General features: G+C 43.4%; 1 protein-coding gene and 1 long non-coding RNA gene across 2 annotated transcripts; both read left to right on the top strand.

Annotated features, from left to right (window-relative positions):
* The first annotated feature begins 315,035 nt into the window (after nucleotides 1–315,035).
* Nucleotides 315,036–571,363, top strand: MYO10 (myosin X). The gene is made up of 41 exons (XM_040431698.1): nucleotides 315,036–315,618; nucleotides 350,287–350,385; nucleotides 405,665–405,823; nucleotides 440,710–440,897; nucleotides 446,176–446,310; nucleotides 449,402–449,526; nucleotides 449,835–449,848; nucleotides 449,946–450,030; nucleotides 454,675–454,778; nucleotides 456,908–457,037; nucleotides 457,724–457,842; nucleotides 458,678–458,824; nucleotides 464,387–464,487; nucleotides 465,069–465,135; nucleotides 465,603–465,695; nucleotides 466,358–466,426; nucleotides 466,830–466,912; nucleotides 469,022–469,130; nucleotides 470,708–470,788; nucleotides 515,281–515,405; nucleotides 516,289–516,403; nucleotides 518,161–518,267; nucleotides 523,878–524,177; nucleotides 524,576–524,615; nucleotides 527,130–528,011; nucleotides 530,334–530,457; nucleotides 534,704–534,947; nucleotides 538,167–538,262; nucleotides 543,099–543,192; nucleotides 544,306–544,361; nucleotides 544,745–544,887; nucleotides 547,778–547,972; nucleotides 548,067–548,224; nucleotides 548,354–548,477; nucleotides 550,173–550,470; nucleotides 554,383–554,590; nucleotides 555,830–555,966; nucleotides 556,705–556,825; nucleotides 556,969–557,421; nucleotides 557,602–557,793; nucleotides 570,373–571,363. The coding sequence occupies exons 1-41, from the start codon at nucleotides 315,598–315,600 to the stop codon at nucleotides 570,481–570,483; spliced, it is 6,252 nt and encodes a 2,083-aa protein (XP_040287632.1). The 5' UTR covers nucleotides 315,036–315,597; the 3' UTR covers nucleotides 570,484–571,363.
* Nucleotides 489,828–511,382, top strand: LOC121000920. The gene is made up of 3 exons (XR_005778936.1): nucleotides 489,828–489,857; nucleotides 498,263–498,266; nucleotides 511,290–511,382. It is a non-coding gene; the product is annotated as an uncharacterized LOC121000920 (long non-coding RNA).
* Nucleotides 571,364–576,716: the final 5,353 nt, after the last annotated feature.

Below are 576,716 nucleotides of genomic sequence, written 5' to 3'. Positions count from 1 at the left end.
TGCCGCTGGGGAGAGGGGGTAACAAGCTCCTCTCCCATACATACTTCCAGCCACTGCGGAGGGCGACCGACTGTCTCCGCTCCCAATACAGTGTCCTGCTGCTGGGGAAAGGAGACTGGGCTCTCTATTCCCTGCTGGACACTCTGCCGCTGGGGGACAGGACCGACTGTCTCTGCCCCCTGTAACTCCGCCTGCCGCTGGGGAATGGAGACTGGGCTCCCAATTCCCAATAAATCACACGGCCGCTGGGGAATGGAGACTGGGCTCCCAATTCCCAATAAATCACACGGCCGCTGGAGAATGGAGACTGGGCTCCCAATTCCCTGTAAATCACCCAGCCAATAGGGAGAGGGGGTAACAAGCTCCTCTCCCATACATACTTCCAGCCTCTGGGGAGGGAGACCGACTGTTTCTGCTCCCAATACAGTGTCCTGTTGCTGGGGAAAGGAGACTGGGCTCTATGTTCCCTGTAGGACACTCTGCCGCTGGCGGACAGGCCTCACTGTCTCTGCCCCCTGTAACTCAGCCTGCCGCTGGGGAATGGAGACTGGGCTCCCAATTCCCTGCAGGACTGGTGGAGAGACCTCGGTCCCATCTCCACTGGCCACCTGGGGTTCTTCCCAGTAAACATCCACAATAACCTCCCAGCTGAAGGGCTCTGGACCTGAGTCTGACTTCTTGCTGTCCTGCTGAGCCTTCCCAATGGAGTGGAAGAGATCTCTGTAGTCCTGCTCCAGTTCCCACTCCAGGGTTGCTAGGTGAGCCAGATCTTTCTCTACCTCATGGGGGTCATCCCAATCCTGCCTAGCCTCCCTCTCGTAGAAAATGTCCTGAAGTCTGGACTGTGCAGGGCTCCCGAAGTCAGGCTCTGCAAAGGACTCCCATAACAAGCCAGGACCATCAAACTCCTCTCCCTCCGGCTTGTCATGCTCAACTGTCCAGGGTATATACTGTGCCATATACCACCAGAGCGCCTGGTAGGCATCCTCCAGCCATAGCTCCTGCCATACCCGGTGCTCTAGTTCCTTCACCCATTCCTCCAGGGGCTGCTCTCCCAGGAAGGGCATCCACAGGGCCACTTGCTTCTGCAATCGCTGCTCTTCACTGGGGAGACTCTCGCCTCGCTTGTATTGTACATTGTCCAGGGCCTGGTACCAGATGCCTTTCCTTAATGCATCCCGGCCATCCAGGTCTTCCTCATCGTATGCCACTGCTGGTTCCATCCTGCTGCTGTCAGGGTCACTGTACTGGGACATGCGTTGCCCTCAAATTGTAATTCCAGGGAATGGTGTCTCCTGTAGCTGTCCTTCTGGCTGTGGGAACGATCCCGCCGCTTGCCACCAATGTAACGGATATCCTAGCACCCCGGCCGGGTACCTCCGTTGATAAATGATCCCAGTGCCTCCCGAGGACTCCAAGCACTCCGCTCGACACCGATACCACCACAGGAACCAGGAAAAGGAACAGCTCTTACAAGAGCTAGGAGTAATAGCCAGGGGAGTATACAAGTATAGCAATCCCCACACACATGAGACGAGGCTCTATGTTGAGTGTAAAAACAGGAACACTTTATTGAGGGCTACCCGCCTGTATTTATGCAGGTCCCCATCTGGTGTACACGCCCCTAGGGGACCAGATGGAAGACTGTGACACAAGACAGATACGTAGCACTCAGGATACACAGACACAACACATCCCCACAATGCATCATGGTTTCCTCCTCTCTGCCCTGGAGACACCCGAGGAGCAATTCAATTATATCTCAGGACAAAGGGAAATCACCAATACACATGTGGGAACAACAGGACAGGAATCACCACCCAAACACACAATGTCACACCCTTACAGCAAACACAGACATTTAACATATTCCCAGATAGCTCAAGTCTAAGTGCATATCATTAGGTGAATAGCACTCAGAATACACAAATACAATAAAATTAGCTATCTGGGTACCATCACATAACATACAATACAATTACACAGACAGATGGTTCTGTCACACACCTTAAAACTCCACATGTCCCCATATGGCTTGGATCTGAGCGCTCAGATGCCACAAACACAGTCTAATCGCCATGGGGTTTAAGTTTTGCATGGGCTGATGAGAGGGGCCATAATCGTGGGGCAAGAGGCTGGCAACCAGGCCCCTCCAAAACTCAGTGGCGAGGTTATTTTCGCCACACTGGGTTTAAAAAAAATCACCCATTTTTGGCAAGACCCTACATCTGTGGCCTTTGCAGCATTAGTCAGTGTGCAATTTAAGCTAGAAATACAGCAATAATTTTCTGGGTTTTAATATATACTGCTGTCACATTCTCTTATTAAAAAAAAACACTTTTTGGGCAAAATACTAAATTTGCGGCCTTGTCTGTATCTGTCATTGTGAAATACAAGCTTGAAATACAGCAATAATATTCTGGGTTTAAAAAAACACCCATTTTGAGCAAAGTACTTAATATTGCAGCCTTTGCTGCATCTGTCATTGTGAGATACACGCGTTAGATACTGGTGTTCTATTCTGTTATTAAAAAAAACACCCATTTTGGGCAAAAAAAACGAAATTTGCGGCCTTGTCTGCATCTGTCAGTGTGAGATACAAGCTTGAAATACAGCAATAATATTCTGGGTTTAAAAAAACACCCATTTTGGGCAAAATACTAAATTTTACAGCCCTTTCTGCATTTGTCACTGTTAGATACATGCGATAGTAGATTAGGTTGCTGACAGTGCCTCCCAGATCTGCGATAGTAGATTAGGTTGCTGACAGTGCCTCCAGTTCCTTTACATTGTCACCCACCCATTCTTATGCTGAAAGATCAGAGTTGGCACCTGCAGCCGATGTCCATCAGTCTTTCACCTCACCCCCTTGCAAATCAGCCAAGCAGTCTGAGCCCCAAGTCATGCAGCAGTCTCTTCTGATTTATGATGACTCTGCTAGCAGGGTTTCCCAGGGCCATCCACCTAGCCCTTATGTTTCAAGATGAGTACATGGGAGGACCACACCAGCACATCTCGGATGATGACGAAACACAGGTGCCAACTGCTGTGGCTTTCTGCAGTGTGCAGACCGACAAGGAGGGCAGGGGGGAAGACTGGGCGGAAGATGATGTGGAGGACGATGAGGTCTTCGACCCCACATGGAATCAAGGTCATGCGAGTGACCTGTGTAGTTCGGAGGAAGAGGCGGTGGTGGCACAGAGCCACAATGTGCTGACGACAAGACACTAGTGGTTTGCACGCTGTGTAATCAGAGCCTGAAGCGAGGCATAAACGTTCTCAACCTGAGCACAACCTGCATGACCAGGCATCTAAGTGCAAAAGCATGAGCTGCAGTGGAGTAGACACCTCAAAAACCAAGAAAGGTCTCTGGCTCCTCCTGCTTCCTCTTCTGCTGCAGTCTTCATCCACCTCTGGAGTGACAGTGCCACCTGCCACCCCGCAAACAGAGGATCTGCCAGCAACGCCACCGCCTGGTTCACCAAGCATCTCCAAAATGTCCCACGGAAGTGTTCAGCTCTCCATCTCCCAAACACTGGAGCGGAAGAGGGAGCACCCACCCTACCCACCTGCTATCCCTGGCCCTGAATGCTAGCATTTCAAAATTACTGTCCTTTGAAATATAGTCATTCTGTCTGGTTGTGACGAAGAGTTTTAAAAGCCTTATGGAGGTGGCTGTCCCACAGTACATCGTGCCCAGCCGCCACTACTTTTGTAGGCGTACCATCCCTTCCATGCACAACCAAGTGGGGGACAAAATCAGGTGTGCACTGTGCAACGCCATCTGTGTCAAGGTCCACCTAACTACGGATACGTGGACCAGTAAGTACGGTCAAGGATGTTATATCTCCATACCAGCACACTGGGTAAATGCAGTGGCGGCTGGGCCTGAGGCGGATAGCAGTTTGGCGCATGTCCTTCCACCACTGAGGATTGCAGGCTGCTTCAGTTTGCCTCCTGTTGCTTCCTCCTCCTACTCCGCTTCCTCATCCTCTACCGGCTCCTCATCCGGTTAGCGTAACACCTTCACCACCAACTTCAGCACAGCCAGGGGTAAACGACAGCAGGCAGTATTAAAACATCTGTTTGGGGGACAAACCCCACACTGCGCAGGAGCTGTGGACAGGCCTTGAATAACAGACCGATGAGTGGTTGGTGCCAGTGAGCCTCAAGCCCGGCCTGGTGGTGTGCGATAATGGGCGAAATCTCGTAGCAGCTCTGGGACTAGCCGGTTTGACGCACATCCCTTGCCTGGCGCATGTGCTTAATTTGGTGGCGCATAGGTTTCTTAAAAATTACCCCGATATGTCAGAGCTGCTGCATAAAGTGCGGGCCATCTGTGCGCGCTTTCGGCGTTCTCACCCTGCTGCTGCTCGCCTGTCAGCGCTGCAGCGTAACTTCGGCCTTCCCGCTCACCGCCTCATATGCGACGTGCCCACAAGGTGGAACTCCACCTTGCACATGCTGGCCAGACTGTGCAAGCAGCAGTAGGTGATAGTGGAGTTTCAGCTGCAGCACGCACGGGTGAGTTGCTCTGCGGAACAGCACCAGTTCACCACCAATGACTGGGCCTCCATGCGAGACCTGTGTTCCTTGTTGCGCTGTTTCGAGTACTCCACCAACATGGACAGTGCCGATAACGCCGCTCTCAGCGTTACTTTCCTACTTCTCTGCCTCCTTGAAAAAACGCTGCTGGCGATGATGGAAGAGGATGTGGCACAGGAGGAGGAGGAGGAAAAGGGATCATTTCATAGGGTTGCCGGCCAGTCATTCACAAGTGGCTCCTTGGGTGGGTTCCTGCACCCACAAACGCCAGGTAAACAATTGTCCAGCCAGGGCACAGTTCTGGAGGATGACAAGGTGGAGGATGAGGAGGAGGAGATGGAGGAGGAGAAACCATGTTCACAGCAGGGTGGCACCCAAACCAGCTCATGGCTATCACTGGTGTGCGTGGCTGGGGAGATACAGAGGACAGCTTTTCATTGCCTCTGGGCAGCCTGGCACACATGAGCAATTACATGCTGCAGTGTCTCCGCAACGACCGCCGAGTTGCCCACCTTCTAACTTGTGCTGATTACTGGGTGGCCACGCTGTTTGATCCCCGTTACAAGGACAACGTACCATCCTTAATTCCGTCACTGGAGCGTGATCGTAAGATGCACCAATTTTTGGGTGTGATATACCCCTGCTATACCTAGTAGACAGGTAAAAACATTTCACTAATTTGTCTGTTACATTCTTGGGTGACATTTGACCATTTTTGCCGTGATTAAACCCCTGCTCTGCATAGGTGATAGTGACATAAATTTAAAAAAATCGTCTGTTACATTGTCAGTGGACATTTTACCAATTTTGCCGTATACAAACCCCTGCACTGCATAGGTGACAAGGAATTAAATTTAAAAAATTCTTCTTTAATTGATGCGCGCACCCTCCTTTGATTCAATGCTTAAACTTTAACAACTTGTCCCAAATTTGCGCTTCAATAATTTGTCCCACTTTTCCGCTCGATCATATTTAATTTAAAAAAATTAACCTCCCTTGGATGTGGTCTCTCTTTCTCACGCTCCCTCTCCGGCGTGGAACCCTGATTCGCCGATAACCGTGATCAACATGGTAGGCTCAGAAAAGAACATCGAAAGTTGATAGAGCAGATATCCAATTGGATCGTGAACATCACGGGGACGTGCGACATGGTGGGGCAGTATATGTGCACACGCCTACACGAACTGACTGATGGGTCTGCCCCCTGCAACTTCTGGGTCTCCAAATTGGGCACATGGCCTTTATGCCTTAAAGGTGCTGGCCAGCCCTGCAGCCAGTGTATTGTCTGAACGTGTGTTTAGCACGACTGGAGGGGGTTATCACAGGTTATATTTCCCAATGTTTTGGGGTGTACCCTAATTAACCACTTAAGGACCACAGGTTTATACCCCCCTAAAGACCAGGCCCTTTTTTACAAATCGGCACTCCACAACTTTAGCGGTTTATTGCTCGGTCATGCAACTTACCACCCAAATGAATTTTACCTCCTTTTCTTCTCACTAATAGAGCTTTCTTTTGGTGGTATTTCATTGCTGCTGAAATTTTTACTTTTTTTGTTATTAATCGAAATTTAACGATTTTTTTGCAAAAAAAATGACATTTTTCACTTTCAGTTGCAAAATTTTGCAAAAAAAACAACATCCATATATAAATTTTTCTCTAAATTTATTGTTGTACATGTCTTTGATAAAAAAAAAATGTTTGGGTAGAAAAAAAATGGTTTGGGTAAAAGTTATAGCGTTTACAAACTATGGTACAAAAATGTGAATTTCCGCTTTTTGAAGCAGCTCTGACTTTCTGAGCACCTGTCATGTTTCCTGAGGTTCTACAATGGCCAGACAGTACAAACACCCCACAAATGACCCCATTTCGGAAAGTAGACACCCTAAGGTATTCGCTGATGGGCATAGTGAGTTCATAGAACTTTTTATTTTTTGTCACAAGTTAGTGGAAAATGATGATTTTTTTTTTTTTTATTACAAAGTCTCATATTCCACTAACTTGTGACAAAAAATAAAAACTTCTATGAACTCACTATGCCCATCAGCGAATACCTTGGGGTGTCTTCTTTCCAAAATGGGGTCACTTGTGGGGTAGTTATACTGCCCTGGCATTCTAGGGGCCCAAATGTGTGGTAAGGAGTTTGAAATCAAAATGTGTAAAAAATGACCGGTGAAATCCGAAAGGTGCTCTTTGGAATGTGGGCCCCTTTGCCCACCTAGGCTGCAAAAAAGTGCCACACATGTGGTATCGCCGTACTCAGGAGAAGTTGGGGAATGTGTTTTGGGGTGTCATTTTACATATACCCATGCTGGGTGAGAGAAATATCTTGGTCAAATGCCAACTTTGTATAAAAAAATGGGAAAAGTTGTCTTTTGCCAAGATATTTCTCTCACCCAGCATGGGTATATGTAAAATGACACCCCAAAACACATTCCCCAACTTCTCCTGAGTTCGGAGATACCACATGTGTGACACTTTTTTGCAGCCTAGGTGGGCAAAGGGGCCCATATTCCAAAGAGCACCTTTCGGATTTCACCGGTCATTTTTTACACATTTAGATTTCAAACTTCTTACCACACATTTGGGCCCCTAGAATGCCAGGGCAGTATAACTACCCCACAAGTGACCCCATTTTGGAAAGAAGACACCCCCAGGTATTTCGTGATGGGCATAGTGAGTTCCTGGAAGTTTTTATTTTTTGTCACAAGTTAGTGGAATATGAGACTTTGTAAGGAAAAAAAAAAAAAAAATCATAATTTTCCGCTAACTTGTGACAAAAAATATAAAATTCTAGGAACTCGCCATGCCCCTCACGGAATACCTTGGGGTGTCTTCTTTCCAAAATGGGGTCACTTGTGGGGTAGTTATACTGCCCTGGCATTTTCCAGGGGCCCTAATGTGTGGTAAGTAGGTAAATGACCTGTAAAATCCTAAAGGTGCTCTTTGGAATGTGGGCCCCTTTGCCCACCTAGGCTGCAAAAAAGTTTCACACATGTGGTATCGCCGTATTCAGGAGAAGTTGGGCAATGTGTTTTGGGGTGTCTTTTTACATATACTCATGCTGGGTGAGAGAAATATCTCGGCAAAAGACAACTTTTCCCATTTTTTTATACAAAGTTGGCATTTGACCAAGATATTTATCTCACCCAGCATAGGTATATGTAAAATGACACCCCAAAACACATTGCCCAACTTCTCCTGAGTACGGCGATACCAGATGTGTGACAATTTTTTGCAGTCTAGATGCGCAAAGGGGCCCACATTCCTTTTATGAGGGCATTTTTAGACATTTGGATCCCAGACTTCTTCTCACGCTTTAGGGCCCCTAAAATGCCAGGGCAGTATAAATACCCCACATGTGACCCCATTTTGGAAAGAAGACACCCCAAGGTACTCAATGAGGGGCATGGCGAGTTCATAGAATTTTTTTTTTTTTGGCACAAGTTAGCGGAAATTATTATTTTTTTTTCTCACAAAGTCTCCCTTTCCGCTAACTTGGGACAAAAATTTCAATCTTTCATGGACTCAATATGCCCCTCACGGAATACCTGGGGGTGTCTTCTTTCCGAAATGGGGTCACATGTGGGGTATTTATACTGCCCTGGCATTCTAGGGGCCCTAAAGCGTGAGAAGAAGTCTGGAATATAAATGTCTAAAAATTTTTACGCATTTGGATTCCTTGAGGGGTATAGTGAGTTCATGTGAGATTTTATTTTTTGACACAAGTTAGTGGAATATGAGACTTTGTAAGAAAAAAATAATAATTTCCGCTAACTTGGGCCAAAAAAATGTCTGAATGGAGCCTTACAGAGGGGTGATCAATGACAGGGGGGTGATCAATGACATGGGGGGTGATCAATGACAGGGGGGTGATCAGGGAGTCTATATGGGGTGATCACCCCCCTGTCATTGATCACCCCCCTATAAGGCTCCATTCAGATGTCCGTATGTGTTTTGCGGATCCGATCCATGTATCCGTGGATCCGTAAAAATCATACGGACATCTGAATGCAGCCTGACAGGGGGGGTGATCAATGACAGGGGGGTGATCAGGGAGTCTATATGGGGTGATCACCCCCCCTGGAAGGCTCCAGGGAGACGCCTGTATGTGTTTTGCGGATCCGATCCATCTATCAGTGGATCCGTAAAAATCATGCGGACGTCTGAATGGAGCTTTACAGGGGGGTGATCAATGACAGGGGGGTAATCAATGACAGGGGGGGTAATCAATGACAGGGGGGTGATCAGGGAGTCTATATGGGGTGATCACCACAGTCATTGATCATGCCCCTGTAAGGCTCCATTCAGACGTCCGTATGCGTTTTGCGGATCCGTTCCATCTATCAGTGGATCCGTAAAAATCATGCGGACGTCTGAATGGAGCTTTACAGGGGGTTATCAATGACAGGGGGGTAATCAATGACAGGGGGGTAATCAATGACAGGGGGGTGATCAGGGAGTCTATATGGGGTGATCACCACAGTCATTGATCACGCCCCTGTAAGGCTCCATTCAGACGTCCGTATGCGTTTTGCGGATCCGATCCATCTATCAGTGGATCCGTAAAAATCATGCGGACGTCTGAATGGAGCTTTACAGGGGTGTGATCAATGACAGGGGGGTAATCAATGACAGGGGGGTGATCAGGGAGTCTATATGGGGTGATCACCACAGTCATTGATCACGCCCCTGTAAGGCTCCATTCAGACGTCCGTATGCGTTTTGCGGATCCGATCCATCTATCAGTGGATCCGTAAAAATCATGCAGACGTCTGAATAGAGCTTTACAGGGGGTTATCAATGACAGGGGGGTAATCAATGACTGTGGTGATCATGGAGTCTATATGGGGTGATCACCACAGTCATTGATCACGCCCCTGTAAGGCTCCATTCAGACGTCCGTATGCGTTTTGCGGATCCGATCCATCTATCAGTGGATCCGTAAAAATCATGTGGACGTCTGAATGGAGCTTTACAGGGGGGTGATCAAAGACAGGGGGGTAATCAATGACAGGGGGGTGATCAGGGAGTCTATATGGGGTTATCACCACAGTCATTGATCACGCCCCTGTAAGGCTCCATTCAGACGTCCGTATGCGTTTTGCGGATCCGATCCATCTATCAGTGGATCCGTAAAAATCATGCGGACATCTGAATGGAGCTTTACAGGGGGGTGATCAATGACAGGGGGGTAATCAATGACAGGGGGATGATCAGGGAGTCTATATGGGGTGATCAGGGGTGATCAGGGGCTAATAAGGGGTTAATAAGTGACGGGGGGGGTGTAGTGTAGTGTAGTGGTGCTTGGTGCTACTTTACTGAGCTACCTGTGTCCTCTGGTGATCCAAACAAAGGGGACCACCAGAGGACCAGGTAGCAGGTATATTAGACGCTGTTATCAAAACAGCGTCTAATATACCTGTTAGGGGTTAAAAAAATCACATCTCCAGCCTGCCAGCGAACGATCGCCGCTGGCAGGCTGGAGATCCACTCTCTTACCTTCCGTTCCTGTGAGCGCCCGCGCCTGTGTGCGCGCGTTCACAGGAAATCTCGGCTCACGCGAGATGACGCCAATCGGCGTTAGCGTAGCCTGAGGGAGCCGCCGCGATGACGCCTTTCGGCGTTACAGTTGCGGCAACTGGTTAAAAAAAAAATATTTAAATTAAAACCAAAAAGCAGTGTAGGCTACCTCCTCCTCCTCCACCGCCGCTTCCACCTACACCGCCATATCCACTGCCTCCTCAACCTCCCACTCCATATGGACCTCGTCCTCCTAGATCAAGATTATAATTTTTTATTTTTACGTATTTTATGTTATTTAAAGTCATTTCCCTATCCACATTTGTTTGCAGAGCACTTGCCATGCTCTTAACCACATTTTGCTGGAATTTGCAGCCCTCTAGCCCTTTCCATGACATTTTGTTAGCCATTTTAGTGCTCTAATTTCGGGTCCCCATTGACTTCAGTGGGGTTCGGGGTCAAGTTCGGGTCAAGATCGGGTCCCGAAGTCAAACTTTTTTGTGAAGTTCGGCTGAACCTGTCGAACCCGAACATCCAGGTGTCCGCTCAACTCTAGTTATAAACATTGTATCTAGTGGGAGATTATTAGATAGAAGGAAAAGGAAATGAGGGTGTGTACAGGGTCATGAATATTTGCTGATATATCTAGATGATTGGTTTGGATCAGGGGAAATTTTTTCTCCATTATAGAAATTGATGGTATATTGGACATGCTACATGTACCCAATGTTCGGAGATGTCTTAGCCATGTAATAATATTTTTTTTTCATTTAAGCAGTAGTTCTATTGAGTTTTGGGGAACCCTCAGTCGCACTTGTCAACTAGGACCATACTGAACAATATTCTGATTGGCACACTCCTGCATGAGCTCCTATTGGATTAAGCAATGTCAGATAAAGAGTCCATCCTGATATTCAACCTGCAGGATTTTCCTATCCCTATATCCACCTCTCTTATTGGAGGAAACAAGAGTACCAGTGCCATTACCCTAATACTATGAAAAGGTATGCTGCATGAAGGCTCCCCGATGATCCAATGAGTATAACTGTCGAAACGCATAGGAGTAGAGCAAAGTATTAGCGCTGAGGGTTTGCTAATCAGTGTAAGGACAGGTTTGAGTGCTGGTCTAGGGGCTTCCCTTATTAGGGTGGGTGCTCCGCTGAGTATCCGATTTAGGGCTTAGTAAGGCAACATAAACTAGCTAGTATTTAGGGCATTATAGACAAAATACCCTACTAGCCTACAATCCTTTATTAGCGATCCCAGATCATATCCACGGACACATTCCTGATACTTAACAGATATCCTTCAGTATGCAGCTCGTAATATTCTACTGCTTTTTTCTGAACACTAAGTTTCCATTTTGCTTGTGTCAAACAAGGTTAAAATAACATCCTCAGAGCTTGTGGCATCTGTGTGTTTTTTATTAAACTTTTTCTTTTTAATCTGTGTGATCCTGCACATCTAAATTTTAAGAATGAGTGCCTACTTTTGGATGACCACAAGAGGGAGCTATCATATTTCTTTAGAAACAATTAGATGCGGTATGTGTGGTGTTTGGCTAGTATTACTCTCCAGCTCTTGTGGAATTACATGTTGGGTAGAAGAGCATGGTGAGACTTTCCGTTCCTCGGCAGTTGGGTAGCTGCACATTTAATGCATGCAGCTTTGTTCCATGATATCTAATTTAGCTGCACAAATGGTGTGGGCCGCACAGAGATGCAGTGGTTATCACTGTTCTTTTTACAGCACTAGAGTGTCAGGTTAAAATAGCGCAAGTCCAGCAACGAAACCCTTCGTACAAAAAGATAGCTAAAGTTTATTGAGAATGACAAACTAAACTATATAGTTATCCAGGTAGGCCCACACTTGGCTGGGTAAGCTAACTAATGGGTGGGGAAGGTGTCCCTAAACTGCTACCCTAGTCTAAACCTCAGCCCAGGGACGTCCCCTAGTGGTGGGGACTCCCTGTCCTCGAGCCTAGCCTCGCCTCCTGTCTAACCCTGGAATGGTGACAGGTGGTGAAAGCTAGTATCAGAGTGGCCTACCAGTGGATGACTAACACATACACAAACAGATAGAAAAAAGGTGCCCACTGTATACAACCCTCGTGACGGAGCGCCAGGAGGTACAGGGTACACCAGGTATATTTAAAAAACACAAAAACGCTCTCTAGTCGTTTGATTAAGGATAATGATCTAGAGTGATAAAGAATGAGTGCGTTTTTGTGTTTTTTAAATATACCTGGTGTACCCCGTACCTCCTGGCGCTCCGTCACGAGGGTTGTATACAGTGGGCACCTTTTTTCTATCTGTTTGTGTATGTGTTAGTCATCCACTGGTAGGCCACTCTGATACTAGCTTTCACCACCTGTCACCATTCCAGGGTTAGACAGGAGGCGAGGCTAGGCTCGAGGACAGGGAGTCCCCACCACTAGGGGACGTCCCTGGGCTGAGGTTTAGACTAGGGTAGCAGTTTAGGGACACCTTCCCCACCCATTAGTTAGCTTACCCAGCCAAGTGTGGGCCTACCTGGATAACTATATAGTTTAGTTTGTCATTCTCAATAAACTTTAGCTATCTTTTTGTACGAAGGGTTTCGTTGCTGGACTTGCTCTATGATGTAATTATTACCCTCTAATATCTATTATTATAATCCCTGCTGGACTTGTTGTCAGGTTAAAATACACTCATTGACAAAAAAAATAACACACCAAGAAGTTGTTGTTGGAATCAAAATTATGTAAAAATGCAATGATGATATATGTAAGTAATTGCAATATTACAGTAAAGGGGATTTGTTTATTGGGGAAAATAATTAAACTGAGGTAGAGTTGAGCGAACCCGAACTGTAAAGTTCGGGTTCGTACCGAACTTTAGGGTTTTCGGCACCCGGACCCGAACCCGAACTTTTACGTAAAAGTTCGGGTTCGGTGTTCGGCGATTTTTATGGCGTTTTTTGAAAGGGCAATCAACAAGCGTCATACTACGTGCCCCAAAAGGTCATCACAGCCATGCCTACTATTGGCATGGCTGTGATTGGCCAACTGCAGCATGTGACCCAGCCTCTATTTAAGCTGGAATCACGTAGCGCCGCCCGTCACTCTGCTCGGATTAGTGTAGGGAGAGGCTGCAGCTGCTGTGAGGGCGAGATCAGGGAGAAATCTTATCATGAACTGTTTTTTGTACTCAGCGATCTACAGTAAAAGTGTTTTGTGGGTGCAGTGCACAATTTTTTTAAGCCTGCCCTGAGCCAACTACTGCTGAAAACAAACTTTTTTTTCTTCAGTTAGTCAATATCAATACATGATCGGCAGCCATTTTATGCAACGATAGTGCACCAGCACAGGCTATCTGCATGTCTGCAAGTCCAGAAATACTGCTTTTTGCTTACTGGGGTTAAAAAAATACAGCTGTTAAATATAATGCACATCTGGGATTACACGTGCATAAGTGACTGTCACATTTAGGACAGAAATACGGCTTTTTGGTTACTGGGGTGAAAAAAGCCTCTGATATACTGCACATCTGGGATTACACGTGCATAAGTGACTGTCACATTTAGGCCACAAATACGGCTTTTTGGTTACTGGGGTGAAAAAAGCCTCTAATATACAGTATTGCACATCTGGGATTACACATGCATAAGTGACTGTCACATTTAGGCCATAAATACGGCTTTGGCATACTGGGGTGAAAAAAGCCTCTGATATACTGCACATCTAAGATTAGACGTGCATGAGTGACTGTTACATTTAGGCCATAAATATGGCTTTGGCATACTGGAGTGAAAAAAGCCTCTGATATACTGCACATCTGGGATTACACGTGCATAAGTGACTGTCACATTTAGGTTACAAATACGGCTTTTTGGTTACTGGGGTAAAAAAAGCCTCTGATATACTGCACATATAGGATTAGACGTGCATATTAGACGTGCATAAGTGACTGTCACATTATAAATAAACATCCGACTGACTTGATCCCAAACTAAGGAGCATATGGGTGAGCCCTATAAAACCCCTTGAGCTCTCCCTGACTGCTATGCCCATGCAAAGGTCTTTATGGTAGACGATTGCATGTCCACGTACCTTATACTATGTGACACCTGAAAACCCTATAATAGTGAGGGGACACGACCACTGGCTCCCTGCACTTAATACGGACGGAGTCAGGGTCACCTACAATCAAGCCAGCAAGGAAACACAAATAAAGGAAACAGACTTATCTGAGGAATCAGGAGAAGCAGCATCCAGCAGTGAACAACTCATCCAGGAAGAAGTATAAACTGCAAAGTGAGGTAGTATGGGAGGAAATATAAAGGGAGACAATTAGTGTAAATAGGTGACAGCTGGGAGAAGAAAAGGAGATGACAAAGTGAAACCAAAACAAAGAAAGTCATGCAAGAGGTAGCAAAGAACGTCTAACAGACCTTCTCACAGAGCTGGCGGTGACAACGGCTTTTTGGTTACTGGGGTGAAAAAACACTCTAATATACTGCACATCTGGTATTAGACAAGCATAAGTGACTGTCACATTTAGGCCATAAATACGGCTTTGGCATACTGGGGTGAAAAAACCCTCTAATATACTGCACATCTGGGATTAGTCAAGCATAAGTGACTGTCACATTTAGGCCACAAATAAGGCTTATAGGATACTGTGGTGAAAAAACCCTCTGATATAGTGCACATCTGTGATTACACGTGCATAGGTGACTGTCACAATTTGGCCACAAATAAGGCTTTTAGGATACTGTGGTGAAAAATCCTTCTGATATACTGCACATCTGGGATTACACTTGCATAGGTGACTGTCACATTTAGGCCACAAATACGGCTATTAGGTTACTGTTAAAAGAAACCTATTTTTCATATACTGCACATCTGTGATTACACGTGCATAGGTGACTGTCTCTCAAAATCCTCTGTTCTATTGCTGGGTGACAAGAACCCCCTTTTGCTGTGAATGAACTCCTGCTGTGTCTGGGTGACATGGGCCTAAATCTCTCAAAATCCTCTGTTGTATTGCTGGGTGACATGAACCCCCTTTTGCCGTGAATGAACCCCTGCTCTGCATTGCTGACAGGGAACTAAATTTAGTGAAAACATCTGTTACTGATTGGAAGATGCGCGACTACAAGCGCACGCTGATGATAGCATTCCCACCTGACAGCGGAGGCACAGTGGAAGCACAAGGCGAAAGCAGAGGAGGAGGAAGAGGTCGCCAACGCAGCTGGGGCACCACCAGCACCTGAGAAGGCAGGGTTAGCATGGCCAAAATGTGGAAAAGCTTTGTCAGCCTTGGAGGTGCTGACCTGCCCTGCAGCCAGTATATAGTGTGAACGTGTGTTTAGCACGGCAGAGAGCATTATCACAGGCCGCAGCCAATGTGGACAAGCTTACGTTTATTAAAATGAACCAGGCATGGATCCCACAGGACTCGTCCGTACCTTGTGCAGAATAGACATTTATACCAGCCTCAACCATCCATTCTTGTACTCAAGTGCACTTATTCTTTGTTTTATTTTGTTATATGTCCCAATATTTTGGGTTATACCCCAATTTAAAAATAAAAAATAACACAAATCAGTGTTGGCTACCTATTCCTCCTTCACCGCCGATTCCACCTACACCGCCACGTCAACCTACACCACCACATCCACCCATCCACCGCCTCCTTAGCCTCCTACTCCTAGATCCAGATTGTTGTTTTTAATTTTTCTGTATTTTATGTTATTTTAAGTCATTTCCCTATCCACATTTGTTTGCAGAACAGTTGCCATGCTCTTAAGCACATTTTGATGCCTTTTGCAGCCCTCTAGCCCTTTCCAGGACTATTTTAGAGCCATTTTAGTGCCCGCTCAACTCTAAACGGAGGCTCTAGTAGCCTGCTGGGACATCCTCTAATCTGGATACACGATGAGATATGGATGGGCATGGAGGCATACAGGTTCTGTATGGTATACTGCAGCACATTTGCCCATATATATTGCAGCTAGACCTGTAGATCCTGCACACATGTAGATTGCTGAAGCTGGTGTCCTAGCTGGTCCCATAAATCCTTGATTGGTAATAAATCTGGTGACCGGGCAGATCCAGGAAGTGCTGCAATCTGGCAGAGACATTTCTATGAAACACTTGCTGTGTGTGGATGAGCATTATCCTGCTAAAAATGCTAGTTGGAAGCCCTCCCATGAGAGACAACACATGTGGCCTCAAGATGCCCTGCACATATCGCTGAGCTATTAGTGTTCCTCGTATCAATACTAGGGGTGACCGACGGTTGTACACGATGGCTCCCCACATCATCACACCAGCAGTTGGGGCAGTGTGTCACTACACTGCAAAGGCAGGATTGAAGTGCTCACCATGAGGCCTCCATGTTCAATCCTGACTGTCGTGAGATTCCAAACAGAACCTGGATTCTTAGCTAAAGATGATATGGTTACAGTCCATAGTGGTCCAGGATTCTCGTTCACAACACCACTGCAAATAAAGGTGGCGCTGTGAATGGCAGGACACGTAATGGGTGCCGTGACTCCAAAATTCCTTCAGCTAAGCACCGGGAAATGGTCACAGAGTCAAAGGCGTCACAAAATAAGTTCCCACCCCCCAGCCATCTGATTGTCAGCTGGCAAGGAAGAAAGCCCCAGGGGTCCAGGCTTCAAGGAGGCCCCAGGTCTAGAAGGTCACACCTTAATCAACCACTTTGGAGCCAAGCTAAATCCTGCAGGAAAACCCCCCAGCAGGAAGTATCAGCCCTTGCCAGGATCAGAGAGATAGCAAAAACATTAGGCGTGGCCAAAACAACTGTTTGGAACATTCTTAAAAAGAAGGAATTCACCGGTGAGCTCAGCAACACCAAAAGAACCGGAAGACCACGGAAAACAACTGTGGTGGATGACCAAAGAATTCTTTCCCTGGTGAAGAAAACACCCTTCACAACAGTTGGCCAGATCAAGAACACTCTCCAGGAGGTAGATGTATGTGTGTCAAATTCAACAATCAAGAGAAGACTTCATCAGAGTGAAATACAGGGGGTTCACTACAAGATGTAAACCATTGGTGAGCCTCAAAAACAGGAAGGCCAGATTAGAGTTTGCCAAGCGACATCTAAAAAAGTCTTTTTAGTTCTGGAACAACATCCTATGGACAGATGAGACCAAGATCAACTTGTACCAGAGTGATGGGAAGAGAAGAGTATGGAGAAGGAAAGGAACTGCTCATGATCCTAAGCATGCCACCTCATCAGTGAAGCATGGTGGTGGTAGTGTCATGGCGTGGGCATGTATGGCTGTCAAAGGAACTGGTTCTCTTGTATTTATTGATGATGTGACTGCTGGCAAAAGCAGCAGGATGAATTCTGAAGTGTTTCGGGCAATATTATCTGCTCATATTAAGCCAAATGCTTCAGAACTCATTGGACGGCGCTTCACAGTGCAGATGGACAATGACCCAAAGCATACTGCAAAAGCAACCAAAGAGTTTTTTAAGGGAAAGAAGTGGAATGTTATGCAATGGCCAAGTCAATCACCTGACCTGAATCCGATTGAGCATGCATTTCACTTGCTGAAGACAAAACTTAAGGGAAAATGCCCCAAGAACAAGCAGGAACTGAAGACAGTTGCAGTAGAGGCCTGGCAGAGCATCACCAGGGATGAAACTCAGCGTCTGGTGATGTCTATGCGTTCCAGACTTCAGTCTGTAATTGACTGCAAAGGATTTGCAACCAAGTATTAAAAAGTGAAAGTTTGATTTATGATTATTATTCTGTCCCATTACTTTTGGTCCCTTAACAAGTGGGAGGCACATATGGAAACTGTTGGAATTCCTACACCGTTCACCTGATTTGGATGTAAATACCCTCAAATTAAAACTGTCAGTCTGCAGTTAAAGCACATCTTGTTTGTTTTATTTCAAATATATTGTGGTGGTGTATAGAGCCAAAAATGTTAGAATTGTGTCGATGTCCCAATATTTATGGACCTGACTGTAACTACATGCCAAGTTTTGCAGCAATCCAACATTTTTATGTTGATTTGTTATTTTATATTGTTAATGAGTTTATGACCAAGTGCAACATCTGTTTGTATATTAATTCATGTATAGTAATTAGTGTTGAGCGAGCACCAAAGTGCTTGTTTTCTCGGGTGCTCTGGCCGAACACATCGGTATGCTTGTGTGTTCTACCGAGCACAATGGAAGTCAATGAGAGAACCCCAGGCACCCCCTGCTCGGAAGAGAAGAGGGTGTCTGGTTCATAAAAAAAGGTTAGAAATTGATGGAAACCCAATCAAAATGGTTTGAAAACAACATTAAGAGGATAGCTGGATGCGTCTTAGACTCCTATTATGTATGACATACAATAGACCACCACACAAAGGCTATATGCCAAAAGCCAGGAATGTGCAAGCCATCAATCTATCCATGAGACAGATAACAGCCAGCATACCTTACAATGGCAGCCTTGTGCACTATGAGATATTCCAAACCAGCTCTCATCTGACTGAGAACCAGTAAACCTCAAAGTTATTTTGCATCTGTTGGATGGCTTGGGTGGACCTGCACACCTAGATCAATATCATTAGGGCAAGAAAAAGTTTTCTGATTGTCCTAACATAATATTCAATAACCTTTCTAATACAGTTTTGTCATGTAAAAATGAATTTGCATAAACATGGACATATGGGAAAGACATGCAAATTAGCAGAATCTGCCTTGTTTTTCAGCTGTCATTCATAAGACTATGAAAACCAATAGATGCCACTATTGAGTTATAAACAGCGCCATCTATTGGTTTCACAGTCTTATGACAAGAGTAGACTAATGGTTTTGTCAGAAGACTATGAAACCAATAGATGGTGCTGTTCCTAACTCCAATAGCGCCATCTATTGGTTTCATAGTCTTCTGACAAGAATATTAGACTATGAGTCTTATGACAAGCTTATTAGTATAGCCTTTTGCATGGAAAATTCGCAATAAAAATTAAAATATTCGCTATCTACACTGTGTTATTACCCAGCTTTCCCAGTGTTAGATATCATCACTGAGTTATTACCCAGCTTTCCCCAGTGTCATATATCTTCACTGATTTATTACCCAGCTTTCCCAGTGTCAGATTTTATCACTGAGTTATTACCCAGTGTGAGGAATATGGATTAATATTTACTGTCAGCCATGTCCTCACACCCTTTTTGCTGACAGATAGCAGAGGTAGTGGACTCCACAGGAGGGCCCTGCTTCAAAGCCCCAGCCCTGATTGTCATTTGATTCACCTTTTGGCATGTTCATCAGTGTACATGCAAAATAAGTTCCCACCCCCCAGCCATCTGATTGTCAGCTGGCAAGGAAGAAAGCCCCAGGGGTCCAGGCTTCAAGGAGGCCCCAGGTCTAGAAGGTCACACCTTAATCAACCACTTTGGAGCCAAGCTAAATCCTGCAGGAAAACCCCCCAGCAGGAAGTATCAGCCCTTGCCAGGATCAAGGATACCTTCCAGATATGTTGGCACCTACATTTCATAAGCAATTATGAATCGCCTGGCCATCGCAGGTGCAAACCGGATACATATTTGTGTCCCGATGGCCACAATGTATGTGCCCATTGTCTTTGTTTGATGGGGCGATGTCAGGGAAGGGAGATATCCATATCTCCCCACAGAAACCAAATAACAGTGCCATGTTTGGACTCTAGTTGTAGCCGGAACCCAGGCGGATCAATTGTGCCCGGAACCATCTTCCTGCGACATTTTGGTCTGGGGCTATAAGCCCTAAGGGGTTTTATGGGTCATTTGCTCCCAGCAGCAGAGAAGGAGGGTGGACCTTACCCATAGGCGGGGAGCGGCGCGGCCAGCTACAGGTCATAAGCCCATACAAGCCAGAGGGTGGTGTCTTTCTCTGAAAGGTGGTCACATCGTGCAAATGTGTTTGGAGAGACCTGGAAACCGCAGACATCACCGTCCCCATGTGACTGCAGCTAAGGACGATTCCACCATTAAAGACCTTTCAACTACCCGGTAACTGACTTTTACTCTGCTTAACCCTGTTGTACCCATATAACCTGTATCTGTAACCTCAGACCATTGTATATATTCTCTGTGTATATTGTGTTATATCTAGTGTGCCCTTACGGCGATTAAATATATAATTTAATCTTGTGCTGTCTTGTATCTCGATCACGAATCCCCACGTCCGTGTTTTGGCCTAGTTATAAGCTACCGCGGGTTGGTTTCTCACCCTATATAATCGGGCTTATATCAAACGAGGAGCTGGTGGCAGATTTCCCAGGCTGAGACAGCACTGTTTTCACTGCGGCAGTGAAAAGGCTCTCTCAGCTTCTTGCCTCTCTGTGCCCGTGTGGACAGGAGGTGTGTGTGTAAACTGTACCAAGCTGATCTTACCTGCTCCGCTGGAGGGTGTAACGTCACACTGTGGTAACCCGTGACCATACCGCGTCTCATGAGCTCGACGTAGGTGACATCAAGCGGACACGTGGTGTGGTATTCGTCATACCCAGCTTTTCCAGTGTCAGATATCATCCTAGTGTAGATCGCAAATATTCTAATCGCAAATTTTTATTGCAAATTTTCCATGCAAAAGGCTACACTAATAAGCTTGTCATAAGACTCATAGTCTAATATTCTTGTCAGAAGACTATGAAACCAATAGATGGTGCTATTGAGTTATGAACAGCGGCATCTATTGGTTTCATAGTCTTCTGACAAAACTATTAGTCTACTCTTCATAAGACTGTGAAACCAATAGATGGCGCTGTTCATAACTCAATAGTGCCATCTATTGGTTTTCATAGTCCTATGACAGCTGAAAAACCAGGCAGATTCTGCTCTTTTGCATGTCTTTCCCATATGTCCATGTTTATGCAAATAAGTTTTTAAATGACAAAACTGTATAGAAAGGTTATTGAATATTATGTTAGGACAATCAGAAAACTTTTTCTTGCCCTAATGATATTGATCTAGGTGTGCAGGTCCACCCATCCAACAGATGCAAAATAACTTACTTACTGGTTCTCAGTCTGATAAGAGCTGGTTTGGAATATCTCATAGTGCACAAGGCTGCCATTGCAAGGTATGCTAGCTGTTATCTGTCTCATGGATAGATTGATGGATTGCAGATACTTGGCTTTTGGCATACAGCCTTTGTGTGGTTGTCTATTGTATGTTTATTGTATGTCGTACATAATAGGAGTCTAAGATGCATCCAGCTATCCTCTTAATGCTGTTTCCAAACCATTTTGATGGGGTTTCCATCAATTTCTAACCTTTTTTTGTGAACCAGACACCCTTTTTTCTTTAGAGCAGGGGGTGCCTGGTTGGATGCTCGGGTCTCCCATTGACTTTCATTGCATTAAATTGTACTCGAGCACCCGAAGTATTCGGCTGAGCACTCGGATCTGCCGAGCATAGCGATGCTCGAGCCGAACATTAGTTTGGCCGAGCATGCTCACTCAACACTAACAGTAATGTTGAGTGAATCGAAGCATCAGATGTGGAATTCGATCAGAAGTTTAGGAAAAATTAGATTCACAACTAATCCAAATTTCTTTGCGCTTCGTGTTAAAAAATTATTCTTTTTTTCCTAAAATGGTGGCCGCATGTATTACAAAGTGAAAGCCAGAAGCCCGGGAATGCAAGATCACCCATAGTACCGTGCAGCCAGCCAATCTGCAGATAGCACAGCCCATGTGATGTCACCCACAGCCCTATAAAAGCCTCATCCCGTGTGGTTTCTGCCATTTTACTGTGAGCTGAGCATAGGGAGAGACGTGGAAGCACTGTTGTGCTAGGGATAGTAGTGCTGACAATCTGTAGAAAAACAGATTACTTAATTGCCAGTGTGAAAAGGACAGTGCAGGGACTGTAATCTGAAGCTGAAGGGATCTATAGGAGACAGCGTAGTTTGAAATTAATACAAATAAGTCACAGGGGCCTGATGGGATACACCCAAAGCTATTAAAAGTGCTTAGCGGTGTAATAGAAAAACCATTAACAGATTTATTTAACCAATCACTGGTAACATGAGCGAATTATCGGTGACCCTTTCGGGCCCTGTTAACTGCCCTTAACCTGTAATACCTCCGCCTTTTTCCATTTTACGTGACCCTTACCAATAAAACACAGAGACTTGAGTCGGATTTGAATCGGCCACAGCAGCTGTTATTTATTAAACAAAATACAAATATATTAACAATAAATTAACCCAGACGAGGGAGGTCCTAGAAGCCCCAACATGTATAAATCCATACAAACCACCAACTGGACAATCCACCTTGCCTCCAGCCGTAAACACCCAGCTCAGAGCCACCAACTGATGGATGCCTCACTGATTAACCAAGTGCCCAATCCTGAGAGTTCAGCCCCACCATTGAGGCCCTCTCATTCTCAAGCACCAACCCATTCCACCAGCTCCGAGGACCTCCCCCACCATCAACGTGCAACTTGATCACCCAAAACCTCATGTTTGCGCGTTCCTCCACATCTCTAGGGCCCTCTCAATCCCACCCTGTAGTCCCAGTGACCACAGATCAATCCCAACCGCATTCAGGTGAACACCATCTGCCCTCCAAAACCCGCCAAGGCCCGACTCAAGATCCACATGTCTAACCGCCATAGCCCCACTCTTAGCCACAAACCGCCCAATCGCCCTGTTCACCTTAATGCGAGCCCTGTTCATCCCTTCATTGCCCCCAACATGGAGCACTAAAATGTCCGGAGATCTATCCAACCTGACAAACCGATGAACCTCCTTCAGCACATTTCCCCACAACATACCTCTAGATCCTAGCCACTTCACAACTGCAACATCTCTCCCAAACCCCAATTGACGTCCGTTTTCCCGAACATCCGCCCTCAACACCCCCAGAAAACAAACGAGTGTCCGATGATCCAAACTAGCACCGGACTGGAGCCTGCGATAAAACCACAAACAAAAGAAAAACACATTACTATCCAACTCACCATCACTCCCCTTACAAACTACCCAAACGCACATATGACCGGAACCTGATGGATTTCCAACGCCCAATTCTTTTAATAACGTTGTCACACAACCCCAACCTAGCCGCTTCAGTTGCTGCCCCAATCCTGAAGGAGTGATCCGTAAAATCTGCTGGGTCCACCCCAGCCCCTACCAGACATTTTTTAAATACCGCCACAAATTGAAACCTGGAAAGAAATGAGCCATCACTATGCATCAGCAGCGGGCCACAATCAAAACACACCCTTTCCCTATAAACCTGTAAACACCTCACCGGACACAATAAGCACTCTGGCACCGAAAACAGGGTAACATACCGCCTCTACCTTCCGCCCCTCTTAGACGCTCGCAGCCTGACCACCACCCTGTCCTGAAACAAATCCACATCCTCCCCATACAGACCCCCCCATGCAAGAGCATTGCAAAGTATAGTACAACTATCAGCTCCACTGGATCTTCAAGATCCAAGAGGGAACTGATAAAAAAAAAGTGAAAATAATAAAAGTAAAAATAAATAAATAAAAATGTAAAAAATAAATTGCCTTTTCCTATAAAAAAAAACAAAAAAAAAACCACACATATTAGGTGTCACCGTGTCCGTAACGACCATCTCTATAAATATATCACATCATCAACCCCGTCCAATAAACACCATAAAGAATTAAATATAAAAGCAGTGTAAAAAAATAAGCCATTTTTCTCACCTTACATCACAAAAAGTGCAACACCAAGCGATCAAAAAGGCGTATATACCCCAAAATAGTACCAATCAAACCGTTACCTCATCCCGGAAAAAATGAGCTCATATTGAAGACAATCGCCCAAAAAATAAAAAAGCTATGGCTCTCAGACTATAGAGACACTAAAACATCATTTTTTTGGTTTCAGAAATGCTATTATTGTGTAAAACTTAAATAAATAAGAAAAAGTATACATATTGGGTATTGCCACGTCCGTAACGATCTGCTCTATAAAACTGTCACATGACCTAACCCGTCAGATGAACGCTGTAAAAAGAATGTTCCAAAATAGACAATTTTTTAGCCACCTTGCCCCATAAAGTGTAATAATGAATGATCAAAAAATCATATGTACCCAAAAATGGTACCAATAAAAACCTCAACTCTTTCTGCAAAAAACGAGCCCCTGCACAAGACGATCGGTAGAAAAATAAAAAACATATGGCGTTCAGAAAACCAATCCAGCAAAATCTGCCTTCCAAAAACCATACGGTGTTCCTTTCCTTCTGCGCCCTGCCGTGCGCCCTTACATCAGTTTACGACCACATGTGGGGTGTTTCTGTAAACCACAGAATCAGAGTAATATATATTGAGTTTTGTTTGGCTGTTAACCCTTAATGTGTTAAAGAAAAAAAATTAATAAAATAGAAAATCTGCTAAAAAAGTGAAATTTAGAAATTTCATCTCCATTTTCCTTTAATTCTTGCGGAACACCTAAAGGGTTAACAACATTTGTAAAATTGGTTTTAAGTAACTTGAGGGGTGTAGTTTCTACAATGGGGTCATTTTTGGGGGGTTTCCACTATGTAAGCCCCCACAAGTGACTTCAGACCTGAACTAGTCCTTAAAAAGTGGGTTTTGGAAATTTTCTTAAAAATTTTAAGAATTGCTTCTAAACTTTTAAGCCTTGTAACGTCCTAAAAAAATAAAATAACATTTCCAAAATGATGCCAACATAAAGTAGACATATGGGTAATGTTATGTAATAAATATTTTATGAGGTATCACTTTCTGTTTTAGAAGCAGAGAAATTGAAATTTAGAAAATTGCAAATTTTTAAAAATTTGTGGTAAATTTGGGATTTTCTCATAAATAAAGGTGATATATATTGACTTAAATTTATGACTGTCATGAAGTACAATGTGTCACGAGAAAACATTCTCAGAATGGCTTGGATAAGTAAAAGTGTTCCAAAGCTATTACCACATAAAGTGACGCATGTCAGATTTGTAAATTTTGACCTGGACACTGGGGCATCAATGACCTTTGGTCATGAAAGGGTTAATATCTTTATCAGCGAAATTGCAGAAGGCCTCGATGGTAGGGTGTGTCTTTTTGCTGATGACACAAAGATTTGTAACAGGGTTGATGTTCCTGGAGGGATACACCAAATGGAAAAGGATTTAAGAAAACTAGAGGAATGGTCAAAAATCTGGCAACTAAAATTTAATGTTGATAAGTGCAAGATAAATGCACCTGGGGCGTAAAAACCCAAGAGCAGAATATAAAATCAGTGATACAGTCCTAACCTCAGTATCTGAGGAAAGGGATTTAGGGGTCATTATTTCAGAAGACTTAAAGGTAAGCAGACAATGTCATAGAGCAGCAGGAAATGCTAGCAGAATGCTTGGGTGTATAGGGAGAGGCATTACCGGTACAAAGAGGGAGGTGCTCATGCCGCTCTACAGAGCACTAGTGAGACCTCATTTGGAGTATTGTGTGCAGTACTGGAGACCATATCTCCAGAAGGATATTGATACTTTGGGGAGAGTTCAGAGAAGAGCTACTAAACTAGTACATGGATTGCAGGATAAAACTTACCAGGAAATGTTAAAGGACCTTAACATGTATAGCTTGGAAGAAAGACTAGACAGAGGGGATATGATAGAAACTTAATATCATAAATTCATAAAGGAAATCAACAAGGTAAAAGAGGAGAGAATATTTAAAAGAAGAAAAACTGCTACAAGAGGACATAGTTTTAAATTAGAGGGGCAAGGGTTTAAAAGTAATATCAGGAAGTATTACTTTACTGAGAGAGTAGTGGATGCATGGAATAGCCTTCCTGCAGAAGTGGTAGCTGCAAATACAGTGAAGGAGTTTAAGCATGCATGGGATAGGCATAAGGCCATCCTTCATATAAGATAGGGCCAGGGGCTATTCATGATTTGTACACATTCAAATTAAATCAAGTAGCGAATCCATTCTATATTTTTCATACATAATTCATTAATAAGCATAATAATGAAGTAAAAAATTTAAATCATGTTATCTTATAGTTAATCATGTTTTTTCCTTTATTGAATATGTCCATCTTCAAATAAGCATATATAGAGCAGGAATCATTGAATTAATATTGTGGATCAATAAAGTGAGTATATTACAAATGGTATTGGGGTTGAAAATGCATAGTCTAGAGCAGTGCAAGTATAGTGGAGTGATAGAAAATCACCTAAGTCTGCAAACATGCGCAGTAACGATCACCGTGTGAGAAACAGACTAAGGTTCCTGACATGCGCGGAATGAAAGCCGTAAGGTTAAGAAGTTTAAGTCCGGTGACATGCGCGGGACTAGGTAAGATAACGCGAGATTTGGGAAGTTAGTAGGTGATATGTGTAGATTCCTAAGGGTGGAGCGTCTGATACACCTGGCCCAATGGCTAAGCAGATGACAATTAAATGTAATGTAATGGATCACATAATTGATATAGAGATATGACGCAACCGTGGGAGTCTATAAAAGATGCATGCCACGCCCACAATGCGTAGACTGTCTGATCCCCTGAAGACGTCAGGTTAGCTGGCGAAACATTTTGGGGGACAGTCATTGAGGGTGTTTTTAGAGCAGGGGTGTAGCCTATTAATATCGAGTGTATTCAGTATAATGGAGTGTATTCAGAAATAAGTGTTCTCAGTCTAACACAAGTGCATTTGGCATTAAGTGTATTCAGCCTAAACGCAAGTGTATTTAGCATAAGAATAGGGGGGACTCTGGAGCCAGCGCGCAGCTTCCAGCCCCTTATTGAATTACAGCCCAGACAGTGAATTGAGTATAAAATGATCCATTAACAAAAAAATAAGCAACACAACTGATAGTTTTTAAATTTGTAGATTTAATGGTTAGTAATATTGATTCAGCTGTAATAAAAGTTACGTTTTATGGGAGTGAAAGGCATATGTAAAGATAAGGCAAAAACAGTCTTAGGACTATAGGCAAATTGAGAGCGGTCAGGGACACGGCCATGAGACTGCTGAGGGTGAAATAAGTGATGACCAGACAGTACTGGATAATGATGTAGCCGATCGCATGTGGAAGTTGGGTGAAAAGGGGGCTTCATCATCATCAGGGGGTGAAGATGGCAGCTTGCCCATGAGACATCGGCAGGGTGGCAGCATGCCGCTGAGCCAGCAGGGTGCAAGTGTGGCAGTGAGACAGCAGGGTGGCAGCAGTGTGAGATCTGGAGCCAAATGTGCCCAGGGTAGACCATCTGCTACTCAGGAGCCTACCTGTCAAGAAACAACTAGCAGTGCACAGATTCATAGAGGCAGCGGCAGGCAGTCATCACGGAGTGGTGGGGGTAAAATGCCATACTCGCCAGAGTAGGAGTTTTTTAGCAAGTCACTGGAGGAAGTTAGTGTGGCGGTATGCAGGATCTCTTGGCATATGGGTAATGTTATGTAATAAATATTTTATGAGGTATCACTTTCTGTTTTAGAAGCAGAGAAATTGAAATTTAGAAAATTGCAAATTTTAAAAATTTTTGGGTAAATTTGGGATTTTCTCATAAATAAAGGTGAAGCATGGCCAGGGTGCTAATGTTGACACCACGGCCCTGCTTCAACACATGGAGCGTTACCATAACGTGGCACAAATGTAGTGGTACAGCCTGACTCCGCTACCGCCGCATCTCCCAAAGGCCCGCCGCCCTTCTCCAGCAGTCTGGGCTCCACCACCTCAGCAGAAGACAACTCTCGTTCCTTCCCTTCGTCTACTGGTCCTGATGCTGCTCCTCCTCCTACTACTCGTCACACGTTTCACCAGCAATTGATCACTGAGGTGATTGAAAAGAAACAGCAGTATGCGTGCACTCATCCGATGGCACAGAAACTAAGTGTGCTTCTGGCCAAGTTGCTGGTACTACAGTCCCTCCCTTTCCATGTGGTTGACTCTACCCATTTTAGAGAACTGATGGCTTGTGCCAAGCCAAGGTGGAGCCGCCATTACTTCTCTAAAAAAGCTGTACCAGCCCTGCATACGTACATACAGCAGAAGGTGGGCCAGTTCTTGAGCCTGTAAATGTTTGGTACAGTTCATGGCAGCGCCAACATGTGGAGCTTTAAGTATGGTCAAGAAAAATATATGTCCTTTACGACCCACTGGGTAAATGTGGTTTCTGCCCAGCCATAACAGTAACTTGGCCAGGTGAACGCCTCCATGTTCTCATGCTGTGATTCTGGCAACAATGTCCTTGTCTACCTTCTCATCCTCCACCTTGTCCTCAGCCTCCACTGTAGGCCCAGTTCAGAGTGGTCCTCCAGCATAGCACATATGCAGAGCATGGTGGTGTCACGCTGTTCTGCACTTAGCCAACCTGTGCAAATGGAGTCACACTGGAGAGGAACTTTTTCGTGTCCTTCACCGTGTGAAAGAGGCTTACAGATGCTCAAGGTACAGGATCATTATTTTTTTTCTGTTCTTCTGACAGATCAGAAGAATGGAAAGTTAAAAGGTGATGTGAACACAGTCTTACTGCCACTGCTGCTGCTGCCACCATCCCCACTCTGTCATGGGGCCATTATTGTCACTGTTAGTGCCACTGCTGTTGCTGCCACCCTCCCCACCCTATCATGGGGCCAAACAGTGACAATAGTGGCGCCATGACAGAGTGGGGAGGGGAGGCAGCAGTAGTGTCATACAGCACAAGATGGTGGCAGATCACAGTAGTTGCAGAACCTTACAACAGCAGATTGATAGCAAGGCCCAATGACATGCATATCCTTTTAAAAAAAAAATCATGTAAATATCAGTAGCCCAAGAAGCTCCATTGTAGAAATGGCAGTAGAGGCAGCAGGTTGGTGACATCAGGTGGGTGGCAGAATCAGAATGGTGGCAGCAGCATGTTGCCAGAATTAATGGCCTATATTACACACTATTCCAGTGTGGCAGCACACTACAGTGTGTCATTAGTGGCAGAACGTTATATTCTGTTGCATCAGGCATCCGTGTCTGGAAATTCTGGTTCATCCACGATTGATTTATCTTTAGTCTCTCAACATTTTGGGTGGAAAGGCGAGTTCTCTTAGGGGTAACTATGCCCACCGCCACACTGAACACTACTGGCAGGGCAGGAAAGCATGCCCATGACAAACTCGGCCAGTTGCGGCCACACTTCAAGTTTACATGACAAGTAGTCCAGGGGATCTTGGATCATGGGAGACAGGGTGCAGTCCAAGTATGCCACCACCTACTGGTTGAGATTCTGCTTGTAAGGGTGGCACAACCAGAGCAGTATACGAGCACAGGAACCAGGCAGGCGGCAGATTTTACACAACTTTACTTCAGTAATTAAATATATAAGTCTGGGTTATACACTAACACAATATCAGTCTGAGCAGATCTTCACAAACCACTGACACCGGTCTCCCCTCAGTCTCCAACTGCCACCTCTCAATGATAAGAGTGCCAGCCACTGTCAGCCGCTCTCCTGGATCTGTGTTGTCTCTAACCCTTGCCTCAGTTGTCTCATCTCTCTCTAGATGCCGCTCTCCTTGATGACTATCCTCTGAGAGGTCTCTACAATCTTTACAGACTCTCCTCTCATCAATCTTCATCTTAGTTCCTCCCAGCCTTACATCCTGTCAGCACCAAGCACCGCCCCATCCTTTCTAGCACTTTCTACAAAGTCTGACTCAGGCTGCCTGAGCATGCTTAGTGCACTCAGTCACTTATAATAATATATTCATTCTACATAGATAATCGAACATAGTAAACAGTGGAACACAGGGTATACAAATAACAGGACAGGCTGCAGTATATACCACAGACATGTCTAACCCTCTTACATGCTGCATGTCCCACTGCTGCTGCTGCTGCGGGGTGGTTTCTTCATAAGGCAACTGAAGAAAACTGCTCATTAGAGACTCCAGATTTAAGTTGCTCCTTATGGGGCTGGAGCTGTTCCTGCCCCCCCCAACAGTCATGGCAGTGGAGTGTGAATGCAGAGGGTCCCCCTGGTCAGACCTTCCTGAGGAAGCTCGTAAGCAGCAACCAACCGACTACACAGCATGTCTCTATAGTAGTCCAGTATTGCGTCCCTCTCAGAAGGTCTAAAAAATGCACCCATTTTTGACCTGTAGCAAGGGTCTAACAATGTGGAGAATCCCTCTGCCACATCCTGACAATGAGGATGTCACTACACAAACATGACAGCATGCATCTGGCCATTTGTGCAAGGGACTCGGAGGGCCTCCCTGCCTCCATCTCCACTACATACTGCCATGGTCTGTCAGGGTCACCTGCGTCGTCTTTGTCATCACCCTCCAGCTCCTCATGCTCCTCCTGCTCCTCTCCTGTTCCTTGGGCAGATAACCCACCTAGTTGTGTATAAAATTCCTGGGCGTTTTAGTCCTCCTCCTCATCATCCTCATCCTTCTCCTCCTCTGCCAGGGCCCAGGTGGCTGTGGGATGTAGGTGCCATATCTTCTGTCCCCTCGCCAATCATAATTCTCAGCATCCCCTACAGGGGATGCGTGACATGTGCCATTTGCTCAGGCCGTTTGAGGCCTGAGCGTTGCCCTTACACCTAGAGGCTCTGCTCTCTCTGCAACTGCCACATCTTATGCACTCTGATTGACAGGGCCAGGTTTGCAGACATTTACACTGCCTGACCCTGTGAATCAAAGTGAAGAGGGCGCAGGAGTTGCAGAGAGAGCAGATTCTCTAGGTGCAACAGCAACGCCACATTGCTCCTAGAGGCTGATTTGCGTATATATATTAAACAAAAATTTTCTCAGCAGTGCGGGTACATATGAACAAGGAACCAACACAGATTCCTTCAGCTGCCAAGCACACATGGAACAGGTCAGCCAGTTTCATAGGTACAAATCTGCTGACAGATGCCCTTTAAGTGGAAAAATACTAGAATTTCACCACCATTATAGGAACTGAATTACTGTGATAACGGACATAAACACTTCCTCAAGAAACATCCAAAATTAGTATCAGTGGAAACTAAGAAAAGATGAATTCACATAACTGTATGTACTGCAGTCAAGGGCATAACTCGGAGCCACAGAACCCGATAAACAAACCTCCTCCAGTATTTTCCCTTCCTGCTGACAAGTTACTGAATTGCAGTTGCTCTGGCAGCAATATATTTTAATATGAATTCAGTTTAGCTTAAAATGCAAGCAACGTACTGACATCATTGCAGTATAGCAGTGTAGTGCCTACAGCATGTGTCCCTCTTTTGCAAGGACATCTGTCATTTAACAGTATAAGATGCTTCTTATGTTGTCACATGAAGTTGTTGGTAAATAATAAAAATTTGACTTGACAGTTGACACTTAAAATTAGAGACGAGTTTATGAGATACATGGAGCTTGGAGCATTTTTTTTTATTCCTTCTGAAAAAAGTTAAATTGCAATATGGGTGATAATCTATTATGTTCGGTAACCTCAGAGACATAACTTAAAGGGAACCTGTCACCAGTTTTATGGTGTCCTAACTAAGGGCAACATAAATAAGTGACTGATTCTCTTAGCAAAATGCTGGGTCACTTTCTTTAATTGACCCAGTCAATCTGCCAACATCTTGTATTGAAAAGCTCCAGCTGATAATGATGAGTCCTGAATATTTATGAGCTCCTGACTCTCCCCGCCCACCTGCTGCTGAATGACAGTTGTTTTTCCATATGAATCAGCAGCAGGTGGGCAGGGGAGTGGCTATAGCTCTGAATTAAATATACGCTGGACTCACTGACATCACGCTGGACTCAAATCAGCTCATTAGCATGCGGCATGTGGCATCTTTGTGTGTATATTATGAGGTAACCATCTGTCACACCAGTAAGTGAATACATCTAAGGTACTTTTTAGTAGTTAATGATTGTATATAATTAGTTAGATTATAATCAAATATCCACATGACAGGTTCCCTTTAAAGCTCCTGGACCTCAATGTAAAATCCATAATAGGATCCTCCTGACTTACTACTATATGCTATTTATAATACTGATGTAAGACACTCTCCTGTTCTGCGATCCATTCTGGCCCCCAGGGGTCCTCGTGGGGCTCGGCCTGCGGGGGACCCTGTTGGAGTAGCAGGACAGGTCACGCATGTGCCTGGGGAGTCTTCGGTTCCGACTCCTTTGCGGGCAGACACGTTAGTACATCCGCATGGTCGCCGGAGGGGAAGACCGCCAGGGTCTCAGAGGCAGATTGACCGGACTAATGGCGGCACGCAGCGACAGGTCCTGTCTCCGGTATCGCCTACCTGCGGTTTCCGTTCCGTATCCACGCTGGGCAGCTCGAGCGTCCGCGTGCACGCTCAAGAGGAGGTTCACAAAAGGATATGCGGCCAAACGTACGCACATCTTATTCGCTACACCGGCCGCTGACGGGGAAAATACCTGTACGTAAATTCTAGTAGATTTAGAGGACAGGCATGGGTTAACTGACTAAGGACCAGCCTAGGCCACACAAGTGTCAGGGATTAGGATCATTATATAAGGCTACTTTAACACTTGCTTTCGGGTTTCCGCTTGTGAGTTCCGTTTGAAGGCTCTCACAAGCGGCCCCGAATGGATCCGTACAGCCCCAATGCATTCTGAGTAGATAAGGATCCGCTCAGAATGCATCAGTTTGGCTCCGTTCCGCCTCCATTCCGCTCAGGAGGCGGACACTTGAAAGCAGCTTGCAGCGTTCGGGTGTCCGCCTTGCCGTGCGGAGCCAAACAGATCCGTTCAGACTTACAATGTAAGTCAATGGGGACGGATCCGTTTGACGTTGACACAATATGGTGCAATTTCAAACGGATCCGTCCCCATTGACTTTCAATGCAAAGTCAGGACAGATCAGTCTGACTAACAATTAGACTTAGATTTTTTTCTGAAATATAATGCAGACGGATCCGTTCTGAACGGATACCATCGTTTGTATTATAGGTGCGGATCCGTCTGTGCAGACACCAGACGGATCCGCCCCGAACGCAAGTGTGAAAGTAGCCTTACCTATGAGGAATAGACACATGGCACTTTGTGATTGGCTAGCAGGTACTTAAAAGGGGATCTCCCTGGCTGGTCAGTGCCCACTGTTGTTTTGACAACCTGGGTGTATGTTGCGGTTCATAATCTCCCAGACTTGCCTGTGGATGACTTCTGCCTTCCTTGATTTATCTCTTGAGACTGCCTCTGGATACCTCATCTTTGCTGAACAGTTTGTCTCATGTATGACTTTGGATTGGATCCTGGAAATCCTGACGTCTCATCTCTAGGTATCACCTTACACAGACTAAGGCCTCATGCACACAACCGTTGTGTGCATCCGTGGCCGTTGTTCCGTTTTCCGTGGTTTTCTGCGGACCCATTGACTTTCAATGGGTCCGTTGAAAACTCGGAAAATGCACCGTTGTTCATCCGCGGCCGTGATCCGTGTTTCCTGTCCGTCAAAAAAATATGACCTGTCCTATTTTTTTGACGGACAGCGGTTCACGGACCCATTCAAGTCAATGGGTCAGTGAAAAAACACGGATGCACACAAGATTGGCATCCGCGTCCGTGATCTGTGGCCGTAGGCTACTTTCACACAGACGGATCTCAGATCCGTCTGCATAAAAGCTTTTTCAGAGCTGAGTTTTCACTTTGTGAAAACTCAGATCCGACAGTATATTCTAACACAGAGGCGTTCCCATAGTAATGTGGACGCTTCAAGTTGGAATATACTAAGAACTGTGTACATGACTGCCCCCTGCTGCCTGGCAGCACCCGATCTCTTACAGGGGGCTGTGATCCGCACAATTAACCCCTCAGGTGCCGCACCTAAGGGGTTAATTGTGCGTATCATCTCCCCCTGTAAGAGATCCGGTGCTGCCAGGCAGGAGGGGGCACACCCCCCTCCCTCCCCAGTTTTAAATTCATTGGTGGCCAGTGTGCCCCCCCTCCCCTGTATTACATTCATTGGTGGCCAGTGCAGCTCCCCTGTATTACTGTACATTCATTGGTGGCCAGTGGGCCCCCCTCCCTGCCCTGTATTACTGTACATTCATTGGTGGCCAGTGGGCCCCCCTCCCTCCCCTGTATTACATTCATTGGTGGCCAGTGCGGCCCCCCCTCCCTCCCCTGTATTACTGTACATTCATTGGTGGCCAATGGGCCCCCCTCCCTCCCCTGTATTACTGTACATTCATTGGTGGCCAGTGCGGCCCCCCTCCCTCCCCTGTATTACTGTACATTCATTGGTGGCCAGTGGGCCCCCCTCCCTCCCCTGTATTACTGTACATTCATTGGTGGCCAGTGGGCCCCCTCTCCCTCCCCTGTATTACTGTACATTCATTGGTGGCCAGTGGGTCCCCACTCCCTCCCCTGTATTACTGTACATTCATTGGTGGCCAGTGCGGCCACCCCTCCCTCCCCCTCCTAATTAAAATCCACCCCCCTATCATTGGTGGCAGCGGAGAGTTCCGATTGGAGTCCCAGTTTAATCGCTGGGACTCCGATTCGTAACCATGGCAACCAGGACGCTACTGCAGTCCTGGTTGCCATGGTTACTTAGCAATTTTTAGAAGCATTATACTTGCCTGCGATGTCTGTGACCGGCCGGGCGCTCCTCCTACTGGTAAGTGACAGGTCTGTGCTATAAGCAATGCGCCGCACAGACCTTTCACTTACCAGTAGGAGGAGCGCCCGGCCGGTCACAGACAGCGAAGGTAAGTATAATGCTTCTGAAATTGCTAAGTAACCATGGCAACCAGGACTGCAGTAGCGTCCTGGTTGCCATGGTTACCGATCGGAGTCCCAGCGATTAAACTGGGACTCCGATCGGAACTCTCCGCTGCCACAAATGATGGGGGGGGGATTTTAATTAGGAGGGGGGCCCACTGGCCACCAATGAATGTACAGTAATACAGGGGAGGGAGGGGGGGCCGCACTGGCCACCAATGAATGTACAGTTAATTGTGCGGATCACAGCCCCCTGTAAGAGATCGGGTGCTGCCAGGCAGCAGGGGGCAGTCATGTACACAGTTCGTAGTATATTCTAACTTGAAGCGTCCCCATCACTATGGGATAGAATATACTGTGTTAGAATATACTGTCGGATATGAGTTTTCACGATCTAACTCAAATCCGATGGTATATTCTAACATAGAGGCGTTCCCATGGTGATGGGGATGCTTCAAGTTAAAATATACCATCGGATTGGAGAAAACGCCGATCCGATGGTATAATAGGGACTCCTGACTTTACATTGAAAGTCAATGGGGGACGGATCCGTTTGCAATTGCACCATATTGTGTCAATGTCAAACGGATCCGTCCCCATTGACTTGCATTGTAAGTCAGGACGGATCCGTTTGGCTCCGCACGGCCAGGCGGACACCAAAACGACTTTTTCTTCATGTCCGTGGATCCTTCAAAAATCAAGGAAGACCCACAGAAGAAAAAACGGAAACGGATCACGGACCTACGGACCACGTTTTTGCGGACCTTAAAAAAAAACTGTCGTGTGCATGAGGCCTAATACTGTGCATAAGAACTTTGGCCTGGTCACTGGATCTCCCCTTGGTGTTTCCCTGCACATGTTATTAACCACCTCCGGACCGCCTAACGCAGATTCGCGTTCCGGAGGTGGCAGCCCTGCGCAGAGTCACGCATATATGCGTCATCTCGCGCGAGCCGAGATTTCCTGTGAACGCACGCACACAGGCGCGCGCGCTCACAGGAACGGAAGGTAAGCGAGTGGATCTCCAGCCTGCCAGCGGCGATCGTTCGCTGGCAGGCTGGAGATGTGTTTTTTTTAACCCCTAACAGGTATATTAGACGCTGTTTTGATAACAGCGTCTAATATACCTGCTACCTGGTCCTCTGGTGGTCCCCTTTGTTTGGATCGACCACCAGAGGACACAGGTAGCTCAGTAATATGTTGCACCAAGCACCACTACACTACACCCCCCCCTGTCACTTATTAACCCCTTATTCACCCTTGATCACCCTTGATCACCCCTGATCACCCCATATAGACTCCCTGATCACCCCCCTGTCATTGATTACCCCCCTGTCATTGATCAACCCCCTGTAAAGCTCCATTCAGATGTCCGCATGATTTTTACGGATCCACTGATAGATGGATCGGATCCGCAAAACGCATACGGACGTCTGAATGGAGCCTTACAGAGGCGTGATCAATGACTGTGGTGATCACCCCATATAGACTCCCTGATCACCCCCCTGTCATTGATTACACCCCTGTCATTGATCACCCCCCTGTAAAGCTCCATTCAGATGTCCACATGATTTTTACGGATCCACTGATAGATGGATCGGATCCGCAAAACGCATACGGACGTCTGAATGGAGCCTTACAGGGGCGTGATCAATGACTGTGGTGATCACCCCATATAGACTCCCTGATCACCCCCCTGTCATTGATTACCCCCCTGTCATTGATCAACCCCCTGTAAAGCTCCATTCAGATGTCCGCATGATTTTTACGGATCCACTGATAGATGGATTGGATCCGCAAAACGCATACGGACGTCTGAATGGAGCCTTACAGGGGCGTGATCAATGACTGTGGTGATCACCCCATATAGACTCCCTGATCACCCCCCTGTCATTGATCACCCCCCCTGTCATTGATCACCCCCCTGTCAGGCTGCATTCAGATGTCCGTATGATTTTTACGGATCCACGGATACATGGATCGGATCCGCAAAACACATACGGACATCTGAATGGAGCCTTACAGGGGGGTGATCAATGACAGGGGGGTGATCACCCCATATAGACTCTCTGATCACCCCCCTGTCATTGATCACCCCTCTGTAAGGCTCCATTCAGACATTTTTTTGGCCCAAGTTAGCGGAATTATTATTTTTTTTTCTTACAAAGTCTCATATTCCACTAACTTGTGTCAAAAAATAAAATCTCACATGAACTCACCATACCCCTCACGGAATCCAAATGCGTAAAATTTTTTAGACATTTATATTCCAGACTTCTTCTCACGCTTTAGGGCCCCTAGAATGCCAGGGCAGTATAAATACCCCACATGTGACCCCATTTCGGAAAGAAGACACCCCAAGGTATTCCGTGAGGGGCATATTGAGTCCATGAAAGATTGAAATTTTTGTCCCAAGTTAGCGGAAAGGGAGACTTTGTGAGAAAAAAATAAAAAATATCAATTTCCGCTAACTTGTGCCAAAAAAAAAATTATTCTATGAACTCGCCATGCCCCTCATTGAATACCTTGGGGTGTCTTCTTTCCAAAATGGGGTCACATGTGGGGTATTTATACTGCCCTGGCATTCTAGGGCCCCAAAGCGTGAGAAGAAGTCTGGTATCCAAATGTCTAAAAATGCCCTCCTAAAAGGAATGTGGGCCCCTTTGCGCATCTAGGCTGCAAAAAAGTGTCACACATCTGGTATCGCCGTACTCAGGAGAAGTTGGGGAATGTGTTTTGGGGTGTCATTTTACATATACCCATGCTGGGTGAGAGAAATATCTTGGTCAAATGCCAACTTTGTATAAAAAAATGGGAAAAGTTGTCTTTTGCCAAGATATTTATCTCACCCAGCATGGGTATATGTAAAATGACACCCCAAAACACATTCCCCAACTTCTCCTGAATACGGCAATACCAGATGTGTGACACTTTTTTGCAGCCTAGGTGGGCAAAGGGGCCCACATTCCAAAGACCACCTTTAGGATTTCACAGGTCATTTACCTACTTACCACACATTAGGGCCCCTGGAAAATGCCAGGGCAGTATAACTACCCCACAAGTGACCCCATTTTGGAAAGAAGACACCCCAAGGTATTCCGTGAGGGGCATGGCGAGTTCCTAGAATTTTTTATTTTTTGTCACAAGTTAGTGGAAAATGATGATTTTTTATTTTTTTTTTCTTACAAAGTCTCATATTCCACTAACTTGTGACAAAAAAAAATAACTTCCATGAACTCACTATGCCCATCAGCGAATACCTTGGGGTGTCTTCTTTCCAAAATGGGGTCACTTGTGGGATAGTTATACTGCCCTGGCATTCTAGGGGCCCAAATGTGTGGTAAGGAGTTTGAAATCAAATTCTGTAAAAAATGACCAGTGAAATCCGAAAGGTGCTCTTTGGAATATGGGCCCCTTTGCCCACCTAGGCTGCAAAAAAGTGTCACACATCTGGTATCTCCGTATTCAGGAGAAGTTGGGGAATGTGTTTTGGGGTGTCATTTTACATATACCCATGCTGGGTGAGAGAAATATCTTGGCAAAAGACAACTTTTCCCATTTTTTTATACAAAGTTGTCTTTTGCCAAGATATTTCTCTCACCCAGCATGGGTATATGTAAAATGACACCCCAAAACACATTACCCAACTTCTCCTGAATACGGAGATACCACATGTGTGACACTTTTTTGCAGCCTAGGTGGGCAAAGGGGCCCACATTCCAAAGAGCACCTTTCGGATTTCACCAGCCATTTTTTACAGAATTTGATTTCAAACTCCTTACCACACATTTGGGCCCCTAGAATGCCAGGGCAGTATAACTACCCCACAAGTGACCCCATTTTGGAAAGAAGACATCCCAAGGTATTCGCTGATGGGCATAGTGAGTTCATGGAATTTTTTATTTTTTGTCACAAGTTAGTGGAATATGAGACTTTGTAAGGAAAAAAAAATAAAAATCATCATTTTCCGCTAACTTGTGACAAAAAATAAAAAGTTCTATGAACTCACTATGCCCATCAGCGAATACCTTAGGGTGTCTACTTTCCGAAATGGGGTCATTTGTGGGGTGTTTGTACTGTCTGGCCATTGTAGAACCTCAGGAAACATGACAGGTGCTCAGAAAGTCAGAGCTGCTTCAAAAAGCGGAAATTCACATTTTTGTACCATAGTTTGTAAACGCTATAACTTTTACCCAAACCATTTTTTTTTTTTTACCCAAACATTTTTTTTTTATCAAAGACATGTAGAACAATAAATTTAGAGCAAAATTTATACATGGATCTCGTTTTTTTTTGCAAAATTTTACAACTGAAAGTGAAAAATGTCATTTTTTTGCAAAAAAATCGTTAAATTTCGATTAATAACAAAAAAAGTAAAAATGTCAGCAGCAATGAAATACCACCAAATGAAAGCTCTATTAGTGAGAAGAAAAGGAGGTAAAATTCATTTGGGTGGTAAGTTGCATGACCGAGCAATAAACGGTGAAAGTAGTGTAGGTCAGAAGTGTAAAAAGTGGCCTGGTCTTTCAGGGTGTTTAAGCACTGGGGGCTGAGGTGGTTAATCGGGTTGGTTACCTGTATATGCTTACTGGTTTGGACTGTACTGCCGTTTATATAATAAATTCACTATTGTTTAACCTCTGTCTGGTTGCTTGGGGTTCTGCACCATTGCAACTGACAATTAATTATATAGGGACATAACAAGAGATACTGAGGGCAACGTCCTCCCACCTGGGGATTTAAGGAACACAATCCTGGCCTAATCCGACCATCCAAGAAATCGGGGTGCAAGGCTTGAACAGAATGAAGTAGAGAACAAGATGCAAAGATAAGCCGCACTCACCATTCGTGTTCACGCTTCTTTATTGTAGGGTATGTTACGGGGGCAGACTCACATGGAGTATCAATCCACAGCGACGGCCGTTTCGCGGTGCGACCGCTTCCTCCGGCTGTTCGATACACTCTGGGAATCAAGTGTGCGCTGGTTTATAGCATCATGTGGGGGAGGGTCAGCTGACCCATCACTCATTCACCCTTGACGCTCCACCACCTGCGCACACCTGAAACACAGGTGCATCGATACATCAGTGCAGGTTTCAGTTTAAAAACAATACTGACCTAATGAAACAATGGTTACACAAAGTGACACAAAGTCTGTGAATAGTATCTACACACATGGAAGGGTACATAAATATATATGAAAGGGATGCAAAAATTAATGCAATAATATATAAATACAAAAACGTATAAATATATATACACAGTGAGTAAAGATAATCCAAGGTATATTCATAAGAGAATCGTATTCACATAGCGTCCTATTCAATGAATGCTGCCAAATCATTGCGTTCGTTTAAGCCTAAACAACCTGTGGCATCAGTTTTAATAATATACCGAGCTTCCTTCTGGAGCAGGGTACGGTGTCTATCACCTCCCTGAATTAGTGGGGGGACATGTTCTAGGCCCGCAAATCGCAAGACACTTGCGTCTCCCCCATGTTGGCACCGTACATGCTCAATTAGGCGGGTACGTCCCTTGCCTGTTTTAATTGAGTTACGATGTTCTCGTACCCGCTCCATTAAGGACCTCTTGGTTTTCCCTATATAAAATGATCCACATACACAAATTAATACATAGACTACGTGCGTCGTTCTACAGTTGATGAATTGATGTACACAATGTTCCAGACCTCCAAAGAAAAAATGGCGGCCTCTAAACATGTATCCGCACAGGGAGCAGTCACCACAGCGATAGTTGCCAACCGGCTTACCGAGTGACAACCAATCGCGCGGTTTCTGCTCTCTGTAGCGGCCGCGCACCAAAATGTCCCTAAACGTGCGACACCGTTTGAAGGCTAATATGGGTTTCTGATCTGTGAATTCACCCAGATCATCCTCTGCCTTTAAGATCTCCCAATTATTTAATATTGTTTTCTTAATATAGTCTGCCATAGGACTGTACTTAAACACGAACACAAATCTGTCCTTTTTCTCTGCACCACTATCCATTCCACTTTCTCTTTTCCTGCGTTTCATTAGTGATCGCTGTGTGTGAGTTTTAGCCCTCTCTAGGGCTGTGTCTAACTGCTCAGATGGATATCCGCGCTGGATCAATCTGTTCCTCAGTTCATCCGCCTGTCTCAGGAATATTGTATCCTGACTATTAATACGTCTGAGTCTTAAAAACTGTCCATAAGGGACTGATTTAGTTACGCTACGTGGATGATAGCTCCCATGGTGCAGCAGGGTGTTTATGGCAGTGGGTTTGCGATACCCTTCGATATATAAGGCACCATCTTCTACAACAACACGAACGTCCAAGAACTCGATGGTTGTACCCCCAAAATTGAGGGTGAACATCATGTTCATGTCGTTTGTGTCGTTAAGATGTGCCACAAAATGCTCACACTGCTCCTGTGTTCCCGACCACACCATGAAGATATCATCCACGTAGCGTAAAAACAGACGTATGTGACTGAGGAAAGGGTTGGACGTTGAGAATATATATCTATCTTCGAATCTGCCCAGAAATATATTTGCAAAAGCCCTAATATATCCGAAAGAGAAGGAGAATTTGAGTAAGAGGCAACTCACCGCCATACAATGGCTGCGTACCTCAGACCTCATTGTCAAGCCGGCGGACAAGGGGGGTAATGTTGTTGTTATGTCACGTGATTTTTATGCCACTGAGGCGGAAAGACAGTTAAATGATCGTTCGACATATGAGAAATTACTCTCTGATCCCATTCCCGAGATTAGGTCCAAATTGGTGGACCTGTTGCAGAGGTACATTGAGGCAGGTGTCCTCCATGGATCTAGAAACATAGAATGTGTCAGCAGATAAGAACCATTTGGCCCATCCAGTCTGCCCAATATACTGAATACTATGGATAGCCCCCGGCCCTATCTTATATGAAGGATGGCCTTATGCCTATCCCATGCATGCTTAAACCCCTTCACTGTATTTGCAGCTACCACTTCTGCAGAAAGGCTATTCCATGCATCCACTACTCTCTCAGTAAAGTAATACTTCCTTATATTACTTTTAAACCTTTGGCCCTCTAATTTAAAGCTGTGTCCTCTTGTGGTAGTTTTTCTTCTTTTAAATATGCTCTCTTCCTTTACCGAGTTGATTCCCTTTATGTATTTAAAAGTTTCTATCATATCCCCTCTGTCTCTTCTTTCTTCCAAGCTATACATATTAAGGTCCTTTAACCTTTCCTGGTAAGTTTTATCCTGCAATCCATGTACTAGTTTAGTAGCTCTTCTCTGAACTCTCTCTAGAGTATCTATATCCTTCTGGAGATATGGCCTCCAGTACTGCGCACAATACTCCAAGTGAGGTCTCACCAGTGTTCTGTACAGCGGCATAAGCACTTCACTCTTTCTACTGCTTATACCTCTCCCTATACATCCAAGCATTCTGCTGGCATTTCGTGCTGCTCTATTACATTATCTTCCCACCTTTAAGTCTTCTGAAATAATTACTCCTAAATCCCTTTCCTCAGATACTGAGGTCAGGACTGTGTCAAATATTCTATATTCTGCCCTTGGGTTTTTACGCCCCAGGTGCATTATCTTGCACTTATCCACATTAAATTTCAGTTGCCAGAGTTCTGACCATTCTTCTAGTTTTCCTAAATCCTTTTCCATTTGGCGTTTCCCTCCAGGAACATCAACCCTGTTACCTATCTTTGTGTCATCAGCAAAAAGACAAACCTTACCAGCGAGGCCTTTTGCAATATCACTTATGAAGATATTAAACAAAATCGGTCCCAGTACAGATCCCTGTGGAACCCCACTGGTAACATGACCTTGTTTTGAATGTTCTCCATTGACTACCACCCTCTGTTGTCTGTCACTCAGCCACTGCCTAATCCACTCAACAATATGGGAGTCCATGCTCAATGACTGCAGTTTATTGATAAGTCTTCTATGTGGGACAGTGTCAAAAGCCTTACTAAAATCTAGATATGCGATGTCTACTGCACCTCCATCTACCATTGACAAATTGGTTCCTTCCTTCCCGAATAAACCCTCTTGGTATTTTCTCCCTAAGGTGCACAAGTCACTGACACATCCTCCTGGACGTCCTATTGTGGCGGAGGTTGGGTCAGTGACTGAACCCTTGTCGAGGTACCTGGATTGGTTACTGCGTCCTGTTCTATTTAGGTTTCCCACGTATCTCGGTGACACCAGCAACTTCCTCCTGGCCCTTGATGGCTTCCAGTGGCAGGAGGGTTGGAGTTTGGTGTGGTGACGTCACTGCGCTCATCACATGGTCCATCACATGGTGATGGATCATGTGATGGACCATGTGATGGGCGCAGTGACGTCACCACAGGTCCTTTTTTCCTCACAGATGAAGGCAGAAGAGAAGCCGGGCTGCGCGAACAAGTGGATTAACGTGAGTTAAATTATTTATTTATTTTAACCCCTCCAGCCCTATTGTACTAAGCATTCTGTATTAAGAATGCTATTTTCCCTTATAACCATGTTATAAGGGAAAATAATAATGATCGAGTCCCCATCCCGATCGTCTTCTAGCAACCGTGCATGAAAATCACACCGCATCCGCACTTGCTTGCGATTTTCACGCAGCCCCATTCACTTCTATGGGGCCTGCGTTGTGTGAAAAACGCACAAAATGGAGCATGCTGCTATTTTCACGCAATGCACAAGTGATACGTGAAAATGACTGCTCATGTGCACAGCCCCATACAAATGAATGGGTCCGGATTCAGTGCGGGTGCAATGCGTTCACCTCACGCATTACACCCGCGCTGAAATCTCGCCCGTGTGAAAGGGGCCTTAGTGTTCATATTGTTCTGAGGTAATAGGTGTATTCATATTATGTTATAAAGGGTAATAAATAGCACATTTTAAAATGTGTAAAAATACTACTACTTTTAAGACAGCTTGAAATGATCTAATAATTATGCAGGTTCATCCTGTTAAAATATATACAATCAGATTGAAACTTAGTTGATATTGTAATTGTATAATTCATTGTATCAGTTCACATATGATAGGAACTGTGGAAAGATTGTGTAGTGTGCAGGAAAGAAACCTGCACATGACACAAAGGTATCTGACAGATGTCAAGGTTCAGAAGAGACAGTTAAAGTGGTTGTGCCACTAATAGAAATGTATCCCACCCAACAGATATTGCTATTTTTACACTTTCTCTAAATACCACCATTTATCGAAACTACCTTAGTCTGAAGTTATTAGCCTACCACTGTACCCTGTGGCAAATCTGTTTTGATACTCTGTAGTTGAGTTGCTGTAGGTTATGTCCTGCTTTGGAGCCTTATGATATAGGACATAGGAAGCGCCATTGATAAAAACAAGGGGTGTGGTTAGTATCACATGTCCTGCTTATGTCAGGACATATCTCACTGCCCTAAGGCATGATGGGACAGCAGTCACATGACAACCCAGGAAGTAGGATTCAAGCATGGGGGATAAGAGAAAACTACAAATTAAGAAAATTTGAAAAACAGTCCAAGGAGGAATGGGAGCTAGAGTATTTGATGAAAATACACTTTGAAGTGAAAAGTAGTTTATGGCACAACCCCTTTAAGGAAGAGTCAGGAGTGCTGAAAAGGAGAGAATGCCAATTTCTGTCTTTCCTGTGTTAATGGTAATAGAGATTTAAAAAGGCAGCCATTGAAGCAAGAGACAACAAAAGTATAGGAGAATTGGGGGACATATTGTAATACTCCCCCTTTATTGATGAAATATAGAATTGCACTATTACAAGTGTCTTTTGATCTGATCTATGTGCTGTGGATCTTTATAATATGTGTATTACTGTTGGATTGTATTCATATTGTGAGCTTTGCAATACTTTGGAAATTTGGAACTGTTCTTAATAAAGAAATATCTTCATTCCTGCACTACTGTGCAATGTGACTTTAGATGTATAAGGATACACCTCACTCCAAAACTATTCACTTACAAGTGTTTTTAGCAAATCTGTAACTGAATGTTAAGGTTTCTTTTGCATTTGTGGTACAGCCTTACGGCAGGCTGCTCTGGCTTAGAATGCCAGGAATCAGCTGGACAAAAACAGCATTTTTTTCCCCCCGCCAAATGCTACCATATTTGCTGGGTAGCAGCCAGATCTCCACCAGACCCCATTGTAGTTAATGGGGCTGGCGGGCATTCTAGTAACATGCTGCAATGCTGGATCCGGAGAAGTCCGGCAGGCTGTTCTCTGCCGGAATGCTGTGCCACAAATGTAAAACTAGCCTGTAAAGTAAAGTCTGTATTCAGTCTTTAGTTCTGCTGATCGCTGAAGACATCCATGTGTAACATACAGAAGTCGCCTCTTGCCACTATCCCAGTCCTTGACTATGCACATGTGCCCTATCACTATCCACTTTCTTGCCTGTCCTGTTATGCACAGGTGTCTTCAGCACCCAGTAGAATGCTGAAGACAGACTGTCCTTAGAAACATTGTTAGAGCTTTGCTAAGAAGGCCCTTTACACCCAGTTTTCTAATACAAAGAAACATCTTTCCTTAACAAAGTATATTACAAAAATGCTTAACAGCCCTGTCAGTACACTATATTAAAAATAAACTGAAACAGCATTTACGCTTTAATGCAGGGTAGTAAATTATCATATAAAATACTGCTTAGCCATGGAAGCCATTAGGAAAGAGCTGCTGGTTTATAAAAAACCAGGCACAATAAAAAAAATACCACTATATGAATTATGCTGGGCTTGTTTATTCCAGTTCTTTAGTCATATTTGATCCTATGTGTCACACTAAAAAGCAACCATTCCAAAAATTATTTGTGGCACAGTCTTCAGATATATATCCTAACCTTTTCATTAAAGGCAATCTGTCAGCAGTTCAGCTAAAAACATCCACATAGGTAGGTTTAAAATGTTTAAATGTTTCCTGCTCGCCTCTTGTCAGCAGTTTTGCATGGTCAAAACTGCTGACAGTTTCCCTTGAAAAGGTTTTATGGAATTTGACAATTATAGCAGCTGCTGTGGGGCCTAAATTCTGAAGGGCCCCACTGAGGTGCAAAAGCATCTTCCTTTTTTAAGGTTAAAACAGTGGTGGCTTTAAAATCTAACTCTGCCACGTGGAATCTGCAGAGAATTTAATATATCACACTACTCTCTCTTCTATGTTTAATGCTAAAGTAAAAGCTATTCTGCTATATTTAGATTACTACAGTTTTTACTGACAACATGGTGGGAGGCCTGTTCCTGACTTTGCTGTGGGGCCCTATGAATTGTAGGCAAGCACCTGCATGCTTGCACAATTAACAAAGATTAAATTGATTTTGCATTTGTCTTCAGTTAATTTATGGGTTATATGAAGTGTATTGTAGGTGTGTTAATGAGAGCTTACCCCCGGTGTTGATCGCGAATATTCTAATCGCAAATTTTGATCGCAAATATTGGCACTTCGAGAATTCTTGACTATCTAGAATATAGTACTATATCTTCGTAATCGCGAATATTCTAAATTTTTTTTTTTCATCAGTACCCATGATCCCTCACTTCTTATTGCTTGTGGGCCAAAGAGAAGGCTGTAATATCTTTGACTTTAGGAGTAGCGTTGATCGTGAATTTTCGGATCGCAAATTTTTATCGTAAATTTTCCGATTGTCGATTTTCGCAATCAAGAAAATAGTGACTGGGCATAACAAATTCTCGAATTCACGAAATATCACGAATTTGAATATTGCCCCTGCCGCTCATCACTGGTGATTACATGGGGTTCTGGTTTGAGTTGTAGTACCTGATAGAAGTCCAGTAGCTGCCACTGCCAAACTTGTATTGTAAGGCTATCTCAGCTAAATGTAATGTTACCTTTCACTTTGCAATTAATTGCTTTATTCTGGATAACTTTTAATCCATAGTCAAATGAGCAGATAAGTGTATGAAGGGCATTCTGAAGGCACCCTTGCTCCTCCTGCTCCCTCTGCCATCCCCTGCCTCTCCTTAAGGCCTCTATCACACGACTGTATGGCTTTTTCTGTGTTTTGCGGTCCGTTTTTCACGGATCTTTTTATTTTTTTTATTTTTTTTTGTTTCTGTTCTGTTTTTCCGTATGGCATATACAGTAATTACATAGAAAAAATTGGGCTGGGCATAACATTTTCAATAGATGGTTCCGCAAAAATGGAATGGATACGGAAGACATACGGATGCATTTCCGTATGTCTTTCGTTTTTGGTTTTTTTTTGCGGACCCATTGACTTGAATGGAGCCATGGAACGTGATTTGCGGGCAATAGTAGGACATGTTCTATCCTTCAACGGAATGGAAATACGGAAACTGAATGCATACAGAGTACATTCCGTTTTTTTGTGGAACATTGAAATGAATGGTTTTGCATACGGAATGCAAAAAAGGCATGTAAACGGAGAAAAAAACGGTCGTGTGAAAGAGGCCTAACTGACAGGACCAGCTGAGACCACTAATCTGTCAGGGAGGGGCTGGCATAGGAAGTAGAAAGAACAAATGTGCCACTCCTGCTGGAATAAAATTGCTCCCTTTATTGTGACTATTTAAAAAGTCACAACAGATAGCTAGAGATGTCCCGAACTATTCGCCGGCGAACATCGCATGTTCGCGTTCGCCACGATTAATACAGGTTATATTAATCGCATTGCAAATTCAACTTAGAGCTGGGTTCCTAATGGTTGTATTGCTAGAATATAACGAAGATTGAGAATATAGTGCTATATTCGTCAATTCTAGCAATACAACCATTAGGAACTCAGATCTAAGTTGTAATCGCAATGCGATTAATACAGGTTATATTAATCGCATTGCGAATTCAACTTAGAGCTGGGTTCCTAATGGTTGTATTGCTAGAATATAACGAAGATTGAGAATATAGTGCTATATTCGCTATATTCGTCAATTCTAGCAATACAACCATTAGGAACTCAGATCTATGTTGTAATCGTATTGCGATTAATGCAGGTTATATTAATCGCATTGCGAATTCAACTTACCACACTCTGCGTCAACCTACGTAATTTTCCATGGGAGTTTTGCCATGGATCCCCCTCCGGCATGCCACAGTCCAGGTGTTAGTCCCCTTGAAACAACTTTTCCATCCCTATTGTGGCCAGAAAGAGTCCCTGTGGGTTTTAAAATTCGCCTGTCTATTGAAGTCTATGGCGGTTCGAACGTTCGCGAACAGTTGCGTAAATTCACGTTCGCCGTTCGCGAACGGAAAATTTTATGTCCGACATCTCTACTGATAGCATGTATCTAATTAACATAGCTAACCACTTCCTCTCTTCCCAAGATCCAGGAGTGGTGTAACAGCACAAAAGGTTGCAACATTTTTGTGCAAAAACAGATGGGGTCATTTATCAAACTAGTGTAAAGTAGAACTGGCTTAGTTGCCCATAGCAACCAATCCGATTATACCTTTCATTTTCCAAAGGAGCTGTCAAAAATGAAAGGTGGAATCTGATTGCTATGGGCAACTAAGCCAGTTCTGCTTTACACCAGTTTGATAAATGAGCCCAAGAGAAAAAATGCCATTTTTTTCAGCAATTTCTGGCAGAAAGGAGGTGATAAATTAGCCCTAATGTGGTCATAGTCAACACTTTCACTGAAAATGTTAGTGTGGCGCTATTCTTTAGTAACATAAAGCGGTTGTACAGGATAGGAAAGTTTACCTACCACAGCTTATGTCTGGTATTGCAACACAGCTCCACAGTGATTAGGGTTGAGGCCCAATACCACACATATTCTGTGGACAGGTGTGGTACTGTTTTTGGAAGTATAATGTCATGCTTTTCTAATCTTGTACAGCCATTTAATGGCTATTGAAACTCTGAATGAGGTAGCACTGAATTCAGTTGTGATCGACCGCACACAACCACCTCCTCATCAAAAACGGGGATAGTGTTCCAAGCTACCAGACCCCCACAGATTTATAAAATTGACAAAATGTCAAATTATACAAAATTTTTGTCACTGAAGATATTACTGCCATTAACCATCAATATTTGTAGACAATCTGGTAGTGTCAAACTATCATAATGCTGCAAGCATCTTAAAAGATATAAAGTTTAAAGAGGACTTGTCTCCAAAAAATGCAATGCAATCTGAAAGCACTATATTATAGAGCAGAGGAAGCTGAGTGGATTGATGTATAGATTTGAGGGAAAAGATTTAGTAAAACTTGTAATTTTTACACTTACATCTGTAGCCCTATGAAGTGCTATTGGTACAGGGAGGTTTTATCAGTGACTGACAGCTATGTCTTATGTACAATTATGGACACAATGGTATCAATCACCGATAACACCTCCCTCCTGTACCGATGCTGTTCACAGAAGGTAGAAAAAGCAGAGATGTAAATGTATAAATTACAGGTTTTACTGAATCGTTTCCCACAAATATATACATGAAACTGCTTAGCTTCTCCTGCTCTAAACCATGGTGCTTTCAGATTGCATTGCATTTTTTGGTGACAGGTTCTCTTTAAGAAGCAGTTGTTCTAAACGAGAATACATATGTCTGAAATCCTAAGGGTGGGTTCACATCAGCGTTCTGGATTTCGTTATGGCTTTCCGTTATGCAGAACTGAGAAGTCCTGCCGACAGGACTTTGTTTTCCATCTTGCATAATGGGACCCAGATGGATCCGTTATGATTCCCATAGACTTCTATTAAGAAGGATCAAAACTGAATGCCTCTAAAGGCTTCCGTTTTGACTTCCATCTTATGGATTCCATTACTTTCCGTTATAACCATGTTATAACGGAAAGCCATAACGAAATCCAGAACGCAGATGTGAACCCACCCTAACACTGACATATCTTTTCCTATCTTGTCAAAATCTAGAAATATTGATGCCCAAAATATAGATGCACAAAATCATAAGAACTTTAGAGCCAAGTATACATTTATTATATACATGGATAACATAAGACAAATTAAACACTGTGGGAGTCATTTATTAACACCGGCAATTTATACTCCAGTCTTAATACCCCTGCGCTTGAGACTTGGCTTAAACTATGCCAGCTCCCTTGTTGGCTTGGTTTAAAACCATTTCCACACCATAAAATATGCAAAAAGTGGCGTATGTTTAACAAACTATGCTTAAATCAATAGTACAAGTGAATATAAGAAACTTTGTAATATATCCTACTAGAAAAAAAGACACTTCACCTACCTCCTGTACTTATTCACTTTCACTGGCATAATCTATTTGAGAGACTCGTTGAGGGGGTCTGGGATGCTGCTCATAAAGTCTGTGGAGAAGGGCAGAGGTGAGCTGCTGGAGGCAGACAGAGGTACAGACACGCTGCTGCTGCTCTCATCCCAGTGCTGGATTCACAGCTACACTGCTCAATACTGCTGTATAACGTCCTCCACACTGAACCCACCAATGTAGGCAAACTGGCAATTAGAAATATGGCATGCAGGTTGAAAAACTGCTGAAATTGAAGGATACAAGTCACATTGTAAGTTGGTAGTTTGATCCTCTGCAGAAGCATCAGGCCTGAAATGGAGTTATGAGCCTGTTACTATATTATATAAGAATGCTTTGCATCTGTTATTTTATTGTTTCTCTTGGCTCTCTGGAGGTAGGTGTCATTTATTGTATTGGTTCTGGTGGCTTTCTTCATGAGCAATGAGTTGTGGCTTTGTCTGCATCTGTCAGTGTGAGATACACCTTTTAGATACTGTTGTTCTATTCTGCTAATAAAAAAAACACCCATTTAGGGAAAAAAAAACGTAATTTTGCAGCCTTTGCTGCATTTGTCATTGTGAGATACACACTTTAGATACTGTTGTTCTATTCTGCTATTAAAAAAACACACAATAAGGGCAAGATCCTAAATTTGAGAAATATGAGGAGAGCGTCAAATAAGGGACGTGGCCCCGGTCGTGGTGCTGCTGGTGGAGCTCCTGTTGCAGGGAGAGGAAGTGGTCGATCAATGGCAGCTACACGTACAAGTGAAACGCCTTCCTCAGGTGCGAGTAGGCGACAGAACCTTCAGCGGTATTTAGTCAGGCCTAATGCTGCTCTACGAATGGTGAGGCCTGAACAAGTACAGGCGATAGTAGATTGGGTTGCTGACAGTGCCTCCAGTTCCTTTACATTGTCTCCCACCCAGTCTCCGGCTGAAAGATCAGAGTTGGCACCTGCAGCCCATGTCCATTAGTGATGAGCGGGAGGTGCCATGTTTGATTTCGCGAATATTCAATTGAATATTCGTCTTATATTCGTCGCAATCTAATATTCGTCATTCGATTTATCGCAAATAATAATTATTCGCGTATTGTGAATTTTCTTTTAACTGTATAAGGCAACTTTCCTATGGCTAGGCTAATATGTGTATTTTATAAATATTCACTATATTGCTATATCTTCGTTTTTTAGAATATTCGTAATATTCTAAAAAACAAAGTTATAGCAATATAGAGAATATTCATAAAATACACATACACTGTAACTTAGCTAATATAGTGCTATAATCAATTTTTTTTTTTTTTGTCAAATTTCTTTTGCCTCTTCTGAACTTCAGTTTTGGAAAAAAATTGACACTATTAAAAAAAAAATACTATAGCACTATATTAGCTAAATTGCAGTCTATGTGTATTTTACGAATATTTGCTATATTGCTATAACTTAGTTTTTTAGAATATTCGTAATATTCTAAAAGACGAAGTTATAGCAATATATCGAATATATTCGTTATTTAGAATATTCGTCTTTTTTTTCTTTCAATGTGTAATGTTATTCCACTTTGGCATACTGCTCCCCGACAAGCGTCCCTGTCACCATGGGAATGCCTGTGGGTTAGAATATACCATCGAATCTGAATTTTCACGATCTCCGGGAAAACTCAGATCCGATAGTATTTTCTAACCCACAGGCGTTCCCATGGTGACGGGGACGCTTGTTGGGGAGGAGTATGCGAACAACTGTACAGATAGGAAAAAATTGTGCGAAAATTCTAAATAACGAATATATTCACTATATTGCTATATATTAGTTTTTTTGAATATTGTTTTTTGTTTTTTTCCCATATGAAAACATGATTCCTTCCTGCTTAAGTTGCTTGTGGGCCAATGACTCATTGACCCACTAGAAAGAAGCGGGGAGGAATCATGTTTTCAGATGTTAAAAAATAATAAATATTTGATATAACAAATATATAGCACTATATTCGTAATATTCGCAAATTTACGAAGTTGCGATATTCACGATTAAGATTCGCTATTCGAATATTCAAGCTCAACACTAGTGACCAGTAGACCATGTTTGATTCAAATTCCTCATGACAGCCCACAAATATCCGCCACCACCCATAACAATTCATGGTCCCTGTCTTAGGCATTCAACAGACATAAAAGGCCTTTTATGCCGCTGTATTTACCTAATTTTTGGGGCCTGTAATGGCCGACACTTACTTCTGTATCCGGTGAATGCCTAATGTACCTCCAGCCACAGAATACAAAGTTCTTTGCTGTCAAGGGAACGCCTGTTGGCTAATTTTTGGGGCCTGTACTGGCTGACACTTATTTATCCTGTGAATGCCTAATGTACCACCAGCCACAGAATACAAAGTTCTTTGCTGTCAGGTGAACGCCTGTTGGCTAAAACAACACAATATTACAACACAGAGCAATATTACAAAAAACTAAATACACGTTATAACTGTATAAATGATTTATATAACTTATTAGAAAAAAAATATCAATTTTTTATGGCAACTTTTCCAAACGCATGATCCTTTATGGCCTGGCGTTGCCTCTCCTCCATGGCCTTCATGTGCTCCTGAATGGCCCGCATATCGTTGCGCTGCTCCTCCTGGATTTTGGCCAATTTGGCCTTCAATGTCTTCAGTACCTGTTTGATAAAAAAAAAAATATAAACATTATTTGCAGTTCTTATTAAACCTTTAAACCTTTATTTTGTGGTGCATCTGACTTTTATGATCGCTTGCTATTACACCTATTTGTGATAAAAATTGAGTTTTACATTTTTGTTTTGAAAGGTGTCCACCTAAGGGATTAGTTGGTATGATATTTTTATACAGCTGGTTGTTACAGATGCGGCAAGACCTAATATTTTTCCTTATTTTTTTGTTATTTCTATTTTACACAATAAAAGTATTGTTGAACCAAAAACAATACATGCTTTACTGTCTCCATAGTTTGAGAGCCATATTATTGTTTTTATTTGGCAATTGTCTAATGTTGAGGTCTCATTTTTGGCAGAATGAAATGACCGATTGTTACTATTTTGGGGGGCATATGCCTTTTTTGATAGCTTGGTGTTGCACTTTTAGTGATGTTAGGTGACTAAATTAGTATTTTTTTTTTTTTTTGTGTTCACTGGAGGGGTTAGATCATAGGATATTTTTATAGAGACTGTCGATATGTACACGGCGGTACAAAATATGTCTGTCTATTTTTAAACTTTTTTTATGTTTTTTTTATTTAGTCTTTATACACATTGACTATTTGGGAGGAGAGTGGAGAAGGATAAGTAGGAGGCAGGACGTGGAGCGCCGGGAGTGTGGCTTTGTGGGTTCTGACGGCGTTGCTCCCACTGGGCTCGGTGATGGGAGGCCAGGTGCCTTCTTAAGGCGGTTGTCCCTAGGTAAGTGTTGGGCTTACCGCGACTTATGCGTTGACAGCACAGGCTGCAGATGGCAACACTATTGTCAGCAGTGGACACGTTAAAAAAAGCCCACACTGCAGCCATGTGCCAGCGTCCTGGGAGCGCCAGATGTGACCGTACATGACGGATGGCTCGTTCCAGATACATTGGCAGTCTGCTTTTTTAATCCTGTGCACTGCGAGTTCTGCCTGCTTCTCCTCCCTATCTGCTGCTCCGTCTCTCCCTCTGAACGCCCCTCCTCTTCCTCTCTTGTGGGCACCCACGTGATGTCCATTGACACATCATCATCATCACCTTCACCACCACTGACATTAGAGATCTCGGAGTAGGCAGCAATGGCAAGGACCTCCCTCCTTGAGCTTATCTGGGTACTGTCGTCAGACTGCTGGGTGGCGACCGTTGATACCTCCTCTTCCTGATCCGATGCCAAGAATGGCTGCGCATTGGTAAGGTCTGGGAATAGATGGGAAAATAATTCCTCTGACTTGAGAGGAGGGGATGTGGTGGTGGTGGTGCTTTCTTTGGGGGTGCACACAGCAGAGAGTGAAGACGGTGCAGAAAGAGAGGATGAGAAGGGTGCAGAAGCGGAAGGCTGAGTGAGCCACTCAACCAACTCTTGTGAGACCTTTGATGTAATCGCACGCACCTTCTGCAACTTCCCACTTAGGCTCCGGCCTGGTGCACCTGCCCGACCCCTACCACCCTTGCGGAATGGCCTGCCTCTTCCTCTGCCTGTCATTTTCAAAATGACCCTGTGACAAAAGTCCCTATAGAAGAGCAGTATTTGTGGTAGAAGGATTATCACACCCCTGCCTCAATCACTTTTTTTGGGGGGCAACTGGTATATCACGCCAGTAGAAATTATTTGTTCCAATGGCGTTTGTCACTGTGTAGCTGCGGTAATGCAGCAGAACCGCAAAAAAATGCTGCACTACCCAAATGCACCATATAGAAAGTATATTATTGGTATATCACACCCCTGCCTCAATCATTTATTTGGGGGGGGGGCAACTGGTATATCACACCAGTTGAAATTATTTGTTCCAATAACGTTTGTCCCTCTGTGTAGCTGCAGTATCGCAGCAGAAACACACACAACTGCTGCACAATACAATTGCACTATAATATACTTTCTATCACACCCTTTCTGTAAGTCACATCTATCGATTGCACACCTATGCCAGTCACTAAAGGACTTTTGTGGCCCTATTAGCTAGCGTTTGGTGTCCCTGCTCCACACAGCAACCTCTCCCTACACTGGCAAAAGACTGAATGTAAAATGGCGGCCAGATCGGATTTATTTATAAGGAAGTGGGTATGTCCATATGCTGAAACGTCTCAATTGGCTGTCCTGTACCACCTGATAGATGTGTCATGGGTCAAAGTTCTACACAATGTAAAAGAATATGGCGCCATATGCTCGCTCGTTCGGCGAACAGCGAGCGAGCAAAGTTCACCGCGAAACAACCGCCGGGAGAACCGCAAGGCCATCTATAACTAGGACCTTATTGAGTCACGCCCAGCTCGTCTAGCTGCTGTCTGTGCTGCACACGGAAGTTACTTTGGATATTAGTTGGTCGTCATAGTAATAATGTACTGTGTACATATACTAAAAATCACTTAACTCTTTCAACCCCGGGCCAGTTTTCACCTTCCTGCAAATCCGACATGTGTCACTATTTAGTGGTAATAATAACTTTAAAACGCTTTTACTCATCCAGGCCATTATGAGACTGTTTTTTTGTCACATATTGTACTTCATGACAGTGGTAAAATTTAGTCAAAAAATGTCATATCTATTTATAAAAAAAAATTTGCACATTTCCAAATTTTTATTTCTCTACTTTTATAACAGATAGTAATAACTCCAAAAATAGTTATTACTTTACATTTCCCATATGTCTACTTCATGTTTGGATCATTTTTGAATGCTATTTTATATTTTGGGGACATTAGAAGGCTTAGAAGTTTAGAAGCAAATCTTGGAATTTTTCAGAAAATTTCCAAAACCCACCTTTTAAGGACCAGTTCAGGTCTGAGATCACTTTGTGAGGCTTACATAATAGAAACCACCCAGAATTTGCCCCATTTTAGAAATTACACCCCTCAAGGTATTCAAAACAGATTTTTACAAACTTTGTTAACCCTTTAGGTGTACCACAAGAATTAATGAAAAATGGAGATGAAATTTCAGAATTTCACTTTTTTGGCAGGCTTTCCATTTTTATCAATTTTTTTCCAGTAACAAAGCAAGGGTTAACAGCTAAACAATACTCAATATTTATTGCCCTGATTCTGTCGTTTACAGAAACACCCCATATATGGTTGTAAACTGATGTATGGGCACACAGCAGGGTGCAGAAGGAAAGGAGCGCCATATGGATTTTGGAGGGCAGATTTCACTGGTATAATTTTAAGCTGCCGTGTCACATTTGAAGACCCCCGGATGCACCCCTAGAGTAGAAACTCCAAAAAAGTGACCCTATTTTGGAAACTATGGGATAAGGGGGCAGTTTTGTTGTTACTATTTTAGAGTACATATGATTTTTGGTTGCTCTATATTACACTTTTTGTGAGGCAAGGTAACAAAAAATAGCTGTTTTGGGACCGTTTATATTTTTTGTTATTTACATTGTTCATATCACAGGTTAGATCATGTGGAATTTTTTAGGGCAGGTTGTTATGGACGTGCCAATACCAAATATGACTACTTTCTTTTTATTGTATGTTTCATTTTTACATAATCACTTTTGAAAAAAATATTTTAGTTTTTTTTTTTTGGGCGACTGTTTTATGTAGGGGCTCATTTTTTTCGGTATGAGATGACTGTTTGATAGGTACTATTTTAGGTTGCATATGACTTTTTGATCACTTGGTATTACACTTTTTGTGATGTAAGGTGACAAAAAAAAGGCTTTTTTGACACTTTTTTTTTTTTACAGTGTTCACCTGAGAGGTTAGTTCATGTTCAGATTTTTATACAGCATGTTCTTACGGATGTGGCAATACCTAACATGTATACTTTTTTTTATTTACACTATTTACACAATAACAGATTTTTTTAAACAATAGTGTCTCCATATTCTGAGAGCTATATTTTTTTACTTTTTGGGAGATTGTCTTAGATAGGATCTAATTTTTTTGTAGGCTGAGACGATGGTTTGATTGGTATGATATTGGGGTGCGTATGACTTTTTGATCGCTTGCTATTACACTTTTTGTGATGTAACGTAACAAAAAAATGGCTTTTTGTCAGTTTTTATTTTAACTTTTTTTACCATGTTCACCTGAGGGGTTTGGTCATGTGATATATTTATAGAGCAGGTCGTTATGGACGTGGCAATACCTAATATGTCTACTTTTTTATTTAAGTTTTACACAATAATATTTTTGAAACAAAAAAAAAATCATGTTTTAGTCTCTCCATAGTCTGAGACATATTTTTTTTTATTTCTTGGGCGATTGTCTTAGCTAGGGTATCATTTTTGCGGGATGAGATGACGGTTTGATTGGTACTATTTTAGGGTGCATATGACTTTTTGATCGCTTTCTATTACACTTTTTGTAATGTAAGGTGACCAAAAAATGTTTTTTTTAGCACAATTTTTTTTTTATGGTGTTCATCTGATGGGTTAGGTCATGTGATATTTTTTAGAGCCGTTCGATACGGACGCGGCGATACCTAATATGTCTCCTTTACATATCTCTAAAATCATTTTTTAAACAAAATAAAAGCACACAGTCCTGTAGGAAAGGCATATTGCGGACATGCTAGCGGCGATCCAGCCGTGCATGTCCGCAGCTCTATAACCTAAAACGAGGTGACAGAGTCCCCTTAAGGACCAGGTCATTTTTTGCAAATCTGACCAGTGTCACTTTAAGTGGTGATAACTTTAAAACGCTTTGACTTATCCAGGCCATTCTGAGTTTTTTTCGTCACATATTGTACTTCATGACACTGGTAAAATGAAGTAAAAAAAATGTATTTTTATGTATAAAAAAATACCAAATTTACCAAAATTTAGGAAAAATTAGCAAATTTCCAAGTTTCAATTTCTCTACTTCTATAATACATAGTAATACCTCCAAAAATAGTTATTACTTTACATTCCCCTTATGTCTACTTCATGTTTGGATCATTTTGGGAATGACATTTTAGTTTTTGGGGACGTTACAAGGCTTAGAAGTTTAGAAGCAAATCTTGAAATTTTCAAAAGCCCAATTTTTAGGGTCCAGTTCAGGTCTGAAGTCACTTGTGAGGCTTGCATAATAGAAACCACACAAAAATGACCCCATTCTAGAAACTACACCTCTCAAGGTATTCAAAACTGATTTTACAAACGTCGTTACCCCTTTAGGTGTTCCACAAGAGTTAATGGCAAATGGAGATGAAATTTAAGAATTAAATTTTTTTTGCTAAATTTCCATTTTTATAAATTTTTTCCAGTAACAAAGCAAGGGTTAACAGCCAAACAAAATGCTGTATTTATTGCCCCGATTCTGTAGTTTGCAGAAACACCCCATATGTGGCCGTAAACTACTGTACGGGCACACGGCAGGGCGTAGAGGGAAAGGTGCGCCGTGTGGTTTTTGGAAGGCAGATTTTGCTGGACTGGTTTATTTACACCATGTCCCATTTGAAGCCCCCCTGATGCCCCCCTAGAGTAGAAACTCCATAAAAGTGACCCCATCTAAGAAACTACACCCCTCAAGGTATTCAAAACTGATTTTACAAACTTTGTTAACCCTTTAGGTGTTCCACAAGAGTTATTGGCAAATAGAGATGAAATTTGAGAATTTAAATTTTTGGGCAAATTTTCCATTTTAATCAATTTTTTCCAGTAACAAAGCAAGGGTTAACAGCCAAACAAAATGCTATATCTATTGCCCCGATTCTGTAGTTTGCAGAAACTACTGTACGGGCACACAGTAGAGTGTAGAGGGAAAGGTGCGCCGTGTGGTTTTTGGAAGGCAGATTTTGCTGGACTGGTTTATTTACACCATGTCCCATTTGAAGCCCCCTTGATGCACCCCCTAGAGTAGAAACTCCATAAAAGTGACACTATTTTGGAAACTACGGGATAAGGTGGCAGTTTTGTTGGGACTATTTTTAGGGTACATATGATTTTTGGTTGCTCTATATTACATTTTTGTGAGGCAAGGTTACCAAAAATAGAAATTCCGACATTTCATCTCAATTTGCCATAAACTGTTGAGGAACACCTTAAGGCTTAATAAAGTTTGTAAAATACTTGAATACCTTGAGGGGTGTCGTTTCTTAGATGGGGTCGCTTTTATGGAGTTTCTACTCTAGGGGTGCATCAGGGGGATTTCAAATAGGACATGGTGCAAAAAAAAAAAAGGCCATCAAAATCTGCCTTCCAGAAACCATACGGCGTTCCTTTCCTTCTGCGCCCTGCCGTTTGGTCATACAGCAGTTTACGACCACATATGGGATGTTTCTGTAAACTGCAGAATCTGCTGTTAACCCTTGCTTTGTTGCTGGAAAAAAAACTGATTAAAATGGAAAATTTGCCCAAAAATTGCTGTTTTGGCACCGTTTTTATTTAATTTTTTTGACCGTGTTCATTTGAGGGGTTAGGTCATGAGGAATTTTTATAGAGCAGATTCTTACGGACGCGGAGATACCTAATATGTCTACTTTTTTTAATTTATGTTTTACACTATATTATCTTTTTATAAACAAAAAAACATTTTAGTATCTCCATAGTCAGTTTTTTTTTTTTTTTGTTTTTAGCCGATTATCTTAGGTAGGGGTTCATTGTTTGCGGAATGAGAGGACTGTTTTATTGGCACTATTTTGGGCAGCATATGACTTTTTGATCGCTTGCTATTACAATTTTTGGGATGTAAGGTGACAAAAAATACGTTTTTTTTACCGTTTTTATTATTTTCTTTTTTACAGTGTTCATCTGAGGGGTTCGGTCATGGGGTATTTTTATAGAGAAGATTCTTACGGACGCGGCGATACCTAATATGTCTACTTTTTTTATTAATTTTAGTTTTACTAAATAATATTTTTGAGAAAAATATTTTTTTGTTTTAGTGTCTCAAGTCTAAGAACCATAGTTTTTTATCCGATTGTCAGTGGCTAAATTGGGGAAGGGGAAGATAAATTTAGTACTCCATGGAAGTGTGGTACTCCCTGAAGCAACCAATAATGCAGAGACCCGGATGATCGGGGCACGTGTCACACTTAGTAGTGGTATCCTTCCGTACACCACTCCAGTGACACACTCTGCACCTTTTTTGGGTCCGTCCCTTCTTTTCAGTATGGGGGACCACACCAGGAAAGTGTTGGCCAGGGACGATCCGGGTGCCTCCAGTTCCCGAGGTACTCCGGTTTGCTCTTTCCCGGTCAGAAAAGATCAGGTCCCTGAGGACTTCCTCATAGAACTGAAGGAATGTCCCTGTGTTGCCAGTGCTCTGGGACAGCACAAAAAAGTTGTACAAGGCAACCTGCACCAAGTATACCGCAACTTTTTTGTACCATGCCCGGGTTTTGCGCATGGCATTATATGGCTTGAGGACTTGATCAGAGAGATCAACTCCTCCCATATACCGATTGTAGTCGACGATACAATCGGGCTTGAGGACCGTTGCCGCGGTACCTCGCACAGGGGTGATGGCGTTACCGTGAATTGTTGACAGTACAAGGACATCCCTCTTTTCATTATATCTGACCAGCAACAGGTTTCCACTAGTAAGGGCACGGGTCTCACCCCTGGGGATAGGTACCTGGAGGGGGTGGTTAGGGAGGCTGCGTTGATTTTTCCGCACGGTCCCACAAGCGGATGTGAATCTGGCGGCGAGGGACTGGAACAAGGGGATACTAGTATAAAAGTTATCCACGACGTACAGGTGGTAACCCTTATCTAGCAGTGGGTGCATAAGGTCCCACACAAGTTTCCCGCTAACACCCAGAGTGGAGGGACGTTCTGGGGGTTGAATACGGGAATCTCGCCCCTCCTACACACTAAACTTGTAAGTGTACCCTGAGGTACTCTCACAAAGTTTGTACAGCTTCACACCATACCTCGCCTGCTTAGAGGGAACATACTGGCGGAAAATGAGTCTCCCCTTGAAAGCAATGAGAGACTCATCAACAGCGATCTCCCTTCCAGGTACATAGGCCTGCACAAATTTGGCCCCAAAGTGATCGATGACCGGCCTGATTTTGTACAGGCGGTCATAGGCAGGATCACCTTGAGGGGGACATGCTGCATTATCTGCATAATGCAGGCATTTCCGGATGGCCTCAAACCGGGAGGGTGTCATGGTCGTACTGTAAAGTGGGGTCTGGTAGAGGACGTCTCCACTCCAGTAATGGCTGACACTAAGTTTCTTGACTAGGCCCATGTGCAGCACGAGGCCCCAAAAGGTCCTCATTTCGGCTACACTGACTGGAGTCCAGCCACCGGGCTTAGCCAAAAAGGAGCCCGGGTGTTGAGCAACAAACTGTTGGACATACAGGTTTGTTTGCTCTACAATTAGATTTACAAAGTGGTCACTGAAAAAAGACTAAAGTACCGTATTTTCCGGCGTATAAGACGACTTTCTAACACTAAAAATTATTTTCAAAAGTCGGGGGTCGTCTTATACGCCGGGTATACTCAGATCCGATGGTATATTCTAACCCCCAAGCGTTCCCATGGTGACGGGGACGCTTGCCTGGGGGTTAGAATATACAGGGCCCCGCCGCTCACAGGAGTATACATTTATTAACTGTAATCTGTAACTTTAACTTTAAATGAGTGCTCATGTCTTTACTAGGGTACCTTACTCTCAGCTCCGCTAACAGGCAGTGCGGGCGGCACTCACTCACTGACGTCACGTGCCAGCTCCTCCCACTAGGTGGCGCAGGCGCATGACATCAGTGAGTGAGCGCCGCCCGCACTGCCTATTACCAGAGCTGAGAGTAAGGTACCCTAGTAAAGACAGGAGCGCTCATTTAAAGTTAAAGTTACAGATTACAGTTAATAAATGCATACTCCTCTGAGCGTCGGGGAGGGGGATCTGTGGATGGCACTGTTATGGGGAGGGAGATCTGTGGATGGCAGTGTTAAGGGGGGGATCTGTGGATGGCACTATTTGGAGGGGGGTCTGTGGATGGCACTGTTATGGGAGGGGGATCTGTGGATGGCACTGTCATGGGGGGGATCTGTGGACGACACTGTTATGGGGAGGGGGATCTGTGGATGGCACTGTCATGGGGGGATCTGTGGATGACACTGTTATGGGGAGGGGGATCTGTGGATGGCACTGTTATGGGGAGGGGGGATCTGTGGATGGCACTGTCATGGGGGATCTGTGGATGACTGTCACTACCAGAGCTCTGAGACGTTCTCACAGCTCTGTTTCTCCACCCCTGTGATGATGTCACTACCTGAGCTTGGAGGAGTTCTCACTGCTCTGTTTCTCCGCCCCTGGGATGAGGTCATTACTTTCTGTTTCCTTCCTCTCAGCTGTTTCTCCTATGTTTGATTTCTCTGCCTTTAAATCACCCCTCCTCCTTTTGTAGAGTGTGGATTATATTTCTCATTTGAGTTGTAGCTCTTGCTTGAGTATCTTCACTTGTATGCTATCATTTCACTGGACCTGTGTTCTGCTGCTGCAAGTACTCCGGATATTGCCACCTGTCTTTGGATCCGTCTTCTCTGCTGCTGCAGCCCCTTCAGCTAAGTGTGCAGACATTGTAGTGTATCTGTTTGTTTTCTGACCGGATCCGAGGCGACCACGGTTCCCTCCATATACTGAGCAGGGCACCGGTGGCCGTGCCCCTTCCACTATTGTAGGGGTTACAGTGGTCATCAGTCTTAGGTACGCGGGCATGCCTCGTTCCACCTTTAGGATCCGGGTATGTGCTTAGCAGCGTAGGGAAAGCTTTGAGGGTCTGACAGGGGTCACCCTTTATCCTCCCTAGTTTGGGTCCGGTCAGTGGCTCTATTTTCCGTGTATGCTCTAGTTGCTCACATACAGCCGTGACAATGACACTGTTATGGGGAGGGGGATCTGTGGATGGCACTGTTATGGGGAGGGAGATCTGTGGATGGCACTGTCATGGGGGGGATCTGTGGATGACACTGTTATGGGAGGGGGATCTGTGGATGGCACTGTCATGGGGGGGATCTGTGGATGACACTGTTATGGGAGGGGGATCTGTGGATGGCACTGTCATGGGGGGTGATCTGTGGATGACACTGTTATGGGTAGGGAGATCTGTGGATGGCACTGTTTAGGGGGGGATCTGTGGATGGCACTATTTGGAGGGGGATCTGTGGATGGCACTGTTATGGGGAGGGGGATCTGTGGATGACACTGTCATGGTGTGGATCTGTGCAGGGGCGTACATAGAAATCACTGGGCCCCATAGCAAAAATCTGAATTGGGCCCCCTAACCCCGCCCACTACCCATCCCTGGCCCATCCCACCTTCTGTTCTGGCTCCTCCCCTGCCACACCCCCATTTGCCAATAAAGAAATGTATACATACGTTCGTACGTATTCGTACTGACCCAGAGAATGAAGGGCACATGTCAGTTTTGCGGCAAAGGGAATGCTGTAGGAACAAAGCCCTGTGGTATCTGAGTCTATGGAACTCCTGTGGATATTCCATAAAAGTTTTATCTGCAGTCCTATGTAACATTACAAATAGCACAGTGATAACTCTCTGAGTACTGATAATGCAGTAGATGTCACCTGTAGTCCTATGTAACACCACAAATAACACAGTGATAGCTCTATGAATACAGATAACACAGTGATGGCTCTCTGATTACCGAAAGTGTAGTAGTGTTACCTGCAGTCCTATGTAAAACCACAGATAGCACTAGTGCTGATAATGTGGTAGTGTTACCTGCAGTCCTATGTAAAACCACAGATAACACTAGTGTAGACCATGTGGTAGTGTTACCTGTGTCCTTCGTGTGCATCCCTGTGCTTCTCCCACGGACTCAATGCTGGCGTCTCTGCCTCCTCTTCCATCTTCTTTATCTTGCCCGTACAGAACGTCCTGATGCAGCTGCGTCAAGACATAGGAACACTGTGGGCATGGTGATGGTGACACAAACACAAACACAGGGACAGACACACACATACATACAATAAATATGATCACATCACTGCTCCTGCCTGTCTGCTTTGGTAAAGCCGGGCAGAGTGGGCACAGGACAGTGGACACAGGGCGCGATATGTATGTGAGCACAGCTGAACGAATGCAGGGCAGGAGCCCGCATACACATCGCTCCTCCTGCCTGTGTCCACTGTGCTAAAGCCAGACGTAGGCTATCCCCCACATCTTAACCCCTTTGCTACCACCGCTATTTTGTCATCACTTCTCTTACCCCAAACGGTTGCAGTATGCCGCTGCCCAAACCCCTTTATTCCTTGCTGCTGATGCTGAGTGTGCACATAGCCACCTATTCCCCCCCCCCCCACCAAAGGTGACTGATGTATTTGGGGGTATATGATTAGCGGCTATGTGCACACTCAGTATCAGTAGCAAGGAGTTAGAGGGGTTATCCAACCCCTAATGCCCCCCAAATGACTGGTACACTGTCCTCTATGAGCCTCCCCACCCCGAGTCCTCTACAAGCCCCTCTAACCCCTAACGCCCCCCAAAATGCTCAGGACAGTGTGCTTTCCTCCTACTCCTCCCCCCACTGGGCATTTGGGGTGGGGGCATTAGGGGTTGGGGGGGCTCATAGAGGACTCGGGGGGGGGGGGGGAGGCTCATCGAGGACAGTGTGCTTTCCTCCTACTCCTCCCCCCCAGGCATTTTGGGGGACATTAGGGGTTGGGGGGCTCATAGAGGACCTGGGGGGGCTCATAGAGGACAGTGTGTTATCCTCCTATTCCCCCCCCCCCCCGGGCATGTTGGGGGGACTCATAAAGGACTCAGGGGGGGAGGCTCATAAAGGACAGAGTAGGAGGAAAGCAGACTGTCCTCTATGAGACCCCCCTCCCTGTCCGGTCAGGAGCGGACCGCGGTACTTTAATCTGGGCTGGGGGCTGCACTCACTAGTGCCACTGCACTTGCTGTCGGCAGGGCAGATGACCAGTCTTCAGCCAGGCGGGCGGCGAGGAAGGATAATACGCTCCCTGTCCCTGAGTAGCTGCTCTGTGTGTAGTTTGCGGCGCCCGCTCCTGCTGCCTGTGCCATCCCAGCAATACACTGGCCAATCAGCAGCTGCCTCTTTGCACTGTCTTGCGCTGATTGGCCAGTGTGAAATACAGAACGCCTGCAGCCCGGAGTCCCGATCCTTCAGGTCAATGATTGGCCAGTAGCTCCGACGAGGGGGGGGGGGTTGGAGGCAGTTCGGAAGAACACACAAGAGCCGCTGCGCCGCATATTAAATCATTAACCAAGTGTGCAGAGCAAACGGAGGGGGCGGGGCCTTCTGTGCGCTCCGGGCCCCCCTGTGCCGCGGGCCCCATAGCAACGGCGTGGTCTGCCTATATTGGCGGTACGCCACTGGATCTGTGGATGACACATATAGCATAAGATGCTATATAGTGTCATCCATAGATCCCCCCATAGCAGTGTCATCCACTGATCCCCCTCCCCATAGCAGTGTCATCCACTGATCCCCCTCCCCATAGCAGTGTCATCCACTGATCCCCCTGCCCATAGCAGTGTCATCCACTGATCGCCCTCCCCATTACAGTGCCATCCACAGATCCCAGTCAGTTCCCTGGACTGGAGAAGATCGTCTTGAAGACAGGGAGGGCTGGGCATGCAGGGGTAGTCTTATACGGCGAGTATAGCCCAAACCCTATATTTTAAATGGAAAAGTTGGGGGTCCTCTTATACGCCCAGTGGTCTTATACGCCGGCATATACGGTAGTCGTATTCAGTAAAGCCCACTGTGGAAATCTGGATTCCTGGTTGGCCTACAAAATCAGGAATCACGGGCTCAAAACACTCTGGGGTATACCAGACAAGTTCACCGGTAGGGGGCTCCGGTGGACTTAACTGGTGGGCCAGAAAACTAGTAAGAGCCCCAGAGCTTCTCGTACTAGTGTGGGCCACAGGGTCCCTAGCATGGCGGTCCCCTTGCTCCGTCTGACGGCGTCTCCACTGCCTTGGGGGCTCATCATCATCGCTAGATGATGAGGAGGACGCGGATGACAAAAGGAAAGTGGGGTCATCCTCGTCCTCACTTGAGCTCTCAGACTCGGAGGCAAGCTGGGCGTATGCCTCCTCGGCCGAGAACATCCAGCGGGCCATAGGGGAGTGTGTGTGTGATTAACTTTATTTGGTGTGAGTGTGTGTTGGGGCACGGGTGTTCGCAAACTTACCCTAAACCTAACAGACAAAAAAAAAAACGTAATAAATTTAGAACTCGCTGATCAACCGTCCAAAGTTGGTTAGCGGTGGGGTGTGCGATGTGCTAACAGTGGCCGGACGCTAAGAGTGCCGGCCACAGTCAGCGTACGCAGAAAAAAAAAAACTGCTTGCGCCCCAAAAAAAGTTGTGGTGGGGGGTCTAGGGTCACACAGCTGTGCTGTGGACCCCAGACACCCAATTTTAGGGTGATGCAACAAAAACTGGCGCTTTTTTTTCCCCCACTAACTTTCCCGGAATATACTTGCCTAACCTAACCTTTCCCTAAATACCTTGGTGGTGCTCGGGCACAGATGGGGGTACTGGGGCACAGATTGCGGTGCTGACTGATGATCCCTGCAGCTCTGAAGGATCCGACGTGCAGCGCTCCTCTCTCCTCGGCTCCCGGACTGAAAAGGAGGAGGAGAGGAGCGCTGCAGTAATTTGAACTGCCCGCCCACCCAGCCGACCAATGAGAGGCGATCCTGAGAGGTGATGTCACCATCACCTCTCAGGATCGCAGGATGGTGATTGGTGGTGTATTATCACACCACCGATCACCATCCTGTTTCGGGTTATCGGGTCACCAGAAACCCGAATAACCCCGAAACGCAGCAAACCGCAGGTCTGAATTGACCTGCGGTTTGCTGCGATCGCCGACACGTGGGAGGGGGGGGTCACAAGACCCCCCCTGGGCATTGACTTAACATGCCTGCTGCTCAATGATTTGAGCAGGCACCCAGTTCCGATCACCGCCCGCCATGTGTCCTTAAGTACCGGGACAACATGCCTTTTTTTTATATTGCTCCTCCTGCCTGGTAGGTGAATGAGGAAATGTATTCTTAAACATTGAAATATGGTTTTAATTAAATCCTCATAGCTTTATAAAACTTTGTAAGATTTTCAATTGAGATTACGTGTGATGACAAGGCTTTGAGGACCACTGTTAATCATTAGTATGGAATTTATTTACAACAAAAAAGCTATGTTTTTTTTCCCTCTTAAATGTGACATGTGACTATTGCAGCAATGTATTATCAGCTAAATTGTATCAGAAACATTAATATTTTGTAATAAAAAGGAAACTGCAATTTCAGCACGTTACTTAGGCTACAAGTGAAAATATATCCACATATGGCAAAGTGACAGATAAAAACATTCTGTAATTCCATTAAAGGCTTACTATTTGATACACTGAACCAAACATGTTGAAGGGTTCTAGGAGAACGCAATGGATTACTGAAAACCAATGCTCTAAGGCCTCTTTTACATGAGCGTGATGGATTTGCTCCGGATGTGTTCAGGGTGCGTTCAGTGAAACTTGCACCATTTGGCAAGCAAGTTCAGTTAGTTTTGTCTGTGTTTGCGTTCAGTTGTTCAGTTTTTTCATCGCGGGTGCAATGCGTTTTTCACGCGCGTGAAAAAAAAACTGAAGGTTTACAAACAACATCTCTAAGGGTACTTACTTTCACACTAGCGGCAGGACGGATCCGACAGGCTGTTCACCCTGTTGGATCCGTCCTGCCGCTATTTCGCCGGACCGCCACTCCGTCCCCATTGACTGCTACGGCGCAGCATGGCAGTTCGCGGTGAGAGGCCGCCGGACTAAAAAGTCGGACATGCAGTACTTTTAGTCCGGCTGCCTTTCGCCGTGCACTGCCGTGCTGCGCTGGAGCTCCGCCCCCGTCCCCATTATAGTCAATAGGGACGGAGTGGCGGCACGGCGAAATAGCGGCAGGACAGATCCGACAGGGTGAACAGCCTGTCGGATCCGTCCTGCCACTAGTGTGAAAATAGCCTTAGCAACCATCAGTGAACAACGCATCGCACCCGCACTTGCTTCCGGATGGAATGCGTTTTTCACGCAGCCCCATTCACTTCTATGGGGCCAGGGCTGTGTGAAAAACGCAGAATATAGAACATGCTGCGATTTTCACGCAACGCAGAACTGATGCGTGAAAAACAGCGCTCATGTACACAGACCCATTGAAATTAATGGGTCAGGATTCAGTGCGGGTGCTATGCATTCACGTCACGCATTGCACCCGCGCGGAAAACTCGCTCGTGTGAAAGGGGCCTAAATGTAGTATGTGTACTTCTTCAGTTACCAATGGCTTGCTATAGGGGTTGCAGCAATCAGTCTGTCAGCAGAGTTACTGTAGTAACGTGGGTCTGTGTAATTTCTTTTAGTTGATGGGTTCCAACTACTCAAAAAAAAAAAAAACTTTTTTTCTTACCCTCCTTCCTCCTGAGTCAGGTCCACTTCAGCTTCAGATGTAATACCGGATCTAGATTCTGTTCAGTATCAGGATATTGTATGCATGTGTGAGAGCTGATTGTTGGGTAGATGACATTTGGTTGGAAATAATGTCGCACATAGTTCTGGTGCAGCAAGAACGGTTCAATTTTGCTGTTATTACTAGAGATGAGCGAAGTTTATAAAAATTCGAGTCGGCTGCTTTGTGGAATTTTACAAAAAAATTTCTTTGTGACAAATTAAATTATACTTACCACCTCCCCTTGCTCATGGAGTGCCGGCCGCCGGCAACTTGCTTGAAGATCTTGCGCAAAATCTTGCGTGGCCCGAGATAATGTTGTAACGGACCGTTTCAGCAGACAAGGGGTTAAAATCCGTTTAGGCGATAAGCCCCTTTCTGAGAGACAGGCACAGCTACTGCAGGATACACCAAACTCCCGAACTGGATACAAAGTAGCACTCCAAACTGGAACCTCACGAATAGCTGCTAGCAGACGAACAGGAATCAGCTTACACTTCTGGCAATCGGTCTTCTAACAGCATACAGTGAATCCCCCCAATAACGAGACAAGGCTCCGTGTTGAGGGTCAAGCAGTGGTCTAAGGGGCTGGCACACCCAGCCTGGTTTTATTACAGTCTTTTCAAATACAGGACCGCCCACAGGGAGGTATAAAACAACCAATCACATATCAGTTACATCCCACATATTCCCTCCCCTTATCCTGAGAGGAAATGATAATTACACATACAGTTAAAACATACTTTCTACCTAACTTTCATAACTCTAAAACCATACATCACATTCACATAAAAATTACATATTCACAATCAATCCATTCAGGGGAACAACATATTACAAAATGGCATGAATCAGACCAGGGGTTGAAAAGTTAGTAAAAGTATCTTTTGGGCCCTGGTTGGCAGCATGGCAATCTGGCTCAAGCAGGTTTTACAGAGACAATACATCCCCACAATGCATCATGGTTTCCTCCTCTCTGCCCTGGAGACACCCGAGGCGTAATCCAATTATCTCTCAAGACAAAGAGAAATCACCAATACACACGTGGGGACAATGGAACAGACATCACTTACTCAAACATACAATGTCCCACCCTTTACAATACACATAGACATTTAACACATTCCCAGACAGCTCAAGTCTGAGTGCATATTATTAGGTGAATGGCACTCAGACAACATGAATACAATAAAATTAGCTAACTGGGTACCCTCACATAACATACAATACAATTACACAGACAGATGGTTCTGTCACACATCTCAAAACCCCACATGTCCCCATATGGCTTGGATCTGAGCGCTCAGATGCCACAAACACAGTCAAATCGCCATGGGGTTTAAGTTTTGCATGGGCTGATGAGAGGGCCCATAATCCTGGGGCAAGAGGCTGATAAACAGGCCTCTCCAAAACCCAGTGGCGAGGTTGGTTTCGCCACAAACGTCTTCACACCGGCTGGCGTGGTGACGTCATACGTCACCACGCACGGGATTTCAGATAAGATATTTAATGAAGAAGGTGAGCAAATGGTAAGTATGATTTTTTTTTATTTATTTTTTTACACTATTTGAGGTTAAATTGATTTGCTACCTTGAAGCACGAGGGAATTCAGCTTCACAGTGAATCTAATTTATTGTGAAATTTGGATCGAATTCCAATTCGCTCATCTCTAGTTATTACAGCAATAAAGCAGTCTGGCAGTCTTTTCAAATGAAAGGCACAATCGTCCAACATTACACACTTATAATAGAAAGGCTATGGTGAATCTTCTCTAAGTTTATAAATTATCTTTGTTACTGGGGTACCTTTTTGACACAGCTTCTCCTTGGGCCAAAGGCGTAACTCCCATAGCAGCAAACCATGCGACTGCTATGGGCCCCAAGGCAAGACGGGGCCCAGTCTTTGGGATTATCTCCTCTTCAACTGGAGGTGAAAACTTGCTCAGGACTCTACTCTTTAAAGAACAACTTTTAGCAAATGAGGCAGTGGAAAAATGGCCCAAGAGTCATTAAAAAGGGTTTAGGCAGAAATCCTTCTGTCCTGTGTGGGGGGGACTGATTTGATCCATGATATGGAGCCCTTACTTCTCTATGCACGCCACTGCCTTGGGCCTGTACTGTCCCCTGGCCCTGGATCCACATACAGCACACATAGAAAGTATAGACAGTTAGTGTGAGTCAGGAGGGCTTTATTATCTATTACATTATAAACAGTGGTGGATTACAATAGGGACGTTCGGGTCGGCACCATTGGGGGGCCCAACGCCGACCCGAACGCTCACATACTGCGGCGGGGCACGGGAGCGCATAGTTCCCTGCCCTGTCGCTAATCACTGCCATAGGCCTAGTAGGCCTAAGGCCTATGCGGTAGTGAAGTCCCGGCGCAGGCGGGCGTGATGTCATCGCGTGCCTGTTCCGGGACACAGCACTGTGACGTGTGCACAAAACGGCACGTAACTTTGCAGTATTGGTGTTAATTCACACACAATGGAAAGTTCATATAACACAAGTCACCTTGCTGGCAGTTCTGCCTCCAGTAGTCCACAGCAGGCTTTGGGGTCCTGTTTCCCTAGAATGCGTCTCTCAGCCCTCCAGCACAGCAAAAAGCCTCAGATCCCAAAAACAGAGACATCTCTGCTGAGCCCAGCTGCCTATTTAAGGACAGCCAGGTGGTGCGAAAACTCGGAATTGCACTTAAACTCCGGTCCGGTATTTGACCTCACCTGGCTGGAAACCAGACCAGCTGCACATGCTGGGAGGAAAATACCTGCCTTGCCAGACACAACCCCTCACTGTGTCACCGGGGGCATTGTGGGGGAAATTACTATGTGAAGGAAATTACTGTGTGGGGGCAAATTACTATGGGGTGATTACTATGTGGGGGCAGTGTGGGGGAAATTACTATATGGGGGCGTTGCTATTGGGGAAGTACTGTAGGGGAAATTCTATTATTTGTGGGGACACTATACAAGGATTATTGCCTGGAGCACAATATAGGGTGTTATTAATACTAGGGACACTCTAGGGGACATTTTAGCTGCTGTGGACACTATAAGGACATTCGGGGTAATTTATGAAACTGGTGTAAACTAGAACTGGCTTAGTTACCCATAGCAGCCAATCAAGTTCTATTATTCATTTTTGATAGCTGTTGGAAATCCAGTTCTACTTTGCAACTTGATAAATTACCCCAATTATATCTATTAGAGTCACTATTTTTTCAGCAATATAGTCCCTGGGACATTGGGGAGCACAACGGGCACAGTATTGGGAGTGGCAACAGGATGACACTGTGGGGACACCAGGATGGGGAGGTTGATAGAAAAATTTAGAAATTTAACGTTTCTGTATTACAAACTCTGTAGAGACTAGATGCAGCTGAAAGAATTTGCCATGGCGGTCTGGGTCAAATGGAGGAAAAGAGGAAAGAGAAGGTGAACATGACAGGAGATGTCACTAGATGTAAGAGGTATGTGGTGCTGTATTCTCCTCCATGTCTTTTGTATTATAATTATATGTATTTTAAATTTGGAGACCACATTTTTCAGTTTAGGACCCAATTTGAGGTAATTTGGGGTACTTTTTTTAGTCTGAAGATTAGAGATGAGCGAATTTTTCAAAACTTCGATTCGCCGGTATGACAAATTTTTCCGGAAAAATTTGGTTCGATTAGAATAAATTTGCGGCAAATTGCGATAAAAAAACAGCTATTTCCTGGCTGCACAGAGCCTTTATAGAGGTGTAGATCACTTATTTGGGCAGTCACGGTGCCAAAACTGACCAAATAACTCTAGTATGAACTCAGCCTTACAGGTCGATGTTAGCGCCAAGAAGAAGCTCACTCCTTTTACACCGTCATCAGTAGAGATGGCCTTGCGGTTCGCCAGGCGGTCGTTTTGCGGTGAACTTTGCACGATTCGCCGAACAAGCGAACATATGGCGATGTCTGCCGGCTCCATAGTCTTTTGCATTACGCTGAACTTTGACCCATGACACACACTTCAGGTGGGACAGGACAGCCAATTGAGACGTTTCTGCACATGGACACAGCCCAACCCTATAACAGAACCTGATCTGGCAGCCATTTTACATTCTGTGTTTTGCCAGTGTAATGAGAGGTTGCTTTGTGGAGCAGGGACAGACTGTTAGGGACACCAAACACTAGCTAATAGGGCCACAAAAGTCCTTTTAAAGGGACACTGACAGGCCCTATAAACATATTTAGTTATTCCTATGCAGTCATAGATCTATTAAAGTGTATTCCAATGATATAAGAGTACCCCCTGTCCGCATTGTAAACCATGTAAAAACAACTTTATATTCATGTCAATCAGATTTCTTTGTGCCCATGGGGCGTTTTTTCTCATACCTTTGTGCCCAGCCGCGCCTCAACTGTCGATTCCTACCGCCGCCCAGCTCATTATTATTCACTGCGCTGGGCGGCTCTTACATTCCCCGATCATGTCAGTTTCTGCGCATGCCCGATAGAGACTTATGGGCATCGGCCTCAATCAGACCATCTGCGCATGCGCCGGCACCCTCCCAGGCCTGTAATTGAATGCGCCTGCGTCCGATCTCTCCTCCAAGGGACTCGTATCCAGTGCTTCAGAGCGCTGATGTCATCAGAAATTCAGAAAGTTAATGTGCCTGCGCCGGCCAAGAAACTCTTCTCTCCGCTGACAGGATCGGGGAATGTAAGAGCCGCCCAGCACAGTGAATAATAATGAGCTGGGCGGCAGTAGGAATCAACAGTTAAGGCGCGGCTGGGCACAAAGGTATGAGAAATGCCCCATGGGCACAAAGAAATGTGATTGACAGATGAATATAAAGTTTTTACATGGTTTACAATGCAGACAGGGAGTACTCTTATATCATTGGAATACACTTTAATAGATCTATGACTGCATAGGAATAACTAAATATGTTTATAGGGCCTGTCAGTGTCCCTTTAAGGACTGGTATAGGTGTGCTATCTATAGGTGTGATATACTTATAACATACTCTCTAACATAAAAAGTATATTAGAGTGCATTTGTATTGTGCAGCCGTTGTGTGCGGTTCTGCTGCGATACCGAAGGTATATAGAGGGACAAGCGCTATTGGAACAACTATTTGCAACGGGTGTGATATAACTGTTGCTCCCCAAAAAACTGATTGAGGGGTGCAATATACCTGCTTTCACAAAATACTGATTGAGGGGTGCGATATACCTGCTCCTACAAAATACAGATTGAGGCTTGCGATATACCTGCTTCCACCAAATATTGATTAAAAGGTTCTATATACCTGCTTCCACAAAATACTGATTTAAGGGGATTGATATACCTGCTTCCACCAAATATTAATTGAGGCCTGCGATACACCTGCTTCCACAAAATACTGATTAAGGGGTTTGATATACCAGCTTCCACCAAATACTGATTGAGGCCTGCAATACACCTGCTTCCACAAAATACTGATTAAGGGGTTTGATATACCAGCTTCCACCAAATACTGATTGAGGCCTGCGATACACCTGCTTCCACAAAATACTGATTAAGGGGTTTGATAAACAGGATTCTACCAAATACTGAAGGAGGCCTGTGATATACCTGCTTCCACAAATACTGCTCTTCACTAGGGACTTTGGCACAGGGTCATTTTGAAAATGACGGGCAGAGGAAGAGTCAGGCCGTTCCGCAGAGGTGGTAGGGGTCGTGCAGGTGCACCAGGCCGGAACCTAAGTGGGAAGTTGGAGAAGGTGCGTGCGATTATGTCAAAGGACGCACCAGAGTTGGTTGAGTGGCTCACTCAGCCTTCCACTTCTGCACCCTCCTCACTCTCTGCTGTGTGCACCCCCAAAGACACCACCACCATAGCCCCTCCACTCGAGTCAGAGGAATTATTTTCCAAACCATTCCCAGACCTTACTGATGCACAGCCATTCTTGGCATAGGATGAGGAAGAGGAGGTAGCAACGGCCGCCACCCAGCGGTCTGACGACAATACCCAGATCAGCCCGCTGTTGCTGCATACTCCGAGATCTCTAATGTCAGTGGTGGTGAAGGTGACGATGATGACATGTCGATGGATGTCACGTGTACAGTGTTCATTTTAGGACATGGTCAGATATCATAGTCAAGTATCAAAATAATGCCAATGTGACACCTGACCCTGACACCTGACCCTGACACCTGACCCTGACACCTGACACCTGACCCTGACACCTGACCCTGACACCTGACCCTGACACCTGACCCTGACACCTGTCTCTGACAGCTGACCCTGACACCTGACTCTGACACCTGACTCTGACACCTGACTCTGACACCTGACCCTGATACCTGACCCTGACACCTGACACCTGACACCTGACTCTCACATCTGACTCTCATATCTGAGTTTGACTTATGCTCTTCATAGGTCAGGGTCAAAGTGAGAATGAGTTGAACAAAAATCCCAAGCTTATACAAGGAAAGCTGGTAGCTCAGTGGTAATGCTGTTGCCCCATGTCCAGGCTTTCTGATTTCAAAAACCCCTTTCAGCCTCAAAAAAGTTTATATTTTATTATGCCCTAGGTAAGAGGGAAATTTAAATGATGTGTGACGCTGATATCTCACGTCCTTCACTAGTCAGTGTCACAAGGGATCTTAGGTTTACTGTGTTTTTTGCTATACTACATCTCATAGATAAAAAAAAAAAAAAATCATAACCTTTGGTGTCTAAAGCAATAGCTCAGTGGTAAGACACTTGCTTGGCATGTAGTGTTCATGGGTTCAAAGCCCCTACCAGGCTTTTAATAAAATTAATATTTTATATTTTATTGAGCTCTAGATCAGAGACAAATTCAAATGGTGTGTGATGTAAGTAGTCCTTTTTTATTTTATTAAGAGTACATGGGCAGCACTATAGTAAAGGGGCCCTGTATACAGAGCTGTATCCTGGATTTTACATATCTACTGTATATACACTGCGTGCAGAATTATTAGGCAAATGAGTATTTTGACCACATCATCCTCTTTATGCATGTTGTCTTACTCCAAGCTGTATAGGCTCGAAAGCCTACTACCAATTAAGCATATTAGGTGATGTGCATCTCTGTAATGAGAAGGGGTGTGGTCTAATGACATCAACACCCTATATTAGGTGTGCATAATTATTAGGCAACTTCCTTTCCTTTGGCAAAATGGGTCAAAAGAAGGACTTGACAGGCTCAGAAAAGTCAAAAATAGTGAGATATCTTGCAGAGGGATGCAGCACTCTTAAAATTGCAAAGCTTCTGAAGCGCGATCATCGAACAATCAAGCGTTTCATTCAAAATAGTCAACAGGGTCGCAAGAAGCGTGTGGAAAAACCAATGCGCAAAATAACTGCCCATGAACTGAGAAAAGTCAAGCGTGCAGCTGCCAAGATGCCACTTGCCACCAGTTTGGCCATATTTCAGAGCTGCAACATCACTGGAGTGCCCAAAAGCACAAGGTGTGCAATACTCAGAGACATGGCCAAGGTAAGAAAGGCTGAAAGACGACCACCACTGAACAAGACACACAAGCTGAAACGTCAAGACTGGGCCAAGAAATATCTCAAGACTGATTTTTCTAAGGTTTTATGGACTGATGAAATGAGAGTGAGTCTTGATGGGCCAGATGGATGGGCCCGTGGCTGGATTGGTAAAGGGCAGAGAGCTCCAGTCCGACTCAGACGCCAGCAAGGTGGAGGTGGAGTACTGGTTTGGGCTGGTATCATCAAAGATGAGCTTGTGGGGCCTTTTCGGGTTGAGGATGGAGTCAAGCTCAACTCCCAGTCCTACTGCCAGTTTCTGGAAGACACCTTCTTCAAGCAGTGGTACAGGAAGAAGTCTGCATCCTTCAAGAAAAACATGATTTTCATGCAGGACAATGCTCCATCACACGCGTCCAAGTACTCCACAGCGTGGCTGGCAAGAAAGGGTATAAAAGAAGAAAATCTAATGACATGGCCTCCTTGTTCACCTGATCTGAACCCCATTGAGAACCTGTGGTCCATCATCAAATGTGAGATTTACAAGGAGGGAAAACAGTACACCTCTCTGAACAGTGTCTGGGAGGCTGTGGTTGCTGCTGCACGCAATGTTGATGGTGAACAGATCAAAACACTGACAGAATCCATGGATGGCAGGCTTTTGAGTGTCCTTGCAAAGAAAGGTGGCTATATTGGTCACTGATTTGTTTTTGTTTTGTTTTTGAATGTCAGAAATGTATATTTGTGAATGTTGAGATGTTATATTGGTTTCACTGGTAAAAATAAATAATTGAAATGGGTATATATTTGTTTTTTGTTAAGTTGCCTAATAATTATGCACAGTAATAGTCACCTGCACACACAGATATCCCCCTAAAATAGCTAAAACTAAAAACAAACTAAAAACTACTTCCAAAAATATTCAGCTTTGATATTAATGAGTTTTCTGGGTTCATTGAGAACATGGTTGTTGTTCAATAATAAAATTAATCCTCAAAAATACAACTTGCCTAATAATTCTGCACTCCCTGTATATGTGCATTATACACACAGTGTGCTATAGCTTCACCACACTGAGATTTGCTCAGAAAGCTGATATACATATTACTGGTTTATCCACAGACACAATATATGATCATACAGATGGCAGTACTATGTGATAGCTTCTAAGTATAGAAAAACCATGTGCTAATGTTATAGCTTGGAGGTTACATTAATGGCTTTGCATGTTGAAGTCCCCAGAAAGATATATGTTTTTTTCTTTAATAGCATATACTATAAAAAATAATATGTCATTAACCCATAGGATACCAGCGCTGTACATGTATGTCGCTGGAAACACGGTCACAAATCCCAGCGCCATACAGGTACAGCGCTCTGATCGGGCAACCACAGGAGCTACTCCCGCCCGATCAGCTGCAGGGGTCCGGCAGGCACTGATAGTTGGACCCCTGCTGTATGCACCGGCATCGGTGAAAACACTGATGCCGGCTCATTAACCCTTGCACTGCCGCGGTCAGCGCTGATGGCTGCATGTGCGGTATCCCCGTGGTGCTGTGACGTCAGCCTGCTGTCTAGCCCTGGGAGTCAATGGGGGGAGGGGTGTGGGTGCAGAGCACAGGGGGTGTTATAGAGCATTGCTCAGAATAGGGTTGCCACCCGTACGGGAATTACCCGGACAGTCCGGGTTTGCAATCCTGTGCCCGGGTACAAGCCTTTCTCAGACCCGGGCACAGGATCAGCTGTGAATGATGGCGGCGGTGGCTGGGCACAGGGAGATGAGCGCTTCCATTGTGGAAGCACTCATCTCCATAGTCATCTGTATTGCCGTCCTCAGGACAGCGATACAGACGGCTGTGCTGCGGCAGGGGAGGGAGAGAGCGTCTCCCTCCCCTGTTCCTCTGATAGGCTGCGGGCCTTGTGCCTGCAGCCTATCAGAGGCCGGTGCAGGCGGCGCAATGATGCCATCACACCTCCTGAGCCGTACAGCATGGTACACAGGCCGGGAAGAGGCCTGCATCGCATCGTTGGAGGTAAGTAAAAGTTTTTTTTTGTTTTTTTTAGAGAAGAGAGGCACCTGAAATTGGCACATATGGGGGAAGAGGTGGAAAGAGACACCCTATACTGGCACATATTGGGGAGGAGGAGAAATGAGGCACTTGAAACTGGCACATATGGGGGAAGGGGGGGAGAGGCACCTTATACTGGCACATATTTGGGGGGGTGGAGAAAAGAGGCTCTTGAAATTGGCACATATAGGGGAATGGGTGGAAAGAGGCACCTTATACTGGCACATATTGGGGGGGGAATGAGGCACTTGAAACTGCCACATATGGGGGGAAGGGGGGGAAAGAGGCACCTTATACTGGCACATATTGGGGGGGAGAAAAGAGTCACTTCTTACTGACACATGGGGGGGCATCTATGGGGGGCACTTCTTACTGGCACATTATTTGGGGGCTTCTACTGAGGCCACAAAGAAGGGGTATTTTATATGGGGGGCTCTGCATTGTACTAGTATTATCAGGGGGTTTATCTGTTTCTGCAGTATAGTATTGGGGAGCACAGCAGCACAGTATTGGGGGTAGTAGGATGATTTGTCCAGAGGATGATGGAAAAGTAGTAAACTAAGAATTTTTTTTGTTGTTGTCAAACTGCAGAGACGAAAAATGGCGACAAAATGGTAGTCTGGTCTGAAGGTCTGAAAGGAGAAGATGAGGAAAGAGAACATCTACATCAAAGGAGATGTCACTGGATGTAAGAGGTATGAGGCGCTGTATTTCTGTAGTGACGAGATCAGGGGCGTAGCAACAGCGACCAGGGGTGGAGGCGGGGCATGGGTGTGGCTGGAGGCGGGACATAGGTGGGGCCTGGAAGGGGGCCCTCCCTCCCTTCTGTTCGGGTTTGGCTTGAAGAAAAGGTGGCAACCCTAAACGCCATGCGCAAAACCCGGGCATGGTACAAAGAAGTTGCAGTCTACTTGGTGCAGGTTGCCTTGTACAACTCTTTTGTACTGTTCCAGAGCTCTGGCAACACAGGGACATTCCTGCAGTTCTATGAGGCAGTCCTCAAGGCCCTGATCTTTTCTGACCGGGAAAGAGCAGGCCAGAGTACCTCAGGAACTGGAGGCGCCAGGATCGTCCCTGGCCAACACTTTCCAGGTGTGGTTCCCCCATACTGGAAAGAAGGGACGGTCCCAAAAAAAAGTGCAGCGTGTGTAACAGGAGGGGGTAATGGAAGGACACCACCACTCAGTGTGACACGTCCCTGCCCCGATCATCCGGGCCTCTGTATTGACTGTTGCTTCAGGGAGTGCCACACTTCCATGGAGTACTAACTTTATAATCCCCTTCCCCCATTTTTATTTATTTCTCCACAGTCTTCACAGGAATAGCTGCAAAGTGGAGGAGAAGATTCAAAATCTCCTTTTACATGTTCTTGTAGCCCCTTTTATTTCATTTTTACAAGGGGTAATAGGAGAAAAAGCGCCCCAAAATTCGTAGCCCAATTTCTCCCGTGTAAGGACATACCCCATATGTGGACGTAAAGTGCTCTGCGGGCGAACTACATGGCTCAGAAAAGAAGGAGCGCCATTGGGATTTTGGTTGTCCAAAATCCCAATAGCGCTCTTTCTCTTCTGAGCCGTGTAGTTCACCCGCAGATCACTCTACATCCACATATGAGGTATTTCTCTTTCGGGAGAAATTGGGCTATAACTGTTGGGCGAATAAGTTCGTTTGCTCGACCATCAGATTCACAAATTGTTCACTGAAAAAAAACAAAAAAAGTCATATTCAGTGAAGCCCACTGTGCGAATCTGGATTCCTGGTTGTCCAACAAAGTCAGGAATCAAGGGCTCAAAATCCTCTGGGGTACTCCAGCCAAGTTCACCGGTAGAGGGCTCAGGTGAACTTGCCTGGTGAGCCGGAAAACTAGTACGAGCCCCAGGGCTGCTCATACTAGTGTGGACCACAGGGTTCCTGGCATGGGGGGCTCCTGGCTCCGCCTGGCGGCGTCTCCGCCGCTTTGGGGCTCATCATCATCACTAGATGATGAGGAGAACGAGGATGACAACAGGAAAGTGGGGTCATCCTCATCCTCACTGGGGCTCTCCGACTCCGAGAACTGGGTTGTATGCCTCCTCGGCCGAGAACATCCGGCGGGCCATCTTAGAACGCTAAAGAGGAGTGCGTGTGTGTTTAAAACTTTATTTAGTGTGTGTGTGTGGGGGAAGCGGTGTGTTTTTATGTATACCCTACCCTAATCCACCCTAACCTAACAGAATCCCCGAAAAATTGCTCACAGCCCAAAAACGGTACCAAGCTGATCAGCGGTGGGGTGGGCGATGCGCTAACAGTGGCCAGGCGCTCTTTTACAGCTAAGAGTGCTGGCCACAGTCAGCGCACCTACAAAAAGAAAAAAAATGCGCTTGCGCCCCAAAATATGAGGGGGGGGCAAGCTGCAGCACCCCTGGGGGGACGGGGGTCGCACAAGTTGCTGTGGACCCTAGACACCCTCAGATCCGGGTGCTGCACACAAAAAATAACGTTGTTTTTTTTCACTACCCCTGCCTAACCTAAAGCTCCCCCTAAATGTTTATATGCCAGATAGCACTTTATGGGGTCTCAGGGTCCACGGAAGGCGGCGGATCGTGTGGGATGCAGATGGACCGACACAGGGCTCCTCTCTCCTTACTCACACAGAAGTCTGTGGGTGGGGAGAGCGGAGCTCCAGGACGTTATCTCCAGGTCAGTCCCTCCAGCCAATCACAGGCGATCCTCACCCTCATCCTCCGTCACCGCCACCTCACAGGATCTACGGAGGGTGATTGGTGTTGTATATTACACCACTGATCACCCTCCTATTCCGGGTCACCGGAGACCTGAATAACCTGGAAATGCTGCAAACCGCAGGTCTGAATTGACCAGCGGTTAGCAGCGATCGCTGGTATGGGGAAGGATGGGGGGGTCACAGGACCCCCCCTCGGCATTGTCACAAGATGCCTTCTGAATGATTTCAGCAGGCACACCGTTCCTAACACTGCCCGCCGCACAGCGGTGATCGGAAATACACAGGTGTCCATAAGAGGCTCTGTCACCAGAATCAACCCTATTAGACCATACGTACTGCCTGGTAGGGCTCATTATGCTGATTATGTATGATAAATAGCTGCAGCGATATGCAGAGATTCATATGCAAATAAACAATTTGAGCCCTCAGAGGCGGGGCTGAATATTCTGAGCAATGCTCTATAACACCCCCTGTGCTCTGCACCCACACCCCTCCCCCCATTGAGCAGGCTGACATCACAGCACCACTGGGATATCGCACATGTAGCCATCAGCGCTGACCGCGGCAGTGCAAGGGTTAATGAGCCAGCGTCAGTGTTTTCACCGATGCCGGTGCATACAGCAGGGGTCCAACTATTAGTGCCTGCCAGGCCCCTGCAGCTGATCGGGCGGGAGTAGCTCCTGTGGCCGCCCGATCAGAGCGCTGTACCTGTATGGCGCTGGGATTTGTGACCGTGTTTCCAGCGACATACATGTACAGCGCTGGTATCCTATGGGTTAATGACATATTATTTATTATAGTATATGCTATTAAAGAAAAAAACATATATCTTTCTGGGGACTTCAACATGCAAAGCCATTAATGTAACCTCCAAGCTATAACATTACCACATGGTTTTTCTATACTTAGAAGCTATCACATAGTACTGCGATCTGTATGATCATATATTGTGTCTGTGGATAAACCAGTAATATGTATATCAGCTTTCTGAGCAGATCTCAGTGTGGTGAAGCTACACTGTGTGTATAATATACATATATATATATACAGTAGATATGTAAAATCCAGGATACAGCTCTGTATACAGGGCCCCCTTTACTATAGTGCTGCCCATGTACTCTTAATAAAATAAAAAAGGACTACTTACATCACACACCATTTGAATTTGTCTCTGATCATGAGCTTAATAAAATATAAAATATTAATTTTATTAAAAGCCTGGAAGGGGCTTTGAACCCATGAACACTACATGCCAAGCAAGTGTCTTACCACTGAGCTATAGCTCTAGACACCAAAGGTGGTGATTTTTTTGATCTATGAGATGTAGTATAGCAAAAAACACAGTAAACCTAAGATCCCTTGTGACACTGACTAGTGAAGGACGTGAGATATCAGCGTCACACATCATTTAAATTTGCCTCTTATCTAGGGCATAATAAAATATATACATTTTTTAGAGGCTGAAAGGGGTTTTGAACTCATAAAGCCTGGACAAGAGGCAACAGCATTACCACTGAGCTATCAGCTTGCCTTGGACGAGATTGTGATTTTTGTTCATCTATGTGATGTAGCATACAAAACCACAGTAAAACTAAAATGTTTTGTGACACTGACTAGTGAAGGACGTGAGATATCAGCGTCACACATCATTTCAATTTGCCTCTTACCTAGGGCATAATAAAATGTAAACATTTTTTGAGGCTGAAAGGAGTTTTGAACTCAGACAGCCTGGACATGGGGCAGCAGCATTACCACTGAGCTACCAGATTTCCTTGTATAAGCTTGGGATTTTTGTTCAACTCATTCTCACTTAGACCCTGACCTATGAAGAGCATAAGTCAAACTCAGATATGAGAGTCAGATGTGAGAGTCAGGTGTCAGGTGTCAGAGTCAGGGGTCAGGTGTCAGGGTCAGGTGTCACATTGGCATTATTTTGATACTTGACTATGATATCTGACCATGTCCTAAAATGAACACTGTACACGTGGGTGCCCACAAGAGAGGAAGAGGAGGGGAGTACAGAGGAAGAGACGGAGCAGAAGATAAGGAGGAGAGGGAGGAGAAGCAGGCAGAACTTGCAGTGCACAGGAGGCAAAAAGCAGACTGCAAATGTATCTGGAGCGTGCCATCCACCATGCACGGTCACATCTTGCGTTCCCAGGATGCTGGCACATGGATCCGCAGTGTGGGCTTTTTTTAACTTGTCAGCTGCTGACAATAGTGTTGCCATCTGCAGCCTGTGCTGTCAACGCATAAGTCGCGGTAAGCCCAAAACATTTGCCTAGGGACGACCGCCTTAAGAAGGCACCTGGCCTCCCATCACCAACCCCAGTGGGAGCAACGCCGTCAGTAGCCACAAAGCCACACTCCTGGTGCTCCACTTCCTGCCTCTTCTCCTTCTACTCTCTCCTACCATTTGTCCTCCACTCCACCTTCCACCATGCCCTCGTCGCGTTCATCTGGCAAAAGACAGTCTTCCGTGGCCCAAATGTTCGAGCATAAAAAGTTGATGACGCCGGATAACCCTCTTGCCCAGGCTCGGACTGGCCCACATGGGAACAGGGGAATTCCCCGGTGGGCCCCTGAGAAAGGTGGGCCCTTCATCCACCAGCACAGCATCTAAAATAACCTATATCTATATTAAAAACTGGTAAAACTATCCAGTCTATTATTATAAACACATCGGAAGGTTAAGATGTCCTCTAGGAATAGAGGCAGGCCAGAAAGTATCTTCTCTTCCTTGGGATCCACCTTTGAAGTTGTTGCAGAGAATCCCAAAATCAATAATCTGTTAGCGTCTTGTTGCTGTCTGTCTCTGTGTGGGCAGGTAATATTTGCATGTTGCTGTACAGTGGGCGCCCTCAGAATGAATTTTACAACTATCGCCATATAAACTGGTGAACAAGGAGGCATTTAGAAAATTTGTGGCCATTGTCACACCACAATGGAAAGTCCCAGAAAGGAAATATATCTCCCAGAAGGGCATCCCAGAGCTATATGGCCACATTCAGCTGCAATTAAATATATGTCTGGCACACAGTGTCGGTGCCAAGATACATCTGACCACAGACAAGTGGTCAAGCAAACACGGGCAGGGAAGGTACAAAACTTTTACTGCCCATTGGGTGAACCTTCTGACGGCCATCAAGCAAGTAACCCGTGGCACCTGTGTGTATTTCGTGTTCCCCCCACGGATTGCATGCAGGCCTGCCTCTTCTCCTCATCCTACTCCATCCTCCATCTCCTCCTTTTCCACTGCTAACGCCTCTTCCGCTGCACCGCCCAAGCTCCCCAGAACCTATTCGACGTGCCAGGTGAGACATTGCCATTCTGTGCTGCGGCTGTTGAGCCTGGAAGCCAAGAGCCACACCGGTCCTGCACTGCTTTCAGCTCTGTGGTGACAGGCCGATCAGTGTCTAACCCCGCTCAATTTGACAGTTGGCAAAGTGTGCGACAACGGTGCCAATCTGCTGAGCGCGCTGAAATAGGGCAAAATGACACACGTGCCGTGCATGGCACACGTCCTAAACTTAGTTCTGCATCGATTCGTTGCCAAATACCCCGGGTTCCAGGACGCCTTGCGGCAGGCCAGTAAAATCTCTGGCAATTTTAGAAGATCTTACACGGCCATGGCTCACCTTGCTGACGTCCAGCAGCGACACCACTTGCCTGTCAGACGTCTGATTTGTGACAGCCCGATGCGCTGGAACTCCACCTTGTATATGCTTGATAGGCTGCTCCAGCAGCAATGAGCCATTAATGACTACCTGTACGAACTCTGCAGCAGGATACGTTCTGGGGAGCTTGGCTTATTTTCACCGCATCAGTGGCTGCTCATGCATAACTCATGCAGATTTCTGGGCCATTTGATATGATCACCAAAATGGTCATTCGCACCCAGGGCACCATCAGTGACATTGTACCTTACATCTTTTTTCTGGAGAGTGCATTGCGTCTTGTCATTGATCAAGCCGTCGAGGAGCTGGAAGATGAGGAAGTTGCAATGCTGAATGAATATCCAGGGGAGGCTACTGCATCTGAGGAAAGTCATCAGGAGTCTAAAGAGGAGTCAGAGGAGGATGGTGGCTGGGGGGAGAAAAAGGAGGAGCAAGAAGAGCAGGCTTTGAGGAGACTTTAAACTTCACGGGGATCTCTGGTGTTGTCCGTGGCTGAGGGAGGAGACCGAGGACGACATTCTCCTAGGTGATGAGCAGGAGCAAGGGCACTCCACCACTTCCAATTCAGTGCAAAAGGGGGCCTTCATGCTCCAGTGTTTGAAGAGGGACCCCCGTATAAAAAGCATAAAGGGCAAGGACCAGTACTGGGTGGCAACGTACTCAGACTCCCAGTATAAACACAAACTGGCAGACATGTTAGCAGCATCACAGAGGGCTGTCAGAATGCAGCATTTCCAGGCCTTGCTGCGAGAGATGCTGCATTCTGCATTCACCCACAGCGAAACAGGTGCGGGTACCAATCCTACCGTGCCTGCAAGAAGAGCGAGGTTTGAATATGTGTTGGTCACTTCGAATATGAGATCATTCTTGCAGCCAACCCATCGAGAGCTGCCCTCCGGATCCAGCCTCAGGGAACGCCTTAACCGACAGGTGTCCGACTACATCGGATTAACGGCCGATGTGGACGCTCTGAGAAGCCAGGAACCCCTGGACTACTGGGTGTGTAGGCTTGACCTGTGGCCAGAGCTTGCACAATTTGCCATGAAACTCTTGGCTTGACCCTCGTCGAGTGTCCTGTCGGAAAGGACGTTCAGCGCAGCACGATCTCGGCAGCTATGTGGGCAGACAGGTGCTTGGAATAATTTTTCAGTCTGATGTATGAGAAATTATTAGTGTTGGGCAAGCATGCTCGGCTGAAAACGAATTTTACTCGAGCATCGCGATGCTCGGCACATCGCGGTGTTTGGCCGAATACCATGTGTGCTCGAGCGCGATGCTGGAGTTTCCTCCCCGCAAGTTTTTTGCCTGCTACGCAGTAAATAAAAGTGCAGGTTAGTACTGCCATTTACTGTAATGCCGTAGCCATGTTGGCTACTGGCATTACAGTGATTGGCTGGCCGGAACGCATCATCGGGTGCTATATAGCACCCGATGACACCTGTTCGGATCAGTCTTAGTCAGGGAGAGCTGGAGAGTAGAAAGGAGAGATAGTGTAGGGAGTGAAAAAGGAATATTTTAGCTTTTTAGACATTAATTCAATGTAATTTTTTTATTAAGCGATGGTGACAGCGACATTACTTGCGCTATATCTCCTGTTTAACGTGTGCGCATCCTAAATATCAGGGACATTCATTCAGTGTAATTTTTTATTAGGCGGTGGTGACAGCGACATTACTTGCGCTATACCTCCCATTTAACGTGTGCGCATCCTAAAAATATCTGACATTCTGTGTACTTTATTTGCGCATACACTTACAAAACCTGCGCTACTGTACATGTGACATACTTGCAGGCATATATAGCATTTAATATGTACAGGGCGAGCAGTAAGGGACGGGGAAGTGGCAGTGCTGCTTATGGTGCACGCAGAGGCCGTGGCCCTGGGCGCGCTGAAACTGTGCCTGCTGCCAGAGGACAAGAAACACACTCATCCACGATACCTAGCTTCATGTCCCAGTTTGATGGGCGGCGCAGGACACAACTCTCGAAGTCAAACCAGTATGACCAGGGGGTCGGTTGGATTGCAGCAGATGATGCTTCCAGTCTGTTAAGCACCACCCTATCTTCCAGAAAGTCCAGTCTCAGTAGCCAAGAGTCTAGACAACAGAATCCTCACCCTTATACTCCTTCCACCCACCATGGAGAGTCTTGGCAAACAAGTGATCCCACACTCGGATAATCCGAGGAGCTGTTTTCATCGCCATTCTTTAATTTGGGCCTCTCGCCAAGCCCGCTTGAAGAGGGACATGAGGAGATCTTGTGCCCTGATTCGCAAACTCTGCAGCATCCAAGAAGATGACAGTGGGGAACGGCAATTAGTGTTTCACGAGGTGGATGATTTTGATGAGACACAGTTGCCAATAAGTCAAACGCAATTAGTGTCTCAAGAGGTACATGATGAGGATCAGACACAGTTGTCAATAACTGAGGTTGTTGTTAGGTCAACAAATCAGGAGGATGACCAGAGTGAGAAAGTGGAAGAGGAGGTGGTGCAAGATGAAATCACTGACCCAACCTGGGAAGGTGGCAAGCGGAGCGAGGACAGCAGTACAGAGGGGGAGGGATCCTCAGCACTGCAACAGGCTGGAAGAGGCAGTGGGGTGGCAAAACTGAGAAAACAGGCTACACCAAACAGGCCCGCAACTGTTCCGCGGATCAACCCCTTGCGGCAATCTCCCTTGCCAAGGGGTAGGTGTTCTGCAGTCTGGTGCTTTTTTGAGGAAAGTGCGGACGATAAATGAATTGTCATTTGCAACCACCTGCCGTACCAAAATGAGCGGGGGCGTGAACACTACCAACCTCATCACCACCAGCATGATCACCACCACATGGCATCAAAGCACCCTAATAGGTGGGCCTAACGCCTGGGTCCACAACCAGTGTCTGCGGGTCACACCACTGCCTCCTCTTTATCTTTGTTACATGCTGGACAATCTCCTGTCCAAGACGCAGGCCCGGATGCCTCCCGCCATGCACCTGGACCTTTGCAAGCACCATCAGCTAGCACATCCACTTCTGTGTCCCAGCTCAGCGTACAGATGTCTATACCCCAGGCCTTTGAAAAAAAGCGCAAATACCCAGCCACCCACCCACAGACCATAGCACTAAATGCACACCTTTCCAAATTGCTGGCCCTGGAAATGTTGCTATTTAGGCTTGTGGACACTGAGGCTTTCCGCAGCCTGATGGCGGTGGCTGTCCTGCGGTACTCTGTCCCCATCCGCTAATATTTTTTATGTTGCGCAGTCCCCGCCTTACACCAGCATGTGTTCTGTAACATAATCCGTGCCCTGACCAACGCAGTTATTGGAAAGGTCCACTTAACCACGGACACATGGGCAAGTGCTTTTGGCCAGGGATGCTACATTTCTCTGACAGCACACTGGGTGAATGTTGTGGAGGTCGGGGGCAAGTCATACCCTGGGATGGCACAGGTGCTACCAACGCCAAAGATTGCCGTAGGCAATAGGCCCTACTTCCATCACGGTTTCCGCCACCACCTACGTTAGTGGCTGCAACCCCCCTTCTCCTCCTCCGCCTCCTCCTCCACTTCCACCTCTGATCTGCTTAGGTGACAAACAGCACACCGCCGCAGAGCTGTGGCAAGGGTTAAGGGACAAGACTCTCGCCACTCAATTTAGAACCAGGCATGGTTGTGTCTGATAATGGCCGTAACTTGGTGGCGGTTTTGGAGCTCGGCAAACTCACACACATACCATGCCTAGCATACGTGTTCAACTTAGTGGTTCAGCGGTTTCTCAAAACCTACCACAATTTTTCTGAGCTACTGGTGAAGGTGCGCCTCGTGTGTGCCCATTTTTGCAAGTCATCAACAGCTTCAGCCGGTCTGGCAATGGTGCAGCAGCGCTTGCAATTGCCAGCTTACCGACTGTTGTGCAACGTAAGCACGCGCTGGAACTCCAAGTTCCATATGTTGGCCAGGCTTTGTGAGCAGCAGAGGGCAGTAGTGGAATACCAGCTGCAACTTGGTTGTCTCCTTTCCAGTCAGCTTCCACTCTGTGAGGTTTTACGCTATTATCAGCGTAACCATCCCACTTCTGTGTCTACTCAAACGGTCGCTGCTCACAATTAAGGCGGATGCTTTCCATATGGAAGAGCTGGAAATGGGGAAGACAGTACACAGGGTGATAGCCAGACCACCCTCAGTTCGTCTTCTCAGCGCAAATTGGATGATGATGAGGAGCAGGAGACGGTTGCCTCCACTACAGAGGGTAGTACCCATGGAAGTTATGTTCCATCTGTTCAGCATGGATGGGTAGAAGAGGCGGAAGAGGATGAGGAGATTGAGAGCCATCCTCCTGATGAGGACAGTGAAGTCTTGTCTGTTGGGACTCTTGCACACATGGCTGACTTTATGTTAGGCTGTAATTCCCATGACCCTCGCGCTGTACGCATTTTGGTCAACACCGATTACTGGTTGTTCACCCTCTTGACCCCCGCTACAAAGAGAACTTCTCATCTCTCATTCCTGTGGTGGAGAGGATGAGCAAAATGGTGCAATACCAGAAGGTCCTTGCTGCAGAGTACGTAGTTCCTTGGCCAACCGAGGAGGGGAGTTGAGGGGAACACACAGCAGTTCCAATAAAGGCAGGGGAACACTCTCCAAGGCCTGAGACAGTTTTATGACACCCCACCAGCACCCTCAACCTGATGCTCGGCCTAGGGTCACAAGGATGGAAACATTTTGTAAGATGGTAAAGGAGTACGTAGCAGACCGTGTCAGCGTCCTCAGTGATCCCTCTGTGCCTTACAACTATTGGGTGTCAAAGCTGGACACGTGGCACGAACTGGCGCTCTACGCCTTGGAGGTGCTGGCCTGCCCCGCCGCCAGCGTTTTGTTAGAGTGTGTATTTACATCACAACCTATAGCACTGTGCATACCCAGATCACCAAAAGAAAAGCGACCATATATATGGTCGCTTTTCTTTTGGTGATCTGGGTATGCACATAGTTCTATAGGTTGTGATTTAATCAACATATGTAGCCCTTATATGTCATATATATAGGTTAGAGCGTTTATTTAGTGCTGCTGGGGGCATAACTGATAAGCGTATCCTCCTGTCAACTGGAAATGCTGACCGATTGACTCTTATAAAAATGAACACGGTCTGGATTGCCCGTGGCTTCTCTACTCCACCAGAGGAAAGCGGCTGAGCATAAAGACACTCTAAATGTGGCTTTTATGGTGTATTGAATACACTGTATTCCCATGCACCCCTTACACCACTAAAAAGGGTATATGATTCAGTTTCCCTTTTCTCGTCTTCCTCCTCCTCCATCATATCAACATGCTTATTAGGCTGCCCTCACTCCTAATATTTTAGAGGGCCAGCGCTGCAGCAGGCCCTCACTAATAATGTTTTTGAGGGTCACCAGCATGCCCTCGCCCATAATGTTTTAGATGGTCAGCTCAGCAGCAGACCCTCACCCCTAATGTTTTAGATGGTCAGTTCAGCAGCAGGCCCTCGTCCCTAATGTTTTAGAGGGTCAGCTCAGCAGCAGGACCTCGCCCCTAATGTTTTAGAGGGTCAGATCAGGAGCAGGAACTCGCCCCTAATGTTTTAGAAGGTCAGATCAGGAGCAGGCCCTCGCTCCTAATGTGTTAAATGGTCAGATCAGCAGGCCCTTGCTCCAATAGTTTTTGAGGGTCATCAGCAGGCCATCATTTATAATTTTTCAAGGGTGTGTATGATGCCCTCCTTTATGTTATATACAGGTTTTATCGGAGTGCCTCTTCCTTGTAATTTTTGGCAGCATTTGCACTTTATATACAAGTAAATATACAGGAAAGAATGTCGATTTTATCTTTGCTTTTGTGCGTATTATTGTCAGTCTGTAAAATTGGCGTACTACTCGGACAGCATCGTTCCCAGCAGTGACCTAGGAGTCCAAGATGCATCTAGACATCCTCCCCATGCTGTTCCCAAACCATTTCAGTGGTGTTTCCATCAATTTCTGACCTTTTCCTGTGAACCAGACACCCTCCCCTCCTCAGAGCAGGGGGTGCCTGGTTTAATGCTCGGGTTCTCCCATTGACTGCCATTGTGCTCGGTTGAGCACCCGAGCATCCCGAGGTGTTCTACTCGAGCACCCGAGCACTTTGGTTCTCGATCAACACTAGAAATTATACATCGGTGTCACGCTGTAAAGAGTCCATTGTTTTTGAAGGAGCAAAGCAGCCTGTGCCGGATCCAGAGTTTCCTCCAAGGAGGCTCACTGCGGGATTTTTCTTTTAGATAAGCTTCGCAATGCAGACCGTTGATGTCCAGAGGTCAAGCTTCTGGGAGGATACCTTAAGCTGGGAAAATGACTGCTCCTCCCTGCCGATGACCTACTTCTGGAGGTTAACATCCCATTGGTTGATGTTTGCATATCCTATTGATAAATAATATTCCCGTTCACTGACTGTAAACAGAGATATTGACAGGCAAACGTATCAAACTCTGCCTCCAGCTTTCTAGGCGCCATGTCTCCAGTCCCCTGACCAGCCAGATTTACCAGCATCTGTTCCAGGACATGAAGCAGTGGAATGAGATTGTTCATCCCGTAGTCCTGGCAACTGACAAATAATGTGGCCTCCTCAAAGGGCCTGAGCAAATGGCAGGTGTCACGCATGAGCTGTCACTGGCTGACATCAAAGTTACACAGGGGACTATTCCTGTCCACTTAGATCATCAGGAAATCGTTTATGTCCTTTCTCTGTATGTACAGTTGGTCCAACATATGGAGGGTATAATTCCAATGGTTGGAAACGTCGCATATCAGCCCATGTTGGGGGATGTCTGTGGCAGGCGCAGCACTATCAAGTGCCTTTTGCGCTTTGGCATTAGAAGAATTTTGATATCTCTGACTTTTAGTCTAACCAGACTGTCTGTTACTCTGTAATTCCTCTAGCGCTGTTCTATGGAAACAGTAGGTTTACAGAGCACACCAAATGCTTGAAAATAACTTCTTTATTAACTTCAACTTTTCTTCATATTTAACACTGCCGCCTCCGCAGCAGATAGTCCATGTACAAAACACGTGTTGAAAAGATATCACAAAATGGCGGTATACAGTTAGCAGTAACTATTTCCAGATTGGTTGAGTATGCTCTGGTATGGTTGTATGCAATTTGGATTGTAATATGTTTGTATGGTATTTGTAGTAGTTCACAGTTTGCAACTGTAGCTTGCAATTTGCAATTTGTATTCGTACTTTGCAATTGGTGGAACTGTAAGTAAACACACATATAACTGGTTCAATATACAGTTCCAATCACAATACTAACAACAGGAACATTATATAACTGTTTTAAATACCTATTTTGGCCTCTCATGCTTCCATAAAAACACAGCTCTCAGTGGAGTGAATGTCTTTACAGCTCCTGTCTCTGGTGAATAATGATTCTAGCATCTCCTGCTAGGGGAATTCCCAGACAGACTGTGTGTGAGGCTGGCTGTGAATGGTAAAAACTATTGCTGTGTGAGAAGCTGGCTGTGATTGGTCTAGACTTCTGCCCAGCAACAACAGATTAACACTATGCTTTCTGTTGTTTCTGCTGTGTCACTGAGCTTACCGTACATCACAAAATAAATCTTAAAGGCGTATTATCTTTTTCTGCTTCTGTGAACATAAAATATAACAGTTATATGACATCCAAAACATGATGTCACAGTATATAACGCTGCTTTTTTCCTTAACACATAAACATAGGAACTGTATTAAGGTTATTAGCAGGTCTAGCTGAATACACATATAAGCTATACTAACAAACTAGGACAAGTCTTAGCTGGCCAGCTACACTCCCACTAAAATTATCTATAATTCTATGTTCTTAGTGGTAGGACTTGAACATGAATTTGAGGAATTTTCCATCAGGTTCTCAACTTCCAAATGTCTTTTATCACTCTCAAGTAGAACAACTAACTTCTGTATAGGACGTTCCAACTTGAGTAGAGTAGTGAGACGTTTTCCTTTTTTGTCAAGTTTTGAGTCTCCTATTTGTAACAACACTCTTCTTACTAGTTTGTCTTCATCCTTTTGAACTTCTAGAACTTTGGCCAATTTCTATTGACTTTTAGGTGAATCTTCTTCTTTCACTAACACAATGTCACCAACTTGGACATTTCTTCTGGGTGTTTGCCATTTACTTCTTAGCATAAGATTGACTAAGTACTCTTTCCTCCATCTATTCCAAAACTGTTCTAATAGATATTGAACTCTTCGCCCTCTCCTTCTGGCATATAAATCCTCTTTGGTGAACTTGCCAGGCGGTGGCTGTATGTAATCCGACTTAAGGTAAAGTAAATGGTTGGGAGTTAAAGGGTCCAAACTTTTTGGATCGTTGATGTTATTAACTGTAAGTGGACGACTGTTAACAATAGAAATTGCTTCATAGAATAGGGTCCTAAGTGAAGCATCATCTATTCTTCCGGCATTCTTTTTCAACACTGAACTTAACACATTTCTCACAGTTCTGATTTATCTTTCCTAAACTCCTCCTGTATGGCTTGCATGTGGAGCATTCATATGAAAATCACAGTTTCTCTAACAAATACTCAGTTACTTTTTCTTTTTCAATCTCTTTTTTAGAGCTTTTTTCAATTCATTCTTTGCTCCGACAAAATTAGATCCTTGGTCAGATCTAAGCTCTCTGACAGTACCTCTAATGGCTATGAAACATATCAAGGCGTTGATCAATGCGTCAGTAGACATATCTTCTAACATTTCCAGGTGAATCGCTCTGGAACTCAGACATGTAAATATTAGTCCATATCTCTTGTACTCCTTGCGGTTCTGTTTGGTGATGAATGGGCCAAAACAATCCATTCCACTATAAAGAAATGGTAGTGATGTGTTTACACGATCTGTCTTTCTTTATCCTTCTGTAGGTCTACGTGCCTTTCTGCAGACTACACATTTACTTATATACTTTGCTATAACTTTGCTTCCTTTCACAATCCAGTAACCACCTTCTCTCAAACAGCTTTGGCTAAAGCTTCTTCCTTGATGCAAGGATATGTTGTGGTAGTGATCAATAATCAATCTGGTGAAGGTCGTTTTTAGGTAGAATTGCTGGATGCTTCACTCTGCTAGGTAACAATGCATTTTCCAGTCTCCTTCAGTATACCATCCTGCAGATCAAGATTAAGCTTGTACAGTGTGTGGTTGTTTGGAAGCCTTTTAGGTTCTTGTCTAAGTCTCTTTAACTCTTCACTGTAGAATCTCTGTTGAATGAGTTTTATGACTGTTTCTTCAGCTTTCATTCTTTCTTCTACATTCAACAATTCCTTCTTTCTGATTCCCTTTGCCAAACGTTGAATTCGAGCTACTATGTTTATGACTGTATTTCATTTTGAACATCTGGCTAGTATTACAAGTATGTCATCTTGACACTTGGCAGTAGTTCTCAATGTTTGTACAACTTTTACTTCTGGATCACCGATAGACAATTCTGTGTAACCTTTACTGGGCATGTGTCACGGCTGAGGACGGGAGAAATCCTCAGCCGTGTGGAGCCCGGTGATGTTACGGCTGCTTGGCCATGAAGACAGGATTAGGGAGCAGGTCACCTCCTAAAGGCATCCCTAACCTGACCCTGACTCCTAGCTACATGAGCCAACCTTGATGGTAGGAGGGCTCATGCTCCGGAACCTAGAAGTCCCTGCTAGCCCTCAAGATGGCCCTAAACTAGGAGCTGAGTAAGACAACCCACTCCTCCTAGACACGGAGAAGCAGGAGTCTCAACGGCCAAGCTGCTGGAAAAGGGGAGACATAAACAGCTCTATGGATATGGCAGGTGAACCAAGAGTTCCACCTACCTGCCACAGCCTTGCTGACTGGATCCCTGTGTAAGCAGGGTGCAGATCACAAACGCATCCCCACACAGGGACCCAGATCTATAGCTGCACAAAATCACATGTAAAACATCAAACGGACATCACACATAACTAGAAATAAACTTAATGAGACATTATGGTTATGACCACAGGGGTGGCTCTTACTGGCAGGTAGTAAAGACAGGAGGCTGCTTTCAGCTAAGCATGGCTGAAGCAACCTGCAGACCTGCAAAAGCAGTGAGGCTTTATAGGCCAAGAAGCCACACCCCACAGTCGGACACACCCAGTGCACACACACACTAGGAAGGAGATTAACCCTTCCAACACCAGGGAAGGGAAAACACCACTTAAAGGGGACGTGCACACAATAACATAAAAAGCAAGTGCACACATACACACATCACACAAAACCGCATGCACAACATAGCAAGCTGCAATGGCACAGCTCAGACTGCTACGCTGCCACATACATACTGTTGCCAGCCGCAACCACAGGTGAGGCAAATACCACAGCCCTCACCTGTGATTGACAACCAAAGAAAACCGCTGACAACCGCATGCGGTTCAGGAGTCACGGTCATAGCCATGGCCGTGACAGCATGATTTCCTTTTCCCAAAGGAACTCTGGACCTATGAACCAGTTAGAATTTTTCAATTCTGCTACATTCAGGCCTCTTTAAGCATGATCTGCTGGGTTATGCTTTGTGTCAATGTGATGCCAATGTTTTGTTATTTCCTGATTTTTCTCAACTCTGTTGGCGACAAAGATATGGAATCTTCGAGCTTCGTTGTTTATGTATCCTAGGACAACTTGTGAGTCTGTCCAAAAATATTCTTCATCTATTTTTAATTCCAATTCTTCTCTCAGAAACTTACTGATACTGAAACAGCTGCTGTCAGTTCAAGTCTTGGTATTGTCTGAATACTAGTAGGTGCAACTCATGCCTTCCTCATAAGCAGGGCACAGTGTATCTTTTCTTCTCGTATTACTCTGATGTAGGAGCACTGACCATAACCATAACTACTAGCATCTGAAAAGTGATGAAGTTCTATTTTCTTGTACTTTCTGAAATCATGAGGTACAAAACATCTGGGTATTCAAACTTCTCTCAAGTTTTGCAAGTCTCTTATCCAACTCTCCCACCTTGGCCTCAAATTTTCAGGTATGGGCTCATCCCATCACATCTTCTGTCTGCATACTTCTTGCAGTATTTCTTTTGCTCTGAGGATTACTGGGCCAAGACTCCCAATGGATCAAATATAGAAGCCACTGTGGAAAGAATAGTTCATCTAGTTGCAACTTTCTCTTAAATAGATACTTCAAAGAAGAACTTGTCGCTCTCTACATTCCATCCCAATCCAAGTATGTTCTGAACTGGAAGATGATCATAATGGAGATCTACATCACTAGTTTGATTGCAGATTCTGTGGACTCTAGACTTATGAGACCATCATCTACATAAGTTTTTCTTCAGAAAATTTGCTGCTGCTGGGCAATCCTTTTCATTCTGATTGGCCAGGTACTTCATACCATAATTGGCGCAACCTGGAGACAATGCTGCTTCAAACAAATGTACTTTCATTCTGTATTCTGCTGGCTCTGAATCTGCATCTCTGTCCTCCCACCATAGAAACCTCAGGAAGTCTCCATCTTCATTTTTCACATGAAACTGGTAAAACATCTTTTCAACGTCACACATTACCGCTACGGGATACTTTCTGAATCTACAGAGTACTCCAGGCAGAGTGTTTGTAAGATCTGGTCCTTTTAGTAGATGATCATTCAATGCAACACCATTGTACTTTGCTGAGCAATCAAATACTACTCTAATCTTATCTGGTTTCTTCGAGTGGTAAATACCTTGATGTGGGATGTACCACACTTATCCTTTAGGTTGGTTATTAACTTTCTCTGCATGTCCTTCTTTGAGGATGCCTGCCTTTCTTCTAGAGTGTGTACGAACTTTGTCTTCTTGAGATGCACTCTTTTCTTTAGAACTTATGTCTGCAAAGTCTGATTCAAGGATCTTGATTACTTTTGCTGGACTTACAGTTGGTAACTCTTGGACAGATATTTGATGACACAAACCTGTCACCTGTCTTGAGTTTTCAATCTGCTGTTTTCCTCCAACAACACCCCATCCTAGATCAGTTTGAACAGCGTAGGGTTTACCCTTTCCTTCTGTGATTACTTTTTGTGGTACCAAGACTTCGGGACAATCGTAGCCTATCAACAGTCCAACACCAAACTCCTTCAGTGGGGACATTTTATGAGATATGACAGATAGGTGCTCCCATTCATTGGCTGTTTCACAGGTAGGTATGCGATCTCAATCTAGAGGTATATTGTCTTTCGTATAAGTTGGAGGTAGGTCTAATGTGCAGTTTGAATGAAGTCATCTAACTCTCAGTGCTTTGACCCTTTTACTGTTCACTAATGTATCTCTCCCCGTCATTGTGGAGAGTTTGAGCTTCACTGGTTCTGTAGCCACTTGTAATTTCTTTCAGATTTCTTGATCAATGAAGGTGACGTCACTCTGGGCATCCAGTAGCCCATAGGCGTATATCTTCTTATTCCTCCTTTTAGGATTTAATAGGCACACTGGTACAACCATTGATGTGCCGTTGCTTTCTCCTTCCCTCACTCTGCAAGAAAATACCGATATTTTCTTTCCTTCCTCGGTATCTTTAGGCTGCATGTGGCCTTTTTCTTACACTCCTTAGTAACATGGCCTTTTCTTAGGCATCCAAAACACAGTTGGTTATCCAGCACAAATTTTTTATTTTCTTCTTGGGACTTCGCCTTCAATTGTTGGCACTTATGTATGAAGTGGTTCTCTCCACAGAACATACACTTGAAGGTAGTCTGAAGATTTGTTGGTTCTGTCTCTCTACTGATCCCAGTAGTGACTTTGAATTTGCTCTCGTAGGTATCTGGACCTTTTAGCTGCTGTGTTGGTTGCAAAGCTAGTTGCTCTTGCACATCTTATCTCTCTTGCAGCCCTTTCTTCTAAGGATTTTAAGACATAAGATGATGTTACTGGATTACATGCTATCTGTGCTTCCTCATTGACTAACTCAGAGAACTCTTTAAAACTTGGGAAGTTCTTACCTAGATCTAACTGTTTAGTCACATAGCGATTCCATATAGAAGCCACTTCTTCAGGTAGCTTTGTTAGCATCCTGTGGTTTTCTAGATAGTCGTTCAGTACTTCCAGTCCTTGAATATGTGGGATGGCATTGCTGCATGCGCGCAGGAAGTCACCATACTTTTTGAGTCTGAAGTGTTCCTTAGGACCTATTTTAGGCCAGTTATTCAGTTTCTCTCTAAAGGCTCTTTGTACTAAGAAAGGATGACCATATCTTGTATTCAATTTTTCCCAAGCTTGTTTGTATACTTCTTCGTCTTTTCTATAGAAGTTACCTTCAAGAACTTCCTTGGCTTCTACACCAACATATCTCTGAAGGTAGAATAACTTGTCAACTGGACTAAAGCAATGATGCTCAATGATCATTTCAAAACTTGCCTTCCACTCTATGAACTTCAGTACGTCTCCTGAAAATACAGTGGGTTCCGGAACAGGAAGTCTAGCTAGGACTGTTCTCTGTGGTCTTGCTGGGACAATGGTTGTAACATTCTCCTGAGCATCTAGGAATAGAATCATCCGGTTCTATTTTCTCACTTACTTCTGAATTAGATGAGTCCTTTTCTTCATTTTTTCCGGTAGAGATAGGAAAGAGGTGTGTGAATTTACCCTCTAACACTGGAATAGGCCTCTCTTTGTTTTTCTGATCAGGGATGAAAGGATAATAACTTATTTCTTCACTAAGTGCTGGAGATTTCCTTTCATTCTTTTGAGCGTACGAAGGAAAATAGGAGTCTTTTTCTTCACTTAGTACAGATTTGAACTTATGACTACTTTGATTCATATCCTCCTCGTGTACTCTGATATTTTTCATCTGTTGGCGCTGTGCTTCCATTTCAGCTTCCATTTGATGGCGCTGCGCCTCGATAGCAGCTTCCATCTCAATTTCTGCTCTCTTGACAGCAAGTTGTTCAGCTAATTCCTTTCTTTTGGCTGAAGTATTTGAGGACTCTGATATATGGGTGGCACTTCTGCTAGCGAAGGAAGTCACACTTGAGATTGTGGTTCCACCTAAGGACCTAGCATAGTCTCTCATAAAAAGCTCATTCATTCTCCTTCTTGCTTTAACTTCATCATAGTTTTCCACAGATGAAAGTTCTCTCATAAGCTTTACAAAATCTTTAGTGACCGCAGTACATGTGTCCATGTTCCTTACAATGCCCTGGGAAGGTGTCATAAACGACCACAAATTTTGGTTTTCTGGCACGTGATGAACATCTTAGTTCATCTGTTTGGGCTATATTTGTTTGAGGCAATACTAATGCTGCATCAGACTCTTCTACCTCAGACAGGTTCCCTTGCTCTTCTCCCTCTACTCTATCTTTGTATCCTCTAACAGTGGCATGGTAATACTAGGCTCAGACATTTTACTTTAAATTCAATACTGACAATCAATACGAATAGTAAGTCCTTTCACTTTAAATGCAATATTGACAAATGCAGAAATAAATGACTTTCACTTTAAATGTAACAGCGATAAATGCAGGCAATAAAAAACTTTCACTTTAAATGCAATAGAGTCCTTTGTTTTACTTTAAAGTCTTTATCTGAACACACAATGTCTCTTTATGCTAAAGCCTATATGCAATGATAAGTAATAAAAGGAAAGCTCTGACCTTATTCTGAAGAGCAGGATACTGTCTTAAAGGAGACTTGTCTTTTCTTGATGTGATGCGATTCTCCACGCTGACTTGCGATGATCTGTGCACACTTGTGATGCTTTGTGATGACTTGCGATGATCTGTGATTGGCGCTCTTTCTCTGACTATCTTGCCTTTGCCGTTCTGCCACTTTAACCACCTCAGCCCCTATAGCTTAAACACCCTTAATGACCAGGCCACTTTTTACACTTCTGACCTACACTACTTTAACTGTTTATTGCTCGGTCATGCAACTTACCACCCAAATGAATTTTACCTCCTTTTCTTCTTACTAATAGAGCTTTCATTTGGTGGTATTTCATTGCTGCTGACATTTTTACTTTTTTTGTTATTAATCGAAATTTAACGATTTTTTTGCAAAAAAATGACATTTTTCACTTCCAGTTGTAAAATTTAGCAAAAAAAACGACATCCATATATACATTTTTCTCAAAATTTATTGTTCTACATGTCTTTGATAAAAAAAAAATGTTTGGGTAAAAAAAAAAATGGTTTGGGTAAAAGTTATAGCGTTTACAAACTATGGTACAAAAATGTGAATTTCCGCTTATTGAAGCAGCTCTGACTTTCTGAGCACCTGTCATGTTTCCTGAGGTTCTACAATGGCCAGACAGTACAAACACCCCACAAATGACCCCATTTTGGAAAGTAGACACCCTAAGGTATTCGCTGATGGGCATAGTGAGTTCATAGAACTTTTTATTTTTTGTCACAAGTTAGCGGAAAATGATGAATTTTTTTTTCTCTTACAAAGTCTCATATTCCACTAACTTGTGACAAAAAATAAAAAGTTCTATGAACTCACTATGCCCATCAGCGAATACCTTGGGGTGTCTTCTTTCCAAAATGGGGTCACTTGTGGGGTAGTTATACTGCCCTGGCATTTTAGGGGCCCAAATGTGTGGTAAGGAGTTTGAAATCAAAGTCTGAAAATAAAATGGCCGGTGAAATCCGAAAGGTGCTCTTTGGAATGTGGGCCCCTTTGCCCACCTAGGCTGCAAAAAAGTGTCACACATGTGGTATCTCTGTACTCAGGAGAAGTTGGGAAATGTGTTTTGGGGTGTCATTTTACATATACCCATGCTGGGTGAGAGAAAAATCTTGGTCAAATGCCAACTTTGTATAAAAAAATGGGAAAAGTTGTCTTTTGCCAAGATATTTCTCTCACCCAGCATGGGTATATGTACAATTGATTTTTTTTTTGTTTTTTCGCACAAAGTCTCCCTTTTTGCTAACTTGGGACAAAAATTTCAATCTTTCATGGACTCAATATGCCCCTCAAAAAATACCTTGGGGTGTCTTCTTTCCAAAATGGGGTCATTTGTGGGGTGTTTGTACTGCCCTGGCATTTGAGGGTCTCCGCAATCATTACATGTATGCCCAGCATTAGGAGTTTCTGCTATTCTCCTTATATTGAGCATACGGGTAATGAGATTTTTTTTTTCCGTTCAGCCTCTGGGCTGAAAGAAAAAATGAATGGCACAGATTTCTTCATTCGCATTGATCAATGTGGATGAAAAAATCTCTGCCAAAAGAAAAAAAATGGAGGGGAAAGGCGTCTGCCAGGACATAGGAGCTCCGCCCAACATCCATACCCACTTAGCTCGTATGCCCTGGCAAACCCGATTTCTCCATTCACATCAATCGAAGTGAATAAATAAATCATTGCCGGGATTTTTTATATTTTTTTATATACAAAGTGTTTGCCAAAGTATATGAACACCGCCATCTCCTCAGCTCATATGCCTCGGCAAACGTATCTTTTACTGCAGAGGAGAAATCTCGTCTTGCAGCGCCGCATACACCGACTTGTGTGTAATCTGACAGCAGCGCAATGCTTCTGTCAGAATGCACATCAGTGCTGCAGCTAGTCGATCAGTTGGTCCACCTGGAAGGTAAAAAAAAACAAAAGAAAAAACCAGGCCGCAACGCAATAAATTTTATTAACTTTATAATAACTTTGGAACAGAACATAAAAACTTTATTGAACTGAACGTTAACTTTTATACTTACCGGTGATTTTTTTTTTGTTTTTGTTTTTTTACCTTTTATAGAACAAACCTCTCCTTCCCCATGGGACAATGTGCAAAGCACAAATCGCCCAAAGATGTGGCGAAGTACGTTATGCACTTTATCCCAGGTGAAAGGAGAGGTTTGCAGCAGCTGTGAGTAAAAGGGCCCTAATAGCCCTGTGTGCCTGTCCTGTGAGATGCAATCCCTATGCTAAGTGTACCTGTGTGTGGTACTTTCAGAAACACTCTCCTAAGCATAGGGCAGGGTGGTCAGGACAGTCAGGACAGAAATAGCGGGTGTCACGCCTTATTCCACTCCTGCTACAGACACGACATTTTTTTCGGGGTGGCGGTTGGGTTGAGGTACCAGGAACGACACTGGGGAAATGTCGCTCGTGTAGACGGCTAACTACACTGGTGGTTGGGGCCACGGAACCTCCTGGCTACAGGAGGTTCTCGATGATCTCTTCCTGGAATTTTAGGAAGGATCGTGTTCTCCCAGCCTTACTGTAGAGAACAAAACTATTATACAGAGCCAATTGAATTAAATATACAGGCACCTTCTTATACCAGCGTCTGGTGCGTCGGGAAACTAAATAGGGAGCCAACATCTGGTCATTGAAGTCCACCCCTCCTATGAGCGCATTATAGTCGTGGACACAGAGGGGCTTTTCAATGACACGGGTTGCCCTTTCAATTTGGATTGTCGTGTCTGCGTGAATGGAGGAGAGCATGTAAACGTCACGCTTGTCTCTCCATTTCACCGCGAGCAGTTCTTCGTTACACAAGGCAGCCCTCTCCCCCCTTGCAAGACGGGTGGTAACGAGCCGTTGGGGGAAGCCCACGCGACTCGTTCGCGCGGTGCCACAGGCGCCAATCTGTTCTAGAAACAAATGCCTAAAGAGGGCCACACTTGTGTAAAAATTGTCCACATAAAGATGGTACCCCTTGCCGAATAAGGGTGACACCAAGTCCCAGACTGTCTTCCCACTGCTCCCCAGGTAGTCAGGGCAACCGACCGGCTCCAGGGTCTGATCTTTTCCCTCATAGACACGAAATTTGTGGGTATAGCCTGTGGCCCTTTCACAGAGCTTATACAATTTGACCCCATACCGGGCACGCTTGCTTGGGATGTATTGTTTGAAGCCAAGGCGCCCGGTAAAATGTATTAGGGACTCGTCTACGCAGATGTTTTGCTCGGGGGTATACAAATCTGCACATTTCTGGTTGAAATGGTCTATGAGGGGCCGAATTTTGTGGAGCCGGTCAAAAGCTGGGTGGCCTCTGGGACGGGAGGTGGTGTTGTCGCTAAAATGCAGGAAACGCAGGATGGTCTCAAATCATGTCCTGGACATAGCAGCAGAGAACATGGGCATGTGATGAATCGGGTTCGTGGACCAATATGACCGCAATTCATGCTTTTTAGTTAGACCCATGTTGAGGAGAAGGCCCAGAAAAATTTTAAATTCGGAAACTTGGACTGGTTTCCACCGGAAAGGCTGGGCATAATAGCTTCCCGGGTTGGCGGTTATAAATTGTGTGGCATACCGATTTGTTTCTGCCACGACTAAGTCCAAGAGCTCCGCAGTCAAGAACAGCTCAAAAAATCCCAGGGCCGAACCGATCTGAGCCGTCTCAACCCGAACTCCAGACTGGGTGGTGAAAGGGGGAACTAATGGTGCGGCTGAAGTTGGTGACTGCCAATCAGGGTTTGCCAGCAACTCAGGGATTCTAGGGGCTCTACGGGCCTGTCTGTGCGGTGGCTGCGACGGGGTAACTACTGCACGTGCCACCGTACCAGCTTCAACTGCCCTTCTGGTGCTCGCTACTTCACCATGTTGTACGGCAGTGCTGGTACTAGGTCCAGGAAGGGCTGCGCTGCTGGTGTATGCCTCACCACGTGATCCGACAGCGCCAGCCCCACTCTGCTGCTCTTGAAGCGGATCCTGCGCAACCTGTGGTCTAGCGACACGGGGCCGGGTACGCCTGGTTCTATCAGGGACCTCCACCTCCTCGTCCGAACTTTGGGTCAGAGAGCCACTGCTTTCTACAGGTTCATATTCTGACCCGCTAGATTTGTCAGATGAGGGTTCCCATTCCTCATCCGACTGGGTCAGAATCCTGTAGGCCTCTTCAGAAGAATACCCCCTGTTTGACATTTGGGCAACTAAATTTAGGGGTATTCCCTGAGACTACCCAAGAAAAAAAGCAAGCCTGTCTTACAAAGGGGAGGCTAGCGAAGTACCGGAGGCCGCTGCGGTTGATAAAAAATATCAAAACTGATTTTTTTATCGCCGCAGTGCGTGTAAAGTGAATGTGCAGTGATCAAAAAAAATAAAAATTTTTGTCACTGCGGTGGGGCGGGCATGGGTGAACGCACGTGTGGGTGACCGATCAGGCCTGCGTTTTGGGTGAAGGGCGAGCTAAGGTGACACTAATACAATTATAGATCTGACCGTGATCAGTTTTGATCACTTACAGATACTATAAAAGTACAAATGCTTATTAGCGATACGCTAATCAGCGAATAAAAGTGACTGCGGTGCGGTGCGGTGGGCGCTAACTGACGCTAACTACCTAACCAAGGGGCCTAAACTATCCTAAAACCTAACAGCCAATACTAGTGGGGAAAAAAAGTGACAGTTTACACTGATCACTTTTTGTCTTTAACTAAGTGATTGACAGGGGGCGATCAAGGGGTTAATTTGGATGATGGGGGTGATGGAAGGTGATCTGGGGCTAAGGGCAGTGTTTGGTGGATACTCACAGTTCAGTCTGCTCCTCTGCTGGATCCAACCGACGAAAAGGACCAGCAGAGGAGCAGAGAAGCCATTTAACACCTTATATTTATTAATATAAGGTGTTAGATGGCTTCTGATTCGGTTTTTTAAAAATCAGCAACCTGCCAGCAACGATCATTGGCTGGCAGGTTGCTGATGCAATACTCCTCGAACTTTTGCCGGCCCGCGATGCGCATGCGCGGGCCGGCTGTGACCGAATTCTCGCGTCTCGCGAGAGGACGCGCCGGCGCGTCCAGGAGGAAACAATCAACCACCTCCAGGACGCGTCGCTGCGTTCGGCGGTCCGGAGGTGGTTAAGAGTCCGCTGCAGTTTGACTAATGCACACGTTCTATGGCCTTTATGGTAGCTCCGCTGAGGTGTCTTTGCTTGCTCACTAAGGGAACAGTTGCTGCATGGCGGTATATGCTGGTGCTCTGCTGCTCTAATGCGCTCTTTACTGTGCAAGTTGAGGAGCGCTATCACTTCGCCCTCTGAGGATAATCGTTCCACTGTGGCAGGCCCGGCACTATCAAGTGCCTTTTGTGCTGTGGCATTAGAAGAATTTTGATATCTCTGACTTTTAGTCTAACTAGACTGTCGGTTACTCATAAATTCCTCTAGTGCCGTTCTATGGAAACAGTAGGTTTACAGAGCACACCAAATGCTTGAAAATAACTTCTTTATTAACTTCAACTTTTCTTCATATTTAACACTGCCGCCTCCGCAGCAGATAGTCCATGTACAAAACACGTGTTGAAAAGATATCACAAAATGGCGGTATGCAGTTAGCAGTAACTATTTGCAGATTGGTTGAGTATGCTCTGGTATGGTTGTATGCAATTTAGATTGTAATATGTTTGTATGGTATTTGTAGTAGTTCAGTTTGCAACTGTAGCTTGCAATTTGCAATTTGTCTTTGTACTTTGCAATTGGTGGAACTGTAAGTAAACACACATATAACTGGTTCAATATACAGTTCCAATCACAATACAAACAGGAACATTATATAACTGTTTTAAATACCTATTTTGGCCTTTCCTGCTTCCATAAAAACACAGCTCTCGGTGGAGTGAATGTCTCTACAGCTCCTGTCTCTGGTGAATAATGATTCTAGCAGCTCCTGCTAGGGGAATTCCCAGACAGACTGTGTGTGAGGCTGGCTGTGAATGGTAAAAACTATTGCTGCGTAAGAAGCTGGCTGTGATTGGCTTGTACTTCTGCCCAGCAACAACAGATTAACACTATGCTTTCTGTTGTTTCTGCTGTGTCACTGAGCTTACCGTACATCACAAAATGAATCTTAAAGGCATATTATCTTTTTCTGCTTCTGTGAACACAAAATATAACAGTTATATGACATCCAAAACATGATGTCACAGTATATAACTCTCAACAGCAAAAGAGTCACAGGTGGCACTGCTGATGTTTATTCACACTGGTGCGTGCCTGCACAAGCCTCTCGATACCTCTAAACAAAAACCAGCAAGGTGGTGCACAATCCACAGTATATAACTCTGCTTTTGTCCTTAACACATAAACATAGGAACTGTATTGTGGTTATTAGCAGGTCTAACTGTATACACATATTAGCTATACTAGCAAACTAGGACAAGTCTTAGCTGGCCAGCTACAATGCCGTTCTGCCACTGCAGCTTAAGGAAGGTGTGCTTTGCGGTGTACGAGTGGCTGAAGTGCATGCAAAGTTTCCTGGGCATTTTTAGGATGGCTTGCAGATGGGTGGAAGACTTCAGGAACCTCTTGACAACTAGATTGAACACGTATGCCATGCAGGGCGTATGGCTCAGCCATCCTTGACGCAGCGCCGACACCATGTTCTTCCCGTTGTCGGTCACCATGGTTCTATTTTGAGTTGTTGCGGAGAAAGCCAGGATTCAATTTCTTGATGAAGGACACAGAGCAGTTCCTTCCCTGTGTGACTCCGGTCGCCCAGGCAAACCAGGTGCAGAACAGCGTGAGAGTGATGAGAGGGGTCGCACATGGCTTGCATACACTACATGCCTCCAACTAATTCTTGGATCTCTACATGAAAATAATGTATTTGGTGTAAATCGCAAGAGGGGCATTGCTGATAATTAGAAATTTGAAATTTTAACACTGCGTAATTCAGCCCATACAGCAAAAGGAGGTGTACAGTCACCCATCAATTTTCCCAATTGTGTTTCACATAACACATTTTACCACTACGTAATTCGGCCCTTACCACAAAAGGAGGTGTGCATTCACCCATACCTTCTCCGAAAAAGAGCCAGTGTCACAGAAAGAATTTCACCAATAAGTAAGTCGGTCCATACCACAAAAGAAGGTGTATATTCACCCATACATTTTCCGAAAAAGAGCCAGTGTCACAGAAAGAATTCCATACCGCAAAAAGAGCCAGTAATACATAACAAATTTTCCCGCAAAAAGGGCTTTACCATATATAGTTGCACCACTGAACGGCAAGTAGGCCCTTAATTGAGAGGGGTCGCACATGGCTTGTGTACACTACATGCCTCCCACATCATTTTTGGATCTCTACATGAAAATAATGTATTTGCTGTAAATCACAAGAGGGGCATTGCTGGAGACATTGACTTCACAAGAGATACAGAACAGCGGAGTTCAGCCACCTCTATTTGCTTCCAGCTGTTTACTGCTCCTGTATTAAAATTGGGGCAACCAGCTTCAGCTTCCTCTGATGTGTATGCCTACAGAGTCCTTTTGTTATGGCTTTGCACAGGGAGCAAGATTGTTACGCACAATTCTAATGGTACTCCTGATCTCTAGAAACTGTACTTGGACTCCAAGGCAGAGGCTCTCCTGTCATGTCTTGTGTGCTGTGGAGATCGAATGCAGACAGAGCAGATAAAAACACATGAATATTTTTAACTTACTGAAGCTACTTGATTTAATTGTGAATAGACGGTAAAGGCAAAGTCTGCTGGTGTTTTGTCATCAGCGTCTTCATTATGTTTACTGCAGGACACACAACATCATAATTCTGGCTATACCACAAAAGGAGGTGTACAATCACCCATCAATTTTCCTGAATAAAAATTGGTTGAAATAAAAATTTTCACAAAAGAAAGGATAATGGAATTCGGTTCATACAGAAGAAAGTCTACTATCACCCATCAATTTTCCCAAATAAAGCCTGTTTCACATAAAAAATTTCACCACTACGTAATTCGGGCCATGCCGCTAAAGGAGTTTTACAATCACCCATCAATTTTCCAGAAGAAAACATGGTTGAAATAAAAAATTTCACCAATGAAAGGATATTGGAAATCAATTCATAGAGTAGAAAGTGTACTATCACACAGCAATTTTCCCCCAAAAATCCTGTTTCACATAAAAAATTTTACCACTACGTGATTCGGTCCATCCCGTGAAGTGATTCACCGCATATAAGGTAACTGCACCGCTAAACGGCAATTAGGCCCTAATTATTTGATATTTTTACACAAAAGGCTTTTCAACAGATAAGTACAACTATGAACTGCGAATATATTTGTATTTAGGCAAACTGGGCTGCAAAATATCTCACTGCACCGCTAGATGGCAAAGATATTTTTCCTTTTTCCACTAATACATGCAAAAAAAGGCTTTAAAACAGATAACTGCACAGCTAGGCGGCAAATATATTTTACTTTTGCCACTAATACACAACAAAAAGGGCTGTAATTTTCCCACTTCACCACACGATGGCTAATAAGTAGAGTTGAGCGAACACCTGGATGTTCGGGTTCGAGAAGTTCGGCCGAACTTCCCGGAAATGTTCGGGTTCGGGATCCGAACCCGACCCGAACTTCGTCCCGAACCCGAACCCCATTGAAGTCAATGGGGACCCGAACTTTTCGGCACTAAAAAGGCTGTAAAACAGCCCAGGAAAGAGCTAGAGGGCTGCAAAAGGCAGCAACATGTAGGTAAATCCCCTGCAAACAAATGTGGATAGGGAAATGAATTAAAATAAAAATAAAATATATAAAAATAAACCAATATCAATTAGAGAGAGGTCCCATAGCAGAGAATCTGGCTTCACGTCAGCAGAGAATCAGTCTTCATGCCATAGCAGAGAATCTGGCTTCACGTCACCCACCACTGTAACAGTCCATTGTCATATATTTAGGCCCCGGCACCTAGGCAGAGGAGAGAGGTCCCGTAACAGAGAATCTGGCTTCATGTCAGCAGAGAATCAGTCTGCATGTCATAGCAGAGAATCAGGCTTTACGTCACCCAACACTGGAACAGTCCATTGTCAGATATTTAGGCCCAGGCACCCAGGCAGAGGAGAGAGGTCCCGTAACAGAGAATCTGGCTTCATGTCAGCAGAGAATCAGTCTGCATGTCATAGCAGAGAATCAGGCTTCACGTCACTCACCACTGGAACAGGCCACTGTCACATATTTAGGCCCAGGCACCCAGGCAGAGGAGAGAGGTCCCATAACAGAGATTCAGGCTTCATGTCAGCAGAGAATCAGTCTTCATGTCATAGCAGAGAATCAGGCTTCACGTCACCCACCATTGGAACAGGCCACTGTCACATATTTAGGCCCAGGCACCCAGACAGAGGAGAGAGGTCCCGTAACAGAGAATCTGGCTTCATGTCAGCACAGAATCAGTCTTCATGTCATAGCAGAGAATAAGGCTTCACGTCACCCACCACTGGAACAGGCCACTGTCACATATTTAGGCCCAGGCACCCAGGCAGAGGAGAGAGGTCCCATAACAGAGATTCAGGCTTCATGTCAGCAGAGAATCAGTCTTCATGTCATAGCAGAGAATCAGGCTTCACGTCACCCACCACTGGAACAGGCCACTGTCACATATTTAGGCCCAGGCAGAGGAGAGAGGTCCCATAACAGAGATTCAGGCTTCATGTCAGCAGAGAATCAGTCTTCATGTCATAGCAGAGAATCAGGCTTCACGTCACCCACCACTGGAACAGGCCACTGTCACATATTTAGGCCCAGGCACCCAGGCAGAGGAGAGAGGTCCCATAACAGAGATTCAGGCTTCATGTCAGCAGAGAATCAGTCTTCATATCATAGCAGAGAATCAGGCTTCACGTCACCCACCACTGGAACAGGCCACTGTCACATATTTAGGCCCAGGCACCCAGGCAGAGGAGAGAGGTCCCATAACAGAGATTCAGGCTTCATGTCAGCAGAGAATCAGTCTTCATGTCATAGCAGAGAATCAGGCTTCACGTCACCCACCACTGGAACAGGCCACTGTCACATATTTAGGCCCAGGCACCCAGACAGAGGAGAGAGGTCCCGTAACAGAGAATCTGGCTTCATGTCAGCACAGAATCAGTCTTCATGTCATAGCAGAGAATCAGGCTTCACGTCACCCACCACTGGAACAGGCCACTGTCACACATTTAGGCCCAGGCACCCAGACAGAGGAGAGAGGTCCCGAAACAGAGAATCTGGCTTCATGTCAGCACAGAATCAGTCTTCATGTCATAGCAGAGAATCAGGCTTCACGTCACCCACCACTGGAACAGGCCACTGTCACATATTTAGGCCCCTGCACCCAGACAGAGGAGAGAGGTCCCGTAACAGAGAATCTGGCCTCATGTCAGCACAGAATCAGTCTTCATGTCATAGCAGAGAATCAGGCTTCACGTCACCCACCACTGGAACAGGCCACTGTAACATATTTAGGCCCAGGCACCCAGGCAGAGGAGAGAGGTCCCATAACAGAGATTCAGGCTTCATGTCAGCAGAGAATCAGTCTTCATGTCATAGCAGAGAATCAGGCTTCACGTCACCCACCACTGGAACAGGCCACTGTCACATATTTAGGCCCAGGCACCCAGGCAGAGGAGAGAGGTCCCATAACAGAGATTCAGGCTTCATGTCAGCAGAGAATCAGTCTTCATGTCATAGCAGAGAATCAGGCTTCACGTCACCCACCACTGTAACAGGCCACTGTCACATATTTAGGCCCAGGCACCCAGACAGAGGAGAGAGGTCCCGTAACAGAGAATCTGGCTTCATGTCAGCACAGAATCAGTCTTCATGTCATAGCAGAGAATCAGGCTTCACGTCACCCACCACTGGAACAGGCCACTGTCACATATTTAGGCCCCGGCACCCAGACAGAGGAGAGAGGTCCCATAACAGAGATTCAGGCTTCATGTCAGCAGAGAATCAGTCTTCATGTCATAGCAGAGAATCAGGCTTCACGTCACCCACCACTGGAACAGGCCACTGTCACATATTTAGGCCCAGGCACCCAGGCAGAGGAGAGAGGTCCCATAACAGAGATTCAGGCTTCATGTCAGCAGAGAATCAGTCTTCATGTCATAGCAGAGAATCAGGCTTCACGTCACCCACCACTGGAACAGGCCACTGTCACATATTTAGGCCCAGGCACCCAGGCAGAGGAGAGAGGTCCCGTAACAGAGAATCTGGCTTCATGTCAGCACAGAATCAGTCTTCATGTCATAGCAGAGAATCAGGCTTCACGTCACCCACCACTGGAACAGGCCACTGTCACATATTTAGGCCCCGGCACCCAGACAGAGGAGAGAGGTCCCGTAACAGAGAATCTGGCTTCATGTCAGCACAGAATCAGTCTTCATGTCATAGCAGAGAATCAGGCTTCACGTCACCCACCACTGTTCAGCAGTGCAAGACAAATAAATTCTTTAAAAATCATACAATGTGATTTCCTACATTTTTATTTATTTATTCTGTCTCTCAAAGTGGGAATGCAATTACAATGTGAATTTCAGACTCCTCCATGATTTCTAAGTGGGAGAACTTGCAAAATTGCAGGGTGTTCAAATACTTCTGTTCCCCACTGTATAACTGTACCGCACTAGGGCAAATAAAACGTCAAAATATTTCCTTGTAATGAACCCTGTTAATGTCTGTATCAAACAGCACTTGCACCCTAATAAAAACAATTTGCTGGAATTACAGAGCTGTATAATGGCAATTTGTATCACCAGTCAGTGCAACAAAGTGTAATCGGATTGTTCCTATTAACCAGGCTGTAACCTCGCCTACTGAACCCTGTTCAACAGAAAGGAAGTGGAATGATTCCTCCCTATCCTTTCTCTACACCTTGAATAATCTTTTCCTGCACTTATAAATATTTTTTTGAGCACAATGACTATTTTTCTATCACTATCCCTAGCGCTTGCAGACACGTCTCTCCCTGCACTAAGTACGCTGGTGAATGGCAGAATCTAAGATGGCTGCTGTATTTATACGGCTGTAACATCACAGGGCCGGCTGGCTGCTGATTGGCTGCATGCATGTCAGTATGGGTGATCCCGCCTTCCCAGACTTCCTTTCTCCACGTCCTCACATGTGTAGCAGCCATTTTAGGAAAAACGCAATTCGTTATTACGAAGTGCGAGGAAATTGCCGCTTCGCTCATCTCTACTGAAGATGTCATATAACCTAGGAAGTGACTGTGGCACTCACGAAGCACCGCAGCCTCTTCATACAAAAAAAAAACTAAACTAAAATGGAGGGAGGGGTCCAAGTTGAGTAGACAGCCCCAGGCCTATCATGCACTTAATCTGCCCCTGATTATAAATTTGATCTTCAGAAGCACTCTGAAAATAGCACTCTAATCATGGGAATATACAGAGGTAGCAAAAACAAAACCGCAAAATAGAGGTGGGGAGACTGAGTGATATTAAAATACACGCTCTACCAATGCAACAAACACAATGATATGGGCTACAATACCAATTGTATATCCCAATTCTGAGATGCCACTTATTCTCTAATCAAGGAAGAATATAAATGGAACACTCTTACCAGTCCTGTAGTGTATCTGCAAGAAGGTTCCAATATGAAGAAGTGATGGAGGTCCTGGTATCAGATAAGCTGCTGTATTAGACAGGCATCGGCAGAACTATTGTCCCTATATGTCCCTAAGTACAGGGGCGGGGAGCTAAGAATGCCCTAACAATCTATACCCCATCCGGATACCTGACCCTGACCCGGGCAGTTTCCCTACAATGAACCCTAACGAAGTCCCGAGGTGCCATGTTTCGTCTAATAACTAATCATGGGAGGCTCTATGATTAAGGTGTATATAGCACCTATTGTTGTCCAAAATAGAAAACAAAAATAGGGTAAAAAAGAAAGAAAGGGGAAAATAATCAGTGGACCCTAATTACTGTAAATGCGACGTGCCTCTCACCAGTGAGATCAGGATGCCAACGTGCCCCTATGATGCCAGAAAAATCACCTACCAGCGGTAAGTGTAATGCCTAGTGCACCATTTTAAATGCTCACCGCGCGCACCTCGTCAACAGAATCCGCCTCTCCGGTCATGTGGCAGACCCCCGTTATCCTGGCGTAACATTACTTGTGACATCAGTCAGGATCACGTGGGGCGGATCAACAGTAAAGGGAGGGGGCGCGCCCGGTACATGGCAACAGGACGCTAACTCAGAAAGAGGTCGTCCCGGCTATCAAAGGGTGACAAATTGCGGTCCCCAATGCACGGAACGGCCACACAACGGCCGTGTACATGAGGCCTAAAGGCAGATAGTGATACCTCATATTGAGGGCTCCTGCACACGACCATATGGTTTTGTGGTCCGCTTTAAACGGATCCGTTTTTTTGTTTCAGTAGTGTTTACGTTCCATTTTGACGTTCCGTTTTTCCATTTGGTTACCATTTGTGATCCGTTTTTTTGCTAATTGCAAACGGAAACGGAAGTATACAATAATGTTTAAACAGTAAGTACATAAAAAAATTAGGCTGGGCATAAAATTTTCAATAGATGATTCCGCAAAAACGGAAAGGATACAGAAGACATACGGATGCATTCCGTATGCATTTTTTTTTGCTGAACTATTGACTTGAATGGAGCCATGGAACGTGATTTGTGGGCAATAAGGGTCCATTCACACGTCCGCAACTTGCGTCCGGATCCGTTCCGCAATTTTACAGACCTAAAAGCGGACAAGAATAGGCATTTTCTATTATAGTGCCTGCCATGTGTATCCGTAAAACACTTACGGACGTGTGAATGGATCCTAAAATAGTTATTACTTTACATTTCCCATATGTCTACTTTATGTTGGTATCATTTTGTAAATACCATTTAATTTTACTTTTTTTTTAATGTTAGAAGGTTTAGAATTTTAGAAGCATTTCTTAAGTTTAAAGAACATTTCCAAAACCCACTTTTTAAGGACAAGTTCAGTTATAAAGTTACTTTGTGGGCTTACATAGTAGAAACCACCCAAAAATGACCCCATTTTAGAAACTACACTCCAATTTATTCAAAACTGATTTTACTAACTTTGTTAACCCTTTAGGTGTTCCACAAGAATTGAAGGAAATTGGTAATGAAATTTCAAATTTTCACATTTTTGGGCATATTTACCATTTGAATAAATTTTTTCCTGTAACACATCAAGTGTTAACAGCCAAACAAAACTCAATATCTATAATATCTACAGTTGCAAGAAAAAATATATGAACCCTTTGGAATTATATGGATTTCTTCACAAATTGGTCATAAAATGTGATCTGATCTTCATCTAAGTAACAACAATAGACAACTACAGTCTGCTTAAACTAATAACACACAAAGAATTAAATGTTACCATGTTTTTATTGAACACACCATGTAAACATTCACAGTGCAGATGGAAAAAGTATGTGAACCCTTGGATTTAATAACTGGTTGAACCTCCTTTGGCAGCAATAACTTCAACCAAACGTTTCCTGTAGTTGCAGATCAGACGTGCACAACGGTCAGGAGTAATTCTTGACCATTCCTCTTTACAGAACTGTTTCAGTTCAGCAATATTCTTGGGATGTCTGGTGTGAATCGCTTTCTTGAGGTCATGCCACAGCATCTCAATCGGGTTGAGGTCAGGACTCTGACTGGGCCACTCCAGAAGGCGTATTTTCTTCTGTTTAAGCCATTCTGTTGTTGATTTACTTCTATGCTTTGTGTCGTTGTCCTGTTGCAACACCCATCTTCTGTTGAGCTTCAGCTGGTGGACAGATGGCCTTAAGTTCTCCTGCAAAATGTCTTGATAAACTTGGGAATTCATTTTTCCTTCGATGATAGCAATCCATCCAGGCCCTGACGCAGCAAAGCAGCCCCAAACCATGATGCCCCCACCACCATACTTCACCGTTGGGATGAGGTTTTGATGTTGGTGTGCTGTGCCTCTTTTTCTCCACACATAGTATTGTGTGTGTCTTCCAAACAACTCAACTTTGGTTTCATCCGTCCACAGAATATTTTGCCAGTACTGCTGTGGAACATCCAGGTGCTCTTGTGCAAACTGTAAACGTGCAGCAATGTTTTTTTTGGACAGCAGTGGCTTCCTCTGTGGTATCCTCCCATGAAATCCATTCTTGTTTTGTGTTTTACGTATCGTAGATTCGCTAACAGGGATGTTAGCATATGCCAGAGACTTTTGTAAGTCTTTAGCTGACACTCTAGGATTCTTCTTCACCTCATTGAGCAGTCTGCGCTGTGCTCTTGCAGTCATCTTTACAGGACGGCCACTCCTAGGGAGAGTAGCAGCAGTGCGGAACTTTCTCCATTTATAGACAATTTGTCTTACCGTGGACTGATGAACAGCAAGGCTTTTGGAGATACTTTTATAACACTTTCCGGTTTTGTGCAAGTCAACAATTCTTAATCGTAGGTCTTCTGAGATCTCTTTTGTGCGAGGCATCATTTGCATCAGGCAATGCTTCATGTGAAAAGCAAACCCAGAACTGGTGTGTGTTTTTTATAGGGCAGGGCAGCTGTAACAAACACCTCCAATCTCATCTCATTGATTGGACTCCAGTTGGCTGACACTTCACTCCAATTTGCTCTTGGAGATGTCATTAGTCTTAGGGTTCACATACTTTTTCCACCTGCACTGTGAATGTTTACATGGTGTGTTCAATAAAAACATGGTAACATTTAATTCTTTGTGTGTTATTAGTTTAAGCAGACTGTGATTGTCTATTGTTGTGACTTAGATGAAGATCAGATCATATTTTATGACCAATATGTGCAGAAATCCATATCATTCCAAAGGGTTCACATACTTTTTCTTGCAACTGTATACTACCCTGTTTCTGCAGTTTACAGAAACACCCCACATGCGGTCGTAAACTGCTGTATGGGTAAATGGCAGGGCTGAAAAGAAAAGGAGCACCATATGGCTTTTGGAGGGTAGATTTTGCTGTACCGGTTTTTAGGCATTATCTCACACTCGAAGACCCCCGGATGTACCCTACAGTAAAAACTCCCAAAAAGTGACCCCATTTTGTAAACTACTGGATGAGGTGACCGTTTTGTTGGAACTATTTTGCGGTACATATGATTTTTGATCGCTCTATATTACGCTTTTTATGAGGCAAGGTAACCAAACATTGGCTGTTCTGGTACCGTTTTTATTTTTTGTTTTTTACAATGTTCGCTTGACAGGTTAGATTATGTACTATTTTTTATAGAGCAAATAGTTACGGACGTGACAATATCAAATGTGTCTACTTTCAGTTTTATACAAAAAGCATTTTTGGAAAAAAAAAAACGTTTTTGTGTTTCCATTTTCTGATCATCTTGTGAGGGGACGAGTTGAAATTTTTATTAGTACCATTTTTGGGATTTTTTGATCATTTAATATTACACTTTATGGGGCAAGGTGACCAAAAAATTGCCTGCTTACGCCATTCACCTGAGGGGAAAGGTCATGTGATATCTTTATAGAGCAGGTTGTTGCGGATATGGTGATTATCTAATATGTCTCCTTTTTTAAAATTTATTTCAGTTTTACACAATAAAAACATCTTTGAAAGAAAAAATTATGCTTTTGTATCTACATTTTCTGAAAGCCATATTTTTTTATTTTTCAGGCGATTGTCTTATGTATGGGCTCCATTTTTGCAGGATCAGGTGACGGTTTGTTTGGTGCTTTTTTGGGGTATTTTAGCATTATACTTTTTGTGATGTAAGGTGACAAAAAATGGCTTTTTTGGAACAATTTTTATAAAAAAAAATTTATGAAATTCACCTGACGGAGTGGATTAGGTAATATTTTTATAGAGCTGGTTGTTACAGATGCGGCGATACATAATTTGTTTATTTTTCTTTACACATTTATATGTTTTAATTGAGGGGCTTTTTTTGCTAGAAACGTTATTTTTTGATTATGAAAAAATATATATATATTTTATTTTTATTTTTGTCCTATGGTCGGACTTCAACTTTATTTTTATTTTTTTTGCAATGCATTACAACACATCTGTATTGTGATGCATTGCCTATCACTGACAGTTGCTTAGGAGACCCAGCATGGGGGCTGGATCTCCTAGGCCTCCATAGAACGGAAGCTCTGATGCCTCTGCAAGGCATCAAGCTGCCTTCTCACCCATCTGATCCCCGTGCTGCAAACAGGATAGGAATGCAAACAGGGACCTGCAAACCCCTGTATGCCGTGGTTTAATCCGCCGAGATCGCTGTGGTTTAATCCACCGACATTGCTGTTTAGAGTTATGCCTGCAGATACAGCAGGGGCCCGGCTGTCAGTGACTGCCGGGCCCCTGCACTGATCGGGCGTGCACTAGCTCTGGTGCCGGCCCAATCAGCATGAAGTACTAGTACATCAAAGGTCATCAAGGGGTTAAAAGAATAAGGATGCTACACAATGGTCAACATTGCCCTGTCCTAACTTTTTTTGAGATGCTTTGCTGCCATCAAGTTCTAAATGAGTTCATTTTTTTCATGAAATGGTAAAATATCTCACTTTCAACATCAGCTATGCGTTCTATGATCTATTGTGAATAAAATATGTGTCTATGAGATTTACAGATCACTTTATTTACATTTATTTACATTTTACACAGAGTTCCTACTTTTGGGGTTATTGTTTATTCCACCAGCATTTATTTTAAGAATGATACATTCCATGCATGTGTTTTGTAGTAAAGTAAATATGATTGCAGTGTCAAATAATTCATGAAAATAGTCCATTGCTTAAAGTTGACATTTAGAAAATGAGAGATGAAAATTTTTAACATTTGTAAATCGACATGGTGGTATTGGTTAGCTCACTGAAAATATGGAAAACGTCTCTGACTTTTGAACTCAGGTGGAATAGATCAGACAACATCTGTTTTATGTATTGACCCATGGACTGCAGAAAAATAAAGACATATGGGGTTTGTTGCACCAAGGCTGTTTATAATGAAAGGCATTTTAAATATGTCATTCAAAGGAATTTGTTATAGCAAGATACAACAGTATAGGCAGTCTACACTTGCTTTCCTCCACACATAACAAATATTGAGGTTAACGTAAATAATCAAAAAAATAAGCCAACAAATATTGAGGTTAACGTAAATAATCAAAAAAATAAGCCAAATAAGCCAATTTATTATGTTAGCTAATTTATTCCTGGACTGTATGCAATAATGTATGTAGTTGAGTATTAGTATTGTGCATTCTTTGAACTTTGATTATAATGATAGAGCTCATTTCATGGCAAATTTGCAATGATGGGAACACATGGTGGCATTGTTTCTTTCATTGTATTTCAAGTGTTATAAACATGTTTATATAACCTTACCTGGTAATAGGTGCTTCTGGATACAGCATGAGACCAATGACACATTCATCCAGATTGGTGGAGCAGCCTAACAATCTTTCTGAGGACCTATAGAAGATAAAAATAACGGTGAGTGTGCATTCCAAATGTACTCACAGAAGAAGTTTAGAAGAAGAAGACATGCAGACGCTTCGAAGTATTGAAGCCTCACTCTGGCAACTTATTTACAAGGCTGAAGCCAACGGGGGCAAATAATGGCTGCCCAGATGCCTTGCTGATGCACAGCATTTAGAAGAATCAGTACCATAATTTGCTAATCTTGGCTGCAGCACAGGAACACTGCAGAAAGCCGAGCCGATGGGTTTTGGAGACGTCACTGGTGCACGCATGTGCAGTGATGGTGACAGAAGGTCTCCCATTAGCCCACCTACCCAGAAGAGGAACCAAAGAGACAGAGTAATCTTCACTTAGTGTTCTCCTAAAGGAAAGAAGTGGACCGAAAAGAAAAAAGATACAAAGGCCTCAAGAGAACAAGACCGCGCAGAACTGCAATGGCACTTCACCAATATGAACATTGGTTGGAGGGAGCCGCAAGCCACGTTCAAAACTCTCTTCAACATCAAGACCAACGATCAAAGGGAAGCGCCTGCAGCACTAAATGAAGTCTGCACCGAACGAGCAGAGGAGTGTGATATACTGTGTACAGACACAGACCGTAGTGGCTTTGTTTCGCAGCGCACTCACTGCCACACAGTCACTAGACAAGGATAAAGTAGAGCTATTTAATGAATTTATTTCCTTTTTAGCTACAAAAGAAAATGTCTAAACCCATTGCCACTAATGTTTGGTCAGACAGTGTCACTGTTTAGTATAGTGAATACAAACAGTCAATAGATATCAATTTTACTGCAGGCCAGTACAAATACAGGTCAAAAACATATGTTTAAAAGAACTAAAAATATAAAATTGGATTAAAAACGTGGCTAACGAAATCCCCCCTCTTGAAAAAAAAAACCTAATGATAATAGTTGAAACATGTCGTCAGCACAGGTGTTGAATTCCTCCGAGGCCCCAAAAATTATGCATTCAGCGGACAGAAAAGAACAAGTAAGTATGTGGCTGGAGGTAGATTACACGGTCATTGGATATCAATTTTACAGCAGGCCAGTGGACTACAGGCCCCCAAAATTATACATTCAGCGGACAGAAAAGAACAAGTATGTGGCTGGAGGTAGATTACACAGTCATTGTATATCAATTTTACTGCAGGCCAGTGTTTTACAGGCCCCAAAAATTATGCATTCACCGTACAGAAAATATCAAATGATTATGTGGCTGGAGGTCTATTAGACGGTAAATGGATATCAATTTTACTTCAGGCCAGTACAAATACAGGTCAAATACATATGTTTAAAGAACTAAAATTATAAAATTGGATTAAAAACATGGCAAACGAAATCCCCCCTCTTGAAAAAACCCTAATGATAATAGTTGAAACATGTGGTCGTTACAGGTGTTGAATTCCTCCAAGGCACAAAACATTAGGCATTCACCAGACAGAAAAGGCGTTTTAAGACGCTGTATTTACCTAAGACAGGGACCATTTTTTGTTCTGGGTGGTGGCGGATATTTGTGGGCTTTCATGAGGAAATTCAATTAAACGTAGTTGTCACATGTGTTGAATTCCTCCAGGATCCATGCCTCATTAATTTTTAGAAAAGTGAGGTAGTCCACACTGTCGTGAGCTATGCGAGTGCGCTTATCGGTCACTATCCCCCCTGCTGCTCTGAACGTCCTTTCGGACAGGACACTGGACAAGGGGCAAGCCATGAGTTCCATGGCAAATTGTGCAAGCTCTGGCCACAGGTCAAGCCTGCACAGCCAGTAGTCCAGGGGTTCCTCGCTTCTCAGAGCGTCCACATCAGCCGTTAACCCGATGTAGTCAGACACCTGTCAATCTAGGCGTTCCCTGAGCCTGGATGCGGAGGGTGGCTGTCGATGGGTTGGCTGCAATAATGATCTCATATCTGAAGTGACCAACACATCTTCAAACTGCCCTCTTCTCGCATGTGCTGTTGGATTGGTACCCGCAACTGTTTCTCTGTGAGTGGAAATTCCTCTGCCAGCGCCCGCAAAAGCAGAATGCAGCATTTCTCGAATCAAGGCCTGGAAGTGCTGCATTCTGCTGGTAACATGTCTGCCATTTTGTGTTTGTACCGGGGGTCTAAGTACGTTGCCACCCAGTACTGGTCCTTGCCCTTTATGCTTTTTATACGGGGGTCCCTCTTCAAACACTGGAGCATGAAGGCCCCCATTTGCACTAAACTGGAAGCGGTGGAGTGGGCTGGCTCCTGCTCATCGTCCAGGATAATGTCGTCCTCGGTCTAAAGCCTGCTCTTCTTGCTCCCCCTCCTCCTCCCTGGCAACATCCTCCTCTGACTCCTCTTCAGATTCCTGTTGATTTGTCTCAGATGTAGCAGCCCCCCCTGGGAATTAATCCAGCATTGCGACGTCCTTATCTTCCTGCTCCTGCTCCTCGAAAGGCTTGATCAATGACACAAGGCAATGCACACTCCAGAAAGAAAGCGTAAGGTACAATGTCACTAATGGCACCCTGGCTGCGACTGAACAGTTTTGTGATCTCATCAAATGGCCGCAGAAGTCTGCATGCGTCACGCATGAGCAGCTACTGGCACGGTGAAAAAAAGACAAGCTCCCCAGAACCTGTCCTGCCGCAAAGTTTGTACAGGCAGTCGTTAATTGCACTTTTCTGCTGGAGCAGCCTATCAAGCATATACAAGGTGGAGTTCCAGCGCGTCGGGCAGTCACAAGTCAGACTTCTGACGGGCAGGTGGTGTCGCCACTGAACATCAGCATGGCAAGCCATGGCCATGTAAGATCTTCTAAAATGGCCAGAGATCTTCCTGGCCTGCCGCAAAACGTCATGGACCCCAGGGTATTTGGATATGAATCACTGTACGACTAAGTTCAGGACGTGTGCCGTACACGGCACGTGTGTCATTTTGCACTGTTTCGGCGCACTCAGCAGTTTGGCACCATTGTCGCACACCACTTTAACAACTATCAAATTGAGCGGGATTAGCCACTTATCGGCCTGTGACTGCAAAGCTGAAAGGAGTGCAGGACCGGTGTGTCTCTTGGCTTCCAGGCACAACAGGCGCAGCACAGCATGGCAACATCTCACCTGGCACGTCGAATAGGTTCTGGGGAGCTTGGGGGGGCGCAGCGGAAGAGGCGGTAGCAATGGAAAAGGAGGAGTCAGCTGAAGAGGAGACGGAGGATGGAGTAGGAGGAGAAGAAGAGGCAGGCCTGCATGCAATCCATGGCGGTAACACAAAATCCACACGGGTGCCATGGGTTGCATGCTTGACGGCTGTCAGAAGGTTCACCCAGTGGGCAGTAAAAGTTATGTACCTTCCCTGCCCGTGTTTGCTAGACCACGTGTCTGTGGTCATATGTATCTTGGCACCGACACTGTGTGCCAGAGATACATTCACTTTCCGCTGAACGTGGCCATATAGCTCCGGGATGCTCTTCTGGGAGAAATATTTCCTTCCGGGGACCTTCCATTGCGGTGTGCCAATGGCCACAAATTTTCTAAAGGCCTCCGAGTCAACAAGTTTATTTGGCAGTAGTTGGCGGGCTAGCAGTTCCGACAAGCCAGCAGTCAGCCATTGGGAAAGAAGGTTATCCGGCATCATCATCTTTTTACGTTCAAACATTTGGGCCATAGAAGACTGCCTTTTGCCAGATGAACACTAGTGATGAGCGGCAGGGGTCATATTTGAATTCGCGATATTTCGCGAATATTTTGTAGAATATTCAGCGAATATTCACGAATTCAAATATTCGTTATATTTTATGATTTTTTTACTCGGAAAATCACCAAGGTAATGATTGAGTAATATGCAAATTTTTCGTAATGCGAATTTTTATTGCAAATTTTTCAATTGCCGTGCAAAAACATGATTCCTCCCTGCTTCTTGCTTGTGGGCCAATGAGTCATAGCACTATATTGAATATATTAGTTTTTTCAAATATTCATAACATTCTAAAACAAGAATATATAGCAATATAGCGAATATTCGGGGAAAAAAAAGAATATACAGCAATTTAGCTGATCTAGTGCTATAATCTTTTTTTTTTAAGTTGAAATTTTTTTCCAATCTCAACTTCAGATGAAAAAAAAATTACAACTATAAGCTAAATTGCTCTATATTCGTTTTATTTTTTTGAATATTCGCTATATTGCTATATATTCTTGTTTTAGTATATTACGAATATTTGAAAAAATTTATATATTTGATATAGTGCTATATATTAGTTTTTTAGAATATTCATCATTTTTCCCATTTAAAGTCATGATTCCTCCCTGCTTCTGAGTCATTGGCCCACAGGCAAGAAGCAGGGAGGAATCATGTTTTTACTCGGCAATTGAAAAATTCACGATAATAAATTGCCTATATTCGCGAAAAAAAATTGCAATTCGAATATTCGTGATCAACACTAATGAACACAACGATGGCACAGTGGAAGGTGCAGTGGAGGACAAATGGGAGGAGAGAGGAGAAGGAGAAGAGGCAGGACTTGGAGCGCCGGGAGTGTGGCTTTGTGGGTTCTGAGGGTGTTGCTCCCACTGAGCTTGGTGATGGGAGGCCATGTGCCTTCTTAAGGCGGTCGTCCCTATGTGAGTGTTGGGCTTACCGCGACTTATGGGTTGACAGCACAGGCTGCAGATGGCAACACTATTGTCAGCAGCGGACACGTTAAAAAAAAATCCCACACTGCGGAGCCATGTGCTGGCATCCTGGGAGCGCCAGATGTGACCGTGCATGGTGGATGGCTCACTCCAGATACATTAGCAGTCTGCTTTTTGCCTCCTGTGCACTGTAAGTTCTGCCTCCTTCTCCTCCTTCTCCTCCCTATCTGCTGCTCCATCTCTCCCTCTGAATTACCCTCCTCTTCCTCTCTTGTGGGCACCCACGTGATGTCCATCGATACGTCATCATCGTCACCTTCACCACCACTGACATTAGAGATCTCGGAGTAGCCAGCAATAGTGGGGACTACCCTCCTTGGGCTGATCTGGGTACTGTCGTCAGACTGCTGGGTGGTGACCACTGATACCTCCTCTTCCAAGAATGGCTGGGCATCGGTATGGTCTTCGAATGGATGGGAAAATAGAGAGGATGGTGCAGATAGAGGATGAGGAGGTTGCAGAAGCAGAAGGCTGAGAGAGCCACTCAACCAACTCTGGTGCGTCCTTTGACGTAATCGCATGCACCTTCTGCAACTTCCCATCTAGGCTCCGGCCTGGTGCACCTGCCCGACCCCTACAACCCCTGCGGTATGGCCTGCCTCATCCTCTGCCTGTCATTTTCAAAATAACCCTGTGACAAAAGTCTCTATAGAAGAGCAGTATTTGTGGAAGAAGGTATATCACACCCCTGCCTCAATTAGTTTTTTGGGTGGGCAACTGGTATATCACACCAGTAGAAATTATTTGTTCCAATAGCGTTTGTCACTCTGTGTAGCTGCGGTAACGCAGCAGAACCGCAAACAAATGCTGCACTTCCCAAATGCACTATATAGAAAGTATATTATTAGTATATCACACCCCTGCCTCAATCACTTTTTTGGGGGGACAACTGGTATATCACAGCAGTGGAAATTATTTGTTCCAAGAGCGTTTGCCCCTCTGTATAGCTGCAGTATCGCAGCAGAAATGCACACAAATGCTGCACAATACAAATGCACTATAATAGTATATCACACCCCTCAGTAAGTCACACCTATCAATAGCACACTTATACGAGTCCTTAAAAGGACTTTTGTGGCCCAATTAGCTAGCATTTGGTGTCCCTAACAGTCTGTCCCTGCTCCACACAGCAACCTCTCCCTACACTGGCAAAAGACTGAATATAAAATGGCGGCCAGATCAGGTTTATTTATAAGGCTGGTGGTATGTCCATGTGCTGAAATGTCTCAATTGGCTGTCCTGTACCACCTGATGGATGTGTCATGGGTCAAAGTTCTTCACAATGTAAAAGAATATGGCGCCAGCTGACATCGCCATATGTTCGCCCGTTCTGCGAACTGCGAACAAGCAAAGTTCGCCACGAAACGACCAGCAGGCGAAACGCAAGGCCATCTCTAAGTGGGAGAACTTGCAAAATCGCAGGGTGTTTAAATACTTCTGTTCCTCACTGCAGTAGAAACCCCTCATAAATGATCCCATTTTGGAAACTACACACCTCAAGTTACTCAAAATTGATTTTACTAACTTTGTTAACCCTTTATATATTCCACAAGAATTAAAGGAAAATGGAGAATAAATTGCTAAATTTCACTTTTCTGGCAGATTTTTAATTTTAATCTATTTTTTTTCTTTAACACATCGAGGGTTAACACCCAAACAAAACTCAATAATTATTATCCTGATTCTGCGGTTTACAGAAACAGCCCACATGTGGTGGTAAACTGATGTAAGGGCACACAGCAGGGCGCAGAAGAAAAGGAGTTTTGGAAGGCAGATTTTGATGGACTGGTTTTTAGACACCATGTCCCATTTGAAACCCCCCAGATGCACCCTACAGTAGAAACAATCAAAATGTGACCCCATTTTGGAAACTACGGGATAAGGTGACAGTTTTATTGGCACTATTTTGGGGTACATATGATTTTTAATCGCTCTTTATTATGTTTTTTTGTGAGGCAAGGTTACCAAAGGAAGGATGTTTTGCCACCATTTTTATTTTTTGCAACGTTCATCTGACAGGTTAGATCATGTGCTATGTTTATAGAGCAGGTTGTTACGGATGCGATTATATCAAATATGTCTACTTTCTTTGTTTTGTTTGTTTCAGTTTTACATAAAACATTTGAAAAATTTGAAAAAAAATTGTTTTTGTGTCTCCATTTTCTGAACGCCATATTTTTTTTATTCTTCTGCCGATCGTCTTGTGCAGGAGCTCGTTTTTTGAAGTAAGAGTTGACATTTTTATTGGTATCATTTTTGGGTACATATGATTTTTTGATCATTCATTATTACACTTTTTGGGGTAAGGTGACCAAAAAATTTGTAATTTTTGTCACAGTTCTTATTTATTTATTTTTACGGCGTTCACCTGAGGGGTTAGGTCATGTGATATTTTTATAGAGAAGGTCGTTTCGGACATGGTAATACCTAATATGTATACTTATTCTTATTTATTTAGGATTTACACAATAATACTATTTTTGAAACCCCCCAAAAAAAATTTGTGTCTCCATAGTCTGAGAGCCATAGCTTTTTTTATTTTTTGGCCGATTGTCTTAGGTAGAGTCAAATTTTTTGCGGGATGAGATTATAATTTTATTGGCACTATTTTGGGGGGCATATGCCTTTTTGATCGCTTGGTATTGCACTTTTTATGATGGTAGGTAACAAAAAATGACTTTTTTTGGCACAGTTTTTATTTGTTATTTTTTGCGGTGTTCATCTGAGGGGTTAGGTCATGTGATATTTTTATATAGCAGGTCGTTATGGATGTGGCAATACCTAATATATATACTTTTTTAATTATGTAAGTTTTACACAATAATAGTATTTTTTAAACAAAAAAATATATATGTTTTAGTGTCTCCATAGTCTGAGAGCCATAGCTTTTTTAATTTTTGGCTGATTGTCTTATGTAGGGTCTCATTTTTACATTTTTTGTCACCTGCCATCACAAAAATTGCAGCACCAAGCGTTCAAAAGGGCGTATGCCCTCCAAAATAGTACCAATCCAACCTTATGGTTGGATTGGTACTATTTTGGAGGGCATACGCCCTATTGATCGCTTGGTGTTGCAATTTTTGTGATGGCAGGTGACAAAAAAATTATTTTTTGGCACTGCTTGTATATATTTTTTTTATGGTGTTCACCTGAGGGGTTAGGTCATGTGATATTTTTATAGAGCTGGTTGTTACGGACGCGGTGATACCAAACATGTTTAGAGTATTTTATTTTCTTCATTTTTACCCAATTATAAATGTGCGTATATGGGAAAATGTTAGATTTTTTTTTTTACTTATTTCATATTTTTTTACACTTTTTTGACTCAGACCCACTCGGTTCTTGAAGATCCAGTGGGTCTGATGGCTTTACAATACACTGAAGTACACTGTATAGTGTACTGCGGTATATTTTCATTCACAGTAAGCCTGATCAAATTAATGGGTCAGGATTCAGTGCGGGTACTATGCATTCACTTCACGCATCGAACCCGCGTGGAAAACTCGCTCGTGTTAAAGAGGCCCAATGCCTCTCTCATACGCAGCATGTTCTATATTCTGCATTTTTCATGCAGCCCTGGCCCCATAGAAGTGAATAGGGCTTCAGTGAAATTGCAGACAAAACTGACTAAACTTGCTTGCAAAATGGTGCGAGTTTCACTGAACGCACCCTGATCCCATCCGGAGCCAATCTGTAGCATTCATGTGAAAGAGGCCTTAGAGTAAGGCTACATGCACACAACCGTATGTGTTTTGCGGTCCGACAAAAAAAAGGATGCCATCCGTTATTTTTTGCGGATCCATTGTAACAATGCCTAAAATGGACAAGAATAGGACATGTTCTATTTTTTTGGCGAACCCATTGAGATTAATAGGTCCGCATCTTATCCGCAAAAAATACGGAACGAACACGGAAACAAACAACGTTCATGTGCATGTAGCCTAAGAGAGAAAATAATCAATAATATAATCAAGTGCCCCATCTTTTCTAAACATTTAGGGGTCATGACAAAAAAAAAAAAATGAAGTAAATGTAAAATAATAAGTAAAATTATGTTTACTTATTATTTTACATTTACTTAATAAACAAAACCGAATAAATAAATAAATAATAAATAAAACCATTGTCACTCATAACACAGCCGTACCCCGACATAGGGATCCTAAATAGAGCATGTTATATATAATATACACTGCCCATCCAAAAAAAAAAGTCGCCACCAAAAAAAAGTTCACACACTCTAATATTTCGTTGGACCGCCTTTAGCTTTTATTACGGCACACATTCGCTGTGGCATTGTTTCGATAAGCTTCTGAAATGTCACAAGATTTATTTTCATCCAGTGTTGCATTAGTTTTTCACCAAGATCTTGCATTGATGATGGTAGAGTCTGACTGCTGCTCAAAGCCTTCTCCAGCACATCCCAAAAATTCTCAATGGGGTTAAGGTCTGGACTCTGTGGTGGCCAATCCATGTGTGAAAATGATGTCTCATGATCCCTGAACCACTCTTTCACAATTTGAGCCCGATGAATCCTGGCATTGTCATCTTTGAATATGCCCGTGCCATCAGGGAAGAAAAAATCCATTGATGGAATAATCTGGTCATTCAGTATGTTCAGGTAGTCAGCTGACCTCATTCTTGGAGCACATACTGATGCTGAACCTAGACCTGACCAACTGCACAACCCCAGATCATAGCACTGCCCCCACAGGCTTGTACAGTAGGCACTAGGCATGATGGGTGCATCACTTCATCTGCCTCCCTTCTTACCCTGATGCACCCATCACTCTGGAACAGGGTAAATCTTGACTCATCAGACCACATGACCTTCTTCCATTGCTCCAGAGTCCAATCTTTATGCTCCCTAGCAAATTGAAGCCTTTTTTTCTGGTTTGCCTCACTGATTAGTGGTTTTATTACGGCTACACAGCTGTTCCGTCCCAATCCCTTGAGTTCCCTTCGCATTGTGCGTGTGGAAATGCTCTTACTTTCACTATTGAACATAGCCACGAGTTCTACTGTTGTTTTTCTTCAATTTCACCAAACGTTTAAGTGATCACCGATCACGATCACTCAGGATTTTTTTCCAGCCACATTTCTTCCTCGAATACGATGGGTTCCCACTATCCTTCCAGTTTTTAATAATGCATTGGACAGTTCTTAACCCAATTTTAGTCGTTTCTGCAATCTCCTTAGATGTTTTCTCTGCTTGATGCATGCCAATGATTTGACCCTTCTTAAACAGACTAATATATTTTTACCCTTTTTTTTATAGTTCCCACAGGGAACTATAGCAAGCAATCATTAGCATTGGAGTCTATAAGAAAATTGCTAGTTTGCTATGGAGCCCTATTACAGGCAAGGGCTCTATAGAAAATGCTATGCAACAGCCTCCTGTCATTCACAAAGACAGGGGCTGCTGCACACATGCTCCAGCTCTTCCGTTCGCTACTCGGGGGAGCCGAGTGCTCAGATGCCTATGTCAGGATTTACCACGGCATCTGAGGGGTTTAATGTCCGTGATCAGCATTAACGCCGATTGTGTACATTAGCCGCGGGTGTCTGCTATAAGAAACAGCAGGCACCCCGCGGCTATGGTGCCCGCTCTGCTTAGGAGCAGACGCCATCTTTAAAGACCCGGACAGCGCCGTACTAGTACGGCACTGGTTGGGAAGCGGTTAATAAGCACATTTTCATGTCACAAAACTGACCTTTATAGAACCAAAACAATGAGCATAATGGAAGCAGCGTTACTATCAAATGACAAAAATGAACACACCTGACTGTCCCCACTGACTATAATGGGATTTGTTATCCATTACAAGCCCCAGCATTTTACTGTAGAAGAAACTGCAGCATTCTGCACTATTCTGTACCATATTTTTTACAGAATCTGCCATGGAGATCCTCCAGTAGAAATGTGGGCAAAACCTAATATGAACCTCTGTGCAAGTAATCGATCCCTCTCCCTATCAATCATATCATACTTAGTCGCTGATTGTCAATTACAGGGGTCTTTTTTCTCCAGAACAGGAGTGAGAGGACGATCACTCGTCCATCTAATCCCCCTCTGTGTCAATGAGGCCATTTTATTGACGCCATGACCTAGACATTGACCAGCGTAGGGATCACAGCATCAGATTAGATACACATAAACATCATTAAAGTTACCATGTTACACTGTCCCTCCTGTCCATACTGGATCTTTAGCATAATATCTCACTAGAGAGGAATATCTAATATATTTATGGCCGATGTAGAAGGTTTCTGTCAATCAGAATAGACATTTTCTCCGACTGCCGCCATAAACCATCCTTTTCAATTAGTTTTACAAAACAAACCAGAATGACAACCCATTGCAAACTAAGCTCCTGCATAGTGCTGAACAGTTCAGAAGCAGCAGAAATAGCAGAAAATATATATTTCCAGACTTTGTGGTTATTTGTTTCTCCATAAGAGCTCACTCAATTACTTCTGTTCACACATCAGGTGCTATGAATTTTAATGCCCAATCCTTTATTTTTTCTCCCAGGAGATAAGCACTCACTAGAAGTGTCTAGCAGCGGGCTTCACATAGCTCCACTGTCAGTCTTTACAAAATGTGCAGAAGGATAAAGTACTGTATTTTTTGCCCTATAAGACCCACCGGCCCGTAAGACTCCCCTAGGTTTTTGAGGAGGAAAATAAGAAAAGAAAAATTTGGAACCAAAAGGTGTGCTTTTGGTGGGTTTTGAACTATTGGTGGTCTGTGGATGACACTATTACGGGGATCTGTGGATGATGCACTGTTATGGGGGTCTGTGGATGACGCACTGTTATGGGGGCATCTGGGGATGGCACTGTTATGGGGGCATCTGGGGGTGGCACTATTATTGGGGCATCTGGGGACGGCATGACACTGCTATGGGGGGGATCTGTGGATGACACATAGCATCTTATGCTATGTGTCATCCACAGATACCCCCCATAACAGTGTCCCTGTGGGTCGGCATCTTGTTTTGTAATGGCACTGATACAGCGCTGCCGCGGAGGGAGGAGGGACTGGGGCCCGGCATCTTGTTTTGTAATGGCAGCAGGGCCCGGTGCAGTAACTGTATTTTACTACACCGGCCCCGCTCACTGTAGTAATCATATAGGCAATGTTAATTCAACTCCTATCCAGGCTTTAGTATGGTACTTACTGCAAACTTGCATAGCAGGCAGGAGGCCGGGCGAGTGGGCGGGAGCCGGCAGCGTAACTCACTACGTCACGTGCCTGCTCCGCCTGCTTTATGAATGAAGCAGGCGGAGCAGGCGCTTGACGTGGTGAGTTACGCTGCCGGCTCCCGCCCACTCGCCCGGCCACCTGCCTGCTATGCAAGTTTGTAGTAAGTACCGTACTAAAGTCTGGATAGGAGTTGAATTAACATTGCCTATATGATTACTACAGTGAGCAGGGCCCGGTGTAGTAGAATACAGTTACTGCACCGGGCCCCGCTGCCATTACAAAACAAGATGCCGGCCCCCAGTCCCTCCTTCCTCCCGCTGAGACACACACCGGCCGCGCTGTGCGGCAGCGATGTATCAGTGTAAAATTGCAGCATTCACCCCATAAGACGCAGCGCTATTTTTCCCCCACTTTTGGGGGGGGGGGGGGAGTGCGTCTTATAGGGCGAAAAATACTGTATAACTAACAGCCACAAAATTATGTTTTTGTCTCATAAGTAGGGATGAGCGAATCCAAACTGCAAAGCTTTTCACTGAAGTCCAGGTTCGGTGTTCAGGTGATTTTATTATTTTCCGTTATAACATGGTTATATCGGAAATTAATAGCATTCTTAAGACAGAATGCAAAACAATATGGCCATTTAGGGGTTAAAAAAACTAAAAACAAGTCACCTCATCCACTTGATCGCACTGCAGCAGTTTCTTCTGTCTCCACTGAAAAGGACCTGACAAAGAACCTGCGATGTGCGCAATGACGTCAACGCGATCACCCACGTGGTGACGTCATCATGCATATTGCAGGTCCTTTTCAATGAAGATAGAAGAAGCTGCTGCAGCGCAATCAAGTGGATGAGGTGAGTTGTTTTTTTGGTTTTTTAACCCCTAAATGGCCATATTGTTTTGCATTCGGTCTTAAGAATGCTATTCTTTTCTGCTATAACCATGATATAACGGAAAATAATAAAGTGAAGTTTGGGTTCCAATTGACTTGACTTCGGGTCATCCCTACTGATAAGTAAAAGAATGACTGAACTGTACACTAAACATTCATGAGTTTGCTTTCCAATAGTTGCAGCATCACATCCTGTTCACTGCAGATAATACTATTTGTGTATCTAGCTAGAATATAAGGTTGTGGTTGCAAATGTCAACACTTACGTACTTAAGATCTCTTATTATTTTAATTAAAGTAATTTTCTTTGACCATGACATATTTTTAAAACACTGAGCTGTATGTTTTCATGTAGTCTGACCTTCATGCCTGAGGACCTATCAGCCAGACAAAAACACTGGAGCACAAGATTTATGTATTATTAGTGCTCAATGCTATTATAAAAACAAATGAAAGAAGACTCGTTTTTCTAGTTTGTTGTATGTTGATGAGTACTAATTAGTTATATTGCAACATTATGGACCTGAAGAGCAGGTTTAATGTAAGGGATATATGCCCTTACTTTAACTTCCTCCACAACAGAATACTATAGAAAAAGAGTTGAGCGAACACCTGGATGTTCGGGTTCGAGAAGTTCGGCCGAACTTCCCGGAAATGTTCGGGTTCGGGATCCGAACCCGATCCGAACTTCGTCCTGAACCCGAACCCCATTTAAGTCAATGGGGACCCGAACTTTTGGGCACTAAAAAGGCTGTAAAACAGCCCAGGAAAGAGCTAGAGGGCTGCAAAAGGCAGCAACATGTAGGTAAATCCCCTGCAAACAAATGTGGATAGGGAAATGAATTAAAATAAAAATAAAAAAAATAAAAATGAACCAATATCAATTGGACAGAGGTCCCATAGCAGAGAATCTGGCTTCACGTCAGCAGAGAATCAGTCTCTTCATGCCATAGCAAAGAATCTGGCTTCATGTCAGCAGAGAATCAGTCTCTTCATGCCATAGCAAAGAATCTGGCTTCATGTCAGCAGAGAATCAGTCTCTTCATGTCATAGCAGAGAATCAGGCTTCACGTCACCCACCACTGGAACAGGCCACTGTCACACATTTAGGCCCAGGCACCCAGGCAGAGGAGAGAGGTCCCGTAACAGAGAATCTGGCCTTATGTCAGCGCAGAATCTGTATTCATGTCATAGCAGAGAATCAGGCTTCACGTCACCCACCACTGGAACAGGCCACTGTCACACATTTAGGCCCCAGCACCCAGACAGAGGAGAGCGGTCCCGTAACAGAGAATCTGGCCTTATGTCAGCGCAGAATCTGTCTTCATGTCATAGCAGAGAATCAGGCTTCACGTCACCCACCACTGGAACAGGCCACTGTCACACATTTAGGCCCAGGCACCCAGGCAGAGGAGAGAGGTCCCGTAACAGAGAATCTGGCCTGATGTCAGCACAGAATCTGTCTTCATGTCATAGCAGAGAATCAGGCTTCACGTCACCCACCACTGGAACAGGCCACTGTCACACATTTAGGCCCCGGCACCCAGACAGAGGAGAGCGGTCCCGTAACAGAGAATCTGGCCTTATGTCAGCGCAGAATCTGTCTTCATGTCATAGCAGAGAATCAGGCTTCACGTCCCCCACCACTGGAACAGGCCACTGTTACACATTTAGGCCCCGGCACCCAGGCAGAGGAGAGAGGTCTCGTAACAGAGAATCTGGCCTGATGTCAGCACAGAATCTGTCTTCATGTCATAGCAGAGAATCAGGCTTCACGTCACCCACCACTGGAACAGGCCACTGTCACACATTTAGGCCCCGGCACCCAGACAGAGGAGAGCGGTCCCGTAACAGAGAATCTGGCCTTATGTCAGCGCAGAATCTGTCTTCATGTCATAGCAGAGAATCAGGCTTCACGTCACCCACCACTGGAACAGGCCACTGTCACACATTTAGGCCCAGGCACCCAGGCAGAGGAGAGAGGTCCCGTAACAGAGAATCTGGCCTTATGTCAGCGCAGAATCTGTATTCATGTCATAGCAGAGAATCAGGCTTCACGTCACCCACCACTGGAACAGGCCACTGTCACACATTTAGGCCCAGGCACCCAGGCAGAGGAGAGAGGTCCCGTAACAGAGAATCTGGCCTTATGTCAGCGCAGAATCTGTATTCATGTCATAGCAGAGAATCAGGCTTCACGTCACCCACCACTGGAACAGGCCACTGTCACACATTTAGGCCCAGGCACCCAGGCAGAGGAGAGAGGTCCTGTAACAGAGAATCTGGCCTTATGTCAGCGCAGAATCTGTATTCATGTCATAGCAGAGAATCAGGCTTCACGTCACCCACCACTGGAACAGGCCACTGTCACACATTTAGGCCCCGGCACCCAGGCAGAGGAGAGAGGTCCCGTAACAGAGAATCTGGCCTTATGTCAGCGCAGAATCTGTATTCATGTCATAGCAGAGAATCAGGCTTCACGTCACCCACCACTGGAACAGGCCACTGTCACACATTTAGGCCCAGGCACCCAGGCAGAGGAGAGAGGTCCCGTAACAGAGAATCTGGCCTGATGTCAGCACAGAATCTGTCTTCATGTCATAGCAGAGAATCAGGCTTCACGTCACCCACCACTGGAACAGGCCACTGTCACACATTTAGGCCCCGGCACCCAGACAGAGGACAGCGGTCCCGTAACAGAGAATCTGGCCTTATGTCAGCGCAGAATCTGTCTTCATGTCATAGCAGAGAATCAGGCTTCACGTCACCCACCACTGGAACAGGCCACTGTCACACATTTAGGCCCAGGCACCCAGGCAGAGGAGAGAGGTCCCGTAACAGAGAATCTGGCCTTATGTCAGCGCAGAATCTGTATTCATGTCATAGCAGAGAATCAGGCTTCACGTCACCCACCACTGGAACAGGCCACTGTCACACATTTAGGCCCCGGCACCCAAACAGAGGACAGCGGTCCCGTAACAGAGAATCTGGCCTTATGTCAGCGCAGAATCTGTCTTCATGTCATAGCAGAGAATCAGGCTTCACGTCACCCACCACTGGAACAGGCCACTGTCACACATTTAGGCCCAGGCACCCAGGCAGAGGAGAGAGGTCCCGTAACAGAGAATCTGGCCTTATGTCAGCGCAGAATCTGTATTCATGTCATAGCAGAGAATCAGGCTTCACGTCACCCACCACTGGAACAGGCCACTGTCACACATTTAGGCCCCGGCACCCAGACAGAGGAGAGCGGTCCCGTAACAGAGAATCTGGCCTTATGTCAGCGCAGAATCTGTCTTCATGTCATAGCAGAGAATCAGGCTTCACTTCACCCACCACTGGAACAGGCCACTGTCACACATTTAGGCCCAGGCACCCAGGCAGAGGAGAGAGGTCCCGTAACAGAGAATCTGGCCTTATGTCAGCGCAGAATCTGTATTCATGTCATAGCAGAGAATCAGGCTTCACGTCACCCACCACTGGAACAGGCCACTGTCACACATTTAGGCCCCGGCACCCAGACAGAGGAGAGCGGTCCCGTAACAGAGAATCTGGCCTTATGTCAGCGCAGAATCTGTCTTCATGTCATAGCAGAGAATCAGGCTTCACGTCACCCACCACTGGAACAGGCCACTGTCACACATTTAGGCCCAGGCACCCAGGCAGAGGAGAGAGGTCCCGTAACAGAGAATCTGGCCTTATGTCAGCGCAGAATCTGTATTCATGTCCTAGCAGAGAATCAGGCTTCACGTCACCCACCACTGGAACAGGCCACTGTCACACATTTAGGCCCAGGCACCCAGGCAGAGGAGAGAGGTCCCGTAACAGAGAATCTGGCCTTATGTCAGCGCAGAATCTGTATTCATGTCATAGCAGAGAATCAGGCTTCACGTCACCCACCACTGGAACAGGCCACTGTCACACATTTAGGCCCCGGCACCCAGACAGAGGAGAGGTTCATTCAACTTTGGGTTGCCCCGCAATATAATGGTAAAATGAAATTAAAAATAGTATTGAATGAGGAAGTGCCCTGGAGTAGAATAATATATTGTTAAGGGGAGGTAGTTAATATCTAATCTGCACAAGGGATGGACAGGTCCTGTGGGATCCATGCCTGGTTCATTTTTATGAACGTCAGCTTGTCCACATTGGCTGTAGACAGGCGGCTGCGTTTGTCTGTAATGACGCCCCCTGCCGTGCTGAATACACGTTCAGACAAAACGCTGGCCGCCGGGCAGGCCAGCACCTCCAAGGCATAAAAGGCTAGCTCTGGCCACATGGACAATTTGGAGACCCAGAAGTTGAATGGGGCCGAACCATCAGTCAGTACGTGGAGGGGTGTGCACAGGTACTGTTCCACCATGTTAGTGAAATGTTGCCTCCTGCTAACACGTTCCGTATCAGGTGGTGGTGCACTTAGCTGTGGCGTGGTGACAAAACTTTTCCACATCTCTGCCATGCTAACCCTGCCCTCAGAGGAGCTGGCCGTGACACAGCTGCGTTGGCGACCTCTTGCTCCTCCTCTGCCTTCGCCTTGGGCTTCCACTGGTTCCCCTGTGACATTTGGGAATGCTCTCAGTAGCGCGTCTACCAACGTGCGCTTGTACTCGCGCATCTTCCTATCACGCTCCCGTGTAGGAAGTAAGGTGGGCACATTGTCTTTGTACCGGGGATCCAGCAGGGTGGCAACCCAGTATTCGGCACACGTTAAAATGTGGGCAACTCTGCTGTCGTTGCGCAGGCACTGCAGCATGTAGTCGCTCATGTGTGCCAGGCTGCCCAGAGGTAAGGACAAGCTGTCCTCTGTGGGAGGCGTATCGTCATCGTCCTGTGTTTCCCCCCAGCCACGCACCAGTGATGGGCCCGAGCTGCTTTGGGTGCCACCCGCTGTGAACATGCTTCATCCTCATCCTCCTTCACCTCCTCCTCATCCTCGTCCTCCTCGTCCTCCAGTAGTGGGCCCTGTCTGGCCACATTTGTACCTGGCCTCTGGTGTTGCAAAAAACCTCCCTCTGAGTCACTTTGAAGAGACTGGCCTGAAAGTGCTAAAAATGACCCCTCTTCCTCCTCTTCCTCCTGGGCCACGTCCTCTTCCATCATCGCCCTAAGTGTTTTCTCAAGGAGACATAGAAGTTGTATTGTAACGCTGATAACGGCGTCATCGCCACTGGCCATGTTGGTGGAGTACTCGAAACAGCACAACAGGGCACACAGGTCTCGCATGGAGGCCCAGTCATTGGTGGTGAAGTGGGTCTGATCCGCAGTGCAACTGACCCGTGCGTGCTGCAGCTGAAACTCCACTATGGCCTGCTGCTGCTCGCACAGTCTGTCCAGCATATGCAAGGTGGAGTTCCACCTGGTGGGCACGTCGCATATGAGGCGGTGAGCGGGAAGGCCGAAGTTACGCTGTAGCGCAGACAGGCGAGCAGCGGCAGGGTGTGAACGCCGGAAGCGCGAACAGACGGCCCGCACTTTATGCAGCAGCTCTGACATGTCGGGGTAGTTGCGAATGAACTTCTGCACCACCAAATTCAGCACATGCGCCAGGCAAGGGATGTGCGTCAAACCGGCTAGTCCCAGAGCTGCAACGAGATTTCGCCCATTATCGCACACCACCAGGCCGGGCTTGAGGCTCACCGGCAGCAACCACTCGTCGGTCTGTTGTTCTATACCCCGCCACAACTCCTGTGCGGTGTGGGGCCTGTCCCCCAAACATATGAGTTTCAGAATGGCCTGCTGACGTTTACCCCGTGCTGTTTTTATCAAAAGGAGACGGCGAATTTATCTTCTAACAACACCTTTGTAATCACAGGGGCGCCATGGAGATAACAATACTTTTAAAAGGGGGGGTTAGAAAGTGGTGACAGAGTCCCTTTAAGGTGTTTACTCCACTGCAGTTCATGCTTTGCATGCAGGTGCCTGGTCATGCAGGTTGTGCTACGGTTCAGAACGTTAATGCCTCGCTTCAGGCTCTGATGGCACAGCGTGCAAACCACTCGGGTCTTGTGGTCAGCACATTGTTTGAAGAAGTGCCATGCCAGGGAACTCCTTGAAGCTGCCTTTGGGGTGCTCGGTCCCAGATGGCGGCGGTCAGTAGCAGGCGGAGTCTCTTGGCGGCGGGTGTTCTGATTTTGCCCACTGCTCCCTCTTTTGCTACGCTGTTGGCTCGGTCTCACCACTGCCTCTTCATCCGAACTATGAAAGTCAGTGGCACGACCTTCATTCCATGTGGGGTCTAGGACCTCATCGTCCCCTGCATCGTCTTCCACCCAGTCTTGATCCCTGACCTCCTGTTCAGTCTGCACACTGCAGAAAGACGCAGCAGTTGGCACCTGTGTTTCGTCATCATCAGAGACGTGCTGAGGTGGTATTCCCATGTCCTCATCATCAGGAAAAATAAGTGGTTGTGCGTTAGTGCATTCTATCTCTTCCACCCCTGGGGAAGGGCTAGGTGGATGCCCTTGGGAAACCCTGGCAGCAGAGTCTCCAAACAGCATAAGAGACTGCTGCATAACTTGAGGCTCAGACAGTTTCCCTGATATGCATGGGGGTGATGTGACAGACCGATGGGCTTGGTTTGCATGCGCCATCTGTGCGCTTTCTGCAGAAGACTGGGTGGGAGATAATGTGAACGTGCTGGATCCACTGTCGCCCACCCAATTGACTAATGCCTGTACCTGCTCAGGCCTTACCATCCTTAGAACGGCATTGGGCCCCACCAAATATCGCTGTAAATTCTGCTGGCTACTGGGACCTGAGGTAGTTGGTTCACTAGGACGTGTGGCTGTGGCAGAACGGCCACGTCCTCTCCCAGCACCAGAGGGTCCACTAACACCACCACGACCATGTCCACATCCGCGTCCCTTATTAGATGTTTTCCTCATTGTTCCCGTTCACCACAATTTTGAGAATGGCAAATTTGGGAATGCTTTTTCAACCCAGAACAAAAAGTCTGCTTTGACGGTCACTACAAATAACTTGACCAGCTAAAACTGTGCAGATTTGGTTGAATAGAGATGTGAGACCTGTTTTTTTTTGTGCTGTGTGACAGTTATAGGTTTAATCACAGAATGACACTTCTATCAGCACGCTAGCGTGTGTCTTAGGTTTTTCTGAATGACACTATCAATAACTTCAATGTAAGATTTTCTTTTTGGGATAGATTTCAAGTAGGCCTGAAATACCACAAACTAGTTATTTTCAGAATGGCAAATTTGGGAATGCTTTTTCAACCCAGAACAAAAAGTCTGCTTTGACGGTCACTACAAATAACTTGACCAGCTAAAACTGTGCAGATTTGGTTGAATAGAGATGTGAGACCTGTTTTTTTTTGCGCTGTGTGACAGTTATAGGTTTAATCACAGAATGACACTTCTATCAGCACGCTAGTGTGTGTCTTAGGTTTTTCTGAATGACACTATCAATAACTTCAATGTAAGATTTTCTTTTTGGGATAGATTTCAAGTAGGCCTGAAATACCACAAACTAGTTATTTTCAGAATGGCAAATTTGGGAATGCTTTTTCAACCCAGAACAAAAAGTCTGCTTTGACGGTCACTACAAATAACTTGTCCAGCTAAAACTGTGCAGATTTGGTTGAATAGAGATGTGAGACCTGTTTTTTTTTGCGCTGTGTGACAGTTATAGGTTTAATCACAGAATGACACTTCTATCAGCACGCTAGCGTGTGTCTTAGGTTTTTCTGAATGACACTATCAATAACTTCAATGTAAGATTTTCTTTTTGGGATAGATTTCAAGTAGGCCTGAAATACCACAAACTAGTTATTTTCAGAATGGCAAATTTGGGAATGCTTTTTCAACCCAGAACAAAAAGTCTGCTTTGACGGTCACTACAAATAACTTGACCAGCTAAAACTGTGCAGATTTGGTTGAATAGAGATGTGAGACCTGTTTTTTTTTGCGCTGTGTGACAGTTATAGGTTTAATCACAGAATGACACTTCTATCAGCACGCTAGCGTGTGTCTTAGGTTTTTCTGAATGACACTATCAATAACTTCAATGTAAGATTTTCTTTTTGGGATAGATTTCAAGTAGGCCTCAAATACCACAAACTAGTTATTTTCAGAATGGCAAATTTGGGAATGCTTTTTCAACCCAGAACAAAAAGTCTGCTTTGACGGTCACTACAAATAACTTGACCAGCTAAAACTGTGCAGATTTGGTTGAATAGAGATGTGAGACCTGTTTTTTTTTGCGCTGTGTGTCAGTTATAGGTTTAATCACAGAATGACACTTCTATCAGCACGCTAGCGTGTGTCTTAGGTTTTTCTGAATGACACTATCAATAACTTCAATGTAAGATTTTCTTTTTGGGATAGATTTCAAGTAGGCCTCAAATACCACAAACTAGTTATTTTCAGAATGGCAAATTTGGGAATGCTTTTTCAACCCAGAACAAAAAGTCTGCTTTGACGGTCACTACAAATAACTTGACCAGCTAAAACTGTGCAGATTTGGTTGAATAGAGATGTGAGACCTGTTTTTTTTTGCGCTGTGTGACAGTTATAGGTTTAATCACAGAATGACACTTCTATCAGCACGCTAGCGTGTGTCTTAGGTTTTTCTGAATGACACTATCAATAACTTCAATGTAAGATTTTCTTTTTGGGATAGATTTCAAGTAGGCCTGAAATACCACAAACTAGTTATTTTCAGAATGGCAAATTTGGGAATGCTTTTTCAACCCAGAACAAAAAGTCTGCTTTGACGGTCACTACAAATAACTTGACCAGCTAAAACTGTGCAGATTTGGTTGAATAGAGATGTGAGACCTGTTTTTTTTTTGCGCTGTGTGACAGTTATAGGTTTAATCACAGAATGACACTTCTATCAGCACGCTAGCGTGTGTCTTAGGTTTTTCTGAATGACACTATCAATAACTTCAATGTAAGATTTTCTTTTTGGGATAGATTTCAAGTAGGCCTCAAATACCACAAACTAGTTATTTTCAGAATGGCAAATTTTGGAATGCTTTTTCAACCCAGAACAAAAAGTCTGCTTTGACGGTCACTACAAATAACTTGACCAGCTAAAACTGTGCAGATTTGGTTGAATAGAGATGTGAGACCTGTTTTTTTTTGCGCTGTGTGACAGTTATAGGTTTAATCACAGAATGACACTTCTATCAGCATGCTAGCGTGTGTCTTAGGTTTTTCTGAATGACACTATCAATAACTTCAATGTAAGATTTTCTTTTTGGGATAGATTTCAAGTAGGCCTCAAATACCACAAACTAGTTATTTTCAGAATGGCCAATTTGGGAATGCTTTTTCAACCCAGAACAAAAAGTCTGCTTTTACGGTCACTACAAATAACTTGACCAGCTAAAACTGTGCAGATTTGGTTGAATAGAAATGTCAGGTCTATTTTTTAGGCGCTGGGTGACAGGCTCAACTTGCCCCTGATGTAATATATGGCCAAAAAATAACCACACTGTTGATGGTTAAATGCACTTGGGTGACACAGGCTCAGCCTGCAGCTGATGTAGTATATGGCCAAAAAATAATCAGACTGTTGATGGTTAAATGCACTTGGGTGAAACAGGCTCAGCCTGCAGCTGATGTAGTATATGGCCAAAAAATAACCAGACTGTTGATGGTTAAATGCACTTCGGTGACACAGGCTCAGCCTGCAGCTGATGTAGGATATAGCACAAAATAACCACACTATCGATGGTTAAATACACTTGGTGATAGCTCGTGCTGGCGCACCACAAGTCACAAAATGGCCGCCGATCACCCCAGAAAAAAAATGATCTAAAAACGCTCTGGGCAGCCTCAAAAAAGTGAGCAAGTCAATAATAGCACTTCAATGATCCACAGCTGCAGATCGATCACAGAATGAAGTCTTTTGGAGGAGTTAATCTGCCTAATCTCGCCCTAACGTCGCAGCTGCAACCTCTCCCTATGCTTGAATCAGCAGAGTGACGTGCAGCGCTACGTGACCCAAGCTTATATAGAGGCTGGGTCACATGCTGCACTGGCCAATCACAGCCATGCCAATAGTAGGCAAGGCTGAGATGGCCTCTTGGGGCAAGTAGTATGACGCTTGTTGATTGGCTGCTTTGCAGCCTTTCAAAAAGCGCCAAGAAAGCGCCGAACACCGAACCCGAACCCGGACTTTTACGAAAATGTTCGAGTTCGGGTCCGTGTCACGGACACCCCAAAATTCGGTACGAACCCGAACTATACAGTTCGGGTTCGCTCATCCCTATATAGAACATAAGCATAGCAGTAGGCAACACTGGACAAACATTCAGTATGCTTTTCTGACTCTGTACATGGTGCCTCAATGAGGTACTGTATTGTCCTTTTGAAGTCAATGCAGGAGAAAACAATACAATTATATTAATACATTAATAAAACTACAAGGACAATACATCCCTTTACTTAAAAATATAATGTCACCAGTGACCTCCCTATCCCTATCTGTCCAGAAGGTCTCATTTGCATGCTTTATCTGATGAGGAGTGCACATAATTTATTATGGAACAGTCACTAGGTTATTAAGGAATACAATAGGCATGATCCCTCATTTACATCATGTGTCGTACATGGTTATGTAATGCAGCACGTGGATTATAAGGTTTTGTACTTCCTCTGTTGAGATTCACATTGGAACACAACGTGTTCCTGTTTGACCACTATATGTACCACCAGTTCAGGGGGATGGAGATGAGGAGTCCATGTGCCCCATCGTATGCCAACCTCTACCTTGGCTGGTGGGAACGAGAGGTTGTGTTTGAGGAAGACATGCAAGTGTGGTCGTTGCACATCTGTTTGTGACTACATTACAGTATATTGACGACGTGCTCATCCTGTGGAACAGTGGTGTTAAGGAATTTGAAAAATTAATAACCAGATTGAATATCAACAAACTAGGACTATTCTTTATATCTAAAATCAACACCACCCACATCACCTTTCTGGATTTTACTTTTTTCAAAGGTCCAGATGGCAGGTTAGGCATGCGTTTGTTCCATAAGGACACAGCTACCAACAGCATTTTACGATGGGACAGCTGGCACCCTCTAGCCCTTAGAAAGGGAATTCCCAAGGGCCAATATCTTAGGCTGTGTCGCAACTGCATATCATGCCTGATTTTCTGGGGTGCATCTGGGGACCTCCAACACAGGTTCAAACGTAGAGGCTACCTGCAACACGTCCTTGCCAGGGCATATCAACATTCTCTAGGTATCAACGGAGAGACCCTACTCAGCCCAAGAATTCAGATGCAAGAAAATGAACAATTAATCCACATAATCGCCACTTATGATGAGGCCCATCCTGAGTGGGATTCTATGTTCTGACGTGGGTTATATGGTGGGGCAATTTTCAGCTATCACATACCATCGGGATCAGGGCCGTAACCTAAAAGACAGGCTGATTCAACATTATAAGAATCTTTGCACATCAACATTTATCCAATTTAAATGGAGACATTAATTCACCATGGCATAACTCAGTGTGCTGAACTCTAGTGAAAAAAACTGAAAAGATGCAGAATGAATGTCCTTCTAATGTGGCAAGTCTTTACCCTATTAGTAGTAAAAGGGCTGGCAGCCAGGATCTGTAACCAATTATGAAGGAATGTGTATTAGTAGCAAAGAATTGAAAGGGCAAGCAACGTTCACAAAAATACTTTGCCAGAAAACAATTTGTATACCTGGTTCAAATATTATATTTTGAACAAAATATACAGCAATGAAATACGTACATTCGTATTAAAGGTGAGTGAATTTCATGACCTTCATTTCAGGTCAACTCCAAATTAGTGTTGAGCGAAGCGAGCTTCGGATCATGCTGTACAGAGATAATAATGAGAATAATAATCTTTATTTATATAGCGCCAACATATTCCTCAGCACTTTACAGTTCAGGGCTTCATGTACAAACAGTCATAAATAACATAGCAACAGACAAGTCAATAATTGCAAGAGGAATGAAGACCCTGCTCGCAAGTGCTTACAATCTTTGAGGAGATAGGGGTGACACAAAAGGTAAAAGTGCTTGTTTTGTACAATGGTCCGGCCATCTTTGGAGAATAGGGGAGCAGATATAAAGCTGCACGAGCGGGTCACCAACTGATATCTGTAGTGCTTCTGGGTGCATGGGGCAGTGGAGAGTTTGGTGCAGGATCAGGTTCAGGAAATTATAAATGGGCTACATATGGAGAGAGGTTAGATCAGGGGATGTGATAGGCCACCCTAAAAAAAACTGTGTATATTATGATTTAACCTAATTTACATGGTGCAGTTCTGGAGAAGTCTTGGAGCCAGGAGTGAAAGGTTTGGATTATGGCAGATGTCAGTCGTAAATCATTTACTGGGCAAAGAGCATGCGAAGGGTGGGCAACAGAGATGAGGGAGGAGATATAGGGGGGTGGAGCACTGTGAAGAACTTTGCGGGTGAGAATGAGCAGTTTAAATTGGATTTTATACGGTATGGGCAACTAGGAGATCAGTCTCCATACAGCGTTCAAATGTGTGGGCTCCGCCGAGGTGAAAATTGTTTTCTTCGAAGTCTTATGACACTTTGGTGAATAACTTCGGACTTCGATTTTGGGATCCAACTGGTACCAGGATACAGCATTTAAGCGAAGTTTTGACCGAAGCGACTTCAGATCTATGATCCAAAACTCGCTTCACTCAACATTACTCCGAATCTAACAAATTGGATTAAGATTTGATTCAGGTACAAATTCCACCTGAATTGAAGTCAGATTGCCCTGAAAAGTTGTGCATAGGATTCTGGGGTCTCCTATGACTTTATGCAAATACTTTAAAGCTTTGTAATGTCAATACAGCATTAGTAATCTTAAAGTGAAAGCAACACATATGGCTATAAGTAAAGGTTGCCAGTGGTAGCAAACAACCAGTTTAATAACAATGCACTGTTGGATTTGTTAAGCTTTTTAAAAATATAAAAAGTCCAAAAATTATCCCATTTGGGGAAAGAAGTATGTATACACACACAGTAGTTTTGGAAGAAACAATGGCTTATTCTGCACAAATGGTCTATAAATTATCCCTTATTGGGGACAGATGCCTTCCTGTGTATTTAAATACACAGTAGTATTGGAAGATGCAATGGCTTGTTCTGAACAAGTAATCCAGCAGCAATTATAGCTTATTGGGGGCAGGTGCCTGTCCAAGGTTTATACAAACTGTAGTATTAGAAGAAGCAATGGCTGGTTCTGAACAGCATCAGTACAGTATGATAACTGACAGACAGGAGATGTGCAGCTGTGTAATGGTAGTAGGAGCAGCCACGGTAGCAATAGTACAGTATGAAAAGTGGCAGACAAGGCAGGAGATGTGTGGCTGTGTAGTAGTTGTAGAATGGGTAGCAGTACCTGTAGCAATCGCAATACAGTATAGAACATAATGGACAGGCAGACAGCGGCACTTGCATTATTGGGCTGGTGATAAATAGCCACTGTGGCAAATTTATTCAGGTATGGAAAAATCTTTGTCTATCCATGTCTGACTTATTTTTACCAATCTAATGTTTTCTGCACTTGCAATTTTGTCCTCTTCAGTGTGACAATGCCACCCACTGCATTGAATACTCTCTCTGCCAGCACATTGGACACTGGACAAGACAGTACACTGAAATGAAAGCAAACTGGGCAAGTTCCGGCTGTTGTTCCAATATGCCTTCCAGAAGTCTGTGGGGTTAAGGATCAGGGTATGTGCCAGAGAAAAGGCACAGTTCAGGTATAACTGACCTCGTTACTCAGGCAGTGTATATACAGTACATTTGCTGATGTGTATTAAGTTTGTGCAGCATTTGAAAAAACTGTACCATCATGTTCAGCAAACTGTATTTGCCTGCTCCTGGTGCTGCTGTGGCTTCTGCCACATATATACATGCTAACAGTAGCAAAGGCTGAGATGGCGGGAGGTTGGTGACTCAGTGGGGGACGCAGAGAGGCCTTCTGGTCATACAAGCTAGCTATGGAGTGTACAGTAACAATTTTTCCTACCATCTCGGTATCAGGAAAACATTCCCTCTATTTTCCCTTGATAGTGAGTGTGAAAGGCATGGTTATCCAGTAGTCATCCAAGCATGCACCTTGCCATGCTCACCATTACACCGGAGGACTTCGGATACAGGGTCCACCCTGCACTGTGATGGCCATTGTTGTTTACTAATAAGCTTATTAGCCCTTCTTTATAACTGTGTTCATTGGTCCTCCCCTTGGCTGAGCTATAGGTTCTGTTTGGACGTTCTAGTCTGCTGTATCTTGTGAAGGAGCTATAATCCATTTATTTGTCTGTGGACCATATTCAGCCTGACCTAGTCTGTCTGTATGCCATCTGACCTGACCTGTGCCTGTTACCCTAGTCTGTTCATCTGCCTGGTCTTCTTCTGACTGTTGCCTGGATCATGAACTTGTGCTACCTGCATTGGTCTTTGCACTGCTTCACGGATTCACATGTACTCTGCCTGCCTGACCCTAGCCTGGTTCTGACTACATGTATTGCCTGATCCCTTGGTGCTTCCCGCCTGTGTCCAGCAACTACACCAGAACTAGCCAAAAGGTAGCAGCCTGGTGGCTCACCTGCATCAAAGATCAGATTCCTGTATAGGGGTTAAAGGGAAAACCAGGACACCGCCAAGACAACGCCCTTATCAATAGCCCAAAGTCAAACTGATTAGTTGGCACAGTGGTTCCACAACAGTTACCTGGACTTTATCTGGACTTTATGTAGCTAAACATGCCCACCTGGACTTGCAGCGACAAAATAATATGCAAGTCCAGGAGGGCATGTTTAGCTACATAAAAATTATAAGCTACATGTGACTTTGGATGTGCTAGTCTAAGTATTCTTGTGTGTTTGGAGGGTAACTGGCTCTTTTTAGATTAAGCACTGCCCGCCCATCTGCCCAGGGCTTCTAAGCAGAGTATAAAGTTCCTACACTGTCCTGAATATTGTAGACTTAGGTTAGGCCATCTTCAGAATCCCCCTTGAAATTGGTAGATAGGCCAGACAAACATTTGAACAAAAATATGCGCGAAGAGCTACCATTTTTCAAGTATAGTAACGGTGTAATGCAGAATAATCTCTAATCCCTAGTTCCATTGTTTTCATGTGTAACGGTGTGCTGCCATATTTTGTTTGCTAGCTACATAAAAATGGCTGAAATGCACAGTCTTGATCAGCACCTTCTGCAAGCCACGATACTTAAAAAAAAAAAAAAAGCTTTGCACCACAAAAGTTATCATGTGTACCATGAAGTGAGAATCCCTGGATTTCCCTCGAATGCAGAGCAGCCACAATGCTTTTGCCATTGTCACTGACCATGTTGCTCAGTTTTAGTTTGCGGTGACACACCCAGAAACTAATTTGCTGCTTGATGCACATTAGCAACTGATCCACTGTGTGACTTCTCTCACCCAGGCTCATCAGTTCTAAGAACTAATGGGAACAACTCAGGTTAGGCCACGTTCATATCACCAGTTAGTTTTCCATTTTTCTGATCTGTCAGAAGAACAGAAACATTTTTAAAAATGGATTCTTTATATTGAGCATCTGTTGTGCTCATTTTGCATCCGTTTTTATTTTAGACAAGAGAAAGGATTTTCTCCCTTCTAAAATAATGAGTCCCGGACGGAACTGACAAAAATGCATGCAATATGAGCACAATGGATGCTCAAAATAAAGGATTACATTTTTTTTTTATTTCTGTTCTTCTGACTGATCAGTAGAATGGAAAACCAACTGGTTATATGAACGTGGCCCAACCTAACCTAAACATTGAATGCCATAGTATCAAAACTCAACAAACCTTGGTGGAATTGTTTTTTTTTTTTTTCCTGTTCTCCAATAAAAGTTATGGTAAATTAAATAGTGCAATATTGGTCCCGCAATAAATGAACCTTTGTGTGGCTATGTGAATGAAAAATGTAAAAAGTTGTGGCTTTTGGAAGGTAGAAAAGAGAAAATGAAAAAGCAAAAACAAAAATAGGCCTGGTATTTAGGGTGTTAATTTAATCTTCCCCCCTAGCCCACCACCTATCCCCCAGATCCTCATTTAGCTCTGGTGTTGGTCTAGTCCAAAATTAATCCAGTGTCCAAAAAAAAAATTCCCCTCCTTCTTTAGCCCCCATGTTCAGCCATTAAAACAGGGGGGAGACAGACAGAGAATTGTTACGAAAACAGTCAGAAATAATAATAAAAACAAAAGCTTTGGGTCCGATTGGCCTAAATGAACTAAGAATATAGACTTGTTAACTCTTCTGGTTGCAAGTTAATTGCATTACCTTTAAACTTTAGATGTATTTTATGTATGTGTAGTTTGACATATGTTTGCTTGTTTGTTTGTTTGTTTTTGATATGTGCATATGACCTGGCTAAAAAGGGTAGGTGTTTATATTGCACCTGTGAATTAATGGCCAGATGAAGTGCAGGTCAACCTGTTTTTCTCCACATTTGTATGGCCTGAAGCTTTAATAGAGAGGAAGTTTATCCGGTTGGTGAGTGCCATGCTTTCACATTCTTCAGATGAACTGAATGCCCCATAGGACCATTAACAAGAGAGACTGGCCAACCTACGCCAGCCAATGGCAAGAGGCCTCTGCAACTGGGTCAACAGGACCCTTTTTCCTCAAGAGATTCATGATCTCCCCCATCTCCAGACCCCACCAATGAATTACCTTTAAAACCAGAATAGCATTAGTCATAAGATTGCGAAGGTCCTTCACTTACCCTCCTGTCTCCCATTTCTGGGAGGAAGGCCAAAACCAACCTCTACAGGAGAATACTCTTTCCAGAGGGTTGAGAGTTTTTCCTTAATAAAAGTATTCACTAGGAATAACACTGAGTTGACCATATACAACCCTCTTAGTTTTGTCGTATGCTAAGTAACTTCACTCTTAACTAGCTTGAGCCTATTCTCCCATAACAATTGGAGGAACAAACTGTAGACCGAGTACTGGCAAGATGCACAAACTGCCAAGATATATCAGTAAAGAGAGCAGGTTTGTTTTGATCAGGTTTACACTTTACCATAGGGTCAAAGACGAAACCTTCTATTGGTCCACTTTCTGAGCAATCTTTAGCCTGCTTTCCAAGTTTTGCTTGGGGTATTCCCCTAGGCCAAATTCAATGCTGAGACATTTAGCAAATTCTTTAGACACTGATGTCCCGGGCATCAAAACCAAGATCTCTCCCACCCAGAGACTCCCCGCCAACATCACCTACTCTGCTGATGCTGACATCAGTATACGCTACTATCCTCAGAGTGATCTCCAGCACTGCCAAGTCCATCCTGACTCCTGCCAACGGTCCACGATCAATCCTCCTAAGGAAAAGGTCAATCACTAATATGTACAACAGCAGGCTCAAAGGACATCTCTGGCGAACACCAGTTGAAAGAGGGCAATCCAGCCATTCACTAGTGGAAAATTCTCAGCCCCTTCGTATAAAGTCTTCAGCCACCCGGCAGGCCATAACTCAGAAGAACCGACCAAAGTACTTGTGGTTAACCTGATCAAACGCTTTGGCCTGTTCCAAGAACAGCAAGTACCCCTTCAGATGACCCCACCTACCCTGCTCCACTGCATCTCGGACACTGAATGCAGCACTAACTGTACTGTGGCCTGGAACAGAACTATGCTAAGCTCCCAAAGATGTTTGTGGTGCAAAATCTACCAGCTGATTAAACAGTACCTTTCCCAAAACCTTTCTGTCCACATTGAGAAGCGCTCTGGAATGCCACTTCTCAATACGAGGTGGTTTGACCGGATGATCAGGGCTAACCTCCTCATTGCTTTGGCAGGGTGCCAAAGGATAGACAGTTAGACACTAATTTAATACCTCATTCAAGAGAAATGTCCTTAGAGGTCTTATAGAAATAAGATGTTAAGTCATCTGGACCTGGCAACTTCCTTTGCCAATCCATTTTCCTCTTCTCGATCATCTCTATCAAAACATCAAGAGAGGGGTCTACTCCTGGGTCAGGGACTGCTTCAGACAGGAACTAGATCCCTATCTGATACCCCTTCCCCAAGAGGTGTGATTAGAAGGATGTAACAACATCTAGGATCCCTGATCTGGATCTTCCTGTACTATCAATGCGTCCTTGACTACTCATTGACATCTTGCAGTTTCTAACAGTATATTCTGTAATCCCTCTCAAAAATCAAAGATGCATGTCTACTAGAGATGAACTAATTGATTCTCAATGAATCAGATTTGTTAAGAATTCGACAAAGTTTTGGCAATTCGCTTTGGACGAATCACACCTCTGGGCTGGAGAGAACCCATTCTAAGTGCAGATTGTGATCTGAGAGATCTGTGTTGGCTGTGTCTTCCAAAAAGACTTTACAAACACAAGCCAGTAATCTACATGTGGTAGGGAGAGTGTAGGGACAGTATAGACACATATTTAATTACGTAGTTATATCAGGGAAAGCATAGAGAGGGAACTGAACTCAATGTTCAAACAGCTGCTGGCAATTGAGAAGTTCATGTTGCACTGCAAATTCTAATCAATCAAAATCCTGCAACAACCAATTTTTTCTGTAAATGAAGAGCCAATCAGCTTTTTTTGTAAAAACCTCAAGTTTCCAGTTCATAAGTGTTTTATTGGCTTATTGCCAGCATCTCCAGTACAAACATTAACAGCATACCATACAGTTTTGGTTAACAGTTCATGCATTAATATAGCAGTTTTATTCCACACATTGTGTTGCGTAAAGATAACTTGCAGTTTTAGTGAACGCATTTTGCTGCAAAAACTGCATTAATATAGCAGTGTCATTCAACACATTGTATTGCATCAAGATATCGTGTACTTTTACTTAATGCATTGTGCTGTAATAACTGCATTAATATACCAGTTTCAGTTAATGCACTGTATTGCGTCAAGATACTGTGCCAGTTAATTGAATGTGTTTTACTGTAATAACTACATTAATATAGCAGTTTCATTCCACATGTTGTATTGCATTAAGACACCCGCAGTGTTATTTAATGTGTTGTACTGCAATAAATGCATTAAAGGGGTTGTCTCATTTCGCCATTACTAAGGCAAGATGAGACACAGTCCCGACCACCTCCTGGCACGAGAGCATGAGAGCTATAGAAATAGTGTGGCAACTACAAGCTATGATGTTTCTGAGTTAGAAAATAGCATAGCTTACTGTACTACACTGTTTCCATAGCTCTCATGCACAGCAATGAGAGCCACTGATACAACACAGCACCAGAGCGATCGGATGTTTCGCAAATGCGGGCCCCATTCACTTTAATGGCAGGTGAACCTTATAAACCTTCAGGTCATATTTGCAGCCACCAAATACTTACTAGAAGTGCACAAATAGTCCCACAACATGGACAGTGACACATCAGAGAGGAATAACTGGCAAAAATTCCCACAAAAAATATGTATTTTAATTAGGCGCCATTTTTATGCGTCTTAAAGGGAAACTCTCAAAAATGTGCCCTGCTTGAGCCTAGAACATTTTTATTTTAGGCCACGGGAGTACAGGCCCCAAAAATTAGGCATTCACCTGACAGAAAAGAACAAGTGAATATGTGGCTAGAGGTATATTAGACGGTCAGTGGATAACAAGTTTACTGTAGGCCAGTGGAGTACAGGCCCCAAAAATTATGCATTCAAATGACAGAAAAGAACAAGTAATTATCTGGCTGGAGGTATATTAGGCGGTCAGTGGATAAAAATTTTACTGCAGGCCAGTGGAGTAAAGGCCCTAAACATACGGCATTCACCGGACAGAAAAGAACAAGTGATTATGTGGCTGGAGGTATATTAGACAGTCAGTGGATAACAATTTTACTGTAGGCCAGTGGAGTATAGGCCCCAAAAAATATGCATTCACCTGACAGAAAATAACAAGTGATTATGTGGCTGGAGGTATATTAGGCGGTCAGTGGATAACAATTTTTACTGCAGGCCAGTGGAGTACAGTCCCCGAACAATAGGCATTCACTGGACAGAAAATAACAAGTGATTATGTGGCTGGAGGTATATTAGGCGGTCAGTGGATAACAATTTTACTGTAGGCCAGTGGAGTACAGGCCCAAAACAATAGGCATTTACCGTACAGAAAATAACAAGTGATTATGTGGCTGGAGGTATATTAGGTGGTCAGTGGATAACAATTTTACTGTAGGCCAGTGGAGTACAGGCCCAAGAAAATAGGCATTTACCGGACAGAAAAGAACAAGTGATTATGTGGCTGGAGGTATATTAGGCGGTCAGTGAATTTTACTACAGGCCAGTGTAGTAAAGGCCCCAAACATTAGGCATTTACAGGACAGAAAAGAACAAGTGATTATGTGGCTGGAGGTATATTAGACAGTCAGTGGATAACAATTTTACTGTAGGCCAGTGGAGTATAGGCCCCAAAAAATATGCATTCACCTGACAGAAAATAACAAGTGATTATGTGACTGGAGGTATATTAGGCGGTCAGTGGATAACAATTTTTACTGCAGGCCAGTGGAGTACAGTCCCCGAACAATAGGCATTCACTGGACAGAAAATAACAAGTGATTATGTGGCTGGAGGTATATTAGGCGGTCAGTGGATAACAATTTTACTGTAGGCCAGTGGAGTACAGGCCCAAAACAATAGGCATTTACCGGACAGAAAATAACAAGTGATTATGTGGCTGGAGGTATATTAGGTGGTCAGTGGATAACAATTTTACTGTAGGCCAGTGGAGTACAGGCCCCAAAAAATAGGCATTTACCGGACAGAAAATAACAAGTGATTATGTGTCTGGAGGTATATTAGGTTTATTACCCGGGTCCCATTCACTTTAATGGCAGGCAAACCTGAACAACCTTCAGGTCATATTTGCAGCCACCAAATACTTACTAGAAGTGCACTAATAGTCCCACAACATGGACAGTGACATATAAGAGGGGGATAAAATTCCCACAAAAAATATTTATTTTAATCAGGGCCATTTTTATGCATCTTAAAGGGAAACTCTCAAAAATGTGCCCTGCTGGAGCCTAGTAAATTTTAGTGTTAGTGAGTACGGGCCCAAAAATTATGCATTCACCTGACAGAAAAGAACAAGTGATTATGGGGCTGGATGTATATTAGACGGTCATTGGATAACAAGTTTACTGTAGGCCAGTGGAGTACAGGCCCCAAAAATTATGCATTCAAATGACAGAAAAGAACAAGTAATTATCTGGCTGGAGGTATATTAGGCGGTCAGTGGATAACTATTTTACTGCAGGCCAGTGGAGTACAGGCTCCGAACAATAGGCATTCACCGGACAGAAAATAACAAGTGATTATGTGACTGAAGGTATATTTTAAAACAGTCACTGGATAACAATTTTACTGTAGGCCAGTGGAGTACAGGCCTCAAAAATTATGCATTCATCTGACAGAAAAGAACAAGTGATTATGTGGCTGGAGGTATGTTAGACGGTCAGTGGATAACAATTTTACTGCAGGCCAGTGGAGTAAAGGCCCCAAAAATTATGCATTCACTGGACAGAAAAGAACAAGTGATTATGTGGCTGGAGGTACATTAGGCGGTCACTGATTAAGAATTTTACTGTAGACCAGTGGAGTACAAGCTCCAAAAATTTGGCATTCACCTGACAGAAAAGAACAAGTGATTATGGGGCTGGATGTATATTAGACGGTCAGTGGATAGCAATTTTACTGTAGGCCAGAACAGGCCCCAAAAATTAGGCATTCACCTGACAGAAAAGTGATTATGTGGCTGGAGATACATTAGGCGGTCACTGAATAACAATTTTACTGTAGGCCAGTGGAGTAGAGGCCCCAAACATTAGGCATTCACCTGACAGAAAAGGCCTTTTATGCCACTGTATATACATGAGACAAGGACCATTCTTTGTTCTGGGTGGTGGTGGATATGTGTGGGCTGGCATGAGGAAATTCAATTACACGTGGTCTTTAATTCCTACGAGATCCATGGCTCATTAATTTTTAAAAATGTGAGGTAGTCCACACTGTCATGAGGTAGGCGAGAGCGCTTATTGGTCACAATCCCCCCTGCTGCACTGAACATCCTTTTGGACAGGACACTCGACGAGGGGCAAGCCAAGAGTTCCATGGTAAATTGTTCCAGCTCTGGCCACAGGTCAAGCCTGCACACCCAGTAGTCCAGGGGTTCCTCGCTTCTGAGAGCGTCCACATCGGCCGTTAACCAGATGTAGTCGGACACCTGTCAATCTAGGCGTTCCCTCAGGCTGAATCCGGAGGGTGGCTCTTGATGGGTTGGCTGCAGAAATGATCTCATATTCGAAGTGACAAACACATCATTAAACCTCCCTCTTCTTGCAGGTGCGGTAGGATTGGTACCCACACCCAGTGGCGTGCCTAGGTTGTCCTTTCTCTGGCTCCCCGCCCCCCAATACTTGACCACATACCAGGGACATCTCCTGTCATGTAGACCTTCTCTTTCCTCTTCTCCTTCGTTAGGCCGCCATGACAAATTCTTTCAGCCGCATCTCATCTCTACAGAGTTTGTAATACAGACACATTAGATTTCTCCGTTTTTCCATCAACCTCCCTATCCTGGTATCCCCACAGTATCATCCTGCTGCCACCCCCAATACTGTGCCCGTTCTGCCCCCCAATGCCCCAGGTACTATGCTGCTGAAAAAATAGTGACCCCAGTTGGGTGTCACGGTAGGTAATATAAGGGAAGGAAGCAGAACACAGCAAAGCAAACAAAACAACTGACTAGGCCCCAAATGCTAGGGAACAAAGGGGTCACCTCCTAGCAATCCCTAAAACACTTTCCCTAAGCTGCTATGCCCATGTGTATATCTCGATGGTAGATGTGCACATGCCCACGTACCTAAGACTATAACACACTGAACCAAACCCTCAGCTGTAGGGAAGAGGGAAATATGCAGCGTCCCACTACGTGTGTGGGCACTGCTTAAAAGTATTTTTGATCCTAACAATTGCATTGTACAGTAATGTATAACTTTGCATTTGTGTATCTGCAAAATCCCTGTTAACAGGCCTATTAGGTGTAATTTATACATGCCACCACTAGATGGGGATAAAGTTCAGGTTATATATATATACCTAGGTCAAGCCTAGTGAGGCAGTTCAGTTCGGGTCAGTTCAGAGTAGTTACAGGTTCAGTTGAGACCAGAGGTCAGTGTTAAGATCAGTGTGTATATTGACACTGAGGGAGTGAAAAGGTGCAGATCCAGCACTTCAGCTCTGAAGAAAAGTTCTAGTCCAGAAAGGGACAAGAGAAAAAGACAGATTCAAATTCATCCAAAGGATAAAAGCCGTAAACCAGGCATAAAGGACCTTTGGGATATTTTAGGTGAAGGATACCCTAGCCTCCGGCAACCCCACCAAGATTCCACTGACATTGAAGTAACCCACTGCTCCAAAACCAAGAAACCTAAACAGCCTAAAACAGGGGATTTGCAGAATTAACTCTGTACCATCTGGAGACTGCATAATTGTACTGCTGCAACCAAAAGACATCCAAAGTAAAAGTTGTGAGTTGCATCTTACCACTGTCTACCTCATTATTACTACCTATGGTTGTACCACCATTAACGGTACTGGCGTCACGACAAAAACCATCAAGGGACTCAGCCGCAACAAGCACCCTAAGCACCCTAACATCAAGGGCACCTCAACCACCATCTTGGCTGATGCTTCCTACCACAGAGCGTGCCCCGGAGGATTTCGTGCTATCCACCTCAACACTGTGCTGCCAGCCCCGGGAGGCTTTCTGCTAACCGTGAGTAAACTGATGAACTGTGTGTTATATTATTTGGCCCCTCATCGGTCCACCGTGCACCTCACGTGTTGCCCCTGCGACTGGCTGGCTGCATAACGACACCCAGCTCCTTCAACAACCGAAGGAGCTAGCGTCACCCTAGAGGCCTAGTAAAAAACAGACACAGAAGGAAAAAGGGAAAAGGACTTATCTAGAGATGTGTTGGAGCAGACGATCCACCAAACTTTCAGAACTCACACAAGGCAGAACTTTAACCCGCCAAGGCTATAGGGAGAGGGAGGAATAAATAGCCTCACTGTAACGGGGTGCCGAAGGCCTGCTGCTTAGCTTCGGGAGCGAGGATCTGTGTGCAGCCTCGTTCCCAGGGTGGCTTTTGCTAGCTGGGAGGCTTCCTGCTCCTAGGTCTGCCTTGAGTGCCGAGCTGATCACTCGGTGCTCGACTTGTTTGTCTGTCGGTCATGTGACGCTGGCCACGTCACATGACCCTCACTCCCCACTATAAATACAGACAACCTGCTGGCTACAGGTTGCCTATGATTTTGGTCCCTTAAGCTGTGTATTATTGTTGTTATTTTGCTTACCTTTGGATTTGACCCTTGATCTGCTTCCTGACTCCACTTCTGCCTGCTCCCTGAACCTTGACACTACCTCTCGGATTTTGACCTCGGCTTGCTTTTGGATTTTGTCTTTGCCTCTTCTCTTGTACTGACGTGACCTCCTGGACTGACCCCGGCTAGTTGACCCGCCTCACCCTTCCGTTTTGGGTGGTACCTTGCTTGTTCCACCTCTCTGTCCGCTGAAGTGCTACCTCTCATTGACTGTCCACTTCCCTGCTGTCTCTATCTCTCTGCTTGCACTTACTCAGGTCAGGGACTGTCGCCCAGTTGGGCCCCGTCACTTAGGGCGGGTGGTGCAAGTAGGCAGGGACAGGGGACCGGGTGGCAGCTCAGGGGGTGCACCTCCGCTCTATCTTTATACCCATGACTCTACCCCGTGACACTCACCAATTACCTAAAGAACAAAACCTGGGAGGAGGTGGGATTCTGTTCAAACCAACAGCAAAACAAACTGTCAGATCGAGTCATGTGCAGCAACTCTGACAGATCTCCTCAGAACACCCACAGGGCAGGGCGTGACATTGGGGTCATTTATCAAACTGGTGTAACGTAGAACTGTATTTCCAAAAGAGCTGTCAAAAATGAAAGGTGGAATCTGATTGGCTGCTATGGGCAACTAAGCCAGTTCTACTTTACACCAGTTTGATAAATTACCCTAAATGTCCCTATAGTGTCAACAGCAGTTATAATGTTCCCCAGAGTGACGCCAGTAATAATAACACCCTATATTGTGCTCCAGGTAATAATCACTGTATAGTATCCCCAGAAATAATATAATTGCCCCTACAGTGCCTTCCCAATAACAACGCCCCCACGCTGCCCCCATTTAGTAATTTCCCCCATACTGCCCCCCCATAGTAAACCCACCATAGTAATTTCCCCCCCCACACAGTAATTTCCCCCACACTGCCCCAAAAAAGTAGTTTCCCCCACACTGCCCCCACACAGTAGTTTCCCCCACACTTCCCCCCACAGTAATATCCCCCACACTGCCCCCCCCACAGTAATTTCCCCCACACAGTGATTTCCCCCAATAACAACGCCCCCACACAGTAATTTTCCCCACACTGCACCCCACACAGTAATTTCCTCACACAGTAGTTTACCCCACACAGTAGTTTTCCCCACACTGTCCCCACACAGTAATTTCTCCCACACTGACCCACACAGTAGTTTCCCCCACACTACCCCATATAGTAATTTGCCCCACACAGTAGTTTCCCCCACATTGCCCCATATAGTAATTTGCCCCCCCCACATAGTAAACCCTCCCGTAATTATTTGCCCCCACATACTAATCCCTCCCATAATAATTTGCCCCACTTAGTAATCCCTCCCATAATTATTTGCCCCCACACAGTATCGCACCATAATATTTTCCCCCCACATTTCCTCCTGTGTGCCCCCCATATACCCCATATCGTCCCCCAAAGTTGGCACATAAAAAAAAAAAATAATAATCCTAAAAGCTAAATTCTCACCTGCGCTTGCAGAGGAGAGGAAGGTGCGCACACTTCACTGTGCTGCTGCGTCCCGACACAGGCTCGCGTGATGACGTCATCACGCATGCCTGCGCTGGGATTTTACTATTACATAGGCCTCAGGCCTACTAAGCCTGAAGCCTATTGCGGTGATCTGCGGCAGGGCAGGGAACTATGCTCTCCCGTGCCCCGCCGCAGTATGTGGGCGTCAGCCCTCCAGCAATGAGCGCTTCCATCTGTATTGATGGAAGCGCTCATTGCTTCTGGCATCCCCCTGAGAGCCGGCACCCGGGGTGGACAGCACCCCCCACCCCTCCTAGGCACGCCAGTCACCTGTTTCGCTGTGGGTGGAAATTCCTCTGCCAGCACCCACAACAGTGTTTGTACCTGGGTTTGTACGTTGCCACCCAGTACTGTTCCTTGCTCTTTATGCTTTTTATACAGGGCTCTTTATGCTTTTTCATACAGGGTATACAGACTTGTCTCAGATGGAGTAGCCCCCCCCTGGGAATTCATTCAGCATTGTGACTTCCTCATCTTCCAGCCTCTGCTCCTCGACGGCTTGATCAATAACACAACGTAATGCATGCTCTAGAAAGAAGGCGTAAGGTACGATGTCACTGATGGTGCCCTGGCTGTGACTGACCAGTTTGGTGATCTCATCAAATGGCCGCAGAAGTCTGCATGAGTCACGCATGAGCAGCCACTGGCGCAGTGAAAAGAAACCAAGCTCCCAGAACCTGTCCTGCTGCAGAGTTCGTACAGGTAGTCGTTAACGGCACGTTGCTGCTGGAGCAGCCTATCAAGCATATACCAGGTGGAGTTCCAGCCTGTCTGACGGGCAGATGGTGTTGCCACTTAACGTCAGCAAGGCCTGCCTTCTGCCAGATGAACGCGACGACGGCACGGTGGAAGGTGGAGTGGAGGACAAATAGGAGGAGGAAGGAGAAGAGGCAGGATGTGGAGCGCCGGGAGTGTGGCTTTGTGGTTTCTGACGGTGTTGCTCCCACTGGGCTCGGAGATGGGATACCAGGTGCCTTCTTAAGGCGGTCGTCCCTAGGTGAGTGTTGGGCTTACCGTGACTTATGCGTTGACAGCACAGGCTCGCAGATGGCAACACTATTGTCAGCAGCTAACACTTTAAAAAAAAGCCCACACTGTGGAGCCATGTGCCGGCATCCTGGGAGCGCAAGATGTGACCGTGCATGCTGGATGGCTCGCTCCAGATACATTTGCAGTCTGCTTTTTGCCTCCTGTGCACTGCGAGTTCTGCCTGCTTTTCCTCCTTCTCCTTCCTATCTGCTGCTCCGTCTCTCCCCCTGAACTCCACTCCTCTTCCTCTCTTGTGGGCACCCTCGTGACGTCCATCGACATGTCATCATCGTCACCTTCACCACCACTGACATTAGAGATCTTGGAGTAGGCAGCAACAGCGGGGACCACCCTCCTTGGGCTGATCTGGGTACTGTCGTCAGACCGCTAGGTGGCTCCTCTTCCTCATCCGATGCCATGCATTGCTGCGCATCGGTAAGGTCTGGGAATGGATGGGAAAATAATTCCTCTGACTCGAGTGGAGGGGCTATGGTGGTGGTGGTGTCTTTGGGGGTGCACACAGCAGAGAGTGAGAAGGTTGCAAATACAGAAGATGAGGAGGGTGCAGAAGGCTGAGTGAGCCACTCAACCAACTCTGGTGTGTCCTTTGATGTAATCACACGCACCTTCTCCAACTTCCCACTTAGGCTCCGGCCTGGTGCACCTGCCCGACCCCTGCGAAATGGCCTGCTTCTTCCTTTGCCTGTCATTTTAAAAATGACCCTGTGCCAAAGTCCCTAGAGAAGAGCAGTATTTGTGGAAGCAGGTATATCGCAGGCCTCAATCAGTATTTGGTGGAAGCCTGTATATCGCACCCCTTAATCAGTATTTTGTGGAAGCAGTTATATAGAACCCCTCAATCAGTATTTTATGGAAACAGGTATATAATATGCCTGAATCAATATTTGATGGAAGCAGGTATATTGCACCCCTCAATCTGTATTTTGTGGAAGCAGGTATATCAAACCCCTTAATCAGTATTTTGTGGAAGCAGGCATATCGCACCCCTCAATCATTATTTTGTGGAAACAGGTATATAGAACCCCTGAATTATTATTTGGTGGAAGCAGGTATATCACACCCCTCAATCAGTATTTTGTGGAAGCAGGTATATTGCACCCCTCAATCAGTGTTTTTGGGGCAACAGGTATATAACACCCGTTGCAAATAGTTGTTCCAATAACGCTTGTCCCTCTATATACCTGCGGTATCGCAGCAGAACCGCACAAAACTGCTGCACAATAGAAATGCACTATAATGTACTTTCTATGTTAGAAAGTATATTATAGCTATATCGCACCCCTCAATCTGTATTTCGTGGAAGCAGGTATATCAAACCCCTTAATCAGTATTTTGTGGAAACAGGTATATTGCACCCCTCAATCAGTATTTTGTGGAAACAGGTATATAGAACACCTGAATCAATATTTGGTGGAAGCAGGTATATCGCACCTCTGAATCAGTATTTTGTGTAAGCAGGTATATCGCACCCCTCAATCAGTATTTTGTGGAAGCAGGTATATAGAACCCCTTAATCAGTATTTTGTAAAAGCAGGTATATCACACCCCTCAATTAGCATTTTGTGGAAGCAGGTATATAGAACCCCTTAATCAGTTTTTTGTAGAAGCAGTTATATCGCACCCCTCAATCTGTATTTTGTGGAAGCAGGTATATCAAACCCCTCAATCAGTTTTTTTTGGGCAACAGGTATAACACACCCGTTGCAAATAGTTGTTCCAATAACGTTTGTCCCTCTATATACCTGCGATATCGCAGCAGAACCGCACAAAACTGCAGCACAATACAAATGCACTATAAATATACTTTCTATGTTAGAAAGTATATTATAAGAATATTACACCCCTCAGTATATCACACCTATCAATAGCACACCTACAGTATACCAGCCCTTGAAAGGACTTTTGTGGCCCTACTAGCTAGCGTTTAGTGTCCCTAACAGCCTGTCCCTGCTCTACAAAGCAACCTCTCGCCACACTGGCAAAACACAGAATGTAAAATGGCTGCCAGATCAGGTTCTGTTATAGGGTGGGGGTGTGCCCATGTGCTGAAACGTCTCAATTGGCTGTCCTGTCCCACCTGATGGATGTGTCATGGGTCAAAGTTCGGCGCAATGCAAAAGAATATGGTGCATGCGAACATCACCATATGTTCGCATGTTTGGCGAATCGCGAACGAGCAAAGTTCGCCCCTAAACGACAGCCGGGCGAATCGCAAGGCTATCTCTAGTCGGGACTGTGTCTTATCTAACCTTAGTAACGGCAAGATGAGACAACCCCTTTAACCGCCTCCGGACCGCCTAACGCAGGATCGCGTTCCGGAGGCGGCAGCTCCAGGCAGAGTCACGCATCTATGCATCATCTCGCCAGACGCGAGATTTCCTGTGAACGCCCGCACACAGGCGCGCGCGTTCACAGGATCGGAAGGTAAGCGAGTGGATCTCCAGCCTGCCAGCGGCGATCGTTCGCTGGCAGGCTGTATATGCGATTTTTTTTAACCCCTAACAGGTATATTAGATGCTGTTTTGATAACAGCGTCTAATATACCTGCTACCTGGTCCTCTGGTGGTCCCTTTTGCTTGGATCGACCACCAGAGGACACAGGCAGCTCAGTAATAAGTAGCACCAAACACCACTACACTAAACCCCCCCGTCACTTATTAACCCCTTATTAACCCCTGATCACCCCATATAGACTCCCTGATCACCCCCCTGTCATTGATCACCCCCCTGTCATTGATCACCCCCCTGTAAGGCTCCATTCAGACATCCGTATGTTTTTTACAGATCCACGGATTCATGGATCGGATCCGCAAAACACATACGGACGTCTGAATGGAGCCTTACAGGGGGGTGTTCAATGACAGGGGGGTGATCACCCCATATAGACTCCCTGATCACCCCCCTGTCATTGATCACCCCCCTGTAAGGCTCCATTCAGACATTTTTTTGGCCCAAGTTAGCGGAAATTTTTTTTTTTTTTTCTTACAAAGTCTCATATTCCACTAACTTGTGTCAAAAAATAAAATCTCACATGAACTCACCATACCCCTCACGGAATCCAAATGCGTAAAATTTTTTAGACGTTTATATTCCAGACTTCTTCTCACGCTTTAGGGCCGCTAAAATGCCAGGCCAGTATAAATACCCCACATGTGACCCCATTTCGGAAAGAAAAAACCCCAAGGTATTCCGTGAGGGGCATATTGAGTCCATGAAAGATTGAAATTTTTGTCCCAAGTTAGCGGAAAGGGAGACTTTGTTAGAAAAAAACAAAAAAAATCAATTTCCGCTAACTTGTGCCAAAAAAATTCTATGAACTCGCCATGCCCCTCATTGAATACCTTGGGGTGTCTTCTTTCCAAAATGGGGTCACATGTGGGGTATTTATACTGCCCTGGCATTTTAGGGGCCCTAAAGCGTGAGAAGAAGTCTGGGATCCAAATGTCTAAAAATGCCCTCATAAAAGGAATTTGGGCCCCTTTGCGCATCTAGGCTGCAAAAAAGTGTCACACATGTGGTATCTCCGTACTCAGGAGAAGTTGGGCAATGTGTTTTGGGGTGTCATTTTACATATACCCATGCTGGGTGAGATAAATATCTTGGTCAAATGCCAACTTTGTATAAAAAAATTGGAAAAGTTGTCTTTTGCCGAGATATTTCTCTCACCCAGCATGGGTATATGTAAAAAGACACCCCAAAACACATTGCCCTACTTCTTCTGAGTACGGCGATACCAGATGTGTGACACTTTTTTGCAGCCTAGGTGGGCAAAGGGGCCCACATTCCAAAGAGCACCTTTCGGATTTCACAGGGCATTTTTTACAGATTTTAATTTCAAACTACTTCTCACGCATTAGGGCCCCTAAAATGCCAGGGCAGTATATCTACCCCACAAGTGACCCCATTTTGGAAAGAAGACACCCCAAGGTATTCCGTGAGGGGAATGGCGAGTTCCTCGAATTTTTAATTTTTTGTCACAAGTTAGCGGAATATGATGATTTTATTTATTTTTATTTTTTCTTACAAAGTCTCATATTCCACTAACTTGTGACAAAAAATAAAAACTTCCATGAACTCACTATGCCAATCACGAAATACTTTGTGGTGTCTTCTTTCCAAAATGGGGTCACTTGTGGGGTAGTTATACTGCCCTGGCATTCTAGGGGCCCTAATGTGTGGTAAGTAGTTTGAAATCAAAATGTGTAAAAAATGACCTGTAAAATCCTAAAGGTGCTCTTTGGAATGTGGGCCCCTTTGCCCACCTAGGCTGCAAAAAAGTGTCACACATCTGGTATCGCCGTACTCAGGAGAAGTTGGGCAATGTGTTTTGGGCTGTCATTTTACATATACCCATACTGGGTGAGAGAAATATCTCGGTCAAATGCCAACTTTGTATAAAAAAATGGGAAAAGTTGTCTTTTGCCGAGATATTTATCTCACCCAACATGGGTATATGTAAAATGACACCCCAAAACACATTGCCCAACTTCTCCTGAGTACGGTGATACCAGATGTGTGACACTTTTTTGCAGCCTAGGTGGGCAAAGGGGCCCACATTCCAAAGAGCACCTTTAGGATTTCACAGGTCATTTTTTACACATTTTGATTTCAAACTACTTACCACACATTAGGGCCCCTAGAATGCCAGGGCAGTATAACTACCCCACAAGTGACCCCATTTTGAAAAGAAGACACCCCAAGGTATTTCGTGATGGGCATAGTGAGTTCATGGAAGTTTTTATTTTTTGTCACAATTTAGTGGAATATGGGACTTTGTAAGGAAAAAATAAATAAAAAAAATCATCATTTTCCGCTAACTTGTGACAAAAAATAAAAAGTTCTATGAACTCACTATGCCCATCAGCGAATACCTTAGGGTGTCTACTTTCCGAAATGGGGTCATTTGTGGGGTGTTTGTACTGTCTGGCCATTGTAGAACCTCAGGAAACATGACAGGTGCTCAGAAAGTCAGAGCTGCTTCAAAAAGCGGAAATTCACATTTTTGTACCATAGTTTGTAAACGCTATAACTTTTACCCAAACCATTTTCTTTTTACCCAAACATTTTTTTTTAATCAAAGACATGTAGAACAATAAATTTTGAGAAAAATTTATATATGGATCTCGTTTTTTTAAAAAAATTTTACAACTGAAAGTGAAAAATGTCATTTTTTTGCAAAAATGTAGTTAAATTTCGATTAATAACAAAAAAAGTAAAAATGGCAGCAGCAATGAAATACCACCAAATGAAAGCTCTATTAGTGAGAAGAAAAGGAGGTAAAATTCATTTGGGTGGTAAGTTGCATGACCGAGCAATAAACTGTGAAATTAGTGTAGTGCAGAAGTGTAAAAAGTGGCCTGGTCATTAAAGGTGTTTAAGCTAGGGGAGCTGAGGTGGTTAATGTACTAGTTTCAGTTAACTCATTTTTAGTAAACACATTGTACTGTAATAACTACACTAATGTAGCACTTTCATTCCATGCATTGTATTTTGTCAAGCTACCTGCAGTTTTAGTGAACCGGTAATAACTGTAATAACTGAATTAATATAGCAGTTGCATTCCATGCATTTTATTGTGATAGTAGCATTAATATACCAGTTTCAGTTTACCTATTCCTCAAAAAACAAGCCTTATGTTTATGTGAATGGAAAAAAAAAATTTTGTGGTTCCAGGAAGGCATGGAGTAAAAAAAAAAAAAAAAGCAGCAAAAAAAAATATAACAATTCGTAAGAAAGGAGTTAAAAAAAACAGGTCACTCACTCACACCTGATTGTTATCCCACTAACCCCTTCACGCATTATCATGTACATGTACAGTACAGACCAAAAGTTTGGACACACCTTCTCATTCAAAGAGTTTTCTTTATTTTTATGACTATGAAGGCATCAAAACTATAAATTAACACATGTGGAATTATATACATAACAAACAAGTGTGAAACAACTGAAAATATGTCATATTCTAGGTTCTTCAAAGTAGCCACCTTTTGCTTTGATTACTGCTTTGCACACTCTTGGCATTCTCTTGATGAGCTTCAAGAGGTAGTCCCCTGAAATGGTCTTCCAACAGTCTTGAAGGAGTTCCCAGAGATGCTTAGCACTTGTTGGCCCTTTTGCCTTCACTCTGCGGTCCAGCTCACCCCAAACCATCTCGATTGGGTTCAGGTCCGGTGACTGTGGAGGCCAGGTCATCTGGCGCAGCACCCCATCACTCTCCTTCATGGTCAAATAGCCCTTACTTTCAAAGTTTTCCCAATTTTTCGGCTGACTGACTGACCTTCATTTCTTAAAGTAATGATGACCACTTGTTTTTCTTTACTTAGCTGCTTTTTTCTTGCCATAATACAAATTCTAACAGTCTATTCAGTAGAACTATCAGCTGTGTATCCACCTGACTTCTCCTCAACACAACTGATGGTCCCAACCCTATTTATAAGGCAATAAATCCCACTTATTAAACCTGACAGGGCGCACCTGTGACGTGAAAACCATTTCAGGGGACTACCTCTTGAAGCTCATCAAGAGAATGCCAAGAGTGTGCAAAGCAGTAATCAAAGAAAAGGTGGCTACTTTGAAGAACCTAGAATATGACATATTTTCAGTTGTTTCACAGTTGTTTGTTATGTATATAATTCCACATGTGTTAATTCATAGTTTTGATGCCTTCAGTGTGAATCTACAATTTTCATAGTCATGAAAATAAAGAAAACTCTTTGAATGAGAAGGTGTGTCCAAACTTTTGGTCTGTACTGTATGTATGTGAGGGAATACAGTCTCTTGACGCATCCTCATGTGCATGTACATGATGTGATTGGGCGGGCGCAGCTCCTGCTGCATCCGCCAACATTGCTGTATCCGTTGATGCTGGTGAATTAACCCTTCACATGCCGCAGTCAGTGCTGACTGAGCACGTGTGCAGTTTACAGAGGGAGGGGGCTTCCTCTGACTCCATCAGGCCCAAAGTGTCGGAGCCTGCCAGGTATGGAAACATAGGAGATCCAGCCCCCAGGCTGGGTCTGCTAGGCAACTGTCAGTGTCTTACTGTGTAAGATGCTGACAGTTCAATGCAGTAAAATATAGAATGTATTGTACTGAATTGAAACAGGGATCAAACCCTGTAAAGTGGAAGTCCCACGGTGGGACAAATATAAAAAGTAAAAAAAAATTAAAAATAAAAAAGTGAATTTTAATAATAAAAAAATAAGAGTTTCAAGTAAAGAAAAAACTTCTCCATTGTGTATATAAAAAAAATTAAATAAAAAAACAGACATGTTAGGTATCGCCACGTCCATAACGACCGGTTCTATAAGAATGTCCCATAATCTACCACTTCAGGTGAATGCTGTAAAACATAAAAGTTAAAACTGTGCAAAAAGCCATTTTTTATCACCTTACATCACAAAAAGTATAATTCTAATCGTTCAAAAAGACATATGTACCCCAAAATAGTACCAATCAAACCATAATCTCTTCCCATAAAAAATTTGCCCCTACATAAGACAATCGCCCAAAAAATAAAAAAAATATGGCTTTCAGAAAATGGAAACACTAAAACATGATTTTATTTTTTCTAAATGCTTTTACTGAAATAAATTTTAATAAGTAGACATATTAATTATTGCCGCATCCGTAATGACCTGCTCTATAAAAATATCACATGATCTACCCCCTAAGGTGAACGCTGTAAAAAAGACATAAAAACTGTGGCAAAAATGCCTGTCACGGGGTGCCGCCGGCGCTGTGCTGTTCTTGTCAAATTGAATTTCTGCACTGTATTATTTCTTGTTTTACCTATGTTGTTTAAGTCTATTGTTCTCTGCTGCCATCTGCTGGCCGGAATTTGTATGCTGCATGCCTTCGTTCTTGTTAAATAAAGTTTTTCTCTGGGCGTGGTTTTAGCAGCCTTGGGCCTTGTCACTTCCTGTAGCCTTTTTCAGTGCTGCATTCCTTTGTGACTGGAGACACACACCTCGGCTTGTGAAGGCATCAGTTTTTGACCAGCAGTTAGCCTCAGGAAAGACATCCACATCACGGCATCTACTGCATTCCTGTATTCCATCACCGTATGTCACTGCTCTGGATCAAATAAACCCACGTTTGATTGCATCCTCATGTCAACGTCTGGATCCATCTAACCTGAGCATCTGCCGGTCCGGTCTGCTCCACTGCTTGGATACGACGGTAGGACAGTCACAAAGTCATTATCATTTACACCTTCATTCGCCTTCATGTGGGGACAGAACAGGCGCACTGACTCTCCGCAGCGCCGACGGCGCCCCGCCTCTATACAGGAGTGAGGACGCATGCAGCGTCCTCGTTTCCTAGGTAATGGGGGACGGGATGGACCCGGCCGCGCACGTCTCCTCAGCCTGACCGGCGTCCTCGGTTCCCACAGCAACCTGATGAAGCCTGAGCACCGAGATGGGCACTCGCTGCTCAGCCATGAACAGCAGGGCGAGTCATGTGACGCTGGTTACGTCACATGACCCCTGCTACTCAGTATTTAATCAGGCAGCCTGCTGGCCACAGGTTGCCTTTTATTTAGGTTCTGCTGTGATTTTGCATACCTGGCATACTTACCTTCTGTGTATCTCCTGACGATCCACTGCCTGCTCCTTCTGTACTGCGCTGCTTTCCTGGTATTCAGACCCCGGCTATCTCCTCACGATCCTCTGCTTACTGCTTTGGTATTTCACAACGCTCCTGGTATTTATGACCCCAGTTTCTCCTGACTATTCTTTGCTTGCTCTATTTTTACTTTGTCGCTCTTCTGGTATTGACTCGGTCTGTTCACTCTCTGTTGTTTGTCTGGTCTGTCCTCCCAACACTTATTCCAAGCTAGGGATTGCCATCCAGTTGTCCCCTGTTATTAGGACTTGCGAGGCAAGTAGGCAGGGCCAGGGGTGAGGGTGGAGCGCAGTGGTCACTATCCTCCCCCCTGTGTGTGTGTGTACGCGACCGTTACAATGTCATTTTTGTCACCTTAGATCACAAAAATTGTAATACCAAGCAATCAAAAAGACATACAGTGGATATAAAAAGTCTACACATCCCTATTAAAATGTCAGGTTTCTGTTATATAAAAAAAGAGACAAAGATAAATCATTTCAGAACTTTTTCAATATGGTTGCATAAGTGTGCACACCCTTAAACTAATACTTTGTAGACGCATCTTTTGATTTTATTACAGCACTCAGTCTTTTTGGGTATGAGTCTATCAGCATGGCACATTTTGACTTGGCAAGATTTGCCCACTCTTCTTTGCAAAAACACTCCAAATCTGTCAGATTGCGAGGGCATCTCCTGTGCACAGCCCTCTTCAGATCACCCCACAGATTTTCAATCGGATTCAGGTCTGGGCTCTGGCTGGGCCATTCCAAAACTTTAATCTTATTCTTGTGAAGCCATTCCTTTGTTGATTTAGATGTATGCTTTGGGTCGTTGTCATGCTGAAAGTGAAGTTCCTCTTCATGTTCAGCTTTCTAGCAGAAGCCTGAAGGTTTTGTCCCAATATTGACTGGTATTTGGAACTGTTCATAATCATAATTCCTTCTAGCCTAACTAAGGCCCCAGTTCCAGCTGAAGAAAAACAGCCCCAAAGCATGATGCTGCCACCACCATGCTTTACTGTGGGTATGGTGTTCCTTTGGTGATGAGCAGTGTTGTTTTTGCACCAAACATATCTTTTGGAATTATGGCCAAAAAGTTCAACTTTGGTTTCATTAGACGATAACACCTTTTCCCACATGCTTTTGGGAGACTTCAGATGTGTTTTTTCAAAATGTAGCCTGGATTGGATGTTTTTCTTCATAAGAAAAGGCTTTCGTCTTGCAACTCTATCCCATAGCCCAGACATATGAAGAATACGGGAGATTGTTGTCACATGTACCACACAGCCAGTACTTGCCAGATATTCCTGCAGCACCTTTAATGTTGCTGTAGGCCTCTTGGTAGCCTCCCAGATGAGTTTTCTTCTCGTCTTTTCATCAATTTTGGAGGGAGGTCCAGTTCTTGGTAATGTCACTGTTGTGCCATATTTTCTCCACTTGATGATGACTGTCTTCACTGTGTTCCATGGTATATCTAATGCCTTAGAAATTCTTTTGTACCCTTCTCCTGACTGATACCTTTTAACAATGAGATCCCTCTGATGCTTTGGAAGCTCTCTGTGGACCATGGCTTTTTCTGTGGGATGCGACTAAGAAGATTTCAGGAAAGACCAACTAGAGCAGCTGAACTTTATTTGGGGTTAATCAGAGGCACTTTAAATGATGGCAGGTGTATGCTGACTCCTATTTAACATGATTTTGAATGCGATTGCTTAATTCTGAACACAGCTACATCCCCAGTTATAAGAGGGTGAACCACATTATTTTTTTTTTTTTTTTTGTTTTCTTCCCTCCACCTAAAAGATTTCAGTTTGTTTTTCAATTGAGTGGTACAGTTTATAGGTCACATTTAAGGTGGAAAAAGTTCTGAAATGATTTATCTTTGTCTAATTTTTTTACAGCACAGAAACCTGACATTTTACAGGGGTGTGTAGACTTTTTATATCCACTGTATGTACCCCAAAAATCTCAATTGTCTAACTGTAGATATGGTCCAAGAGAAGTTAAATAGGGTTAATATGAACAAGGCTCCGAGTCCAGATGGATTACACCAAAGACTGCTTACAGAGCTCAGTTCAGTCATTGCTGTGCCCCTGTTTATAATTTTTAAAAATTATTTTGGTACTAGTACAGTGCCAAGTGATTGGTGCAAGGCAAACGTGGTGCCCATATTCAAAAAAGGATCAAGGTCCTCCACAGATAATTATAGACCAGTTAGTTTAAGTTCTGTTGTTGGAAATTTTTTGAAAGGACTGTTAAGGGACTATATAGTATGTGACTATAAATAATATTATAAGTGATAACCAGCATGGGTTTATCAAGGACAGAACTTAAATCACAGTTCAGATAATCACCCGTCAGTGGGTTTAAATGTTTTAGGGACAGTATATATCAGTAAGAGATTTCACAGATTACCACCCTATTAAAACTTAGCCTTTAATCAATATATAGTTAAAAGTAACCCAAAAGTGAGGACACACACAAAAATATATATTAAACAAAATTAATAAAAGATATTGTCTTCTCCACATAGGCAGGAGAGTCTGTTTTGTAGGTACAGGTGTGGATTATAAGATGGAGGAACTGTCCCTGATACTAACCCTATACTCTAGGCCCTGCCTACAAAACGGAACAGCCGCCCCGATAGGGGCGATCCCGTATTCAGGAACCTCCTATACGCCCTTGGATGGCCCTGAAAGAGGGGATGTATTAGCGGCCAACACCTGGTTAGGTGGCCTAAAGTGGGTCTAAATAACTGACCTACCCTAAATACTGAAAATAACAAATCTCAGATATAAACAAACAAATGTAGTACTGTTAAATACAGAGTCGTCGGATTCAGATAATCTTCGTACAATAAGACACCTACTTTCTATTGTGAAAAACAATAGGATGAATGGTCCTTAGTCAGTAGGTCCCTTAGTCCCAACACCTTTCGCCCAACACAATCTCTGGGCTCATCAGGGGACACAAATCCAAAGTTACAATAGTATAGATGTAGTCAAAACAGTAAAAGACAAACCAAATGGTTTAAACATATCGCTGCACCAGCAATATTTACTAGTTAGGTGCAGGAATTGATGGACAATACAGTAAAATTGAAGTGATACTGTATATAACAAAAAAGCCAGATGGCCCCCCTCAAAGAGATAACTAAAGATGAACCCCCTCAGCATTGATACATATCAATATTTATACAGAGTATATTACCGCACTTATGATCAAACAAATTAGAATGTGGTATGTAATCAATCAGGCCCAATGGCCCACCCTTGTATACTCAATATAGGGTGTACAGCCCAACTGTCACAGTCGTTACCTCTGACTGTGACCTTCCGTCCTTGCTCGTTCGGCGCTCCTCGCTGAGGTTTCGTTCCTGTGTTATTTGTGGTTCTTTATGGGTTAACTCCCCTGTGTGCCTATTTGGAGTTAATCCTCTGTCTGCTCCATGGGTGTGGCTTCTCTGCTGCACCCATGGAACCTGTATATAAGGCAGAGGTTTCCTCAGTTCTGTGTCAGCTCTCCTGGTGTGTGTTGTCTTGTCCTGCTCCTGTTTGTACTCACTCTCCCATGCTGCTGACCCATGGGATCCGTGTCTGTTTGTGCTCTGTGGGTTTCCTACTTGTTCATTCCCATCCTCTTTGATGTCCTCTTTCCTATGTTTCTGTTATCTGTTCTGCCAGTTATGTTTGTTATGTTATATGTCTCTGTTCAGCAAGCCCTTGCTGCACCTTTCTTTGCAGCAGAGTGCAATGCGCAAGGCCATGCAGTTTACTACTGGTGGAGCAAGTCCTTCTCTTCTCATTGTCACTCCTGTTTCCTTGCTATGTACTCCTGCTTGTGTTATTAGTTGCCCTGTTTGTATTTGCCTGTCTGTTATGTATGCCTATGTGCCGTCGGTACCTTCTGGTACCTGTTGTCCATTCGTTCCTGCTGTCACTGTCTAGTTCACGCTCCAGAGTGGACCCTGGCAACGTCCTGCTGCAAAGCCTAACCCTAACATCTGGGGCCCTAGTGAATACCAGGAGTTGCTTAGTCACGCCCCTCTGGAGTATTACTAGACAGTGGCGCAGTGGGGGTTTTCTCCCACTGTGCTGACGGTACATAGAGCTCATGTTTTGTCTGTGCTGCCTTCGCTGGTTTTTGTTTGTGCAATAAACTCTTATGTGTCTGTACCTGATTTCCATTGTTTATTGCTTGACGATGCGGTGGTCTCTCCTGGGACCTCCAACTCGTGACACCAACAGCAAAAAATGCATGATGCTGTTAATGTGATATTTGTTGCCCCTGTGGGCAGTACATCCAAAATACTTGCGTGTCCCTGTATTGTAGCCATACTCGGGTAGATACACCCAGGAGTTCATAGGTTAGGTCTGATGGCAGGGTAGATAGTAATCACATGGTTTCTCAGATACGTAATGCAGATCCACTCTCCGGAATGCGGGATTACTCCTATCGGGGCGGCTGTTCCATTTTGTGGGCAGGGCCTAGAGTATAGGGTTAGTATCAGGGAAAGTTCCTCCATCTTATAACCCACACCTGTACCTATAAAACAGCCTCTCCTGCCTATGTGGAGAAGAAAATATCTTTTACTAATTTTGTTTAATATATATTTTTGTGTGTGTCCTCACTTTTGGGTTACTTTTAACTATATATTGATTAAAGGCTATGTTTTAATAGGGTGGTAATCTGTGAAATCTCAAGGACAGAAGTTGTCAGACTAAGGCTACATGCACATGACCAAATCGCGGATCCGCAAAACACAGATGGTGTCCGTGTGCGATCCGCAATTTGCGGAACGGCACGGACAGCCTTTAATATAACTTCCTATACTTGTCCGCAAAGTGCGGACAAGAATAGGACAGGTTATATTTTTTTTTGTGGACCACGGAATGGAGAAACGGATGCGGACAGCACACGGAGTGCTGTCCGCATCTTTTGCGGCCCCATTGAAGTGAAGCCAAAACTGCGGCTCGGATGTGGACCAAAACAATGGCCGTGTGCATGAGGCCTAAGGCCTCTTTCAAACGAGCATGACGGATTGGTTTCGGATGCGTTCAGGGTGCGTTCAGGGAAACTCGCACCAGTTTGCAAGCAAGTTCAGTCAGTTTTGTCTGCAATTGCGTTCAGTTGTTCAGTTTTTTACGCGCGAGTGCAATGCGTTTTGATGCGTTTTTCATGCGCGTGATAAAAAACTGAAGGTTTACAAACAACATCTCTTAGCAACCATCAGTGAAAAACGCATTACATCCGCACCTACTTCTGGATGCAATGCCTTTTTCACTGAAGCCCCATTTACTTCTATGGGGCCAATGCTGCCTGAAAAACACAGAATATAGAACATGCTGCGTTTTTTCACGCAACGCAGAACTGATGGGTGAAAAAAACACTCATGTACACAGTCCCATTGAAATGAATGGGTCATGATTCAGTGCGGGTGCTATGCGTTCACGTCACGCATTGCACCCGTGCGGAAAACTCGCTCGTCTGAAAGGGGCCTAACCTGATTTGTTTTTATGAGGAGGTGAGTAGTAGCCTGGACACAGGGGCGTCTGTGGATGTAGTGTTTCTGGATTTTGCAAAGGCTTTTGATACTGTCCCTCATAGATGCTTAATAGGTAAAGTAAGGTCTATAGGCTTGGAAAGTATAGTTTGGAATTGGATTAAAAACTGGCTGAAGGATAGAGAGTTGTGGTCAATGATTCCTTTTCAGAATGGTCCCAGGTTATAAGTGGTGTACCCCAAGGTTCAGTGCTGGGTCCTTTATTATTTAATTTATTTATTAATGATATTGAGGAGGGGATTAATAGCACCATTTCTATTTTTGCAGATGACACTAAGCTATGTAGAACTGTACAGTCTATGGAAGATGTCCATATACTACAAGCTGACTTGAACACTCTGAGTGATTGTGCAGTGACCAGGAACGAGCACGCTGACGCCACTTTAATGCAGTGGCCAGATCAGGTGGATAATATATCCTGTATTTCTCGTGACGCCAATTGCAGAGTGTGCAGGGTACTATCCCAGGGCCCTTCCAAGGTGTTATAACGCACGTCCCAGATTAGGAATGCCAGAGTGGTGTAATTGCCTATAATATCTCTATAGCTTGATGTTAGTTTTGTCACTGTGTCTCCTACCTGGGTACAGCTGGACTCCTGGCTCACATGCAATAAATTTGAGTGTAGTGATAGTAGGAGTAATAGAGGAACTTTGCAGAAGAAATGATGTCCAGACCTTTAGATGAAGTTCAAACGTTTCTTTACTTGAAATAACTTTCATCCAAGCGGTATACAGCTTTGTTCTCTTGGTCCCAGCTGGTTTCTGGCAATCATTGGCAAGAATGAATACTTCTGCTTTAAATGTGGAGCTTGCAGGGTAAAACGTCTGCTTGGTAGCTCTGTAATTGTGGCAGGGTTAGCTTCTGCACTTATCTGGTACCTTCTGCTGTTTGGGGACAGTCTAGCTGAGGAGGAATTGGCTTCTCCTAGGCACTGGACTTTTCTCACAGATGGATTCTCAGGGGATGATTTCTTCCTGGAACTCTGGAGTTTGTCTGTAGTTTTCTGCTTTTCTCATCCAGCTTATCTGAAGGTTCTCAGACTGGGAATTTGGCCAAGTATCAGCCTAGACTAGGTCCTTGCTGTCTTCCCTATGCAGGGGTTCTCCTGGACATTATCACACTGCCTTCCCTAACAGGGGTGGCTGGCACACTGACTCTAACTTCCTTCTCCACCCATGCTGCAGGATGTGGGACCAGCCCACTTCTCCACAGAAGGGGAGCTAAGCTGGAATAATCCATTCCAGCTTAGATACACTAAACTGTAGCTGGGTACCAGCCAATGTGTTGCTGCCACCTACTGGTAACCAGGCTAATTACATGAACATTTGCAGTTAACATGGTTTTATATGCACATTTGTGGAGGACATAATATAAATTACATCTGATGACAGTATAGAGGCTCTTAGAAGATAGTAGCGGTGTAGAGGAGTGTAGTAACACAACTCTGGGGTGTTACAATTGGGCATCAACTTGGCAAATGAGGTTCAATGTGGACAAATGCAAAGTTATGCATCTTGGTAGTAATAATCTATGTGCTTCAAATGTCCTAGGTGATGTAACACTGGGAGCGTCACTTATAGAGAAGGATTTGGGTGTCCTTGTAGATGGTAGATTAAATAACAGCATACAATGTCAATCAGCTGCTTCTAAGGCCACCAGGATATTGTCATGCATTAAACGAGGCATGGACTCGCGGGGGAGGGATGTAATATTACCACTTTACAAAGCGTTGGTGCAGCCTTATTTGCAATATGCAGTTCCGTTCTGGGCACCAGTACATAGAAAGGACGCTCTGCAGCTGGAAAAAAGTACAGAGGAGAGTGACTAAAATGATAAGGGGGGGCATGGAGGGTCTTGGTTATGAAGAAAGATTAAAATAATTGAATTTATTTAGTCTTGAGAAGAGACGTCTAAAGGGGGGACATGATTAAACTATACAATTATATAAATGGGCCATACAAAAAATACGGTGGAAAACTGTTCCATGTAAAATGCGCTCAAAAGACAAGGGGGCACTGTCTCTGATTGGAGAGAAAAAAGTTCAGTCTCCGGAAGTGTCAAAGCTTCTTTACTGTAAGAACTGAGAAGTTGTGGAATAGACTTCCTTAGGACGTGGTCACAGCAGGAACAGTGGACAGTTTCAAAAAGTATTTAGACGAATTCTTAAAAGTAAAAAACATTAATGCTTATGAAAACGTGTAGAAATCTTAATTCTTAATTCTTAAATCTTGAGTCTTAATTCCTTCTGGGATTCGCATCCCCACCTATCCCTTGGTTGAACTTGATGGAAGTATGTCTTTTATTCAACCGTATTAACTATGTAACTATGTAAAATGGTACCAATCAAACCATCATCTCATCCCGCAAAAAATGAGCCCCTACATAAGACAACCACCCCCAAAAAATATGGCTTTTAGAAAATGGAAATGCTAAAACATGATTTTTTTTTTCAAAAATTATGTTACTGTGTAAAACTGAAATAAATTTTAAAAAAAAGCTTTCAGAAAATGAAGACATAAAAGCATTATTTTTGTTTTCAAAAATGCTTTATTTTTCGCAATAAATAAATTACCAAGTCTAATATTTTTCACTCATTTGTTTGATTTGTTTATCTTTATCTACTTTAACCCCTTCAGGACCTTGCCATTTTTCACCTTAAGGACCAGGCCATTTTTATGAAATCTGACATGTGTCACTTTATGTGGTAATAACTTTAAAACGCTTTTACATATCCAGGCCATTCTGAGATTGTTTTCTCATCACATATTGTACTTCAAGACAGTGGTAAAATGGATTCAAAAAATTTCATTTTCATATATAAAAAAGTACCAAATTTACCCCCAAAATTTAAAAATTAGCAAATTTCCACATTTCAATTTCTCTACTTATATAATAGATAGTAATACCTCCAAAAATAGTTATTACTTTACATTCCCCATAAGTCTAATTTTTTGGGGACGTTAGAAGGCTTAGAAGTTTAGAAGCAAATCTTAAAATTTTTACGAACCTTTCCAAACCCCAATTTTTTCATGACCAGTTCATAACCATAAAACACCCCATTTTAGAAACTATACCCCTCAAGCTATTAAAAATTGATTTTACAAACTTTGTTAATCCATTAGGTGCCCCATGAGAATTAAATGAAAATGGAAATGAAATTTCTCATTTTTTCCGCAACACATCAAGGGTTAACAGCAAAACAAAGCTCAAAATCTATTACCCTGAATCTGGAGTTTACAGAAAGACATATGTGCTCAAAAACTGATGTATGGGCGCACAGCAGCCTTCAGAATGGAAGGAGCACCATATAGATTTTGGAGAGGGGATTTAGCTGGAGTGGTAATTGGGAGCTATGTCGCATATGAAGACACCCTGAGGTGGCCCCACAGTGGAAACCCCCAAAAAGTGACCCCATTTCGGAAACTACACCCCTCAAGGAATGATTCAAGGTGTGTAGTGAGCACTTTCACCCATCAGGCGTTTCACAGAATTAGTAAACGCTTGGCTGTGAAAATAAAAAAATGTCAATTTTTTCCAGAAAAAGTTGCTTTAGACCCACATTTTTCACTTTCACAAGGGGTAACAGGACAAAATGCAAAATTTTGTTCCCCATTTCCCCCCGAATACGCCAACACCCCATATGTGCTCAAAAAATGATGTATGGCCGCACGGCAGCCTTCAGAGTGGAAGGAGCACTATATGGTGGTTAGGAGAGAGGATTTAGCTGGAATGGTAATTGGGAGCTATGTCACATATGGAGACACCCTGAGGTGGCCCTAGAGTGGAAACCCCCAAAAAGTGACCCCATTCCGGAAACTACACCCTTCAAGGAATATTTCAAGATGCGTAGTGAGTACTTTGACCCATGAGGCGTTTCACAGAATTAGGAAACGCTTGGCTGTGAAAATAAAAAATGAAATTTTTTTCCAGAAAAAGTTGCTTTACACCCACATTTTTCACTTTCACAAGGGGTAACAGGACAAAATGTATCCCACATTTTGTCCCTCATTTGCCCCTAAATATGCCAAAACAACATATGTGCTCAAAAAATGATGTATTGGTGCATGGCAGGGCTCTAGAGTCAAACAGCTAAATATGGATTTTGCTGACCTGAATTGGCAGACATGGATTTTAGCTGCCATGTCGCATTTAAAAAAATTTCTGAGGTCCCCAGAAATTAAAAACCCCAAGAAGTGACCCCATTTTGGAAAGTGGACCCCCGTACAAACATTTTAAGGGGTGGAAAGGGCACTTTTGACGTAACAGGTGTTTTATAGAAATGAATATGTAGTGGTTGGTGACAAGCGGATATGTAAGCTATGCGAACTAAATCAGAGGTATAAGGTGGTAAAATTACAGGGTACATCAAGGATGAAATTAATACTCCATGGATGTGTGGTAGATTCTAAAACACTCCTGCATGCACAGGCCAGGTTTTTCAGGACAGGTTTCGTAGTGGTAAATGGTGTCTTTCCTTATCCCCCTTTTGGAACACACCCTGCATCTTTTTTGGGTCCTTCCCTTCCTTCCTTGCTGTCTGGGGGACCAGGGATCTAGGGAGGTCTCTCAGATTTTTGCGCACTGTGCCGCAAGCCACAGTACTTCTGGCAGTTAGGGATCTGAATAGGGGTATGCTGGTATAATAGTTATCCACATAGAGGTGGCAACCCTTATCCAGCAGTGGGTGCAGCAAGTCCCACACAATATTTCCACTAACTCCTGGGGTGGGGTGGGGTGGCATTCTGGGGGTTCTATGCAGGAATCTTTTCTTTCATAAACGCAGAACTTGTGGGTGTACCAGGAGCTACTCTCACAAAGTTTGTAAATTTTTATGCCATACCTTGCCCGTTTGCTAGGCAGGTACTGGCGGAATCTAACCTTCCCTTTGAAAAGTAACAGGGACTTATCTGCACATATATTTTTATCAGGGGTGTACACCTCAGCAAACCTGGTGTTAAAGTGGTCAAGGACGGGCATAACCTTGAACAGACGGTCAAATGTCGGATCATTTTAGGGTGGGCACTGTGTATTGTCGTTGTATTGTAGGAATTTCCGAATTGACTCAAAACGCTTCCGGGTCATGGTGTTACTGTAAATTGGAGTCTGGTAGAAAATGTCCGAACTCCAATATTGTCTGATGTTTGGCTTCTTTACTATGCCCATATGCAGCACGAGTCCCCAAAACTTCATCATCTCTGCTGCACTTACTGGGGTCCAACCTAGGGGTTTAGCATATGACGAGGTAGGGTTCTGAGCTATAAATTGTTGGGTGTACAAATTGGTTTGGGCCACCATTAAATTTACTAAATCTTCAGAGAAGAAGATTTTGAAAAAATATTGTTCTGTGAAGCCCGCACTGTCTATCTGTATTCCGGAGTTGCCCACAAAATACAGAATTTGGGGCTGATAATCGTCAGGGGGTGGGGTCCATATGGGGTCACTCTGGGGGGCTGCCTCCGCTGCTACCCTGGGGCGCCTTCTAGAGGGTCCCTTATCAGTGGATGATGATGATGATGATGATGAGGGGGTAGAGGAGTAGAGGAAAGTGGCATCCTCTTCTACCTCACTGGCTGACTCAGTATCAGAGGCAAGATAGGCGTATGCCTCTTCAGCTGAGTAAACTCTTTGGGACGGACGGGCCATTTTTATTTTATTGGGGTTTTTTGTGTGAAATGTGTAAAACTTTATCTAGTATGGGGTGTGTATGTAGTGTTTTCAACCGTGACGGGGCTTGTTATCAATTTGAAATACAGAGAAAAGAGTAGAAAGAAAGAAAAATAATTTGCTGGATGTACACACAAACCTATACTGGGAGGGAAGGGATGCAAATGAGCTCTTAACAAGCTCTGCCTCTAATGCCACCAGATGTAAGGCAGATATCCTATAAGACAATGTTCAGCTCTTAAAATTAGCCTTGAGACATGACTTGGATATTAAATAAGCCAGCACCTCATCTGCAGACAGCTGTTTCGGGGTGATTGCCCCTCATCAGTGCAGAGCAGAGAGTACTGGCTTAACTGGGTGAGAGGCCTGTGTCCGGGTCCGGGGGGAACTAACTCTCCTTAGCTCTCTCCCTAAGTTCCCCCCTGACCAGTATATGTCAAAGAAACACACAGAATATGGACACTAGATTAGGCCCAGATTATTGGAATTTGCCCTAAAGAAACAGTTTTCGGATGACGTACTGTATATGTAACAGAAAGCCACACACTATGGACACTAGATTAGGCCCTGATTATTTAAATTTACGCTAAAGAAACAGTTTTCGGATGGAGTACTGTATATGTCACGGATGTGTATTACACGCACACACTACAGGCACAGTAGATGAGTACTGTATATGTCACAGAACACCACATAATATGGACACTATTTTAGGCCCAGATTATTGGAATCTGCGGTACAGACACTGTTTTCTGATGTAGTTTATATTTATATTTTTTTTACTATATCTGGGTCTGACAACCACACAAGGTGTTGAAGCGCAGATCACACAATTCACGGATTACATCGTTAACAGCAAAAATGTGGATAGATTATGGGAGAATTTTTTTTTCTGTATTTTAAATTTTTCCCCTATATCTAGGCCTGACAACCACACAAGGTATTGAAGCGCAGATCACACATTTCACAGATTAAACCGTTGACAGCAAAAATGTGGATAGATGATGGAAAAAAAAATAGTGTTTTCTATATTATAATTTTTTCCCTATCTCTGGGCCTGACAACCACAGAAGGTGTTGAAGCGCAGATCACACAATTCACGGATTACACCGTTGACAGCAAAAATGTGGATAGATTATGGGAGAAAAATTGTTTTCTGTATTTTATTTTTTCCCCCTATATCTAGGCCTGACAACCACACAATGTATTGAAGCGCAGATCACACAATTCACGGATTGCACCGTTGACAGCAAAAATGTGGATAGATTATGGGGGGGAAATTTTTTTTTTTCTGTATTATCATTTTTTCCCTATATCTGGGCCTGACAATCACACAATGTATTGAAACGCAGATCACACAATTCACGGATTACACTGCAAAATGTTTTATGTATTATAATTTTTTCCCTAAACCTAGGCCTGACAACCACACAAGGTATTGAAGTGCAGATCACACAATTTACGGATTACACCGTTGACAGCAAAAATGTGGATTATGGTAAAAAAAATATTTTCACAAATATTTTTTCCTATCTCTGCCCCTGACACACATGTCACAAGTCACTGCCAACACCTTCTATATAGCAAAATAATCGCTATTTCAAAAATTATAAAAAAAATTCTAGTACAACTTTGCACAATTAAATTGCTGCCACCACACACAATAGTCCTTAAAAGGACTTTTGGGTCTTTGAAACATTTTAAAATTGAATAAATTGCGATCACAATCTCCCTACACTATTTGTCTCTTCCTAAGAGCAGCTCTTCCTGACTCGCAATGAGCCGAACCCGCGTTCATCGAGTGCTATATAGCACCCGATGACGCGTTCCGGCCAGCCAATCACTGTAATGCCAGCAACCAACATGGCTACGGCATTACAGTGAAGGGCAGTACTTACCTGCACGTTTATTGGCTGCTTAGCAGCCACGAAATATGCGGGGAGGAGACTTTAGCATGGCGCTCGAGCACATGTGGTACTCGGCCGATTACCGCCATGTGCCGAGCATAGCAATGCTCGAGCCAAACAAATATTCAGCCGAGCATGCTCGCCCATCCCTACAGAACACCTAACGTTGATGTAAATGAGCCCTTAGGGTTTAAAAAAAATATATATAAATCACTGAAGAAAATGCACCAAAAGGATATGTCACTGACTAAACTAGCTGGTCATACAAGCAGATATTAAAATTCGCCAATATGTTCCTGTCAGGAAGATATCGGAGCCCATCATTGCACCACGTCACGGTCACTCAGCATGGCAAAGGGTCCTACCACTACGCTAACTGTGGTGTGAACACGGTCTGAAGGTGATGTGATCCAGCTCACAGCCCAGCCTGCACACAAATGCCTAGCAGGACTGCTCCCCCAATGAGAAACACGCTACAGTGTTTGGGGTTTGAGCAGCTCCTCCATATCTGCCACGATATTTCTGTGGTTCACATGCGATGGGACTGCTCGCCCAATGAGAAACACGCTACAGTGTTTGGGGTCTGAGCAGTTCCGCCATATTGGCCACTGCAATTCTACAGTGATTTTGTTTTATATGTCTTGAATGTGCCTTCATCTGGCAATTGAACATTCCTTTGCACCTGGAATCCTCCATCACATGGTCTGATATGGGTGGGGCTCACAGTCTTGCTTTGTTCGCATTGCACTGGCTGTCCTGCTAGGCATTTGTGTGCAGGCTGGGCTGTGAGCTGGATCACATCACCTTCAGACCGTGTTCACACCACAGTTAGCGTAGTGGTAGGACCCTTTGCCATGCTGAGTGACCGTGACGTGGTGCAATGATGGGCTCCGATATCTTCCTGACAGGAACATATTGGCGAAAGTCTCAGCTTTTAATATCTGCTTGTATGACCAGCTAGTTTAGTCAGTGACATATCCTTTTGGTGCATTTTCTTCAGTGATTTATATAATTGTATTTTCATCCGCACAATGCTCTGCCTGTGCAGGATGTTTTTGTGGTGCATGTGGACCGCGCTGGCGTCCTCCTTTGTATGCATTAATTGCTCGGGATGGTCGTTTGTTGCGGTCCACATGCGGTGGGACTGCTCCCCCAATGAGAAACACGCTACAGTGTTTGGGGTTTGAGCAGCTCCTCCATATCTGCCACGATATTTCTGTGGTTCACATGCGATGGGACTGCTCGCCCAATGAGAAACACGCTACAGTATTTGGGGTCTGAGCAGTTCCGCCATATTGGCCACTGCAATTCTACAGTGATTTTGTTTAAAAAAAAAATATCATATTACATATATTAAAGAGGCTAAACATTACTTTTCCAAATTCTGAAAACCGTCATCCCCTTGCGTAATACAGTCCACTCCCCTGTTTGCATTGCACTTCAGTCGTAAATATGGCCACAGGTGAAGGAACACATGACCAGGCCCCTTCATCAGAGGCCTCTATTCAATAAAATTGAACAAGACAAGACATTGAAGACTGTCATGTTCTGTTATTCAATGGAAATCACTGATGGATAGGTCTGGTCATGTGACCCTTCATCTGTGGCCATTTTGAGGACTAGTCTCACCATCAGTCATAGTTAATGTCAATATGGACTTCAATTTATCTTAATGTTTGGTGTAAACATAGAAAGAATTTTGTAGTATATACGGTAATCACTTCCATCAAAACTGTCTTCCCAGCCACCAACAACTCACCAAGATTTGTTGTCTCTGTGACTTGAAGAAAGACCCCTGGAGCCCAGAAAGGTGTTGTAGCTCAGAAAAGTAACTAAGGGATTTATTTCTTCCTCCAGACTACATCCTTTGGAAGCATACACCTAATGTGATGACGTTTTGTATGACTGATTAGCTTGGTTGTTGGTTTCTGGTCCTCACCAACAACTGGGGGTGCCTAACCAGTGGGGCACTTCTCACAGTTTAAGAAGCCCTGGTGTACATTAACTATCTGAGTTATTAAAAAGGTACGTATTGTAAGAAACTAATTCTTACCATGTTTTCGTGGCACTTATAGGATAATTTATTTTTAGTGGACTGGTCATGATGACCAACCGACTGGCATTCTGATCGGCCAAAAAAACAAAATTAGCATACTTTATATAGACTTGGCTTAGACGCAACTAGGTTAACATTGAAAATATATATAGTTTCTTCCTGTCCCTTTGTTCACTAGTTGGTGACCCTTCTCGCATAACCTGACTTTGTTTCCCAGGTGAAGAAAGAATAAAACATGTTAAAATCCAACATGCCAAATCCTTTTTATCCCTGATGACCATACATTCAGTATTAGTTCGGCTATTCCACTATAATTGGTGAGTTCAAACAACATTTATTTAAAGAGAACCTGTCAGGCTGGTGTCTGAGCTGCAGGCAGCATGTTATAGAGCAGGAGGAGCTGACAGATTGATATATAGTTTTATGGGAAAAGATTCAGTAAAATTTGGAAAATTTGGAAAAAGATAGAACATGTTCTATCTTTGGCCGTAAGTTGCAGATCGCGGACCCATTCAAGTCAATGGGTCCACATTCGCACCATGGAGTTCACACTGGGCCCTTAATTTCGTGGGCATGAGCCCTTATACTGAAAATTTTCAGACAAACTATATATCAATTTGCTCAGCAACTTATGCTCTATAACATGCTGGCTGCTGAATATTTCTCATTTTCATGGTGACAGGTTCCCTTTAATGTATGCAGCCAGTTTAAAGGGTTTCTGTCACCAGATTTAACCCTATTAAGCTAGCTGACATTAGTGATGTGCTAATGTCAGCTAAACCTAACTAGCCTATTCCTACTTTTATCTATGCTATGCTAATTAGCCTCTAGGAGCGGGGGGGGGGGGGGGGGCGTTGTTCCTGCTCCTAGAGGCTCTGTTCTTCCACCTTTGTCGCCTCCCTCCAAGTCCTGATTGACAGGGCCAGCCAGCGCTTGCATCTGTCTGCCATCCCTGTGCTCTGGTGAAATCTCGCGCTTTTCAGCATTCGGCGCAGGCGCGGTGAGGAAAAGAAGCTCGCAGGCTGCCAGCTTCCTCACCGCGTCTGTGCCGAATACTTAACAGCACGAGATTTCACCAGAGCATAGGGCTGGCAGACATATGCGAGCGCTGCCTGGCCCTGTCAATCAGGACTTGGAGGGAGGCGACAAAGGTGGGAGAACGGAGCCTCTAGGAGCAGGAACAACGCCCCCCCCCCCCCCCCCCCCCCCCCCCGCTCCTAGAGGCTAATTAGCATAGCATAGATAAAAGTAGGAATAGGCTAGTTAGGTTTAGCCCCGCACTGCTCCTAGAGGCTTATTAGGGTATTATAAAAGTTCGATTTCTGGCGTAACGGGGGCATAGATAAAAGTAGGAATAGGCTAGTTAGATTTAACTGACATTAGCACATTGCTACTGTCAGCTAGCTTAATAGGGTTAAATCTGGTGACAGAATCCCTTTAAGACTGAACTGCTATGCTGACCTTTGGTGCTGATCTTATACCAAGCTGCTTTCCTGAATTTTCTTTATAGACCACTCCACTACAACTTACACCTAGAAAGACTCTTAACCGCCTCACGTCCGCCCATAGGATATAAACGTCCTATGGGTGGACGTCTATTTCTGACAGCACGTTTTAAAACGTCCTGTCAGAAATAGCAGCTGCACGCTAATCGTGCAGCTGCTGATCGGGTTGCCCGCTGTCAGTGACAGCAGGGCAACCCTAAGACAAGGCAGGGACAGTGCCCAGGTGTCCCTGCCTTCTAGATCGCTGCAGACACAGCGCTCACCGAGCGCTGTGTCTGCAGAGCAGGAAGCGCTGTGCGCTTCCTGTTCCGGCCCGGCGGTCATGTGACCGCCGTGACCGGAGTGTGCAGGAGCTGTGTGAGGTCTCTCAGAGACCTCGATCAGCCCTGCTGTGAGGCTGTACAGCGCAGGATTGCTGCTGTACAGCCTCTATAGGAGTGCATTTCCACTGTAACTGGGGCTACTATGTCAGCCCCAGTTACAGGAGAAATCAACTGTGAAAAAAAAAAAGAAAAAGTGAAGCAAATGTCCCCCAGAGGTCTTGTATGACCTTATGGGGGACGAAAAGTGTAAAAAAAAATAAAAAAAATAAAGGGTTGAAAAAATAAAATAAAATAAAGTTTCACATGTAAAAAAAAAAAAAGTTCCCAAGTTAGGAATAAAAAAAAAAATAATTAAAATAGAAACAATAAAGTAAAATAGACATATTTAGTATTGCCGCGTCCGTAAAAACCAGCTCTATAAAAATATCACATGACCTAACCCCTCAGATGAACACCGTAAAAAAAAAAATTAAAAAAACTGTGTCAAAACAAGCAATTTTTGTCACCTTGCATCACAAAAGGTGCAACACCAAGTGATCAAAAACGCGTATGTCCCACAAAATGGTACCAATAAAACCGTCACCTCATCCCGCAAAAAATGAGCCCCTACATAAGAAAATCTCTCAAAAAATAAAAAAACTATAGCTCTTAGAACATGGAGACACTAAAACATAATTTTTTTGGTTTCAAAAATGCTATTATTGTGTTAAAGTGAAACAAATAAAAAAAAGTATACATATTAGGTATTGCCGCGTCCGTAAAAACCAGCTCTATAAAAATATCACATGACCTAACCCCTCGGGTGAACACCGTAAAAAAAAAAAAAAAAAAACTGTCAAAACAAGCAATTTTTGTCACCTTGCATCACAAAAGGTGCAACACCAAGTGATCAAAAATGCGTATGTCCCACAAAATGGTACCAATAAAACCGTCACCTCATCCCGCAAAAAATGAGCCCCTACATAAGAAAATCTCTCAAAAAATAAAAAAACTATAGCTCTCAGAACATGGACACATTAAAACATAATTTTTTGGTTTCAAAAATGCTATTATTGTGTAAAACTTTAATAAATGAGAAAAAGTATACATATTAGGTATCGCCACGTCCGTAACAATCTGCTCTATAAAAATGTCACTTGACTGAACCCCTAAGGTGAACGCTGTAAAAATAAATAAATAGAAACTGTGCTAAAACAACCAATTTTTTGGTCACCTTGCCCCATAAAGTGTTATATTGAATGATCAAAAAATCATATGTACCCAAAAATAGTACTAATAAAACTGGCACCTTATCCCCTAGTTTCCAAAATGGGGTCACTTCTTGGGAGTTTCTACTGTAAGGGTGCATCAGGGGGCTTCAAATGGGACATGGCATCTAAAAACCATGTGGAGTTCCATTCCTTCTGCGCCCTGCCGTGTGCCCATACAGCAGTTTACGACCACATGTGGGGTGTTTCTGTAAACCGCAGAATCTGGGTAATAAATATTGAGTTTTGTTTGGCTGTTAACCATCGATGTGTTAGAGAAAAAAATTGATTAAAATGGAAAATCTGCCAAAAAAGTGAAATTTAAAAATTTGATCTCCATTTTCCTTTAATTCTTGTGGAACGCCTAAAGGGTTAACAAAGTTTGTAAAATCGGTTTTGAATACCTTGAGGGGTGTAGTTTCTACAATGGGGTCATTTATGGGGGTATCCACTATGTAGGCCCCACAAAGTGACTTCAGACCTGAACTGGTCCTTATAAAGTGGGTTTTGGCAATTTTCTTAAAAATTTGAAGAATTGCTTCTAAACTTCTAAGCCTTCTAACGTCCTAAAAAAATAAAATCACATTTCCAAAATGATGCCAACATAAAGTAGACATATGGGGAATGTTAAATAATAAATATTTTATGAGGTATCACTTTCTGTTTTAAAAGCAGAGAAATTGAAATTTAGAAAATTGCGATTTTTTTTAAATTTTTGGGTAAATTTGGGATTTTTTCATAAATAAAGGTGAAATATTTTGACTCAAATTTATGACTATCATGAAGTACAATGTGTCACGAGAAAACAATCTCTGAATGACTTGGATAAATAAAGGCGTTCCAAAGTTATTACCACATAAAGAGAGATATGTCCGTTTTGCTAAATTTGGCCTGGTCAGGAAGGGGGCAAAGGGCCCAGATGGGAAGTGGTTAAAGAGCAAATATGACAATATATTTGAGAAGATGAAATTTTTCACTACATTAAATGTTGTTGTATATGTTCCATTTCTTCATAATGGTAAATGAAATTCTCAGACAAAACAGGCATAGCGTAGCTACTCACAGTGATCTCCCCTGACGTTTCTCATTGTTTGGCTGCTTAAAGTGGAAGTGTTCTGTCTAACTAAAACTTCAAGTAAAACCATAATAAGGCTATTTAAAGGCAAGTACCGGTATGTCTGACTAGTGAATTGCTGTGGTGGATCTTAGGAAGGAAATAATGCTTCCTGTAAGTGTTGATTTGATGTTTCGGGGCTAAGATTTAAATAGCACACAAGGAAAAAAGATCTTATCAAGGTTTTTGAGAAATTTCCAAATATTGTAAAAAGAAATTTCCACTGGCTCTAAAAACCTCGTTCTGACAGAACTTTATCCCTGTGTATTGAAACAAGCTATAATTTCAGTATGCTCCAAAATATCCAGTTTCCAAATTATCAGCTATTTCTGTTAAAGGAAATGTGTCACCAAAATGTTTTTCTGCCACCGAAAAACCAGATAGTAACACATATCCTTTTATCTAATCATAATTTTTTTTATTCTATTACCTGAATATGATTATGGGGGTGGCCATCTTGTCTGAGCTGTTCTTAACAGCATTTAGAAAACATTAGGAAAATTGCTTTATGGCAGGCCATGAGTCATAGACACAATGGTCAGGAGTGGACTTAATAGACCTCTATGGGAGAGTTTTCTAGGCATGCTCTGTGACCTGTGCAGAGGACAAGAATGGGTAAGCTTTGGCAATAACCTATTGTGAATGGTGGATCCTGTCTTATCAGTTATTCCAATCCTGCCTGTAATAATATCACCTATGTGCATAGATAAGCAGATAACTGTGGTAAAGTGATCTGTACAGACCAAGAAGTGGTGTCTATTGTTAGGCTTAGGGGCCAGTGTGAAAAAATGCAGGTTTTTAAATTTTTTGTTTACTTCTAAATATTGACTTGAAAAAATAAAAATAACAAAAAATTATTAACATAAAAATGGGATTTTAACAATGGAATTTTCTGATGACACATTTCCTTTAAAGTTAGTAAAATAGAGGTAGGAATCAAACAGTAATTATTCTGCTTATGAAAGATGGAATTAGAAAAACACTGCATATACCAATAAACTACCGAGATTAATGAAAGACATAATAGCTTGTCCCCTGGACCAAGTGATATTGGCCCACCAAGTGATTCTTATATTTAGACAAGTTTTAGACATGTGCAACATTAAATGTGTTGTCTAGGATAGGTGTACAGCAAACTAAAAGACACAAAAGGAAGATCCGGCTGACTGGATCCAAAACTAAGGAACCAAAGGGATAGCCCTGCAACAGACCTGGCTCTCTCCCTAAACTGCTTAGCCTATGCAAAATTCTCAATGGTAGAAGATCGCATATCCTCGTACCTCGACTGAATAACCCCTGAACACCCTATAATAGTGAGGGGACACGACCACCGGCTCCCTACACTTGATACGGAGGGAGTCAGGGTCTCCTGGGATCCAGCAAACAGGAAAATACAAATGAATAAACAAAACTTATCTGTAGAAGACTCAGTAGTAGCATCCAGCATGCATATACTCCAGGAAGTTGTATAAACCGCAAAGTGATGCAGTATGGGAAGGGATTTAAAGGGATGCAATCAGTCAACTACATGACAGCTGAGAGAGGCTAACGAGATGAGAAAATGAAAGCAAAACAAAAGGAACCTCAAGGAGGAGGTTCTGAAGGACATCTGTCAGAGCTTCTCAGATGTCTGGTGGTGACAGATATACAATCAATATCGGAATTGGCAGGGTTTCGACACTTCACACCCCTGCCCATTAGCTCTTTCTGGATAGTTCAAACGCCAGACATCGGTGCCAAAATTAAACAGTTCCATCCATGGTGTAGTGAACAAGACTGGTTACTGTAGTGTTGCTCCTATTCATTTCAATGGGAGCAGCTCTGCAGTAACTGGCTCCCTCCACTACACAGTGAATGGAGCAGTGTAATTCTTCTGGTACCAGAGCTGCAGAACAGCTGATCGTAGGGGGTGAGGGGTGTTGGACCTCCGCCTATCTCATATTGGCATGTCCTAGTAACATTCTGGAACCCCCTTTAAGGCTGGTGCTACACTGAGATTTTGGCCATGACATGCTTTGTGTAGCACAGCCTCTATCACAAGCAATGTAAGTGAATTGGATCGTGTCATGACCCATAAGTTGCTGTGATTCAGCACTGTTGAATTCAGCAATCTTGGAATTTTTCCAACTGTCGGATCATAGCAATGGCAACTTGCAGATCACAAAGCAACCCCATTTATGTGCATTACTTGTGCTCGACTGCAATCTTGGATCATTCAGCGTGTAGACCCAGCTTTACAGTGAATGGATGTAGCTGAGAGACTTGGTGAATAATTCAGGAACAAGAATCACATCACAGGCACCAGTAGGCATAGATTATCTGGCACTATAGCCCTTTATAAATCAGTAATACCTGAAATAATAGGAAACTTTGTAATATATCTCATTAGAGAAAAATAGGTCTTCCATGAGCCCATGACAGCCAGGCTTTACCAATAGATAAAAGTAAATGACTGCTTTAAAGAACAAAAAGAACGTAACAATATATGTGAAACAACAATTTTTCATAATTATTTGCATATTTCACCTAACAGTCTCAGCCCATGTATGTTTCTTTATTTGTCTATTCTACCAGCCATGATGATGGAGATGAAACTTTCACATGGGTAGTCAGCAGTTATGTGTGCCTGGTGATGACAACATACAGCAAGTCTAAACTATTCCTGGTTATGCAGGTTTCTGCTCATTCCTGGCACATCAGTTATTCACTTTCACAGACAGATCACAATATGTCATCACCAGGATGGTTTTACTAGGTGAATAATCCCATGTGTGTATATATATATATATATATATATATATATATAGATATAGAAAAATGAGGCAGCACAGAGGGTTCAATCAGTAGAAGGGTGCACGGCCCAAAGGATAAGCAGTCCTTAAAATACAAAAATATAAAAAATAGGCAGCACTCCAGGAAATAAATGAATAAACAATCACATTTTATTCACCCATGTGGGCAGTGCAACGTTTCGGCTCAGCACTAGAGCCTTTCTCAAGCTTTCTGGGCTTGAGAAAGGCTCTAGTGCTGAGCCGAAACGTTGCACTGCCCACATGGGTGAATAAAAGGTGATTGTTTATTCATTTATTTACTGGAGTGCTGCCTATTTTTTATATATTTATATATATATATATATATATATATATATGCACCTGCTTTATTAGTTTTGTGTTTTTCACTTTCTATCACATGTTGGCACACTTTACAGTAAATTAAGGGGGTTGTCTCACTTCAGCAAATGGCATTTATTAGAGATGAGCGAATCAATTTATCCTGAAATAGTGCAAAAAGCATAACAATTCTAACTTACCGCCTCCATTTGCTCGCGACGGGCCTCCAGCCACCATCTTGCTTGAAGATCTCGGCCTAAATCCCATGCGGCGCGGATTACAGCATCACGCCGGCCGTATGACGTAATCTCGCGCCGCACGTGATTTTGGCAAAGATCTTCCTGCAAGATGGCGGCGGCCGGCCGGTCGCGCGCAAATGGATGCGGTAAGTTTGATGTATGTTTTTTTTTAATGTTAATTTCACACTGTTTGTACACTCAGATGCCACGATCATGCATGAACCCGGCATCTTAGGGGTACAATGACGGGGGCAGCGCTATCGCAGCTCCCTGTCATTGTACCTGCTACTTACAAAAAAATGTGCTTCGTGGCAAAGTAATTCATCATGAAGCTAATTTATTTGTGAAATTCGGCGAAGCAGCCGAATCGAATTTTGAAGAAATTCGCTCATCTCTAGCATTTATCATGTAGAGTCTAATGTAGACAAAGCTAATACAAGGCACTTGTGATTGTGCAAATTGCCTCCTTTGCTGGCTTCATTCATTTTTCAATCGCATTGTACACTGTTTACATTCATGGGTTAAAGCCACCTCTGCAATGCTTTTAATGGCTCTATCTCCAACACCAATTTAGACTTTAAATATAGAATTATAGGGTTTCTCCATGATTTTACATAAATGTTTGAAAAGTGAAAGTCCCAGTCCTCTGGATCCACAGCTGAGAGCAGGGGCAGGGGACTTACTTCAGTACCTGACATAGCAGCAAACATGGGGATGTGGCTGTGTTAGGTACTGTAGCTAAGCACATTAAAGTAACAGGCATATACATGTTGCTGTATTAATTTAATATTCTAATGCAGAAAACTTGCGCACTGTGATTTTTGTCTGTCTAGATACGTACATGAGAAAATGTCTGCCCAATGATGACCCAAAAAAATACTGTAAAGCTAAAAATTAAGAATTTTCTGCTGAAGGAAGACGGTTATCTATGCAAACATTATTCAGCCATGTTGAATATTTCATGCATTGTCCGGCATAATTGATGCAAAATGACCGATTTGCATTCCATCAATAGAAGTCCAGACCAGCCCTCACATATTTATTTATTTATTTTACTGACTTATTTAGCGTTGACCTATTCGGCAGCGCTTTATGGGGGCTCACAATCTTAGGCCTCTTTCACACTTGCGTTGTTGGGATCCGGCATGCACTTCCGTTGCCGGAGATGCCCGCCGGATCCGGAAAAACGCAAGTGTACTGAAAGCATTTGAAGACGGAACCGTCTTCCAAATGCTTTCAGTGTTACTATGGCACCCAGGACGCTATTAAAGTCCTGGTTGCCATAGTAGGAGCGGGGAGCAGGGGAGCGGTATACTTACAGTCCGTGCGGCTCCCGGGGCGCTCCAGAATGACGTCAGAGCGCCCCATGCGCATGGATGACGTGATCCATGCGACACGTCATCCATGAGAGTGGGGCGCCCTGACGTCACTCTGGAGCGCCCGGGGAGCCGCACGGACGGTAAGTATGCTGCTCCCCCGCTACCCGCTACACTTTACCATGGCTGTCAGGACTTTAGCGTCCCGGCAGCCATGGTAACCACTCTGAAAAAGCTAAATGTCGGCTCCGGCAATGCGCCGAAACGACGTTTAGCTTAAGGCCGGATCCGGATCAATGCCTTCCAATGGGCATTAATTCCGGATCCGGTCTTGCGGCAAGTGTTCCGGATTTTTGGCCGGAGCAAAAAGCGCAGCATGCTGCGGTATTTTCTCCGGCCAACAAACGTTCCGTTCCGGAACTGAAGACATCCTGATGCATCCTGAACGGATTTCTCTCCATTCAGAATGCATTAGGATAATCCTGATCAGGATTCTTCCGGCATAGAGCCCCGACGACGGAACTCTATGCCGGAAGACAATAACGCAAGTGTGAAAGAGCCCTTACCTAACTATCAGTATGTATTTGGTGTGTGGGAGGAAACCCACGCAAAAATCGTGAAAACATACAAACTCCATTCAGATTTGAACCTAGGACCCCAGGCACCAGTGCTTACCACTGTGCTGTCCATAATGGCTGATATCAATTTTTGATTTTGCATTTTTAACTGTGGTGCTGACTTTTTCACTTGTGGTCATCCAGATCAACAATCTTCACTAACCAATCATGAAAAATAAACCATTCAGCAAGAGTCCATCTAAAATCAATCATATATGGCCAGCTTTAACCGTTAGGTGACGAGAGGGGTAGCATTGTCAAAGGTCTCATGTATACAGGGGGTGGTTCTCTCACAGTAGGCATTGAGGTGCAGGAAAGGCATTAGTCATAATCTGAAAGTCAAAAGAATTTAGACCTAAGCAGGCTTTACTCCAGAAAGTGTATAAGCAAAGCAGTTTGGGACCATCCACCCTACGTCTTTTGTGGTCACAATTATTTTGGTGCAGTGTCTATCTCCCATTGTTTGCATTTTGAGACCACAATGCATTTCATGTGGCCAGTGCTTTGAAGCATGCAACCAGGCCATACCATAGCTTTGTCTTTCAACCTTATCTGACGCTCTTTAATGGGGCCAGCTTGTTACTCCCCAGACTTGTCACTCCAAGACTGTGGTGCAGACTTCATATGCAGTCCTCAACCAGGGGACCTCTTGTAAGCCTAGCACTCATCACTTTCGTTTGGTAAATAGACAACACCTCTTAACAATTCCCTGTCACAGCTCCACCTTCTAGTGGCGTCACTGCTACAGACTCTATTGACCCCCGACTACAACTGAATCAAATAAAAACCGCCATCCTAACACATTAGTATTACTAAGCATATATTTTTAAAGATGAAGGCACAATATAATTAAATAATTTAAATACATAAATGGATCACATTAACCCTTTCCCCAGTTAATTAGTTCACCCTAGAAAGGAAAGAAATTCAAATGCACACATATTAACTTGACATAGTCAGATCTGGATATTTTATAGGCAGGATTCTGCTACCCTCTACAAATATATTAGACAAGGTATACAAGGAAAACAGCCTCAACCTCTGTAGTAAGCTGTTAGACTATTTGGGTTTATAGGCTGAGTTTCCACGTTCAGTTTTTGAAGCCATATCCATAAGTGAATTCAAAATAAAAAGCCATAGTGGGGAATTTATCAAGAGGGGAAAATTTGAAGTCAGTTTTGCTTAAAGGGAGTTTGTCGCCACATTTTCACATTATAGACCGCTTACATAGTGCTGTAGCATAACAGTAGATGATTCAAATGGTACCTTTGTTGTGTTCTTGTGAAGTTCACCCGAGCTACTGCGCATGCGCCGGCCAACGGCACGAAACCAGCAGCAAGGAGGCGGACCAGAGGCGCAGTAGCTACAGTGATGCCGTGCCCACAATGGGCATCGCAGTGCGCATGCCCCTGCCCAGTGAGGGAGAGCGCAGGCACTGGATCTCGCTGGGAGAGAAGGAGGACGCAATGGAAGAGAAGGGCGGGCAGAGGCAGACGTTGGGGCGGGGATATGAGCATAAGAGGCAGAGCAGCCTGGGCTCCAACAAAGTGAACGCCGCCCCTGGGCACTTGCGAGCCCTCATTTACATACGAATAAAAGTCTGTTTTTGCCTCGGGTGAACTTCACAAGAACACAACAAAGGTACCATTTGGATCATCTACAGTTATGCTACAGCGCTATGTAAGCGGTTTATAATGTCAAAATGTGGTGACAGACTCCCTTTAAGTCAGAGTTGACATACTTTATTGCCACATTTTATTTGACAAATTTGTCTTATCTGTAAACCTAACACTTTTGTCTTGGAAAGCTGCTCCAGTTTTCCTACTCCACCTCCTACTGGAGTGAGTTTGGCGACTTTTTTGTGACATTTTAAAATCTCAGTGACAAATATGGAGTGAAACTCATTACCATAGCCAATCACACCCACTTTCCCACCCGTATTCCAAAACTGAAGTAAGTGGTGTAAAAATGCAAAAAAGCACAAAAGTTTTGAGCGTGATGGCACAATAAATCATGGCCTATGCCTTTGCTTTATCCATATCCTTAGTTTATTATCCATTCCTGGCTTTGGTTATAAAAAGTGCATAAAAAACCTGAATGTGAAAGCCCAACCATAAGGAAACCTGATATCTCCCTTTGTTCTCTAGTTATCATTGTATTTTAGTGGATGTTCATACCATCTTATCAAAAGAGGAAAGATTTAAAGACATGCACGTCCATTATGCGTTGTAGCCAACTAAAATATTCCTCCCCTGTTGTTTGAAATCTGCAAAGAATTAAATGATGTCATCCAACTTCTGTATACTCATGCACTAACATTATTAAAGCCAGTCTGAACACTGTTTAAATATTTAACTAGCCCCTGGGAAATGTTAATCTTTTACGTCCTTAATCCTGTTCTCTCTACAATTACCTGGTACATTTAGAGAGTCTCTAACATAACACCTTATAAGCTTTGTAGTTCTCCTTGATCAAGTCACACTTTGTGATGCAGATAATTTTTCAAAGCCACCTCATAGAAATACTGAGTCACATAGGAACATCAAATGGATTTTAATCCACCCTATGAATTTATTATGGTCACATTCTAGAAACTGTTTAGCCTACATTATCTGCAATGTTCTCTACTCATCAACCATGAGTGTGCGCCTAAATATAATAACCTATATTATCCTGCTATATTAAGGGCTGTAATTCAAATTGCATATTTATGGAAGGTTTTTCGTCATTTTTAACAAGTACATGAAATATAGCTAGATGTGCTCATGCACCTATACTACTTTGTGAGCAATTAGAGCCCTTTGGATTTTTATTTTAACAGATTACATATAGCAAAGACTAGAGTTGAGCAAACCTGCCTTTTAGGGGTTTAAGTGAATTACGTATTGGATTCCGTTCTCACGGAATCCATAACGTAATTCAATGCCGGCACAGTAACATAGTAACATAGTACATAAGGCCGAAAAAAGACATTTGTCCATCTAGTTCGGCCTGTCATCCTGCAAGTTGATCCAGAGGAAGGCAAAAAAAAAACCTGTGAGGTAGAAGCCAATTTTTCCCACTTTAGGGGAATAAAAAATTTCTTCCAACTCCAATCAGGCAATCAAAATAACTCCCTGGATCAACGACCCCTCTCTAGTAGCTATAGCCTGTAATATTATTACACTCCAGAAATACATCCAGGCCCCTCTTGAATTCCTTTATTGTACTCACCATCACCACCTCCTCAGGCAGAGAGTTCCATAGTCTCACTACTCTTACCGTAAAGAATCCTTTTCTATGTTTGTGTACAAACCTTCTTTCCTCCAGACGCAGAGGATGTCCCCTCGTCACAGTCACAGTCCTGGGGATAAATAGATGATGGGATAGATCTCTGTACTGACCCCTGATATATTTATACATATTAATTAGATCTCCCCTCAGTTGTCTTTTTTCTAAAGTGAATAACCCTAATTTTGATAATCTTTCAGGGTACTGTAGTTGCCCCATTCCAGTTATTACTTTCGTTGCCCTCCTCTGGACCTTCTCCAGCTCTGCTATGTCTGCCTTGTTTACAGGAGCCCAGAACTGTACACAGTACTCCATGTGTGGTCTGACTAGCGATTTGTAAAGTGGTAGGACTATGTTCTCATCAGGGGCATCTATGCCCCTTCTGATGCAACCCATTATCTTATTGGCCTTGGCAGCAGCTGCCTGACACTGGTTTTTGCAGCTTAGTTTGCTGTTTATTAAAATTCCTAGATGCTTTTCCGTGTCAGTGTTAGTGAGTGTTTTACCATTTAGTATGTACGGGTGACTGGCATTATTCCTTCCCATGTGCATAACCTTACATTTGTCAGTGTTAAACCTCATCTGCCACTTATCTGCCCAAGCCTCCAATCTATCCAGATCCCTCTGTAGTAGTATACTGTCCTCTTCAGTGTAAATTACTTTACATAGTTTAGTGTCATCTGCAAAAATTGATACTTTACTATGCAAGCCTTCTACAAGATCATTAATAAATATACACTGCGTGCAGAATTATTAGGCAAATGAGTATTTTGACCACATCATCCTCTTTATGCATGTTGTCTTACTCCAAGCTGTATAGGCTCGAAAGCCTACTACCAATTAAGCATATTAGGTGATGTGCATCTCTGTAATGAGAAGGGGTGTGGTCTAATCACATCAACACCCTATATTAGGTGTGCATAATTATTAGGCAACTTCCTTTCCTTTGGCAAAATGGGTCAAAAGAAGGACTTGACAGGCTCAGAAAAGTCAAAAATAGTGAGATATCTTGCAGAGGGATGCAGCACTCTTAAAATTGCAAAGCTTCTGAAGCGTGATCATCGAACAATCAAGCGTTTCATTCAAAATAGTCAACAGGGTCGCAAGAAGCGTGTGGAAAAACCAAAGTGCAAAATAACTGCCCATGAACTGAGAAAAGTCAAGCGTGCAGCTGCCAAGATGCCACTTGCCACCAGTTTGGCCATATTTCAGAGCTGCAACATCACTGGAGTGCCCAAAAGCACAAGGTGTGCAATACTCAGAGACATGGCCAAGGTAAGAAAGGCTGAAAGACGACCACCACTGAACAAGACACACAAGCTGAAACGTCAAGACTGGGCCAAGAAATATCTCAAGACTGATTTTTCTAAGGTTTTATGGACTGATGAAATGAGAGTGAGTCTTGATGGGCCAGATGGATGGGCCCGTGGCTGAATTGGTAAAGGGCAGAGAGCTCCAGTCCGACTCAGACGCCAGCAAGGTGGAGGTGGAGTACTGGTTTGGGCTGGTATCATTAAAGATGAGCTTGTGGGGCCTTTTCGGGTTGAGGATGGAGTCAAGCTCAACTCCCAGTCCTACTGCCAGTTTCTGGAAGACACCTTCTTCAAGCAGTGGTACAGGAAGTCTGCATCCTTCAAGAAAAACATGATTTTCATGCAGGACAATGCTCCATCACACGCGTCCAAGTACTCCACAGCGTGGCTGGCAAGAAAGGGTATAAAAGAAGAAAATCTAATGACATGGCCTCCTTGTTCACCTGATCTGAACCCCATTGAGAACCTGTGGTCCATCATCAAATGTGAGATTTACAAGGAGGGAAAACAGTACACCTCTCTGAACACTGTCTGGGAGGCTGTGGTTGCTGCTGCACGCAATGTTGATGGTGAACAGATCAAAACACTGACAGAATCCATGGATGGCAGGCTTTTGAGTGTCCTTGCAAAGAAAGGTGGCTATATTGGTCACTGATTTGTTTTTGTTTTGTTTTTGAATGTCAGAAATGTATATTTGTGAATGTTGAGATGTTATATTGGTTTCACTGGTAAAAATAAATAATTGAAATGGGTATATATTTGTTTTTTGTTAAGTTGCCTAATAATTATGCACAGTAATAGTCACCTGCACACACAGATATCCCCCTAAAATAGCTAAAACTAAAAACAAACTAAAAACTACTTCCAAAAATATTCAGCTTTGATATTAATGAGTTTTTTGGGTTCATTGAGAACATGGTTGTTGTTCAATAATAAAATTAATCCTCAAAAATACAACTTGCCTAATAATTCTGCACTCCCTGTATTGAAGAGAATAGGGCCCAATACTGACCCCTGAGGTACCCCACTAGTGACAGTGACCCAATCTGAGTGTGTACCGTTAATAACCACCCTCTGTTTTCTATCATTGAGCCAGTTACTTACCCACATACAGACATTTTCTCACAGTCCGAGCATTCTCATTTTATATACTAACCTTTTATGTGGTACAGTGTCAAATGCTTTGGAGAAGTCTAGATATACGACATCCATTGATTCGCCGCTGTCAAGTCTAGAACTTACCTCCTCGTAGAAACTGATTAAATTAGTTTGGCATGACCGATCCCTCACGAAGCCATGCTGATATGGCGTTATTTGCTTATTTCCGTTGAGATGCTCTAAGATAGCATCTCTCAGAAAACCTTCAAACAGTTTACCCACAACAGATGTTACTTACTGGCCTATAGTTTCCAGGCTCTGTTTTTGGACCCTTTTTGAATATTGGCACCACATTTGCCATGTGCCAATCCTGTGGGACATTCCCTGTCAGTATAGAGTCTGCAAATATCAGAAATAAGGGTCGGGCTATGACATTACTTAATTCACTTAGGATACGGGGGTGTATGCCATCCGGTCCTGGCGATTTGTCTATTTTAATATTTTAATCGCTGATGTACTCTTCCTGGGTCAGACAGGACACTTTTAATGGGGAATTTATTTTTACATTCTGCATGTCATCTGACAGTTTATTTTCCTCAGTGAATACATTGGAGAAAAAAATATTTAACAGCTTTGCTTTCTCCTCGTCGCTCTCTGCGACTCCTCCCTCATTACTCTTTAAAGGGCCGACACCTTCAGATTTATACTTTTAACATTTATATAACTGAACAACATTTTAGAGTTAGTTTTACTCTCTTTGGCAATTAATCTCTCGGTCTCTAGTTTTTATTTGTTTTTTTACATGTTCTATTTTTTTCCTTATAGTTTTTCAGTGCTTCCGTGCTACACTCCTGTTTTAGTGATTTATATGCTTTCTTTTTGTCATTTATTGCTTTCTTTACAGTTCTATTTATCCACATTGGTTTCTTTGTGTTCCTTAACCTTTTATTCCCATACGGTATGTATCTCTCACAATGAGATTTTAGGATGTTTTTAAAGATATCCCATTTTGTGGCTGTATTTTTATTTTTGAGGACTTTGTCCCAGTTAGTTAGGCCTATGGCCTCTCTTAGTTGGCTAAATTTAGCTTTTTTGAGGTTTGGTATTTTTGTTCCTCCATGTAGAAACGCTCTTTTGAATGATAATTGGAAGGTTATTACTTTATGGTCACTATTTCCCAGGTGTCCCCCAACCTGCACGTCTGTTGTTCTGTCAGGCCTATTGGTTAATACTAAGTCCAGTATGGCCGTCCCTCTAGTCGGGTCCTGAACCAGTTGGGAGAGGTAATTGTCTTTGGTTAGTGCCAAGAACCTGTTTCCCTTATGAGATATACAAGTTTCAGTTTCCCAGTCTATATCTGGGTAGTTGAAGTCCCCCATAATAACCACCTCATTATGATTTGACGCCTCGTCTATCTCATTTAGTAGTAGATTTTCTGTGGACTCTGGTATATTAGGTGGTTTATAGTAAACTCCTATTAGTAATTTATTATTGTTTTTAGCTCCATGTATCTCTACCCACAGTGACTCCACATGTTCATGTCCCTCACTTATATCTTCACGGAGTGTGGGCTTTAGACAGGACTTTACATAAAGGCAGACCCCTCCCCCTCTCCGGTTTTGACGATCCTTTCTAAACAGACTGTAACCTTGTACATTAACTGCCCAGTCATAGCTATCATCCAGCCATGTCTCAGTTATTCCCACTATGTCATAGTCCTCCTCACACATCACTAATTCCAGTTCCCCAGTTTTATTTGTCAGGCTTCTGGCATTAGTATACATACAATTAAGAGGTTTATGTATATTTTTTACCCTACACCTTTCTTTCTGAACTGTTCTAGTTCCTCCTTCCATTCCTCCCCCAGTCCCACTACCTTGCCCCTGGTCTCTATCTGCACTATCTTTCCCTCCTATACTGTAAGTTTCCTCCCCCCCAGTCCCTAGTTTAAACATTCCTCCAACCTTCTAGCCATCTTTCTCCCCAGCACAGCTGCCCCTTTCCCATTGAGGTGCAGCCCGTCCCTACGATAGAGCCTGTAGCCGATAGAAAAGTCGGCCCAGTTCTCCAGGAACCCAAACTCCTCCTTCCTACACCAGTTCTTGAGCCACTTGTTAATTTCCCTAATCTCCCGCTGCCTTTCTCGTGGTACAGCCAGTATTTCGGAAAATACTACCTTTGAGGTCCTTGCCCTAAGCTTTTGACCTAAATCCCTGAAATCATTTTAAGGACTCTCCACCTACCTCTAACTTTGTCATTGGTTATGATATGGACCATGACCGCTGGATCTTCTCCAGCCCCTCCCAGTAATCTGTCAACCCGATCCGCGATGTGTCGAACTCTAGCGCCAGGAAGACAGCACACTGTTTGGCAATCACGGTCTTTGTGACAGATTGTCCTATCTGTTCCCCTAATAATGGATTCTCCTACTACCAGCACCTGTCTGGCCTACCCTGCTCTCCTGGTTCCCTGCTTACTGGAGCTGACATTCCCCTGACTGGCAGAGGAAGTGTCCGGCTGCAAGATGTGCACTGGACTGTGTTGTCAATTGTGCAACACATACTAAATGGGGATTACAAAAGTAAAAAAGTAAAACAGTAAATCTGATTTAGAATTAGACCCTGTCTGCTGTAGTTGAAGGACTACCTAGAATTAAGACAACAACACAAAAGGAAATCATATCCAACCTTAGTTTCCAACTCCTTTTTTTTAACTCCACTTAATAAGAAGCCCACTTAGTAGAGCAAGCCTCAGGAAGAGCAAGCTCAGGGAGAGTTCAGTGGTTCAATTTATAGCACTTGGTTGCCCAGGCCACTCCCCTTAATCAAGCAGAGAAAAAAAAATGTGTTTAAATGGCAACACCCAGCAGAAATTTTTTTTTTTTAAAAAGCAGTACTAAAATGCAAAAACTTAACTTTCAAGGATCTCTGCTTCAAACCACACTGTCACAACCAGACAGTTGAGAAGCTCTGACAGGAGCTTTACAGATCCTCCTCCTTGAGTTTCTTTGTTTTGGTTAAGTTCCTCATCTCGTTAGTCTATCTCAGCTGTCATGCAGTTGGAGTGATTGCTGCCCTTTAAGTTCCTCCCCAGAATGCAGTAGTGTGCGGCTTATACAATTTCCTGGAGTGTGTGTGCATGCTGTTCCTAGTTCTCAGTCCACAGTCCCCAGTCGTCTGCAAGATAAGTTCTGTTTATGTATTTATGATTTTCTGTTTTCTGGATCCAGGTGACCCTGACTCCCTCCGTGTCTGTGTAGGGAGCCGGTGGTCGTGTCCCCTCACTATTGTAGGGTCATCAGGTGTAAGATAGTCGAGGTACGTGGATATGCGCCCATCCACCTTTGGGGTGGTCGCATAGGCTGAGCAATAAGGGAGAGCGGCAGGTCTCTTGCAGGGGTCTCCCTTTTGTTCCTTAGTTGTGGATCCAGTGAGTCATTGTTTATATTGTATTGTCTTGTTTCCTGTACACCATCCGTGACATTATAAGCCGCCAAAACCGTCTCAAGCATGGATCCGGTTTCACTTTTCGCTGAGCGCTTCCAGGGTCTTTCATTGGAGGTAGCTGATCTCCGTAAAACTTTTTCTCAGTTTCAAGTGACCGGTTCAGCTTGCGTTCATGGAGTTTGTTCTGAGCCTAAGATCTCGCTCCCGGATACGTTCTCCGGGGGTAGTGAGTATTTTGTGCGTTTTAGAGAGGCTTGCAAACTCCATTTTCGCCTTCTTCCCCATTCCTCTGGTGATGAAGAACGGAGGGTGGGGATCATTATATCGCTGCTCAGGGGTAACGCTCAATCCTGGGCCTTTTCGCTGCCGGAGGGGGCACGGCCCCTCCATTCAGTGGATGAATTCTTTTTAGCCCTGGGTCAGATATATGATGATCCGGATCGTATTGCTCTGGCTGAGTCTAGACTACGTCTGTTATGCCAGGGTAAACAATCCGCAGAGATATACTGCTCAGAATTTCGGAGATGGGCAGCTGATACTGGTTGGAATGATGCTGCACTCCGAAGTCAATTTTGCCATGGTCTTTCAGAGAGATTGAAAGATGCATTTGCCTTTCGTGAGAGACCTACCTCCTTGGATTCTGCTATGTCTCAGGCCGTTCGTATTGACAGGCGTCTTAGAGAGAGAGGAGAGATCTCTCCTTCCTGTCATACTCAGTCCCGGGACAGTGCAGCGGTCTCTTTCTGTGCGCAGGGGTCCCAGTCGCTGTCTGTCCCTTCTGAGCAGGAGCCCATGCAGCTGGGGTTGATTGCCTCTAACAATAGAAGATTCAGCCCGCATTGGAGGGTTTGTTTTTGTTGTGGAGGTATAAATCATTTGGCAAATGTTTGTCCCTCTAGGAGATTCAGGCAGTTTTCTGGGAGTAATAAAGAAACAAAAAGGAAAAAATCTTTAAAAAATGTTCCGTCGGTTACTATTGGCAGGGTTGAGGCGGAAATTGAAGGTTTTCCGTTTGCTTGTAGTTCCCGTTTTGTCCTGCCTGCTAGGGTGGCGCTAGAGAGCAAAAGCATTTTTTGTGAGATTTTTGTGGATAGTGGAGCAGCTGTCAATCTCATTGATAATCAATTTGCAATAACTCATGGTTTCCAGGTATGCACTTTAGGAAAGGATATTCCTGTTTTTGCTATTGATTCCGCTCCACTTTCTCAGAAATCATTAAAGGGCATAGTTCACAATATCCGTTTAATTGTGAGTGATGCTCATGTTGAGGATGTGTCATGTTTTGTTCTTAGCGGTTTGCCTACTCCTCTAGTGTTGGGGCTACCCTGGCTCACTAAACATAACCCCACCATTGATTGGCAAGCGAGGCAAATAAATGGTTGGAGTGACTTTTGCAGAGAGAATTGCCTCATGACATCTGTTTCTGAGGTTTCTACTAAGACTGTACCACCTTTCCTCTCTGAATTTTCGGATGTCTTCTCTGAGAGTGGAGTTCAGGATTTGCCCCCGCACAGGGAGTACGATTGCCCTATTAATCTCATCCCAGGCGCCAAGCTGCCTAAATCTCGTTTATACAATCTTTCCCAACCTGAGAGGGTCGATATGCGTGCTTATATCTCTGAGAGTCTGAAAAAAGGACACATACGACCCTCGAAGTCACCTGTTGCCGCTGTTTTTTTCTTTGTTAAGAAAAAAGATGGTTCTTTAAGACCTTGTCTGGATTTCAGGGAGCTGAACAGTATCACTATTCGTGACCCTTATCCGCTTCCTCTGATCCCGGACCTGTTTAACCAGGTTGTTGGGGCTAAAGTCTTTTCCAAATTAGACCTAAGAGGGGCATACAACCTGGTCAGGGTCAGAGAAGGAGACGAATGGAAGACGGCTTTCAATACCCCTGAGGGCCATTTTGAGAATTTGGTTATGCCTTTTGGTTTGATGAATGCCCCAGCCGTTTTTCAGCATTTCGTGAACAGCATTTTTTATCATTTAATGGGAAAATTTGTATTAGTGTATTTGGATGACATTTTGATTTTTTCTCCTGATTTCAAGACTCATAAGGAACATTTACGTCAGGTCTTGCTCATTCTGCGGGAGAATAAATTATACGCGAAACTGGAAAAATGTGTGTTTGCGGTTCCAGAAATTCTATTTCTGGGGTTTCTTCTCTCCGCTTCTGGTTTTCGCATGGACCCCGAGAAGGTCCGCGCTGTGCTTGAGTGGGAGCTTCCTGAGAATCAGAAGGCTCTGATGCGTTTTTTGGGCTTTGCCAATTATTACAGGAAATTTATTTTGAATTATTCCTCTGTTGTTAAACCACTCACTGATATGACCAGAAAGGGGGTAGATTTTTCTTCCTGGTCGGTAGAGGCGCGTAAGGCTTTTTCTAATATCCAGGAGAGTTTTGCTTCCGCTCCCATCCTGGTACAACCTGATATTTCGTTACCCTTCATAGTTGAGGTTGATGCTTCTGAGGTAGGGGTGGGTGCGGTCTTGTCTCAGGGTTCCTCTCCTGCCAAATGGCAACCGTGTGCCTTTTTCTCAAAGAAACTCTCCTCCGCAGAGAGAAATTATGATGTGGGAGATAGGGAATTGTTGGCCATCAAGTTGGCTTTTGAAGAATGGCGCCATTGGCTAGAGGGAGCCAGACACCCTATTACCGTGTTTACTGACCATAAAAATCTGGCCTACTTGGAGTCAGCCAAGCGTCTGAACCCGAGACAGGCCAGATGGTCTTTGTTCTTTTCAAGGTTTAATTTTGTTGTCACGTTCCGCCCTGGGGTTAAGAATGTGAAGGCAGATGCCCTGTCACGTTGTTTTCCGGGAGGTGGGAATTTTGAAGACCCGGGTCCCATTTTGGCTGAAGGTGTGGTGGTCTCTGCTCTTTTTCCTGAATTGGAGGCAGAGGTGCAGGCAGCCCAGTCAGAGGCTCCTGATCTTTGTCCTCCTGGGAGGTTGTTTGTGCCTCTCGCTTTGAGACACAGGATTTTTAAGGAACACCACGATACGGTCCTTGCTGGGCACCCGGGGGCAAGAGCCACACGTGATCTCATCGCTCGGAGATTCTGGTGGCCTGCACTTCGTAAGTCGGTTGAGGGTTTTGTGGCAGCTTGCGAGACTTGCGCTCGTGCCAAAGTCCCTCATTCACGGCCATCAGGTCCTCTCCTTCCCTTACCCATTCCTTCCCGTCCTTGGACACATCTGTCCATGGACTTCATAACGGACTTGCCTCGTTCCTCGGGGAAGACTGTGATTCTGGTGGTGGTGGACCGTTTTAGCAAAATGGTGCATTTCATCCCTTTTCCTGGTTTGCCCAATGCTAAGACGCTGGCGCAGGCATTTATTGACCACATTGTCAAATTGCATGGTATTCCTTCAGACATAGTCTCTGATAGGGGCACGCAGTTTGTTTCCAGATTCTGGAAGGCTTTCTGTTCTCGCTTGGGGGTTCGGTTGTCATTCTCTTCTGCTTTCCACCCGCAGTCGAATGGCCAGACAGAGCGCGTCAATCAGAATCTGGAGACATATCTGCGCTGTTTTGTGGCGGAGAATCAGGAGGATTGGTGTTCTTTTTTGTCCCTTGCTGAGTTTGCTTTAAATAACCGTCGTCAGGAGTCCTCTGATAAGTCACCATTTTTTGGTGCATATGGGTTTCATCCGCAGTTTGGGACTTTCTCGGGAGAGGGGTCTTCTGGTTTACCTGATGAGGACAGATTCTCCTCGTCTTTGTCATCTATTTGGCAAAAGATTCAGGATAATCTAAAGAGCATGAGTGAGAGATATAAGCGTGTGGCAGATAAGAGACGTGTGCCTGGTCCGGACCTGAATGTTGGTGATCTGGTGTGGTTGTCTACCAAGAATATCAAATTGAAGGTTCCCTCCTGGAAGTTGGGTCCTAGGTTTATTGGGCCTTACAAGATCCTGTCTGTTATCAATCCTGTTGCCTACCGTCTTGATCTTCCTCAGACTTGGAAGATCCATAATGTTTTTCATAAGTCCTTATTGAAACCTTATGTTCAACCTATTGTACCCTCGCCTTTGCCTCCTCCTCCGATTATGGTTGATGGAAATCTTGAATTTCAGGTCTCTAGGATTGTGGATTCTCGTCTTGTCCGCGGTTCCCTCCAGTACCTCGTTCATTGGGAGGGTTATGGTCCTGAGGAGAGGATGTGGGTCCCAGTGACGGACATTAAGGCCACTCGTCTCATCAGGGCTTTCCATAGGTCCCATCCTGAGAAGGTGGGCCCTGAGTGCCTGGAGTCCACTCGTAGAGGGAGGGGTACTGTCACAACCAGACAGTTGAGAAGCTCTGACAGGAGCTTTCCAGATCCTCCTCCTTGAGTTTCTTTGTTTTGGTTAAGTTCCTCATCTTGTTAGTCTATCTCAGCTGTCATGCAGTTGGACTGATTGCTGCCCTTTAAGTTCCTCCCCAGAATGCAGTAGTGTGCGGCTTATACAACTTCCTGGAGTGTGTGTGCATGCTGTTCCTAGTTCTCAGTCCACAGTCCCCAGTCGTCTGCAAGATAAGTTCTGTTTATGTATTTATGATTTTCTGTTTTCTGGATCCAGGTGACCCTGACTCCCTCCGTGTCTGTGTAGGGAGCCGGTGGTCGTATCCCCTCACTATTGTAGGGTCATCAGGTGTAAGATAGTCGAGGTACGTGGATATGCGCCCATCCACCTTTGGGGTGGTCGCATAGGCTGAGCAATAAGGGAGAGCGGCAGGTCTCTTGCAGGGGTCTCCCTTTTGTTCCTTAGTTGTGGATCCAGTGAGTCATTGTTTATATTGTATTGTCTTGTTTCCTGTACACCATCCGTGACACACACTCAGCCACCTGCAATCACTCCCACAAAATCACACTCAGCACTAGAACCTTTTTTTAACTCCACTTAATAAGAAGCCAAGCGGAATGCCTTTTAGAGGTAATTCACTTAAAACCTGAACCCGAACTCCAACCTGCCAAAAGGCAGGTTCACTCAACTCTAGTGAAGACCCTTAGTAAACATATCTGTAGCATAAAAAATAAAACCTTGACAGGTTTTACCAATGCTAGTCCTTCAGCTAATATTGCTTTTGTTTCAAATACACATCATATGATATCAGAACATAGCAGAACATTTTGTCATGTCACATTAAACTTGGCCATGCACATTAGTCTAATGTTTATTAGATGATTCCATCCAAAACAACTGTTTATCAAGTGAAATTTAACAACCAATGGTTGATTTGATCTTCTGTAAAGAAGTCAGATGTGTTTAAAAATTTCAACCATTCGTCAATAATCCACAAAAGATCTGTCCCTGAAAAAACATTCCCAAAAAGCTTTTCTCCATTACCTGGTGTCATTCAACATGTATGACCAGCTTGAACAACCGAATTGGCCAAAAAGGAATGATTTTTATGACTCAGTTGACAGCACAGTCATTCAGCATACAAGCATTTATTTATTGGTTACTCAACAATTAACTTACTTCTTTCCTATATATATGATCACCTTAGGGCTACATGAAGACTTTTTGGATTCCAATCGTACCTGAAGAGTGAAAGTTGCAGCCCATATCGGTGCCCTGTACAACATAGGACATGCCTGTATTTCTCTTAGTCCTTTATCTAAATCCCATAACACTTGGAGTATATTTTAGAGATATTTTCTTGGATGCAAAACAGTTACTATTTCTGAATCACCAGTTGCCAGACTATAATGCTGTTACTATACTATCATATGCTAATGATCACATTATTTATTTGGATGTGTTTTATAATGACCATGAGGAATACAAACAAAGAAAATTGAATTAAACAGAGTAAAAATGCAAATGTGATACATGTGACAAGCCATGGGGATATCAGCTAAACAGATCTTGCATACAAATCAAGCCAGGTGTATGGAAATAGCCTGTAGAACTCATTGGAATTTGCATAAACGTTGAATTGACTCTTATAAGAATAGTTATATTAACTCTACGGAGAGATGACTTTATATTTCACTGCTCCTGCTTTTTCATGACAGTAAGAAATGAAAATGCAAACAAACGCTATATGTAGCAGCACCCTGCTCCGTGCACAGACACATGCAAACACTGGAAACATGGGTTAATCCAAATTGCATTAAAGCAATACTTACTGAAAATTAGATGCTCTTTTGCACATATATTTTTGATCAAAAAATACTGGAGGCTGATGTAGCAGGTTGAGTAGCCAATGAGCTGAGATGCTGTTACAAATCTGAGTAATGAGGAGCTTAATCCAGGACAGGTAAATAAAACCACATTTACACAGCCCGATGTTTGCTCCAATTATCTAGAATGAGCATTCCTATGAACGCTCATTCTCAATAATCAGCCCGTGTAAAGGTGCAGCCAATCACCCAATTAACAAGTGAAACTTTTGTTCAACAATTGAATCTGAATAATCTGAGATATGGACATCTCAATCATCATTCCCGGGCAGCAGATCATGCTGTCTAATCAGCACTCTGCTGCCCAGGAACAATGATTTTGTAAGGGGACGAGCGATAGCAGTAGACATCACTTGTCCTCATACTGTGGAGGTGATCACAGCATGTAAATGCAGCACTTCACCTCCACTTAACGAGCAGTCGATTGTTGGGAACAACCATTTCCTTTCTGACAATAGTCTGCTCCTCACAGCGTCTAAATGCAGCTTAACAGAATTCAGACAGCAGTCCTATTTTCTGATGTAAAAACCCATTACTTGTGCATAATTCTAAACATCTTGGTTACTCTTCTTTTTGAGTTATTTTTTTGCTCCACTTCCTGGCAACTAGAGATGAGCAAATCAAATCTGACGAAGTTGAATTCGTTCCGAATTTCAGGAAAAATTAGATTCTGAATAAATGTGTATTTCCTCTTGCTTCGTGGTAACGAATCACAATTTTTCCTAACATGGCGGCTAAAATGGTGGATAAAATGGCGGCTACACGTGTGAGGACATGGGGCAAGGAACTCTGGGAAGGCGGGGTGACCCATAATGCCATGCATGCAGCCAATCAGCAGCCAGCCCGGTGATGTCACAGCCCTATAAATACGGCAGCCAGCTTAGATTCTGCCATTCACCATCGTACTTTGTTCAGGGACAGACGTTGAAAGAAAACCTCATTGTGAAAAAATAAGCGTTTTATAAGTGCACGATAAGAATAGGGAGGAATCATTTCTCATCATCTAACTGCAGGGACAGATGTTTCAGGCGCTAGGGAGAGTGACAAAGAAAACATTGCGAAAAACAAATCGGTTTATAAGTGCACGATAAGGATAGGGAGGAATCATTACACATCATCTAACTGCAGGGACAGACGTTTCAGGCGCTAGGGAGAGTGATACAGAAAACATCATTGGGAAAAACATATGATTTACAAGTGCAGGGAAAGATTATTTGGGGATCCAAATAGCCATTATACAGCTCTGTCATTCCAGCAATTTGTTGTAGGGGTGCAAGTGTTATGTTGGAAAGCCTTTAGTGGCTTATATCTGTGGAAAAAGAGAATTATATTCACTGTTCACTTCTGCAGCTATATATGGTGAAAGCGTTTAGTGCCCTATTATAGTACAGTACGAGAAAAATAGACGCTGTTCACATTTGGTTCTATTTGCTCAAAAACATTTATTGTCAGTTCAGTACAATACAAGAAAAATAGACATTGTTCACATTTGGTGTTTTTGCGCTAAAAGCGTTCCTTGTCATACTTTTAGAGAAAAAGAGAAAAATATACGCCGTTCACATTTGGTGTTATTTGCGCTAAAACCATTTATTGTTAGTTCAGTACAATAAGAGAAAAATAGGCGCTATTCACATTTGGTGTTATTTGCGCTATAAGCGTTTCTTGTCATATTTCTAGAGAAAAAGAGAAAAATACACGCTGTTCACATTTGGTGTTATTTGCGGTAAAACCATTTATTCTCATATTTCTAGAGAAAAATACACGCCGTTCACATTTGATGTTAATTGCGATAAAACAATTTATTGTCGGTTCAGTACAATACGATAAAAATAGACACTGTTCACATTTGGTGTCATTTGCGCTATAAGAGTTTCTTGTCATATTTCTATAGAAAAAGAGAAAAATACACGCCGTTCACATTTGGTGTTATTTGTGCAGAAATAATTTAGTGGTCTATTTCAGTACAATACGAGAAATATATACTCAGTTCACATTTGCTGTTATTTGGGCAGAAATATTTTAGTGACATCAGACACCCCCAGCCAACAGTCGGTGGGTTCGTCAGACACAACCCTTAGTTGGCATGGCCCGGGAGCAGGCCCTGTGCCCTTACCTGTCCTCAACCTGCCTCTGTCTTTTTCTGTTCCCTCACCTCAAGAAGTAGTATATGCTGTAGGTTCAGCTTCACTTTTCAGCGAGGAACAGCTACTAGAGGACAGTCAGCAGCTACTGCCCAGCCAAGATCTGGAGGAGACATCCGCCGCTTCCTCCGCTAGGCGGGCAAGTATTGGTGAGGAGAGTGGCGTGGGAGGTTGTGTTGCGAGCGGTCAAGCTCCTGACCCAGAGTCCGTTGAGGAGGACATCAGTGACGTTCAGACACTACTCGATGATGATAAAGCCGATCTCACTTGAGAGCCAGGTGCAGAAGGGGCTTCATCATCATCATCAGGAGAAGATGATGGCAGCTTGCCTGTGAGCCAGCAGCGGAGCCAGCAAGTTGTTAGGGTGGCCGGGAGTCAGCAGGGTGGCAGCAATGGGAGATCGGGAGCCAAAACGTGCCGTAGTAGACCACCTGCTTCACAGAAGCCTACCTGCCCAGGAAGTAGTGGTGCAGGGGTTCACGGAGGCAGTGGCGGTAGCAATAAGTCAGTGCGGACTGTTGGGGAGAAAATCACCTACTTGGCGGTGTGGCATTTTTTTTTTACGTGGCCATATGTCGCATCTGTGGGCAGAAGGTGAAGTGTTGCCAGGGTGCCAATGTTGCCACTGCGGCCCTGCGTCAACATATGCAGCATCGCCATACAGTGGCCTGGGAGAACAGTGGCTCCGATGTGGTGGTCCAGCCTGCCGCAGCAACCACAACATCACCCAGTGACATGCACTCAGTTTCAGCCAGTCAAGGTGTGAGGAATATGGATTATTATTTAATGTCAGCCATGTTCCCACACCAGCTATCTGCTGTTAGATAGCAGAGGTAGTGAACTCCACAGGGGGGCCCTGCTTCAAAGCCCAGCCAAATAGCAGAGAACTTCTAGCAGGCCACCTTTGTTTACAATTTCTCACCTGCATTTAGATAGCACAGATCCTGCAGGAAAGCTTCCCTGCAGGGGGTCTAGGCCATTCCCCAGTTCAATGAACATTATCAGACATCATGGCACCGGCGATTCATAAGGAATTATAATTTGCCTGTCCATCACAGACATAAACCAGATACATATTTGTGTCCCTGTGGCCACAATGAACAGGCCCGTGGTCATAGTTTGGTGGTGGGATGCCAGGGAGGGGAGAAATACATATCTCCCCACAGAAACAAAATAACGGTACCATGCTTGGACTCTACTGGTAGCTGGAACCCAGGTGGACCCATTGGTACTAGAACCTCCTCCCTGAGACATTCTGGTCTAGAGCCATGAGCCCTAATTGATTTTGTGGCTCATTTGCTGCCAGCCACAGCAGAGGGGGAGTGGATCCCTCCCAGAGGCTGGGAGGGGAAGGGCCGTCTACAGGTCAAAAGGCTTGTGCCAGCAAGCGGGTAGGTCTTTTCTTCTGAAGGGGGGTCACACTGCATACGTGTTTGGAAGGGACCTGGAAACGGCTGACATCACTGCCTCCATTGTGACTACAGCCAAGCCTTACAGAAACCCATTATTCATCACCACCCAAAGGACTCATCCATCTGGTAAACTGACTTTTGTTCTGCTTAACCCTGTTGTACCACGCCATCTGTATTTACCACTCAGACCATTGTATATATTTTCTGTGTATATGGTGTTATGTCTAGTGAGCCCTTAAGGCAATTAAATATATAATTTAATCTTGTGTTGTCTGGTATCTCGATCACGAATCCCCACGTCCGTGTTTCGGCCTAGTTATACGCTACTGCGGGTTTCTCACAGCTCTACGGCTCTATGTATTTGACGTCCGACATCAGTCGGGGTACGGTATTCATCACATAAGGCTCCACCACCTCAGCCGAAGGTAGTTGTCTGTCAATCCCATCCTATGCTGGTCCAGATGCTCCTGCTCCTACTCCTTATCAGTCATTCCGTCAGCAATCGATCTCCGAAGCAATTGTCAAGAGACAACAGTATGTGTGCAAGCATTTAACGGCACAGAAGCTGACTGTGCTCCTGTTCAAGTTGTTGGTGCTTCAGTCCCTCCCTTTCCAAGTGGTGGACTCTGCACCTTTCAAAGAACTGATGGCTTGAGTCGAGACTAGGTGGAAAGTCCCAAGCCGTCATTTATTTGCGAAAAAGGCACATGTAGAACAGAAGGTTGAACCTTGAGCCTGTCGGTGTCTGCCAAAGTGCACGGCAGCGCCGACGCGTGGAGCTGTAACTACAGTCAAGACAATACATGTCCTTTACGGCCCTCCGAGTGAATATGGTTCCTGCACAGCAAGACCAGCAACTTGGACAGGCTTCCTCCTCCATGTTGTCACGCCGTTGGTCCTGCGACAATGTCCGCCTCTGCCTCCTCATCCTCCACCATGTCCTCAGCATCCACTGCAGAGACAAGTCACAGTGCCCCTTCAGCATACGACTTGTGCAGGGCTCGGCGGTGTCACACTGTTCTGCACCTAGTTTGCCTTGGCAAACGGAGTCACACAGGGAAGGAACTGCTCCATGTGATGCATCAAGAAATCGAATCCTGGCTTTCTTCCTGACAACTCAAAATCTGAACTATGGTGACTAACAATAGGAAGAACATTGTGTCGGCGCTGTGTCAAGGAAGGTCGAGCCATGCGCCCAGCATGGCACACGTGTTCAATCTGGTTGTCCAGCGGTTCCTGAAGTCTTCCACCCATCTGTAAGACATCCTAAAAATGGCCAGGTAACTTTGCATGCACTTCAGCCACTCGTATACCGCAAACTATAACCTCCTTGAGTTGCAGCGGCAGAACGGCATCCCCCAACATAGGCTAATCTGCAACGTTTCCACCCATTTGAATTCCACCCTCCATATGTTGGACCGACTATACGAACAGAGAACGGCCATCAACGATTTCTTGATGATGCATGCGGATAGGAGTACTCCACTTTGTAACTTCGATGTCAGCCACTGGCAGTTCATGCGTGACACCTGCCATTTGCTCAGGCCCTTTGAAGATGCCACATTATTTGTCAGTCACCAGGACTATGGGATAAAAGTCGTCATTCCACTGCTTCATCTCCTGGAACAGATGGTGGTAACAATGGCTGGTCGGGGACAGGAGACGTGGCGCCTCGATCTCATGGCCACATGAGCCCTGTGGGGGCTGAACTGGAGGAGGGGGAGGAGGACATTGGAGCACAGGCAATGTGTAGCCAAATGGGTGGTTTTTCTAATCAGCTGACAGGACAGGAGGAGCAGGACCAGTCAAAGGAGCTACAGGACGATGAGGAAGACGAGACAGAGGACCCGGACACACCGTGGCAGTTTGCAGTGTAGATGGAAACAGGGAGTCCCTCCGAGTCACTTGCACAAATGGCCCGCTGCATGCTCACTTGCTTGCGTAGTGACAGCCGAATTGTCACCATTCGGCAGAGGGATGACTTCTGGCTCTTCACCTTGTTGGACCCTCGCTACCGGTCCAGAATGGGGGCCTGACCTAGGGGGCCCTATGTGCTCACATTCCACTGCCATAGCTGCTGGGGAGGGGTGGGGTGGCAGGAGCAGTACCAGCTCCATCAGCAGCAGCCTGAGTCTAAAATCATTGATGAGTAGCTTTCTTCACCCGCATAGTGAAGAAACTACTCACCAGCAGCAGCAGGTAGATCTGGAGCAGGACCTGAACCAGCAGGTGGTGGCATACTTGGACAGCACACTGCCACCCCACATTGAAGATCCGCTGGACTACTGGGTAGCCAAACTGGATTTGTGGCCGCAACTGTCACGGAAGGTATGACAGCAGGGAAATAACCAAACACAGGGAAAACAAACAGAACAATAGACTAGTCCCAAAAGCTAGGGAGAAAGGGTCACCTCCTAGAGATCCCTGAAGCTTTCCCTATACTGCTGTGCACATGTGCATACCCTTATGGTGAATATGCAAATGCCCTCGTGCCTACGTCTATATACCCTGGGAAAACCCTGAGCAGAAGGGAAAGGGGAAGAAGCGACCTGCTTCCTCAAGCAGGAGGAAGCAAGCGTCTCCCTAGAGGCCTAGACAAAAGACAACAAGGGAAGAAACAGAGAGGACTTATCTTGAGCTGAGCTGGAGCAGACAATCCACAACACATCCAAAGCCCACAGGAATGAACTATAACCCGCACAGGCCACTGGGAGAAGGAGGAATAAATAGCCTCACTAACAATAAACCTAGTACACCTGAGGGAAGGTGGATCCAGCTCAACTCAAACCAAAACAAAGAGAAGAGTCAAACATGTACAGCCAGCCTGGCAGATCTCCGCACATTCACAGGGCAAGGCGTGACAGCAACTACCAGAGTTTGCCCTGGAAAAGCTGTCCTGTCCGGCCAGTAGTGTGGCATCAGAGCAGGTGTTTAGTGCAGTGGGGGCCATAGTTACCCCAACGAGAACTCGCCTGTGCACAATGTGGAGAGACTGACCTTTGTCAAGATGAATCATGCGTGGATCAGCCAGGATTTCCAAACACCAATTCCTGATGCATCAGACTAGATCATCCATGGTGCCACACCAACACTTTGCTACAAGACACCGCTTTCTTCTGAATATCTGCCTCAGCTACTACTTTGATGCTGCAACCCGCCTGATGCCACACATCTGATGCCAAGTGCTCCTTATTTCACCCACCTTCGTCAGCGGGTACTGGCATTGCCACCCCCTGCCCCACTCTGTTACCGGGTCACTTTCTGGTCTCCTGATGCAGCTGCTGCTGCCATATCCACACTATGTCACCTTGCCAATCTGTGTTCTCCTCCTGCTGCTGACATCTCCACACTATGTAACCGTGCCACTCTATGGTATCCTCCTGATGCTGCTTCTGCTACTGCCATCTCAACACTATGTTACCTTGCCACTCTGTGGGATCCTGCTGCTGCTGCCGCCATCTCCACACTATGTCACCTTGTCACTCTGTGGTCTCCTCCAGCTGCTGCCGCCATCTCCACACTATGTCACCTTGCCACTCTATGGTATCCTCCTGATGCTGCTGCTGCTGCTGCTACTGCCATCTCAACACTATGTTACCTTGCCACTCTGTGGGATCCTGCTGCTGCTGGCGCCATCTCCACACTATGCCACCTTGCCACTCGGCGGCCTCATAATACTGCTGCCATCTGCAGACTCTGTCATTGTGCTACCCGGTGGCCTTCTCATGATGCTGCTGCTGCATCCGTCACCTCCAGACTCTGTCATTGTGCCACTCAGTGGCTTTCTCCTTATGCCGCCACCTCCAGACTTGGTCATTGTGCCACTCGGTGGCCTCCTCATACTGCTTCCACCTCCAGACCCTGTCATTGGGCCACTCTGTGGTCTCCTCATGCTGCTTATCCTCACTTCTATGTCATAGGTCCACTCTGTGGACTTCTCATGCTGTTCCCACGCTCCCTACTTCATGACTGGTCCACTATTTTGGCTTTCGGCCTGGCTGACATCATCATTTATTTGACCTTTCTTCTGATCTGTCAGAAGGAAGGAAAAATGAGATGCACAATGGATCCTGTCTATGTAGCAGCTGTAAGGCCTGTATGGACCCATCAGAATTGGCTTATGATTTGGTAGCCAAAAGCAGGAGTGGGTACAAAACACAGAAGACATGCAAATACTCCATTCATGTGTCATCTCTGTTTTAGGCTACATGCACACGACCGTTCAGTTTTTTGCGGTCCGCAAAAAATGGAAGCCGCCCGTGTGCTTTCTGCAATCTGCGGAACGGAACGGGCGGCCCATTGTAGAAATGCCTATTCTTGTCTGCAAAACGGACAAGAATAGGACATGCTATATTTTTTTGCGGGGCCACGGAACGAGGCAAAGGATGCGGACAGCACACGGAGTGCTGTCCGAATCTTTTGTGGCCCCATTGAAGTGAATGGGTCCGCACCCGAGCCGCAAAAACTGCGGCTCGGATACGGACCCGAAAACCGGTCGTGTGCATGAGGCCTAAGATACACTCCTGTTTTTTGTTTTTTTTGCATTAACAATACTGATGGATTATTGAGCAAATGCTGACCGAGTGAAGGCGCATGCTCCACAGACAGGATCTGTTTTTTTGGGTTATTGTTCTGACGGATCAGAGGAAGGGCAAAATAAACAGTGACGTCAACACAAACTTACTGCTGACACCCTCTCCACTCTGTCGGGGGGTCTCTACTTGTATAAGCTTTTAATAGAACAGGTTCTGTACACATCTATGTGGAATCAGCTGAAGAGGGTGTAAATGGAGTGTGCTTCTTCTTTACACTAACATCAACCTGTAAGGCTGAGTTAATAATTGAGTTATTTTGTCGTTTTTGGCCCCGTGACTGCATGCCCAAATAAGTGAAGTGTGCAGTGATTCTAAGAGCGATGCCTGTCATCTGAATGTAATACTGACTTACAGTATTATTTCACTACCCCAGCATACTCCCTATGCGTGTTACACATAGGCACAGTGTTCTACACCCATATAAAGGCTCTATGCATCCTGGAAATAGCCATTTTTTTATGGGATTCATCGCGAATTAATTTGGATCGAAGCAAATTTTTCCGGAAAATTCGACGAATCGGCCAAATCACATTTTTTAGATATTCGCTCATCTCTACTGGCAACCTATAAAACCTTGCGCATCCTCATCCAAGATCTATAGTCAGGGAAAACATAGTATGGGCAGGACTGTTTTATCCTGTGTAATTTCCTTGTTTCTTGGGAGATGGATAGTCCCAGAGTTGCCTGTTATGCTGATGCTCACAGTATTAACTTTATGTGGTACGCTAAAAATGGGTTGCCCTATCAGGGTGCCCTTTTTCTGACAGCTCCCCCAAGCCTTTTTTGATGGGCCTGGTTGCTAGAAACACTGAAAAGGAACTGCTGCTGCTCACAGATTTTAGCAGTGGCAAAGTAGTGTAGTGTCCTTATATGTAAGAATAAAGTCAACCAAACTCACTGACTGTCATGTCGGTGGCTGTTTCCCCCTGCTGCCCTGCTCCTCAAGTCGGGCTCCTGCCACTTGTAGTTCCCAGTGGTCTGAACCCGCTGGCCCTCCTCTTCCCTCCTTCAGCGGGTCTGGTTGCCAGAGTGTACTGACCCAGAGTGCCATTACCACTTCTTTTGACACCAGGGTGTGCTAGCGTATAATATCTAATGTAACTCTTGTCATCGCCTGATAATGTGCATATTTATTCCTGAAACTGTTATGTTCAAGTGTAGTAACCTGGTCTACCAGCAAATGGCGGCAGCAACATTGGCAGTATTAGCTCCCTTGGAGAGAAACCAAGGGAGCTAATACTTCCAGCCCTCTGTAGCTAGAGGGAGGAGTTTAGTTAGTTAGCTAGAAGCTACAGAAGCCGATGGTCCCAACGTCTGCCCCGGAAGTATGGGAAGAGGACCCCTCTGCTGTGTGGAAGGTCGGAGCCTTGCAAGAGATGGCGGGAGAAGTGTTCTGTTACCAGGAGCATCCTCAATCCTGGATTGCCACCATCACCAACATGCCAGGTGGGCTGCGTCTCCATATTCATTGGCTCTTTCAAGCCCAAGACTGTCTACCAGTTGCTTTGGAAGCTGACCGCAGCCCCGGAGGATCGTCTGCCAGCACCTTTGCAACCTAAGGTTTTGGACCCCTTCACCAGACGATTCGCATTAACATCGGACTCTGGAACCCACATCTTCTCTTCTGGTCCGTAACCCTTCCAGTGGACGAGATACTGAAGGGATCTACGGAGAACTCGGGAGTCCACAATCCTGCTGAATTGAAATTCTAAATTACCGTCCACCATGACAGGAGCGGGAGGCAAGGAGGAAGGCTTAACAGGTTCGACACATTTCTTCAACAACGACTTATGAAATACGTTATGAATTTTCAAAGCCTGAGGAAGTTCAAGATGGAAGGCTACAGGGTTAACAATGGCAGTGATCTTATATGGACCAATAAATCTTGGGCCCAACTTCCAAGAAGGTACTTTAAGCTTAATGTTTCTTGTGGACAGCCACACAGAATCACCCACTCTCAGGTCCGGACCATTGATATGTCTCCTGTCAGCCACACGCTTATACCTGTTGCACATTTTTTCAGGTTATTTAGAATTTTCCGCCAAATCGAAGACAAAGAAGAGGAAAATCATTCCTCCTCAGGAATACCGGAAGTTTGAGAACCAGAAAATGTGCCAAACTGCGGATGGAATCCATATGCCCCAAAAAACGGCGACTTATCAGTGGACTCCTGTCTACGGTTATTAATGCCAAACTCAGCTAACGACAAGAATGAAGACCACTCCTCCTGGTTCTCCGAAACAAAACATCTCAAGTAAGTCTCCAGATTCTGATTGGTGCGCTCCGTCTGTCCATTCGACTGAGGATGAAAAGCCAAAGAAAAGGACAATTTTACCCCCCATTTGAGTACAGAACGCTTTACAGAATCTGTAAACAAACTGTGTCCTCAGATCAGACACCACATCAAAGGGAATGCCATGTTGTTTCACGATGTGCAAGAGTCTTGGCATTAGGTAGAGCATGCAATGCTATAAAATGCGCCATTTTGCTAAACCGATCAACTACTACCAGAATCCCGTTTTTTCCCGAAGAATTCAGTAAATCCGTGATAAAGTCCATGGACAAATCATCCAAGGTCTGGATGGGATGGGTAACGGAAGAAGAGATACAGAATGCCGAGTATGTGTCACCTTAGCACGAGTACAGGTACAACAGGTTGACACATAGTCCTCAACACACTTACGAAACCCCGGACACCAAAATCTGCGTGAGATGAGATCGACAGTGGATCTACTCGCAGGGTGTCCAGTCAAGACAGTAAAGTGATGTTCCTCAAATACCTTATGACGCAAGTCTGAAGGAACAAACAATTTCCCTGGCGGACGAGAGTCCGGTGCATCCTCTTAGACCTCCAATACCTTAGCCTCAAGATATGGATATAGGGCAGATATGACTACCCCTTCAGACAAAATAGGACTAGGATCTTTAGAATAACCCCCCTCCCCACAGGATAGCTGCTTGACAAAGCATCCGCCTTGACGTTCTTAACCCCAGGGCGGTAGGTGACAATGAAGTTAAATTGGCCTGCCAGATTTTTGTGATCAGTAATTACTGTAATAGGATGAATTGCTCCTTCCAACCAATGGCACCATTCTTCAAAAGCCAAATTAATGGCCAGCAGTTCCCTATTACCCACATCATAATTTCTTTCAGCAGTCCAGAGTTCTTTCGAGAAAAAAGCACATAGGCGCCTTTTACTAGGTGAAGGACCTTGTGACAAAACTGCTCCCACCCCTACCTGAGGGTGAGAGCAGGTAACCCAGAAATTGCACTTCCTGAACAGCAAAAACACATTTTTCCATCTTCGCATACAATTTATTCTCTCTTAGGATCTGTAACACCTGTCTCACATGATCCTTATGAGTTTCCATTTCTGGAGAATAAATTAGTATGTCATCCAGATATACAACAACAAATCTCCCCACCAGATGAGGAAAGATGTCATTGATAAAGTGTTGAAAAACAGCTGGAGCGTTGTTTAACCCAAAGGGCATGACCAGGTTTTCAAAATGACCCTCAGGGGTATTAAATGCGGTCTTTCAATCATCCCCCTCCCTGATCCTTACCAGATGATATGCCCCCCTCAGATCTAATTTAGAGAACACCTTGGCACCAACAATCTGACTAAACAAATCCGGAATCAAAGGAAGGGGGTAAGGATCACGGACGGAAATACGGTTGATCTCACATAATTCCAGACATGGTTTAAGGGTACCATCTTTTTTTTTTTTACAAAGAAAAACCCAGCAGCCACTGGGGATTTGGATAGTCTGATATGACCCTTCGCCAAGCTCTAGGTGATATACTTTCGCATAGCCTTTATTTAGGAATAAGATTGACGGGACAATCATACTCCCTATGCGGGGGTAGCTCTTGGTTACCACTCTCAGAAAACATATCAGAAAATTCAGAAATGAACAAGGGTACAGTTTTAGTGGTGACCACAGAGAAAGACGCATTGAGACAGTTGTCCATGCAAAAATCCCTCCAATCGAGAATCTGTCTCGCTTGCCAGTCGATGGTAGGGTTATGTCTGCTTTAACTATGGTAAGCCCAAAACCATCGGAGCAGGCAACACATAACAGACAGATTCCTGATGGAAATCACCCACTCTTAAATGGATTAGTGTTGAGCGCAAATATTCTAATAGCAATTTTTTTTCTCGAATATCGCAAATTCTAGAATTTGCGAATATTTCGAATATAGTGCTATATATTCGCTATATCGAATATTCTCAAATTTTAAACATCGGAAAAAACATGATCCCTCACTTCTTCTTGCTCGTGGGCAAATGAGTCATTGGCCCACAAATAAGATTATACAACTATATTAACTAAATCGATCGATTATAAATTATTCTTTCGAATATTCGCTATACACTGCGTGCAGAATTATTAGGCAAATGAGTATTTTGACCACATCATCCTCTTTATGCATGTTGTCTTACTCCAAGCTGTATAGGCTCGAAAGTCTACTACCAATTAAGCATATTAGGTGATGTGCATCTCTGTAATGAGAAGGGGTGTGGTCTAATGACATCAACACCCTATATTAGGTGTGCATAATTATTAGGCAACTTCCTTTCCTTTGGCAAAATGGGTCAAAACAAGGACTTGACAGGCTCAGAAAAGTCAAAAATAGTGAGATATCTTGCAGAGGGATGCAGCACTCTTAAAATTGCAAAGCTTCTGAAGCGTGATCATCGAACAATCAAGCGTTTCATTCAAAATAGTCAACAGGGTCGCAAGAAGCGTGTGGAAAAACCAAGGCGCAAAATAACTGCCCATGAACTGAGAAAGGTCAAGCGTGCAGCTGCCAAGATGCCACTTGCCACCAGTTTGGCCATATTTCAGAGCTGCAACATCACTGGAGTGCCCAAAAGCACAAGGTGTGCAATACTCAGAGACATGGCCAAGGTAAGAAAGGCTGAAAGACGACCACCACTGAACAAGACACACAAGCTGAAACGTCAAGACTGGGCCAAGAAATATCTCAAGACTGATTTTTCTAAGGTTTTATGGACTGATGAAATGAGAGTGAGTCTTGATGGGCCAGATGGATGGGCCCGTGGCTGGATTGGTAAAGGGCAGAGAGCTCCAGTCCGACTCAGACGCCAGCAAGGTGGAGGTGGAGTACTGGTTTGGGCTGGTATCATCAAAGATGAGCTTGTGGGGCCTTTTCGGGTTGAGGATGGAGTCAAGCTCAACTCCCAGTCCTACTGCCAGTTTCTGGAAGACACCTTCTTCAAGCAGTGGTACAGGAAGAAGTCTGCATCCTTCAAGAAAAACATGATTTTCATGCAGGACAATGCTCCATTACACGCGTCCAAGTACTCCACAGCGTGGCTGGCAAGAAAGGGTATAAAAGAAGAAAATCTAATGACATGGCCTCCTTGTTCACCTGATCTGAACCCCATTGAGAACCTGTGGTCCATCATCAAATGTGAGATTTACAAGGAGGGAAAACAGTACACCTCTCTGAACAGTGTCTGGGAGACTGTGGTTGCTGCTGCACGCAATGTTGATGGTGAACAGATCAAAACACTGACAGAATCCATGGATGGCAGGCTTTTGAGTGTCCTTGCAAAGAAAGGTGGCTATATTGGTCACTGATTTGTTTTTGTTTTGTTTTTGAATGTCAGAAATGTATATTTGTGAATGTTGAGATGTTATTTTGGTTTCACTGGTAAAAATAAATAATTGAAATGGGTATATATTTGTTTTTTGTTAAGTTGCCTAATAATTATGCACAGTAATAGTCCCCTGCACACATAGATATCCCCCTAAAATAGCTAAAACTAAAAACAAACTAAAAACTACTTCCAAAAATATTCAGCTTTGATATTAATGAGTTTTTTGGGTTCATTGAGAACATGGTTGTTGTTCAATAATAAAATTAATCCTCAAAAATACAACTTGCCTAATAATTCTGCACTCCCTGTATTGCAAGAAGCAGTGACGTAATCGTGTCACGTGACATGTTCCCTGGTTTCGGTTTCGGTTTTGCATTGCTTCCAGTGGAATTTGGCGTTAGTTAGTTAGTTTAATGAAAAATCGGCGATCGAAAATGGCAAGAATTCGATTTCAAAAGGAAGAAGAAGACGTTCTCACTGTAAGTAATATTGTATGGTTACTGTATTTTATTTCATATTGCATGCATGTCAGAACAATATTTAGCAACACTCGATCTACATCTAAATTATTTATATGTAGATTGAGTGTTGCTAAATATTCGTGTATGCGAATAAGAACTAAAATGATTAAATTTTTATTTTTTTTTCCTCCTCCGCCCGCCCGCTCCCCCAATAGCAGATACTACTGATTGGGTATTCTTGTTACTTCACAGCACTATGTCAGTAGCATTTATTCATGGACGACAGATAAATATCTATCACATGCACATAGCACGTCCGTTTTCCTGCCATGCACACACTATATACCATACACACAATATATATAGATAAAAATTTATGTTCATGAGCTTTTTTTGTCAGACCGCCAGTATTTGATGGTTTATTTAGAGTTACCCAGGGTGCACCACGGGGATGCAAACCAGCAGTACACACAATACCGTACCGTCACTTAACTAGACAGGTACATCGCACCTTAGCTGGCCATTATCTGATTGCTCAGACCTCACATACATATAATCGCAATACAATCCGATCTTATATCGGTAACTTTAAATCTAATATTTCCCCTTTAACCCCTTCAAGACCAGGCCTATTTTCATTTTTACATTGTTGTTTTGTCCTCCAAAAATTTTAGAAAGTCAAATAGTGTCATTTTTTTTCATGTTAGCCCATTGCTGCTGCACACTTACAACATGATGCTGTCAGAGGTGTCTTGGTTTATTTTTGGTGTTGTCCTGGTCTGGTAGGGGCCCATTCCTGGGAACAAATTCCTGCTGCACACTTCGAACATGCTGCTGGCTGCACACTTTGAACATGCTGCTGGCTGTCGTGCTGAGTTAGGCCGAGCTATGTGTAGCCCTTATACTGGACCCTTAACATCTACCTGGTGCTGATGCTGAAGTCTGTCCTGACCCTGATGACTTATGTGTGGGCCTTATACTCCACCGTTACCGATACTTGCTGTTGTAGGTCCTGACACTGCTGAGTTATGTGTGGGGCGTATACTACAGTGTTACCATGTACCTAATGCTGTCTGTTCTGCTGTCTGTCCTGACCCTGGAATAAAGGGGCCTTACAACAAATTTCTAAAATTACACCGTAATGTTACATAAAAAAAAACCAAAGCACACGTTATCAAACTGAAAAAAACAAAAATAAGAAAGCAAGCCTCTATGGCAACTTTTTTTTAGCTCCAATAATACTGTATACATTTTTTGGAGCTGGTGAAGATGTTTTTCCTCCATTTGCCGCAACCTCTTATTGAATTGATGCTGAATTTTTTTAAGCTGCCCAAAATCTTTGAGGAATTGCTTTTTGGTGGCCTCCAATTCCTTTATGGCCTTGTTCACTACTGGGGAAAAAAAACAAATTATTAAAATTAGGCTTACTTACAAGACAATTAGTGCATTGTGTGTAGTATGTGTTTAAACACTGGCGATTTACATCTAAATACAATAAATATTGATATTTACATTAATTATATTTAGGTTTTCTTAGTGATAGTTCTGATAGAGTAGAATGTTATTTATTTTGTTAGTTAATATTTTTTCCATAGTTTACATAATATGTTGCATTTTTATTTTTTCCTATAACACTAGTTTCTGTTGTCCCCTCATTGTTACCACATTTAACCACTTCACGGGCGGCCATTAAGAGTAGGCCTCAGCGGGACGTGACTTGATTCAGAGGGACATTACGGACTAACAAACACCCTGCCCCCAGGCATAATCGTTTGTGAACCGGGGTGCAAATGCAACTCAGCTAAACAGGCAGCCATGTTAACTAAGGGTTGCTATTTTTCAGATTCATTACACATGTGCATTACAGCTCTGGAGATTCAGGGTGGTGTGGGGATCGTGGGATGCTTGTGAATATGTTATGTATATCAAATTATAGTAATGTGTGCACATATTTACCCTCCCGGTGGGGGGTGTAGACCACCTCTTCCTCCTCTTCTGGAGCTGGGGGGGTGGAATCAGGTGGCTGGGAAGGTCCAGCCTCCTCCTCAGTCGCCTCTGTATCATCAACATCTGGGGGTGAAGTGGCCTGCACATTTTCTCCCTCCTCCATGGGCGCCTCCACATTTTCTACCTCCTCCTCCTCCATGTGCGCCACTTTTTTTTTTTTTTTTTGTGGTGGTGGCGGACCGAGGGAACAGGTTTACCTGTAATAATAACACAATGTTAAGAATTTACACAAACAACTCATAAATCATAACAACGGTAAAGATCAATAAATTCCTATATGGTGGAATCTGCATAGGATTATGAATTATACCAATAGTGGATTTACCTTATTAAAAAAAAAAAAAAAAAAGGTTATAGATGGGTAAAACTACAGTCGTGGCCAAAAATTTTGAGAATGACACAAATATTAGTTTTCACAAAGTTTGCTGCTAAACTGCTTTTAGATCTTTGTTTCAGTTGTTTCTGTGATGTAGTGAAATATAATTACACGCACTTCATACGTTTCAAAGGCTTTTATCGACAATTACATGACATTTATGCAAAGAGTCAGTATTTGCAGTGTTGGCCCTTCTTTTTCAGGACCTCTGCAATTCGACTGGGCATGCTCCCAATCAACTTCTGGGCCAATTCCTGACTGATAGCAACCCATTCTTTCATAATCACTTCTTGGAGTTTGTCAGAATTAGTGGGTTTTTGTTTGTCCACCCGCCTCTTGAGGATTGACTACAAGTTCTCAATGGGATTAAGATCTGGGGAGTTTCCAGGCCATGGACCCAAAATGTCAACGTTTTGGTCCCCGAGCCACTTAGTTATCACTTTTGCCTTATGGCACGGTGCTCCATCGTGCTGGAAAATGCATTGTTCTTCACCAAACTGTTGTTGGATTGTTGGAAGAAGTTGCTGTTGGAGGGTGTTTTGGTACCATTCTTTATTCATGGCTGTGTTTTTGGGCAAAATTGTGAGTGAGCCCACTCCCTTGGATGAGAAGCAACCCCACACATGAATGGTCTCAGGATGCTTTACTGTTGGCATGACACAGGACTGATGGTAGCGCTTACCTTTTCTTCTCCGGACAAGCCTTTTTCCAGATGCCCCAAACAATCGGAAAGAGGCTTCATCGGAGAATATGACTTTGCCCCAGTCCTCAGCAGCCCATTCACCATACTTTCTGCAGAAGATCAATCTGTCCCTGATGTTTTTTTTGGAGAGAAGTGGCTTCTTTGCTGCCCTTCTTGACACCAGGCCATCTTCCAAAAGTCTTCACCTCACTGTGCGTGCAGATGCGCTCACACCTGCCTGCTACCATTCCTGAGCAAGCTCTTCACTGGTGGCACTCCGATCCTGCAGCTGAATCCTCTTTAGGAGACAATCCTGGCGCTTGCTGGACTTTCTTGGACGCCCTGAAGCCTTCTTAACAAAAATTGAACCTCTTTCCTTGAAGTTCTTGATGATCCTATAAATTGTTAATTGAGGTGCAATCTTAGAAGCCACAATATCCTTGCCTGTGAAGCCATTTTTATGCAATGCAATGATGGCTGCACAGGTTTCTTTGCAGGTCACCATGGTTAACAATGGAAGAACAATGATTTCAATCATCACCCTCCTTTTAACATGTCAAGTCTGCTATTTTAACCCAATCAGCCTGACATAATGATCTGCAGCCTTGTGCTCGTCAACATTCTCACCTGAGTTAGCAAGACGATTACTGAAATGATCTCAGCAGGTCCTTTAATGACAGCAATGAAATGCAGTGGAAAGGTTTTTTTGGGATTAAGTTAATTTTCATGGCAAAGAAGGACTATGCAATTCATCTGATCACTCTTCATAACATTCTGGAGTATATGCAAATTGCTATTATAAAAACTTAAGCAGCAACTTTTCCAATTTCCAATATTTATGTAATACTTTTGGCCACGAGTGTAGTCTAAGTTACAAGGTAGGATGAGGTAACATGGGATTTGTTAGGAAGGTGCCCTATAAAGTATTGTGACTGGGTAATGGATGTTTAGGTAAACCAAACAACAGTTCAGAAATTAGAAAAGGGGTTGTTGGATGGTGTTATGTTGGGTATATAATTTTTTGTGGCTGCCAGCGTTAGACTGTCTGCCAAGCCGCATTTTGAAGATCTGCTGCCAACCCGCCCTACCTCCCTGTTGATTTAGTTGTCAAGGTAACTTTATAATTAGAAGGAGGCTTAAGGTCTCCCCTTTAACTGTCATTTTGACTGTGACCGCCCCTTTAACAGTGACTTTGATGGTGACCGGCCCTTTCACATTGACTTTCACGGTGAACGCCCCTTTAACTGTGAACTCCACAGCTCCCGTCAATTGGCAGTTAGGATTTAAGTGAAAGTCTGGCAGGCTTGTATTGGATAATTTTCACAGTCATTACCTCTGGCTGTGACCTTCTGTCTATGCTCTCGCTGCATCTCCGTTCCTGTGTGTCATTTGTGGTTCTTTATGGGTTAACTCCCCTGTGTGTCTATTAGGAGTTAATCCTCTCTGTCTGCTCCATGGGTGTGGCCTCTCTGCTGCACCCATGGAACCTGTATATAAGGCTGAGGTTTCCTCAGTTCTGTGTCAGCTCTCCTGCTGTGTGTTGTCTTGTCCTGCTCCTGTTTCTACTCACACTCCCATGCTGCTGACCCATGGGATCTGTGTCTGTCTGTCTGTGCTCTGTGGGTTTCCTACTTGTTCATTCCCGTCCTCTTTGATGTCCTCTTTCCTGTGTTTCTATTATCTGTTCTGTCAGTTATGTTTTAGTTACCTTGTGTGTATTCATGTCTCTGTTCAGCAAGCCCTTGCTGCACCTTTCTTTGCAGCAGAGTGCAATGCGCAAGGCCATGCAGTTTACTACTGGTGGAGCAAGTCCTTCTCTGCTCATTGTCACTCCTCTTTCCTTGCTATGTACTGCTGCTTGTGTTATTAGTTTCCCTATTTGTATTTGCCTGTCTATGTTATGTATGCCTATGTGCCGTCGGTACCTTCTGGTACCTGTTATCCATTCGTTCCTGCTGTCACTGTCTAGTTCACACTCTGAAGTGGACCCTGGCAACTTCCTGCTGCAAAGTCTAACCCTACCATCTGGGGCCCTAGTGAATACCAGGAGTTGCTTAGTCACGCCCCTCTGGAGTATTACTAGACAGTGGCGCAGTGGGGGTTTTCTCCCACTGTGCTGACGGTACATAGAGCTCATGTTTTGTCTGTGCTGCCTTCCCTGGTTTTTGTTTGTGCAATAAACTCTTATGTGTCTGTACCTGATTTCTGTTTGTTTATTGCTTAACGACGCGGTGGTCTCTCCTGGGACCTCCAACTCGTGACAATAATATAGGTCATTTTTTTGGAATATCTTGTGTACGTCGTAGAGAGCCGAGACCCCCGCAAGATTTCTTTCCAGGTAGCAAGGCATGTGTATACCAAGTTTCATTGAAATCGATGGTTGCGTTTTTGAGTTTTTGTGGAACATACATACACACATACAGTTGCAAGAAAAAGTATGTGAACCCTTTTGGAATGATATGGATTTCCGCACAAATAGGTCATAAAATGTGATCTGATCTTCATCTAAGTCACAACAGTAGACAATCACAGTCTGCTTAAACTAATAACACACAAAGAATTAAATGTTACCATGTTTTTATTGAGCACACCATGTAAACATTCACAGTGCAGGTGGGAAAAGTATGTGAACCCTTGGATTTAATAATTGGTTGAACCTCCTTTGCCAGCAATAACTTCAACCAAACGTTTCCTGTAGTTGCAGATCAGATGTGCACAACGGTCAGGAGTAATTCTTGACCATTCCTCTTTACAGAACTGTTTCAGTTCAGCAATATTCTTGGGATGTCTGGTGTGAATCGGCTTCTTGAGGTCATGCCACAGCATCTCAATCGGGTTGAGGTCAGGACTCTGACTGGGCCACTCCAGAAGGCGTATTTTCTTCTGTTTAAGCCATTCTGTTGTTGATTTACTTCTATGCTTTGGGTCGTTGTCCTGTTGCAACACCCATCTTCTGTTGAGCTTCAGCTGTTGGACAGATGGCTTTAGAGGGGTTGTCCGGGTTCAGAGCTAAACCCGGACATACCCTTCTTTTCACCCCGGCAGCCCCCCAGATGTTGGCATCGGAGCATCTGATGCTCCCATGCGTTCCCTTGCCCTGTGCTAAATCACGCAGGGCAAGGTCTCTTTTGTTTTCAATAACACACTGCCGTGACGTCATCGGCTTTGATGGGTGGGCTTAAGCGCTGCCCTTAGCCGTTTTACTGTCTAGGGCAGCGCTAGATCCCGTTCATCAGTGCCGGTGACGTTACCAGGGTTCCTGGCAGCCCCATGGAGAGCCCCAGTACGTCACCGGATCTCCAAAAAATGCCTTTGCCCTGCACGATTTAGCGCAGGGCAAAGGAGAGCATGGTAGCATGAACTGCTCTGATGCTTCTGTCAGGGGGGCTGTCGGGGTGAAAATAGAGGGATGTCCGGGTTCAGGTCTGAACCCGGACAACCCCTTCAAGTTCTCCTGCAAAATGTCTTGATAAACTTGGGAATTCTTTTTTCCTTAGATGATAACATTCCGTCCAGGCCCTGACGCAGCAAATCAGCCCCAAACCATGGTGCCCCCACCACCATACTTCACAGTTGGGATGAGGTTTTGATGTTGGTGTGCTGTCCCTCTTTTTCTCCACACATAGTTTTGAGTGTTTCTTCCAAACAACTCAACTTTGGTTTCATCTGACCACAGAATATTTTGCCAGTACTGCTGTGGAACATTCAGGTGCTCTTGTGTAAACTGTAAACGAGCAGCAAAGTTTTCTTTGGACTGCAGTGGCTTCCTCTGTGGTATCCTCCCATGAAATCCATTCTTGATTAGTGTTTTTCATATTGTAGATTCGCTAACAGAGATGTTAGCATATGCCAGAGACTTTTGTAAGTCTTTAGCTGACACTCTAGGATTCCTCTTCACCTCATTGAGCAGTCTGCCCTGTGCTCTTGCAGTCACCTTTACAGGACGGCCACTCCTAGAGAGAGTAGCAGCGCAGTGCTGAACTTTCTCCATTTATAGACAATTTGTCAAACCGTGGACTGATGAACAGCAAGGCTTTTGGAGATACTTTTATAACCCTTTCCAGCTTTATGCAAGTCAACAATTCTTAATCGTAGGTCTTCTGAGAGATCTTATGTGCGAGGCATCATTCACATCAGGCAATGCTTCTTGTGAAAAGCAAACCCAGAACTGGTGTGTGTTTTTTATAGGGCAAGGCAGCTGTAACCAACACCTCCAATCTCATCTCATTGATTGGACTCCAGTTGGCTGACACCTCACTCCAATTAGCTCTTGGAGATGTCATTAGTCTGGGGGTTCACATACTTTTTCCACCTGCACTTTGAATGTTTACATGGTGTGTTCAATAAAAACAGTGTAATATTTAATTCTTTGTGTGTTATTAGTTTAAGCAGACTGTGATTGTCTATTGTTGTGACTTAGATGAAGATCAGATCACATTTTATGACTAATTTGTGCCGAAATCCATATCATTCCAAAGGGTTCACATACTTTTTCTTGAAACTGTACATCCTTATATATACACTGCTCAAAAAAATAAAGGGAACACTAAAATAACACATCCTAGATCTGAATTAATTAAATATTCTTCTGAAATACTTTGTTCTTTACATAGTTGAATGTGCTGACAATAAAATCACACAAAAATTTAAAATGGAAATCAAATTTTTCAACCCATGGAGGTCTGGATTTGGAGTCACACTCAAAATTAAAGTGGAAAAACACACTACAGGCTGATCCAACTTTGATGTAATGTCCTTAAAACAAGTCAAAATGAGGCTCAGTAGTGTGTGTGGCCTCCACTTGCCTGTATGACCTCCCTACAACGCCTGTGCATGCTCCTGATGAGGTGGCGGACGGTCTCCTGAGGGATCTCCTCCCAGACCTGGACTAAAGCATCTGCCAACTCCTGGACAGTCTGTGGTGCAACGTGACGTTGGTGGATAGAGCGAGACATGATGTCCCAGATGTGCTCAATTGGATTCAGGTCTGGGGAACGGGCGGGCCAGTCCATAGCATCAATGCCTTCATCTTGCAGGAACTGCTGACACACTTCAGCCACATGAGGTCTAGCATTGTCTTGCATTAGGAGGAACCCAGGGCCAACCGCACCAGCATATGGTCTCACAAGGGGTCTGAGGATCTAATCTCGGTACCTAATGGCAGTCAGGCTACCTCTGGCGAGCACATGGAGGGCTGTGCGGCCCTCCAAAGAAATGCCACCCCACACCATTACTGACCCAATGCCAAACCGGTCATGCTGGAGGATGTTGCAGGCAGCAGAACGTTCTCCACGGCGTCTCCAGACTCTGTCACGTCTGTCACATGTGCTCAGTGTGAACCTGCTTTCATCTGTGAAGAGCACAGGGTGCCAGTGGCGAATTTGCCAATCTTGGTGTTCTCTGGCAAATCCAAACATTCTGCACGGTGTTGTGCTGTAAGCACAACCCCCACCTGTGGACGTCGGGCCCTCATATCACCCTCATGGAGTCTGTTTCTGACCATTTGAGCAGACACATGCACATTTGTGGCCTGCTGGAGGTCATTTTGCAGGGCTCTGGCAGTGCTCCTCCTGTTCCTCCTTGCACAAAGGTGGAGGTAGCGGTCCTGCTGCTGGGTTGTTGCCCTCCTACGGCCTCCTCCATGTCTCCTGATGTACTGGCCTGTCTCCTGGTAGCGCCTCCATGATTTGGATACTACGCTGACAGACACAGCAAACCTTCTTGCCACAGCTTGCATTGATGTGCCATCCTGGATAAGCTGCACTACCTGAGCCACTTGTGTGGGTTGTAGACTCTGTCTCATGCTACCACTAGAGTGAAAGCACCACCAGCATTCAAAAGTGACCAAAACATCAGCCAGGAAGCATAGGAAAAGAGAAGTGGTCTGTGATCACCACCTGCAGAACCACTTCTTTATTGGGGGTGTTTTGCAAATTGCCTATAATTTCCACCTGTTGTCTATCCCATTTTCACAACAGCATGTGAAATTGATTGTCACTCAGTGTTGCTTCCTAAGTGGACAGTTTGATTTCACAGAAGTGTGATTGACTTGGAGTTACATTGTGTTGTTTAAGTGTTCCCTTTATTTTTTTGAGCAGTGTGTATATATATATATATATATATATATAATCTTGAATCCCATGCAAAATAGGTGGGGGATGTATGTAATGGTCGTAGACGTTGACCGGAATACTGAATGATGTTTGCAGTGTATGTAGATATAAACAAAAATACCTATATATATTTATGTGTGTGTGACACGTATGAAATCATCCGGTGACATCATACATCAGTACCGCGCTATGTGTATACCAATATACACTCACCTAAAGAATTATTAGGAACACCATACTAATACGGTTTTGGACCCCCTTTTGCCTTCAGAACTGCCTTAAATCTACGTGGCATTGATTCAACAAGGTGCTGATAGCATTCTTTAGAAATGTTGGCCCATATTGATAGGATAGCATCTTGCAGTTGATGGAGATTTGAGGGATGCACATCCAGGGCACGAAGCTCCCGTTCCACCACATCCCAAAGATGCTCTATTGGGTTGAGATCTGGTGACTGTGGGGGCCATTTTAGTACAGTGAACTCATTGTCATGTTCAAGAAACCAATTTGAAATGATTTGAGCTTTGTCACATGGTGCATTATCCTGCTGGAAGTAGCCATCAGAGGATGGATACATGTTCTCATTCTGTTTACGCCAAATTCGGACTCTACCATTTGAATGTCTCAACAGAAATCGATACTCATCAGACCAGGCAACATTTTTCCAGTCTTCAACAGTCCAATTTTGGTGAGCTCGTGCAAATTGTAGCCTCTTTATCCTTTTTGTAGTGGAGATGAGTGGTACCCGGTGGGGTCTTCTGCTGTTGTAGCCCATCCGCCTCAAGGTTGTGCGTGTTGTGGCTTCACAAATGCTTTGCTGCATACCTCGGTTGTAACGAGTGGTTATTTCAGTCAACGTTGCTCTTCTATCAGCTTGAATCAGCCGGCCCATTCTCCTCTGACCTCTAGCATCCACAAGGCATTTTTGCCCACAGGACTGCCGCATACTGGATGTTTTTCCCTTTTCACACCATTCTTTGTAAACCCTAGAAATGGTTGTGCGTGAAAATCCCAGTAACTGAGCAGATTGTGAAATACTCAGACCGGCCCGTCTGGCACCAACAACCATGCCACGCTCAAAATTTGGAGTTCAGGAGATTGTCTTGACCAGGACCACACCCCTAAATGCATTGAAGCAACTGCCATGTGATTGGTTGACTAGATAATTGCATTAATGAGAAATAGAACAGGTGTTCCTAATATTTCTTTAGGTGAGTGTATATACAATCTCAGCGAGGTAGAGATATATGATGAAACCAGAAGATGTTGTACATGTCACAACAGGTATTAAGTAATCATTTGAAAAGGGATGAAATACGGATGTAGTAGAGTTAACACACATGCTTTATGAGATATGATGTTATGTAAACTTAATGCAATTAAATACGTTAAGATATTAAAAAAATGCCTTGTGTTTCATGATTACGTGATGAGTTAAGAGGTTGTGTGTTAACCATACTACATCTGTACGGATTAGCAGCATAACTGAATATATACATTACTGAGTGTTGTAGAGAGAGATACAAAAATCATGTAAGCATTGTACCTGGGCATAATCGGCTACTATACTCATCGATCTGATCTGGGTGTAGGCGCTTCAGGTCGCACAACTTTTTTTGCCATATGCCGCTTTTTAATTTTAATTCGGCCCGGACAGACCGTACGATGGCCTCTTTTTCTACCCTTTTGTTGGTCCAAGGGTATCCCCGCTCCAGAAAGCGCTGAAGGATAAAGATGAAAGCATATAATCACAATTTTTTTATTATACAAATATTCAAAGAAATACTCAACAAAAAAAAAAGCAAAAAGTAGTTAAGTTTTTAAAACCCCTTCACGCATTATGATGTAAAGGTACGTCATTGCGTGACAGGGGATGTATGGAGTGGGCCTCTGTAGTGAGCCCACTCCATACGCACAATCTGCCGGCTATATGATACAGCCGGCATCCGGCCGCACTAACAGGAAGCAGCGATCGCGCCGCCCCTGCCATTCAACCCTTCAGGTGCCGCGATCAAGGCTGATCGTGGCACCTGCGACGTGATGCGCCTCCATCTTCCTTCCAATCGGAGCCCCCGCAGTGAAATTGCGGGGCTCTGATCGGTTGCCATGGCAGCCTGGACGCTGCTAAAGCTATTCAGGCCTGCCATGGCTTTCTCCATACTGAGCTATGCACGAAGCATAGCGCAGAATGGAGTGTGTAAAAATCCTATTCACCCTAATAGATTTCTATTATGGTGAATAGGAGAGGGAATCAAAAGATCCTATGTAAGAGGCCCCTATGGGGGCCAATTGCTGTAAAAAATAAAAGTTTAAGTTTAAAAAAAACACCACTATATTAAAAGTTTGAATCACCACCCTTTCCCAATTTTACATATAAAACTACATACACAATTAAAAAAAAAATAATATTGTGTATCGCCGCGTCCGAAAATGTCTTAACTATTAAATAAAATTTTAAAAAATTCTTGTGCGGTGAACGCAGTAACCGAAGAAAAAATGAAAAACACGCGATTTGCCTTTTTTTTTTTATAAAAATGTTTAGTTTTTAGTGAATAGTGAACGCTGTGATGTCAAAACCCCAAAAACCTTGGTGGAATTTTGTGTTTATTTCAATTTTGCCACACAAATAATTATTTTCCTTTTTTTCTAATACAAAACATGGTAAATTAAATGGTGGCATTAAAAAAATGCATCTTGTCCCGCAAAAAATAAGCCCTCATATAGCTATGTTACCGAAAAATAAAAAAGTTATGGCTTTTGGAACATGAGGAGGACAAAACAACAATGTAAAAATGAAAATAGGCCTGGCCTTGAAGGGGTTAAAGGGGAAATATTAGATTTAAAGTTACTGATATAAGATCGGATTGTATTGCGATTATATGTATGTGAGGTCTGAGCAATCAGATAATGGCCACCTGCTGGTTTGCATCCCCGTGGTGCACCCTGGGAAACGCTAAATGAACCATCAAATACTGGCAGTCTGACAAAAAAAGCTCATGGACATAAATTTAAATCTATATACACTGCTCAAAAATAAAGGGAATACAAAAATAACACATCCTAGATCTGAATTAATTAAATATTCTTCTGAAATACTTTGTTCTTTACATAGTTGAATGTGCTGACAACAAAATCACACAAAAATTAAAAAATGGAAATCAAATTTTTCAACCCATGGAGGTCTGGATTTGGTGTCACACTCAAAATTAAAGTGGAAAAACATACTACAGGCTGATCCAACTTTGATGTAATGTCCTTAAAACAAGTCAAAATGAGGCTCAGTAGTGTGTGTGGCCTTCACGTGCCTGTATGACCTCCCTACTACACCTGTGCATGCTCCTGATGAGGTGGCGGACGGTCTCCTGAGCGATCTCCTCCCAGACCTGGACTAAAGCATCTGCCAACTCCTGGACAGTCTGTGGTGCAACGTGACGTTGGTGGATAGAGCGAGACATGATGTCCCAGATGTGCTCAATTGGATTCAGGTCTGGGGAACGGGCGGGCCAGTCCATAGCATCAATGCCTTAGTCTTGCAGGAACTGCTGACACACTCCAGCCACATGAGGTCTAGCATTGTCTTTCATTAGGAGGAACCCAGGGCCAATCGCACTAGCATATGGTCTCACAAGGGGTCTGAGGATCTCATCTCGGTACCTAATGGCAGTCAGGCTACCTCTGGCGAGCACATGGAGGGCTGTGCGGCCCTCCAAAGAAATGCCACCCCACACCATTACTGACCCAATGCCAAACCGGTCATGCTGGAGGATGTTGCAGGCAGCAGAACGTTCTCCACAGCGTCTCCAGACTCTGTCACGTCTGTCACATGTGCTCAGTGTGAACCTGCTTTGATCTGTGAAGAGCACAGGGCGCCAGTGGCGAATTTGCCAATCTTGGTGTTCTCTGGCAAATGCCAAACGTCCTGCACGGTCTGTTTCTGACCGTTTGAGCAGACACATGCACATTTGTGGCCTGCTGGAGGTCATTTTGCAGGGCTCTGGCAGTGCTCCTCCTGTTCCTCCTTGCACAAAGGCGGAGGTAGCGGTCCTGCTGCTGGGTTGTTGCCCTCCTACGGCCTCCTCCACGTCTCCTGATGTACTGGCCTGTCTCCTGGTAGCGCCTCCATGCTCTGGACACTACGCTGACAGACACAGCAAACCTTCTTGCCACAGCTCGCATTGATGTGCCATCCTGGATAAGTTGCACTACCTGAGCCACTTGTGTGGGTTGTAGACTCTGTCTCATGCTACCACTAGAGTGAAAGCACCGCCAGCATTCAAAAGTGACCAAAACATCAGCCAGGAAGCATAGGAACTGAGAAATGGTCTGTGGTCACCACCCGCAGAACCACTCCTTTATTGGGGGTGTCTTGCTAATTGCCTATAATTTCCACCTGTTGTCTATCCCATTTGCACAACAGCATGTGAAATTGATTGTCACTCAGTGTTGCTTCTTAAGTGGACAGTTTGATTTCACAGAAGTGTGATTGACCTGGAGTTACATTGTGTTGTTTAAGTGTTTCCTTTATTTTTTTGAGCAGTGTATATTGTGTGTATGGTATATAGTGTGTGGTATATATTGCATGGCAGGAAAACTGACGTGCTATGTGCATGTGATAGATATTTATTTGTTGTCCATGAATAAATGCTACTGACATAGTGCTGTGAAGTAACAAGAATACCCAATCAGTAGTATCTGCTATTGGGGAGGGGGGCGGGCGGCGGAGGAAAAAAATAAAAAAAATTAAATAATAAAATTTGAATCATTGTAGTTCTTATTCGCATACACAAATATTTAGCAACCCTCAATCTACATATAAATAATTTAGATGTAGATCGAGTGTTGCTAAATATTGTTCTGACATGCATGCAATATGAAATAAAATACAGTGCTGTAATACAATATTACTTACAGTGAGAAGAACTTCTTCTTCTTCCTTTTAAAATCGAATTCTTGCCATTTTCGATCGCCGATTTTTCATTAAACTAACTAACTAACGCCAAATTCCACTGGAAGCAATGCAAAACCGAAACCAGGGAACATGTCACGTGACACGATTATGTCACTCATAAGATCGACTCCTCACGCGATTATTCATAACATTCCCGATTTTCGGGTAAAAATCGGGAATTCGAATAACAAGATTGAATCTACCCTGCTTCTTGCAATATAGCGAATATTCGAAAGAATAATTTATAATCGATCGATTTAGTTAATATAGTTGTATAATCTTATTTGTGGGCCAATGACTCATTGGCCCACGAGCAAGAAGCTGTGAGGGATCATGTTTTTTCAGATGTTTAAAATTTACGAATATTCGATATAGCGAATATATAGCACTATATTCGAAATATTCTCGAATTCTCGAATTTGCGATATTCGAGAAAAAAATTCGCTATTCGAATATTCGCACTCAACACTAATTCTGATAGCTCCTCTGTGGCTGAAAAAAATATGGTTCCCCTTGCTGAAGACCTTGTCAGTTCAGAGCCCATGGATCCTTCCTTGGAAACAAGATCTATTGTTACAGGGTCCTACCTGTCATCACAAGGTAGAAAGGTTAGATCTGATAGCACTAAATTGAGGTCCCAAGGGGAAACCGTAGGTCTTAGTAATGGTCTTAACCTGTCTGCTCCTTTCAAGAAATGGATCACCCTTGGGTGATCCGCAATTTTTTCTTAAAATACAGCACTTAATGCAGATATGTGTACCCTCAATGTATTTGGACGTAATCCCTTCTCAAATCCTGATTGCAAGAATCCTAAAACTGCTTAGACTGAAAACTTCTTGGAAGAAATTTTAGCTCGAACACACCAACTGCAGAAACTTCTAACTTTAGCGAAAATTTTAGAAGTCACTTCTTTTCTGCTGGCCGTCATGGTGTCGATAATGGCATCTGATAGACCCCTAGACCTCAATATCACCCTTTCAGGTTCCAGGCTGCCAGGTCTGACAAATGCTCCCTTCGAACCCCTGTCAGAAGCCTTTGTGAAGTGTTTGTCGCTAAGGCCTTAGAGAAGTACCACAGGTTAGATGTGCATAGGGCTAATTTACTGTATCAGAAACCACAAAAATGTTCAGAAAGATAGACTACTTATTCGTCCAGTTCAGTGGAGCACATAAGGGACATAAAGCCACAAAGAACTCATTGTCTAGATGGCCATCTCAGAATCATACAAATCTTTAGGAAATTCTCCATCAAAATCCTTTACGGCACATTCCACAAGATCTGTTTCAGCATCCTGGGCTGAGAGGGCGAGCGCTTCATTACAGCAAATATGCAGGGCAGCAACGTGGTCAAGACCTCATACATTTATTAAACATTATAGGGTGGATACTAGGGCTAGTCAGGAGCTCGCCTTTGGTAGAAAGGTGCTTCAGGCTATAGTCCCTCCCAAACCAGAAATAAATAATCTGTTATATCTCATGGTATGCTGTCATGAAATTACTTACCAGTCGTTCCCTTTTCATGAATCCTCTATGACAACATGGATTCCCCCCCCCCCAAAAAAAAAAAAAAAAATATATATATATATATATATATATATATATACACACACACACATATAGGTCTGTAGATGGGTGGAGGAGTGTGTTGGTGTGAATGCAAAAAAATAATAATAATACCGTATTTTTCGCCCTATAAGACGCACCGGCCCATAAGACGCACCTAGGTTTTTGAGGAGGAAAATAAGAAAAAAAATATTTTGAACCAAAAGGTTTTTTGAGCTATTTTCTTATGTAGGGGCTAATTTTTTGCAGGGTGAGGTGACGGTTTTATTGGTACCATTTTGTGGTACATACCCCTTTTTGATCATTTTGCACTTTTTGTGATGTAAGGTGACAAAATTGTCTTTTTTTGACACAGTTTTTATTTATTTATTTTTTATGATGTTTATCGGACGGGGTGGATCATGTGATATATTTATAGAGCCTATAAGATACCCATATAGATACCTAATATGTGTGTTTTTTTTCTTTTTTTTCAATTTTTTATTATAAAATCAGGGGAAAGAGGCACTATTTTTTCTTTTTTTACTTGAAACTTAATTTTTTTTATTACATTTTTTTTTGCTTTTTTTAAACTTTTTTCTGTCCCACTCTGGGACTTCAACTTTTGAGGGTCTGATCCCCTCTGCAATGCATTACAATACATCTGTATTGTAATGCATTGCCTGTTAGTGTATTACACTGAGTAATACACTAACAGTTTGTCTAGGAGACCGGGCCTGGGGCTGGATCTCCTCGGCCCCCGTAGAAGGCAGGTCCCGATGCCGTGCAAGGCATTGGGCAGCCTGTGCATGGCATCAGGCTGCCTTGTCAACTATCAGGTCACCCATCAGGTCCCCGCCCCACCTTCAAAAAGCAGCAAGTCGCTTGCCGCCATGACGTACTATTATGTCATATGTCGGGAAGGGGTTAAAGGGGTATTAGCGTTAATGTTTATATGAATATTTTTAGAACATTTATGTGTTTTACAGTTGAGTTTTATTTAATAAAAAAAAATTATATAAAATCTGTCTTTATTGTATATTTTCTTTTCTGCTTGCCTCATTATTTATTATTATAATTCACTTTATGTAAATAATTATAATATGTATTTTTAGCCCCCATAGGAAAATCATGACGATTAACAAGGTTGTCCAAACTTTCGCATCCCACTGTACCAGGCGAGGGTCAGGCAGGCAAAGTACATGTGAATCCAAGAAACAGCCCCTTGACCAGGGTAGGCAGCATAGTGCCAGGTTTCAGGCAACAGGCAGAAAAGGAACACAGACAGACAAACTGGTTATAGCACCTTTACAGGATCCAGCAGATTGCAAAGACCGGACAGAACCTATTGTTCAGGCATTGGGTGGGACACACCACACATAATCTATAGCAGGACTGATTTGCTTTTTAGTGAAGCAGGTGCACACAAACACCAAGGATCATTAATCCTTGCAGTGCTGCAGAGATTATCAGAACACAGAAACAAAGGAGGGATAAACCCTAGCAATGCTGTAGAAAAAGGGGCACTCGGAATCAGCGGCTATACAGAACCAATGTGCAAAAAAAAGAATAAGAAGCAAAACGTAACATAATCTCCCTATTTGTCTTTGTTATTTGCGCTCGTTTCATCAAATATAATTGCAGGACATGAAAATTACAATAGTATATTGTTCTGTAAGGCCGCAGGCATGTCTTCTCCCTTCTTACTGTCCCCCTCTGATGCTAGTGCATGTGAACCAGGAAGTTTAGAGGGGGGGGGGGGTAGGCTGTATAATTTTTGCCTACACAGTGAGCATGGCCATTTTGTTGGAAGATATCTCCTAGTTACTACTAGTACAAAATATTTTTAAAAATGGTGTCCGCCAATGTGCCAATGGTACCAGCTGTAGTATACACATAGGGCCAGCCCTAGTGCCAGCTGTAGAATATAGTATCAGCCATAGTACATACAGCTGAATAGCTAATCTACCTAGTTATGTAGTGGTAATTCTTCATTTCCCTGCATAATTGTGTACATTTGCATTTCAGCAGCTTTGAAAAGCTGGGAAGCATGTGGTAGTAAACTGGAGACCAAACTACTGTACATATATAGTATTTATTCAGTTATCCTGATATTATATTTATGGATACAGCGTATACAGAATGTATGTACCTAGTCAGGGGCGTAGCTAAAAGCTCATGGGCCCCAGTGCAAGAGTTCAGCTTGTGGCCCCCTTCCCTCAGTGCTTGTTGGAAAGGGGCAGGGGAGCACGTAGCCTTCCTGCTGCCTGAGGCAAACATTAAAAGGCTCATGCCAAATTCTTCACCTAACCCCTTCCCTCCAGCCAGAGGTGTAAATTAACCAGCATGCACTTTCTATAATGCCAGTGTCTTATGTGGCACAAGGGTTTTTGGGCCCCTCAGGCTCCTGGGCCCGATAGCGACTGCTACCTCTCCACCCCCTATGGCTACGCCCCTGCGGTAGGATCTCCATTACACTTCTGCAGAGGTTGTTACCCAGTTTTCCCAGACTATCGAATTTCAAATTTGCCCAGTTATATAGTGGTAAATCCCCTCATATAGATAGACCAACTTGCTTTTCAGAATTCTGGAAAATCTGGGTGACAGCACCATGTAGCTGCATTGTTGACAACACATTATGTTGCCCTGGTACTATTCGATAGATGTACACAGTGTATCAGGGTGGGATTGTGTGTATTTTATATAACCATTATACCCCCATCACCGCCCCACAGAGATTGTTACCCAGCTTTCCCAGATCGCAAAACGTCAGATCAGCCTGTTTATGTATTGGTAAATCCCCAGTATTGTAGAACACTTTATTGGATTTTCTAGTTAAAGGCCTGGAAAAGCTGAGTAAGAACCCCAGTGATAAATTCCCCATATTGCAGCATAGCCAGACATTTGTCATTCAGGGTCCCAGGGAAGCTGGGCAACAAATGAATGATGATAATGCTTGTAAAGCTCTGTGGAATATGTTGGCACTATATGAGTAAGATAAATAAATTATACGGACCTGTAGTAGGGACTGCTAAATAATAAGTCTACGCAAATAAATAAATAATTCTCCTTACTACCAAATAGTGCCATAGCTAAGCCCCTTTCAGGGTCTGGGGAAAGCTGGGTTACAACTATGTGGAGCTGTAATAGAGTCTGCAGAACACTAAATCTACATAGTAACATAGTTTATAAGGCTGAAAAAAGACATTTGTCCATCCAGTTCGGACTGTTATCCTGCAAGTTGATCCAGAGGAAGGCAAAAAAAAACTGTAAGGTAGAAGCCAATTTTCCTCACTTTAGGGGAAAAAATTCCCTCCCGACTCCAATCAGGCAATCAGAATAACTCCCTGGATCAACAACCCCTCTCTAGTAGCCATAGCCTGTAATATTATTACACTCCAGAAATACATCCAGGCCCCTCTTGAACTCTTTTAGTAAACTCACCATCACCACCTCCTCAGGCAGAGAGCTCCATAGTCTCACTACTCTTACCGTAAAGAATCCTCTTCTATGTTTGTGTACAAACCTTCTTTCCTCCAGACACAGAGGATGTCCCCTCGTCACAGTAACAGTCCTGGGGATAAATAGATGATGGGATAGATCTCTATACTGACCCCTGATATATTTATACATAGTTATTAGATCTCCCCTCTGTCGTCTTTTTTCTAAAGGGAATAACCCTAATTTTGATAATCTTTCAGGGTACTGTAGTCCACCCATTCCAGTTATTACTTTAGTTGCCCTCCTCTGAACCCTCTCCAGCTCCGCTATGTCTGCCTTGTTCACAGGAGCCCAGAACTGTACACAGTACTCCATGTGTGGTCTGACTAGTGATTTGTAAAGTGGTAGGACTATGTTCTTATCACGGGCATCTATGCCCCTTTTGATGCAACCCATTATCTTATTGGCCTTGGCAGCAGCTGCCTGACACTGGTTTTTACTGCTTAGTTTTCGGTTCACTAAAATTCCTAGATCCTTTTCCATGTCAGTGTTACCCAGTGTTTTACCATTTAGTATGTACGGGTGACTTGCATTATTCCTTCCCATGTGCATAACCTTACACTTGCCAGTGTTAAACCTCATCTGCCACTTCTCTGCCCAAGCCTCTAATCTATCCAGATCCCTCTGTAGCAGTATTATTGTCCTCTTCAGTGTTAATTACTTTACACAGTTTAGTGTCATCTGCGAAAATTGATATTTTACGGTGCAAGCCTTCTACAAATTAATAATATAATTAATAAATATATTAAAGAGAATAGGGCCCAATACTGACCCCTGAGGTACCCCACTAGTGGCAGTGACCCAATCTGAGTGTGTACCAATTATAACCACTCTCTATTTTCGGTTACTGAGCCAGTTACTTACCCACATACAGACATTTTCTCCCAGTCCGAGCATTCTCGTTTTAAACACTAACCTTTTATGTTGTACAGTGTCAAATGCTTTGGAGATGTCCAGATATACGACATCCATTGATTCGCCGCGGTCAAGTCTAGAACTTACCTCCTCATAGAAACTGATTAAATTAGTTTGGCATGACCGATCCCTCATGAAGCCATGCTGATACGGCATTATTCGCTTATTTTCATTGAGGTACTGCAAGATAGCATCTCTTAGAAAACCTTCAAACAGTTTACCCACAACAGATGTTAAACTTACCGGCCTATAGTTTCCAGGCTCTGTTTTTGGACCCTTTTTGAATATTGGCACCACATTTGCTATGCGCCAATCCTGTGGAACATTCCCTGTCAGTATAGAGTCTGCAAATATCAGAAATGAGGTTTCTGGCTACGACATTACTTAATTCCCTTCGGATACAGGGGTGTATGCCATCCGATCCTGGCGATTTGTCTATTTTAATCTTTTTAAGACACCGCTGTACTTCTTCCTGGGTCAGACAGGGCACTTTTAATAGTGAATTTACTTTTACATTCTGCATTTCATCTGCTAAGATAAATTCACCTCTTCATTTCTAAATAGAGCCAAATTTGCCTTCAGGATCCCTGGAAAGCTGGGTTACTTACACAATGTAAAGGTAACACTATCTGGATAGTCTGTAAAGCTACACAAGTTTTGTAATTCAGCTTTCCAACACTGATAAATGTCATATATGCCTACCCAGACAGAAATCCGTATACAGGCAAACTTGACATTCCGGCACCTGGGAAAGCTGGGTAGCACAATCTGTTGTGTAATTGATCTGCTTCTGTCTAGTAACCCTGCACATATACAGGAGGAGGCTTTGTAAGAAGCTGCTGAAGTTTTACAGCTTCCATTTCTTTCACAGTGCTCTGAGTGTCAATGAAAGTGAATGCAGTGTTAAGCCCTGCCCTTTGCCAAATGTCCTGTTTGCACTACGCTAGTGCACAGAGCTGATCCCCTGCAAGGAGGAAGAAGACACTTCTTTGACTGCTCTACAGCAGCTTGCAGATGTCCATGCAGAAAGTACTAAAGACAAACTTTCCTTATCAGATTATGCTTCCTTTTTCTTGTTTTTAAGGTTTAGTGTTCCTTTAAATGTGTGCCAATCCACTTGTATATCGTTGATCACTGCTCGATTATTGTCTTACATCAGTCTGTGTATGAGGTCCAGGAACTAGGACCAGGACTAGTGATTTTCTGCCTAAGGGCTCATGCACATGAACGTGCACCGGCCATAGGGCTGCTGCATGCAGACGCGGACCCATCCACTTGATTGGGGTCCGCGATCTGCCCCCGATGGTCCGCACCGCAAAAAGTAGTGCATGCACTACTTTTTTGCAGTGGGGAGGCACGGACAGAAACCCCACGGAAGCACTCTGTGGTACTTCCGTGGGGTTCTGTGCCTCCGTTCCACATCGACCTTCCGGATTGCGGACCCATTCAGGTGAATGGGTCCGCATCCATGATGCGGGGTGCACGGTTGTGTGCACGAGCCCTAAAGCAGCGAGAGTTTAATAGTTGTAATTAGCAGAACCGGTAGTCAATGGGGCAGATCTACTAATCCTATGTAGTATTTATACAGTAGATGAACAAAAATTAGCACTGGCTTACACTGTATGATAAATCTGATGAATCTGATATATGTCATGTTAAACACTTTTACGCCACTTATTGTTTGGTTTACTTTGAGCAGAAATTTGGGTGCACATAGGCTTATTTAAAAAAAAAAAGGATATTCTGTCTCCGTAATGCATGCCACCATTTATAGTGAGAAACATGCAGGTGAAACTTGAAAAATTACAATCTCGTGCAACAGTTCATTTATTAGGTGTTCTTGCATGGCAAGACCACTTACTGTTATCTCACATATATATTCTTATTATTATAGCCAAATTTACCACCCTAACTCCTCCCACAGTTTTTACACTACATAGACAGTAATATACCGAAATGTGCGGATTGTTCCCGATTGGTGTGCTATTACTTTGTGGAACGTTTCGCCGAATGGTTCACAAAATATCGGCGTTTTTGTAGTGAAATTGGTCCCATAGGAATGAATGGCAGAATGTTCAAAACTAGAGTGGGAGCTGAAAAATCAGGACATAATTTCTAAACTGCCACCACTCCCTCATTTTCAAGCCCGCCTACACAAATCTTATATCAAAACGTTCAGCTATCCCTGCTGCCACTAGAAAAGGCCACAGCTAAGCCATAGTCTTGATAGTTTTCACAATATGACCATTTGTTTGCAACTCACGCTGCCTATTGACATTCATTGAAACTCCACTCTAGTCACCTCAAATTTGAACGGCAATTTCTAAACTGCGACTGTGCCTTCATTTTTAATATTTCAGAGACATACTATGCATCAAAATGTAGGTCTGGGTCCTGTGATTCTCACAATATAAAGCTCTTCGCTTCATTTGAAGAAGGCAACCGCCAGTGAAGTGAGCAAGTTGGAGCAGTTTGTTTTTAACCGCTCTTCTCTGCCCTTGCTTTAGAGTAAGTTGCCATAGTAACCCAGGTGTGTGAGCAGCCAGCAGAGTGACAAAAGCTAGAGTGTGAGATGAAAAATCAGGACATGATTTCTAAACTGCCACCACTCCCTCATTTTCAAGCCCACCTACACAAATCGGCTGCTAATGTTTTTATAAATGTATGTTTTAATGTAACTGTGAAGCACTTTGGGCAACAACATTGCAATTAAATGTGCTATATAAATAAATAAAAGTTGAAATGCATTTCTCACTCTATCAAACTTGCCATGTGCACTTTTTAAATTTGATCAATCAATTGGTTAGTGTAATGTTTACTATCTTTACTCACTCCAAACACTCCACACAGTTACTCTGCCCAGTCCATAAAGTTACTCTGACCAGTCCAACCTTTCCACAGTTACTCCAGCCACTCCAACCACACAACAGTTATTAAAGCCACTCCACCCAGTTAATCCGCCCACTCCAGTTGTAGACTACTGGTGGAGGCAAGAACACTTCACACAATTTCCCCAGACATTGTAGCTTTTCTAGTTTCAGTAATGTAACTTAAAAGGAGTTGAATTAATGCAACTTAAAATTAGAATATTGTGAAAAGGTTCAATATTCTATGCTCAAAGTGTCACACTCTAGTCAGCTAATTAATCCATATCCCCTGAGCAAAGGGTACCTGATATTGTGACTTTGTGGTTTTCATAAGCTAGAAGCCATAATCATCCAAATTAAAACAAATAAAGGCTTGAAATATCTCGCTTTGCATGTAATGAGTCTATCTCATATATTAGTTTTACCTTTTAAGTTGCATTACTGAAATAAAAGAAATTTGCACAATATTCTAATTTTTCGAGTTTCACCTGTATAATGGTGCATGGCATTACCCCGAATTTGGTAATTAAGACAGAATTCTGGCGTGTTTAGCTTAGAAATCTCCCTCGATATACTGTATGTACTGTACATGTATGCATCAGTTTAACATTTTTAACATACATGATGATCTGAGCTGTCACTCACTACATTAGGCAGTCTGCATTATGAAAAGCCAATCCATGCTTCCACAGATATTTATTGCATTGGTTTCCTCCCCATTTTTTTAAAGGCTACTAAATATCTTAGACAATATTCTCTTTGTATGGAGTTTCCCAAACTGAGAGTCATCTTGTCTGACTGTTTCCTGCCAGTATATTCTTTGAAACTCAATTGTCTCTTTGTGAAGTTTAGGAATCAGGCATGCATCATAGATGTAATCTTTGAATAAATCCAATGTGGTTTGGACAAAAGACGATTTAAGTTACTTTTTTTGGGTGGAGAAGAGGAAATGGAGTTGAAAGAAAATCCTTTAATCTCAGCTATAATATTAAACTTTTCAGTAATTGATGTAAATCAGATGCAACAATAACAGAGCGAAGTGTGTGATATCTTTAATACTCAGTGTTCAGAGCAATAATTGAGGGAGAACATGCCATAATAACGGTTCATATTTATTTTCTGTGCACTGGTAGCAAATATTCAGCTTATGGTACATCATGATCATCAAGGAACTTTCTACACAATATTCACAAACTCAACCAACAATATAGACAATTCAAACATTTTCTATGCTGTTCCTTAATAGCCTAGAGACCTCGGAAGAGATGTATCAAAACTAGTGCAAGGGATATGTGGAGCAGTTGCCCATAGCTCAAAATCACAAACCATCTTTTATTTTTTCAAGGTACTTTGGAAAATTACAGTAGCCGCCATATTGGTTGCTCTGGGCAGCTACTCCCCTTTCGTTTACACCAGTGTTGATATTTCTCCCTCTGTGTCTTCTTTGGTGCATGGTATTCAGCCCCCGTGTGTAATGCTGCTATGTATCTATGCCTGCATAGCTTGAAAGTATGGGATTTGTGGGAGATTCGGGATAAGTGTAGGTTTGGCAGGTAAATCCAGTAGTCCGTTCTGACAGTGGAGCAGACAACCGGAGTTTCCATATCAGTCATAGCTGGAAACACCACCAGATTTCCATTCACTATAATGGGATCCAACAGGGATCCAGTGTGTTTCCATTTATGCCGGTAAGTGCTCGACCCTATTGTAATAAAGGCGGAATCCTGTGGTGTGCAGCAGTGTCCAGCCATGCTACGGTAACTCCGGTAGTCTGCTCCTCTGACAGAACAGATTTATCTGCCACGAGTGGTGGACTGGGAACCTAAAGTGGCCCTGGAAAAAAATAAAAAAGTGGCCCCAAGTTGTACGTGAGTCCAAATTGACAGAAGATGGTGCAACGGAAGCCATGAGTAGGCAGGGACAACAGAAGTAGGTGGGGCCAGCAACACCATAATGCAGCACAAAATACCACAGTGCAGCGTAAAATACTGCCCTATCGCCATACTGACAACAAGTCATACAGTGGAATTCAGGAGGGAACCTGGTTGCTGGCCAGGTGCATAAGTATCTGATGCTCCTAGCATTAGTTAATGCTGAGAGAATCAAATTGTTATGTACGTAGCAATTGGCTGTGAAGACTCAGGCGGCCCTCGGCCCAATGAGAAATTATATGGCCAATCTGCCTCTGCCTGCCACAGATGTGAACCTACCCATAGGCCTGTATTATACCTGCTCATCATTGAAGGAGACCTCTGCATTTATATGCAGCAATCTCCTCCACAGTATTTTGCTTGTTCATCATGTAATAGACGACACCTGTACACCAGCAGATCATCGCTAACCAGCATTCTTACGAACGATTGTTAGCTATGATCTGGCTGCCTCCAACTCCTCCACCAGTGTAATACAGCCGTTAGAGGGAAGTAATGAAATAAACAACCTATATTTTGGTGGATCTGTAAAGAATAATTCAAGGCAACTGGACTTACTGTAGATTTCTTGAAAACGTTTTACTCGTTCTTCCAACGAACTTTCTCAATTCTGAGTGACTGTACAAAAATTCTCTGGGAATAAATATGTAACTGAATCAACATCTGGTAATTATACCCAGCATGGGGTCAGAGGTCATTATACCCAGCATAATGACCTCTGACCCTATGCTGGGTATAATTACTAGATGTTGATTCAGTTACATATTTATTCCCAGAGAATTCTTGTACAGTCACTCGAATTGAGAAAGCTCGTTGGAAGAACGAGTGAAACGTTTTCAAGAAATCTACAGTAAGTCCAGTTGCCTTGATTTATTCTTTACAGATATACCATGACCTGGATAAATGAGAACCTTCACAGATATATTTTGGTGGGTCCTTCTCATTGTGACATAATGCAAAGTTATGGGTATGGCATAGAAAGACAGCGATAATCTTTTCCTGTTGTGGAACTGTAAAACCGCAATACAAGGCTAGAATCACATGGAAATGCAAATAAACCATCTATAGGAAATTGTTGACAGTTGGAAAAATATACAAAGAAGTGATATTCATAGCAAAACATTTGATAAATTATGTTTCCACGTCTTTTTTGCCCATATTAATTTTCCCATATTACTTGTTTAAAAAGACATTTCTTAAAACAAAAAATATGGATAACTGTAAAATAATTACCGCTGACATTCTATTCTGTCATATTGGCAAAGGATAGTGAAGGTAGAAACAAAAAATGTTTAAAAAATTGTCAAAATATGTGTAAAAAATAAATAAAGACTACATTAATGAGCGATGACTTAGGCTGCCGTCAAATATAGTGGCATTACCGATTCTTCTTCTTGGACACACTCCATTGTGATCTTTATTACTACAGTGAAAAACAAAACAGAAAACAAATAAGCCTCAAAAAAGAATATTACACAGCCCGCTGTAATTGGACAACAACCTATGCAAAAACAGGGAACAAAATAAGCAGGACTCAGAACCTTGTATATAACAAGTATTATATTCTTTATTGCAGCATATATAAATATGTAGACAAAACATATACAGTAGATATGGAGTAATGTCCGCAAACGCCATACTGAATATGGATCCCAAAACACACACATCGCTCCCACAAAAGATGGAAATATATGTATATAACACAAAGGTAGGTAAAGCCTGAAAATACCGTATTTTTTGCTTTATAAGACGCACCTGATGATAAGACGCACCTAGGTTTTTGTGGAGGAAATTAAGAAAAGAAAATATTTTGAACAAAATGGTGTGCTTTTGGTGGGTTTTGAACTAATGGGAGGTCTGTGGATGGCACACTGTTATGGGGGATCTGTGGATGACACTGTTATGGGGATCTGTGGAGGACACTTATAAGTGGATCTGTGGAGGACACTTATAAGGGGATCTGTAGAGGACACTTATAAGGGGATCTGTAGAGGACACTTATAGGGGGATCTGTAGAGGACACTTATAGGGGGGGTTTGTGGAGGACACTTATAGGGGGATCTGTGGAGGACACTGTTATGGGGATCTGTGGCGGACAGTGTTATTGGGGGATCTGTGGAGGACACTGCTATGGGGATCTGTGGAGGACAGTGTTATAGGGGGATCTGTGGAGGACACTTATTGGAGGATCTGTGGATGACTCTTATGGGGGGATCTGAAACCATTACATTGGGCCCCAGTTATAGCACCCCAGCCATCACATATAAAGTGTATGCAGCAGCCCCTAGCAGTGCTGCTTTGCTAAACTAGCAGTAATAGCTTATCTGCAGTACTTACCATGTATGCAGCTGGCAGGCCGGCAGAGCACGTCACTCACTCAGTCACACTCCGGCCTCGCCCACTTTATTAATGTGATTGCGCCAGGCCCCGCTTCTACCCTGATAGCGCCCCTGTTTACATGTCACTGGCACATCGCAGGCCGCTTAGCCTATGCAGCACAGCACAGCCTGCGATGTGCTGGCCATATAATAATGCTCTATTCACTTTATAAGACTTTCCCCCCAAAAGAAAAAAGTGTGTCTTATAAAGCGAAAGATACGGTAATAGGTTTTTGTTATATTTATTAGTTTTTTTTCTTTTTCCTTATGTTTTTCCTGGTCCTACAGCAACTTAGAGGTGGTTAATTCTTTGAGTGAGTATTACTTCATTCCCTCTGTAGCATTAGGGTTGCTATGTAGATCTGATATAATTATTTGGATTGGTACAGTCTTTCCTACCTTTGTGTTATGTACATGTATTTACATCTTTTGTGGGAGCTAAGTGGGTGCTTTGGGATCCATACTCAGTATGGCGTTTGTGGACACTGTTCCATATCTAGATGTTTTGTCCCCATTTTACATGATTTATGTCTACATATTTATTTGTATATGCTGTAATAAACAATATAATATTTTTTATATACGAGGTTCTGAGTCCTGCTTATTTTTTCCCTGTTATAGGGTTTTTGTATGGATTGTACTACGGTAGTAGCTTTTTCATAGGTAGCAGATTTGTGGCAGAATATTCTGCAACTGAACTTATCATCCATACTGGATAGGATTGGTTGTGCAGCATGTACATCAGATATTACATATTAGTTAATAAAAGTTTGGTGATTGTCTTTCTTTACTTACAGATATAGTAAGGGGGGATTCTCAAGCCCTGCACTCTAGAATTCTGGCCTCAAAAAGTTGCAGACTAGGGCTCTGCCACTTTTTGGGCTTATTTGCGCTTATTCATTCTAGATTTGAAAAAGTGGAAAGTGGTCGCGGTTGAGCTGATTTAAGCTGGTACTACACAGCAAACTTGGCCACCTATCACATAGCCAAAGACCGCTTAGTTCAATGCAGCCACTGATCTGAATGGGGTCTCAGAGTGACTCACAACAACCTCAGAATCACAATAAAATCACAATAAAATTCAATGGCTGCAATGCTACATATCACAGCCAAGATTGCCATGCAGCCCGGCCTTAAGACTGGATTGCTAATTTCTCAAACATCATGCAACATTTGATAAATTTGGTACAAATTAAAGAAATACAGAGTTTAAAAATACTCCTCAAAATCTTCCCAGTGCCATTTTTCTGTTTTCCTGTGGTCCTTATTTCAAAAAGTGGAGCCATATTGGTTACTAATTTTCCATTAAAGAGCTTGTCCGCTTCTTTCAACTGATGATCTATCTTCAGGATAGGTACTCATCAATATCAGATTGGCGGGGGGTCTGACTCCTGGCACCCCTGCTAATCAGCTGTTTGAAGAGAAAGCAGTGCTTGTGCAAGTGCTGGCTTTTCTTCATTGTTTATCTGCTCACCGCAGCAATTACAGTCATGAGCAGGTATAATTACAACTAAGCCTTCCCATTCACTTCTCTGGGACAGATCCCATCTGTTCAAGTGAATAGGATGTAGTTGTCCCATAGAAGTGAATGGGGATGCCGCAGTAGTAACTACACTGCTCGCAGCTGCAGTTGTAATGGCAAGCAGGTAAATAGAGACAAGAAGGCAGCGCTTGTACGAGTGCTGCTTTCTCTTAAAACAGTCACGGGGGTGCTTGGAGTCAAACCCCCACTGACCTAATATTGATGACCTATCCTCAGTGGCGAATTACAATAGGGACGTTCAGGTCGGCAGCCCCGGGCCCAGCACCACCGGGGGGCCCAACGCCGACCCGAACGCCGGGACGCAGAACTGTGTGCACACCTGCCTCATCCCGCCTTCCTCTGCGAGCAAGCGCCTGGCCCTGGACATAGGTGAGTATTTAGCTTTTATATTTTTTTCATTTTTTATTTTTTTATTTTATGTGCCTACTTTGGGGGACATGTGGGGGGGACACACAGGAGGACATATTAGTTAAGAGACATCGGGGGGAAATGTGGGGGCTGTGTGGGGCCAAATTATTATGGGAGGTACTACTATGAGGGGGAAAATTACTATATGGGTCAGTGTGGGGGCAAATTACTATGTGGGGGCAGTGTGGGGGCAAATCATTATGGGAGGGAGTACTATGTGGGGGAAAATTACTATATAGAGCAGTGTGGGGGAAAATTAGTATGTTGGGGCAGTGTGGGGGAAAATTACTATATGGGGCAGTGTGGGGGAAAATATTGTGTGGGGGCAGTGTGGTGGAAATTGCTATGTGGGGCAGTGTGGGGAATTTGCTATGTGGGGACAGTGTGGGGAAATTGCTATGTGGGGGCACAATTCTATATTGGGCAGTGTGGGGGAAATTACTATGTAGGGGCAGTGTGGTGGAAATTACTATGTAGGGGCAGTGTGGGGCAAATTACTATGTAGGGGAAATTACTGTGTGGGGGCAAACAACTATATGGGGCAGTTTGGGGGAAATTACTGTGTGGGAGAAAATTACTAGGGGGAATTACTATGTGGAGGCAGTATGGTGGAAATTACTATACGGGGGTGTTTTGCTATTGGGGGGGCACTGTAGGGGCAATTCTATTATTTTTGGGGACACTATACAGGGATTATTGCCTGGAGCACAATATAGGGTGTTATTATTACTTGGGGCACTCTAGGGGACATTATAGCTGCTGTGGACACTATAGGAACATTTGGGGTAATTTATCAAACTGGTGTAAAGCAGAACTGGCTTAGTTGCCCATAGCAGCCAATCAGCTTCCACCATTCATTTTTGACAGCTCTTTTGGAAATCCAGTTCTTCTTTACAGCAGTTTGATAAATGACTCCAATTATGTCTATTAGGGTCACTATTTTTTCAGCAGTATAGTACCTGGGGCATTGGGGAGCACAACGGGCACAGTATTGGGAGTGGCAGCAGGATGACACTGTGGGGACACCAGGATGGGGAGGTTGATGAAAAAATTTAGAAATCTAACGTGTCTGTGTTACAAACTGTAGAGACGTGATGTGGCTGAAAGAATTTGCCATGTGGTATGGGTCAAATGGAGGAGAAGAGGAAAGAGAAGGTCTACATGACAGGAGATGTCACTGGATCTATGAGGTATGTGGTGCTGTATTCTCCTCCATGTCTTTTTTATTATAATTATATGTATTTTAAATTTGGCGACCAAATTTTTCAGTTTAGAACCCAATTTAGGGTAATTTGGGGTATTTTTTTTAGTCTGAAAATGTCATATGGCCTAGGAAGAGACACTGGCGCTCATGAAGCACCGCAGCCTCTTCATACAAAAAAAAAACTAAACTAAAATGGAGGGAGGGGCCCAAGTTCCGCCCCTGCCTATCCTGAGGATAGGTCATCAGTAGTAAAAAGCAGACAACCCCTTTAACTGACATTTTATCAGTCACATAACTTATTATAAGGGCTCATTCAGACTAACGATTTTTACATCACAGCATGCTCTATTTTGGACCAATTTTCCATCATCCATGTGCAGTCCATATTGTGAGCGCTGCAGGTTACGGGTGTGGTGGGTCTTGTTCACACTTAATTCAACTTCACAAAATAGGAACCGCGCTGCTCTTAGATAGGTACTCCTTAAACCATTCCAACAGATGCAGACTTATTGCAATGCACCAATTACTGTTTCAGTGCTCCACACTCCAATTTTGCTTGTCTCTCCTATATTTCTCGTTTCCCTAATAGCTGTTAAAACGAAAGGAGGGAAACCTATAGTGAAGCACCGCAAGAAGACACTTTTTATCAGCTTTTTATTATACTCACATGGTTCACAAGAATCACAGGCGTAACAAATAGTAAAATCGGTTTCTCTTCTGTCACCCAACCCGGGTTTCACCTTCGCTTCATCAGGGGTGCATGTCCCACCTCCCTAAGGCGTGCCTTTTATACAATGATATTTTTCCTCCCACCATTTACATAAATATCTAAAATTCAATTTTACAGACAAATTAAAAGTACATACTAAAAATAAAGTATAACCTTCCATACAGAATAACTCTCTACATAATTAAAATGAACTATTTTCCACAGAATTTGTCCTCCGCCATCATTCCTTTCACAACAAAGGTTTCACGTTTCCGGATCATGTGTCACACTATGGCCAATACACCTTTACTATCGTTTTCATTCATAGGGATGTTTTCCCTTCCCTCCCCGATTACATGTTTATAGCCACCAATCAGCACTCGCTCTAAGGTCTTTACTTTATACTTTGCTGTCATTACAGCTACGCTCTTCATCTCTCTTCTGAAGAACCTGATACCTTCTCTTGAAAAAACATGCAATAGGATTCATTCCTCGCATCGTCGGCACACTTCTCTTTATATTAAGCAAAATCGCAAGTCAAAGTCCACATTGAATCCGGAAGGCTGTAGGGTGCCTAGTTTAAAAATCCATTTTACCCCTTGGTGATTAATCTTAGCTACTGGGTCTTCCCCCCCGCCACTTTTTTTCCACTTGTTCCAATCCCATAAATTTTAATCCACATGGATTTTTATTATGCGCTATTTTGAAATGTGCATAAATACTATGGGTTTCGAGTCCCTTTTTTATATTCCTAACATGTTAATGTATTCTTGTTTTCAATTTTCTCAGGGTCCGTCCTACATACTGGAGACCACATGGGCACTCCAGCATGTAGACGACTCTTGTATTTTCACAAGTAATTTCACCCTCAATTTTAAACTTGCCACCATTGCTTCTGGATACCCTTCAGCTCTATTTCATACTTTGTCTTTTTTCTGATGTTTCTTACACGGCATACAGAAGTCGTACCATATAAATAGATGTTTTTAGTCTCCTTTTTTTACCCATAGGTAGACAACTATGCATGAGGCGATCTTTTAAATTCGGTGCCCTCCTAAATATAAAATCTGTATTTACTGGGAGAACTTCCTCTAGTACAGGATAATTTTACGGACCGACCAATCTTTCTTTTCTAAAAAAAAAAATCTAATAAAATTGAGCAATAAAAGAAAATGTAAAGTCCTTCTTCCTTTTTAATACTTCTTCATGAGTAGTGCATACATCTTTCTCTTTCTCTATTGCTTTTCTGCACTCCTCTAGATCTCTCTTTTGGTAACCTTTTTCCACAAACCGCTCCTGTATTACAGCACTCTGTTCTCTATAGATTTATATTTCTGTGCAGTTGCGATGTATTCTTTTGACTTGCCCTTTGAGGATATTTTTAATCCATGGAGTATAATGACAATTAGTTTTTTCTATATATGCATTAACATCCGTGGGTTTAAAATATATGTTTTGGTCTTAAGGATATTATTCTCCACATAAATAGTAAGATCCACAGAATGAATATTTAGTTGACTTATAGTGCTAGTGAATTTCAAATTCCACAAGTTGTTATTAATGTTATACAGGAACTCCTCTAACCCACATAACTCTCCCTCCTAGATCAATAAGCAATCGTCAATGAACCGCTTCCACAGACATAGTTTTCCTTTTTCCCATTCTATATTCAATATCGGGTCAATAGTCTCTTTTTCCCACGCTGCCATGTACAGGTTTGCGAAACTGGGGGTGAATTTCGGCCCCATCGCCGTACCAATTAACTGTAAATAAAATTTTTCCCTAAACCAAAAATAATTATGACTCAAACAAAAATTTGAATGAAAAAGTTCATTATAGCAAAGAGAAAAATTTAATTTAAACATATTAATGAAAAGATAGAAGACATACATGATAAATTAGAACCTTTTAAAAATTTAAAAGATTATGATGAATTATCTAAGATTTGTCAAAAAAATGTTGTGAAGATAGAAACAGACATTAAACAAAAAAAAAACATAAGAAATACTTGAAGGTAATAGATGATTACCGTTAAAAAAAAGAGTATATAAATGGAGAATTAAAGAAAGAGAGTGCAAAAATGACCATGAAAGGATATGTGATAGTAATGCAGCCTTGTCTGAGGAGGAAAAATATACTGAGAGTAGGACAAATCAGCAAATATATATACCGTAACAGAGACAAAACTATAGTTATATGTAAAACAGGAGATCTGCTTATCACAAAAAAGCAGAGGCTTATAGCAATGAATATTCACCTAGACGCGTATGAAATAATGGCCAACATTATCCTTGATCAAATGACCAACGGCGACACCTCAATACACACCATATGATCTATATAATGGAGGGAGGAGAATGAATACAGGTAGAAGAGATTATTCATATCAAAAGAATTACATCAATTATGAGAGAAGACAGGATGAACTGATACGATTGCAAAATGAACATGCAAATAGGACTGGAGGAGGCCCAAAGTTTTCCACACCAGGGAATAAAGGGAACACAGAGGGAAGAAGTAATGGGAACCCAAGAAAAGATAGACAAGTGCAGGACTCCGCAAAAAAAAAAATCTAGGAGAGGAACTAGGGGAAAAGGGGACAGATCACAGTCCTAGTGTCACAGCATGGTTTACTGTGACGCTTTCTGTGTAGGCTGGCTGCATGCACCCTTGTGTACTGGCTGCAGGCTGAATTCCTGTGCCTGGGGCTGCGTGCTGGCTGCAGGGTCAGTGAACTCATCTTTGGATGTTGCTATCCACGTGTCAGTCTGTCTGCGGTTTCACGGGTTGGTTGTGCTCTGGCATACTGGCTGCGGGTGTCTCCATGTATGCCGGTTGCCAGGGGCTGCAGTCTGTCTGTTATGGTCTGTTCTGGACTCTGGTTCTGTTGTGGTTAACTCTCTTGTTCTGTGGCTGGGTGGGGCTTCTCAGGTGCCTCGTTATGCAGCTTTAAGTTCCTGTGAGCTTTGCGGCTTGGGGTCAGTTTGTAATCTTCCTTTCTAGGTGTAGCTCCTTGCTGCTGACCCAAGGGGACTTACCATCTGCCATTTGTATGGTTCTGCCTAGGTTTACTTTGTTGTATTCTGTATCTTGTATCTTGTTTATGCCATGTCCTGTTCTGTCTGTACCTGCCCTGTATTATGTTATGTTCCTGGTCTGTTCCCTGTTCACCTAGCAGTGCATAACTGCGTCTGAGAGCCTGGCAGTGCTTAACTGCTTCCGATCTATCCTGTCCCATGTCTGTTCTGTTGTGTCACTGGCTTCTGTCCCTCTTCTGTTCATGTAATAGAAAGACCAGCACTCCGTGATTTCTATGTTGAAAGAAAATTTCTTTATTCGTCACCCATATGTGACGCGCGTTTCGGCACCAGTCTGTGCCTTTATCAAATAACAGGTGATAGTAGCTCAATCCCACACATACAATACACCATTTAAATACACTTCAAATAACCCGCCCCCTAATCACGCGAGTGGTCATGTGACTAGGACCGGAGGCATCCGCCCCCAGTCACATGATCAGTCATGCGACTGTGACATCATGTTGCTACGTAACCCATTACAAAGTTAAATCCATCCGAAGATAGAGTACGGCAGAGTATATATCTAGGTTTATATATTACTAGGCATCTGAGTAATCAGTGATCAATTACAGAACCAAATACAAACATTTTTACAATGTATATGCTTAATCATCATGCGTTCCACATATTAATTCAAATAAAACTGTTCAATGAGTATTCCTTATTAAGGCCTTTAGGGGCAAGCGTCTCGAGCCGGTGGATCCAATATGCTTAACGTTGGTGGAGCATCTGGATCCGATTTCCTCCACGTCGAGGTAGGGTCACTTCCTCTATAATTTGAAAACGCAGTTGTGAGATGCGGTGATTTTTTTCTTTAAAGTGCTGGGGAATAGGTAACAAAGTATTTTCCTTCCTGATCGTAGATTTGTGTTTCCCCACTCGATCTTTTATACGCATTGTTGTCTCTCCAACATAACACAACCCACAGGGACATTTTAGTAAATAGATCACAAAACTGCTGTCACATGTAAAGTGACCCCGAATTGGAATTTGTTGTCCTGTATGTGGGTGTGAAATGTTGGAGCCTTTAATGACGTTTGAACAGTGGACGCAGTTCAGACAGGGAAATGTTCCCTTCTTGACTGCAGAGAGAGTGAGCTGTCGCAGAGACGTCCTGTCACTACCTATATCTGCCCGGATGATCATGTCTCTGATATTTTTGTTGCGTTTATAACACATCATAGGTAATTCCCTAAATTCCTGAATTGTAGGGTATGATCTTTGTAGAATATTCCAGTGTTTATTAACAACTGCCTTTACACGATCCATCCAGGGATGGTATTTTACAATTAGTGGTATTCTCTGTCCTTTATCTGTCTTTTTTTGTAATTCTGTAGGACTTTCTATCTTATTTCTCTGTTCATGTAGCAATTGGGAGGGATAACCTCTATCCATAAATTTTTGTGTCATTTCTTGCATCCTAAGATCACGTGTGTCCCGATCCATTACAATTTTGGCCACTCTCTTCTTGACAAAGTGTTGACCCCTCTCACTAAAAAGGCCCCTTCTTATCTTAGGGACACACAACATTTTCTAGAGACAATACGAGAGATTGAGCTGTCGCAGGATTGCATCCTAGTTACTCTGGACGTATGTAGCTTATACACCAGTATAACTCACGAAAAGGGCCTGGAAGCCATTCAGGCATTACTAGATGATAGCACATACACAGGGATAGAAAAGGATTTTTTCCTGTCTTTACTTTCTATTGTTCTGCGACGTAACTATTTTTTATTTCAAGATACATTTTTCCAGCAGCGGTGTGGGACCGCGATGGGGTCCAATGCCGCACCGCCATACGCAAATTGCTATATGGCACATTTTGAGAGAGAATCCATCTACCCAAATGAGCTATATCAAAACTATTGTATATTTTGGAAACGTTTCATCGACGATATTTTTTGCGTATGGCGGTGCGGCACTGAGACCCTTATGTCCTTCATGGACTACATTAACAACATAAGATCTGAATTGAAATTTACCTTGCACCAAGATTCACAACGTGTCTCTTTCCTCGATACATGGGTGATCAGAGGAATTAATAACAGGATCACAACTGACCTATATGTCAAAGAAACTGACAGAAATAGCCTGTTATCATTCCTCAGTAATCACCCTTCAACTGTAAAAAAATCACTGCCATACTCGCAATTTAAAAGAGTGGCCAAAATTGTAATGTATCGGGACACACGTGATCTTAGGATGCAAGAAATGACACAAAAATTTATGGATAGAGGTTATCCCTCCCAATTGCTACATGAACAGAGAAATAAGATAGAAAGTCCTACAGAATTACAAAAAAAGACAGATAAAGGACAGAGAATACCACTAATTGTAAAATACCATCCCTGGATGGATTGTGTAAAGGCAGTTGTTAATAAACACTGGAATATTCTACAAAGATCATACCCTACAATTCTGGAATTTAGGGAATTACCTATGATGTGTTATAAACGCAACAAAAATATCAGAGACATGATCATCCGGGCAGATATAGGTAGTGACAGGACGTCTCTGCAACAGCTCACTCTCTCTGCAGTCAAGAAGGGAACATTTCCCTGTCTGAACTGCGTCCACTGTTCAAACATCATTAAAGGCTCCAACATTTCACACCCACATACAGGACAACAAATTCCAATTCGGGGTCACTTTACATGTGACAGCAGTTTTGTGATCTATTTACTAAAATGTCCCTGTGGGTTGTGTTATGTTGGAGAGTAGAGTTGAGCGAACACCTGGATGTTCGGGTTCGAGAAGTTCGGCCGAACTTCCCGTAAATGTTCGGGTTCGGGATCCGAACCCGAACCGAACTTCGTCCCGAACCCGAACCCCATTGAAGTCAATGGGGACCCGAACTTTTGGGCACTAAAAAGGCTGTAAAACAGCCCAGGAAAGAGCTAGAGGGCTGCAAAAGGCAGCAACATGTAGGTAAATCCCCTGCAAACAAATGTGGATAGGGAAATGAATTAAAATAAAAATTAAATAAATAAAAATGAACCAATATCAATTGGACAGAGGTCCCATAGCAGAGAATCTGGCTTCACGTCAGCAGAGAATCAGTCTCTTCATGCCATAGCAAAGAATCTGGCTTCATGTCAGCACAGAATCAGTCTCTTCATGCCATAGCAGAGAATCTGGCTTCATGTCAGCACAGAATCAGTCTTCATGTCATAGCAGAGAATCAGGCTTCACGTCACCCACCACTGGAACAGGCCACTGTCACACATTTAGGCCCCGGCACCCAGATAGAGGAGAGCGGTCCCGTAACAGAGAATCTGGCCTTATGTCAGCGCAGAATCTGTCTTCATGTCATAGCAGAGAATCAGGCTTCACGTCACCCACCACTGGAACAGGCCACTGTCACACATTTAGGCCCCGGCACCCAGACAGAGGAGAGCGGTCCCGTAACAGAGAATCTGGCCTTATGTCAGCGCAGAATCTGTCTTCATGTCATAGCAGAGAATCAGGCTTCACGTCACCCACCACTGGAACAGGCCACTGTCACACATTTAGGCCCAGGCACCCAGGCAGAAGAGAGAGGTCCCGTAACAGAGAATCTGGCCTTATGTCAGCGCAGAATCTGTATTCATGTCATAGCAGAGAATCAGGCTTCACGTCACCCACCACTGGAACAGGCCACTGTCACACATTTAGGCCCCGGCACCCAGACAGAGGAGAGCGGTCCTGTAACAGAGAATCTGGCCTTATGTCAGCGCAGAATCTGTCTTCATGTCATAGCAGAGAATCAGGTTTCACGTCACCCACCACTGGAACAGGCCACTGTCACACATTTAGGCCCAGGCACCCAGGCAGAGGAGAGAGGTCCCGTAACAGAGAATCTGGCCTTATGTCAGCGCAGAATCTGTCTTCATGTCATAGCAGAGAATCAGGCTTCACGTCACCCACCACTGGAACAGGCCACTGTCACACATTTAGGCCCCGGCACCCAGACAGAGGAGAGCGGTCCCGTAACAGAGAATCTGGCCTTATGTCAGCGCAGAATCTGTATTCATGTCATAGCAGAGAATCAGGCTTCACGTCACCCACCACTGGAACAGGCCACTGTCACACATTTAGGCCTCGGCACCCAGACAGAGGAGAGCGGTCCCGTAACAGAGAATCTGGCCTTATGTCAGCGCAGAATCTGTATTCATGTCATAACAGAGAATCAGGCTTCACGTCACCCACCAATGGAACAGGCCACTGTCACACATTTAGGCCCAGGCACCCAGGCAGAGGAGAGAGGTCCCGTAACAGAGAATCTGGCCTTATGTCAGCGCAGAATCTGTATTCATGTCATAGCAGAGAATCAGGCTTCACGTCACCCACCACTGGAACAGGCCACTGTCACACATTTAGGCCCAGGCACCCAGGCAGAGGAGAGAGGTCCCGTAACAGAGAATCTGGCCTTATGTCAGCGCAGAATCTGTATTCATGTCATAGCAGAGAATCAGGCTTCACGTCACCCACCACTGGAACAGGCCACTGTCACACATTTAGGCCCCGGCACCCAGACAGAGGAGAGCGGTCCCGTAACAGAGAATCTGGCCTTATGTCAGCGCAGAATCTGTCTTCATGTCATAGCAGAGAATCAGGTTTCACTTCACCCACCACTGGAACAGGCCACTGTCACACATTTAGGCCCAGGCACCCAGGCAGAGGAGAGAGGTCCCGTAACAGAGAATCTGGCCTTATGTCAGCGCAGAATCTGTCTTCATGTCATAGCAGAGAATCAGGCTTCACGTCACCCACCACTGGAACAGGCCACTGTCACACATTTAGGCCCCGGCACCCAGACAGAGGAGAGCGGTCCCGTAACAGAGAATCTGGCCTTATGTCAGCGCAGAATCTGTATTCATGTCATAGCAGAGAATCAGGCTTCACGTCACCCACCACTGGAACAGGCCACTGTCACACATTTAGGCCTCGGCACCCAGACAGAGGAGAGCGGTCCCGTAACAGAGAATCTGGCCTTATGTCAGCGCAGAATCTGTCTTCATGTCATAGCAGAGAATCAGGCTTCACGTCACCCACCACTGTAACAGGCCACTGTCACACATTTAGGCCCAGGCACCCAGGCAGAGGGGAGAGGTCCCGTAACAGAGAATCTGGCCTTATGTCAGCGCAGAATCTGTATTCATGTCATAGCAGAGAATCAGGCTTCACGTCACCCACCACTGGAACAGGCCACTGTCACACATTTAGGCCCCGGCACCCAGACAGAGGAGAGCGGTCCCGTAACAGAGAATCTGGCCTTATGTCAGCGCAGAATCTGTCTTCATGTCATAGCAGAGAATCAGGCTTCACGTCACCCACCACTGGAACAGGCCACTGTCACACATTTAGGCCCCGGCACCCAGACAGAGGAGAGCGGTCCCGTAACAGAGAATCTGGCCTTATGTCAGCGCAGAATCTGTCTTCATGTCATAGCAGAGAATCAGGCTTCACGTCACCCACCACTGGAACAGGCCACTGTCACACATTTAGGCCCCGGCACCCAGACAAAGGAGAGCGGTCCCGTAACAGAGAATCTGGCCTTATGTCAGCGCAGAATCTGTCTTCATGTCATAGCAGAGAATCAGGCTTCACGTCACCCACCACTGGAACAGGCCACTGTCACACATTTAGGCCCCGGCACCCAGACAGAGGAGAGGTTCATTCAACTTTGGGTTGCCCCGCAATATAATGGTAAAATGAAATTAAAAATAGTATTGAATGAGGAAGTGTTCTGGAGTAGAATAATATATTGTTAAGGGGAGGTAGTTAATATCTAATCTGCACAAGGGATGGACAGGTCCTGTGGGATCCATGCCTGGTTCATTTTTATGAACGTCAGCTTGTCCACATTGGCTGTAGACAGGCGGCTGCGTTTGTCTGTAATGACGCCCCCTGCCGTGCTGAATACACGTTCAGACAAAACGCTGGCCGCCGGGCAGGCCACCACCTCCAAGGCATAAAAGGCTAGCTCTGGCCACGTGGACAATTTGGAGACCCAGAAGTTGAATGGGGCCGAACCATCAGTCATTACGTGGAGGGGTGTGCACAGGTACTGTTCCACCATGTTAGTGAAATGTTGCCTCCTGCTAACACGTTCCGTATCAGGTGGTGGTGCAGTTAGCTGTGGCGTGGTGACAAAACTTTTCCACATCTCTGCCATGCAAACCCTGCCCTCAGAGGAGCTGGCCGTGACACAGCTGCGTTGGCGACCTCTTGCTCCTCCTCTGCCTTCGCCTTGGGCTTCCACTGGTTCCCCTGTGACATTTGGGAATGCTCTCAGTAGCGCGTCTACCAACGTGCGCTTGTACTTGCGCATCTTCCTATCACGCTCCAGTGTAGGAAGTAAGGTGGGCACATTGTCTTTGTACCGGGGATCCAGCAGGGTGGCAACCCAGTATTCCGCACACGTTAAAATGTGGGCAACTCTGCTGTCGTTGCGCAGGCACTGCAGCATGTAGTCGCTCATGTGTGCCAGGCTGCCCAGAGGTAAGGACAAGCTGTCCTCTGTGGGAGGCGTATCGTCATCGTCCTGTGTTTCCCCCCAGCCACGCACCAGTGATGGGCCCGAGCTGCTTTGGGTGCCACCCCGCTGTGAACATGCTTCATCCTCATCCTCCTCCACCTCCTCCTCATCCTCGCCATCCTCGTCCTCCAGTAGTTGGCCCTGTCTGGCCACATTTGTACCTGGCCTCTGGTGTTGCAAAAAACCTCCCTCTGAGTCACTTCGAAGAGACTGGCCTGAAAGTGCTAAAAATGACCCCTCTTCCTCCTCTTCCTCCTGGGCCACCTCCTCTTCCATCATCGCCCTAAGTGTTTTCTCAAGGAGACATAGAAGTGGTATTGTAACGCTGATAACGGCGTCATCGCCACTGGCCATGTTGGTGGAGTACTCGAAACAGCGCAACAGGGCACACAGGTCTCGCATGGAGGCCCAGTCATTGGTGGTGAAGTGGGTCTGATCCACAGTGCGACTGACCCGTGTGTGCTGCAGCTGAAACTCCACTATGGCCTGCTGCTGCTCGCACAGTCTGTCCAGCATATGCAAGGTGGAGTTCCACCTGGTGGGCACGTCGCATATGAGGCGGTGAGCGGGAAGGCCGAAGTTACGCTGTAGCGCAGACAGGCGAGCAGCGGCAGGGTGTGAACGCCGGAAGCGCGAACAGACATGTCGGGGTAGTTGCGAATGAACTTCTGCACCACCAAATTCAGCACATGCGCCAGGCAAGGGATGTGCGTCAAACCGGCTAGTCCCAGAGCTGCAACGAGATTTCGCCCATTATCGCACACCACCAGGCCGGGCTTGAGGCTCACCGGCAGCAACCACTCGTCGGTCTGTTGTTCTATACCCCGCCACAACTCCTGTGCGGGGTGTGGCCTGTCCCCCAAACATATGAGTTTCAGAATGGCCTGCTGACGGTTTACCCCGTGCTGTGCTGAAGTTGGTGGTGAAGGTGTGTGGCTGACTGGATGAGCAGGTGGAAGAAGAGGAGGAGGAAGCTAAGTAGGAGGAGGAGGAGACAAGAGGCAAAGAATGTTGCCCTGCGATCCTTGGCGGCGGAAGGACGTGCGCCAAACAGCTCTCCGCCTGGGGCCCAGCCGCCACTACATTTACCCAGTGTGCAGTTAGGGAGATATAGCGTCCCTGGCCGTGCTTACTGGTCCACGTATCTGTGGTTAGGTGGACCTTGCCACAGATGGCGTTGCGCAGTGCACACTTGATTTTATCGGACACTTGTTTGTGCAGGGAAGGCACGGCTCTCTTGGAGAAGTAGTGGCGGCTGGGAACAACATACTGTGGGACAGCAAGTGACATGAGCTGTTTGAAGCTGTGTGTGTCCACCAGCCTAAATGACAGCATTTCATAGGCCAGTAGTTTAGAAATGCTGGCATTCAGGGCCAGGGATCGAGGGTGGCTAGGTGGGAATTTACGCTTTCTCTCAAATGTTTGTGAGATGGAGAGCTGAACGCTGCCGTGTGACATGGTTGAGATGCTTGGTGACGCAGGTGGTGGTGTTGGTGGTACATCCCATGTTTGCTGGGCGGCAGGTGCCAACGTTCCTCCAGAGGCGGAGGAAGAGGCCGAGGCGGTGGCAGCAGCAGAAGAGGCCGAGGCAGCAGCAGCAGAAGAGGTAGCAGGGGGAGCCTGAGTGACTTCTTTGTTTTTAAGGTGTTTACTCCACTGCAGTTCATGCTTTGCATGCAGGTGCATGGTCATGCAGGTTGTGCTAAGGTTCAGAACGTTAATGCCTCGCTTCAGGCTCTGATGGCACAGCGTGCAAACCACTCGGGTCTTGTCGTCAGCACATTGTTTGAAGAAGTGCCATGCCAGGGAACTCCTTGAAGCTGCCTTTGGGGTGCTCGGTCCCAGATGGCGGCGGTCAGTAGCAGGCGGAGTCTCTTGGCGGCGGGTGTTCTGATTTTGCCCACTGCTCCCTCTTTTGCTACGCTGTTGGCTCGGTCTCACCACTGCCTCTTCCTCCGAACTGTGAAAGTCAGTGGCACGACCTTCATTCCATGTGGGGTCTAGGACCTCATCGTCCCCTGCATCGTCTTCCACCCAGTCTTGATCCCTGACCTCCTGTTCAGTCTGCACACTGCAGAAAGACGCAGCAGTTGGCACCTGTGTTTCGTCATCATCAGAGACGTGCTGTGGTGGTATTCCCATGTCCTCATCATCAGGAAAAATAAGTGGTTGTGCGTTAGTGCATTCTATCTCTTCCACCCCTGGGGAAGGGCTAGGTGGATGCCCTTGGAAAACCCTGGCAGCAGAGTCTTCAAACAGCATAAGAGACTGCTGCATAACTTGAGGCTCAGACAGTTTCCCTGATATGCATGGGGGTGATGTGACAGACCGATGGGCTTGGTTTTCATGCGCCATCTGTGCGCTTTCTGCAGAAGACTGGGTGGGAGATAATGTGAACGTGCTGGATCCACTGTCGGCCACCCAATTGACTAATGCCTGTACCTGCTCAGGCCTTACCATCCTTAGAACGGCATTGGGCCCCACCAAATATCGCTGTAAATTCTGCTGGCTACTGGGACCTGAGGTAGTTGGTTCACTAGGACGTGTGGCTGTGGCAGAAAGGCCACGTCCTCTCCCAGCACCAGAGGGTCCACTAACACCACCACGACCATGTCCACGTCCGCGTCCCTTATTAGATGTTTTCCTCATTGTTCCCGTTCACCACAATTTTGAGAATGGGAAATTTGGGAATGCTTTTTCAACCCAGAACAAAAAGTCTGCTTTTACGGTCACTACAAATAACTTGACCAGCTAAAACAGTGCAGATTTGGTTGAATAGAGATGTGAGACCTGTTTTTTTTTTGCGCTGTGTGACAGGTATAGGTTTAATCACAGAATGACACTTCTATCAGCACGCTAGCGTGTGTCTTAGGTTTTTCTGAATGACACTATCAATACCTTCACTGTAAGATTTTCTTTTTGGGATAGATTTCAAGTATGCCTCAAATACCAGAAACTAGTTATTTTGAGAATGGGAAATTTGGGAATGCTTTTTCAACCCAGAACAAAAAGTCTGCTTTTACGGTCACTACAAATAACTTGACCAGCAAAAACAGTGCAGATTTGGTTGAATAGAGATGTGAGACCTGTTTTTTTTTTGCGCTGTGTGACAGGTATAGGTTTAATCACAGAATGACACTTCTATCAGCACGCTAGCGTGTGTCTTAGGTTTTTCTGAATGACACTATCAATACCTTCAATGTAAGATTTTCTTTTTGGGATAGATTTCAAGTAGGCCTCAAATACCAGAAACTAGTTATTTTGAGAATGGGAAATTTGGGAATGCTTTTTCAACCCAGAACAAAAAGTCTGCTTTTACGGTCACTACAAATAACTTGACCAGCAAAAACAGTGCAGATTTGGTTGAATAGAGATGTGAGACCTGTTTTTTTTTGCGCTGTGTGACAGGTATAGGTTTAATCACAGAATGACACTTCTATCAGCACGCTAGCGTGTGTCTTAGGTTTTTCTGAATGACACTATCAATACCTTCAATGTAAGATTTTCTTTTTGGGATAGATTTCAAGTAGGCCTCAAATACCAGAAACTAGTTATTTTGAGAATGGGAAATTTGGGAATGCTTTTTCAACCCAGAACAAAAAGTCTGCTTTTACGGTCACTACAAATAACTTGACCAGCAAAAACAGTGCAGATTTGGTTGAATAGAGATGTGAGACCTGTTTTTTTTTGCGCTGTGTGACAGGTATAGGTTTAATCACAGAATGACACTTCTATCAGCACGCTAGCGTGTGTCTTAGGTTTTTCTGAATGACACTATCAATACCTTCAATGTAAGATTTTCTTTTTGGGATAGATTTCAAGTAGGCCTCAAATACCAGAAACTAGTTATTTTGAGAATGGGAAATTTGGGAATGCTTTTTCAACCCAGAACAAAAAGTCTGCTTTTACGGTCACTACAAATAACTTGACCAGCAAAAACAGGGCAGATTTGGTTGAATAGAGATGTGAGACCTGTTTTTTTTTGCGCTGTGTGACAGGTATAGGTTTAATCACAGAATGACACTTCTATCAGCACGCTAGCGTGTGTCTTAGGTTTTTCTGAATGACACTATCAATACCTTCAATGTAAGATTTTCTTTTTGGGATAGATTTCAAGTAGGCCTCAAATACCAGAAACTAGTTATTTTGAGAATGGGAAATTTGGGAATGCTTTTTCAACCCAGAACAAAAAGTCTGCTTTTACGGTCACTACAAATAACTTGACCAGCAAAAACAGGGCAGATTTGGTTGATTAGAGATGTGAGACCTGTTTTTTTTTTGCGCTGTGTGACAGGTATAGGTTTAATCACAGAATGACACTTCTATCAGCACGCTAGCGTGTGTCTTAGGTTTTTCTGAATGACACTATCAATACCTTCAATGTAAGATTTTCTTTTTGGGATAGATTTCAAGTAGGCCTCAAATACCAGAAACTAGTTATTTTGAGAATGGGAAATTTGGGAATGCTTTTTCAACCCAGAACAAAAAGTCTGCTTTTACGGTCACTACAAATAACTTGACCAGCAAAAACAGTGCAGATTTGGTTGAATAGAGATGTGAGACCTGTTTTTTTTTGCGCTGTGTGACAGGTATAGGTTTAATCACAGAATGACACTTCTATCAGCACGCTAGCGTGTGTCTTAGGTTTTTCTGAATGACACTATCAATACCTTCAATGTAAGATTTTCTTTTTGGGATAGATTTCAAGTAGGCCTCAAATACCAGAAACTAGTTATTTTGAGAATGGGAAATTTGGGAATGCTTTTTCAATCCTGAACAAAAAGTCTGCTTTTACGGTCACTACAAATAACTTGACCAGCAAAAACAGTGCAGATTTGGTTGAATAGAGATGTGAGACCTGTTTTTTTTTGCGCTGTGTGACAGGTATAGGTTTAATCACAGAATGACACTTCTATCAGCACGCTAGCGTGTGTCTTAGGTTTTTCTGAATGACACTATCAATACCTTCAATGTAAGATTTTCTTTTTGGGATAGATTTTAAGTAGGCCTCAAATACCAGAAACTAGTTATTTTGAGAATGGGAAATTTGGGAATGCTTTTTCAACCCAGAACAAAAAGTCTGCTTTTACGGTCACTACAAATAACTTGACCAGCAAAAACAGTGCAGATTTGGTTGAATAGAGATGTGAGACCTGTTTTTTTTTGCGCTGTGTGACAGGTATAGGTTTAATCACAGAATGACACTTCTATCAGCACGCTAGCGTGTGTCTTAGGTTTTTCTGAATGACACTATCAATACCTTCAATGTAAGATTTTCTTTTTGGGATAGATTTCAAGTAGGCCTCAAATACCAGAAACTAGTTATTTTGAGAATGGGAAATTTGGGAATGCTTTTTCAACCCAGAACAAAAAGTCTGCTTTTACGGTCACTACAAATAACTTGACCAGCAAAAACAGTGCAGATTTGGTTGAATAGAGATGTGAGACCTGTTTTTTTTTGCGCTGTGTGACAGGTATAGGTTTAATCACAGAATGACACTTCTATCAGCACGCTAGCGTGTGTCTTAGGTTTTTCTGAATGACACTATCAATACCTTCAATGTAAGATTTTCTTTTTGGGATAGATTTCAAGTAGGCCTCAAATACCAGAAACTAGTTATTTTGAGAATGGGAAATTTGGGAATGCTTTTTCAACCCAGAACAAAAAGTCTGCTTTTACGGTCACTACAAATAACTTGACCAGCAAAAACAGTGCAGATTTGGTTGAATAGAGATGTGAGACCTGTTTTTTTTTGCGCTGTGTGACAGGTATAGGTTTAATCACAGAATGACACTTCTATCAGCACGCTAGCGTGTGTCTTAGGTTTTTCTGAATGACATTATCAATACCTTCAATGTAAGATTTTCTTTTTGGGATAGATTTCAAGTAGGCCTCAAATACCACCAACTAGTTATTTTGAGAATGGAAAATTTGGGAATGCTTTTTCAACCCAGAACAAAAAGTCTGCTTTTACGGTCACTACAAATAACTTGACCAGCAAAAACAGTGCAGATTTGGTTGAATAGAGATGTGAGACCTGTTTTTTTTTGCGCTGTGTGACAGGTATAGGTTTAATCACAGAATGACACTTCTATCAGCACGCTAGCGTGTGTCTTAGGTTTTTCTGAATGACACTATCAATACCTTCACTGTAAGATTTTCTTTTTGGGATAGATTTCAAGTAGGCCTCAAATACCAGAAACTAGTTATTTTGAGAATGGCAAATTTGGGAATGCTTTTTCAACCCAGAACAAAAAGTCTGCTTTTACGGTCACTACAAATAACTTGACCAGCAAAAACAGTGCAGATTTGGTTGAATAGAGATGTGAGACCTGTTTTTTTTTGCGCTGTGTGACAGGTATAGGTTTAATCACAGAATGACACTTCTATCAGCACGCTAGCGTGTGTCTTAGGTTTTTCTGAATGACACTATCAATACCTTCAATGTAAGATTTTCTTTTTGGGATAGATTTTAAGTAGGCCTCAAATACCAGAAACTAGTTATTTTGAGAATGGGAAATTTGGGAATGCTTTTTCAACCCAGAACAAAAAGTCTGCTTTTACGGTCACTACAAATAACTTGACCAGCAAAAACAGTGCAGATTTGGTTGAATAGAGATGTGAGACCTGTTTTTTTTTGCGCTGTGTGACAGGTATAGGTTTAATCACAGAATGACACTTCTATCAGCACGCTAGCGTGTGTCTTAGGTTTTTCTGAATGACACTATCAATACCTTCAATGTAAGATTTTCTTTTTGCGATAGATTTTAAGTAGGCCTCAAATACCAGAAACTAGTTATTTTGAGAATGGGAAATTTGGGAATGCTTTTTCAACCCAGAACAAAAAGTCTGCTTTTACGGTCACTACAAATAACTTGACCAGCAAAAACAGTGCAGATTTGGTTGAATAGAGATGTGAGACCTGTTTTTTTTTGCGCTGTGTAACAGGTATAGGTTTAATCACAGAATGACACTTCTATCAGCACGCTAGCGTGTGTCTTAGGTTTTTCTGAATGACACTATCAATACCTTCACTGTAAGATTTTCTTTTTGGGATAGATTTCAAGTAGGCCTCAAATACCACAAACTAGTTATTTTGAGAATGGAAAATTTGGGAATGCTTTTTCAACCCAGAACAAAAAGTCTGCTTTTACGGTCACTACAAATAACTTGACCAGCAAAAACAGTGCAGATTTGGTTGAATAGAGATGTGAGACCTGTTTTTTTTTGCGCTGTGTGACAGGTATAGGTTTAATCACAGAATCACACTTTTATCAGCACACTAGCGTGTGTCTTAGGTTTTTCTGAATGACACTATCAATACCTTCAATGTAAGATTTTCTTTTTGGGATAGATTTCAAGTAGGCCTCAAATACCACAAACTAGTTATTTTGAGAATGGAAAATTTGGGAATGCTTTTTCAACCCAGAACAAAAAGTCTGCTTTTACGGTCACTACAAATAACTTGACCAGCAAAAACAGTGCAGATTTGGTTGAATAGAGATGTGAGACCTGTTTTTTTTTTGCGCTGTGTGACAGGTATAGGTTTAATCACAGAATGACACTTCTATCAGCACGCTAGCGTGTGTCTTAGGTTTTTCTGAATGACACTATCAATACCTTCAATGTAAGATTTTCTTTTTGGGATAGATTTTAAGTAGGCCTCAAATACCAGAAACTAGTTATTTTGAGAATGGGAAATTTGGGAATGCTTTTTCAACCCAGAACAAAAAGTCTGCTTTTACGGTCACTACAAATAACTTGACCAGCAAAAACAGTGCAGATTTGGTTGAATAGAGATGTGAGACCTGTTTTTTTTTGCGCTGTGTGACAGGTATAGGTTTAATCACAGAATGACACTTCTATCAGCACGCTAGCGTGTGTCTTAGGTTTTTCTGAATGACACTATCAATACCTTCACTGTAAGATTTTCTTTTTGGGATAGATTTCAAGTAGGCCTCAAATACCACAAACTAGTTATTTTGAGAATGGAAAATTTGGGAATGCTTTTTCAACCCAGAACAAAAAGTCTGCTTTTACGGTCACTACAAATAACTTGACCAGCAAAAACAGTGCAGATTTGGTTGAATAGAAATGTGAGACCTGTTTTTTTTTGCGCTGTGTGACAGGTATAGGTTTAATCACAGAATAACACTTTTATCAGCACGCTAGCGTGTGTCTTAGGTTTTTCTGAATGACACTATCAATACCTTCAATGTAAGATTTTCTTTTTGGGATAGATTTCAAGTAGGCCTCAAATACCACAAACTAGTTATTTTGAGAATGGAAAATTTGGGAATGCTTTTTCAACCCAGAACAAAAAGTCTGCTTTTACGGTCACTACAAATAACTTGACCAGCAAAAACAGTGCAGATTTGGTTGAATAGAGATGTGAGACCTGTTTTTTTTTGCGCTGTGTGACAGGTATAGGTTTAATCACAGAATGACACTTCTATCAGCACGCTAGCGTGTGTCTTAGGTTTTTCTGAATGACACTATCAATACCTTCACTGTAAGATTTTCTTTTTGGGATAGATTTCAAGTAGGCCTCAAATACCACAAACTAGTTATTTTGAGAATGGAAAATTTGGGAATGCTTTTTCAACCCAGAACAAAAAGTCTGCTTTTACGGTCACTACAAATAACTTGACCAGCAAAAACAGTGCAGATTTGGTTGAATAGAGATGTGAGACCTGTTTTTTTTTGCGCTGTGTGACAGGTATAGGTTTAATCACAGAATCACACTTTTATCAGCACGCTAGCGTGTGTCCTAGGTTTTTCTGAATGACACTATCAATACCTTCAATGTAAGATTTTCTTTTTGGGATAGATTTTAAGTAGGCCTCAAATACCAGAAACTATTTTTTTGAGAATGGGAAATTTGGGAATGCTTTTTCAACCCAGAACAAAAAGTCTGCTTTTACGGTCACTACAAATAACTTGACCAGCAAAAACAGTGCAGATTTGGTTGAATAGAGATGTGAGACCTGTTTTTTTTTTGCGCTGTGTGACAGGTATAGGTTTAATCACAGAATGACACTTCTATCAGCACGCTAGCGTGTGTCTTAGGTTTTTCTGAATGACACTATCAATACCTTCAATGTAAGATTTTCTTTTTGGGATAGATTTCAAGTAGGCCTCAAATACCACAAACTAGTTATTTTGAGAATGGCAAATTTGGGAATGCTTTTTCAACCCAGAACAAAAAGTCTGCTTTTACGGTCACTACAAATAACTTGACCAGCAAAAACAGTGCAGATTTGGTTGAATAGAGATGTGAGACCTGTTTTTTTTTGCGCTGTGTGACAGGTATAGGTTTAATCACAGAATGACACTTCTATCAGCATGCTAGCGTGTGTCTTAGGTTTTTCTGAATGACACTATCAATACCTTCACTGTAAGATTTTCTTTTTGGGATAGATTTCAAGTAGGCCTCAAATACCACAAACTAGTTATTTTGAGAATGGCAAATTTGGGAATGCTTTTTCAACCCAGAACAAAAAGTCTGCTTTTACGGTCACTACAAATAACTTGACCAGCAAAAACAGTGCAGATTTGGTTGAATAGAGATGTGAGACCTGTTTTTTTTTTGCGCTGTGTGACAGGTATAGGTTTAATCACAGAATGACACTTCTATCAGCACGCTAGCGTGTGTCTTAGGTTTTTCTGAATGACACTATCAATACCTTCAATGTAAGATTTTCTTTTTGGGATAGATTTCAAGTAGGCCTCAAATACCAGAAACTAGTTATTTTGAGAATGGCAAATTTGGGAATGCTTTTTCAACCCAGAACAAAAAGTCTGCTTTTACGGTCACTACAAATAACTTGACCAGCAAAAACAGTGCAGATTTGGTTGAATAGAGATGTGAGACCTGTTTTTTTTTGCGCTGTGTGACAGGTATAGGTTTAATCACAGAATGACACTTCTATCAGCACGCTAGCGTGTGTCTTAGGTTTTTCTGAATGACACTATCAATACCTTCAATGTAAGATTTTCTTTTTGGGATAGATTTTAAGTAGGCCTCAAATACCAGAAACTAGTTATTTTGAGAATGGGAAATTTGGGAATGCTTTTTCAACCCAGAACAAAAAGTCTGCTTTTACGGTCACTACAAATAACTTGACCAGCAAAAACAGTGCAGATTTGGTTGAATAGAGATGTGAGACCTGTTTTTTTTTTGCGCTGTGTGACAGGTATAGGTTTAATCACAGAATGACACTTCTATCAGCACGCTAGCGTGTGTCTTAGGTTTTTCTGAATGACACTATCAATACCTTCAATGTAAGATTTTCTTTTTGGGATAGATTTTAAGTAGGCCTCAAATACCAGAAACTAGTTATTTTGAGAATGGCAAATTTGGGAATGCTTTTTCAACCCAGAACAAAAAGTCTGCTTTTACGGTCACTACAAATAACTTGACCAGCAAAAACAGTGCAGATTTGGTTGAATAGAGATGTGAGACCTGTTTTTTTTTGCGCTGTGTGACAGGTATAGGTTTAATCACAGAATGACACTTCTATCAGCACGCTAGCGTGTGTCTTAGGTTTTTCTGAATGACACTATCAATACCTTCACTGTAAGATTTTCTTTTTGGGATAGATTTCAAGTAGGCCTCAAATACCAGAAACTAGTTATTTTGAGAATGGAAATTTGGGAATGCTTTTTCAACCCAGAACAAAAAGTCTGCTTTTACGGTCACTACAAATAACTTGACCAGCAAAAACAGTGCAGATTTGGTTGAATAGAGATGTGAGACCTGTTTTTTTTTGCGCTGTGTGACAGGTATAGGTTTAATCACAGAATCACACTTCTATCAGCACGCTAGCGTGTGTCTTAGGTTTTTCTGAATGACACTATCAATACCTTCAATGTAAGATTTTCTTTTTGGGATAGATTTCAAGTAGGCCTCAAATACCAGAAACTAGTTATTTTGAGAATGGAAATTTGGGAATGCTTTTTCAACCCAGAACAAAAAGTCTGCTTTTACGGTCACTACAAATAACTTGACCAGCAAAAACAGTGCAGATTTGGTTGAATAGAGATGTGAGACCTGTTTTTTTTTGCGCTGTGTGACAGGTATAGGTTTAATCACAGAATGACACTTCTATCAGCACGCTAGCGTGTGTCTTAGGTTTTTCTGAATGACACTATCAATACCTTCAATGTAAGATTTTCTTTTTGGGATAGATTTCAAGTAGGCCTCAAATACCAGAAACTAGTTATTTTGAGAATGGGAAATTTGGGAATGCTTTTTCAACCCAGAACAAAAAGTCTGCTTTTACGGTCACTACAAATAACTTGACCAGCAAAAACAGTGCAGATTTGGTTGAATAGAGATGTGAGACCTGTTTTTTTTTGCGCTGTGTGACAGGTATAGGTTTAATCACAGAATGACACTTCTATCAGCACGCTAGCGTGTGTCTTAGGTTTTTCTGAATGACACTATCAATACCTTCACTGTAAGATTTTCTTTTTGGGATAGATTTCAAGTAGGCCTCAAATACCAGAAACTAGTTATTTTGAGAATGGAAATTTGGGAATGCTTTTTCAACCCAGAACAAAAAGTCTGCTTTTACGGTCACTACAAATAACTTGACCAGCAAAAACAGTGCAGATTTGGTTGAATAGAGATGTGAGACCTGTTTTTTTTTGCGCTGTGTGACAGGTATAGGTTTAATCACAGAATCACACTTCTATCAGCACGCTAGCGTGTGTCTTAGGTTTTTCTGAATGACACTATCAATACCTTCAATGTAAGATTTTCTTTTTGGGATAGATTTCAAGTAGGCCTCAAATACCAGAAACTAGTTATTTTGAGAATGGCAAATTTGGGAATGCTTTTTCAACCCAGAACAAAAAGTCTGCTTTTACGGTCACTACAAATAACTTGACCAGCAAAAACAGTACAGATTTGGTTGAATAGAGATGTGAGACCTGTTTTTTTTTGCGCTGTGTGACAGGTATAGGTTTAATCACAGAATGACACTTCTATCAGCACGCTAGCGTGTGTCTTAGGTTTTTCTGAATGACACTATCAATACCTTCAATGTAAGATTTTCTTTTTGGGATAGATTTCAAGTAGGCCTCAAATACCAGAAACTAGTTATTTTGAGAATGGGAAATTTGGGAATGCTTTTTCAACCCAGAACAAAAAGTCTGCTTTTACGGTCACTACAAATAACTTGACCAGCAAAAACAGTGCAGATTTGGTTGAATAGAGATGTGAGACCTGTTTTTTTTTGCGCTGTGTGACAGGTATAGGTTTAATCACAGAATGACACTTCTATCAGCACGCTAGCGTGTGTCTTAGGTTTTTCTGAATGACACTATCAATACCTTCACTGTAAGATTTTCTTTTTGGGATAGATTTCAAGTAGGCCTCAAATACCAGAAACTAGTTATTTTGAGAATGGCAAATTTGGGAATGCTTTTTCAACCCAGAACAAAAAGTCTGCTTTTACGGTCACTACAAATAACTTGACCAGCAAAAACAGTGCAGATTTGGTTGAATAGAGATGTGAGACCTGTTTTTTTTTTGCGCTGTGTGACAGGTATAGGTTTAATCACAGAATGACACTTCTATCAGCACGCTAGCGTGTGTCTTAGGTTTTTCTGAATGACACTATCAATACCTTCAATGTAAGATTTTCTTTTTGGGATAGATTTCAAGTAGGCCTCAAATACCAGAAACTAGTTATTTTGAGAATGGGAAATTTGGGAATGCTTTTTCAACCCAGAAAAAAAAGTGTGCTTTTACGGTCAATACAAATAACTTGACCAGCTAAAACAACACAGATTTGGTTGAATAAAATTGTCAGGTCTATTTTTTAGGCGCTGGGTGACAGGCTCAACTTGCCCCTGATGTAGTATATGGCCAAAAAATAACCACACTGTTGATGGTTAAATGCACTTGGGTGACACAGCCTCAGCCTGCACCAGATGTAGTATATGGCCAAAAAATAATCAGACTGTTGATGGTTAAATGCACTTGGGTGACACAGGCTCAGCCTGCACCAGATGTAGTATATGGCCAAAAAATAATCAGACTGTTGATGGTTAAATGCACTTCGGTGACACAGGCTCAGCCTGCAGCTGATGTAGGATATAGCACAAAATAACCACACTATCGATGGTTAAATACACTTGGTGATAGCTCGTGCTGGCGCACCACAAGTCACAAAATGGCCGCCGATCACCCCAGAAAAAAAGTGATCTAAAAACGCTCTGTGCAGCCTCAAAAAAGTGAGCAAGTCAATAATAGCACTTCAATGATCCACAGCTGCAGATCGATCACAGAATGAAGTCTTTTGGAGGAGTTAATCTGCCTAATCTCGCCCTAACGTCGCAGCTGCAACCTCTCCCTATACTGATCATAGCAGAGTGACGTGCGGCGCTACGTGACTCCAGCTTAAATAGAGGCTTGGTCACATGGTGCACTGGCCAATCACAGCCATGCCAATAGTAGGCATGGCTGTGATTGCCTCTTGGGCCAAGTAGTATGACGCTTGTTGATTGGCTGCTTTGCAGCCTTTCAAAAAGCGCCAAGAAAGCGCCGAACACCGAACCCGAACCCTGACTTTTACGAAAATACAGTATACAGTTCGGGTTCGCTCCTCCCTATTGGAGAGACAACAATGCGTATAAAAGATCGAGTGGGGAAACACAAATCTACGATCAGGAAGGAAAATACTTTGTTACCTATTCCCCACCACTTTAAAGAAAAAAATCACTGCATCTCACAACTGCGTTTTCAAATTATAGAGGAAGTGACCCTACCTCGACGTGGAGGAAATCGGATCCAGATGCTCCACCAACGTGAAGCATATTGGATCCACCGGCTCGAGATGCTTGCCCCTAAAGGCCTTAATAAGGAATATTCATTGAACAGTTTTATTTGAATTAATATGTGGAACGCATGATGATTAAGCATATACACTGTAAAAATGTTTGTATTTGGTTCTGTAATTGATCACTGATTACTCAGATGCCTAGTAATATATAAACCTAGATATATACTCTGCCGTACTCTATCTTCGGATGGATTTAACTTTGTAATGGGTTACGTAGCAACATGATGTCACAGTCGCGTGACTGATCATGTGACTGGGGGCGGATGCCTCCGGTCCTAGTCACATGACCACTCGCGTGATTAGGGGGCGGGTTATTTGAAGTGTATTTAAATAGTGTATTGTATGTGTGGGATTGAGCTACTATCACCTGTTATTTGATAAAGGCACAGACTGGTGCCGAAACGCACGTCACATATGGGTGACGAATAAAGAAATTTTCTTTCAACATAGAAATCACGGAGTGCTGGTCTTTCTATTACAAGTATATGGGGATTCGACCTGCTGACCGTGCACCTGGACCCTAAAGGAAGCACAGTGCCGTCCATTTGTTCCTAATCAATACCTCTTCTGTTCATGTCAGTTTCTGTCCATGTCTGAATCTGCTTGTTTTATGTCCGCCTTCGGAAGAGGGTCCCTGGCTTCCCCGGAGGGGGAATTGCCATGCGTGTGCAGCTCTGCCTGGGACCTCTTAGCTTCAATTGCTTGCGTAGCAGGTAACTGCTTATGCCTTTGCTATGCCTTGCCTGTCTGTGGTATCTGTATCTGAATCTGTATCTGTATCGGTATCGCTGTCTGACTCTGCTGGTACCATGGTTGGTATCTTCTGGTCTGCTCGGTTTACGCTTTGGAGTCGCCCCTGAAAACGACTGTGGCTCAAGTCTATCCTCACCACCAGTCACCAGAGGTGCTAGTGAAAATCCTGGTGTTGCTTAGTTACGCCACTCCAGATTATTGCCAGTCAGTGGCACAGTGGGTACACACCCGCTGGTTTGTTACACCCAGATCCAAGAAAATGAAAGAGAAATAAAGGGTATATATAATTTAAGTTCGTACCAACTCACGAAAAATGAAGAAAAAGTGTTATTGAAGGGGCTAAAATTTGCTCCCACAAAAACGATGAATAAATTTGAAACATTTATTGATGTGCATAAATATATAGGAAAGTTAAATTTGGCCAAATATTCTTTGTTGAATCCTAGAGTAGAAAATACCGCAATTAGAGAAGAAGGAGCAGTTCATACTGGACCAAAATGGAGTACTAAAGGAAATAGAAAATATAAATAATGCACCTAAACATCGCAACTTAAAGTAGGAGAAGCAACAGGTGTTTTTGGCTCTAGAATCAAAAGCTGAGATTGTAATAAAACCCTGTGATTCTTGTGAACCTTGTGATTATAATAAAAAGCTGATAAGGAACGTCTTCTTGCGGTGCTTCACTATGGTTTCCCTCCTTTCGTTTTAACAGCTATAAGGGAAACGAGAAATATAGGAGAGACTAACAAAATTGGAGTGTGGAGCACTGAAACAGTAATTGGTGCATTGCAATAAGTCTGCATCTGTTGGAATGGTCGAGGAGTACCTATCTAAGAGCAGCGCGGTTCCTATTTTGTGAAGTCTTATTTCACAGATGGTTGCTAGAAAATGCTAGGTGGGCATTCTTCCTTTGTTTTTGTTTTTTGATGGATCTGAAAAACAGATGATTACTGATGCCATATGCACGGAAAACAGACAAACAGAACACAGTCAGAGACAATATGGATTCCACATGGATGGAAAGTTATAAATTTTTAGGGGACAGAACACAAACAAGTTTTACATCACTTGTTTAAAAGGGGCGCACAACCAAGGAATGTGAATGCAATGCCATTCTATGTGGCCTCCAATCATTTGGCTACAGGCATGCTTGTCTGTGCCTCATGGATGCTCACACGTATTTTCATTGCTAGAGAGGAGCATCATGCAACATGAGAGTAGGGAATGGTAAAGATTAATGGTAAACTATGCCATATGACACCTGCCCTTTTAGCCCTTAAGAATGGAATACATGAAGTGATGAGGTGGCTATGTATGCAAATGGCTCATTTACTTGTATGAATGTTTTAAAATGTACCCAAAAACTACAATGGACAGAGCAGGATGCATGCACTGTCTCCTCTTCTCTTGAGAGTTGAGTGAGGAGAAGGAGGCGGTCATTGTCCTGATTGGTGGGAGACCTAGAAATGGATCTTGTACCTACCAGCTATCTATGGCATATGCTGTCAATATGTTATAAACATTTTATCTGAGAATACCCCTTTAAACCCTTAAGGACTTAGGGCGTACCGGTACGTCCTAAGTTTAAATCGCGATTGCGGCGCCGCGGGGGTTAATCCGAACAGGATGCCGGCTGAAATAATTCAGCCGGCATCCTGTCACAATGCCAGGGGGGTCATGTGACCCCCCCCCCCGTATCGGCGATCGCCGCAAACCGCAGGTCAACTGCGTACCGCGGGGATCAGAAACTTTAAAATGCCCAAAATGTTGATTTTTCACATTCCCCTGCACCCCTGAATGATTTTATGCCGGCGGGTGGTGCAGGGGGGGGGGTTGCGGGCGGAGCGATCCCCCGCCCGCCTCCTCTTGAAAATTCATTGGTATTCAGTGGTTATACCAGAGTGTCAGCACATTGCTGACACTCTGGTATAAACGGCTGACATCTGTGCAGATGTCAGCCGTTTAACCCTTTCCATACCGCGGTCCGTAGGGACCGCTGTATGGAAAAGGTTAACAGTCAGGGAGCTCTCTCCCTCTCCCATCGGGGGGCTGCTGTGCCTTTGCAGCCCCCAGACAGGATAGGGTGACAAAGGGAGGGAGCCCCCCTCCTTACCCTTCCCTGTCTGCTCAGTTGTGGCTAAAACCGAGCAGACGGGGAAGGTTCCCATGGCAACAGGACGCCTTCTCAGGCATCCTGCTGTCCATGGTGCTGAACAGATCTGTGCTAAAGGCATAGATCTGTTCAGACAAAGTGTAAGTAAAATACAGTACAATACACTATATAGTGTACTGTACTGTATTATACAGACATCAAACCCACTGGATCTTCAAGAACCAAGTGGGTCAGGGTCAAAAAAATGTAAAAAAAGTGGAAAAAGTAAAGATTAAAAAAAAAACATTTATCACTGAATAAAAATGTAAAAAATAAAATACACTACACATATTAGGTATCGCGCGTCCGTAACGACCTGATCTATAAAACTGTCATGTTACTTGACCCACACGATGAACGCCATAAAAATAAAAAATTAAAAATTTGAGAAAATTTAAATTTTGCCCACCTTACTTCCCAAAAAAGGTAATAAAAGTGATCAAAAAAGTTGCATGTACGCCAAAATAGTACCAATCAAACCGCCATCTCATCCCGCAAATATCATACCCTACCCAAGATAATCGCCCAAAAACTGAAAAAAATATGTCTCTTAGACTATGGAAACACTAAAATATGATTTTTTTTTTTTAAAAGAAATCATTGTGTAAAACTTACATAAATAAAAAAAAAGTATACATATTAGGTATCGCCGCGTCCGTATCGACCGGCTCTATAAAAATATCACATGACCTAACCCCTCAGGTGTACAAAAAAAAAGCAAGGATTTAACAAGGTAAAAAAATCTCATTTTATTAATTATAAATCACATGAACATTACAGGAGAGATTAAAAAGGGACAGAACATGGAGACTGGGCCACAAGAGGGCTCTGCAATGTGGAGAATCACAATGGGGGATAATGTGACCATATACAGCAGGTAACAGACAATTAACAGAAGCTGTGAATATTGGAGTAGTTGCGGGTGCAATTGCTGTCCCCTAGTGTTGAACAACTACCTAGCTCTTATTCACAGCGTCCCAGCAATGGATGCTGTAGGGTGTAATTGGACGGTGCAATACTACTCATAAAGATGGCATTAACAATAACTGTAAATCACTAGTCCCACCCTAATCCAGATACCATGTTACCTACCCATGTTGCTGCTGAAAAATGGTGACACGGTTCCCCCACTGCTTCGACCTCAACACATGTTTCGCCATGTAGGCTTCGTCAGGAGGTCGAAGCCTAACCCCTCAGGTGACCACCGTAAAAAAATAAAAATAAAAACGGTGTAAAAAAAAGCAATTTTTTGTCATCGTAAGTCACAAAAAGTGTAATAGCAAGCGATCAAAAAGTCATATGCACCCCAAAATAGTGCCAATCAAACCGTCATCTCATCCCACAAAAACTTAGACCCTACCTAAGAAAATTGCCCAAAAACTGAAAAAACTATGGCTCTCAGACTATGGAGACACTAAAACATGATTTTTTTTGTTTCAAAAATGAAATCATTGTGTAAAACTTACATAAATAAAAAAAATTGTATACATATTAGGTATCGCCGCTTCTGTGACAACCTGCTCTAAAAAAATACCACATGATCTAACCTGTCAGATGAATGTTGTAAATAACAACAACAAAAAAGGTGCCAAAAAAGCTATTTCTTGTTATCTTGCCTCACAAAAAGTGTAATATAGAGCAAACAAAAATCATATGTACCCTAAACTATTACCAACAAAACTGCCACCCTATCCCATATTTTCTAAAATGGGGTCACTTTTTTGGAGTTTCTACTCTAGAGGTGCATCAGGGGGGCTTCAAATGGGACATGGGGTCAAAAAAAACAGTCCAGCAAAATCTGCCTTCCAAAAACCGTATGGCATTCCTTTCCTTCTGCGCCCTGCCGTGTGCCCGTACAGCAGTTTACGACCACATATGGGGTGTTTCTGTAAACTACAGAATCAGGGCCATAAATATAGCATTTTGTTTGGCTGTTAACCCTTGCTTTGAAACTGGAAAAAAAATATAAAAATTGAAAATCTGCCAAAAAGGTGAAATTTTTTAATTGTATCTCTATTTTCCATTAAATCTTGTGCAACACCTAAAGGGTTAACAAAGTTTGTAAAATCAGTTTTGAATACCTTGAGGGGTGTAGTTTCTTAGATGGGGTCACTTTTATGGAGTTTCTACTCTAGGGGTGCATCAGGGGGGCTTCAAATGGGACATGGTGTAAAAAAAAACAGTCCAGCAAAATCTGCCTTCTAAAAACCATACGGCGCACCTTTCCCTCTACGCCCTACTGTGTGCCCGTACAGTAGTTTACGACCACATATGGGGTGTTTCTGCAAACTACAGAATCGGGGCAATAAATATAGTATTTTATTTGGCTGTTAACCCTTGCTTTGTTAATGGACAAAATGGATTAAAATGGAAATTTTCCAAAAAATCTAAATTCTGAAATTTTAACACCATTTGCCATTAACTCTTGTGGAACACCTAAAGGGTTAACAAAGTTTGTAAAATCAGTTTTGAATACCTTGAGGGGTGTAGTTTATAGAATGGGGTCATTTTTGGGTGGTTTCTATTATGTAAGCCTCGCAAAGTGACTTCAGACCTGAACTGGTCCCTAAAAATTGGGTTTTTGAAAATTTCTGAAAAATTTAAAGATTTGCTTCTAAACTTCTAAGCCTTGTAACATCCCCAAAAAATATAATATCATTCCCAAAATGATCCAAACATGAAGTAGACATATGGGGAATGTAAAGTAATAACTATTTTTGGAGGTATTACTATGTATCATAGAAGTAGAGAAATTGAAACTTGGAAATTTTGCTATTTTTTACAAATTTGGGGTAAATTTGGTATTTTTTTATAAATAAAAATGATTTTTTTTTTACTTCATTTTACCAGTGTCATGAAGTACAGTATGTGACAAAAAAACAATCTCAGAATGGCCTGGATAAGTCAAAGCGTTTTAAAGTTATCAGCACTTAAAGTGACACTGGTCAGATTTGCAAAAAATGGCCCCGATCCTGTCACCCGAGAGAAGAGCGCTGGATTCAATTACAGGCTTGGGAGGGTGTCGGCGCATGCGCAGATGGTCCGATTGAGGCCGATGCCCATAAGTATCTATCGGGCATGAACGGGAACTGACAGGATCGGGGAATGTAAGAGCCGCCCAGCGCAGTGAATAATAATGAGCTGGGCGGCGCTAGGAATCTACAGTTGAGGCGCGACTGGGCATGAAGGTAGGAGAAAAAACACCCCTTGGGCATAAAGAAATGTAAAAAAACGCCCCTTGGGCATAAAGAAATGTGAAAAAACGCCCCTTGGGCATAAAGAAATGTGATTGACAGATCAATATAAACTTGTTTTTACATGGTTTACAATGCGGACAGGGGGTACTCTTATATCATTGGAATACACTTTAATAGAACTATGACTGCATAGGAATAACTAAATATGTTTATAGGGCCTGTCAGTGTCCCTTTAAGGTGAAATAGGGTGAAATAGAGTCCTTAAGGGGTTAAAGGGAGTCTGTCTCTAGGAAATTCACTGGTGACTGACTTTAGCCCAAACTACAATGTAATCCAATCTGATTGACAGGTAATCTTTCAAGCTGCCTTCACTCATGCAGATTTTTACGTTTTTGCCAAAGCCAGCAAAAGGATCATAAAGAAAGAGTCAAAGGAAAGACATACAGTATATCTCCTGCATGTTAGACTAAATTCACATCACTTCCAAAAATTTCCCATTGTGCCCTTTAGTAAGCAAACGTATGCCAAGAAGGTGTGTTTTGGCATATGTTTTTCCAGGGTCTCACCTCTATGTGCAGCACGCCAGACCTGCAGGTTATTGCGAAGTGAGGTCACGGTTATGGGCAATCGAGGGTTACTCACTGTTCATAGGAGAACCCTGGGCAGGCCTGCGGCAGTGAAGGAGAGGCTGACACAAAGTTCCTCTGGGGCACACTCTGTATGTAGGGACCAGGCCTGATGGTGGATGAGGTGCCCTGGATGTTGCAGGTGTTTTGAGTGCCTGGGGCAAGGTCCCTTTAAGGATCGTGACGCCAGTGCCTGTAACGGTGGCACACAGATTTTATAGCAGTAGTAATTGAGGAACACGATGGTATGGTGAACCAAACTTTGCTTTACTAACAACAGTTCAACTTTGTACAGATGGTAAAGTTCTTGAACATGCAGCAGTTTACAAATAGCATGAGCAGGCTTTTCATTAATGGCAGGCAATGTACTTGGCAAGATACTCAGAGGGTAACATCAATATTCACAGACCAGGTTGCATATATTCCTCAGATATCCTGGCTGTCTGTATCCCAAGGCCCATGTGCCCTAATGCTGGCTTTTATCCTTGGTATAAATCCTCCTCAGGTATATAATCCTTGCTTTTACTTAATGATCCCTTCTGCCCTTCAGCTTACTTGTTTAGCTGGGTTGCTGGCTCTGCTCTGCTTTTATGAGATAACTGCAGTTCTCTCCTAGGAGGCAAACACTTCTCTTGGGGTAATCTTCTGAGCTAACATAGGCTCCTTATCCACAGGTAGGCTATAATCTTTCAGTAGCCTCCTGGTAGCAACTAGCAGCCGGGACTATCTAGCTGCATGTCAGGAGGAGGCCCTCAGCATATCTCTGGCTAAGATGCCCTCTCACTTCTGTGTCCACAGACTCCTGACTAAAGACTAACTCCTCCCTGTCTGGGCCTGAACATTTATACTAGGGGCTCCCTATCTCCCTCTAGTGCCTAGGATGCCTAACTACACCCTCATAGGCCTGCTATGCATGACACAGGGGAAATATACATGAAAAAGCACATAGAAATACATTAACATGCATGGTCAAATATAATATTGCTGTCCCTTAAGAGTAGGAGTAACACGTGACCCAATTGACCCTTGTGTAGTGCCCACCCCTACCTAGTGGGACACTACATATGTAGGCTCCATAAAGACAGGGCTTCTATGTCCTTGAGGGATTAGTGGAAGATAAATAATAATACCTTGTTACTCTGTTATATTCATATTTTGAGACAAAAAGAACAAAGAAGCATACACTAAGGATCCTCAAGGTCACCCTGTGTGGTTTTACACTAAACCTTTTCTACAGCAGACACTAGAGATGTATAGGGGCTGGCCAGCCGATGTTTTCTTAAAAACAGGCTGGCTGGCTGAGCAGTCATTTCCTGCATGTTGTGAAGGACTAGGAAATAAAGACTGGTGGGAGACACAGAAATCCTCAACAGAGGCGGACTAGCCAGGGAAATTTCCCAGTGGGCCGATGCCAAGGGAGCTGCCTGAGCCCTCCTCATGACTGCCTGTCAGGTACATAGCGATTTGATGCTCTAAGCATTAATTAATGCTAGGAGCATCAGATACTTCCTTAACTCAACTGTATCCCTGTCCTCGGGATGGGCATACAGTCGAATACTGTGGTGAACAAGCAGCGTTTTGTGCTGAACTGTGGTACTGTATTTGCTTCTGCTGAGGCAGAATATCTTGCTGCATTGTGCTATTTGGTTCTGCTGGGGCGGTATTTTGTGCTGCACTACAGTGTTTTAGACCCTGCCTACTTGTGTTGGCCCTGCCTTCTGTCAATTTGGACCCCCTTAGAACATGGGGCCACTTTAAGTTCCCATAAATCCAAAGGACAACCCTTTTAAATTCATATCACATATTAAAAATGTACTGTAAATAAATGATAAATATAGTCCATGTAAGATGATTTCCTTCTTAAACAGTAAATAATCAACTAGAAGGGGATAATCTTTTTCTCTTGCACAAATCTATGTAAACTAGTTTATATCAGTCTTGCCTGAAAATAATCCCCCATGACTGAGTCTCTTCAATGAGAACCAGTTCCCTGCCCTCCCATGAGCTTGCAGAAATCAACATTTTTTTATTCAACAGCTACTAGAATCATGTTGGCTTTACAGTCATATAAGGTCAAACCGTACCGTATCTTATAATGTAGATATGGAAAATAAACACATTGACCATTTCTGCATGTGGACAAAGAAATATGTCTGACTCTGCAATGTACCTACCAAGTACATACTCTCTGTTTGAAAAGTGCTTGCTTTTGTGCACCCACACAGACAGGACAAACTATTTTGCTATTCAGGATGGGGTTTCAGTGTGTTCAGATGTGTTCTCCTGTTTTGATCTTTAAAGGGGTATTCTGTATGTTTTGGCCAGGGTGGCTGGAGTTACCGGAACAGCCAATTGGGTTGTGTTACACTGTTTCTGTAACTCACATTGAATTGAATTGGTGCTATAGGTACATAGGCGTCGCTACAGGGGGACAAGCGGGGGCAATTTCCCCCCCCAGGTTATTCCTTGCAACCCCCCCCTCCCCTCTGATTCCCCTTTCTTTCCTTTTAAAATGTAACGCTCTGGCCCCGTGGCCCGGCCGCCGCCACCGCCGATCCGAATCATCACAGTGACAGTTACTGCGCAGAGCGCACTGACGTGACGTCACACGCACGCTGCCTGCAAATTCGCGCGCCGCCAGTCAATTCTGGTTTGCAGGCACGGCGGCGGGAAGTGGAAGTCAGGACTACGAGGAACAAAGTACACAGGAGCGCAGCGCGGCAGCTGCGCTGAGGTAATCAATGCTGCTCCTGGCTACTGAACCCAGGCCTCCAGAGAAAAAGTTGAGGAGATATGACAGCCCTGATTGCTTGCTAGTAAACACAGGGCCATCTATCACTTATTAACCCCTCCCTTGCCAGCCCACCCAGCTTCATTGCTGTGTGTTATTCTTTGAACTTTTTTTAGTCAATGAAGGGGTTAATTAAGTGTTAGGAGGGGGGGGGGTATTGTGCATATTGTGTTTGGGAGCCATTTAACAAGCTTGACCAGTAGGGTTTGAGCGTGGTTGTGGTTGAGTGTCATCCACTGATGCCCCCATAACAGTGTCATCCACTGATGCCCATAACAGTGTCATCCACGAATGCCCTCAAACAAGGGGGCCATCCACAGAGGCCCCATAACTGTGTGATCCACAGATGCCCCCATAACAGTGTCATCCACAGATGCCCCCATAACAGTGTCATCCATAGATGCCTCCTTAACAGTGTGTCATCCACAGATCCCCCATAACAGTGTCATCCACTGATGCCCATAACAGTGTCATCCACAGATGCCCATAACAGTGTCATGCACAGATGCCCCCATAACAGTGTGTCATCCACAGATGCCCCCATAACAGTGTCATCCACAGATCCCCCATAACAGTGTGTCATCCACAGATGCCCCCATAACAGTGTCATCCACAGATCCCCCATAACAGTGTGTCATCCACAGATGCCCCCATAACAGTGTGTCATCCACAGATCCCCCATAAAAGTGTCATCCACAGATCCCCCATAACAGTGTGTCATCCACAGATCCCCCATAACAGTGTGTCATCCACAAATCCCCCATAACCGTGTGTCATCCACAGATCCCCCATAACAGTGTCATCCACAGATCCCCCATAACAGTGTCATCCACAGATAACCCATAACAGTGTCATCCACAGATCCCTATAACAGTGTGTCATCCACAGATCCCCCAAAACAGTGTGTCATCTACAGATCCCCCATAACAGTGTGCTTGCATAGGACAGCACAGCAGACGACTGAACAGCTTCTTTTGTAAGTAAATTGTTTTATTATATACTGCTCAAAAAAATAAAGGGAACACAAAAATAACGCATCCTAGATCTGAATTAATTAAATATTCTTCTGAAATACTTTGTTCTTTACATAGTTGAATGTGCTGACAACAAAATCACACAAAAATAAAAAAAATGGAAATCAAATTTTTCAACCCATGGAGGTCTGGATTTGGAGTCAGTCAGTCTGTGGTGCAACGTGACATTGTTGGATAGAGCGAGACATGATGTCCCAGATGTGCTCAATTGGATTCAGGTCTGGGGAACGGGCGGGCCAGTCCATAGCATCAATGCCTTCATCTTGCAGGAACTGCTGACACACTCCAGCCACATGAGGTCTAGCATTGTCTTGCATTAGGAGGAACCCAGGGCCAACCGCACCAGCATATGGTCTCACAAGGGGTCTGAGGATCTCATCTCGGTACCTAATGGCAGTCAGGCTACCTCTGGCAAGCACATGGAGGGCTGTGCGGCCCTCCAAAGAAATGCCACCCCACACCATTACTGACCCAATGCCAAAAACGGTCATGCTGGAGGATGTTGCAGGCAGCAGAACATTCTCCACGGCATCTCAAGACTCTGTCACGTCTGTCACATGTGCTCAGTGTGAACCTTCTTTCATCTGTGAAGAGCACAGGGGCGCCAGTGGCGAATTTGCCAATCTTGGTGTTCTCTGGCAAATGCCAAACGTCCTGCACGGTGTTGGGCTGTAAGCACAACCCCCACCTGTGGACGTCGGGCCCTCATATCACCCTCATGGAGTCTTTTTCTGACCGTTTGAGCAGACACATGCACATTTGTGGCCTGCTGGAGGTCATTTTGCAGGGCTCTGGCAGTGCTCCTTCTCTTCCTCCTTGCACAAAGGCGGAGGTAGCGGTCCTGCTGCTGGGTTGTTGCCCTCCTACGGCCTCCTCCACGTCTCCTGATGTACTGGCCTGTCTCCTGGTAGCGCCTCCATGCTCTGGACACTACGCTGACAGACACAGCAAACCTTCTTGCCACAGCTCGCATTGATGTGCCATCCTGGATAAGCTGCACTGCCTGAGCCACTTGTGTGGGTTGTAGACTCCGTCTCATGCTACCACTAGAGTGAAAGCACCGCCAGCATTCAAAAGTGACCAAAACATCAGCCAGGAAGCATAGGAACTGAGAAGTGGTCTGTGGTCACCACCTGCAGAACCACTCCTTTATTGGAGGTGTCTTGCTAATTGCCTATAATTTCTACCTGTTGTCTATCCCATTTGCACAACAGCATGTGAAATTGATTGTCACTCAGTGTTGCTTCCTAAGTGGACAGTTTGATTTCACAGAAGTGTGATTGACTTGGAGTTACATTGTGTTGTTTAAGTGTTCCCTTTATTTTTTTGAGCAGTGTATATTATATGTCCCTGCATACAGCAAGACTCTCATATTTTGTAATCATATTTATATATACTTATTTAGTTTTTTTTTGTTCAGTAGTATGATTAAGTGGTGTAAATTATTAGTGCCCCCCCCCCCCCATTTTTGAATGTGGTATGTTGAGGGAAGTGTGAGATTTATATATATATGCATATATGCCCTGACATATATACATATATGTTTGTATATATTGGCCCTTTTTCATGGGTCTGTCCAGGTGGGGTGGGGATATACATAGAGATGTATGTATGCCCCCTCGGCAGCATGCATCTCTATGTATATAATATATATAAATATAGTATAGGAGGGCTTATTTAGTTATCCCCCAGTTATGTATATCTGCCCCCTATATGTATATATTATGTCCGCTCATATATGTTTATAGATGTGCCCCATGTATCTATAAACATATATGGCCAAAGGAATCGTGGCTGTCTCCCCTGCCCCCCACCTCTGGAATGCGCCTGCTGGGGTGGTGGAAGAGACGGACAGCTGGACAATTATGTCCAGCGTCGGCCTCTTCAAAGGACAGAGGATCAATAAGATCCTCTGCCCTTTGTCACCATCTCTGGCAGCGCTGGAGATGGTGTGCCTAACAGGGACATGGGAACAAAGAGTTCCCATGCCCCTGTGTGTGGCTGACCTTCGGCGCTGTAATTACAGCGCCGGAGGTGTGCATCCGCTCCACAGGCGGGAGGATCAAAGGATCCCCCGCCTAGAAGCACGCTCCGGAGGGCGCGGGCCGGCGCGGTGACGTCATATCACCACGCCGGCCCACGTGTTCCTGCCGGCGGCGCGCATGTGCGCCGCGGGACTGGTGGTACGGGAGCTTAAATAGTCCGGCGGCGCTACGCTCAAGAGTCTTACTTACCACCATCTGCAAAGAGGATCATCCCCTGGACAAACGAGCACCCCCTGGACGACGAGCATAATACCGGCTGAGTATAATTAACCCTCCCTATACCACCAGTGATCCCCTGCATTACCCTGAGTATCCTTAACCCTCCCTATACCACCAACGATTCCCTTCATTTAACCCTTGTTTATTCCCCTGCCCTATACCACCAACGATCCCCTGCATTACCCTGCCTTATATTAACCCTCCCTATACCACCAACGATCTCCTGCAATTAACCCATGTTTATTCCCCTGCCCTATACCACCAACGATCCCCTGCATTACCCTGCATTATTAACCCGCCCTATACCACCAACTCATTAATTTACCCTTATTTTACCCCTCATTCCCCTGCATTTAGTGTTAACCCTTTCCTGGGTTACAAATGCAAACTTCCACTGGATTAACCCCTGTACAACCCATCATCTACCCTTGATCCCTTGGTACCCCTTCACGGCTGCCCTGCATACCCCAGCAGCAGCCGAGTGTGTATTAACCCCTTGTTACCCCCCTAGGGACAGCTTAGAGCCAGGTTGGGTGGGCTGTTAATGAATGTATGTAAGTGTTAGGTATAGCTAGATATTGGGGGTGAGTATAGTAAGTGGGATTGTGTCTTGTGTTGTTAGAACCGTATTAGTGTGTTGTTATAGTAATTTACATATAATATTGTTGTGTGCTGCTATTAACATATATATCTATTCCATTGATATAGATATATATAATTATAAGCAGATATTATATTATGACGTATAGTGTTTTAATAAATACCTTTTATTTAATCACCGTGTGTGGTCTTTTATTGTAATAGGCGCCGCAGCAATAGACGTAGGCAGTTCAGTGTAGAGTAAGGTAATCAGTAGTGATTGTTTATTTGGTATAAATAGGCGGAGGCATCACTAGACGACTTACGCCTATTTATGAATATTAATTATTGAGATTTGCATAAATATCAATAATTAATATCCCCTTCAACATGGTATCTTTGTGCCCCCCTTATACACTCACCTAAAGAATTATTAGGAACACCATACTAATATGGTGTTGGACCCCCTTTTGCCTTCAGAACTGCCTTAATTCTACATGGCATTGATTCAACAAGGTGCTGATAGCATTCTTTAGAAATGTTGGCCCATATTGATAGGATAGCATCTTGCAGTTGATGGAGATTTGAGGGATGCACATCTAGGGCACGAAGCTCCCGTTCCACCACATCCCAAATATGCTCTATTGGGTTGAGATCTGGTGACTGTGAGGGCCATTTTAGTACAGTGAACTCATTGTCATGTTCAAGAAACCAATTTGAAATGATTTGAGCTTTGTGACATGGTGCATTATCCTGCTGGAAGTAGCCATCAGAGGATGGATACATGTTCTCATTCTGTTTACGCCAAATTCGGACTCTACCATTTGAATGTCTCAACAGAAATCGAGACTCATCAGACCAGGCAACATTTTTCCAGTCTTCAACAGTCCAATTTTGGTGAGCTCGTGCAAATTGTAGCCTCTTTTTCCTATTTGTAGTGGAGATGAGTGGTACCCGGTGGGGTCTTCTGCTGTTGTAGCCCATCCGCCTCAAGGTTGTGCGTGTTGTGGCTTCACAAATGCTTTGCTGCATACCTCGGTTGTAACGAGTGGTTATTTCAGTCAACGTTGCTCTTCTATCAGCTTGAATCAGTCGGCCCATTCTCCTCTGACCTCTAGAATCCACAAGGCATTTTCGCCCGCAGGACTGCCGCATACTGGATGTTTTTCCCTTTTCACACCATTCTTTGTAAACCCTAGAAATGGTTGTGCGTGAAAATCCCAGTAACTGAGCAGATTGTGAAATACTCAGACCGGCCCGTCTGGCACCAACAACCATGCCACGCTCAAAATTGCTTAAATAACCTTTCTTTCCCATTCTGACATTCTGTTTGGAGTTCAGGAGATTGTCTTGACCAGGACCACCCCCATAAATGCATTGAAGCAAGGTGTTCCTAATAATTCTTTAGGTGAGTGTATATTGTTCCTAGAGTTGCCACTGTATAGGTAACATATTAACATAGTTTGTAAGGCTGAAAAAAGTCATCTGTCCATCCAGTTCAGCCTGTTATCCTGCAAGTTGATCCAGAGGAAAGCAAAAAAAAAAATCTGTGAGGTAGAAGCCAATTTTCCTCATTTTAGGGGGAAAAAAATCCTTCCCGAGTCCAATCAGGCAATCAGAATAACTCCCTGGATCAACAACCCATCTCTAGTAGCTATAGCCTGTAATATTATTACACTCCCGAAATACATCAAGGCCCCTCTTGAACTCTTTAAGTGAACTCACCATCACCACCTCCTCAGGCAAAGAGTTCTATAGTCTCACTGCTCTTACCGTAAAGAATCCTTTTCTATGTTTGTGTTCTTCCCTCCAGACGCAGAGAAAGTCCCCTCGTCACAGTCCTGGGGATAAATCGATGATGGGCGTGATCTCTGTACTGACCACTGATATATTTATACATAGTTATTAGATCTTCCTTTAGTTGTCTTTTTTCTAAAGTGAATAACCCTAATAATCTTTCAGGGTACCTTTTTATGCAACCCATTATCTTATTGGCTTTGGCAGCAGCTGCCTGACACTGGTTTCTACAGCTTAGTTTGCTGTTCACTAAAATTCCTAGATCCTTTTCCATGTCAGTATTACCCAGTGTTTTACCATTTAGTATGTACTGGTGACTTGCATTATTCCTTCCCATGTGCATAACCTTACATTTGTGTGTGTTAAACCTCATCTGCCACTTCTCTGCCCAAGCTTCCAATCTAGCCAGATCCATCTGTAGCAGTATACTGTCCTCTTTAATGTTAAAGAGGACCTGTCACCACTCCTGACAAGCCTGTTTTAATAGCTTCATGCAATCCCCATGTAATAACAATTCTGGAGCATCTTTTCTTATGTCTCTATATTGTGCCATTCCTTTGTTATTTCTACAAGAAGTTATGAATGAATTGCAAGCAGTCTGCAGTAAGGGTACAGAGGGGAGGTAACAAGTTGTTGTGCAGGATGTGTACCTGCACATTCTGAAAATGGCAGTACTGAATGGATAGAGTGAGTCTGTGCAGGTAGACACCCCCAACTGGTTACCACCCCTCTGTACCCTTACTGCAGACTGCTGGCAATTCATTCTTAACTTCTAGTAGACATAATAAAGGAATGGCACAACATAGAGTCATAAGATTTGATGTTCCAGAATTGTTATTGCATGGGGAACGCATGTAGCTATTAAAACAGGCATGTCAGGAGAGGTAACAGGTCCTCTTAATTCTGTGATTTTTATTCTATGCTATGTAATAGTAACATAGTAACATAGTACATACAGCCGAAAAAAGACATTTTTTCCATCCAGTTCGGCCTGTCATCCTGCAAGTTGATCCAGAGGAAGGCAAAAAAAAACTTTGAGGTAGAAGCCAATTTTCCTCACATTAGGGGAATAAAAAATTCCTTCCCAACTCCAATCAGGCAATCAGAATAACTCCCTGGATCAACGACCCCTCTCTAGTAGCCATAGCCTGTAATATTATTACACTCCAGAAATACATCCAGGCCCCTCTTGAATTCCTTTATTGTACTCCCCATCACCACCTCCTCAGGCAGAGAGTTTTATAGTCTCACTGCTCTTACCGTAAAGAATCCTCTTCTATGTTTGTGTGCAAACCTTTTTTCCTCCAGACGCAGAGGATGTCCCCTCGTCACAGTTACAGTCCTGGGGATAAATAGATGATGGGATAGATCTCTGTACTGACCCCTGATATATTTATACATAGTTATTAGATCTCCCCTCAGTCGTCTTTTTTCTAAAGTGAATAACCCTAATTTTGATAATCTTTCAGGGTACTGTAGTTGCCCCATTCCAGTTATTACTTTAGTTGCCCTCCTTTGGACCCTATCCAGCTCTGCTATGTCTGCCTTGTTTACAGGAGCCCAGAACTGTACACAGTACTCCATGTGTGGTCTGACTAATGATTTGTAAAGTGGTAGGACTATGTTCTTATCACGGGCATCTATCTATGCCCCTTTTGATGCAATCCATTATCTTATTGGCCTTGGCAGCAGCTGCCTGACACTGGTTTTTGCAGCTTAGTTTGCTGTTTATTAAAATTCCTAGATCCTTTTCCATGTCAGTGTTACCAAGTGTTTTACCATTTAGTATGTACGGGTGACTTGCATTATTCCTTCCCATGTGCATAACTTTACATTTGTCAGTGTTAAACCTCATCTGCCACTTATCTGCCCAAGCCTGCAATCTATCCAGATCCCTCTGTAGTAGTATACTGTCCTCTTCAGTGTAAATTACTTTACACAGTTTAGTGTCATCTGTGAAAATTGATACTTTACTATGCAAGCCTTCTACAAGATCATTAATAAATATATTGAAGAGAATAGGGCCCAATACTGACCCCTGAGGTACCCCACTAGTGACCCAATATGAGTGTGTACCACTAATAACCACCCTCTGTTTTCTATCACTCAGCCAGTTACCCACATACAGATGTTTTCTCGCAGTCCGAGCATTCTCATTTTATATACTAACGTTTTTTGTGGTACAGTGTCAAATGCTTTGGAGAAGTCCAGATATACGACATCCATTGATTTGCCGCTGTCAAGTCTAGAACTTACCTCCTCATAGAAACTGATTAAATTAGTTTGGCATGACCGATCCCTCACGAAGACATGCTGATATGGCGTTATTTGCTTATTTCCATTGAGATGCTCTAAGATAGCATCTCTCAGAAAACCTTCAAACAGTTTACCCACAGCAGATGTTACTTACTGGCCTATAGTTTCCAGGCTCTGTTTCTGGACCCTTTTTGAATATTGGCACCACATTTGCTATGCGCCAATCCTGTGGGACATTCCCTGTCAGTATAGAGTCCACAAATATCAGAAATAAGGGTCTGGCTATGACATTACTTAATTCCCTTAGGATACGGGGGTGTATGCCATCCGGTCCTGGCGATTTGTCTATTTTATTCTTTTTAAGTCGCTGTTGTACTTCTTCCTGGGTCAGACAGGACACTTTTAATGGGGAATTTATTTTTACATTCAGCATTTTATCTGACAGTTTATTTCCCTCAGTGAATACACTGGAGAAAAAAATATTTAACAGCTTTGCTTTCTCATCGTCGCTCTCTGCGACTTCCCCCTCAAATGTGCACTCGGAATGTCTATGCATGGTGTAGGCACAGCCAGGGTGAATTAATCCTGTCTCAGCCCTCTTAGGAAGATGCTGGGTGGTGGCTGGTGGTGGAGACTTTTAAGGGGTAGAGAGCAGACACTATGTGTGCAGCGTCACACTCGTGTATGTGGGCACGGGAAAGTTATCATATTGTATTTTGTGCCATATTTCATATTATGTCATGCTGTATTTCACTTTATGTAAGATCTCTGTTAACAGGCTGTTAGGTGCAATACATACATTTTACCACTAGATGGGGATAGCACTAGGATATATACCACAGGTCAGGCCTACTTGAGTTCAGTGTGTGTGTGTTGAGGAGATGGAGTAGCTGGAGTGAGGAGCAGGGGAAAAGAGAAGCCCCCCTCCTCTCGGCTCCCTCTCTGAGGCCCCACGGTCCAGAGAAGACAAGTGATCTTTTCCCAAGTTTTAGGCCAAGAAGCAAAGCTGAGGTGAGACCTCCTTCTGCAGTCTATCCCTCCAGGAGGACAAGTGGAAAATTGTGTTTTGGCTATAGAAAAGACAAAGGAAGATAACGCCATCTTATCAGGCTTATGGGCTCCTTGGAATTCGGTGAAGGACAATCTAGCTACAGGCAGCCTCACCAGTATATAGAAGACAGAAAGGCCAATCTGTTATGTCACATAAGTGGAAGGAAGGATCAGAAATCACCGTTACTGGGATTAGAATAAGGCAAGGAGCTAGATACCAGCGAGTTGGATTTTCACTAACGTAACTCAACTTTAATCTGAAGTTTTTATTTACAAAAGCCTGTTACCTGGGATTACAATTCATTACCTCTGCATACAAGAGAGACTGTGTTACCTGTGAATGTCATTGCTACTGAGAACCAGCAAAACAGTAAAAGTTGTGAGTTCGATTCAACTGCTGTCTTACTCCTTAATTCAACTACTACTCTCACCATTGTTGTACCACAACGGTACTGGAGTCACGACTAACGGGACCTAGCCATAAGCACATAAAGCCAAGTTACTACCAAGGGCACCTCAGCCACCATCTGGCCTGTGTCCCTCATGTCAGAGTGTGCCCTGGAGAATTCCTGTGCTGTTTTCACCTTCACTGCACTGTTGGTCCACACGTGTTCTCCCCTGCGGACAGGCACGTTGCATGTGCTCCACTCTTCAGGCCTCCAGCTTCAAGAGTCCAGAAACTAACAGAGCTCCATGGGATCCCCCCTGCTTCTGTTAGAGTAAGAGAGGAGAGACAAAATTGGAGAATCTCCATGGCCAGATGAGGAGGCAATCAGCAAGGTAACCTGTGTAATGCTTTCCAGACCTTTCTGCTGTGGAGAGGTAAGGCCCCACACACATCAGTAATGACTTGGGTAGTTATATCTTTGGATCTTACACACTGCAGTGCGAATTGCAGGCATTACTCATAGAATACAGTCACCAGCTAGAGATCATATTGAGAGAGACTTTAGCAAGAAAGTTTATAAAGAGGGCCACTACTTCCAGCTTTGCCAAACCTATGCATTGCCACCTGGGGAAGAATTGTGCACTGTGTACAGATGATTGTTGGATGTACTACAAATCCTATTTTGCACTTAACCACCTCAGCCCCCAGTGCTTAAACACCCTGAAAGACCAGGCCACTTTTTACACTTCTGACCTACACTACTTTCACCGTTTATTGCTCGGTCATGCAACTTACCACCCAAATGAATTTTACCTCCTTTTCTTCTCACTAATAGAGCTTTCATTTGGTGGTATTTCATTGCTGCTGACATTTTTACTTTTTTTGTTATTAATCGAAATTTAACGATTTTTTTGCAAAAAAATGACATTTTTCACTTTCAGTTGTAAAATTTTGCAAAAAAAACGACATCCATATAGAAATTTTGCTCTAAATTTATAGTTCTACATGTCTTTGATAAAAAAAAAATGTTTGGGTAGAAAAAAAATGGTTTGGGTAAAAGTTATAGCGTTTACAAACTATGGTACAAAAATGTGAATTTCCGCTTTTTGCAGCAGCTCTGACTTTCTGAGCACCTGTCATGTTTCCTGAGGTTCTACAATGCCCAGACAGTACAAACACCCCACAAATGACCCCATTTCTGAAAGTACACACCCTAAGGTATTCGCTGATGGGCATAGTGAGTTCATAGAACTTTTTATTTTTTGTCACAAGTTAGCGGAAAATGATGATTTTTTTTTTTTTTTTTTTTTTTTTTACAAAGTCTCATATTCCACTAACTTGTGACAAAAAATAAAAAGTTCTATGAACTCACTATGCCCATCAGCGAATACCTTGGGGTCTCTTCTTTCCAAAATGGGGTCACTTGTGGGGTAGTTATACTGCCCTGGCATTCTAGGGGCCCAAATGTGTGGTAAGGAGTTTGAAATCAAATTCTGTAAAAAATGACAAGTGAAATCCGAAAGGTGCTCTTTGGAATATGGGCCCCTTTGCCCACCTAGGCTGCAAAAAAGTGTCACACATCTGGTATCCCCGTACTCAGGAGAAGTTGAGGAATGTGTTTTGGGGTGTCTTTTTACATATACCCATGCTGGGTGAGATAAATATCTTGGTCAAATGACAACTTTGTATAAAAAAATGGGAAAAGTTGTCTTTTGCCAAGATATTTCTCTCACCCAGCATGGGTATATATAAAATGACACCCCAAAACACATTCCCCACCTTCTCCTGAGTACGGAGATACCAGATGTGTGACACTTTTTTGCAGCCTAGGTGGGCAAAGGGGCCCATATTCCAAAGAGCACCTTTCGGATTTCACTTGTCATTTTTTACTGAATTTGATTTCAAACTCCTTACCACACATTTGGGCCCCTAGAATGCCAGGGCAGTATAACTACCCCACAAGTGACCCCATTTTGGAAAGAAGAGACCCCAAGGTATTCGCTGATGGGCATAGTGAGTTCATGGAAGTTTTTATTTTTTGTCACAAGTTAGTGGAATATGAGACTTTGTATAAAAAAAAAAAAAAAAAAAAAAAAATCAGCATTTTCCACTAACTTGTGACAAAAAATAAAAAATTCTAGGAACTCGCCATGCCCCTCACGGAATACCTTGGGGTGTCTTCTTTCCAAAATGGGGTCACTTGTGTGGTAGTTATACTGCCCTGGCATTTTCCAGGGGCCCTAATGTGTGTTAGGTAGGTAAATGACCTGTGAAATCCTAAAGGTGCTCTTTGGAATATGGGCCCCTTTGCCCACCTAGGCTGCAAAAAAGTGTCACACATGTGGTATCGCCGTATTCAGGAGAAGTTGGGGAATGTGTTTTGGGGTGTCATTTTACATATACCCTTGCTGGGTGAGAGAAATATCTTGGCAAAAGACAACTTTTCCCATTTTTTTATACAAAGTTGGCATTTGACCAAGATATTTCTCTCACCCAGCATGGGTATTTGTAAAATGACACCCCAAAACACATTCCCCAACTTCTCCTGAGTACGGCGATACCACATGTGTGACACTTTTTTGCAGCCTAGATGCGCAAAGGGGCCCACATTCATTTTATGAGGGCATTTTTAGACATTTGGATACCAGACTTCTTCTCACGCTTTGGGGCCCCTAGAATGCCAGGGCAGTATAAATACCCCACATGTGACCCCATTTTGGAAAGAAGACACCCCAAGGTATTCAATGAGGGGCATGGCGAGTTCATAGAAATTTTTTTTTTTTGGCACAAGTTAGCGGAAATTGATATTTTTTATTTTTTTCTCACAAAGTCTCCCGTTCCGCTAACTTGGGACAAAAATTTCAATCTTTCATGGACTCAATATGCCCCTCACGGAATACCTGGGGGTGTCTTCTTTCCGAAATGGGGTCACATGTGGCGTATTTATACTGCCCTGGCATTCTAGGGGCCCTAAAGCGTGAGAAGAAGTCTGGAATATACATGTCTAAAAAATTTTACGCATTTGGATTCCGTGAGGGGTATGGTGAGTTCATGTGAGATTTTATTTTTTGACACAAGTTAGTGGAATATGAGACTTTGTAAGAAAAATAAATAAAAATTCCGCTAACTTGGGCCAAAAAAATGTCTGAATGGAGCCTTACAGAGGGGTGATCAATGACAGGGGGGTGATCAATGACAGGGGGGTGATCAATGACAGGGGGGGTGATCAATGACAGGGGGGTGATCAGGGAGTCTATATGGGGTGATAACCACAGTCATTGATCATGCCCGTGTAAGGCTTCATTCAGACGTCCGTATGCGTTTTGCGGATCCGATCCATCTATCAGTGCATCCGTAAAAATCATGCGGACATCTGAATGGAGCTTTACAGGGGGGTAATCAATGACAGGGGGGTGATCAGGGAGTCTATATGGGGTGATCACCACAGTCATTGATCATGCCCCTGTAAGGCTTCATTCAGACGTCCGGATGCGTTTTGCGGATCCGATCCATCTATCAGTGGATCCGTAAAAATCATGCGGACGTCTGAATGGAGCTTTACAGGGGGGTGATCAATGACAGGGGTGTAATCAATGACAGGGGGGTGATCAGGGAGTCTATATGGGGTGATCACCACAGTCATTGATCACGCCCCTGTAAGGCTTCATTCAGACGTCCGGATGCGTTTTGCGGATCCGATCCATCTATCAGTGCATCCGTAAAAATCATGCGGACATCTGAATGGAGCTTTACAGGGGGGTAATCAATGACAGGGGGGTGATCAGGGAGTCTATATGGGGTGATCACCACAGTCATTGATCATGCCCCTGTAAGGCTTCATTCAGACGTCCGGATGCGTTTTGCGGATCCGATCCATCTATCAGTGGATCCGTAAAAATCATGCGGACGTCTGAATGGAGCTTTACAGGGGGGTGATCAATGACAGGGGTGTAATCAATGACAGGGGGGTGATCAGGGAGTCTATATGGGGTGATCACCACAGTCATTGATCACGCCCCTGTAAGGCTTCATTCAGACGTCCGGATGCGTTTTGCGGATCCGATCCATCTATCAGTGCATCCGTAAAAATCATGCGGACATCTGAATGGAGCTTTACAGGGGGGTAATCAATGACAGGGGGGTGATCAGGGAGTCTATATGGGGTGATCACCACAGTCATTGATCACGCCCCTGTAAGGCTTCATTCAGACGTCCGGATGCGTTTTGCGGATCCGATCCATCTATCAGTGCATCCGTAAAAATCATGCGGACATCTGAATGGAGCTTTACAGGGGGGTAATCAATGACAGGGGGGTGATCAGGGAGTCTATATGGGGTGATCACCACAGTCATTGATCACGCCCCTGTAAGGCTTCATTCAGACGTCCGGATGCGTTTTGCGGATCCGATCCATCTATCAGTGCATCCGTAAAAATCATGCGGACATCTGAATGGAGCTTTACAGGGGGGTAATCAATGACAGGGGGGTAATCAATGACAGGGGGGTGATCAGGGAGTCTATATGGGGTGATCACCACAGTCATTGATCACGCCCCTGTAAGGCTTCATTCAGACGCCCGTATGCGTTTTGCGGATCCGATCCATCCATCAGTGGATCCGTAAAAATCATGCGGACGTCTGAATGGAGCTTTACAGGGGGTTGATCAATGACAGGGGTGTAATCAATGACAGGGGGGTGATCAGGGAGTCTATATGGGGTGATCAGGGGCTAATAAGGGGTTAATAAGTGACGGGGGGGGGGTGTAGTGTAGTGTAGTGGTGCTTGGTGGGACTTTACTGAGCTACCTGTGTCCTCTGGTGGTCGATCCAAACAAAGGGGACCACCAGAGGACCAGGTAGCAGGTATATTAGACGCTGTTATCAAAACAGCGTCTAATATACCTGTTAGGGGTTAAAAAAAACACATCTCCAGCCTGCCAGCGAACGATCGCCGCTGGCAGGCTGGAGATCAACTCTCTTACCTTCCGTTCCTGTGAGCGCGCGCGCCTGTGTGCGCGCGTTCACAGGAAATCTCGCGTCTCGCGAGAGGACGCACCGGCGCGTCCACCCAGAAGAGCAGGGCCGCCGCAAAGACGCAATCCTGCGTACGGCGGTCCTGAGGTGGTTAAAGAGGTTGTCTCACTTCAGCAAATAGCATTTATTATGTAGAGGAAGTTAATACAAGCCACTTACTAAAATTTCTTCCTTTGCTGGCTGGATTCATTTTTTCATCACATTATACACTGCTTGTTTCCATGGTTACAGACCACCTTGCAATCCATCAGTGGTGGTCGTGCTTGCACACTATAGGAAAAAGCACCGGCCTCTCTGGCTAGTACTTTTTTAGCATTTGAATAGGATACCATACGTCATGTGCTGTGGTGTAGAATGGGTTGCCAGCAACCGGGGAAGCCAAGTATTACCCCCCTAGCTTGTGGACATTCCTCTTTTTACACTGGCATAGCTGATCAGAGTGTGCTAAGACCCAGCAGCTGTGCCCCCGTGACACTTGGCGATCACATGATCACGTGGTCCATAGCCACTTCCTCTATTCACTGCATAGTGCTCAGAAGCAGTAATAAATGATAATCAAATGATCCTCTCTACTGATGATCTGTCTAGGCTGTCCAGAGCCTGTTCACCATGTGTGCATGCACTCATGTAACCACCCAAGCCAACACCTCCTAACATCTAGGTCAGAGTGGCCTAGATAGTGGGCAGTTTACAAAAACTAACATCCTGCTTCTCTCAGTCCAATGATGTACTCCCTCTCAAAAATCTGTTAACTAGGCAAAATATCTTCGGGTGCGTCATAGAGGCATATCTAGCAGTCAACGATTTCTCACCAAGAGAAACACTACCCAAAAGTAACTTCTGAAAGGTTTTTTATAGTGCAGCAGGGAAAGCAATTGTATACACTCATGTGCCAAGGTCCAGCCTCTGATCAGATTACACTTGTAATCATTTATATGTTTACTTATTTACATAACTGCATGCCGAGTTTTGCAGCAATCTGACATTTCTAACTAGGAGTGTTTTTTTGTCAATTAGCATACATACCATATCCCCTCCACTGGTTTCCAGCTTCTTCACTCCCCTGCCACTACTGCAGATCTCCGAGATCTCCGGTCTACAAATGACCAAACCCAGTGGCCTAATGCAGGGTTTTCACAAAGTTTAGCCATATTCCAGCCAAATCTGCGTAATATTTTTTTTTTTTTAAGCAGCACCCTAATAGTGTGGAGAGGGCATCAGCAGAGAATATCACACAGTGTACCTTTCAACCTAAGGCTAGCCTTGCTAGTGACTGACTGGATCTTCTTACCAGCCCTGTGTGGCACTAAACATCATATTGTAGCAGACGTGCAACAAATAACCCTGCCATTGCATTTGGGCCTGACATCAGGAATTAAATAGTTAGAAAGGGGCACTTTGCAGAGTACTGCTATACCCTTCCTATATGCAAATACTCCATATTCCTTCCTACACATGTCTACAGGGCAACAATATACATTTGGATACTCAACATAAATGCAGGCTCAGGACTGATTGATGGCATCAATAGTCAATAGGCAAGTCAACAATTGGAGCAGTGAATTGAATTACAGCATGAAAACCTGGACATGAGGAGGAGATGCAGTGTCACAAAAGCCTGGTTAAGGTGACCAACTCAGGAAGCACCAAGTCCAGCTGGTGGTAATTGCCTCAGAACCAGTATAACCACAGGAGGTTTCAGAGCGGAGAAGCCACCATGCTTGCAGCCTCCAGTAGAGCTTGTCTGTCAAGCTGTCCAGCAACATCCACCATCAGAAGACATGCAGCCTGCAGTAATTAAAAAAAAGAGAGGAGGAGAAAAGCTCCAGAAGAACACTGATGCAGAGAAGAGCCAGCACAACAGGCTAAAGTTCAGCCCAAGAAATCCCATACAGAGAAAAAAAAGAAAACAGCTTAACCACCAGGCTTCTGTCGAGACCACTGAGCAGAGCGATCTCTCTGAAGACACCATGAAAATTGTTTCACCTATAGAAGGTCAAGACTAGTTGGGTCAGCTGACTGAGCAGCACTTAGGACAGAAGACCCAGGCTATTGAACAGTCTGCTGCAAGTATCCAAGAGGCTGCTGGGGCATAAAGCTGCTCCAACCAGTGTTGGCAATAGTCCACCTGGAAATTGAGTCAGAGGTGATACAAGCCCAGAGGGCTGATCTGCAACAAAGATATAATTATGTGAAGTGTTGAGGATGGCACTTGTCAACTACGGGGAGGTGTAAGGCTGGGAAATTACACATTATGAAATGTTTACTTTATTTTGTATGAAATTTGCATGTGCTAATTGTGTATGCTTTCTATTGCGTCAAAGGAAAGGGATGATGTGCAGCCTATTTGTCCCCAAGTACTAAAGCCATAATAATCTTGTTCAATACCTCCAGTTTGTTTGGAAGAGTAGAAGAGAATTGTAATGTTATACTTTAGTTAATGCACTGTGGATGTGTACACAAATGTACCGCAGCAGTGAAACATATACAGTACTTACTAATTGTACTGGAAGGTCTGGGAGGCTCCTAGAAAAAGGGGAGACCTCCCAGACCTTTGGAAGAGTTGGAAAATCTCCTGGGTACAAGGAAAGCCCCCTGGCTTCCTTAATTGTATGTAGCATAGTGACTTATATCATCACATGTACAGGTGAAACTCGAAAAATTAGAATATCGTGCAAAGTTCATTTATTTCAGTAATGCAACTTAAAAGGTGAAACTAAGGCCTCTTTCACACTTGCGTTGTTGGGATCCGGCATGCACTTCCGTTGCCGGAGGTGCCTGCCGGATCCGTAACAACGCAAGTGTACTGAAAGCATTTGAAGACGGAACCGTCTTCCAAATGCTTTCAGTGTTACTATGGCACCCAGGACGCTATTAAAGTCCTGGTTGCCATAGTAGGAGCGGGGAGCGGGGGAGCAGTATACTTACAGTCCGTGCGGCTCCCCGGGCGCTCCAGAATGACGTCAGAGCGCCCCATGCGCATGGATGACGTGATCCATGTGATCACGTGATCCATGCGCTTGGGGCGCCCTGACGTCACTCTGGAGCGCCCGGGGAGCCGCACGGACGGTAAGTACACTGCTCCCCCGCTCCCCGCTACACTTTACCATGGCTGCCAGGACTTTAGCGTCCCGGTAGCCATGGTAACTATTCAGAAAAAGCTAAACGTCGGGTCCGGCAATGCGCCGAAACGACGTTTAGCTTAAGGCCGGATCCGGATCAATGCCTTTCAATGGGCATTGATCCCGGATCCGGCCTTGCGGCAAGTCTTCAGGATTTTTGGCCGGAGCAAAAAGCGCAGCATGCTGCGGTATTTTCTCCGGCCAAAAAACGTTCCGTACCGGAACTGAAGACATCCTGATGCATCCTGAACGGATTACTCTCCATTCAGAATGCATTAGGATAATCCTGATCAGTATTCTTCCGGCATAGAGTCCCGACGACGGAACTCTATGCCGGAAGACAATAACGCAAGTGTGAAAGAGCCCTAACATATGGGATAGACTCATTACATGCAAAGCGAGATATTTCAAGCTTTTATTTGTTATAATTTGGATAATTATGGCTTATAGCTTATGAAACCCCAAAGTCACAATTTTGAGGTACCCTTTGCTCAGGGGATAGGGATTAATTAGCTGACTAGAGTGTGAAACTTTGAGCCTAGAATATTGAACCTTTTCACAAAATTCTAATTTTAAGCTGTATTAATGCAATTCCTTTTAATTTGCATTACTGAAATAAATGGACTTTTGCACGATATTCAAATTTTTCGAGTTTCACCTGTAGTTTCAGCACCCAAACACACACTGTAGTAAAAGGGGCAGGTCCTAAGGAAAAAGTGGCGTGACTAAAGATTTAGACTGCCGGCTGAATTCCGGCTGAGCTCCCCAACGTCCCTTCCTGCAACAGTGACTTTAAAACATGGCAACTATGGTGTAACACCCAAAGAAGCTGCACTCACTGTGCCTTAATAGCCTGTCACAGTGTCTAAAGGCCCCCATACACATTAATGTATTTTCGGCCTACCTCACTCAGAATGGCGGATTCAGCTGACAGTCTATTTTGTGTGGGGAGCTCGCCCGATCCTTCTGTTCTCCCTGGAGATAAGCCACTGCCAGAAGTGTCTAGCAGTGTCTTTCTTCCCTCTCCCCATTGAATGGACATACACATTTGGCTAAGCCAACGTGTATGATTATGGGAGAGCTGGGTAGGAGTCAGGAGAGATAACTGTTGACAACAGTTGGATGTATGGTCACCTTAAGGCTATTCATCTCCAGTGTCCAGCAGATGGGGTGGAACCAAAGTTCAGGAGACTGCTGGGTAAGTTATTTCAGCCTGGACAGGAAAAAGGACTGGAAGTGGATTTTGTTTCGGATTATGACACAGATTTACCCCTGATCTCACTTTTTGCATTGCAAAGGATGAAATCTTCACTGGAAATCCAATTGACATGGTGCAGTTTTCAAATTCAGAGGTCAATTTTCATGTGGAAAATTTCAAAGGATGTACATGAGATTTTGAAAATCTTATCTACGTATCTGTTACTGTATGAATAGTGAAAATCCACAATTAATAAGTATAGTCTGCTTATTCCCTTAAAGGGGTTGTCTGGGTTCAGAGCTGAACCCGGACATATCCCCATCTTTCCCCATACAGCCCTTCTAACATGAGCATCAAACAATTCATGCTCCGATGCCCTCCCTTGCCCTGTGCCGAATCGCGCAGGACGAGGGCTTTTTCTGGAGTCCGTTGACATACCAGGCATTCCATTGGTAAGTGAACCCAGTGATGTCACTGGCACTACAGAGCGGTCTTTAGCACTGCCCTAGCCTGAAAAACAGCTAGAGCAGCGCTAAAGCCCGCTCATCAGTGCCGGTGATGTCACTGGGAACACCGCTAGGCGGAAACCTCCACCTAGCAGTGTAAAAATGTAAACAAAAAAGCATGAAATGCTCCGATGCTCATGTCAGAGGACCTGTCTAGGTGAAAACAGGGATTCACAGGTGACCACCATTAAAACATAGCCTTTATTCAACATTAAACAAAAATAACCCCCCCGCCCCCCAAAAAAAAACCAAAAAACAGGATTGTACGTATCAGGTAAGGTAACCAAAAATAATAACCAATGAAGACAAATAGGCAGGCAATTATTTATCTGGATAGGCTGATTGTTTTGGGGTTTCTATCCCTAAGTCTAGCCCTAAATCATGATACCCTGCCTACCAAACGGAATGGTCACCCCGATAGGCGCTATCCCATATCAGGAACCTCCTATGTGCCCCTGGGTGGCCCTGATAAAAGAAAAGGGAACCAGCTAATATAAGTCGGTCCAGAGACTACCATAAATACGAAAAATAATGACGTTTAGATGTTTTATCTCCAAAAATAACAAAAATCCACCACAAAGCGGTACTAAAAGAAAGGGTACCTTATATGAAATAATCACGATATATCAGATGATTCACACTAATCACCCTGTTCCAACGCATTTCACCCATTTAATCACAGGGCTCATCAGGGGACATATGTAGTCAAAGAATATAGGTGAAAACAGTAATATGTCCAGGTTTAGAGCTGAACCCAGTTAACCCCTTATGGACCGGGCTCATTTTCACCTTAAGGACCAGGCCATTTTTTGCAAATCTGATAACTTTAAAACGCTTTTACTTATCCATGCCATTCTGAGATAGTTTTTTTCGTCACATATTGTACTTCATGACACTAGTAAAATGGAGTAAAAAAAATAATAATTTTTATTTATAAAAAAAATACCAAATTTACCTCGCCCGCTTAGAGGGAACATACTGGCAGAAAATGAGTCTCCCCTTGAAAGCAATGAGAGACTCATCAACCACAACCTCCCTTCCAGGATAGGCCTCTAAAAATTTGGCCCCGAAGTGATCAAATACCGGCCTGATTTTGTACAGGCGGTCATAGGCAGGATAGGGAAGGGGGGACATGCTGCTTTATCTGCATAATGCAGGCGTTTTCGAATGGCCTCAAACCGGGTACGTGTCATGGCCGTACAGGGCTGGTGCAAGGATTTTTGCCACCCCTTGACTCCGCCCATTGACCACACCCTTTTACCCGCCCCTTTTTCAGCCACCTATTGCATGCAACATTTAACTATGGTCGTGTACCCTGTGCCAGTCTATGGTCATGTACCCTGTGCCAGTCTGACTATGGTCGTGTACCCTGTGCCAGTCTGACTATGGTCATGTATATATAATATCCAGCCATTGTCTGCCACCTAGTACCATCCCAGTGATGCCAATCACTCTGCGCTGTTCAGCAGGTTGGCACACCAAACACGAGCAGTGCCACCTATTCACTGCCAGGCGCCATTCAGCCACTGTCTGAAATCCTGTGCCACCAGGGCAACATAAAACAGTATGCTGTCTTGTGCCCTCTGCCAGTCTGGCACTGTCCTGCACCATTCATAGCCCTTTAGACAGTCTGTGCCACCTACAAACCGGATTCCAAAAAAGTTGGGACGCTATACAAATCGTGAATAAAAACTGAATGCAATGATGTGGAGGTGCCAACTTCTAATATTTTATTCAGAATAGAACATAAATCACGGAACAAAAGTTTAAACTGAGAAAATGTACCATTTTAAGGGAAAAATATGTTGAATCAGAATTTCATGGTGTCAACAAATCCCCAAAAAGTTGGGACAAGGCCATTTTCACCACTGTGTGGCATCTCCCCTTCTTCTTACAACACTCAACAGACGTCTGGGGACCGAGGAGACCAGTTTCTCAAGTTTAGAAATAGGAATGCTCTCCCATTCTTGTCTAATACAGGCCTCTAACTGTTCAATCGTCTTGGGCCTTCTTTGTTGCACCTTCCTCTTTATGATGCGCCAAATGTTCTCTATAGGTGAAAGATCTGGACTGCAGACTGGCCATTTCAGTACCCGGATCCTTCTCCTACGCAGCCATGATGTTGTGATTGATGCAGAATGTGGTCTGGCATTATCTTGTTGAAAAATGCAGGGTCTTCCCTGAAAGAGATGACGTCTGGATGGGAGCATATGTTGTTCTATAACCTGAATATATTTTTCTGCATTGATGGTGCCTTTCCAGACATGCAAGCTGCCCATGCCACACGCACTCATGCAACCCCATACCATCAGAGATGCAGGCTTCTGAACTGAGCGTTGATAACAACTTGGGTTGTCCTTGTCCTCTTTGGTCCGGATGACATGGCGTCCCAGATTTCCAAAAAGAACTTCGAATCGTGACTCGTCTGACCACAGAACAGTCTTCCATTTTGCCACACTCCATTTTAAATGATCCCTGGCCCAGTGAAAACGCCTGAGCTTGTGGATCTTGCTTAGAAATGGCTTCTTCTTTGCACTGTAGAGTTTCAGCTGGCAACGGCGGATGGCACAGTGTTCACTGACAATGGTTTCTGAAAGTATTCCTGAGCCCATTCTGTGATTTCCTTTACAGTAGCATTCCTGTTTGTGGTGCAGTGTCGTTTAAGGGCCCGGAGATCACGGGCATCCAGTATGGTTTTACGTCCTTGACCCTTACGCACAGAGATTGTTCCAGATTCTCTGAATCTTCAGATGATGTTATGCACAGTTGATGATGATAGATGCAAAGTCTTTGCAATTTTTCGCTGGGTAACACCTTTCTGATATTGCTCCACTATCTTTCTGCGCAACATTGTGGGAATTGGTGATCCTCTACCCATCTTGGCTTCTGAGAGACACTGCCACTCTGAGAAGCTCTTTTTATACCCAATCATGTTGCCAATTGACCTAATTAGTGTTAATTGGTCTTCCAGCTCTTCGTTATGCTCAAATTTACTTTTTCCAGCCTCTTATTGCTACTTGTCCCAACTTTTTGGGGATTTGTTGACACCGTGAAATTTTGAATCAACGTATTTTTCCTTTAAAATGATACATTTACTCGGATTAAACGTTTGATCTGTCATCTACGTTCTATTACAAATACAATATTGACATTTGCCATCTCCACATCATTGCATTCAGTTTTTATTCACAATTTGTTTAGTGTCCCAACTTTTTTGGAATCCGGTTTGTATTAGGGTCCATGTGCCACTGCTGGGCACCGTGTGCCAGTCAGAATCTATGGCCCCTAGTCAAGCAGCAGGTGTGCCCTGACCCCTGTACACAAGTGTGTGCCACCCTGCTGCCAGTCACTGTCCTGCAGCCTCTGACACCCTAGTGCAGGTTGTCAGAGTGCGGTTGCCAGGGGTGCTCACCAGGTTCTGCTCCTCGCTGTGCTCCAGGTCCACATTGCATTGGCTCTTGCCAAGATCATGTGTCTTCGGCGCGTGATCCCGCGAGACCCACCTCTGGAGGTCACTGGTCTCACGGGATTGCGCGCCCGAAGTCAGGGCCGGTGCAAGGATTTTTGTCCCCCATCATTTCACATTTCTGCCCCTAATGATTCATGTCCATTTCTTGCCCCCCCCATCATTTCACATTTCTGCCCCACATGATTCATGTCCATTTCTTGCCCCCCCATGTGCTAATATCATAGTGCCATCCTCTCCCCCTGCCCCCTAATGTGCCAGTATCAAGTGCCTCTCTCCTGCCTCCTCCATGTGCCAGTATCATGGCGCCAATAGCCCCCCCTCCCCTAAAGTAACAGTCCGGTATTTAAAAAAAAAAAAAAAAAAAAAACACTTTCACAAAAGTTTCTCTTGGGATTCGAACTCACAACCTATCCACACAGCTATAAGGGCTGTATAGTCAGTTACTTAATAAAAAAATATATAAGTCTTCTACTGTAGATAACTTTGGTAGTATAAATCCATACACATGACAGCTGCCCCAGTACACTGTGTATGGATGTAGCAGAGCTGGGTGTGTTGGGGCAGCTGTCATGTGTATGGATGTATACTAGGTATCAAAGTTACCTACAGTAGAAGTCTTATATTTTTTTTTAAGTAACTGTCAATACAGCTTTCATAGCTGTGTGGGTAAATGCCTTGCCTCTGATGTGAAAGGTTGTGAGTTCGAAACTTTTCTGAAAGACAGCCTAAATGAGATTTAAATACACCAGTCTCGTAGCTGTGTGTCAGCTGATCGCTCTGCCCGAAGTGACTGAACTCATACTCTCAGCGCATCCGGCCGGCAAGTACAGGAACAGAAGAAGATGATGTCAGATGGGGGCGGCGGCCGGGTGCTACTGCTTGGGAACCGGACTCCAGAGTGACGGCGCCCCCAGGCAGAGTGCGCTCTACACGGTGGCCTACTCTGCTTATGGGTGGCACCGGGGTAAAGTGGGGTCTGGTAGAGGACGTCCCCACTCCAGTAATGCGTGACACTGGGTTTTTTGACTAGGCCCATGTGCAGCACGAGGCCCCAAAACATCCTCATCTCGGCTGCACTTACCGGAGTCCAGCCACCGGCCCTAGCCAAAAAGGAGCCCGGGTGTTGAGCAATGAACCGTTTGCTCCACCATCAGATTCACAAAGTGGTTACTGAAAAAAAAGTCTAAGATAGTCATATTCAGTGAAGCCCAACAAAATCAGGAATCACGGGCTCAAAATTCTCTGGGGTACACCAGACAAGTTCACTGGTAGGGGGGCTCAGATGGACTTATCTGGTGGGCCGGAAAACTAGTATGAGCCCTTAGAGCTGCTCGTACTAGTGTGGGCCACAGGGTCCCTGGCATGGTGGCCCCCTTGCTCTGCCTGGCGGCGTTTCCGCCGCCTTGGGGGCTCATCATCATCGCTAAATGATGAGGAGGACACGGATAACAAGAGGAAAGTGGGGTCATCCTTGTCCTCACTGGGGCTCTCTAAGTCGGAGGCAAGCTGGGCATATGCCTCCTCGGCCAAGAACATCCAGCGGGCCATAGGGGAGAATGTGTATGGTGTGTGTGGTGTGTGTGTGCGTGCGTGGAAAGCTTTATTCAGTGTGCGTGTGCGTGTGTGTGTGGGGGGGGGGGGGTGTTCGCGTACTTTACCCTACACCTAACAGATAATAAAAAATTAAAAATAACAAAAAAAATTGAAAGCCCCAAAATTTGTAAAAAATAAAATAAAATAAAAAATTCAAATACGCTGATCAGCGGTACAAAGCTGATCAGCGGGGTGGGGTGGGCGATGTGCTAACAGTGGCCAGACGCTAAGAGTGCCGGCCACAGTCAGCGCATGCAAAACAAAAACACTTGCGCCCCCAAAAATTTGTGTGTGGGGGCGGGGGGGCAAGCTGCAGCACCCCTGGGGGGTCTAGGGTCACACAGCTGAGTGCTGTGGACCCCAGCAGAGGCAGGCTGGGAAGGGGGAAAGGGAGGCAATTGGCCAACAACTTGTCCGGAGCCCAGAGAGAATATACCAGGATCACACAGAGGAGAAGGGGAGCTGCTGCAGACGGGACCAGGTGAGCATAATGTTTTTTACACAACATTAATAGAGGGGAGGGGGGAAATGTGACATGGGGGGGTGAAATGTGACATGGGGGGGAGAAATGTGACATGGGGGGGAGAAATGTGACATGGGAGGGTGAAATGTGACATGGAGGGGGGAAATGTTACATGGGGGTGAAATGTGAAATGGGGGGTTAAATGTGACATGGGGGGGTGAAATGTGACATGGGGGAGAAATGTGACATGGGGTGAAATGTGACATGGAGGCGGAGAAATGTGACACGGAGGCGGTGAAATGTGACATGGAAGGGGAGAAATTTGACATGGGAGGTGAAATGTGACAAGGAGGTGGATAAATGTGACATGGGGGAGTGAAATGTGACATGGGGGGAGAAATGTGATACAAAGGGGGTGATGTGACATGGAGGGGGACAAATGTCACATTTCTCCCCCCTCTATGTCACATTTCTCCCCCCTCTATGTCACATTTCTCCCCCCTCTATGTCACATTTCTCCCCCTCTATGTCACATTTCTCCCCCTCTGTCACATTTCTCCCCTCCGTGTCACATTTCTTGCCCCTCCGTGTCACATTTATCCCCCCTCTATGTCACATTTATCCCCCTCTGTGTCATATTTCTCCCCCCCATGTGTCATATTTCTCCCCCCTCCGTGTCACATTTCTCCCCCCTCCGTGTCACATTTCTCCCCCCTCCGTGTCACATTTCTCCCCCCTCCGTGTCACATTTCTCCCCCCTCCGTGTCACATTTCTCCCCCTCAGTATCACATTTCTCATCCCACCGCATGTCACATTTCTCCCCCCTCTGTGTCACATTTCTCCCCCCTCAGTGTCACATTTCTCATCCCACCCCATGTCACATTTCTCCCCCCTCCATGTCACATTTCTCCCCCTCCATGTCACATCACCTTCTCCATGTTACATCACCCCCTCCTTTTTACATCACCCTCACCAAGTTCTGGTGGTGGTGGTCGTGGTGGTGGTGGGGGCACCAAAATGTAGCTTCACTTTGTTGGCAAAAATCCTTTCACCGGCCCTGGTGATGGGGGCGGGGGGCAAGCTGCAGCACCCCTTGGGGGTCTAGGGTCACACAGTCGACTGCTGTGGACCCCAGCAGGGGCGGGCTGGGACGGGGGAAGGGAGGCAATTGGGCACCCTAAAGTATGTTAAAAACGGCCGCTCGCTGAGCACCGGTCTGGTCCTGGTATCTTCTCTCTGGGCTCCCAACAAGTTGTTAAGGACCTTTCCCACTCAGCCAATCAGTGGCTGCAGCTGTGTCACGTGTCAAGCCAGTGATTTCCTGCTGAGCCAATCACTGGCCTGACACATGACACAGCTGTGGCCACTGATTGGCTGAGTGGGATAGGTTCTCAACAACTTGTCCGGAGCCCAGAGATAATATACCAGGAGAAAGGGAGCTGCTGCAGACAGGACCAGGTGAGCATAATGTTTTTTACACAACATAGACACAATAGAGGGGAAGGGGGAAATGTGACATGGGGGGATGAAATGTGACCTAGGGGGGAGAAATGTGACATGGGAGGGTGAAATGTGACATGGGGGGTGAAATGTGACATGGGGGAGAAATGTGACATGAGGGGGAATGTGACATGGGGGAAATGTGACATGGAGGCGGAGAAATGTGACATGGGGTGAAATGTGACATGGGGTGAAATGTGACATGGAGGCGGAGAAATGTGACATGGGGGTGAAATGTGACATGGGGGGTGAAATGTGACATGGGGGGTGAAATGTGACATGGAGGGGGAGAAATTTGACATGAAAGGGGAGAAATTTGACATGGGGATTTGACATGGGAGGGGAAATGTGACATGGAGGTGGAGAAATGTGACATGGGAGAGTGAAATGTGACATGGGGGAGAAATATGACACAAAGGGGGTGATGGGACATAGAGGGGGAGAAATGTCACATTTCCCCCCTCTATGTCACATTTCTCCCCCCATGTCACATTTCTCCCCCCTCTGTGTCACATTTCTCCCCCCTCTGTGTCACATTTCTCCCCCCTCTGTGTCACATTTCTCCCCCCTCTGTGTCACATTTCTCCCCCCTCTGTGTCACATTTCTCCTTCCTCCGTGTCACATTTCTCCCCCCTCCGTGTCACATTTCTCCCCCCTCCGTGTCACATTTCTCCCCCCTCAGTGTCACATTTCTCCCCCCCTCTGTGTCACAATTCTCCCCCCTCTGTGTCACATTTCTCCCCTCTCTGTGTCACATTTCTCATCCCACCCCATGTCACATTTCTCCCCCTCCATGTCACATCACCTCCTCCATGTTACATCACCCCCTCCTTTTTACATCACCCCCACCAAGTTCTGGTAGTGGTGGTGGTGGTGGGGGCACCAAAGTGTAGCTTCGCTTGTGTTGGCAAAAATCCTTGCACTGGCCCTGGCTTTCAGCTGGCCTTCACAGCACAGCCGACAGCAGGAGGATGCAGATCGCGTTGGAGGAGAGGAGAGGCAGTGTCCAGGAGCAGGAAGGGTAAGTGTTTTTATTTTATTTTATATTTATGAGGCTGATGGACACTTCTGGGGGCTGGTGAGGGCACTGGGGGCTGATGGAAAGGTTGCTGGGGGCTGAGACGCTACTGGGGGCAGATGAGAGGCACTGGGGGCTGATGGAGAGGCTGCTGGGGGCTGAGAAGCTACTGGGGATTGATGTAGAGGCTGCTGGGGGAGAATTATTACTACTAGGAGGTATTATGGGGAGCTTTACTACTACTGGGGGGCTATGAGGAATATGATTACTAGTATGGGCACTATAGGGGCATTATTACTACTAAGTGTGCTCTGGGAGATAATTATTTCTATTTGTGGGATTTTGGGGAGCACTGTTACTTTGGGGGGCACCCTGGCACAGTATCAGCTTAGCACAATTATTTTTGGGGGACATTATCTTTATGCTATTAGTGTCTGGGCACAATTATTTTTTAGAAGACTGTGTGCCAATAATTGTTGAAGGGACACTATCTGTGTGGTAGCAGTGTTTCCAAGGGGACTGTTTCTGCAGTATAGTATTGGGGGTGGCAGGAAAGGGTGTTCAGTTGATGTGAAATGTGGGAAACTAATGTCTGTTTGTCAATCTCTGCAGAGACGGGAGATGGCTGAAAAATCATCATGGCGGTCTGGTCTGATTGGAGAAGATAAAAAAAAGAGAACGTCTACAACAAAGGTGACATCACTGGATGTAAGAGGTATGTGGTGCTATGTAGGAGAGGTGATGCTCCGACTCCTCCCCCTGCCATTTGCAGAAGGAAGATTCAGAGCTGGGTGAGTACGGCCAAAGGGGGATAGCAGGCCACGGGCGGGTGGCAGATGGTGGGGGGGAACCACAAGCCTTGAGCAGGATCTGGTGAGGGAGGAGAGCGGAGGAGCTTCCTGGCTGTAGCCTGCTGTCTATTGTATAATGTGAAGCAGGCAGTGCAGCCAGGACAGGCCTCCCCTCTCCATATGATGTGTAGAGACAGGCCTCAACAATAGAATTTCAGCTGTACAGTGTTTGTTGGGAGTGGCCTATTATATGTAGGAGGGGCTTTTAATAATGGGCGGGGATAAAAAATGGGCCACTTGACTGGATTTTCCCCCCAGGACTAAGGCTGCCAGCCCTCCCCTGGAACCCAGACACCCGATCCGGGTGATAAACCACAATAAAATCTATTTATTTTTTTCCCCTAACTCTCCCTCACTATCCCTGCCTAATCTACCTCTCCCTACCTCTCCCTCACTGTCCCTAATATGCTGTTTTGTGCCTACTTTATGGGCTCTGCAGCCGGAGGCAATTCAAATCTGCCGCTCTGCCCACCTGCCCAGCCAATCAGAAGCAATCCTGAGAGGTGGCGTAACCGCCACCTCTCAGGATCTAAAGACGGTGATTGGTGGTGCATTATCACACCACCGATCACCGTCCTATTCCGGGTTATCGGGTCACCAGAGACCTGAATAACCCGGAAACGCAGCAAACCGCAGGTCTGAATTGATCTGCGGTTTGCTGCAATCGCCGACACGGGGGGGGGGGGGGGGGGGGTCACAGGACCCCCCTGGGCATTGTACCAAGCTGCCACTGAATGATTTGAGCAGGCACCTTGTTCGCCTTAAGTACCAGGATATCAGGGCGTACCTGTCCTTAAGAGGTTTAAGGAGTTTTCTGGGATTTTAATACTGATGACCTATCCTCTGGATAGTCATCAGTATATGATTGGAGGACCCCCATCGATCAGCTGTTTGAGAAGACACAAGCGCTCCAGTGAGCGCTGCAGCTGTCTCACCGTTTTTCCTAGGCAAGCGATGACACATTCATCGGTCACATGGCCTAGGAGCAGCTCAGCCCCATAGAAGTGAATGGGGCTGTGTGCTATACCAAGCACAGACACTATACAATGTATGGCGCTGTGCTCACAGGAGCGCTGGTGTCTTATCAAACAGTCAATTGACAGAGGTCCTGGGTGTTGTACCCCCACCGATCAGATACTGATGACCTATCTTGAGGATAGGGCATCAGTATTAAAGTATCGGAAAACTCTTTTAAGGGTACAGCCACACTATCAGGTCCTGTGCAGTTTTAGACAACAGCATCAGGTGTGAAGAGCAGAAGTTAATTGTTAATTGTTGTTTATACTTTCTTTCTTTTCAGTAGCTTTCTAAGGGGGGCGCGGAAGGGGGGGAGGGGCGGTCCGCCCCGGGTGTCAGCTATACTGTAAGGCAGCGAACTGTAAGTGAGAGCGAATCCCGGCCGGCCACTGCTATTCAGTGAATCATTTAATGAATGGCTCTGGCGAAATGAGCGCAGCCAGCAGTGACAGAGGGACAGAGGAGGGGAGGTCACGTGGGCAGAGCCACAGCAGGGGGATCAGCCTATGAAATAGCACGCACTCTGATGAGTCAGGGAGTGCGCATGCACCTATCTGACTCACTTGTATGCTCGCCGCTGGCCGCTGCTCACCCTACTCCAGGTGTGAAAAAACCTTCCATCTTTGGAGTCGCTTGCTTGATCCAGTGCTCCTCTCTAGTCCTCCTCAGCAAGAAAACAGCTGTGTGCCTTGTAGTGAATTGAAGTGGCCACCAGTGTTGTGTGTGTCACAGACAATGTGTGTGCAAATATACACTGCAGCCGAGCTCAACCTCAGCTTCAGTTAAAAAAAAAAAAGCACCCACTGTGTGTCAGGGCTTGGGATGAGCGAATGAACTTTGGATAAAACATAGATGAAAGTCGATTTGCATAAAACTTTGTTTCAATACTGTACGGAGCGAGTGCTCCGTATAGTATTAGAATGTATTGGCTCTGATGAGGTACCACTTGGAACCGAACCCAAGTTCGGAAAATGGTTTTTAACCGTATAAATCAATTTGTGAAGTTATTATGCAAAGTCTCACAAGACTTCGCAAAGTAATAATTTCGGCTCAATGGAGCCATTACATTCTATTGTACGGAGCTCCTGCTCCGTAGAGTATTAGAACAAAGTTTTATGTGAATCGACTTCGGATGTTTCATCCAAAGTCGATTCGCTCATCCCCAGGGCATTACTATGACAAAGGGGGCAAAGAGGGCATTATTACTATTAAGGGGGCACAATGGACATTATTACTATGGAGGGGGTGCAGAGAACATTACTACTATTAAGGGGGCACAGAGAGCATTACTACTATAAAGGGGACACAATAGGCATTACTACCATGGAGGTGGAACAATGGGCATTAATAGTATGGAGGGGGCACAATGGGTATTACTACTATGGAGAGGGCACAGAGGGCATTACTACTACACTACAAAGGGACACAGAGGGAATTAGTACTATTGAGGGGGCACAATGGGCATTATTACTATGGAGGGGGCACAGATGGTATTTCTACTACAAAGGGGCACAGAGGGCAATATTACTATTAAGGGGGCACAATAGGCATTATTGCTATAAAGGGGACCCATAGGGTATTACTACTATAAAGGGGGCATAATGGGCATTACTACTATGGATGAGGCACAATGGGCATAACTACTGTAAAAGGGACAGAGAGAGGGCATTACAAAGGTGAAGGGGGCACAGAGGGCATAACTACTGTGAGGAGGACATAACTACTGTGAAGGGTGCACAATGAAGGGATAAGTACTTTAAGCGGGCACAATGTGGGCATAACTACTGTTAAAGTTGTCCAGTGAGGGTATAAGTACTGTGAGGGGGCATTGTATGGGCATAACTACAGTGAGGGGGCACAATATTGGTATAACTACTGTGAGGGGGCACACATGTGGCCAAAACTACTGTGAAGGTTGTACAAGGAGGGCATTATTACTGTGAGGGGGAACAATGTTTTTTAAGTATGGGGGGAGGGGGGTGCCAGAGAAAGGACCTGCCCCCAGTGCCAAACACTCTAGGCAGGCCACATGTTTCCTATTATGTTCCACTCTTCCAGTTCTTCTCATTAAGGAACCAGTACAATACAAATATCCATGAAATAAGTGACTTCAGCCCTGCTATGTACATCTAGCTGTTTCTTGTACAGCTACAGAGTAGCTGGCTGATGAGGGACGTCTGCTCCCCAGCTGTCCCCGTCCTTCTCCTGCACACACTGTCCTATTGAGCGCTCTGCCTCCCTCTGTCCAGCTGTTGGAATTGCTTCCTATTCTCTCCATAGAAAGGATGAGCAGGTCACCTCAGCCAGGAGCAGACCCCGGTGCCCGCAGGACGTGTGCAGGCTGCAGGTGATTGGCAGTTCCAGGGGAGGGACCTCATTCTGGGACAGGGGAGGGCCAGGCTCCCGGCAGCAGCCCAGCAGAGCACAGTCAGCAGTGACAGAGCCGGGGAGTCTTCACCAAACTACTTCAACTTAATCCCGGGAAGCAGCAGAGGACTTCTGGGACTGCAGGACCTCTCTCCAGACCCACCTGCACTGGGAGCAGAACATCAGCCTCAAGGTGTCCCAGTGCCACTTACTCTCAGGGCAGGACAAAGACTCCGGTTGAAGGTGCATTACTGATCCCTGAGGAGAATGGATTAACTATCCAGACATATACTACTATTACATGTAGCACATGGTTCCCCAGGATCTTCCTCTAGACTTGACTTCTTGAAGCTACAACTCTCAACAATGGATAACTTCTTCATAGAGGTGAGTCCAGGTCTACCATGTCTAGCTGAGGATTCCTATTAACCATAAGTCATTCTGTTTGCGGTGATTTTCCATTCTTTAGTAGTAGTAGTAGTAGTTCCTTGTAGACAGAACTGGTCATACTGTGAATGAAGTGCCTACATGAAGGCTTTGTGGCCACAGATGGAAGTTCTCACCTCGGAGTGTGGTTGCTTTGTGTTTGATACAAAGCTGATCGTGTATAGAGGGGGCTGGATACATTGTTTCATAGGACAAGTAGAAATATCTGCTACCTTTACTGAATTGTAGGCTGTCTCCTGAAAATTTTACTCAATTCCTGTCTCCTCTGACTTTCCTGTTTTCTCCTGGTAACAGGAAAGTGTCATAGAAAACATTCCCAGATGCTGTGCAAAGGATATATAGACTGGATCATTAACCACTGTAACTAGCGTCTACCAGAAGGATGCTTCATCATGGAAGTATTACTATAGGGTTGGAAATTGTGGATATTGTGATATACTTTCTTAGCAGTCCTTTGGAGGACATGAGTATAGAAACTAGTGTTGTGTTATTGGATGCTGGGCTTGAAACAAGGAGATGGCAATCTGCCTGATTCCTCACAGAGAGGTCTGGTATTTCCTTTTAGCAAAGTTTGGGTTTCCTGTGAGGGGTACCTTGATATATGAAGCTGAACAGGCAGACCCTCTGTGTGGAGAAAGGCAAACCACATGTCTGGAGAAGAATTCTTGGAGGAATGAAGTAAAAAGGGCATCATCTGGAAATGTGACCCTTTGCCCACAATCAAATAGACTTGTAGATATTGATATTTTATCCTCCTATGTACTGAGATACTTTACTATAATGTAAATATCTATTTATGGTAAAAAAAATATTGTACGGTAACATTTTGCATTGTTATTACTAGAATATTCCAATGTTAAAAGCTGTAGTGACAGATAATTAAACAAATTTCAAGCAAATAAAGTTATGAAACTTATGGATTAATCAAATGGCATAGGGGATTTCACAAAGGAGAAACACCTTTTTTGTTGGCTTCAGTTTTCATTTTTAATATGACTGATAATCACTTTTTGACTCTTTAAATGGGTTATTTACCCCCAGCAAACTTTCAGGCAGGACCCCAAGTGTGGCCGGACTTGTAGAAGAAATGTTCATTATCTGATACCCACCACTGGGTTCTGGCTCCTTCACTGCCACTGTAGATGTCGGGTCTCCCCCCATTAGCATCCGGCTTGAGGCGAGTTGTGTGGCCGCTGCAGCCAATGACTGGCCACAGCGGTAACAGGTCCCCTATGCGTTATGTTACTAGGTCCCATGCATGGGGGACACATCACCACTGCAGGCAGTCATTGGCTGCAGTGGCCACGTGACCTCCATCAAACTGGATGTTGATGCAGGGAGAACCAGGAACTGAAGCAAAGCAAAGGAGTCAAAATACAGTGGCAGGGATCAGGTAAGTATGATTCTCTATGATGAAGGGTCTGCCCAAACCCCTTTAAGGTAATATATTGAATAAATGGAGCCGAGCCACAGCATGAGGCCCATTTAGAGATGTGCCACTGTGCATAGATAAATATTGGAGAAGCTATTGCACTCCCAAGAGTGCCATGGCCCTTTGTTCTTCTGGATGTTAGGGCCTTGTGGATTAGACACCCCCCACTGATTACACATTGATGGCCTAGCTAGGTATGCCCATCTATATACAAAACCTTTTAACATTGAGCTTTAAAGGAGTTTTCTCCACAAATTTAAGTTATGACATATCCACAGTCTTATGGAAGGCCTGTGGAAACTACCACCATCTCAAAGAGAGAAAGGACTGTGGAACCTTTAGCACAGCATTTGACTAAGTCAAGAAGAGAGAACATTGTATAGTGAAAAAAATCGTGAAAAGGTGCATTATATGGCGCTAAACTTTACTAGCATTGCGGTTAGTTTGTTCAAGTGATCTCTTGGGAATCCAGGGTTTGGATCAGTACATTATGGCACATTCTTGCAACAACCCCTATTCCTATTTACCTGCAATGATAAAATCTGTCTTTTTGCTGCATTTATGGCTTCCTTCCTCATTAGATACCAACACAGACATCACATGTCAACACTCTCAATCATAAAATATTTTTAATTTTTTCTGAGAAAAAGTAAATTACTCTGTGAAATCAAATAAGTATTCCAAGGAGACTCCATGGACCTCATGTGATGCGTTGTCTAGGACTGTTGAATGAGTCGTTTCATAGACTTGTTCATAACTTTTAATATCTACAATCTACAAAAAAATCTGTAGTGGTTTCAGTGAAGCTGCTTTGGTCTGGGATTCAGGCTGTGTCACAGTTGTTAATGTTGTGCCAGAACTGCCCCATTTGGGATGGGTGAGGATGTAGAAGGGAAAGGAGCCAACTCTGGTGTTCCAGAAAATCTGCTTGGATACCACTGCACAGTAATGTATATTAATAGGGTAAAAAGAGAAAAAAAGAATTGCCACTTGTGCGGCTTGTGACATCATCTGGCATCTATTAGTCTACTCCAGCTCCGGTGATGTGTTTCTGTTTCATATTTAGCTCCAGCTCTATTCATGGTTATAAACGGGCATAGATTCTGGATGAAAATCCCACCCATGTTTGAAAAAGGAGCTGCAGCACAATCCAGTTAGGAGATGTTTTATTGGGTTCCAAAGATAATAGAAGAAGAGAAATATTAATGGATGGCTTGTCTTCAGCTTGTTTCCATGTATAGGTCTGAGGGGGACAGTTTTGTGGCATAAAAAATGTCACAAGTGATGTCCATGTGCGACGTTTGGTGCATAATTTTGCCACGTGGTCAAATTTTTTACATTTGGTAAGCCTCGCTACTTTCAGAACTTGAGTGAAAAGTAGGTCAGGATTACCGATTAGAACACTTTTATGTCTCCTTTATGGTGTGCAGTTTTTGAAAAAGTCACATATCCACGTCAGGTAACCCCATGGTGTAGTTTTACAGACATATCTATCTATCCACGTTGTGGCACAAATTGTAGTAGAAATTTAATGAATCTTTTAAGGTTCCAATGGCTTCACACTTTCCCATTATTTTCGGAAGAAGTTGAGAGGATTCAGATTTTAATCACATGTACGTTAGTATAACATTATTGCACTTTGTAATGAGGGAACATACTTCACTATCTAACTTTTATAAGTAAAGTCTTTTATTTTAATTGAACACATTTTTTTTAAATTTGTTCAGAATTGAAAACGTCTTCCCTAATTGTCAGAAGAATGTAACTCAGTCACCCAGAAGAGGTTTTTGGGGCATAACACTGCAATAACAATGTTACACACAGTTAAAATGTGCTTGTCTCATGAGAATAAAAGATACCTCAGACCAGATGACTGCCATGAACATTTGGTTACATAACGTGGAAATGACCTGCCAGGACATAGCGTCTTAAGTTGGTTTTACACATAAACTTGTTAGCTTATTGATTTGCTATGTGCACCATTGATCAGTATATCCATTGTGAAATCCAGTTTGTATGAAGGAAAAAGCAATGCCTCTCAGGTATGTATTCCCCCCAGTGTAGCACACACCAAAATCCATTTACGAAGTGAAACCGGGCATCTGCATCATACAGCTTGATGAAGGGCACCAAGTTTGGGCCCGAAACGTTGCTGAAACATATACCACTGATGTTGAAAAATCAATAAAAACCAATTTGTTGAAGACCAGTTGGTGTTCTGTCTCAAACTAAAATTTGAGGATCTATATACATTTTTGGGGTGGAAGAAATCATTCTGGGACTTGCACCCATGGAAGCCCCTTTTGGAAGATTGCTGTGGTCTTATCTCTGTTTACAAACAAAAATCCATTTAGTCATGTAATAGTATGGAGACTTAAAGGAGGTGTCCCATCTGGACATCCCATCTTAGATTAAAGTTACCCTAGTGATCACCTCAGATCCAGCTTCTCTAACCCCTTGAGATAAGCTGACCAGACATAATACAGTTCTTTGCAGAGGATCTCTTTTCTGACTCATAAAGGGTGTCCCAAGTTGAGAATTTCCCTCTAGGACATACATATGCCCTGTAACTGAATATGGAAAGGGGTTTTTAATATGGCTAGGTTTAGCCTGCATTTTTTTCTTACACATTGGTATGTGACAGGGGTTATTGTGTGCAGCCCATACATAGACTGCAACAGCTGACTGCAGTGTTCATACAGTTCAGCAATGTTGGATGGTTATATTTTGTAGAAGTCTATACATTTTGTTGAACCCTGACTGCTGTACTCTATTGATGAGACAATACAAGACTGTCCATATTTATTGATACTGCAGCTAATGTTATTGCAGTTTCCTTATCCAATAATCATTTGGGCTAAAATGATGCTTCTAGACTGAAAAATAAAGTTAAAACCCAGCAGCACTCAGGATATGTATGTGGTCAACAACTAAAGAGTTCCAAGATAACTTGCTTACCTTGGAACTCCTAATATCCCGTGACCACCCATCAAGAGCAAGCATCAGGATCTCTCCGTCTATGACACCACAACCTCTGCAGGCCTGGTTCTGGTACAACAAAATGCTTACTCGAGTCTGTCCAAAGTATTTGTCACACACACAACAGGACTTGAGGTGGTGTAGATATGGTTCCTGCATTTAGGCGCATCTACATGTAGGGGTCGCCAAGAAGCAGTCACTTACTAGTGAATAGTGTTGGGCGCGAATATTAATCGCGAATATCGGCACTTCGAGAATTTGCGAATATTTAGAATATAGTGATATATATTCGTAATTTCGAATACTCTAGATTATTTTTTTTTCATCAGTAACCTCCCTTCTTGCTTGTGGGCCAGTGAGAAGGGTGCAATGTCTTTGTCTGAGCTTAGTAAAATCCGTAGCAATCAATAGGAAAGTTGTCTACCCCTTACTATATAAGAACCTCCCCAGCAGCTATTTTCTACAGTTTTTTAAAGTTCTGAGAGAGACAGTAGTGTCATTGCTGTCCTCTGTGCTTTACTGTGTCATTACATTAGATAGTTAGTTAGCTTATATATATATAATACAGATAGTTAGTGGGAGACAGTCAGTGTAGGTTAGATAGTGATATAGTGTAGCTGGTTCCAGTGAAGGGTGTTAGGTAGTGTGATGGGTTCTGCTGTCCATACATACATGCAGACCTGCTAAAATGTGAAGTTTCACGTATTGCGCCAAAATATTCACATCATTAGTGCCGATTAGCGCAATCGCAAATATATTGGAGCACTTTAACTGCATATAAAGCCATTTTTAATGTTCAGCCGTGCCAACCATTTTCTCCAGTCTCAGGAAACCTCTAGCAGCTTGGAAAATGTAGCAAAAGTGACCCAAGCCTGTATTTTACGCGCATTACGCGAATATTACATTGCCGATTTTTCACAATCAAGAAAATAATCTCAAATTGACGAATATATGACGAATATTCGTGAAATATTGCAACTTCGAATATAGCCCCTGCTGCTCATCACTACTAGTGAAATAGATATGTTCCTTTAGACATCTGTTCACGCTTAAGATGAACCTTTAGCCATATATTTATACATTACTCATCTTGCTAAGGCATTTAGTGCAATTAACATTATGACCTCACATAATGATACATACATACATAGTTATCACCAGGGGTGCACCACCAATGAGGCCAGGTGAGACGATCGCCTCAGGCAGCACCAAATAGGGGCAAGAGAGGGCAGCCGAAGGGCCATGGGCTGAAGGGAAGGGGTTAGGTTACGAAATTGACATTGGGGAGGGGCACCATTTCAGTTTTCGCCTCAGGCAGCAGAAAGGCTAGGTGCACCCCTGGTTATCACTTTGTGTAATTGTCCCTGTTTTCTAACGTGGGGTCTGCAAGGACAGTTTTGATGTAAGTTTTTATGTTATTAATGATTTGTATTAAGTAATTGTAGCTGTGTTATGACCGCTCAACAGACGATCGGACTGCAGAATTATTGAAGGACATCTGTCTGGATTAATGTGTTAATTTGTGTTTGCTGCCCTTTCAGACAGATTTAAAACAGAATAGCTTTTAAAACAATTTTTAAGTCTGCTTTAGAAAAAAGAATTCAAACAAGTCATGTACACATCAAAGTCCTGCAAAATTGGAAATGTGCTGTATTTCGCTTGATTTGGCAGGGAAGTGTTTATACTGCAGCTTGGCTTACTTTTATGTAGAGTCTAGTAAGCACATTTCATTGTAATTAGTGCAATTGGTCTTCTCTTTCACTGCTGTTTAGCCATGTTTAAGTGATATATACGAAGCTAGGTATGAATCAATTTGATGAGTAGTCATCCTTGATGTTTAAGTGGTTCAGAGACAATACAAGTAGCTCCTTGGAGATGCGTCTTTGAGGAACTTCTTGACGTCTCTAGGCTTTTATCTGCAATTGCTTTCCTCTGATTCTATGCTTTACCCTGAGAGTTGATATTGGGTGTATGGTGTTTGGTAATGCATCAAGGTGTGACTTTATGTATGCAAAATGTTCAGGCGCAAACAAGAGACCTCTGAAACTGTGTTCTATAACTAGATGTAGCATGCCAATAATTGACATTATCAATACAAGCAACACCCACTTGGTCCACCCACAACATAAGCTTATGGCTATTTTACATGGGCCCATACAGCAGGCAATGGTTGAGGAAGAACCGCTCCTTCCTGATCATTGCCCGCTTGTTAGCCGAATTTACATGAACGATTATTACAACAGCTCTCCGGTCTCCACGCATCAACATCCCATCCTATTTGAATCACATAACATGGCCACTGCAGCCAATGACTAGCTGCATCGTTAACGTGTTTCCCGTGCTTTATGTCACTGGGTCACATGATGCATAGGGGACGTCACCATGTGGCCAGTCATTGGCTGCATTAGCCATGGGAACCACATCAAACATGATGCGGGGAGACGGAAGAACTGCAGCGATGCGGTGGATAGAGAAGCAGTGGTAAATATGATTCCCTCTGAAGGTCCAGCTTGGGGGGAGGGGTCTGCCCAAAAGCCCTCGGGGTAAACAACCCCTTTAATATATGCTTTTAAGAAATGTTCCAGGAATAATAGTTGGAAGGGCAGAGGTAGAAGTCTCACCGGATCCCTAGTGCCAGAGGGGGCATCAATGCCACTTTGCCATTTAAAAATACACTAGTATGATAAGAAACCTCATTGTACGTCCTGTACAGCCCTGTTAAGGAACCTTGCATTGGGGTCCAGAAGCTTCATCTCTGAATGTAGTTGTGGCTCCATCCCCTCGATACAGTCAGCAGAATTCATGCATTAGCAGAGAAGGAGACACATATGGTAATGTGTTGACGACCTTCATAACAGCCTTCTGCTATTGATAACTTTGGGACAGAAACTTGATAAATTCTAGTTGCTTCACTCTTGTATTGCCTGAATCCTGTTTTTTTTTTTGCTGGAAGGAATGGCGCAGCGGACTGCTGTATGTCGTCCAGACACAACTAGCATGCATCGGGTTTTTTTCTGGTGCTATTAGACTTTCAGTGCCGTAAGTGATGCATCGGATGTATGTGAACTATCCCATAGAAAACTATGGGATCGGTTCTAGCTGGAGGAGAACTGAAGCAGATAGCCAGTATATGTGAAGCAGCTCTCAGGTATATGTCATAGCCTCCATATAATGGAGCTTTTCATCACATTGAGGGCCTAGTATTGTCACACTGTAGATGTCAAGCTTCTTTTAAATGTACATTTCCCCATACCGTAACATAAATGAACCATGTTTGTTGTTTATTATGTGGAATTGACTTCTTTGTGAAGGCCTTTTTTCGCACCACCTGCCTATTGTTTGCTTGCCGTCCAGACAGGCAGGTGGGAATCATTCTGACTCCTTTTCTATACATGAACTACAGCTGAGCTTTGTACAGTTTGCATATTTCATTCCTAGGCCAGGCTTGCTTGCTTTTAAAGCGGCTGAATGTGAACTTTTAAGATCAAAAACGCTAGTATAGATGAAACATTGCTATGTGAAGGAGCGTTGTATTCCCTCCTCTTGACTTGAAAGGGTGGCTAATGAGTAACCAGGTATAGTGTGCTGTGCAATAAAGCGTGGGGATCCGGATACAGCTTCCCGACCGGCTTCACGTGTTAGCACTTGCTTTTTTTTTTTAAAACAGGATTGTGACGTCAGTAACTGCCAGTGTGAATCTGCTGACTTCTACTGATTCACCGGGAAATCCTGGAAAGACAGACTTGTACAGTTTATTTTTGACCATTAGATAATTAACTGAAAAGGAACCTTTGATTGTGTTACGGGACTGTTTTCAAGATATGAATAGTGTTCCAATGACTAGCAAATTAAATTCTCAAATATTACAAAGCTAAGGGTACTTTCACACTAATGTTTTTTCTTTTCCGGTATTGAGTTCTGTCCTAGGGGCTCAATACCGGAAAAAAACTGATCAGTTTTGTCCTAATGCATTCTGAATGGAGAGCAATCCGTTCAGGATGCATCAGGATGTCATCAGTTCAGTCCCTCTTACGGTTTTTGGCCGGAGAAAATACCGCAGCATGCTGCAGTTTTCTCTCCGGCCAAAAATCCTGAACACCTCCCAGAATACCGGATCCGGCATTAATTTTCATTGCAATGCATTAATGCCGGATCCGGCCCCAAGTGTTCCGGCAAAACGGATCCGATTTTGCGGTCTGCGCATGCAGAAATAAATACCAAATCCGTTTTTCCGGATGACAACCGGAAAGACGGATCCGGTATTGCAATGCATTTGTGAGACGGACCTGCATCCGGATTCGTCTCACAAATGCATCCGTTTGCGTCCGGATTGCCGGATCCAGCAGGCAGTTCCGGCAATGGAACTGCCTGCCGGAATCCTCTGCCGCAAGTGTGAAAGTACCCTAAAATGATGATCAGTTTTTCATCTAGTAAGTGGCCCATGTTTTTCTGGTCATAGTTCATATTTTAATTTACGATATGTAGACAATAATCATATACAATGTTACAGTATAATCGCACCACCTATAGCACAGTGACATCAAGATTTTGACCAATATTACCAAATGTGCTGTTTTCATCTTAACTTCTAGAAGTTACTAGCTTTTTGTTTCCTTGAGTATGTCACTAGCATCCTAAGATCTATTAAACCTGTGATGGCTAACCTCCAGCACTCCGGCTGTGGTAAAACTACAACTCCCAAGATGCACACTTGCTTGGCTGTTCTCAGAACACCATATAAATGAATGGAGCATGCTGGGAGTCATATGAATGGAGCACAGCTGGAGTGCCGGAGGTTAGCCATCACTGTACTAAACTATTGCCCTGAAATATTTTCCCGTTAAATTGGTATTCTGATGATGGTACTGTCCATATACTGCATGAATAATGAAAGTGAAATAAAATGTTAGTTTGCTTCCAGTCCACTTTTCACCTATTGTGTATGACAAACTGGACGAGATAATTGCCATTGCGATAATTACGTTGTACATATACAGCTGTAACAGGGAACATATTGAAGGTTAATCATTACCTATCATTAGCTGCACAGACTGTATACACACAGTCAAGTCACATTATTATGACCACAAGCTAATATCCAGAGTAACCGCCAAGTACAGCACAACCAGCAGCTAGACGGGCCGGGGTGACTCAAAAAGGTCCTTCTAGGTTGTCACAGGTATGTGGAGTCATGCTGACAGCAGTGCATTCCACAGCTGCTGGAACGTGTGTGAGGGAGGATCCATAGAGCGAACAGTCAAGGTGGTCCCACAGATGCTCAATAGGGTTCAAGTCTGTGGAATTAGGGGGCCAAGGTAGTACTTGGAAGTCTTGGTCATACTCTTCCCACCAAAGTTGGACATTTCTAGCCGTGTGACATGTTGCATTGCCTTGCTGGAAGATCCCATCCACCCAAGGGACGACAATCAGCACGTATGGGTGTACGTGATCTGCAAGAATGGATTACTACCTAAATTGCATAAATTTTTATACAGTGACCGCCTAATGTACCTCCAGCCACATCATCACAAGTTCTTTTCTGTCAGATGAATGCCAAATTTTTGGGGCCTGTACTGGCCTACAGGAAAATTGTTATTCACTGACCGCCTAATGTATCTCCAGTCACATCATCACAAGTTCTTTTCTGTCAGGTGAATGCCTTATTTTTGGGGCCTGTACTCCCGTGGCCTAAAATATAACTTTTCTAGGCTCCAGCAGGGCAAATTTTTGAGAGTTTCCCTTTAAGACGCATAAAAATGGCCCCTGATTAAAATACATATTTTTTGTGGGAATTTTTGCCAATGACCCCCCTCTGGTATGTCACTGTCCATGTTGTGGTACTATTTGTGCACTTCTAGTAAGTATTTGGTGTCTGCAAATTTGACCTGAAGGTTTTTCATGTTCACCTGCTATTAAAGTCAATGGGGCCCGCTGCGAACGTGCGGTTCGCGAACATTTGATGTTCGTCCATCACTACCCATATTTCTTTGGTATTTCTTAGTCATGGGAATCCTATTTAAGATATGGTTATTAAGCTCTTTGGTTAATTTTTTATAGGTGTTGTCAGGATCTATGGGTATTCAGCTTTAGTACAACTATTTGCATTTAACCCATTTATTGCCAGTGAAGTACTTGCAGGCTCTTTAAACATCTATTGTAACATGATACGCTATTCTATTAAAATTTTTGATTTGCATCTTGTCTGACAATTTTCACCCCATCTGCTAAAAGCCACTGCTAACATAGCCAACTCTGGCGGCAATCATGAAGCGAGATTTACTGGTCTTGACGTCATCTGCCCACTGCGAGTCGGATGCCATCAGAACTAGCTTGTAATGACATATACTGGTCTGTGGGATATCAGTGAAGCCAGGTGGAGTGTTGGACTACATGACTCCTGGGTAGACCATGACTGGTCACGTGACTCTTCCCAAGCATCTTCAGAAACCTATTGCCATTTTCTATAATGCTATGGGGTGGTTTATTGGCTGATAATATGATGACGAGTTTTCTTTAGTTGCAGGAATTGTGCTGGAATGTTTGTGTGCTCATTTGTGAATATGTTAAAAAGGTTGTCCAAGATGAAAAATCTCAGGCAAGCCCCTCAATGGTGTAAAATAAAAATTAATGTTATACCTCTTTCTCTGGTGCCATTCTCTGTGCCACTGGTCTTCATAGACCGCTGAGGACATTGATTGACTGCATCAGTCAAGAGCCATATCACCGGCCTATCAACGCTGTAAGCAAGCAGCAAGCTAGAGGCAACTATAAGATCATTTACTTTACAGGAACGGAAAGCACAGATTCGGCACATAATTGAGCTGAACGGAGCCTACGGGCCCTATAGACTATAATGGGGTCCATTAGGTTCCCGCTCAGAGGAAGATTTTTGAAGCGGAGACAAAAGTCATGCATGCAGGATGCTGATGTGAACTCACCCTAAGTATGAATAAAACAGCATACATACAATACATTTTGTGCTCGACCCTAACAAAGGGGCTAGCCCTTCACCTTTTGAACTTTGCATGTCCACCTGACAATTAGCAATGAATTGTCCTGGCCCTTGAAGCGACTGTATATTTGCTGAAGGAGAAAGCAAGGTTATGACCCTTCTCTTTTCCATGCATAGTGTGATAGGATATTCCAGCATATACACTCACCTAAAGAATTATTAGGAACACCTGTTCTATTTCTCATTATTCTAGTCAACCAATCACATGGCAGTTGCTTCAATGCATTTAGGGGTGTGGTCCTGGTCAAGACAATCTCCTGAACTCCAAACTGAATGTCAGAATGGGAAAGAAAGGTCATTTAAGCAATTTTGATCGTGGCATGGTTGTTGGTGCCAGACGGGCCGGTCTGAGTATTTCACAATCTGCTCAGTTACTGGGATTTTCACGCACAACCATATCTAGGGTTTACAAAGAATGGTGTGAAAAGGGAAAAACATCCAGTATGCGGCAGTCCTGTGGGCAAAAATGCCTTGTGGTTGCTAGAGGTCACAGGAGAATGGGCCGACTGATTCAAGCTGATAGAAGAGCAACGTTGACTGAAATAACCACTCGTTACAACCGAGGTATGCAGCAAAGCATTTGTGAAGCCACAACACGCACAACCTTGAGGCGGATGGGCTACAACAGCAGAAGACCCCACCGGGTACCACTCATCTCCACTACAAATAGGAAAAAGAGGCTACATTTGCACGAGCTCACCAAAATTGGACTGTTGAAGACTGGAAAAATGTTGCCTGGTCTGATGAGTCCGAATTTGGCTTAAACAGAATGAGAACATGTATCCATCCTCTGATGGCTACTTCCAGCAGGATAATGCACCATGTCACAAAGCTCGAATCATTTCAAATTGGTTTCTTGAACATGACAATGAGTTCACTGTACTAAAATGGCCCCCACAGTCACCAGATCTCAACCCAATAGAGCATCTTTGGGATGTGGTGGAACGGGAGCTTCGTGCCCTGGATGTGCATCCCTCAAATCTCCATCAACTGCAAGATGCTATCCTATCAATATGGGCCAACATTTCTAAAGAATGCTATCAGCACCTTGTTGAATCAATGCCACGTAGAATTAAGGCAGTTCTGAAGGCAAAAGGGGGTCCAAAACCTTATTAGTATGGTGTTCCTAATAATTCTTTAGGTGAGTGTAATGGCCCCTTTACACTACTCAATGCAGCACATGATTGTACATAAGAAAGTGTTGCTTCCCGACAATCGCTTGCTCGTCAGTGGAGGTGACCGCTGCTATTACATGTAGTGATCTCCTCCACAATATTGGAAAGAGCGATCACTAATGCTAGCGCTCGTCCCCATTCAGAATCATTGTTTTCTGGCAGCAAAGGCTGTTTATACAGAATGATCTGCTGCCGGCAAACAATAATTTCGGTGTCCGCACCAACAATCTATTACCCGATGACAAGCATCTCACTTGTTCATGGAGTAATTGGTGTCACCTTTAAATGGGTCGATTCTCGCTAATGAGCATTCGTTTGAATATTGGGCAGTGTAAAGGGGCCTTAGACACCCTCTTTATGTGACAGTTGACCATGCACAGTCCATTTCTTGGTTTATCAGGCTGAAGTAGTGAACCATTGCCATCCTTTGACCACATAGTCAACAATTAATCTCCTCATACAGACTCATTTAATATAGAAGTAGGCCCTAGGTTATATTTCATAGTTTATTTTTTTAGATGTTTACAATGCATTCACATTCACAGGATAGTCATGTAATCTACTAGGGTTCCCAGGTACGTTCAGTAGTTGTTGGCCGAATGTCTGTTCAGAAGAGCTAATCCTCCTGACTCTCCCTTACACATGCATTCTCAGTTCAGCTGAACATGCATGTGCTTTCTATGGCAAGGGAGAAGAAAGCTCTCCTGCCAAAACAAAAAGATTGACCATTGAAATGTGCCTGATCCTTCTATATCCCGGCTTCATCCACGTACTATGATGAGGCCCCCATGCACGTTTGATAGTTAGCCGATACCACTGATAATGGCAGGTTTGACTAACAATGTGTATGTGGGCCTTTATGCTACGTCTACACGACGACATTTGTCGCGCGACAATAAGTCGAGCGACAGATAGGGCACAACTACACTGCAACATTTGTAGCACAACATTTTGTTGCACTAATGTCGCGCGACAATTTTTATAATGGCAGTCTATGGTGTCGCACTGCAACATGCAACATGCTGCGACTGCGATGCAACAGTCGTAGAAAAATCCATCTCGAATGGATTTTCTGCGACTGTTGCGTTGCAGTCGCAGCATGTTGCATGTTGCAGTGCGACACCATGGACTGCCATTATAAAAGTTGATGCGCGACATTAGTGCAACAAAATGTCGCGCGACAAATGTCGTCGTGTAGACGTAGCCTTAGTTGTCTTATTTGTTCTTATTTTAATATATGGGATGCTATATTGAGGCCTGTAGAACAACAGTTTTAGGTGGATTGTTTTGTGGGTTTAATTGCACTGGCTAATTGTGTTTCATTAAGATTTCTAATAGATTGCCTTATTTAAATCTTCCACATTGAAAAAAAGAATTTTGTCACCATGTGAAACATTTAGCTGAGCTCTCCATTATTACACATTTTCCTGCTAGGCTGTTTTCAAGGTAAAGTGAATGTCAATTTGTCATTTGTCACTTAATAAAACGGATCTGACGCTTTATAGCTTTGTATTACTCTTCTTAAGAACAGATTTTAGAAATGCCGGCAATTTTACTACAATCAAATTTGTCATCTTTTCTTTCTTGCTGTGTTCTACAGCTATTTGCCTCTTTGTGGTTTAGATTGTATAGAATAGCAGCCAGGCTTCATGAAAAAGTCTGTATACATTTGACTTCACCGGTCACCCCTCACCCACCCCACCTCAGTAATACAAGCCATACATTGCCTTAACCATAGATAAGCATCTGTAGAAGAAGTTTTTTTCCAATTACTTCCAATTACCTCTGAAGAATGAAGTCAATTAGACCGTCACAAGAGTGATTGGCCACAAGTTGTTTAGACATGAAAGCTCATTTTAGGGCTATTAAAAATAAATATATATACTATTTGACCGACATATGTTACTGATTACTATGGTATGATTTGTTTTTTGTATGTATTTCTGATGATAAACATAAAAGATCACAGGGTGAAAGTCTATCGTATCATGGAATTCACAGAATGTTCTCCTGATTCTCCACAATGCTGTTTATGTATTTCTTAATATGACATGAACATAATGTACGGTACTTTTCACATTTAGTTTACTTACAAGAAAGTTTCATTCAGATCTAAAAGAACTTGATAATATAATCACCAACGTGCGGCTCGGTCTGCTATACCACCTAGCATGTAAAATGAAAGATATAAACTCAATGGGCCAGATTTATCATTAGCTCAAGTCAAAATAATGGAGTGAAAAAGGCGCAAATTTTTGCGCAATCACTTAAACTGCGCAAAAATTAGCGACTTTTTTCTGCTCTGCACTATGCTCGCCATTTTTCTGAAAGTGGGCGTGTTTTCTTATGTAAATGAATCTCTAGACAGATTTACTATTGCGACTATTTAAAAAGTCGCTAAAAAATGCGCAATTTCACTCCAGTGAGGGCCATGCTTATCTTATGCGACTTTTTAATAGAACATGCAACTTTTTCGTAAAGACGTGCGACTTTTGTAAAGCCACTTACTGACGGATAATCTGCTACCGTCAAACCACATTTATTACAGTCTTAAAGGGCCGATCATAAATCTGACTTGGCTAAAACTGACTTTAGCCGGATATGTGAAAACGGAGTGAGCTGTCAGTAATGATAAATCTGGCCCAATGACCGGCCCTTTTATAAAATATCGCAATTTTTTATAATGCATACATATGTCACTCATAAAACTATATAAAACCATATAGCTCTATAAAAAAAACATTGATTACATATAGGTAAAATTAAAATTCACATGAAGTCACGGTCCCTCTATCTCGGACTGGAGCTCTCGCACTGTTCAATACAATAAATGTTTCATATCGTTATTCTGTGCACAGGTATAAAGCTTGCTGCTTTCAGTTGTGTAGCAGTCCTGGTATCTATAGTACCACTAAATTCTCCAAACAGCTTTTCAATTTTATATCAAAATGCAAGTATGATATATCCAGCTTGAATGTGAAAAAAATATATCGGTGTCTTACCGCAAACTTGGTGTGTCAGTTGTTTGCAAAATACATACGTGTATATGCGGCTTTAGAGTACCGATGTTCACACACACAGATGTCTGTGGTCCACAGGTGTCTGTGATCCGACCCGCGCTAGTGCCGGCACTTTAGTAGTTTCAGCCCATGCGGAGTGTTGGCAGGGAAATGCTGGATATAATCTGTAGCTGCCAATGGCGGTTTTGAAATAGAACGATGGCTTTATCCTGGATTTCTTCAGCCCAAGAGAGAGCTCCACACTGTAACAGGATAGAGGGACCGTGACTTCATGTGAATTAGAATTTTACCTATATGTAATCGATGTTTTTTATAGGGCTATATGGTTTTATATAGTTTTATGAGTGATATATGTATGCATTATAATAAATTGTGATTTTTTATAAAAGGGCCGGTCATGGAGTTTATATCTAAAAGAACTTGAGCCTTAAAAATTCCCTACTAAAGACCTATTGTGTTCCTCTGCGATCATTCACCCAAAAGCCACAATGTGCGATAATTGGTAAACTACACAGTGGTTGCTTGTGTGACCATTGCCGAGCCTTTAGTTATTATTGTGCATTAACTGAGGTACAAGTCTAAAGAAAGAATGTTATATTGAGAAGGGGTACTACTACAAACTTTACCCAGGTAGCAGTAGCAATGCCTGGAGGGTTCTATAGGCAACAGTGGTACAGAAAGCAGGACTGGGGTTCGTTGGACCCAGAAGACCAGATGATCCTGAGGGACTCTTCTATAGAGCATGTAAGTGTCCACTTTTATTGCATGTGATGTGTATAACTATCATTGTACACATACAACATACACTATATGGACAAGATTATTGGGACACAAGTCTTAATCATTGAATTCAGGTATTTCATTCTGTGCCATTGCCACAGGTGTATAAAATCCAGCACCTAGCCATGCAGTCTACCTTTTGCAAACATTTGTAAAAGAATGGGTTGTTCTAAAGAACTCACTCCCTCCTAGATATTAAATCATCAATTGTGAGTGGTATTAATGCAAAGTGATAGTGTTTAGGAACCTTAGCAACTCAACCATGAAGTGGAAGACCATGTAAGTTACAGAGTAGGGTCACCGATTGTTGAGGCAAACCTTATATCACCGAGCACAGTGCCAAGTATCGGATGGAGTGGTGTAAAGTGCACCTTCACTGGACTCTGGATTACATATTTATGCCTAGGGATTTAGAATGGAATGTCATATAAGCTCCTGTAGGTGCAATGTGTAGTGGTCTCAATATTTTTCTCCATATAGTGCATCATCAGTAAGGTTTGATAGGTTACTTTAGACCCTAGTGACTATAGGGATATCTTCTACTGAATCATTGGGGCCAATTATTGTGTCAGAAGCAGGGCCCTGGTGAGTCAGTCCAACCCTGGAGGTACATAAAACAGCAGAGTTCTGAAGACATATCAAGATACCTGCACAATCGTGTAATCATCTTTGATGATGTTATCTGACCATGCAAGTGAATACTTTATTCTTAAGGCTGGTATTACACCAGCTGATGAGTCAGACGATTGTTGGGAAGGAAGCATTACATGCAGTGATCTCATCCACAGTATTGGGAGTAGCAATCACTAATGCCATAGCTCATCGCCATACAAAATCATTATTTGCCGGCCGCAGCCAGCACGTTCTGCCACACGTTTCCTCGTTCATCGGGTAATCAATGGTACTTTTAGACAGGCAGATCATCGCTAACGAGCTCTCCTATGAACGGTTGTTAATGATAATCTGCCCGACTATCACTGGTGATAATCTGCCCGACTATCACTGGGTCTAATACCACCCTTGGAGTCCTATATAGTGTGCTGTATATTAGATATAGTGGGCTGTGAACTCATTGGTGTTTAAGTAGAGGTCCCAGGTCCAGCTGCCGCTTACACCTGCTCTCACAGTAGTAATTCCATCTGATCTGAATGGCTACGTTGAATATGGAGTGGGAGAAGATGGGGAAGATTGATCATCCAGCAGTCTATATCATGGTCAGCTTTAGCCATCATTCTACTCGTTTTTTCTCCTGCACTAGTATCTTTATCTCATTTTAAAGTAAAAACAGTAAAAATAAATATAGAGAACATGGACAGCAAGACAACGGGAAATAATTGCCTTTTCATCATACAATACTAGTAAAGCTTTTGCCGTTATTTTATAATGTAAATGAATGTTCAAGACATCTAGTGGTCACAGTGTGCTTGCCATGGATTCTTATTAACTTGACTGATACTTAGTGAGACTAGTTTGCAGATTGCAGTTTAGCTGCATGTCATCTGAAAGGAAGCTTATATAAGAGCAGGGCTCTTTAACAGTATGAAACTTGTTCTTGCAATTTCTTTATGTTTGTTTTTTTGATGAAAGACGTCATACTCGCCTCCACTGATACCCGCCACTCCCATTGCTCTGCTCCCCAGGCCTCTGCTGGTCTCTACTTCCTGGTCCCTCTCAACACACAGGAAATTCCTGCTCAGCCAGTCATTTTATATTTTGGCTCCATTGTAATGTTGAATGTATGAACAGAATTTTTTTAATTTTTTTATTAAAAAACAATTGCTTGAATTGTGTATATATTATATTACCCTAATAATACCATTTACTATACATGGTACAGGGCCTTAAAAATATTGAACTTATTAGTATAAACACTTGTTGATGATGATCTTATTGGCAAAGTTTTCCCAAGTTTTCTCTAGCAACCTTCATAACATGACAGAACGTAATATCTTGCGTCAGAGGAGTTAACTTCATTTTCTATAGATCTCTTGATCAGCCCCATAACATACATTTTGAAGTAATTAAATGGGGGGTGCTTATATTGGATTGCTTCTCCTCAGAGCTAACAGAAAACAGTCTGAATCCGACAGACAGGTGCATAACTGACCAAACATGGCCAAACAGATCTCACTGACTGTCGGTTTGGCTTTGTTAGCAGAGAAAAAAAGTCCTCCATGCAGGATTTTTCTCTTCGCTGTTTTTGACAGAATCTGAAATGGAACGGGACTTCTGACGAAGATATAAACAAGGCCTTAGTGGTAAAAATTCACATAAAATCAACCCAATCAGCGTAATGTAAACGTGTCTTCATTAAAAGATGTACATCTCTTTCCTTCTAAGTGACTATTATGATAAGCTCCATTTTCTCCAAAAATCTAGATGTATCCTCACACAATGGATACCGGTACATGGTTTGTTAACTGTAAGGACTACTTGAGAGTAGCCATTTTTACATCAATATAGACAGCCAATGATGGAGAGCTCTAGGCTGCGCACACTCCATGCGTCTGGGCACTCTGCACATAACTCTTTATAAGGTTTGAGTGTTTCTGCCAATGCTCATAAACCTGCCCGGAATAAAGGCCTCATTTTATGCCTCTTTTTGTTGTGTTAAACCCGCTCCTGCAATGTGGCTCTGCTGAACATGTGGCAAATTAAATTGCCATTCATCTTTGCCCTCTGCCCACCCAGACTTCCTAATGAGTAAGAGTTTTATTTTTAACTACTAACTTTTGATCTTTCTAGACAGACCGAAGCCTTTACCTTCTTTATGAGCCAAGCCAGTAATATTACATTTCTGCCTTTAACACTTGATCTTTTTACCTCTCAAGGTACAGATTTTAAGTTACAGCCTTGTGAGTTAATATAAGTAAAATGCCATTGTTTTCTTATAGCATTGTTCAGCTGTATTATTCATGAGAGCAACTGCCAAATGTATGACCTGTCCCTTCATCTACTGGTAACCATTACTGTGTCCCTCACATAAAGCTGCCAAGAAAATAGCTGATCCACACCATAGATGGCATATATGATGGCATGTAGGGGTGCTATTTCTAATTTAATGATTTGGTCAGGGGGGTTCCAAATTCCCCCACTTTAACGGACCTAGCACCGGACCTAGCAAGGGAAGTACACTTAGCTACTTCCTGGATCTGGCTCCCCGCTCTTACGCCTCAAGGTCTGCAATGCTCCGCTAGGCTCCTTCGATGTAGACTGACCAGCTCCTCTTACGTCATAATGAATGGCCACATGACGCAAGGGCATCATGTCTCTGCAACCAATCATTGGAAAACTGGATGTTTGCATCAAGGGAGCCCATCGGAGCATCGCAGGCCTGCGAGAGAATCGCACATCAGCCAGTTTAATTTAGGTATTTCTAGTGACAGAAACCCTTTAAGCATTTCTGTCTTGTTCATTGACATTTGGTGACACATCGATTAGTAATGAATGATTTACAGGCAAGTGCAAGTCTTTGCCGCAGGAAGCAAATGAATCTGTAGTAGTGTTCTGTGAAACACAAGGGTGTGGTGGCCGTTTGTTATGAAATACTGACTTTACGGGAAACATCAGTTCAGGTAAAGACTAAAGGTGGCCATGCACATTTATACACATTTTAGTGCATATTGGCCATTACTGTTGTTCAAACTGCATATATACTTTCAATATAACCAGACACTGGACGAAAAATCTTTCTGTTCACAAGTGATCTTTCTTGAACGAAAGATCTTTTGTCTTGCCATCAGGCGAAAATGTTGAACGGGGCCAACTTCTTTTCAAACGATAATAGTCTATCATCGGTTGGCTAAAAAGATTGTTTGTTGTTAAATTTCACCCATCGAATGTTCATTTCAGTTTAAATCGTCCTTTGTGATCAACTTTAGACTACAGAAGACTGAAAGTAGTAGCCTGGAGGATCTCTCGGCGATGGCGGCCAATCACCCAGGATGATTGTTGGCATCGCTACTATCTTGGGGGAGATGATATGAGATGATAAGGTTTAGTTTCTTCAGGGAGAGAAAGCCTCAGGTCTAACTGCCTTCTGTTAACCCCTTGAGGACAGGACGAGTTTTTGCTTTTTTTGACATGCTAGGGAGGCTCGTCCCTGTCGCGGCCTGCTATTGTCTGCCTTCCTCCGTCGACAGATGCTTTGATCCATGCAACGGGGAGATGCAGCCGTGTGGGCATCAGAAATGCCAGGGAGCGGGGTAAGTATGATCTATATAAGGTGCCCAGGCATTAGGGGGGTCATTATAGGGGTTTGATAACCCCTTTAAGGAGCAAAGAGAGACACAGGGACCTTGGTCCAAATTAGAGGCTGTCCCCGCAAAAGAGGGACACTTGGGAGGTCTGCATAGGTGAGTCACTGAAGTCAGTATAAAACAGGAGGAACCAGGGAAGGAAGAAACAGCAGAAACAATGAATTCCTATGATGATTAGATGGCTTAAAGTAATAATTGTGTTGCTGTAAAATGTTTTTTTTTTTTAAGATAAATACTTTATAAACCCAGCCAGTTGAACAGAACTTTCTGACATAAGAAGCATGCATCTGTATTTTGTCCAGCAGAATTCCAGCATTCATGCCGGGAACCCAGTGGATCCCATTGCAACTAATGGGATCCGGAGCATATAGATCCAGCAATTCGTATTCTGTTCCTTTGCCAGAACAGAATACAGGAATTGTAAAGACTAGTGTGTACATAGCCTAAAACATGGTGGTTGTAGGACTAATTTTGATCCTTTATCTAGAAACAAAAAACTTGAATACATTTTATTTACTTAAGGTCCTCAACTTACAACTTGAACTTTGCACCACATTTTTTGCTCTGCAGGACTGGACATGACATGTTTACTTATGCATTTAGATGCATAGATACTGGACATCTGGTATTGTTTGTAGTACTGAAAAAAGCCCCATAGCAGTCTACTATAGATACTGACTAGTGTTGGGCGAGCATGCTCGGCTGAACACCATTTTGACTCGAGCAGAACACTGCATGTGTTCGAGAGCGATGCTTGAGTCTCCTACCCACACGTTTGTTGGCTGCTATGCAGCCAATAAACGTGCAGGGAAGTACTGGCACTCACTGTAATGCCATAGCCATGTTGGTTATTGGCATTACAGTAATTGGCTGGCCGGAACGCATCATCGGATGCTATATAGCACCCGATAACGTGGTTCGGCTCAGTCTTAGTCAGGGCGAGCTGCAGCAGAAGGGACAGGAATTTTATTTATTTTTTAAGCAGGGTTTAGTGTTGAAAGGACTATTGTTTTATCTGGCTGCAATATATATTATTAGCGCAACCTGCGCTAAATTGCGTGCAATTTTTTTGCCGCTGCTGACAGTGACACAACATCTGCTACATCTGTTGTGTTACATTTGCGCATCCTTAATATCTGTGACATTCAGCGCAATTGTTTAGCCGCTGCTGACAGCGACATTACCTGCGCTACATCTCCTGTATAACGTTTGCACATCCTAAATATCTGTGACATTCAGTGTAATTTTTTCTTAGCCGCTGGTGACAGCGACATTACCTGCGCTACATCTCCTGTATAACGTTTGCGCATCCTAAATATCTGTGACATTCAGTGTAATTTTTTCTTAGCCGCTGGTAACAGCGACATTACCTGCGCTACATCTCCTGTATAACGTTTGCGCATCCTAAATATCTGACATTCGCTGTAATTTATTTGTGCATACACTTACAAAACCTGCGCTACTGTACGTGTGACATACTTTCAAGCATATATACTATTTAAGGCGAGCAGTAAGGAACGGGGAAGTGGCCGTGCTGCTGATGGTGCACGCAGAGGCCGTGGCCCTTGGCGCGGTGAAACTGTGCCTGCTGGCAGAGCACAAGAAACACACTCATCCACAATACCTAGCTTCATGTCCCAGTTTGCCGGGCGGCGCAGGACACCACTCTCGAAGGCACACCAGTGCTACGAGGTGGTCGGTTGGATTGCAGCAGATAATGCTTCCAGTCGGTTAAGCACCACCCTGTCTTCCACAAAGTCCAGTCTCAGTAACCAAGAGTCTGATCAACAGAATCCACACCCTGATCCTCCTTCCTCCCACCATGGAGAGTCTTGGCAAACAAGTGATCCCACACTCGGATATTCCGAGGAGCTCTTTTCATCGCCATTCCTTGATTTGGGCCTCTCGCCAAGCCTGCGTGAAGAGGGACATGAGGAGATCTTATGCCCCCATTCCCAAACTCTTGAGCACAGTCAGAATAAGATGACGGTGGGGAATGGCATTTAGTGTTTCACAAGGTGGATGATGATGATGTGACACAGTTGCCAATAAGTCAATGACAATTAGTGTCTCAAGAGGTTGATGATGAGGATGAGACCCAGTTGTCAATAAGTGAGGTTCTTGTTAGGTAAACATAAATACTAACATTTTCCTTGCCGGTATTGTCACCATCAGGAGTGCTGGTTTTACTAGAGACTGTTTTGTATACTGCATATCGCTTGTAATGAGTAGGCAGTTACATGATAGGTTTCTGTTAATGACCATCTTGACAAGCTTTACTATATATCCTAAGTATTTGTGACTGATGTCCATCTGCCGGAAACAATAGTTTTTAGACCAAGTCACTGATATGAGAATTTTCTGCTCTATCAGCTGAATTATCTATGTGTATTATGTAAAGCAGCTTTCTTTTTCCCAAAAGTTTGTTTTGCTCACTTTATCACCTCGGAATAATAGTTTTAAGGCATGGCACAATCATTTAAAGCAGGTTCTCTTTGCAGCACACTTTGACCTGTGAATATAGGATTACATGGGGGCTCTCATCTGTCATATCTTGGGCAAAGGTGTAAATACCATAGAAGCAGGCCATATGAGGACTATGGGGCACTTGGAAAGAGGCACACTGTCCTGGGTTGGTCCCAATCCCTTTTGGGTGCCAATAAACTGCTTTGTTAGCATGCAAACCAATGTGGTATTGATCAAAGGGTGATTAAAACAATGTGGACACACTGCACCATAATAGGGGGACTATTTTGAAATTTTGCTATAGTGCCCCTTCTTTTTTAGTTTTTAGTCCTTGTGCTGCTGATTAAGTTTTATATACGGTACAGATGAAAAAGTATGCTTTTTACTTTTGTCTTTTATAAATATCATTTATATAATATGGAAAAAATGTTTCCATTAGTTATAGATCTACACAGGTTGCTCAGAAGGTTTGCTGAGATTCCGCTTGTTTCCTGGTCCTCTAACCATGCACCAACAGCTGATATCACTTCAGAATCAGATGAAAATGTTTTACCATGCAGATTTTCTTTAATATTAGAAAATAAATGAAAGTCACTTGGGGTGGGTGTTCCAGTAGATCGAATACAGCAGCAGTGGTGGCAGACATAACAGTTTTGATGGTAACCAGTATTTGCTGGGAACCTTGTCCAGAATGTGGCCGCCTTTACTCAGTGTTCCATCCTGATCTCCTTGATAGCAGCTAAGTTACTGCAGTATTATGCTTTGTAAGTTGTACTTTTCCCCAGGTAATTTTCCATGATAACACCATACGTATCCAGAAAGATAATTGCCAACACCTTTCCGGCTGAAGCAACTGTTTAGTGGTGGGGATGTACCATGTTTACACACTTTGCCTTTTGGTTTCAGGATCAATGTAATGGACTTGTTTTTTATCCAACAATTTGGTAAGAGAACATTTCTGGATCATCATTATTAAAGGAAGCCAAATAAGCAGAATAGATATTTACTCAACATGCATGTGATCATTATTTAATATACTTGGTACCCATCAAGCACTGACCTTTCTCATCTTTACTTCACTGAACTTACTTGGTTAAAATGGAATCAACTCTTCCAAGGGAAATACCTATTGTTTCAGAATGTATTGCACAGTGACTCATCTGTCTTCCATGACCATGTCACAACCACGTTTGATGTTCTTCTCTATGATGGAGGTTAAAGGCTGCCCTGAACATTCTATATCCTCCCGAGACAACCTACCACAACAAAACTCTCTGGCCAGGGCATTGTCACCGAATGTCTGCACCAAATCATAATGAATCTCCCTGCAGTGACTTCTCGATCAGGTAGAGGAACTTCATCACTGCGAGTGGTTCAGTTTTCTCCACTTTTGAAGAATCACGTCACTTTGTTCACTTTAACTGCCCATAAAATTTTAAGTATTCTATGGATTTGGTACATTAGTTTATAAAGATATGCAAGGTATTTCCACTCTGTCAATTCTCTACGCTAGCCAGAAGTGGTTCCATTTTGAATGAACGTCAAATATATTATGTTCTGAAACACATTTTAAGTAATCCTAATATGTTGGATTTTTTACATGTTTCTTATCCATCTGATAGGCCGTTTGTCAAAATACTGGAGCTATTTTTCTGGCATTTCGGACAGAATCTGCAACCTAGGGAGCTTCCATGACAGATGGTCAACCTAAGGTGGTTTTGTGGGGGTACAATAGGATAGATATTTAATATTCTGCTTCTGGGAGTGGTAAACTCTTTTAAAGTAGTTGTCTCACTTCAGCAAATGGCAGCAACATTAACACAAGGCACTTACTAATGTATTGTGATTGTCCATATTGTCTCCTTTGCTGGCTTGCTTCATTTTTCCATCACATTATACACTGCTCGTTTCCATGGTTATGACCACCCAGCAATCCAGCAGTGGTGGTCATGTTTGTACACTATAGTAAAAAGCGCTGACCTCTCTGGTGACAATAGGCACACATGTGCAGCAGATCCCATCCCAGCCACTTCGTATCTGCCCTGCAGTGGTGGAAAAATGAATCCAGCCAGCAAAGGAAACAATATGGACAATCACAATACATTAGTAAGTTCCTTGTATTAATTTTTTCTCCATGATAAATGCCACTTACTGAAGTGAGACAGCCCCTTTAAGCTTCACCTTCATTTAGCTTTTTCCGTTGGATAACTTGGATGTAGCATGGAATCTGTAGCAGAGTTCAGTGTGGTTTATGACTGTTCAGCTGCATTTCCCTAACGTATTCATTCAAATACAAACGGTGCAGTAGAAAGTAGAGCTGTTATCAGCCTTCTGTCCCTGCAGCTTATCAGCCCTTGGTCACACCTGGCTCCCAGGTGGCTCTGGTGTAGCAGCTTGTGTGCCTGCAGTGTGTTCTACCATTGTTATGGATCAGATTACTTAGTAATAAAAACCTCAGGCTCTACTGGTGCATCTTCCATGTCACTCACTTTCAAACAAAAACATAGTAAAGTCTATGCTACTGTTAAGGTCACATTGTCTGAGCTTAGGTAAATAATAATTAAACCAATTTCTGAGTCATGCTTAGAACTGAAAGTATGTGATCAGCGTGCTGTATGATAATGGCGGCACATTCCTGATGACATATACTGTAGTCACTGCACACATTACCTCCTGTGCCTATGAGTGCTGGGTGTAAATTGGAAAAATAGTTTCTGCATTGGTGGAATCTTATCAGACTTATCGTTTTGGTACTATTGGAACAATTCAAAAATTGTTATAATTCTTTCCTATTTAGCCAGATGTTTCATTGAATATATAGACAACTGAAACACAATTATTGGGACATTTATCACAATAGGTGGAAAAACAGCAGTGTACGCATCGAAGTAGAAGTTATTTTAACATTAAAGTGGGCCTTCTTTCCAGCCAATTACCACTTTGCCAAGCCTTGCCCCTAAAGGCGCATTTAGACACACCAAAAATCGTCCAGATCATCTGGCTATCTAAATGTGCCGCTTATCACCCGATGAACGAGCGAAACACTTGTTCATCGGGTGATCCTGTCGTTTATACAGGCACCACCAATCATGGATTCTGGGCAGCAGATCGTGTGGTCTAAACAGAGATCGGCTGCCCAGAAACAATGATTCTGTATGGGGATGAGTGATCGCTATAGCGATCCCCGTTCTCATACAGTGAAGGAAATCTACATCTCATATCCTGAACAGACAGCCGACTTTCCGGAAGGAACGCTCCCTTTCTGACAATCGGCCACTCAGTCAGCCCGTCTGAATCCACTTTAAGAGCTTTATTACACCAACACATTATGTGACAGATTTTCTGACCAATCATTGGTCAAATGGCCGTTTACACACACAGATCTTTTGTTACACACACCAACTATTGAACTGATTGGACAGAACTTGGTCAGATAATCTGTTGGTGTAATCAGGGGCGGATTAGGTGCATGAAAGGCCCGGGGCTGTCTACCAGACTTGGGCCCCTCCCTCCATTTTAGTTTAGTTGTTTTTTTGTATGAAGAGGCTGCGGTGCTTCATGAGTGCCACAGTCTCTTCCTAGGCCATATGACATTTTGTCTTCAGACAAAAAAAAATCCCCCAAATTACCACCAAATTGGGTCCTAAACTAAAAATTTGGTCGACAAATTTAAAATACATATAATTATAATAAAAAAAGACATGGAGGAGAATACAGCACCACATACCTCTTACATCCAGTAACATCTCCTGTCATGTAGACCTTCTCTTTCCTCTTATCCTCCATTTGACCCAGACCACCATGGCAAATTCTTTCAGCCACATCTCATCTCTACAGTTTGTAACACAGACACGTTATATTTCTCAACTTTTCCATCAACCTCCCCATCCTGGTGTCCCCACAGTGTCATCCTGCTGCCACCCCAATACTGTGCCCGTTGTGCTCCCCAATGCCCCAGGTACTATACTGCTGAAAAAATAGTGACCCTAATAGACATAATTGGAGTCATTTATCAAACTGGTGTAAAGTAGAACTGGATTTCCAAAAGAGCTGTCAAAAATGAAAAGTGGAACTTGATTAGCTGCTATGGGCAACTAAGCCAGTTCTACTTTACACCAGTTGGATAAATTACCCCAAATGTCCCTATACTGTCCACAGCAGCTATAATGTCCACTAGAGTTCCCCCAGTAATAATAACACCCTCTATTGTGCTCCAGGCAATAATCCCTGTATAGTGTCCCCAAAAATAATAGAATTGCCCCTACAGTGCCTCCCCAATAGCAACACACCATATAGTAATTTCCATCAGACTTCCCCACATAGTAATCCCCCCATAGTAATTTGCCCCCACACAGTAATTTCCCCTACATGGTAATTTCCCCCACACTGCCCCCACATAGTAATTTCCCCCACACTGCCCAATATAGCAATTTCCCCCCACATAGCAATTCCCCCACACTGTCCCTACATAGCAATTTCCCCACACTGTTCCCACATAGCAATTCCCCCACACTGTCCCCACATAGCAATTCCCCCACACTGTCCCCACATACCAATTCCCCCACACTGTCCCCACATAGCAATTTCCCCACACTGTCCCCACATAGCAATTTCCCCACACTGTCCCCACATAGCAATTTCCCCACACTGTCCCCACATAGCAATTTCCCCACACTGTCCCCACATAGCAATTTCCCCACACTGTCCCCACATAGCAATTCCCCCACACTGCCCCCACATAGCAATTTCCCACACTGTCCCCACGTAGCAATTTCCCCACACTGTCCCCACGTAGCAATTTCCCCACACTGTCCCCACGTAGCAATTTCCCCACACTGTCCCCACGTAGCAATTTCCCCACACTGTCCCCACGTAGCAATTTCCCCACACTGTCCCCACGTAGCAATTTCCCCACACTGTCCCCACGTAGCAATTTCCCCACACTGTCCCTACGTAGCAATTTTCCCACACTGTCCCCACGTAGCAATTTTCCCACACTGTCCCCACGTAGCAATTTCCCCACACTGTCCCCACGTAGCAATTTCCCCACACTGTCCCCACATAGCAATTTCCCCACACTGTCCCCACATAGCAATTTTTCCCACACTGTCCCCACATAGCAATTTCCCCACACTGTCCTCACATAGCAATTTCCCCACACTGTCCCCACATAGCAATTTCCCCACACTGTCCCCACATAGCAATTTCCCCACACTGTCCCCACATAGCAATTCCCCCACACTGCCCCCACATAGCAATTTCCCCACACTGTCCCCACGTAGCAATTTCCCCACACTGTCCCCACGTAGCAATTTCCCCACACTGTCCCCACGTAGCAATTTCCCCACACTGTCCCCACGTAGCAATTTCCCCACACTGTCCCCACGTAGCAATTTCCCCACACTGTCCCTACGTAGCAATTTTCCCACACTGTCCCCACGTAGCAATTTTCCCACACTGTCCCCACGTAGCAATTTCCCCACACTGTCCCCACGTAGCAATTTCCCCACACTGTCCCCACGTAGCAATTTCCCCACACTGTCCCCACATAGCAATTTTTCCCACACTGTCCCCACATAGCAATTTCCCCACACTGTCCTCACATAGCAATTTCCCCACACTGTCCCCACATAGCAATTTCCCCACACTGTCCCCACATAGCAATTTCCCCACACTGTCCCCACGTAGCAATTTCCCCACACTGTCCCCACGTAGCAATTTCCCCACACTGTCCTCACGTAGCAATTTCCCCACACTGTCCCCACGTAGCAATTTCCCCACACTGTCCCCACGTAGCAATTCCCCCACACTGTCCCCACATAGCAATTTCCCCACACTGTCCTCACATAGCAATTTACCCCCACTTTCCCCACATAGCAATTTCCCCCATACTACCCCAACACAATAGTTTCCCCCACACTTCCCCCACACAATAGTTTCCCAACACTGTCCCCACATAGTAATTTGCCCCCACACTGTCCCCACATAGTAATTTGCCCCCACACTGCCCGATATAGTCATTTTCCCCCACATAGTAGTCCCTCCCATAATAATTTGCCCCCACACTGCCCCTACATAGTAATTTGCCCCGACACTGCCCCATATAGTAATTTGCCCCCACATAGTAGTCCCTCCCATAATAATTTGCCCCCACACTGCCCCCACATTGTAATTTGCCCCCACACTGCCCCAAATAGTAATTTGCCCCCACATAGTAGTCCCTCCCATAATAATTTGGCCCCACACAGCCCCCACATTCCCCCCCCCCCCGATGTACTCGATGTCTCTTCACTAATATGTCCTCCTGTGTCCCCCCCCACATGTCCCCCAAAGTAGGCACATGAAATAAAAATAAAAAAATTAAATAAAAATTAAAAGCTAAATACTCACCTATGTCCAGGGACAGGCGCTTGCTCGCAGAGGAAGGCGGGATGAGGTAGGCGTGCACACGTCACAGTGCTGCTTCCTGGCACAGGCGCGCGATGACATCATCACGCCCGCCTGGGATTTCACTACCGCATAGGCCTCAGGCCTACTAGGCCTGAAGCCTATGGTGGTGATTGGCGACAGGACAGGGAGCTATGCGCTCCCGTGCCCCGCCGCAGATTGTGGGCATTCGGGTCGGCGCTGGGCCGGGGGCTGCCGACCCGAACGTCCCTATTGTAATCCGCCACTGGGTGTAATACAGCCCTAAGTATATGTCCTAGAATAGTCTAACCAGCAAAAAGTACTAGCAGAACTGCCCATCTCTTCTATTACAAGGGGCACCTTACAAGGGGCTGGTAAACATTACATTTACACGTGTTCACCCCTATGATTTTTATCACAGCATGATACCGGTAAAGTTATAGCTTCCAAAACCCTGTTGTTTGTACTGGTCTGATTGTTTTTCTTTATGGTCCTATTATTATTATTATGATACCTGCATACAAGATCAGTGACCAGCCAGGTGCCAGTGTAGACCATCTGCATCTTACTTTCTACCTGTTAGGTGGACACATTATTATTTATAGCCCCACATATTTTTTCATGTATCTTGCTATGATATGTGAGATATGTGGTGAGTATTTGCACAAATGATTATACTGATATTTTATTCTATGTAGTATCAGAGACTTTCTCATATACAAATGTTACAGTTACAAGTATTGCCATAGTTACATTGTTCAGTCGTACTATGTAATTATGTAACTATGGTAATACTTGTAAATTACATCTTTACAAAAGCACGCTGTTTATAGGCTCCCTATGAAATTGTCCATAGTGTGTATATGTGTGTCTGAAATGTGGAAACTAGATTGTGAGCCCTATCGGGGTCAGGGACTAATGAGAATGGTGACAAGTTCTGTGCAGCACTGTCAAATATGTTGACACTATATGTGAGAGCCCACCATCCTCTTTCAAATTCACTATTATAATTTATTTTAACATGCCATTAAAGGGTTATTCTCATCTCAAACAATGGGGACATATTGCTAGGATATGCTCCCATTGTCTGATAGATGCGGGTCCCTCACCTATAGCGAGAATGGAGCAATGAAAGTGGTGGAGGACTAGTAATGAGCGGCATAGACAATATTTGTTTCTGCAATATTTTTCCAATTTTTCGCATAATATTCTCAATAAATTTGCGAATTCTAGAATTTGTGATCTCCAGTTATTATTTTCGTGATTGCGCAAATCGGCACTTATGATCCGCATATTTTTATATAACACTATATTCTACATCTTCGCGAATTCTCGAAGTGCCAATATTCGCGATAAAAATTCTCGATTAGAATATTCGCAATCAACACTATGGAGGACACACTGCTCAGTCACCCCCCATTCATTTTCTATGGGGCCACCGTCGGGTCCATAGAAGTGAATGGAAGCAGTGGCTGGTCATTCGTGGTGCGCTCCCATTCACTTCTATGGGGAGAGTTCTTGGTGGTGGCCAGGCCGGAGTCCTCCAGTCACCATTTTGCAGGGCTCCGTTCCCGCTATAGTTGCGGCTCCCGCTAGGATATGCCGCCATTGTCTGAGATAAGACAACCCCTTTAATCACAAGGATTGTACATCTAATAGGGGTTATACATACTATAAAACAACACAAGCTGGAAAACAAATGCAATAAGCATAAACCCATTAACCAACTAGTAAAAAGGAGGTGACCCTGCCCTTTAGGGATTCCAATCTACAAGGGAAGGGCGAAAAGAGGGTAAAAGCTGCTCATCTGGCTATGTATGAAGGGACAGTTAGCTTTTAAGAAACTGACAGCCAACAGTCTTTTGAGAGCAGGTTTTGTCTATAAAAGCAGCGCTTTGTCCTCGCTTACTGAGAAATGAATGTTAGTGACAACTATCTGCAAAAATTCTATCCTCAGGGTAACAGCAATGTGAATGTAGATGTTCGGGTACATGGACGTAAATTGAGCGGAATCTACAACTAATCCGAACATGAGCTTCATACAGATCTGTAGTAGCAGCACTAAATGTGTGAAAAGTATGACCTATGAGCCTTTGCAGTGTTCTTGGGTGGAACATGTACAGGCGGCTCAGGATATTATATTTGAATAAACCTTTTGTAGAGCAGCACTTCATATAGGTCATCAGGGCAGGGAACACGTCCAGTACTTGGTATTTTAGTCATTTTATTCAGGTAAAACAAAAGAATCAAGGTTGTGTTTCATGGGTGAATAATGCGTCATAATGAGTGTATATTTAACATGAAAGCTATTAAACAATAGACAATAGGGGGATAAATATCTGCTGAAAAAATGATAATGAATACATAAAACAGGGCAGATCATATGCAGATGCTCCATGAGCCAGTGTGACGCTGTATGATATATGGATATTGTGTATTGGTATTGCCATGTAAGGGGGTAGGAGCTGTATTCTCTGTATATCTCTGCATATGATTGTTTAGATTTACAGACGTTCTGATTTGTGCCTGGTATAAGTGGAAGTCCATTAATACAGCCTTCATTCAGCAGTTACATTACAGTGAATATTTGATATTGTTAGAAGGATCCCTGATGATAAACTGATCACGCAGCAATCTGTCCGATATTCCAGCAGTAAGGGTTTGTTCACACTGGGTATTTTTGTCTGATTTGGCCATGAATTCCGCCCCAAAAACTCACACCAAAAATGCATGCAGATCCTCCCCATTGATTTCAATGGGCAATCCGTATGTTAATTTTGACTGTCCTTTTTTTCCACTTGTAGTTTTGATAAGTGCACTGCAGAAAAAGGAAGTGACCTCTTCATTCTGGAAGTGGGTTCTGAAAATCCTTGCCAAAACCACACCAAAAATCACATTACAAAAACACGTTAGGAAAATAAACACGTCCAAAAAACCTAATGCAGATTCTGCATCAGTTTCTTTCTTCAGTGCTGAACATGCTCTGTGTGAACATACCCTAAGTGTTTAATTCCCCTCTATCACCCCCATAGGTGAAGTTAAGCATTACACAGTTACCACTAAAGAGTACCTGTCACCTCTGCTGACTTGTCTATTTTAGTAATTACTTGCAATTCCCCATGTAATAGCCATTCTGGGGCATCTTTTCATATAACTGTTTGTTGTGCCATTGGATAATGTCAGACTGTGCAAGAGATGTGACATGTCCTCCTAACTAAGATGTCACAGGTCCCCTTTAACTAAGAAGATGTCACAGGTCCTCTTTAACTAAGAATATGTCATACAGTGAGGAACAGAAGTATTTGAACACCCTGCGATTTTGCAAGTTCTCCCACTTAGAAATCATGGAGGGGTCTGAAATTCACATTGTAGGTGCATTCCCACGCTGAGAGACAGAATACAAAAAATAATAATCAGGAAATCACAATGTATGATTTTTAAAGAATTTATTTGTCTTGCACTGCTGAACATAAGTATTTGAACACCTGAGTAAATCAGTGTTAATATTTGGTACAGAAGCCTTTGTTTGTAATTACAGAGGCCAAACGTTTTTTGTAGTTCTTGACCAGGTTTGCACACACTGCAACAGGGATTTTGGCCCACTCCTACACACAGATCTCCTCTAAATCTGTCAGGTTTCGGGGCTGTCGCTGAGCAACACAGAGTTTAAGCTCCCTCCAAAGATGTTCTATTGGATTTAGGTCTGGAGACTGGCTAGGCCACTCCAGAACCCTGATATGCTTCTTACGGAGCCACTCCTTGGTTATCCTGGCTCTGTGCTTCGGGTCGTTGTCATGTTGGAAGACCAAGCCACTACCCATCTTCAATGCTTTGACTGAGGGAAGGAGGTTGTTGCTCAAAATCTCACAATAAATGGCCCCATTCATCCTCTCCTTAATACAGTGCAGTCGTCCTGTCCCCTTCACAGAAAAGTACCCCCAAAGCATGATGTTAACACCCCCATGCTTCACAGTAGGGATGGTGTTCTTGGGCTTCAACTCATCCTTATTTTTCCTCCAAACACGACGAGTGAAGTTTAGACCAAAAAGTTCTACTTTGGTCTCATCTGACCAAATTACTTTCTCCCATGCCTCCTCTGGATCATCCAGATGGTCATTGGCAAACTTCAGACGGGCCTGGACATGTTATGACTGGAGCAGGGGAACCTTCCGTGCAATGCATGATTTGAAACCATGACGGCATAGTGTTCTACCGACAGTGACCTTTGAAACTGTGGTCCCAGCTCTCTCTTCATGTCATTGACCAGCTCCTCCCTTGTACTCCTGGGCTGAGTCCTCACCTTTCTTATCATCAGTGATACCCCACGAGGTGAGATCTTGCCTGGAGCCCCAGTCTGAGGGAGACTGACAGTCGTCTTCAGCCTCTTCCATTTTCTAACAATTGCTCCAACATTTGATCTATTTTCACCAAGCTGCTTGGCAATTGTCCCGTAGCCCTTTCTAGCGTTGTGGAGGTCCACAATTTTGTCTCTTGTGTTATTTGACAGCTCTTTGGTCTTGCCCATGGTAGTATTTAGCATCTGACTGACTGCAGGTGGACAGATGTCTTTAAAGAGCTCAGACAGGTGCTACTAAGTTAGATTAATGAGTGGAGTAGAGGTGGACTTTTTAAAGGCACAGTAACAGGTCTTTGAGAGCCAGAATTCTTGCTCTTTCTCAGGTGTTCAAATACTTATGTTCAGCAGTGCAAGACAAATAAATTCTCTAAAAATCATACTATGTGATTTCCTACATTTTTGTTCTGTCTCTCAGAGTGGAAATGCAATTACAATGTAAATTTCAGACTCCTCCGTGAGAGGAGAACTTGCAAAATCGCAGGGTGTTCAAATACTTCTGTTCCTCACTGTAGGTCCTCTTTAACTAAGAATACCTTAAAAAGTGTTTGAAAATAAATCAGCCAAAAACACACTACCTTTTCTTATGTGAGTGCATTGGAAAGGGATTCTTGACTTCAGGAATGACTTGTTGGTGGCCTGCTAATGGAAGCTTAAGTTTGACCCTTGTAAGTACATAACACTTTTAAATGTGAATTATAACATCAGTTCTTTCTCTTTCAGGGAACACAAGTTTGGTTACGGGAAAATGGACAACATTATCCAAGTTACGTTCAGTCCTGTGCTGGTGGTGTTGTTGTATTTAAGACATATTACAATCAGGTAAGAAAAGCTAATACTGTCCATGATATTCCTAATGTTCCTAAACATTTCATCACAATGTATGTGCTGTGTATGCATTGTTATAAAGATCATTTTTGTTGTTCAGTCAGAAACATTAAAGGTACCAGTGAATAATACTAGTTAAGTCATGGCTCGTTCCATATTTTCCCTTTGACCCATGCTTGTATACTGTATATGTGCTTGCTGTGTGATGCACTTTGCATGACCATCTAGGAGAAATTTAAAAAGGAAGTGGTAAATGCATCATTATGAAAACAGTGTCTCTCCTGCCTGGTGCACCACATAGACCCCATACTACAGTATGTACTGTCAGAAATACAAACAAATAGCAGTTTTGCATCATAGATGGTAACTACATTGATATCTACAAGAACAGAGGTCCACCTGCCTTTGGCCCATGAGAGGGCAGCAGATGGGAGCCTATGGCTCGTGTCCCTGCCGTTCATGCTCGTAGGCCACAGACCACTTGGTACCTGCAGCACTGTTCTACAGCAGTTGTTTTCCACCTTTTCATGCCAAGTATCACCTAGTGACAAGAAGTTCAAACCAGTTACCCCCAATAAAGCAAACAGTCATAAATGTTAACAAAATAGTGCTATTCTCACACTACTTTCATAGTCTCTGTTTTCAGCGCTAATCTTCCTGTCAAAATGACAGACACCATATTAGGATCCAGATGGGATAACTGTTACTTTTTAAATTAGATTTCACACTACCCAACATACAGGAGAATGCAGCACTACATACCTCTAACATTCAGTGACATCTCATATGATATAGATATTCTCTTTACTCATCTTCTCTATTCTGAGAAGACCACCATGATGACTTCTTTCAGTGAAGTTTTATCTCTGCAGAGTTTGCCACACAAACATCTTAAGTACCCACTTTTCCATCATCCTTTTTACCTTCTGACCAGCCCATCTTGTCACCCCCTATTCTATACTGCAGAAACAGACAGCCCCCCTGAAAATACTAGTATCACAGAGATACAGATTGCCTCCTTCAATAATTATTGCCATACAGTGCCCTCAAAAGTAACTGGTCCCAGTAAATAGTGTCTCTGATAGTAATAGTACCATAAGCATAGCATTCTTAATACTGTGCCAGGATGCCCTCACAGTAGTGCTCCCAGAAGTCCCACCAATAGCAATAATTCTCTCCCAGAGTGTCCTTAGTAGTAATAGTGCCCCTGCATTGCTCCCAATAGTTCCCTATTGTTCCTCATGCTCTCCGTAATCCCCCCAGTAGTAGTAGAGTCCACCATAATATCCCCATTATTAATAATGCCTTCATAATGCTCCCAGAAGTAATAATGTCCACCTATAGTGCCCCAGTAGTAATAAAGCTCATTATTAGTCCCCCAGTAGTAATAAAACCCCATAGTATGATACAGAAGTATTTATGCCCATCTATAGTGTCCCCCAGTAGTACTAATGCTCCCTATAGTGCCCCCAGTAGTACTAATGCCCCCTATAGTGCCTCCAGTAGTAATAAAGCCCCCTAATGTGCTCCAGTAGAATTAATGCCCCCTTACAATGCCGCCAATACAATTAACATCCCATAGTGTCCCAAGTAATAATAATAATAATGACCCCCTATAATGGCCCAATAGTATGCTGCCCCAAGGTACCAAAGGAAAATACGATACTCTAATACTCACCTCCATGCCACTGTCTGCAATGCTATACAGGCCAGAAGGGGCATGCGTCCTGAACTGCTTGCAGCCCGGATCCGGTGGTCGCGATGATGATGATGATGTTATCTTACTGCCTGCATGTTCTCTGATGTGCTTCACGTCTAGTTGCCTGTAGTCTATGAGAGTGAATGGCGGGACAGGGAAACATCGGCTCCCATGTCCCCCCTGCAGTATTCGACTGTATCACCGACCTGAGGACTGCAATACAGTTGAATGTCAAGAGGCCCTAGCAGGCAGCAATGAAACATTGCTGGATCCGAGGGTAGTCTCACGTTCCCCCTCACCCTACAGTGCGTACACCTTGGGGTATGTATACTGCAGGCTGAGAACCACTGTTCTACAGTACTACTAAGTGTAATAGTAATACACTTCTAGTTTACATTGGTGTTACACTGACTTTAGGACAAGTCATTCAGATAAGTAATTATCAGTGGTACATTTTTCAGCACCCGGTTGTAGGTTATGACAGGCATTTACACTTGAATGTCTCATTTATGAAAGGCAGCTGGCATTTTAGGTTTTACAATACTTTAAATGGCTAAGGAATAACAGCATTTTTCTCTTGTATGTCATCACAGATCACTCTACAAAAAGTGTTGTAGGATGCGTCTACCTTCCATTGTTAATGTATCGGTGCCTGTAATTACATGGGTCTATAGAGAGCTTAGTCGCCTTTGTCAGGGCAAGCTGCAGGCATCTGTTTACTTATCCCTACTATGGTCTGTTTCATCTTCTTTAGTGCTTGGAAAACATATCCTTTCATAAATGTGCAGTGTATCCATGCACTATGACATACACCGCTTCAGGACTCTTTGTGAAGGAGTTACAGCTGCACCGTGTCACGAGACACAAACTTTGTGAATCCATACAGTAAATACCGGATTTATTGTTTTGAGTAATATTGCAGAAGTCAGTATCTAATAGTATAAAGTTGCAAATATTGCAGATATAAAATTATACCTAATCGACAAATATATTTTGTTTCAATATTGTTTTATGTGGCCGCGGCCACGGTCAGTAAGGTGACAGGAGGGGGCCTTAACAGTGGCTGGTGTGTGCCTGGAGCCATGGGACGTGGGCCTGCCTAAAAGAGGGCCAACCCTAGGGAGAGTAGAAAGAAAGGGGTGGGAAAAGGGAGGGGGAAGTGCGAGTCGGCGGGCGCGGTGATGTGAGCTGGACGAGGGGGTTTAAGAAGGGGGACCTGGCCCCTCCCACAATTACAGGCTGCACGCAGCCTTAACTATTTGTGGCCGCGGCCACGGTCAGTAAGGTGACAGGAGGGGGCCTTAACAGTGGCTGGTGTGTGCCTGGAGCCACGGGACGTGGGCCTGCCTAAAAGAGGGCCAAAAAGACACCGGGTAGGAGAAGTGCTGCTGTTTAATGCATGTTGGAACGGCATTACAAAACCAAGGAAAGGAATACCTGACGGGTTTCAGTCAGCGGATCCGGGATGTACCGGGCAAAACAGGCAGATCTCCACCTACCCATGTGACGAATGACGTGCGGAGGCGTCCCGTGCTTGGAAGCCGCTGAGGCAGCTCCGATGCGGAATGAATGTCCCGATATGGTTTTGGGGTCCACCCCCAACCCTGCGACCAGGGATCTGATGTGTGAGACGAACTGTGGCGTGGATAGGGGCTTCCCTTGGAATGGAAGCAAAGGAGACTCTGGATCTGGAGCTGGTGCGGAATCAAGGAGACGTTGGAGTACCACCACCGGACACCAGGCGTTTTCAGACTTGAAGAAGCGGATCTGTATGGGAGGACCGGTTTGGGACATCTTGGTGGAAGGAAGGCTTAACACCAGATGATCCTGGCTCCAGGACAGCTGCTTCTTCTTCAGAAAGATCATCTTCTGGGAAGAAACTGAGAATTCTCCTGGACGTAGGAAGCCGTAGAAGCTTAGATACATTGCGGCCTTGATGACCAGACTAACTGAAGGGCCAAAAGGATTGCCATCTAGGGATGCAGACAGCTGCCTGAATAGCTCGCCGGAGACCGGCCGACGGGACGGGTTTGAGTCTTTGCTGCTTTTCTCAATGCCCCGGAGTGTGGCCTTGACGGCTTGGGATGTGAACGCCGAGCGAACCTCTGGATTCTGTAAGACTAGGAAATGTTGTGCCCCGGCTAGGTACAAACGGATGGTGCTGGGTGCCAGTTTGAGGTTGACATGGCAATGGGCCATGAAAGCCATGACGTAAGACACGAAGGCCGTATCCTGTTGAGGATGGTCCCTGGAAAATTTTTGAAAGAGGTTCCAACCTGTGCTGTAATTGCGAGCCGTGTTGACAGAGAGGGATCGGTGCATGAGGTCCTTGGCGGTTGCCAGCAGGGACCTCAATCCAACATCAGGTCGCTGAAGCCGGGAATCCGTGCCCCGGTCCGGTCTGCTTCTGGACATACCTGAAAGAAGGTTTGAAAATTTAACCTAGATAAGGCATCGGCCGCCGTGTTGCTGGCACCTGGAATATGAGAACATGAGAAGTGAAAGTTATTGATCATGGCCAGCCAGACCAGTTTGCGCAAAAGGGACATGACCCTGGCAGACTTGGCTCGGCCTTTGGAGATGATGTCCACCAGGTCCTGACTGTCGGAGATAAACATGACGCTGGAATTAGCCCAGAGGTGACCCCAGACGGATGCGGCCGCCACGATGGGATAACATTCCAGAAACGGTGACGAACTGAGGGACTGAGGGTCAGAGCTGACCTGAGGAGGCCATGGACCAGCTAACCACTGGGACCCGAAGATGGCAGCGAAACCCCGGGATGCCGCGGCATCGGAAAACACCCTGGTCGATGACTGGGACCATGAGGGGACGAACAGGCTGACCCCGTTCCAGGTTGAAAGAAAGCTGTCCCACATGCGCAAGTCTGCCATGGCAGCCCTGTCCAAGTGGACAATGCTGCTGGGTTCGGAGGCTGTGGGAAGGAGCGAGAGCAGGCGGGAAATGAATGCCCTGCCCTGGGGCATCACCCTCAAGGCAAAGTTCAGCCGGCCCAGGATGGACTGAAGCTCGACCTTGGTCACCTGGGAAGAGGTGATGGCCCCGGCCACGACTTCCCGGATTTGGGACAGCTTTGCCTCTGGAAGCCTGGCCTCCATCCTGTCTGAGTCCAGGACAATACCCAGGAAGGTGATGGAAGTGACCGGCCCCGAGGTCTTCCCCTGTGATATTGGGATGGAAAGGGCGGCAAAGATCTCCAGGAGGGAGTGCAGCCCGGATGGCTGACATAGCGGAGGTTCGATGAGGAGAAAGTCATCCAGGTAGTGGATGACCGCTGGGGCGCTGCCGTGGCGGATCAGGATCCAGTGGAGAGCCTGCGCCAGTTGGTCGAATAACCACGGGCTGCTTTTCGAGCCGAAAGTCAACCTGTTGGCAAAATAGAACCTGCCCTCCCACCGAATACCATAGAACTGCCATAGGTGAGGGGCGATGGGCAGCAGTTTGAAGGCGTCCGCTATGTCAGTTTTAGACAACCAGGCGCCTTTCCCGGCGCTAATGATGAGGGCAATGGCTTCGTCGATGGATGCATACTTCATGGAAATTTCTTCGGAAGGAATGAGAGAATTGATGCTGGGGATGACCGAATCATGGGGGGCGGAGAGATCGTAAATCAAACGTTTTTTATTTGAATCTTTTTTGGACACTATTCCTATGGGGCTGATCCGCCAGCGCGAGAAAGGAACCTGGTTGAACGGGCCCAGGAGGAACCCTTTCTCCACCTCCGAATTCAGGAGTTCCTGCACAGTGGCGGAATCTGACCTGGCTGACTGCAGATTGTCGCACTCCCAGTTGGAATGGGGGAGTGCCACCAACCCTGTGTCAAAGCCGAAGCAGAGGCCAGCGATCAGGAAGTCCACGAATTGCGGAACCGGATGTTCCCGTAACAGGAGGGCCAGGAGGTCAATGTCGCAATCGGCCAGTCATAGGCGCCTGGACGCCTTCTTGGGACATGTGGACCTGGGGTGAGCCCTGAAGCAGATGGAGCAGATGTGCAGTGCCCTGCAACCGCTGAAGAGACAGGAACCGAAGTTAAAGTTGTTGCATACTTGGCTGTTGCCAAGGTAAACAAGGGGTCTGCCCAACTTATCGGTGGAGGAGGGACTGCGGGGGACCCAGGAGGGGCCTCGGATGACCTTGTCTGGTTGGGCCGTGGCAGTTTGAGGACACCACTCTGTGGCATGAAAAATCGACTGACAAGTCGAACAAGCGGGGGCCCGGAGACCGGCGAAATGCCGGCAGAACAACTCCATGTCCAGCGTGGCCCAGTTGACGGAGAACTGAAACTTGGTCAGCGCGGCGGCGGCCTTGGCTGAAAAGGAGCGGTGGTAGTCGTAAAAAGCTGTGCCGCCGTACTTGTGCCCAAGATCAGTGACCCTGTGTAGATACGTGTCCAGCTCCTCCCGGCGAGCCGGATAGGCGGAGCAGATCACGTCTCTATACAGGCCAAAGGCCAAAACAAACTCAGGTACAGAGAGCTTGCGATTGAGACGGCCATCCTTGGCCCGAAGGACCACCGAGATTTCCCCGCAGTCAAAGGTCTTATTATCTGCGGCATCGTGGGACGCAATCAGGATGGACGCGAGATTCACGTCCTTGCCCGCCAAGATGTCCCTCCTGATGTTGTCCGGCACAAGGTGCGCAGGAGCCACCACGGGAGCAGCCGGGGACGTACCTGGAGCCGGAAGCTGATATAGAGGGGGATCGGTGATGGGGACCACCGCCTGGGATGACGCCGGTGTTCTGGACTCCAAGTCCACCACCCTGGTCCTGATGTCGGCAACGGATGAGATGAGCGAATCCAATGAGGCCTGTAGCTGTACCAAGGACTGCTGGATGGCTGGGGGTGGATCTTCTCTTTCAGGAGGGCTGGGTTCGGTCATCAATAGCCTGTAAAGCTCGGCCTTTCTGGCTGACGCTGGGTGCCTAATACCCCTTCTGCCCAACTCCGCAATGAGCCTTGGCACGGTCCATCTTCGGAGGGCTGCTGGGCCGCCTTGGCCGGAGACCGAAGTACCCGGGAGGGACAATGCGTCGTCAACGTCTGATACCTGCGACATGGCTCCGAAGATAGCAGAGACCTTGCGAGACCTGGAAATTAGAGACAACAAAATGGCAGCTGGAGAGGTCGTGGGGGGGTGTACCATGACTACTGAGGTCGTGGGCGAACGTATTTGAGGATGTACCTGAGAGCGTGGAATCAACACCCTTGCCTTACCGTCTGAGGATTGACGGGAACGACCCGGCTGGCCCTGAGGACTGGAAAAGTTAGGAGCGACGTGAGAAAATTGCAGCGCAGGACCTGGACACCAATGCTGATGCGTGCGGACACACCGCTGAGTCGGCTACTAGCGGGGACAAGGAGACGTGGATGAAACATGAAACCAGGAAGAAAGGGTATCTGGGGAGCCAGGAGGCGGAGTCGAAGGACTGCGGTAAGAAGGAGGCCTGGGAGTTCCAGGACGGGCGGCGAGGAGTGACCTGAACGTTTCAGGTTGGGGACGTGAGCAGGGTCCCTGGGTGCCGCAAGATACGTAGGAACTGGGAGACACCTGCTGCAACGGCTGACTACCGTAAAGGTGGCTGCCCCCGTGAGCTAAAGGGACCAGGAATGACCCTGATGCTACAGGAGACAGTGGACGAGGGAGACACCTGAACGCTTCAGGGTACCCGGGCAGGGAAGACACCTGAACGTCTCAGGCTAAGATGGACAGAGAAGACACCTGAAACGCTTCAGGGTATGGACAGAGAAGACACCTGAACGCCTCAGGCCAAGATGGACAGAGAAGACACCTGAACGCTTCAGGGTACCTGGACAGAGAAGACACCTGAACGCTTCAGGGTACCTGGACAGAAAAGACACCTGAACGCCTCAGGCCAAGATGGACAGAGAAGACACCTGAACGCTTCAGGGTAGATGGACAGAGAAGACACCTGAACGCCTCAGGCCAAGATGGACAGAGAAGACACCTGAATGCCTCAGGCCAAGATGGACAGAGAAGACACCTGAACGCTTCAGGGTAGATGGACAGAGAAGACACCTGAACGCCTCAGGCCAAGATGGACAGAGAAGACACCTGAACGCTTCAGGGTACCTGGACAGAGAAGACACCTGGCTGTCTTAGGCCGGGATGGACAGAGAAAACACCTGAACGCTTCAGGGTACCTGGGCAGAGAAGACACCAGAACGCCTCAGGCTAAGAAGGACAGAGAAGAAACCTGAACGTCACAGGTTGAGTGAGAGAGAAAACATCCTTTGCGTGCCTCCGGGGAGGCAACCCGGGATGTAGGTAAGAGGAACTGCGGGGAGCAGCCCAGGATTACCTACCTGAAAACCCTCAAGCTTGAGAATTCCCGCGAGTGGCCGGCAGCGACCTTCTGCAGGATTAAAACCTGACGTCAGGAAGTTGAGACAAAAACACGTCGGGGACCACGAACGCTACTGGCACCTGGGAAAGGAACACACATGTGAAAATTGGGAGCAACAAGGGCCGGAGCCCCCGTGGGCCAGGCTGGAAGGCCGTGGGTTGGCAGGGGCGTGAGCGGGCCTGGAGGGCCATGGGTCCTACCTGAGTGGGCGTGGAGGAGCCTGGCACGTGCCAACCTGGCAGGAGCGGGTGGCCTGGCGGTAGGAACATGGGAGCCAGGAATGGGCGAACTGGATGGAGCAAGGTGAGACGTAAAGGGGAGCGGACCATTAATTACCCATCAGTGCGCGATACGTGATGGGTAATTAATGCATGCCAGATATCGCTGACCGCCCGAATGTGGTGGTCATGACCTCAAGCTACCTCAGCCAGCCCTGCTCTGCTAATACTTTATGGTCGTGACCTGCCTTCTAGCACCAATGCAGGCTGGCCAACATGATATCAGTGGGCTGATGAAACTGCACGGGTGGCAGCTGACTTAATGCACCCGTAGGATGGGCATGCAGCTACGTGTATCAGGTTGACACCTTGGACGGACAGGTTTGGCCTGTACTCTGGGGGCATGGAAGTGAGGCATGCTGGGAACGGCCCTGACAGGAGCGTGGGAGGCAGGAGCGGCCGTGGCAGTGAGCGGGGCTCCCCCTCTGTTCCCCCCCTTACGGCCAGTCGTTCAGGGCTCAATGCGGCAGCCGGGAGCTGGACCGGTAGCCGGCTGCGCATGCGCCCGACCTCTCGCGAGAGGACGGACGCGACATGACGGCGGTGGAGGGAGCTCGCGGTAGCCGGAAGCGGTGAGGGGGAGCGGGCCAGCGGCCGACCTCGGTCCTGATGTCGGACGGACCGGAGACACCAGGCGGGAGGCGGGAGGCGGTTGGCGTGCGGCGTGCGGTAATACTTACCTGGGGAGGCGTGCTTACCGGAAGTGACGTGAGTCACAGGAAGTGCGAGTCGGCGGGCGCGGTGATGTGAGCTGGACGAGGGGGTTTAAGAAGGGGAACCTGGCCCCTCCCACAATTACAGGCTGCACGCAGCCTTAACTATTTGTCATTGATTTAATTTGTGATCCAATGTAATTTAAAATCTAATTCATTCTACCTCAAACTTCCATGCCTTTGGCCTGATTCTAATAAGAAACAAACAGGGTAGAAGAGTCCCAAATGATACAATCTTTCTGAAGACCCTAACATCTAACGGTCTCCATCATTTCAATCCTAAATTTGAAGGACATTTCGATTCAGAGGCATAAAGCCAATTGGAATTGTTGAGAATCCAGTAGGTTCTGGCTCCTTCTTGACAAAGACACCGTGCAGCACAGATTCGTAGTCATCAGAAATCCTCCACTGTGAGGATGGCTAAGGCTACTTTCACACTGGCGTTTTGGCTTTCCGTTTGTGAGATCCGTTCAAGGCTCTCACAAGCGGTCCAAAACGGATCAGTTTTGCCCTAATGCATTCTGAATGGAAAAGGATCCGCTCAGAATGCATCAGTTTGCCTCCGTTCAGTCTCCATTCCGCTTTAGAGGTGGACACCAAAACGCTGCCTGCAGTATTTTTCTGTCTGCCATGTGGTGCGGAGCAAGACGGATCCGTCCTGACACACAATGTAAGTCAATGGGGGTGTATCCGTATTCTCTGACACAATACAAAACGGATCCGTCCCCTATTGACTTTCAATGGTGGTCATGATGGATCCGTCATGGCTATAGAAGACATATTACAACAGGATCCGTTCATGACAAATGCATGCGGTTGTATTATTGTAACGGAAGCATTTTTGCAGATCCATGACGGATCCGCAAAAAACGCTACTGTGAAAGTAGCCTTAGCTACTACTGAGGATAATTTAGGTACTATATGGCAGGGTCATTAGGGCATTGTGTAGTGTGATGGTGATAACTATTCATCCACTGCATGACAGTAGAACTGTAACACTCTTATGGGTTATGCAGTGGACAAGCATATGGCAGTATTATTAATATTATTATTAGGCTAGTTTTACAATACCATTGAAATCTCCAGCAGAGGAATAGCGCACCAACATGCCACATTGACTATAATGGGACCTGGTGAGTATTCAGCCTGTTTCCAGCATTAGTGCCAGGGTTTAGCCGGACAAAAAATGTTGCAAGCACCAGTTTTGGCCAAGCCGAATCCAGGCACTAATGCTAGAACAGACTGGATACACACCGGGTCTCATTATAATCAATGGGCTCCTGTGGGGAAAGGTAGTATCCAGCTACACTGGATACAATGAACTCTGGCAGGCTGTTCCTCTGTCGGAACAGCCTGCTGGAAAATTTTAACGCTAGTGTGAAGCTAGTCTTAGGCTCTTTTTACAATGTTATTCTCTATTTCCAAAAAAGAAGGGGGCCCCTACAGAACACCAAGAATTAGATGTGTTTCTTGGATGCATTCTAGGTTAGAAAATGGAATTATTTTTTTAAATAATGTTTGAGAGGAAATACATCAAATATTAGTCTCCAGACTGCTATATTTCAGTGGTTATTTCAAAGATTCCTGTTGATAGAAATCTCGGATAGCCTCCAAAGAACACCTCAGAGACAGCCTATTGTCCACTTTGGTTTATCAGTCAGTGGAGGTCTAAACTTGTAGACCTTATCAATAATATCTTCAATGTGTTGCTCTGATTTGTCAGAAGAGTGATTTTTGTTGAATTTTCTCATTTGGGGAACCTTTATCATCGAACATGGTGTCTGATCTGTCAGCATCATGTTATATATCAGCAGGAGGAACTGAACAGACTGATATATAACTTTGTAGGAAAATACTACAACTTGCTGCTTATTCTGGGCTTAGGAGTCCAGTGGGTGGTCCTGCTCAGTGATTGACAGATATCTCTGTAGGTACACAGGGAAGGCTGCCAATCATTAAAGGGGTTGTCCGAGTTATGAAAAGAAAATATATAGCACTGAAAATCTGATGGGCAGCAATATATAACTATAAACAACCCCTTTAAGTGACTCTGCCCACTGGACTCATAAGTCCAGAAGAAATCGGGATTTTGGTCATTAAATTACAAGTTTTTTTGAATATTTTCCTACATATTATATATTAATCTGCTCAGCTCCTGCTCCGTAACATGATGCTGATAGATTGATCTGCAATTTAGAAAACAATCTGAAGGGTCAGTGTTCAATGGTGGATCAAGTTTATCAGACAGCAAGTTTATGTAGAATGGAAGTAGAAAACTTGGAGTGACTTAAAAATTACCGCATTTTTCACCCTATAAGACACACCTGCCCATAAGATGCATCCTCCCTCATCTCCATCTACCACCCTACTCGTGCTCTCCGTTCTGTTAGAGACCTAAGATTAATATCCTCCATAATTCGTAACTCTCACTCCCGTCTTCAAGACTTTTCTCGAGCTGCACCTACTTCTCCACCTTCACATGTGCCTTAAAATCTTTTCAGGCAGGCTTATCAAGCTACCTAAACTGACTTTTCCCAGACTAAACCATCCCCCCACCAACTCCTCTGGCCTAAACTCGATCCTCTAGTAGTCCCAAACCCGAAGCAGATCGGCTGGCACCACTCCTGTCAGTTCAATAATGGCTCGAATCCTACTTATCACAATCAACTACCTTATGTGTCACCCCTAATTCCACATAGATTGTAAGCTCTTGTGAGCAGGGCCCTGACTCCTAGTGTTTCAGTTGCATATTAGCCAGTTACTTTTGTTTTGTACATGAACCCTATGAATTTGTAAAGCGCTGCAGAATATGGTGGCGCTATATAAATAAATATTATTATTATTAGAGGAGGAAAATAAGAAAAAAATTTTTTTTCATCAGACATCAGATAAGATCCCCAATGTTAATCAGACCTTATATCAGACCCCCAGTGTTAGTAAGACCCCTAATCAGACCTCAGATCAGACCCCCATGCTAATAAGACCCCCAATCAGACCTCAGATTAGACCCCTATGTTAATAAGACCCCCATGTCAATCAGACCTCAGATCAGAGACAAAAAAAATAAATCAACTTATCTTTTCTGCCCTGGACGCCGCTGCAGCTCCTGAGAACAAGCTTCCTGCTGCGCTGTGCTGTGAGCCGACATCACACAGCATGAGGTCACGGAGTGCACCGACGTCCTCACGCTCTGTGCAGGTCACAGCACAACATGCAGCTGATGAAGACCGGGAAGCTGTGAGTACAGAGCCTGCACAGGGAGCGCTGCATTCACCACTCCGCAGTCCTCCTGTACTAATAATGGAAGCGCTCATTGGTATTCGTCCTATAAGACGCACTGACATTTTCACCCACTTTGGGGGGGGGGGGAGTGTGCCTTATAGGGTGAAAAATGTGGTATATCCAGAAACCATTCACCAGTTTATTATTTTAAAAAATGACATAGAATATTAGCATATATGCTGTTAGTATGTGATTGAAAAAACTTGATGGAAGTGTCCCCTTAAGGGTTTTCTATAGATACTAATGGAAATGATTTGCATATAAAGTAGTCCATGAATAGCTTTCAGTCACCATACAGGGAATACTATGGTAGAAACCAATAATAGTAAAGTAGTAGCTGAAGGACCCGGCTTTGCACAGGTATATTTTTTATCTATTTCACTTAATGTTTGTGTGTCGTTAAAAGAAATCGACAGTATCCACTATAACAGTGAACTCCACAGCCCCCCCACCCCTTAACACTGACCCCCCCCCACAGTGCCCAGCCTTCTTAAAATAGGACCTCCACAGCAGCCTATCCCCTTAACTTTGACCTTCACAGCAGCCCGCCCCTTTAACAGTGACCATCACAGTGCCCCCCCCTTTTAACAGTGACCTCCACAGTGCCCGCCCCTTTAACAGTGACCTCCACAGTGTCCGCCCCTTTAACAGTGACCTTCACAGTGTCTGCCCCTTTAACAGTGACCTCCACAGTGCCCGCTACTTTAACAGTGACCTCAATAGTGCCCACCCCTTTAACAGTGACCTCCACAGTGCCTGCCCCTTTAACAGTGACCTCCACAGTTCCCGCCCCTTTAACAGTGACCTCCACAGTGTCCGCCCCTTTAACAGTGACCTCCAAAGTGTCTGCCCCTTTAACAGTGACCTCCACAGTGCCCGTTACTTTAACAGTGACCTCCACAGTGCCCGTCCCTTTAACAGTGACCTACACGGTGCCTGCCCCTTTAACAGTGACCTCCACAGTTCCCACCCCTTTAACAGTGACCTCCACGGTGCTCGCCCCTTTAACAGTGACCTACACGGTGCCTGCCCCTTTAACAGTGACCTCCACAGTTCCCGCCCCTTTAACAGTGACCTACATGGTGTCTGCCCCTTTAACAGTGACCTCCACAGTGCCCGCCCCTTTAACAGTGACCTCCACAGTGCCTGCCCCTTTATGTGACTTCCACAGTGCCTGCCCCTTTATGTGACCTCCATGGTGCCCGCCCCTTTAACAGTGACCTCCATGGTGCCCGCCCCTTTAACAGTGACCTACACGGTGCCTGCCCCTTTAACAGTGACCTCCACAGTTCCCGCCCCTTTAACAGTGACCTACACGGTGCCTGCCCCTTTAACAGTGACCTCCACAGTGCCCGCCCCTTTAACAGTGACCTCCACAGTGCCCTGCCCCTTTAACAGTGACCTCCACAGTGCCCGCCCCTTTAACAGTGACCTCCACAGTGCCCTGCCCCTTTAACAGTGACCTCCACAGGGCCCTGCCCTTTTAAGGCTAGGGTTACACGACGACATGTGTTGTGCGACATTTTGTCTCAACAATTTTTATAATAATAGGCTATGGTGTCGCACTGCGACATGTGCAAAAAAGCAGTGTAGTTGTGCCCTATGTGTTGTGCGACTTGGGTTGGCTGGGTTGTTATGGAACCCTGGAGTAAAGCTGTGTGTGTTCGGAGAGTAAGAGCCTGCGAGCTTCTATTGGCTGATAAGGGACATGTGACCGTGTGTATGGCAGTTGGGATATGAAGAGAAGGACTTGCAGGCTTGTATTGGCTAATGCAGGTCATTTTTTTTGGGAATATCTCTGGAACGGTACGTCCTAGAGAGCTGAGACCCCACAAGATTTATTTTCTGGTAGCGAGGGATGTGAATACCAAGTTTCGTTGAAATGGATGGTTGTGTTTTTGAGTTTTCACAGAACATACCCACATATATATGTCCTTTTTCATACATAAATATAGATTTAAAGGGGTTGTCTCACTTCAGTAAATAACATTTATCATGTAGACAGAGGCGTATCTAGTGAAAATGGCGCCTATGGCAAGCACTGAAACTGCGCCCCTGTCAAAATATTTTAAACCCATCTTTCAGATAACCTTAACAAAAAAAAAAACACGATAGCTCTTTTGTAGAACCCCCATAAAAACTTACAGTTACTTGACTTGGCCCTTGGGGATCTCGGACGCCACTTCAACACTTTGGCCGGGGGCTCGGCGGAGCTGATGTTGTGCTTTAACCTAATGAGAAAGATTTCATAATAAGGATTTGGAGAAAGGGCAGAGGGATAGCAGAGCAGGGAGAGGCTGGTGCTGCTACTAGGGGGACATACCATGGGGGAGTAATAAAGCCCACCATAATGCCCCCCCAGTAGTAATAATTCTCCTTATAATATGCAAAACATTTGTAATGCCCCCAGTTGAGCTAATGTTCCCATAATGTGCCAATATAAAATACCCCTTCTCAGTGCCCCCGTAGATGACCCCCATAGTGCCCCCCCCTTCCCCATAGTACCCACCATAATGTGTCCCAGTATAAAATGCCCCTATACAGAGCCCCCATATAAAATATCTTCTTTTTTAGCCTCAGTAGATGCCCCTATAGTGCCCCCCAATAATCTGCAGTAAGATGTGCCCCCATAGATGCCCCCAATCATGTGCCAGTAATAAGAGCCCCCCCACCATCATGTGCAAGTAGCCAGAGCCCCCCCATATCATGTCAGTAGCCAGAGCCCCCCCATATCATGTGTCAGTAGCCAGAGCCCCCATATCATGTGCCAGTAGCCAGAGTGCCCCCAATCATGTGCCAGAAATAAGAGCCCCCCCCACCATCATGTGCCAGTAGCCAGAGCCCCCCATATCATATGCCAGTAGCCAGAGCCCCCCATATCATGTGCCAGTAGCCAGAGTGCCCCCAATCATGTGCCAGAAATAAGAGCCCCCCCACCATCATGTGCCAGTAGCCAGAGCCCCCCATATCATATGCCAGTAGCCAGAGCCCCCCCATATCATGTGCCAGTAGCCCCCCTTATGTGCCAGTAGCCCCCCTATGTGCCAGTAGCCCTCCTTATCATGTGCCAGTAGCCCCCCTTATCATGTGCCAGTAGCCCCCTTATCATGTGCCAGTAGCCCCCCTTATCATGTGCCAGTAGCCCCCCTTATCATGTGCCAGTAGCCCCCCATATCATGTGCCAGTAGCCCCCCTTATCATGTGCCAGCCCAGTAGTCCCCCCTTATCATGTGCCAGCCCAGTAGTCCCCCCTTATCATGTGCCAGCCCAGTAGTCCCCCCTTATCATGTGCCAGCCCAGTAGCCCCCCTTATCATGTGCCAGCCCAGCCCAGTAGTCCCCCCTTATGTGCCAGCCCAGTAGCCCCCCTTATGTGCCAGCCCAGTAGCCCCCCTTATCATGTGCCAGCCCAGTATTGTACCTATATAAAAAAAAAAAAAATAATAATACACTTATACTTACCTCCAGCAATGCGATGCGATGCAGGCCACCTCTTCCGTCTGTGTGTCCCTCGCTATACGGCTCAGGCGACGCGATGACGTCATCGCGCCATCACCGGCCTCTGATAGGCTGCCAGCACTAAGCCGGCAGCCTATCAGAGGAACAGGAGGGGACACACCTCTCCCTCCTCTGCCGCAGCACAGGCATCTGTATTGCCGTCCTGAGGACGGCAATACAGATGACTATGGAGATGAGCGCTTCCGCAATGGAGGCGCTCATCTCCTGCTCTGCCCTGCCGCCGGCCGCCCCCACTTGTCACCAGGGCCGCAGCGCTGGGGTGCGGGGCCCGGGCACCCACTGCACCCCGTGTAGGATCGGCCCTGGTCGCCCCCCCCGCTTGGCGCCTATGGCACTAGCCATGGCTGCCATAGCTTGGATACGCCACTGCATGTAGAGGAACTTAATACAAGCCACTTACTAATGTATTGTTATTATCCATATTGCCTCCTTTGCTGGCTGGATTCATTTTTCCATCACATTATACACTGTTCGTTTCCACGGTTACGACCACCCTGTAATCCATCAGTGGTGGTCGTGCTTGCACACTATAGGAAAAAGCACCAGCCTATGTGCGCTCCCATGGTCCCGGCCACCAGAGAGGCTGATGCTTTTTCCTATAATGTGCAAGCACGGCCACCACTGATGGATTACAGGGTGGTCGTAACCGTGGAAACGAACAGTGTATAATGTGATGGAAAAATTAATCCAGCCAGCAAAGGAAGCAATATGGATAGTGACAATACATTAGTAAGAGCCTTGTATTAAGTTTCTCTACGTGATAAATGTAACTTACTGAAGTGAGACAACCCCTTTAAGTAAGCTGGACAAGTAAAAGCTGAAGGGCGGCTGTTACAAATCATGATTTATTGTCATTGGGAATAAGGTAAATTATTTTGGCAGATGCTGCCAAAATAATTTACCTTATTCCCAATGACAATGAATTCTTTCTTTGAGAAATAAGTCAGCAAACAAGTTCACATCATATCTCAAATGACAGAAGTGAGGCGTCCGCACATCGTTCTTCTGTGGTAAACAGTGTTACTTTTACGTAAGACGATTCCACAAAAGACCTGATTGTCCTTTAGATATAATTAAATTGCTGGGAGTTAATACAGTATCAGAATGGTGTTTGTCTGCCCCGTGACTGTTCTTAATCACATTAAAAGCCGGTCATACACATGAGATAGCAGTCTGTTATCTGTCTAATATGACTTTCTATAGGAAAAGCGATATTAGCTGCTGCCAGACTCCACTGACCGGACTTATCTTCCAGAGAAACCAAGAAATACAATGGTGGCAATACACAAGATGAATGTCAGATGAAATATAGTATAGGGTGTCCAAGCTGTTGTGAACGAAAGATCGGGCAAGTTGGATTTCTATCTGCTCAATCATTTTGTACTCAAGGGCAGGGGAAAGCCGTGTTTAGCAGCAGCTTATTCATCTCCCTCTATTGAGAACACATGCACTTGTAGCTCAGTATGTATGTGGGGGTCCGAAAGAATAGTTGTCAGTCAAACTAACTGCTATTGAAAGTGTACGACCACCTTACCTTCTGGAGACCTTACTAACCCCAACGTCTGCAGGAGACAAAGTGATATGGGTCAGATCATCCAACCCCTACCAACTGGACATTGATAGAGAATCCTACACCTCCAATATCTGTGATGAGACTATAAGAGAAATATACGACAGGTTCCTCGCATATTGTGACTGTCCCTTCAGCTCTGAGCCATATAGACTCATATGGACCACATTCAGCTCCTGGGCTGAACACGTATACACGTATGCAGTCACGTCAGACCTTAAACTAACCTTTACCTGTGGGATACACAGTAAGCTGCTTGATATCTTCTGTATCTCTTGTGTAAGTAAGAATTAGACAGCTTGTTAGTGCATTTCATTGTCTAATTTCTCACAATTTGCAACATCACTACTTGCTGTAAGGAAGTGGAAACTTCCAGAGCTAAGGACTACACGTCTTAGCAAAAGTGTGCAAATCCTTGCAGCTTTTATTATGGATCTGATGCTATTGTGGACACAATATTTTAAAAGGAACAGTTCTAGAAAATGTTACAATTGAATTGTGGTCCTACACATAAAAGGGCTATTTAAAGGGGTATTTCAGTTATATAAAGATATCCCCTTTCCATAGATGACGAACCTCCTCCCTTGAGTGAGCAGCTGTCTCAATAACTCTGTCTGAATGGAGCGTCCAAGGTTTAGGGGCCCCCATTCTCATGATTGTGGGGGGTCCCAGTGGTAGAACCCCCACCGATCTGATAGTTATGCTCTATCCCCAATATACAGTATCTCCCAAAAGTGAGTACAGTACACCCCTCACATTTTTGTAAATATTTTATTATAGCTTTTCATGGGACCACACTGAAGATATAACACTTGATACAATGTAAGGTAGTCAGTGTACGGCTTGTATAACAGTGTAAATTTGGTGTGCCCTCAAAATAACTCAACACACAGTCATTAATGTCTAAACCACTGGCAACAAAAGTGAGTACACCCCTAAGTGAAAATGGCCAAATTGTGCCCAATTAACCATTTTCCCTCCCTGGTGTCATGCGACTCGTTAGTGTTTGGCTACTGTCACACTAGCGGCACAGAGGATGTCTTTTCAAAATAGATGTATGAGTGCTGTCAGCATTGCTGCAGAGGTTAAAGGCGTGGAGGGTCAGCCTGTCAGTGCTCAGACCATACGCTGCACACTACATCAAATTGGTATGCATGGTCGTTGTCCCAGAAATAAGCTTCTTCTAAAGATGATGCACACTGGATCCATGTCTTGTGGTCTGATGAGACCAAGATAAATGTATTTTGTTCAGATGCTGTCAAGCGTGTGTGGCGGCAACCAGGTGAGGAGTAGTACAAAGAAAAGTGTGTTTTGCCTACAGTCAAGCATGGTGGTGGGAGTGTCATGGTTTGGGGCTGCATGAGTGCTGCCGCCTGTGGGAAGCTACAATTCATTGAGGGAACCATAAATGCCAACATGTACTGTGACATACTGAAGCAGAGCATAAACCCTTCCCTACGGAAATTGGGCCGCAGGGCAGTATTCCAACTTGATAATGACCCCAAACACACCTCTATGACGACCACTGTCTTGCTAAAGAAACTGAGGGTAAAGGTGCTGAACTGGAAAAAGCATGTCTCTAGACCTAAACTCTATTGAGCATCTGTGGGGCATCCTCAAATGATCAAGATCTGACAATTTGATACAATGTAAAATAATCAGTGTACAGCTTGTATAACAGTGTAAATTTGGTGTGCCCTCAAAATAACTCAACACACAGCCATTAATGTCTAAACCACTGGCAACAAAAGTGAGTACACCCCTAAGTGAAAATGGTCAAATTGTCCTCAATTAGCCATTTCCCCTCCCCGGTGTCATGTGACTCGTTAGTGTTACAAGGTCTCAGGTGTGAATGGGGAGCAGGTGTGTTAATTTTGGTGTTATCGCTCTCAAACTCTCTCATACTGGTCACTGGAAGTTCAACATGGCACTTAATGGCAAAGGACTCTCTGAGGAGCTGAAAAAAAGAATTGTTGCTTTACATTAAGATGGCCTAGGCCAGTGATGGCGAACCTTTTAGAGACTGAGTGCCCAAACTGCAACCCAAAACCCATTATTTATCGCAAAGTGCCAACACGGCAATTTAACCTAAATACTACAGTCCAATATAGTATATCTTCTATATACTTTATCATGTAGCTATAATAGCCTGTCTGCATTCAGTGCACTGCCTGTGCTGTTCATAGTGTGCCATGCGCTGATGAATGGCAGGAAAAGTCTAAGGCATATTGGTGCACCATAGACTTTTTCCAGGGTGCGAGTGCCCACAGATAGGTCTCTGAGTGCCGCCTCTGGCACCCGTGCCATAGGTTCGCCACCACTGGCCTAGGCTATAAGATTGCCACCACCCTGAAACTGAGCTGCAGCATGGTGGCCAAGACCATACAGTGGTTTAACAAGGCAGGTTCCACTCAGAACAGGCCTCGCCATGGTCGACCAAAGAAGTTGAGTGCACATGCTCAACATTATATCCAGAGGTTGTCTTTCCAAAATAGATCTATGAATGCTGGCAGCATTGCTGCAGAGGTTAAAAGGGTGGGAGGTCAGCCTGTCAGTGCTCAGACTGTATGCCGCACACTGCATCAAATTGGTCTGCATGGCCCAGAAGGAAGCCTCTTCTAAAGATAAGGCACAAGAAAGCCCACAAACTGTTTGCTGAAGCCAAGAAGACTACGGACACCGGGGAGGGAAAATGGCTAATTGAGGACAATTTGACCATTTTCACTTAGGGGTGTACTCACTTTTGTTGCCAGTGGTTTAGACATTAATGGCTGTGTGTTGAGTTATTTTGAGGGCACACCAAAGGAAATCTGTCACCAGGATAATCGCTATTAAAGTAAAGCCATGGCCTAATAACACTTAGTACCTTATTTCCAGATGTGCCATTGTTCCAGCAATAGATGTTTTCTATCTTCCTAAAATGCTGTATATTTGGTATGCAAATGAGCCAGTAAGGTGCCCAGGGGGCACGCCTCCTGCTCGTGCCCAAGCCCGCCCTCATGCTGGGAGCAGGGAAAAGGGGGCAGAGTTATGGCTTGAATGTGATGTAGGAGGGGTGGGTGGACACATTGTGGCAGGGGGCGTGTCTGGGCTCCTTCTTGCAAGAATGACGCCCCTCTGGGCACCTTACTGGCTCATTTGCATACCAAATATACTGCATTTTAGGAAGATAGAAAACATCTATTGCTGAAACAAAGGCACATCTGGACATAAGGTACTAAGTGCTATTAGGCTATGGTTTTACTTCAATAGCAATTATTCTGGTGACAGATTTCCTTTAAGGCAGTGCTGGAAAAAAAATTAGGCCACACAAAATATTGATATTTTGGATACAATTTTAACTTAGGGGTGTACTCACTTTTATTGCCAGCGGTTCAGACATTAATGGCTGTGTGTTGAGTTATTTTGAGGGCACACAAAATTTACACTGTTATACAAGCTGTACACTGACTACTGACTAACAAAAATGTGGGGGGTGTAATCACTTTTGTGAGATACTGTATAACCGAAATACCCCTAATAATGCTGTGCCCCTAAATGTAGAAGTATTAGGTCTCATACATTTTCAGCCTTCGGATATGAACAAAATGCAAGCCGAGATCTTATAAAAGCACTTTATTTTTGAATTTTTTAATGATTTTAACTTTAAGAGGACCATTTGCACATACTTGTGAACGAATCCTGAATTTTCTTGCCTGTTCTCAATTGCTTTGCACATTACAGAATGATATTCTTCATAGTAACATAGTAATAAAGTAACATCTTGAATTGGGGCTTTGCAAGTACCTCCGTCTTTCAGGTTCACGTGTAATGATTGCCAGCCATCTGCTGAGGCCCCTTCTAAACAAAGCTCCTGGCAGATGCTGAATGGTTAAGATATATACTCACTAATAACAATACCTTACATGGCATATGCTGTTTATGCTTCTCATTCACACACATTAGCCCTGAGCTAGCATCTAGATAGTGTTTCAAGGGTTAGTTTTCTATTGCAATAAATGGTACTGGTTGTCAGCTGGCAGAGTATGTATTGCTGATTGAATACTAGGCTGTCTTTGTCTAGTTCACTAATTATTTTTTATGTTAACAAATGTCATTAATCAGTACATTTAAAAAATTGTGTGTGCAAACTGTCCCTGCCTTCTCTTTAGCTCTTTACACAGTGCTGGTTTACTGGCAGTGCCACTTCCTGCTCCAGTCTCAGCGATCGCTGGGGGCCAGGAGTTGGCGCAAGCTTCTGGGTCTTAGCAGACCCAGATCAGCTCTGCAGTGAGCTTGTACAGTCTTGGAGCTAATATGTCAGCTCTAGTTACAGGAAAAATCAGCTATAAATTAAAAAACATTGATAAATGTCTTCCTAAGATCTTGTATGAAATTATGGGGGACACAAAGTAATTAAAAAATAAAACAACAAAATAAAGATAAAAAATAAATAAATAAATAAGCCACCACATGTCACACCACAGTCTTTAGACCCATCTTGGTGACATAACTGGTATATCCCATATATATCAAAATGACCGTTATAGAAAGTGGACATAAATTAAAATATATATATTTTAGTTGTACATTGTGGTATTAACAAAACATTTAATAAAAAATGTGGAAACAGACTATATTTACCTTACTGTAACATTTTCCGAGTTATAAAAAATAAAAACAAAAAATACTAAAGTAAAAGTAACATAAAAATAAACCCCCATGTATCACCAAAAAAAGGATTAAGGCTACTTTCACACTAGCGTTTTTTTTTTTTCGATCCGTCATGGATCTGCAAAAACGCTTCCGTTACAGTAATACAACCGCATGCATTCGTCATGAATGGATCCAGTTGTATTATGCCTTCTATAGCCATGACGGATATGTCTTGAACACCATTGAAAGTCAATGGAGGACGGATCCGTTTTCTATTGTGCCATATTGTGTCAATGAAAACAGATCCGTCCCCATTGACTTACATTATGTGCCAGGACGGATCCGTCTGGCTCTGCTCCGTCAGGCGGACAGCAAAGTACTGCAGGCAGCGTTTTGGTGCCTGCCTCCAGAGCAGAATGGTGACTGAACGGAGTAGTAACTAAGGTTTCTTTCACATTAGCGTTTTTTGCTGATCCCTCATGGATCTGCAAAAATGCTTCCGTTACAATAATACAACCGCATGCATCCGTCATGAACGTATCCGGTTGTAATATGTCTTCTATAGCCATGACGGATCCGTCATGAACACCATTGAAAGTCAATGGGGGACGGATCAGTTTTCTATTGTGTCAGAGAAAACGAATCCGCCCCCATTGACTTACATTGTGTGTCAGGACGGATCGGTCTTGCTCCGCACCACTTGGCAGACAGAAAAATGCTGCAGGCAGCGTTTTGGTGTCCGCCTCCAGAGCGGAATGGAGACTGAACGGAGGCAAACTGATGTATTCTGATCCGATCCTTATCCATTCAGAATGCATTAGGGCAAAACTGATCCATTTGGACCGCTTGTGAGAGCCCATGATGGATCTCACAAACAGAATGCTAGTGTGAAAGTAGCCTAAATGGAAAAAAGTTATGGCTTTCAAACATGCATGGACTGAAAAAAAACAGGAAATGTGCCTGGTCAGGAAGAGGGAGAAATGGTTTGGTCTTGAACTAGTTAGAAGGGGCATAGGCTTCTTAATAAATTTGTCACTTCTTTGCCCATCTCTGTGGCAGAAAATCCAATCTACATTCACACTATACATTATGCCCTGGTAAAACTTGTGCAAAACATAGTTTGGTGTGCTGGACTGTGTGTATTTGAGAAGAAGAGAGAGAGATAGATAGATATGTATGGTGGCAATAATTTGTTATGCTGGAATGAAACACAATGGCCCCTTCTAGTCACCGTCTTATCATGTAAGATCAAGGGCTGACCTATGCCTTATACAAGGACTAGACTAATAAATAACAGTCAGATAATATTAACTCATGGCTAAATATCTTAGTAGAAAATGTAGATGTGAAGAAGGGCATTGTATTTGGAACTGGTAGTCTTCGAGCATGCTGGCAATTTTAACTTATATGAAGAATGTTGAGACATTCCGTAAAATACTTTGGAGACTACTGTCTTTTGTTAGGTACAGCTGTAATAGGAAGCCTTTTTTAGCACATCTGAAAACCACAACGACATCCCATGCCACGGAGAGCATGAATCACCAAGTCTATGATGGTGACTCTTCTGTTTTATATGTTTTTTTCCCACCTTTCCTGTTCTTGTTTTAATTTTTGTGTATGTGGTTATATAGAGTAACGTAACTAGTTGGTCTTGTATTAACAAATACTAAAACCCTATGTTCAGACAATTGAAAAGATGATGACTGTATGTTTTCTGTCCAGTCAGCTAACTCGTGTATCTGAAAATAACACATAAAGCTTTAAAATGTGCTCAGCTTTCATTATATATATGGCCTTAGGAAGTGTTAAAATGCAGTTACCGTATCTTGCCCCTGCACAGGATTTCTTTTTGGTTAGAAGGATCTGCTTACATGTAGATGTGCTGAGTGACAACCCCTAAAGGCACACATTAAAATTCGCCCATCGTGGGTGTGATTTTTTTACCCTTTTGGCAAACTTTAATTGCATTAGGTAAACGTAAGCGGTCACCTTAATAATGCATAATCTGCATCGAATATCAAATTATATTTTTCTTAAAAATTCTTTGTGCTAAATTGTAATCAGATGCTTAGAAAGTTGGATTTGGGGAATACCAAATCCCCTTTGGAGAGCGCCTAAACGGCATGTAGAGTTTTATAGGCCATGCAACGCCTGGGAAGAGGGTATGCAAATGAGCTCCTGACAAGCTATGCCTCTAATGCCACCAGATGTAAGGTAGCTATCCTAAAAGTCAACGTTCGACCTTTTAAACAGACCTTGAGACATGACCTGGATAATAATTAAGCCAGCTTCTTGATGCATAATCTGCAGCGAATATCAAATTATATTTTTCTTAAAGATTCTTTGTGCAAAATTGTAATCAGATGCTTAGAAAGTTGGATTTGAGGAATACTAAATCCCCTTTGGAGAGCGCCTAAATGGCATGTGGAGTTTTATAGGCCATGCAACGCCTAGGAAGAGGAAATGCAAATGAGCCCCTGACAAGCTCTGCCTCTAATGCCACCAGATGTAAGGTAGCTATCCTAAAAGTCAACGTTCGACCTTTTAAACAGACCTTGAGACATGACCTGGATAAGAATTAAGCCAGCTTCTCATCTGCAGACAACTGTTTGGAAGTGATTGCCCCTCATGAGTGCAGAGCAGAAGTACTGTCTTAACCAGATAAAAGGCCTAGGTCAAGATTTGGCAAAACAGCTGTCTGCAGATGAGGTGCTGGCTTAATTATTATCCAGGTCATGTCTCAAGGCCTGTTTAAAAGGTTGAAAATTGACTTATAGGATGGCTGCCTTACATCTGGTGGCATTAGAGGCAGAGCTTGCTAGGAGCTCATTTGCATAACCTCTTCCTAGAAAGTTGGAAGGGGTCCATGTTCTAATGTCGCGGAGTAGAGGCAGCAGTGTGCTGTCAGAAGAGCTCTGCTACTACACTGTGTGCAGAATTATTAGGCAAATGAGTATTTTGACCACATCATCCTCTTTATGCATGTTGTCTTACTCCAAGCTGTATAGGCTCGAAAGCCTACTACCAATTAAGCATATTAGGTGATGTGCATCTCTGTAATGAGAAGGGGTGTGGTCTAATGACATCAACACCCTATACCAGGTGTGCATAATTATTAGGCAACTTCCTTTCCTTTGGCAAAATGGGTCAATAGAAGGACTTGACAGGCTCAGAAAAGTCAAAAATAGTGAGATATCTTGCAGAGGGATGCAGCACTCTTAAAATTGCAAAGCTTCTGAAGCGTGATCATCGAACAATCAAGCGTTTCATTCAAAATAGTCAACAGGGTCGCAAGAAGCGTGTGGAAAAACCAAGGCGCAAAATAACTGCCCATGAACTGAGAAAAGTCAAGCGTGCAGCTGCCAAGATGCCACTTGCCACCAGTTTGGCCATATTTCAGAGCTGCAACATCACTGGAGTGCCCAAAAGCACAAGGTGTGCAATACTCAGAGACATGGCCAAGGTAAGAAAGGCTGAAAGACGACCACCACTGAACAAGACACACAAGCTGAAACGTCAAGACTGGGCCAAGAAATATCTCAAGACTGATTTTTCTAAGGTTTTATGGACTGATGAAATGAGAGTGAGTCTTGATGGGCCAGATGGATGGGCCTGTGGCTGGATTGGTAAAGGGCAGAGAGCTCCAGTCTGACTCAGACGCCAGCAAGGTGGAGGTGGAGTACTGGTTTGGGCTGGTATCATCAAAGATGAGCTTGTGGGGCCTTTTCGGGTTGAGGATGGAGTCAAGCTCAACTCCCAGTCCTACTGCCAGTTTCTGGAAGACACCTTCTTCAAGCAGTGGTACAGGAAGAAGTCTGCATCCTTCAAGAAAAACATGATTTTCATGCAGGACAATGCTCCATCACACGTGTCCAAGTACTCCACAGCGTGGCTGGCAAGAAAGGGTATAAAAGAAGAAAATCTAATGACATGGCCTCCTTGTTCACCTGATCTGAACCCCATTGAGAACCTGTGGTCCATCATCAAATGTGAGATTTACAAGGAGGGAAAACAGTACACCTCTCTGAACAGTGTCTGGGAAGCTGTGGTTGCTGCTGCACGCAATGTTGATGGTGAACAGATCAAAACACTGACAGAATCCATGGATGGCAGGCTTTTGAGTGTCCTTGCAAAGAAAGGTGGCTATATTGGTCACTGATTAGTTTTTGTTTTGTTTTTGAATGTCAGAAATGTATATTTGTGAATGTTGAGATGTTATATTGGTTTCACTGGTAAAAATAAATAATTGAAATGGGTATATATTTGTTTTTTGTTAAGTTGCCTAATAATTATGCACAGTAATAGTCACCTGCACACACAGATATCCCCCTAAAATAGCTAAAACTAAAAACAAACTAAAAACTACTTCCAAAAATATTCAGCTTAGATATTAATGAGTTTTTTGGGTTCATTGAGAACATGGTTGTTGTTCAATAATAAAATTAATCCTCAAAAATACAACTTGACTAATAATTATGCACTCCCTGTATATGTGCAGAAGTGCCTATACTGTAATATCATGTACAGCATAGTACAATGTGAAAAATTGAGAAAGAAATTAGTCACATTAGGTCTTAAATGAGCTTAGATATCCCATATAGTGAGGTGGATTCTCACGTTTCTTGAAATATATAGGTGCCTCTCAGAGTAGGGACAGTATTCTGTAATACAGCACTTGTTTTTTTTTTCATTCTTCAGTTGCTTCCCCCTTCCTTTTTCTGAAATCACAGAAAGTAGACAAAATGGAGATTACAGATTTATGACCTATGCTGATTTCTGCCTATGAGCAGGGGTGGAACTACTGCCAAAAGAGCACACGAGCCGAGGATCATTCCCCAACCTGTCCTTGACCTGTGTGCTCTCCTACTCAGTGGGCGTGATGACGTCACTGCATCACGACTTCTGGGGTGAGTGGGATGTGCTCCGTTCATCGGGGGAATAGAGCTATTTGAGTATTGCTGTATTTTTTTATTTTTTATTTACAGCACAGGGCAGCACTAATGTAAGGCATAATGTGTGTGCTTACTAAGGAGGCATTCTACTCTATGGGGTCTCTAAGGGGACATAGCTACTGTGAAGGGGCACTAAGGGGGCATATCTGCTGTGTGGAGACACTAAGGTGTAGTCTACTCTGTGGGATCACTAAGGGAGCATAACCACTGTGGGGGGGGGGGGGGGGTTGTATGGCTGGTGTGGGCAGTCTTGACTAGCCACAGGAAGGGGGTTATGGGAAGTTGATTGGGGGGGGGGGGGTACACATTAAAAAATTGGCTATGGAGCCCAGCCTTTTCTGATTATGACCCTCTCTCTTTTTATATGTTTTCATTGAATACGTTCATTTCAGATACTGTTTGCTTGGAAGGGAGACTGTAGATTATTATCCTACACACATGGAGGAGCTAACCTTTTCATTTTATTTTGGGAAAACAGAGTGAAGAACTGCCAGCTATGGTAATGGGATATCTCCATAAACAGTACAAAGCCCCTGTGGAATGCAGATTCATTTGTGGCCTTGCAGAACAAATCTAGGTTTCATCCCACAGGTCATGCAATGCTAGGGAAGTCATGTAACCTTTGAACTAGCCCCAGAAACAGTAAATCACATTCAGGGTCCCAGGCTGAGCAACCATCTATGACAGTACAGAATCTTTCCTGATAAGAGTAACAAAGCAGCGTTCTCATGAGCATGGGACAGACATGTGCATTTGTGTAGCAGCATTTTAGAAAGGGATATGAATACTTTGTCATGTCTCAGTTTGCTGACTGCAGAAAGCTAACCAAAAACTCAATGAGCTACAGATGTCAACTGCAGCCCAGATTCCAGAACAGAAAGCTCGGGGGTCAGAGAAGACTGAATCTTTTGTGTGTCTAAGTGTTTGGCTGAAGTCTGACTTCTGAATTCTTGATGCTCTTTAATTAATATTTACTAACTTTATTTCACTAAAAACAGCAATTCATTATTTTTCCAATATAATTAAATATAGATATTGAGATTTGAGCAGAGATGGAAATTGTAGCTGCTATAGGACATGCATAATCCTCCAAAGCTCACGCTTGTGCTGTATACATATCTGGCAGTCATTCATACTGTATATACGAGTGAAAAATGTCTTGTTCTTTTTGATACCAGCTACTAAATCCTTCGTAGGCTCCAGTTTATGTAACATGATACATAGCAGACTAATATACAGCTAATCAGAGGGGTGCAGTAGAAATTGAGCTTTTACCTAAAGGTCGGGTTGTATTTGTATTCAGTCATTTCTGTTTTATAACACAGGCTGAAGATTGTTGATACATATGACCCAATTGGGCTGAGAGCCTGTAATGGCGGCGTCACAAAGAAACAATCTTAGGGGTATAGGTATATGGCATGCAGTCATTTAGAAAGATCTTTTTCACAACATCATTGACTGGAAATCATTAAACACTTTTTCTGAAGTTTGCATTTTTGTGCAGTTCAATGAACTTTATTTTGTTTGAAGGGCCATTTCAGGCCAAGGAGAACTGGTCGCCATGTTCTGTATAAAGCTTAGAAAGAAATTATGAACTTGCCAGCGAAAATTTGAAAAAACAAAAGACAGGGAAATCTGAGAAACTAATTATATGAATAACAGTAATGAAAAGCAGTGTAATATCACCTATTAATATCAAAGATAGATAGATAGATAGATAGATAGATAGATACGGTAGATAGATAGATAATGATAGATAGAATATGGCTAGATAGCAGAATAGATAATTACATAGATATGAGCTAGATAGCGGAATAGATAGATAGATAGATAGATAGATACAGTAGATAGATAGATACAGTAGATAGATAGATACAGTAGATAGATAGATACAGTAGATAGATAGATACAGTAGATACAGTAGATAGATAGATAGATACAGTAGATAGATAGATACAGTAGATAGATACGGTAGATAGATATGATAGAATATGGCTAGATAGCAGAATAGATAATTACATAGATATGAGCTAGATAGCGGAATAGATAGATAGATACAGTAGATAGATACAGTAGATAGATAGATATGATAGAATATGGCTAGATAGCAGAATAGATAGCTACATAGCTATGAGCTAGATAGCGGAATAGATAGATAGATGATTGATAGATAGATAATAAATAAATAAATAGATGGATTAGTCATTATTCTTGATATTTCTAGATACTCAGCATCACATTTGTTTTAAGAAATTACAGTATTTTAGCTGTACCTTAAACTTACAAACACACCCATTTGTGAGAAGACATGCACATGGGAAGCTGGCATGCAGTAGTATAAGGTTTTCTGCCCTAAGCAGTTTTCTATTAGACTACTTTGTCACAGACCAAGGACCCATATTGTTTCTTGGTGCTTGTCTCTGGTTATTGGTGGGTGAACATGTTGCACCTATTATTATGGACATCTGTTGCTGACAAGGATTGTCTCCTTGTAGCTGTCACATCGCCTGTAGACATTCATGTCACCATGTCTGTGCTCATTTATAGATACCCTGACAACAGCTGATGGCTTTTTTTTTGTAAATGTATCTTAAGTTGTTTAGCCTGAACCTTAATGTGGACTGCCATTTATTTTTGGATAGCTAAGAAGAGACTCCACACTATTTATAAGGGACTCCTTCACATTTTGTTATCAAATATTAACAGCCTACAGTATCTCACAAAAGTGAGTGCACTCCTCAAATTTTTGTAAGTATTTATATCTATTTACTTATATCTTTTCATGGGACACCACTGAAGATCAAAAAATATCTTTTCATGGGACACCACTGAAGATCAAAAAATATCTTTCCATGCGACACCACTGAAGATCAAAAAATATATTTTCATGGGACACCACTGAAGATCTGACAATTTGATATAGTGTAAAGTAGTCAGTGTACAGCTCGTATAACAGTGTAACTTTGGTGTGCCCTCAAATTAACTCAACACAGTCATTAATGTCTAAACCACTGGCAACAAAAGTGAATACACCGCTAAGTAAAAATGGCCAAATTGTGCCCAAAGTGTCAATATTTTGTGTGGCCACTATTATTTTCCAGCACTGCCTTAGCTCTCTTGGGCATGGAGTTCACTAGAACTTCACAGGTTGCCACTGGAATCCTCTTCCACTCCTCCATGACGACATCACAGAGCTGGTGGATGTTGCGCTCCTTCACCTTCCATTTGAGGATGCCCCACAGATGCTCAATAGAGTTTAGGTCTAGAGACATGCTTGGCCAGTTCAGCACCTTTACCCTCAGTTTCTTTAGCAAGACAGTGGTCGTCATAAAGGTGTGTTTGGGGTCATTATCAAGTTGGAATACTGCCCTGCGGCCCAATTTCCGTAGGGAAGGGTTGATGCTCTGCTTCAGTATGTCACAGTACATGTTGGCATTTATGGTTCCCTCAATGAATTGTAGCTTCCCACAGGCGGCAGCACTCATGCAGCCCCATCCATGACACTCCCACCACCATGCTTGACTGTAGGAAAAACACACTTGTCTTTGTACTCCTCCTCACCTGGTTGCCGCCACACACGCTTGACAGCATCTGAACAAAATAAATTTATCTTGGTCTCATCAGACCACAAGACATGGATCCAGTGTGCATCATTTTTAGAAGAAGCTTATTTCTGGGACAACGACCATGCATACCAATTTGATGTAGTGTGCAGCGTATGGTCTGAGCACTGACAGGCTGACCCTCCACGCCTTTAACCTCTGCAGCAATGCTGACAGCACTCATACATCTATTTTGAAAAGACATCCTCTGTGCCGCTAGTGTGACAGTAGCCAAACACTAACGAGTCGCATGACACCAGGGAGGGAAAATGGCTAATTGGGCACAATTTGACCATTTTCACTTAGGGGTGTACTCACTTTTGTTGCCAGTGGTTTAGACATTAATGGCTGTGTGTTGAGTTATTTTGAGGGCACACCAAATTTACACTTTTATACAAGCTGTACAATGACTACTTAACATTGTATCATAGTGTCATATCTTCAGTGTTGTCCCATGAAAAGCTATAATAAAATATTTACAAAAATGTGAGGGGTGTACTCACTTTTGTGAGATACTGTATGTTTTTTGTAATATATCTTGTTCATTTGCACTGTTATTCTCCTGTATCTGCACTGCTTTGTGGAATAGGTTAATGCACAGCCAGCTAATATTGAGAGACTTAGATACGTTCTATATATACTGAGAAGTTAGAAATCTTCCACAGTTGCACTATAAGGGACTATGCAACGTTTTAGAGGGAAAAAAAATAGACTCACTTACCTAGTCACTGTGTGGCTTAGCTCTGTTGTTTACGTCTCAAGACTTGTTTATGTCTGGAAAAACTGCTTAGTCATTCCGATATACTTGTATTGAAACTGTCGACAGAACTTTGTTTTCCGTCCAGCATAACGGAAACCAGAGGGATCCGTTATGCTTGCCCATATACTTCTATTATGATGGATCAAAACGGAATGCCTCTAAAAGTTTCCGTTTTGATTTCCTTCTTATAGATTCCGTTATTTTCCGTTATTACTATGTTATAACCGAAAGCCATAACGGAATCCCGTACGGTGATGTGAACAAGCCCTAATTTGTGTTTTTTAGCCTAGATAACCCCATATGCTAGAATATAAGATATAGTGAACAGTTTGCATAAAAAAAATCCAAAATAGATAGATTTCTATTTCTATTTATTCACAATTGCCATTTATGTCTTCTTCAATACTCCCAACAACATGCGTTGCAGTAGAACTTTTGTGAATTAGCCTAATACAACTGGTCTCCTAAGGAGATCATACATACTGTGAGATTTTAGACACATAGCACACCATCTGGGTCTTATTTCTCGAGCAGAAAAGTACAGAAATAGCCACACTTCTAATGAATTCATATTAAATCAGATGTTATGCACAGACCGACATCCTCATTCCACTGTTCAAGAGTTATAATTCATCTCAGCTGTAGGGGTGGATGCTTGAGAGGTTGTTGAGAAAGTCCTTTTTTGATTGTCTATGGAATTATTTGTTAATAATGAAAGGGTAAGGGTACACGCCATAGCCATGAGAATGTTTGCTAGCTATGAGCAAAAGGATGTGAACCAAAAGGCTGATTCGCAAACACAAAGGGACCGTCACATGTGTGGACAATAAAGGACAATAAACATCCACAATGCTAGAAAATAAAAAAATACATAAAAAAAATGTGTTGTCCACTCTGAGAAGTTCCATTTAAATGGCATCTGTCAGCATGATCAACTCCATTAAACAATGCATATTGCCTGGTAGGGTTGATCACGTTGAGTAAAATGATGCCTTTCTTTTTTTCCTGTAGGGTGAACTGCTGCAGCCATATCCTCGTTTTCATATTAATGCAAATTTTTTTCAAACACCAAGGCGCTTGCCTTAGCCCTTGGAGCACCTCTAATCCAGTGCCCCTGTGCCCTCACTTTCCCCATCTCATTTTGTCTAGCCTGGTCTTCTCACTCCATTGTGTAAGTGACTTGGCACTTTCACAATGGATCTGATACTGCCTTCTGAGCTCGGGAAGCAGCATCAGATCCACTGCACAAGCACTGAGTCACTGAGCCAAGTCAGTGCTTTCAAAATTGATCTGATGAGCTCAGAAAGCAGCATCTGATTCCCTGCACAAGTCACTGAGCCGACTTGGAGTAGGCAGGAGAGCACAAGGCTAGACGAGATGTCTAGCCCTGTCAATCAAAAGGGAGGCAGGAGTGCACAGATCACAGGGGCTCTGTATTAGCAGTGCTCCAAGGACTCAGGCCAGCCCCTTGGAGCTTAAAGTTGCTAATTTGCATTAATATGAAAACGAAGATATCGCAGCAGTTCACCCTACAAAAATGAAAGGCATCATTTTACTCAGCATGATCAGCTCTTCAACCCTGCCAGGCAATATGCTTGGTTTAATAGGATGATCATGCTGACAGATGCTCTTCAAAGTCATACAGATAGAGACTGAAACATGAAAGCTTAACTCACCTTGTAAATCACTTTACCTGCAATCTAATCACATTGAAATACTGTACAACCTGCTACTGTGAATTCTCCATGCACATTTTTTCTTCTGATGCCTCTATCTTCTTGTATCTGTGACCACACTGTTTACACATGTAATAGACACAACATCTGGTCACCAGTAAATCTTTATCTAGATAGATAGATAGATACATCAGGTACTTCTGAAGATTTTAGACCAGATTTCAGCTCTCTAGGACCTACCGTTCTTGAAATCACAAAAAATCTTGACCTGTATTAGCCAATAGAAGCTCGTAGGTGCTTCAGTCTTAGCCTCACTGACATACACAAAGTCACATGACCCCTGTTGGCCAATAGCAGCTCACAGGTCCTTCTTTCTTAGTCTCACTGACATACACACATTTTTTTTTACCAGGTTTCTAAAACAACCCAACCATTTTCTTCACTGTTATGTGGGTACTGTGGATGCCATTGTTAGAGTACTGTGGATGTCATTTTTTGGGCCACTGTGCATGTCAGTGTTATGGGGGTACTGTGGATGTCACTGTTATGGGAACGCTTTGAATGTAACTGTTATGGGGGCTCTGTGGATGTTACTGTTATGGGGATACTGTGGATGTCACTGTTATGGGAGCACTGTGGCTGTCACTATTATGGGGGTACTGTGAATGTTACTGTTATTGGAGCTCTGTGGATGTTACTGTTATGGAGGCACTGTGGATGCCCTTATTATGGGAGCACTGTGGATGTCACTGTTATGAGAGCACTGTGGATGTCACTGTTATGGGAGCACTGTGGATGTCACTGTTATGGGAGCACTGTGGATGTCACTGTTATGGGGTACTGTGGATGTCACTGTTATGGGAGCACTGTGGATGTCACTGTTATGAGGATGATATGGATGTCACTGTTATGGGAGCAATGTGGATGTCACTGTAATGGCAGCAATGTGGATGTCACTGTTATGGCGGTACTATGAATGTCACTGTTATGGAGGCACTGTTGATGTCACTGTATGGGGGCACTCTGGATGTCACTTGTTTGGGGGCACTCTGGATGTCACTGTTATGGGGGCACTGTGGATGTCACTGTCATGGGGGGCACTGTGGATGTCACTGTTATGGAGGCACTGTGGATGCCCCTATTATGGGAACACTGTGGATGTCACTGTTATGGGAGCACTGTGAATGTCACTGTTATGGGAGCTCTGTGGATGTTACTGTTATGGAGGCACTATTGATGTCACTGTTATGGCGGCACTGAAGATGCCACTGTTATGAGAGCACTGTGGATATTTCCATGTGAGTAAAAAGATGGGGCATGTTTAAAATTAATATGCCTGACCCTTCCCACGTCCAGTTTCTGCCATCGGAGGAGAGTCGGGATGCTCTTAAGCACATTAGATGGTAGACCAATCCTGATGAAATCACTGTGCATCTAATGTCTGTGGCCAACTTTTTAAAGTTGGCCACAGACACGAAAGAGCGGACATGTTCTTACTGCTTGCATTTATAATAGTCATAACTGTGAGGCTTGTCTGATTACTGTTCAGACCTATAGAAGAGACTTTCTATAAATTCACACCATGTCCAGCAATAGTCTTGTGAATAATCCATGAGTAATGCTTTCAATTTTCAATTCCCCCATAACAGGACTAAATCGGAATATTTCACTCCATCCAACATCACTTTTATTTACTGTACATATTCTAAATGAACCCGTCACTAATATTAAAAACCCCAGCCTTGTTCAATGACCGTGTTACGTGTGTAGCTCAGGGCTGGCCATCATATGCCTGTATTATATGTTATTTATGTTATATAGTGTTATAGTGTAACTTGCACTGGGAGCTCCCTATCACTGTCAGAAAGCTGGTTATCAAATCTTCCCTACAGCCAGGGAAGCTTGGGGGAACTAGTGTAGGGTTGCATATCCATACCACCCTATAGGGTCCTATAGGAGCCAATCAAATATTTCCCTCAAGTAAAGGGCAAACCTTGTTATCTCAATTTAGCAATTGACCTTAGTTTATGAAAAGTTTGAAACTAATAGAAATGTAATAGATTTTCTCTCTGGAGTCATTGGCAAACCCTAAATATTTTGTTAAAGATGTTAGAGGGAACTTGCCTCCTAGTACTCATGCGTGGTCACCTTGGTGGTGCTGGTGGGGTGGCAAATAGTGTAAATCTGTCAAACTAATTGCACAACTTGACTTTTTCACCACTCGGGAGGTTCGGCTGGCTGCCAATCAGGACGCATAGTCCGGCCAGCAGACAGATCAGGGGGCTGATAGGGTGGTCAGTTTTAGCATCAGATCCTTTGAATCTAGCTTTTGCTGCTACCTGTGCCCGTTATTAAGTCCTGCAACCTAGTACAATTAGATTGTGTTTGATTATCCCCGTTTTTCCGACCTGTTTCTCACTAGACTACTGTCTTAGATTAACTCTTCTGTACTTGAATTGGTATTGTGCTCAGACTTTTGTATTTGACTTTCCATCTCTCTGCTATTCTGTTACTTATAGTTCCCTCCCGGTTTGACTCTGCTCTGACACTGTTTTAGGATCTCACCTGGCTTAGAACTTCTCTCTGCTATTACTTGGTATTGAACTTTGGTTTCATTTGGTTACGGGGTCTCTAACTCATTGATCCACCAATAAGCAGCTACTCTGTAGACACAACCTGGGGACTTGCAGCGGCGAGGGCCAGATCCCTGTACAGGAGCTAAAGGGCAAAAACCTGGGGTTCCTTTGATTCTGCTAACCTGAGTGGCCAGCACAAATTCTTACTGGAAGCTCTGTTTTTTAAAGAGGCAGACTAAACCATTGCTGAACTTCAGAGAGGATATTTTTCCCCTAATATGTGATGGACACAAACTTTATGTATATATTGGATTTAGAGTGTTTCTCAAAAGTATTTCAAAAGAGAATAGCAGGTTCCTTAAGCTAGACTATTCTTGTGAAGAGCATAGTATTGTTACTCTTCATGTCCTGGTATCTTCTTAGGAATTATTTCTGCAAAACTTAGTTATTGAGGTTTCCAAAGCCCAGTGCCAGGATCGTGATTTCATAATAGTAGATTGGAGTAAACTAAAGCTATGATGCCGCCTATCTCTAGGAAAGCAATAATCAGCCAAACCGAAAACAGACAAAAATCTAAAGTCAATACGACAACTTTCACATTTGCCCAAGAAAAGAGAAAACAGTTCTATACTGGGGAGATTTATCAGTATATTAAGAAATTTGAACTATTAAGCCTTATTACATAATATCAAATAAAATTCAGATTCAATTCTTACTCTAATACTAATACTATAAATACCAAAATAAACCCTGGTTTTATCACTGGGGATATTTATTAGTTTGAACTTTGAATCTTTGTAAACATTGTAGTATTTTTCACCTTTTCATTAGCATTTCGACAATTAATCCACATTTTCCAGAATTTTTATATTTTGCCTTGATTTTTGTGAGCATTTGAAACCTCATCGTCTAGAATACTGTTGACTCGTCTCGCGTTTAAAATGACTTTGCAATTAGAAAGCATTTATAGCAAGGCTTATTTACAATGAAAACAAGACGGACAGAATTCCTTCTCACCATCCACCATTTACAATTTTCTAGAAATAAAATCCATGTTGATGCCATTTTCCTACTACAAACATGTCCGACCTCTGCAATTACCTCCAAGCCTGCTATTTAGTGTTCTCTACAGCCAGGCAGTCCTCATTTATTTTTATATATAAATATGATTTAGGTGAATCATAGAGTATTGACTATGAAATACACATTTTTTCCAACCATTTGGCATTTCCAAAGTTGGCAACAGTAATAAGAAGTCACCTGTCACAGCCAGACAGCTGAGAAGCTCTGACAGGAGCTTTCCAGATCCTCCTCCTTGAATTTCTTTGTTTTGGTTTAGTTCCTCATCTCGTTAGTCTATCTCAGCTGTCATGCAGTTGGACTGATTGCTGCCCTTTAAGTTCCTCCCCATAATGCAGTAGTGTGCGGCTTATACAATTTCCTGGAGTATGTGTGCATGCTGTTTCTATTTCTCAGTCCTCTGCAAGATAAGTGTTGTTCCTTTATTTGTTATTTTCTGTCTGCTGGATTTTAGGACACCCTGACTCCCTCCGTGTCTAGTGTAGGGAGCCGGTGGTCGTGTCCCCTCACTATTGTATGGTATTCAGGTATTAGATAGCCGAGGTACGTGGATATGCGCCCATCCACCTTTGGGGTGTTCGCATAGGCTGAGCAGTGAGGGAAAGTTGCAGGTCTTATGCAGGGGTCTCCCTTTTGTTCCTTAGTTGTGGATCCAGTGAGTCATTGATTGTATTACATTATCTTGTTTCCTGTACACCATCCGTGACATTATAAGCCGCCAAAACCGTCTCAAGCATGGATCCGGTTTCACTTTTGACTGAACGCTTCCAGGGTCTTTCATTGGAGGTAGCTGATCTCCGTAAGACTTTTTCTCAGTTTCAAGTTTGTTCTGAGCCTAAGATCTCGCTCCCGGATACGTTCTCTGGGGGTAGTGAGTATTTTGTGCGTTTTAGAGAGGCTTGCAAACTCTATTTTCGCCTTCTTCCCCATTCCTCTGGTGATGAAGAACAGAGGGTGGGGATCATTATATCGCTGCTCAGGGGTAACGCTCAGTCCTGGGCCTTTTCGCTGCCGGAGGGGGCACGGCCCCTCCGTTCAGTGGATGAATTCTTTTTAGCCCTGGGTCAGATATATGATGATCCGGATCGTATTGCTCTGGCTGAGTCTAGACTACGTCTGTTATGCCAGGGTAAACAATCCGCAGAGATATACTGCTCAGAATTTCGGAGATGGGCAGCTGATACTGGTTGGAATAATGCTGCACTCCGAAGTCAATTTTGCCATGGTCTTTCAGAGGGATTGAAAGATGCATTTGCCTTTCATGAGAGACCTACCTCCTTGGATTCTACTATGTCTCAGGCCGTTCGTATTGACAGGCGTCTTAGAGAGAGAGGAGAGATCTCTCCTTCCTGTCATACTCAGTCCCGGGACAGTGCAGCGGTCTCATTCTGTGCGCAGGGGGCAAATGTTTGTCCCCTAGGAGATTCAGGCAGTCTTCTGGGAGTAATAAAGAAACAAAAAGGAAAAAATCTTTTAAAAATGTTCCGTCTGTTACTATTGGCAGGGTTGAGGCGGAAATTGAAGGTTTTCCGTTTGCTTGTAGTTCCCGTTTTGTCCTGCCTGCTAGGGTGGCGCTAGAGAGCAAGAGCAGCTGTCAATCTCATTGATAATCAATTTGCAATAACTCATGGTTTCCAGGTATGCACTTTGGGAAAGGATATTCCTGTTTTTGCTATTGATTCCGCTCCACTTTCTCAGAAATCATTAAAGGGCATAGTTCACAATATCCGTTTAATTGTGAGTGATGCTCATGTTGAGGATGTGTCATGTTTCGTCCTTAGCGGTTTGCCTACTCCTCTAGTGTTGGGGCTACCCTGGCTCACTAAACATAACCCCACCATTGATTGGCAAGCGAGGCAAATAAATGGTTGGAGTGACTTTTGCAGAGAGAATTGCCTCATAGCATCTGTTTCTGAGGTTTCTACTAAGACTGTACCACCTTTCCTCTCTGAATTTTTGGATGTCTTCTCTGAGAGTGGAGTTCAGGGTTTGCCTCCGCACAGGGAGTATGATTGCCCTATTAATCTCATCCCAGGCGCCAAGCTGCCTAAATCTCGTTTATACAATCTCTCCCAACCTGAGAGGGTCGCTATGCGTGCTTATATCTCTGAGAGTCTGAGAAAAGGACACATACGACCCTCGAAGTCACCTGTTGCCACTGTTTTTTTCTTTGTTAAGAAAAAAGATGGTTCTTTAAGACCTTGTCTGGATTTCAGGGAGCTGAACAGTATCACTATTCGTGACCCTTATCCGCTTCCTCTGATCCCGGACCTGTTTAACCAGGTTGTTGGGGCTAAAGTCTTTTCCAAATTAGACCTAAGAGGGGCATACAACCTGGTCAGGGTCAGAGAAGGAGACGAATAGAAGACTGCTTTCAATACCCCTGAGGGCCATTTTGAGAATTTGGTTATGCCTTTTGGTTTGATGAATGCCCCAGCCGTTTTTCAGCATTTCGTGAACAGCATTTTTTATCATTTAATGGGAAAATTTGTATTAGTGTATTTGGATGACATTTTGATTTTTTCTCCTGATTTCAAGACTCATAAGGAACACTTACGACAGGTCTTGCTTATCCTGCGGGAGAATAAATTATACGCGAAACTGGAAAAATGTGTGTTTGCGGTTCCAGAAATTCAATTTCTGGGGTTTCTTCTCTCCGCTTCTGATTTTCGCATGGACCCCGAGAAGGTCCGCGCTGTGCTTGAGTGGGAGCTTCCTGAGAATCAGAAGGCGCTGATGCGTTTTTTTGGCTTTGCCAATTATTACAGGAAATTTATTTTGAATTATTCCTCTGTTGTTAAACCACTCACTGATATGACCAGAAAGGGGGTAGATTTTTCTTCCTGGTCGGTAGAGGTGTGTAAGGCCTTTTCTAATATCAAGGAGAGTTTTGCTTCCGCTTCCATCCTGGTACAACCTGATATTTCGTTACCCTTCATAGTTGAGGTTGATGCTTCTGAGGTAGGGGTGGGTGCGGTCTTGTCTCAGGGTTCCTCTCGTGCCAAATGGCAACCGTATGCCTTTTTCTCAAAGAAACTCTCCTCCGCAGAGAGAAATTATGATGTGGGAGATAGGGAATTGTTGGCCATCAAGTTGGCTTTTGAGGAATGGCGCCATTGGCTAGAGGGAGCAGACACCCTATTACCGTGTTTACTGACCATAAAAATCTGGCCTTCTTGGAGTCAGCCAAGCGTCTGAACCGGAGACAGGCCAGATGGTCTTTGTTCTTTTCAAGGTTTAATTTTGTTGTCACCTTCCGCCCTGGGGTTAAGAATGTGAAGGCAGATGCCCTGTCACGTTGTTTTCCGGGAGGTGGGAATTTTGAAGACCCGGGTCCCATTTTGGCTGAAGGTGTGGTGGTATCTGCTCTTTTTCCTGAATTGGAGGCAGAGGTGCAGGCAGCCCAGTCAGAAGCTCCTGATCTTTGTCCTCCTGGGAGGTTGTTTGTGCCTCTCGCTTTGAGACACAAGATTTTTAAAGAACACCACGATACGGTCCTTGCTGGGCACCCGGGGGCAAGAGCCACACTGGATCTCATCGCTCGGAGATTCTGGTGGCCTGCGCTTCGTAAGTCGGTTGAGGGTTTTGTGGCAGCTTGCGAGACTTGCGCTCGTGCCAAAGTCCCTCATTCACGGCCATCAAGTCCTCTCCTTCCTTTGCCCATTCCTTCCCGTCCTTGGACACATCTGTCCATGGACTTCATAACGGACTTGCCTCGTTCCTCGGGGAAGACTGTGATTCTGGTGGTGGTGGACCGTTTTAGCAAAATGGTGCATTTTATCCCTTTTCCTGGTTTGCCCAATGCTAAGACGCTGGCGCAGGCATTTATTGACCACATTGTCAAATTGCATGGTATTCCTTCAGACATAGTCTCTGATAGGGGCACGCAGTTTGTTTCCAGATTCTGGAAGGCTTTCTGTTCTCGCTTGGGGGTTCGGTTGTCATTCTCTTCTGCTTTCCATCCGCAGTCGAATGGCCAGAAAGAGCGCGTCAATCAGAATCTGGAGACATATCTGCGCTGTTTTGTGGCGGAGAATCAGGAGGATTGGTGTTCTTTTTTGTCCCTTGCTGAGTTTGCTTTAAATAACCGTCGTCAGGAGTCCTCTGATAAGTCACCATTTTTTGGTGCATATGGGTTTCATCCGCAGTTTGGGACTTTCTCGGGAGAGGGGTCTTCTGGTTTACCTGATGAGGACAGATTCTCCTCGTCTTTGTCATCTATTTGGCAAAAGATTCAGGATAATCTAAAGAGCATGAGTGAGAGATATAAGCGTGTGGCAGATAAGAGACGTGTGCCTGGTCCGGACCTGAATGTTGGTGATCTGGTGTGGTTGTCTACCAAGAATATCAAATTGAAGGTTCCCTCCTGGAAGTTGGGTCCTAGGTTTATTGGGCCTTACAAGATCCTGTCTGTCATCAATCCTGTTGCCTACCGTCTTGATCTTCCTCAGACTTGGAAGATCCATAATGTTTTTCATAAGTCCTTATTGAAACCTTATGTTCAACCTATTGTACCCTCGCCTTTGCCTCCTCCTCCGATTATGGTTGATGGAAATCTTGAATTTCAGGTCTCTAGGATTGTGGATTCTCGTCTTGTCCGCGGTTCCCTCCAGTACCTCGTTCATTGGGAGGGTTATGGTCCTGACGAGAGGATGTGGGTCCCAGTGACGGACATTAAGGCCTCTCGTCTCATCAGGGCTTTCCATAGGTCCCATCCTGAGAAGGTGGGCTCTGAGTGTCCGGAGTCCACTCGTAGAGGGAGGGGTACTGTCACAGCCAGACAGCTGAGAAGCTCTGACAGGAGCTTTCCAGATCCTCCTCCTTGAATTTCTTTGTTTTGGTTTAGTTCCTCATCTCGTTAGTCTATCTCAGCTGTCATGCAGTTGGACTGATTGCTGCCCTTTAAGTTCCTCCCCATAATGCAGTAGTGTGCGGCTTATACAACTTCCTGGAGTGTGTGTGCATGCTGTTTCTATTTCTCAGTCCTCTGCAAGATAAGTGTTGTTCCTTTATTTGTTATTTTCTGTCTGCTGAATTCTAGGAGACCCTGACTCCCTCCGTGTCTAGTGTAGGGAGCCGGTGGTCTTGTCCCCTCCCTATTGTAGGGTATTCAGGTATTAGATAGCCGAGGTACGTGGATATGCGCCCATCCACCTTTGGGGTGTTCGCATAGGCTGAGCAGTGAGGGAAAGTTGCAGGTCTTATGCAGGGGTCTCCCTTTTGTTCCTTAGTTGTGGATCCAGTGAGTCATTGATTGTATTACATTATCTTGTTTCCTGTACACCATCCGTGACATCACCTTCATTTCTATAAGATTTTCTTTTTAAAAAAACAAAATTATTGATCTTTCTTGGTAAAGTTTTGGTTAATGAAACCAATAGGAGACGTGATCTTGTGAATGCAAACTTAAAGGAGTTTTCCAAGAACTTTTTTTTTTACTGATGACCTTTATAACAGATTAAGTGTACCTACTACATGTTCCTTGACTCTTAGTGTACCTATGTTCCGTGATATTTAATGAGATTCAAAGTTCCTGCTATGTGTTCCTTGACTTACAATGTAACTTACTACATGTTCCTGGACATGAAGTTAGTATTGTATATTTCTGTCTTCCAGTGGTAGCAATGCTTAAGATGTTTGAAAAAATTAAAGACTGGATGTGAACTTGATGATATATTCTTTGTGTGTTTGCTGCTTTTCACTGTAATTTTGTGGTTTTAAGCAAACGTGTATCTAAAATGACCGAGTCCTGTGTAGACTATTTGTTGTCCAACAATTTACAGTAGCTGGATACAAAAGGTGCATAAACATTTACCAATATTAGGATGAAGGCAGTGGATCTTTGTGTCATTTCCCCTGGCATGTCTAGTGGCAATAGACAGTGGCCTCTCATGGTTTGTAGCCTCTTCTTATGTCTGTGCATCCTCCAGTAGTGGGTATAATTTTGCTCATTGCGCTATATATATCACGCTGATGCACCTGTTAGCCACTTGATGGAAAACATCTTTATTCTGTATATTGTGTAATGAAATGATTTCACTAACACAAAGAAACAGGATGTGTTTTATTTGCAACAGAACACTGGCCAGAAATCATGCATATGGCAGATGATCCAGACTTGGGTATGGGGAACAGAAGTACTCTGAACATGAACAGTATTGCTTCATTACTAAAGAAATCTGGCAATTTACTGCAAATACTGTAATAACCTCAGGAAGCCTCTTTTTATGGCGTCTATAGTGTTTTATAGCTTAGTATGTGCTACTGCTGAAATAATAAAAAAGATTTGCAACAATATATTATGTGGTGAATGTCAGGACCTGTTTAAGCCCTTGTATCTGCCAGCGCCACTGCTCCAGTCCCCCCGATCGCTGCAGCAATAGTGTGCCCATATACCATGGGCACGGCTACAGTCAGTTATTGGCTTCAGTGTTGTACAACGTATGACCTCTAAAGCCAGTGATTGGCTGCAGTGATTATATGGCGGACACAGGCACATCATCTCTGCAGACAAACAAAGCCTGATGGGGAGGATCAGAGCTGCAGCGCTGGAACAGCACGGGGTGAAATGGGCGAGTGTATGTTATTTTATTATTTTCTGACTATTTCTACCTGGCGACATGAAGACCTGCTTTCCCTAGAGGACTCCCTTCTAACACTTCTTTCCATGCTTCTATCTGATGAATTTGATGTTTTGCAAGCAATGATTATTACTTCAATCCAGCTTCTTGGTCAGCCCATAGCAATAAATTAGTCATACTTATCGCTTAATGATTTAACCAGCATAGAACCTACATATTCTGAAGTGTTGTAGATATTGCCAGCACTCACATTAATCCCTGTCTCTGTCCCCAGTACCATCACAATTCAACCTGTAGTGTGTTTGACATAGCCATGTTAGGGAAATTAATACCTAGTCCATACAGAGTCTATAACCTAGTCAGACCAGCCGTAAAAACATAATGATCATTAGACTATAGAATCCATAATGTTCTAATCAAGCAGCAGCAGATATGTCCAGGATAAGGTCTAATTTCAATAATATTTAGAGCGGTAAAGATCCTTAGACCATGCATCGGATATATTAGAACATATTGGCGTCTATTGAGTTAGACTTAAATCAAGCTCACTGGATCATTATGATATGAAGCTATAGAAAGTTGTAATAAAATACATACAGTATAAATTTGGAAGTGGTTGGAGAGCATGTTGAGGAATATTGTACAGGAGGGCATTGACAGAAGAAGTGCAGGTAAACATGTCATGACTAGCTAGTAGGGATGAGCGAATCGATCGAAATACATTAGAATACTGTACGGAGCGAGCGTTCCATACAAATTAGAATATATTGGCTCAGACGAGCCGAAGTTATTACTTTGCGAGACTTCGCATAATAACTTCATAAATCAATTACTACTGTGAAAAAAAAAATCTGAACTCGGGTTCAGTTCCAATGTATCACTTGGAACCGAACGGGAGTTCGGGAAATGGTTTTTTAACTGTAGAAATCAATTTATGAAGTTATTAATCGAAGTTTCGCAAAGTAATAACTTCGGCTCATCGGAGCCAATACACTCTAATATTGCACGGAACGCTCGTCCGTACAGTATTCAAACAAAGTATTATGCGGATTCGCTCATCCCTAGCAGCTAGCATTGGTAGATATCTTCTTAGCTTATAATAGGTATTGAAGATGAGTAAATAAATTCTTAAAGGGATTCTGTCATGAGATTTTACCCCTATAACCTAAACATATGCTCATGTTCGGAGTAATAATAAGAATCCTAAGCTGGCATTATTAAACTTCACGGTGGCTCTATTTGCACAAAAAATGCGCCGCGGACTCCTGGCAGCAGCTTAGTTGAGCGAAGTGCGCATGCGCATCAGCCGGCGCATGCGCACTTCGTTCAACAAAGCCGCTGCCAGGAGTCCGCGGCGCATCAGGCTGAGCCTAGTGCGCAGGCGCGGGATCTGGAAGAGGGACGGGTAGGATTGCGGAGGCGGCGCTGAGCTAGGGAAGGCGGCGCTGGGCACCGGACGGCGAGGGGTGCGGCCGGGCACCCTGTATTAACCGACCTCCCCTTGGGCACCTTAAGTGAGTGATTGACAGGTTATAAAAACCAGTTTTTTGTGCAAATAGAGCCACAGTGAAGTTTAATAATGCCAGCTTAGGATTCTTATTATTACTCCGGACATGAGCATATGTTTAGGTTATAGGGGTAAAATCTCATGACAGAATCCCTTTAACTAATCTATTACAAATTTTTTCCAAAATGCAGACTCTAGCAAACACTTGTTTTGGATGGATCCCTCAAAATGACAGCCACTATTTTGCAGGTCAGAAGACAAAGAAGGCATTTGCCAGATAAAATGGATAATTTTTGTACAGTTTTTTTAAATACAGAGGACATCACTCATTCAGCATGGAAGTGGAGCATTGAAGAATTTCTTGCTCCGATCTACCCCTTGCCCTACGCTGCATTGCCCAGGGCAAGGGCTTTTACTTTACCTCCGGTGACATACTGAGTGTCATTATGGGTACGCTAGGTGGAGACTTCTGCCTAGCAGTGAGCCCTGTGACGTTAGTGGCACTAATGGAGGATCTTTATTGCTGCCCTATCCTATAAAACAGGCTAGGACAGCACTGTAGACCTCCCATTTGTGCCAGTGACTTCACCGGGATCACTCCGCTTAGCAGTGTGACAATGTAAACAAGCAGCTTCATTGCTCAGGGCAAGGGGGAGCATCAGAGCATGAAATGCTCCAATGCGCCACTCATTTATGCTGAATAAGTGAAGAAGGGGTTATGTCCGGGTTCAGCTCTGAACCGGGCAACCCCTTTAATTAAAAAGAATCGGGCAGTGTGTTTTTAAACATGCTTGGTTGTTACCACTGGCTACCATGCTTCCACCCATAGCCATAAATGTCACTTTAACATTACTGATACTGTCTTGGCATAAAAGCGCCTGAAAAGGGTTGGATACAGTCCTAGGAAACCCCAGAGCATCAATTACAGCTTTTCTGGGCTACTGGGACACTTTCGATCCAGGTTGAATTATTTTGACTGATTCTTTAGAATTATTATTATTATTTATTATTAAAGCGCCATTCATTCCAAAGCGCTGTACATATGAGAAGAAGTGCACATACATAATACAGACAATTGCACTAATCATAAACAAGACGAGTTACAAACTGGTACAGAAGGAGAGAGCCCTGCCCGTGAGGGCTTACAATCTACATGGTATGGGAGAAGGACATCAGACCAAAAACAAATTTCAAGAAATTAACAAATCTCTGACACTATCCAATCAGGGCTACCGGTATCAGACTGTACAGGGACGCAATAACAACTGGAAACACCCATCCGGACCTTCACTGCAGACAGCTAGCCATTAGCGTTCTAGACAGCTAGCATTCTTAACTTCTAGCAGGAGTAATAAAGCAATGGCACAAAAGAGTCATAAGGACAGATGCTCCAGAAGTGTTATTACATGGGGAGTTCAAGTAGCTAATAAAACAGACACATCAGGAGCGATGACAGGTCCTCTTCAACAATTGACCTAGAACTCCAGTCCAAGGCAGTACACTGAATTGCATGCAGTTTTGCACGCTCCAGCTGTCTTTCAATAGTTAAAATCAAAAAGCAAGAGCAAGATTGTCAGATTTTGCCAGCATTGACTTGCATCAGTGCGATGTTTCTTACAATTATGTTAAACTTTAACCAGCAACACTTACAGTCAACGATGGATCAGTCACTAATAGAGGAAAAGTCAAATGTGAGATGAAATTGCATTTTAAGAACGTACAGTATACAGCTGGCGTATTTTCACTTTAGCAGCAGAATGTGGTGAAAGGTGAGTAAAGAAGATGAAGCTAAACTTTCAGAGTAGAATATTATAGTGTGAAAGTACTGCACATATCTTATAGGCCAAGCCATCAAGACTCCGCCCATCAGCTGGCTCCTACCAGCAATCTTTCTTTTTTTTTTTTTTTTACTTGTTTGGCTATGTATGTATACTTGCTTTCCCTTCACACAAGAAGAAAGTAATGAGGGAAAGACTTTAACCGCTTGAAGACCAGGCCAATTTGTTTTTTTTTTAATTTGTTTTCCTTCCTCCCCTCTTCCAAGAGCCATAATCTTTTAACTTTTCTGTTCAAAGAGCAGTGTGAGGCCCTGTATTTTGCAGGACAAGTTATGTCTTTTAATAATACCATTCAATTTATCATTTCCTGTAAAATAAAAAAAAATTAAAACTCAATTCCACCAATGTTTTGGGGTTTTGTTTTTACAGTGTTTGTGCTAATCATGATATGACAAAGTGATTTTTGGGTCAGTGCATGCACCCCTCTCAGACAGCTCACATACAGTATATTTACATGCAGTGGCGTACTAAAAGGGGGGGGGGGGGGGGGGGGGGCGGTCCACCGGGGGTGCCAGAAGCAATGAGCGCTTCCATCAATATAGATTGATACCGAGCATTACTAATGTGAAGGGGGCACAATGGACATTTCTACTATAGAGGTGGCACAGAGCCAGAGGGCATTACTACAATGAAGGTGACACAGAGGGCATTATTACTGTGAAGGGGGCACAGTGGGCATTATTACTGTGAAGGGGGCACAGAGGGCATTATTACTGTGAAGGGGGCACTGTGGGCATTATTACTGCTAAGGGGGCAGAGTGGGAATTATTACTGTGAAGGGGGCACAATGGGGGTTATTAATATGAAGGGGGCACAATGGGGATTATTACTATGAAGGGGGCACAGTGGGCATTATTACTGCAAAGGGGGCACAGTGGGAATTATTACTGTGAAGGGGGCACAGTGGGCATTATTACTGTGAAGGGGGCACAGAGGGCATTATTACTGTGAAGGGGGCACAGTGGGCATTATTACTGCGAAGGGGGCACAGTGGGAATTATTACTGTGAAGGGGGCACAATGGGGATTATTACTATGAAGGGGACACAATGGGGGTTATTAATATGAAGGGGGCACAATGGGGATTATTACTATGAAGGGGGCACAGTGGGCATTATTACTGCGAAGGGGGCTCAGTGGGAATTATTACTGTGAAGGGGGCACAATGGGGATTATTACTATGAAGGGGACACAATGGGGGTTTTAATATGAAGGGGGCACAAAGGGGATTATTACTGTGAAGGGGGCACAATGGGGATTATTACTGTGAAGGGTGGCACAAAGAGGAAATTACAACTGTAAAAAGGGCACAGAGAGGGCATAACTACTGTGAGGGGGAAAAATGTGGGCATAATTACTGTGAGAGGTCACAATGTGGGCATAACTACTGTGAGGGGGCACACATCTGTACAAAACTACTGTGAAGGTTGTACAATGAGGGGGTACATTTTTTTAAACCCTAGGCACGCCACTGTTTACATGGCACTATTGGGAAGAAGTTAAACTGAGTAAGAAACTCTATCATGGGTGGTAAAGGGCCCATATCCTTAATCCCCAGGCCCCAGAAAATGCAGTCTTCGCCGAATTCCAGCCAGACAGTGTAATGCTGTAAACATCAGAAACTGTTAGGTCAGCAGCCCATGCCCACCGCTGCCTTGCTACTCAACATGCTGGCTGCAAGCTGCTTTCTCCATTGCTCCAGTCTCTGTTCCTATAGGGCATATGTGCTCTCACCTCTGGCATTTTAAAGGGACGGTGTGCATATCTTCAAATCCTTTCCAGCCAATGGCACCTCAGACAGAAGGTGTCTCAGCTTTAGGGTTCCCTGTGACCAGCAGAGGTGATTGGAAGATTTGCCTGCCGTGTATCCATCCTGCCTGTGTACTCCTGACCTCCCAGTTCGCTTTCAGGAGTGTCTGTTCAGACTGTACCTGTTGTTTTGATGTGTTTAGGTGCATTTTGATGTGTTTAGGTGACCCAATGGGTCAGCTGCCAACTATACTGGGACTATCTCAACAGGTAGCGGTCTGGTTGTTCCCCTGCACCAAAGTCCATATCCCTGTAAAGGGATTAAAGCGGGAATACTAGGTGAGCACCGGGATAAGGCCCTTGGGATTTACCCCAAAGCCAACCAGTTAGTTGGCACAGTGCGTCCACACTTACTGATCCGTGAGACAAACATTTTGAATATATTACTCAACTTACTTTTCCCTTATCTTTATCTACAATGACACAATTCTACAAAACCAAAAAACAACAGAGTAAAATATCTTTATATCATGCACCTATCACTTTGAGCTACAGCTTATTGCAAAAATGGTGGCTTCTTGCCAAAATGGGTATTATTATTTAGTCAAAGAATCTAAGAATCCTTGTTTAAAAAATTACAGTTATGGTAGTAACCGTAAATGACATGCAAATAAGTAACGACATGTTAAAGTTTGGAAACTCCCTTTCCCTTTAATTACAATATTTCTCTACTAGGCCCCGAGCCATTACATTAAACTGAATTTTTAGGGTCATAACCTATCAAGTTTAGAGCACAGAACATATAGTTATTAGAACATTATTTATAACGTTATCTATAACGTGCTTTAGCTTGTCCTTAAATAGCGGGCCTCACAAGCGCATGCTGGCGAGACACATGTACATATGTTTGTAAGGGGAAACAGTGAATAATGAAGTGTTAATGTAGAACTTGTATGACGCAGACTTCCTAATTATGTGCAGCTCTCACACTAAATCTTGGTTGTTTGAATGCCAAGGTCTCCTGTAAAATGCTGACTATTCTTAGGCACATGGGAATGTCTATGAATAAATTAATACGTATATGGATACCATATCTTCTCTTCTGATACCTTTTAAATTTCAAGTGTAAAATATGATGAACTCATGTCTTTATATTTCATATGCAGTGAAACCTCTTTGAAATGCCCAAGCTAAATTGGTCATGTCATGCTAAGATGGGAGGGTCATGTCAGAGAGACTATACAGTATATATATATATATATTTATATATATATTTACAAAAGAGCTTTCTTTTACTTACCCATCTCCTCTGCACAGTATATCCAGTACAAGTAATCTCTCTCATTATATATAAATTACTCTATATATTATGTTTTATTTGATGAAGAGTACTTTTAGCCAATATACTGAGGCATTACATTACAGTTACTCGTGTCTAGGTGAGAATAAAGTTTTTATTGATTGGCTACCAAAATAAAAAGTGTATGTTCTGTGGATTGGATTAGCTGGCTCCTAAAGTCCACAGTATTTTTCCATAACTGATCCGTGGTATGAGATACAATAAAATGTGAAGGTTTGTGGTGTTATATTTATATGGCATCTATCCTTACACTTATCACAATGGTGTACTAATAATACAGTATATACACATGCACTGTCAGCATTTTTGGACTGTAAGCTTTCATGGTGCATCTTCCAGCTGACGTCACGTTTTTGAGAGTAGATAAGGTTTGCATATTTTGTGTTGGATAAGCCATAGTCAAGGATGCAGTGCAGTTTAATTTTGACTCTCGGTTAAAGAGCTTATCTATAAATCTTGCAGATTGTTTGGGTTTAACCATTATCTAGCTTTAAAAGCAATCAGTACGCTACAAGGTCATTAAACAGAGAACATTTCTGTTCAGGCAGAGTGGACCTGCTCATTGCTGGAGCCAAGGATGTGACTTAGGCTACTTTCACACTGGTGTTTTGGCTTTCCGTTTGTGAGATCCGTTCTGGGATCTCACAAGCGGTTCAAAACGGATCAGTTTTGCCCTAATGCATTCTGAATGGAAAAGGATCCACTCAGAAGGCATCAGTTTGCCTCAGTTCCGTCTCTATTCCGCTTTGGAGGCGGACACCAAAACGCTGCTTGCAGTTTGCTGACGATGGCTGGACGGGCCGAAACGCGTCCATTTACTGTAAAGATTTATGGAATAAATACTAAGCATTTGAATTGAAGAGGCCGTGGTCCGCTGAGATTCCTTTGCTGTTGACTCAATGGAGCAGATTTACTAATCAAAATATGGCACATTTATTAAGTATTTCAGACACGTTTTACTCCTCGCTCGTAAAGGGGGCATGGCTTAGTGGAAACGTTTATGTCTTAGGAGAAATAAGATGCAAGGTGGTGGTATTAATTTAGACAAAAATGCAGTAAATTTATCCTACATCCTGAGCAAATGTAATAGATTTGGCGCATCTTTAGACTGTCTAATCCTGTGATGGCTACCCTCTGCCACTCCAGCTGTGGTATAACTACAACTCCCAAGATGTACACTGGCTTGGCTGTTCTCAGAACTTCATAGAAATAAATGGAGCATGCTGGGAGTCGTAGTTTCACCACAGCTGGAGTGCCAGTAGTTAGCCATTACTGGTCTAATCTAAGTAGACCCAGTCTAAAGGTTAGACCGCATTAGTAAATTTAGCCCATTTGTTGTAGTAGTCGTTACTGTAGCCCTTCACACCAGATATTTTAGCGGTATTAGGGCACCTTAGATATGTGTCATGTGAACATTTTCCTATCGGTTACTATACATATCACTATTACAGTCTGTTACTGCCACCATTAATGTACATTACATCTGACATTCTTAATTCTATGTGTGTTTTGGTGGAAGTAGTCCAGAAAGCCCCTTTTAGGACTCAAATTGGTTATATCACACTTTTTCCATTCTCTAGCTGTCTGCACTACACTCCTTGACTATGGTGAAAGACACTGAAGCTTTAACATGACTTCCACTACAGAGCAGCATAACTCACATGGACATTCCTACCCCCTAGACTAAATGATTAAACAGGAGCGGTAATATTCTACAAGGGTCTGGTTTTCATCAAATGAGTCTGTCCTCAGGAGATTTAATGTATAGACATATAAGGTACCAAACTACCAGAATTTTACAAAGAACCAGAAAGTCTGGAATGTATGCCACAGGTCACGAGTATGTCTCCGGAGGGTGTGCTGCTATATACTGTAGTTGTAACTTGGCTTTTGGAGACAATGTATTTGAAGGAAATGCATTATTCAATAGACTTCCCTATATTGATGCACATTGTTTTACACTAATAGTTGCATTCAGAGAGATATTTCAGCGTATTGTCAGAGAACTGCTGAAATAGTCTGGCATCCCGGCACTAACTCCGCAGGATGCCACATTCCTAAACTTGTAACGTGAACCCTGGGCCTCACTCCCCCCACCATCCATAGGGCCAAGATGTGAGAGCTTTAGCAAGTTTAGGGTATATATGATTGCTGCTAAATATATACAAACAAGAATCCCCCCAAGCAGGATAGATTTCTGAGATATTTCTGTTCCGCAGTGTTTTCTGGTTGCTGTCTGATCCCGGATGCAAACGCATAGCATGTACTTTTATAGTAATCATGCGGGAGAACAATTGTCTGCTTATTTTAGTAATTATACTATTACAAAGTGTCAGTGATAAATGGATGCAATTTCAAATATGAAGTAATTCATTTAAGCTAATAATGCTTATTAACTGCAGAATACAGACATGCTCTACCCTTACATCATTTATATGGCTATTCAGATATTTTCTCATTAATGTGTTGTTAACAGCCAAGGTAAACTACGGTCTTTTAGGAGAAAATTGCAGGCTGAACTACAGTAATAATATAATAATAATCTTTATATAGAGCCAACATATTCCGCAGTGCTTTACAATCCTGGGGTTCATGTACAAACAGAGTCATAAATAACAGCAATAGACAAGTCAACAATTAAGGCTACTTTCACACTGGCGTTTTGGTTTCCGTTTGTGAGATCCGTTCAGAGCTCTCACAAGCGGTCCAAAACAGATCAGTTTTGCCCTTAATGCATTCTGAATGGATAAGGATCGGCTCAGAATGCATCAGTTTGGCTGCGCATCGTCTCCATTCCGCTCTGGAGATGGACACCAAAACGGTGCTTGCAGCGTGTAGGTGTCCGTCTGACGAAACTGAGCAAACGGATGCGTCCTGACACACAATGTAAGTCATCAGGGACGGATCCGTTTTCACTGACACAATCTGGCACAATAGAAAACGGATCTGTCCCCCATTGACTTTCAATGGTGTTCAAGACGGATCCGTTTTGGCTATATTAAAGATAACACAAACTGATCCGTTCCGAACGGATGCAGGCGGTTGTATTATGTGAACGGATCCGTCTGTGCAGATCCATGACGGATCCGCACCAAACGCGAGTGTGAACGTAGCCTAAAACAAGAAGAATGAGGGCCCTGCTCACAAGAGCTTACAGTCTATGAGGAGAAAAGCCTTGGCTGCCAAACACAGTACAGGAGAGAAGAAGGGGACCATTGGATTCAGTGGCTTGAATAGAGGAGAGCCCTTAGCACAAATAATATATAAGTCAATGTAAGCATTCCCCATCCCCAGCTTCATCCTGCCATTGGTTGGAGGAGTCTAACAAAAGCAAGATTCACTTCTGTGTTGGCTCCATAGTAGCCACAGTGGTTGTTCTATGGCACTTATTACCTTTTTTTGGAGAATTATGAGTTGTAACTCTAATTACAATAGTAAAAGTGAAGATAAGAAACGTTATATCTTATTAGAGAAAATGCACCTTTCTCCACTTTTCAGACTATTTTCCTCCTCCCCTGCATACTTAAAGAGTAAGTTTCATGAGTACTGACATTACAATATTAATACCTGGCATTGTAGGGCATGTTTACTAGATGTGATATTGCTAGTTTTTTACTGATACTCTGCTCCATTGGGGTACTGTGCCCCCCAATCTGTTTTGCCGTCCTGTATGCTAATCAATAGCATCGGTACAGGGAGGAGGAGACGGCTGCGTTTCTCAGTGGTCGTCTCCTTCTCGATGAGCTGTTTTTTCCCAATGGCTGTGCCGCAGTCCGCTGTGATTGGGCAGCTCACAGCCAGGGAGCAGGAGACGCCCACTGAGAAACGCAGACGTCTCCTCCTCTCTGTACCGATGCTGTCAATTAGCATATAGGGCAGCAAAACAGAACGGAGGGCACAGTGCCCCAACGGAGCAGCGTATCAGTTAAAAAATGTGCAATATGACATCTAGTAAACATGCCCTACAGTGCCAGGTATTGATACTGTAACATCAGAGCTGGTGAAAGGTCCTCTCTCTAAATTCACTGATCAAATCCATCTCCACAGAGAAGATGGCTTTTCAGCTTTACTGAAAGATCAGGTTACAGTTGCATATAGAAGTTTATTTAGGGGGGGGGGGGGGCAGAAGCAGCAAATTAGCTGGGCTTTGGCACTGAGGTACCAGCCAGTACCAAAGCCCAGTTCGAATTGCTATTTTAGATTGTTTTTAAATGCGCAGACATGAAAACAGTAGCAATTCTCCGAGGTCTTGCGCGACTTCAGGTGAGACGAACTTTGGCTCCACGTAGCCAATACATTTTAATGCTGTACGGAACGAATTAAAGCCTAAATCTAGTACTGTGGTGAGAGAGATAACTAAAACCTTCTGTGGCATGTCTGTGTGTCGCTGCCTCTCTCATAATCCAGAGCTGGATCATCCTCACCTCTCCCCTCTGTAAAGACTCATCTATATTCACAACTGTAACCAGATCTCTCAGTGAAGATAAAAAGTGATCTCCTCTCTGAAAGTGGATTTGATCACTGAATTTACAGCCTATGAACAGTTAAAAGGGCTGTCTCACTTCAGCAAATAGCATTTATGATGTAGAGAAAGTTAATACAAGGCACTTACTAATGTATTGTTATTATCCATATTGCCTCCATTGCTGGGTGGATTTATTTTTTTTATCACATTATACACTGCTCGTATCTGCAGGGCAGATACAAGGTGGCCGGGATGGGTTCTGCGTACCTACTGTATGTGCACTCCCATGGTCCTGGCCACCACAGAGGCTAGTGCTTCTTCCTATGGTGTGCATGCATGACTTTTGTCTCCGTTTCAAAAATCTTCCTCTGAGTGGAAACCTAACGGACCCCATTATAGTCTAAGGGGTCTGTAGGCTCTGTTCGGCTCAGTTATGTGCCGAATCCGTCCTTTCCGTTCTCCTGCTCCTGTAATTGAGCTGGAGAACAGACAGGCTGAACGGTGAAGCCTTAAACTCTTGGACAATCCCACTGAAAACAGCGGGTTAGGTCAACAATAGCTTAATGTGTATGTGCGCCTTTGCACTGTAAACATTAGATTGGCAGTAAATCCTTTCACAATCATTTGATAGATATCTTATACAGTAAATGGTCAGCTTTAGCTCAGAGCTCTGTAAAAGTTCACTTTGTAGACCAGCCACATTGAGATTGAGATGATTGGAGGCAACACCATTATTTGTTGGCTTATGAGCTGTCCCTCAAAAAAGATAGTATGGAAGTCGCACATTGTTTAATAACAGCTGCATGTCTTTTTCATTTTAATGTGCAACAAAATTTCAGAGCATGCCAAAATGGCTGGTACATGAGAGACAAACTTAATGATAAAATCATGTTTCTTTAGCTGCCCAAAGATAGCAACAATACTTCTCAGTATTAATGAAATGGTTGCACTGCCATTTTACAATTTTGGGGTTCACAAGTGCACTATATGAATCTATTTTAGATATGAACTGAAAATATTGATTTTTTTTTCTTCTCTTTTTTTAGGTATTTACATACAAACAAAGCACAATTACTCGGCAGAAGGTAACCACTATGCATCCAACCAGCACAAATGGTGTAGAAGATATGGCAGCACTCTATGATCTTCATGTAGGATCGATCATGTACAATCTCTATCGAAGATACCACGAGAACAAAATATATGTAAGTGTTATTTTACTCAGTCAGCCATAGGGATGACCTCCTTAGCAGTAGCTTAGTAACTTACTTGTTAGTGACGTGCAGAAGAAATTGTCTTCTAAAATTCTGCTTTATACTGGTCGTTCAATTGTTATATTTAAAAAAATCCATATCAGTATGTTCCCAAAATGTATCTGTGGAAGTCTAGATTATACTTTAGTTTAAAGGGATTCTGTCACCTCCTTTTTTACGATTTTAAGCTGGCACCATCGCTATGTTGACTAAAGTAACTTATTTCCAGGACTCTTCTTTTTACTTTATTTCGTTTCGTAGTTTTGATGTAAAAGCGATTTTTATGTTATGCTAATTAGGGTCCAAGGTGCCCAGAGGGGCGTTTTTCTCACTCTCCGGTGCCCAGTGACGCCCCCCTGCAGTGCCCAAGACAGCCTCCTGATAATCAAAACACCTCCCACAGCCCGGCAAACGGTTCCGCCCCCTCCGCACGTCATAATCTACCTTATAGATATGCCCCGTCCTCCTTCCTGTCTGCGGCCAGAAAACTCGCACAGGCGCAGTACCGCCTGCGGCCTGCGCGATCATCAACCTCCTGAGGGCAACAGCCTCAAAAGTCTCACTGGGCATGCGCCGAGCCCAGTGATTGTGACCTGAGTGTTGTTGCCCTCAGGACGTTGATGATCGCGCAGGCCGCAGGCGGTACTGCGCCTGCGCAAGTTTTCTGGCTGCAGACAGGAAGGAGGACGGGGCATATCTATAAGGTAGATTATGACGTGCGGAGGGGGCGGAACCGTTTGCCGGGCTCTGGGAGGTGTTTTGACTATCAGGAGGCTGTCTTGGGCACTGCAGGGGGGCGTCACTGGGCATCGGAGAGTGAGAAAAACGCCCCTCTGGGCACCTTGGACCCTAATTAGCATAACATTAAAATCGCTTTTACATCAAAACTACTAAACGAAATAAAGTAAAAAGAAGAGTCCTGGAAATAAGCTACTTTAGTCAACATAGCGATGGTGCCAGCTTAAAATCGTAAAAGGAGGTGACAGAATCCCTTTAAAGGGTATATCAGACTGCCAGATAGGTATGTGTAACTGAGGTTCCTGGCCTTGGTGAAGTAAGAGCCGGTATTTTCATGTGTCAGCAGCAGCTAATGCTGATTGACACTTTTGCTATTTAGTATGGCTGTAAATAGCTGATCTGGGATGGCTCTTATTGGGAGTAGTCAAAGTGCTGGGTGGGTGACTACTCCCCACGTTCCAGGCCGGGTTTTGACAGCACCTGGCTATACTTAAAAAGGCAGCTGGGCTCAGCAGCAGAGAACACCCTGTGTGTTGTGATCTGAGCCCTGTGCTGGGCTGAAAAGCTGAGACCCGTGTGTTGGGAGAGCAGGCCACCTAAAGCCTGCATTTAGACTGCTGGAGGCAAAACCGCCGACAAGGTGACTTTTTTTGTTATGTATGAACTTTCTACTCGGTGTGAAAAAACACCAACCCTGCAAAGAGTGTTTTTTGTTTGACCTTATGTGTCAATAAACATGGACATTTGAATTATAAACTTGTACTTTGCCTCTGTACTGCACCTGCTTATCCCGACTACTAGAGGAAATCCCCACAATTGGTGGAGGATGCGGGCAAGTGCAGTGAGGCTGGTGTGAAGGCCGAAATCTTTTTGTTTTTCCGGGCACGGTTGTTTGTCTTACATCAAACCAGCGAGATTACAACCCGGTCCCTCGACAAAATGGAAGCTGTCACGAAAGCCCTCGTGGAGGCTAACTTGCAACAGCGGGAGGCTAATAAGCAGGAAACCAACCAGCTGCTATTGCAACGTGATGGCTTTACAAGCGGCAGGAGCATCCCAGAGCGTCCACGATGCCCGAAAAGCGGTCCGTACAGCAATCCCTAAGATGACCCCCTCGGACGACGTCGAGACCTATCTGGCGGTGTTCGAAAAGGTGGCCGTGAGGGAGAAACTAACCAGAGATCAGTGGGCTGAGATCGTTGCTCTGTTCCTGGCATCCGGACCCCAGCAGGTGTTTTTCGACTTACCAGATGATCAAGTGGCCAATTATACGACAGTAATGGGTGAGATTCTGGCAAGACGGGGGGTGAATGTGTTGGTCCGGGCCCAGCGGGTGCACCAGTGGGAGTTTAACCCGGCTGAACCCGCGATACCTCAGTATTATGGTCTGTTACACCGGTTGCAAAAATGGCTGCAGCCTGACGTGCTGAGTTCCTCTGCTATGCTGGACCGTCTGTTGGCTGATGTATTCTGGATCGGCCAGGTGTCTCCTGGTAATGCCCTTGAGATGGTCGACTTGGTGGAGCGCTATGAGGCTATCAGGACTCTACAGGGGGGTTCTTTTGGGAGGGGGAAAACCCCAGAAATCTCAACCCCAGACCCGGTGACTGGTGCCAGCAAAACCCGCACAGGATATACCCCCTACAGACCTTGCTCCGATAGTCTGCTGGCGGTGTCAGGAGACTGGCCACATAAGGGCCGACTGTCTCCATCAGGGCGAACCCATGGATACGAACTATGGCTACCGCCACTCCTTGTATGCCAGGAAGCTGTCTGCAACAGGTACCCCAGAGATTATAGACAATAGTCACCTGTGCCAGGTGGAAGTGGGAGACACTCTGGCGGTAGTATACTGGCCATAAAGTCAGGGTCGTGTGCATCCATGGAGACTTAAAGGACTATCCCACTGCCCTGGTGTCTCTGTCCACAGTGGCCAGCATGTGGACCCACGAGGTGGCCGTCACCACCAATTTACATTATGAACTTATAATTGGGAGAGACTTCCCGGATTTCCCGGCACTGTGGCCTGATACAAAAGTTACCAATACCCTTGAGAGTGGCGTAACCCCAGTAGAGTGGCGTTGCTCACGAGGGAGGCCAGAACCCTGGGAACCTGAGACCGAAGGGCCAGTGGTAGGGGTTGCCGCCACTTCGGTGGAAGAGGGGGAGACAACCCCGCTGAGTGCAATGGTGGGAGACGTGGAGGATTTGCCGCTGGGTCCTGAGTTGGCAGACCTCAACGTCTCCGGGGAAAATTTCGGTACAGCACAGCACCGGAACCCAACACTATCTCGGGCCTGGGAAAATGTTGCAATAGTTGATGGTGAACCTCAACAACCTGGGGCCGAGTCGATGTTTCCCCGTTTTGTGGTTCATCAGAAGATGCTGTTTCGGGTAAACCTGTAAACTGCGGGGTGAGCATGTTGAACAGCTGGTAGTGTCCAAGGCGTATCTCTAGATCGTGTTGGAGCTAGCCCACCAACATGTTATTGGGGGACACCTGGGATGGCATAAAACGCAGGACCGGATACTGCAGCGGTTTTACTGGCCCAGTGTGTTCAGAGAGGTGGAAGAATTTTGTAAGTCTTGCCCAACCTGCCAGATAACTAGCCCCAGCCACATTTCCGTAGTCCCCTGGTACCTCTCCCGATTATCGAGGTTCCGTTCGAGCAAATCACTATGGATCTCATAGGCCCAGTACCGAAGTCCACTAGAGGGCACCAACACATCTTGGTCGTCCTAGACTATGCCACTCGGTACCCGGAGGCGGTGCCCCTGCGACATACATCGGCCAAACTCATAGCTAAGGAGTTAATGGAGATGTTTTCCTTAGTGGGGCTACTTAAAGAGGTTCTGACCGACCAAGGGACCCCTTTTATGTCAAAGGTCATGAGGGAACTCTGTAAATTACTGCACATAAAACAGCTACTGACGTCCGTTTATCATCTGCAAACGGACGGCCTGGTAGAAAGGTTTAATCAAACATTAAAAAACATGTTAAAAAGAGTGGTGTCTAAGCATGGGAGGGATTGGGACCTTCTTCTGCCCTATCTATATTCGCAGTGCGAGAGGTGCCCCAGGCTTCGACTGGGTTCTCACCCTTCGAACTGCTATATGGCAGACACCCTCGCGGTCTGTTGGACATAGCCAAAGAGGCGTGGGAACAGCAACCCCCACCATATAAAAGTGTAATTTAATATGTCACCCAGATGCAAGAGCGGATCGAGACAGTGTTGCCGCTTGTTAGGGAACATATGGAAGCAGCCGAGCGAGCCCAGAGTAGGGTCTATAATCGGCAGGCTTGGGTCCGAGTCTTTAACCCGAGAGATCAGCTTTTGGTTCTGGTACCGACGGTCGACAGTAAGTTCTTGGCTAGGTGGCAGGGAACCTATGAAGTACTCGATAAAGTTGGTGGGATAAACTACGAGGTACACCAGCCAGTGCGGGGAAAGCCGGAGCAGGTGTACCATGTGAATTTACTCAAACCTTGGAAAGATAGGGAGACCAGTACAGACGACAGCCCGCGGCCAGGTTTTTTAGGGGAAGAGGTTCAAGACTCACGGTCTGATACAAGGGAAGCACGTCCAATCAAGCACAGTCCCGCGACGCCACGGCCCGTCACACAGAAGGTCCGGGACTGCGCATGATCGGACGTTCCAGTGACGCAATATGAGGTGCGGGCAATTGAGACAGCTGATTGGCTGCTGGCTACTTAGGAGTCGCATATAGGAGGGGCTCGATGATAGGTGGGTTGTGCCCTGTGAAAAAGCGCAACTGCAAAACCTACGTTGGGCCGCTCCCTCCAACCTAGGTCTGTATTATCTTTTAGCATTATAGCTCTCAGTCTATATTTGGTTGACTTGGCAGTTCCCATTGTGGGTTTACTGCTGATGCCTACTGGCACCTTTCAGCTCTAGTATTATGGGCCTGTGCTTATCAAACACTACTGTGACTGCTGAGCCTCATTATTGATGAATATCTGTCCCTGTGGTTGGAGGGGTCTTTTTTCGCCATATCCTCGCAGTTTTTTCAGTATATGTTTTTTATTTATGTCAAATGTATATGTCCACATGTTGGATGATGTAATAAAGTTTTTGCTTACGATTTTGTGTGGCGTTCTAGTCATAGGGGTTTGTGTTATGATTCCATGCATGGTATATAGGTACAAGATATATATTGGAGTAAACTATATATATAGATGTTACTTTTCATTGGAATCCTGCCTGTGATGATAGTGAGATGGCTACTAAGAAATGATTTCTACAGAATAGGAATTTTTATCATATTATGAGGTTCTTAATTCTTACAAGCGGTACCGCTTTCAGCGATGCCGCAACTATAATACCAGGCATGAGAAAAAAAGCTGTAACTGCAAATCATAAAATGAAATGACTAATACCTTAATTATTTTCCTGATAACCACATCACGCTGCCATTCCCTCTAAAGTACCGATACTTGCATCAGGGTAAGATAAGTGCGCGTTTGTCTGGAGTGTGCCCCAGCCGGTGGCTCCACTCCTTCCTATATTGTATGTTCGCGCTCACATTGAACGCTAAGTGACATCACTTAGTGAACTACGGATGCGCAGAGGAGCCAAAGCCAACGCGTTTCGGATAGTTTGCTATCCTTCATCGGGGAAGACGTGTCAGGGTGACAATATTTTACAGCAGTAGCAGGCTGCTGTGGTACTGCAGGGTTAGGCAAGAACATACAGTGGTATACGAGCGCTGGTGTCTGTGTTATTCTCATTCCCCTTAAGACTAATTGTAAAGTGTCTGTGTGCATTTTTTTCTGTAATAATATAATAGTAACACCCCTTTAAATTTAGAAAACAAGACAGGCAAGAAATCAGAACTGTAAAAAGGAAATGATTGATGGATCAACTTGCAGGATAACAGGCCGAACTGGATGGACAAATGTCTTTTTTCGGCCTTATGTACTATGTTACTATGTTATGTACTATGTATTGCTTTCTCTGACTTAAAGGGGTTGTCGCATTTATTATGTAGATAAAGATAATACAAGCAACTTACTAATGTATTGTGAGTCTCCATATTGTCTCCTTTGCTGGCTGGATTCCTTTTTCGAACACATTATACACTGCTCGTTTCCATGATTATGAGTATGACCACCCGACAATCCATCAGCGGTGGCCATGCTTTCTCACCGTCCTATGTGAGCTCCCACGGTCACAGCCACCAGAGAGGCCAGCACTCTTTCCTAAAGTGTGCAAGTGCAGCCACCGCTAATGGATTGCCAGGTGGTCGTAACCATGGAAACAAGCAGCGAATTTGGTTCCAATCTTTAGGACATGGTAGTGTTAGCAGACACACAGTGGTTTTTTATTTTCTGTACTTTGTATTTTACTTGATAAGTTTACAGAACTTATCACTTAGCCTTCAGCAAATGATGTGTATAGGACACTTCCCGTAGATATATCTCACAATGCTGACCTAGAAAGATATCAACCACACAGTAATTAGCATTTTGCTTTATATTTCCACAGTACATTTCAATTCTCAAAACGTCAAGATGCACATGGCTCCATGACAAGCACTTGCATATATAGTTTATTTGATTTTTTGCAGTTACTGCACATAGATTTTAGTTGTCCTTGCCTGGGGAAGACTGGAGCCATCTGGTTAATTATCTTGTTCGTTCAATCTCTACTCTTGCAATCATTGCTGCAATATCCGGAAGTGTCAATTAAATTATTTTCGTCTCATAATGTTTTTTTTTAACTCATCGCTGCCAAACACATGGAAGCATTAATAGTTACTATTTTAAAGAGTATCTGTCACTATGATCAGCTCCATTAAACCAGACATATTGTCTGATAGGGTTGATTGGGGTGACTCTGCAAACGATATTACCAAGGCAGAGAGATTCATATTCTCAGTTATATGCAAATTAGGTACTCGGACTACTGATGGGCTAGCCTAGCCCCTCGGAGCACCACTTCACCACTGCCTCTCCCAGTTGTTACTTCCCCCTCTCATTGACATCCTCACTTCTCCGATGCCTAGCCCCGAAATCTCCCACATGCACAGGTGGCAGTGCCATCAGCAGATGTGCAGTGAAGATCCCACTCTGAGATCTTCACTGCGGCAGTGCATGCGTAGGAATTCAGGGTGAAGGGGCAATGAGGATGTCTAGCTCTGTAAGTCTCACTAGAAGGGGGAGCAGTATGCCTGGGTTTATAGGGTTGATCATGGTGACAGGCTCTCAGAGCGGCTCTTGCTATTGTTGGTTATACATGAATGTATGCAGAAAGCTGGCACAACTTGGTTTCCTCACCTACAGCACCATACTATATATATGTAATCCTAGGGACATAACAGTTGCCGGATTATCACACCTTCCAAAATGATATAAAAATATTCGATAATAATAAGATCAGTAATATTATTTAGGGACTGTCATGAGTGATGTCGGTATGCATACAGTAGAATATTTTGGCACTGGAAATATAAAAAACACAGAAAATATATAGTTAGGGGGGGTCATCCACTTTTCTGGAAAACCTATTTACCGTATTTTTCGCCCTATAAGACACACCAGCCGATAAGACGCACCTGGGTTTTAGAGGGGGCAATAAAATAAAAAAAATTCATTACACCTCAGGTCAGACCACCAATCAGACCCCCAATGTTAATAAGACCCCAATAAGACCTCAGATCAGACTCCCATGCCTCATATGAGTCCTCCACGCCTCTAATCAGCCCCCAGCCATATATGTAATCAGCACCCAACCATATGTAATAAGCAGCCCCCAGCCATATATATAATCAGCAGCCCCCAGCCATATATGTAATCAGCAGCCCCCAGCCATATATGTAATCAACAGCCCCCAGCCATATATGTAATTATCAGCCCCCAGCCATAGATCACAAAATAAATAAACCACTTACCTCTCCTGCTCCTGGACGCTGCCGCTCCTCTCCTCCAGCGCGATCCTCTTCCTCCTCCGTCGGCTGTGCTGTGAACTGGCACGCACAGCGTGAGGTCAGAGCCTTCACCGCTTCCTGGTCCTCCGTTACTAATGAGCGCTTCCATAATGGAAGCGCTCATTAGTATTCGCCCCATAAGACGTTTGGGTGGGGGAGTGCGTCTTATGGGGCGAAAAATACGGTAGGCTAGCATTCAGCTCTACTATCCCTACAATTCCCATTCTGCTGAGAGCCGCCATGTAGTATATACTAATGCTTCCTCAGAATTAAATATAAAGGTTACAAATTGTTGCTGTTATAGTGATCAGGCTACATGTACTTTACTATCTCTTGCAGCCTAACTGGTCAAGTATGGTATGGTTCACGATGCAAAGGCACCTATGGCACCTTAACCAACTATATTATATCTATATTTCATTTTGCCTGTTTTCTTAGTCAAGCATCAGTTAGATATATTGTACACGTGTAATTCATTGAAGTCAATGGGTCATTCAATGATGGCATCCTTGTGCTGTTCATTTTCACTGATGATTTCTAGGATACTGCGTTTCTTCAGTGTTTTCTTTACACACCTGAAAAATTATTCAAAAACTGATATCTGTGTGAAAGAAAACAGAAGAACTTAACAGATTTGCAGAAAACACTGAAGCAAACTGGACAAATTCTCAAGTTCTATATGTCACATATGAAAGAGACAAGAATGGTTCAATATATTTCTAGTTGACCCTATTAAGAGAAGTAGATAGATAGATAGATACTAATTTACAATATATCCATTTAAGAGAAGCCTTAAATGGTGGACTGGGAATTTAAAGTGGCCCCAGAATAAACCTAGTGGCCCCATGTTGTAGGTAAGTCCAGATTGATAGAAAGCAGGGCAACACAAGTAGGCAGGGTCCCTGGGTCATCATTACTATAATGCGGCAGAAAATACCATCCCAGCAGAACAAAATACCACAGTGCAGTGCTCCTCAGAAGCCATCCCTCTGTGGTGGTCATCAATAGCTGCCATGTTGTGTCCTCTTCCTCTAGTTCTCTCTAAATAACATAGGAGTAGGGAGCTTAGGAGGTGAGGTGTAGACCTCAGCACCAAACCAGCCCTACCTTCAGCAGTAATTAGAAATATAGTGTTCCAGTAGTATTCTCCCCAGGTGGCCAAGGAAAGAAGAAAAAAATAAAATACCTCAGTCCCATTCCAAGTCGCTGTCTCTGGTGCAGGCCTCAGCCCTTTTCCAGCCTGTGGCCTGAGACGCCTATGTCCCTGCACCATTTGTACACTGCCTCAAATAGTGGCTTGTGGCCTGTAAGGGTGAACAGCAGGGAAGAGAGCTATGGGACCCCATTCCCCACCAAAGTATTTAACTATATCACCACCCTGAGTACAGCCATACAATTTCAGGAGAGCTCCTGTGTCTGCCAACCAGGTACACAAGTACATGATGCCCCAGAGTTAATTACTGCTGAGGACATCAGATCATTATGTACCCAGCCAGCAGCAGTGGGGAGGGCTTGGCTGGCCCCCTGGGCATCAACCCACCTAGAAAGATCCCTGTAGGGTCTATGGCCAGTTTGCCCCTGCTAGAATCTAACTATCTATAGTAAAGAAGATAGTTGGCACAGTTTTGCAATTACTATTCAGGATTTTACATATGACCTATAAGGAAACCAAAAGGCAGCTCTAGAAATGTCCTTTATCCAATCAGTAGTAATCAAGAGGCTCTCACCACTCCATGCCTTTAAAATCATGTATACAGGTAAAACTCGAAAAATTAGAATATCGTGCAAAGTTAATTTATTTCAGTAATGCAACCTAAAAGGTGAAACTAACATATGACATAGACTCAATACATATATTTCAAGCCTTTGTTATAATTTGGATGATTATGGCTTACAGCTTATGAAACCCCAAAGTCACAATTTTGAGGTACCCTTTGCTCAGGGGGTATGGATTAATCAGTGGGACACTTTGAGCCTAGAATATTGAACCTTTTCTCAAAATTCTAATTTTAAACTGCATTAATGCGGATCCTCTTATTTTGCATTACTGAAATAAATGGACTTTTGCACGATATTCAATTTTTTTTTGTTTCACCTGTATATTACACCTTGGGCAAATGTTGCACTGACTGGAGAGTGTCCCACTGTGCGAAGACCCCCCATCCCAACTGGTAACATTTAATTTTACCTTTAGTTATAAACTTCTAGCAGTAATAATTGGCGAACAACACAACATAGGGTTATAAAAATAAATGCACTAGAATTGCCATGTCGAATACCTGTACAATTATTTACTAAAATAGACATGTCAGAAGTGGCGACAGGTCCTCTTTCAGTGGACAATCCACTAAATTTGGATCCTTGGTCTTAAGCCAAGCCAAGAAATTGAAATCACAATTTTCATGGTAATTTGCTAATTTCTCATTGCATTTCATCAGTGTAATACTTCAGTCCTTCATGAATTCCATATTGCTATTCATCATTGTAGTACTGATGCAAGTATTAAGCACTTATGAATTGACAACGATTTCCTTTCCCATACTGCATGATTGCTTGGCCGGCTCATAATCACAGCATTAACACATGGAAACTCTACACAGTCTGTTTTTACTCACTACGAGCAATGAACCAAAGCACAAAATATTATATTCTTAATGTATTATATTTGTAATTTTTTTTTTTTTTTACATTATCATACCATAAGATCGCTGCGTAAAGAAAATGATTATCTAGCTTTTCACTCTCCATGAGTAAAGTCTAAATTAAATTGTCAATTATACTCCAGACTGAGACATGGCGTTGTATATGGTCTGTATAAAGTCTCCTACATTTAGATTCAATGGTTGGTGTGGAATGAAGAAAAATAATATAAAAATATACATACATGTTCAATATACGTTTTAATGAACACGGGCACCAAGGTGGCACATCTTACAGAACCAGAACAAAGGGATACCTATTGGTGCCCTGGTTTCTTCTCAATCGCCTATTCAAATAGTTTCATTGGATTTTGGTAGACAAGTAGAATTGTGGGCACCATTTGAGAAAGGGATTGGATGTAATTATGTAAGTAAGGGGTTTAGTGCTCAAATGGGACATGATTGGCCCTGGTGGGATCTAAGGTTCTAGGCTGCAGTATTTTTTTTCCATCACAGCAAATGTTATGGTCTACCACACCATCAACATGGTACAATTTTGGCAAAATATCATTCATTTTAGCTGCACCATAGTAAGACAGTTGTGATATGGATTGCCAATGTTGGGGGCCTCTGACTAGTTCTGAGTGGTCACAGTCATTTTACAAATTCCATAGCTTATTAAGTTTTGAAATCCCAACTCAAGCATAACCACCAATGGCTGTCCACGTCAGAAGATGCATTTAATGGTCTGAGATATTTGCCATGATTACCTCCCTTTATCTTATGTTAATTTCAGGAACATGTCTTGAAGATGTGTATCAGGCTATCTTGTAATTGCTTTGAAGGGACCATAGTCTGATATTCTCCAGCATTGAATGGGATGGTGTAATTTACAGTTCTGCCTTCCCACACTCTATAAAATATGCATGGAATGCAAGGCTTTATGAAACGGAAACTTCAGTCCTGATATGAAATAAAAGCCATCTTTAATCCGGTACTTCTATCTTTGGAGCTGCATACTTCTCAATTGTGTTAAAGGCTGCCTGCAGCTGCGGAGAGTATCATATGTGGCCCTAAAGCATTAAACAAAAAGCACACTCAACCTAATTACTAGAGAATTTAGTAATAATATACAAAAATGACACAGAACAATAAATTGTTTTGTCCACAGTGATTTAAGCTTATGCATTCCAGGCCAGTGAAATATACCAGCAAGGCCAATTTATTTGCATGTATAAGGATAATTACTTTCTTTCTTTGTTGTTACAATTTGGGAGAAACTGATACAAGGATCTATTCCCCTCAATAGCCTGTGGGGAGACTCTGAATCAAAGCTGAAGTCCAGAAATTTGGACCTAAGGCTACACTTTATGCATATGGCATGTGACTTCTTAAGCTTAAGTCCAATGTTCCCCAACCTTTGGCTCTTCAGCAGTTGCAAAACTACAGCTCCCATCATGCCTGTCAGCCTGTGTCTTTCTAGGCATGATGGGAGTTTTTGTTTTGGAAGAGCTGGATAGCCACAGGTTTTTGATTATTTCTTTAGTCATTAGCTTTATAGCGACTGCACATAAAGCTTTTTGAACCTGAAGTGGAGTCAATAATCAATGTATTGTAAGATAATGCCCATTTGCATATAATTTGGGCAAAGGTCCAAAAGTCTGAATTTCAGAGACTCAGTACATAATGAGGTTTTAATTCAACAGGACTGGCTCTGGCCAAGTATTATGTTTAATCAGCAGAATCTAAAGCTCTGTTCACGTTAGCATCATGGCTTCTCTTATTAAGGAGCAACTGTCAGCAGAATTAACCCTATTAAACCAGGCATACTGTCTGGCAGAGTTGATCCTGCTGAGTGAAACAACCCTTCTCTTGTTAAAATGAGTGGCCCCAATTTGGAGAAATTAGCCTTAGTTTCTGTATACTAATGGGGGCTTCAGTGCACCAAGGGGCAAGCCTAGCTTCTCGGAGCACCAAAGCTCCTCTTTCTTCTACGTTAGCCACTCCCCAGGGTCAGGCAGGAGAACAGTTAGGATGCCTGGACCTTTCACTCAAGGTGGGCTTGTGAAGGAGCTGGATTAACCCTACCAGGCAGAATCCTGCTGACACATGGCCTTTAATCAAACAAACCCCAACAATTTGTGATGGACTCAGCTTGTAGCTTCCATTTTCACATGGCTGATGTTACTGTTGAATAACTGTGTCATTGACACTCTGGTTCCCTTTGCCTAGTAATACATATTGTTTTAAGCTTACAATCCATATAATAATATGGGATAACTGGAAGGTAGCAAGCGCCTTTTGTATCACTGTGTATACCTGTAGTTACAGCATAGTTTAGAGGGGTTGGGTGGTCGTACTTAAAGAAACGGTTGAGGCAATGACTGCTCAGTAACGTTATTAGTAGGACCAGCTTGTGACAAACCTCTAATTTAGAAGGTAGCTGTCAGACATAAACTTGATGAACACTATCATAAAGGTGTAAACGTCATAAAATCTCATCAAATATTTGCCCTGGTAATGAGAGAAAACTGTAAAAGTAATATGCTAATCTTGTTTTTTGGAAGGAAAGCAACTAGAGGAAAAACTTGACACACTGTCAGCCTGCAGGAGTCTCTGCTTGCAAGCGACTCAGGACTGCAGTTCCAGTAATGGCCGTGGCGTGGTGTCTTTTTTGTGGGCTGACAATGCAAAGGGTGAGGGTTATCGCTGCAGCCTGTTGCCTGACAGCCAGGAGCAATTTGGTCTAACACTTACAAGAAAGAGGGTTGAAAACGGCTGATCTCCTGAGACTCATATATTTCTTACTGTTTCAGTTGAGGGAAGAATTGCTAGAATTTTATTGTTTTTTCCTTTTGTGCATTTTATATGTTTTGTGTTACTTTAAAATTAATATTGTTTGTGATTAAGGATAGGATGAGATGGCAGATATTTAGAGTATTACCATTCCCCTGTGCTTATTGCACCAAGCCTATGCTAAGCTAGGTGAAGTAGTGCCAGAAATGTAAATCTGACATTGTATAGCATTTCTTTTAATTGCTCTACATCCATCAATTATACAGAAGAAGCTGAAGAAGCCATGTTTCCAATTATAACGCTACAGCTAAACGGATTCTCGCTTCAAATTTGGCTTCAAACTGGCTTCTAGAAGCCCGAATAGCTACCAATTAAATTATTCCACCCTGTGTTTAACATTGTGGTTACTAGCCACACCTTGGGTGTGTTCATGTCACCTGATCCAGAGATTACGCTTGAATGTACCACAGCTAGGTTTTCCTAATCCAAATCTAAACTGTCAGCATGTAATAAATGTAATAAATAGACAAGTTTATGTTCTAATTTCTCAGAACTGCTCTGGTCTGTGTAAGTATTCTTACTAACAATTAGTGTTGATCGCAAATATTCGAATCAATTTTTATCACGAATATTGGCACTTCGAGTATTTGCGAAGATGGAAAATATAGTGCTGTATCTTTGCAATCGCTAATATTCTAGATTTTTTTTTCATCAGTACCCTCACTGCTTTTTGCTTGTGGGCCAATGAGAAGGCTGCAATATCTTTGTCTGAGCTTAGCAACATCCCTAGCAACCAATAGGAAAGTTGCCTACCCCTTACTATATAAGAACCTCCCCAGCAGCCATTTTCATATGTTGTTTCAGGGCACTAGTGCTGGATATATATAGCACTACTATATACCGCAGCGCTATCTATCTATCTATTTGACTATCTTTAAAAAGAAATGTAGGGGACTAGATAGTGCAGCTGAACAGGGGATGCAGCAGGACAAGTGACTTGTAGAGTTATTGATGTAGCTCGCAGAGTTGGTGATTAAATCATTCTTGAGTTGGTGGTGAAGCGAAGGGTTGAAGGGTTGCACCCTGAATAGTCAGTAGGTATCCCACTGCCTAAACTGGGTTTACATCCCCCAGTGAGATGACATTACTGATGCTCGTTAGGTTAAAGTAACAGCCAGACCAAGGAGGGAGGCGAGGCGCTCATGCTACAAGACCCTGGACTGGAAAGTAACATACACACAAATATATATTTGTGTGTATACCTTGTAATACTAAGGTTTTATAGAAGTAATGGCCGCATGTGTATACAAATCTGTGGTGGTGGTGGTATGTTATAGTATAGTAGGATAGTATGTAAAACACACACATATAATTAGAATTGTGGTTTAAAGAATTAGAGCACAGCTACTATGTGTCTGAAAGTGTGCCTTAGACTTTTTTAGACTTGGAATTTGTGATATATTTTTCATTTTATGAAATATGTCTCATACATAAGCCAAATTAGGGGCAGATTTTGGTTCTTAAGCAGTATACATATACTTACACAGTGATTTTCAGAAATCCTGGATTCTTAATCCACGTCTTGTTCCACAGGATGTGATTCAGTCTACTGGGTTTCCTGCATTTCAAGGCGTCCTTCCTATCGCTTTCATCTTTAATAATTGTGAGACATATAGTGTAGCTATCACCTGAATCCTTTGATCATATTATATACAGTGTAATATATAAAGGGGTCAACCATTGCTTTAAAATTGATGGTCTTTCCTTACATACGTACCAACATTGTAGTTGGCAAATTCAGGGCATGTAAGCCGCACTCTAGTAATGTCCTAAACCCAAACTTAGTTTAAATCTATACACCTTCTTCCAAAAGGACTGATTGGCAAATAAATGGGTAGGGTTTATGAAGATTTCTATAACTATCATGATCATGTCTTACTAAATCACTTCTTTCTACTTCCTTATTAAAGAGAAAAGTCAGGGAACATCTTTTATTGATTCTGATAGCTCAAGAATTGGACGTAGTATTAATTCTAATTCCAGTGTCAACTTCAAAGCCTTAGGTTAAAGGACCTTCTTTCTCCTCTCCTGAATGCTCCTCTCTCTCCTCTCCTGAATGATCTTCTAAGCTAATTTATGATCACATCAAAGTTTAACTTTGATGTGGTCATACAGTAAATCAGCTTAGAAGATCATTTGGGGTAGGAGAGAGGGACTAGAGAATGAGCTATAAGATAGCAAGTGTGATAGATTTCACTGTGAACAGCATTCTGCAGCTTGCTATGTTCTGTAACGTAAAAGCTGCAGAAGCAAACACAGCTATTATTTTGTTAAAATAAAAGCTATTGCAAAATTTTTAGCCCAAACTACATCTAAATCAATAATTGAAAAAAACTAATCCAAAAGATACAATAGTTTTTAAGGTTTATTATTCTTTTTGATGATCCAGGGCTACCATAGCTTATCTGTAGGACCTGCAGACAACGCCCAATGGACCAGTAAACCTATTTAGTTTTTTCTTCTTTTTTATTTAATGTGCTTAATTTCTTGACAGTAGACATTTGGTCACAGTAAGCAGACTGCATTGTGATCTTGGTTTTAGTTACTCCCGGCATTTTCATTGTTCGGCTCCTAGGATGGAGCAGAACAATGAAAATCAATAGCAATAATGTGACTGGAAGGGGGCCCCTTTGGTGATGGGGGCCCAGGGCAATTGCCCAGTTTCCCCCCCCCCCTTCCCCAACGCCGGCCCTGGTCTTAGTACTAATCAGGGCTGTTTCACATTACCTGGGCTGTTTCGTATGAATACCATAATAGTGATCAATAGACGGCATTCCTCCAGCGTGGTTTATTATAGGCAATGCTAGACAACCATATGTGTAAGTAAAATTGTTGGGACAATCAATATGGATAAAATCATTCAATTTAATATATGACCTGAGCGATTTTTTTCCAAGGTCAGAGAGTCCTGGGGTGATCCTTTGGCATGTGTGCCAGTCATGCGAATTAATGCTGCCTCCAGCACTTTAAGCTCACATGTCTAATTTGTGCTCACATGGGTCTGATTTTCCTTTGAGTTTGACATTAAAAACACATGTCTGCATCACAAGTAAAATGCAAGCGTGTTAATATATATTTGTTTTTTTAAAGAGTCACTTGTCTTTGTTAGTACTGGTTCTTTCATGAGAACCAAATAGAAAATAATCATGTACTGGCTCCTTGACAGAATTTCAAAATAAGTTTTATTATTTCATTATATAATCTGTAATTTATTGTGCAGTTTTATTTATTGGACTCAACTCTACTCTTTCTGTTGTCAATAGTTGACAACTGTATTTAAATTGCTATAACAGTATAAGTTGTCAAGGTTTGAAGCTGCAACTTTTCAGCAGTGCCAACAATTTTTAAGGTATTGGATATTTTAACATTAAAGGGGGTTATCCGTTAATTATATTGATGACCTATCCTCAGGATAGGTCATCAATATCAGACCAGCTCTGCTCCAACACCTAGGACCCCCACTGATCAGCTGTTAGAAGAGGTATGGCACACTGTGAGGCTGGGGCCTCTTCTTAGGCCATGTGACATCCCTGTACATTGGTCACATGGCCTAGTTGCAATCTGTTTAGCGGCATGGGCAGAAAGCACGCTAGTTTGGTAGTTATAATTCAAGTATAAATGAGAGCCCGATAAAAGACTTTGCATCATAGCACAATTATTTTTTGTAATTGCCATTGCTTCATACAGTATTCTTGCTGAATCGTGTGGAATATTTTTCATATTTTCGTTGTGCTCCTGAGTACATCCATTCACTGAATTAGTTAGCATCAATCACTACACCGACTCTATGGGATTTGCTGCAATAGCTTGGGCACCATCTGGTATATGATCATATACTATTTACACATCTGGCAGCAGTTAGACACTTTTTCTCTATATTGACTTTGGCACTCATAGTATTTTACGTTTTTAAGAGAATGAGGAGGAAATTTAATTGCATATGAGACTTTATTTAGGGTAACAGAGGAGAATGAAGATGTCAATGTCTGTCTGGCTTAGTTCTTACTGACCACCCTGATTTAGTATTTTTTTTACAAATGAAAAAAAAGGTCTGCTTTTTTCAGAAACAGTTGTTACTGTTTTTGGGTTGTGCCCACTATTGCAGCTCAGCGCCAATTAAATGAATGCATCTGCGTTGCAATTCCAGACACAGCTCATGGGTCAGAGTGGCACAGATTCTGCAGACAACAGACACTAACACCTTGAACTTGAGTTTTGGTCAGCTTATATTTCTTATATGATTTCAGAGAAAGAGTAGATGGCAGGGTTCAGATCATTGCTATTTAGTAGTTGGAAGATAGTAGCCTGATTTAAAAAGGACCTATCACCACAAAATGCAATGCAAGCTGCTGGCAGTAGATTAAGGTACGGCCACACGGTCAGGTTTCTTGATCCAGTTTTTGAAGCCGAAGCAAGGCCTTGTAAGAAAAGTTCAATAAAACTTTTATTTATTTTTTCTGAAGGGGGAAAGTGGGTGCCAGACATCTCTAGCAGTGGCTTATCTCCTGGTAGAACAAAAAGATATTCAGGAGATAAGCCCTATTCTATTCAGTTTGCCCTATTCTACTGTCCGCTGACAGCTGTTGAGGAAGAGTCGGTAGTTCTCCACCCACATTAGACTGTCAGCCAAGCTCTTCTCAGCGGGTTCGGCCAACAATACACTACACGAAACGGTAAGAGCAGTGAGACTATGGAACTCTCTGCCTGAGGAGATGGTGATGGTGAGTAAAATAAAATAATTCATGAGGGGCTTGGATGTATTTCTGGAGTGTAATAATATTACAGGCTATAGCTACTAGGGGTCGTTGATCCAGGGAGTTATTCTGATTGCCTGATTTGAGTCGGGAAAGAATTTTTTCCCCCTTAAGTGGGGAAAATTAGCTTGTGCCTCACATTTTTTTTTTTTTTTGCCTTCCTCTGGATCAACTTGCAGAATAACAGGACGAACTGTATGGACAAATGTATTTTTTCGGCATTATATACTATGTTATTATGTTACTAATATATATGGGGGCCAATCCATAAACATGCAGGTGTCAGGAGAGATAGCTGTCCTAGAACTTATGCACACAACCATATTTTTCTTCAATGGGCTGTTTTTAAAAAGGACAGTTCACAGACCCATACAAGTCAGTGGCGCTATGGACACAGCTGTGTTTTTAACAGAAACTCACTGCATCTCCATACTTACCGTATTTTTCGCCCCATAAGATGCACTTTTCCCCCCCAAAAAATAGTAAAGTAAAAATGCCCCTGCGTCTTATGGGGCGATTGCTGACATTTTTACAACGCAGGCTGTGATGTATGAGCGAGCGGGGAGGGACTGGGAGGAGGAGCTGGGGGCCGGCAATTGCGGCGGGGCCGTTGCAGTCACTGTACTTCGGCCCCGCCGCTCCAGTGCTGCACTATACAAATATAAAATGTCTCATTCAATTAAAAGTGATTAAACATGCCCTCCCACTTTTAATATTACAGTACACCCTAACAGCTTCTGTAGAATGCAGGCAGGCCAGGCGGGTGGCAGCGTAACTCCCAGATGTCACGTGCCTACGCCGCCTACTTTATGAATGAAGCAGGCGGCGCAGGCATGTGATGTCAGTGAGTGATGCGCCGGCCGCCCAGCCTGCCTGCGTTGTACAGAAGCTGTTAGGCCCCTTTCACACGGGCGAGTATTCCGCGCGGATGCGATGCGTGAGTTGAACGCATTGCACCCGCACTGAATACCGACCCATTCATTTCTATGGGGCTGTTCACATGAGCGGTGATTTTCACGCATCACTTGGGCATTGCGTGAAAATCACAGCATGTTCTATATTCTGCGTTTTTCACGCAACGCAGGCCCCATAGAAGTGAATGGGGTTGCGTGAAAATCGCAAGCATCCGCAAACAAGTGCGGATGCGGTGCGATTTTCACGCACGGTTGCTGGGTGACGATCGGGATGGAGACCCGATCATTATTATTTTCCCTTATAACATGGTTATAAGGGAAAATAATAGCATTCTGATTACAGAATGCATAGTAAAACATCGCTGGAGGGGTTAAAAAAATAAAATAAAATTTAACTCACCTTAGTCCACTTGAATGCATAGCCCGGCATCTCCTTCTGTCTTCATCTGATCTCTGTGCAGCAATAGGACCTGTGGTGACGTCACTCCGGTCATCACATGATCCATCACATGATCTTTTACCATGGTGATGGATCATGTGATGACCGGAATGACGTCACCACAGGTCCTGTTGCTCCACAGAGCTAAGATGAAGACAGAAGGAGATGCCGGGCTACGCGATCAAGTGGACTAAGGTGAGTTAAATTATTTTTATTTATTTTTTAACCCCTCCAGCGATGTTTTACTATGCATTCTGTATTCAGAATGCTATTATTTTCCCTTATAACCATGTTATGAGGGAAAATAATTCAATCTACAGAACACCGATCCCAAGCCCGAACTTCTGTGAAGAAGTTCGGGTTTGGGTACCCAACATGCGCGATTTTTCTCACGCGAGTGCAAAACGCATTACAATGTTTTGCACTCACGCGGAAAAATCGCGGGTGTTCACGTAACGCACCCGCACATTTTCCCGCAACGCCCGCTTGAACTCAGCCTTAGGGTGTACGGTAATATTAGGAGTGAGGGGGCATATTTAATCACTTTTAATTGAATGAGACATTTTATATTTGTATACTGCAGCACTGGAGCGGGGGGGGGGGGGGAATCTGTGGATGACAGTTTTATGGGGGACATCTGTGGATGGCACTGTTAAGGGGTGGGGGGTCTGTGTATGGCACTGTTATGGGGTGGGGGGTCTGTGGATGGCACATATATAGTAGTGCCATCCACAGATCCCCCATAACAGTGCCATCCACAGATCCCCCATAACAGTGCCATCCGCAGATCCCCCATAACAGTGCCATCCACAGATCCCCCATAACAGTGTCAGCCACAGATCCCCCCTGTAACAGTATCCTTCACAGATCCCCCCATAACAGTATCCTTCACAGATCCCCCTATAACAGTGTCCGTCACAGATCCCCCCATAACAGTGCGTCATCCACAGATTCCCCCTATAACAGTGCGTCATCCACAGATCCCCCATAACAGTGCCATCCCCAGATCCCCCCATAACAGTGTCTTTCACAGATCCCCCCATAACAGTGTCCTTCACAGATCCCCCATAATAGTGCCATCCACAGATCCCCAGTAATAGTGCCATCCACAGACCACCATTAGTTCCAAACCCACCAAAAGCACACCTTTTGGTTAAAAATATTTTTTTTCTTATTTTCCTCCCCAAAAACCGTCTTATGGGCCGGTGCGTCTTATAGGGCGAAAAATACGGTATCATTGAAAAAATAAAAACCAAGACATTTAAGCCCCAACCCTTTTCCCACTCAGGAAGTCCCCTGAAATGGACTGCAATGCCTACAAAAAATGCCCACTTTGGGATGGACCTATATAAACCCTACCCATTTGATAACCTATTCACTTGATTCTCCCAGAAGAATTAGGACTGTTTGCAAATAAGTTTTTCCTATTCTAGTCAGTTTTTGTCCATTTTTATTGATAACAGTGAGGAAAAAATACAATACACATGGAAGCTATAAATTTTTCGCTGATCCGTTTTTTGCAGGTGGAAAATCAGACACAGTGATGTCAATAAGCTTTTATGTGGATTACTGCTTTAAGTATTCTTAGAATAAGGAAATGTGTCACTGGGTATTCTTGAGATGAATGCCTGAACATTGTTTTTTTTTTGCTTCACATGTAAAGTGGAGCTTGAAAGTTTGTGAACCCTTCAGAATTTTCCATATTTCTGCATGCATTACATCAGATTTTCATGAAATCCCAAAAGTAGATAAAGGAAACCTGATCAAATAAATGAGTAAAAAATACCATAATTGTCTTGAACATTTATGTAGGAAACTGGTCGAATATCACATGTCTATGAGTGGCACAAGTATGATAACCTTTACTTCCAGTATCTGGTGTGACCCCCTTTTGCAGCAGTAACTGCAACTAAACATTTCTGGTAACTGTTCATTAGTCCTGCACATTGGCTTGGAGGAATTTAAGCCCATTCTTCCATACAAAACAGATTCAACCCCTTTAGGTTGGCAGATTTCCTTCTATGAATTGCTTGCTTCAAGTCTTTCCACAACGTTTCTATTGGATTATGGTCAGGACTTTGAATTGGCCATTCCAAACGATTAACTTTCTTCTTCTTTAACCATTCTTTCATAGAAAGACTTGTGTGCTTAGGCTCAAATAATGACACCACCACCACCACTGTTTTTCACAGATGGGATGAAGTTTTTATACTGAAATGCAGTGTTGTCCAAAAATAACTTTTCTCATTTAAATCAAAAAGTTTCACTTTAGTCTCATACATCCAGAAAACATTGTTCCAATATCCTTCTGGCATGTCCAGATGATCTTTAGCAAACTGTAGATGACCAGCAATGTTCTTTTTGGAGAACAGCAGCTTTTTTCCTTTAAGTCCTACTGTGCACACCATTGTTGTTTAGTGTCCTCCCAATGGTGGACTCATTAACATAAGCTAATATGAGAAAGATATTTAAGCTATAGTCACACGACATTGAAATATGGATGTGTGATGGCTGTTTTTTTTTTAACATCTGTCACACGTCTGTTTTAAGAACAATGGTAGTCTTTTAACAGGCTTTTTTTCACTGCCATATGAATGTATCCTTAGTTGTTTAGAGGTTACCTTGGGTTCTTTTGTGACCTCACAAAAAATTTGACACCTTGTTTTTGGTGTGAACTTTGTTGATCGACCACCTCTGGGGAGGTTGAAATGAATTTCCTTAATTTGTACACAATCCTCCTTTTGTGCACAACCTGTCTGACTTTGGATTGGTGGAATCCAATTAACCAATCCACAGTCCAAAGGTCTTGTAACCTTTTCCAGCCTGATGAGCATCAGCAACTTTTCTTCTAAAACTTTTGCCACTCACAGACGTGATATTGGATAATTTTCCTCAAATAATAGTAGTTTTAGTTTAAATGTACTCATAAACTTTCAAGCATCACTGTAGTTGAACATAAATCTTAGTCTTCTTTAGAAAAAGAAACAGATGGATCTACTCATTTTAGGCAACGCTGACATGTTTCGCTTTTATAAACTTTTAGCTGAATGTGTTCCCCGCATTTGCTGTATATGAGCATTACCATTAGGAATGTGTAATACCGTCCAAAACCACAGTGCTGATTGGCTGTTACCCCAGAATAGTTTGTGGATCTGTTCTTAAAATAGTTCACAGGTACTGTTGTTCCACCTGAATAGTGCCATTGACCGGCATGTTTTCCTTTACTCTAAAAATAGGCCACTTCAGTCACTGTGGAACATCTGTGTCAGAGAAAATCAGACCCACAGTAAGCTTGTTATTCCAGCTTAAGCACAAAGTTTATAATGATGAACCCCTGGCTTTCAGAAGACAAATAAACAAAAAGCTGGAGCTGCTTCAGTTGCACTGAGCACAAAGACACGATCTTAAGACAGCAGCAGCAACCTTACTCTTGAGACAACACTAGAAATCAGTTCCAGAAATGTAGTGAAACCTCAGCATTTGTAGCTCTCAAACGTTTAATATAGAATACAGTGCATTTAAAAAAATTGATTTAACCCCTGATTATACCTTAACTGAATGGCCACCTTTTACTATAAGGGGGTCGGCCGAAATCCGGCTGCTACCCGGCCCCATTGAGTGCATGCATCAGTATTTCTCCGGCCAAATCCGCCATATTTGTCCGGATTTCTGTCAGATAGTTATGGGGCCAGCAGGCATTCTAGTAATGTCCAGCAGTGCCAGATCCATCCTGCTGGAACGCCTGCCGGCAGTGTGAAAAGGGCCTAACCCTATGGTAGTCCTATAGAAAATGAATAGCAGGCAGCAGACATGCTTGACCTGCTACTATGTTCATATGGAGGAACAGGACTGGATCCCCCTTGTGATGGTGGAGTTTCCAACGGTTGGGCCCCTACCAATCAGGGGATACCTTTTTATCTTGGAACAAACCCATTACATTTTACTGTCTAATAAAATATAATTAGTTTTTTTGCAGTAATTAAAAAAATGAAATTAACCATTGTTCATTGCAGGTTTGTGAACTGTATGTTCGCCTTCAAACACCACATCAGAGTTTATACTACCTACACATATACCATACATCTACATAACACGGAGTCATTTTGTAAATGCATTGCATCACTTTGGTCTGATCCCTAGTGACAACCTTTAGTATTATAAAGAGCTGCATTCAAACTTACGCTGAAATCACCCAGTTTTCTCTAGAAATTCATTTTGTTTATTATAGTACAAGTAGAACTACTTTCTAGTTACTCTGTGATGTCATATAATAACAGTAGTAGCTTGTTCCAGTGCTCGCCCTGGTAAAGGTATTAGGCTGAGAGTATGTTTTCCCCATTCCCATGAACCACCTTCTCATGCGTCACTGTAGCAGATGCTGGTCTGCCCAGTAAAGAGTCCGACCATAAGTATGTCTTATACTTAACAGTGCTGGAAGCACAATACATAGGTGGATGTGAATGGGGCACAATTGTGCCTGAGTAGCAAACTAGCTGTGTAGAAAAATTCCATCTCTATGGGGTATTTTTAGATTTGTTTTTACTGGTTTTGGATGGATGTTCATAGGAAAAACCGCAGCTTTTGTATTTCAGATTTGTCTTGAAACTATGCAGATGTTTTTCATGTGTCCTTATTTTACAAAGTCTTCCTGCTGTTTGCTCTGTGATGTGAAAGTGCAGCATGCCATGTTCTGGAGGACACATCAGTGGACTTTACAAGACTTTCCAGAGTTTCATCCCACTTCTTTGTTCTGCAAGGCACAAGAACTTTACTAGCATGATGTAGGAAGGAAGCACTGAACTAAATATTAATAATGTAGTCACATTCATATATGGATACATCGAGATAGGTAATGTAGGGATAGATAGATAATAGATAGATAGATAATACATTTTAAAGGAAAAAGTATACAATGTGTATGCCAGAAAACTATGAGTATATGGTCAAGAATGCCATGCATTTGTTACATTTTTGGGCATTTAGATCAGCATATATGTCCACTTTATGCCAAAAAACAATTGTGTACCGAGTCTTACATTTCAGCGCCTATACATACTGTCCATACATCCCACATATGGGTGGAGTACGTATATGCTTCACAAACATGACTTTATAGCATCAGGCTGTGTGGTCCATAGATTGCGAAACAATGGGAAAAAAACAGTTTATAAGGTAGAATTCTTAACATTTGACATTTTCCTGAAAGAACATAAAGTCATCAGTTCAGTGTCTCATGATACTAAGTTTCTTACCCTCTTGATGAATTTGTGTACGTGGATCTTTTCTTTTCACTACAGATTACAGAACATTCTTCTACGACTGTCCTGGTCCATGGTTCAGTGCAGGGAATGTGACCTTAGATGCACAGTTTATAATTTATGGAGAAAGTTGGATGAAGCCCAGTGCAAATTAGAAGGAGACAGGGAAAATCACTCATTATATTACCACAGGCCTTAAACTAAGTTTAAGTGCTCAAACAAGAGCCTGAATTATCTAGTCTGTGTTTATGATGGATCAGCAGATACCTTCTCTAAGTAATGTTTTCTCCACTGCCTGCTCAGTCTCAAAGACGTGTGTTTTGTATGTGACCAAGCAGCGGATGGTGACTGTATCCAGCTGTTGTATCCAGCCGCCTGGCATCTGGTTCTATTAACCTTTCTAAGGCGGTCTTGTAAAGTGATATGGACGTTAACTGGTTAATGAGGCAATGTAATAATTAAATGTACAATAATTCATTATAATGTGTTTTTTAAATCCAACTAGTATTTACAGACCTGGTTTGTAAAATGATTAGATCAAGTAACCACGGGGCTCTATAGTGAAACCTGGAAAGATGCTCCACTCAACTGGAAATTGAAAGTTTATGATTATTACTTTTTTAATTCCACCCTTTCTTGGCTTCTTCCTGATCTACTGTGTCTCCTCCTTTTCAATTATCCAGCTCCCTCCCCTTTTCCCTAATAGGTGCACTCCCCTGAGGCTCCATTAATATTGGAGCTAGACCCCTCAGCTGTTGGGTCCCATTGGGCTGCCATGCCTGCTACCCTGTGCAGGAACATGAGTTCTTGAGTTCCAGTATGAAAATGTCTGCACACAGTGTTGGACTGGGGTGCCTGGGGCCCATCAGTAAAATTAATTCTGGGCCCCCACTATACAGGTACAGGCAAATTCTATCTGCTCCCACAGCGGCAGGAGCAGCAAGATGTTATAAGATGACTATGGGGGCCCTGCAGTGACTTTTAGAGGGCAGGTCGTTGGGAAAAAAGTATACTGGCTGTCCTGCCTCTGTGCCTAGAAGTCTTCTCAGCCACCAGATACATTTGTAATAATAAACTGGGTACTCTGTTGTATAATCTACCTGTTTCACAGGTCTGCAACTAAAAAGCAGTTTGATTATTTTCATCTAATTTCCATGTATTTTGGTGTGTTGAAAACAAATAAAATATTTAAAAACTCCCTAGATGTCATGATTTGCCACAAAATGCAAAATTGTCTTCAAATTTATCATTTTTTTTTTATTTTTGGTATTTTTTTTATATATTGCTGACCATCAGATTTACAGTGCTATATTTGTTTTTACATAACTCGGACAACACCTTTAAGGTTTTTTTTGGGCATTTTATATCTTAAATGCCCAAAAAAAAGGTGTTGTCCGAGTTATGTAAAAACAAATATAGCACTGTAAATCTGATGGTCAGCAATATATACATAAGCCAAGCAAGTTTTAGGGGGGAAAAATTCTATTTCCTCATTTCCCTAGTTCTCTTCTTGGCCCTTTGTTGTTATTTGCAGGTAAACAATCTCTGCCCCTCCCCCGCCCTGCAAAGGGGGTGAATACAAGTGCTGCTCTGAGTGACATGTCTGACTACTGGGATACTCATCAGCATGCTGTATGTGTAAGCCTCAGCCCTGGGTCTGTGCTTCTAAAGGTAGAAGGGGTTAATCTTTCCTGAAGAATCTGACTTTGAAGATGATACAAGACCAAAATTGTTTTCTCAGGAGGAGATGAATGATTTGGTAAGAGACTTGAATCTTCCCAAAGATGCTGCTGAGTTACTCGGATCAAGGTTAAAAGCAGGAATTTATTTGCCAAAGTGGACGATGAAGAACATCATAGTCGAGACGCCCTCGATATCTCAGTAGAAACTACAAAAAATCGTATACTACCAACCTCTGGAGAAATCGATACTCACGTGAGTAAGCAGTAGTGGGGGATCTGGTTTAACCACCACGCGGGACACCGCGGACGGTCCATCGGATTCCACCCATATCGATCTGGCTCGTGAGTAGACACACTGTATAGAGGTAAACTAAGCATTTGTGATGGGGGCATAATCGATTTATTAGTTTGAATCGAACAACACCATTTAACTCCACAATTGAAAGACACAGTTTCGATTTGTTGATGGATATTGCACAAACCGCATAGATAAATTCAAAATCAATTACGAACATTTATTGTCGCGGCAATTATATGCGATTATTTCTACGAACATTACAAAATATTTATGTGAAATTTTAGCATATTGCATCGAAAACTATTACTTATGCTCAGAGATCGGGTTCTACTGGAGAACCTACGCTTTTACAATTGTATTGTATATTTTATATTTATTTATTATTTACCACTTTTTAGTCTGGCTAGACTTGTCACACATATATTTATTGTTATAAGATTTTATGGTCGGATCAATAAAGTACCACTTACTCCAGATATAGGAATCTATTGTTGCCAGGAGTGTCATCTTCATGGTTCAGACATCGTGAAAAGGAGTTTGTTCCTTACTTCGCCCAGGAAGACAAGTTGGTTTATTGCATCGTTGTCGAAGGTCTGATGGGTCAATTTAAAATCCAATATCCAAGATTCAGAGCAATGGCGTCTTTTTATAGATTCTTCAAAAAGAAGTCCCAAAGCAATTTTACTCCACAACGGGGGTTTTTACGCTTCCATAACTGTAGGTCATTCCGTACACTTGAAGGAAACCTACGAGAACTTGGAATTGGTTCTTCGTAAACTTAAATGTGAAGACCATGGTTGGCAAGTGTTTGGGGACTTGAAGGTCTCGTGCATGCTGCTCAGGCAACAAGCTGGGTATACCAAATACCCTTGTTTTCTGTGTCTATGGACCAAGCAGAGTTGGCAGTCGAGGGTGCTAACAGTCGGTGAAAAAAATTTCCTCCTAGAAACTTTGGTACCTTCCCATAAAGTTCTTCTACCACCTCTCCACATAAAATTGGGATTGAAGAAGCAATTCGTAAAATCACTTCCAAGAGATGGAGAATGCTTCAAATACTTGGTCACCAAGTTTCCAGGCCTATCGGAGGCAAAATTTAAGGAAGGTGTGTTTGTTGGACCAGACATTAGAAGGCTTATAGTTGATCAAGAGTTTGTCAATACAATGACGGATCCTCAAAAAGAAGGGTGGATTGCATTTAAAGAAGTCGTACAGAAATTTTTAGGCAATAACAAAGATCTTCACTACAAAAAGATCGTCGGACGAATGCTGAAAGCATTTAAAGCTTTAGGTTGCCTGATGAGTTTGAAAGTGCATTTCCTCCAGTCCCACCTTGACTACTTTTCTGAAAATTTGGGAGCTGTGAGTGAGGAACAAGGTGAACGATTCCACCAAGACATTAAAGAGATGGAAAGGAAATACCAGGGAAAATGGAGCATTACAATGATGGCAGACTACTGTTGGATGCTTCAGAGAGACATTCTAGATGCTACTCACAAGCGTAAATGCACCAAGAGGAGCCTCACAGCGAAGAAGAATCAAGTTTAGTGTGTGTAGGTGACCTCATTTTAGTTAAAAAATGGATTTTCATGAAAAAATTGTAATAAAACTTTAATTTTATAAGTCTATTTCCATTTATTTTGAGGCATTGCCTTATTTAACAAAGTTACCTAAATTGTCAGGAAACGTGATGTCCTATGACAAAATGGAGGTCATTTTCGGAATCAGCGCACCAAAAAACATAAAGATTACGTGGAATAACCAAAACAGCTCTTGAAATTTTTGTTTTTGCAAACCTGTGTTTTTAATATAAACATAGGCTTGGGGAGATGCTGTACGCTATTTATCTATATGTAGTGCAGTCAATGCCATGTGCCACTTGCGTAGAGGTGAACTAGGGGCCCACCTGTTCCCCTGTTGGCCAGTCCGAGCCTGTCTGCACAGAGTTTCTATGTTCTCCCTGGGTTAGTGCGTATTTTCTCTGGGTTCTCTGATATCCTTCCACACTACAAAATCATACTATTTTAGTTTAAATGGCATCCTACGATGATGGCCCTTGTGGATGTCTGAGATAGAGAAATTTGAATAACTAGATGTCACTATTTCCCCTTGTCAAGGGGTACAGTCCTACACAATCTGACACTGTCAGCAGTGATTAGACTGTACAGGGACATCCCTCCACCATTGGTATCACCCAGTTATAAATTTATTCTCGTAGGAATAACAGAGCAACACCATAACAAAGAATGCAAAGAAAAGGTGCTCAAGGATTCTTACATTATGGACAATACAATTATTTAGTAAAACAGTCAAGAGAGGTGACACGATCTCTATACAGAAGGGATCAACCTCCCAAGGAGTATGGTACAATGAATAAATGAATAAAGATTTGAGAAAATGAGTCATTTCCTGAGACCCCTTCTATTTTTAACCATATTTGTTAATATCTAAATATTCATAGTTGGTTTATTCATAATTATACAAACCATTTATCCTGTCTGTTTTTATTTTATGTCATTGCACTCATACTCTATTATTTTCTTGCACTCTCCATTTAGTGCTGATGCATATCCTGTTGTTCAAGTGGTATTAGTGTATAAATGGCAGCATATGTTATTTACTTGCTGGTATTCTCCTGTGAAATTAAATATTGTGAACTGTAGAAACATTAAGGCCTCTTTCACACGGGCGTCGCGTGTGAGGGCCGGACAAGATGCGGGTGCGTTGCGGGAAAATGTGTGATTTTTACACGCAAGTTCAAAGCCTTTTAATGCATTTTGCATGCGTGTGAGAAAAATCGGCATGTTTGGTACCCAGACCCGAACCCGGACTTCTTCACAGAAGTTCGGGTTTGGGATCATTGTTCTGTAGATTTTATTATTTTCCCTTATAACATGGTTATAAGGGAAAATAATATCATTCTTAATACAGAATGCTAAGTAAAATGTCCATTAAGGGGTTAAAAATAATAAACAAATTTAACTCACGTAGCGGATCTCCTCTTCTTTCTACTTTCTTCAGGATGGGGAGAGTTAAATTTGTTTATTATTTTTAACCTCTTAATGGACATTTTACTAAGCATTCTGTTATAAGGGAAAATACTAAAGATTGGGTCCCCATCACGATCGTCTCCTAGTAACCATGCATCAAAATCGCACCGCATCTGCGCTTGCTTGTGATTTTCACGCAGCCCCATTCACTTCTATGTGTGCGAGCACGACCACCACTGATGGATTGCAGGGAGGTCATAACCATGGAAACAAGCAGTGTATAATGTGATAGAAAAATGAATCCAGCCAGCAAAGGAGGCAATATGGATAATCACAATACATTAGTAAGTGGCTTGTATTAACTTCAGCTATTCGCTGAAGTGAGACAACCCCTTTAAGGGCATTTCTCATCATATTGGGCCAGCAGCAGGTTTCACAGCTTTTCAGTCTTAGCGCATGATTGCTAGCATCCCTATCCTATAGAAATTTCATGACAGTGCTTTTAAAGGACACTTTCATCCAATATTTATCTAATATACACAGTTCAAAGGTGAATATTCTATGTAAATTATTTTATTTAAAAAAAAATAATCACTGGATGGTTTTCTGGATTTAATTTTCTGAAGTCATGTTTTCTTATAAATTTTCTTTATTTTGAGAAAATGCAAGAAATAAACAGGTCAAAGTTAAATTCACCTTGACAGTTATATAAATGACAATTATATTGATAATTACATTTCCATAAAATGGTGATATCATAACTGTCATATGTATCAAAAAATTAATAAATTATACAACATAACAATAAAATAAAAGATTGAATGTGGGGGAGACAAAAGGTAGGAGGGGTAGGAAGAAGGGGAACAAGGAAAGAGAAGGGAAAGAGGGGGGGTGAAGTCATGTTTTCTACTTCCTGTCCCGGCTCTTTAACTTTATGGTTAACTTTTTACGGTCAGGCCATCACTGTGACCAGAAAGTGCCTGCCTGTAGTAACTCAGTAGAAAACGTTTGTTACTCAGGTGTCACAGCCCTGTCTCTCATGTGTCCCGACATTGATGTAGAAATGGTCACATACCCCTGGGTGCTAGAAATGCAAATGTTTCCTCCATTCATTTCAGTGGAAGGAGATAGTTATTCTTTATTGGCCATCTGAATTAAAGCTCCTTTGTCAATCGTCAATTGATGAACTGGATCATGGTAAATGAAACTAATATTTGGTAAGACATTGGGGTCTTTGGTTCATGATTTATTTCACTTAAGTTGCCTTTATCCTTTTATAACCTACTAATAGACTAACCTCTTCTTTAGCTGGATTTGCATGGTCTGAATATTGGGCCAATTATCGAACATTCATTCCCGAAAATCTGCCCGTCTAAATGTGCCATAGATCACCCGATGAATGAAGGTGCAGACTCCTCCGTCATCACTCTGTGTGCTGTCTAAGCAGTACTCTGCTGCCAAGGAACAATGATTTTTTTATGAGGACGTACAATAGCAGCAGCCATCCCTCATCCTCATACTGTGGAGGAGATCTACATGCAGCGCTTCACCTCCATGAGCAGCCGACTCTCCTTTCCCGACAATCGGCTTCTCCTCGCCTGGTGTAAATGCACCTTTACTCATTCTCTGTTCATTTTTTTCCCTTCTATATTTTCCATGTTCAGACAAACATGTTTCTAAACTCAAATCCACAAATGACCTTTGGTGATGTCACATTTGTAGGTTAAAACTTAGATTGGAGCCCTTTTGACTTTTTTTTTCTACAGCGTTATATTCTGATGTCGTCATCGTGTAATCTGATTTTTACCTCATGACTACAAGTTAAAATTCAATAAAATTAAGGAAATAAAACAAAACTCAACATGTTGAAAAGTTTCATGCATAGAAGTGCCTAAGGGGTTGTAGAGTAATAGTAACCTGTACTTTACATATAAATAAGCACGAGCGTCTAGACAAGGTGAGGCTTTACTTTTCTTTATTTAAGATATTCTATACAGAACCATTAATATGACAAATATCCACAGTACCTTATAGCTGAAACTGCCATCATGCAAAAATAACCTGAACTACTGTAGTGTCCTATAACCGTATCTGCCACAGTACCTTATAGCTGAAACTGCCAATATGTCCCAATAATAGTAACTGCCACTGTGCAATAATAACAGTAACTACTGTAGTGTCCTATATTAGTACCTACCACAGTACCTTACAGTAGAAACTGCCATTATGTTGCAGTGATAATAACAGCACTCTGCCATAATAACAGTAACTGCTGTATTTCCCCATAGCAGTACCTGCCACAGTACCTTATAGCAGAAACTACCATCATGTCCCATCATGTTCTGTGCTAGAATAAAAGTAACAACCATAGTGTCCCATAACAGTTCCTGCCACAGTACCTTACAGTAGAAACTGCCGATGTATCTTAATGATAATGACTGCCACTGTGCTATAATAACAGATACTACTATAGTGCCCCATAATAATAACTCCCACATTACCTTATAGCAGAAACTGAAATCATGTCCCGTTGATAGTAAATCCCTTTAGTAAATCAGCAGCAGTAAGCCGTTTTCTGTCCTGCCGTATCCCGCCATATTTGCCAGGTAGCGGCCGGATCTCCGCTGGACGCCATAACAGTCAGCGTGGCTGGCAAGCATTGCAATAACATAATGCCAGATCCAGAGAGCATGACAGGCTGTTCTCTCCTGGAACAGCCTGTCGGAGCTAATAGCGCTAGTGTAAAACTCGCCTGACTGTTTATTGACCAAACCTAGCGACATTTCGACTATACAAAGATAAAGAAAAATTTTGGTCAATAAAGAGTTACTAAGTGACTGAAGGGGAGTGCTGCAGTCTTTTTGGTATTGCCAATAATAGTATCTGCCATTGTGCCATTAACAGTAGCTACCGTAGTGCCCCATAATAGTAACTGCCATAGAAACCAGAGAAACGTGTCTATCCCTGCAACACATCCAAGCTTGAACAACTGATGAATCCGGTTCAGGTCTAGGCAGGTCTAGGTCTGCCTAAGCTTACGCCATCTTTAGGATTAGTAAATCTGGGCCTATGTCTATGGAGAGTGGGCACCGTGCTCTGATTATATATGGTTGGCATGTCATGGTTTACTCTTGTCAGTGCTATATGGCCGTGTCTACAACTTGGAACCTTATGACATGTATTTATTTTGAAAAGAGTGTTCTTTCCTACATCTGCATTCTCTTAATGGCTGACCCACAGAGATTCAGCTACAGTTAAGTATAGTGGTAGTTCTGGGCATCCAATCTGAAATGTGAAACACTGGAACATTCTGTGTGTGGTTTGGACCGGGCAGAAGCTATTTAACAAACAGAAGACATTGCTTGTTGCTCTCGCGTTCTCACATCAAAGAATGAAGCATCTAACAGTCAGATGATGGAAGTAAGAGAAACCAGAGTCAAATGGAAATGAGTCTAACCTTTGTAGAAAATTGTAGAAAAAATGCTAAAGTAACAGTTTAATTGAAAATGTCAATCTGTGCATGTTTCTGATGCGGGCATGGTCGCTGTGTGTCTTCTACAGATGTGTTTATGTCAAGCTGCCAGTCTGACATGAGCTCTAGCACAGTCTGTGGTCAGGAAATGCCATTGATATGATTTGAGTCTGTAGATGTTTCTGGACTAGTAGTTGAGTTCTCAGCTGTAGGAAATCATTTTTCTGTAGTTGACTAATGCTAAACAGTAGTTAGAAAGTATACTTTCTGGAACATTAGATGCTTATAGGTAAGCAACACTTTTGAAGGCCAACTAGGGACACGTAAAGGGAGACCGTTACATTAAAATACAGTCCAGCATATGCAGGCAGTATATGATAAAGCGGGAGGATCTGAAAAGATTGATTACCGGTTTTCTGGCAAAAGATTTAGTAGAACTAGTAATAGTAATGTATTCATTCAAGCGTCTACTCATTTTAGGATCAGGAGTCCAGTTGGCGGTCCTCACTTAGAGATTAAAGGGAACCTGTCATCAACATTATGCTGACCATACTGAGGGCAGTATAAAGTAGTGACAGAAATGCTGATTTCAGCGTTGTGTCACTCATGAGCTAAAAGTAAGTGGTTGCCGAGAACCAGCATCATAATAATTGCAGCTCAGGCCTTGAAAAGAGTCAAATCTACCTGAGAAGAGTCATGGTTATTCATGATAGGTTCCCTTTAACGGCTATCTCTGTATTCACACTCATACCAAGACCAGAAGGAGTGGATGTTCCAAAGAATGCATTATTAGTCCTACTGAATCTTTTCCCTCAAAAAACTGTGTATAAAACTATTCAGCTCCTCCTGCTCTACAACATGGTCTCTATAGACTGGACTGCATTTTATGTTGTACACCCTAGACCTCTAAAATATGTTGTTAGGTATTTACAGGGGTTGGCCCATCTGGGACATCCATGGCATAACGCTAGGATATGCCGTCAATGTCAGAAAGGTTCGAGTCCCATCTCTGGGACCTCCTATCTCCAGAATAGGGCCCCCAAAGTGAAGGAGAACATTCCATTCATTGCTTTGGGAGTTCCAAAAAGCGAGGGGATATACAGGATTATGTTTGATATCATTAGGCTGTTTGTAATCAGCTCCATTCATATAACAATATGCTTCTGTCTCTGGAAGAAAACAGCTTATCCTGTTTAACCTCCTTAAAGGAGGTTCTCCTGCAATTAAGAAAATGAAAGCAGTAAAACATTACTATTATTATAAATAAATTCCCAAATACCTTTAATTAGTTAAAATGGCTCTTTTTGTCTAGGGAGCAATCATTAGGAGAAATAAAATGGCCGCCGTCCTATTAGTACACAGAAAACCCGTCCTAATCACATAGCAGGGCAAGTTACTTCACAACACTGAGCTAAAGAGTTTCATGGTCAGGAATTAAAATCTGTCCATGACAACAGCTGAAAAGAGTTTATATGCTCTCCCCACGTCACATTGGTCCTTTAGGTTCTATGTGTGTGTGCATCTGGCCAAGAAATCAGGTTATCAGTTGAAAGGGATGGATGGATATAAATAATTACAGTTGGTGTACTTCACTGCAGAATATGTTAGTGCAATGAACAAACAGGACATCCCTTCTGCATGGCATCCCCTTCCTATGCCGAATTCACACAGGCTGGTAGTGGATTGCCTACCTCTAAAAGTCAGTTGAGCATAGACAACTTGGAAATCATGGCCTACAAGTCTCTGAACCTGAAAAGACAGTCCTAGTTCCGGTACAGAGATCATCCAGAAATATACATATGTCATACATAATTCATGCATAATTAACATTGTTATTCTGTGATTTATTTCAGACCTTTATTGGCTCCATCCTTGCCTCCGTCAACCCCTACAAGATTATACCAGGCTTATATGACCGAAACACAGTGGAGCTGTACAGCAGGCATCACATGGGAGAAATTCCTCCTCACATCTTTGCTGTGGCCAATGAATGTTACCGCTGCCTATGGAAGCGCCATGACAATCAGTGTGTTCTCATCAGGTGAGTAGCAGCCACCCGGAATGGTATTAGGGTATGGTATTAGGATGGCAGATCAATATAGTCTCCTTTCATCTATCTACATTCCTTACAATAAAACATTTTAAAGCTTACCTATAGTCCACCATTATGAAGATTTACTGAGCTATATGTTTTTCCAGAAAGATAGAAATATTAGTCCAGTGATAGACCTGTAGTCGTGCGTTGCAGTTTAATCGAATGAATGGGGAAAGTCATGTAACAGTTTTCTGACTGCCCATGTTCGTTATTTATTACTGTGTGTGGGGTAGTATGACAGCCGCCGAGAATTGTACCAATGGAGTTCAGTTTAGTCCTATAGGCACAAGTTACAACTTAAAGGGCATCTGTCAGCAGATTTGTACCTATGACACTAGCTGACCTGTTACATGGGCACTTGGCAGCTGAAGGGATCTGTGTTGGTCCCATGTTCAAATGATGTTTTAATATGTGCAAATGAGCCTCTAGGAGCAATGGGGGTGTTGCCATTACACCTAGGGGCTCTACTCTCTCTGCAACTACCACTCTCTCTCTGCACTTTTATTGACTAGGCAAGGTAGTGAAAATGTCATCACGCCTGGCCCTGTCGATTAAAGTGGAGAGGGCACAGCAGTTGTAGAGAAAGTAGAGCCTCTAAGTGTAATGGCATTATTGGCTCATTATTTTGATGAACCTGATGCTCAGGTCCTCTTTAAGTTGTATCTTGTGCCTGTAAGAGTAAAGTGAACTGCACTGGTACAACTCACTGCGGCTGTCACACTACCTTACACAAAAGTGAATAAAGAACATGAGCAGGAAGCTGTTCCATGAATTTTTCCATTCGTTCTATCAGGTTGCACGGTTGCGAACCGGAACAAGAAGCAATAGCAAGATTACAGCACTAGTGTCCAGTACTGATAATAGATCTACAGCACTATTTCCTGTCTACTAAATTGTAAGGTATTGTATAAATATAGAAATCAGGATTTTCATGTGTTAGTTTTTGACACCATTTCTGTACCCGGTTATTGCCCATAGTCACATACATTAAAGCTCACTATTTGCATCTGCAGGAGACGTTTTACTGATTTATTGGAAATGTTTTGTCCTAAGATTACTCTGCTGAGTAAATGTAGGCAATTTAGGTGGATATCCTATCATTAAATCCTGAAATTAATCAACAAATCTAATTCGTGAGGTCCTTTAAAATGTTGTAGCTTGAAGAGGAAGTATGTTAAGCTGATATCTCCCCCTTGTGGTGGAAATGCTTTATAGCATCCAGGAAAGGGACAATGTAGAAACTTGGTGCAGATGAAACAGATGAGTCCTACTAAACAAAGGAATTTCCTTCAAATAAATAAATATTACATAGTATTAGTAATATGTTATATTGTATTAGTAAAATGCTAATGGTTTCCAGAATTTGCTTCTACACCAGATGTTGGAGGAAAGAGGGTTCAGACTGTCGGATTTCAACACACCTGACCCTTTTGTTCTCAGGGGAGATAAACCACTGCCAGAGGTGTCAATGACTTACTCTCCTCTCCGCATTAAAGAAGCACTCTGTTTTTTTAAAATTTTGTCCCATTTTGAATACTATATAAGACATAAGGTAGCACAATGAATGAATGAACTTACTGCCCGGCATAAAATGTTAAGCTCCGTCCCAGGCCATGGGTGCCCCATCTTTAGTGTGGGCTGAAAACAAGGATCTCTGTGCATTCCTATGAGACAAGGTTCTCTATCTCTCATATAAATGCATAAGGAGCCTAATGATGCTGTGTGACTGGGCTAGTCGAGGGATCATGTGGAGCAACAACAGAAAAGAAGCTTAAAATTCTATGGTAAAGCAGCCAGTTCATTTATTGCATTACAGTTTGTTTTATGTAGTATTTTTAAAAAAATGAGTGCTAAACGAGTGCTTCTTTAACACATGCTAGATAGGTCGTGTGCGTCCTTTTGGCCTCCATTGGGTGGAACACACTTGTGTACCATTCTTCTAGCTTAGCAAACTGAAATAATATATACTGCTCAGTATTCGTAGTCGACATAGGCTACTGTAAGCCTGTACAGTGACATCCATGAAAAATCTTCCCAGCGTAGACCTCAGGAGCATTGTGGAATTTTTACTATAAATGCTGATGTGAGTAAAGCTTCTGGGTTCAGTTTGAGAACATGAACTTGCACCCCTTTTTCAGATTGTGTCTGATTTATTATCTGTTTCATTACCGTATTGCAGTGGTTTGTGAAAACAGGGAAAAAAAGTATAACTTTTCTTTGTAATTTGTCTTCTGGCGCCAAGCTTGAAGACACTGAGCTTTTAGTAATAGATTATTTATTACCGCAACGCTGCAAGGCTTGATAGGCCGAGGCTGTCCAAGCCCGATTACTGTAACAGATTACTGGATCATACGGCCAATTATGCCGTTTCCGTCTTCTCCTCATATATCATGCTGTCTGTATTACTTTCAAAATTGTAAAATAAAAAACATATACAGATAAATAAAAAACTGAAATGTAAGTACTGTACTTTGCAGCCACATTAACCCTTGAAAGACAGAGATATTGTTTGCTTTAAATAGTATCTCTGCTAGTGCACTGGGCCCTGTAGAGAGGCTCGCTATATCTGTAGCCTCTTCATAGACCACCTGGCCATATATAAAAAAGTATAGATTTTTAGATTTAAAATGTACTCATTTTGCCTGTGTTACCTTAATAGTACATATAATTATATGTCACACTTCAGTGACTGTGGAATTGAGGACATTTGTCACAATCATAACTGATCAACGGCTAGTGATATCCAGGAGCTCTGAAATCACTGAGTAGTCAGTAGAGGGAGTAACACAGGAACTTTTGCTATTAGCTCGCTATAATACCCTTGCCAAAGCCCATTACAGTGTATGATGGGGAGAGTTAAAGAGTACGGCCACCTATTGCATCCACTGTTCTGGGACTTCAGTAAGTCAATTATTCTTAATTAAAAATTATGATGTTGTTTTGTGTGTACAGGTCTTATGCAGATCCTTATGTTTCCCAGTGTAGTTTTGTCCTACAGTTATTCTGGCCAGGCCAATAAGGGTCCATTCACACTTCCGCAAAATGGGTCTGCATCCGTTCCGCAATTTTGCGGAACAGGTGCGGACGCATTCTTTTTTAGTGGAGCCGGAATGTGCTGTGCGCATCCGCATTTGCGAATCTCCACTTCCGTATCCGCACTTCCGTATCCGCACTTCCATTCCACAAAAAAATAAACATGTCCTATTCATGTCCGCAATTGCGGACAAGAAAAGGCATTTTCTATGAGAGTGCCGGCGATGTGCGGTCCGCAAAATGCGGAATGCACATTGCCGGTGTCCGTGTTTTGCGTCCACAAAACACATACGGACGTGTGAATAGACCCTAATACAGTATAGTTCTGTTATACCTCTTTTTTCAGCCAATACAAGAGATAGATATATAAAAGAGAACTATATATATATATATTTTTTTTTTTTATAATTTTTTTTTTTATTATACTTTTATTCCTTTTAATAAGTTACAAGAGTGAGTGTGGACCCGCTGTGCCACCAATAGATTTGGCTTAGGGCTACTCCTTAGGGCATTATTTAAGTGACCTCCCTTGTTTTTACCTCTATACAGGGATCTGGTCTCCGCAGCAGGTCAACCACCATGCTGCTACCTCATGATGTAATCTCCTTTCAGTGTCAGCTGACCCATTAGGGCCAAGAGACACCAATGCGTAGCACCAAGGGATTAAGCAAAACCGTAGTCAGTGGACGAGCCGGGTCAGGACAAGCAGCATAAATTCATTATGATGAACAGTCCAACGGTCGGTGCAGGCAGCACAGGTTTAAATCCAGAAAGTAGACTGAGGTCAGGCACGGGTAAACAATGAAACTGTAGCACATCTTTGGAGGCTAGACAACCTATATCTCAGGTGCCCTCCTAAACTGGGACAGATGAGGGCATGTGCACACTAAGAGATGAAAGAGGCCACCTTGAAAGAGGCGTCTTCATCAGTGCTCTGGCAGCCGTGCTTGCCAGGAAGATGTAGGAGGACACTGGTGGGCACAGACTGCTGGAACTAACACAGGATGCAAATGCGTATTAGCAGGACACCAGCAGGCACCAATGTTACAAACATTCACTGCATCTCACACAAAAACTGCATCTAAAACTGCACAAATCTGTCCTGCCCATACACATCTGTCCTACCCATCTGTCCTGTCCTAACTTGAAGAAAGTCACCCCTCTGATCAGCTGGCTGCTAAATATCCTCCCAATATGCTGAGACCCTCAACCATAGCAGATGAATACATAGTATTACATTATGCCTAGTCAAATGCATGGTCATGCCTGTTATACACATTGGGTATGCCACAAAGGATTTAAATGTGAAAGATGTTGCGATGGTTAGGCTCATTGTGCAGAGGGTCAGGTGATGGAATGGCGCCAGGGGAGAGGATTGGTAGTTTGGACAGTGGCTTTAATCCCGCTCCCCAGAGGGGCCATGCACAGTTAGGAGGGGGTGCACCTAAATCCCCTGGGGCACATCCTGGGGAAAGGTCTCTTGCCCGCTGAAACATGGGGTGCCCTTGATGTTGGTGTTGCAATGAGGTGCAGGGCAGGTAATTGGGCAGAGAGGAAAATGAGCAGGTCAGCTTAGTGGAAAAAATAATCAGTTCTTTACTGAGACTTCTGCAGTTTGCATATACACGTACTTGGCATGTTATGATATCAAAATCCACACAAATTGAAAAAGCAAAGTGTACCTGAGATTTGTGCAGTCTTAAGACTTTGCTGGGACTGTATTAGGCTACATGCACACGACCGTGCCGTTTTTTTGCGGTCCGCAAACCACGGATCCGCAAAAAACGGAAGCCGCCCGTATGCCTTCCGCAATTTGCGGAACGGGCGGCCATTGATGTAACTGCCTATTCTGGTCCGTTTTGCGGACAAGAATAGGACATGTTATATTTTTTTTGCGGGGCCGCGGAACGGAGCAACGGATGCGGACAGCACACGGAGTGCTGTCCGCATCTTTTGCGGCCCCATTGAAGTGAATGGGTCCGCATCCGAGCCGCCAAAACGGCGGCTCAGATGCGGACCCAAACAACGGCCGTGTGCATGAGGCCTTACACTGTGGTTTTCAGCACACGAATACGCAAGGAAAAAGCGCACATAATCAGCAACGTGTGCAGGCCACCTTAGTCTGATTAAAAGTTCACAGCGCTCTAAATGTTGCAGCCATGCATACTCATATCTTTACTATTGATTTCAGTGGTGAAAGTGGAGCAGGCAAAACGGAAAGCACAAAGCTCATTTTAAAATTCTTATCTGCAATGAGCCAACATTCCTTGGAAATATCGTCAAAAGAAAAAACAGCAAGCGTGGAACAAGCAATTCTGGAAAGCAGGTAATGCTCATATGAAAAAAAATGTGTTTGTGGACTTGGGCTTTATGCAGATATGTGTGTGCCCTGCAGTTCCATCCATATAAAATATATATTATAATCACACTCTCTGTAATAGTCCTGTTATAGGAGCACAACCGGTCATGGATTTCTATGTGATACACTTGTTACAACCCAAACATTACTTGAAAGTCATAAAGAGTATAGTCTCACTGATTTCTTTAAACCTTCTCCCCAGTACGTGTGTAGTGTGTAGTCACAGTAAGCAAGCAGCAGAGGGAAGCAAAGCTATATGTTGCCTGGCAGAGCAGTGTTGTATCTACAGCAGGCAGATCAGTATGCACAATACTTATAGACCAGTTTAAGTATTATATCAGTTTAATAGTTAAATACCGTGAAGAAGCTGATGATCTGAACAGTTTGTTTTATGTAAACTCGCGGTACCTTTCCAGCTTCTTCCAGATTTAACAGGAATTCAACATGACCAAATAGTACTTGGTAAAATGCAATTCTGCAACGAGTGCCTCCCCCCAGGTCCCTCCTATCCGCATCCCAGGTGTAGGAAATGCAGAGTGGTGTAGTGCGGCCTAAATGTCTCTTTATGTGTCCCGATGCTCCTACCTGGATACCGCTGGACCCCGGGATTTGGCTCTGAAGCAATAAATAGGGGCAATAATTGAGGGATTTGAAAGAATAACTTGAGTCCAGACCTTGAGATGAAGTTTAATGGCAGCTTTACTTGAATAATCATTTCTTCAAACAGTTTTCAGGCTTAGTCTTGTTTCCAGCAGGCTTTAGCATTAAACTGGCAGGCAAACTCAACTCTGCTATATGTTTCACTCACTCTGCTGTACTGACAGGCTGACTGTATAATTCAGCTTCTTCTTGATGCTACACTTTGCTCTGTAATCTGACTTATCTTAAGCCGAGGAACTAATCTCCTGGCGCTTCTGGCTTTGGGCTTTTGCCTTCATGGCCAGCAGAGCTTAGGGTGCTCTGGCTGGCGTGGGTATATCCAGAAGAAACTTGCCCCTGCACACCCTTCCCCTGGCAGGGGGTAGACTACACTCGAACTATAACTAGTCCTCACCCTTCCTTCAGGAAATAGGGCTAGCCCACTTCCCTACAGAGGGGGGTTAGAATGGAATGGAAAACTCAATTTTATCTAAGATAGCTCTGCCATGTTTGCTGCCACCTGCTGGCGAACCAGGCACATTACATGAACAGTTGCATAAAGATATTAGGAATGCACATTGTGGGGGACCTGGACAAAAATACATAAGATACATAAAAAATACATAAGATGACACTGTGTTAGCCCATTAGAGATAGTAGCAGAGTGCAGGAGTGGTAACACCACTCTGGGGTGCTACAATTCTTCCTTGCTAAAATGAAGTTCATATCATTTTATCAGCTTTATTACAGTGACAGGCTGTCACCCTTTACTAGAACAAGTGATATCATTTTTCTTTAGATATAAAGTTATTAATTCCTACCATGTTGCAGTAGGCTCATATATTAAAAATGATGTGTACATTTTCAGCCTTTTTTCCTATTTTTGGCGCTGAGATAATTCTAGAAGTAAGGCTAGAGTCAAATCTGCAGCAGAGAACTCCAGCAGGCTGTTCCAGCATAGAACAACCTGCCGCAGTTCTCCGGATCTGGCATTGCCAAATACTAGCGCCTTCCTATTGGACCCCATTGGGTCCATATGCCGATAATTGGTCAGACAAAAAAAACGCTACATCAAGTGTTTTTTCTCCAGCCGATTCCCAGCATTGTCTGCCAGCCAGAACACCCTGTCACAGGTGTGAAAGTAGTCTAAAGCAAACATTCATAGTAAAAAATATAATATCTGTGGATATCTGGATACAGATTACAAGCAAACCCTGTGTAGTCTAATCCAGCAATCATGGAACTCTATTCAGCCTCTACTTGTTCCTTATCTATAGTAAGAGCAGAAGCAGATGGAAATTAGTAACACATAAGTGACTTAACTGACTACACTGAGGGTTTGTTTGTAGTCTGTAATCATGACAACACATGTCTACATAGGAACAGAAGGCACAAAACAGTAGGATGTTTATATCAGGACTATTTTATTAACCTGTGTTAAACGCTTAATGAGCATCTTTGATGTGGAAAATCAAGTTTTAGTCTGCAATCTTAATTTATTTTTGGACTACCTGATATCCATAGTTACATTGTTAGCATGGTTGAAAAAAGTCCATCAAGTTCAACCAAATGACATGTGGGGATAGGAATTAAGGAAAGAGGAATGAAAACAAGACAACCTCAGTTTTCAACCTGTTTCTAGTCTCAGAATTTTTCATATAGACCTGTCCTTCCTAGTAATACATGCTGGATCTGTGTGTCCAGGATGCTGCTGTCTTCACTACATTCCTATATCAGCACAGCTTCATTCCTGTACTGATTTTCCTTCTTCAGCCCAGGAGGGATTTCTTCACACTTTTACTGACAAACCACTAATGCTGAGGAGTGTGTGATTTACCTCTCCTCCTCCTGCAGGGTCTGTTGAGTATGTTGCTTTCCTTCCTGTCTACACACTGATCTTGCACAACATTTGTGTGTTCTCCCTGAGGATTTGCATGCTTTCTCCTTTCTCTACACTCTGATCTGCACTGTACAACCTGCTCCCCCTTCCTGCTGCTCTCTAAGAGAAGGGAAGACCATAGAGAGCCAGCACAGCTACATAAATGAGTTACACAAACTCTACAACAGCAAAATGGTAGAAAATTTGTATGAAGACTATTTAGAAAGCTGTTTAATTTTGCATTTACTTGTGCAAAGGTGTTCATAATCTCTAACTTTTAACTGGTGCACATTTCCATTGCTTTTGTGTTCTTAGAAGCACTATTAACCTTAGAACTGTAGAGACGAAGATGGAATGCAGGAAACCAGTAGTAAAATAGATTTATAGTCAGCAGAGGAGGTTATCATGTAGTTGCTATCATATTTGATGCATGTAAAGGCAGATTTATTACGTACATATTGCATAATATTCTAATTTAGCAACTCGCTGATGTCTTGACATGTAACAAGAAATACATTTCATTTTCTTTATATCTCACAGTCCAATCATGGAAGCCTTTGGAAATGCGAAGACCGTTTACAATAATAACTCAAGCCGTTTTGGAAAGTTCATTCAACTGCGTATATGTCAAAAAGGACACATTCAGGGAGGACGCATTGTAGATTGTATCCTTTCTCAGCAACATAATGGCACCTTTTAAACTCGTTTCTACTTACTATTACATTTGTCAAGTACAAATTACCCATAATTTCCTCTAGATGGATGCCACTTATAATGTCTAAGCAAGAAAGAAATAATAGTCAACGTACTGATTAATATTAATATAATAATTCGAATTGTTTCTTTTGTCAAGATGTCAGCCTTATGTTCACGATGTGAACGTTCATTTTCAGTCTTTTTATATGTGGGCAGAATTTTGTAATTTTTTGGTCATGGGTTATTACTCTTTAACTTCTATTTTCTCGTAATGAAGATTTATTAGAAAAGGTCAGTAATACGGTTCCATTTATTGCATTACTTTTTCAGTCTTCTTGTGTTGATGAATGACAAATTAATAAAGATCTTTTTACCTTCTTGAAACTAGAATCGTGTAGTACGACAGAACCCAGAGGAGAGGAATTACCACATATTTTATGCACTTCTGGAGGGAGCAGGGAAGGAGGAGAGAGGTATCAAATGCATTATGAAATGGTCTTGGGTATTATTTTACAACATTTCGTGCTGCCTTACTTCCTTCTTCCAAGAACGATTTTTTAATTATTGTGTAGAGCAATGTCTTCCAAGTACAAAATACTGACTGAGGAAGGCAACTTCTTCATGCTACAGACATGATCGAACATACTTCTAAAAAGCAAGTGACCTCTCTAGGCACAGTACATAGGTCAAGGTTTAGTCGACTGATCACTGCAGTTATTCTCTGCTGTATAGATGTTTAATTTTATGTATCTTTTCATGTAAGGAGCTTATGGCCCAGGAGTAAATATATACTGCAGCAGAATTGCTTCCGTCATAAATACACATTTCTATAAAAATAAAAAATAAAAATAAATAAAAAACTAAAAAACATTTTAATACAGAAAAATCCCCATGAAGAGCATAACAAGTCAGCATGGGCCCTATAACTACACATGGAACGGGCCCAACTCAACAAAAACACCTTATGTTGCATACTGCAAAAAGATTATGATTCGTTTCAGCTCCACTCCACACTGGAGTACAGTACAGCAATAATGCATGCAGCGATGTCACAATTCAAGAATAATACACCCAGTGATGTACATTGAGATAATGCCCCTGGTAATGAATTCAGTGAGCTAAACCTGGTAGTTAAAGGGGTTGTCTGGGTTCAGAGCTAAACCCAGACATACCCAGAATTTCACCCAGTCAGCCCTTCTGACAAGAGCATCGGAGCATTTCATGACGAATCGGGCTCTCCTTAGGGCTGCCATGCAGATGCTTCCACCCAGCAGTGAGCCCAGTGACATCACTGGCACTGATGGGCGGGCTTTAGCGCTGCCCTAGCCTGTAAAATGGCTAGGGTAGTGCTAAAGCCGGCCCATCAGAGCCGGTGATGACACCGAACACACTGCTGGGCAGAAGCCTCCACCCAGCAGTGTGTTATTGTAAATAAAAAAGCCCCTGCCCTGGCCGATGGCTCTGATGCTAACATCAGAGGGGCTGCATAGGTGAAAATATGGGTATGTCCGGGTTTAGATCTTTTTCATCAAGTCAACTCCTCTCCATATGCCCTATATGGATGCCATATTATCCCCACTTTAAACCTTTATGAGACACAGCAGAGAACCACTAAGTGATGCTGCTACCACTCTGCAGGACCTGGTCCATACATGCAATACATACTAATACTATAGAAATTCATAAAGTAATTCTTAAAAGGGAACCTGTCATCAACTTTATGCTGACCTCACTGAGGGCAGCATAAAATAGTGACAGAAATGCTGATTTCAACAGTGTGTCACTCATGAGCTAAAAGTAAGTGATTGCCGAGAACCAGCATTATAACCATTGCAGCCCAAGCCTTGAAAAGAGTTAAATCTACCTGAGAAGAGTCCTGGTTATTCATAATCTCCTGCTCTCTCACCCATCTGCTGATGATTGGCAGTTCTGTCCTAGAGAGAAAGGGAGTAAACTAGGTAGAAGACTGTCAGCCATCAGCAGGTGGGCAGGAGAGCAGGAGATTATGAATAACCAGGACTCTTCACAGGTGGCCGTGACTCTTTTCCAGGCCCAGTCTGCAATGATTGTGATGTTGGTTCTCGGCAACCACTTACTTTTACCTTATAAATGACAGACCTCTGAAATCAACTAACCTGTCTCTACTTTATTCTGCCGTTAATACGGGCAGCATAAAGTTGATGACAGGTTTCCTTTAAAGTATAAAAAATATATATCTGTTCAAATTTAAATAGGAACATACATTCTAAATTCCACAATAATATTACTTTGTCTCACATTTATATTGTATTTATTTATTATTTATTCATGATTTCTCAAAAAGTTAAAACGGGTGACAATAATTGTCAGTTGACAAAATGTTCCAATTATTTGTTAATTCATTAAAAAGGTTGTTTCCACTTTATACTTAGTCTGGTTTCCTTCCTCTAACCTATCTTGCAAACAGTAAATTTTGCAAAACTGCAGAAAAACAACCCAATATCAGCAAATATACAGATATTATGGACAGGAAGTTCTCAGGAATCTGTTTCTATATACAGCAGAATCCTGAAAAATGTAGACTGCATGTTTACAATAAAGTTAAAGGCTATCTGCACTGAAACCAAGAGTCGTTCTCCACCTATGTCATGATATATCGCCTGCTTCCTCTAATCTGCTCCGGTTTTTCTGTGGTTCTTAAAAGTAAAATAAAAATTAAGGGGTAAATTCACTATTTCCCATACTCCTGTTTTTGGTAAAGAAAAGTCACAAATCCACCAGATTTGCACTGAGCCTACCCTCGCAATGCCCCGTTTTTATAAAATTGACAAGGGCGAAGAGTGAAATGTTACTTGTGACTAGAAAAGTCGCAATTTAATTGATAAGTGGAAATCCTGTGGATTTGCTATGTTTCTACACGAAAAACAGGCATAGGGGGACTAATGAATTGCCCACTAAATGTTTTTAAAATACTAATTTCCATAAATATTTGTATGGTACTGGTCATATCTGCATTATGGCTTCCATTTATAATGTCAGCACTCGCTGACTCTGACATGTCTCTCTTGCGTCTGGAAGAAAATTTGGGCAGCACAGAAAGTAAAGCAGAATATAACTATATCAAACTTTCACAGATAGAAGTGAAATACACATTGGAAAATCCAGCATGTATTTGCTGCCGAATCTGTGGCTGACCCTTGAATTTCTCCCATGGTTTTGCAGTTTGTACTTCCAAGCATCTGGCTGTAGACTATATCCATTCAGTGGAGCTAAGGCTTCTTCCACACTGTGATTAGTAGTTCTGGCAGTCTGTTCCAGCAGAGACTAGTCTGCCGGACCTTTCTGGATCTGGCATTGCCGGATGTTATTGGAATGCCCCATTGACTATAATGCGGTCCAGCAGAGATCCGGGAACATATACCGGGATTCTACCAGACAAAAAAATGCTGGCGGAACTAATGGACAGTGGCGTAGCTATAGGGGTCGCAGCGGTCGCAATTGCCCACGGGGCCCCCCAGGAGAGATGGAGTAAAGCCTATGTGATTTACAATACTGGCTGCGGGCGGCTAAGTAAGTTCACAAGGGTGGGGGCGGAAGCAGAGCATGTGTACGTGCAGGCGCAGCCAGGAGAGGGAGTGGTCCTGCTCCAGTCTGGCAGAGTTGTATGGGCCGCCGGACGTGGAGGAGGTGAAGCTGCGTGCCGCATGCTGGAGTGAGTGAGTTGAGGTGGCGCCGGCATGATCTCCACAGTGTTCAAGGTGCCCTGCTGCACCCTTACTCTCTCTGCTGGTGGGTACCAGGCTAGCCTCTGTACTGATGTGCATACTGCAGGGCTAGCTGTGGGTGGGCACAGGCCAGGTGATCGGTGCCCACCTCAGGGGGTAGGAGCTGGTGCCTGGCAGTTGATCTGGATCTTGCAGCAGGCTGGAGCCTATGCCAGTCCTCAGTGCCCAGGCTTCAGAGCTGAGGACCCCCCCCCCCCCCCCCTCAGTATGGCAGGGCAGGGGTGACCTGGATCTGGCAGCAGGCTGGTGGCTGTGTTTATTGGCATAGTAGGGCACTGGTACGGCAGGCATTGCCCAGCTGCTGAGCTGATCGTTTGGCACACTCTGCTGTGAAGGGCCAGCACCATCTCCTGGGACAGAGAGTCTTATGCTCATGCTCTTATGATGGCAGAAAGGGTTAATAACATACTAGTTCTGTCCTCTTGTCTGCAGCGCTGACATTCCTGTTCCTGCTTGTGCCAGTGCTGATGGGCATAAGCTGGGTTTATCTTGGCTGCAGAGCTGACATGTTTACAGCTGTACTGATGGGATATAGTGCATAGGTTTATGCCCTCCCTTGGCTGTAGAGCTGACTATCCCTCTCCATGCCTGTACCTATATTGATGGGAATGATAGTATATAGCCCTCCCTTGGCTACGGAGCTGACACTCTCCCTCTCTGTGCTTGTGCCTGTATTGATTGGAATGATAGTATATAGTCCTCCCTTGGCTGCGGAGCTGACACTCTTCCTCTCTGTGCTTGTGTCTATATTGATGGGTATGATATATATAGCCCTCCCTTGGCTGCAGAGCTGACTCTCCCTCTCCATGCCTGTGTCTATATTGATGGGTATGATAGTATATAGATGGCATCCTTCTTCTTCTTATTATTATTATGCACTTTTTGGATTAAAATGTATTTTTTTACCGGTGAGATTTTAGTTCTGCCATTGGGCATGGTGGGCGTGCAGGGGTCTGGTGGTGTTAGGAAACGGTATTGAGGGTAGGGGGGCCCAAACTGAACTCTTGCTCCAGGGCCCATGAGCCTATAGCTACGCCCCTGCTAATGGAAGTGTACCTGCCAGAACTACTAACGACAGTGTGAGACTAGCCTAATCCACATGTGGCCACCCAGCATGAAACTGTCCAAGAATCAACATGCTCATTTTTGTTTCTTCCCAATGCAGATTTCAATTATGTTCCTGGAAAAATCAGTGATATCAGTGATATATAAATTGTGGCACAGTTATGTTTAGGTTCTTACATGGATTTTGGAGGGAAAAAATACTGTGTGAACATGCCCTTGTGAGAGACTTCACCAAATAAATCTGAAAGGTGGCTGTAAATGACCACTCATGTTCTATGTCTTCCACAGAGGCTTTTTATTTATTACAACCAGAGAAATACCACTACTTGAATCAGTCTGGATGTATCAGAGATGAAACCATCAGTGACAAGGAGACCTTTCAAGAAGTAAAGGTGAGTCGATATGCAATATATACAGTCGGTACATGTTATTAATATATGTATAGATTGCATATGTCTGAATCAGTGGGGGTTCTGAACCCACAGACCACCTGGACTGCAGAACTTCAGAGATAAGAGCTACACATTATACGTCAGATGACGGGATTCAAAGAAAGCAGACTGTGACCGCTTGCAAACAGACTGATTTTTAATAAACAGCTGAGCATTTTTTAATAAAAGACCAATTAAGAAGAATGATTTTTAGCCCAAAATGAGTAAAATACAATTATAAAAGTGTCCATAACCTTTAAGAGCAAGAAATGTTATATTATTGTCTATGTTTCCGATTAAATTTTCCCCTGAATCGGCCCATGTGCTTCTGAACATTAATTTGCATTTATCAAAAATGTATTACATTGTTTCCCACATTGCCAAACGTGTTTACTGGCATAATGCGGACAATGTGTTCCGAAGGGAAAATAGCATACAGGGTATGAAACCAAAAGTTAGAAGAACGCCCTGGCGTCTTGTGTCTGATGTGGTCATCTGCTGACATGCTTCAGATGTTTGTGGCATTTGGATCTGTCTCCATACTGCACATGGTGTGTTGTAATTCTGAAGGTCTTCATTTTCACATCACAAATTGCAATATGTCCACGTTAACACGAGGGATGATCTGCATTAGTTTACATTCTACAAGATAAGTCCAGTCCTGTCTATTGCACCATTTCTTTGCCAAAACTGGAAATGAATCCCCCCCAAAATTAAACTTGTCCAAAGAAATATATCAGTGGCTAAAGCATTATGTTATGGAGGGAAAACCAGTAACAAGAAAGACAGACAATGGACCAGCCCAAGGCATGGTTGCATCTTTTGTCAGCGGCCGTTTTACTAACAGTGGCGTGTGAAACTCCAATCTTTAGTGAATGACCCCCATTTTATTATGGCTTAAGTATCAATCAAAATCAGATTGATCTCATTCAATCCAGTCATATAACCATACGCTTGGTCAGGCTGTGATGAGCCAATAGACCAGTGATTCATGGTGGGACTTTTTGAAGGAAGTTTTCCTTGAGTCTGCTGCTCTTTAATTTGCACCAATTGGCATTAATCAAATGTTGTATGGTGTTTGATAAATTTGGAATGTATTGGATAACACTGGCATAATGCTGCCAGTGTTATCCAATACATTCCAAAACTGTAAGGGTTACATAGCATCCTAAATCAATATAATGCTATGTGACTCCCGGCAGCGATGGGAGATGAGTCCAGGAGCTGCAATGCGGACTCGCTGCGGGAGGAACGCTCGTCTGCAAGGGGCCTAACACTTCTGTCTATTACCACTTTACGGTAATAAGGGTGTAATCATTTTTGCGACTTTTTTAAAATCCGCAGAGACGCAGACAATAAATCTGAATTGAGTTTACATAGATAACCACACTGTCTTTCCCACCCACTTTTCAAAACTGGAGTAAGGCTACTTTCAGATCTGCGGTTTTGCTGTCCGATTTTGAGGTCCAGCATGGGATCTCAAGACCACTGCAAAACTCTTCCATTATAACAATACAATTGGCTGTATACATTCAGAACCGATCCAGTTGTATTATATTGAAAATGAAGAAACCAGAAAATGAAAAAAATAACTAAACCAGCTTCATTGACTTACATGGTTTTTGGTATCGGCAATTGCGACCGCTGTTACCCCTATAGCTACGCCTCTGTCCATTAGTTCAGCCAGCATTTTTTTGTCCAGCATGGGAACACAACAAACTGTAAGGAAATGCAAACCATTCCGGTTTGTTTAGTTTTGTCCCCATTGACAATGAACGGGAACAAAACGGAAGCGTTGTGTTGCAGTTTTGGGACCCTGTGCCGGATCTCAAAACCGGACAGCGCAACGCAGATGTGAAACTAGCCTAAGCGATGTAAAAATGCAAAATGGTGTAAAATATTTCTACTGATAACCCAAAAAGTCACAAATACCTCTTTTGCGACTTTTTGAAGCCAGAAATCCAGAGAGCCGGTCAGGATAAGTTCCCCTATTGTTCACTCCAACTCTAATGAAGCCCAGGTTATAGTTTAATTTTACTTTGACTTGTATTTGTACTAGATATGATTGTGTAATGTTACCGTTGTTGCAGACTGCTATGGAAGTCATGAAGTTTACTGCTGAAGATGTGCGGGAAGTTTTTAGGTTGCTTGCTGGGATTTTGCACCTGGGAAACATAGACTTTATGACTGCTGGTGGAGCACAGATATCTACAAAGACAGGTAAGAGCCAAGTATGTGGTATATAGTAATGCAGTAATAAGAAGTTTTGATTACAATGTGGGTCAGAATGTTTAGCATACTTACCTATTGTATTACAGGTTTGTGTAAATTTTATTTAAAGGGGTTAATCCATGACTGATGGAAATCAGACATTGTGTAGTACATGCCAGATTCTTTCTAACATAGCTAGAACCAGGCCTGTACCTCACATGGATCCAGAGATCTCCACATTCTTTGCTTCAAATGTCCTGCTGTATTATCTTCAGGCTGTCACTTCAAGGGCTTTAGCCTTTCTTAAGGGGTGCGTCCTTTCTGATACAACTCTCTCCATGTCACAGCTCAGAAGGGGTCTCCTTTCTGAGGGGGCATGTCTTTTCTCGAGAGGTGTGTACTTTCCGGTGCAGCTCTCTCCCTGTAACTGTCACTGCTTCTAACAGGAGATATGGCTGGTGACACTTGAAGGATGAAACTGAGCATGTGCGACCCCCTCAGTGTGTGGACGTTCACATTACTAAACAGATTAAACACCAGGGGTGCCGTTATAATAAAGTAAATAGAATGTCTCACAACTGGAGCATTTTTATAACAGAAAGTAACCTACTATATAAAAACTTATGAATAATTGGACAGACACTTACACTGTATTTCCTACATTTGTCATGATACGTGATTTATATTATTACCAGCACTGGGGCGAACGGCAGAATTGCTGGGGCTGGACTCCGAGCAGCTAACAGAGGCACTGACACACAAATCCATGATTCTCAGGGGAGAGGAGATTTCTACACCGCTCAGCACTGAGCAAGTAAGTTCACAAATAGAGATGAGAGAATTTCTTAAAAGTTCGATTTGGCTGATTCGCCGAACTTCACCCAAAAATTTGCTTTGTGATTAATTACTTTGTCACGGTGCAAATTTTTTTGTAAGTAGCGAGTGCAATGACAGGGAGCTGCGATAGCGCCGCCCCCATCATTGTACCCCTCAGATGCCGCGTTCATACATGATCGCGGCATCTGAGTGTAAAATGAACAATAAAAAAATGTTTTTATCAAACTTACCTCCTCCATTTGCTGGCGACGGGTCGGCCGCCGCCATCTTGCTTGAAGATCTCGATCAAAATCCTGTGCGGCGCGAGATTACGTCATCACGCCGGCTTGCATGGTGATGTATGACGTCATCACGCCGGCTGCTGTGATGATGTAATCTCGTGCCGCACATGATTTCGGCTGAGATCTTCAAGCAAGATGGAGGCTCACGGCCTGTCGCCAGCAAATGGAGGAGGTAAGTTTGAATTTTTTTGTTTTTCTTACTATTTCAGGTTAAATCGATTCGCTGATATGAAGCACAAGGAAATTCGGCTTCTAGGTGAATAGAATTTATCCTGAAATTCGGATCGAATTCCACTTGTTGGGATTCGATTCGCTCATCTCTATTCACAAACTGTCAGTAAATAGATGAATTACATTTTATGGGTAACATATTGCAGATGACTCCAACCTCGGAAATCTTAAAGCTGAAAGCTGAGATCCTTGGTGGACTCAGCACATGGATTGATCAACATATACGTCTTGTAGTCATATGTTAGGGATAAAAATTGTTGTACCTTATAGTAACACCCACTGTCTCATGTCTTACCACAGGCTATAGACAGCAGAGATTCAGTGGCCATGGCTCTCTACTCACAATGCTTTACTTGGGTAATCAAGAAAATCAACAGTCGAATCAAAGGAAAAGATGATTTCAAATCAATTGGTATTCTGGACATCTTTGGATTTGAAAATTTCGAGGTACCGGTACTTCATATATGTTGTTGGTTCTTATGCATCGATTCAGCTTTCTGTAACTATATTGTCAGCAGTAGTAACGTAGGTGTCATTGGACATTCAGTTTGCAGTTTTCTGGGGGTCACAACATAATCAACGTGAAGATATTTCATTAACCTTTCAGAAAAGTTTTCACAATGTTGACAAACTTAATTAAAACCTGAATAATAAAAATTTCTAATAAATTTCAAAACATTTTCTGAAGAAAGACACCTGGGATGTTGGGAAAATGTCACCCAGCACTTTACAGTCACAGACGCCATCATGCAACTTTGCATCAATACATAACATTTTGCAGAAATGCATGAAAATTCATATTTGAGGCTAAAGGTTTGACTGGAACAGAGCCTGAGACACATGACACCTACTAAAAAATATTATATATATATATATATATACACACAGTGGATATAAAAAGTCTACACACCTCTGTTAAAATGTCAGGTTTCTGTGCTGTAAAAAAATGAGACAAAGATAAATCCTTTCAGAATGTTTTCCACCTTTAATGTGACCTATAAACTGTACCACTCAATTAAAAAACAAACTGAAATCTTTTAGGTGAAGGGAAGAAAACAAAAAAACTAAAATAATGTGGTTGCATAATTGTGCGCACCCTCTTATAACTGGAGATGTAGCTGTGTTCAGAATTAAAAATCAGATTCAAAATCATGTTAAAGGGCTTCTGTCACCCCACTAAAGTCTTTTTTTTTTTTGGGCTAGTTAAATTACTTATCCTGCGATATATGAAAATATAATGGTGTTACTTACTTTGATTCAGCAGTTTCTTCTAAAAATGAACTTTTATAATATGTAAATTAGGTCTCTACCAGCAAGTAGGGCGGCTACTTGCTGGTAGCAGCTGCAGAAAACCGCCCCCCTCGTCGTGTTGATTGACAGGGCCAGCCGGGATCTCCTCCTCCGGCCAGCCCTGTCGGCATTTTAAAAATCGCGCGCCTGTGTTCATTCTGCGCAGGCGCTCTGAGATGAGGAGGCTCGCCTCCTCAGAACTCCCTCAGTGCGCCTGCGCCGATGACATCACCGAAATAGAAGACGTCATCGGCGCAGGCGCACTGAGGGAGTTCTGAGGAGGCGAGCCTCCTCATCTCAGAGCGCCTGCGCAGAATGAACACAGTGGCGCAATTTTTAAAATGCTGACAGGGCTGGCCGGAGGAGGAGATCCCGGCTGGCCCTGTCAATCAACACGACGAGGGGGCGGTTTTCTGCAGCTGCTACCAGCAAGTAGCCGCCCTACTTGCTGGTAGAGACCTAATTTACATATTATAAAAGTTCGTTTTTAGAAGAAACTGCTGAATCAAAGTAAGTAACACCATTATATTTTCATATATCGCAGGATAAGTAATTTAACTAGCCCCAAAAAAAAAATGACTTTAGTGGGGTGACAGAAGCCCTTTAAATAGGAGTCAGCATACACCTGCCATAATTTAAAGTGCCTCTGATTAACCCCAAATAAAGTTCAGTTGCTCAAGTTGGTCTTTCCTGAAATTTTCTTAGTCGCATCCCACAGCAAAAGCCATGGTCCACAGAGAGCTTCCAAAGCATCAGAGGGATCTCATTGTTAAAAGGTATCAGTCAGGAGAAGGGTACAAAAGAATTTCCAAGGCATTAGATATACCATGGAACACAGTGAAGACAGTCATCATCAAGTGGAGAAAATATGGCACAACAGTAACATTACCAAGAACTGGACATCCCTCCAAAATTGATGAAAAGACGAGAAGAAAACTGGTCTGGTAGGCTACCAAGAGGTCTACAGCAACATTAAAGGAGCTGCAGGAATATCTGGCAAGTACTGGCTGTGTAGTACATGTGACAACAATCTCCCGTAGTCTTCATGTCTGGGCTATGGGGTAGAGTGGCAAGACGAAAGCCTTTTCTTACGAAGAAAAACATCCAAGCCAGGCTACATTTTGCAAAAACACATCTGAAGTCTCCCAAAAGCATTTGGGAAAAGGTGTTATGGTCTGATGAAACCAAGGTTGAACTTTTTGGCTATAATTCCAAAAGATATGTTTGGCGCAAAAACAACACTGCACATCACCAAAAGAACACCATACCAACAGTGAAGCATGGTGGTGGCAGCATCATGCTTTGGGGCTGTTTTTCTTTAGCTGGAATTGGGGCCTTAGTTAAGCTAGAGGGAATTATGAACAGTTCCAAATACCAGTCAATATTGGCACAAAACCTTCAGGCTTATGCTCGAAAGCTGAACATGAAGAGGAACTTCATCTTTCAGCATGACAACAACCCAAAGGATACATCCAAATCAACAAAGGAATGGCTTCACCAGAAGAAGATTCAAGTTTTGGAATGGCCCAGCAAGAGCCCAGACCTGAATCCGATTGAAAATCTGTGGGGTGATCTGAAGAGGGCTGTGCACAGGAGATGCCCTCGCAATCTGACAGATTTGGAGTGTTTTTGCCAAGAAGAGTGGGCAAATCTTGCCAAGTCAAAATGTGCCATGCTGATAGACTCATACACAAAAAAACTGAGTGCTGTAATAAAATCAAAAGGTGCTTCAACAAAGTATTAGTTTAAGGGTGTGCACACTTCTGCAACCATATTATTTTAATTTTTATATTTTTTCTTCCCTCTACCTAAAAGATTTCAGTTTGTTTTTCAATTGAGTGGTATAGTTTATAGGTCACATTAAAGGTGGAAAAAGTTCTGAAATGATTTACCTTTGTCTCATTTTTTTACATCACAGAAACCTGACATTTTAACAGGGGTGTGTAGACTTTTTATATCCACTGTATTTATATATATATATATTGTGGGGATATGCTCGTGGTAGGCTACGGTAGCGGCGGCAGTATTGAGGCAATACACCGTGACTTTATTCACACCAAAGGCATAACAGGCAATGTGCAGACCACACAGGTGCATATCCACATAATGCATAGAACAAAAGTCCTTCCATAGCAAATAAACAGCAGGTTTGAGTCACCTTGTTTTTGGACAGACCACACTGGTCCTGCAGGCTTCTAGGCTACCTGCCTTTGTCTCCCTCAGGCCAGAGCTCCTTCGGCTAGTAGCACCACAGGTCCCAGGGCTATCCTTCAGTTTGTGCTGCGCCCAGTCTCTCCTTGACCAGCACCGACTCTGTCTGTCAAAATCTCCAGCACAGCCAGAAACCCCCCGCCCCCCATCTTCAGCAGGCTGTGTTCTTCAAAGGCTCCACCAAAAACCTAGGCTGGCCGTGGGGAACAGGCACCCACCCTGCTCTTTACCTGTTCCCAGTAAGAACCGGCCCGGACACTCTGCGCCAGCAGCATTCGCCACTGTAACCCCAATGATCCGGTTCTTACTCCACCGAGGCCAGGACCTCCGGTGGCATGTATCGTCCGTCCATTATTATCCCGGGGACTCTCCTACAATATATACAGTACAGACCAAAGTTTGGACACACCTTCTCATTCAAAGAGTTTTCTTTATTTTCATGACTATGAAGGCATCAAAACTATGAATTAACACATGTGGAATTATATACATAACAAACAAGTGTGAAACAGCAGAAAATATGTCATATTCTAGGCTCTTCAAAGTAGCCACCTTTTGCTTTGATTACTGCTTTGCACACTCTTGGCATTCTCTTGATGAGCTTCAAGAGGTAGTCCCCTGAAATGGTCTTCCAACAGTCTTGAAGGAGTTCCCAGAGATGCTTAGCACTTGTTGGCCCTTTTGCCTTCACTCTGCGGTCCAGCTCACCCCAAACCATCTCGATTGGGTTCAGGTCCGGTGACTGTGAAGGCCAGGTCATCTGGCGCAGCACCACATCACTCTCCTTCATGGTCAAATAGCCCTTACTTTCAAAGTTTTCCCAATTTTTTGGCTGACTGACTGACCTTCATTTCTTAAAGTAATGATGGCCACTCGTTTTTCTTTACTTAGCTGCTTTTGTCTTGCCATAATACACATTCTAACAGTCTATTCAGTAGGACTATCAGCTGTGTATCCACCTGACTTCTCCTCAATGCAACTGATGGTCCCAACCCCATTTATAAGGCAAGAAATCCCACTTATTAAACCTGACACGGCACACCTGTGAAGTGAAAACCATTTCAGGGGACTACCTCTTGAAGCTCATCAAGAGAATGCCAAGAGTGTGCAAAGCAGTAATCAAAGCAAAAGGTGGCTACCTTGAAGAACCTAGAATATTACATATTTTCAGTTGTTTCACACTTGTTTGTTATGTATATAATTCCACGTGTTAATTCATAGTTTTGATGCCTTCATAGTCATGAAAATAAAGAAAACTCTTTGAATGAGAAGGTGTGTCCAAACTTTTGGTCTGTACTGTATATATATATATATATATCAGACTCTGCTTGGAGTACAGCCAAGTGGTGTACTACATACCTAAACTCAGAAACCCAAGGCACACAAATAAACTAGCATGCTATAATTAGACAAAATTATATTCTGTGAAAAAATATATAGCTTTAATGAAAATACAGACATACCCATCTAAAAGCACTTAAAAAACACCACTTACTGCACTGTGATACATGCTGTCCCCAACTCAATCTCCCTCATTCTCCCAAGGAGAGAGGATCTAATGATCTAATGATACTTAGGGACATGGCGTGATTACATGTACAAATGTTCATTTTCTCCCTCTGTAGTAAAAAAAGACTCTTTGCCAAACGCTCTATAATATATGTGTGTGTGTGTATAAATATATATATATATATATATATATATAAAGACACACATATTAGTGGAACCTAAATAATATACGCATGCACACTGTCCTCAAAACTAATATAATTATCATCAGCGTATAAATATATACCGGTAATATATATAGCGCCAATACAGAGGGGCGCATTATATGTACTAAAGAGTGGGCCATTGTATATATACTATGGGGCCATTATATACGGTATACTGTACAGGGGGCACTGCAATGGGGCTTTATAAAATACTGGGGCCACTATAGGAGGCACTATAACTTATTAGCACTGGGGGCATTAAAGGGGTGCCTTGTTACTGCTGGGGGCACTATATGGGGTTTTATTTCTACTAGGGACCCTATGGGGGAATTATTATTATGAGGGGTATTATTATTAAGCACAATATGGAGGGCATTACTAATAAGGGGGTTGCTTTTGAGGGTACTGTAGGGGGCACTATAAGCAGTATAAGAGCAATATTATTATGGGGGGACTATCTTTATGGCAGTATAATTTGTATAGTATTTGGGGGCCTTGGGGAGCACAGAGTCCACAGTATTGGGGGTAACAGCAGGATGACAATGTTGGGGCACAAGAAGGGGAAGGATGATAGAAAAGTGAGGAACCTAAGATGTCTGTGTGCTGAATTCTGTAGGGACAGCAAGAACCTTAATATATATATATATATATATATATATTACATAAATTGTACTTTATATTTGTGCGGGAGGGAGGGGCCCAATACTGAGTTTTGCTATGGGGCCCCACGATTTCAGTGTACGCCCCCTGATGGTGCATCTGTTTTATTTGAGCACTTATTTTCTCGTTTTAGGTCAATCGATTTGAACAGTTCAACATAAACTATGCAAATGAGAAGCTGCAGGAATATTTCAATAAGCACATATTTTCCTTGGAGCAGCTGGAATATAGCAGGTAACTGTCAATGCTTGTGAACTATAAAAACATCAAACATAGGCCTCATGCACACGACCGTTGTTGTGTTCCGTTCCGCAAAATGGGGTCCGTTGTTTCGTGATCCGTTTCCGTTTTTGTTTCCGTGTGTCTTCCTTTATTTTTGTAGAACCACCAGACATAAAGGAATGTAAAAAAAAGTCTAAGACAGGTTTGCCATGCAAATGATAGGAATAAAACGGACGCAGACTCGCGAGCGCGGATGACAATCTTGTGTGCCTCCGTGTTTTTTAGCGGTCCCATTGACTTGAATTGGTCCGCAAACCGTTTTCCGCGGAAATAATAGGGCAGGTTATATTTTTTTGACGGACTGGAACCACGGATCACGGGCGCGGATGGCAAACGGTGCACTATCCACATTTTCAACGGCTCCATAGAAATGAATGGGTCCGCATCTGAGACGCTAAAATCGGCGGAACGGACGCAGAAGCAAACAACGGTCATGTGCATGAGGCCATATGGTGAAAATATATAATGCATACAGCATAGTAGCCTCAGTCTCTGTATATAATACTTCATTCACCCCGTCATTTTTACTTTAGAGAAGGACTTGTATGGGAAGATATTAACTGGACGGATAATGGGGAATGCTTGGATTTGATTGAGAAGGTAAGGATTTATAACAGTACTTGTCTAGATGAGACATGTTCATATATCTGTATCTACAAGATACTTAATGAGCAGCATATGAAAAAGGACATGATGTAAATAGTTTTCTTCTAGATATTACCAGCAGAGGGAGTATGTCTTGTCGCAGGTGACTGTGAACAGTTCATGACATCACTCATTTACTAATGATGTCATGAATCTCCCAAAGCAGTCAGACAGAGACCCTTAGGCAAGGAGTGAGGCATTGGCTCTTATCAGGACAAACTGATCTTTAAATATTGTCTGGAGATTCCCTTTAAGTTGACTTAAACATTCTGCAGATCTTTTTTCTATATGTAAAGTGTTGTACATAAGATATTCCTGGTAGAAATAGCAACTGTTAAGGAAAACTTTGACAATTTTCTCAGAGAACAGCCTCCAACATGACTGACATCACCGACTTGTTTGCATCTTTTTTGCTTTACCAGAAACTTGGTTTATTAGCACTATTCAATGAAGAAAGCTACTTTCCTAAAGCCACCGATAGCACCTTACTGGAGAAGTTACATAACCAGCATGCGGTATGTTGTACTTTTATCATTCTGTTAGTTCATTGTGTTAGTACATTTGTAATCTGTTTAAGTTAAGGTTAAGACATGAAGGCCGTAGTCAACGGACAACTCTATATAGAAATCAGGAAAACACTATGAGATAGTATACCTAGTTACTTACACATAGTGATAAGGTCCATCCTATCCAAACTATACTCCTACCATGTTGATCTAAGGCAAAACCCCTGTCTATGCTAATTGCTAAATTTTAGGTGAAACGTTGCTTCCCAACCCCAAGTATGGCAATTAGAATAAACGTGAGTTATAGATTATATTTTGGACCCTAAATATCAGGGTACTTTCCTGTGGGGAAGATGAAATTAGTAGGTTAGGCGTGAGGATGCCCACAGAAGTAGTGTATCTTAATGCCCCTGGATGCACTGCGGCATGTAGCAGAGAACAATCCATTATATTCAGTAGGTCATGAGACACAAAGTGGACATTAACATTCAGCCCTTTGGTCCTCAACATCTGTATTATGATAATTCACCTTTATATTCGTGTTCTTCTTATTACAACCACTTTGATTCATGATATTTTCCACAATGATAAATAACTATTAAATACTTCCTATTGTGTACAGAACTTTGGTTTTCATCTGTGATGATCTGTGTATGTTTCTTTTTTTATAGAATAACTCCTTTTATGTGAAGCCAAGAGTTGCTGTTCACAACTTTGGTGTAAAGCACTATGCTGGAGAGGTAACTGTTCGAAATTTCTGTGAATTGCATACATGACTTTAATGATATAGGCCAAGACACTGACACATTAAAGAGGACCTGACACCAACCCTGTCATGTCTGTTTTAGTAACCACTTTCCGCATGAAATAACAAATCCAGAGAATATTTCATTATGAGTCCTGTGCCATTAGTCTGTTATTCCCCCTACTAGAAGTTTATGAAGTTTAGGGTCTGTCCCTGCACCGTCTGACACTGTAGACACTGATTGGATATTATCAGACTGTGCTGGAACACCCCCCAATGGCTAACACACAATTTGCCATCAGATTCACATTTCCTAGTTTTTTTCTAGCTAATTCTTCATTGGACATGTTATAAAGGTTGTCTAGCTGTACAGTGATGTTCTCTGTTCCAATTAAAAGGTCTTGTATGATGTTAGAGGTACTTTGGAAAAGAACCGAGACACCTTCAGGGATGACCTTCTCAACCTTTTACGTGAAAGCAGGTAAGGCACAGTGTTTTCCCTACAAGTACTGTATGAGTGTTTGTAGAATGACTCATTACCAGGCATATAATAGAGGTGACTGGCAGCAGTGTAATGATGGTAAGCAGATGTTTCCCCTAGTGCCACCACAGTTCAGCTGCATCCGGGTGTATTTCCTCGGCAGAAAACTGGCCAGATCCCATTATACACTGCCCGTCCAAAAAAAAATCGCCACCAAAAAATATTGTTGGACCGCCTTAGCTTTGATTACGGCACACATTCGCTGTGGCATTGTTTCGATAAGCTTCTGCATATGTCACAAGATTTATTCCATCCAGTGTTGCATTAATTTTTCACCAAGATCTTGCATTGATGATAGTAGAGTCTGACTGCTGCGCAAAAGCCTTCTCCAGCACATCCCAAAGATTCTCAATGGGGTTAAGGTCTGGACACTGTGGTGGCCAAACCATGTGTGAAAATGATGTCTCATGCTCTCTGAACCACTCTTTCACAATTTGAGCCCGATGAATGCTGGCATTGTCATCTTAGAATATGCCTGTGCCATCAGGGAAGAAAAAATCCATTGATGGAATAACCTGGTCATTCAGTATGTTCAGGTAGTCAGCTGACCTCGTTCTTGGAGCACATACTGTTGCTGAACCTAGACCTGACCAACTGCAGCAACCCTAGATCATAGCACTGCCCCCACAGGCTTGTACAGTAGACACTAGGCATGATGGGTTCATCACTTCATCTGCCTCTCTTCTTACCCTGATGCGCCCATCACTCTGGAACAGGGTAAATCTGGACTCATCAGACCACATGACCTTCTTCCATTGCTCCAGAGTCCAATATTTATGCTCCTTTTTTTCTGGTTTGCCTCACTGATTAGTGGTTTTCTTACGGCTACACAGCTGTTCAGTCCCAATCCCTTGAGTTCCCTTTGCATTGTGTGTGTGGAAATGCTCTTACTTTCACTATTAAACATAGCCCTGAGTTCTACTGTTGTTGATTTCACCAAACGTTCAAGTGATCGCCGATCACGATCATTCAGGATTGTTTCCCCGCCACATTTCTTCCTCAAATACGATGGGTCCCCACTATCCTTCCAGTTTTTAATAATGCGTTGGACAGTTCTTAACCCAATTTTAGTCGTTTCTGCAATCTCCTTAGATGTTTTCTCTGCTTGATGCATGCCAATGATTTGACCCGTCTCAAACAGACTAACATCTTTTCCACTAGATGTGTCTTTCGACATGGTTCTTTAAGAAATGAGAAGCAACTCATTGCGCCAGTTGGGGTTAAATAACTTGTTGCCAGCTGAAAGATAATCGCCCATGCAGTAATTATCCAATAGGAGGCTCATAACTATTTGTTTAGTTAAATCCAGGTGGCGACTTTTTTTTCGGACAGGCAGTGTAGTAAGCAAGTATCCAGCGATGTCTGGCTATGCCAGATACGATGTTCTTCAGTAGTCTGTTCCTCTACCAGAGATATGAACCTAGCCTATGATCAGCCTTTGGGGAATTGTACCAGGTACTTTATAGTAAAATGCCAAGATCCCCAAGACCGTTAAGGTGTTGCATGCTCAAACAGTTCAAACCAGTCCTGATCCCCTCCTTGTTGGAGTTTTATCCTATAGGCCCAAGGTCCAAAGTGAATTTGAAGAACACAAAAAGGTCCCAAAGAACTCCTAAAGAGCTCACACGTGCTAATAGAAGATATTTATTATGTTGGTCACTCTGGCAAAGGCACACGTGTTCATTGCTGATGGCACACTGGAACTGAAGTGTCTCTTCATCAATGTTGGTGCATGCTTCTCAACAGAAAGCATATGTGAGCTCCATCACCGGTCACTTTGCATACACCGGCCAACAACTGAAGTGCCATAGGATCATGTACATTTTGGTAAATTCAGTTTAGGTGTGCTTTTGTCCTTCTTGATTATTTGGATAATCAGGTGCCATACTTATAAGAAATCTAGTGCTGTTATTTGAGCCATGTTAATCTACAGACCCCAATTCCTAAAAACTGTAACGGTGAAGTGTTTTCTTGTATGTATGGCGAATACTTATTGACTTTCTTGATTCTGAAACTATCTTGTTGTCTTTCTGTGTTTATTTTATCTAGACTTGATTTCATATATGACCTGTTTGAACATGTGTCAAGCCGAAATAACCAAGATTCTCTAAAGTCTGGAAGTAAGCACCGGAAACCTACTGTCAGTCTGCAATTCAAGGTCTGTATACAGGCTCCTTCACACAATGTTATATTTTTTAAGTGCATGAAAATATGCGTTTAAATAGGACCTGTCACCACGAAATGCAGTGCAGTCTGCCGGCAGCAGGTTATAGAGCAGAAGGAGCTGAGCAGATTGATATATAGCTGTGTAAGAAAAGATTCAGTAAAAATTGTAATTTATACATTTAAGCCTCAGCTTTTTCTGACTTCAGTTGTACACGGGGCTGTCTTATTAGTAATTGATAGCATTCTCTGTATAAGAGCTAGTTCAGACGGCCGTATGAATGGGTCCGCATCCGTTCCGCAATTATGCAGAACGGGTGTGGACCCATTTATTTCAATAGGGCAGCAAAAGATGCAGAAAGCACACTGTGTGCTGTCCGCATCCATAGTTCTGTTTCAGGGCCCCACAAATAATATAGAGCATGTTTTACGGAATCTTTTTACAGAATTATATATCAATCTCCTCAGCTCTATAACATACTGCCTTCAGATTGCATTGCATTTTGTGGTGACAGGTCCTTTATAAAACACCACAATTTGTTAAATGCAAAATGTAGTTTTAATGTTGTTTTTTACATTACAAATCACATTAATCCACTACCATCTGATTCAAAGATTCCACTTTGAAACACATAAATGTAACATAAATGTAATGGAAAATGCCACAAAATGTCACACATAACAAATCGACACAAAGGAAAAAACTATTGGGGTAGCTACCCACACAAAATGCCACTAAGAACATCATACCAAAAGCACGGTGCATTTTGGAAAAAAAAACACCACTGACCCCTAAGGGTACTTTCACACTTGCGTTGTTGGATTCCAGCAGGCAGTTCCGCAATCTGTATGCAAACGGATACCATTTGTAGACGGATCCAGATCCGTCTCACAAATACATTGCAATACCGGATTTGTCTCTGCGGTTGTCATCCTGAAAAACAGATCCGGTATTTATCTTTTTTTTACATTTTTAAAGGTCTGTGCATGCGCAGACAGCAAAACCGGATCCGTTTTTCCAGAACACTTGGGGCCGGCATAAATGCATTTCAATGGAAAATAATGGCAAGAGTTCCGGAATTTTGGAAGGGGAAAATACCGCAGCATGCTGTGGTATTTTCTACGTCCAAAACCGTACAGTGACTGAACTGAAGGCTTAGAATAAAACTGATCAGTTTTTTTCCAATATTGAGCCCCTAGGACGGAACTCAATACCAGAAAAGAAAAACGTAAGTGTGAAAGCACCCTAAAACACAACCAAAAATAGTGTTTGTAGCATGTTGTATTTAGTGCAATTTATATTTCACTAGACTTTAAAGAAAATTGGTCACATTGATTTTAGGCCAAACATTTTTTTTAAAGCCCCATAGAAATGTAAAAACGTTGCATTTTTCACAAAAATGTTCTATGTGAAACCAGCATGATACTATGGAAAATCTCATACTAGCACCAGAGGGCGCTCTTCAAAGATAAAACCGATGTAGACTTGTATAGAATGGGAAATCTGCAGAACCCTGTGGTATATCAGTTATATTTAGTCTGAGATTATTATAAGGCTGTTCTTTATTTTAGAATTCCCTGCATTCCTTGATGGCAACACTCAGCATGTCTAATCCTTTCTTTGTGCGCTGCATTAAGCCTAATGTACACAAGGTAAGACAGTTCTGAATAATTAATAAAACCGCAATGGGGTTTTTAATTCTTTAGTGTATATGGGCGCTGTATACTGTTATGTCTGTAATAGAGGCACTGATCTCTCATGTAATCATATATATAAGCTGTGGAATAGAATGTTGTTTCTGATAAGGGACATGATAAGGGATAGGCAGAAGTTAATTACCACATTGTTTTGTCCATTTATGTTTCCTGATGTGCTGTCTTATGTTGGCTCCATATAACTAACAATTTACTCCACCCAAACTACATAATTCCCCTGTTACCAGTTATACCTGTTTTACTTGTGCAATTTCAATCAAGAAAACAGAGTTTCCTTTGTACAAAATTTCTAATCTATCTCTACCAAATATCGATGAATACTCTCGTTTGTGAGAATTTTTAGGCCATTTTGTATTACCTTACTTAAGTTATATTACATTGTTTTAAAGAAATGCAACACCTATATGTTTTTTTAATTAATATATTCTGCATATAGATATTCAATTTTTTAATCCATTTAAAATTTTGATGGTAGATTTTAGATTTTATTTTCTTCATACCTCACAAGTACCCTTCTTTTGGAGGGACAGTCCCTACTTTTGACCAAGACCTTCTATCCCTCTTGCTCCTTGAGTGTCACTCTTTGTATCTAAGGAGTAGATTGCCTTATTACATTTACTATATTTATTGCTGGGGCAGTGGCGTATCTAGAGTGGTCCCAGTGCAAACTTTGGATTTTTTCAAAGAGGCGGGCAGATTTTTCTTTACACTAAGGGCTCTTTTACACGAGCGGATGCCGTGCGGGTGATCTGCTGCGTGAAAGAGTGCCAAGCCCTGCTCCGGACAGCAGAGACACGGAGCATTAACATGATTGATAATGCTCTGTGCCTCCCTGTGACCTTTTGACTACTAAATCACAGTGAGATAAAGTTGTCACCGTGATTTTGTAGTAAAAAGATCACAGAGAGGCACGGAGCATTATCAGTCATGTTACTGCTCCATGTTTCTGCTGTCCGGAACGGGGCTTGGCACTCTTTCACGCAGCATATTACCCGCACAGGATCCGCTCGTGTTAAAGAGCCCTAGGCCCAATGCATGGCTACACTCACCCCGTCCTAATAAAATCTGGTCCTACCTCATCCATGGTGTCGCTGGCGTTGGCATGATGTCCACTGGATCCAGAACAGGGTCCCTGTGGTCATAGAGAAAAAAAGAATAATCACATAAGGAAGGGATGGTGACTGCCCCTGTGAAATCACCAACAGGGGGCGCTGTGCTGGCCTGTAAGACTGAGCCATGCCAATGTATAGCAGTGTAATCTAGGACATTTCCCCTAAATGCTACTACACAGTACTAATGTCCACATTGTGGCCCCTCACATTACTAATGCCCACCTTGTGGCCCCTCACAGTAATTAAGCCCACCTTGTGGTCCCTTGAAAATAGTTGTGTCCTCCTTGTGGCCCCTCACAGCAGTTATGCCCAACTTTGTTCCTGTCACAGTAGTTATGCCTACTTTTGTGCCCCCTTACTGTAGTTATGCCCAGATATGTGCCTCCTCACAGTAGTTATGCCAGATTATGTGCCCCTCAGAGTGGTTATGCAAGATATGTGCCCCCTCACAATGATTATGCCAGATATGTGCCCCCTCACAGTAGTTATGCCAGATATGTGTCCCTCAATAGTTATGCCTGATATGTGCCCCCTCAGTAGTTATGCCTGATATGTGCACCCTCACAGTAGTTATGCCAGATATGTGCCCCCTCACAGTATGCCAGATATGTGCCCCCTCACAGTAGTTATGCCCACATAAGTGCCCCCTCACAGTAGTTATGCCAGATATGTGCCCACTCACAGTATGCCAGATATGTTCCCCCTCACAGTAGTTATGCCCACATATGTGCCCCTCAGAGTGGTTATGCAAGATATGTGCCCCCTCACAGTAGTTATTCAAGATTAGGCCGCCCCCTCAGTAAAGATGCCCAATTTTGTGCCCCCTCACTCTAGTTGTTGCCCTCCTTTTGCCTCCAGTCTGGAGCTTTATGGAATAAAAAAAAACATACTTACCCTCTTCCCTGATGACACGCTCCCACACTCACATTGCACTGCTGGCTGTGCTGAAGGCCGATTCCTGGGTTTTCAGCGTTCCTCCCACAGCCAGCAGTGCGATGTGCGGCCAGCAGGGGGAGCGCCTGATCTCAGAAGAACAGTGAAGCAGGGAGCGGAGAGGTCGTCCTGCTTCACTCTGAAAATGAACAGCCCGGCAGTGACAAGAACAGCCGGGTGAGTGCGTTTCCCCCCCTCTTCCTTGCCTCCTCTTCCTTGCCTCTGCGCTCCCCCTGCCTCCTGTGCCCCCTTATGTTTGAAGAGCGCTCTGACGGGGCCCGACAATCTCACTGTACTTCATGCCGGGCCCGTCAGAGCGCTCCCATTACATATGAGTGCAGCGGGCCCCCTCCCGCCGCCGAGCCGTTCGCGGTTGCACCCTCTGCGACTGCGATTGTTACGCCCCTGTTGCTGGATTATCCCAAATTTTCTAAAAAAATCCCAGCTAATTTGGCTTGTACCAGCCCGAAAATAGGTGGGGTTTAATTAAACTCTGCACAGAAGTGAATAACCTTGGAAAGGTTTGGGGCATATCCAGGGATGAGGCTTAGATGCCCCAAATTTACCAACACAAAGTGCACCAGGGGCAGGCCCAGTCTGCTCTGTGCACCCTTGCTCCTCCTGCTTTCTCTGCCAGCCACTCTGTCTACTTTATTAACAGAGCCAGATGAGATGACTCTGCAGGAACCTGGCCCTGTCGATTAAAGAGGAAGCAGGGGAATCCGGGGTGCCCAGAGTGGTTTGGGCCCACCCCCAATGCACGTAACTGCTCATTTGCATATAGACTAAAAGTACTTTTTCTCCACAGTGAAACAACTGATCACTAAGTGAAAGGTATCATTACATTCAACTGAGCTAGTGCCACAAGACATTGTGCCTGGTTTTCCTGATTTCCTATAAAATTATTCGCATAAATTCGCATAAATACTATATGCAAGAAACAAATGGATCTTCACACAATGAACCATAAATTACCTTCTTTCACTAAAAAGTTAGAAGCTATGTTCCTGCACATGATTATGGGGGCTGCCTTCTTGCCAGAACTGCTGTTAGTATTTGCTTTGAGTTTATCCCTAAACCTCCTTCATTATTTTTCATCTGTCTGCATTTCATTAACTATGTGTACTTTATATTGTATGTGAAAAACAGGTACATAACAGGAAATGACTGGCAGTAGCAAATTTTTTAATGAGCCCCCCAGCAGCTTTCCCACAAACCCTCCACCCGTATAGCGCGAGACCTGTCACTGCTACAGTAGTCACGTATCCTGTCTCAAATGGGTGCTGATGTGGAAGACCGGGGACCTGCATAGCTGGTGGGGAAGTGATGGAGCCAAAACCCAGTGGCAGCAATCATGTAAATATGATCACCACCACGCTTGGTCATGTGAAACAAACATGTTTAGGTTGTAATCATATGACATCAGGGGACATTAGAGGGAGGAGATAAAAGAGGTGAGAACTGCAACTCCCAGCATTTTCCTGGCTGTCATGTTGAATCTATTGCTTCTCCACTTTCTTATCCTCCACACAAAGCCCCTCATGTCACATGACATTACAGGTCCTTCACCACACTTCTCTTCCACTCCTGAGCTCCGCCCCCTCCTAAACTAATCACAGGTCCTTCAGCTCTTGCAGTGTAGCAGATACAGAGCAGGTGCTGATCAGTAGTCATTGCTGCTGTGTCTGGAGCTCTCTTGTTCTCTCTGTTATCAGACATTAGTAGAGCCTGGCGGCCCCAGCCCCTGCTAGTGTGGGCCCCATAGCAGCCACTGTGGAGGTAAAAATACACCACCGAGGTATCACATATACTACGTACATGCCAGTTTACATTTGAATTCCTTTGACTTTGCCTTCCATACATACTACAGTACTTTAGTTACATCATAAATCTCCTTATTTCGCCAACAGCCTGCACTCATTCAGAATTCCTGTCTCTTGTTTTTAATCTAAGTACCTAGAGTTATAAAATCTGACAAAGACATTCCTGGCATATTTCACTTCTACTGTTGCATGTTTGTGTTCTCTTGGTATGTCTCTTATGCCTTGTCAGGCATGTCACCTCTGTTCTGCCTCACAGTATGGGGACAAGCTTCTACATTTCTCAGTATAAGAAAAGCAATGTGCAACTATTTAATGCCATTTTCTTATGTTTTTTTTTTTTTTTCTTTTTAAAGGGCTTCTGTCACAAGATTCATAAGCATTAGAATAGGCTGACTTTAGACCTGAGCGCTGGTCAACAGAATTGATATGTTTTGGTGCCATCCTGACATGTGGCCGCATTTTGGTGAAACGAAAAAATCATAGTCAATTTATGCGTTGCCGTTACTCCTAGATGGTCCGTTCAACCTGCTGCTGCCGCGGCTTCTGCACTTTGATTGACCGGGCCAGGCATTGTGATCATCAATGCTCTTAAAGTCTCATGCTGCGCCATGTGGTTCAGTAATTGATGCAGGTGTAGTACAGCCAAAAGGCTCGCCAACCATTCTCTTCTGGACTGCAGCTGCATCGGTTACTGAACCACTCAGAGCAGACGCAAGAATTTTAAGAGAAGTCAGGGCCAGGCGTAATGATGTTCACAATGTCTGGCCCGGTCAATCAAAGAGCAGGGGGCACGGCAGCAGCGAGGGAAAACAGAGCTCTAGGAGTAATGGCAACGTCCCGGTTTCTCCTAGAGGCACATTTGCATAAATTAAAACTTATTTTTTCACAAAATGCAGCCACATATTAGGATGGGACCAACACACGACAATTCTGCTGACCAGCGCACAGGTCTTAGGTCAGCCTGTTCTAATGCTATGAAACTGGTGACAGTTGGTGGCACACAATATTCAGATAGCCCATATTATTATTGCTTATGGTATTAAACTGTTTGAGCAAATTATACTGCTGTATCAAGAACATCCGATAGGAGACTACCATTCTCTAGAATCTATAGAGGCCATATTACAGTTATATAAAAATTACCATAGGGCATATTGCCTTTAGCTAGAGCAACCAGATGTTTAAATATGACCACCAGACAACAAGCGTTCTAGATGGCCTAGAACCACTGGGGTCATACTACAGAGTGGCCCAAGAAAACGCAGCCCGCCTCCAATATCTCCAAATCAAACTGCCTAATAGTAAATCTGTCTTAGTTGTCTATAGCAACCAATCATAGATCAGCTTTCTTTAGAGCCCTGTAGGAACTGAAAGCTGAGCTCTGATTGGTTGCTAGGGGAAACTAAGACTGATTTATTATTCAGTTTGATAAAAGTGGCCTCAGAAAGATGATGTGCAAAGCAGATTAATTAAAGAAACACAAGAGACCTTTGCCGACAAGTACCCAGGAAGAAAACCACCAGTTAAATGTTGTATTCAGAGTCTGGTTCAGAAATGGCATCAAACTGGCTCTGTTGCAAAAATGAAGGAACAGAGGCCTCCATCGATTAGGACAGCTGAAGTTCTGCATGAAATTCAGCAGCGAACAACGACAATGCGTCAGCGACTGCCGAAATCTCTGAACCTGAAACTGTACCAAAACATGTGTGTGCAGGAACTAAAAGAGTGTGACAAAGCTAAACGAGGAAATTACTGGACTTGGTTGCTTACTATGATTGCTGACAGACGTTTGGACCCATTGCTGTACTTCATGACGGATGAAGCTTGGTTTAATTTATTAGTTCACGTCGAGATAGTTGTCCTCTGAAAATAACCATTTGACTCACGAAACGCCACTTCACAACCTGAAAATTTGGTGTTTGGTGTCAGGACCATGAACAGTGAGTGGGGCAAATTTTCTTCAAATCAGCGGTGAATACTGCAATTTACCTGGACATCTTTGAACAGTTTTACAACCAATTAACACCAAAAGAAAAAATGTCCACTAATAATCCACATCCCCTGGATGAACTCAAAGGAAACCTCACAAACACCATCTGCAGTATCACAAGCAGTATCAGCCAACATAGTCCGACCTGCCTAAAGATGCATAGACGTGAACGGGGACCACTTTCAGCATCTTTTGTGACTTCTGAGCAATAAAAAAAAAAATAATCCATGCGCTCGTTCATCTTGTCATACTATCGCTGGAGGTGGGTTACTTTTTTGTGGGCCACCGTGTATTTCGAAGCTAGAATCAGATGTACTGTTTTTCTGCATTTTTGGTGCAGTTTTTTTAAACGGAAATGGATCCAAAAGAATGGAGTAATATAAGGGATCAACTGAAACATCTCTTTTCTTTATCCAATCTGAGTTAGGCCTCAAGAACTTCCACTAAAAAACTGCCACAAAAACGGCATAACCTTTTTTTTGGAACCAGAGAAAGATTAATTAACGTGAACCATCCAAGGGCGTACTTCTTATGCTTACAATCAAGAGGGAGCATACTTCCTTTACCTATAACGCGGAAGGGCATACTACCTTTTTCAGACTAGTGAGTGGGTGTACTGCCTTTACAGAGAACCACTAGAGGGCATAATTCCTTGGAAACAAAAAGGGCATACTACCTTTACCTGGAACCATCAGAGGACCTGCCACCTGTAACATGTAGTTTGAGCATTACTGAGATTTGAGCATTTCCGTTGCCCTTTTTAGCTGCATATTACAGTCTATGTTCTATTGCTAAGGAGCAAGTAAAACTGACAAACATTTTAACTAACAATCAACCAAAACACATGGAGGGGGGGGTAATTTATTGAGACTGATGTTTTATACACAGGTCTTAATCTGTGTACCACTGGCATCACAGGTGCCACAAGGCCTAGAATTTAGGTATCATATTCCATGCTCTGTGCTAGCCACGCTTTTTTTGAAAGTGGCCAGCATGGCACCAAAATTACCAACTTATTGGTGCCAATTATAGTCACTTTCCCCAGCGAACTATAACACAAAATGCCCCCAGTATTTTACTTTGCTTCTAGGTGATTTGCTTCTTGCACCTGGAACAGTGAAAAGAATCTCCACCACCTAAAATAATATATACAACATCTGCACCTTATTTAAGAAGACTGGTTAGTGTTTTACCCACTTGTGCCCATCTTAGTTGCTATAATAAGGGATTTTCCATATCATTCTACCATTCAGGCATAAAGAACAGATTCTTATAAAGAAAATAGGAAAATATTCTGGATGCTGTATTTTCCTGCAAATTGTTTAGTAATTTTGGGATCTTTTAAATGAACCAACATTTCCTTTCATGAATAACCAATATGAGGGTACGGCCACACGTTCAGGTTCTCTGATGCAGTTTTGGAAGCTAAAATCAGGAGTGGATCATAAAAATAGAGAAAGTATAAAGGACAGATACAGCTTCTCCTCTTTTTTTGAATCCACTCCTGATTTTGGCTTTAAAAACTTCATCAAACAATCATGAGCATGTGGCTGTGCCCTTATGGTTATAATACTGAATTAAGAATATGTAACATGTTGTTGTGTAATAAATATCAATAAACTCACTGCCGATAAAGAAAGTATAAAAGCAATTTAGTGCAATGAATATTACAGTGCCTTGCAAAAGTATCTCACCCCTTGACTTTTTTTCGTATTTTGGTGCCTCACAACCTGGAATTAACATGGATTGTTTGAGGATTTTGCATCATTTAATTTACAGAACATGCCCACAACTTGAAGATTTCACCCCCCTAAAGTCAATACTTTGCAGAGCCACCTTTTGCGGCAATCACAGCTCCAAGTCACTTTGGATAAGTCTCTATGAGCAGTTGCCACATCTTACCACTGGATTTTGACCATTCCTCCTTGCAGAACTGCTCAGCTCCTTCCAATTGGATGGTTTGCGCTTGTGAACAGCAATCTTTAAGTCTGTGTCACGGCCATGGCTATGACCGTGACTCCTGAACCGCATGCGGTTGTCAGCGGTTTTCATTGGTGTTCAATCACAGGTGAGGGCTGTGGTATTGGCCTCATCTGTGGTTGCCGCTGGCAACAGTATGTATGTGGCAGCGTAGCAGGCTGAGCTGTGCCATGCAGCTCGCTACGCTGCGCATGCGGTTTTGTGTGTGATGTGTGGATGTGTGCACTGTGTTTTATGTTATTGTGTGCACGTTCCCTTTAAGTGGTGTTTTCCCTTCCCTGGTGTTGGAAGGGTTAATCTCCTTCCTAGTGTGTGTGTGCACTGGGTGTGTCTGACTGTGGGGTGTGGCTTCTTGGCCTATAAAGCCTCACTGCTTTTGCAGGCCTTGAGGTTGCTTCAGCCATGCTTAGCTGAGAGCAGCCTCATGTATTTGTTACCTGCCAGTAAGAGCCACCCCTGTGGTCATAAACCTTTATGTCAAAACCTTAATGTCATAACCATAATGTCGCTTTAAGTTATTTCTAGTTATGTGTGATGTCCGTGTGATGTTTTATATGTGATTTTGTGCAGCTATGGATCTGGGTCCCTGTGTGGGGATGCGATTGTGATCTGCATCCTGCTTACACAGGGATCCAGTCAGCAAGGCTGTGGCAGGTAGGTGGAACTCTTTGTTCACCTGCCATATCCATAGAGCTGTTTATGTTCCCCCTTTTACAGCAGCTTGGCCGTTGAGACTCCTGCTCCTCCGTGTCTAGGAGGAGTGGGGCAGTCTTACTCAGCTCCTAGCTTAGGGCCATCTTGAGGCTAGCAGGGACTTCTAGTTCCGGAGCATGAGCCCTCCTACCATCAAGGTTGGCTCATGTAGCTAGGAGTCAGGGTCAGGTTAGGGATGCCTTTAGGAGGTGACCTGCTCCCTAATCCTGTCTTCATGGCCAAGCAGCCGTAACATCACCGGGCTTCACACGGCTGAGGATTTCCCCCATCCTCAGCCGTGACAGTCTGACCACAGATTTTCTATTGGATTGAGATCTGGGCTTTGACAAGGCCATTCCAACACATTTACATGTTTCCCCTTAAACCACTCAAGTGTTGCTTTAGACGTGTGTTTGGGGTCATTGTCCTGCTGAAAGGTGAACCTCCGTCCTAGCCTCAAATCACGCACAGAGTGGTACAGGTTTTACTCAAGAATATCCCTGTATTTAGCACCATCTATCTTTCCCTCAACTCTGACCAGTTTCCTAGTACCAACTGCTGAAAAACATCCCCACAGCATGATGCTGCCACCACCATGTTTCACTGTGGAGATGGTGTTCTTTGGGTGATGTGATGTGTTGGGTTTGCGCCAGACATAGCGTTTTCTTTGATGGCCGAATAGTTCAATTTTAGTCTCATCAGACCAGAGCACCTTCCTCCATACATTTTGGGAGTCTCCCACATGCCTTTTCGGAAACTCACAACGTGAAAGTTATGGCTTTCTTCTGGCCACTCTGCCATATGCCCAACTCTATGGAGCGTATAGCTTATTGTTGTCCTATGTACAGATACTCCAGTCTCTGCTGTGGAACTCTGCAGCTCCTCCAGGGTTACCTTAGGTCTCTGTGGTGCCTCTTTGATTAATGCCCTCCTTGCCCGGGCTGTGAGTTTTGGTGGGCGGCCGTCTCTTGGCAGGTTTGCTGTTGTGCCATGTTCTTTCCATTTGGTTATGATAGATTTGATGGTGCTTCTGGGATCATCAAAGATTGGATATTTTTTTATAAACTAACCCTGTCTTGTACTTCTCAACAACATTGTCCCTTACTTGTTTGGAGAGTTCCTTGGTCTTTATGCAGTGTTTGGTTAGTGATGCCTCTTGCTTAGGTGTTGCAGCCTCTGGGGCCTTTCAAAAAGGTGTGTATATGTAATGACAGATCATGTGACACTTAGATTGCACACAGGTGGACATCATTACACTAATTATGTGACTTCTGAAGGTAATTGGTTGCACCAGAGCTTTTTATGGGTTTCCTAACAAAGGGGGTGAATACATACGCACATGCCAATTTTCTGTTTTCTATTCTAAACAATAGTTTTATTTATATATTTTTCTCATTTTCACTTCACCAAGTTAGACTATTGTGTTCTGATCAATAACATAAAATTTAGATTAACAAAACATTGAACTTAAGGCTGTAATGTAACAAAAAAAGTCAAAGGAGGGTGAATACTTTTGCAAGGCGCTGTATATAGTACTATACATAATTCTGGAGAAATATATATATAAAGAATAACATCAGGTGTCAGTGTTACCAAGTCTATTCGGCTTGAGAAGTGTTCATTTTGAATGAATGGGCACGAGTGAAATGTGAGAAGGTACGTGACATTTAAATCTGTCCAGTTGTCAGGACGAGCTTATTGTAATACTTAGCTCCACTCCTAGGATTAGCCACTTCTTTTTTCTGCCGGAGATATTAAAATCTCACACAACTTAAAGATAATTGCTGCTTTTGTTACAGTAAGAAACATGACAAAGTATATGGCCCCTTTCACACGGGCGAGTATTCCGCGCGGATGTGATTCGTGAGGTGAACGCATTGCACCCGCACTGAATACCAACCCATTCATTTCTATGGGGCTGTTCACATGAGCGGTGATTTTCACGCATTACTTGTGTGTTGCGTGAAAATCGCAGCATGCTCTATATCTGCGTTTTTCACGCAACGCAGGCCCCATAGAAGTGAATGGGGGGTTGCATGAAAATCGCAAGCATCCGCAAGCAAGTGCGGATGCGGTGCGATTTTCACGCACGGTTGCTAGGAGATGATCGGGATGGAGACCCGATCATTATTATTATTTTCCCTTATAACATGGTTATAAGGGAAAATAATAGCATTCTGAATACAGAATGCATAGTAAACTAGCGCTGGAGGGGTTAAAAAATAAAATAAAAATGTAACTCACCTTAGTCCACTTGATAGCACAGCCGGCATCTCCTTCTGTATTCTTTCTTTAGGACCTGGGTAAAGGACCTTTGATGACGTCACTCCGGTCATCACATGGTACGTCACATGATCTTTTACCATGGTGATGGATCATATGATGACCGGAGTGACGTCATGAAAGGTCCTTTACCCAGGTCCTAAAGAAAGAATACAGAAGGAGATGCCAGCTGCGCTATCAAGTGGACTAAGGTGAGTTAAATTTTTATTAATTTTTTTAACCCCTCCAGCGCTAGTTTACCTTACATTCTGTATTCAGAATGCTATTATTTTCCCTTATAACCATGTTATAAGGTAAAATAATACAATCTACAGAACACCGATCCCACGCGAGTGCAAAACGCATTACAATGTTTTGCACACGCGCAGAAAAATCACGGGTGTTCGCGCAACGCACCCGCACATTTTCCCGCAACGCCCGTGTGAAAGAGGCCTATATGTTATAACTCCAGATGCTGGCACTAGATCTCGGTATCTAGAATCAGAGATGATTTATTCTAAGGAATGTTTCTGATATTACTCATGATAAGTTTTCCATTAGGTGGCACTGTTTCATGCTGGTTACAAACATTGCACAAAAAGATGCATCGATTTCCTGCTCCTGTGATTAAAAGTACAATCAAGGTAGTCAAAATCTCCCCACCACCACCTCCACTATTTCATGCCCTTCATTCACAGCTCTGTCATTCTGCAATAGGTGCATACATACCGGACGATCAGTAAAATCTGCCCAAGCTATTCGATGCCCAAATGAATGATGCAAATTTACTGGTCACTTGTATCATCACATAGTCACTTACCATTGCTTCAACCATGTTCAGTACAGTATTCTATAAGAAGACATTCTAAGGCTACTTTCACACTTGCGCTTGCCCTCTCCGCTATTGAGATCAGTCATAGGAGCTCAATAGCAGGGGAAAGCGCTTCCATTTTGTCCCCATTCATTGTCAGTGGGGACAGGATTGAACTGAACGAACCGGAATGCACTCCGTTCCGTTTGGTTGCGTCCCCATCGAGGACAGAATAACACAGCGTTTTTCTCTCCTTGATGTGGTGCGGAGCAAGACGGATCCGTCCTGACACACAAAGTAAGTCAATGGGGACGGATCAGTTTTCTCTGACACAATCTGGCACAATAGACAACGGATCTGGCCCCCATTGACTTTCAATGGTGTTCATGACGAATCCGTCTTGGGTATGTTAAAGATAATACAACCGGATCCGCTCAGTCGGCAAAGTGGTTATGATAGGGTGAATGTTTTCTTTTATTTTCAGTAAGTGTAGGTCAGTGAGTGTAAGTATAATTGCAGGCGTTCATAGAGCCGGTCAGTTATAATGTATGAACGTGTGTCTGCAGCCAGGCTAAAATCCAGAACTGGTCCTTCTTCATCATTGTTCTTGTTCCATCATTAGACGGCCTAAACTAGGGCAGTCTCTCATGTCACCTCATTCTTTATAAGTGGGACATATATTCCTTTCAGAGTGAAGTAGCTTGTTCTGTCGCTTCTCCAAGTGGCACAGTCTTTTTTCTTTGTAGATATGGGGACAGATCTACCTTGTATAATGTTTCTCACACATTCTGTGCTAATAAATGTAATTGCCAAGCTTTGTTTTGCACAAACAGGTGACAAATGTAATATTACTTACACCAAAAACTGGTGGGCACCCTGCTAGAAATCAACACACAGATTGTATCTTAGTCTTGGTCAGTCATTATCTGTTATGGACAGGGTGCTACGGGCAGAGCTTCGGCCCACATAAGTGTTCTTCTGCATTGTGAATGTAATGGGGCAGTGATATCCTATACCACTTAATAATTAAGAAAGAAAGATAAAATACACTACTATCATCATCATACCATCATTACACCACCATGACTTTTAAAAATGAAAATAGGCTCAAACCGAATATTTTGTACAGGGGCCTCCATCCCTGATACAGACTAAGTTATGCAGCTCTCTGGAGAGTGCTGGTCACTTCTAGTATAATGTCTATATATACGTTTCTACAGTGGCATACCTTCAATGGGGGCATTCTTCCTGGTATGAAAACACTTTCATGCAGTCACCACTAGGGGAGCTCAGTGCTAACAAATTATTACAGCTTCTTATTCACTCAATTGTAACTGCATAAATTCCTATCCACTGAGCTCCCCCTAGTGGTGGCTGCAGGCAGCTAGCTTTGTAATTCTAGATTTACACTAGTGCTAAAATGATCCGTCAGGCTGTTCGGGTAGAGGAACAACCTGCCAGAGTTCATTACAAAAATCACAAGCAGCACTTTTTGTCTGGCCAAATCCCGGCAGTAATACTGGAAACAGGCCGCTTTCCTGCCGGGTCCCGTTATAGTCAGTGAGCTCTGGCGTGGAAACACAGTATCCAGCAATGCTTTTAGCGCAAGTGTGAAACTAGCCAAATAGAAGGGAAGCAGGAGATTTGTCAGTGTATTTATGCCAGTTGTCTGGTGGGAATACATTGAGAAATACAGTGTTCAGAAGGAGCGCCATATTTATAACAGTAGTCCGATAAAGTGGGTGAGACCGAGGGTCACTTTTTATAAAATTTTTAAATAATTAATAACTTAATTTAAAAAAATTGGAAGGGACTACTACAATATAAACTTTTCTTATCTGGCTAATCTACTAGAGATATGTTGGCGCAGTATTCAGCTCGTTTTGTGAACAGTAGGTTTATAAGCTTTTCTATAGTGTTTGTGGAATACCTCTCAAGATTTATATTATGTACTGTGTGATATATGGACAGACTATTCCGCAATAAATCACAACACACTTAGGCTAGGTTCACATCACTGCTTCTGATTTGTAAAAAGAACAGAAAAATAAACATCCTTTATTTCGAGTGTCATTTTGCATCCGTTTTTGTCAGTTCTGACTGAGATTTGTTATTTTAGACAGGGGAAAAAGAAATCCTTTGGGAAATTATTTTTCTCCCGTCAAAAATATTGGATCTCTGACAGAACTGACAAAAATGGATGCAAAATGAGCACGGATGCTCAAGACAAAGGATCCGTTTAGTTTTTTTCTTGTCTTCTGACGGATCAGAAGAATGGAAAACGAAAGGAGATGTGAACGTGGCCTTATTCGTTTATTTACAGTCAGACAGTATATTACACCCGGGAGTCCACCTGCTGTGATACCTTCTAGATTTTATTCCAGTCATAGTTGGCATTTTTCCTAACCCTCATTTAGTAATTGTCACATTGCACATAGCTGTCTGATGGAGCCTTTGAATTGTGAAGAGCCCATTATTGAGAAGAACCCTTCAGAGCGCCACTGTGGTTGACATCCTACGGACTAGGTTGCCTTGGAAATAGTTGGGTAAGATTTGCAATGCTCAGAAAGCTCTCACAGAGTGTATGCCTCATTAATAAGTATTCATAGGCAGGGCCGACCTGCAGCAGGTTGTCTGTATTTCTTCCAGTTGACTGTTCCAAGAATGCTATTTGCTTAAACCTCAAGATCTTTCCTGCCCGACACAGTTAATTGAAGTATACAGTTCTGGTGGCTGTTTATGCTGCTTGCTGCCAGTTTTTGCTGTACACTGAACCTGCAAGGCTATCTTCCAAGAGTGACCTCCTTTAGGCGCAATGAATTAAACAATCTCAGCCAAAGATATCACATGGGGGACTGGAAATACCAGCCTGCATAAGAAAGCCTTGTGTGTGTGTGCCGGAGCCTGGGTGCACTCCTGTGCAGTCACTGCTAGCATGCAGACCTTTTAGGAAGGAAGGAAAGCGAGCGCACAGAGGAATACAGGAAAGGTAGGTGTGCTGGACTCCTTACATATAGTCCGAGATAGGGATTTACTGCAGGGACACAGGGCTGCCTCTGGTCTAGGGTCGTTACCTGCTGTACCTGGGGTATTGAGCTGATAGAACATGAATTATGCCTTAACATAGTTCTGTATGTGTAAATGAATGGAATAGTGTGTTATAGGTGAAGGTGTTCAAGTTGGAAAGGCGATGGATTTAATACTGAATTTATGAAAAGTATACCTGTCCTTTATGTTTAATATGTTGGAGTTGCGATATTATTATTATTATTAGGGATGAGCGAATCGACTTTGGATGAAACATCTGAAGTCGATTCACTTATCCCTAATTATTATTATTATTTTATTAATATATTATTTTAGAATGCATTGTGTTTATACAGATGTCGCAGGGTTGAATTTGTCGTGAGATAGTTTCTTCTTTGAATTGTGATAACCTGCAAAGACACACATGGGCAACCCTATGAGGCTCATGAGGAAAGCCAAGGCTATCACTGTTCCCCTTTAGTATGAACAATGGGCACAGTGCCCCCTCTCTCCTTATAGAGGACCTGCTACCTCACATAAGGTGTCTAGTGTTTAGTAAATTCTTGCATTTCCCATGAACTAATTTTGGAGCAACTTTTCTTAGACCCCTGTGTTGCGCCAGTCCACTGTTATTCCTCCTAGAAATGTATGAGTAAATTGACAGTTTGATGTTAACATTCCCCTTATCAAATGGGTGTGTCCCTGCACAGTCTAAGGGCTCATGCACGACTGTTGATGTCTTGTGGTCCGCAAATTGCAGATACGCAAAACACGGATACTGGCTGTATTCATTCCGCATTTTGCGGAACAGGATGGCTGGCCCCTATTAGAACAGTCCTATCCTTGTCCGTAATGCAGACAATAATAGGACTTGTTCCATTTTTTTTGCAGAACATCCATGTGGACATATGGACACGGAATGCACACTGAGTAATTTCTGTTTTTTTATGGCCCCATTGAAGTGAATGGTTCCGCATACAGGCTGCAAAAAAAATTAAAAAATTAACGGTCAAAAAATACGTTCATGTGCATGAGCCCTGTTTATGCAGTTTTTTAAGCCAAAACCAGGAGTTAATTGAAAAAATTGGAGAAGTTGTATCTGTCCTTAATACTTTCTCTCCTCCTACAATCCACAGTTGATTTTGACTTCAAAATCTGCATCAAAAAGCCTGAACATATGTCAGCGCCCCAACACTGGCAGCACATTTACTAATTTAACTTTTTTGTATTGCATTGCACCTGCCTATTCATTTCACTTTTGTTGGGACTTGCTGGGTGACTTTCTGTTTCTTGCTCTGCCCTTCTACATAAAACCCACTAATGCTACATAAATTGATTGGTTGAATTGACAACCTAACCCTTGCCGTATTAATACTCCCAGCCCTGCACTCAAAGGCAGAGCTATGATATATTGATATGCTCAGATCTACTAATTTGACAAGATCGATGCTGCTTTGACTCGTATCTAGCTACACAAACCTGCTCTACTGCACTGATATCAATCTGCTATACTGACTGCTATGCTGTATTATTAATCCCAGATTATACACACCGACACAATCTGCACTGATAGATCTGTAATTCTATGCCACTTTATATCACCTCATTTTGCACTTTTATAAACTAACTAGAGGATGTCCTACAAATCTCAGATCTACCATAGTGTTTGACATTATAAGAAACTATTTTCAATATGACCCATAGACCGTCATAGAAACAGACACAAGATGTAAGTAGCTTCTCATCCACTATTTATATTAACAGTTGTCAGCATAATATGGAGGAATCTCAGAAACCTGATAGCAGAATTTGACAAACCAGTCACATCCCATTTATAGGGCTGTCAGATGATTTCATTCCTCCGTCTTCCTGGCACCATCTCTAAAAAAACACTTCATGAGATACAAGCCCATAGTCATGTTACCTATGGAAATGTCAAAAGACTCTGGCTTTTTCCCCAAGAATGTCAGAAGACTCTAGCTCATTCCCCTTACTCAATTAAAAAGATATGCACAATATGCTGAGCCAAGACATATGAGCACCTATAGTCAGAGCGCCTTCACGCTGTGTGCAGCCACAGCACAGCCGACGGCAGAGGATTAGGAAGCAGTGAGTACAGAGCCCGGGGAGCACTGCTCACATAATGGAAGCGCTCATTAGTATTCTCCCCATAAGACGCAGTGACATTTTTCCCCCACTTTGGGGGAAAAAAGGTGCATTTTAGAGGGTGAAAAATAGGATATATACATATATATATAGTGGATCTAGTAATTTAATTGAGTGGATCTAGTATACACAGTTGAGTCAATTATTATGACCACCAGCTAATATCCAAAGTAACTGCTGTGTTCAGCACAGACTGCAGCTAGACGAGCTGGGAGTGACTCAATAAGGTCCTCATAGGTTGTGACAGGTATCTGGAGCCATGCTGACAGCAGTGCATCCCTGTGGGGAGGATCCATAGAGTGAACATGATGATCAAAGTGGTCCCAAAAATGCTCAATTGGGTTCAAGTCTGGGGTATTAGAGTGCCAGAGTAATCCTTGGAAGTCTTGGTCATGCTCTTCCAACCAATGTGGGACATTTCTAGCCATGTAGCATGGTGCATTGTCTTGCAATCAGACAATCGGCATATATGGGTGTATGCAGGGCTGGGACAAGGTCCACCACCAACAGAGGCTGAGCTGCCCAAGTGCGCCCCCCCCCCGCCATTTAGATATGTATGTTTGTTATTAATCAGACATCCACCCCAACCCCAAAGTCAATGTGCAACCCCTAAAGTCAATACTTTGTAGAGCCACTTTTTGCGGCAATCACAGCTCCAAGTCGCTATGGATAGGTCTCTATGAGCTTGCCACATCTCACCACTGGGATTTTTGCCTATTCCTCCTTGCAAAACTGCTCCAGCTCCTTCAAGTTGGATGGTTTGCGCTTGTGAGCAGCAATCTTTAAGTCTGACCACAGATTTTCTATTGGATTGAGATCTCGACTTTGACTAGGCCATTCCAACACATTTACATGTTTCCCCTTAAACCACTCAAGTGTTGCATTTAGCACCATCCATCTTTCCCTCAACTCTGACCAGTTTCCCAGTCCCGGTTGCTGAAAAACATCCCCACAGCATGATGCTGCCACCACCATGTTTCACCATGGTGTTCTTTGGGTGATGTGATGTGTTAGGTTTGCGCCAGACATAGCGTTTTCTTTGATGGCAGAATAGTTCAATTTTAGTCTCATCAGAAGCACCTTCCTCCATATATTTTGGGAGTCTCCCACATGCCTTTTTCGCAAACTCACAACATGCCTTTTTATTTTTTGCTGTAAGTAATGGCTTTCTTTTGGCCACTCTGCCATAAAGCCCAACTCTATGGAGCGTACGGCTTATTGTCGTCCTATGTACAGATACTCCAGTCTCTGCTGTGGAATTCTGCAGCTCCTTCAGGGTTACTTTAGGTCTCTGTGCTGCCTCTCTGAATGCCCTCCTTGCCCGGTCCGTGAGTTTTGGTGGGCGGCCGTCTCTTGGCAGGTTTGCTGTTGTGCCATGTTCTTTCAATTTGCTTATGATAGATTTGATGGTGCTCCTGGGGATCATCAAAGATTTAGATATTTTTTTTATAACCTAACCCTGACTTGTACTTCTCAACAACATTGTCCCTTACTTGTTTGGAGAGTTCCTTGGTCTTCATGGCAGTGTTTGGTTAGTGATGCCTCTTGCTTAGGTGTTGCAGCCTCTGGGGCCTTTCAAAAAAGGTGTGTATATGTAATGACAGATCATGTGACACTTAGATTGCACACAGGTGGACATCATTTCACTAATTATGTGACTTCTGAAGGTAATTGCTTGCACCAGAGCTTTTTTTGGGCTTCCTAACAAAGGGGGTGAATACATACGCACATGCCAATTTTCTGTTTTCTATTTCTGAACAATAGTTTTAGTTATATATTTTTCTCATTTCACTTCACCAACTTAGACTATTGTGTTCTGATCCATCACATAAAATTCAGATTAACAAAACATTGAACATAAGGCTGTAATGTAACAAAAAATGAAAAAAGTCAAGGGCAGTGAATACTTTTGCAAGGCACTATGTACAATAGTAAGGTTTGCCTTTGTTTCCAAACAGTAATGTCCACCTTTGTACCCCAACAGTAATGTCCACAGTTGTGCCGCATATAGTATTAATATCCCCTCCTATTAGGGTCCATTTGCACATCCGCAAAATGGGTCTGCATCTGTTCCACAATCTTGCGGAACATGTGCGGACCCATTCATTTTTAATAGGGCCGGAATGTGCTGTCCGCATCCGCATTTACGGATATGCACTTCCGGATCCCCACTTCTATTCCGCAAAAAAATAGAACATGTCCTATTCTTGTCCGCAATTGCGGACAAGAAAAGGCATTTTTCATGAGAGTGCCGGCGATGTGCGGTCCGCAAAATGTGGAACGCACATTGCCGTCTCCGTGTTCTGTGGATCCGCAAAACACATACGGACGTGTGAATGGACCCTTAGACTGAACTAGCCCACCAGAGTACCAGAGGTGGGCTCAGTCTCTAAAAACATATTGGGCTTTAAAGTTTCAATAGGAAAAAAAATACATTTGGAGACAGTTAATTGCCGCGAGGGTCTATTTCTTTGATTCAAAACCTATTAGACTTTATTGATGACATAGAGATTGGGCCCCAAGAATAATTGGAACCCCAGTCCGACACTGATGTCCTGCATCTGGCTCCGTTAGTACATTATTGTCCTGCAATGTATAGTAATGTCCCTCACTGTGCTCTGTAATTATTGTAATGTCCTTCATTGTATGGTGATTGTCCATATTGCCTCCTTTGCTGGCTTGATTCATTTTTCCATCGCTCATTTCCAGGGTTCACAGCCACCTCTGCAGCACAGATACAGGGTGGTTGGTATGGGATCTGCTGTGCATGTGTGCCTATGCACCATGGTCCTGGTCATCAGAGAGGCCAGCGCATTTTCCTATAGTGTGCAAGCACGGCCACCACTTCTGGATTGCAGGGTGGTCATAACTATGGCACTCCACACAAGTTGTCTTTTGAGATTTAAAACATTTTATTCAATAATGTGCAAAATATCCAGGTGAGTATACACTTAATCAGTTATCAACCTGGAGGTTTCCCTATATTTCTGCTGCCACAGGCACATGGGTGAAAAAGGTCCGCAGTGGGCTGAAATGTCCAGTATAAAACAGGGTGGCTGATAAGTGAATAAGTGTATACTCATCTGGATAGTTTGCACATTATTGAATAAAATGTTTTGAATCGCAAAGGACTTTTTGAGTGCCATAGAATTTTCTTCTAGTGCTCCTCACACTGACCTAGATAGTTCAATGCATGGTTGAACACAAAACCCTAGCTTTGTGCTTTCAGAGGTTTCGTATTTTTGCCTTGAATAGTTGCCCTGCATCTATGAGGTAGGTAAGAATGGGATTCTCTGTTCAGTTATTAGTGACAGACAAAGAATGTACACTGTGTTTTCTCCCCCTGAAACAGGTCATATTCACTGTCACCATCAATGTCTGTGTCCTCCAAAGGTGACAATCTCATAATTCAGGTCTCGGGGTCATTGTTGGTTCAAAAAAACTGATTATTGTACAATGCTTTAAGTAGAGCACATACAAAAGCCGTCTACCTCTAAAAAGAAAGTAGCATAAGATCAGCAACCTGTCTGAGGAAACTACTCCCAAGGAGTGTAAAGACGAAAAATGAAATGCTTTCCTATGGTAGAGAAATGACTGACCTTTTCTGGTATAGGTGGTCAATGTTTGGGCGTTCCTTGGGATGAGCAACCTTGAAGAGGCTACCAAGTTAATAGTGAAGTCTGACCTTAATAGGACAATCCTCTAGTCCCAGGATCTCAGGGTCCATACCATACAATATCTATACCACCAATACATGTAGTGCAGTACTTGGTGACCACTCCAATACAGCAAACACTTTTACTTTAGAACATAGAATATAAAGCAGGCCGATATCTTGAAATCCTTTATTCAAGTCAGTCTGATAGATGGTGAGAGTGAGGATGATAGCAAATATAGTGACTCCTATATTCAAGCATCACTGATTTACACCTCGTTGTTCAAACATTCATCTTTGTTTCTGGGCTCTGCTAAAGGAAAGTTACAAAAATAAATCTTTGTTCAATGAAGCTTTGGATATATTGTGTGTGTCACTGGAAAGATTTCTTCTCAATATCAGATTGTAACTATTGACTCTACAGACAAAGGGATTTTCCTGTCTAACAAATAGCAGCCTGACATTTGTGTTATTACAGACAGAACAAATATGTACAAATCGGACCTAAATTATCACCATGAAGACATAAAAGCTATACAGGTTAATTGTCAAATTAATTCATTACATTAACATATTAGCATTGTCATTATAGTATCATGAAATCAATTTGTAAAGAGCTCAGTGGACAATTTTCTCAAGGTTTTTCTGGAACAGTTAAAAGAAAATGTGACTTGAAGTTGCTTGTACTCAGAAAAGTATTTTATGTTCCATTACCTCTCAAGACTGGGGTTCTCTTTCAGACTCCAGCCATCCTCGTAAAAGCAATTCCAGAAGATAGATAGATAGATAGATAGATAGATAATAGATATGAGATAGATACATGCAGGGCTGGGACAAGGCCATTTGGTGCCCAGGGCGAACGATGGCAAACTGCGCCCCCCCACCCCCATACCATGGGCACAGTGGCTGCGTGTGATGGGCACAGTGGCTGCGTTTGATGGGACATTGGCGACAATTGATGGCACAGTGGCTGCATGTGATGGCACAGTGGCTGGGTTGGTGGCATAGTGAGGCTGTGAAGCTGCAAGCATGGCTCAAAATAACACAAACACTTTTTTTTATTGCCATTTTTATTAACAAAGTGCTGGTCACCTCAGTCAGCCTCCTCCACCAGCATACTGGTGGCAATTGATCAGGCAAACTGGCAGCACGCTGGCGGCAATTGATGGGCACAGTGGGGCAAACTGGCAACAATTGATGGGCACAGTGGCTGTGTTTGATGGGCACAGTGGCTGTGTTTGAGGGGCAGAGTGGCTGCGTTTAATGGGTACAGTGACTGCGTTTAATGGGTACAGTGGCTGCGTTTGATGGTACAGTGCTGCGTTTGATGAGCAGAGTGGCTGCGTTTGATCGGCACAGTGGCTGCGTTTGATGGGCAAAGTGGCGAAAATTGACGAGTGGCACAGTGGCTGCGTGTGTTGGCACAGTGGCTGTGTGTGATGGCACAGTGGCTGCATGTGATGGCACAGGGGCTGCATGTGATGGCACAGGGGCTGCATGTGATGGCACAGTGGCTGAGTGTGTTGGCACAGTGGCTGCATGTGATGGCACAGTGGCTGCGTTAGGTGGCACAGTGGCTGCATGATGGGCATAGTGGCGACAATTGATGGCACAGTGGCTACGGTTGGTGGGCACAGAGTGGCTGCATGTGATGGCACAGTGAAGCTGCAATTAATGTTGTTTTTTTTTTTACAGAAAAGGCAAGCTTAAAATAACACAAAATCATTTCTTTAAACTGCTTTTTTTTTATTAAAAAAATTATGATCATCTCAGTCCAATCCCCCCCCCCCCCGGGGGGGGGGGGGGATTGGACTGAGATGACCATAATTTTTTTAATAAAAAAAATTAGTTTGTTATTTGTATTACATTATTTTCTTACTTTTTACAGTCTGTGTGTGAGTAGCAGCTAGTGAAGGCAGGCTCCTCGTGGCTTGTTCTTCACGCGCCGACACAGCTCCCTGTAGGCTGCGCGAGTCCTCCCTCTCTCACCTCACACCTCGCCTCCGGCGTGAGCCGCGTGACTCACACGGCGCACGCCGGTGGTATCAACCAAATGAATCATCCTCCATGGGGGGGGGGGGGGCGAGGAAACGCAGAGGAGGAAAGGGAGCCCGAGCCAGGAGCGCAGTCGGCACAAAATTCATAGGGGGAGAGAAGGAGCAGCGCTGACATGGCTGGTGTGGACGGTGTAGGCGGGTGCAGGAGCGCACTCAGCACAGCAAGCACAGCAAGTGGCCAGGGCCGCTGATAGAAATCATGGGGCCCCGTACAGCATACATGACGGGGCCCCCTTCAGCTCCACCCCCTGATCCCTCCTTCAGCCACACCCCTGGCCCCGCCCTTGGCCCCTCCCCAGACGCCGCCTTGAAACAACATGCAGATTTGTCTACAAGTGATATTTATTTTTCTCCAGCCAGTTATAAGTTTTATTATCCAAAAAAACATAAGTAATGTGGATGACACTTATGGGGGGATCTGTGGATGACACTTATGGGGGGATCTGTGGATGACACTTATGGGGGGGGGGTCTGTGGATGACACTTATGGGGGGGGGTCTGTGGATGACACTTATGGGGGGTCATCTGTGAATGGCGCTGTTATGGAGGGGATCTGTGAATGGCACTGTTATGGAGGGGATCTGTGAATGGCACTTTTATGGAGGGGATCTGTGGATGGCACTGTTATGGAGGGGATCTGTGGATGGCACTGTTATGGAGGGGATCTGTGGATGGCACTGTTATGGAGGGGATCTGTGGATGGCACTGTTATGGAGGGGATCTGTGGATGGCACTGTTATGGAGAGGATCTGTGGATGCACTGTTATGGAGGGGATCTGTGGATGGCACTGTTATGGGGGGATCTGTGGATGGCACTGTTATAGAGGGGGATCTGTGGATGACACATACCGTATATAGCATCTTATGCTATGTGTCATCCACAGATACCCCTCCATAACAGTGCCATTCACAGATACCCTCCATAACAGTGCCATCCACAGATCCCCCCCATAACAGTCATCCACAGATCCCCCCATAACAGTGTCATCCACTTGTTTATAATAGGAGAAAGCATTCATTTTAAAACACGTGTGTAAACACGAATATGAACTTTGCCCCACGATAGCTCTTTTGTAGAACCCCCATAAAAACTTACAGTTACTTGACTTGGCCCTTGGGGATCTCGGACGCCACTTCAACACCTTGGCCGGGGGCTCGGCGGAGCTGATGTTGTGCTTTAACCTAATGAGAAAGATTTCATAATAAGGATTTGGAGAAAGGGCAGAGGGATAGCAGAGCAGGGAGAGGCTGGTGCTGCTACTAGGGGGTCATACCATGGGGGAGTAATAAAGCCCACCATAATGCCCCCCCAGTAGTAAAAATTCTCCTTATAATATGCAAAACATTTGTAATGCCCCAGTTGAGCTAATGTTCCATAATGTGCCAATATAAAATACCCCTTCTCAGTGCCCCCGTAGATGACCCCCATAGTGCCCCCCCCCCCCCCCCCTTCCCCATAGTACCCACCATAATGTGTCCCAGTAATAAAATGCCCCTATACAGAGCCCCCATATAAAATATCTTCTTTTTTAGCCTCAGTAGATGGCCTATAGTGCCCCCCAATAATCTGCAGTAAGATGTGCCCCCATAGATGCCCCAATCATGTGCCAGTAATAAGGGCCCCCCACCATCATGTGCCAGTAGCCAGAGCCCCCCATATCATGTCAGTAGCCAGAGCCCCCCCATTATCATGTGTCAGTAGCCAGAGCCCCCCATATCATGTGCCAGTAGCCAGAGTGCCCCCCATATCATGTGCCAGTAGCCAGAGTGCCCCCATATCATGATGCCATTAGCCAGAGTGCTCCCAATCATGTGCAGAATAAGAGCCCCCCCACCATCATGTTGCCAGTAGCAGAGCCCCCCCATATCATGTGCCAGTAGCCAGAGCCCCCCCATATCATGTGCCAGTAGCCCCCCTTATGTGCCAGTAGCCCCCCCTATGTGCCAGTAGCCCCCCTTAATCATGTGCCAGTAGACCCCATTATCATGTGCCAGTAGCCCCCCTTATGTGCAGTCGCCCCCCTATGTGCCAGTAGCCCCCCCTTATTCACTGCTGCCAGTAGACCCCCTTTATCATGTGCCAGTAGCCAGAGCCCCCCCCCATATCATGTGCCAGTAGCCCACGATCCCCCCCCATTATCATGTGCCAGTAGCCAGAGTGCCCCCATATCATGTGCCAGTAGCCCCCCATATCATGTGCCAGTAGCCCCCCCTTATCATGTGCCAGCCCAGTAGTCCCCCCTTATCATGTGCCCAGCCCAGTAGTCCCCCCTTATCATGTGCCAGCCCAGTAGTCCCCCCTTATCATGTGCCAGCCCAGTAGCCCCCCTTATCATGTGCCAGCCCAGCCCAGTAGTCCCCCCTTATGTGCCAGCCCAGTAGCCCCCCCTTATGTGCCAGCCCAGTAGCCCCCCCTTATCATGTGCCAGCCCAGTATTGTACCTATATAAAAAAAATAAAAAAATAATACACTTATACTTACCTCCAGCAATGCGATGCAGGCCACCTCTTCCGTCTGTGTCCCTCGCTATATACGGCTCAGGCGACGCGATGACGTCATCGCGCCATCACCGGCCTCTGATAGGCTGCCAGCACTAAGCCGGCAGCCTATCAGAGGAACAGGAGGGGACACACCTCTCCCTCCTCTGCCGCAGCACAGACAGGCATCTGTATTGCCGTCCTGAGGACGGCAATACAGATGACTATGGAGATGAGCGCTTCCGCAATGGAGGCGCTCATCTCCTGCTCTGCCCTGCCGCCGGCCGCGGCCGCCCCCACTTGTCACCAGGGCCGCAGCGCTGGGGTGCGGGGCACCCACTGCACCCCGTGTAGGATCGGCCCTGAAAATGGCTCGGGAGTCGGCAGCCCGGGCCCCCCTGCCAGGCAGTGCTGGCACTTCACCTGCGCCCCCCCTCCTGTCCGCAAATGGTAGCGCCCAGGGCACCCGCTCCTTCGGCCCCTGCCTTGTACCGGCCCTGGATACATGATAGATAGGTGGATGATAGATAGATAGATAGATAGATAGATAGATATGAGATAGGTACATGATAGATAGGTGGATAATAGATAGATAGATAAGAGATGGATAGATACTAGATAGATAGATAGATAGATAGATAGATAGATAGATAGATAGATAGATAACTAGATGATAGATAGGTGGATAGATAGATACATGATAGATAGGTGGATAATAGATAGATAGATAGATAGATAGATAGATAGATAGATAGATAGATAGATAGATAGATAACTAGATGATAGATAGGTGGATAGATAGATACATGATAGATAGGTGGATAATAGATAGATAAGAGATGGATAGATACTAGATAGATAGATAGATAGATAGATAGATAGATAGATAGATAACTACATGATAGATATATAGATAGATAGAAGATAAATGGATAGATAGATAGATAGATAGATAGATAGATAGATAATGACAATAGATATGAGATAGATGGATAGATAGATAATAGATAGATAGGTAGATAGATAATGACAATAGATATGAGATAGATAGATAGATGATAGATAGATAGATTGTAATTATATAAACATGGGGATTAGGTGTTTTAGGGTGATAGTGGCGTTTGCCATCAACCCGTTGTACACCGCTGGACTCCCCCCTTGTATGAATGAGTAACCAGGATATGATCAGTGTAATCAGTCCGTTGCTAAGTATGGTCGTCAGGTGACCAATCACATGATCTCTATGCCTGTTTGACTGTGTCCGCCCTGTGTGGGAACGAGCATGCTCAGTCTGTGTGTGGTGCCGAGTCGCCATCTTGACTGTGGGCCGTTGGCTGTTACATGTTATGGGTAGTCTCGCGGGATGTAACACTCCCCGCGCCTGCGTAATGTTAATGTTAAGTCCTGCAGTCTCCAGCGACATGTGAGAATTCCATATTAAATGAATCACCTTTTTGAATTAACACAATCATGTACACCTGCAACAGAATATTAATTGATGATGTTATGCACTATAACTGTATGTATTGATGGTCATTATTTGTGGCACATAGCACTTTTTAGATATTGGATTCTGTCTTTCACAATATAATTATGTACAATTGGGATTCACTGATTTTATTAATATTTTTTGCATTAATTAAGATATAATTATGTAATCACTTTTGTTAACTGTGTATGCTTTATAAGCACCTGAGTTTGCACTTTGTATTATGGCTTGACAAAGGCTCCATAGAGTGAGCTGAAACGTTGCTGTCTACACATGGGTGAATAAATACCCTTTTTTTCACGGGTATACTTGTGTGCTGCCTTGGATCTTTCCTACATATACTCAGCTGGATCCAAGTCCGTGATCCATCTCAAGGAATTGCACCACCTTGGATTTGTGTGCTGCTCATCTATTTTTCTACATAGATAAATAGATAACTACATGATAGATATATAGATAGATAGAAGATAAATGGATATTAAATGATAGATAGGTAGATAGATAATAGATATTAGGTTTCGTTCACATCAACGTTCAGCCTTTCCGTTCTCCTGCTCTGTTATAGGAGCAGGAGAACGGAAAGGACAGATTCGGCACATAACTGAGACGAACGGAACCTAAGGACCCCATAGACTATAATGGGGTCCGTTAGATTTCCGCTCAGAAGATGATTTTTGTGCATGCAGGACTTTTGTCTCCGCTTCAAAAATCTTCCTCTGAGCGGAAACCTAACGGACCCCATTATAGTCTATGGGGTCCGTAGGCTCAGTTCGGCTCAGTTATGTGCCGAATCCGTCCTTTCCGTTCTCCTGCTCCTGTAACTGAACAGGAGAACGGAGAGTAACGAAGCCTAAAATAAATGCATCAAGCATACTGTTGTGAAAGATCATATATATAATAAATATTATTTATCACTTGCGGTTACTCAAATTAAGGAGAGTGCGATCCATCGTATATGAATAGGTAACCATGAAGCGGCAGATGCTATATAATAGGCGTCTGATGGCCTGTTTGTAATGTTAATCTGTCTTTCATCTACGAGTCTGATTAAATTATGGAGAAAAGATGATTGTAGACAATGGAAGAAGACAGCCGACGCAGTGACCATACAGTGCTGAAATTAATCATTCAGAAAGTTTAATTGGCTTGACATAAGACCATATTATTAACACATTATGGGGAAGCTGAGGCAGTGTCCCTATAGAGTTCCTCATAAAAGATGCTCTAAATGGTCAGGCACTTGCCGAAAACCTGCTGTCATGTGAAACTGTCAAGTGCATAAACGTGTCATTAACCGCGAGAAACTTTATTGCTGGGAACATTGATATAGTCCTGGTGATAGATAGATAGATAGATAGATAGATAGATAGATAGATAGATAGATAGATAGATAGATAGATAGATAGATAGATAGATAGATAGATAGATAGATAAAAAAATGCATCAAGCATACTGTACTGAAATATTATATCAAATAAAATTCATCACTTGCCTTTAATCAAATTAAGGACAATGCGATCCACTGTATATAAATAGGTAACAATGGAGACGCAGATGCTATATAATAGGCGTCTGATGGCGTGATTATCGTGTTCAGTCAGGCTGGGTACGCAGTAGCAAACTATGGGTATCAGCCCCATAGTCAAGGTTGCCCTTCACTGTTTATGTGCTGTCTACAAGGTTAGATGTTTGTTTCAAAGATAAACCTGAGCAGTTTTGACTCCCAATGACATAAAAAGGGCCATGTATCAATATGTGTAACTGGGGCTGTTAAATGGCATACTCAATAGGGCAATATTTAGACTTGGACCATGTGAACTTAGTCTGTCTAAAACTACACCAGATTTATCCCAGTGACTGATGCAGGATGATAAATCTGGTACACCTTTAGACTGTCTAGTCTGACTTTACCCCACCTATTAGTAGGTTTACTTTACGCCATTTTTGGTGCACATTAGCGCATATCAAGCCCTTCTGGTAGACCACGTGATTCCTATCAAACCACCTTTCCCTTTAGAGCCAGATGGAAAAGTCTATAAAAACACTTAATAAATGTGGTGTACTGCATGTCTGCCCTAATATCTTTCACTCACTGGGGGTTATTTATGGAGACCAGCATACTCTACACTAGTCTTGATAACCCCTGCAGCACCAGAGGATGTGCTTAGTTAATGATGAGGTGCACGTCTTGTCATAAATTAAGGGCATCCTCCAGCCGGCCTTGCATCTAGAATGAAATCTTTCCATTGTCACCATTTATGCCATAAAACTGGCATGATGATGATAAATCTTCCAGGGCCGATTCCTCTGCCCATGCCACTCTCTTTTTCGTAACGTGCCAAGGGTGGTGTAAAAATAGCATTTACACAAAATGTTTTGTTGAAATGGCATTTAAAAAGTCACAAACCAGCGGTTTGTGACTTTGTGCCATTTTGTTTTGCGTAGGAGCAATGACACCCACAAAGTGTAATAAAAAAGTATCCCCTTAATTCTCAATATTCTCTCTTTTGTGGAAACATATTTACACGATGACATATTAAAGGGGTTGTGCAGCCAATAATATTAATGACCTATCCTCAGGATAGATCATCAATATCTGACTGGTGGAGGTCCGACTTACGGCACCCCCAGAATGAGCTATTTGATGAGGAGGAGGCGCTTGTACAAGCACTGCTTCCTCTTCAAGATTACACTGTGCGTTGTCTCACTTGCAGCGGTGGTGCAGTGTAATTAGACGTGCTCATCCCATTCAAGTAAATGGAAAAAGCACTTGTAATTACACTGCGGCGCCAAGACTTCCAAAACGACGCACATTGTAATCTTGAAGAGGAAGTAGCACTCATACGAGCACTGCCTCTTCTTCAAAACAGCTGATCGGCAGAGGTGCAGGGAGTTAGACCTCCACTGATCAGATATTGATGACCTGTCCAGACGATAGGTCAACAATATGTACTGACTCTACAATCCCTTTAAAGGGAACCTGTCACATTGAACATGGTATTTGAGCTGCAGGCAGCATGTTATGGAGCAGGAGGAGCGGAGCAGATTGATATAGAGTATTGTGGAAAAAAATTCTGTATAACCTGTAATTTATACATTGAAATTCCTGCTTATTCTGATTTTTGAAGTCAAAGGAGGCTGCCATTAGTGATTGACAGCTATCTCTGAATACTCAGTCATGGTGACAGGTGCCCTTTAACAAAGAAAATATGGCATGCACATATGAAAATCACCATAAGATCTCCACAGTCTACATACTGTGCTAGGTAGCAGTAGTCAGAGACATGCAGAAAGCTTCTGACCGCAGTTCAGAAAAAAACCCTCCCTGTAAATACCGGTAGTTACAGATTTGAGATACAAAGAGGCCATTATTATTAACAATAAACTGTACTTGAACTTGCATGTTTTATTTGCACAAGTCCTTAGGGGACCTCACATAACATCTAGAGGTGCTCAATACTGCAGAGCCACACGTTATGAGAGAACAGAAAACGGTCACTTCTAAGGGGAAGGATATAGACCATAGATTGTATATCCTTTAAATATATATTGTATTTGCTGGTGTTAAAATAAAAACAATATAAAGTCACCTAACTCATTATAGAGTATACTAACCATATCTCATCTCCACCCTAGGATAGGAACCTGCGCGCTACTGTACATTTGTAGTATAGGATAGATGTCAGTTTTCAGGCATCAGGGCATAGCAAAAACATGGCCTTAGTTGTTATTTGGGTTTTTTATTTTTTTTTATTTTTATCAGCCAATTAAAAAAGCAACACAGAATTGATAGGGTATTTCCTGTGTTATTAGGTAAATTGTCAAAAATGGCTGCAAAACCTGGTCTCCATTGTATATGCAGCTTGTTTACTTCAGTGGGTTGGTCCATGAACAATATTTATCACCTCTCCGCAGGATAGGGGATTAATGCATGTTCGCTGGGGATTCAACCACTGGGACCCCAAAAATCATGATAACAGGGGTCCCCATTTCACCTGCATGTAAAGAGTGGTAGTGCACATGCATAGAAGTGAATGGAGTAGCAGGCATGCATGGACACTAGCATTTCATTCACACAGAGGACTCACGGACCCTCATTTTGTGATTGATGAAGTCCCAGTGTTTGGACCCTCAGACATGAAACGTTTATCACCTATCCTCTGAGTGATAAATGCTGTTTGCTGGCTAACCCCTTAGTATGAGAGAAAGAGAGAGAAGTTTAGGTCCCTTTTAAAGGAACCTTCCTACAATGTGTTATGCCTAGCCCTGAATCGGCAGTGCATGAAACAAAGATTCAGAAAGCACCAGAGAATCGGCGTTAGGTTCCATCTTTTCAAGCTCTGCGCTAGGTATAGGAAAGTAAATGAGTTTTTCATGAAGTATTGCTTACAAGATGGCACTATTTTACATGACCTTAACCAAAACCTGTATCTTTGATCATAGAATTGACAGTGTATACGTTACATGGGTCTTTTAGGTTCTGGCAACTACTATAACCTTATTCTTCTCTGCATTTGTATAGGTTGTATAGTGTTTTCAGCAATTTGCTTGGTTAGGACAGTTATGCATTACCTTATTTCTTGTCGCTGTTACAGTATGTCAGGGTTTGGTACATTTTGTACTCAGGCCGGCATACTTGATCGCATAGTAAATGACAGAACAAATACAGGCTCTGATTTATGATGCATACAAGAAATAACAATGTCAATCAGAGATAAGAGGTGAATGCATTGCATTGTGATTCTGGGACAAGGAAGAACAAGTGGGTTTATGGAGTGGCAACATGTATTATACCATACAGACATCTTGTACTTTTCAAAAGTATGTTGAAAATGTATCGAAGCAAAGTGAGAAACAACAAGGTTAGATACCACTAGAGTTGAGCGAACACCTGGATGTTCGGGTTCGAGAAGTTCGGCCGAACTTCCCGGAAATGTTCGGGTTCGGGATCCGAACCCAATCCGAACTTCGTCCCGAACCCGAACCCCATTGAAGTCAATGGGGACCCGAACTTTTGGGCACTAAAAAGGCTGTAAAACAGCCCAGGAAAGAGCTAGAGGGCTGCAAAAGGCAGCAACATGTAGGTAAATCCCCTGCAAACAAATGTGGATAGGGAAATGAATTAAAATAAAAATAAAAAAAATAAAAATGAACCAATATCAATTGGACAGAGGTCCCATAGCAGAGAATCTGGCTTCACGTCAGCAGAGAATCAGTCTCTTCATGCCATAGCAAAGAATCTGGCTTCATGTCAGCAGAGAATCAGTCTCTTCATGCCATAGCAGAGAATCTGGCTTCATGTCAGCGCAGAATCAGTCTTCATGTCATAGCAGAGAATCAGGCTTCACGTCACCCACCACTGGAACAGGCCACTGTCACACATTTAGGCCCAGGCACCCAGGCAGAGGAGAGAGGTCCCGTAACAGAGAATCTGGCCTTATGTCAGCGCAGAATCTGTCTTCATGTCATAGCAGAGAATCAGGCTTCACGTCACCCACCACTGGAACAGGCCACTGTCACACATTTAGGCCCCGGCACCCAGGCAGTGGAGAGAGGTCCCGTAACAGAGAATCTGGCCTTATGTCAGCACAGAATCTGTATTCATGTCATAGCAGAGAATCAGGCTTCACGTCACCCACCACTAGAACAGGCCACTGTCACACATTTAGGCCCCGGCACCCAGGCAGAGGAGAGAGGTCCCGTAACAGAGAATCTGGCCTTATGTCAGCGCAGAATCTGTCTTCATGTCATAGCAGAGAATCAGGCTTCACGTCACCCACCACTGGAACAGGCCACTGTCACACATTTAGGCCCCGGCACCCAGACAGAGGAGAGCGGTCCCGTAACAGAGAATCTGGCCTTATGTCAGCGCAGAATCTGTCTTCATGTCATAGCAGAGAATCAGGCTTCACGTCACCCACCACTGGAACAGGCCACTGTCACACATTTAGGCCCCGGCACCCAGGCAGTGGAGAGAGGTCCCGTAACAGAGAATCTGGCCTTATGTCAGCGCAGAATCTGTCTTCATGTCATAGCAGAGAATCAGGCTTCACGTCACCCACCACTGGAACAGGCCACTGTCACACATTTAGGCCCAGGCACCCAGGCAGAGGAGAGAGGTCCCGTAACAGAGAATCTGGCCTTATGTCAGCGCAGAATCTGTCTTCATGTCATAGCAGAGAATCAGGCTTCACGTCACCCACCACTGGAACAGGCCACTGTCACACATTTAGGCCCAGGCACCCAGGCAGAGGAGAGAGGTCCCGTAACAGAGAATCTGGCCTTATGTCAGCGCAGAATCTGTATTCATGTCATAGCAGAGAATCAGGCTTCACGTCACCCACCACTGGAACAGGCCACTGTCACACATTTAGGCCCCGGCACCCAGGCAGAGGAGAGAGGTCCCGTAACAGAGAATCTGGCCTTATGTCAGCGCAGAATCTGTCTTCATGTCATAGCAGAGAATCAGGCTTCACGTCACCCACCACTGGAACAGGCCACTGTCACACATTTAGGCCCAGGCACCCAGGCAGAGGAGAGAGGTCCCGTAACAGAGAATCTGGCCTTATGTCAGCGCAGAATCTGTATTCATGTCATAGCAGAGAATCAGGCTTCACGTCACCCACCACTGGAACAGGCCACTGTCACACATTTAGGCCCCGGCACCCAGGCAGAGGAGAGAGGTCCCGTAACAGAGAATCTGGCCTTATGTCAGCGCAGAATCTGTCTTCATGTCATAGCAGAGAATCAGGCTTCACGTCACCCACCACTGGAACAGGCCACTGTCACACATTTAGGCCCAGGCACCCAGGCAGAGGAGAGAGGTCCCGTAACAGAGAATCTGGCCTGATGTCAGCGCAGAATCAGTCTTCATGTCATAGCAGAGAATCAGGCTTCACGTCACCCACCACTGGAACAGGCCACTGTCACACATTTAGGCCCCGGCACCCAGACAGAGGAGAGGTTCATTCAACTTTGGGTTGCCCCGCAATATAATGGTAAAATTAAATTAAAAATAGTATTGAATGAGGAAGTGCCCTGGAGTAGAATAATATATTGTTAAGGGGAGGTAGTTAATATCTAATCTGCACAAGGGATGGACAGGTCCTGTGGGATCCATGCCTGGTTCATTTTTATGAACGTCAGCTTGTCCACATTGGCTGTAGACAGGCGGCTGCGTTTGTCTGTAATGACGCCCCCTGCCGTGCTGAATACACGTTCAGACAAAACGCTGGCCGCCGGGCAGGCCAGCACCTCCAAGGCATAAAAGGCTAGCTCTGGCCACGTGGACAATTTGGAGACCCAGAAGTTGAATGGGGCCGAACCATCAGTCAGTACGTGGAGGGGTGTGCACAGGTACTGTTCCACCATGTTAGTGAAATGTTGCCTCCTGCTAACACGTTCCGTATCAGGTGGTGGTGCACTTAGCTGTGGCGTGTTGACAAAACTTTTCCACATCTCTGCCATGCTAACCCTGCCCTCAGAGGAGCTGGGCGTGACACAGCTGCGTTGGCGACCTCTTGCTCCTCCTCTGCCTTCGCCTTGGGCTTCCACTGGTTCCCCTGTGACATTTGGGAATGCTCTCAGTAGCGCGTCTACCAACGTGCGCTTGTACTCGCGCATCTTCCTATCACGCTCCAGTGTAGGAAGTAAGGTGGGCACATTGTCTTTGTACCGGGGATCCAGCAGGGTGGCAACCCAGTAGTTCGCACACGTTTAAATGTGGGCAACTCTGCTTTCGTTGCGCAGGCACTGCAGCATGTAGTCGCTCATGTGTGCCAGGCTGCCCAGAGGTAAGGACAAGCTGTCCTCTGTGGGAGGCGTATCGTCATCGTCCTGTGTTTCCCCCCAGCCACGCACCAGTGATGGGCCCGAGCTGCTTTGGGTGCCACCCCGCTGTGAACATGCTTCATCCTCATCCTCCTCCACCTCCTCCTCATCCTCGTCCTCCTCGTCCTCCAGTAGTGGGCCCTGTCTGGCCACATTTGTACCTGGCCTCTGGTGTTGCAAAAAACCTCCCTCTGAGTCACTTCGAAGAGACTGGCCTGAAAGTGCTAAAAATGACCCCTCTTCCTCCTCTTCCTCTGGGCCACCTCCTCTTCCATCATCGCCCTAAGTGTTTTCTCAAGGAGACATAGAAGTGGTATTGTAACGCTGATAACGGCGTCATCGCCACTGGCCATGTTGGTGGAGTACTCGAAACAGCGCAACAGGGCACACAGGTCTCGCATGGAGGCCCAGTCATTGGTGGTGAAGTGGGTCTGATCCACAGTGCGACTGACCCGTGCGTGCTGCAGCTGAAACTCCACTATGGCCTGCTGCTGCTCGCACAGTCTGTCCAGCATATGCAAGGTGGAGTTCCACCTGGTGGGCACGTCGCATATGAGGCGGTGAGCGGGAAGGCCGAAGTTACGCTGTAGCGCAGACAGGCGAGCAGCGGCAGGGTGTGAACGCCGGAAGCGCGAACAGACGGCCCGCACTTTATGCAGCAGCTCTGACATGTCGGGGTAGTTGCGAATGAACTTCTGCACCACCAAATTCAGCACATGCGCCAGGCAAGGGATGTGCGTCAAACCGGCTAGTCCCAGAGCTGCAACGAGATTTCGCCCATTATCGCACACCACCAGGCCGGGCTTGAGGCTCACCGGCAGCAACCACTCGTCGGTCTGTTGTTCTATACCCCGCCACAACTCCTGTGCGGTGTGGGGCCTGTCCCCCAAACATATGAGTTTCAGAATGGCCTGCTGACGTTTACCCCGTGCTGTGCTGAAGTTGGTGGTGAAGGTGTGTGGCTGACTGGATGAGCAGGTGGAAGAAGAGGAGGAGGAAGCTGAGGAGGAGGAGGAGGAGACAGGAGGCAAAGAATGTTGCCCTGCGATCCTTGGCGGCGGAAGGACGTGCGCCAAACGGCTCTCCGCCTGGGGCCCAGCCGCCACTACATTTACCCAGTGTGCAGTTAGGGAGATATAGCGTCCCTGGCCGTGCTTACTGGTCCACGTATCTGTGGTTAGGTGGACCTTGCCACAGATGGCGTTGCGCAGTGCACACTTGATTTTATCGGACACTTGTTTGTGCAGGGAAGGCACGGTTCTCTTGGAGTAGTAGTGGCGCCTGGGAACAACATACTGTGGGACAGCAAGTGACATGAGCTGTTTGAAGCTGTGTGTGTCCACCAGCCTAAATGACAGCATTTCATAGGCCAGTAGTTTAGAAATGCTGGCATTCAGGGCCAGGGATCGAGGGTGGCTAGGTGGGAATTTACGCTTTCTCTCAAATGTTTGTGAGATGGAGAGCTGAACGCTGCCGTGTGACATGGTTGAGATGCTTGGTGACGCAGGTGGTGGTGTTGGTGGTACATCCCATGTTTGCTGGGCGGCAGGTGCCAACGTTCCTCCAGAGGCGGAGGAAGAGGCCGAGGCGGCGGCAGCAGCAGCAGGAGAGGCCGAGGCGGCGGCAGCAGCAGAAGAGGCCGAGGCGGCAGCAGCAGAAGAGGCAGCAGGGGGAGCCTGAGTGACTTCCTTGTTTTTAAGGTGTTTACTCCACTGCAGTTCATGCTTTGCATGCAGGTGCCTGGTCATGCAGGTTGTGCTAAGGTTCAGAACGTTAATGCCTCGCTTCAGGCTCTGATGGCACAGCGTGCAAACCACTCGGGTCTTGTCGTCAGCACATTGTTTGAAGAAGTGTCATGCCAGGGAACTCCTTGAAGATGCCTTTGGGGTGCTCGGTCCCAGATGGCGGCGGTCAGTAGCAGGCGGAGTCTCTTGGCGGCGGGTGTTCTGATTTTGCCCACTGCTCCCTCTTTTGCTACGCTGTTGGCTCGGTCTCACCACTGCCTCTTCCTCCGAACTCTGAAAGTCAGTGGCACGACCTTCATTCCATGTGGGGTCCAGGACCTCATCGTCCCCTGCATCGTCTTCCACCCAGTCTTGATCCCTGACCTCCTGTTCAGTCTGCACACTGCAGAAAGACGCAGCAGTTGGCACCTGTGTTTCGTCATCATCAGAGACGTGCTGAGGTGGTATTCCCATGTCCTCATCATCAGGAAAAATAAGTGGTTGTGCGTTAGTGCATTCTATCTCTTCCACCCCTGGGGAAGGGCTAGGTGGATGCCCTTGGGAAACCCTGGCAGCAGAGTCTTCAAACAGCATAAGAGACTGCTGCATAACTTGAGGCTCAGACAGTTTCCCTGATATGCATGGGGGTGATGTGACAGACCGATGGGCTTGGTTTTCATGCGCCATCTGTGCGCTTTCTGCAGAAGACTGGGTGGGAGATAATGTGAACGTGCTGGATCCACTGTCGGCCACCCAATTGACTAATGCCTGTACCTGCTCAGGCCTTACCATCCTTAGAACGGCATTGGGCCCCACCAAATATCGCTGTAAATTCTGCTGGCTACTGGGACCTGAGGTAGTTGGTTCACTAGGACGTGTGGCTGTGGCAGAACGGCCACGTCCTCTCCCAGCACCAGAGGGTCCACTAACACCACCACGACCATGTCCACGTCCGCGTCCCTTATTAGATGTTTTCCTCATTGTTCCCGTTCACCACAATTTTGAGAATGGCAAATTTGGGAATGCTTTTTCAACCCAGAACAAAAAGTCTGCTTTTACGGTCACTACAAATAACTTGACCAGCTAAAACAGTGCAGATTTGGTTGAATAGAGATGTGAGACCTGTTTTTTTTTTGCGCTGTGTGACAGGTATAGGTTTAATCACAGAATCACACTTCTATCAGCACGCTAGCGTGTGTCTTAGGTTTTTCTGAATGACACTATCAATACCTTCAATGTAAGATTTTCTTTTTGGGATAGATTTCAAGTAGGCCTCAAATACCATAAACTAGTTATTTTGAGAATGGCAAATTTGGGAATGCTTTTTCAACCCAGAACAAAAAGTCTGCTTTTACGGTCACTACAAATAACTTGACCAGCTAAAACACTGCAGATTTGGTTGAATAGAGATGTGAGACCTGTTTTTTTTTGCGCTGTGTGACAGGTATAGGTTTAATCACAGAATCACACTTCTATCAGCACGCTAGCGTGTGTCTTAGGTTTTTCTGAATGACACTATCAATACCTTCAATGTAAGATTTTCTTTTTGGGATAGATTTCAAGTAGGCCTCAAATACCAGAAACTAGTTATTTTGAGAATGGCAAATTTGGGAATGCTTTTTCAACCCAGAACAAAAAGTCTGCTTTTACGGTCACTACAAATAACTTGACCAGCTAAAACACTGCAGATTTGGTTAAATAGAGATGTGAGACCTGTTTTTTTTGCGCTGTGTGACAGGTATAGGTTTAATCACAGAATCACACTTCTATCAGCACGCTAGCGTGTGTCTTAGGTTTTTCTGAATGACACTATCAATACCTTCAATGTAAGATTTTCTTTTTGGGATAGATTTCAAGTAGGCCTCAAATACCAGAAACTAGTTATTTTGAGAATGGCAAATTTGGGAATGCTTTTTCAACCCAGAACAAAAAGTCTGCTTTTACGGTCACTACAAATAACTTGACCAGCTAAAACACTGCAGATTTGGTTGAATAGAGATGTGAGACCTGTTTTTTTTTTGCGCTGTGTGACAGGTATAGGTTTAATCACAGAATCACACTTCTATCAGCACGCTAGCGTGTGTCTTAGGTTTTTCTGAATGACACTATCAATACCTTCAATGTAAGATTTTCTTTTTGGGATAGATTTCAAGTAGGCCTCAAATACCAGAAACTAGTTATTTTGAGAATGGCAAATTTGGGAATGCTTTTTCAACCCAGAACAAAAAGTCTGCTTTTACGGTCACTACAAATAACTTGACCAGATAAAACACTGCAGATTTGGTTGAATAGAGATGTGAGACCTGTTTTTTTTTGCGCTGTGTGACAGGTATAGGTTTAATCACAGAATCACACTTCTATCAGCACGCTAGCGTGTGTCTTAGGTTTTTCTGAATGACACTATCAATACCTTCAATGTAAGATTTTCTTTTTGGGATAGATTTCAAGTAGGCCTCAAATACCAGAAACTAGTTATTTTGAGAATGGCAAATTTGGGAATGCTTTTTCAACCTAGAACAAAAAGTCTGCTTTTACGGTCACTACAAATAACTTGACCAGATAAAACACTGCAGATTTGGTTGAATAGAGATGTGAGACCTGTTTTTTTTGCGCTGTGTGACAGGTATAGGTTTAATCACAGAATCACACTTCTATCAGCACGCTAGCATGTGTCTAAGGTTTTTCTGAATGACACTATCAATACCTTCAATGTAAGATTTTCTTTTTGTGATAGATTTCAAGTAGGCCTCAAATACCAGAAACTAGTTATTTTGAGAATGGCAAATTTGGGAATGCTTTTTCAACCCAGAACAAAAAGTCTGCTTTTACGGTCACTACAAATAACTTGACCAGATAAAACACTGCAGATTTGGTTGAATAGAGATGTGAGACCTGTTTTTTTTTGCGCTGTGTGACAGGTATAGGTTTAATCACAGAATCACACTTCTATCAGCACGCTAGCGTGTGTCTTAGGTTTTTCTGAATGACACTATCAATACCTTCAATGTAAGATTTTCTTTTTGGGATAGATTTCAAGTAGGCCTCAAATACCAGAAACTAGTTATTTTGAGAATGGCAAATTTGGGAATGCTTTTTCAACCCAGAAAAAAAAGTGTGCTTTTACGGTCAATACAAATAACTTGACCAGCTAAAACAGTACAGATTTGGTTGAATAGAAATGTCAGGTCTATTTTTTAGGCGCTGGGTGACAGGGTCAACTTGCCCCTGATGTAATATATGGCCAAAAAATAACCACACTGTTGATGGTTAAATGCACTTGGGTGACACAGGCTCAGCCTGCACCAGATGTAGTATATGGCCAAAAAATAATCAGACTGTTGATGGTTAAATGCACTTGGGTGACACAGGCTCAGCCTGCACCAGATGTAGTATATGGCCAAAAAATAATCAGACTGTTGATGGTTAAATGCACTTGGGTGACACAGGCTCAGCCTGCAGCTGATGTAGTATATGGCCAAAAAATAACCAGACTGTTGATGGTTAAATGCACTTCGGTGACACAGGCTCAGCCTGCAGCTGATGTAGGATATAGCACAAAATAACCACACTATCGATGGTTAAATACACTTGGTGATAGCTCGTGCTGGCGCACCACAAGTCACAAAATGGCCGCCGATCACCCCAGAAAAAAAGTGATCTAAAAACGCTCTGGGCAGCCTCGAAAAAGTGAGCAAGTCAATAATAGCACTTCAGTGATCCACAGCTGCAGATCGATCACAGAATGAAGTCTTTTGGAGGAGTTAATCTGCCTAATCTCGCCCTAACGTCGCAGCTGCAACCTCTCCCTATACTGATCATAGCAGAGTGACGTGCGGCGCTACGTGACTCCAGCTTAAATAGAGGCTGGGTCACATGGTGCACTGGCCAATCACAGCCATGCCAATAGTAGGCATGGCTGTGATGGCCTCTTGGGCCAAGTAGTATGACGCTTGTTGATTGGCTGCTTCGCAGCCTTTCAAAAAGCGCCAAGAAAGCGCCGAACACCGAACCCGGACTTTTACGAAAATGTTCGGGTTCGGGTCCGTGTCACGGACACCCCAAAATTCGGTACGAACCCGAACTATACAGTTCGGGTTCGCTCATCCCTAGATACCACTCATTCTGCACCCATTGACTTCTCTAGGTCAAAGAGGCCCCGGAGAGATGATCACAGTCTATACAATGCCCCCTGAGACGGGGAAATGTTACTATGGATACTGAGCACATGTAAAGCACGGCTGTAGTGTTCATTATATCCCGACCTCTTTATTTCACTGGCGCAGGTCATTCTACAGCTTGTTCTTCATGTAAATGTAAGTCAGGGGACAAATCCAGTGCCAGATGCCGCTGGTTCTTTAGTATTCAAGGTAAAGTAATGTCTTCTCTCAGTATGTATCTAGAAGTGAAGAAAATGTAATAGGAATAGCTTACTCCTATGCGAATAGGGACCAGGTGCTCTAGGCCAGGAAAACTGTATCACCCATACAGAAAAGTATTAAAAATAAATAGATAAATTGGACTGGCACTCTGTGTGTGTGGTAAAATATGGATAAAATGGACTAAAATACAATGTAAGGTGATCGCACAATTTAATTCACAAAAACTCAAATTGCAATAAAATACACACGATTAAAGACAAAATCTGTGATAAAAAAACACTAAAAATGTATAGCAGCACTGACATGTATTATTTCATTTAATATTCCATGAAGCTATTCCAAACGTATTGGGTTCTAGCGATCAAATATCATATAATATCGATGGTATGGTAGTGTTTCATAAGAATGTCCCAATTATATTAGGTTCTAATAGGTTCCAGAATATTCTTTCTGCATATAATTCCGTGAATAGGAAACAGAAACAAAATATTGTCCTTTCTCTCAAAAGTATCTGTATAGAGGGGGCTAAAAACCGCTTGGTTCTGTAGTTGTTAGTTCTGTCCACAGTTTGAACACAGACCAATATACCTTTGGTCGCAGCCTAATTCAATGAGTGAATAAAGTGCTATGTGCTCCGAGGTAAGAGAGATGGGTCTTACCTTAGCCCGAATAATAGTTTAAAGTCAGGATGACTCCTGCTTACTTGATTCCTATGGTGAGCATAGTCCCGCGATTGGTGAAGCTGGACGCCGAAGCGGCGCAGTCTATGGCGTACTTCTGGCTTAGTTTGTAACAGGTTGCTTGTATCCCAGAGTGCCCGCGTCTCACGTGGTCTGTGACGTACCTCTGGTCCGAGACTGTAGCAAGGTATCGTGGGAACTGGTGTGCTTCTGGTCTGTGATTATGACAGAGTATCGCGGGAACTGTGCTCAGCGGATCCTGTATGAAGAAGATTTTCACTGGAGCGCTCCAGATTTTAAAAAAGATTATTCACAGACTTTGTATCATCTGTATCGAACTTACTAATGAGGAATAATAAATACTGCAGCTATTTTATAATGACAACAATAAACATATTGGCAACAAAAAATATGCATATAGACAACCAAAATATGTTGGCAACAAAAATTATCAAATGTTGCATTCAATAAATAGATAAAAACATTTATGACAATAAGATATATATAAAAATGTATATGTAAAAATATTAATAATTAAAACATGAGGTTGATACATATAGTAATACTCATAGTACAGATTAATTGTGATATTCAGCTGTTATGAAGAATACTGCAATATTCTTCATAACAGCTGAATATCACAATTAATCTGTACAATGAGTATTACTATATGTATCAACATCATGTTTTAATTATTTATATTTTTACATATACATTTTTATATATATCTTATTGTATAAATGTTTTTATCTATTTATTGAATGCAACATTTGATCATTTTTGTTGCCAACATATTTTGGTTGTCTATATGCATACATTTTTTTCGTTGCCAATATGTTTATTGTTGTCATTATAAAATAGCTGCAGTATTTATTATTCCTCATTAGTAAGTTCGAACCAAATACCATATTTGGTATAATCAACAAAAACGCAAAAATATTCAAAATAACACACCAAAACCGCATACGAAAGCATCTATGGAAAATAGAACAAAAAATCGGGATTTGAAATCCAAACCATTTTTTGGGTCTCTCTGTGTGGTCTATATAAAGTCAGCCCAAATTTTGGGAGATCAGCTCCCACTGAGGAAGGGGTAAAAGGTCCCCGAAACGCGTCTGGCGTAACCAGCTGATAAACTCCCACTTTGATCAAGGCCTTTCTTACAGATGATACAGATGATACAAAGTCTGTGAATAATCTTTTTTAAAATCTGGAGTGCTCCAGTGAAAATCTTCTTCATACAGGATCCGCTGAGCACAGTTCCCGCGATACTCTGTCATAATCACAGACCAGAAGCACGCCAGTTCCCACGATACCTCGCTACAGTCTCGGACCAGAGGTATGTCACAGACCACGTGAGACGCGGGCACTCTGGGATACAAGCAACCTGTTACAAACTAAGCCAGAAGTACGCCATAGACCGCGCCACTTCGGCGTCCAGCTTCACCAATCGCGGGACTACCCTCACCATAGGAATCAAGTAAGCGGGAGTCATCCTGACTTTAAACTATTATTCGGGCTAAGGTAAGACCCATCCCTCTTACCTCGGAGCACATAGCACTTTATTCACTCATTGAATTAGGCTGCGACCAAAGGTATATTGGTCTGTGTTCAAACTGTGGACAGGACTAACAACTACAGAACCAAGCGGTTTTTAGCCCCTTCTATACAGATACTTTTGAGAGAAAGGACAATATTTTGTTTCTGTTTCCTATTCACGGAATTATATGCAGAAAGAATATTCTTGAACCTATTAGAACCTAATATAATTGGGACATTCTTATGAAACACTACCATACCATCGATATTATATGATATTTGATCGCTAGAACCCAATACGTTTGGAATAGCTTCATGGAATATTAAATGAAATAATACATGTCAGTGCTGCTATACATTTTTAGTGTTTTTTATCACAGATTTTATCTTTAATCGTGTGTATTTTATTGCAATTTGAGTTTTTGTGAATTAAATTGTGTGATCACCTTACATTGTATTTTAGTCCATTTTATCCATATTTTACCACACACACAGAGTGCCAGTCCAATTTATCTATTTATGTATCTAGAAGTACTGCATTTCTGGGAAAGCTTTATTTAGGTACATTATTTAGTCACTGGACTGATTAGGTATGACTGGAAATGGTGAACATGATGCATTGAGATCTATATGTGTGTATATATTCACGGAAAGGTTTTTTTATTAGGGGCAGACTACATCGAGGCTAATACATATTAGAATGTAAAATTTTTCATTACATTTTCCTTTCTGGTTGCATTAAAGGAAATGTCACCAAAAAAAATTCTGCCACTTTAAACCAGATAGTTTATGATTGCAGACTTAATTTTTTTATTCCATTTCCAGAACATGATTATAGGGACTGACAACTTGGCTTAGCTCTTCTTAACAGCATTTAGAAAGTATTAAGAAAATTGCTTTACGGCAGCCACATGGGCCATAGACACAATGGTCAGGAGGGGATCCTGTCTTACCTGTCATTCTAATCCTAATGATATCACCTCTGTGTATAGATAAGGAGGTAACTTCAGTAAAGTGATCTGTACAGACCAAGAAGTGGTGCCTATTATTAGTGGCCAGTGTGAAAACAGCAGGATTTTATGGTTTTTGTTTAAATATAGATATTGGCATGGAAAGTTAAAAATAACATAATCAAAATCTCTTTAACAATATGTTAAACATAAAAATGTGATTTAAACAATAGGTCATTTTTTGATGACACATTTCCTTTAAAGCCTTCTTTCCTTCAGTTTCCTTTCTTTTGCTTCCTTTCCTTATCTTTCCTTCCTCCAATCCCTTCCTTCCTCCAAACCCTGCCTTCTTTCTTTCCTTCCCTTCCTTCCTTCCTTCCCCTTTCTTCTCTTCCTTCTTTCCTTTCTCTTCCTTCTTTTTCTCATTTCTCCACCTCCTTTCCTTCATTTTGATTAATTGGCTTCTCATATTTGGGGGTTACTGTCGATAATTCAGTACTTGTCACATGTTGGTTGTTGACTATTAATGTATGTGCATGTTCATATTGTTCCAATTAACTGTTTAAAGAAGACTCATTTGTCTTCATTAAAAACAATACCACCTCTCTAACCATTATGGGATTATGACAGAATATTATCCCTAAATATTAGCCATCTCCATTTTTTTTTTACTTAGCCATGGAAGGGATTGATCTTGTGCAGGTAAATCAGCCTGGCCATTGTTCAGTGTCTGTTATGTTATTGTATTTATTGCTGCAATAAATTGGCATTTTTTATTATGAAATAGTAATACACGATAAATATTTTTCTTTATCTGCATTAATGTGCTGTTTTCCCTGCTTTTTCTGCAGATGCCAGACCAGTTTGACCAGTCGGTGGTCCTCAATCAGTTAAGATACTCAGGAATGCTTGAAACAGTTAGAATCCGCAGAGCTGGTTTTCCTGTCAGAAGACCTTTTCATGATTTTTGTTTTAGGTCAGTATATTGCATTATTGCATTTCTTGCATTTATGTCCCTATATTTATGTTTAATATTTGCTATTATATATATAACACAAAATAAGATTAGTTCATAGTTATGCATTATATATATATTTATATATATTTTCAGTTATTGGTCATTGCACCTTAACCTTATCATAAAATGCACCACAATTTGCACATTTTTGGCACACCTAGTTTTATACCTATTCATGAATCAAATGCAAGAAAAAGAAAAGAATCCATGCACTGCTGGATGTAGACAGCGCAGAGACCAGATGATGGAGACAGCGGTGGCAGTGTGGAGGATCAGAGAGACGTGGAGCAGTCAATTATGAATCTTCTGTGTGCTGCGTGCACTTGATAAAAAAATAATCATTACTCCTGGAAGACGCCTTTAAGTATATTTTGAGGCTATGGGCACACTTGCTTTAAGTGGACTCTAAGATAATCATGGGGCCAAGAACTCTGCTCTGTAAACTACTCCGCAAGATCATTGATCTCTATATGAACAGATGTCTCACACACAGTGAAAACATATGCACCATACATGCATGGTCTGCTGTTTCTTGGTGAGGGATTGATGGCCTGCCATAAGAGATTTCTGAATGGATGATCAGAGAATACGTGCTTGCTGTGCCCCAGACATCTGCTGGCCATAGAGGTCAGTGGCCACCTCATTTCTGGCCTAATAGTCCTTTGCCTCCTGCCAAGAAGAGAAGACAAGAGGACAAGCCTACAATGGGTGTTTTCTTGCATATATACAGTACTCTGCTGCAACCTGGGTAGATGTATTTCTCCCGTTATATTGTTTTAAATATATATTAACCTGGTTATTCTGATTAGTTATTGATTGCCCTTTTTCTTACACTTCCTAGGTATAAAGTTCTAATGAGAAATCTGACCCTGCCTGAGGATTTGAAAGGCAAGTGTGAGACTTTACTCCATCTTCATGACACAACAGATACGGAATGGCAGCTTGGGAAGACCAAGGTAATAATACTATTTTGTATTCATAGGGAAGAACAGTAGCAAGTCGTAGGTATGACAGTAATTTATTGCTCTGGTGTATGGATGGTTCTATAAATCATTGGCTGCTGCTGTGTCCACATTTACAATTCAGTATAAAATCTCTGCCCACTGTAAACCAGAAAGCCTACTCAACTAGTCATATCCTTATATCATGTTCTAATATTTCATGTTACAATATTTCATATTATACATTGACATAAATGAGTATAAATATGCACGTCATGCAGGTTACACTCTATGCAAGCAATGAACAGATCCTCTAAGAATGCTTTCTTCAGAAATCACAAATCAATCAGAAAAAATGCAAATCACATCTTATCCGGAATGGCAGAGAGCAGCTATCGCTCCGGAGGCATATGCACATATAGTCATATAACTCAAGTGTTTGCTCTCTGTTGTGTACTAAATCTCCCTTTTAGATCTACCTTTTATCTATAATCATTTTCCATGTGAAATCAATAAGTGACAATCATTAACTATAATCATTACATTTCTGGTGCCAAAACTATGGGTCAGAATTCCATTATTTCTGTAATCTGCCGCACAAAAATATTGATTTACATGCTTACAGATTATCACAATTTTGTTAAATCGTGCCAGCATCCAACTTTAAAGGAAACCTGTCACCTGGTTTGGGGCCCCTAAACCACCAGCATGCTGTTATGCAGGATTATGGTCCCATCCCTAAACAGAGCAAGCCCACCTGCCTCCAAAAAAAATTAAATTTAATTCAAGCATAGTGAGAGAAGAGTCTGGGACTCTTCTCCAGAGGCATTGGGTGCATGCACAGTTCACCAATGAAGCCAAGGACATTGTACCTTGCTCCACTGGGCATGCACTGCACATCAAACATATGTGCAGTGAAGGGGGGTGCACCATCCTTGGCTTCATTGGTGCAATGCACATGTGACCAATGCAACTGACAAAGAGTCCCCGACTTTTCCCAGTATGTTTGAATTTCCTTTCCATTATTTGTAGGGACAGATAGGTTTGCTACGGGCAGGTTCCTTAAACTCTAGCTCAGGCATCCTCAAACTGCGGCCCTCCAGCTGTTGTAAAACTACAACTCCCACAATGCCCTGCTGTAGGCTGATACCTGTAGGCTGTTCGGGCATGCTGGGAGTTGTAGTTTTGCAACAGCTGGAGGGCCGCAGTTTGAGGATGCCTGCTCATGCAGTGATTTGGTGCCTCCAAACCAGGTGATATGTTCTCTTTAAAGGTGTTATCTTATCTGAGCAACCCCTTTATTAAATTGAAGCCAAACATGATGATCGGCTCATTGCCATAGTCCAGCTTCAGGAACCCCTAGTAATCAGCAGTTTTCACAGAGGGAGGCAGAGGTCAGCCAAACCTTTCCCCTGCAGCGGGCATAACAGGGGAGGTAGAATGTCACATGGCGGCCATTCAAATGAATGTAATAAATGGACAGTCTAGGACCAGAGAAGCAAAAGTTGCTCTTTAATAGTACATTTTGCCTATATGCCTGCCTATTTTCTTCATTTGCCTATATGCTGTAAAATCAGGAAAACAGACGCAGCTTGGATAATGCATATACATCTTATACTGGTTATGTCTACTTTGGTGTAGAACATCTCTGGAATGAGCGCTAGAAGACCTCAGTGTCTGCTGTCAAAAATCTCAGCTCTGAGTTTGCAAAAAGAGAAAAGGAATCCCCACAGCTCAGAAACCAATGTCTGTAAAATGTTATGTTTTCCCAGGTCTTTCTGCGTGAGTCATTAGAGCAAAAGTTGGAGAAGCAACGTGAAGTAGAGGTATACAAGGCCGCCCTGATTATACAATCACATATCATGGGTTTTGTGGCAAGGTAGGTGAAAGACATCATACTGAAGGATTAAGATTAGCCCATATTGTATTCATTGAATCCATGTGCATAAAAATAAAGAAGTGGACATTTACTAGATTCAAAGGGAACATGTCAGCATAAGGATGCAGGGTAATCTGCAGGCAGCATGTTATAGAGCAGGAGATGCTGAGCAGACTGATATATAGTTTTCATGGGAAAAGATTCTGTTACATATTCTGAGCTAGTCATGTCACCCAGAGTTCCTCAGGCCCAGTCCTCAGAGCCACCTGACGGTCATGATTTGAGTACCTCCCACAGAATGAGTACCTTTGGTAAGTCCTCATGCATGGACACTAATTATCACCTGCTCAGTGCTAAGGTAATCATAAAACCATGACTGGCAGGTGGGTCCTGAAGACTGGAGCTAACTAACACTGGTGTAGGTGACGTATAGGTATGTAACTGACAGCTTTCTGTGTACCATATTTTTCAAACTAATAAGTGTCACGGCCATGGCTATGACCGTGACTCCTGAACCGCATGCGGTTGTCAGCGGTTTAGTTTGGTTGTCAATCACAGGTGAGGGCTGTGGTATTTGCCTCACCTGTGGTTGCCGCTGGCAACAGTATGTACGTGGCAGCTTGCTATGTTATGCATGCGGTTTCATGTGATATGTATGTCTGTGTGCACTCTGTCTTATGTGTGGTGTGCACTTACATTTTCCCTTCACTGTGGCAGTGTCCCGGCCTTCGGCTAACTCCCAGCACATGGTAGCCACCCATGTCGTTGCCTGCGGCAACAGCCACAGTGTGACTTTCGTTTTGACACTTCCCCTTTAAGTTGATGTTTTCCCTTCCCTGTGGTTTTGGAAGGGTTAACTCCCTTTCTGTGTGTATGAGTCACGGGGTGTGTCTGATTGTGTGGGTGTGGCCACTTAGGCCTATATAGCCTTGGTGTTTGGCATGGCTCAGGGGGTTGCTTCAGCCATGCTTAGCTGGAGTAGCCTCATGTGTTTACCAATTGCCAGTGAGAGCCACCCTTGTGGTTCATAAATATTATGTCACATTAAGTTTATGTTCATCTTTATGTGTGATGTCTATGTGATGGTCTGTTGGGATTTTCCTATGTTGTTTAGTGCAGCTTATGGATCTGGATTCCTGTTTGCACAGGGATCCAGTCAGCAAGGCTGTGGCAGGTAGGTGGAACTCGGATAGTTCACCTGCCATATCTGTAAGTCTGTTTGTGTTCCCCTTTTCCCTGCAGCTTGGCCAGTGAGACCCCTGTTCCTCCGTGTCCAGTAGGAACAGGCCGTCTTACCTTGACTCCTAGTCCAGGGACCGGTCGGAGGGTGAGTTAGGGATCCGAGGTTCCGGAGCATGGGTCCTCCTACCTTAAAGGTCGGCCCATGCAGCTAGGAGTTAGGGTCAGGTTAGGGACGCTTTAGGAGGTGACCTGCTCCCTAATCCTGTTGTCCTGGCCGAGCAGCCATAACATCACGTGGCATCGCACGGCTGAGGATTTTCCCCATCCTCAGCCGTGACAATAAGATGCACCAAACTATAAGAAGCACTTAGGATTTAGAGGATGAAAATAATAAGAAAAAAAAAATCTGACCCCAAATCAGATCTCCATTCTTAAGCAGACCTCAGATAAGACCCCAAAATCAGACCAATAAGGTCCATCAGACCTCAGATCAGACCCTCATCTGACCCCCAAGCTCCATCAGCCTCAGATCGAACCCCTATCAGTCTCAGATCGGATCCCAATCAGCCTTATATCAGACCCCCATCAGCCTTAGATCAGACACCATCAGACTTGAGATCAAACATTTAGGGCCGGCTCCAGGTTCATGTAGGCCCTTGGTGGGACCACTTGTGGCATTTGTCGAATGTCAGACACGCCTTCCCCAGCCGAGATCAGGGAAAGCACCCTGTTCTAAAAATGAGCCGCAGCCTGTACTAGGCTTCCAGGCTCATTGTTAGTATATCCCAGTTCAGGCCACTAGGTGGCAGCACTAAACTATGATATAGTGATTTTTTTAGACAGAATAATGGAGCAATTTCCATTTTCTGTAGAGTTGCAATCTGATGAAAAGTAATAAAAAAAAAGTAACAAAAAAAGTTTAGAAAATATTTTAAAAACTTAAAACGTAAAATCACTCCACTTTCCCCCAAAATGAACAAAAAAAGAATCAAATTATGGGCATCGTTGCATGCGAAAAAACACCCATACTATTAAAATATTTAAATAAGTTAGCCCATATGGTGAAGGATGTAGGAGAAAAAAATAAAAAAGGCTGATTTGCCATTTTTTTATCACTTTACCTCCCAAGACAATTGAATAAAAAGTGATCAAGTCATACACACCCCAAAATGGTATTGTAAAAAAAAAGACCGATTTCCCTCAAATTAGTCCCCACACATCTCTGTAGACATAACTATAAAAAATGTTATGGGGGTCACCGTGGAGCAGGGGTTCTGTTAAGGGTTGTCACCTTTCCCAACAAAAAATAATAGTTACATAAATTAAAGAGGTTGGTGTGTCTATTTAAGTTTTATTTAGCCTCTATTTTTAAAATGATTATGCTGGGATTCAAACTCACAGCCTTTTACATAAAAGTCAAGAACCTTAACCACTGGGCTATAGAGCTTCATGTTATCTTCTGTACATGTATTATGTAAAAACCTTCCACATATTATGCATTCATTTATATCAGCTGCTTTCTGTTGATTTTTTGTTTTTTAATTTTTTTTATTTACATACACACTACACGCAGGCAGCCAGGCCCGAGCCGCGGACCGCCCGCCCACTACACTAGACTAGTGTAGTGGGCGGGGCGCGGGCGGTCCGCGGCATGGGCCTGACTGGGGAGGAGTCAGGACTGGAGCAGGGCGCACGCAGGGCCGGGCCCACACAGTGGCCACTGAGTAACTCAGAAGATCCGATGGTATATTCTAACCCCCAGGCGTTCCCATGGTGATGGGGACGCTTGCCTGGGGGTTAGAATATACCATCGGATCTGAGTTTTCACGAGCTCAGTGAGATCGTAAAAACTCAAATCCGATGGTATATTCTAACCCCCAGGCGTTCCTATGGTAACAGGGACGCTTGCCTGGGGGTTAGAATATACAGGGCCACGCCGCTCACAGCAGTATATTTATAAACTAATCAGTAACTACTTTAACTTTAATCATTGCTCATTGATGATCTCTTTACTTGGATTATTTGGATATCTTACTCTGTCTTAGCTCCGGTAACAGCAGGCAGTGCGGGCGGGCGGCGCTCACTCACTGACGTCATGCGCCTGCTCCTCCCACTAGGCAGCGCAGGCGCGTGACATCAGTGAGTGAGCGCGCCCGCACTGCCTGCTGTTACCGGAGCTAAGACAGAGGGGGATCTGTCAATGGCACTGTTCAGGGGGGGATCTGTGGATGGCACTGTTTAGGGGGGAGATCTGTGGATGGCACTGTTATGAGGGGGGGATCTGTGGATTGCACTGTTTAGGGGAGGGGGGATCTGTGGATGGCACTGTTTAGGGGAGGAGGATCTGTGGATGGCACGGGGGGGCCCCATACATTTTTTTGCTATGGGGCCCATGCATTTCTAGCTACGCCCCTGGATACCCCCTTCATGTTCATAGCGCTGACTCCATATATATGGACATATCCGTATATGGAGTCAGAGCCGGGAACTAGAGTCCTGACTGTTCAGTAACACTGGGGGATTCCCTGTACAGCAATCTTCAGCATAGACCTGGGTTTGCCGGGTGCTGACGCTGGCCCTCCTCTGTGATCTGACTGACTCTTTCCCATAAAACTATATATCAATCTGCTCATCTCTTCCTGCTCTATATCATGCTGCATTTTTTATGGGGACAGGTTTCTTCTAAAGGAACACTTTACTTTAAGGGCATTTTATAATTTAGTCACATGGACATATGTGTGATCATTGTTAGTTAGACTCTGGGTTTATGCAGGTGTAGGCGGAATATGAAAGATTCAGGCAGCTTAGGAAGTGACCATTGGGATAGGGGTGCAATTTATGGATTTAAAAAAGAAAAAAAACTATGTTCTGCCTTAATTTTTTACCTGTCAGTAGTTCAGTGTATGTAGAGATTGGTGGGGAAAGGATGCAACAGGAGACAATTAAATGGATGATTGTCCATTTGACAACTATCACCAAGTTTCAGGAAGAATTGTATGGGCATTGCCATGGGCACCAAGACCTTTTGTCTTGACCCTGGCATTCTGTAGGGAACAATTTATAATTGTCATTAAAGATAATTTAGATTTCCCTGCAGTCCAATATAAAACTACAATGCAAATTGATATGGTTCTGATATACACACATGGACCAAATTGTTGGTACCCTTCCATTAAAGCAAGAAAAACTAAAACCCACAATGGTCACTGAGATAACTAGAAACTGACAAAAGTAATATTAAATAAAAATTGACTAAAAATCAGCTAATGCTAATCAGACATTGCTTTGAACTGTGGTTCAACAGAATAATTTTAAAAAACAAACTAATGAAACTGGCCTGGGCAAAAATGGTGGTACCCCTAGCAAAAGTTGAAAATAATTTGACCATAGCGACATGTTAAATAAAGGTGTGTCCTGTAATTATTTACTTTTGTCAGTTTCAAGTTATTTCAATGACCATTGTGGGGTTTTCTTTCTTTAACGGAATGGTATCAACAATTGTGTCCACATGTGTACTGGGTTTACACTGCAAATGAATTGTTTTATGTTGGCTAAAAACAATGGAATATACTTATGTTTAAAAATATCCTTTATACAATTCTGTGGTTGTTGGAGCAAGATGGGGAACTTAACTGTCTGTTGACCCGGCACCAAACTTAATATGATTTTTATGGGTTGGGGACTCCTTTAGTGGAAGACTCTTCAAAGCGACATATTTTGTTTGTTATGAATATTATGGAATTTATATAACTTATAGCTATATTGCCGTTAGTGTATGTGATGTTTTTGGGAGGACATATTTGTGGTTAGTATGATAATACTATTGGCTTGTCCTCTACTGAACAATATCAGAGTTTATCCTAAGATTATTATGGAATATTAACCATCACAAATCTTTTCACCATTCACATCATGAGCATTAATAGTATCAGAAAATACCGCCCTGATGCCGCAAAAACTAACAAAGTGTCATACATTATGTATTAAATCCAGAGCAATAGCACGCAGCTGTTTACTTTGTGTGTCTTCAAAAAGTCAATAGTAGCCAGTTCAATAGCTGTTTGCATAATGAGGTAATCCCTTTTCATGTGCATATGAGTCCTGGCTGTACATATAGGCCAATATGTCACCCAGAAAGGCATCCTGCTGGGTGTAATTACTTTTTCTGTAAGCATGGCATATATCACAGCTCATTCTCCCTCTTCCAAAAAACCCTCATATCAGGATACATAAAGATACTGCTGTGTTTAACATCGGCTTAGCCTGGATTCAGACTCTGCAAGGAGCTTGGATGCTTCCTGTTGTGGATGTAATTTATACTGCGGCGGTGACACCTTGACACCCGATAAAAGGGGATGCATAAATAGGATGAATTATCTCTTATCGATCCGAATTTGTGGGACACGCTTCTCTCCTTTCTCTCTATAGAAAGCAGTACAGAAAGGTGCTTCACTGCATTGTTGTAATCCAGAAGAACTACAGGGCTTTCCTGTGGAGGACAAAGTTTTTATGTCTTAGAAAAGCAGCTGTGACCTTCCAGAAGCAGCTGCGTGGGCAGATAGCCCGCCGTACTTACAGGCAGCTCCGGGAGCAGAAACAGAAAGAAGAAGAAGAGAGAAGAAGGGAGGAAGAAGAGCAAAAGAGGCAAGAGGAGGAACGGCTGAGGAAAGAGGTGGAGATGAAGAAAAAGGAAGAGGAGGAAAGACTAAGGAAAGAAGCAGAAGAAAGGTATGGGATGCTGAATACCTAGGAATATCCACCACATGATACTATATGTGTCCATAGTTTATTATTTTATAGCAGCTACATCTACTACTATGTTATATACTGTTATATATTGCTCGAAGGATCATAATATCTATGGTACTGAAAAATCACCAGGATGTTGCTGATATCGCCAATCCATTACAAGTGTGAAATAATCTTAACTCTGTAAATATGCACAGATACAGGCTTTGGAATGACTGATTTAAAGGCATTTCATAGACTTTAATTTGTACAAGATGTCACTGAAAGAAGATCCTTCCTTGCCTAGAACTAGTTGTAAAATCAATGAAAGGACATTGTGTATGCGCCTGGTGTAACGCGGAAGAATGCATCTACTAATCTTGAGTTTCCTCATACAGAGAAAGACAAAGACAAGAGGCAGAACTACTAGCCAAGCAGGTAAGCAATAAGATTAGAGAAGATGCTATGTTTCTGAGTTTCAAGTAATTTGAATGTGAATGATGAAAAATGGAAATGAATGAAACAATTACTTTTGGTATATTGATCATATATTATACAAATTTGGTATATAATAATAATCCACCATAGAGTGCACATATAACAAGACCAATTGTAGTAACTGTGCTAATACATAACTGATGATAGTGTTTAATCAGTAGCCATGACTCAAGCTTTTAGCGCTGCTAATGTATGGGGGCTTTTTTATGTTCATGTTTGTTGCTTAAATTGATGGCAGACACATATATATCTTCATTCCAGAGCCGATATACATATGTCGGACCTCGTATTTACCATCATCCCATAAACATGCACTCTAGCAAAACCTTATACTTGACACTTAGCTGAATGTAATCCTAGATTGACCTTTAATGATATGTGATATGTTCCTAAGCAACAGGAAAAAAGCACATAGCAACATACAGTAGCCTCTATGCTATTATTTGCCTAATTCAGTAAATAAGCATAATAAAAGGAAGTGCAGAAAGTTCCAACAATGATCTTAAAGCACTTGTAGCAAATGGCCGCATACAGATGTAGCAGAGTTAACAGTCACACTTGGTGAGTTATCACATCTAGTTAACGCATTATGACAGTGACTATTAACTGTGCTACATCTGAAGATCAAACAAAATAGATTCATTGATTTTATTTTAAATTAAAGGGGTTGTCTCACTTCAGTAAGTGGCATTTATCATGTAGAGAAAGTTAATACAAGGCTCTTACTAATGTATTGTTATTATACATATTGCTTCCTTTGCTGGCTGGATTCATTTTTCCATCACATTATACACTGCTCGTTTAGAACCACACTGCAATCCATCAGAGGTGGTCGTGCTCGCATACTGTAGGAAAAAGTGCCAGTCTATGCACACTCCCATAGTTCTACAGTATATTTCCTACAGTATGCAAGCATGACCAACGCTGCTGGTCGTAAACCCTGGAGGCGAGCAATGTATAATGTGATGGAAAAATGAATCCAACCAGCAATGAAAGCAATGTGGACAATCACATACATTAGTAAGTGCCTTGTATTAACTTTCTCTACATGATAAATGCCACTTGCTGAAGTGACACAACCCCTTTAATATATCACATATTTTTGCCAAATATTTCTGCCTTGATAATATTTTATAGTGGTAAGAACGGGTGAAGGAGAATGTCCCCAATTATTCAACAACTGTAACTGTGTTTTGGTTAGTAATAATGCTGTCCATGAGACAGGCAGGGGCGTATTTCCCACTAGGCACCAGACGTCCTTTGGAGGGAGGGGACTAAGTGCATGGCAAGAGATAGTGGTGAACAGTGCTCCTCTAGTTACTCCCCAAAGTGAGCGCTGATTGGTGGAGCAGTAGAGTGCTGCTCCACTAACTAGCAGCAGCCTTGATCTCGGGAAGCACCACTCCCTCTGCTCTGGCTGATCCTGGACCAATGTGCAGGGAAAGAGCGAAATGTGTAAGTAGTGACTGCTTTACCTCACGTAGCACAATCAGCTGACATATGTCGGCAGTAACTCAGTGCCCGGCTCGCTTGTTAAAAGGGTTTTCCAAGAGTTTTTGAGCAGTGTGGGCCAGACATCCGGGACCTCCGCTGATCAACTGCTTGAGAAGCCAGTGGCATTCAGTAGTGCCGCTGCCTTCTCCAGCTTTTCCTAGGCATTGTGACGTCACGCTCATCTGTCACTTGGCCTAGGCGCAGCTCAGCCCCATTGAAGTGAATGGGGCTGAGTGCGATACCAAGCACAGCTGCTATACAATGTACGGTGCTATGCTTGGTGAGCAGAGAGAAGGCCGCAGAGCTACTGCGAGCACTGCCGCCTTCTCAAACAGCTGATTGGCGGGCATCCCAGTCGTCAGACCCCCACCGATCAAATATTGATGACCTATCCAGAGAAAAACCCCTTTAAAGCTGCAGCAATCATTTCCTTTGTATGGGAATGAATGATCACTACAGATTCATTGTTTGTTGGTAGCACATCCCTGTCGCCTATCACCCAAAAAAAAAGCAAAATGCTTGTTTGTTGCATTATTGGCAGCACATTTAAGGAAATTGCCCCAAAATTCTGCCCATGTAAATATGACTATAAGCTTATTCCTTCTGTAACATTTTAGTCTAGCTGTGAAGTATAGAGTGCTGTTCTAGTACGATCTAGTCTTATCGTGCCATGAGCTGACCTGTGCCTTGTTTGCTTGCCATCAGTTGTGTGTGTTTGATAGTTCTCATGTTCTGTCTTGCGGTCTGTTTCATATTTTTATCAAAGCTGTGTTTGTTCAGCTAATATGTGGATTTATACTCTTCATTGTGTAAAGGAAGTTATTATGATAGGACAAAATGGTGCATTATACTCTAACTGTGCGAACATTACTTAGGGATTTTCATTCATTACAAAAATAAGTATATTTAACATTGGCATTTATTTGTCCAAATTGAATGTTTTCTTCTACTCAACCGTAGGCTGAAGAAGCAAAAAAACAGGAAGAACTTGCTGCCATGTTGGGAGCTGAAAAGGGGGATAAAGAAAAGCAAGAATTCGAAAAGCAGAAAGAAAACAAACAGGTGGAAGAAATTCTCAGACTGGAGAAAGAAATTGATGACTTGCAGCGCATTAAGGAAAAACAAGAATTATCCTTAACAGAGACATCTTTACAGCGGCTGCAGGAGCTCCGTGATGAAGAGCTGAGACGTCTAGAGGCAGAGGCCTGCAGAGCAGCCCAGGAGTTTCTTGAGTCCTTGAACTTCGATGAGATTGATGAATGTGTCAAGAATATTGAAATGTCCCTGTCTGTAAGTGATGCATTTCCAGAGGATCTCAAATGCATTGCCAGTTGTGACAAACCCACGTTTAACTTTAGTCAACCATACCCTGAAGAAGAGGTCGATGAGGGCTTTGAAGCTGATGATGATGCATTTAAGGACTCACCAAATCCAAGTGAACATGATCACTCTGATCAAAGAACAAGTGGTATTAGAACCAGTGATGACTCTTCAGAAGAAGACCCTTATATGAATTATACCCTTGGGCCAGCAGCTGAACCTGGGCTAAACAATATATTACTTTCTCCTGGGCAAGATCTAAAAACCACAAAAAAGGTCACTGGGGGAGAGTCAACATACTGTGTACCCGAAAAGCAACCAGATTGTCTGCAGGGTCTTGAAAATCTCATTATCCCTGATGGAGATTATGACTATGACCAAGATGGGGCAATTACCTCTGGAAGTAGCATGGCATTCTCTAACTCCCATAGCAGCCAATGGTCTCCAGATTATCAGTGCTCCATAGGAACATACAACAGTTCATCAGCATACAGATTTAGCTCAGAAGGAGCTCAGTCATCGGTAAGTTTCTTTTTAAAATTCAATTAAACAAGTCAATTTACTACAATTACAGTTTTTTCTGCAGTTGAGTTGTTCTATAGAAAAGACGGGTTAGTATGATATTAACAAAACTACATCATAATACCATGATTTCTACTATGTATCAGTTGCAGTAACAATTGTCTATATTCACACCTTGCATTTGTGTTGTTCCCCCTTACCACCCCCCCCCCCCCCCCCCCCCCCCCCGTCATTTTGATAGGAAACCATTGCTTGGCTTAATTGAGCAATCTCTAGCACTATTCAAATTCAGAGAGACCTGTCAATCAAACTAAGCAGGGGCAGGAATAAGCTAGAGGAGAGCTATAGTGAGTGGATACTTCTGTAACCACAGTGTTTCATAGTAATACATTGTTCATTGTAACGAGGGAGCCTGTTGGTTCCTTTTAATAAATTGATAAAAACAGAGCCTTAACAAATATGAAATCTTAGGTTTTTCATTAATATTTAATGACTTCTTAAAGCGGACTTATCTGTTCAATATTAGGTGGGGCGACTTGTGCATATTTGAGAATACAAACTTTGATCTGGAAAACAACGTTATCTGCTTTTACCTTTTCTTAACAGATTGTTGTTCCTTTTTGTGCGTAATGCAAACAGTTTAACCTCCATTGAACAGGAACTCTAAAATGGAAAGAAAGGGGCTACTTACAATTGCTCTGGTGTTTAGCCATTTACAGTTGAAACACCACAGGTTTCAGACAAAGCCATATCGATTGCTTACAACACAAAATGTCACCTCATGCTGGGTGAACTGGAGGCCTGTTAAATACATGCTATACAAAAGCTGATACAGCTCTCATTATATTAGTCCTCCATGCTGCATGGATTTACCATACAGTGTAGTTTTAGTTTTCTACTTTATAGATTGGGGATGTTTAAAGGGAATGGCGACTTTCTGGCTACTTGTGACCAATGGGTATGCAGGGTTACTAAACAGAATTTTTCTTTTTTTCTGGACAAGTTATCCCACACAACATTTGTACTAATAATTTAAAAAACCATAATGATCAGACATTTATAGGACATACGGTGTATGGCATAAATGTCCAGTTAAGAATAACCCTTTGACCCTGTCCATTTTTCTCACTACTTTGAAAAAGCGGCAAGAAGGAGAAAAAGTCTAAAAAATTTTGTGCAAATATGGTGTGTGCCAAAATGTGAAAACCTTTTATACTATTTAACTAGTGTAAAATGTTCAATACATTTTCATAGAGTCTCCTATTCATCTGGTCACCAAGACTCATGCTTAAAGGGGTTGTCCGGGTTCAGATCTGAACCCGGACATATACCCTTCTTCCCCCACTCCGCCCCTCTGACATGAGCATTAGAGCACTTTATGCACCAAGGCTCTCCCGTGCCTTGCACTGATTTGTGCTGGGCAAGGGCTTTTTCTGGAGATCCGGTGACGTACCGGTCTCTCCATGGGGAAAGCTAGGCGGAGACTTCCACCTAGCAGTAAGCCCTGTGACGTCACCGACACGTCACTAATGGGCAGGATTTAGCTCTGCCCTAGTCTGAAAAATGGGTAGGGCAACACTAAAGCCTGCCCATCAGTGTCAGTGACATCACCTGGAACACTTCAAAGCAGAAGCCTCTGCCTAGCAGTGTAAAAATGTAAACAAAAAAGCCCTCCGATGCTCATGTCAGAGGGGCTGAGTGGGGGAAGAAGGGGATATGTCCCGGTTCAGGGACAACCCCTTTAATATATGTAAAAAAATAAATAGTCCTGTGTGTTTTTGCCTTATCCTTAAACACTGTCTTGGAATTTTATTTTACAAGTACATCAAGACTCTAAGAATGTTGCAGGTCTGGAAAATGGTGGCATTAGATGCTAAAGGGTTCCTAGCGTGTTTATGTTTATCCCTTCACAAGTTATGGTAGACCTTTTTGTGACCAACTATGTTTCACAAAGCATTTTGTGCTGATGGCTTCTTAATGGTTGGATCCTGACTTTATAGTTTTTGTATTTTCCATGTCAGTTAGGTCTCTTTACCTTAGGTAAAATATTGCTACATGATCTCTATTATTTACTATCATTGGCAAAACTTGCTTGAAAATAATGCATTTACATTACAGGGCTCTTCCAGGCTATAGATATTGATGACCTATCCTCAAGATTTCCTATATACTGTGTATATGTGATCATTTGTGCTGACTGCTACAGGATTAAATTTTCAGTGGTATAGTACTGCTGAAATGAAGGGAAAAAAAGCATCCAAATTCTAAAAAGAAATGTTATTTTCTCTGAATATTGACTTTAAAAAACTTTGGTACTTGCAGTTTGAAGATAGTGAAGAAGACTTTGATTCAAGATTTGACACAGATGATGAACTTTCCTACAGGCGGGATTCTGTCTACAGTTGTGTTACACTGCCTTATTTCCACAGTTTTCTTTATATGAAGGGTAAGCTATTGTAAACCAAAGTATGACAGTATTATACGTTGTATATGACCCCTTACTAGTCTTGATGTGTGATCTGATCTGTGTATGACATGCTGTGCATCTACAATAGTTGCAGTGCATGTTGTCTGTAGCTACAGTCTGATCTTCAGCTTCATAGACCATGGATATTGTGTACAGACATAATATGAATTACTGGTTCTGTGGTGTACATCATAATCACATGTTGTATCACCACTATGTGCCTACAGAATACAGGCTGCAGAGTAACAGTGGACATTGATCACCATGAAATTCAGTTCAGTCTGCAAGTACCATGTTATAGAGCAGGAGGAGCTGAGCAGATTGATGAATTTTGTGGGAAAAGATTCAGTGGAACTTGTATTTTATTGCATTTGAATCCCTGCACATTCTTCACTTAAGAGTCCAGTGGGAAGTCTTATCAGTAACTGACAGCTACTTTTGTATGCACTGCCATACAGGGAATGTTGTCAATCACTGACAAGAACCACCCACTGGACTCCTAAGCACAGAATGTTTCCCACAAAACTATATATATCAATCTACTCAGCTCCTTTTGCTCTATTACATGATACTTGCAACTCTGCTCAATGTGATAGGTTCCCAATAAATTTGTTAACATAAAAGTTTGAAGGTTTGTTGTTATTCTTGCAAATGATCCACAATTAACTCAATCCACAGTATAACACATAATGTGAGCATTCTGCATACATGTTGGGCTGCTGATGACATGTGCCTATTAGAGTAAATATATACAGCGTGATGATTTCTGCTGTCTTTGACTTGTGGGATGGAAACATCTTGCTATGATGAGAGCTGGAAGAACCCATGCTCGGGCACATGTGCAGAATGTGTAACCACAATGAGGTCATGCAGAGGGGCTCTCTATTGAAGTGTACCTGTAGTTGATATTTCATAGCGACACATTAAAGGTTTTGATTGGTGGGGGTCCAAGTGGTGAAACCACACAGATCGCTAAAATGAGGAGAATGAAGATCTCACAATGAGCTCTCTCCTCGCTGCAGGAGATGGGCTCATAGACTTTCTATTGAGAAGATCTTCACCAACAAGTAGAGACAGCATTCTGTGTGAGCGCTTCTTTCCCCTCATTCTAATGATCAGTGGGGGTCTCAGCGCTCAGACCCCCACTGATCAAAACCTTTGATATGTCACTTTTACATATCAAAAGTTCTTTTTTAGAATACAGGGACACAAAACTGTATGTTTTTAAAGATACAGTAACTCCATTTCTACAATCATCACTATTTTTTTAAGGGCTAAAAGGTATAGCAACATTTCCTTGTAGATTTCCTATAAATCTTCACTGCAATTATAAATGTAGGTTGAGATATGCAACATTTTTTGGGGGAATTTCACAAAATTCTGCACTCTTAATGTGTTTTATTAAGATTTAAAGGTGCACAGGGAACGTATGAATTGAAGAACATATAGATTATATACAGATCCTTAAGATTAGCATACACTTGTCACTTGTGAGAGATTACCAGACATAGACACCCATCACAGAACAAAAGACCTTAGTAAATAATACAGGTATTGTAATGTGGATCTAGAATTGAGCGAGCAAATATAGTATGCTCCTGTCATTGACGTCAATGTAGCAGGAGTCGACCATGTCTGCCTTTAGGGTAATCTTTAAGTACGGGTTGTCAAACTAGTTTTTCCGTTGTTGAAAGAACCTTAAGTCTCAATAAAAAGTATTTTTCCATATTTAGTGGTGACCATACAGGGATTATAACATTACATACCTAGCCTCCATCATGTAACAGACGTTTCTGCAGGATTTTCATGGGTGTTATACACTTGTAATGAATTGTAATAAAATTTGTTAAAATTTATTTCAGTATTTAGATAGACAAACCTCAAAATTCTGATGGCTAAAGAGAGACAGTCAAGATTTAAAGTGTTAAAGTTTATCTGCAGTTATCCACAGTTTCTCAGTTTCCTCAGTGTGATTCGGGGGTTCAGGAAGCTGAGATAGGAGATGCTGTCTGGTCTGAGCTGTGCACTATGAAGCTGTTTTAGTTTTTTTTGTGCCCGTTGCTTGAAAAAAATATTGTACTCACTCATGATTTTCTTTCACAGTATAAACATATGGTAGCTCAAAAGGGTCAAAAATATTCCTTTTTGGTCTAATTATCCCTGCAAGGCTAGGGATGAAAGTCATCAGTGATTCTGGGTTCATTCTATGTCCAGGCAATCAATTACACAGTTTTCTGGTCCAGTTGGTATAGGATTAGAAGAACATAGCTCTTTCTTTCAAAACAGTCACATCTGTCCACAGGTTGGGTGTGGTATTACAGCTCAACCACATACACTTTAAAGGTGTTTTCCACCAGATTGGTGGGCATCCAACACCTGGCATCCCCACCGATAAACATCTGTCTTCAGGAGAAAGTTGGCAGATCCCATACAAAATTAGATGGTCGGCTGGTTCTCTGAGTTTAATCTACTGTGAATAACAAGCTTTAAAGAGCAATCCTTGGTGAATAACAAGCTTTAAAGAGCAATCCAAATCCTTGGTGGAATTATTTACTGACATTCCACCCACCAGTGTAAGATGCAACCAATATATTAATAAATTTGTTACATCCGTGATGTTCATGCGCCAGAAACTGAAACCTACTCCAGCTAGATGCTGATGTAGATTTCAGTTATAATTTGGGCCAATTCTCTGGTGTAAATTATAGTAAATGTGTTGGGCTTTGATCAGTGTCGGACTGGGGTGCCTAGGGCCCACCAGTAAAATTTATTTTGGGGGCCCACCGTATGGATACATTCAAATATTACCTGCTCACAAAGCAGCAAGATGCTACCAGATGACTGAATATGGGGGTCCCTGCAGCAACTTTGAGAAGGTAGGTCCTGGGGAAGAGAGGATCCTGGCTAGCTTTCCTCTTGACCTAGAAGTCACCTCAGCTACCTGATCGTGTCTATAATAATAAACTGGGTAGTTTATTTAATAATCTATCAGGTTTCTTATATGAACATAGGCATGTTGAGGTGTTGTACATTGAATATATGTATGTAGTGCAGTAAGTCTGCTGTGTTATGTGCCACTTGTGCAGGGGGTTGGAGACTAGGGGCCCACTGGGGGATTCACCTGTACCCCTGTGGGCCAGTCTGAGCCTGGCTGTGATGGCCCTGCCACTTCCAGGTAAGGCTACTTTCACACTAGCGTTCGGAGCGGATCCGTCTGATGTTTCATCAGACGGATCCGCTCCGATAATGCAGACGTTTGCATCCGTTCAGAACGGATCCGTCTGCATTATTACTTAGAAAATTTTCTAAGTCTGAAAGTAGCCTGAGCGGATCCGTTCAGACTTTACATTGAAAGTCAATGGGGAACGGATCCGCTTGAAGATTGAGCCATATAGTGTCATCTTCAAGCGGATCCGTCCCCATTGACTTCCATTATAAGTCTGGACGGATCCGCTCGCCTCCACACGGCCAGGCGGACACCCGAACGCTGCAAGCAGCGTTCAGGTGTCCACTCACTGAGCGGAGCGGAGGCTGAGCGCTGGCAGGCGGATGCATTCTCAGTGGATCCGCCTCCACTGAGAATGCATTAGGGCCAGACGGATGCGTTCGAGGCCGCTCGTGAGCCCCTTCAAACAGAGCGCACGAGCGGACACCCGAACGCTAGTGTGAAAGTAGCCTAAGCTCCACCCAATTTTTTAAAAAGTGGCAAAAGCAACAGAGAAAGGCAAAAAGTTAAAAAAGTTGTGCAAAAATTTGTGACTATGGTACATCATAAAACTGGCATACAGCCTTTGTAAATGACCCATATAAACCCATACCTGACTGACATGAGAATCTTTAGGTAAGTGAAGTTTGTAAGTGGGAAAAACAGAGCAGAGACATGTGAGACAAAGGAGGGACAGTTGGTGGAGTGATATCTGCTCGGCATAGCCTATATGTGTAATACAGTATCTCCAACAGAATAAGAGATTTAATACAGTTGACTCTAAAGTAATGATAGTACTACTCACTTTCTATTAACAGACGTGCGGAATGGAATTGAATTAAATTTCTGCCTAAACATGGATACAATTCTCTAAGCCTCTGTTTTCAGACTGATTTAGTTCCAGTATAACAGCATTGCGTTTGCATATCATCATGCACAATTATACTTAATGTAATTATAATGGCTTTTCTACCACAGCTAAGTATTTAATAATCAGGTCTTCCATTGGTCTTTTGGTAGGTGGGATGATGAATACATGGAAGAAGCGTTGGTGTGTCTTAAAAGATGAAACCTTCCTTTGGTTCAGGTCCAAGCAAGAAGCATTGAAGCAAGGCTGGCTTTATAAAAAAGGTGGAGGCTCATCTACTCTGTCGAGAAGGAACTGGAAGAAGCGATGGTTTGTTCTCCGGCAATCCAAGTTGATGTACTTTGAAAATGACAGTGAGGAAAAACTAAAAGGAACTATTGAACTCCGAGAAGCTAAGTAAGTTTTTACATCTGAGGTACATCCTTGGTCATGCTTATAAGATAGCTGTGGACCAGTGTTATCTTCCAACCTTCTTTTTCAATATGAGCAATGGAGGCAGGTTAAGAATAAATCATTGGTAGGCCATCTTTTGAAAAACCTATACATCCCCATTAAACCACTCTAGACCACTAGGGATGCTACCTGAATAACAATTGACAATCCCTAAACCACCCTGTGTAATAATGTGTAAAGCAGTAAACTCACTGATAAAAAGAAATAAGGGCTCTTTCACACCTGCGTTGTTCTGTTCCGGCATAGAGTTCCGTCGTCGGGGCTCTATGCCGGAAGAATCCTGATCAGGATTATCCCCATGCATTCTGAATGGAGAGAAATCCGTTCAGGATGCATCAGGATGTCTTCAGTTCCGGAACGGAACGTTTTTTGGCCGGAGAAAATACCGCAGCATGCTGCGCTTTTTGCTCCGGTCAAAAATCCTGAACACTTGCCGCAAGGCCGGATCCGGAATTAATGCCCATTGAAAGGCATTAATCCGGATCCGGCCTTAAGCTAAACGTCGTTTCGGCGCATTACCGGATCCGACGTTTAGCTTTTTCTGAATGGTTACCATGGCTGCCAGGACGCTAAAGTCCTGTTTGCCATGGTAAAGTGTAGTGGGGAGCGGGGGAGCAGTATACTTACTCATTTGTAATCATTTACATAACTTCATGCAGAGTTTTTCAGCAATCAGACATTTCTATCTGGATGTGTTAGGCCTCTTTCACACTTGCGTTGTCCGGATCCAGGCTCCAGATGGCCCAGACAGACCATCAGTAGAGAAGATTGTTTGTTTGATCCGTTGATAAGCACAAGCAGCTCCCACGGTTTCGTTGTCCACTGTCCAGACACAGGTGGCACCTTCATTACACACCCATTTCTGCATGGACCATTTCCACATCACCCATTACTTGTCATGCCATTGACAGCCGGCCACCATCACCTTCATTTGCAATGGTTTATTTGCAACGAACTAGAAACCTGGACAGCTATGGACTGGAACCTTATCATCTTTAGAGACAAAGCCAGGTTCAATTTGGGATTTGTCGGGTTCAAGTATGGAGGCCCTGTCCCGTTTGTATAAATCACAGACCATATTTTCATGTCCCTCACCCTTGACTCTGGCTTCCTTGCTTCCTTATTTGGTTAGTTTAGAGGGTTTGGGAACAGGAGATTTATGGAAACTCCTTTCTTCTCACACATTGTCAGACCTCACTCCTTCTAATAGTGCACCTACTGCATACCTTGTACAGGTACTCACTAAATCTCCCTCCATTTATTTATCACATATTAACCACATTTAGCGCTTCTGTAGGCATTTACTGGTCCAGCGCACAGTAATCAGAGACCTACAATGGTTTGAAAAACTGATACTTACCCCTAAAACTTCCAAGTACAGTAGCTTTAGGCTTTATTCACAGCTTCTGATACAGAATGCTTCTTCTACACCCCCTTCCTTAGTCTTTGGGAAGAGGAATTGGGGATTACCCTATGAATCGAGCAAAGGGCATTTTTTTTAGTAGCTCACATTGTTTCTCTGGATGTATAAAACTTCAGGAAAGCCATTATAAGCTTTTGTCCAGATGGTATAGAACTTCTGAGCTATTGTATCAGCTTGGTTTTTCTGATTGCCAGCCATGCTGGAGATGTGACTTGGAGGTGGGGTCTCTGTCCCATATATGGTAGCACTGCAGGCTCATTACCTTGTTTTGGACAGATGTGGAGTCACATATTAAAGGGGTTGTGTCACTTCAGCAAATGGCATTTATCATGTAGAGAAATAGAAGGCACTTACTAATGTATTGTGATTGTCCATATTGCTTCCTTTTCTGGCTAGATACATTTTTCCATCACATCATACACTGCTCATTTCCAGTAGTGGTGGCCGTGCTTGCACAAACCCTTTAAGTCTATCTGCACACCTACATTTGCGATATCAGTGAAATTGATAACAGTATGCCTCCCGACCACTACCTTCCACCCTTCAAAAAATAATTTAATCACACATAGGCCCAAATTTGGGACAGTCAGGATAATGGGTACATTTCTGCTGTACACACAAACTAATTTGAAAACCCACCTTTAAAAACCTTTGCTTACACATAGTAATTGCATTAATCATTAAAGCTGACCATCATAATAGCTGTGATAGCTGTAGATTGAAGCATGTGTGGTAGATGCAGATTACAGAGAAATAATGTTTGCTTAACCCCTTAGTGAGCACCCATATGCCTTTTTACGGCAGTCACTAAGGTGACTTAGGCTGGGCCGCCGCTTTTTTATGGCGGCCCAGTCTAAGCGCTGCACGGGTCCCCTGTGCAGCGGGGGGCGGAGACCCGGCTTTCACGTGACAGCCTTGCTCTATCAGCCCGGACCGGCAGGAATGCTGTTCTGGGCTGTTTAACACTTTACATGCCGCGGGCATGTAAAGTGCTCACAGAGGAAGTGGACTCCCTCTGTCTCCCATCGGCACCCCGCAAATGCAATCGCAGGGGGGCCGATGTGTGTGAAGGCTGCCTGGGGTCTGATGTAGGCCCCAGACCAGCCTTGAGTAATTTCCAGCAGGCTGCGGCTCTCTGGTGCAGCCTGCTAGTCAATGTCAGAATAGCATTGCCATTAAAATGCAATGCACTATAGGGATAGTGCATTGCATTTTAAAAGCAACCCAAAATATGTCTGTTATAGTAAAAAAAGTAAAAAAAAAAATCATTTATTCAATAACAAAAATTGAATTAAAAAAATGACGCTATTAGGCTATTTTCACACTAGCGGCAGGACGGATCCGACAGGCTGTTCACCCTGTCGGATCCGTCCTGACGCTATTTCACCGTGCCGCCGCTCCGTCCCCATTGACTATAATGGGGACAGGGCGGAGCTCCGGCGCAGCACGGCAGTTCGTGGTGAGAGGCCGCCGGACTAAAAAGTCGGACATGCTCAGCCCCCGTCCCCATTATAGTCAATGGGGACGGAGCGGCGGTCCGGCGGCACGGCGAAATAGAGGCAGGACGGACCCGACAGGGTGAACACCCTGTTGGATCCGTCCTGCCGCTAGTGTGAAAATAGCCTAATATTTCCACTTTAAAGTCTGCTGCTTTGCAGACAGAGAACATCTTTATAAAACTGTTACTTTAAAATTTATGCAACAATCAAACTAAATTATTTTACACATTACTCTTACAGAGAGATCATCGACAACACAGGCAAAGAGAACGGCATTGACTTAGTAGTGGAAAATCGAACTTACCACTTAATTGCAGAATCTCCAGAAGATGCAAGGTAAGAAAATTTTTCACAACATCAATGTTCCATGGCTCTTTTACTTCTTGCAGGCCCACCGCTCGTTAGCCATTATTTGGCGATGCAAAGGTGCCGCCGATTACCTGATGAACAAGTGAAATGCTCATTTGTCTGGTAATATGCTCGTTTCTGCGGACACCAAAATCATTGTTTGCCGGCAGCAGGCCGTGCCATCTAAACACAATCTGCTTTTGGCAAACCACAAGTCTGTATGGGGGTGATGGCATTAGAGATCACTCCTCTCCATACTGTAGAGGAGATCACTGCATGTAAATGCTGCAGTCTCCTTCACTGATAAGCAGACGCTTGATGGAAAGGAATGGTTCCTTCTTGACAATCACCTGCTAAATTGTCCCGTGTAAAGGGACCTTAAGGCCTCCCGCATTGCAGCACCCGGACTGACCTCCCAGCACTCGGACTGACCTCCCAGCACTGACGGGATTCACATAGCATTATATTGATTTATGATGCTATGTAACCCTTACAGTTCTGGAATGTATTGGATAACACTGGCAGCATTATGCCAGTGTTATCCAGTACACTCCAGAACTGTAAGGGTCACATAGCATCATAAATCAATATAATGCTATGTGACCCCCGGCAGCGATGCGATGCGGTGCTGCGATGCGGACTCGCTGCGGGAGAAACGCTCGTCTGCCAGGGGCCTAAGACCGGTGTGGGAGAGTGTAGCTGGAAGGGACATCAGAAAGAACGATCAAAGCCTGATTCTACCTGTAAGGAACTCCAATCGACAATGTAGCAAGTCAGTCACCTGATTTAAGGACCTTTTACATGGACAGAAAAACATCTAAATGGACATTTGTTTTCATTATTCTCAGGCAACATAAAAGATGCGATCAGCCAACAGTGAGGAAACACTCATTTGTCGGCTGACCGCTTGCCACATTTACACAGGGCAATGACTGGCAAAGATCATTCCCAATTATCTGTCCAAGTAACATTTTGATACTTTTCTTCAAGTTATCATTCCTCAGTGATCAGTGAGCGATGATATGTGCTCTGATTGTCACTTCTGGGGTTGTTTCTTTTTTATTTCAACTGAAGACAGAGAATAGAAACAGTTTTATATCTAATCACATCGAATAATGACCCAGGTTTTTACTGGAATCTGGATTTCCGCATTCTTGGAATATTTGGTGGTAGTGAATATGTGATGTGTATGTAGATATATACATAAGCGCATTTAGGAACATTGTGCGTCTTATGTTCTGCTTGGGTCAGACTTTTAAAGGGCTTGCCGTTCACCCATTTATGTCTAAAAAGTCGTCCAAAAACGAACTTTTCCCCTTTTTACGGCATACACCACTGTCTTTTTCTAGAATGAGAAATACTATTGTTGGATAGGGTAATCGGCACCAGTATTAAACAGGCAGGTCATCACTAACAAACGTTTCTATGAACGCTTGTTAGCGATGATCAGCCCGACAAATTGCCTGGTGTAATACAGGCTTTAGCAAATCAGATTCTTAGACTTTTAGCCACAAACATGATTTTTATGCATTTTTTACAAAAAATTGCAAAATATTTGTGTAATGTGTTTTTTTTTTCATAATTAGGAAAATTTTGTTTGTTAGTCAAAACTGTGAAAAATTTCCTGGCAGCAACAGGCTTAATGTTTGTCATAAAAATATTGTTCTAAACTTGATATAATACAGTACATACGATGTTGTGAACAGACAACGTTATACAGCACAGTTAGAAAGTTTTGCAGAATTCCTCTTGAAGTAAGAGCTCCACCTGCTGTTAACATTTAAGTATTGATATTAAGCTAAAATTTTCATTTTCATAACTTTCTATTTTCTTTAAAAAAAAAATTGGGCCCCTTGCACATGACAGATTTTTACTTTCCGAGTGGCATCCATTTTTATAACAGATGTCACTGGCATAGCAATTAAATCAATGCACTTTAATAGCATAATGTACACTAGTTATTTTAACAGATCTGTTTATCCGTTCCGATATTTTTGGAACATGTCCTATTCATGTCCGTTTTTACTGATCCAAGCCACCCATTAAAGTCTATAAGATCAGTGAAAAACTGAATACACTCAGATGCAACTTGGACGCAGGCAAAACGGATACAGATTGGATCAAAAACCGAAACAGAAACCATGTTAGTCATGTCCTAAGGAAATGAGAACATATTTTGCAAAATGGATTTGTTAATTCATCCATGCATGGTGAAGGTTGCTTTTAACCCCTTTCGTTTTAGTGTCTGCCTCACTAAGTAACACTTATTTTAAATATCAGCAATTTATAATTGATTTGATTGGTGAACTACATGAAAGCTAACATCAATTTACTACATTGATAGTAAGTAGAATATTAACTCATTTTGCATCGATAGTAATCCAGAGTTCAAGTCTAGGGTTATGTTACAGTCAACACACAAGAAGATGTTTCTCCATAACCGAAAGCTAACATAATAACAGTTATTTGATGTTGCTTTCAGTTGTGTTAGGCCTGATTCGGATATTTCAGAATATGTATTTCAAAATGTAATCAGAGTATTTTCTGTCTGTCTGGTATCCGTGTCTGCAACGGATAGCACTTGGACCCATTCTGGTCAAGTCACATCTCTGTCTTTCCAAGTGGACCGAGGGTAGCACTGGGAAACTGAGGACATGCACTATTCTGGTTCGTGTCTCATGAAACACTGACCCGGAGTCCATTGGAGACAGTTGTCTCTGGCAGTTAGCAGGTCCATGTCCTACACATAAATATGCACTGAATGTTTTGGCCATAATAGAAAAATTTGAATACAGCTATCTGAATCCAGCCTTAGTCAATTACAGCATTTTCACAGATCACTGCCAAGTTATGTAGCTTTTAGATTTTCAAGACTAAAGTCGAGAGGAACAGTGTTTCCCATATAAGAGTAGAGAACTTCCTTCAGGTTGGGGTCATTTATCAAGGACACATTACATGTTATACAAAACTTAAGTAGAAGCCAGCACGTACTAATGTTGGCCTTATCTGTTTTGTGACCCATCGCTAACTTTTCCAAAACACTGGTGGAGATAGATCGCGATTGCTGTGTTTCCAGTAAACACATGGAGCAACTCCTAAATTAACACGTATTCAGCAGTTACTTCATCAGTGTTATGCTCTAGTGCAGTGATGGTGAACCTTTTACAGACCGAGTGCCCAAACTGCATCCCAAAACCCACTTATTTATCGCAAAGTGCCAACACGGCAATTTAACCTGAATACAAATATAGTATATCTTCCATGTACGTAATCATTTAGCTATAGCCTGCCTACATTCAGTGCGCTGCCTGCACTGTTCATAGTGCGCCCTGCGTTGATAAATGTAGGAAAAGCCTAAGGCATATTGGTACACCATAGACTTTTTTCCAGGGTGCGGGTGCCCACAGAGAGGACTCTGAGTGCCACCTCTGGCACCCGTGCCATAGGTTCGCCACCACTGCTCTAGTGCAACTGAAGTCGGAAAAAAGAATTGCATGAAATGCATGTTTCTTGTATAAAAGCCATGGCTAGTTCTTGTCGTGTGGTGGGAAACAAAGAGGCTGAAGGTGGGTTCTTAACTAGGCAACAGTCAGTTTACTTCAGGTAAATGGCTTACAGTTTCTTATCAGGAGGCCTGAGGTACAGCTCTTTGGTGTGTAGGAGGGGTGGGTACAGCACACCCCTGCGGTTCATCTACTCTGGCAACTGATCAACCCTGATACTCTAGGTAATGCTTGGCTTGGCCTTGGTGCCTTGCATCTTATATAGGCTTCTGCTGCACCGGCTCATCTCCTGATAGGCTGGGCTGGGTCACTCACCAATGCTTTATGTGCCTGCAGCTTGGTCCTACTTGCCAAATGAACCTAACTCTACACTTGGGGCTGTATATCTAGCCATCCCCCAGATTCCTCCCAGGTGGGTCATGCTGTCATCTGACATGTGTGTCCAAACAGTATTTTCCCCATATTGAGGCAATAATTCCTCAATTTGGCAATTGCTTCTCCACATCCTTACATTTGTATTGATCAAGATCCTTGCGTCCTTGTCTTCCTCCTTTGCCTAGTCCCAGACTTTTTAAATTCTGTCTGTAAGTGAGCAAAATAATGGGGTAGACTGAAGGGATTAACAAGTGACAGTAGGATCAGACTATGCACAGGGTTTATTTTGTAGTCTGTAACCATGGAAACAAATAGCTCTGTGTGGGAGATGTATGCAAAAACAGGATAAGGCTACTTTCAGACTTGCGTTTTGGCTTTCTATTTGTGAGATCCGTCATGGGCTCTCACAAGCGGTCCAAAACGGATCAGTTTTGCCCTAATGCATTCTGAATGGAAAAGGATCCGCTCAGAATGCATCAGTTTGCCTCCGTTCAGTCTCCATTCCGCTCTGGAGGCGGACACCGAAACGCTGCCTGCACCGTTTTGCTGTCCGCTTGATAAAACTGAGCCAAGAACTGACACAATCTGGCTGACTTTCAATGGAGTTCATGACAGATCCGTCTTGGCTATGTTACAGATAATACAAACGGATCCGTTCATGACTGATGCATGCGGTTGTATTATTGTAACGGATCCGTTTTTGCAGATTCATGACGGATCCGCCCAAAATGAGAGTGTGAAAGTAGCCTAAAGCAGTATTTAATCAAAAATAGCTGAAAGTTGCTAAAGTTTTCAGCTTACATGCATGGCTGTAATTACATGGTTAATTTGTATATACTTTATGGAATCTGTAAAGGAAAAAATAAATAATTAGACTATTTTGCTTCCAAAGCCTATGTTATAGTGAAAGCTTCTGAACTATGTGCTATCTGTGTTCTTCCTACAGTCAGTGGTTCAGCGTTATGAGCCAGGTTCAGTCATCCACAGAGCAGGAAATTCGGGAGATGCACGATGAGCAAGCAAATCCACAAAATGCTGTGGTAAGTGCAAATCCATTCATCACTCAGCAGAGTGTATTATTCAGTGATTATTGTAATCCTACTAAGGCAACATATGTCTGTCTGTAATGCATTACTTTGTACAGAGCAGTTAGGTTAAGGATGAATCTGCTCCTGTATAATACATTGTACCAGAAATGCAGAATGAAAATATTATATGAATATAATAAGGATAACATAACTTATCACAGTGAACTGTCATTGCTGTGCATATTTCTGATCCGAGCGCCATGGACTCATCTGATGCTGATGGCATATCCTACTTTAGTATTGATAAAACTGGTTGATAAGTATTGTCATTGATTTATCAGAGAAATTTACACTATGTTTGGACACTACATTGTTGCCACCACACGAAATGATGTATGCTCAATATGTAAGCAGCTGTATGCCCATTTTGAACTAAAGGAGTGTGAACATATACTAGCAAAACATATGCCAAAAGGACTCTCATTGCATATGTTTGGCAGGTTTAAGGAGTTGTCCAGTCTTGGAGCCAACTACTGCTCTGATCCAGACCTGTGCCCCTGAACATAAAAAAAAAGTAAGACTCACCCATCCACTGCCCTACCGCTGCTCTGCTCCCACTGAAGCCCGTGATTGGCCGCAGTGGTCATAAGACTAAGCTACTTCCTGGTCAGGAGTGGAGCAGCAGTGGGACGGCAGGCAGGTGAATCTTACTTTTTATATGTTATGGGGCAAAGGTCTGGATCAAAAAGTTTGCCTGCTCCAAAGGCGGACAAACACAACTTTTTCTGCTTAATATCCTTTATCTGCTGCAAATATCTCAAAATATGATTTAAGTTTCCAGTAGACTATAACACCATCCATAGGCAGTCCTGGAAGTAAGTAGTTACAGTGAGTTTTTCTTATACAGTTCCCCATCTGATTTTATCATTTAAAAATTATTCATTATAATTATTATTATCATCATCATTATTAATATGCTTATTATTATTTTATGGATCATTTATAGTATTTATCAGAGCCTAGGCCCACTGTAGGATTACCTTGGTACCAAAGAGGTCGAATCTGACCCTGTAGATGAATGTTTCCTGTTGTCATTGCTAAAAAGGATCATTTGTCTCTGTACAGGGGACTTTGGATGTTGGATTGATCGATTCTGTCTGTGCTTCTGATAACCCTGACAGGTAAGTATTCTCAAAAATAAGAAATATGTAATGATTGTGTATGTTATTATTATGTAGATAGTATGCTCATATTCCAAGCACATTTAGGAAGAAGATTATAACACAGCACATAGATGGATACTCACACATCAGCATATTAGCTTACAATCTATAAGGCATGAGAGCCGGCTTACAAAACCTATAGAATGGTACATCTGCAAATTATTTCCATCACCACTGGGCATCTTTACAGTAAATAGCAACAAAGTGAGAGTTCACTTATTTCATATGTACTTACCTGCACAGGGAAGGTAAACCATTCTTGGTCCATTGACTGTTGTGCAAACAGTGTCCATATTTTCTTTACAGCTAATAACATTTTCTCACCTTTTTTCCATCTTTAGACCAAATTCATTTGTAATCATCACAGCAAATCGCGTCCTTCACTGTAACTCAGATACTCCAGAAGAAATGCATCACTGGATAACATTACTGCAAAGGTCGAAGGGCGACACCCGAGTGGAAGGACAGGAATTCATTGTTCGAGGTGAGAAGCAAATCCTGCTTAGTACACCTGACCTAATTAAGTTTGTCCGCCCCAGATCTCAACAAATTCTCTAATCAGATGAGCAGAACATTTCTGAACACTATATTCATATATTCATGCGCACAACCATGTTTTTCATCCATGTGCTAACCGCATTATTTACAGACAGCAGACTGACCCATTCATTTCTATGGGGCCATGAACACTGCAGTGTGTTTTGCGGATTCGTTTTTCCTTTCCGCAACTTATAGCACACATTCTATTCTGGTCCATTTTTTAGACGAGAATAGCCCTTTCTACTGATGGGAGTGAGAAAAACACGGAATGCACATGTAAAGTTTGTGGATCCTTTGTATGTGGACCGAAATATGGACACAGCTGTGTGCATGAGGCCTTAAAGGAAATGTATCATCAGAAAATGACATATTGTTCCAACCACTTTTTTATGTTAAACATATTCTTTTTTAGAATTTTTGGTGTTTTTAAACAAATTCATGTCACTATCTGTATTTAAAAAAAATTATATAATCCAGCAATTTTCACACAGGCCACTAGGTCTAGTAATAGGTCATGATTTCCTGTTCTGAGCAGGTAACTTTCCGGTAGCCATTATTGTTATCAGCACAAACACAATTACAATGACAAGTAACACCTCTGTATAGATAGCACAGGATCCACCATTCACAATAGGTGATAACACAGCTGATTAGCTCACTCCTGATCTCTGCACAGACCACAGAGCATGCCTAGAAAACTCTCCCATAGAAGTCAATGGGGTCAGCTCCTGTCCATGTATCTATGGCCCATGTAGCTGCTCTGAAAAGACAGGAGGTATTACGGTAACATCTTTAGGCCTAGTAGACAGTGTGAAAACTGGAGCATTATATACATTTTTTAAATATAGATAGTGTCATGGAAAAAAAAAAAAATTCTAAATAAAAATGTGATTTAACCAATAGGTAATTTTCTGATGACACATTCCTAATAAAGGGCGTCTGTCACTAGTAAACATACCGCCGTGTGGGGTAGGCGCTCCAAAACATAAGCACACCCTGTTGTTGACATCTTACATGCTCACACAAAAATTATTGTGTTCCAACGGCACTCCCCAGCACAGCAAAAACTTTATAGGGACAAAATATCGTATGAACGATCATTTGTCTGAACATACGTAAAATGATTTAACAGTTTAAATTAAAAAAAGTGAGTAGTGATCGACTTGCTATATCATCGGTCGGTGCTCATTATGGGCTCATTATATGCCCATGTGAGTGGGCCTTCAACATATTTTCCCACTACAAACACGTATAGGACATAAGCGCCTGACCACTTGGACCCCTAGGGATCCCAAAAACAGGAATCACGGAGTCCCATATGAGAATGGAGGGGTGGGTGCATGACCAGAAGCTCCAATCACTGCCAAGCACAGCGCTCGCATTATTTCCGTCAATCCCATAAAAGTGAATAGAGCAAATGGTCACACATGGGCACCACCAATTATTTCGCTTGAGGGACTCCAGGATCTCCATTTCATGATCAAACATTTATCCCCTATCATGAGAGACTTACTAAAATGAGTTACCAGTCAAATTCTGGGAATTTCAAATTTAATTCAGTTTTTTTGCAAATAAAGCTTATTGTGTAATGGAAAGTTGCACAATTATCTAATATACTTTCCGTTTCAATTCCTTGTGGTTTTCAAGATCTCTTCTTACTTCTTTGTTTGCTCCCAGTCCATACAAATTGGTCCGGTCATATGATGGGCACACAGACGCATGCCGTGTTACAACTACAGTACAGCACTGTCTTGTAAAGAGATGAACACGCATGTATCCAGCACATGACCAGGACTGATTTCTATTCTTTGGAAGCAAAAAAATGAAGGCTACTACTGAATGAGGTAAGTAAGGTACAAAAACTGGACAATATTCCATTATGCAATGAATACCCTTTATTTGCAGTACCAGTAATAACCCTTCAGATTCTCCCAGCGGTATTTACGTTATTTTCAGAGCTCTTCCTATTGCAGTTGTGTAAAAAAAGAATAAATTACGGATATCTGACTGATATTTTTGCAATCCTTGCATATGATGGTTGATATGTAGACATGTAACATGCACTTTAAAGGGCCACTAAACCTTTAAAAACCTCAAAAACATTTGAGCAGAAATCAACCAGACAAATAAATACCTTCTTTTCTCCAGCCCCTTCATCATCGGCTGGGGACCTACTCTTATCTCTTTTTAGTTACGTACGTATACTATCATTTTGAGAAAATATACCAGAAACCAAAAAGATTTATCCCTAAACTGGGTCCGACCAAGTTGACTTAAAAGGTTTTTTGGGTTTGCATCAACATCCTTTAAAATGATCATTTCTGAAGGTAGTTGTAATTATGTAATGTATTTTTTTTTATCTTTATTGCTCCTATATTCTATTCTGTGTTAAAGCAGTAATAGGGGCAGTGATAGGGGAGTGTCTATGTAACTAGCTGGGTGGGAGGAGCTGCAGCAGGAAAGGAGAAGTGCATTATGGGTTTGGTTGGATACAGCAACAGGAAGTGCTACATACAGGATGTACTCTACATGGTGAAAACAGATCCAGAGAGTCCAAATTGAAAAAGAGAAAAGCATGGGGAAGATGTACATGAGGAACGCAACTACATGAGAATATCTTTTAGTAATCCCAGAAAAGCCCTCAAATGGGCCCAAAAGAAGGAATTATTATTATGGCTCGCCCACAAGTTGTTCAGAATGGATGTATGGCATCTATGGCTTTTACTTGTTTTTACCTTGAAAATTTCTCAAAGCATAATATAACCATGATTTATTTCATTATCAGAAAAAATAGCATCAGAATTAATATTACCGTATATCTTTTTATATTATAGGCTGGTTGCACAAGGAAGTGAAAAATAGCTCTAAGATGTCTTCATTGAAGCTAAAGAAACGTTGGTTTGTCCTTACCCACAATTCACTAGATTATTACAAGAACTCTGAGAAAAATGCCATTAAACTGGGCACCCTGGTTCTTAACAGCCTATGTTCTGTGGTACAGCCGGAAGAGAAAATCTTTAAAGAAACTGGTAATTAACTTTTGCTTTTAAATATGCTCTTGGATGTTTGAAAACCTGAAAAGTCAATATTCCATATATTCATGGACATCAATTTGTTAATCAGGATACTGGAACGTGATAGTGTATGGACGCAAGCACTGTTATCGCCTTTACACAAAGCTATTGAATGAAGCTACAAGGTGGGCCAGTGCTATCCAGAATGTGATTGACACTAAGGCGCCTATAGACACCCCAACACAGCAGCTCATACAGGATATCAAGGTGAGCATCCAATACAATAAACTGGTTGCTGTAAAGCCAGTGGTGCGCTTTCAACTAGTATGGCCTGGGCGCCATTAATGAACCACAGTAACTAACCACATAATAACCACAACTTTGTATTTTTTTAAGGAAAACTGCCTAAATAATGAAGTCACAGAGCAGATATACAGAAGAAACCCAATCCTTCGTTATACTCATCACCCCTTGCATTCTCCACTGCTTCCACTGCCATATGGAGACATCAACTTAAACTGTACGTTATTTCGTATCTCTGTATATATGTTAAAGTGGATCTGTCACATTGAATATTGTGCCTCATCTGCAAATAGCATGTTATAGAGCAAGAGAAGCTGAGCAGATTGATATATAGTTTTGTGTAGAAAGATCCAGTATCATTTGTATTTTTATTTATTTCTGTGCATATTCTATGTTTAGGAGTCCAGTGGGCGGTCCTACACACGCAGTCCTTCTTTCACTGAGACCACCCTTGGTCCAAATTTGCCAATGAATAAAATGAATGTATTTTACCAAATTTTTTACTGAAAAATTGCATAGTGTATCCAGTTCAGTGCATTATAATGCTATTAATGCAAAGGTGCTGATACTGTAAGCACTGACTTACTAAATTCTCAGTTAAAGGATAGCTCTAGAAAATGAAATATGGCTTTCTACCATCAGGGTCACACATGGTATAAAGCCAATATGTTGGGTGACAGCCAAGTTAAAGGGAATGTGTCATCAGAAGATGGCCTATTGTTTAAATCATGTTTTTATGTGAGTTTTTTTTTTACATTTTTCCATGTCACCATATATGCTTAAAAAAAAATGAACACAGCAATTTTTACACTGTATGTTAAGATTTCCTGTCTTTTGAGAGCATATACAGAGAAGTGAGCTGATCAGCTGTGATATCACCTATGGCTTATCTATTGGCTACTTGCACAAGACCGTATGTGTTTTGCGGTCCGAAAAAAAAAAAAACGGATGACATCCGTATGCTGTTTTTTTATTTTTTATTTTGCGGATCCATTGTAACAATGCCTAAAACGGACAAGAATAGGACATGTTCTATTTTTTTGCGGGGCCATTGAAATGAATGGGTCCGCATCCTATCCACACAAAAAACGGAACGGAAACAAACAACGTTAGTGTGCATGAGGCCTATAGAGGTGTTACTTGTCATTGTAATTCTGCCTGTGGTGATAATGATATGGACTTCTGAAAGGTTACCTGTACAGAATAGGACCTAGTGGCCAGTGTGAAAATTGCATTTAGATATGGATTATATACATTTAAAAATTATAGATTGTGACGTGGAAAAAATAAATAAATCACCAAATATTTATAAAAATATGTTTAATATAAAAACGTGATTCAAACAATAGGTGATTTTCTGATGACACATTTCCTTCAAAGTTTGATTTTAGTTGGCTCAGGACTACATTCCAGTGTGATAATTCTCTTCTTCATTAGGGCTCGTTCACTCGAACGTGTGATGCCCGTTGCCATATTGCGGACCACATTTGCGGATCCGCAATACACGGGCACTGTTCTGTGGTCATTCCGCATCAAATCCGAGAGATGCGGAATGGAAGAACGGAACACTACGGAAACACTAAGGAGTGCTTTCTGGGGTTCCGTTCCGTGCTTCCGCACCGCAAAAAGATAGAACTTGCTCTATCTTTTTGCAGAACGGAAGGTTCGTGGACCTATTCAAGTGAATAGGTCTGCGATCCCCATGCGCCAGCCCCACGGACAGTGCCCGTGCATTGAGCCCTTACACTGATAATGCAGTCAGATACTAGCTATATTTGTAGTAATATCAACCCTCTTAAGCAATTATCATTGTCAGCAGAGCACTTTATGTTGATTTAATCAGATTCCATTATGATCTTAATATTATGAGATATGTTTAGGAATTAATTACCCATTTCATTTCTTGTTATAGTGTTAAAAGACAAAGGCTATACGACACTCCAGGATGAAGCCATGAAGATTTTCAATTCTTTGCAGCAGCTTGAGTCTCTCCCTGATCCTGTCCCAATATTTCAGGGTATTCTTCAGACTGGTCATGACTTGCGACCATTGAGAGATGAGCTATACTGTCAGCTGATTAAACAGACCAACAAATCTCTCCATCCTGGCAGCATTGGCAACCTGTATCATTGGCAGATACTCACTTGTCTGAGCTGTACCTTTCCACCTAGTCGCAGCATTCTAAAGTATCTCAAATTTCATCTGAAGAGGTGAGATAGAACTTTAGTTGTTATATAAGTACTATTTAAATTACATATTTTATTTAGCCCTTACACATTTAAAAAATTAATTTTATATATATATATATATATATATATATATATATATACAGTATATATATTATACACACACAAAATATATGTATTAATACACAGTGCATTTCGAAAAGTCTTCAGACCCCTTCACTTTTTTCACATTTGGTTATGTTGTGGCAAAAATTTTAAGAAAATCACGTTTTCCCCTGAATAAAAATATTAAAACAACATTTTAGAAATGTTTGTAAATTTATTTAAAAAGGAAATACTAAAATTTTGCATGGATGTAAGTATTCAGACCCCCTTGCTATGACACTTCAAATTTAGCTCTGGGGGCCTCTCATTTCTGTTGATCAATCTTGATTGGAGTCAACCTGTGGTTATATCAGTTGACTGAACATGATTTTGAAAGATGCACCCCTGTCTATATAACGTCTCACAGCTTGCATTGCATATGAGAGAAAAACCAAGCCATAAGGAGAAAAAGACTGTAGAGATCAGAGACATGATTGGGTTAGGGTTAGATCTGGAAAAGGGTACAAAAAAAATTCTGATACACTGAAAGTCTCCAAGAGCACATTGTTCTTAAATGGAAGACGTTTGGAACAACCAAGACTCTTCCTAGAACTGTCCGAATGTGCTGTATTCCATTTCAAATAAAACTATCTCAAATAATGGAAAGATTTCCTTAGATAAGTTAAGATTCACATGATTTGGGTCCATGACATAAGACTGGTAGATAAGACTCATAAAAGGTGGGCACTATTAAAGGGGTTCACTTTTTTTTTTTTCTCCACTGCTATCGGTACCTGGTGGAGAAATCCATACTCGCCTACATCTCACTGCTCCACTCTAGCTCGTTGGGTCCAGGGCTGTGTTCACTGGACTTTCAGTCCCTGTCTATCTCCGCTGTGACGTGTCCCTAAGCAGCTTGTGACACAGCACTGATGTGTCTCTTGGGGACATGTCACTGCAGAGACAATCGTTGGCTGCAATGCTGCACGTGTCCCTGTCCATGCAGAAGTTAACAGACAGGGACCAGAAGTTCAGTGAAGAAAGGCAGAGAGCCACAGAGATAGAATGGAGCAGCAGGGAGCAGATGAGTATGGATTTCTCAGCAGGTACCACTGGCTGAGGGCAAATAAAAAAAATAAAAAAAACTGGATCACCCCCTTTTAAGGGTCTTAGGATGTTTTAACCACTTCACATCCGTCCATAGTATATAAGCGTCCTATGGGTGGATGTTTATCTCTGAATGGACGTTCTGGAACGTCCATTCAGAGATGGCAGCTGCACGCTAATTGTGCAGCTAGCGAGCAGGGGGCTGCTGTCAGTGACAGCAGGCCACCCCAGAGAGAAGGCAGGGACAGTGCCCAGGTGTCTCTGCCTTCTAGATCGCTGTATACATAGCGCTCAGGGAGCGATATGCCTGTATACAGATCAGGAAGCGCTATATAGGGAGAGTGCAGGAGCTGTCAGGTTTTTCACAGACCACGATCAGCCCTGCACTAAGCCTGTACATCGTTGTGTTCTGCTGTACAGCCTCTCTGGGGGCTGTATTTCCACTGTAACTGGGGCTACTATATCAGCAAGTTATCAAAAAGGCGTATGTCCCACACAATGGTACAAATAAAACAGTCACCTCATCCCACAAGAAATGAGCCCCTACATAAGAAAATCGCTCAAAAAATAAAATAAACTATTGCTCTCAGAACATGGAGACATTAAAACATAATTTATTTGTTTCAAAAATGCTATTATTGTGTTAAAGTGAAATAAATGAAAAAAAGTATACATATTTGGTATTGCCACGTCCGTAACAACCAGCTCTATAAAAATATCTCATGACCTAACCCCTCAGGTGAACACCGTCAAAAAAAATTCTATAAAAACAGTGCCAAAAAAAGCCATTTTTTGTCACCTAACATCACATTAAGTGCAACACCAAGCGATTAAAAAGGCTTATGCCCCCCAAAATAGTACCAATCAAATTGTAACCTCATCCTGCAAAAAATGAGACCCTAACTAAGACAATCGGTCAAAAAATAAAAAAGCTATGGCACTCAGACTATGGAGACACTAAAACATCTTTTTTTTTGGTTTAAAAAATGCTATTAATGTGTAAAACTTAAATAAATAAGAAAAAGTATACATATTAGGTATTGCCACGTCCATAACGATCTGCTCTATTAAAGTGTCACATGACCTAACCCCTCAGGTGAACGCTGTAAAAATAAATAAATAAAAACTGTGCTAAAACAACCAATTGTTTGGTCACCTTGCCCCATAAAGTGCAATAATGAATGATCAAAAAATCATATGTACCCAAAAAATGTACCAATAAAAACATCAACTCTTCTTGCAAAAAAAGAGCCCCTGCACAAGACGATCGGCAAAAAAATAAAAAAAATATGGCGTTCAGAAAATGGTGACACAAAAACATAATAAAGCATTTTTGAAAAAAAAAATGTAAAACTGAAGCAAACAAAGAAAGTAGACATATTTGAAATCATTGCGTCTGTAACAACCTACTCTACAAAAATAGCACATGATCTACCCTGTCAGATGAATGTTGTAAAAAATAAAAACAGTGCCAAAACAGCAATTTTTTTGTTACCTTGCCTCACAAAAAAACTAATATAGAGCATTTAAAAATCATATGTACCCCAAAATAGTACAAATAAAACTGGCCCCTTATCCCCTAGTATCCAAAATGGGGTCACTTTTTGGGAGTTTCTACTGTAAGGGTGCATCAGGGGGGCTTCAAATGGGACATGGCATCTAAAAACAAGTTCAGCAAAATCTGCCTTCCAAAAACCATACGGCGCTCCTTTTCTTCTGCGCCCTGCCGTGTGCCCTTACATCAGTTTACGACCATATGTGGGGTGTTTATGTAAACTGCAGAATCAGGGTAATAAATATTGAGTTTTGTTTGGCTGTTAACCCTCAATGTGTTAAAGAAAAAAATTTATTCAAATGGAAAATCTGCCAAAAAAGTGATATTTAGAAATGCCATCTCCATTTTCCTTTAATTCTTGTGGAACACCTAAAGGGTTAACAAAGTTTGTAAAATCATTTTTGAGTAACTTTAGGGGTGTAGTTTCTACAATGGGGTAATTTTGGGTGGTTTTCACTATGTAAGCCCCAGAAAGTGACTTTAGACCTGAACTGGTCCTTAAAAAGTGGGTTTTGGAAATTTTCTTAAAAATTTTAAGAATTTAAGCTTCTAAAATTCTAAGCCTTCTAACGTCCTAAAAAAATAAAATTACATTTACAAAATGATGACAACATAAAGTAGACATATGGGGAATGTTAAGTAATAAATATTTTATGAGGTATCATTTTCTGTTTTAAAAGCAGAGAAATAGAAATTATGAAAATTGCGAATTCTTCAAAATTTTGGGTAAATTTTGGAATATTTTATAAATAAAAGGTGAAATATATCGACTCAAATTTACCACTGTGATGAAGTAAAATTTGTCATGAGAAAACAATCTCAGAATGACTTGGATAAGTAAAAGCGTTCCAGAGTTATTACCACATAAAGTGACACATGTCAGATTTGCAAAATTAAGCCTGGTCAGGAAGGGGGTAAATGGCCCGGATGTGAAGTGGTTAATTGCTTTCAAATTGTATTGCGATTTGTGGTAGCAAATGAGGATATGTTTGGTATCAATGGTCTGTGGAGAAATAGTGTATATGAGTTAGTTGCTCTAGTTATGGTGCACAGTAAAGGCAATATTTTCAGGCTGGACTTTGGCTTAGTTCATCTGCATCTATTTCAATGTTTTATAACTTTTCATAAGATTTATCTTGCAAGTAAACCAGCTAATGCTTTGTATGTATTTTGTTATTTTACCTTCCTAGAATACGAGAACAGTTTCAAGGTTCAGAGATGGAAAAGTATGCTCTATTTATCTATGAATCATTGAAAAGAACCAAATGCAGGGAGTTTGTGCCATCTCGAGATGAAATTGAAGCTTTAATGAAGAGGCAGGAAATTACAACCACAGTATACTGCCATGGTGGAGGAGCTTGCAAGATCACTATCACTTCTCATACCACAGCTGGCGAGGTGAGACCTTAACATGGGTGGTCTAATACAGGGTGAGGAAGGTTTACAAAAACTAGTAGAAATCAAAATTGGACAAGTCTTCCTCAATGACCAACTGATTTTTATTTTTCATAGGCCCTTTGAGAAATTAAAGTAATCATTTGGTTACATGACTGATAACTTTATTTCCTTCTTAGACTACTTTCACACTAGAGTTTTAGTTTTCCAGTATTGAGATCCTTCATAGGGTCTCAATACCGGAAAAAAACGCCTCAGTTTTGCCCCCATTCACTGTCAATGGGGACAAAACTGAACTGAACAGAACGGAATGCTCCAAAATGCATTCCATTCCGTTTAGATGCGTTCCCAGACCGGAGAGCAAACTGCAACATGTTGTAGTTTTCTTTCCATCCTGGAATGCGGAGCAAGACGGATCTGGCATGACCCACAATACAAGTCAATGGGGACTTATTAGTTTTCTCTGACACAATTTGCCACAATAGAAAACGGATCCGTCCCCCATTGACTTTCAATGGAGTTCATGACGGATCCGTCTTGGCTATGTTAAAGATAATACAACCGGATCCGTTCATAACGGATGCAGATGGTTGTATTATCAGTAACGGAAGCGTTTGTGCTGAACCCTAGCAAAAACGCTAGTGAGAAAGATGCCTTAAAGGGAATTTCCACCTGGACAACCATGTCCATATACCAATTCTGTGTCTCCCTCTGGTAGCCAGAATGGTGAGCCGATGCAATGAGCAGCTCTTGTTCTACAGACTGGGCACAACTACAAGTGATATGGTTACCCAATGTTTTTAGCGGGTGACGTTTAATACTACCGTACCTTGAAATGTCTACACACCAAAAACTGAAGGACCAATCACATAGCCTGATTTTCAGGCAGATTATCGCTAACGAGCGTTCATATGGCTGCTTGTTGGCGATAATCTGCCTGTGTTGCTGATTACCCAATTAATGACTATCGTTCATCAGATAATAGATCGTTGGTGCTGTCACCGAAATCATAATTTGCTGGCAGCAGATCATCAACACTCAGCTGCTTACAAACAATGATTCTGTATGGGGACGAATGATGGCATTAGTGATCGCTCCTTCCCATACTGTGATGGAGATCACTGCATGTAATTGCTTCCTTCCCAACAATCGCTTGCTACATTGTGTCATGTCAGGCCTTTACATTGTGTCGTGTCAGGCCTTTACATATCATTCATGAGTAAACCAATTTTCTCTTTGTAGGTTGTAGAGAAGTTGATCCGAGGCCTGGCCATGGAAGATAGCAGAAATATGTTTGCCCTCTTCGAGTACGATGGGGTTACAGAAAAAGCCATTGAAAGCAGAGCTGTTGTGGCAGATGTACTGGCTAAATTTGAAAAGTAGGTTTCACATGCTCGCCATTAACTAGTGATTGTGAATCGTAAAATCAAAAAGTAGCTCAAATCATTACATTGCATGCAGATGTGTTTTCCATTAGACTCTTATTTTTCCCACAGTCCATATGTGACAATTTAATATAATACTTAGACATAATATATATAAACCACATACAGTATCTCCTTCACCACCTTTTGTCACTAAACAGTTGAACCAGTTGAATCCAAGTCATTAAGTTATAAGGAATAATCATGATATATTATGGCCCATGCTGCTACAAATGGCTTCTCTGGTTACTAGAAGACACAAGGTAGACTTTGCCCTAGACTCCTGGGGTGGGACAAGTAACATCAACCATCAACTTCCTGATTCTGTCTTGAATCACAGGAAATGGGAGGAGATGCCTGCTTAGCTAATAAATGGCATCAGCAATGACCTGCCTCAGCCATTAATTGATCAGTAACTAGCTGATCAGGAATCTCCTGGCATTTTTCTGTGGAAAGCAGGGGCAAGCGTCAAAACAGCAGCAGAAAGGGGATTGGTGAACTCTAGGCCATATATTAAACATGTAATCCCACTGGACAACCACTTTAACTTCTCCTTTAAACTTTTTAAAGTAAAAAGCATTGATGTTTTAATATAGCTGTCATTTGAGCTATTAGATCATGTACATATTAATCTCTACAGGAATTTGTCAGGGATTAAGTAGAAAATCTTATACAATGTTTTGTCTTTCAAAGGCTTAGAGCAAGTGCGGAAACAGGAGACAGACAATGGAAGTTCTACTTTAAGCTGTATTGCTTCTTAGACACTGAACATGTACCAAGGGACAGTGTTGAATACGCATTTATGTTCGAACAGGTAAGAGTAATGTATAAAAAAAACACCTTGCCTCCCACTTTTTTACTTTTATTTATTTTACAGTAGGAAAAACTTTAAAACAAAACTGCACGTAACGCACAGCACAAATATCTAATTCTACATAACGTTATACTTTTTCTCAGGCACATGAAGCAGTTATTAGGAGCCACTATCCAGCACCTGAAGAAACTCTACAGGTTCTAGCAGCTTTAAGATTGCAGTATTCCCAAGGAGACCACAGCCCACACACAGCTGTACCAGAGATGGAACAGTTTTACCCTATTCAGAGACTAAAGTCACGAATTTCTCAGTCCACCAAAGTGTCCACACCAACAGAACGATGTGAAAGGAAGAGGTCTAGTTTCTTGGAAGGTACCTTAAGAAGAAGCTTCAGAAGTGGCTCTGTGAGTAAACAGAAGGCAGAAGATGACCAAATGTTGGATATGTGGGTTAAAGAAGAGGTGATGTCAACCAGGACCAATATTATTGATAAATGGAAGAAACTACAGGGAATGACTCCAGAGCAATGCATAACCAAATACATGGGCCTGATAAAAGAATGGCCTGGTTATGGATCAACGCTGTTTGATGTTGAGGTAAGAAAACTGTATTTATCGCAGTTTCAGATTAGATGTTTGGTACTTTTTAGTGGTATGCTAGATAGACATGACATGATAAGTTCACATCAAATAACTTGCAATAAGTGTTTCTTTACCATCATATATACAGATTCTTACTCAGTTCTAACAACTTTTGGGTGTTTGCTTGGTCTACAGTGCAAAGAAGGTGGATTTCCTCAAGAACTGTGGTTAGGTGTGAGTGTTGAATCTGTTTCGGTGTACAAAAGAGGAGAAGGAAGACCTTTGGAAGTATTTCACTATGAACATATCCTTTCTTTTGGTGCTCCATTAGCCAACACTTACAAGATAGTTGTGGATGAGCGGGAGCTTCTGTTCGAAACTAGTGCGGTAAGTAAACCCTGTATACTAAAAGCCACATTCAATATAGCCACAATTATCATATTTTTCTTTATATGTAGGTTCAGTCTCAATAAAATTTGCTGTATCACATTTAAAATGTTGTCAGCTGCTCTTTAGCAACAGATTACAGACTGTCACTTTGTCAGCATACTTGATTACAGGGGTTATCCCAGAATGACAACTAATAACCTATGCATAGGATAGGTGATAAGTGTTTGATAAGTAATGTCCAAATGCTAGGATTAGTGTTGAGCGAACAGTTCGAGCATAGTTCGGGTCCGTACCGAATTTTGGGGTGTTCGTGACACGGACCCGAACCCGAACTTTTTCGTAAAAGTTCGGGTTCGTCGTTCGGCATGTATTTTGGCGCATTTTGAAAGGCTGCAAAGCAGCCAATCAACATGCATCATACTACTTGCCCTAAGATGCCATCGCAGCCATGCCTACTATTGGCAAGGCTGTGATTGGCCAAGTGCAGCATGTGACTCAGCCTCTTTATAAGCTTGTGCGCACGTCGGGACGTGCTCACTCCCGATGTGAATAGAACAGGGATAGACGCAGCTGATGCTAGGGCGAGAATAGGCAGGGATAATTGAATAACTGGAAGCAAATTTCTCTCCTCCACCTGTGATTCATCTGAACAACTGCAGCTGAGCTGCTTTTTTGATAGGGATTGGCTATTTTTAGAGTGGCCAGAGTGATTTTTCCATCCACATGTACCTGGGCTGACCGCCGGCCGCCATTTTGCGACTTGTAGTGCTGCAGCAGAAGCTGCCACAGTGTGCATTCCAAAGCTCCAAACAAGTCAGACATCTACACCTGGGATTCAGACCAATAGCGATTTAGCAGCACAGTCCAAGGCTATTTTTTTTAAAGGTTGTGCAGACCATTTTGTGGCACATGTTACTGGGCTGATAGGCGGCGGCCATCTTGGGACTAGTGCTGCAGCACAATCTCTCCCAACGTCCATTAATCACTTGTAATAGTGGTCTGTGCCATAGAAATCCTACATCAGGGACTTGGGTGTGCTTGTGTCACCCCTACTAATACCAGTCCACCTGTAATCCATACAGTGAAAAGCCATAAAGTATTCCAGTGAGGGAATTTTTTTTTTATTTAAAAAAGGCCAAGTTAGTTTATCTGGCGTTCAATATACTAGATACAGTTAGGCCTGCGTTTCATACATCTGGAATTAGCAAACTAATGTGCTGGGGTTGGGAAAACATATATGTACCCATACTAGAATCTGTCAAAGAAAGCGGTACTCACATATAACAGTCATTCCATCTGTAATCCATACAGTCAAAAGCCATAAAGTATTCCAGTGAGGGAATTTTTATTTTATTTAAAAAAGGCCAAGTTAGTTTATCTGGCGTTCAATATACTAGATACAGTTAGGCCTGCGTTTCATACATCTGGAATTAGCAAACTAATGTGCTGGGGTTGGGAAAACATATATGTACCCATACTAGAATCTGTCAAAGAAAGCGGTACTCACATATAACAGTCATTCCATCTGTAATTCATACAGTCAAAAGACTGAAAGTATTCCAGTGAGGGAATTTTTTTTATTTAAAAAAGGCCAAGTTAGTTTATCTGGCGTTCAATATACTAGATACAGTTAGGCCTGCGTTTCATACATCTGGAATTAGCAAACTAATGTGCTGGGGTTGGGAAAACATATATGTACCCATACTAGAATCTGTCAAAGAAAGCGGTACTCACATATAACAGTCATTCCATCTGTAATCCATACAGTCAAAAGACTGAAAGTATTCCAGTGAGGGGATTTTTTTTATTTAAAAAAGGCCAAGTTAGTTTATCTGGCGTTCAATATACTAGATACAGTTAGGCCTGCGTTTCATACATCTGGAATTAGCAAACTAATGTGCTGGGGTTGGGAAAACATATATGTACCCATACTAGAATCTGTCAAAGAAAGCGGTACTCACATATAACAGTCATTCCATCTGTAATCCATACAGTCAAAAGACTGAAAGTATTCCAGTGAGGGGATTTTTTTTATTTAAAAAAGGCCAAGTTAGTTTATCTGGCGTTCAATATACTAGATACAGTTAGGCCTGCGTTTCATACATCTGGAATTAGCAAACTAATGTGCTGGGGTTGGGAAAACATATATGTACCCATACTAGAATCTGTCAAAGAAAGCGGTACTCACATATAACAGTCATTCCATCTGTAATCCATACAGTCAAAAGACTGAAAGTATTCCAGTGAGGGAATTTTTTTTATTTAAAAAAGGCCAATTTAGTTTATCTGGCGTTCAATATACTAGATACAGTTAGGCCTGCGTTTCATACATCTGGAATTAGCAAACTAATGTGCTGGGGTTGGGAAAACATATATGTACCCATACTAGAATCTGTCAAAGAAAGCGGTACTCACATATAACAGTCATTCCATCTGTAATCCATACAGTCAAAAGACTGAAAGTATTCCAGTGAGGGAATTTTTTTTATTTAAAAAAGGCCAAGTTAGTTTATCTGGCGTTCAATATACTAGATACAGTTAGGCCTGCGTTTCATACATCTGGAATTAGCAAACTAATGTGCTGGGGTTGGGAAAACATATATGTACCCATACTAGAATCTGTCAAAGAAAGCGGTACTCACATATAACAGTCATTCCATCTGTAATCCATACAGTCAAAAGACTGAAAGTATTCCAGTGAGGGAATTTTTTTTTATTTAAAAAAGGCCAAGTTAGTTTATCTGGCGTTCAATATACTAGATACAGTTAGCCCTGCGTTTCATACATCTGGAATTAGCAAACTAATGTGCTGGGGTTGGGAAAACATATATGTACCCATACTAGAATCTGTCAAAGAAAGCGGTACTCACATATAACAGTCATTCCATCTGTAATCCATACAGTCAAAAGACTGAAAGTATTCCAGTGAGGGAATTTTTTTTTTATTTAAAAAAGGCCAAGTTAGTTTATCTGGCGTTCAATATACTAGATACAGTTAGGCCTGCGTTTCATACATCTGGAATTAGCAAACTAATGTGCTGGGGTTGGGAAAACATATATGTACCCATACTAGAATCTGTCAAAGAAAGCGGTACTCACATATAACAGTCATTCCATCTGTAATCCATACAGTCAAAAGACTGAAAGTATTCCAGTGAGGGAATTTTTTATTTTATTTAAAAAAGGCCAAGTTAGTTTATCTGGCGTTCAATATACTAGATACAGTTAGGCCTGCGTTTCATACATCTGGAATTAGCAAACTAATGTGCTGGGGTTGGGAAAACATATATGTACCCATACTAGAATCTGTCAAAGAAAGCGGTACTCACATATAACAGTCATTCCATCTGTAATCCATACAGTCAAAAGACTGAAAGTATTCCAGTGAGGGAATTTTTTATTTATTTAAAAAAGGCCAAGTTAGTTTATCTGGCGTTCAATATACTAGATACAGTTAGGCCTGCGTTTCATACATCTGGAATTAGCAAACTAATGTGCTGGGGTTGGAAAAACATATATGTACCCATACTAGAATCTGTCAAAGAAAGCGGTACTCACATATAACAGTCATTCCATCTGTAATCCATACAGTCAAAAGACTGAAAGTATTCCAGTGAGGGGATTTTGCTTATAAAAAATAATATATTTCATTGTGGTGCGAGTTGAATCGCAACAATGAAGAAAAATACTATTAAGGGACGAGGACGCGGTCGTGGTGGTGTCCGTGGAGCCTCTGTTGCTGGTAGAGGACGTGGCCGTTCGGCCCCAGGCGCACACAGTAGGGAACGAACTCCCTCAACTAGCCGGCAGAATGTACCGCAATATCTCGTGGGGCCCAATGCCGCTCTTAGGATGGTAAGGCCTGAGCAGGTACAGGCATTAATCGATTGGGTGGCCGACAGTGCTTCCAGCACGTTCACCACATGGTCTTCCACCCAGTCTTCTGCGGAAAGCGCACAGGTGGCACCTGAAAACCAAGCCCATCAGTCTGTCACATCACCCCCAAGCATATCAGGGAAACGGTCTGAGCCACAAGTTATGCAGCAGTCTCTTCTTCTGTTTGAAGACTCTGCTTCCAGGGTTTCCCAGGGGCGTCCACCTAGCCCTTCCCCAGTGGAGGAAGACATACCATGCACTGACGCACAACCACTTATGTCTCCAGATGAAGAGGACATGGGAATACCACCACAGCAGAGTCACCGACTCTCTGATGATGACGAAACACAGGTGCCCACTGCCGCGTCTTTTTGCAGTGTGCAGACTGAACAGGAGGAGGTCAGGGAGGGAGACTGGGTGGAAGACGATGCAGAGGACGATGAGGTCTTAGACCCCACATGGACTGAAGGTCGTGGCGATGACTTTCACAGTTCAGAGGAAGAGGTAGTGGTGAGACCGAGACAACAGCGAAGCCAAAGAGGGAGCAGGGGGCCAAAGCAGACGAGCCGCCGCCCCCAGAGTTCGCCTGCTACTGGACATCGCCAACAGGGACCCAGCCCCACAAAGGCAGCTTCAAAGAGTTCCCTGGCATGGCACTTCTTTAAACAATGTCCTACCGACAAGACCCGAGTGACTTGCACGCTCTGCCATCAGAGCCTGAGGCGAGGCATTAACGTTCTGAACCTCAGCACAACCTGCATGACCAGGCATCTACATGCAAAGCATGAACTGCAGTGGGGTACACACCTTAAAAACCAGGCACTCGCTGAGGCTCCCCCTGCTCCCTCTACCGCTGCTGCCTCGGCTTCCGCCTCGAGAGGAATGTTGCCACCTGCCGAGCAGCAAACAGAGGATGTGCCACCGACACCACCACCACCGCCACTGTCAACTAGCGTCTCCACTATATCACACAGCAGCGTTCAGCTCTCAATATCTCAAACCTTAGAGAGGAAGCGCAAATTCCCCCCGAGTCACCCTCGAGCCCTTGGCCTGAACGCCAGCATTTCTAAACTGCTGGCCTTTGAAATGCTGTCATTCCGGCTGGTGGACACAGACAGCTTCAAACAGCTGATGGCCATGGCTGTCCCGCAGTATGTGGTTCCCAGCCGCCACTACTTCTCCAAGACAGCCGTGCCTTCCCTGCACATGCAAGTGTCCGATAAAATCAAGTGTGCACTGCGCAACGCCATTTGTGGCAAGGTCCACCTAACCACAGATACGTGGACCAGTAAGCACGGCCAGGGACGCTATATCTCACTAACTGCACACTGGATGAATGTAGTGGCGGCTGGGCCCCCGGCGGACAGTTCCTTGGCGCACGTCCTTCCGCCCCCTAGGATCGCAGGGCATCATTCTCTGCCTCCTGTAGCCTCCTCCTCCTACTCGGCTTCCTCCTCCACTGCTTCCACCAGCTCATCCGGTCAGCCACACACCTTCACCACCAACTTCAGCACAGCCCGGGGTAAACGTCAACAGGCCATTCTGAAACTCATATGTTTGGGGGACAGGCCCCACAGCGCAAAGGAGTTGTGGCGGGGTATTGAACAACAGACCGACGAGTGGTTTCTGCCGGTGGGCCTCAAGCCAGGCCTGGTGGTATGCGATAATGGGCGAAATCTCGTGGCAGCTCTGGGACTAGCCGGTTTGACGCACATCCCTTGCCTGGCGCATGTGCTGAACTTGGTGGTGCAGAGGTTCATTCACCACTACCCCAACATGTCAGAGCTGCTGCATAAAGTGCGGGCCGTCTGTGCGCGCTTCCGCCGTTCACATCCTGCCGCTGCTCACCTGTCTGCGCTACAGCGGAACTTCGGCCTTCCCGCTCACCGCCTCATATGCGACGTGCCCACCCGGTGGAACTCCACCTTGCACATGCTGGAGAGACTGTGCGAGCAGCAGCAGGCCATAGTGGAGTTTCAGCTGCAGCACGCTCGCGTCAGTCGTACTGCCGAACAGCACCACTTCACCACCAATGATTGGGCCTCCATGCGAGACCTGTGTGCCCTGCTGCGCTGTTTCGAGTACTCCACCAACATGGCCAGTGGCGATGACACTGTTATCAGCGTTACAATACCACTTCTATGTCTCCTTGAGAAAACACTTAGGGCAATGATGTTAGAGGAGGTGGCCCAGGTGGAGGAGGAGGAGGAGGATGAGGGCTCGTTTCTAACACTTTCGGGCCAGTCTGTTCGAAGTGGCTCAGAGGGAGGTTTGTTTAAGCAGCAGAGGACAGGTTCACAAGTCGCCAGCCAAGGCACTGTACTGGAGGAGGAGGAGGATGAGGAGGAGGAGGTGGAGGGGGACGAGGATGACGCAAGTTCACAGCGGGGTGGCAGCCCAGGCCCATCACTGGTGCGTGGCTGGGGGGATACGGTGGACGATGACGATACGCCTCCCACAGAGGACAGCTTGTCCTTACCCATGGGTAGCCTGGCCCACATGAGCGAATATATGCTCCAATGCCTGCGCAACGACAGCAGAGTTGCCCACGTTTTAACGTGTGCAGACTTCTGGGTGGCCACCCTGCTGGATCCCCGGTATAAAGACAATGTGCCCACTTTAATTCCTGAACTGGAGCGCGACCGTAAGATGCGCGAGTACAAGCGCACGCTGATAGAGGCGCTCTTGAGAGCATTCCCACATGTCACAGGGGAACAGGTGGAAGGTGAAGGCAGAGGAGTGGCAAGAGGTCGCCAACGCAGCTGTGTCACGGCCAGCTCATCTGAGGGCAGGGTTAGCATGGCAGAAATGTGGAAAAGTTTTGTCTCCACGCCACAGCTATCTGCACCGACACCTGATACGGAACGTGTTAGCAGGAGGCAGCATTTCACTAACATGGTTGAACAGTATGTCTGCACACCCCTCCACATCCTGACGGATGGTTCGGCCCCATTCAACTACTGGGTTTCGAAATTGTCCACGTGGCCAGAGTTAGCATGTTATGCCTTGGAGGTGCTTTCCTGCCCGGCGGCCAGCGTTTTATCTGAACGCGTATTCAGCACGGCAGGGGGCGTCATTACTGACAAGCGCAGCCGCCTGTCCACAGCCAACGTGGACAAGCTGACCTTCATAAAGATGAACCAGGCATGGATCCCACAGGACCTGTCCCTCCCTTGTGCAGAGTAGTCCTTATTAACTGCCTAAAACATGTCTTGTTGTGCTACGGGCCACTTCTTTATTTGATACAAATTTTATGAAACCCACAGTTGAATGAAACTCTTCTCTGTCTGGGCGCCGGGGCCTAACCAGATGAAAGTGGCCGGTTAAACTAACGGGTGACATGAAGCCATAACCTCTGCCATGCTACCTCTGTCTTCTGTCTGGGTGCTGAGGCCTAAGTCAAATAAAGCGGTCTTCTGCTGTGCTGGGGGATATGAAGCTAATCTCTGACCTCTCTCCTCTGTCTGGGTCCAAAGGCCTAAATCACTGAAAGAGGCCTTCTCCTGTGGTGTGTGATATGATGCCAGAATATGTGCTGTGGGGCCTCTCTCCTCTTCCTGGGTGCAGGGGTCAAATAAACTAAATTGTGGCCTACTCCTGTGGTGGTTGATATGATGCCTGATTCTCTGATGTGGAACCTCTCTCCTCTGTTTGGGTGAAGGGGTCAAAGTAACTAAATGGTGGCTTCTCCTGTGGTGGCTGATATGATGCCAGAATATGTGCTGTGGTGCCTCTCTCCTCTTCCTGGGTGCAGGGGCCAAAGTAACTAAATGGTGGCTTCTCCTGTGGTGGCTGATATGATGCCAGAATATGTGCTGTGGGGCCTCTCTCCTCTTCCTGGGTGCAGGGGTCAAAGTAACTCAATGGTGGCTTCTCCTGTGGTGCCTGATATGATGCCAGAATATGTGCTGTGGTGCCTCTCTCCTCTGTCTGGGTCCAAAGGCCTAAATCACTGAAAGAGGCCTTCTCCTGTGGTGTGTGATATGATGCCAGAATATGTGCTGTGGTGCCTCTCTCCTCTTCCTGGGTGCGGGGGTCAAAGTAACTCAATGGTGGCTTCTCCTGTGGTGGCTGATATGATGCCAGAATATGTGCTGTGGGGCCTCTCTCCTCTTCCTGGGTGCAGGGGTCAAAGTAACTCAATGGTGGCTTCTCCTGTGGTGGTTAGTATGATGCCAGAATATGTGCTGTGGGGCCTCTCTCCTCTTCCTGGGTGCAGGGGTCAAAGTAACTCAATGGTGGCTTCTCCTGTGGTGGCTGATATGATGCCAGAATATGTGCTGTGGTGCCTCTCTCCTCTTCCTGGGTGCGGGGGTCAAAGTAACTCAATGGTGGCTTCTCCTGTGGTGGCTGATATGATGCCAGAATATGTGCTGTGGGGCCTCTCTCCTCTTCCTGGGTGCAGGGGTCAAAGTAACTCAATGGTGGCTTCTCCTGTGGTGGTTAGTATGATGCCAGAATATGTGCTGTGGGGCCTCTCTCCTCTTCCTGGGTGCAGGGGTCAAAGTAACTCAATGGTGGCTTCTCCTGTGGTGGCTGGTATGATGCCAGAATATGTGCTGTGGGGCCTCTCTCCTCTTCCTGGGTGCAGGGGTCAAAGTAACTCAATGGTGGCTTCTCCTGTGGTGGCTGATATGATGCCAGAATATGTGCTGTGGTGCCTCTCTCCTCTGTCTGGGTCCAAAGGCCTAAATCACTGAAAGAGGCCTTCTCCTGTGGTGTGTGATATGATGCCTGAATATGTGCTGTGGTGCCTCTCTCCTCTTCCTGGGTGCGGGGGTCAAAGTAACTCAATGGTGGCTTCTCCTGTGGTGGCTGATATGATGCCAGAATATGTGCTGTGGTGCCTCTCTCCTCTTCCTGGGTGCGGGGGTCAAAGTAACTCAATGGTGGCTTCTCCTGTGGTGGCTGATATGATGCCAGAATATGTGCTGTGGGGCCTCTCTCCTCTTCCTGGGTGCAGGGGTCAAAGTAACTCAATGGTGGCTTCTCCTGTGGTGGTTAGTATGATGCCAGAATATGTGCTGTGGGGCCTCTCTCCTCTTCCTGGGTGCAGGGGTCAAAGTAACTCAATGGTGGCTTCTCCTGTGGTGGCTGATATGATGCCAGAATATGTGCTGTGGTGCCTCTCTCCTCTTCCTGGGTGCGGGGGTCAAAGTAACTCAATGGTGGCTTCTCCTGTGGTGGCTGATATGATGCCAGAATATGTGCTGTGGGGCCTCTCTCCTCTTCCTGGGTGCAGGGGTCAAAGTAACTCAATGGTGGCTTCTCCTGTGCTGATTGATATAAAGCTGATGGTTGTGCCATCTGACATGGTTGCCAGGGTCTGATTCAATGGGGGCCTACTCCTGTGGTGGGTGATCTAAATGCCTGATTCTCTGCTGTGAAACCTCTCTCCTCCGTCTGGGTGTAGGGGTCAAAGTCTTTCAAAGTCGCCTTCTCCTGTGCTGATTGATATGAAGCTGATGGTTGTGCCATCTGACATGGTTGCCGGGGTCCCATTAAATTGTGGCCTACTCCTGTGGTGGTTGATATGATGCCTGATTCTCTGATGTGGAACCTCTCTCCTCTGTTTGGGTGAAGGGGTCAAAGTAACTAAATGGTGGCTTCTCCTGTGGTGGCTGATATGATGCCAGAATATGTGCTGTGGGGCCTCTCTCCTCTTCCTGGGTGCAGGGGTCAAAGTAACTCAATGGTGGCTTCTCCTGTGGTGGCTGATATGATGCCAGAATATGTGCTGTGGTGCCTCTCTCCTCTTCCTGGGTGCGGGGGTCAAAGTAACTCAATGGTGGCTTCTCCTGTGGTGGCTGATATGATGCCAGAATATGTGCTGTGGTGCCTCTCTCCTCTTCCTGGGTGCGGGGGTCAAAGTAACTCAATGGTGGCTTCTCCTGTGGTGGCTGATATGATGCCAGAATATGTGCTGTGGTGCCTCTCTCCTCTTCCTGGGTGCAGGGGTCAAAGTAACTAAATGGTGGCTTCTCCTGTGGTGGTTGATATGATGCCTGATTCTCTGCTGTGAAACCTCTCTCCTCCATCTGGGTGTAGGGGTCAAAGTCTTTCAAAGTCGCCTTCTCCTGTGCTGATTGATATAAAGCTGATGGTTGTGCCATCTGACATGGTTGCCAGGGTCTGATTCAATGGGGGCCTACTCCTGTGGTGGGTGATCTAAATGCCTGATTCTCTGCTGTGAAACCTCTCTCCTCCGTCTGGGTGTAGGGGTCAAAGTCTTTCAAAGTCGCCTTCTCCTGTGCTGATTGATATGAAGCTGATGGTTGTGCCATCTGACATGGTTGCCGGGGTCCCATTAAATTGGGGCCTACTCCTGTGGTGGGTGATCTAAATGCCTGATTCTCTGCTTTGAAACCTCTCTCCTCCGTCCGGGTGTAGGGGTCAAAGTCTGTCAAAGTCGCCTTCTCCTGTGCTGATTGATATAAAGCTTATGCTTGTGCCATCTGACATGGTTGCCGGGGTCTGATTCAATGGTGGCCTACTCCTGTGGTGGGTGATCTAAATGCCTGATTTTCTGCTGTGTAACCTCTCTCCTCCGTCTGGGTGTAGGGGTCAAAGTAACTAAATGGTGGCCTACTCCTGTGGTGGGTGATATGATGCCTGGTTCTCTGCTGTGGGACCTCTCTCCTTTGTCTGGGTGCTGTGGTCAAAATAATAGTAAGTGACCTTCTCCATTGGTGGGTGACTTGAAGCCTGATTCTGTGCTATGGGACCTCACTCCAATTAATATTGTTTAATTTTTATTTATTTTATGTTAACTCATCATTTCCCTATCTACATTTGTTTGCAGGGGATTTAACTACATTTTGCTGCCTTTTGCAGCCCTCTAGCCCTTTCCGGGTGTGTTTTACAGCCTTTTTAGTGCCCAAAAGTTCGGGTCCCCATTGACTTCTATGGGGTTCGGGTTCGGGATGAAGTTCGGGTCGAGTTCGGATCCCGAACCCGAACATTTTTCGAAAGTTCGGCCGAACTCGTCGAACCCGAACATCCAGGTGTTCGCTCAACTCTAGCTAGGATCCCTACCAATCATAAGAATCACAGTCTCCATGTCCCTTGTTTAAATAGAGTGGTTTTGCGCATGCGCAACCACCACTCAATCCGCTGTCTATAAGACTGCTGAGTACAGTTTGGGTAATTCCATCAGTCCCATAGAAATGAACAGAGTGGTTCTCATGATTGGTGGCGGTTCCAGTGATCATAATGGGTTTCTCATCCACAAAATAGGGGATAAATATTGCTAATGGGAAAACCCCATTAAAGAAGCTAGTGAACAATGTGCAGAATGTTAAATGTCTTGCTGCAATTCTCAGTGCTATTGCCATCATTTTATATATCATCAGGGGCGTAGCATTTTTTCTGTCTGAGTTAAAATAATGCAGTGTCTTTACCCGCAGCCCTTTACAACCTCATAAGTAACACAAAGTGACATAACAATGCTATAAATGTCATTTTTATAAAGTAAAATAAATGAAGAAACACAACCCAAAATTGACTCTTCATGAATGTATTTCTCTTTAACTTCATCATTTAACCTGTTCTGATGGAGATGTTTATACTTCCTTTTAAATGTTTACTCTGTCCCAGCCTGAGTTACCCCAGGCCGTGTGTTATGGGTGGGCTGCAGTGTCCTGTTCAGGTTTATGTAACGATGACTGCGGGATGTCACTATGGACCAGGTTTTACTTAAAGCATCCCAAGCAGGGCAAAGCATCTTTAACTGTGCTCCCATGTTATGAACAGATTATGTCCATGTCTGAAAGGCAACGAGCGTAGAATAGCGCATGTATGCCACAGGGATGCACCTTGAGAAGGCAACAGTATCATAAGGGATACATGGTATGTGGGAGGCGCTGTTACAGACTGTGCATCTGGCCGTTACTTAAGGCTCCTTTACACTGGCCGAGCACCGACCAGATAATCACTAGCAAGCATTATCTGTAGCAATGATCTGCCGATATAAAGGTGCTGCCGATTACCCAAAGAACGAGCAAAACACTCTGTGTGGACACCTAAATAATCGTCTGTCGGCAGCAGATTGTGGTGTCTAAACAGCCTCTGCTGCTGGCAAACAATGATTATGTATGGGGGCGAGCGATGGCATTAGTGATCACTCCTTCCCATACTGTGGAGGAGATCACAGCATGTAAATGCAGCAGTCTCCGTCACTGACAAGCAGGCTGCTGCTCCGTCTAGCAGTGTAAAGCGATCTTTAGTGTCCTGGGCAATTTGGTGTACTTTTCCTTTCTAATTTGTCTGTGTACAGCTCCTGTATTCTGCTGATAGCACTAAAACGTGCAGCTTCCCCGCTGCTTCCTCGATTACAAAGGAAGTGAATCGGGTATCAGATGAATAACAGAGAATTGAATATACAATATTGCTCAGCACACTTCATAGTAGAATATTTTTGTGACTAATACCATTTAACAACCGTTCATATAATAATATATGTATATAATAATAATAATATAATAAAATTTATTTATATAGCGCCACTATATTCTGCAGCGCTTTACAAATTCATAGGGTTCATGTACAAAACAAAAGTAACTGGCTAATATGCAACTGAAACACTAGGAGTCAGGGCCCTGCTCGCAAGAGCTTACAATCTATATGTATATAATATATAGCATGTACCATATATTGGGAAATAACCTAATCATTTCATTCTCTTTTCTGCCTCTGATAAAGGTGGTTGATATTGCAAAGCTGATGAAGGCATACATCAGTATGATAGTGAAGAAGAGATACAGCACCACGCGATCAGAAAGTAGCCATGGAAGCCAGGGAAGCTCTAGATGAAGATGGTGCCTCACACATATCTCCTCTGACCATAGCTTGATCCTCGCCTCTAATTGAAAGGTGCTTCAGTAATATGTAACTTAACATTTGTCATCGCATATCCAGGCTTTCATGGCAGTCAGGAGGATGTAGTGCCTAAACTATTAGAAAAGACAGCATGATCCCAAAGTATATTGCTTCTCAGTGACCATTGCCTTAGATTTTAAGACCCTGCTCTGAATGCAGAGTGATGTGCCTTTACCCCGGATACCCCATATGTCCTCCTGGTTTCCTCATGAAAAGTATTGGAGAGCTGCAGGCAGCGTCCCCAGGATCCATTAATGATGCAACTTTGTATTTTTTGTCTGTTTTTGTGTGTGAATCTTGTAAATTCTTATTTTTTATTCCAGGTATTGTATGAAAGGGAATGTTAATGTGCAATGCTGTGTGTATATTTTAATTGATCAGTTACATGGGGCGATTAAGGTCCATAGTGTGTTATGAATGGTATAATGCCACTTTTACCATTTTGTATAACTATCTGTCACCAGTATACATCCCCTGACTGCTGTATGTTAAATGAAGAGATGACATAGCTACTAGAAAGAGTACAGTATTTATAAACTGCCTTGTTATGAAGATGCATAAGATGTCAGTAGCACTTGCTCTACAAACGTTTTCTTTACTTGATTGCCATATTAACATTGTTAAAGTGCTTGTAAATAGGTAAATGTGAGTGCTATATTTTTCTATGGAAAGTTTTAATATGAAGCAAAATATTTCACCACCTAGTGGTTAGTGTCAGAAAAGCCAAATCTTTATTCTGCAATGGGACGGCAATATGTTGAAAAGATTTGCTTTATTGTAATATAAACTCTTGTCAATAAAATATTGTATTTAATGTGGATCAGTGTGATTTTTTTTTTTTTTACTTCCGTGAAATTTTTGTATGCATTGCAACAGACTAACTTTCAAGTAGAGGATTAAGGAGTCGAGAATCATGCCAATGTGGAACTGATGGAGAAGATGCCATACTACTCTCCACTGTTTCCACTTGTGTATTATTGCTGTTATAAAATGTGATCATACATTCCAGACCCCAAAAACTAAGGATAACAGCAAAATCCTATAAAAGTAATACAATTTGCTAGAGACATTATAAAAAACGACAATCAGCCGAGAAGACTTCTGTGCAAGTGGTCAGTTACGTTACAATATTAATTGGTTCCAGGACAACCATTGTAAATTGAAAATATTGTAACTTGAGTTTATGGAAAGTGTCTTCAGAGGCCGAATGGTATCCCAAAGTAAGAGAAAATTAAGATGTAGAAAAAAATAAAGGCAGATAAACCAAATCCTTACATATGACAGAAGTAGATGATGGAAGCTGTAAATCATTTTCTATGATAAGGACAGGAGCTTCATCAAAATCTTCTTTTCCCCAGTAAGATCCCTGATAAACATGGTAAAAAAGCACAATTATAGCAGGTTCAATGAGGTTCAGTGTCCAACCAATATTTTCTAACTACCTGGGTCTAAAGACTTATTTCTCCTAAGGAACACAAATAATCTTTATTTATGAAACCAGAAAGGGATCCTACACACCATTCAATGGATCATAAAATGCCTGTGTTGCATATAGTGTGTATATAGAGTAAGGCTAGGTCTACACGATGACATTTGTCGCACAACATTTTGTTGCACCAATGTCGCGCAACAATTTTTATAATGGCAGTCTATGGTGTCGCACTGCAACATGCAGCGACTGCGACGCAACAGTCGCAGAAAATCCATTCAAGATGGATTTTTCTGCGACTGTTGCGTCGCAGTCGCAGCATGTTGCATGTTGCAGTGCGACACCATAGACTGCCATTATAAAAATTGTTGCGCGACATTGGTGCAACAAAATGTTGCGCTACAAATGTTGCAGTGTAGTTGTGCCCTATCTGTCGCGCGACCACGCGACAAATGTCGTTGTGTAGACCTAGCCTAAGTGTAGTCTATATAGGGTAAATGTAATCTATATAGTATGTGTATATAGAGTAAGTATAGTCTATATAGTGTATGTATAGGGTAAATGTAATCTATATAGTGTGTATATAGAGTAATTATAGTCTATATAGTGTATGTTTAGGGTAAATGTAATCTATATAGTGTGTATAGAGAGTAAGTATAGTCTATATAGTGTATGTATTGGGTAAATGTAATCTATATAGAGTAAGTATAGTCTATATAGTGTATGTATAGGGTAAATGTAATCCATTTAGTGTATATAGGGTAAGTGTAGTCTATATAGTGTATGTATAGGGTAAATGTAATCTATATAGTGTGTGTATATAGAGTAAGTATAGTCTATATAGTGTATGTATAGGGTAAATGTAATCTATATATAGTGTGTATATAGAGTAAGTATAGTCTATATAGTGTATGTATAGGGTAAATGTAAACCATTTAGTGTATATAGAGTAAGTGTAGAGTCTATATAGTGTATGTATAGGGTAAATGTAATCTATATAGTGTGCATATAGAGTAAGTATAGTCTATATAGTGTATGTATAGGGTAAATGTAATCCATTTAGTGTATATAGGGTAATTATAGTCTATATAGTGTATGTATAGGGTAAATGTAATCTATATAGTGTGTATATAGAGTAAGTATAGTCTATATAGTGTATGTATAGGGTAAATGTAATCCACTTAGTGTATATAGGGTAAGTGTAGTCTATATAGTGTATGTATAGGGTAAATGTAATCTATATAGTGTGTGTATATAGAGTAAGTATAGTCTATATAGTGTATGTATAGGGTAAATGTAATCTATATATAGTGTGTATATAGAGTAAGTATAGTCTATATAGTGTATGTATAGGGTAAATGTAAACCATTTAGTGTATATAGAGTAAGTGTAGAGTCTATATAGTGTATGTATAGGGTAAATGTAAACTATATAGTGTGCATATAGAGTAAGTATAGTCTATATAGTGTATGTATAGGGTAAATGTAATCCATTTAGTGTATATGGGGTAAGTATAGTCTATATAGTGTATGTATAGGGTAAATGTAATCTATATACTGTGTATATAGAGTAAGTATAGTCTATATAGTGTATGTATAAGGTAAATGTAATCCATTTAGTGTATATAGGGTAAGTGTAGTCTATATAGTGTATGTATAGGGTAAATGTAATCTATATAGTGTGTGTATATAGAGTAAGTATAGTCTATATAGTGTATGTATAGGGTAAATGTAATCTATATAGTGTGTATATAGAGTAAGTATAGTCTATATAGTGTATGTATAGGGTAAATGTAATCTATATATAGTGTGTATATAGAGTAAGTATAGTCTATATAGTGTATGTATAGGGTAAATGTAATCTGTATATAGTGTGTATATAGAGTAAGTATAGTCTATATAGTGTATGTATAGGGTAAATGTAATCTATATAGTGTGTATATAGAGTAAGTATAGTCTATATAGTGTATGCATAGGGTAAATGTAACCTATACAGTGTGTATATAGAGTAAGTATAGTCTATATAGTGTATGTATAGGGTAAATGTAATCTATATATAGTGTGTATATAGAGTAAGTATAGTCTATATAGTGTATGTATAGGGTAAATGTAATCTATATATAGTGTGTATATAGAGTAAGTATAGTCTATATAGTGTATGTATAGGGTAAATGTAATCTATACAGTGTGTAAATAGAGGAAGTATAGTCTATATAGTGTATGTATAGGGTAAATGTAATCTATATAGTGTGTATATAGAGTAAGTATAGTCTATATAGTTCATGTATAGGATAAATGCAATCTATATATAGTGTGTATATAGAGTAAGTATAGTCTATATAGTGCATGTATAGGATAAATGTAATCTATATATAGTGTGTATATAGAGTAAGTATAGTCTATATAGTGTTTGTATAGGGTAAATGTAATCTATACAGTGTGTATATAGAGTAAGTATAGTCTATATAGTGTATGTATAGGGTAAATGTAATCTATACAGTGTGTATATAGAGTAAGTATAGTCTATATAGTGTATGAATAGGGTAAATGTAATCTATACAGTGTGTATATAGAGTAAGTATAGTCTATATAGTGTATGAATAGGGTAAATGTAATCAATACAGTGTGTATATAGAGTAAGTATAGTCTATATAGTGTATGTATAGGGTAAATGTAATCTATACAGTGTGTATATAGAGTATGTATAGTCTACAGTCGTGGCCAAAAGTTTTGAGAATTACATAAATATTGGAAATTGGAAAAGTTGCTGCTTAAGTTTTTCTAATAGCAATTTGCATATACTCCAGAATGTTATGAAGAGTGATCAGATGAATTGCATAGTCCTTCTTTGCCATGAAAATTAACTTAATCCCAAAAAAAAACTTTCCACTGCATTTCATTCAGGACCTGCTGAGATCATTTCAGTAATCGTCTTGTTAACTCAGGTGAGAATGTTGACGAGCACAAGGCTGGAGATCATTATGTCAGGCTGTTTGGGTTAAAATGGCAGACTTGACATGTTAAAAGGAGGGGTGATGCTTGAAATCATTGTTCTTCCATTGTTAACCATGGTGACCTGCAAAGAAACGCGTGCAGCCATCATTGCGTTGCATAAAAATGGCTTCACAGGCAAGGATATTGTGGCTACTAAGATTGCACCTCAATCAACAATTTATAGGATCATCAAGAACTTCAAGGAAAGAGGTTCAATTCTTGTTGAGAAGGCTTCAGGGCATCCAATAAAGTCCAGCAAGCGCCAGGATCGTCTCCTAAAGAGGATTCAGCTGCGGGATCGGAGTGCCACCAGTGCAGAGCTTGCCCAGGAATGGCAGCAGGCAGGTGTGAGCGCATCTGCACGCACAGTGAGGCGAAGACTTTTGGAAGATGGCCTGGTGTCAAGAAGGGCAGCAAAGAAGCCACTTCTCTCCAAAAAAAACATCAAGGACAGATTGATCTTCTGCAGAAAGTATGGTGAATGGACTGCTGAGGACTGGGGCAAAGTCATATTCTCTGATGAAGCCTCTTTCCGATTGTTTGGGGCATCTGGAAAAAGGCTTGTCCGGAGAAGAAAAGGTGAGAGCTACCATCAGTCCTGTGTCATGCCAACAGTAAAGCATCCTGAGACCATTCATATGTGGGGTTGCTTCTCATCCAAGGGAGTGGGCTCACTCACAATTTTGCCCAAAAACACAGCCATGAATAAAGAATGGTACCAAAACACCCTCCGACAGCAACTTCTTCCAACAATCCTACAACAGTTTGGTGAAGAACAATGCATTTTCCAGCACGATGGAGCACCGTGCCATAAGGCAAAAGTGATAACTAAGTGGCTCAGGGACCAAAACGTTGACATTTTGGGTCCATGGCCTGGAAACTCCCCAGATCTTAATCCCATTGAGAACTTGTGGTCAATCCTCAAGACGCGGGTGGACAAACAAAAATCCACTAATTCTGACAAACTCCAAGAAGTCATTATGAAAGAATGGGTTGCTATCAGTCAGGAATTGGCCCAGAAGTTGATTGAGAGCATGCCCAGTCGAATTGCAGAGGTCCTGAAAAAGAAGGGCCAACACTGCAAATACTGACTCTTTGCATAAATGTCATGTTATTGTCGATAAAAGCCTTTGAAACGTATGAAGTGCGTGTAATTATATTTCAGTACATCACAGAAACAACTGAAACAAAGATCTAAAAGCAGTTTAGCGGCAAACTTTGTGAAAACTAATATTTGTGTCATTCTCAAAACTTTTGGCCATGACTGTATATAGTGTATGTATAGGGTAAATGTAATCTATACAGTGTGTATATAGAGTAAGTATAGTCTATATAGTGTATGTATAGGGTAAATGTAATCTATATATAGTGTGTATATAGAGTAAGTATAGTCTATATAGTGCATGTATAGGATAAATGTAATCTATATATAGTGTGTATATAGAGTAAGTATAGTCTATATAGTGTATGTATAGGGTAAATGTAATCTATATATAGTGTGTATATAGAGTAAGTATAGTCTATATAGTGTATGTATAGGGTAAATGTAATCCTTTTAGTGTATATAGGGTAAGTGTAGTCTATATAGTATGTATACTATTATCCTACACTAGCCGTGCCTGTTCCGTGTATTGCAGCGATTTTCCATTTGCTTGAACAACACTGCACACAGAACAGCCACCACTAAGTATACGGCATTCTGGTGTACCAACCGAAGTAAACACTGAAGATGATGCAGATGATTG

Source organism: Bufo bufo, chromosome 5 (genome assembly GCF_905171765.1).
Source record: "Bufo bufo chromosome 5, aBufBuf1.1, whole genome shotgun sequence".
Classification (NCBI taxonomy): Eukaryota; Metazoa; Chordata; class Amphibia; order Anura; family Bufonidae; genus Bufo; species Bufo bufo.
Note: the sequence above shows the minus strand (reverse complement) of the source record. Positions and strands in the feature narration are given on the sequence as shown.

Excerpts from the sequence above, each read along its gene's own strand:
- MYO10 (XM_040431698.1), top strand. The coding sequence starts at position 315,598 with ATGGATAACTTCTTCATAGAG. Across the intron at positions 518,268-523,877 it reads ATCATGGGTTTTGTGGCAAG|AAAGCAGTACAGAAAGGTGC; the intron begins GTAGGTGAAAGA and ends TTCTCTCTATAG. Across the intron at positions 555,967-556,704 it reads GTACTGGCTAAATTTGAAAA|GCTTAGAGCAAGTGCGGAAA; the intron begins GTAGGTTTCACA and ends TGTCTTTCAAAG.